Raw genomic sequence first — 576716 nt, forward strand, 5'->3', positions numbered from 1 at the left:
ACAACCTCAGTTCTAGGTTTCATCATAATTTAGTTTCCTCGTCTGTGAAAAAGGAGACTCAGTGAATTATTGCAGAGGTCTCTTTCAGTTCTCAAATGCCATGATTATGTTTTATCATTCCATCCTTAAATTTTTCTTTATACTCAGCTGCCTTATCAGAATCCTTACCTCAAATTCCTAAATTTTGGTAGGCTCTGGTTGTACCAGGCTGAGAATTTAGTTAGATGGGAGCAATGAAATAAGGGCATATGGAAATAAGGAGGGTTTGAGCTGACTAGGAGAGGGCGCTTTATGCATTTTTCCTCAGTGCAGAATGGTTATAACAGCTAATCATTTTTCTTTTATATAGATAGATGGGCAGAAATAAGTTTATGACAGTGATAAGTATACAGAGCATAAGGTGGGAAACTGATTATTTGGGACAGTATAGCAAAATATTGTGACCCAAAGAAAGCTTTTAGTCCAGGTAATTCCATTTGTTCAATTCTCCTGAGAAACTCCTGGATTTTTAATGAAATTTCAACAGTGTGTCAGGTACTTAATGTAATCCCCATGCTTTATATAATCTAATATAATTATAGTAACAAACCTATGAAGAGATAGAACTATTTCCATATTACAGATAAGGACTCAAAGACTGCAAAGAGTAAGTAATGTGTTTAAATTATAAGTGAGTGGCAGAGATGGATTAATATCCAAGTTTGTCAGACTCTGAACTCCATTCATTATCAGACCAAGTTGTCTGCCTTCTTTTTTTTTTTTTCTTTCTTCTTCTTCCCTAAGACTATGGTTGGGTCTTGCTTTGCTAAACAGTAACAAGCATAGTCTGAACCTACTTACCTACAAGGACCTCTTTTTAACAAATACAGCATACTCCATACTGACTGGGGACAGGGAGCAAAGTGACCTGCAGCTTTATGGGTTTCAGGTGTGAAAGCAAGTTCATTTCCAGGGTGGATCAGCAGCAGAGAGGGAGCAGGAGGGGAGAATGTGAGGAAAGGCTCAATTATATGGGAATATGTCTAGTAAATTTAGTGATAGGGATGGTCATAGTGGTGTGTAAAACACCTCCTGCTTACTCAGTTGAGTTTCTGGGCTTTGAGCTCTGTATCATCTGTTGGCATTGTATGTGTGATTTTTAGCAAATTCATTTCTTGGTGATTTGGTTTTCTCATGTGGAAAATTAAACTAACCATACTTACATCTTACTGCCTCACAGATAAAGTATGAAAATTAATGGGTTAATGCTGGAAAAGAGCTTAAAGATCTTTAGCCCAAAGTACTGCTATCAATCCCAACATAGAATCTTTTGGACTCTAGAATAATGCTTCTAAAGAGATTATTAAGATACTATCAATGCACATTTATTAGAGCAGATTTTTTTTCAAGTTATATCTGTGGTTTCTAATTTAACAAATCTGATTTTATTTAATCAACCTATATAAATGGGCCTGGAATCCAGTCAGAGTGATATTACACCAAAAGGGCAAGATAGATAATAATCCTTGTTTTCTCATCTGACTGTTAGTTCTCTAATTACGCAGTTTTTCCCAGTGAGGCCGTGCATGGGCCCTCTGAAAACAACACTGTAAATGATGTAAAGGAAAGCAATTTAGAGGCCTCGATTTTTAAAGGTTTTTTTTTTTAAACTTACTAAAAATTACAACATTTTAAAGTACTAGAAAAAAGCATATTGAAGTACTGTATTACCTTGAAAGAATAATGCTCTCTAATATTTTCAGTGAATAATCCAGGGTCTTAGATTAATTAATCTTCTGGAATTTTGAATGTAGTAGTTTTCTTTTGTGTATCTGCATGTGTTAAATAGCAGAAAATATTCCATGCTTTTTGTTACCATGAAAGTTATAAGTACATTCACAAAAAACTTTAAGTGCATGCCTAGAATTGGAAAAATTTTGACATGAAGTTTACACTTAGCATAAAAATGCAAACTCATTTCATAAAGATGAAAAAAATAAGATTTAAAAATCTTTTAAATTACCTAATTTAAATTCAAACCAGGATATTTCTATCAATATTGTTTTAGAAAAAATTAATCTGGTATAAGTCTTCATAAGAATCTGTTTTCAAATTGAATCTTAAATAATTACTTCTCAATAAATATAATTTTGTTTCAGTGTCTTAGTGCATTAAGTTGAGAGAATTTGACACAGCAGTGGGTAGATTAAATTTGGAAAGAATAAAGACTGACTTTGAGTTAAATCACAACCAGAACCTTCAACTTAATTATTATATTGATTATTTAGCAAAGTATATACAAAAATTCGTATACTTAGAAAATGATACAGTAGAATTGATTATGGTGTGTACCACTTAAGTATAGTTTGACAAGTTTGATACTATATACGTTCAAAATAATTTATAGAAGGTTGAGGTGTAAAAAATTTATATATGCAGGTACATAGAGCACAAATTTAAACAAGTTTATTTTACTGAATATCAATAACTGGGTAACACATTTTAATAAAAATTATTTTCATCTTAGTATTCATTATAGTAATTTACGATCCAATTATATTGGTCACATGTCTGACATTGAATACATAAATTCCATTATTTAATAGTAGCTGAAAAGCATGATATTCACACTTCTAGCATTTAGCTAAATATCTTGATGGTGTTTTTCAGTTTAATAAATGTAGTGTTCTTGCTTTGAATTAAGAGAAACTGAGCCTAAGAAAATCAATAATTTTTCAGAGGTCACAAAGAGAATTAATGATAGTTACTAATAAACCTATCTTTCTTACTCATTTGAGGTTAAGTTATACTGGGAATACATAGTTTTTTTAACTCGTAATATTGGATTCTTAAAGATAAAGTAATATTCCTGAAAAAAAATCCACAGTTTGTTCTTTCTGGAAGTTTTGGTTTATGGACTGTTGTATTTGAAAAATACTTTTTTTTATTTTAATCAAAACCAATCAAATTCATAGCTACTTCAGAATTAGGAGGACGTACTCAAAGTGAAGAAGTAAACACATTAAGAAAATAATATTTTTCACATCCATATTTATCATTGGAGTAAAACGAATTTCTTGTTGTTTCTGATCTGTGCCATATGAAAACAGATGACTTAGGAAAAACAAGACTGTAATGCCATCTGGGGGCTTTTAGGGACATCACAGTTCACCAGAACTAAAAATCCTGAGGGTAATTTATAATTACCTCCATTTGTCCTTCAGAGTCATAAATACCATTTATTTTTCCTTTTTCACTGTTTTTTACAGTAGTTACACAGAAAGAGTAATGGTTCAAAATGTCCTATTTTCTATTATCTACCTTACTAAGATGTTTCTTTCCTGTAGCCAGGAAATTTTTTTCCTCTCAAGAGGCAGGATGTATATATCATCAAGTGTCTAAAACTTTATATTGCATTATGATATGCAATAGGGTTACAGGGTAAAATCAAATAAGAAGAAACTTAACAAAAAGGCATTACTCATATGTGTGTATGGCAGTGAAACGATGTCCATTTTTTGGGCTAACCTTAAAAACCCATAGAAGGTTTAGTCACTCCAGCAGAGCCACCTTAAAGGTAGCATTTGAGAAGTGGTTACAGTGCAACATCTGTTTTTGAGGGGGTTCATTTGCATTGCTCAATTAGTAGTCTTAGCTGAATGCTGAATATTGTTAAGAAAAAAAGAAAGATCCTCTGTGCTATCAGGAGGTAGTATATATAATACATAAGAGATAAAAAATATATAAGAGCAGATAGACTGGGATTTCAAAATTGTAGAACAGATAAACAAGATTACACTGTATAGCACAGGGAAATATACACAAAATGTTATGATAAATCACAGAGAAAAAAATGTGACAATGAGTGTGTATATGTCCATGTATGACTGAAAAATTGTACTGAACACTGGAATTTGACACAACACTGTAAAATGATTATGAATCAATAAAAATGTAAAAAAAAAAGAATCAATAAACAAAAAAAAATATAAGAGCAGCCAATGTTCATATTTATAGTATTGTTTGTTTATTACTGTTTATTTATTTATTTATTTTTACAATTCCAAGAGTGATTTTGACTATCTGATACTTTATATATTTCCCATTTTGGTGATTTTCGGTTGCTATCGCTGTAAGCAATGTCATATTTAATTTGAATCTCATTATTATTTGTTGATTCATTCACATTCTTTTTGTCTGTTAATTAGCTATTAGCCTGATGTTCAATAAATGTGAATAAATAGGTCAATATTTTGGAGTTTTCTACTTGTCCCAACAGAAAATATATATCATAGAGGAAAAGAAAAGTTGAAATAGGCAGTAGCTAGATTTGTGGGATGATGGATTTGGTCCACTGTTTGCAGCTTTACTCTAAGGCTATTTTGTGCATATGTTCAGAGGACTCAGAAGTCTAGCTCTTGCAGGGGCATTTAAAACAAGGAGAATAAATTTGTGATGAAATCTGATCTGGTTTTTAGTCAATTGGTCATGATTGCATCTGCCAGAAGCTCTGGTGAAAGTTGGTAAGATTTGTAATATTTAAAAATGAACACCCATAAAAAATGATATCCTGTGAATCATTTATAGATTATTTGAACTGTATTACATTACTGTGGCAGAGGCTACTAGTAGTTCCTCAATATTCATCTCTGTTGTCAACAATAGAATTTATATCTGGGCATTTGATTGCCCAAAATAGAGGCTACATTCCTTAGCTTCCCTTGCAGCTGCCTGTATTCCTATGGCTAAGTTTCTATGGGTTGTAAATAGTAATTTCTTGTGGCAACTTCTGGAAAACATGCATGAGAGACATGTGGCACACACCATTTGCCTCTTCTTCATCCCTTCATCTATCTTGCTGCCTGGAGCAAAGATGCTACTCTCTGGGGCTGTAATGCAGAGGCCACATAGAGTAGATCTACATGGAAGGAGCCAGGGTCTGTGGAGTGCCATAACAGCCCTGGACCACTTTCTGGGAGAGAAATCAACTTCTATTATGGTACACTCATTTTGGGCTTTCTACAACTTGTAGCTGAATCTAATACCACCTAATAAAATTGTCATGGAAAATGCAGATTTATTTGTTGATTTCAGTAATTAAAAGTGTATTCATGTTTCAAATTAATTTTTATATAATATATCCATGTGTTTATCTACTGCATTATGTCCTTCCTTGTAATGCCACAATCATGATAGGGTTAGAAAGAATACTGTCACACAGTTGATTAAAAAGAAATGCAAATAATAAACAAGAAAAATGTTCAACCTAAAACCAAAAATGCAAATTAAAACAATGAAGTATCTTGTATCTGTTAGTAACTTAGCAAAAACATTTAAAAAAGGAAACTGAAAACACCAGTTTATTGCTTCTGGTAACATAAATTGGAAAACATCTTGGAAATATGTATCAAGTGCCAAAAGAATGTATTTGCCTTTTGATCCAGTTGATTCTGGGAAGCAGTTCTAAGGAAATAATTATAAACACTGAAAATGTTATGCACACAAAGATACTCATTGAAGCAGTATTAATAATGGTGACAAATTAGAAACAATCTAAATGTCCAACAATAGGGATTGGTTAAATAAAATATAATACTATATGTCAGACAAAATGTCAAATGATCATTGATAATGAGGATTACTTATTCAACAAATTGTATGTGCTGACACATAGTGCCATGGCAATAAATATTGAATGTGAGTGTCTACTACATTGCAGGATTTGTTCAGATTATATAATGGTGAGCAAAAATAGACAGAATGGTCTTGGTTTTCAAGGGGCTTACAGCCTTGTAGGAAAGACAGATGAAGAAATAGTTACATTATGGTTAGTGCTGTATAGGAAAGAAACATGGTTCTATGAAAGAAAGTAAGAAGGTAACCTGATGTAGGCTGAGGTGTTAAGGTAAGCAGCATTAATTAAAGGTATGACCTTTGAACTGAGATCTGCAGAATGGAAAGAAGCTAATCAGGAGAATGGATAGAAACATGTAGTAATAACAGAAAATGCTTAGGGTTGTGGTAACTGGAAAACACAGGGTACAAAAATGAATCTACAGTGTGACTATACACTGAAAAAAAAAGACTGGAAGGAATACATCAAAATGATGGTAGAATTATAAGTGATTTTTTTCTCCTTATATTTGTGTTGTGTTGTAATTACTTTTACGTTTTTTTTAAAGAAGAAATGCTATTTTCCCTTATGTTAACATAGAAAACCATTAGGATAACACATGTAGAGAAGCACTGACTCTTACAGTACAATAAAGAAAAAAAAATAAAGCTTTTGTAGAACAAATTAAAGAAAACAAATGTTTGATTAAGCAGTCCTTGATAAAGAAAAGCCTTCTGGGGCATGTGCAAAAGGTGTAAAAATTTGACTACTCTCAGTTTAAGAGTGGAGGGAAGAAGGTTTTCTACCATTCAGAGGGTCTTTTGTAACTGAAGGAGCTAGAAAAATGAATTGGAGTCATGAACATTTAAAAGCCATACTTAAAATCTGGCAAATAGTATGTGGAAATGATTAATGGTGTTTAGAAATTGTTTTGTTAAAGTATGTTTTAAGTTTTTGTGAAGGAAAAAAGCGTAAGTAGCCCTTTTAAAGGACTGGTTTAGAAAAGACTGGGCAACTTCTTTATGTCATCTCTAATACCATTTGTGGAATACTTTTTATACTTTCACTGAATGCAGGGAGGAAGGAGCCAGATGGATGAATGAGGAATAGTAATTTAGTTCCCAAGGAAACCTTTTATTAATTGGGAAAAAAGGCAGGATCAGGATCTGTAGCTATGGCAATGTATCTAGACAGCTATGAATTCTTCTGCTGTTATTTTCTAATCCTGAGAGAAGGAGGAAGTTGCATTATATATTTTAAGAGCTTATTTAGTTATAGGGTGAATACTGACCCCCAGCAACATAAGAAAAGCAATGCCACTGTAGAATTCGGGTAATCACGGGCAGATCCACAGGTCTGTAGGGTGCCAAGCAGTTATAAGACACTGAAATCTATGATTGAGGCTCAGGAATCTTTATAAAATTTCCTTAAGCCAGGGATTAACAGAAGAAAATGTAGATAAGTACACAGGCCATGTAGTTCACATGTAGAGTTCCTCACCCCAAGAATATAGAGGTGGCTCAAATCCATATATACTCAAAAGATGCCAATCACCTATGAGTGTTTTAGCCAGCATCGATGGAATAAGATAATAATTATTTAAATTCAGCCTTTAAGCTTCAGTCAAGTAGGAAAAATCATAAGCCTTTTTATTCTGTCTTAATCAGAAAATTTCCACTCCTGCTTAAGATTCCCTGAGGGCTAGAAACAGAGCTTGGCCTCTAGTAAGAATATTATTTGTGAGTGTTCAATATGATAATGCATTTATGTATTAATTACTGATTTCTATTTTTAGAATTTAAAAAATCATTCTGCTACTAGGAAACTTGAGGTCTCCATCCCAATTTTATGTCCCAGAGACTTCTAATTGTTCTTTCTCTCTTCATATCTGCTCCCAACATGCATACTCACACACACAGACACGCAAACATACACATAATTACAAACCTTGGCTTTTCTTAACTTTGGGTACATACTACAGTCATCTGGGGAATTAAAAAAAAATCTGATGTGCAGGCTGCTCTCTTATGCCAGTTACATCACATTCTGAGTGGAATCCGAGCATTAATATATTTTTATAACTCTTCTAGTGATTCTAGTGTGCAGCAAAGTTGGGAATCACTGTTCTAGATAAATAAGTAAACTAGCAAAATTGCAAATTCATTTTAGTTTTCCCCCTTCAGTCTAGCTAAAGGAGTAATCCTGTTGTTCTTGGTGTTATAAGTTACTGGCTGTGTATGTGCAATGGAATATTGTACTCATGGCTCATTAACTGCTTAAACCCCTAAGGATGGTAAAAGTAAAATAGGTGGTAAAGTAATTATAATATACATTGTGTATTTCTGATTTATGAAGTGTCTTAAATGTGCTCATCTGTAGTATTAATAATTAGGTTGGCTTCTGGGTAAGAATCCAAACTTAAGTAATGCTTCTTGGTAACCTAAATGGAGATTCAATATCTCGGAAGTTTTATGTTCCAGAATTCTAAACAGGCACAGTGATAGTAACAATAAAGCAATTAAACTCATGTATTCTTGCAACTTTCCAGCTGCTGACAGTGAGCTAACCTAAGCTGACCTTTATAACAGAACTGCAGATGTAATGGAACCATGGATGGACATCTGAACAGATTCATTTTGTTAAAAATTGCTCCATGGATCACGTGGAAAGATAATAAAAATTCTTTGCTTGTGTTGTTCAGAGATTAAATATGATACACTGTTGACTGACTGTAGTTGATTAATAAGTCATTAAATAAGAATCTGAAGCTAATTCAGACAATGGAATATGTTATGGTAGATTTCTGTCATCACCAATGCACTCATTACAAATACTATAATTATGAATGAAAAGCTGTTAGAGATTGAGACTGAGAACTCAATTTAAAATTTTGCGACATTCTGCTTAATTCCATGAAGTATACGACAAACTGTTTAGTAGGAATGCAAAATCCTTAGCTGAACAGTTCCTTGTTTGAGAGCACAGGATATATTGGTGCAGTGGAGTGTGTTGAAAAGAGGTCAACTGGAGAGAATGAACTGGTTGTGTTTGTTGGAGAGGAAAGTAAGAGAGAGCTTTAAATGAGAATTGTGCTCTAAAGAATCTTTCAGTAGGAAGTTTTAAAAATTATGATTAACACTTTATTTAATGCAGATCCTAATTAGTAAGGGTATGGTCTTTAAAATTCTAATTTAAAGTCATGAGTCAGAAAACCCTAGCTTTGGTTTGAATCCTAGCTCCATCACTTAACAGGCAGTATAACTATAGTTGTTACTTCACATCTTTGACTCAGTTTCCTTATCTGCAAAATGAAGCTGTTTCTCCTGCCAATAGCATAAGTGGTTATGAAGAAAATTAGGAGAGTGGAAAAGGATTGAAACCGGAAAATGCTAAGTAAATGTGTGGCAAACATTATTGATATCTTATGCTATAGTCATTCTCTTCTTCACTCTTGTTGATAGGACTTTAATTTTAGTTAGGAATTCACCCATCTTCCACGGGGTGAATCATGATCTGATCTAATCTAATCTGGTGATCCCAATTCCATATGAGTGATTGGTTTAGAAAGGGGGAGCTGACCCAATCCTGGTCAGTGACATGAGGAGGAAGTTTCTCAAGAGGTTTTGTTGAAGACTTACTCTCATATGTTGGCAGAGTAGCAGGATTCAGTGACAACTGTAGGTTGCCAGTAAATATCTTAATGGCTTGAATCTTAAAAATAGCTTTAATGAGGTATAAATCAGATACAACTAATCTATTTAAAGTGTCCAATTCAGTGCTTTTTAATACCTTTACAGATATATGCAGCTATTACAGTCAATTTTAGGATGCTTTTATCAACTGAAGAAGAAATCTTGTATCCTGCAGTTACCATTGCTCTGACTCACTTCCCGCAGTCCTAAGCAGTCACTAACCTACTTTCTGCCTCTATAAATTTCCCTATTCTGGATTTTTATATGAATAGAATCACACCATATATAGTTTTTTTATGACTTGCTTCTTTCACTTAGCATTATGTTTTCAAGGTTTATCCATATTTTAGCATATATCAGTATTTAATTTCTTTTTATGGCTGAATAATATTCTATTTTAATGGATATACCACATTTTCTTTATCCATCTGTCCATTGATGGACATTTGGATTGTTTCCCCCTTTAGGCTGTTGTGAATAGTGCTGCTGTAAACGTGCATGTTTCTGTGTAGACATGTGTTTTCATTTCTTTTGATATATACATAGGAGTGGGATTTCTGGGAACTCTGAAACAAAGGGAATTCCCAGGAAGATGGCAAAAGATACCCCAGGGTGAGTGACAGCTGTGCATCAGGCCTAGAAAACAATCAGTCCAGATTGGAGCAGGAAGCCATAAATTTCAAGGAGGGGAGTCTCCAGGAATAAAATGGAACTGATATCATTTAGTATGGGTTTGCTCAATTAGAGAATTAAATTGAGAGCAACAAGATAAATCTTAGGCCAGCTAGTTCAACAGAGAGAACCAGGGAAAGAGACAGTAAAGAAGAGCTGTCCTAGGAACAGAAGAAACTGCAAATACTGGCTTCCAAAACTATCCAGGCCTGAATTTTATTGGATTAGACTTTGGAGCAATATGTACCCCAGGGCATTGTCAAAAACAATTAGCCAACAACTAGTGGAGACTTACAACTGGGTATAATACCGAAAGGGGAAGAAGGTTTAAAGATCAGGGAAAGAGGCAAAGATAGTCTTGCTAAAACCCAGTCATTCCATGGTCACTGCCTCATACTGAATGCTGTGCCCTCTAATGAGGAGTAGAAGAGTTTTTACACTGTTGTGGGGAGGTGAGGTGGGGCAGGAAAGAGGATTGTCTGTAGACCCCTAATCTGTTATTTTTAGTGCTTTTATCCTTTAACATTTTTAGTAGAGTCAGGTGATTAACACACCACCATATTACAGTAGGATGCTGAATCTGACTGTATACTTACCTTTACCAGTATATTTTATACTTTGCTATTTATCCCTGTGACTAATTAGCAAAATTGGGAAAACTAATTTCCTGTTTCATTTCAACCTGAGGAACTCCTTTCAGCCTTTTTAGTAAGGCAGATCTGGTGGTGATGAACTCCCTCAGATTTTGTTTGTCTAGGAAAGTCTTTATCACTCATTTCTGGAGGACAGCCTGCTCAGATGTTTGCTATGTATATTCATGCTTCACATTTCTTGTTCCCTCTTGAGTGGGGGGATTCTTAAGATTGTATGCTTTTCTCCATCTTGCAAAGCCATGCTGTCTGCTGTCAGTCTTCTGTTTACTTACTCTAGGGCAGTACTGATTGCTCAAATTTGTGTGCTTTCTCCCAGTCCTGCAGTCTGACTGGCTTTCTGCACATGATCACTAAAAAGGCTCACTCGCACCATCATCAGAGGCATGTGTAGATGGCTAACCATGGGGTGTGGGTGAGGTGTGTGGAGCACTGGGAGGACCTCTGGGCCAGTTGTTCCTGATCATAATGGAAAAGTTTTCAGTTTTTCACTATTGAGTATAATGTTAGCTGGGGGCTTGTCATATATAGTTTTTATTATGTTAAGCTACATTCCTTCTATATCCAGTTTGTTGTGATTTTTTTAAGATATATGTTTATTGAAGTAATATTAGTTTATAATGTATAAATTTCTTATATAATGCATACAAAATTATAGTTCTACTTCTGTATACCCTACAGCATGCTCACCATCAAAAATTTAGTTTCCATCTCTCACCATATAGCTGATCCCTTTTATCAATTTCATGCCCCCACCCCCATGCCCCATTCCCCTCTGGTAACCACTAGTCTGTTCTCTGTATCTAAGTGTTTGTTTTTGTCTGGTTTAGTTTGTTAATTTATTTTGGTTTTTTGGTTGTTTTCTGTACTCCACAAATGAGTAAAATAATACAGTATTTCTCTTTCAAGAAATGGCAAGATCTTATCTTTTTAATGGCTCAGTAGTATTCCATTGTGTGTATCTGTGTGTCTGTGTGTGTGTACACATACATACCACATCTTCTTTATCCTTTTATTTACTGATGGGCACATAGGTTGTTTCTATATCTTGACTCTTGTAAATAATGCTGCAATGAACATAGGGGTGCATTTATCTTTTTGAATTAGTGTTTTCATATTCTTTGGATAAATATCAAGAAGTGGGATTGCTGGATCCTATGGTAGTTCTATTCTTAATTTTTTGAGAAATCTCTATACTGTCTTCCATAGTGGCTATACCAATTTACACTTTCAGCAACAGTGTGTGAGGGTTCCTTTTTCTCCACATCCTCACCAACACTTGTTATTTCTTGACTTTTTTGATAAAAATCCATCTAGCAAGAGTGAGGTGATGTGTCACTGTGGTTTTGATGTTCATTCCCCTCATAATTAGTGATGTTGAACATCTTTTCATTTGCCTGTTGGACATCTATATGTCTTCTTTGGAAAAATGTCTTTTCAGCTCCTCTGCCCATTTTTCAATCAGGTCATTTTTGTTTTTATTATTGCATTGTATGAGTTCTTCATATATTTTGGATATTAACCCCTTTTGGATGTATAATTTACAAATATCTTCTCCAGTTTGGTAGGTTGTCTTTTCATTTTGTTGATGGTTTCCTTTGCTGTGTAGAAGAGTTTTAGTTTGATGTAGTCCTAGGTATTTTTGATTTTGTTTCCCTTGTTTGAGTGATGCCCTCTGAGAGTGTTGATGGTGTTCTTCCAGCCACTCCCAGCCCCCAGTTGTGAGCACACTTCAGTATTCTGGATAGGATGATAAAGAAGTGGTTCCCTCTTGTGACAGCTGGGGAAACTGAGAACCCACTCACATGCTCTGTTTCCACCATGGGAGAAATCCCAGGTCAAGACGATCTCTTTTGGCATTGAGTCAAATTGAGGGAGGGAAGATGTGGGTAAAGTTTCTATTACCCAATTATATAGATTCAATCATAGATTTTTTTTGTTTGTTTCAGTGCTATGCTGGAACTTCTTTGCTGTACTCCCAGACTTCCACAAAGGCACTCTTCTCCATGGGTGATTGTCTAAATCAGTGTTCTTTGGGGGAAAGATGGTAGAAAACTCATTCTGCCATGTCGATGATGTCATTCCCTATTTTTATTTTTTATTGTGGTAAAATACACATTATACTTAACTGTCTTAGCCATTTTGAGATGTAAAGTTCAGTAGTGTTAAGTACATTCACCTTGTTGTGTAACCAATCTCTAGAACTCTGATGATTATTTTAAAACAGATTCCTTTAGAACTTCCTCCTTGAGTTTACTCAGTACTAATTTGTATGTCATCATCTGTTGTGCTCCATTTGTTTCTTATTAACATGCAAGAATCTCCTCAATGCTAATCTAAAGTCTACAGAAGTGTACTATAAGGCTCAAATTTAAAAGTTTTGAGTATCCTCAGTTCCTAACAGAGTGTCTCACAGTGTATTTTGGCTTCTTTGTCCGTCCTTATAAATTTTAGAAGCAGCTTGCCTATCTATAAAAAATCTTCTTAGGATTTTCATTAGTATTTGCCATCTGGGCCTGAATGGTTTCTTTTCAGAACATAACATTTTAAACTATAAATGCAATTTTGTTAATGGTTATAGGACTCCTTACATTATCTGTCTGAGCTAGAATGAGTTTGGGTAGTTTTGGTAGTTTGTGATACTTGAGAATTTGGTCCATTTCACTGAAGTTGTTAAATTTATGTGTGTAGAGTTGTTTATCATATTCTTTTATTATCCTTTTAATGTTTACAGGGCCTGTGGTGATATCGCCTCTTTCATTCCTTTATTGCTAATTTGTGGGTCCCCCCCCTTTTCTCTTTGTCTGTCTTGCTATAGGTTTATAAATTTTATCGATCTTTTAAAAAACCCAGATTTTGTTTTTATTGATTTCTCTATTCAAGTTCACTGATTTTTTTTCTCTCTTATCTCTATTCTGCTAGGGAGTCCATCCAGTGAATTTTTAATTTTGATTATTATTTTTAATTCTAAAAGTTCCATTGGGTTCTTCCATGTTATATATTATATTTCTTAGCTGATCCTTTCCATTTTAACATTTGTTTCAAGGGTGTTCACACTTACCATTTGAACAGTTTTATAATAGCTCTTCAAAGTCTTTGTCAGATCATCCCAGCATCTGTATCATCTTGTCGTTGGCATCTGTTGATGGTGTTTTCCTATGTGAGTTGAGATTTTCGTATTTCTTCATATGCCAAGTAAGTTCAGATTGTATTTCTACACCTTTGCAATATGATTCCAAAAAACTATTTCAAGTCCTGTAGCTAATGTTGGTAGTTTTATTTTAGTTAGCAATTAACCTGGCTAGTTCCAACCTTTCTTCTGTGACTGTGGTTCCAATGTTGGTTCAGTTTTAAAGCCAGTGCTTTAAAGATCAGAAGTGTTCTTTAGATCAGAGTAATGAGGCAGTGGACAAACACCCAAAGAATGTGATAAATTAGAAGAATAAAATTTAGGTCATCTGGGTGGCCATGTTGCCTCACTTGAAGATTGTCCTTCCAGGACTTAAATCTTGGTATTCCTGGATTTTGTTTCACTTAAGACAAATTCCTGTTTTCCTAGGGCTCGTATATTTTGGTCTATCTTCGACTGCATACAAACTCTAATTTGGGGCTAGTACACTGAAGGCAACCTTTTCTGACCCTTGGGAGTGTTCCTTTGTCAGGTTTCTCAAAATGAACACAAATATGAATCATAGGAGATCCTAGTTCTCTAGAAACTGCCAGTTAGATTGGGCAGTAGGATGTATGGCCTTTTCTTATGGTGTCTAGTACATTCTGCCTTGATCCTAGAGAGCATCAATTTTGTGATTCCTTTTTGCATGTTTACATGTTTATTGAATTTATGCATTGGTTGGGACACTTGTGGTAGGTTCTCTTTAAGAATTTACTGCTAGCACCTTTTTTTTTGAACCTAACAATCACATATGCAAATATATGTATGAACTTTTACAGACATATGTTTAAGTAGTCCCTGGACCAGTGATTCTCAGACCTTGCTACTCATCAGAATAACCTGACGAACTTTCCCCAAAACTCTAATTTCTATGCTCTAACCATAGATTATTTTAATAAATCTGGGGTGGAAGCTAGGAATTACATATTTTTCAGAAGCTATCCCGTAATTCTAATATGCAGCCAGAGTGGAGAACCACAGCCCTTTGACTACCTAAGGAAATCTAGGAGTCACAATAGAAGATGTGAAGTGCCTTTTCTTCTTTAGAGAGATTGTTAGACATTATAGCATACAGTCAAGAGCACTAGTTTTGGATTTCAGTGTAGCCACTTCCTATATGTTAGCCTTAGACACACTACCTCATCTTTCAGAGTTTCAGTTTCTTTATAAAATAGGGACTATAGGGTTACTGTGAAGATTTATGTGAAGCCTTAGCACAGTACCTCTACTACAGCACCCAATAAATACTGGCCAGATTTATTCTCATGTACACACGTGCCACTGGATTAGTCTGGATGCAAACGTCTACTGAAGTACACCTTCTCCAGCCAGCTCTTAAGGAAACCAGGGGGAGTGGGTACATTTTTTGGTCTCCAAGGCAAGTGACGGATGCAAAAGCCATCTGACAGGGAGAGGGACTGCTCTTGGCCGGCGTTTGCCCTCCAGGCTCTCGGTGTTGCGCTACACGCGTCCACCAGAGGCCGCTCGAACTACCCAAGTTCTGCAAACCAGGCGGCGCGCCGCGCGTGCTCACTCGGTGCCGCGCGCGCGCCTCTGAACCTCCACGGACTCTGTAGCTTTCGGCTGCGCCTCCCTTGGCGGCTACCCTTAACCATACCTCTGTCGCTGGGTACGGCAGCACTTTGGGGACAAAAATCTGCCCTCTTCAGTGGGCTCTGCTTAGCACTTCTTCCTTGCGTGGACAAATCTGAGGGGGCAAGTATTAGCGTCTCCGCTCGCTGCTACCCGAGAGGTAGGAGGAGGCTGAACCCGGCGCGGAGTTCGGCCTGACTGCGGCCTGGGCCCGGCGAGACGCCTTCGCTGGCCGGATGTTGCGATGGCTGATCGGCGGAGGACGAGAACCTCAGGGACTGGCCGAGGTAACCCTCTGGGTGAACCCCTCCTGCCGCCGCAGAGATCGAGCTTGCTTAATCCGAGCCTTCTGTCTTAGCCCGGCTCCCGGGTCCAGACCCGGAGAGCCGAGCGGAGGCGGGGCCTGCGGGATAGGAGGGCGGGTCGGCGTGGGGGGTGGGGGCTCTTTCCCTGAGAGTTAAATCCCTGTTCCGAGAGGAGAGGAAACTGAAACTGGTGTGGTTCAGCCGCAGGCACAAGGACTCTCAAGTAGTCTTCTCCCTGTTTAAACCCGTCTCGTTTCAACTTAACAACTATCTGACTTAGTGGAGACTAATAAGTGGTGACTGCAGCTTTACTCTTTCGGTTTATTTGTTTTCTTGCCACTTCCCAACATCAACTGATGCTTGTTCAGGGAACATGAAATTAATTTCATTGCTTGTACTAGAACAAAAAATATATAAGTATTTTAAAAAATTAATTTGCTTCAAATTGGAAAAATATTCTAATTAACTGCTATTTTGGGTTCCATAGCCACACTTTCTTCATGGGCCTGAATAATTTAATAGACTGTAATGAGATTTACATTTGAAATGTTGCAAATAAAATAATCTTGGAACCTGAAAGATATTGATATCTGGAACTTGACTTCAAATGCCGCCCGAGAGTAGAATTTGTGTTGAATTCCGTTTTATTTTTCATAGAAAATATTTGTTTTGAATGTTTAAAAAAAAACTTGGTTTGTTGTAAGCAGCTTTACTTCTCAGTTTTAACTTCCTCATATCTTTGCTGCTAAGACATATTGTCTGTTTTTAAAGAAATATTTCTTATTTAAAATTAGGCTTATTTCAGATAGGCTTAAATCCTAAAGATTATGGAAGAACTGTGGAAAATTGACTGATATATATGACAATTCTTTATTAACCTGATTATTTGATTAATCATAGAATTAACTAATTCTGCTGTACTTGGCAAGCTTTCATTTGGGGGAAGTAATATACAGTTTTCAGATTTCTTTTGCTTTTCTCATCAGGATCACTGCTAGAAGGGAGTTAGGATAAATACAAAATTACTGCTTTGAAAGTGAATTTAAAAATTATGCATTTTGTACATTTCTTCATATAAAAGTACTTCACTTTTATAACTGCTATGAATCTGTACATTATCAGAACCAATGATTTTCCCCTAATTATTCAAGAACTTTGTATCCAGGCTTCTAGTTTAAGCAGTGTTTCTCTGCTGGGATGATTTGGCAATGTCCAGAGACATTTTTGATTGTCACGATTGGGGGCAGGGTTGGATTTCTATTGGCATCTAGTGTGTAGAAGCCAGGGATGATGCTGAGCAGCCTATGGTGCACAGGACAGCCCTCAACAAAAGAATTACCTGGTCCAAAATGTCAATAGTATCACGTTTGAGAAACTGCAGTTTAGAAGGTTAAGAACACGTTTTATTATGAAATAGTACTGCGTTTGAGAAATGGGGTTAAGACCTACCTTAGAGAATTAATGGGTGAGTTATACACCATATGTGCTTTGCATATGGGATGCCACCATATACTCTGTGTTAGCAGTTATTTTTATCAATATTATTGTCCAAAGTTGAATTTATTGAATTCTTTGACTCTAAATTATTTCATTTCTTCCTTTATTCATTCTGCAAACATGTGTTGAGGGCCTATAATGAGGTAGGCACTGTTTTAGTCTACATTGTATTTTACTCCTTTGACCTGCAGTTTTTTTCTGCCAAGTTTTAACTGAGAAACACTCATTCTAAAATACTGTATTGGATTGGCCCATTAATTTTTTAGGTTAGGTTTTTTGAGGTATAATTTCCATAATACAAAATTCACCCATTTAAAAATTTATTTTGACTTGAAAATATTAAAATTTATGGTGTGGATTCATGGTATGAGAAATGTTTTCTGTTGTCAGTTAGTTGATATTAGAAGAAATACTATGTAGTATTAGAACATAATGTCTTATAGTTTTTATAATCCTGTATTCTTAGGTGTGTACAATGTAGTTTTATTCTAATATGGTCTTTTATCATAAGTCATTTTATTTCTTTTTCTCTCTCTCTTTTTTTCCCCCCAATATAAGAAATCTCCTTTACAGACAATAGGTGAAGAACAAACCCAGAACCCCTACACTGAACTGCTTGTACTGAAAGCTCATCATGACATTGTACGATTTCTGGTACAGTTAGATGACTACAGGTAAGAAACTCTAGTCCAATTGACTACTGTTTGGAAAGAGTTTTTAGGGAATTTTATATTAAAAACAATCTCAAATTTAATCTATCTTTTCTAAAAAATTCCCAAACTGATCTTTAATAACTGTTAGTAGAAATTGATCTCTGCATCTTGATGAAATATGTGTCTTAAATGTGTCTGAAATATGTATCATATCTGGTGAGTTGATAATTATTTTTGTTTGAGGTTTTTTTTTTGTCTTTTTGAGCGCTTAGAAATATTTTTGTTAGTTTAGAGGAAGTGTATAACTTTAAAATTTTGATGACAGTTATAACCATATGTTAAGTTAACTCTAAATATGAGAGACAAATATGGGAAATATTTTTTTTAACATTTTTTATTGATTTATAATCATTTTACAGTGTTGTGTCAAATTCCAGTGTTCAGCACAATTTTTCAGTCATTCATGGACATATACACACTCATTGTCACATTTTTTTCTCTGTGATTTATCATAACATTCTGTGTATATTTCCCTGTGCTATACAGTGTAATCTTGTTTATCTATTCTACAATTTTGAAATCCCAGTCTATCCCTTCCCACAAGTCTCTATTCTCTGTCCATGAGTCTATTTCTGTCCTGTATTTATGCTTTGTTTTTGTTTGTTTGTTTGTTTTTGTTTTTGTTTTTTAGATTCCACATATGAGCGATCTCATATGGTATTTTTCTTTCTCTTTCTGGCTTACTTCACTTAGAATGACATTCTCTGGGAGCATCCATGTTGCTGCAAATGTCATTATGTTGTCAGTTTTTATGGCTGAGTAGTATTCCATTGTATAAATATACCACATCTTCTTTATCCAGTCACCTGTTGATGAACATTTAGGCTGTTTCCATGTTTTGGCTATTGTAAATAGTGCTGCTATGAACATTGGGGTGCAAGTGTCATCCTGAAGTAGATTTCCTTCTGGATACAAGCCCAGGAGTGGGATTCCTGGGTCATATGGTAAGTCTATTCCTAGTCTTTTGAGGAATCTCCACACTGTTTTCCACAGTGGCTGCACCAAACTGCATTCCCACCAGCAGTGTAGGAGGGTTCCCCTTTCTCCACAGCCTCTCCAGCATTTGTCATTTGTGGATTTTTGAATGACGGCCATTGTGACTGGTGTGAGGTGATACTTCATTGTAGTTTTGATTTGCATTTCTCTGATAATTAGTGCTATTGAGCATTTTTTCATGTGCTTTTTGATCATTTGTATGTCTTCCTTGGAGAATTGCTTGTTTAGGTCTTCAGCCCATTTTTGGATTGGGTTGTTTATTTTTTTCTTATTGATCGTATGAGCTGCTTATATATTCTGGAGATCAAGCCTTTGTCAGTTTCACTTGCAAAAATTTTCTCCCATTCCGTAGGTTTTCTTCTTGTTTTACTTCTGGTTTCCTTTGCTGTGCAGAAGCTTGTAAGTTTCATTAGGTCTCATTTGTTTATTCTTGCTTTTATTTCTTCTAGGAGAAAATTTTTGAAATGTATGTCAGATAATGTTTTGCCTATGTTTTCCTCTAGGAGGTTTATTGTATCTTGTCTTATGTTTAAGTCTTTAATCCATTTTGAGTTGATTTTTGTATATGGTGTAAGGGAGTGTTCTAGCTTCACTGTTTTACCTGCTGCTCTCCAGTTTTCCCAACACCATTTGCTGAAGAGACTGTCTTTATTCCATTGTATATTCTTGCCTCCTCTGTCGAAGATGAGTTGACCAAAAGTTTGTGGGTTCATTTCTGGGCTCTCTATTCTGTTCCATTGGTCCATATGTCTGTTTTCGTACCAATACCATGCTGTCTTGATGACTGTAGCTCTCTAGTATTGTCTGAAGTCTGGGAGAGTTATTCCTCCAGCCTCTTTCTTTCTCTTCAGTAATGCTTTGGGAATTCTAGGTCTTTGATGGTTCCATATAAATTTTGTTATGATTTGTTCTAGTTCTGTGAAATATGTCCTGGGTAATTGGATAGGGATTGCATTAAATCTGTAGATTGCCTTGGGCAGTGTGACCATTTTAACAATATTGATTCTTCCAATCCAGGAGCATGGAATATCTTTCCATTTTTTAAAGTCTTCTTTAATTTCCTTCATCAATGGTTTATAGTTTTCTGTGTATAATTCTTTACCTCCTTGGTTAGATTTATTCCCAGATATTTTATTACTTTGGGTGCTATTTTAAAGGGGATTGTTTCTTTACTTTGTTTTTCTGTTGATTTATCGTTAGTGTAAAGAAATGCAACTGATTTTTGAACGTTAATTTTGTAATTATGGGAAATATTTAAATATCAGATATTTCCCAGGGATGTTCTATTTTTAGTGGAAGGTAAGGTAAGGATTTTGAATTTTTTGTTCTTCATGAAATTCCTTTAAAATATACATAATCCTTTACTTCCTTGCTAACATGTATAATGTGTTGAATATAATTGCAAATAGTGAGGAAGGTGTGTAGGTCTTACCACTGTAGATTTAGCTTATTATTGATCTGTATATCTGTTTTATTAAGCCTTTATTCAGTTACATGTTTATCCTTTGTAGTGTGTATCACAGTAACATTTAATGCAATTAATTATGTGACTGTTAAATATTTATCTTCATCTCTAGATGAGAGTGGAGGCCATTTTTTAAATTGACCACAGTATCCTTAGTACCTTGCACAGTGCTTTACATGGAGCAGGTGATTAATAGTTGTTAAATGAATGAATGACTCCCTTGGCTATTAGGTATACATGTTGCATGCCATCCTAATTCCCTAACCCAACTTCTCCTGTCCCTATCAATTACTCCACTATAATCTCTTAATTTTCTGTTTTGCCTTTGAGACTGTTTTTTTTTTTTTTCTTCCATTTTTGACTCTATGGGTGACTGCTACTGTGATTATTCCTAATTCTGGCTATCACTGCTCATGTCTTTCAACCTTGTTTTCTCTCTTCTTATGTCTTTGGTATTTAGTTGCCTTTCCCACGTGCAGTGCAATTCTGGCACTACTTGGAGTTAGCTCGAATTTTATAAGTTAAGGGCGCAACACTCCCCTCACCTCAATCACCAGCTCCAGTCTCCTGGGTTCCCAGGCCACCCACACTTCTGACCAATTAGCTACAAATTTCCACTACCTCCTCAGGTTTGATAATTCTCTAGAATGATTGATAGAACTCAGGAAAGTACTATACTTATGATTATAGTTTTATTATAAAGGGTATGGTCGGGATAAGCCAAATAAAGTGATGCATAGGATAAGTTCTAGAAAGGTTCCAAATGCAAGGCTTCTGTGTCCTCAGAACATGTCACCCTTCCATAACATTAATTTGTATGACCAATGAGGAAGCTCACTTGAGTTCTCGGTGTCCAGAGTTTTTTGGAGGGTTTCATTACATAGGAATGATTTTTTGAATTATTTGCCACGTGATTGAACTCAATTTCTAGGCCTTCTCTCCCTTCCACCCCCTCCCTACCTGCTGAGGTTAGGAGGTCAGAGTGATATCCCATGGCTCAAAGCCCTAACCCTCTAATTACATGATTCATATTTCCCACATAGGCAGCCCTCATCCTTAAATTGTCTAGGGATTCACCATGTCTCACCTTGTTAGCATAAACTCAGGTGAGGTCTCAGGGGCCCAGCTGTCTTCTAGAAACCAGGGACAAGTCCAGCCAAATTATTATATGAAAATATGCTCCTCAATTTTTGCTAAAGAGGATTTGCCTTATATATATATTACTAGCATGTCAACATTATTTTCAAGATGTGATGTGAGCCAACCAAATCATAGCATGTTAACCATAGTATAATAATCTTTAGCCTTTTTGGTAATATTCATTGTTGCTATGCCCTAAGAGATATTTGTTTATTTATTTAGTCATTCATCTTTGACTAAGCATATTTGGAAAGATAGGACGTTTGTTTTCTCGTACTATATTTAAACATGGTAACTTGCTAGGTAAGTAAAAAAAAAAAAACAAATAATTTTTAGACCATAACTATCAATATTTGGACTTTAAGAATTCTCAAAATCATTTTGTCTAAGAAAGTTAAACAGTTTACTTTCAGGGTGTGGTCTTTAAATTTGTATCTAGATTAACTATTAAGAGTCCGTGTTGATTGCTTTCTGTCCTTCAAAATGTCTTCTTGGCTATAAAATACATAGAAGAAGAATCTTCAGGAAAGGCCATCTGTAGAATAATGATCATTGTGTAGATACTGATGTTTGATTTCATTTCCCCACAGTGGTGCTTGTGTCTACTTCAGTTGTTCAATGATATAGTAAATGTTGTATAAACAGCAAAAAACTATAGATGAGTTTATCAGTTATCTATTGCTCTGTCAAATATCAGCCCAGATTTAGCAGTTTAGAACAACCACTGTTTAATTATTTCACTATTTTGTGGGATGGCAGTTTGGGCTAGGCTCTGCTGAGTGAGTTCTTTTGTCTGTGCCAGGATCAGCTGATCTTGGTTAGGGTCACTTGTGCATCTGTGGTCAACAGGTAGATTGGCTGGGGTTGGCAGGTTTATAATGGTCTCAGCTGGGATGACTGGGGTCTCTCTCCATGTGAGTTACTCAAGTGCTTGTTCGCACAGTGATGGAGTTCAAATACCAGCAAAAGGGCAAGCTCCAGTGTGAAACTCTTTCAGTCTTTTTTCATCATGTCTGCTACTCTTTTCGTTGGCCAAAGCAAGTCAAGAGCTGGCATGAATTCAACAGATTGACAAATAAACTCTACCTCTTGATGGGAGAAGCAACTAAATTCTGTTGCATGTGGTGTTGGAAATAGGGAGGGAAATTGGTGGCCATGTCTGCTATCTACCAAAGTGAATCTAAATGTCTAGAGTAGATTAATTAATAGCCTATTTTTTTACTTTTAAAAAATAAATTAATTATTACATGAATCACATTTGATCTTTGTGCTCAAGTCATTATGTGTCAAAATGTACATATGATTAGGTATGAAGTTCTTTTTATTCGGTTGCAGAGCTGAAGAACTATGATCTGTTTTGTTTTTAAAAATTTAATTCTGTAGTATATTAAAAAACAACTGAATCATTGTTGGTAAGAAAGAAAAAATATACAAACAGTGTAACTGTTATAAGTGGAAGAGCTCAGGGTTTTCATTCTTGATTTAATAGTTTTGATAGTTCAGACATATTTTTACCACTGCATATGTATGTTATTTATGCATTGTCAAATTATAGAAATACCTTTCTAGTTTTCACATAAATATATCATTATACTTTTATTTATTTATTTATTTTTTAGTTTTTATAGACATCACATTCTGGTTTTTTGGTCAGCTGTTGTAATCCAGGTTTCACGCTTCAAGTACTTAGATAATATCATTTTATTGAGAATTTTGCAGAAGGATTTTCTTGTTTTCTCGGTGGCTCAGCTAAAATCAGTGAGTGGAAAATTTTCTCAGATTGGTTTTTGAAGATACCAGATAAATCCTGTATAACCTAACAGACAGCTGCCTTTTCTTTTCTTCTTTAGAATTTTTTTGAACATGAAGTGAGGGTCATATTGATTGGGAGATCACTAAAGAAGGCTAAGCCTCAGCAAGAGTCTTCCAAAAAATGGACTGTGCTAAAATTGCATGTAATACTCTAGCATTTGACACATTAAACTAAACTGAGTTCATAACACATTTTAAGAATAGTTTTCTTTGTTGCTCATTTGACCATTCCTTGCTCCTCCAGGAAACAGACAAGGTTATGTAGGATGGTGATCATGACTGGAAAAGAATCAGGTGACCCATGAAATGCCAGACTGGAGAACAAAATGTCCACTAGGATGACTGGTGAAGCTGTACATTCACGAGAATCTAAACAAACTCAGTACAGTTTGATAATTCACTAACAACAAACAATATGTTACATCTTTAAGAGAGTATTCTAAAGCTAAGAATATCTTTCTCTCTTACATTTAGAGAATAGAAGTCAATAGTCAAGATAATTTAGTCTCCTAATACCTGGGTTTCCTAGGAAGCAGACAATAGAGTTAAGCATGCAAAACATTTGTTAGAAATACCACTGAAGGGGAAAGGGAAGAAGCGTGACTGGACAAGGGCAGCCATCCCAGACTGTGAAGCAGATTTGACAGAGTCTCTGTGAGCCCATCTTGGAGCTCTGGAGGGAGGAATGCCCTTTAGATGAGTCCTGCATTCAGGAAATAACTAGGACTCTGTAGCCTGAAGTCCTTGGACATTGACTCAGGGTCATCCAAGAACGTGCCCTGGCTTCCAGCAAGTTGCTTATGTCCCAGTGGCTGGAGGCCAACTGAGATAGTAGGACTTTAGCTTAAAAGCTAAAATGGACTCTTAAGTCAACAGGTGGTGGCAGATAACCACATTCCTTGTAGCTAGGCAGCTAGTTTTCTCTTGAAGGGGCATCTGCAAGTCAAGATCTGTACTGCCTTTTTTATACAAACTATCTTGGGATCAGTAATGGACATTGTTCTTTATAGAAGAATTCAAGCTAGGAAGAATCATAAAATTGGGATGTTACAGTTTTGCAACCTCTAATAGAATAACAAATGTAGGGACTAGTTATTAATGGCTCTTAACATCACCCACACCAAAAAAACATTGCCAGAAATTATATTTCCTGATGGGGGTATATAAACTACCTATGAAGTGGTCTTACCAAAAAATCAAATTCAAATATGATTAAGTCTCTGGATCTCTCAATTTACCAGGAACACAGGGGACGAAGGTGCACATTAAACGACAGCACAAGAAGGTAACTAGCAATATCCAGAATGTGAGAACTCTGTTAAGACAAATACTTAATTGCAGGGAAAAATTATATGAAGAAGGAATCAGTAGAATAAAAGAGACTTTAGAGATACATTAATCATTTGCGGGTATATCAACCTTATTTAGATGCTACTTCTAATACACTTAAAAACCTTATGTGACAATCAGGGAAATTTGATTACTGACTAGGTATGTGGTGACATTAAGGAATTAAGTCACTGGTACAGCTGGACATCTGCAAGCTTCCCACTTACCTCAAAAATAAGAGCAAACCAGAATGTTCCCTCTCGATGAACAGACAAATCCTCAGAGAAAACCCAGAGGGTCTGAACTGAGCATTCTCAATTCATTTAATTAAACTCTTTTATTACATCAATGTGTTAGAGAGAAGCCAGAGATGTTTCTCTAGTAGAAGTCTCTTCAGGAAACCTGAGCTCAGAATAATGGAGGTTTCCCTAATAGAAGTCACAGGGATTTTCTTGTGTTCTAATACTTACAAACTTGACATAGGTTAGCTTCCTGTTTGTTATTTGGGGGAGGGGAAAATTTACCAAAGGTTTTACCTTTGCAAATGACCATGGGAACTATGGAATTTTCCCATCTCTATTCAGGTTGTGAGCTAAAAAAGGAACCTTACACCTTCAGATACTAGAATTGTGTTATTATATACATTTTACTTAATCAAGGGAAAAATTTGATGTTCAAGTAGATGTAGTGAAAGAATCAGTGGCTTCAATGTCTATGGTTCCTGAAAATGCTTTGAAATTGCCTTCAAGTTTTCTTATGTCTGTCTATAGACTTCTCTAATTTTCTTCTAGTAGTACTAGCTTATAAGTAAAAGTCTATTTTAAGTGATAATTTTGTTATTTTTTATTTTTGGTCTCTGATTTTGTAGTAGCATTTTAACTTTATTATATTTCAAATAATATATACCATTTTAGTTGCTTCATGATTAGAAAGTACTTGTGGGTTTGGTCGGAAGTTAGCTAACACTGGGACTTCTGTATTGCCATAATACATTGTATTTATATATTTCCAGTGCTTTATGGTTGTGAAGATACTGAATACAGGAAAGTTTATGTTCAGGTATATGGGCTATCTTTTTTATGTCCTTTAAGGTTGTATTTGAGTGTATAGCACCTTTGACTTAATTGAAATAAGTTCTCAGAATAAGAACTATTAAATAAGCACTTAGGTAATGGAGAGAGGAATTACTTATGGAAATATTTTATTTTATCCAAATCTTTGTCTACCTTTGCTGTATTTCAGCCCATACTTGGCAAGAATGTGAGTACTTTCTCTGAGATGTTCCAAAGGAAGGTGTTTAAAGGGAATGATTTCTATAAACTGAAATGAGTATAAATGAGAGTTCTCAATGGATTCATAATTTGGACCCTGTAGCATTACATAATAATGTAGACTGTGAGTTCTTTAAGGGTAAGCACTATCTCATTGATGTTTACTCTTAGGATCAAGCAGGTAGACATATAAAGTTAATGCTTATTGTATGGTGGGCGCTTGATAAATGCTTCTTGAGTGAGTGAATCATCAGCTCTCACAGCAAATTTAATTCTCACAGTTAGGGAAGGAGAGGATGAAACAAGTCTAGAAGCTCTGCAGTAGGTCTTCATTAAATCATGCTCCACTTTTTAAAAACTTTTTTCATACGTATAGCTTTTGCTTAGTCATTTAATTATATAGTCTCAATGGGTATTTTTAGTCTTGGTTTCCAGTTGAGAAAGTTGAAGGTTATGTATAAGAATGAGACAGGAAAATTAAAAAAAAGGAATTTATTTTTGTATGTAGTGTTATTCTGGGCTTTACATTTTTTGAATTTCTATTTTTGTAGTGACAATATATTGGTATATTAATCATGATAAAAGGAGAAAGTGAGGTTATACTGATACTATTAATGAATCTGTTTCACAGAGCCCTTTCTATACTTAAATATTTGCTTATTCACTGGAAAAGCTTTTTTTTTAGTCCTTAAAATCTTCCAGATGTAACCAGATATTTGTTGGATTAGAAAGTGCTATATTAGATCAGTAATTATGGCAATTACTCTGTTTCATTGATTCTAAAAAGCCTGTTTTTTTCTATTTTAACATCTCTAACATGTAGATGAATCATATAATTGATGGTGTTTTTTATTTATAACTGACAGCATTTTGTCTTGATAGTAGATAAAATAATAGAATGTCTTAAAGTTGATGTCTCAGATTTGATAAATTACAGTACATTTCTAAACAGTCACTAAGTTTTAAGATCTTGAAGAAAGAACCACATATAACTGATCCTGGCATTTCCCTAACACTTGGTATGAAATCTCACTAAATATATTTTGTGCTAATCAGTAAGATTTCTCTTAAAATCTTATATTTAGACATGAATCTTTGGGTTCTATTAATTTAGAGTGTTTTAAAAAAATTGTATATTGTTATATGACAATATAGCCATTATTCTTCCTTCTACTGAATAGATTAAGCCTTATTGACATTTTAATTATTCCTTTTTTATAGTTCATTACTTCTTTTCATCAATTACAGTGTATCTTACCGTTAAGTATTCTTCAGTTAAATTTTCATTTCTGATTTGGACATAGCTGGAGTGTTTGCTTGACTGATGAGGATAAATTGATTTCATGTAAGATAAACTAATATAATGCTGCTAGTTTTCAGTTATCCATCCTAGGAGAATGAATAATTGTAGTTTGTGAATGATCTCCCACCCCTTTATTAGTTATTCTGTGATAGGGACTAATATGTAGCAAAGTCATACTGGTTTGCATTTTAAAGCTTCATGTTTCCTCTTTAGAGGAGGTGATAATACATACTGAAATGGCAAAAAAAAAAAAAGCAATAGAATATTTGAGAATTGAAAAGCCTGAATAATCCACAAACTGGGTAGTTGACCTCTGAGCAGTAAAAAATTGGCTGTGATTTCGTGCATTACTATTGAGCATTGTTTAGATTTAACTTTTGTTCACTACTGATTGAATTAAAATTTGAGGTGAAATGCTCTATATCTCATTTCTAGACTCTCATTCAATCATCTCATTGTGAAGTGAGATTCAGACATGATAAAACAATAATGAGAAGTTAAAAATCAGGGTTAGAAAAAAGTATGTATGTTCAACCTACAGTCTTCTAAGAGGGAGAAAAGCAATTATAAGAGTTTCAAGAATCAATAGAAATTGATGTTTTATACGAAGGAAAACTTAAGATTTTAAGCCCTGCCCTCCCTACCATCACTAGACAAATAGAAAGAAATCAATAGGCCTAGAAACATAAGCTATTAAATACTTATATCCAGCAACCATTTTGATACTCAAGGCTTTGTTTAAATATTCTGATTCAGAAAACGTATTTAATTAAGCATAAGAAATTAAGTTTTTAAATACAAAATGATTGTTTTCTTTTTAATCTCCACATCTTTTATATGTTTCATTTTGAAAAAATAAATGTTGGGTATAGATTTTAAAATAACTCTTTGTATGGTTTCTATCTAGTTAACTAAGAAGTTTTAAAGCTCCTTTCTGTTAAAAAAATATATAGTTCTTTATTAAAAATTAACTAATTTTGACCAATTTCCCATCTTCTGGATAGTCTCTTAGCTTCTGCAGTAGATGTAATCAAAGGATTTTTGAAATAAGTACTGAGTATGGGAGTTTTTAGAGCCAGTGAAGACAATAGCTACATATGAGATGTTGAAACTGAGCATGGGAAATTTGAACTTGAAGCTCAGTTAAGTAATGTTTTATATGACTGAGGTAGTGAGAGTGTATGGATCTCTATAGGTTAAAATTCATTAAGAAAGGTTCTCTCAGGAACAAAGTAATTTTTGTGTCTAGTGTATCAATTCTACTTCTCTCCCAATGACACACACGTGGCTAACAATGTTTACTTTAATGAAGACATTCAAGACATACTCAGATTTTGTGAAACACTAACAATCTTGCAAGGAATGGTAAGTTTTCTAAATGACATAGCTGCTAGAGGAGTACCATTTATTAATGGCTGTTAACCATAGGGAGTCAGTTATATGCAGGTCATAGTTTGTTCTCTGTATTACCACTTCTTTCTTTCTTGTTCAAAAAAGCAAACCTTGAATTCAACTGAATGAAAGTGATATTATGGGAACAACTTTGAACTGATTTTGGTTTATTAAAGAATCATTTACAAACCTGTGTACTACATTATTAGTAACAAATTACTTGATGTGCTTACAGTGTGATTTCTGTACACCACTGTGTCAGGATACTACTTGAGAACAGTGCTTCTTGATTTTACTATAATGCAGCCACTATGATGAATATTCCTGTACAATAAATTATTTTTCTTGATAGTGTTTGTGTCATGGATATCTTCTCTACCAAATGTAGATGATTATTCTTTGACATATAGTGAATGGAAAGTAAAGAGGAAAGAGAAAGTATAATTGAGTTCATCATAGCTGCAGCTCTTTTTTCATGCTAAGAAGCAAACGTTCTTTTATGTCTCCTCATTTCAGGGATTTTCACTAAAAAACAAACAAACAAACAAAAAACCCAAAAGACCAAACATTCCAAACCAAGAACACAGTATTTATGTGGAAAGACCCAGACCTAAGAACTGAGAGGAGCAAAGGAAAGATCTTGGCTTTAAATAGTAGAGTTAAAATATGTAAATATCTTTACCAAGAAAATAATAGAAGCAATGAACTTAATCTAAGAACATGATTTCTTTGTTCCACTCCTGGAATATCACTTCCTGTCAGTGTAGCTTTTCCTCAGCTTGGTTCCATGTCACTTAAGTCAGAGTTTAATCATATAATTTTAAAGCAGGGAAGAACTTTAAAGATCATTTATAAATCTCCCTTATTCTTACATGCTTAGTAGTTTGTTTGTTCTAACTCTGAATGGTCTTACTTATCTTTGAATTCTTAGCACCTGGCACAAAATTTAGGAGGTATTCTATAAGTATTTGTTAAATTAGGTTAAAGAACTTAATCTGCATTGTTATTTGTCAGTTAAAATACAATTAATAAGATCTGATGGTCTTAGTAATTGTTGAACTTAAATGTGACCAGTGACTGTTTTTTCCTTAACCTTTTTTTTTCTAACCAGATTTGCATCTGCTGGTGATGATGGAATTGTAGTTGTGTGGAATGCCCAGGTGTGTAATGATTCTCTGTGAATTGTGTCATAAAGTTGAGTATGCGTTCATAAACATTATCTGGGGATATACCTGCATATCAGTAGACTAATACTCGAAAGGGGCTACTTAGGATGAATCCATTTAAAATGAGGACCAGTATTTCATAATAGAGTTTTTTTAAGATTTTTCCTGAGAAACAAATGCCAAATTATGAAAATAAAAGTTTTTATCTTACTTAAACAAAATTTAAGTTATTGGCAACTATGCATTGATTCTGAAAATATATCAGGTGTTGATTTTTGTGGGGGGCAGTTTTTCTGTCAAAATTGTTTAATAGCATAATAAAACATTCTTCTCCTGTTTGACTTTAATAGTATTATAATAAAAGTCTTATTTTTTCAAATATATTTAAGGCTTTACCGAATTTCTCAGGACCTCTCTTCCCGATCCTTTGATACTCAAGTTACTCTCATTTGAAGCATTTATCTTCTTCTCGCCCTTGTTTGTACTGTTATCTGATCTGACTCTGTCAGATCCTCAGTTTTCAAAGGCTTTGCCTGTGATTAATGCAGTTTTTTTTTAACATTGTGTCCATCATATACATGAATTCCTGCAACCTTGGAAAGATTTGTAATGTATGTTATTATTTACATTGCACTTTTATATGTTTACTACTTGGGAAATAGTGAGAGACTGCTGGACGAAGGCATTGTATGGATGGGGATAGCTGTTGATGTTAAGAGAGAAGTAGAGTGAACACTGACTTTGTGAGTGGTTGATACAGTATTGGATATATTTGAATGTATATATAGTTACTGTATATATTTGTGTGTATGTATATATATATATATATAATTGATGTTATGCTGCCTCTTATTTTCTTTCACAGCTTTGTAACTGTGAAGACTTAGATAACAAATATTTGGACAATGAGGATTCCCTATTTCCCTGCAGATTAGGTTACTGATATTTTTATGCTTAATTTACATAGTTATATTCTTAAAACCATGTGGAAAGAATATCCTTTAAATTTCCTATAAAATATGCTAAAGTTAGTATTTTCTATTAAAAGATAAATTGTTTATGGCTACTCTTTTCAGCACTGTTTAGGTTTTATTTGGTTACTTAAAGTTAAATTATAAGATCCAAGTAATTTTAGATGGAATGTATGTATTTTCTACCTGGTGATTTTTCTTAATGTTGTCATTTAAGATTATTTAAGTTATGAAATATGAAATACTATTAACATTTTTATTGATATTTCAGACAGGAGAAAAACTTCTGGAACTCAATGGACACACTCAAAAGATAACAGCTATTATTACGCTTCCTTCTTTGGAAGCTTGTGAAGAAAAAAATCAGCTGATCTTGACAGCCTCTGCTGATAGAACAGTTATTATATCCTTAAATCCAGAACCAAGTGAAACAGCTGTGGTGACCCAAGGGGCCAGTACGTACATTGTTAGTCTTTAGCCTCTTGGGGCCTGTCTGTACATTTCTATTTTAGCAAAAATGATTTTGTTCTACCCTTCGTAAGACATTTAAAAGTATTAGGCATCTGAAAAGTAATAGACTGGAAATAGCCGGTTAAGGCTTATTATTGATGGAAACTCCATGATTGAAGCTGTTCTTTCCAGAGTTACTATTATATCAAATTACATAAAATAGAGGAAATGAGAGAATGTAGCTTTAAAAATATTTATTACCTCAGTTTGCTTTCCAATTTAGAGGAGCAAAGATGATTTGAACTAGAGAATAGTTCATACTTTTTTCTGCTCATTGTACAGCCAGAGAAACTTGATGCCCTGAACCCATAAGAACCTTTGAGCATCTGAGTCTGTCAGAAAAGAGAATTACCATCTGCAAGTATTTAACATATTTAGTATTTTAAAACAATTTAAAAATGTTAATTACCTCTTCCCCCTACATGTTTCGTTAAAAAATTCAAGATATAACAGCTACAGTCAAGTTTTATAAATTGTTTATGTGTACTAGGCATTGTTCTATTTTCATTTATTAACCCATTTAATCCTTGTAATAAGTATTTTTATTATTTGCATTTATAGATAAGAAAAGAGAGGCACAGAGGGATTAAGTAACTTGCCCAAGGTCATGCAGCCAGTATAGGGCAGAGTAGAACTCTAAACCACTTTGTAATACTGTTTTCATGAAGTATTTTCTTAAACAAATTTAGCCCTTTTATATTTGTATGAGGAATTGGGTCTGTGAAGGGCATAGCTAAATGTTGTAGATGACTAATTTTTCATTACTGTTTTTAAGGTGGTAATAGATTAGCTTTTAAAAGTCTGTGCTTATCTGACAATTCTGTTTAAATAGCTTCAAGCATTAGTGAAGTAAGATACGGAGTAAGCCCAAAGTATAGGTGTTTCTTAGGCTTCTGTAGAATCAACACATACTTTATGACACGTTTTAAATGAGCTTGTCAGCTGAAGTGATTTCTACACGGACTGCCAGTGGGCAAAAAAATTTCAAGAGAAGGTTTAAATAGGGATAAGCTATATGTTGTGATTACAATAGTGCATAAACAGGGGCATAAAATACACTTATGTTTGTGTCAGAGTAGCCCTACCACCATTGCTTTACTGGGGCAAATGTTGTTTTATGGACGAAAGCTCTTCTTTGTTTGTTTGTTTTCAGTATCAGGATAGTCTCTGCAAAAATAAAATTTAAGGTTTATTTATGTATTTAACTGAGGTACTGGGGATTGAACCCAGGACCTTGTGCATACTAAGCACACATTCTACCACTGAGCTATACGCTCCCCTCTTAAACGTAGAATTTAAAATACTTTCTTTTATTAGACTGTACCTAAGGTACTGTAATACTATTTAGAGGCAATTATTAAAATTACTATTACAAAACAGACATGAATAGTTGGGACAGCATCATTGTAAACTTTAACTGTAAATGATAGTATAGAGTCATTTCCTTTGCTGAATGACTTGTTAAAAATAATTTCAGTCTCGTTTGTTCATAGTTCCTTTTATTCATATGAATTCTAAATTTACTCGTTTTGGGTCTCTACTGTTAACTCCATTAATTAAATGCTGAGGGTAGATTTTAAAATTTTTATCAAGTGATAGTCTTAAGAGTCCATATATATACATATATTATATATACTTTATATATATTTGTATGTAAATGTGTTCTCAGATATGATAGAAAATGTATATTTTACCATAGGAAATGGTATGAAGAATTTGAAAATCATTATGCTCCTTAAGTCAAGCTAACATTGGACATTTAATGAGGAGTCTTCTAATTTATGTGTACAGGTAATAGGAATACACTGTTACTGTCTTCTTTCAATTAAGATAACAGTAGTAAACCATGCCAGTCACGTTAAGGAAGCTTTCAGTAAATGTTAATTAATGGATGTGATAGTTTTTAGTATAAATACTTTATGTTCAATGTTTATTAGATGATAGTAGACTGTTTGGGAGAATAAACCTTAAATTTTATATAGTTGCAATATTTAATGCCTGTAAAGATTCAGTATTCAGACCATTCATTTTGTTAGTATTTTCAAATAGTTAGATAGTAAAATTTAGAATGTTAAGCCTAGTATGCTAAGTTGATGAATTGATTTTTATAGTAGTATAAACATGGAATACTTTTTGCTTTATTTAGAGATTTTCTACATAAATGTGTGATGTTTGTGATTTATTTATTAGAAAAATTTTCTCATAATTAAGGTTTTAAAATTCTGCTTAGAAATTATTTCTTAACATAAATTTAGGTATGGGATTGTGATACTGGCAGACAAGTTCAGAAAGTATCATGCTTCCAGTCTACTGTAAAGGTAAAGTCTTAAGTAGATACTTAATGTTAATAATCTTTTTGTTTCAGAGAAAAAATTTTTTTAATTGAAGTACAGTCAATTGCAATGTGTCAGTTTCTAGTGTACAGCATAATGTCCCAGTCATGCATATACATACGTATACTCGTTTTCATATTTTGAAAATTGTTTAATAATTCAGATGAAATTACTTCTTCCACACATACCTACAGTTATGTGATTCTTCTAAGACTAGATTTTGGGGAGTATATATATTAAATGCTAGAATGTTTGAATTTTAAATTAGAGCAAGGGGTGAATTGCTATAGTAAGATAAGGAAAAGATAGTACATAGTATGTTTTTAGTAGATAATTCTAGGAAGACACACTACTTTCAAAGTGACTATAGCAGTAGCTGGTCTTTTTTTTTTTTTTTTTTTTAACTTTGAACTAAAAACATGGAGTTATTTGTCCCTCAGCCTCTATCTTCTGTAAGATCATAAGGATAAGACATGGCAATTAGTTCCAAAACAACATCTTTTATGGCTAATTGGCTGCTACTATTAGGTTCATTCATTTTACAAACAGATACTAATTGAGGATTATTACTTGATAGGAACTCTGTTACATGTTGGAGAACAAACTTGGATAAGACTTGGCTACTTTGTTTCCTATAGAAGAAATTACCTTAATTGTTTTCAGAAAATACCCCTGGTTTTCAATAATGTCAGCAATTTGGGGGTGGGATACTACTAAAGTAGAATAGTGTTTCCTCATTTCCTTTGAAGATTGCTGATCTCTGTATGGGAGCTAACACTTTTTTTTTTTAATGTGAAAAGAATTGCTGTGTGCCAGTGGACAAAGTATTTTATTTTTTTTTCCTGAAAGGCAGCATCTCTGGTAGCCATCTCATGCTACTCTGCTGTTCTAACTATCAATTTAGTAAAGTTTCAGGGAAGAAAATGCCATTTACTATATACTTGTTTCCAATTTCACAATGAGTGTCTTTGAAGAAGTCATTAAAGTATTGACTTGATCAAGATCTGTATGCTTTATGTGCTTTAAAAAGATGCCCTTGTTTAAATTCCTTAAAAAATACCCTTGTTATCTGACTGAGGTCATTAGGTTTCAAATGAAAATACTTGAATTGAAGGAATTGAGAGGGAGAAAAAATTTAGTGTATCTGGGAAAAATTCCTTTGGTGAGCTGTTTCATGAACTGGTCAATAAAAAATATCTTTTTCCAGTATGGTGAAAGTACTTAAAGGGGTTTTACCATACTGTTAATCAGCTAGATAGTTGTATTTATTCATGCCATGAACCTGTATCACATAAAAAAAATTATTAAATATAGCATTTCACTGAGTTTAGTTGAATGGTTCAATAATTTATCAAAGAAATTCAGATCCTTAATAAATATAAGGAATACTATTATTTATTTTTTGAACTAGTGAAATTTTTATAAGGGATAGTGTTAGCAAGGACATGGTGAAATTGGCAAGTTTATTGCCATTGAGATTATAGTTAATATGATCTTCCTGGAAGGCAGTTGGCATTATGAATGAATCTTTAAAAATGATTATATGAATTGACCCAGTGATTCTACTTCTAGAAAACTCTTTAAAGGAAATAATCAAAAATTTGGGCAGAGATTTATGGACAGAAATGTATATTACAAACATGTTTTATAAATGGTTGATTGGTAGTATCCTTTATGTCTTATAGTTAAATTATGGTAGATATATATGCTGAAAATGGTTTCAGAAGAATACACAGAATTTGGAAAATGCTAATGATAAAATGTTAATTAGCAAAGGCAGTATATTATCCTCAGTAAAATATTATCAAACCAAATTTAGCAACATCTCCAAGTGAGATTTATCTCAGGAATATGAGTTCAACATATGAAAAATAATACCATAGTAAGAATAAAGTGCAGAACACATGTGATCATTTTATTAGATGCAGAGAAAGCATTTGACAGACTCCCAACACTCATGATAAAAATACTCAACAAACTAGCAATAGATGAGAACTTCTTCAGCATAATAAAGGGCATTTTTATTAGGAAACCCCAGACGTAACATGTTACTAGTGAAAGACTGACTGAATACATTCCCCCTGAGTTCAGGAACAAGACAAAGATGTGTGCTCTTGGCATTTCTCTTCAACATTGTACTAAAGGTTCTGACCCAGGACAGTTAGATAATAAAATGAAGTCAAAAGCATCCGTTTTAGAAAGGAAGAAATAAAACTGTCTTTATTCACAAGTGACATGTTTTTCTATATGGAAAATCCTAAATCCATAACAAAACTATTAGTACTAATCAATGGACTTAGCAAGATTTCAGGATACAATCTCAATGCACCAAAATTACTGTATTTCTGTAAACTAGCAATGAACATTCAAAAATGTAATTAAGAAAGCAATTTATTTGCAGTAGCATCCAAAAGAATAAACTACTTAGAAGTAAATTTAAGGAAGAGATATGAGACTTGTATGCCAAAAACTACAAAACATTGTTGAAAGAAACTATAAAGAAAATCTAAATAAATGGAAGGAAATTCATGGATCAAATTTAATATTGTTAAGATTGCAGCACTACCCAAAATGATTAACAGTTAAACATAATCTCTGCCAAAATCCCAGCAGGCTTTTTTCCCCTCAGAAATTGACAAGCTGATTCCAAAATTCATAGAGAAGGACAGGGGACCCCAGAATAGCAAAAACAGTTTTGAAAAGAAAGAACAAAGTTGCATGATTCAAACTTCCAAATTTCAAAATTTGCTACAAAGCTGTAGTAATTAAGACAGTGTGGTACTGGCATAAGGACAGATACACAGGTCAATGGAATAGAATTGAGTCCAAAAATAAAACCTCACGTATACAGTCAATTGATTTTCGACAAGGGTGCCAGGACCCATCAATAAGAGAAAGAATAGTCTCTTCAACAAGTAATACTGGATTAACTAGTTATCTACATATAAAATAATGAAATTGGAGCCCATATCCAAAAATTAATTCAAAATGGATCAAAGACCAAAATCTAGGAGCTGAAACTGTAAAACTCTTAGAAGGGATATAGGAGTAAATCCTTGTGTTCTTGGGGTATGTAGCTTAGATATTACACCAAAGCATAGCAACAAAAGAAAAAAATGATAAATTGGACTTCATCAAAATGAAAAGCTTTTATGCTTCAAAGGATACCATCAAGAAAGTAAAAAGACAACCCATAGAATGGAAGAAAATATTTGCAAATCATATATTTGATAAGAAGCTTGTACATTGATTATATAAAAAGAGCTCTTAGAATTTATCAATAAAAAGATAATTAAAAGTAGACAAAGAATTTGAATTTGAAAGACATTTCTTTAAAGAATATGAGCAAATGGCCACTAAGCTCATGAAAAGAAGCTCAGTATCGTTAGTCATGAGAGAAATACAATTCAAAACTATAATGTAATATTACTTCACATATACTAGGTGGCTAATATCTAAAAAAGAGATAATAACAAGAGTTGATAAAGATGTGGAGAAATTAGAACTTTCTTACATTGCTGATGGGGTTATAAAATGGTACAGCCACCTTGGAAAGTAGTTTGATAGTTCATCAGATTGTTAAACAGAGTTATCACTTGACCCAGCAATCTCCTGTGTATGCCCAAGAGAAATAAAAATGTATGTCCGCGCAGAAACATCTACATGAGTGTTCATAGCAGTATTACTCATAATAGCCCAAAAGTGGAAACAGCCTAAATGTCAGTGAACCAACGAATGAACAGAATGTTGTATAACCATACACTGGAATATTTTTTGGCAATAAAAAGGAATATAGTACTGACATTAAAAAAAACCAGAGATTAGACACACTAGGATCTCTTAAAATATAAACTGCACTGATATTTTCAACCCTTTTTTTTCCCCCAGCAGTTTTAAAAGCAACCCCACCCTCAGCCCAGGAAAACTTCCAGAACCTTTTTTTTTTTTAATTCTTTTCTCTTGCCCTTGTGCTCACTCAGAGTTGATAGGTGGGGAGAATACTGTTAAAGGACTTCTGTCAACCTTGAAACAATTAATTTCCTGAGTTACGAATTAAGGAGATATTAATTTGTGAAAGATATAGAAAAAAATAAGGTCATATTTTCAGTTTTAAAAGTTTATTTTAAGCTTGTGTATCAGTTACCTGTTACTGAGTTTAAAAGTTTATTTTAAGCTTGTGTATCAGTTACCTGTTACTGAGTAACAAATTACCTCATAACTTACTTGTTTAAAACAGTATTATCTCAGTTGTTTGCAGTCAGGAATAGAAAGCAATTTAGCTGATGGTTCTGGCTCAGTGTCTCATGAGGTTGCTGGCACCTGACGGTTTGGCTGGAGTTGGAGGTGTTAGGGGCTCACATGCTTGGCAAAATTAGTGCTGGTTATTGTCCAGAGGCCTCACTTCCTTGCCATGTCGATCTTTCTCCATAAGGCTGCTTGTATGTCTTCCTCACCATGGAGTGAGTGATTCAAGAGAGAGCAAGGAGGAAGCCACCATGTCTTTTACAACTTAGTCTTTTAAGTCACACACCATCCCTTCTGCCCCATTCTATTCATTAGAAGTTGGTCACTTAGTAGAGCTGACATTCAAGGGGAAGAGAATTAAGCTCCACCTCTTGAAGCGAAAGAATATTAAGGAACTTGTGGACATATTTAAAAACCACCAATGAATGCTTGAATTTCTAAACTTACAAATATTTTACATGAATTTTGCAGTGTTTAGCTGTTCTTCGGAGACTAGATGTTTGGCTCTCTGGTGGGAATGACCTGTGTATGTGGAACCGAAAATTAGATCTCCTGTGTAAGACCAGTCACCTTTCTGATACAGGTAAAAAATCAAGGTAATTGTGAACCATGACAGACTCTAAAAAGACACAATGAATCTTCAAAGAGACTTTCCATAAATACAAAGATAATATAGGTGATTTTTCTTTTCAGTTCTGAGTATAAGATGTAGCCATATTTCTCCAATTCAGGTTAAGGGCTGTGCAAAATGTATTTCTATCTCAAACTGGAAGGAAATATCCCTTCTTTTGCCTTACCCTTTGCTTCTAACAGAATTTCTCAAAAGTGATCAAGAAAAACCTTTTCATACACGCTCTCGGGCTGTGCCCTAAACTGAGTTTGATGAGCATCCTGACACCTGGAAGCAGACCTTTATGACAATAGCATTTTCTTCTTTATTTGTGGGGTCATAGGACTTTGAGTAGATTCCTAAGGATGACCTTATTTTACAGTTGGTTTTAGTAAAAAGTTCATTAATGTGCAAACTTACTAACAAAATTCTATTTTCTCAGAATCCTGTTGACATACATTTTTGGTTTTAACAGAATAAAAATCAGTTTTGACATATTGATATCAAGGATCTTTAAAAAATTAAAATTTATTCAGAGAAAAAAGTTTAAGTATAAATGAGTAAATTTAAATGACAGTAACCTTGAAGTTTTGTGATACACTACTATTTTTGTTTCTAAAAGTAATGAAATGAACCCTTGCACATCCTAGAAAGAATACAGCCATACCTTGTTTTATTGTGCTTTGCTTTATTGGCCTTTGCAGATACTGCATTTTTTTTTTTTTTTTTACAAATTGAATGTTTGTGGCAACCCTGTGTCAAGCAAGTCTGTCAGCACCATTCCTTCAACAGCATTTGTTCACTTCATGTTTGTCACATTTTGGTAATTCTTGAAATATTTCAAACCCGCCACCAGCAGAAAGATTACGACTGACTGACGGTTCAGATGATGATTAGTATTTTTTTAGCAGTATTTTTAAATTAAGGTATGTACATTATCTTTTTAGACATACTGTTACTGCACATTCAATAGGTGACAGTATAGTATAAATGTAACTTTTATATGCACTGGGAAACCAAAAAATTTCTGTGACTTGCTTTCTTGTGATAATTGCTTTATTTTGGTGGTCAGGAAGCAAACCCGAAATATCTCTGAGGTATGGCTGTGTCATTAAGCATATTGTTGACGTCTTAAAGGTAGCCGGAACCCTGTGAGTTGAATTTACACTTCATGACTGGAACTAGCTTATCTCCACTTTGGTATTATAAAATATCAGAAAAAAATATGATATATTAGCAAAATTAAATCCGTACCTTACTAGAATTTACAATTTAATCTCTCAGTTCAGCATTTGATCACTAGTAATCTTGTTTGACTCTAGAGTGTATTTTCATGTTTACTATTATCATGAGTTATATGTCTTTATTTACATGTTCTTTTCTATTTCTTATACTAGCCTGTGGTTATCTGTGAGGTTTTGTTCCATGAATTGTCAGTAACTGTTGTGAAATACTGAAATCAGAGCTAAAAAGAACTTTTTGTATGTTAATGGAAATAACTACCTATTGTGGCAGTCTGTCTGCCTTTACGAAGTTATCTTTGCGTACTGTACATTAAGTAGTCACAGTGTGGCTCTGTTTATCAGTGTCTCAAGAGAGCAGAAACCTCTGAGAAAATCTGTCGGAAAGCTTTGAAAAGCCTTAGATTTCCGTTGTGAGCTTTTTATGATTTGGATTTTCCAGATTACAGGATGCCAGGTGGTTAGTAGTACTATTAGACCCTTATCTTAGGAAACTCCTTTCAATAAGGCTTGCTTGATTTAAGGGCTGGTAGGGCTTTGGGGGCAGTTATTATGTATTTGGAAATAAGCAAAGATAATCTTAGTCAGTATGATGCAATGGAAAGAGCCTTGGACTAGAAGACAGGACATCCATGCCCTTTCCAGCAGTATGTTGTGATTCTCTGCATTAAGTTGCTAATTCTGGATTACTGAGTTTCTAGTATTTTCATTTTACAAATAATTTGACAAACTTTTTTTTTTAACAAGCTGTTTTCTGCATCTGGAATTCCCTTGCTACCCTTTCCCCCACTCTCCTATCTCTTCCACTTCTTTATCTTGCTCCTCCCTTTTATCCTCCTCCACCATCATCTCCTCCTCCTGAACATGGGAAAATACAAAACATTACTGTTAAAACAACCCTATGTGGAGAAAAGATTTTGGCCAGAAATACTCCCTAAGTGGGTAGGTAGGAAAAACACATGAATAGAATATTTTCCAAATTTGCATGTATGTTACAAATTACATGTATATTTATAAATTACATGTATTTTATAATGGAAAAGTTAACTTTAATAAACTAGTTTTTTGCCCACATATGTGGGGGGTTTGAATATAATACATGAATTTTTAAATTCTTGCTTAAAAAAAGTAGTAATATATCTTATAGAAGTTATGGTTACCCTAAAATCATTTCATGATTCAGCTATAAAAAGATACTTAGAACTGTATAGTTAATAAGTGAAATGTGATGGAATGTTGAATTTGGTTATTCCAGTAATACAACGAATTTTGTAAATGTACTGATTAATTATGCATTATATTAATATGCTATTTGAAGGCGACTTTCTTAGCTGTTGACTGTTGGCTAACTCATTTACTGCCAGGGTGCCCACCCAGTTTTCTTAAGTTTACGTTGAGGAAAATGCTAATTTTACATCTCATTTGAGCTAGCCATCTTGTAAATGGTGATGGTGATTATCTTAAGGAGTCCCTGGTGAATAAGTTCACCATAGTAAAAATATTCAAAGAGCATATCCAATCCTTAATAAATCAGTAATGTCTTCCAAAGGTCTCACCTACTTTTCACAGAATCATTTTCCATATGTAAGCAAGCAAGGAAGTGTGATATAGAAAATTGTGTGTGCTTTAGTTCCCACCCCCTTTATGGGAAATGACTGACATAAATCTGAGAATGTTTTTATTTTTGATGTAATCCAGGAAGAAAATAATCTGACCTTTGTTTTATGTGTTTTTGAAGGGATCAGTGCTTTGATTGAAATACCTAAGAACTGTGTTGTGGCAGCAGTTGGCAAAGAACTGAGTGAGTATGACTCCTTTTTTCTTTTATTTCTTTTGTTTTAAAATTTTAAACTAGACTTGTATACACGTTTTGGAAAGACTGATCAGTTTTTTATTTAAGGGACATCTGCCCCTGCCCCAGTCTTGGCCTCCTAGGATTGTTGAAGTGATATGGAGCCTGAGACATTTTCAAGATGTTAGGTCAGTTTTTGTACCATGCTTGGACTGGCACAGCCAAATGGGCAAGGTGACCCCACTGCTCAGATGCGGGAGAAGGCCACTTACATTCCACAGTCCTCTCTGTTGCTGATCCACACTCATACACTTACTTAGCAAAAATTTTAGCCACATGAAACAACTGTCCACATTCTAGAAACGAGAAGCTTGAGTTCAGAGTGTTGGAGGAGGATTAGTTTGGGATTTCACCAAGGCAGGAGCTGTGGAATGTTTGCCTTAGGAAGCCAGAACAGGACGCCCATTTTCTTGCAGGGAGTTTACACCGTTTCCCTCGGAGCAGTGGGACAGCAGAAGGAGGAGGTAGCAAGAGGAATTTTGCAAATGTATTAATTGATTATAAACGTGCTGTTTGAAGGCCACTTTCTTAGCTGTTGTCTGTTGGCTGACATTTACCACCAGGAGCCCTCAGTGAAAAAGCCTTTTGTGCTCATTGCCTTGTAGGTGAAATTTGGGTACTGAGAAGAGAGAGAGTAGACATACTTCTTAAAAGCTACTTTTTTCTTGAAGAATTTTTCTAATGTAGCCCAGAGGGCATTTAATATTACTTGTGCTTCTTATAGAGCCAGTCTGAGATTTGCTGTGACCATCAGTTGGCATGTTTGCAAATACCATTGAGACATGAGCTAATTGTTCACCATTTATCAGCTGCTGTCTGCAGGCTCCGCTGCTTTGCAGCCAAGTTCCTCTTTCTTCAGTTAACCTTTACATGTGTAATCATGTCTGAGAAGTAATTTTCTAGACCCAGTGCTTATCCTTTATTTTCAGAAAGTAGCTTCTAAAAATATATTTTTGTGTTTATTTTTTCTTTTCCCTTCCTTGCAGAAATTTAATTTTCCCACATTTCTTACCAAGCTGGAAAGATGCCTAGTTTTTCCCTGCCTTTTTCCTCTTGTAGCTGATCACTCACTTGTGTTTTGCTGGTTTTACTCTAACTCAGTGGTTTTCAAACTTAAGGGTGCATGAGAGTGACCTGAAGGGCTTGTTGAAAACACAAATTACTGGGCCTTACTCCCAGAGTTTCTAATTCACTAGGTCTGGAGTGGGGCCTGAGCGTCTGCGTTTCTAGCAGTTCCCTGATGGTGCTGTGGTTGCTGGTCTGGGACCATACGCTAAGGACTGCTGCTCTAAATATTTTGATCCACTTCTTTCCATCTCACTACTGTTGCTCTGTTCAGACTCTCATCTCCTCTTTTGCCTGGCCCGAGGCAACAGTCTTCTGACTTACCTTCCTTCCTCTACTTTAGTGCTTCTCAAATGCTTTCTCCTCTAGTTTAGTGCTTCCCAGGTACATTCTGTAGTAGATGCTAGAGGGATCTATCTAAAATGCAGTCTTCAGAGCTGCAGCGGCAGCCTGCCTACATCAGTCACTTCCGGACTCTCAAATTCCTGACTAGTACAAAAGGTACAGTCTTGCAGAGATCAACACAGAGTTGCCAATTTTTATTTTGTTTCATGAAAACATTAAAAACCAAAAACCAGAAACCAAACTGCCATTTACTACCCTCATTTTGTAAAAATAACTTTTTAACAACAAAATAAGAAGAACATGATCTCAGAAAAAGAGTAAGTCTTTAAATTGAATACACTTAGTTTTATTAAAAAACTTATGTGGCCCTTATTTTTTCTCATTTTTGCCCCAGATGAGAGAAATCCTTGCCCTAGGGACCAATGTAAGGACACCAATAGCCTGCAAGATGAAGTCCGACTCTTCATCATATCAAATCATGCCCTCCACTGTCTCCCTCCTGCCTCCTTTGAGTCCTGCATCACTTTCTTCTTAACTCTGAACTGCCTGGGATTCTCCCGCCTGAGGTGTCTCTCACCTCTGTGCCTTCATTTCTGCTGTTACCCTGTATTGGACGTGCTCTCCTACTCATTGTCTACTTACTCTTTAAGAGCTCAGCTCCAGTATCTCTTTTTTCAAGGATGAAGACTTGGTTACCTAATACCTCCCCTCCCAGAGGTTTTACCTGTTTTTTCATAATCTCATATTAATCATTTCACTTATTTCTTTAGAAATTTCTTTTGCTTTTTGTTCTCTCCGTGCCCCCACCCTTTCAGAATGGCAGCTCCTTTGTGATTGGAACTTTCTCCTAACAGATAAGAGATTTTTACTGAATGAATGAATGAATTAGTGAATTCACTGAAATAGTAATAAAAGCAACACTAATACCTCAACAGAAGTTAGAATATCATCTAAAAAGGGGAAGAAATGAAAGTTCGTTTTGTTCAGAAAATAATTCATAAAAAATACAAATATTCTTAAAAAGTTTCTGCATTTTACTTAGTTTTATCATAAAATATGCCATTTTTCCCTATGAAAATAAATTTTATTCCTGTAAATGTACTATTTTTTTCTATTTCCAGGACCAAGCTTGTGTCCATGTCCTTGGTTTTAAATGTTTCATATCAATTTCTCTTTTTCTATCTGAGTGCTCCTTTCAACAAAGTATAATTTCTGTGTGCACCAGCTGTAGTGACTTTGAGGCTTTATTAGGTAAGCAAGCTCTCGGCTCTGAGTACTCATCCTGGTTCAGAAAGCCTGGATTTTTTTTTATCAACCTTTTTTTAAAATTGGTTATTGCCGCTCTTTTATCTTCTGATCTAATTCATATTTGTTTTATTTCCTTGAAGTTATTACACATGCAGTCGTGAATACTTGTCTCTAGAGGCTGTGTTCATGGACTCACCGAACAGTTTCATATTATCTTTTAGTACTTCGTAGTTTAGTTAGTATTTCAGGTTTGTCTCTGAAGTTTAATTAAACAATACATTGCTTGTTATTCTGCAGTCCCAATCTCAGCATCATTTGGTAGTATTCCGACCGAAGTGGAGTTTTCACTCCGCTTTGCTAAGTATCTGGAAGAATTCCCTTTGTATTGACTGAAAGACCGTCTTTTTTTGACAGCCACAGTTTCAGTGTGAATGGCTGTCAGGATTAAATAACCTTGCCAGAGATTTGTCAGCTGGTAAAATATTGTCCAGAGACAGACAAAGAAATGGGGTGTGACCTGTTTTCCAGAGAGGAATGTGAGAAAGAAGAGAGACTTTAGTAATTAGCCATCACTTGGAAAGAATATAGCCTCTGAGACCTTCCCACTTGTCAGATGCTAGTTTTCCTAAGCTGTGAGCATCCACAACACTTGGTACAGAAGCTATTATAGCACTTAATACATTGATTAGTACATGGTTTATAAGTCCCACTCTAGACTGTGAGTATTTCAGGGAAGTAACTGAAACTTATTTACATATGATATCTAAGATCCTGGAACATGGTAGTAAATGTTTGGTAAATGTTTATTTATGGAGTCACTCTGGTTGATTTTAGGTTTTCTATAGTGATTAAAGATAGAATTTATACTAGCTTAAATAAAACTTAAAGTCAGACAGTGAATAAAGCAATACATTGAGCATCTGTTGTAGTCCAGAAGAACTGTATGGCACTCACAAATTAGAAGGCATATTCTTTCAGAGGATTTGTAATTTATTAGTGTATGCCTAGGTGTCAAGAAAAGTAAAATAAATAAATAAATAAAAGCAGCTGCTGACGTCTTCACTGATTTGAAGTTAAACACAGATCTGTAGCTGGTTTTGTAGCAGTGCTCGCTGGCCTGGCATAAGTAGAGAAAGCTAATGGTGGAGATGACTTAGGGATGTCCACCAGTCCCTGGCTAAGGAGAGAGTAAGGTGGGATAGCTGCTCATGCACTAAGGGTCTAGAGAGGAAGGGAGCTTCATGATTGGTTGTGGGTTTACAAGAGTTTTCATAAAGGAACAGAGAAATCCTTGGGATTTTAGTAGATCATTTCATACGTCTCAAGCATTTGAAAGAAATATTTTAAAGTAGTGTGAAGAAGGCTGTCTTTGGAGATGGGTTTTTCAATATTTTAGGTATTTATCACTTAGTGAAATGGTGGCTTTTCGAGCAGAAATAAAACTTCATTTTTGATTGTTTTAGTAAATTATATCTGTCTTTTCATTTAGTAATTTTCAGGTTGGTAGCACCCACCGAGGGATCACTAGGATGGGATATTCTTGAAGTTAAGCGCCTCCTTGATCACCAGGATAATATTCTTTCACTGGTTAATGTCAACGGTAAGCTTATTGTTTACTTATTTATATATTATGTGAAATTTTGTACGTGTTAAGGTACCTGTTCTAAACTTCAGTCTTGTTTTGTTCCAGATTCTAGAGTTACCATCATGAAAATAATGCTATTGATTAGTAGGTGTTGGCAGTCTCTTAACGCTGAGGTTTAAGCTAGTGGAACTAATCAAGTTTCATAGATTGGTAGGTCTAAGATTTAGGCACAAGGGGCAGAATAGAGTTGGGCAGAGAAAAGGGAGGATGGAGGAGAGAGCGTACTGATCTCAGGTGCTAGCCTTAGGATGAGTGTCATAGGCTATCAGTACTAATGCTCAGTGGCATTTTGGCATTTTTGGCAAATGATTCTGGCTAGTTTCTCTTTTGAAGACCACACAGTACAATATTATATAGCAGGTTATATAAACACTTAAAGTAGAATGAACTGGATTCAAGCCAGTTGTAATCGTGATTGAATACACAGGGAATAAAACCAAAGTAAAAGTCTGCAGAAAATGGGTCATATCAGCCCTTTCTCACAGTTGTGTGTTTTGATTTGCCAGACTTTCTATTTGGCTTTATAATGACTTGAATGAGTATCTTCTGTGAGCTCAATCTGACATCATAAGACGGGGTAGGATCAAAACCCCACAAATCCTCGGATTTAGCTGGTTCACTTTCAAATAAAGTGACACCTTATATCATCAGCACTCTCCTGGGTGATCTGTGTTCTGAGGTCAGATGGGAGGGCTCCTGGGTGGCTTCAGTTGGATAGTCTGGAGGAGACTATAAGAGGGTGCTGTAAGGATGCCATGAACATGAAATAGTAGGCATACTGGACTGTACCCCCTGACCTGAGATCTGGGTTGGCGCTTTTTGAGCAATACTTTGTATGAATGAGGCAGAAAAAAAGGGGCACAGACAATGCCAAGTGTAGTCTCCATTTGTTTGCCATTCAGTCACATTTTCAGATACATCAGTGAAAATACCCCTCCTAGCTCCGAAATCTTCCCCTCTATTAGCCATCTGCTTGTACAACCCAGCTGCAAGTCTTTCTGAGGTCTAGATTGTCTGTGGTGATAGAAATAACTACGTTGGGAGCACCTTTTTATTTTACTCTGAGAGCTCTTTTCCTCTAGCCAAGAATGGCAGCACAAAAGGCAAGTTCTCATTTGGAAGTCCCTCTGACACCGAGCCCTGCTCCTAGGCCCCGGAGCTGTTGAGAAAAGCACAGCCATGTTTTGGCTGTTACAATGGTCAGGCCTAGTTGTCCCGTCTTAGAAGTGAAGCGTTGGTACCATGACCCAGCGTGATTCCTTAAGGAAGGTGATGGGACGTTACTGAGGTAGCCTTAACTTTGTGGCACTTCTTTTGCTGTATGATGTACAGAGAAGCTTATAACAGTTTAACCAAGAAAGCCTTCTTCAAGTGTTTTCTTAGCCAGCTTCTTAAGGGAAGGAAAATGAAAAGTAAAGCAGGAAAAAATTTTTAATGAAAATTACAGTAAACCTCTAGTACTTTTTACTTTATGAACTCCCATGACTGTAAAATTATGCTACAGATAATAAATAAGCCAAAAGCGTACTTAGAAATCATATATGGACAAGTAGTCTGGCAAAACTTGAAAGTGACAATGTGGCAGTTGAATTTTGTACATAGATATGTCTGCCACACTGCAGGTTTTGGTAATCCTGAAACGATTGTATTATACTGTTCCCAGCTCCACTCTCAGTCCTGCTTCTTTGTCCTCACCAATTACTGGTGAAAGATGTGGCCAGTTACTGGATTCATAATTTACAGGGAAAGTGCATTTGCAGTGAGATGGTCCTAGGGCAATCTTAGAATGGCACAACAGAACTCCCATGAATGTGGATAATGAATACCAGGTTTACCAAAGAGATCTGAATGCCTGGGCAGAGATTTTCTCAGACAGACATACAAGATAACTTTGCTTATCTCTTCTGGTAAAAGGCTCTGGGTGCTGCTTTATTTTATTCCTTTTCTTGTTTTGTATGACGGCATAGTATGGCAGTGATAAAGTATTTGTACTTGTGAGGGATGGGTAGACAAGTGTTAGGTGAGATTTTCATACTAAGTGACTTTTGACACTTGCATAGGATGAAGATCTATCCACATATACATCATTGAGGCTGTTTGGTGTGAAACATTTTGAATGACCAGATTGGGATAATTTACACAGCAGTAAACTCCACTAACTCAAGTGAATGTCAGTGTTTTGTTTTTAATGAAAAATTCTAACTGAGCTCAAGTACTTTGTTTCTATTGTGTAGACAAATCACAGACACTTGGAGGAGGTCAGAGTAGGGAGCTTTATGGTCTCATGCAAGTTATGATGCATGCGGAACTAGAGTCAAACAGTCCTCAGTCGTTAACTTCTGGTTCTTCTGTAGTTTGAGACTAGAAAGAGGAGAGAAAGGGATGGAAAAGGAGGTCTTGGAAAGATTACTACTGTCTTAACTTTCCAACTATTAGAACTAGAAGTCTGTTTCTCTCCACAGATGAGAAATGAACTTATTTCTTCACAGAGCAGATTCTATAGAGTCTGTCAATAAACTATAGAAATTGGACTTGGAACCAAGATAAAATAATATTTACCTGTATGATTGCTTATAATTCTTTATTTCTATGAGATTGCTCACCTAGTTATTAGAGATTTCTGCCCTGCTGATTTATTTGATAAATGGAATAATTAAATCATAATTACTCATCCATGAATTCCTAAATTACAAGTAACTGGATGTTTTAATACCATTAATATGGAATAATGCCAGGGGCTCAAAATAATACCAGAGACTCAAAGATAACATTTGATGTTATTTTAAAATGGCTATGCATTTATTATTTAATTTGATTTTTACAATCATCTCCATTTAATGCCTGAAAAATCCAAGATAGAAAAAGATTTCGTGACTCTCTAAAGACCACATGGCCACTAACAGGCAGAGCCAAAATTAGAACTTGGGTTTCTAGACTCACAGTGCATTTGTTGTGTTCTACCTTACTCTCAGTGTATAAGAATTAAAATTAGTTACATTTCTTTAAGATAGTTTTTAGGCTTAGCAGTTGTACATTTCCTATTAAATATATAATTTGTCTTAGTTGGCCCACTAATTTCATTTTCTTTAAAGTTTTAAAAACTTGTTATTGTGCAAGTACTACATAGAAATAGAAATAAGAATAGAAAAATGAGGAAATAAAAACATAAAAAATATAAAAATGAAAATTAAAAATCATCCAACCATATAGTATCAAGTACAGGTTCATATCCTAGGTGTTCTTCTGGGCGCATATATATATATGTGTATGTGTATACATATGGTCTGCTTTTTTTTAACAGTATGTCATGAATATATTTTTGTATTAATACAACATTTACAACTTAAATTTCAATAACAGTATTACTGTTTCATTTTGTGGATGTCTTATATATTCCATCCCCAGTTGGATGTTTTAGGTTATCTTCAGATTTTTTGTATTATGTGTAACAGCCTTGTTACATAATGTCTTTTATGTACTTTCCTAAGGATAATTTCTTAGAAGTGGAATTGTTGGATCAGTGGGTTTACGACTTTTTAAGATTTTGATATATATTACCAAGAATTGCAAAGATTATACCAGCTTATCCTAGGGCATTAGTAGTGCATGAGTGTGCTGAATCCTGATGCTTTTGCCAGCATTGGGTATTTTTCCTGTTTTATAATCTTTCCCAATTGAAAGTCAGTAAGTAGTATCTCATCGCTTTTAGATAGCTTTGATTATTAGGGAGTTGAACATCTTTTCACATGTTTACTGACCATTTGTTATTTCTTGTTCTGCCAGTTCAGGTCCTTGGCCCCTTCTTTTCTTTTGCTGGAGTACTACCTTGTTCTTAGTGATATCCTTTTTTGTTAGGTTTTTTTTTTTTGAGAGGTGGTAATTAGGTTTTTATTTATTTATTCATCTTTAATGGAAGTACTGGGGATTGTACCCAGGACCTTGTGCATGCTGGGCAGGCACTCTACCACTGAACTATATACCCTTCCCTCTTAGTGATTTCTAAGAACTCTTTATGTATCAAGTATAATAAACCTATTTTGACATATAAGTTGTAAAATTTTCCCAGATTTTTGTCATTTAATTGTATGATTTTTGTGTTAAGTAGATGTTTACTCAGCTCTTTTTCCTCAATCCCCACCCTGCCTCCTTTAGAAACTTTTAGAACCTTTTAGCACTCCATATTCATAAAAAAGAATTCACTTTTATTTCCCTTAATCCTTTAAGTACCTTTAATGTTTAATCTGTTTGAAACTTATTTTGGTATATATGAAATAATATAAAATATATATATTGGTCTTTGCCCTCAGTTTCTGGCACAAAGTTCCTAAAATCCTTGCCCAAGTAGTAAGAACATAAGGAAAATCTTCTGTTCTAATATTTGATCTGATATCTCTTTAACATAAAGGCCCTAAATCCCTTGGAATTTTCTGGGTAATAGAAGTATCTTTTGTTCTAATGAGACCACTCTTTCTTTGCTCCTGGATGGGGACTGGTCACCAGAAAGACCAAGTCATGACTAGAAGCTTGGAATTTTCACCCCCACCACCCCTATTCTCCAGAGAGGGGAGAGGGGCTGGATGTGGAATTAATAATTGATCATGCCTATGTGATGAAGCCTCCATAAAAATCCCAGCAGTACGGGGTTCAGAGAGCTCCCCGGTTGCCAAACACGTGGAGGTGCTGGGAGAGTGACACACTCAGAGAGGGCATGGAAGCTCCACGACCCTTCCCACATACCTCGCCCTGTGCATCTCCTCCCTCTGGATGTTCATTTGTATCCTTTACCATGTCCTTTTATAATAAAGTGGTAAATAGTAAGCTGTTTTCCTGAGTTCTGTGAGCTGCTCTAGCAAATTAATTGAACTCAAGGAAGGGATGTGGGATTCTTTGATTTATAGCCAATTAGTCAGAAATACAGGTAACAACCTAGATGTGCAATTAGTATCTGAAGTGGGGGAAGTCTTGCAGGACTGAGTACTTAACCAGTGGAATGTGACACTATCCCCAGGTAGATAGTATCGGAATTGAGTTAAACTGTAGGATGCTCAGCTGGTGTCGCAGAATTGCCTGGTGTGGGAAAACCCCTCACGTATTTATGTCAGACATGTTGTGAGTGTGAGAGTAAAGAAGAAACAGAAGTGTAGCTCTTCATCCGAGGTGAGGTCCTTTTATTCTTATTTTCCAAATACTTAACCAAATATTCCAGCATGAGGGGTGTTTCTTTCTTCACTGAATTGAAATACATCATCATCACACACTAAATATCTAAGTAAACTTGACTCTATTTCTGGTCTTTCTATTCTGTTAATCTTCCTGTTGGGCTTGTCTAGTTACCTCACTGTTCTAATTATTGTGATTTTGTAGAGCGTTACTACTAGGCAGTTTATTCATTTTTACCTTTAGCCTAGGTAAATGATCAATAATGAGACATACATGACCTCTGCCTAGATTTGAGTTTTGTAACTGGCTCCCATGTTGGAGAGTTGATCATCTGGGATATCCTGGACTGGACTGTGCAGGCCTGTGAACGCAACTTCTGGGACCCATCTCCACAGCTGGACACTCAGCAAGAAATAAAACTCTGTCAAAAACCAAATGACGTTTCCATTCATCATTTCACATGGGATGAAGAGGTAAAAAAAAAAAATCAAGAAAAATATATCATCTGTCTCTTTCAATAAACCCAGTTTCTAATTTTTTCAATTTAATCTCACGATGGATATAGAAAGGTATCATTCCCTATGTTCAAGTTGTGCTTTAAAATGTTTTGGTATTTTTTAAAGATTATATCACTTGCTTTATTCTCTAGTTGTGTTTATAATTTCCTTTATAACTTTGGATAGCATGTACTCTACCACTGAACTGTACCCTCCCCCTCTGCCAGGGCTCTAGATTTTAGCAGGTTGGCTAGCTGTTCTCATTAATGCTCATGGCACTGGTCCTCAGCTTGCATTGCTAATGTGCAGAGTACCATTTCTGAGGGTCAAGGGGATCATTCCAGATTTAGGCTCTGGTAAGCCTTGGGGGCATGTTTTGGTTGAGACATTGTAGGTCTCATTTGGGGTTGTAGCCTTTGAGACCGCATAAGTGTTCTTTGGTGCGGGGCAGAAAGGGGGATTTTTGAAAGGTCTGCCTCACTGGTTTACCTATTAAGAATGAATGATTCAAAAGCAAGAGCTGCCAGAATTCTAAGGACTTGCAAAATAATTTCAGAAGCTAAGTGGTATCGTGTGAGACAAGATTAAGGAACTGGAGTAACATGACCTGGATTCTCATATCAACTCTCATCTCAACTTTTTGTGTGACTTTAATCTTTTTTTTCAATTTTAATTTGTTCATCTGGAAAATAGCAGTAATATTAGCTTTTCTTATCTTAATGAGATGTTGTGAGACTGAAGTTTGATAAATATTGGTGAAAGTACTTTCAAAGGGTTAAAGTTGTTTTAGTAACAAGGTGGTTCTAATACTACATTTGGAAAAATGTTTGTGTGAAGCCACTTTACATATATATATATATATATATATATATATATATATATATGTCACTGTAGCATATGCTTTTTTGTATGTATCCTTTATAGGTCTCATGATTGCTTAAGATGTGGAGTGGAAGTAATTTTGTTCACATTTTTCAGCAAAAGAAGCCAAGTAGTTTTCCTAAGGATCTAGTATTATGTGAATGAAAACCTTGGTTGTGCCTCAGCAGCTTGTGTTGCAGGCTGATCTGCCAGCCATAGCTCCTTTCTCTAGCTGGCACATTTCAGTGAGGCAGAAAGTGATGCTAAGGGGTACAGTGTACAGAGCTTTCTCTGTGTTAGCAGTTGCATCCTTCTGCTTTTCTGAATGCTGTCACCTTTCCTTTGTGCTTTGATACTTTTGGACTTCAGAGGACAGCACAATAATTTGGTCTGAAGGTTAGGAATAGGGAAGGTACCAGTGGCTCTCTGAATTCACACCAGGGCTAGAAATCTATAATACTAGGTAGTGGTAAGTACTAGTTTTATGCCCATTTCTGAACTTCTTCCCCCCTCCCCTAGAATATATTTGTTGCAGTTGGAAGGGGTTTGTACGTGTATAACCTTCAAATGAAGCGTGTGATTGCCTGCCAGAAAACCGCACATGACTCCAGTGTCTTGCATGTTGCCAAACTTCCAAACAGGTACGAGTTTCCATATGTTCTGTAACAGGCAAAAGAAATGCATAGTTCCCAGGGGCAAAGTCACCTGGTTCTGTGGCTTGACCTGTGTTCTATTGGAAATGAGAATATCCCCAAGGCTGTCTCTTAGTAGAAGAGTTTGTAGCAGTGTATTACAAAATTTATAAGAAGCAAGATTCATATGAATTACATTGAATTTTGTTATAAGAAGAGATAATTTAAAATTTGGTGTTTATTTTAAAAGGTAAAAAATGACTTTTGGGCACTGACTTTGTACTAATTTTTTGTTTTCCATAAACCTGCCTTTTAAAATACTGTTTGATTATGGCCAGCATCAAATGGTTTTGTCTCCTTGTTGGCTTAAGCTACTAACTTAAGGCTTCCCTTTCAGGGAAGATTTGGCTGTTGAGTTTCTAGGGATGAATTATATGAAGGGAATAGCATTATTTGCTCTGCAGGATACTTTTCGAGTGAGAGGTGCCCTGAGAAGAGAAATAGTGAGAGGTGGGGAGGGGACTTCTCGGGGTATTGTGAAAGTGTAATTCATAACCTGTTTCCCTGAATGCATTTTAAAAATGGAAATGATATGTATTTCTAACACTTGAACCAATATAACAGTATAATGTTCGCCTTTCCCGAAGAGTGCTTTTACTTTGCATTGTAAAACCATGTTAAATTGTGATTTTTATCAGCTCCTGCCAAGAGCTGAATAAAAGCAGTTGAGGGTTCCACTGACTTCTTTCACTGCAAATTTAGCATTGGCTCTCCATGGTGCTTTTTATCACTGATTTGCTCTTCTGATAGGCAGTTAATCTCATGCTCAGAAGATGGCAGTGTACGCATTTGGGAGTTACGAGAAAAACAGCAGCTTGCGGCTGAACCTGTACCAACAGGTGTGTATCTTTGCTCAGAAAGGTAGTCTTGCACTTTTTTCTAAAATGAAAGACAGAAGAAAGGCAGTTATGTGTAACCGCAAGAATAACGTACACTGTGCTCCAAGTAGGCATAAGATGTTCACATGAAGCATTTGGTGATTGGGATCTAGGATTGACATCTTAATACTGCTTTACTGTAGAACTATCTGTTTCAATTCAAGTCAACTACGATTTTACTATTTTAGGGGGAACCTATTATTTCTGGTAATCTGACTGACCAAATGGCCTAATGAACTATTTACTCATTTATATGGTCTATAATTATGTCTGATATAGAAACAGAATGTGTATGATTAGGTGTCAGACTAAAGTATTCTTTCAGTGCCTTGAAGCATTATCACTAACATGGAACTCAATTTATGGAAAAACACACTTTTGTATTTATAACGTCATGAGCGCTTGATTTTCAGGTGTTTGGTTTGAAAAACAAAATCCCAGTTAGTTAGCAGCCTTTGCATGAGAAATCAGATGCTGGTACATCTGAGTTTCTTCAGGTTATTTGAAGTCATAGGGTTTTCTTTTGGAACACACATGTTGCTTTTTGTCTAACTTTTTTGATAAATCTGAGTTGTGACTCTTTTGACATTGCCATTCAGGACTTCTGTTCTCTTTGATCCCCATTGCATCTTCTCACCATGTTAACGCTCCTTCACTGGTGAGTGGATAGAAGTAATAAAAAGATGAGCAACAAACCTGGGTAGCTAAGAAAGGAAATGAAATCGTATATTGAAAAACCCTAGCATAATGCCTGGTACCATCCCCTTAGCCCTTGAATACAATAAGTGTGGAACACCTTTGCATTTGTATTTTGTTTTTCTCATCTTATGTTATTATTAAAAGAGCACAGTAATTTTGAAAATGATTGAGATGGCTGTTTTTTTCTAGGTTTTTTTAACATGTGGGGATTTGGAAGAGTAAATAAACAAGCCAGCCACCCTGTTAAAAAGCAACAAGAGAATGCCACTTCGTTCTCATTGGAGCTTATTGGAGATTTGATTGGACACTCGTCATCTGTGGAGGTATTGTTTTTAACATGCATGTAAATGTCCAGGGAATTTCTGCTTTTGCATCTCACTGCTCTTCATTCATTTGGTCTCATAGAGACCTAAACTTTCTCTCTTATCATCTTTATCTGTAGGTTTTTGCTGAATCTAAACATGGAATGGGATAGGTTATAGTATGTGCAGTTAGGATCTCCCTTTATTTATAGAGAGGCGATTTGAAGAAGGAATGTGTTGCTTCTGAAAAATGGCTTAATTACCATTATGTATGAGATGTAGGTAGGTTGCTGACAAGATGGACAGTGTGAACAATATTAAATAGATATGTGTAACGGTAGTAAATAGAGGGAATATGGAGGGTTCTGCTTTTATATGCAAAGCCTTACAGAATCTGATCCCAGGGGCCTTTATCAAATTCATGAATAGAATTTGTTCTTAACTCCCTTTGAAAGATAATTTGTTGGCTTTAGTGAAACCCAATGTCTTGATGCATATATCAAAGTAATAGTTGAGAACTGTAAGATATATACAATTTTAACTTGTTCTAAATTAATATTTATTATAGACATCATTGCCTGTATTAAAAGAGAGAAAGTGGTGAAGAGATGATTGGAACTGGTAACAGTATAAGCAGAGCCATAAGTAATGAATTTCTTAAGTTGTTCCCTGTTTTGTGGCTATGGAGGAATAAATTTTCTTCTGAAAGTGCATTTATGCTTAGGAGCAAGTAGCAGCAAACACTTGTTACTGAGCATTTCCTGTGTTTCAGGAACAATACTGGAGACTGGAGTTTTCAGAGAGATGTAAAATACAATTCTTCTCGTGGATCTTACATTTTAGTAGACAGGAAGGACTCGGACCTAATAAACTGTTCATCTAGGTTGCTTATGACGGGCCCAGATGAATAGCAGGAATTATTAGAAAATAGTGGAAGATATGGATGGGACTTAGCTGAACCTTGAAGCTTAAGGATTAAGGTAGGATTAAGACAGTCTTGTGACCATAAGCTCCCTGATGTTGGATACTCTGTCTTATTCATTCCTGTAACAGGTAGGTTTCCACTTTGTTTTTTGTTTTTTTTTTAACTTTGGGAGTTGTGAGGATGGAATGTTGTAGATATGCAAGCAAAGATAGAATCTACTTGGTGACAGGGAGCAGGCTGGCTAGTGGATGGGCACCACTAGTGGGAGATGAAGCCTTGGCAGAGTAGTTTGGGGTCAGATTATGAATGTCCTTAAATGTAAGGCTGAAGAGTTTCGACTTTATTTTTAAAATAGTATGACCCCATTAAAGATTTTTAAATGATGGGGATAACTTCAAGTGGCAGATTTGTTATAATAATGAAGTGTCAGATTCTTAGGAATTTTCCTCAGTGGAACTATTGACATTTAAGTACTTTTTAAAAGTATCTCTGGCTTGAGAAAATCTTGGCCCCCTCTCAGGTGTGCTATCTCTTTAATTTCCTCATTCCTTTTATATTTTCATCCTTACTTTCTAAGCCCAGTCTTACCTACCTGTGTACTGAATTCAGTCTTTTCCATCTCCTGAGGAATTTTGTTCTGATAGTTCCCCCCTTCACTCCTACATCATCAGCTGAGATCTTCTGTTACCTTCTTATTTCTGAGAACATGCTCATCCTGTTGTTTTATTTCTCTCCTTTATTTCACTCATCTCCTCTGATACCAGCTCTCTGCTCCTTACTCTGCATGCTGCCTTCTCATACACACTCCACTTTTCAGTTCTTAGCTTCCAGTCTATTCCTTCAGTGGGCATGACCTTCCTTTATTGTTTGGAATTCAGACATTGGATTGGTGGCTATTTTTTGCACAAATAAGAAGGCAATAAAAATGATTAAGTAAAGCAAGTCTGGAAGGACTTCTGACAAAAGTCTTAAAACCAATACTTGAAGAATTAGATAATAGTAACATTTAGAAGATACTTTGGGAATTCATGTACTTTACAAACACAGCTGTTACTTATAGTTCAGTAGTGGAGTAGTATTAACAAAGTTCTGATTACTAAAATATTAGATATTGGTTTAGCATTTGTATATCTGTATGTGACTATCACTAACACTTAAAAATAAAAATAAAATTTCTTATGAAAGGTGATAGAGTTTTACATTCAGATCCAAAATTAACAAGCACGTGTAGTTATCTAGTTACATTAGCTTCTTTCCTCCTTGAAGTCCCTATAATCAGTAATTAAAAATTGTTTTTACAGATGTTTCTGTACTTTGAAGATCATGGACTAGTGACATGCTCTGCAGATCATCTCATTATTTTGTGGAAAAATGGAGAACGTGAATCTGGACTGCGCAGTTTAAAGTTATTTCAAAAATTAGAGGAGAATGGTGACTTATATCTTGCTGTCTAGTTCAAGGAATTTGGAACACCTGTGCATGAACCTTGAACATCAAATATAGGGTAATACTCTGAAAACCAATTACCGTATTGATCACTTAAATTTTGTAATTTTTTTTTCTTGTTACACCATAAAATTCCGGTTGTTTGAACTCCTTTTTTTCTGGGCCTACAAACCAGCAAGTTGCTTATCAGATATTAGTATATTCATCAAATATAGCACAACTTTTCACTTGACTTTTCACATAGCAGTTGGTTTTTACAAAGTGAAGTTTTCAGATTTTAGTACAAATGTGTGTTGAAGAAGAATATTTAGAGAAAGATTTTTTTATGCTTAAAAAAAGGGAGGAGGAGCTGCTGCTTTGCGCCAGGACCGGAGAACGTACGTAGATCTTCTGTCAGATATGCCACGCAATGCTCATTGTCCTTTTCATATTCTTCTATTGTACTGTATTTTTCTCCATTAAGCAGTTTTCATTTTTAATTTAAACCAGTGATTGTGAACATTATTTGGTTTTGTGCAATAAGCAGGGGTAAGCGTGTAAGTCCTTCTCTCCTCTCTTTTTGGCTTTTAATTTTCCTCCATAATGGACTTTGGAGAGTCTGCCTTAGGTTATGAGTTTATAAAATTGTTTTCTTGGATTGTATACAGTATTACTTGAATTATAAAAAGGAATTCATAGATTTCTAACTGCCTTATTTCTTACGGATTAGTAGTATGATTAGTAGTATGTGATAATCTAATCTATTCACAGGGAATGATACAAACCACAGGTGAGTTTGGAGAGCAAACAGTATGGTAAGTACCTCTGTTATTAATGTCTGGAAGCCTCCAACCCATTCATGAGACTCACTGTTTTCTTCCATCTCTGACCTTAGTGCATTCAGGGAAGCAGAAACCATTAAGATGGTAGAATCCAGCAGGGACTCAGACTTGATGGCTGCTCAGTAGTTACAAGTTGAACTTTTAGAAGAATACAGCTATAACTGAGGTTGATATATATTATGTACATTTTTTTCCATTTCCCTAGGTTAGCTTTCAGTGCTATTGTATTTGCAACATCAGAAGTGATACTATGTGGCAGACCTTGTAATTTTTATTTAACAATAATACCCTTATTACCTCATTCTGTACTTTATTCACATAACACAATCAATAGCTTAAATTTTGGGAACTTTCTATCATCCTTTCCAGTTATCTTTCTCAAGGTGAGTGAGTTCTGCTTGAGCAGATGAGGCTTGTTCTTTTGCCCCCAAGACCTGACTCTGAAGGCAAGCAAATTCTAAAATCTTAAATTGGAAGTAAAGAATAAATTATAGTTAGTTATTGTGGTCCAGATAACAGTGTTTTATAACTGACTTCTCTGTCATTAATATGGTTCCCCTCAATACAGAATATTTTAGTAAACAACTCACTATGGGAGACTATACCCATTTGATAAACTGGAGGAATGCACTGTTTAGTTAGCAACTCAGTAGAAGATAACACCATAGAAGATTATACTGATAAAGAGCCGAGCAGAGCTATGCTAAAGCAGAGCTATGCTGGCAGTCTTACTACGAAATTAATTTCACATCAGAGTGAGTAAGCTTTAACATTCATATAGGAAAATGTCAGACATCTGACGAATGTCACTTACCAAATGGAACCAAAAGCAAGATGGTCAGGAAAAGACTGTCCTCTCAAGCAAGCTTCTGCAGCCTGGGCAAATTATTTAGCTCCTTAAAATGAGATTCTGACATCATGAATTTAATGTATTCTGAAAACAAAGTGTGTGACTCGTGACATAAAGAACACTAAATCAACATTTTGAAATTACGAAAAATTTAGGCCCAAGAGGTAAAATAAAAACAGCTGTTGGGAATGAAAAATGGCTGTAGGAATTTAGTTACAAGTACTTCACGAAAACAAACATTTTCATCACATTTACATAGCGCAGCATCACAGTACAAAGCGAGCTGCTATGCTGATCAGGCAAGTCCTTTCACCATCTAACAAAAGTAATTTAGATACATTTCTTTGCATGGAATTGTCATGTATGTTTCCATTTTTTGGTACAAAACATAGAAAAAAACATTGGCACATTATGTAGTGATAAGTCATTTTTTTTCTTCCCATGTACTAGTTCCAAGTGTTCTGCATTCCGATTTTCATCTGAAAAATAACTACTGATTCAGTTAATCTCTATTTATACCTCTTAGAAATGCAGCCTGGAGTACAGAGAATTTGAAAGAAAACCAAAGATTTTGTTTACTGAGTTTCTAATATTTATAATACAGAGAGAAGGGTTGGTAAAAGAGAAGGGAAAACCTCAAGTTTGACTTCATGTAGATCACAGAAAGTTGTGAAAACAGCTGTATAAAAATATGCACTTGTGCTTTAGAAGCTTTTAGCATACAATTAATAGCTTAAAATAGTATTTACTGCTTCCTCATATACGTATTTTGATATATTTACACATATCTTGCGATCTTTTTTTTTACATCATTAAAGCAAAATGGCATGATCTTAAATATAGATAGGTTAAAAATATCTGAACCTTGAAACTTCATCTATACCCTCCCCAGATATATACATCTAGATGGTACACAGCACAACATACTCCATGGACTTACACCCAGAAAATTTAGATTGCTTTAATAAAAATTTTAAACGGCAAATGTATATAAATTTTTTTTAAAAAAAAGCTTGTCCAAGGGCATTCAGATTAATGGCTTTTATATAATACTCATTATAGTGCCTTGTGACTGCCTCTCTAAACCAGAAGTAAGGGAAAAGCTCATGGATTCCCCTGAAACAAGATCTCACTCTCTTCCCCACCATGGATGGCCTTCTATTAAGATGAATCCCTTTTGTAGGAAAGAGGGCTACACAGGCTGCTGATACCAGTCTAGCGTAGGCACTCACCAGACCACGGCTATGTTTTAATTTGGGTGTCACACCATCGATTTGAAGAGCCACCTAGCCATGGAGGCTCTGAAGTTAACTAGTTTATCAGTAATTTGGTCCTGGTTGTTTTGCTCACTTTATGCGTGTTTTTTCCCCTTAGATATTATGATACTCTTATAAATTTGTCAGATTGACGCTCTGGAGTTAAAAAATCAAGCTAAACAGTGATGGTGACTTTCATGGTAAAAGATGAGCTAAACCCTAGCTGAGCTACATGGTCGTCAGCCATGGAGCTGGGCTCACGGGCACCAGGTCTTTGCTGCTTGTTACAGTGAATCAGCTCCATGGCTTGACGACAGCAGGACAGAACCTTTTGCCGTGTGTTTGTTCTGTCACTGATTGTTCAAAAGGACATTTTTCTGCATGGAACATAATTTTCTAAACCTGAACTTTGGGAACTTGAATGATTCAAGGTCAGATATTAAACATTAGCTCCTTAATCTACCCCTGTCATTTTCATTATAAAGGAAAGCCTCTTTTTTACATTACTGTGATTCACAGTGTCCTCTGTAAATCAAGAGGTCCCCTTCTCTGTCTTAGCTTTAGCTGTCAGTTGGAAGCCTCAGACTTTTGCACTTTAGGTCATCTAATGTCTTCCAGTGTTTGTAGTTATCGGCCAAATGTTGCATCAGGGCTGGCAGGTGGGCAAAGGCTGCAAGGACATAAAAGAATTAAAGCCTGTTAAGTTAGATCCCAGGAACACTTACAAGGTTGGGGCTCTGTGGGACAAATTTGGGATCAGAAATGGAGAGGTACCCTAGGTTAGGCCTTAGGCGAACACACAAGTGTGAGAAGGGTAAGTCTTCAAGCACTGGTTTCCTACATATGAACAGATCCTTTTAATTAAAAGTGGAAAAGCTGTTTATCAGTGATATTACCAAAAGAATCTGTGATTCAGAGTAGCCTTAATTTATTTTGTGTTCTTTCTAGAGTTTCCTCCAATGATACACTAAAGCTCCTGTAAGCTTTGGAAAGATGTCCTTTGAAGAGTTGAACACTTGTTTATCCAGTTATCAAACACCCATTGAGTCTTCTGTAAACAAGGTCTGTGCTGAGGGTGCAGAATGTACACGCACCCCCACCATACCTGGCCACACGTCAGCTGACTTCATTTTTTCTTTTAAAATAACATTTCATTTGCACCTTTAGGCCCAGCCTCTGTCACTAAAGGTAATTTTGTGGGTGACAAAATATGAACTATCTTACCATCCCAAGCATCAAACATGTCTGTTATGAAGTAGTCAATGAAGGAGATCTGGGACTTGGGGATGCTACAGGTATTCCGGTCAAACACTGGCATCACCACAGGTAGCCCCTGTCTCTTCTCTTCATCAGTCTGTAAGAAATAACAGATCCAGGGCTATCGGGCACAGGAGAAGCTGTCACAGGAGCATCTAGTTTCTCAGAACCAGTCTGTGAAAGTGGCTCAGCAGCCAGTTGTATAAACGAGGAAACACGCTCAGCAGGGTCCCCAAGCTGCTTATAGAAGACGGCCACCTGATGCGCCACAGGCACTGAATTCAGGTCTTTTGACTCTCAGGTCTCTCAGGCTGTCCTCTAGCCCCTCCTGAAGCACTGATCTCACAGTTCACGCCTCTTCTTCTAAAGTCTGTTTTTGTTTTTGCAAGGTCAAGACTATTTCCAAAGTAATACTACTAATACTAAGTGACGTTTACACTGAGGGAGCAGAAGCAACGATGGGTAACATTGCTGATGCCTCAGCGTGAATCACAGAACTGGCACCAACTGTACCAACAGTCGCTGTATTATTCGTTTGCAGTTTAAAAAGAAAGCCAGTTTCGCTTCAGAATGTCTTTATTAAAGCAGTGAGAATTATTAATCTTACTCAGTTTGGCCGTTGAAAATATGGATTTTTAATATTCTGTGTGACAAAATCAGAAGTACATATAAAGCCCTTGTGCTGCATGCACATCAGAGAATGATGGTTGTCTGGATGAAAAGAGCTGAGTTAGCTTCTTTTCTTCATGGAATTAACTTTTTTACTCGAAATAATGACAGACAAACTATGATTGTTCAGACTGGGGTACAGGTCATGCAGCTCTCTCAGCATATGTGTAAATCGGAGTATTTTGCACATTAGAGTGTATGTTTATATGCATATGGTCATAATTCACTGGGCTGAAATTAAGATCCACATTTCCTGGTGGTGTGTAGAGCCAGAGGCCAGCTGATCAGAGACCTCATTTGTAACTTTTTATTTTTAGGTCATATGGACTTACGAATACTACTATTTTCCATTCTGGGAAAAAGATACCACCTAAACAGGGAGCCTACATTAAAGAACTTAAAAGTGGTTGTTTCCCGTTCCCTGTTCACATACCTTGAGAGTAACTAGGAGGATTTTAAGTCTTCTCTGCGAGTCCTGGGAAGCCCAGTAATGGCCTCCTACCAGCTTTTGGCCCAGCTTGCTCATTTCAGGTCAGTCGATCAGGCAGCCTTAAAATATCCACTGCTGTTCAAGGAGTGAAGGGTTTTTTTCCCTTCCCTTCTCTTTCTAGCAAACTCAGAACTGCCTGTCCTACTTCTCTTTAATTCATGGGCTATTCCCATCCTTGAAAGCTGCAGCTGACTTACTGGGTCCTTGGCTGGCCTCTTCATCTGCCCCTGCCCACCCTTTTTAGACATCACCAGCTATTATCTATCCTGCCTCCGTGGTACATTACAGCCATGGAGACCCCCGCCTCAAATGCATTACTTGTAGCTACTTGTGACGTACCTGTCTTTCTGTCACACATACTAAACATTAGTTCTCAGAGCCTCTTCTCTGGAAGTAGGCCTATATTTCAAATGGCATATCGTCCTCTACTACTTTCTAGGTTAGTCTCCTTTAACTTCACACTGCCAAAGTGAACTATATATATATATATTGCTGCTCTTTTTAGATAAAAATTATGTTTTTCCTCCTTACTCATTTTGCTCACAATGCTCTGTTCTCCCAGAATGTCTTTCCCCATTGCTAAATGTCTAAATCCTTCAAAAAGACAACTGTAATATCATTTCCATGAAGCCCCTCTTATCTAGAAAAAAATCTTTCTGGACGCTCTGAAGACTTAACACTACCTCCTTTAGAAGTGTTTTCATTTTTTTTTACCAATGTGTGGACCTATTTATATCTGTATCTGCCCCCTGCTGTATTATGAGCTACCCAGGGGCAGAGATGTGTCTTACTCATGTCTGTGTTCCCCAGTGCCCCACAGAGAGAATAATCACCTAGTGAATGAATGGGTGATCTCCAGTTTTTGTGGAATTTCAGGGTCTAACAGTTTGAGGATGAAAGGCTACTTCAGAAGGCTCAGTTTATCCCTGTTCCCCTAGAGAGACTGGTTTGCAGCTGGCCACACCAGCCAGTTTCTTGAGTGAACCAGAATTCTCTTCCAGGCAGGGGTGAGCCATTCCTTTCCCAGGAGGAGTCATTTACTTACTTACTATGACCGGGGGCCACTCCCAGAAGAGAGGTGGAGCTTCCCTAGAGAGGCAGCATACCTGTGCAAAGTACTCCTCAGAGATCCTCCCAGCCCATTCGATGCACAGGTCCAGGGGGCGGCATGGGTTGGCCACGTCAGCACATTTAATCATCATGCGCTTGATCAGGATTTGATTTTCAGGAAAGTTCTTCCCAATAGAGTTGCGTTCACAGTCGCTGCCTTCAATCTGGAAAGCAGAATGTCATATCAGGGTTAGTTCAAGATGCTGGTGAAGCCCACAAGTGCTAACTGACCAGATGTTCGATGGTGACAAGGAATGGTCACCCAGGCAAACTTAGGCATGAGACTAGATGAAAGAGGTTTTCCCATCCTTAATTCCATCTATAATACACTGATATGTTCTTGGGTTGGGGCAACCCTCAGGCAATACAAACAGAGCTTAAAAAAAAGTCCCTGTTTCCCCGCACTTCTGTCCTCTTTCCCCAGAGGTTTTGAACTGCTAGGAGCAGGTTTTGTTTTGAATAAATTGGTATGTAATCTTAAAGGAGAGATTTCTCCCAGTTTTATCAGAAAATATGTCAAAGCAGAACTTTCACTTATTTTCAATACATTAAAGATGGGGAAACAGCACACTTACTATACTTACACCTGCCAGCTCCCTCTCTATGACTTTCTGTCCCACTCCTACCTCCTTGCCCATCACTTCCCACTTTGTTTCATTCTCTTGAGGCATGTGTCCGCTCATGCTTCCCCGGCTGCCCTTCCGGCTGGTGGTAGGGAGTGTGAGACGTTTAAGTTGTAGGGGTACTAGGAAGCAGAAGGTGGGCCAGGGCAGGAGCAGGTACATTCAGCCATGTTTAAAAAGACTGGTTGTGCACCAGTACATACCTCATGAGGGATGTGAGTGGTCAGTGGTCCTGCGCCCAGCAGCCAGGTCTAGGAGGAGGCTTATGTAAATGCTACAACAGGCCAATAACACAAAACCTGGAAGCTTGTGATTCCCTACTTTCAAAGATACCATCGAATGGATGGTGTGAAGACAGTTAATTAGCTCTTCAGAGCTCTGCCAAGCTCAAGGACTGCACAGCATTCAAGGGTTTTTGTTCTGCTTCGGGACTGCGCCTATTTATTAAACCATCAATGGGCAGCATTATGTTCTGAAGAGTGGTGGTTTCATTACTTACCGTTGGGAAGATACTGCTTGCTTATAGATACTGCGGTAAGTAAATCAACAGAGTTGGGGGCTTACTTGGATAGATGACCTTCCCAACTCTAAATTTTATGATTCTGTGTTATTTTTCCCTCTTAAATCCCCAGATCCTTGCTCCCATAAGTCCTCTGTGGAAGGAGAGGGTCCTGGCAGTGTGCTGTGGAATCCCTGGGGGATGGAGCAGAACACAGGTGAGGTGGACACTGTCCCTCCATCCAGGCTGGTCATGTGATGGGTCCTATACAGATAGTCTCCATACTGAGCATCAGGTTACTTTTAAGACAACCATTCATCATCCATCCACGTACGCAACCCTCATACAGGAGTGAGTGAGAAGTTTTTCTAACTTTATGGAGCTATGAACAGTTTTTATAGTTTCAAAGGGCAGTTGATCTCATTTTAAACAGTAAGAGATGTGAACCTTCTGTCCATGTTCCTACAACCCAAGTTTGTAGGGACCTTAAGGCAAGTCTAATAAAGTACATGAGTAAATCTGAAAAAGGAAGACGACTTGTGCTCTTGTTCTCAACTAGTCACTCCCAGTTTAATAGGTACTGATAGGCTTTTAATGCAAGTCAGCAGGAATATAATTCTTTAAAATATCCAATTTTGAGGTCTCTCAAGAGTTCAGAGAACAGAGAACTAGGGCTTTGGGTCCCCTAAATACTACCATTTATTCCAATCTCTGCTGGCTGCAAGCTCCTTTCATCCTAGCCTCTGGGTCTACCTCCTTTTGTCACCACTGGCTTTTACCTCAGGGCCTTTCTTTCATGGAGCTCAGAGTTGCTGTGGACACTGTCCACCTATTCTTGTCCCTAGGGGGAAAGAGTGGCCAGCACTTCCAGCCCTTCCTTACCAACTCCCAGCAAATAACCTTCTTGTATTCAAGAAGGGGAGATTGCTTTCAGTTCAGGGTAGGCTCAAATGGAAATGTACTGTGATGTAGCTTATAACATGGGGAATGCTTACCTCAGCTCCCATTGGCTTGTTGATGCTGTTCACAAATTTGTTCACATGTTCGAAGTGTTTTGTCATTTCTGTTGCTAAAACCATGTCAATAATAGCCTGGCGCAGTGTTCGATAATGGTTCCTAAAATAACGGGAAGACAAAAGGCCTTGTTCATAGTGTGTCCCGAATTAAAACTGTTCTTGCTACCATTTCACCACACTTCCCACAATCTAGGAGGAAGCTGGGGGCTCAGAGTCAGGAAATGAGTGAAGGTCACAAAAAAGTTAACCTGCTCATCTTCCTGCTAATCCAGGACATGGTGACACTTCCATTTTCCCTAAAGATAGCTGACCCTTCCTCATATGATTTATGAGTATATAAAAAAAGGAGAGCACCTGTCACAGGGGCACTTATTTCACAAGGTGGCTCCCTTCTACCATCCCTTGGCAATGTCAAGACAGGGAGGTGGAGAGAAGCGACAAGTTCCTTCCCTACAAGGCAGGTGCAGCAACCCGGTGAGCTGTCCCTTGACATTCAGTGCAGACACACTTATCCTTATTTCAGAGAAGTGTCATTTCTTTTGATGATGGCATTGGAAGAGTTTTTCAATTAGTGAGTAATTCTCTAAATTACAGTTAGATAGACATTGTAACGGATGGAGCAACAATCCTGCTCAAAATCACTGCCCAGTTCCTGTCATCTTTTTCTAACTTCAAGAGCCAGAATGGGGAACTGAATAAAATTGGCCACTGGAAAGAATTCCTCCTGTGAAAGTTTTAAAAACAATACTGGACACTGATGAGGCTTCAACTGAAGGTGGAATAACTGGTCTCCATTTTTCTCAGGTTCCTGGAGACAGGCGGATAGGCGCAGGCTCATGTTGACAAGCGGTCCTTGAGGCCGCGGGTGAGCACTGAGCTCTCCGCACTGCCCTCTCTCAGGAGTCTGCTGTCCAGCCTGCCCCACCCTGGGGGCCCCAGCAGCTCTGCCAGGACCTGTGGAACCCTGCATCCTCATGAGGTAGGATTTTAAGTGGCCAGAATTGAGTTGGGGAGAGACGGGGAAGGGTACTTTTCCCTTGAGTTACACCAAAGACGGGATGTCCTCCTGAGAGGGTAAAACTATCTGATACACTTATTAGCATTATAATCACTTTTTATAGAATGCTTTGCAGTGTTTAAAACATTTCATGAACTTACTGAAGACCAAATGGAGTTTAAAAAGATGAACACAGTCTAAAAAGTACAGTTAAGTTTATAAGGACAAGGTTATTATTTTACTGTCTGATACAGGGGTGTAACTGCTCTTATTTCCCCCTCCCTCCAAGAAGCAGCTAAGTACTTGGTGAAGTTAGGGAAAACGGAGTTTCCTCCTTGCACTTTACAAAGCTGAGCACAAGAGTCTGAGCACACGAACCTGTCAATATTCTTGAAAATGTTGCATTTGCTGTCCTTGACCGTGAGCTGGAAGGCCAAGGCTGTGTGGTGACTCTCCAAGACAGCGGTGTCATTATAGAGCACGGCGAGTTCACTGCCTGCATTGCACAGGAAAGAATTGGTCCTTCCCGGGTGATCCACGTCGTGGACTGTAGCAGCAATCAGAGCAGCCACCTCGTCTAGCTGATCGAGGCTTCCCTGGGGTGAGGAAGACAAGGCTGAGCATTATCCACTGGATGTTGGGGACCTACACCCATCCCTGTCTCCCGGGAGAAGATGGGCCAGGGGATCCTCTCTGACTTCCCTACAAGTTGGGAGGGCACCTAGGATACATCCCATCACACTGCTCTGCTGTGAATTATCTGGAGGGAAACAGAAACCTCAGCTGTAGTTGTAATGGATCCTAAATTCTTTTTCCAGAGTCCATCCATCCTACTTCTCCTGCAGGAAGATGCCAAACAGGCCTTTCAAAATGCATGCCGTGTGACATAATGCCATGACTCTCTTCCATGAGCAGACAGAGAAGGAAGTGGCCTAGGATCACACGTGCTACTTTGTTCGCCTACTTCTGAAAAGACTTGAGAGTGTGGCAGTAAATGGCACAGATACAAGAAAACTCTTCACGTGAAGATAAAAGGATTAGAACCAAGCCGCATGAGAGAATCAAGGACAAAAAGAAGAATCTTCCCAGGAAGACAGGCTAAGGGGGCTCTTGCAGTTAAGAACAAAATTCATCTCTGGGTTACAGGTGGCAAAGGCCAAAAAGGAGACCCTGTTTCCAACGCTCTCACTATATAATTAAAGGACACAAACCACAGTATCAGGGGATACAAATGTTTTCTCAGCTCACAGCTCTGGGAGGAAGTTATCAAATGGGCTACTGTTACCTGAGACACTGTACTTTATGAACTCATGCCTTCAGTCATTTATTGGACGCTTCCTGGGTGCTGGTCGTCATGCAGAGAGCTGGAGTTAGGGGCATAAACTGCGCTGGCACAGTCTCAGCACGTCTCGCAGGCAGTCACTTTCGTCTGTGTACTTACCTGTGCTGTGTGCTTCCTGCAGTGATTTATCAGCCCCGTAGTGCAAAGAGGGAAGTACAGATGGTTTGACAGTAACCATGAGGCCTGATCTAGTACAGGGCAGTGCTGGCCATTCAGTTTTCTGTGGGGATGGAAATGCCTGTATCTGGGCTGTCCAGTAACCTCTAGCCACTTATAGCTCCGGACACTTGAAACGTGGCCAGTGCAGCTGAGGAACTGAATGTTTCATTTTATTTACCTTTAATTAAATGTGAACTGCCACATGTGGCTAACGGCTACTTATTGGACAGTGCAGGTTGAGTGCAAGGTGTGGGCATGGAAGTCATCTCTTAGGGAGTGACTTTCATTTTGGAGCCTGAAGGATAAGCAGGAATTAGCCAGCAAAACATGTCAAGGGAGAGAATTCCAGGCAGAAGGAACAGCTTATATGAATCTCCTGTTGTGAAACAAAAAAGTAGTTTCTTCAGGAAACTTAAAGAGCTTCATTGTGGCTGAGTGAGGGGAAAAGTGGTCCCCAAGATGAGGCTGGAGGGGTGGGCATAATTTTTGGTTTTCCCAAGTTGCTTTCCTAGGCTGTGGGAGAAAAAACGGCAAACTGCTTCTCAGATGCTAACAGGTAAGGACCAGTCAATCTGAAACTCAGCCCTGAAAACCTTCCTGAAATCTGCCCCGACCAGCAGGGAGCCATATCCATTTCCAGTCCTGACCTGGAGCTGGTGGCCAATCAACTTGGCCTCAGCCCATGTGAACGGGTTTCCTGAGCCGAGCCAGCAGTCGATGCTACTGTTTTCAGCTCTTCTCAGAGATTGATTATGTAAGTATCCAGGGCAAGCAAACATGCCTAGCCCCATTGGCCCCATCACGCTGCCCATCAGGACCCAGAGCTGCCCCAACGTGGGCTGATTCTAGCTGTGTAGTGAGGCCCCAAGAGGCCCCAACTTCAGGCTTCCGGCTAGTGCTCTTGGAGTATGTTCAGTCCTGTTCGGAGTATGGGGCCAATTTATTTTCATATCTGCAATGAAGGAGATTCAAGTAACTGAAGCAGACAACAGTAGCATTAGGCGAGACGTGCCTGTCCTTCCAGCTTACACTGACTTGGACCTGACGCTTGTACAAAGGTACCAATAACAGGCCACGCCCTGCCTTTTTGATGAGCACTGTCTAATAATGCCATGCCTGATGAAACAGGGGGAGGGAAAGAAGACTTGGCTTCTTACTGGCAGATGGGAGAAGCAAGATCCCCTCTAAGGGAGGGAGAGACTGTCTGTGGAAGAAAACTTCCTCACCAAACCCGCCACAGTAGGAATTCTAAACCGCTGGAGGTGCTGACATTTCTGCATAGTGTTTTTCTTTCTTTAACTAGCAGGAGTAGATTTGTACCACAGTGAAGCAGACTGGCCAGAATGGTCTCCATTCTGGATTAGCCTTTCAAACAGTTGCTTTTCTAGGACAGTCACTTACACTCAGAAAACAACAGAAAATGCTGGCTACTCTGACCTCTCCACTTGCAGTGGTTCCTGGGAACTGTTAAGAGTGGGGAGGGGACAGGGTCTGTAACAAATTGAAGGGGAATGTCAGCTCTGGACACGTTACCTGTACGGTTGGGTTGAGGACGTGGAGCTCTGTCACAGTGACATTAAGAATTTTAGCCTTATAAAGAAATTAGGGACGACAGATGACATGGGTATTTGGTGAACACATTTTTCTGACTCTGTCAGTGGCAGCAGCTCTGGTGGAAGTGGCCTCAGGAGTAAATGCCACTTGGAGCGCCCCGCGATGGGCTATCCAGTGATCTTGGGCTGCTCACTAAACCTCTGAGCTCAGGAGTCCCTTTCACCTCAACCCCCTAGGTTCCTTGTAGCTCTGAATTTTCTGATTCTTTGGCAGAGACCGCCAAAGTTAGAAAATGTCTTTTGAATTACAAGCACACGGTATCTAGTCTTGGACTTGTTTCTATTGCTGCTATTTGAGAATTCAGTCAGACTCTGAATACATTACTAGAACAAACAATTTAAAGAAAAAATACTTATTTTAGGGGATCGTGAATAAAAGAGATCATAAAGTGACTAAGCATTCCCTAATGTATCAAGCATTTTATTTATTTTTCTAGAGTGGTTCTGCTTAAGTGAGGTTCATCTTTAACTCAAGGCTGCACTGCCTGTGGATCCCTTTGGTCTCAGTATTCATGCCCTCGGTCCTGCCCTCATTCGGCACGTGTGACCTCAGCTGTACAGTATCTCACAAGGTACAACATGGAGGAAATGAACCTGCAGTAGGGATCTGGAAGGATCTTAGCACCTCAAAGAAAGGTGCTATAGAAACACAGGCTGATAGCACCTGTATTGTCACCTTTTTTAAAAATTAGGGGACAGAAATCTTCAAAAGCATCATTCTTGAACCACTTTCTTTTCTTGCTAATGAAAGTAAATGCCAGGATCAGTCTGTGGCAACACTGAGAAGGGAACGTTCCCTCCTCCCCACTTTGGTGCCATTTCTACTCCTACCTATCCCACTACCATCCTTCTCCTTAAGTATCTAGAGTCTTAAGACTGAGAAAATTACCTCATACCAAGCATTTGCAGATTGATGTGAATCTGCTTCTATACAGCACTTCTCCAAGGGGTATCTGTATTCTAAGCTTCAATTTTAATTGTAGCGAAGGAATTACATGCTTCACGGTGCAAATGGTGGTAATTGGGAAAGAGGGGTGATAAGGACCTCTTGCCAGCTATGCATGGCGTGTACATAGGGCTCCCCCCAAGTCAATACCTGTAGATGACAGTATGGACTTCCAGGTAAGATTAAGGGACTTGGAACTCTTAAGAACTATGCAAGTCATTAATATACAGATTTACACATGTACACCTACACAGAACACACATATATGTATGTAAATGAGCAGGATGCTGAATGGCTCATTACTATGTGGACCATAATGTACCAATAGCGAAATTCTGAACCTAAAATTTAACCTCTAGACCTAGTAATCATTTGCTATAGTAATTAAATTCTGTCCTGTAACCCGGTCTCACAAAGGGCTCCTAGTAAACATTTGGAGAATAGGTTCAGGTATCAGCCAGGCATGTAAAGGAGTCCCTGTGGTGGCATAAATTATTTTAAGCATTTTTGGGGAAGGGAGGACTAGGAGAAAAGGCCATGTCATTACAACACCAAAAGGATCAATTTGGTAGCACAAAAAACTCAGATTGGTTCCAAAACAGCTGTTTGCCAGATACATTTCTTAAGATTGAGTTCTTAGATCTCCAAAACCTAGGCAAGTAACTCGATCGTGTTATCAAAATTCTACCTTTACTCTCTCCTTTCCGAGGAAGAAGGCGGTGGCGTGCAGCACGTCCGCGGCGTGGGTGGAGTTGTGGTAAGCGTTGGAGGAGTGGTAGTTGGCTTCAATCACTTGCAGCCAGGCCCGCAGAGTAGTTTCAGAACAGTGTAAAAACTCACATACTCCGAACCGGGAAAAGATCTTTAATCCCAGGTAAACCAATGGCCTGCAAACAAGAAAACAAACCCTGACTCACTGTATTCACTGCTCCAGAAATTGCTTTCTTTGTAGATACTTTATACTTACTGCACAAGCACAAGGGTATAAAAATGTGTCCTCTCCAAATCAGGAGATAGAGCATCTCCCCTTCACCAGGCACTTCCTGAAAACCAGGTGCCTCAGGGTGGTTAATCCAAATGACCTCTAGACAGTCTCTAAGTTATCTGCCTTTCAGTGGCTCTAACAACCAAGAAACATCCCTGACAGTCGCTCTCCATCTCCGCTTCCACATAAGCTCTGCACTTCCTTTGTGTCCCCTGAGGAAGTTACTGAGCCCGAGGACAAAAGGGATGGCTTGCGTGGGTTCAGCACAGTCATGTCATTTAGAGTCAAGTTATTTATAGGTGAGTAGCATTCATATCCTACAGACCAACACCCCTGGAAGAAACAGACTTCTGCAACAGAAGGGGACTTTCTGAGTTATCTAATCTTTCCCTTACCTATAGGATGGATCCAAAGAAAAGTCTTCAGTGCTGTCAGACTCATTTTTTAAGGTGCTGAGAGTTTGGGGCTGAGAATACCTGGAACCCTTGGCTCACTGGCACAAAGGAGTGACTTGGGTAGATCTGGAAAGGACACTATTATTTCTTCGTCCTGGGTCATCACCAGGCTGATCCCACATCTTACCCACTAAAACGCTTCTCCATAAAGGTTCTCACTTAAGGGGCCATAGTCCCTGCTCATTTCTCCAGCATGGAATGAAAGGCAAAACCTCCGAGGTCTTTTGTGGCAAGGATTCACATCTCCCTCAAAGTTTTCGGACGTGAAAGTCTAGAGTGTGGCCATCAATCCTCCCATGCCTGCAGACAGAGAAGCACATACCTTTTATGTGTCACAGATTCCAGTTCAAAGATGTTGAACTCCCAGCTTTCCTCATTATCAAGTAATTGAGCAATAGAAGGAGGGACGTCATTGATGGTTATTGGCATCGCAAGGTGACTGTGACTCTGGTGCACATCTGGACAAACAGATGAGGTAGGGAAGGGCGGTTAACTGTGGAATTGTGAGTGCTGCTGAGCATCTGCCATCTTCATGGTTGCCACTAGAAAGAAAGTCTTCAACCTCGAGGGGTAAAAAGAATTTCACTTCAGGGTTCCCTTACATTATTGAACTTCAAGACCCCCAAATAGAAAAATAATCCGGTTTAACTAAATTTAAATATATAGAGGTTTGCAATTCCTATTCTGACAGTGCTCAGAGAAGTAATTTAAATTAGGAGAGCTGGTTTCAAATGTAGACCACATAAACTCCAGTGAGACCAACAGGAAGTATCACCAAGGCCCTCCTCAAATAATAATCACAACACTGGGGGAGAGACAGACCAGAGACAGGTTACCAGTAACAGATGGAGAGAAGACAACTTACTCTTAGTGAACACATACTCATTTCCTGACAACCTTCTTAAGCCATCCTGGAATAAAGAGAGATGCTGTGAGAAGCATGCTTTACTGGCCATTATCATTACTCCCCCATTTCTTTTATTAGCCAGAGAGAACTGAATCCTGATTAACCCAGCCCATCTGGAACTCCAAGTTGAAGCTCAGAATCAAGTCAGAACAATAGCTACAGAGCAGAGGATACTCTCCCCTCCACGGCTTTTAGCCCCAGGAGACGGAGAAGTGAGAATAAAGTGGCTGTGACTGCACTCAGGCCTCACACCTGAGCTGTGAATTGGCTCTGTTCTCCTGCCATCTTTCTCCTGTGGCATTTTGAAGCCACATTAATGAGACCAAAGAAGTGATCTTGCTTTGGATGCTTGTTAATTTGAAAGGACCCCACTTACCGTCGTAGGGACACTGTTATTCTTGTGTTCTTAGATTTATATCCTGGGGAGCCAAAGCCATGGGCCACATTTTGGGGATGACTTAATGTAAAGCCTTTAAAAGGTTAGGCTAATTTTTTATCTAATATCTAAATTAACTTTTTTTCCAACTGTACTTTCTATCTTGCAGCATGAGCTTTGCTGCTAGCCTTTAAAAGAATTTTCTGGATTTGAGGTCTTTGGAAGGGCAGCATAAGGGAGTGGACAGAATTCTGGTGTTCTGCCATTTACTAGGTTCTTGAACTTGAACTCGTCCCCAGATGTTCTTGCATCTCCGTTTCCTGTCCCCTACCCCTGAGTACCTAATTATTTAATTCTTTGCCTAAGTCATTTACAATTGCTTATTTGTCACCCCTAGAAAGCATGTGCTAAGATTTAAAGTATTAGTGAAGGGCTCCCCTGAAGTGACACCTTGGATCTTTAGGCCAAGAGCTGAATTTTGAAAACTAGATAAATAGGTAAGTAACAATGGCCGTTACGGTCCTGCTTCTAAGGCAGGTATCACAGGGAACTCCTCTGTTTTTAACCTGCCTTTATTTCTCCTCTTGCCCAGTGCTACATGACCTGGAGAGGAAGCCCAGGAGGGTGTGGCGCAGGGGGAGGGCGGGCAGGTACCTTGTTCTAGGAACCAGTCTTCCTGCCGCAGCTCCGCAGTGGCCAGCGCCTCCTGGCAGACCCTTGCCAGTGTTCTTTAGAACTGAGGTCTACACTGCACTGGGATGGGGCAGCCAGGGCCAGCCCAGGGGCACTCAAGGAAGAGGAGGTCACTCAAGTTACGGGCTCATCAGAGACCTTTAGTAGGAACACGGAGAACTGGCCAGAAAGCAAGTCAATACTCAGCGTTTGGTGACAGGAGCAGACAGAAACCTTCAAAGTAAAACTCTTAGATGACTTGGGCCTCATTTTCTCCCAAAGAACTCTTCCGGCTTCAGCCTCCAATAAGGAGCACAAATGAATAATCTGAATTTTCTTTTTCTTCACTTGCTGATAGATGATTACAGCCAAACAGATCACATCAGAAACACTGGAACAGGATGGCTCCTTAGAATCGGCTACTTTGGGGGGTTACATGTGGTGGTACTGGAGTGCTGGCAGGGGGTGGCTTCTCCTCCCCTCCCCGTACCAAGCCAGAACAGCTCCACTCTGCTTTTACTGATTATAAAGGGAACTCCATATAAAGCTTTTACTCAAAGAAAGAATTCTACAGCTAAGATTCTGCAAACTGGTGCTGTCCTCGAAGTACCAACCCTCCCATTGTATAAAGAGTCTGAGGTCGAAGGAAGCCTAGCCCTAACCCTCAGTGGAATACTGTGCCAGGTCAAGGGGAACAAGTAAACAAGGGCCCACTGTGCATTTTTAGCCTTCAGTCAACTATCCGTTTAGTCTTTGCTGAAATAAAATTCCGAAGGACGAGTTCTGGGCACAAGTGATCCATCTGTGCTCCTGCAGCTGCTTCTGGTTAAGCTGATGTTGGCCCATTGAGCAGGTGTTTCCACACCCATGGGTAACAGTGTATGTGTTGTGTGTTATATGTATTCTGGGGTGAACCTAATGTCATCTGCCCTGTATTTCTAGTTTTCCCTCATCACTCACAGTCATCAGGCCTCCCACGAGGTCACTGGTGTGAGGGTCTTCATCTTTGGTACCCAGCTGTGGGGAGTATAGTTCTGTGGTCCGTAAAATTTCTAAAACTCTGTCCAAGGCTTCTGCTACTGTGACAGGACTATTTTCTTGGGCTGCATTGATTATATTTATAACCTAAGGATGTAAAGAGAGAGAAAGAATACATTTGAGGACATTAGGATTCTTCTTCCCAAAAGTCATACGAGTGCCCAGACTCTAAAAGAAATCAGGTGATAACACATCTTGTTGCTCACAAAGGACTAGTGCTTTCACAGCACCACTCCCTTCTTCCTGAAGCGTGCTTTTCACCCCACCTTCTCCCAGTGTTTCTCCTGCTTTGGGGACCATAATTTCTCAGGCTCCTTTGCCGACCCTTCTCCTCTAGCTCTCTTCTGCAGGTTGGCGTTCCTCAGAGATCAGTGCCGGGCCTTCCTCTCACTCTACAGTCCTTTCAGAGATGAGCTCTTTCATTTCCATGACTTTGGACATACATGATCCAGATGCCAAGGACTCTCAGATCTACATCCCAGCCCCGACCTCCTTTTTGACCTTCAGATTTATATACTCAATTGCTTGCCTGACATATCTATTGGAATATCTTGCTTACATGTCCAAAACTAAACTCATAATCTTGTTCCCCTCTTCCCAAAGCAAACATAACCAAAAAATGAAAGACAAGAGCTGTTCTACATTGCAGTGAAAAAACCACTTCTATTAATCTTGTGCTCAAACCAAAAACATAGGAGGCCCTGGGTGACATACCACTTTTCCTGAATTCTCTCCCTGCATGACAATGTAATTCATCATCAAGACAAGTTGAATTTACCCCCAAAATATTTACTGATCTGTCCATTTCTCTCCAACTCCACTACTATAATTCTAGTAGAGCTAACACCATTTCTTGCTTGGAATTCTGGAAAAGGTCCCTAACTAGCATCTTCTCTTTCATTTTTGCCAGCTCCATCCCATTCTCTGCAGGGCAGCTGGGTGTTCTTTTCAATAAACACACTTGATCATGTCACTCCACTACTTTAAACTCTCCAGTGATTTCCATCACGCATTAACTAAAACATGAACTCTCTATTACAGCCCAACTGGCCAGAATGAACTGAGCCCTGCGTAACGGTGTCACCATCTTCTCCCCTCTGCTCTCCCAGCTCCAGTCACACTTGACTCTCAGGTCCTCAGCTGCTCCATCCCCCACTTGTCCCACCTCAGTTCTCATCCCTTGCCGTGTCTGCTGCCTAGAGGCCTCTCCTCCCTCTTCTCCGTTTCAGGTCTTCTCCCTTCAGGTCTTACTTCAAACGTTACATCCTCTACAGAGAGATCCCTGACCACCCCTCTCACCAACCAAAACAGGGCCCTAACCTGATTTTCTCTCATAGGACCCTGCTGTTTTCCTTTATAGCAGTTTTTGTTACTTATAACTATGTATTATGTGTTTATTTAATATCTGTTTCCTTTACCAGACTGTAAACTCTATGATATCAGTAGTCTGCCAGTCATTACTTTATCTCCAGAATGGAGCCCAGTGCTCAGTGGCCCTGACTGCAGAGTAGAGGCCGCAGCTGCCACTCACCTTTGTGATGGGAGCCTCGATAGTCATGGAATGAATCCTCGCCATGGATGGGTAGCGACGATTCTGTAGACTTGGTGCTGCAGAGAAGTCAAGAAAATTGTATCTGGTTTTGGTGGCTCAGCTTGGCTTAAGTGCAGGAATCCTTCATGGACTGGGGGCCTGGTTCTCACAGGACTGCTGTTCTGCAGTCCCCCCACAAAGCAATGAATTCAACCATCTCTTAATCCGAAAAGGCTGATAGCTCATCCAGTACTTGCCAGGGTCTGGAAAGGGTGGTCTGGCCTGGAACTTTGATGGCAGGAAGGCTTTATGAGTCTCAAGTCCACAAGGGGAATTTCAGAGAGGGTTCATGAGATCCTGAGGCCTCATCCCAACAGCCTGATGATCCCCCAGGACTCACTTTCCTGTAAGTCGCTAAAGCCCAGCGTGGGCAGTTCTGTCACTTTCAGTCTCAGCCGCTGACCATGTAACTGGATGAGTACAGTGCAGAAGGGCAGGCGTGGGCCATGACTAGGGCGGGGGTCAGCAGGAGAATGAGCCCACGCTCAGTGGAATTGGGGCCAGGCACTCCATCCACTTTCCTGAGCATTTAGGTTCTTAATACCAAGCTCTCATCTCTAAAAACTCAGCTAATCCAGTTGAAATTCCCTCATCCATTATCCTTTCCATCTGAGATATTCTATCTATCTACACCGTCAACCCATCTGAAAATATTTCCATTCACCTGTTCTTGACATTCCTGGTCCCCATCCCTTGCGTGCCATGTGATTTATCCATCTTCTCTAAATTACGCATCTTATGTCTAAAGTCTTTGGTCCTTGCTAGTTCAGCCACTTGCCTCACACTCAGGTATCCCAGTGTGACTTGAAGGACAGCACTGAGGAGTGACCTAGTTATTGAAACTGAGCTGCTCTGGTGTTTACATGGCCTAACACACTTCAGGCCATAAAGAAACACGCATGGAGTCATTTCCAAGAGAAGATAAAGACTGTAAAAAGTAAAAAAGAATAAGAAGGCCTAAAAATTTTTCTGCCTACAGGGAAAAAAAAGCCAGTTTAGTTGTGATCCTGCTCCTGGGGGTTTTGTTCACATGCTGATGAATTCTTGAATATATTCCTCTGCCATTTTCTACATTTTAGAGTCAAGGAAGTCTGAAAAACTTCTTACCATCACTGCCTCGAGATGATATTGACTTCACATCAATGGACTCTTTCCTCCTGTTCTTGTATCTGAATGAAAGTGACTCTGAGGAATTCAGATTAGTAATGGAGAGTGATTAGTTTTCAGCTTATTCACAGGTGAAGTTTAGACATTTTTTCCCCTCATTCTCCAAAGAAAACAGGGTTACTTTTAAAGCACTGTCAAATATTTTTAATAATAAACCACTTTCCCTTCAAATCATTGGCACACACACAGTTATCGTCATACTAGTTGTAAAGTGACGCCCTTTTCTCATGGTGCCGTATCACATTGTAATGGGGCTTATTACTACAGGTTGTTTAGTTCCATGAATAAATATCTCCTTAAACACTGGAACTTGGGGGAAATCTGGGGGGTGGGGTGGTCATAATAAACTGACCTGACGGATAATACATTTAACTGGGTGGGGAAATCTTTTATGGAGATATTTGAATAAGAGAAATAAAATATTAGTCAAATTTACAGAGAGTTGAATTTATTTGAGAAACTAATTTGGACCAATTTTAGGCCCCTCTGAAAAGTCAGACCCATAGATGGTCTTCAAGGTTCTTCTGAGAATATAATTTCATCAGATGATTCAGACTGTTGATCCCAGGAAGGAAGAGAAGAAAAATTGGTTTTATAACCCCATCAATTTCACTTTCACTTTTGTACCTGTTTTCTGAGGGGATAAAAAGCACTTTAAAAAATCTATGTTTAGTCTTTGCAGACTTTGAATTTAATGTCTCAAAATGTGCTGTCACATTGATGCAAGATCTAATCAAATGATGGATGCCACCCGTGAGGACCAGGGGATAAATATGTCAGGACAGCAGGGGTGGCTTCAGAAACCTGCAGTCTCGGGGCATTTTCTTCTTGTGGGACTAACCCATAAGCAAGGAGAGAAACTTAACCACAACACAGAATTTCTCCTCACTGTGGTAAGAGAGGAGGCAGGTGTGCAGGTTTCAGTAGGGAGAATGCTTTTCTCAGACACCAATAAATGATCATATCCAAGAAAGAACAAAAAGATGCAATGCTTTTTAAAGAATTGTCTAATGAGACCGAAAAAAAAAAGTGCAAGAAAGCATAGTAGTTAAGAGAACCCGTTTCAGAGTCAAAATGCCCAAACTCAGATCTCCACGATGCCAGCTAACAGCTGTGAAACCTTGGGACTGTTTCTCCGCTGTGTCTCAGTACCCACATCTGTGAGGCGGCGACAGTTACAGCATCTCATTCATAGGCTGTTGTCAGATGTAAGTAAGTTAACTCATGGGTGGCACTTAGAACACTGCCTGCTACATAGAAAATATGTAGTTCATGCGGCCTGTTGTTAATTACATGTGTACATTTGCATATATATCTTCTTTTTAGGCACACATAGGATCATATTATATTATTGTTCTATTGCTGTTTTCACTTTATGTCTGATTCAGTTTTAAAAAGGTTAAATCAGTAGGTAAACTGAATTATATTTATACAGCATGAAGAGAAAAGCAGGACTACTATAAAATTAGCCTGAAGAATACAGCCGTAAGGCCTTGTCTTAAATTACCTAACTTAAAATATTTAGTATCCCTTTGCCTAATTTTCTTCCAGACTCTGCCTTAGTAATCTTCCTGGCTTTGGATATGAGTTTTTTCAAACCCTGAGAAACTAATAGTGGTCATTTGCACATGATTTTTTGTCTATTAGGGACTTGATAATCATATACACTGCTACCGTTTGTTTACCAAATAACAAATTAAATCTAATTTATTAAAGATTTAAGATTAAATTCAGGATTAAAGAGCACAAGAATTCCTCAAAATGTAGTTTCTAAATAAAACTAAACTAAGGAGTCTACTGTTATGGCTACAGCCCAGGCTGGATTGTTGAATTCTAAGTCATTCATTAAAAACTGTTCAAAGATGGATAATGCTTATTCTTTCTGATTTTTTTTCTTAGCTGAAATTAAAATCTTTAGCAATAGAAAAGACTAAAAATTTGGAGAAATTATTTCTTCAATAAAGGCCATTTAAATCAAAGAATTCATTTATTCATTTTTCTCAACAGATGCTTGCTGAGCACCTACTATGCACTAGACATGGTGCTTTACTATTTATTTTAAATATAGTAATTATCTCATAGAATCATTACAACAATCTGAAAGCTACATAGTGCCATCCCCATTTTACTGATGAGGAAATTTAAACTTGGAGAGGTTTTATGCGTTGCAGCGTCCAAGAGCTAATAAATAGTGGAACATACTGTGTGTTCCAAGATGGGGTGGTTTCAGTTTGTCAACGTTCTGTATTTACTGAACGGTTATGTGCAAGGCAGTGCCAGGCACTATAAAGGATATGAAAATGCTTTTAACAGTTTTTGGCACCCAGAAGCTTGTAAGTTAGTTAAAATAATACTCTTGCTGTGTTAAAGAAATAAACCAAAACATCTATGAAACAGAGACAGAAAGAGAAAAAGTAGGGAGAAAAGGAGGCTACGAAACAGTTAAATGCCAGGTACTGCTAGATACTGTATACATTTTCTCCTCTAATCCTCATAACCACAAAGAGACAGGCATTGTTAATTCATTTTACAATGTATATGTCCATGAGTGACTGAAAAATTGTGCTGAACACTGGAATTTGACACACATTGTAAAATGATTATAAATCAATAAAAAATGTTAAAAAAATTCATTTTACAGATGAAGAAACTGAGGCTCAGAAAGATCAAATGAAATTTTCCTGAGTAGGCAAAAATACAGTCCATTCTAGAATCCAGGAAAGGGACCATGTAAGCAGCTGGGGGTCTGACTTTATGCCCCAGTGGCTGGGAAAGCCGCCAGCGGGGGAGGGAATGTGCGGTGTGTGTGCAGGAAGGAGAATTTTAAATCTTTGGTGGCAGACTGATTTTTCCCTCTAATGATCAAAGAATTCCAGCTCTTTCAAATGTAGAAGTCATTAGGTCCAGTCCCCTCCTTTTATGGCTGAGGAAACGGAGAGTCAGACAGAGTCATGCTCAAGGTATGAGGTGAGGGTGAGGGCAGCTAAAACGGTGATTTGGTGCTCCTGGCTCCCAGGCGAGGGCCCGTCCCCATTTTCTCGTTGTATAGAGTTACTGACTACTTCAAAGAAAGGGAAGACTATGGTCTAACAACTTGTGTCCACTGGACTTCCGGGCCACTGTGTATTTTGAGTGTATCTGCTCTCCACGGTTTCTAGCCAGCAAAAGAAACCAGGATGGGGAAGGCATTCAGCAGAAAAGGTTGCTATGAATGAAGATTCAAAACTTTTAAAGGGATCCTGCTTTTAATCTGACTTTCTAACCTTTCAGTATCAGCACTTGGGTTTCAGCAATCCAAGTTCTGGGGTGGTGATTGTCAGTCCAGATTTCCTCCAAGTAATTTATAGACTTGAACCCACAAATTCGTATAAGTGTATAAGAGTAAAATGGAAGTACTCTCACCTGTCTGAGAATTGTCTCCTGAATCACGATGAATCTTGTGAATCTAAAGTTGTTCAGAGGTTTGGTAAAGCAAGAGAAAGAGATTTCAAATACGGTATTAGTTACATTTCCAGCCAAACAATTTCATTAAAAACTGAAAAATTCCAGAAAGCAAGAAGTTGCACAGATAGTATGAACAGATGGAAGATGTACACCAGGTGATAATACTAAAAACGCTCTGTTACAGTCAGACACTACAGAATGGCTGAGCCTGACAGTAGGGAGATGCCCAAGGGACGCACTTTCAGAGCAAGAATCTAGAGCTCCAGTCAGCTGTCCTCACTCTGACAGTCTGCAGAAATGCAGAAAGGCAAAAAACAGGATTTGAATAAGATTTTTATCAGGCTAATACGTAACCTGTTTATATTTCAGACATGTTATACATTTTTTCTGTCATATAAAAGCAATCTGAGTTTACGCCTAGGATTTTTAAAAACCTTTCTGAAAAGCTCTTCAAAGGCTCCTCAATTACAGTCAGGTTCCTAAATGTTTCTTCACAAAGCCTGAACTTTAGATTCAGTTTAGCACCTCGTTCTTTCTCATTATCAAAAACTTTCTGTGCTAATGCTCCATAAAAATCTGTCAACTGCTGAGTGAGGTCATTAACACTACAAGTGATGAATATGCTTTCCTTGGGGTTCTGCATTTCTTTTGTTTATAACTGAGGCTGTTGCTGGGCATGTCTAACTCGATCATGCTTATAATCATGCGGCTTTGCTGCTAAATCCACCTACTTCCAGTTTCTCAAACCATCACACATTTGTGGGCACTGAATGAATGGGATAAGCTAACCTGGAAAACAAGAAAGGTGAGAGTGTAGGACTTTATGAGGGAAGATTAGTTTGGTTTAGTAACATCAGCTCTAATAGTCAGAAGTTCCCTATATATCAGATACAGGTAAATGTTCCAGCTTAATGGAACCATTCAAATATAAATGTAAAACTGAAGTGTTAAAATAGGGGTTTTCTATGAATTATTCTGCACAGTCCATTTTGCATAGTAACAAACATTTATATGGCCAGCCTATGTGAGGTCTTGGTCTTACATGTGACTAAGGGCTGTGACTCATTTATCCCATAATTACGGGGCTTTTTAATTTCTTCTGTGAACTGTTTTATGTTTTTCCTTTACAAATAAAGACAGTTTGCTACAAAGCTACTGAGTGGAGTACGAATTTTTGATCAAATGAACACAGCTTCTCAGTCGGTTAGCTCAAAAGCAAGTGAACTTTAAATGCTAACTTTTCTCTTTAAGTCACAATATATCTCTCCTTTAGGAACAAAGTCCCCTGGCTCCCAGATTACACAGAAAATCCCTCTCTTGTCTTTCATTGACCTCCACAGGCCAGCTGATTGAACTGTGAAGCTCCTAGGAGGTCGGCATGGGCTTTGCTTTCAATCTTAATGGAACCAGATGAAGCCCAAGGTCCAGCAGATGCACAGTCCAACCCTGCCTGTGGGATGGAAATGTGCACTGGCCCCTGAGGGGAGAAGAGGGAACAGGCAGAGGGGAGAGGAGAGGTACCAGGTCCATCTGCTGAGGTGGCTCGCTCTCTCTCCTCTTAGGATGCTGCATTCGGCAGTTCTTGAGCTGAATACGCCACACACTCCCAACCCTCTGCCCCTGAATTGCTCATCTGCCTCTGCTGGGCTCTTTCCTGTGGACAGCAGCAGACACTGGAAATACTCTCCACTGACCAACTGACTGACTGACCATCCCCTGCTTCTCAAGCAGAGATCCTGCAGGGCTGTGTTGGCATCAGCGCCCAGGATCTTGCTTCATGATTTGCTTCATGATTTGTATGGAAAGCATCTGGTCTCAGGTTATCTATGTCTCTCTTCCAAATACCTCCCTTTTATAACCAAAGACTCACTTGAATGAAAAAGTTCTTTTAGAATTAGAATTTTCTTCTTGGATGTGTAAACCCACCTATCATTTATAACTTGGTATGAATGATTCCACTAAAATCATTTCCTCATAATTCCCAGCCAAGTACACTGAGGAAGCAAACACACAATGGGTGCTTCTGTAGTTCGGCATCCTCTGGTGGGCAGCCAGGGGAGGCCCGTGGGCCTGCGGACTGTGAGGGGAAGAGAGGAGGGAGCAGCTTGTCCTGTGACCAGCGCAGCCGCCTGTGAGAGACGGCCACTCTGCATCTGCAATCGAGTCATGACAACTCCCTCGCAATGGAGGGAAGGTCATTGCTCCTTCTGATGGATGGAGAAGCTGAGGTTTCAAGAGGTTGAGAAACTTGCCTGAATGGCACAGCTGGCACATGGCCCACCCCAATTTCAAAGCCAGCTTTCTCTAGCTCTGAAACCATCTCCTCTTTGTTACGTGGTCTCTACAGTCAGGCCCCAGAGGGAAGCCCTGTCCCAGTCTTGTTAAACTGGGGCCTAAGGACAATATCCCCTGGTTCAGTGAAAGGCATCTGTTTGAATATCACTTCCTTTGTAATTTGGGGGAAGGTTTGAATCTGTGCTATCGAGTGGTTTTGTCACATGCACACTAAAGCAAAGAAATCATAATTCAATTTCCTGTGTCAGCCAGTCTCTCTGGAGTGTAGTGTTTTTGTTTTCCCTTTTGTAATGGAAATGTGTACAGTAGTGACTAGGAATTCTGCTATCGTGTGTCCCACAGGCTTCAGCACCAAGTTTCTGCACTGTGAGTACCACTCTTGCCAGAGCTCAAGACTGGAATTCCTTGGAAAGGCCTTGGAAGCTTACAAGCTGCTTTTGGAAAAAAAGTTCATAATTCCAATCTTTCAATTATTTAAAATGCTATAGGTTCCCACAAATGTTGCTGTCCTTGTGCTAAATGCTTTGTTTACAGACACCTGATTATGCCTGGCACTAAAAAGCACAACGGGGGTGTGTGTGTGTGACTCCAGAATCATCTGATTACTCTTTAAGAGAAAAACAATCATTTAAAAACGGTATCTTCTCTACACATCCACCAGAATGTCTAAAACTAAAAAGAACTTCTGTCAAATAAGTGGAACGACTGGAATTCTCAAATGTTCTTGGAGGGTGTATAAAATTGCACAATCACTATGAAAAAGGTCTGGCAGTTTCTTATAAAATTAAACATAGGCCTACCCTATGACCCAGCTCCTGAGTCTACTCAAGAGAAATAAAAGCATATAGTCACAAAAAGATTCACCTGAGAATGTTCAGAGGAGACCCAGACAGCCCAGAAGTCCATCAACAAGAGAAATTAACTATGGTAAATTGACACAATGGAATACCACTGAGAAGTAAAAAGGGGGAAAAATTACTGATAACATACAACATGGATGAATCTAAAAACGTGGATGATGAGTGAAAGAAGCCAGCACAAGAGTAGACACTGTGTACAGCTCTAGAACAGGCAAAACTAATCTGTGGTGAAGTAAGCCTGAGCTGAGAAGTAATCTCCGGGGCTGAGAAGGAAGGACCGGAGGCAGGGATAGCTGGGAAGGGCCTGAGGGAGTGTCTGAGATGGAAAAGTTTGGTGTCTTAATGGGGTCTGGGTTCCAGAGGCACATGCATTTGCCAAACCCAAGGATGTTATACTTAAGTGTACATTTTACCATATGTAACTTTTACCTAAAAATGAAAACTGATAACAAATATTAAAGTCCAATTAGTAATTATAGACAGATAGATGGTTGAGCAAAATATTAACTATAGGACCTAGGTGGTCGGTGCATATGTATTACAATTCGTCTAACTCTTTTATATGTTTGAAAAATTTCATAATAAAATGTTGGGAAGATTTTATGTTCAACTGAGAATACAGATTGATGGCTAAAAACCGGAAGTCTGAAACATAATTTTAAAATCTGTGTAAATAAATTAGACAGAAAAAAACTCAGAACAGGCTGAAATTGAGCAAGGTGGAGTGCCATGTCACGGACCCTGGGACTCCCCGCCACAAGCCCAGGCGTGAGGATGACGTTCCACTGCAAACCACAACCGAGGAATGTAGACAGCAGCTGGCAGTTTTCGAAGTATACGATTTACCTAGGTAACTATTTAATACATTGATTTTAATACTTTCATTGATCGATTTTGTGAATTATACAGTTACAAGTGAATGTAAACCAGGATATCTCTTATGGGAGAAAAACTCAGAAATAAATATATGAAAACATCCCTCTGACTATGATATGTTAAAATCAATTTTAAAAAAAGAAAAGAAAAGAAAAACCATGAGACTTTTCAGCAATTAAAATGAGTCAAGGCCAGGATCAGCACAACAACAAGGTAGTGAGCAAATAAGTACCAGGCACCTCCTTAACCTTCACTTCAGAACCGCCTTGGGGGGACGTGAACAGCATTTGGTAGAAATGTCTGGATCTCCTTTTGTCATCACTAAATGACAAAGTCATACCAGGCATCAGTCACAATTAAAATCACCAGATACCCTGGGATGTGACCCTGGGGGGTCATTCTCAATGTGCCCTTCTCTCATCTGCATGACTAGTCCATCATCAAATCCTGGAAAATCTCACTTCTACATACCTCTGGATTACCCACTTCACTTCTCTCCACTGTCAAGAGTACAGGCTACCATCAGCTCTCATCTGAACTCGGCAGTAACCGCCCCCGACCCCAACCTAGCCCATTCTCAACTTTTCAACCAGTGTGATCTTGCAAAACTGGACATTTAATCCTGTCATTCTCCTGCTTAAAACCACATTTGCCATTGGTTAGGGTCATCCCCACTTGACAACCTGGATTTGAGGCTCCGCAGCGTGGCCTGGCCCGGCCCCTGCCAGCTCTCCGGATGCACCACTGACCCCTGCCGCTCAGTCCTGGGCTCTCAGCCTGCAGGCCACACTGCCATCCCTCTCATTTCCCCATGGTCTTCACTACCCCAGAGCCTCCTCATGTGTAACTCCTGCCCAGAAAGCTTCCCAGTCCACTGTCTTCCTTCTGCCTGTCTGTGCTCCAGATCTCAGCTGAGAGGTGCTTTCTCAGGGAAGCCTTCTCAGACATTTCCTGCCCATCCAGTCCCTCATGAGGTTAAGTCCTTGTGTCACATGTTCTCAACGGACTTTTCCTTCATTGCATTTTTTACAGTTCAGAACTTTTTACTTATTTGATGTCTGTTCTCCTTCCCAACTCTAAATTCTACTTTTAGCAGGAGTTATGTCTCACGTGATTACCTTTGCAAACTGAGTGCTAACACAATACTTGTACACAGAAGTTCAATAAATACGAGTCCATAAGAGACTGAGATTAACCAGGTTCTTCACCTTATAGCTTGTGGTGAAAACACTGTTATTAATGATTTGACTCATATTGGTCTTTGTTGATTATACTTAATACTGATGTCTCTAAAGTGTTTCATGGTAGAATATTGATAAGGAAGTTTTCCATAAAATGTGTGTATTTTTTAAAAAAGCAAATACAGTACTCCTTGAAAAAATACATCCATGTGCTCCCCTAGTGCCAAATCTATGACAGGCAAAAGGGTTGGGGTGACGGTGAGAAATCAAGGCCATCAAATAACCTGTGTGCACCCTCCCCCCTAAACCGGTTCCCGCGCCTCAGAGAGATTCTCTGTTACGTTTCTTACCGTAATCTATGGAGTAATAAAAATCGGTAGGTAGTATTTTAGAAAACAAAAGGGTTGTCCAAATCCGTACATACATTCGTAATGGAATGATAAGTGACTGAAATATTTCTTGGTTATGCAGAAGAGTGCTAGCATTGATCAAAGTTTTCAACTTTGAAAATTTGAAACAATATTGTTTCATTGTTTTTGTGTTCCCAAATCCCAAATATTATGAAAAGGGGTAAAAATCTGGTTAAAATGAAGAAAAGCACTGTTCTCTTAAATAGTCAGTGCAAGCAATCCTGAAGACTGAACACTGCTAATCAACAACTTCAGGACAAAACCAAACGTAATGAATGGAGTCTGAACGCTGGATGAGAGACCTCATCTTGGGAGCTGAGTCATTTGAGACCCGCCCTTCATTTACATGTAATGAAAATGACAGTGGGAGTGGTGTGATACAGAATTTCTTTGATCATCTTTCTTCACTGAAAACACTTTGATGAGTATTTCCCCAGACAGTACAAGCATCTGATGCATAGATCAAAGATCTTCTCTGTCTGCTCTATTTTCAAAAACTACTTAAAGATACACTTCTCAAAATTCCCAAACAGCAAACAAACACCAGTGTTACCCAAACACTGAAAGAAAACTCCTCATGCAACACTCTGGGTCCTGGTCCTCAATGGTTACCTTCACATAAACTGCTAATGCTATGGACATACTGTTGCCACTGTTTTCACGTATCCTCAGTCTGGTTTCGCAGAGCCCCGCGGCACCGAGACAGAAGGGAACTGCTCGGATGCCGATCTTGATACCTGGTGTCAGATCTCCTCACTGCAGTTAATTTTATGAACCTAGAACACTCCATACAACATCATTTCTCCCCTTTTATCTCGATGGTAATTTAAAATGTTACTTATATCAAAGCAACATGCATTGGTTTGATATAAATGAAAATACATATGAGTATTGAAGGTTACACAAGATTAAAAAGGAAAATCTCAAGTTGGTTCCCCACCCCCACCCCACCCCCAGGTAATTTGCTGTATACGAGACAAGTGCAGAAATAAGTATCTCCTCTGCTGGTATATTTTCTTGGAAAAATTTAAGCATCCCTCTCTTGCAGTGCCAGACCTAACAAGTTCAGGTCTCGCTGGTGTCCCCAGGTCTGGATCTCTCCTACCGCAGTGCTAGCGCCCACTGGCCTTACATTCAACACGCGCTTGCAAAGAGCCTTTACAGAGGGCTCCCATCACGTAGTCCAGTGATAATCATTTTTGTATCCTCATCTCACAGAAAAGCACTTAACACAAGCTACCACTCAGGCTTAGGTGTTCTATCTTTTTTCCTTTGTCCAGTTTCTCTTTCAGTGGCTTTCAATACCTACAGCATAAGCACTAGTTGGCTTCATACCTGGCAAATACTGAGTTCTCTAATACGGAAATATGACAATGATTCTCAAACTTCAGTATGAGTCAGAATCACTCCAGAGCCTGTTAAAACAGGTTTTGGGGCCCCACACCCAGTTTCAGATTCACGAGGTCTGGGGGGGAGGTGTGTGCCTAGAACGTGGATTTCTAACAAGCCCCCGGTGAGGCCGGGGTGACTCCTGACGCCTCCCTGCTCAGCGTGCCCTGCGCCCCAGCAGCACTGGCGACCCCCGGAGCGTGTTAACTCTCCCAACTCTCAGGCTCACTCTAGACTCGGAATCAGGATCTACATTTTAACATGTAATCGCTAAGTGACTTGATCACACATTTCAATTTGAGAAACACTGATTCAGCTGCACAAAGAGAAACTTTACAGAGGCTTGCCAGCAGATCTTTTGATGTCTCAGCTGTGTACACTTAGAGCTTCACTGTCTCAGTTTCCTTATGGGTTAATGGGGACCAAGGCCTGCTCCTCAGGATCTACAGGGATCCAGTGAAATAATGTGTGCACAATGCCTTGCCCACTGGCTCTCAGGCTGGTCTTCACATGGAATCACCCGGAAGGCTTGAGAAACCACACTGCTGTGCTCCGCCCCCATCATTTCTGTCTCAGTAGGGCCAGGCCAGGGCCTGAGAATCTGCATTTCCAACAAGTTCCCTGTGAGGCTGAGGCTGCAGATCCAGGGGCCAGACTTTGAGAAGCCCTGGCCCAGCCCACAGAGGGTGCCCAGACAGTGCTGGACCCCTCTGCTGGCTCCGACTGCTGAGAATCTGGACACAGTACTGCCTGCTATTTCAGGACTGATTTTAGTTTACAGAAATCATTTCCTTTAAGGCAGACACACAAGGAGCACATTTGTGTTTCTCACTTTCATGCCATCATCCCTCTAGCCCGTGTCCCCTCCCTGCTCAGCAACACAGAGAAACTTACATTAAATCGCCCCAGAAAGAAACTTCATTTTGCTTAAAGTTTCTTGTTCTCAATGAACTGTCCATGACTGAGGGCACTTTTGCTAAACACTCTGTTGTGTACACTCATATGCCTGCTAGATTCTGTCCAGAGCATGCGGGAACTGCAAAGACCTAACAGGTTCCCACTCCTGTTACCCCAGCGCTCGACAGAGTCCTTAAGCTGCTTGATGACACCAGGGCCTCGCTTGCGCCGAGGTTAGCAAAAGACAGAAGCCATCAGCAGGACCCTGCTTACTCAGTCAGGCCCTGAGAAAGCTCGCGTTGAGGCGGGGACAGCACAGGGAAAAACTGGTAACGGTGAGAGGACAGGATTATAAAACAGCTTTGTCACTGTGTCCTGAGGCTCTGAAAATGCTGTTCATTAGAATCTTTGTTTACATTTGGTGAACGATCACCCCCAGGAGAAAAAGGGCATCTCTAATTGATACCTCATCTTCTAACTCAACTCGAGGAATACTTACTGGACCTGTGCGGCAAAGATGGTCAGGACCTAACCCCTGCTCTCAAGGGACTTACTCACAGGCACCAAAAACCAAGTACTGTCACAATGACTTTGTTCATTCTGTGTTTGTTGTGCGTACACTGTGTGTCAGGCAAGGTTCCAGGCCTTGGGGATGTGACAGAAAACAAGAGAGATTCTCAGGAAACTGGTTCAGAAGTGCCAAAGACAGCATTTCACAAAGGGTGTGATGCTCAGGGGTTAAAAGGGAAGTTGAGGGCCTTCCAAAACTTGATGCTAAATAACCTCGAATCACATATTCAAGTCATTTGCCCTTCAATGTTTTTCCAAGCCCTCTGAGTTTATCAAGGAGAAAGCCTCAGGTTGGTGCTGGTGAGTCCTTAAACACCGACCCCTTTCTAAGGAGAGGGTGCTCAGTCTCAGAACTTTGAACCAACAGCAATAGCCGTCCAGATGTACCAACACCGTGGGGTTTTTTCTTATATCTGTTTTACTGATCCCTTCCGTTATGGCTAGTAATTACGGTATTCCGTTGTATGGCAGCAATTACTGTGATGATATCAAGTTTTAAAAGTGACTCCTTCTAAAGAAAAACGTTAGACATGAATAGGTCAGGTGGTGCCCGGATATGGCACTAATCAACGCCTGGAGCGAAGCATGGGAAACGGCCCTAAGTGACATGCGCATCCTCGGCCCCCCAAGTGCCCTGGCTTCTGGGGGAGGAGTCAGGCCTGGGGGGGATTAGGTTTCCTGGGGGAGACTGAGAAGCATGGCAGGGTGTGGACGGGCAGGCAAGTAGCACAGTGATGATGACTCAGTCACCTTCAGCTCTAGCACTGATCACACTGGACAGAGGTTTAGCTGCAAAAGGCTTTCTTTGAATTAACTCACAAAATATAAATCAGGTAAAGCAGAGCTGTTTCAGTTGGAAGGGCAGGTGGGGGAGGAGGCCTAGAGCTCCTTATCCCTGGCCCCTTCCTTCCTCTGAGGAAGCCGAGGGCTTCCTTTAACAGAGTGGAAGCAGAGCCAGAAACACCCCCGATTTCAGAGAGGAGTGAGCTGCCACTCAGCCTGGCTGACACTGCGGCAGGGGAGGGGGGCAGCGCTGCATCGGCTGGAGAGGCTGCAGAGTGACCGGCCAGCAGCTGGGTGGCCCTGGCAGGCCCGGCCCCCACTAAGCTGGCTTCCTCATATGTCAGATGGATGGGTCCGTGCCCAGCGGTGTGAGACGCGGCTCCCAGCAGCCATTGCCACCAAATTCTCAGAGGCGCCCTGTGCACAGCCTTGAGCTGCCTGTGCCTCCCGTGGCTGTTCCTGCCTGGAACACAACAGCCATTTCCGGTCCGAGGCTGCAAGTCTGAGGGTGGATGCCACCTGTTTAGAAATACTAGTAAATGACACCATTAACCTCATTTGGTCTGGAAACGCTCCCTTAGGAATGAAGGCACAGAGGAGTATTAAACACCCCTCCTCTGCCCTAATAAAGGGTAACAAGGTGGATGAATCAAGCAGCATTCTTATTCTTTTTTTTTTTTTAGAAGTATACGAGTCCCATGTGGCATGGGCAGTTTTTTCCCTTTCAAACAGTAAAAATCCCACTCAAGCCCAAGCAAGAGCATCGTTACTGGAAGGCTGTAGCTGTAACATTTCCTTCAAGTCAGTAATGGCTGTGAGTGGAGCTCTGTGATGACAGGCTAGTGCAGGAGGATGTTACGGGCAGATTTAATTTTCTGGGGTGGCCTGGCTGATGGAAGGGAGACAGGAACAGAGGGCATCAGAGAGTCCTGAGATAGTCTCTCTCTGAACAAAGAGATGGAGTTTTATTTCCTCTGTCCTAGCTTGCTGGCTTACAGATTTGGTACTATTAAGGCTGAAAACGTACCAGAAGAGCCTGTCTGAAATTCCTGTCTCAGAGCAGCTGGAAACCTAAACAGATTTAAAATTTAAATACTTTTTGTTAAAGTTTTGGTCCTGTCCAGGTAACAATTTATTTGCGATCATTTAGACTGGTCCACCTGTGCAACCTGGCCCTCTCTGCCTGGGGCTGTTTATGTGCAGCCCTCATCACCAGAAGGTTCTCACCGCAGCACTCATGCCCTAGGGCCCTCAGGCTCCCTGAGGAGATGAACCTACCCTCCTTGACACTGCAGGCGGGTCTGCTTCAGGACAGAAGGCAACGTGGCACAAGTGCCGGGGCCTGTTCCGCACCCTCCCGAGAGATGTCAGGAGAGGGGCCTGGAGACCCGTCAGGGGCAGCAGCACAGCATCTGAGTCATCACATACGTGGCAACTGTTCTGCAAGTTTCCTGGGAAGGAAGCTGCTTTGCCCCCAGGAACTAAAAGTCCACATTAGAAAAAAGCCATTTCTCAAGAATTAGAGACCGTGGAGTGGCGGTGTATGTGGGAGAGACGGCAGTCTGGTTCAGTCTGCAGCCTGCAGGCCGTTCAGACTCCTGCTGACCTGTCCCAAGGGAGGGGCCCAGGCCGAGTGTGCGGGGATGTGCCCAAGCGCACAGGGCTGGAAAGGGGCAGCGTGAGGGCAGAGCTACTGTGCGTGCAGCCTTCTTATCAATCTTCCGTGCTCAGAAATGGCAAATATTTCAGAAAAGTTTCTCTTAATTTCTTTAAAACATATGTGTTTAAGGCAAAATCATAACATTGTCTTGTGGGGTTTATAACGTATATAGATGTAATACATATGAAAAATATAGGAAGGAGAGTGGTAAGTGGACCTTACAGTTGCCAGGTTTCTATGTTTCACATGAAACAATATTAGCTCAAGTTGTCTGTGTGAAGTTAAGGATGTATATGAAAACTCCTAGAGCAACTATTAAAAAAATGCAAAGGTCACAAACCTAGAACAAATAATCCTAAAGTTTATATGGAATCACAAAAGACCCAGAATTGCTAAAGCAATACTGAAGAAAAAGAACAAAGCTGGAGGAATAACCCTCCCAGACTTCAGACAACACTACAGAGCTACAGTCATCAAAACAGCATGATACTGGCATAAAAACAGACATATGGATCGATGGAACAGAAGAGAACCCAGAAATAAACCCACAGACCTACAGTCAATTAATCTTCAACAAAGAAGGCAAGAATATACAATGGAGTAAAGACAGTTTCTTCAGCGGGTGGTTCAGAAAACTGGACAGCAGCATGTAAATCAATGAAGTTAGAACACTCCTTCACATCATCGAAAAAATAAACTCAAAATGGCTTAAAGACTTAAATATAAGACAAGACACAATACATCTCCTAGAAGATAACATAGGCAAAACATTCTCTGACATAAATCTTAGCAACGTTCTCCTAGGACAGTCTACCCAGGCAATAGAAATAAGAGCAAAAATAAACAAATGGGACCTAATTAAACTTACAAGCTTTTGTACAGCAAAGGAAACCATAAGCAAAACAAAATAACCTTCAGAATGGGAAAAAATATTTGCAAGTGATGCGACTGACAAAGGTTTAATTTCCAGAATATATCAACAGCTCATACAACTTAATAACAAAACCCCAAAAAACAAACAACTCAATCCAAAAATGGGCAGAAGACCTAAACAAGTAATTCTCCAATGAAGACATACAAATGACCAATAGGCACATGAAAAATGCTCAATATTGCTAATTATCAGAGAAATGCAGATCAAAACTACAATAAGGTATCACCTCACATCAGTCAGAATGGCCATCATTAAAAAATCTGAACGATAAATGCTGGAGAGTCTGTGGAGAAAAGGCAGCCCTCCTACACTGCTGGTGGGAATGTAGTTTGGTTCAGCCATTATGGAAAACAGTATGGAGAGTCCTCAAAAAACTAAAAATAGACCAAAAATTCCCCTCCTGGGCATATATCCAGAGGGAACTCTAATTCAAAAAGATAATGCACCTCAGTGTTCATAGCAGCACTATATACAACAGCCGAGACATGGAAGCAACGTAATGTCCACTGATAGATGACTGGATAAAGAAATTGTAGTATATTTATACAATGGAATACTACTCAGTCATAAAAAAGATTAAACTAATGCCATTTGCAGCAACATGGATGGCCCTGGAGATCATTATTCTAAGTGATGTAAGCCAGAAAGATAAAGAAAAATACCATATGATATAACTTATATGTGGAAACTAAAATAAAAAAAGAAAAAAAGTACACTAATGAACTCATCTACAAAACAGAAACAGACTCATAGACCTAGTAAACAATTTTATGGTTACCAGGGGAAAGAGGGTGGGAAAGGATAAATTTGGGAGCTTGAGATTTGCAAAGGTTAACCATTATATATAAAAATAGATAAAAAACAAATTTCTTCTGTATAGCTCAAGGAACTGTATTTAATATCTTGTAATAACCTTTAGTGAAAAAGAATACGAAAATGAATATATGTGTATATGTGCGTGCCTAGGACATTATGCTGTACACCAGAAATTGACATTGTAACTGACTGTATTTCAATAATCTTCTTTTAAAAATGCAGAGTTTTAATAAAAAGCTAATAGATACACAAAACAGCATTTTAAAAATTGTCCAAATAATCTAAAAGAAGTCCTGCATAAAGTAACAAAGTAGTAAACTGATAAGGATTAAAAGGAGGAGACAAGCCCACACTCTCTCAGCACTTGTGAGAACTAGAAAAAATTAGTAAAAACACAGAAGAAGAAATTAGTAAAAACACACAAAGATCACCACTTTGATCTAACTGGCATTTGTAGAACACTGCCCAACAACAAAAGAATACACATTCTTTCAAATGAACTTGAAATGTTGACTAAGATGGACCTTAATCTGACCATAAAAACAAGTTGCAAAAAATTTAAATGAATTCAAATCACACAAAGTATGTTCTCTGACCACATGGAGATAAATTAAATACCAGCAACAGAAAGGTACCTGTAAAATCCTCAAATACTTGGACACTAAAAAACACACGTCTAAGTAGCCCATGGATCAAGGAAGGACTCAGAAGGGAAACAGGAAAGTATTTCTAACTGAATGAAATGAGAACACGTAGTACAAGAAAGAGTTTAGAGAGCAGGCCTGAGGTTTCACTCTTCAGAAGAGTCTGTGTTCAGGGTTGGCCAGTGCCTGGTGTCTGCAGATTTGACTTCTGGAATGTTCCCTACAATGGTAAGACTGTTTAGCCCATTTGAGGTACTGACCCCTGCTTTCCTTCTGGGAGATGGGAATTTTGATATTTGTGGCTGGTTCTTGTGCCCGTGAGACCAGCTTTCAATAAAAACCTTGGACCTTGAGGACGCAGGTGAAAATACTGCACACACATTACTGCGGTTCTGCTGCTCCGCAAGGGAGCCTGTTCCGTGTGGCGTCGTCTGGGGAAAGGAAGGCAGGAACCCTGGAAGCCTGTGCCCGTTTCCTTCCTCTCTGCTTGATCTCTTTTCACTTTTATGGTTGTTGCAATAAAACTATAGCCCTGATTACAACTGCCTCCAAGTCCCTGAGTCTTTCCAGTGAATCTCCAAACATACATCCTCCTAAACAACCTATCAAAATTTGGGGTACAATTAAAGCAATACTTAGAGGACAATTTATAGCAGTAAATATTTATGTTAGAAAAAAAACCCCTCAGTTTTAATTTAAAAAACTAGAAAAAGAACAGCAAGTAAACCCAAAGTAAGCAGAAGAAAGGAAATAATAAAGATCAAAGCAGCAATCAATAAAACAGAACACACACAAAAATAGATAAAATCAGTGAAATCAAAAGTTTCAGGTCCAGATAAGGAATTGTATGAAAGTTTTAAGGAACAAAAAATGTCAATTATCAAATTCCAGAAAAACAAAGAAGAGGAAATATTTCCCCACTTATTCTATGAGGCCAACACAACACTAGTTCCAAAACTAGACAGAGACATTACAAAAAAAGAAAATTAGAGACTAATATCCCACATGAACATAGATGAAAAAATTCTTTATATTATAGTAAATCCAATCTAGAAATGTGTGAGAAAGATAATAGATCACATGAGGTTTATCCCAAGAAATGAAGGTTGACTAAACATTTGAAAATCAATATAATCAACTGTATTAACAGACCAAATGAGAAAAAAATTATTTCAATAGTTTTTTTTTTTGAAAAAGCATTTGACAAAATCCAATATCCACTCCTAATTAAAAAAAAAAACTCTCAGCCAACCAAGAATAAAAAGAAACTTCCTTGACCTAGAGTTATATATAGGAAACCTATAGTTAGCATCATATCTAATGGTCAAAGAATGAATGCTTCCCCCCCGAATCAGGAACAAGGCAAAAATGTCTGCTTTATCACTTCTATTCAACACTGTAATGAGGGCTCCATTCAGTGCTGTAAGGGAAGAAAAAAAAAATGAAATGTATCCAGAACACTCTTTGACATAAGTTGCAGCAATATTTTTTTAGACATGTCTGCTCAGGCAAAGAAAACAAAAGCAAAAATAAGCAAATGGGACCTCATTAAACTTAAAAGTTTTGCACAGGAAAAAATATCAACAGAATGAGAAAACAACCTACTGAATGGGAGAAAATAATTGCAAATGACATGACCGATAAGGGGTTAATATCCAAAGTATATAGACAGCTCATACAACTTCATACCAAAAAAACAAACGACCAATTAAAAAAAGGGAGGAAGACCTGAAAAGATATTTTTCCAAAGAAGATATACAGATGGTCAACTACCACATGAATAGATGTTCAACATCACTAATCAATAGAGAAATGCAAATCAAAACCACGAGATATAACTTCAGATCTATTAGAAAGTTTATCAACAAAAAGTCTACAAATAACAAATGTTGATGAGGATGTGAAGAAAAGGGGATCCTAGCGCACTGTTGGTAGGAATGTAAACTGGTGCAGCCACTATGGAAAATAGTATGGGGATACCTCAGAAAATTAAAAATAGAACTACCATTGATCCAGCAATTCCACTCTTGGGTATTTATCCAAAGAAAATGAAAACACTAATTCGAAAATATACAGACACTCCAATGTTCACAGCAGCATTATTTACAATAGCCAAGATATGGGAGCTACCTAAGTGTCCATCAACAGATAAAGAAAATGTGGTACATATATACGAATGGAATATTACTCAGCCATAAAAAGAATGAAATTCTGCCAATTGTAACAATATGGATGGACCTGGAGGGTATTATGCTTAGTGAAATAAGTCAGACAGAGAAAGACAAATACTGTATGTAATTACGTATGTGTGGAATCTAAAAAATAAAACAAACAAATATAACAAAACAGAAACAGACTCAGATCTAGAGATCAAACTAGAATATAAAAATATATGTATGTATAACTGAATCACTATGCTGCACATCAGAAATTAATACAACAGTGTAAACTGATTATACTTCAGTAAAAATATAACAATGGAGATCAAACTAATGGTTACCCATAGGGAGAGGAATTGGGGAGGGGCATGATAGGGGTAGGGGATTTAGAAGTACAAACTTCCAGGTATAAAATAAGTAAGACGCAAGGCTATGTTGTATAGCACAGGGAATAGAGCCAATGTTTTACAATAGCTTTAAATAGAGTATAACCTATAAAAATATTGAATTACCATGCTGTAACATCTGAAATTAACACAATACTGTAAATCAACTATACTTTATATTTAAAAAAAGAAATGAAAGGTATCCAGTTTGGAAACAAAGTAGTAAACCTGTCTTTTTTTAGCAGATGATATCATTGTCTATTTGGAAAATCTGATGGAATCCATAAAAAAGCTGCTAAAATAATGAATGTAGGAATGGTGCAGGAGAGAAAATCACTACAGAGAAATCAGTTGTACTTGTATATAACAACAGTGAGCAATCAGAAACTGAAATGAAGAGAATAGTACTTAAACAGCTTCCAATAATATGAAATAATTTTAAATAAGTCTGAAAAATGATAGATAAGCCCTGTACACTGAAAACTACAAAACAGAATTGAGATAAATTAAAGATAACCTAAGTAAATGCAGAGCTAGACCGTATTAATGGATCACAAAACCCAATACTGTGAAGATGACAATTTTTGCCAAACGTTGGGTTGTCATCTTAATCATAATTTCAGCAGGCTTTTTTGTGGAAGTTGGCAAGCTGATTCCAAAATGTACACAGAAATAAAAAGACTAGAATAAAAAATGTTAAAAAAAAAAAAGACTAGAAAAGCCAAAACAATTTGGAAAAAGAACACAGTTTGAGGATTGACAGTACCCAATTTCAAGACTTATAAAGCTACAGTAACCACGACTGCATTGAGATGGACAGATAGATCAACGGAACAGAATACAGCCTCCAGCAAGAGAACCACACATAAATGGTCAACTGGTTTTTGACAAAGATGTAAAGGCAGTTCAGTGAAAAAAGGACAGTCTTCTCATTAAGTGGAGCTGGAACAACTGGCTATCCAAATGCCAAAAAACCCTTTCACCCACATCTCACTCTGCATACAAAAATAAACTCAAGATGGAGCATGGACCTAAATATAATAGGAATAACTATCATCTTGTAAAAGTAAACATGGGAGAAAATCTCTGTGATCCTGGGTCACCAAAGGTTTCTCAGATGTAACAACTAAGGCATGATCCACAAAACATGGATAAACTGGACTTCATAGAACCTCTCCACTTTGGAAAACATTGTTAAAAGAATAAGACAAGCCACAGACAGGGACAAAATATTTGCACATATCTGATAAAAGACGTTTCTCCAGAATATATATGAAGAACTATCAAAATTCAACATTAAGGAAACACACAACTCAATTCAGAACTGAGTGAACTATGTGAACCTACAGTTCACCAACGAAGATATACAAGTGATGGCCAGGATGTGCGCGACTCGAACTCTCATGTTACTTGGTGGTAATGGAAAATGGTAAAAAAACAAAAAACAATTTTGAAGCAGTTTGAAAGTTCCTTAAAAAGTTTAACATGCACCTACCAAATAATGCAGGAATTTACCAAAGAGAAATGAAAGTACATGTTCCGTCAATACCTTTACATGAATGTTCACAGCAACTTTATTTGTAATGGCCAAGTCTGGAAACAACCCAAATGTCCATCGACATTTGGATGTTATGAACGAATAAACGAATTGTGGTATAGTTATACAATAGAATGCTACTGAGCAATAAAAAGAAATGAACTACTAAAATCCACTGAACTGTACACTTTAAATGGGCAAATGGTACATTTATATCTCAATAAAGGTGTTATAATAAAAAGAAATGAAATTAATAAAGGCTAGGGCACATGTGAATCTCAAAATCGTTATGCTGAGAGAGAAGCCACAATAGAAGGAGTACTATATATGCTATAATTGTATTTACTCAAAATTCTAGAAACTTAAACCTATTCTAGAGTGATCAGTGGTTCCTTGGAAATAGAGGAGGAGGAGGGTCAGGAGGGAAGGAATACAAATGGGCCCAAGGAAATTCTCTCCTCTGCACATCTAACCAGCCAGCAGAGCCTCAGCCTGCACACCCCACCCGCCTCGCTCCCCTTGTCCAGCAGAGGCCTCCACCTGGTGCCCCACGATCGCCTTCCACTCCATAAATTCATGGGAGCTCACCCGCCAATGCCCAGCCCATTCATGGGGAGACAGTCTCTGCTCCCCTTTCTGTCTCACCCCGCGATACCTCATCTGGCAGAAAGTATGGGTAATTCTTTGGTCATAACAACTCTTAAGCCTACCTTCTTTTTCACCAGTCTTTAAGACGGGGGCTACCCATGCCATTCTGTTTTTCTGTTTTAATATATCTGAGTATTGTCTACTTGACCTAATTAAGCTAAAACACAGCAGAGGGTGTCTTATTCCTTCTGGGCAGCTCATCAGGTCCCTCTTCTGTTCCATTGATCTATTTGTCCATCTCAATGTGGTCATGCCTACTGTAGCTTTATTAAGTCTTGAAATTAGGTACTGTAAATCCTCAAGTAACCCAAGATTATAAATATTTTCTCCCATGTTTTCTTTTACAAGGTGATTAACTTGTAAGATATGAGGCTGGTAACTTACGTATGAATAATTTCAGATAACCTAATTTAGTCTGAATGCATCAGTCAGCTACCTAGCACCATGCAAGGCCCTTCAAGGAAGGAGGAGTCAGGATGGAGAAGACACTGAAAGCTGCTGGAAGTGACAAGTGCAGTGGGCCAGTACCTGAACAAGGGCTGAGCTGTGTGCTGTGCCAGGAAGTACAGGGAGGGCCCCGAAAGGCCAGAGGCCACTGTGCAGGGGACATGCAGCAGGAGAAACTGGGTTCCTAAATCTCCCTTTGATGCCTGTCTGGGACTTGGGAGCCAGGACTAGACAGGGAGCCAAGAAGCTGAGCATTCTTGAGTGGAGGCTCTGGGGACAAAGCACATACCATGTCACAGGAGGGGACAAGGGGCCAAGTACTGGGACTTCAGGTCACCTGGACAGAACTTTTAGGCAACAGAGAGCCAGCGGAAGTTTTTGAGATAGAAATAAGTGATCTGAGCAGCATCTTGGGAAGATGAATCTGGCAGGGGATGCAGGATGGACTGAGCGAGAAGGACTGGCTTTAACTCGGTGCTTCTGGAGAAAGCGAATGTTCTCTGGGAGAAAGGAGATCTAAGGGACCATCCTGAAATTGCATTTTCTTCTCCAAATGCTGCCACTGAAAATGGGATGCTAAAGGTCAAGATTTCTTCAGGGAATCAAATTATTTTCACACTTGAGGAACCCTATCCTCTCGTCAGGGATTATTACTCACAAAGGCCACGCCAGCTTCACTGGCCCAGCGCATGAGTTGGAGGTGATAATCACTCTCTCGAAGGACAGCCAGGCGAGCAGCTCGTGAATGAAAAGGCGCACGCACAGATGACTCACCTAGGTCTGTGACTCAGTGTTGTTACAACCTTAGCAAGATGTAAAACTCCCTGGGCTACCATTGGTATTTCCTGAATCAAAAGTCAAGGGCACTGCCAACAAAACCAGCTGGAAAGCATGCTTGGGGCCAGAGATGAGTTCGACCACAGAGCGGGTGGCTCTTCTCCACCACCCACTCCACAAGGGCGGCGCCGCTTCGCACCACTGAACCGGGAGGAATGCTGGCTCACCTTCAGCATCCGTGTAAGGAGGAGATTCCTTCTGAACAAAAGGAGGCAGCTTCTTTTCCTGTCTTTTTACCCCTTGCCTTTTTAGGAAAGATACTAGTTTTATGTTTTCTTGGGAAACCAAATTTCAACATCCATTCTTCTCTTTAACTTCACAAATAGCAGTCAGTCTTGTCTCAAAAGCACTTTTGAAAGGTCCTTTTTCCTAGCACTTTACCTTCCCGCTTCAATAGAAGCTAAGTTAAGAGACCCCAAAGAGCCTGGATTCCCCTGGTCCCCACCAGCTTCTGTCTCTGGAGGGCCTGCTCTGGGCCCCACCTTGCACACCCTCACTGAAGGGCCCTGGCCGGCCACCAGGAGGCTGCCAGTCAAGAGCAAAGCCCAGAACCCTGAAGCCCCCCAGGTACTGATTAGGTATTTTACAGATGCTACAGGTTTAATGCTACTTTAAATTCCTAATCCAGAAAACAATCCTGGCGGGAATGACTGATCAAACAGTTCCCTCTGAGTGTGAACTGACTTATCAAAAGATATGGCAACACACACAGATGCACACCCAGCCAGGAGCCTGCCAGTCGTCAGTGAGCTGCTGCCACCATGTACAACCCCCACCCCCACCTGCCAACTTGGCCTGGAAGGCTGTGTTTCCGCAGCAGTGAATTCCCCAAGCACAGGTACTGAGGTCCTCAGGTCCAGAGGAAGAGCTGTGGCCACAGGGAGGGGTAATGATGTGCATTCTAACTGCTCTGAAGCAAAAAGAGGCCCTGCCTGAGCCTGGCCCATCCACACAGCTCCCCACCTAGGGCAGCTGTGAGGCCCACCCTGCAGCACACGCTCCTCCCGGGGGCGGGGGGCGAAGGCGCTGTCCCCTCAGCACCATCGTGCCATCCAGGGTAGCACCCCTTATACACATGCTGACACGAAACATAGCGCTTCCATGGTAAAGGGCGCAGCCAGTGTGCTGCCTCACCAGGGGCCATGGTGACACAGAAAGAAGACTCGGCGTTTCAGCCCTGAGGAGCCACAAGGACGATGGCTTATTGAAGACAACTTTTTAAAAAATTGACATTCTCATGGCCTAAAGGGTGCTGGGTGAGTCACATTTAAGTTGAAACAGAAAACTAAATGAATCCCATCCACACCATTAATTCCCCTACCAGATCCCCTAGCCATGAGACAGTGATCTGGAAGGAAAATGGCAAAGAGAATACTGTCAGCTGAAATGGTAACAAGGCTTGGGATGAAGACTGTGGAATTAATTTTTGTTTCAAGTGTCCCAAGTCTCCCTATAATCAGGAAGTCAGGTGCCTTCTGCACTGGAGATAGAGAAGATCCTGTGTCTGGGCAATTCTGGGCAGAGGGACACCTGCCTAGAACATCACTCATCCATTCTGGAAGCACCCCTGCCCCGGCCCCATGTACCCAGTGCAGAGTCCCCTCCTCACGGAGCCAGCAGGGACAGTGGCTGTCTCGTCAGCCGTCTCTAGGGCCAGTGCCTGTCCGAGAAGACCTTCCTGCTGACTTGCTGGAGCTCAGAGTCTGTGCTGTGCCCCGTGCTCCCTAGCCCAGATGCAGCCTGTGGACGAGCACACGCAGGAACCTCCACAGCTACCCAAACCCAAAGGCTTTTCTCCCGCAGGATGCAAACGCTCATTTCACAGACATTCTGTGTGCCCGGGCCCAGGAGGGACAGATGATGAAGATGTAGCCCCACGCCTGGCAGCTCCACAGTGGCCTGGCCCTGCTTGTGTGAATGACACACAGACCATCCTTTTGTCTGGCTGCTGTTTCATGATTCTCTGGTCAAACCACATACCTGTCCCCCTATAAAACATCCAGCAGGAAACTTCTCTAGGTGAACTAACCGGTCACACTGGATCCAGACGCCTCGGGGGCTGGTGGTTCTCAACATTGACAAGTACATTAGAACCCCCTGGGGAGTGCTTAGAAATCCTCACACCCAGTCTATACTCAGGCCCACTCCATCAGAGACCGGGGGGTCCAGGCATCACTGTTTCGTTGTTTTGTTTTGTTTTGTTAACTCTCCAGGTAATTCCAACGTGCAGCCGAGGCTGAGAACCGCTGTGCTAGTCTAATCTTTCCACATCCCTCCCCATTTAGCACGGGTGCTTACAGGCGCCGGGCACCACCGTTCCCCAGCGCTGGTGGGAAGCTGTCACATTCCTCCTGCAGGGATCTCCATGATCGAACAGGGACAGTGTTCCTTACGGATTAACCCTGCTCACCCTCAGCCTGCCTTCCACTTCCTTTGTAACTCCAGGGCCAGTGCTCTGTGCTTGGGCACTGAAATTCATTATGACAGTTGTAATGGTCTGAAACCTTCCGACCAACCTCTCCTAGACTCAAAGCCGTCTGAGAGCAGGTGGTGGTTTCTGTGCTTCGTACTGTAGTTCTGGTTCATGCTTGGGATGAAAGAACTCAAGCACCCATGGAATGAATGGCATGGCCTGAGACAAGCCCCTCGCTTCCGCCCCTCCTTCCCCTCTTACCTCGGGTACGTATGTCACACCTCTCAGTCCCCCATCCACAGCTATCTTGTTTGATTAAAATAAAGGGAAAAGTATTATTACCCTACTCTTCATACCATGATGCAAAGTTTAGGGATGGGGAGGTCATGAAGAAGACAGGTAAATGTACACTTCCTTCCGTCTCCTGGAGCTGGGCTCTGACATCCCAACCAGAAACTCACCCTTCACCACACCGGGGTGAGAAGTTGACTGCAAGAGTCAGATTTCTCCAAAATGGGGCAGAGCAAATCTGACGGAAAACATTCCAAATTCTTCCTCCCTTCTTTTCCCAGCAATGACTCTGGAGAAGACCATATTTACTGGAATTTTGTCCTTAGAAACTATACAAAAAATAAGGCACCACATCTGTGAAGGTCCAGCAACTGAAATAAAATCCTCAGAGATGAACTCTGCTCTGACTATACTTGAAACAAACCATCTTTTAAGCAAAGGAGCTGGCAGCACTGGGGCTGGGGATTAAGTCTGATTGGCTGCATACCCCAAAGTATGATGGAAGGGTGAACTCTGTCTGCTCCCTCTCCCTCTTAGCATTCTTCAGGGAGCCCCCAACTTGCCCTGACGTAATGTCCTCTCATGGCACGTCAGCTGCACATATAAACTTGACTTCATCAGTACACGGAGAATGGATTGGGGCAGGGTGCACATGGTATAAAAAATTTACTTTGATCTCACCAACCCTCAGGATGGCTCTGGACCCTGAAGCACCAAGAGGAGGATGTGGACCATCAGAGGAAGCCAAGCAAAGGCACCAAGGTGAGCAGCTGAGAGTCTGAGCCCAACTTGACCCTCAGCTCCATCTCCCCTCGTCTACACCACATCAGCAGGGCAGGCCAAGCCCAACCGTTCCTGCCTCTCCGTATCTTCCTGCTTCTGCACGGGATTCTTCTCCAAGGATAAATTCTATCCCACCTCAGTCAACACCTCCTCCACGAAGTTGTCCCCCAGCTCACCAAGTAAGGGTGGCCTTTCTCTTGTATGACTGCTCATACTATGCACTTGTGTTTCTTTTGTAACCGTACTGCTAAGTACTCTGGGGTGTGCATCCCTGGTTCTGTCACGTACCACCTACATGCAACCTGGACAGGTTCCTTAGCTCATCCAAGCCTCAGGTTCCTCATTTGTAAACTGGGGATCATCATACCCACCTGGAGCTGCTGTGAGGATTACAAGAGTTTCTGTATGAAAAACACCAGCATAGTAAGGGATACAAAGTGTTCAGTTCACGATACATCTTATTACGTTTGTTAAAACGTAAGATCCTCCACAAGCTCCACTGATGGAAACTGTACTGAGTGAGCCGAGCAGCATCAGCAGGAGATGGGAGGCAGGCCACCGGGACAGGATGAGCACCCCTTGATGAGCGGGGTCTGGTGTGCGAGGTGCTAAATGCACTCAGCGGGTGAGAAGAGGGGAGAGTGGCCAGGGGAACAGCACAGAGGACAAACTTGACCTGGGTCAGGGGAGCAAGAGTTCTCCAGGAGGACAGGAGGGCCTAGGAAGAGCAGGCTGGACAAGAACAACACCCGGAGGCATGAAAAGGCGTGGTGTGTTTAGGGAACCACAAAGAGCTTGGTGCAGCCGGAGCAAAGTGGCAGCAAAAGAGGTGGAGATTAAGCAGGAGTGCAGCGGGCTTTGTTTCCTCCTAAGACACCCAACCATTGCTTTTTAGACCCTGAGGAGCCACTGGGGAGCTCTTTAGAATGTGGACTGTGGACTGGGTGGGCTGATAACCCATGGCGTGCTGGCAAAGGTTTAATAACGGGCTTGCTGAAAACTGCACAGATATTCACACCTACGTTTATTACAAATTTTACTGATAAAAAGCAGCGGTAAGAAAACTATGGTCCAGGGGCCAGTCTCCTGGTTCTGTAAGTACAATCTTATTAGAACGCAGCCTTGCCTGTTCACCGACACCCATCGATGGCTGTGTTCCCACCATGGTGCAGAGCTGAGGTGAGCAGGGGCACGAGACTGTAGGGCCTCAGATATTTACCATCTGGCCCTTTAAGAAAAAAAATCTCCAACTTTCTATAAAGAAGGTGCAGCACAGTTTCTAAATAATACTAAAATATAAAATGCTCTTTATCATAAATTCTCTAGTCAATTGATTCTCACAAAATATTTCTGTTGACTTTTTAGTGGCCTAACTATGGTTGCAGCGAATGCATGAGTGGAGTTTCGACCTGAATGTGAGTTGGTACTTTCATGCGCATTGAGCAATAAGACAAAAGTAAGATAACAGATGTACAGGAGCCCCACTTACTCATCAGTGATGTGAGCAACTGCTGTGCTGATTCATATAATAGTTTTTGAATACTGGAGGAATATTTCTTCATTTTGGGGGCACTATTCACAATGAAACAGCTACAGATTTGATGTATATTTAAATTTAATCTGCATAATTAATATTTCCTCTATCACTTTCTTAAGTTTAGAAAATCAACCAAAAAATAAATTCCGGGAATTTTTAGGTTCAAGATGGTGACACAGGAGAATCCTGAACTCAACTCCTCCCACAGACACACCAAATCGATGAATATGCACGGAACAATGCCCTCTGAAAGAAACTCAGAAACTAGCTGAGCAGCTCCTACACAACAAGTGAATGAGAAAAAAACCCGCACTGAAGAGAAACAGTCTTGCCATAAAGCCCACCCCCAGCACCGCAACACACAATCAGGTGGAAGCGCACAATTCCCAGCTTCCCCAGAGAAGCAAGGGGTTTGGACGCCACATCTGGGGCCCAACTCTTAAGGCTTCCACCTAAGAGACGGACCCCCAAAACACCTAGTTTTGAAAAACAATGGGCTTGTGTCCATGAGACCCACCAGACTACAGGAAACGAATAGTTCTTAAAGAGCTTAAGTGGACTCACTGTGGCTAAACCAAGGGCCCAGTGCAGAGACAGCAAACTGAAATTCACCCAGTCTTTCTGTGAAAGATGCCTATTTGCTTATCTTAAAAGCTTCAACCTGAAAGGCAGGCTTCGAATTGCCCACACAACTAGGGGCCGACTGCTGTACTCTCTAGAGGTTGGGAGGCTAGCAGGCCTCATTCTTGCTCTCTCCCTGGCCTCATGTCACTTGTATCTCCCTGAAAGAGGCTTGTGCACGTACATGGTACCCTGGCTTTTGTGGCTGACAACCAGGAGACACCCCCTGATTGCCTGGCTCTAGTGGCCAGCAGGACTTACTTTCCCAGGTTCCACAGGACAGCAACAAACAGAGAAATAGTTCTTAACAGGCTATTCCCAAAGGGCACAGCATGGAGGCAGCACACAGAGACACCTGTCTCCCAGTCTTACCCTGTAGGAGCTATATTTACCTAGGTTAAGAGCTGCTGCCTGAGGGTCCAGCTTCCAATTAGCCTCGACCTAAGTGCTGACTAGATCATCTCCTTTGAGACACTGACATGTCTTGGCACACTTTCAACTACTTGGAACCACCAAAACCAGTAGGTGCTTCAACAACCACAAAGGTAAGAGAGACAGCCAAGAGCCAGGGCACGGCAGAATGATAAGGCTCATCTCCTAAATGAGACTGCTCCATGAAGACAGAGGGGTGGCTGGTTTTTCTAACAACAATAAAAAACCCAACACAGAGTGCCAAGAAAAGTGAAGAAACAGAAGAACATGTTCCAAATGAAAGAAAAAGAAAAAAAAAATCTCAGAAAAAGACCTAATTAAATGGAAAAAGTGATTTACCCTAACAAAGATTTACCTTCAAAATAGCAGTCATAAATGGGTCTACTGCGGTCAGGAGAAAAAGGCAAAAACAAAGTGAGAATTTCAATAAAGAGATATGGAATATAAGTAAGTTCTAAGCAGAAAGCACAGAGCTGAGTAATACAATAAGTGCACTGCAAAATCCAACAGAGGAGTTTCAGCAGCAGATGAGATGAAGCAGAAGAAAGGATCAATGAACTCAAAGGCAGGGCAGTGGAGTTCGCCCACTGAGGGCAGCAAAAAGAAAAAAGAATGAAAAAGAATGAAGACAGTTTAAGAGATTTATGGCACAACATCAAGTAGACCAATATTTGCATCACAGGAATTCCAGAAAGAAAGGGGCAGAAAACTTAGTTGAAGAAATAATGGCCAAAAAACTTCATCTAGGGAAGAAAATAAATGTCAGGTCCACAAAGCCCAAAAAGTTGCAAATAAGATGACTCCAAATAGACCTATACCAAGACACATTATAATTAAATCATCAAAAGTTAAAGACATGGGGCCCATCTTAAAGGCAGCAAGAGAAAAACAATGTATTATGTACAAGGAAACTCTCATAAGACTGAGCAAATTTTTCAGCAGAAACCTTGCAGGCCAAAAGGGAGTGGCATGATATAGTCAAAGTGCTGAAAGATAAAAAGCTGTCAACCAAGAATTCTCTGGCTGGCAAAGCTGTCCTTCAGAATTGAAGAACAGAGTTTTCCAAGCAAGCAAAAGTTGAATAGGTTATGAACTTTAATTAGACTGGCCTTAGAAGAAATGTTAGAGAGACATCTTTAAGGTGAAACAAAAGAACACTAATTAGCAACAGGAAAACAAAATATAAATCTCAGGTAAAGGTAAACATATAGTAAAATATGAAATAATCTAATGTAAAGATGGTAGATTAATCACCTATAAAAGACAAAAGTAGCAAGTATAACTTAACTACAATGATTTGTTAAAAAATACACAAGATAAATGCAGGACAGTCACATGCAAAAGAATAAAACTCAACCACCACCTTACACCATACACAAAAGTCAACTCAAAATGGATTGAGCGCTTGAACATAAGACCTGAAACAATAAAACTCCTAGACGAAAACATAGGTGATAACTCCTTGACACTGGCCTCGGTGGTGATGTTTTAAAAATCTGATACCAAAAGCAAAAGCAACAAAAGCATAAATAAACGAGAGGGACTTCATCAAACTTAAAGACTCCTGCACAGCAAAGTTAATCACCAAGAAAACAAAAAGACAACCTACCAAATGGGAAAAAATATTTGCAAATCATATCTGATGAAGAGCTAATATCCAAAATAGATAAAGAATACATACAACTTACTAGCAAAAATCCAAATAATCCAATTAAAAAATGAGCAGAGGATCTGAAGAAGACATACAGATGTTACACAAATAGGTGCTCAACATCACTAATCATCAGGGAAATGCAAATCAAAACCACAATAAGATTATCACCTCATACCTGTTAAAAACTAAAGAAATAACAAGTGTTGATGAGGATATGGAGAAAAAGGAACCCTTGTGCATGGTTGGTGGGAATGTAAATTGGTGCAGCCGCTATGGAAAACAGTATGGAGAATTCTCAAAAAATTAAAAATAGAACTACCATACAATCCAGCAATTCTACTTCTGGGTATTTATTCAAAGGAAACAAAATAACTAACTAGAAAAGATACATGGACCCTCATGTTCATTGCAGCATTATTTATAACAGCCAAGATATGGAAACAACCTAAGTATCCACTGATGGATGAGCGAATAAAAAATTGTGGTATACATATACAACAGAATATTATTCAGTCAGAAAAAAGAATGAAATCTTGCCACGTTTGACAACATGGATGAGCCCTAAAGGCATTATACTAAGTAAAATATATCAGATACACAGAGAGAAATACATATGATCTCTCTTACATGTGGAATTAAAACAAAACAAAAAAAAACAATCTTAAATTACAGAGCCGGGGGTGAGGGTTGGGAGAAATGGGTGATAGGGCTCAAAAGTAAAAAGAAAAGAGAAAAAAACCTTGTTCTCAAGTCCAGACTGAAGGAAATAGACATGACTGTTTCTAGACTATATTCTCTTGCTATAACAGACTTTATTAGGAAAATAAATAAAACTCAAATGAGGTCTGAGAGTTAAACGGTAGTAATGTATCATTGTTAACTTCATGGCTTTGATGACTGTACTTTGGTCATGTATATGAGTGCCTTTGTTTACAGAAAATACAAATAAAAGTATTCAGAGTTAATGCTGCTTCATGTCACCAACTATTCAAATAGTCAAGGAAAAAAAAGATTCTTTTTTTTTATACTGTTCTTACAGCTTTTCTGAAAGTATGAGAAAGAGAGATAGAAAAGAGAAAGAGACACACAGGTAGGCAGGCAGGCAGGCAGGCCGACCGACCTGGGCTAGGAACACCTGTATGAAGTTGATAGCACTGAAGTTCATGGTATAAGCCATGCTGATGAGTCCAACTGCTGGAGTCACCCTGCCCAGTCTCTAAGCTAATTCAGGCTGATATATATATACTAAGAGCCTAATTCTACAGTGGTTTCTTGATTCCCCACTACTTATCTGCACAGCCTGCTTGACTAGAACTCGGAAAACCTTCCCAGCTCTAGCTAGGCCCCTACACTCACTAAAGGACCTAAACCCTGCTCTCCAGAATTTCCGCCCACTGGCTGAACCCCCAAATTAGCAGCCACCTGACTAAATATCTCAATCATCTGAAAATATAGTCCAACCTGCCCTACCCACCATATCTCCCTTAGAATGCTTCTGCAGGTCCAGATCAAGCTTGAATATGGAATAGCTTTTTACCCTTTCATTTGCTAAGGTCCCAATAGCCTTCCCAAACTCCCCTTTCTAGGCTAAAATGGAATTAATGGATAATATCTCTGAAGAATTTAGGGGATGTACACAAAGGAAGAAGAGGGCAAACAAGAAAAAGGGCTGGGAGGGACGACTGGGGCAGTAGTAGCTGCACAAACCAAAGGAGAAGATTCAGAGGGGACAGGGGATTCAGCAAGGTAAGGAAGTACAATGAAAAAGTCTTTGGACCTGATCCTCGGGAAGCCACTAGGGCGCTGTGAGAGGACATCTTCATAGACTCTGGGGCAGAAGTGAAATGCTGAGCTGCTGGATGTCAGAGGTAAGGGCAGCAAAGAAGTTTTTCGAGGAAAGGCAGAGGTGAGATTGTTTGTTAAGAGTTTAAAAACGAAATATTTCAGGCATGTGGGGATCCCCCTCCACCATGTTTTAGTAGGCTAACAGAAGAAGCTATGGACTGAAAATAAAAATATGGGCAAGAGTGGTTGGGGTATTTGATCATGGGACAGAATTAAGGGGACAGGTAAAAGATTTGACTTGGAAAGTAGAGACTGTAGGGGACCCAAAAATAGGGATAGGGGATGGAAATAATACATGAAGATAGTAATTTTTTAAAAAGACGCAAATTGTAACATCAAAAACATAAAAGTAAAAATGTAGAGCTTTAGAATGCATTTAAACTTCATTTAAGTTATATCAACTTAAAATAGACTTATAAATATGTTTTATGTAAGCCTAATAGTAATCACAAGGCAAAAACCTACAGCAGATACACAAGAGAGAAAGAGAAAGGAATCTAAGCATATCACCATGAAAAGCAACAAGTCACAAAGGAAGAGAGCAAAAGAAGGAAGGAACAAAGGAATTGCAAAACGGCCAGAAAACAATGAACAAAATGGCAGTTAGCCCATACTTAACAATAATAACTTAAATGTAATGGACTGCATTCTCCAGTCAAAAAACCAAGTGGCTAAATGGATAAAAAATAAGACCCAAATATATGCTGCCTATAAAAGACTTACTTCTGCTTTAAGAACACACACAGACTCAAACTAAAGGATGGAAAAAGAGATTCCACACAAATGGAAAACAAAGAAAGCTGGGGTAGCTAAACTTATAACAGACAAAATAGACTTCAAGATAACGACTATGATAAAAGACAAAGAAAGTCATTATATAATGATAAAGGGATCAATCCAACACGAGGATATAACATTTGTAAATATTTATGCACCCAACAAGGAACATGTAATTATATGAAGCAAACATTAACAGATGTAAAGGGAGAAGTTGACAGCAATACAATAGTAGCAGGGGATTTGAATGCCCCACTTTCATCAATGGATAGATGATCCAGACAGAAAAATCAATAAAGGAACATTAGACTTAAACTATATAGTACACCATATGGACTTCAGATATTCACGGAACATTCTATCTGAAAGCAGGAGAATACCTTCTTCTTAAGTGCACAGAGAATATCCTCCAGGATAGATCACATGTTAGGCCACAAAACAAGTCTTAATAAATTCAAGATAACTGAAATCATATCAAGCATCTTTCCCAACCACACTGGTATGAAACTAGAAACAATTACAAAGAGAAAACTTGAAAATTCACAAACTGGAGATTAAATAACAGCTACCGAACAACCAACAGTCAAAGAAAAAAGAAATTTAAAAATACCTTAAGACAAATAAAAAATGGAAAATACAACATACCCAAAACTTACGGGATGCAGCAAAAGCACTTCTAAGGGGGAAGTTCATAGAGATAAACACCTACCTTAGAAACCAGAAAGATCAAATAAACAACTTAACTTTATACCTCAAGGAAACAGAATGACAAATTAAGCCCAAAGTTACTAGAAGGAAGGAATTAAAGATCTGAGCAGAAATAAATGAAATAAAACTAAAAAGACAATAGAAAATATCAATGAAATTAAGCACTTTTTTTTAATAAAATAGTCAAATCTTTAGCTAGACCCACCAAGAAGAGAAGAGAGAAGACTCAAAATCAGAAGTGCTATATAGTGCTATAAGAGATTCTCAACAAAATATTACTAGACCAAATTTAACAGTTATGTTAAAAGGACCATACACCATGATAAAGTGGGATTTGTCCCTGGGATTCAAGGATGCTTCAACATTTGCAAATCAATGAATGTGATAGACCACATAAACAAAATGAAAAATAAAAATCATGATCATCTCAATAGATGCAGAAAAAGCACTGGACAAAATTCAACATCCATTAATGATAAAAACTCTCAACAACTCTTCACAAAGATGGCACCAAAAGTGAAGCAGGAAAACCCTGCCTCTCCCAAAACAAGACTTTGAAGGCCAAGAAAGCAGTGCTAAAAGTCATCTCCAGCCACAGCCACACACCACATACCCAACACTCACCCACCCACACACACACACAATACATGTTACCCACCTTACAGCACTGAAAATACTGTAGCTCTGCAGGCAGCCCAGATGTCCTGGAAGAATGCCTCCAGGAGAAACCAGCTTTTACTATGCCATCATCAAATTCCCCCTGACTACCCAGTGAGCCATGAGGAAGACAGAAGACAACACCACATTTGTGTTTATTGTGGCTGTCAAGGCCAACAAACACCAGCTCACAAAGGCTGTGAAGAGGCTCTGTGACACTAACACAGCCCAGATTAACACCCTAACCTGACCTGGTGAGAAGAAGGCATTTGTTTGGCTCCAAACTACAATGCTTTGGATGTTGCCAACAGAACTGGAATCATCTAAACTCAGACCAGACTAATTCTAAATATAAATTTTTTTTTTTTACCAGAAAAAGAAACTCTTGACAAAGTGGGTGTAAAGGGAATGTACCTCAACATAATAAAGGCCATATATGGCAATCCCATGGCAAACATCATACTCAGTGGTGAGAAACTTGAAGCTTCTCCTCCAGGATCAGGAACAAGACAAGGATGTCCACTCTTGCCATTTTTATTCAACATAGTACTGGAAGTCCTAGCCAGAGAAACTAGCAAAGAGAAAGAAAAGGCATCAAATTGGAAAGAAAGAAGTAAAACTGTCTCTATTTGCAGATGATATGATCTTCTAAAATAGAAAACCCTAAAGACTACACCCAAACACTGTTAGAATTAATAAATAAATTCAGGAAAGTCACAGGATACAAAAATCAATATAAAATAAGCTGTGTTTTCTGTGTGCTAATGATGAACTAACAGAAAGAGAAAATAAGAAAACAATTCCAGTTACAAGTGCAGACAAAAGAAAAAATACCTAGAAATAAATTAAACCAAGGAGTTCTAAGACTTGTACTCTGAAAACTTTATAAAACATTAATGAAAGAAATTGAGGAAGACACAAATAAATGGAAGTCTATTCCAGGGTCATGAAATGGAAGAATTAATATTGTTAAAATGCCCATACTACCCAAAGCAATCTACAGATTCAATGCAATCCCTATTAAAAAATTCCAATGGCTTTTTTCACAGAAATAGAACTAACAATCCTAAAATTTGTATGGACCACAGAAGACCCTGAATAGCCAAAGAAACCTTGGGAAAGAAGAACAAAGCTGGAGGCATCATGCTTTCTGATTTCAAACTGTATTACAAAGCTGTAGTATCCAAAACAGTATAGCATTGGCATAAAGACAGACACATAGATCAATGGAACAGAGAATCCAGAAATAAATCCATGCATATATGGTCAAACTACGTACAACAAACGAGCCAAGAATACACAATGAGGAAAAGATAGTCTCCTCAATAAATGATGCTGGGAAGGAAAACTAGACAGTCACACACAAAAGGATGAAACTAGACCACTATCTTACATCACACACAAAAATCAACTCAAAATAGTTAAAGACTTGAACATAAGACCTGAAACCATACCACTAAAAGAAAACATGGGGGACAAGCTCCTTGATCCTGGCAATGATTTTTTTTTTTTTTACATTTGACACCAAAAGCAAAAATAAACAAGTGGGGATACATCAAACTAAAATGCTTCTGTACAGCAAAGTAAACCATGAGCAAAATGAAAAGACAACATACTGAACAGGAGAAAATATTTGCAAATCATAGATCTGACAAGGGAGTTCATGATCTAAAAACATATAAAGAACTCATACAAGTAAACAGCAAAAAATCTGATTAAAAAACGTCCAGAGGATTTGAATAGATATTTTTTCAAAGAAGACATACAGATGGCCAACACATACACAAATGGGTGCTCAATATCACTAATCACCAGGAAAATGCAAATCAAAACCACAATGAGATATCAACTTACACCCATCAGAATGGTTATTATCAGAAAGACAAGAAATAAGTGTTGATGAGGATGTGAAGAAAAGGAAACCTTTGTGAACAGTTGGTGGGAACGTAAGCTGGTGCAGCCACTATGAAAAATAGCATGGAAGTTCATCAAAAAATTAAAAATAGAACTACCGTATGATCCAGCAATTCCATTTCTGTATTTATCTGTAGGAAATAAAATCACTATTTGGAAAAGATACATGCACCCTCATATACACTGCAGAATTATTTATAATAGCCAAGATATGGAAACAGCCTATGTGTCCATCACTGGATAAAGAAAATGTGGTTTATATGTACAATGGAATATTATTCAGCTATAATAAAGAAGGAAATCCTGCCATTTGTAATAATATGAGTGGACCTTGAGGGCATTATGACAGATGGAGTAAGTCAGAGGACAAACACTATATGATGCCACTTATATGTGGAATCTAAAAACAAAAACCAAAGAACCTGAGGTCACAAAGAGAACAGACTGGTGGTTGCCAGAGGCAGGGGGTTGAGAGGCGGGGGGTTGAGAGGTGGGTGAAATGGGTACAGGCAGTCAAAAGATACAAATTTTCAGTTCTGAAATAAATTAGTCCTGGGGAATGTATGTACAGTGTAGTGACTACAGTTAACAATGCTGGATTGTGTATTTGAAAGTTGCTAATGGAGCAGATCTTAAATTTTCTCATCAAAAGGAAAAAAATGTGTAACTGTGTAGTGATGGATGTTAACTAAACTTATTGTGATTATTTTGCAATGTACACATATCAAATTATTATGTTGTACATTTAAAACCAATAGTGTTATATATTAATTATTTCTCAATTTTAAAAAATCTGAGCCAATGCAGAAAACTGTGATCTAGATTAAGTCACAATGTAGATTAAAAAATTCTGGTTTTTATCCATATAATCTGTGTCTTTCCTGAACAGTTTTCCTGCAATGAATTTTTCTCTTCAGAATTTTCCACGGGTTTTTGACACTGTACAAAGAATTTTCAGATGTGAGGAGCTAACAAATATATAAATATAAATTAAACATTGTTTGAAGAGGGAGGGGGTTCTCTTTTTATTGTTTGTTTTCACTACAGTGGTATTAAGACCAGCACTTAAAATAACTGTTTTGTTAAAAAAAAAAAAAAAAGTCCTGACTTGTACCATTTGTTGATTTCCTTGATCTAAAAATGTTCCCCACATGGCTGTTTGAAGCTAGCAACATGATGCCGCTGAACATGGAGTTAAAAAGACATGTGTGCAGCTCGACTTTATATGTTATTTTCACCATGCAGATAAGACAAATGTAAGTAACCTCGAGAGCAAAGATAATAGTAAAATGTAGTATAATGCACTGAAGAAGTTTTAGATTTGGAGTACTTACTTCCTATTTTAAAGATGTACTTACTTGCATGCATCTACAATTTAATTTTGAATAACGGCTTACAAAATTCCAGAAAATTAAACAATCAGCTCACACGACCTGTATGAGCTGGCGCCTGCACACCACTAAGTGGAGGCAGGGAGAGCAGTTAGGAGGCCAGTGCAGGACAACCAGAGGCCATAATGGGAGGAAGTGAAGTCGGGTGGAGAAACGGGCATGAGATCAAGAGTTATTAGGAAGACACACTCTTCAGAACTAAGTGGCTTTGAGAAAGCAGGGGGTCAGGAAAGCAAGGATGCTAAAGGTGGTTCCCAGGTTTAGAGTGGGGGTGGCTAAGTGAAAGGGAGGGAGGGTACCATTAGTCAAGCCAGGGATTTCAGCAGGGGCAGATGTGGAGTGAAATGTGGTGACCTCATTCTCATTCATCCTTGTGTATTCCCTGGGTCAAAGAGCTGGAAGGCAATTGATGCCTACTGAATAAAGGAATGAATGCCCAGCTTAGGTTCAGCGTGTGCCCCAAACTGAAAAGTTCTCCTCAAAGTGAACTAATTCCTTCTGAGGAAGCAGCTACCCACTGCTGCTTTGGAAAAAGAAAAATTTCCTATAAATTGCCAATAGCCATAAATTGCATACAAATAGGTAAATAAGTACAACTTTAACCTAAGTCAGGTATACAGTGATGTAAAAGTCCCTTGTGCTCAAGTATTTTAAGTCTCCACTGTGAGCAGAATCTTGCAATTGTCTGAATGACACAAATCATACAAAAATTCAGCCTTTGGAATTTTAGTTAAAATTCTTTTAGTTAAATCTTTTGGGAAAACCTCTCCTCCCCAAAGGCCAACACAGAATCTCCTCTTTAAATCCTAGTTGTCTGGAAACAACCTAAATGTCCATTGACAGATGACTGGATAAAGAAGTTGTGGTATATTTACACAAAGGAATACTACTCAGCCATAAAAAATAATAAAATAATGCCATTTGCAGCAACACAGATGGACCTGGAGATTGCCATTCTAAGTGAGGTAAGGCAGAAAGAAAAAGAAAAATACCGTATGATACCACTTACATATGGAATCTAAAAAAAAAAAAGACACACTAACTTATTTACAAAAGAGAAACAGACTCACAGACATAGTAAACAAACATGGTTACCAGAGGGGAAAGGGGGTGGGAAGGGATAAATTGGGAGTTAGAGGTTTGCAGATACTAACTGTATGACTGAAGCACTATGCTGTACACTAGAAATTGACACAATATTGTAAATTGACTATATTCCAATAAAAAATATATATATATAAATCCTACTTGTCCTAAATGTGACAGAGATAAAGAGACAACATTAACTTTTAAGAAACAGCTCAGCCATGTCTGCTCACCATTCATGAGCAAACCTACCTTACCTTTAAGTCACACTATCTTTTCTTCATGTTTAGGCCTCCAGGGCTGAGGCTCACCTGACTGGGGCCTCCCTGCCCGAGCGTGCTGCTGCAGGTGAGCAGGCACGACGCTTCACACAGAGGAAAACAAGATTTCCAGCTCAGACTTAGAGCTCCGTCTGTTTTTCCATCCTCCACTCCTGCCCGTTGCCACCACGGGCTCAGTGCCTTATCAATACCTACTGCCGTGGCAGAGAGGACAGGGTGAGAGACCAGACGGGGCACGGGAAGTCCATCACCGTGCAGGGCAGACCCCCGGGGCCTGCTGCCCTGCCGGCCACGAGGGCAGAGTCCCTGTGTCCACCGGAAACGAGGCAGCCTCCTCTCCCACCGTGCTCAGTGTAGGTGAGCAGGCCTAGAATGTTCCGGTTTATCCTCTCCCTTGTCAGCCTGGTGGCCCTCTCAGCTTCAGACTTCTTGGGCCTCAGGAAGCCTGTCGTGACCAGCTCCGGCAGCCACCGGCCACCGGCAGCGCCAGCCAGGCCTGAGGTTGCGTCTCCTCGTCCTCTGAGCCGGGACTTTCCCACACATGTAATCCCATCGCTGATTCCTGGTGTCCCTGTTTCCTGCTCCCTGCTGTGAGCTCCCACTCGCCCTACCCTCGGACACCCTGCAGGTACTCCATGCACATCTGCCAGGGTTTGGCTGTTTGAACGTGGTTTCTCAGGAAAAATTGTGGTTTTGCAATATCGGAGGCCTTTCTGTAAATAGCTTGGTGTAATTATGTACTAAAGCCAACTAGAAAATTTTTGTTTACTTAGTGGCTTTACCAAATATATCAACAAATATTTGGGGCACCTACTTTGAATAAAGTATATACAGACTCAATACCATGGTAATACACTGATTATATAAAATACATCTCTAAAAGTGAACATTTCAGTGAAGTCGTGTTTTTTAAGTCATGTTTTCAGTGGCAGAGCCCTTTTCTCCCACTTCCTTTTAAAAAGTCACGCTTGCAGAAACAGATTCAAAGACATAGACTACAAACTTGTGGTTGCCAGTGGGGAGAGGGGGTGGGAAGGGACAGACCCGGAGTTTGAAATTTGTAGGTACTGACAGGTATATATAGAATAGATAAAAAAATTATACTGTACAGCACAGGGAAATATATACAAGATCTTGTGGTAGCTCACAGTGAAAAAGAATGTGAAAATGAGTATGTGTATGTTCATGTATAACTGAAAAATTGTGCTCTACACTGGAAATTGACACAACATTGTAAACTGACTATAACTTAATAGAAAAAAATTTTTAAAAAAGTCACACTTGAACGTGAGCCTTGGGAGAACACGGCAAATATTCTTTGTAATAGCACATAAGACATATATCGGAAACTCTACATCTAATAATAATTTGGGACTAGACAGGGCTGCATCTTTAATTTCCTATGTCTTCCAAAGGTTATTGTATTAAGGAGTAAAAGTTAATTTTCAAGATACCTTTCTAATATCTACTGGGCACACACAGTGGCCTGAGGTGAGAACTGATCTAAAACCATGTAAGATTAACAGGCCAATGGGAAATGCAGAAAAACAGTGTCACTGTCACCCTTATCAGTGGGGAGACAGCAGGCAAGTTCAGGAAGATTTCTTGGAGGGAAGAGGAGCTGGATTGAGCCCTGAAGGCAAGGAGGCTGCAAAGGATTTACACCATTCAAAACATGCAACAAAGGTAATCAAGACAACAATAATTTCAAGAATGATACATGTTACATATTTTGGGGAGAGAAATGGGCCAGATAACCTTCAAAGACTCTGCAATTATGTGTACTCATGGGCAGGAGAAGCACATCTCTGGGCATATTTGGATCATTTGATCTATTTGCCATGTAATGCAATATTCAACAAAAATGAGGATAAAATTAATATGCTAGTAAAATCCAAGTAGAGCCCGTTAGATGCTGAGGTTCTAGACAGATCAGAAACCTGAAGAGTGTGTTTTCAGGATGCAGAATCATAATGGTGTTAGAAATACAAAGTGGCATCAGTAAGAGGTGTATTGAGGCTACAGAAAAAATTCTCCCCACCTTGTTTCTATGGATACTTCTATTTAATGCAGGAAATAAAAAACAAAAGAAACCACGTGGCCTCTCTCAAATATTGGAAATGCAGGACACACTGAAAACTTGTTTTTATCACCAGGGATCAGCAGTGACCATAAACCAGGAAGTGACCCTACTTATCCTTGTCTCCTGGCTCCCTGCACCTGCCACCCTCTTTCCGTTTCACCGAGAACGCCGTGGCATGAGACCACCTGAATTCTAAGGCCCCTGTTCTGCACCCTCTGAGGGGAAGCCCCCAAATCATGACCAGGCCTAGCAGCCAAGCCACTTGCTAGGAAGGAAAGGAGTAGGGGGAGCCCAACCTGGCAAATGTGGAACAAGTAGAGGCCGAGGGACAGCAAGGGGCAAGATGTGCCCAAGAGAAGGCCATTCTGCAGGTGGCAACTGGAAAGGTCCCAGGGGCAGTGGGCGGGAGGGCAAGGTGCCTGGTGCTCCCCACTCTCCACCCAGCAGCTCTAGAAAAGTAACAGCTAAGTTTTTGCTGCAGTTTGAAAACTAATGAAAGGTGCCCCCACATCTCCCCAAACAAAAATGTTCCCTGAAGGTCTGCTTAAGCGCCCATCATGTAAGGGGACAGCATGCCTAGCGGCCTGGGGCCAGGGTGATAGCCTCCTTTCCCAGGAGGCTCAGTAAGTCTGCTGCTGACTCACTGGCAGAAGCTAGACTGTGCGCACAGCTCTCTGGCCCCTTCTATCGCCTGTAAAAGGGTGTGGGGACCTGGATTTCTGGTGAGATTTGGCAGGGGAGGGAAGGGCGAGACCGCCAACAGAAATACTGTGTAAGCCCCAAATGCAAACCACAAATATAGCTTAAAATTTTCTAGTGGCTGCATTAAAGTAAAAAGAAACAGGTGGAATTAATTTAATATTTTAAGCACAACATGTGCAAGACGCTATCATTTCAACCTGCTGTAATCAGCCTGGGACTGAGATATTTTTATGAGCTAATGTACATTCTTTTTCATACTAAGTCTCTGAAATCTAGCACATGGTTTACACTTGGAGCACATCTCCATTTGACGAGCCACATTTCAGTCTGGGACAGGCAGGCCCAGGACCTAAGTTGGGCACGGCTGGAGCAGAGCTGGGGATCCTCTGCAGCACAAAATCCGGAGCAGCCTGAGTCAGGGGCCTTGTGCTTGGGAGAGGGGCGCTGGAGGGCAGAAGTGAAAACATACTTTCCTGACTATTGTTAAAACGAGAACAGACCCTGCTGATGAACTCATGATCCAAATTCACACTATCCGCATCTTGAAGCCATTCATCTTATCCAATAGCTCTTCAACTTCAGACTAAATCAGAAGCTCCCAGAAATGCTTGTTAAAACAGACTGCCCAGGGTCATTTCCAAATTTCTGATTCTGCAGATCTGGCTTTGTAATTCTAACAAATTCCCAGAGCCACTGCTGCTCCAGGGAACCACACCTGGAGAACCAATGATGTAGTTTAACCTCTGGCCAGTGAGTAGCCTCCCTAGACAGCTTTTTCTACTGAATGCTCAGTCCACTTCTACTTGGTTACCTCCCATGATGGTGAACTCACTACCCACTAAGGCTACCAACTTTGGTCAATTCTACTAATTCTTTCCTGTATTGAGTCTAATCTGATCCCTAAAAACATTCCACTGATTTTGCTTCAGGGCACAGTCCCTCCTTCCCCACCTGAAGTCTTCAAGAAGCTAAAGATCTACTCCTTCCCACTTCTTACTTCCCACACTCTGACAGGCTTGGTCTTATGCATTATTATTAAAGTTCTATTTTTCCTTAATCTTTACAACAATTTCAAGATTAAATAGTTTACTATAAAACAAAATACAGGCTTCCACTGATATCCACAGGGGATTAGTTCCAGGACCAATGGTGTAATAGTATGAATGAACCCCAAAAAGCTTATCTCAAAACAAGATTTCATCACTGCAAATTTGGCCAATTCAGCCCCTATTTCTGCCTCTACTATCCCCAAATAAATTACATGTGTGAAAGTGCTTGTAAAGCAGTGACTTTTAAATGTCTATCCCCATACTGAGGTCAGGCTGTGATGGTGCTTACATGGGTTTGCACCGACAGAAACAAGGTTTCCACTAAGCCAAGCTTATTCACGTTAAAAAGCTAACCTTCACTCAGAAATAGCATCCTTCCTATATTTTCCAAGGCTGAAACAACGTTCCTGTCACGAGGAGGTGGTCAATGAAATTCCCAAGGCAGGCGCCCTGTTGTCTAGCTCTGGAAAGCCCTGTGCAAAATCCAGGTCAGACACCATGGTCTCAGTCCGCTGTCACCCAGCCTTTGTCCTGGAACCTCGATTACTCAGAAAGCAGAACGCTTCCTCTAAGCCTGGCCGTGACGTCTCCTGCCATAGCCCATGGAACACAGGCATCTTCCCTGGGGCTGCCCGTTGGGTGGGCTTTGATCCCTGACCTCATAAGAAAACCACTTCCTCTCACTGGACACAAAACATCTTCAGCTCCCCGTGTCTTCCCCATGGCCTGTGTGTCGTCCCTTCATGAGAAGAGGGACCAGGTGATCCAGTCTGATGGACACTACCTGCTGCAGCCCCACACTCTCTCCAGGGCTCCAAGGTTGTCACTGGCTGCTGCCTTTTGGGAATGCCGTGCTCCCCATATTCTCATGGCCAAGGCCTGGAGAAGTGACAATGGGGGCTGCAGTGCAGTCGGGCTCGGATGGGCACTTTAGGGGTGGCAGTGGTGAGCCTCTCTCTGCTTCCACCAGGCCAGCTTAGGAGGAGTTGGTATAAAGCTGGGGTCCTGGAAGCCTCCTTTTCCCCATGTGAGTCCAACCCCTGGACTGTGGTTGCAGATCCCTGAAATTCCCCAGTTTCAGCCACGTATTTGGATTCTAATTTGGACCACGTGAAAAGGCCAAAGACAAGGGGAACTAAGTCCTCATGTCTTCACTGGAATAAAGAGGTTGAGACAGACTCTGGACCAGGATGCAGGGGTTGGCATGAAGGCGAAGGGTGTCCAAAGAAGTGTGTGCACACACGGAGTGTGGCCCTTTCGGAGGGCCTGGGCCGATGGTCCCTGGCCTAAGAAAGTGGAAAACCTAAGAAAGAAAATTCTCTCTTAGAAATGGGATTGGCAAACTTTTTCTGTCAAGGGACAGAGAGTAAATATTTTAGGTTTTGCATGCCACATAGTCTGTGTTGTACTTACTCAATTTAGCCGCTGTCATATCAAAGCGGCCACAGGTGCTACCTAACAAAGAACGTGGCTGTGTGCCGATAAAACTTTATTTACAAAACAGGCCACACTGGGCCTGCAGGTTGTAGTTTGTTGCCCTTTGTCCTAGATGACACGTGAAAAATCCTAGCCAGCATCTCCTGGTCCTGTGTTTTGTGCTTCTCCGGGGCTGGGTTCCCACCTCCCTGTATTGTGCTCTAGAAATGTACTCTGCTTATTTGTCCAGGGCCCCCGTGGCTTCCAGGGCAGAGACTTTGTGTCCCAGGTGCCAGCACAGAACAGGGGCTTAATACACAGGTGGGAGAAAGTTTGTGAGCGGTGGAGGGGGAGACAATGTTTACAACAGACAAACCTCACTGAGCATTTCCAGCCTCCTGGCGAAAAGCTGCAGGTTTACACAGGAAAAGAGATCTTTGCTGACGACAAGCACCATCAGAAGACAGCAGTCTGGCTTACAGTTTCACTCCTCGTTAAAATGCAAACCCAGGGGCGGATTTTGACGTCAGGGCTAAACCCCAAAAAGCAGCACCCCTGGAGCCGCCTGCAGATGGGCTGCTCCCACCCTCCAGGGAGCCCCTCCCGTCACAGACCCATCACCAATCACTTCAGCCTCCTCTGATGAGGAGGAAAAACACTGTGGCTGGCCAGAGATATAAAAATCCTTTGTTATTGGAAAATCTAAATGTCTCCCTAGGCCTGTGCAGCACCATTAGGTGACGTCAATGGCTCAGGATATCTGAGCCTGGTATTTCCACCCTTCTCAGAACAGCAGCTAATTTACAGCAATAAAGACGTTTCTATTTAGAGCCTCAGAAAAGAAGGGGTGGCCCCTCGCTTCTGCATCCTTGAGTCCTGTGTTAAGGGCTTGTCTGCTGTCCCTGTGAGGCAGGCAGAGTTTACAGGTGACAGGAGGCTGGGACCAAGACATTTAACTCCAGTCAAGCTAAACAACAGCTTGAGGGCCTACTACGCGCCAGGCAGCCTGGGCACACAAGGACAAGCAGAGCCTGGGGGACCCTGCTGAAAAGCAGATGGCAGCTCGGCACATGGTCGCCATGACAACGGTGGGAGTAGGGGCGATACAAAGCAAAGAAGGTACTTAGGGGGCTTGAGGAGGGAGATGGAACTTGATGTCTCTCGGGCTGGACCCAGGAGGACTGGTAGAATTTGCGCACGTGGAGCTGCAAGGAGACTAGCGACAGATCGGGGGGGGGGGGGCCGTTCACTAAGTGAGAAAGAGGAAGGAGGAGCAGCAGGGCTAGGCGGGTGGGGGGGCTGCGCCTGGTTTTGGACGTGGCCTGTACTTGGCTCATTTCTAGCACGGCTGTGAACGAGTTCAAGTGGGCCCACGTCCTGCACTGCGGCTTCAAGCCCACGGCAGGTTGGTTTGCGCTGCTTGGGGTCAGCAGTTTGTCTCTAAAAAGCCACCAGGGTGTCCTGTGATTCTCCCTCCACCCATGTCACCTCTCATATAGACCTCATCCTTCCTCCTGGATGTCTAAACTGAGCTGTTGAGAGAATTTTTTTTCCTATGAAAGTCAAGTCCCTTCCTTTCTCAGAGGTCTCCAAGGACTTGCCTCTCCGCGTGCCTTTATGGCATTAAGTGAAAATTTCCTGACTCCAGATGAAATGCTCAGTGCTGAAGGAGGCATTTTATGCTGAACTAAAGTACATGATTGCTTTTCTTATTCTGGAATATTTCTCTGATGTTCTTAAGAAGAACAAAGCTGGAGGAATCACGCTTCCTGATTTCAAACTATGTTCAAAAGCTACAGTACTCAAGACAGCACTGGTACTGACATAAAAACAGACACATAGATCAACGTGTCTATAAATGGAGATCAACACAGAGCCCAGAAATAAACTCACATATACATGGTCAATTAACTTATGACAAAGGAGTCAAGAACATACAGTGGAGCTAGAACAGTCTCTTCAATAAATGATACTGAGAAAATTAAACAGCCACATGGAAAAGAATGAAACTGGACCACTATCTTACATAATACACAAAACTTTACTCAAAATGGATTAAGGTCTTGAATGTAAGGCCTGAGACCATCAAACTCCTCAAAGAAACCATAGGGGATAAGCTCCTTGCCATTGGTCTTGGCAGTGATTTTTTGACACCAAAAGCAAAGGCACCACATCAACAAGAGAAAGGACAAAAACCACATGATCATCTCAGTCAATGCAGAAAAAGCATTTGATAAAATTCAACACCCATTTATGATAAAAACTCTCGCCAAAGTGGGTATAGAGGGAACATATCTCAACATAATAAAAGCTATATATGACAAACCTACAGCCAGCATAGTACTCAACGGTGAAAAACTCAAAAGCTTCCCACTAAAATCTGGGACAAGACAAGGATGCCCACTATCACCACACCTATTCAGCATAGTCTTGGAAGTCCTAGCCACAGCAATCAGGCAAGAGAAAGAAATAAAAGGGATCCAAATTGGAAAAGAAGAGGTAAAAGTGTCATTATATGCTGATAACATGTTACTATATATAGAAAACCCTAAAAGGTCCACAGAAAAGCTACTAGAGCTGATTGAAGAATTCAGCAAGGTAGCAGGTTACAAAATTAACGTTCAAAAATCAGTTGCATTTCTTTACACTAACAATAAATCAACAGAAAAAGAAAGTAAAGAAACAATCCCCTTTAAAATAGCACCCAAAGTAATAAAATATCTGGGAATAAATCTAACCAAGGAGGTGAAAGAATTATACACAGAAAACTATAAACCATTGATGAAGGGAATTAAAGAAGACTTTAAAAAATGGAAAGATATCCCATGCTCCTGGATTGGAAGAATCAATATTGTTAAAATGGTCACGCTGCCCAAGGCAATCTACAGATTTAATGCAATCCCTATCCAATTACCCAGGACATATTTCACAGAACTAGAACAAATCATAATAAAATTTATATGGAACCATCAAAGACCTAGAATTCCCAAAGCATTACTGAAGAGAAAGAAAGAGGCTGGAGGAATAACTCTCCCAGACTTCAGACAATACTATAGAGCTACAGTCATCAAGACAGCATGGTATTGGTACCAAAACAGACATATGGACCAATGGAACAGAATAGAGAGCCCACAAATGAACCCACAAACTTTTGGTCAACTCATCTTCGACAAAGGAGGCAAGAATATACAATGGAATAAAGACAGTCTCTTCAGCAAATGGTGTTGGGAAAACTGGACAGCAGCATGTAAAACAATGAAGCTAGAACACACCCTTACACCATATACAAAAATCAACTCACAATGGATTAAGGACTTAAACATAAGACAAGATACAATAAACCTCCTAGAGGAAAACATAGGCAAAACATTATCTGACATACATTTCAAAAATTTTCTCCCAGAAGAAATAAAAGCAAGAATAAACAAATGGGACCTAATGAAACTTACAAGCTTCTGCAGAGCAAAGGAAACCAGAAATAAAACAAGAAGAAAACCTACGGAATGGGAGAAAATTTTTGCAAGTGAAACCGACAAAGGCTTGATCTCCAAAATATATAAGCAGCTCATACGACTCAATAAGAAAAAAATAAACAACCCAATCCAAAAATGGGCAGAAGACCTAAACAAGCAATTCTCCAAGGAAGACATACAAATGATCAAAAAGCACATGAAAAAATGCTCAATATCACTAATTATCAGAGAAATGCAAATCAAAACTACAATGAGGTATCACCTCACACCAGTCGGAATGGCCGTCATTCAAAAATCCACAAATGACAAATGCTGGAGAGGCTGTGGAGAAAGGGGAACCCTCCTACACTGCTGGTGGGAATGCAGTTTGGTGCAGCCACTGTGGAAAACAGTGTGGAGATTCCTCAAAAGACTAGGAATAGACTTACCATATGACCCAGGAATCCCACTCCTGGGCTTGTATCCAGAAGGAAATCTACTTCAGGATGACACCGGCACCCCAATGTTCATAGCAGCACTATTTACAATAGCCAAAACATGGAAACAGCCTAAATGTCCATCAACAGGTGACTGGATAAAGAAGAGGTGGTATATTTATACAATGGAATACTACTCAGCCATAAAAACCGACAACATAATGCCATTTGCAGCAACACGGATGCTCCTGGAGAATGTCATTCTAAGTGAAGTAAGCCAGAAAGAGAAAGAAAAATACCATATGAGATCGCTCATATGTGGAATCTAAAAAACAAAAACAAAAACAAACAAACAAAAACAAAGCATAAATACAGGACAGAAATAGACTCACAGAGAGAGAATACAGACTTGTGGTTACCAGGGGGGTGGAGGGTGGGAAGGGATAGACTGGGATTTCAAAATTGTAGAATAGATAAACAAGGTTACAGTGTATAGCACAGGGAAATATACACAAAATGTTAGATAACTCACAGAAAAAAAATGTGACAATGAGTGTGTATATGTCCAGGAATGACTGAAAAATTGTGCTGAACACTGGAATTTGACACAACATTGTAAAATGATTATAAATCAATAAAAAATGTAAAAAAAAAGGTGGGAAGGTAGTGTAGTGTAGTTTTTCTCCAATTTTCTCAGTTTTCATCTAATTTAAATATAAAAATAACTTTAGGAGAAAAACATCGTATTTCTACCTGTTACCCCAAATATTTTCTAGATTTGAAAACATTATCTAGTAGACTTTGATCTCTGAGAGTGAAGAAACTTTTAAATTTATCTGTTTATTAATTAGTCAATAAATAATAATACAAGTGTTTTGAAGGAAAAAAAAAACAAAAGCAAAGGCACCAAAACCCTAAATAAACAATTGGGACTGCATATATCAAACTAAAAAGCTTCATGTGGCAAAGGAAATCAACAACAAATCAGGAAGGCAACCCACCAAATGAAAGAAAATGTTTGCAAATCATGTATCTGATAAGGGAGTTAATATTCAAAATATATAAAGAACTCATACAGCTCAATAGCCGAAAAAAAAAAACCAGTTAAAAAGTGGGCAGAGAATCTGAATAGACATTTTTCCAAAGAAGATGTACAGATGCCCAACAGATACACAAATGGGAGTCTGATATCACTAACCATCAGGGAAAAACAAATCAAAACCACAGGGAGATACCAACTCATACTTGTCAAAATGGCTATTATCAAAAAGTAAAAAAAAATAACAAGTGTTGTTGAGAATATAGAGAAAATGGAACCCTTATGCACTGTTGGGAATGTAAATTGCTGCAGCCACTATGGGAAAACAGCATGGAAGTTCCTCAAAAAATTTAAAATGGAACTACTATATGATCCAGCAGTTCCATTCCTGGGTATTTATCCAAGGAAAATGAAATTCTTAACTCTAAACAATACATGCACCCCCATGTTTACTGTAGCATTATTTACAATAGCCAAAACACAGAAACAACCTAAGTGTCCACTGATGGTTGAATAGATAAAGAAAATGTGGTTATATACATATATAGTGGAACATTATTTAGCCATAAGAAAGAAGGAAATCTCGCCATTTGGGACAACATGAATGGACCTTGAGGGCATTATGGTAAGTGAAATAAATTAGACAGAGAAAAACCAATACTTTATGTTATCACTTATATATAGAATCTAAAAACAAAAACTTGAACTCATAGATATAGACAACAGATCGGTGGTTTCCAGAGGTGGGGGTTGGGGAGTGGTTGAAAGGGATGCAGGTCAAAGGTATGAACTTCCAGTTATAAGTCAGTCAGTCATGTACAACATGGTGACTACAGTTAATAATACTGTATTGTATATTGGAAAGCCACTGAGAGTATATCTTAAAAGTTTTCATCACAAGAAAAAAACCTGTACATATGCGATGACAGATGTTAACTAGAGTTACTATGGTGATCATTTCATATATGTACCATGAACCTTTTTCTTTTAAAAAAAAAAGCATATGGACACGGATCATTAGGTGGGTTGAGACACCAGCAGGAAGCCTTGGGCAGGCTCACTGCTCAGCCCCCTCCCCTTGGGAGCTGCCTTCTCACTATGGGGAGCCCAGGTATTTTTCGTCCGGCATCCCCCTGTTTACTGCCTTGCCTGACCAGGCCTCCTCCTGATCCCACACCACCCTCCAAGTCTCTGACATGTTACGCTAAAATGGCTTACACCCTGAAACCCTTCATATCCTTGAGAGACACTGTCCCTTCTTTATAAATCTTCATCTAAGTCAAATGCCATATTTTGTAGGTTTCAAAAAATAGATGATTGGTGGTATGTATATTACCAAAACATGGTCTATTTTTGAAAACCTACACATACACATACACACAGTGGAATACTACTCAGCCATAAAAAAGAATGAAAATTTGCCATTCGCAACATGGACTTGGAAGGTATTATACTTAGTGAAAAAAGACAGAGAAAGACAAATACTGTACGGTATCACTTATATGAGGAATCTAAAAAATGAATCAAATGAACAAGGAAGAAACAGACTCACAAACTAGTTGTTACCAGTGGGGAGAGGGAAGGTGGGAGAAGTAAGATGGTGTAGGGGATTAAGAGGTACAAACTACTGTGTATAAAATAAATAAGCTACAAGGATACAGTGTACAACTCAGGGAATACAGCCAATATTTTATACTAACTATAAATGTAACATAACCTTTAAAAACTGCAAATCACTATGCTGTACACCTGAAACTTACATATACATCAACCATACTTCAAAAAAATGAATATAAACAAAAAGATTCTTATTTAAAAATAGACTATTGGCAACGATGCTTGTTGAATACTTTTTAGCCAACAAACCTTAAAGCACGAAGTGAAAATACACATAATCCAGTACTAAAGCATAAATCAAACAGAAAAAATACGAATACCATTGTTGTCCTCTACGATCAAACTAAAAAAGTTCTTAAATACAGCAAGGGATTAACATTCTGTTACTTCAGAAGACAACACTCAAATGCACTGTTCTGCATGATGTAATGGTTTAAAAACAACCACAGTACTAACAGAAATGATTTTTGGTTTTGATACGAATTTATAGGAGAGAAGTGCCCAAATGCATACATACTTTTAAGAAATTAAGATAGACTATTAGAACAGTTTTTTATTTGGAGGAAGACTTTCATGCTGTCATAAGATGTAATGGTCCTGAGTTGCCCAGCCGCAAGCCAAATCCTAACTAATGTGCAGTATTAATAAAGCAGAGCAGGCTTGCAGGGGATCTCTGCTCTTACTATTTGTCTAAGGAGACTAATTTTGCCATAAAGCTTCTTAATTGGCAACTACGGTAAGACATGGAGAAAGCAGCAGAGAGCAGTAGTGAGAACGCAACGCGCAGTCAAGCCGACAAAACAAACGAAGCAAAGGGAACACGGTACCTGCTTATTACTGTCGGTGGTACAACACAGTTTCTTGAGGGAGACAAAATGCCTAATTTTCCTAATAACATAAACAATTGGTTATTAGTGAGTCAGAAATGAGATGATTCAACAAATTAGCGACTGAAAACATTAACAGAATCTTTCGGTAAAACTCCAGGGTCCAATCGAGGGCAGATTTAAAATTCCAACAAAACCCAACCTAAAAAAACTGCATTTTTCACACACAGCCCATGCATGCCTTCAGAAACCGGGCTTCCCTCTTAATCAGAGCCAGCTCAGAATCACTGTCCTAATGGGCACTTCATTTCCTCCCCGACTCCCAAAGCCTGGCTCCTTGGCAGTGTCAGTGATGGGATGAAATGCTACTCCAGATAAAATGGGTTTTAACTCTGCTGACACTAATACTCTGATGGATTATATAGAGGCAAAAGGCAAAATACTCATTTGGGCAAGGACCAAAGTTTATGGTTGCTGTTTCTGTATTTAATATTTCATATTCATTCATCGCCTGGTCATCATAATGATGGTGTTTTTTAGGTAGAGAAAACCCCTCTTATTTTAAGGTCATGGACAGACTCCCAAAACAGCCTGTGGTCTTCCTGCTCATTATCACAAGGAGACCGCGAAAAGACTGCAGGAGCTGACTATGGAATATTACAGTAACGTGCAAGGAACTCAGGTAGTCCTAAGAGTCAGGCAGGGCTCTCCTCTTCTGGTTATGGGCACCAGTTTGAAGCTGGTGTTGACCTTTGGCTCATTCACAAAGGCTCCTCAGTGAGGTACTGTTAAGGAATCCTGTTTGGCACCAGGAGCCTTCTCACAAAATTTAACTGGAAGAAGGAAAAAGAATTGCATATTTTACTTATGTCTGCATATGAACAGGCAATCTGGGATCAAGTGGGGTCGGATCGCCTCAGCTCCGGGCAGACACCTCTCTCCCCACAACTGTGACCTCCGGGGCTCTCTTCCTTGTGGACCAAGCCTGGGTGCCCGGAGACAACCAGCACAGAGCCAGGGCCTCCTGAGAGAAGGTCGGCTCCCAGGACAGGGCCGAGGCCAGGAAGCCCCCTGTTTTGTGGTTGTCGCTATGCAGGGGGAAGGCCTAGAAACTGAGCTCCTTCAGGAGTGCGGACGAGGGAGCCACAGACAACCAGAGGAAGGTAGACAGTTGAGGTGATGCTTCCTAAGGCCCATAAGTGGGAGAAGAGGGGGCGCTGCTGTCTGAGGGGTGCTGCCGGCCGCATGGAGGTATCCCTGCCTGCACTATGTACGGACCTAATCCTACTGTATGTGTGGGTCTAACACACTTGCATTTCCATACACAAACCCAGCGCCCACATGGGCCCCTCAACTGGTAGAGTTTAAGAGTTGGCTCTCACCCTCCTTGGCCAATCACTGGAGTGATCTTCACATGCTGTTGGATGCTGTCCCCCGATTTCCGTCTGGCATAGTAAACCCCCTGCCACTCCTACACAGACAAAGAGAGCTCTTCAAGTCCTTCTGTGCAGGCTTAGAGCTGCTCCTACAGAGGGTCTCATCCAGTTCAGCAATAAAGTTCCCACAGGCTTTGTTACATTCCACACAACACTGTTCTCTAGCTGCACCCACTGTGACGCTGATGGCAGGAGGCTCACGGTCACAAGGCATAAAGACCACAAGACCACAAGTCCAGCGCCAGGCCGCCACCCCTGGGTTCCAGGACACGTGAGCAGTGGGTGAAGTTCCCGCCCTCAGCCCTATGGGCGTAGCGGCACCAGGTCCAGTTGCCTCCTTTGAGGTCTTTCTTGAGATCTTTACGACAACCTGTGAGCTTGTTATTGTCACCCTTAATTTACAGATGGATAAACTGAGGCTCAGAGATGCTAATTAATTTGCCCAGTGGATGATATGATTATAAATGTGTATCTCTTTACTCTCCTCAAAGCCAGCCATCTTTTACCATCCTATGGGGCCTCCAGACATGACTTCTCTGGGTTTAGTCTGGCTCCTGGCAGTTTCCATGGATAAGGCAAAGAGGGCCATGAAGATTTCTGGACCCTGGGGCACTGGCTGGGATGAAGAGCCTGGTGAACTCAGGGGGAGTCTATGGCACCCCCACTATTTCTGGGAGGGAGTGGCTGAGTCAGAACCTGAGATTCTCTGCAGGCTCTTCTCACCTCCACACTCACACAAGATGGCCAGCTGGGGGCATACTGGGGTCACCAGAGTGTGGCAGTATTCTCCTGGCAAAATTTTTTTGGAGTACTTGACAATATCCTGCTTCATTTTCAATCTCACTGCCCCAATTTTTCTTTTATTAATTTTGGCCATCATATATAACCCAAATCTATTTTATTCCTGTACAATGGTACCTCATTAAATGAATACCACGCTTATCTAACTACTTCATATCAGAGAAAGCATCTGAATGCTTAAAAGAAAGTGCCCAGGCAATTCCAGCTCTGAGAGCAATACTCCTGTGGAAGGAAGGGCTTGCATTCACACCACTGCCTTTATCTGATGGGATGCAGTGGAGGCTGCCGAACAAACTGATGGGGTAGGGAAGAGCAATCTATACATCTCTGTCAAACTGTGATGAGTAAAGAGAACAGAAGAAGAAAAGCTGACCGAAAACTGGGCCTATAAAACATGTAAATACTGCTATTAAATACTCCTAGTCCCCCAAACACTGGATAACTAAAAAACATAGAACAGCTCTCTGGGTGGAACTCTGCCCAGAGATATGTATGATATTCCAGCAATGACAGGTGGGATATAGTCACGTGAAGGAAGGAATTTCCTTATATAAAATCATCAGATTCTGCATCATCACGATAAGCACCAGGTTCGCTTGATATCCAAAATTCACTCAAAATCTAACTCACTTTGCATACATAAAAATTTTTCACTTAATTATAACGGTATTCAAGAAGCCAATCTTGAAGACATCAAAACTCGAAGAGCAAAGCACTGGGGAGGAGTCTGTGGACTGGTTTGGTCTCACCCACCTTGCCCTTCTTGATGCAGGTGTTGATGGTGTCGAGAAGGTCTGCCCGGTTCTTATCGCTTTTGGGGAGCTCAGCGAGTTCTTTCCCCAGGAGCTCGCCCTTGGGGTAGCCCATCATCCTTTCGAGGGCTGGGTTGACATACTGCGAATGGAAAGTGGTTTCAGGTCAGGGAGGTCCGACAAGTGCCCTGCAGGAACGCTGAGAAAATGTGCTGAAATCTCAAGTCCCCTGGGCGAGTGCTCACGCTGACCAGTGCCCCGATCCAAGCGCCAGGGGGTTAGCTGCCTCCCTCCTCATCAGCCACACGCTCATACAACTGCCATCCCAGCTCCCTGGGGCCTCTGGGAGATGGGAAGAAATTCACCAGCAGAAAAAGAGCGAGAAGCCTTTACCTAGCAGTTCCAGCCTCTGGTGGGCATATTCATCACTGCCCACAAAATAAGAAAAAAACAGAAAAAAAGAACAAATAAAAATTAACTAGAACTCCACCCAACAGATTGTGGGTTCTTTTTGTCAAATCTCTTCATGGCAGCAATTTGACCTTTCATATCTAGATATTAATAGATGAATAGATAATGGCCACTGTCTATTAACCAGTGCAAGGCTTGGGGACACTTCCAGTCTAACTGAACAATCGATTCAGTTAAAAGGCTTGGGCAGGAGGCAGCCCTTTCAGTGCTGGGCACAGCCCATGAGTGAGGAGGGGCCCTCTCCACCCCTAACCCAGCACATTCTGAGGCCAGCAGACTCAGAGATTTCTTTCCAAAATTCTGCCCAGAACCCTGGAATTTACAGCCATCACCTTGGCTGGCTCTTGGCTCCTGTCCCCACCCTCCAATTTCTTCTGAGTGGAGGGGACAAGTGATGAAGAATGTGGGGGAAATGTGAGTGCACTGCACCTAGGTCATGGATTTCTTTGGGCACGACTGACATCCATCCATCTGCTGCTTCAGAAAACAGTCTTGTAAACTGATCACTCTTGCCCTCCACAGTGATGATAGCAGTGAGGAAGGAACCGGGAAATTCAGGGACACTGGGGACCTCCTGTCTCAGAAACACAGCTTCTATTAACACAACTGACCCCGGGAGTATGAGGGGCTGGGAGGCTGCTCTAGGGCCCTTGGCACCAGGCGTTATGGGGGCCACTGAAGAGGAGGGGTGGTGATGCTGTCTTTGCTGATCTCCTATCACTTCCATGTGGTGGTCCTCAGAGCCCTGCCTGGGCGGGGCAGCGGGCGTGACCCCTGCTTGCCTGGTCGAGTTCAGCCCACAGCTCCCTGGCCTGCCCTGCAATGCTGCTCAGCCTCTCACTGCTGGGCCCTGGCCCATGAGCTCTCTGCTTAGAAAGCCTGCCCCGTCTCCTTGTCTTGTTAACTCCAACTGACCCCTCTCCTGCTCCAGCCAGCTGTCCTTGATCCCCTTGCCCAGTCTGAGTTAGCGCCACTCCCACCACTCCCACTCTCTCCTGTGCAGGCTTTGAGTGACTTATTACACTCAATCTCAAGTTTGATTTTTTCCCGTCTCTCCCCGCTAGACACGAAAATCCTCAAGGGCAAAGGCTACTTTGGATTTGTCTTTGGACACTCAGCACTGTTTAGTGGCTATCTGATGAATGGATTTGAGCATGCGTTGTTTTCCATCTTTGTTGGCTAACTTCTCCTATATGTGTTTATTCGGCTTTTGCTACTAGGTTATAGATATGGGTAGAAATCGTGGCCCTTTGTTCACGTTAAGGTTCCTGTCCCCTTGCAATGCAGTAGGTACTCCAGGACAGGAACTCTGGGGTCAAGGCACCTGAGTTCAAATCCTGGTTTGTCCATCACTAGCTACATGACTGTGGGCAGGTTACTTATCTTCTCTGGTCCTCTGTTTCCTCATCTGCAGAATGGCTACAATAATGGTACCTGGTTCACTGAACTGTTGTAAGAAATAAATGAGTATGTGTAAAATGGTTAGTACTGCATCTGGCACATGATAAGCACCATGTAAGTGTTTTAAAGCAGATGGATAATTTCGATGGAAGGATGGGTAGATGGATGGATGGGTAGGTAGATATTGTTCCTAAATTTTAAGTGCTACTGCCTGACCTCTGAACATCTGCACTAAGAGGTACATGCCCTGGAAAGTGGCATTGCTCCAAAGAGGACTCTGGTGTTGAGTGAGAACATGTATGAAGTAGCTCGTTCATGATGACCTATCTTAAAATCCACAGCACAAAGGTCATTTTGATTTCCCCCTTACATATAACATCCTCTATTCAGCTTCTTCCTCCTTCCTCTTGTTTTGAGTTTTGTATTCAGAATGCTGGTGGGTTTGTAAAGGGGTCTAAAAGCGTTCCCCAAGAAAAAAACCTGCAATCAGTATAGTTTCCCTTGCAATACAGGGACTCCCCTTCCCAGAATCCCACTGTTCTCAGCCCCTGCTCCTTCCTGTTCAGTCAAGGCTGGCAGGGGATTCATATCATGCGACACCATCACTGTGTCACCTCTCCCAGAGACAGAGGTTTCTTAACCACCAGGTGCTAACTGTAGAACGAAGGGCTCAGTTGCCTGTTAAAGGAAGGTCTGCAGGATTACCAGTGGGGAGGGCTGGTAGAGACCAGAGATGCCCTTCTCCTCACCACTAACACCACAACCCGGCTTCCCTGCAAAAGAGGGAGGCGCAAAGCAAACGTGTTTCACGAACAGACCGTACAAGTCCAGATACAAATCAGGGAGCTGTGGGATTTGTGTTTGGTCTATAAGGGAAATGTGTGATTTCTCTAGGGTTCAGGATGCAGATTTGCAGGCAGGAGGCCCAGTAACAGGTAGCCTTCAGATCCATCTCATGGGCCAGCCAGAAAAACCAATTCCCAAGATACAGCCAAACAGGGGGCCAGGTAGGAAGGCCCTGGAGTCAGAAAGACAAGGCTGGATGTTCTGGTTCCAATATTTACAGTTGGGACTTTCCTTGGAGAAGTTCCTTGGCCTTTCTGGGCCTCAATTTCCCCATCCGTATGATCAGGCACTTACGTCTCTTTCATAGGATTCCTGAATGGAGATGAGATGGCCTCACAAGTGTGATGATAACAGGGCCCAGGTGGGCTACTGATGTCACTGACTCCGTATGAGAGCAGGGTGTGCCTGTGTGTGCGGTGGGGGAGGGGGGTCTCACCGTGTGCTGGACACTGTCCTCAGTCTCTAGTGATGGCACCAAATGCACCTCACACTCGGTGCTACTATGGAAACCAAGTGCAGGCAGGCTACAGCCCATCAGTGGAAAGCCTACATTTCAGAGCATTTTTTAAGAGTAAACATCTTATCTTCTGACAAACAATAAGAAATTTGTTTCAACAAAAGTTTGTCTGCTATATACATTTCCTTAGGAAAATGGCTTTAGTATTATATGAGTGTTTTATAATTGGAACACCAAGTGCAGGGAAATAGATGAGGACCGCTGAGAATATTCTGCTCCCAAAGGCTACTTACTTATAAGCATTTACTCTACCATTCTGACATACTTCTGTGTAAATAATCTCTCACCAGATAGTCTAAAGACTTGGCCCCATCTCTGTCAAAGAAATTGCAGGTCCTGATCTGAACTAATTTTTATTCTTATTGCATGTCTAATTCTTAGCTTAGGTCTACCAGATTTCCTTGCACACTTTGATGTTCCTTTCCACAAAGAAAATGTGCTGAAATGTGAGAATTATGGCAAAGCGCTTGGAAAAGGGTGGCTCAAGCTTGAAAGGCTCTATCTTGATGTCTAAAGATACAAAGTATCACTGTACCTGGATCACGTGGTCATCACTTGTTATTTCTATGGCTTCATGACAGTGGTCTAATGCTGTAAACACTGAATTACAGGCCCTGAAAGTGGCAAAAGATTAATGTTAGTTCTGCTAGAAAAGCATTAGCATTTCATCTGTTAATTTATCAAAGTAAACAGTTCCTCAGATTCATTTAAAACCATGTACCCTTTGGTATTATGTTTTGGAAATAAAAAGAAACCTAGTCTTTCAAAGTAAATGAATAAAAAACAGCATGTATTTCTATGTATATGAACGAGAAGAACGTAATCCAGCAATGTCTTCATGGATCATGGCACAGACCACACGTGTGCTGAATAAAACCTTCATACTGACACACAGAACAAGGGGGCAGGCGACAGCCTCGTATGTCCCCGATGTTCTCTGTCAACGACATTCTTCTGTTCCGTTCACAGTGTGGTCATGGAGAAGTCAAGTCCCCATCAGCTAGGAAAACCGAATTAAGCCTAAATTGGATCTGAGGTATTCTGGCCCTCTGCAACAGACACAGAAACATTTGTTCTCCTTTCTTCTGTAATCCTAGACAAACAAGCCTTTATGGTACTTCGCTTTCGGCCACACCCACCAGCGCGATGAAAGGCAGATACAGAATTCCCCTTGCCCGGTCAATTGTATAGCTCTCCAGGTGGGCATTTTCTTGGTGATCTAACTTGTATATCCGGAATATTTGAAATCATTTCAATTTCTTGGTTAAACTTTTAACTACCTTCCAAATCTACAGCACCTCCAAATACAGTAAGTTATTTACTCTCTAACCCAGCAAGTACGTGGCTAGTTACTAGAGCTTTGTCATTTGTGCTGGTTGTTTAAAGACTCCCAGCAAAGGCTTTCTTACACATTACCTCCATTCTCCAAAAAAATGTTAACTGGATTGATGCTTCTTCTTATAAAACTAACTCTTAAAATGTTATTTATTTCTCTATTTCTAAGGCATCTAACCTTGCCATTGTGTTCTGCACTGTTTACTAGGGAGAGGACAGAAAAAACTGGGTGAAATCTGGTTCAGGATTTTGCCAGTTATGGGACCTTGGGCAATGTTCTATCTCTGCTGGCCCTCAGTTATCTCATCTATAAAATGAAGGTAACATATTTTACAGGTTGTTTTAAGACTCAGATAGTTAATGTGAGGCATTTCTCAAAGTACTAGGGACAACAGAAGAATTTAACACTTGGTACTTATCATTCGTGAGATGTCAGAGTAATATTTCTTTGTTCTCTAAAGCTTTCAAAGGCTGTTGATGAAAAGAAAAGTGCATCATAACCTATCTTTTCTCATGAGTGTACCTGAAATACCAAACCAAGAACTGCTTTCAATGGCAGCCAGGAAACCTGCCCAGGAAGTGAGGGATTTTAGCCCGCTGCGGGTCCCAGCAGTTGCAGAGGTGAAGACTCGGGTGTGGGAGGATGAGTGAAATACGGAACCATGACGTAGGTGAGTGGAGGAGAACACAAGCCTAACCCAACTGAGATCCCTCACGGGTGCAGGATGTTTTCTTACTTAAACGGATCCAGTCTATCTAATGTGACCCGTATACTGTCCTATTAGCATTGCTGCATTTGTAAACATGATCATTTAAAATCTGAGAATAGAAATAGGACTTTATAATTGTTAAAGTCATTACTAAACTACCTCTCACGAAGAGGCAAGAGCTAGTCTTAGCAGAAGTTTTTTCCAGGCGCCTGAGTATAGAACCTGACTCAACACCACAGGAAAGCGTTTCCTGTCCTCCCAAAGTATACAATGTGTGGGCTAATTCCTTAGCTTTGACAGCTGGATAATTAAGTGCTAACACATTTTATCAAATGATAAATTCCTCTCTGGCCCAAGTATCTTCTTAAAGTACTTGTGTGGCTCAATTGAATATGTAAACAGCTCCTTCAGAGTATGATTGTTCTTGTCAATTCAAGAGGCTGCCTTCATACAAGATCTGAGCTCCAAATGCCAACATTTATCTATTAGATGCTGACTACAAAGCACACACTATCCAGTGAGTATAATGCCCAGTGGGACAAAGCAGATTCTAACTAACAGTCGACGTGAGAGTATACTGGCAGGACCAGAGACAATCACTACTGGACTATAATGTTGCTATCTAGGCTTTAAACCAATTTGGTTGATGGTTCTGTTTAACTAAACCTGCAGCAAAATGAGGTAATTAATTTGAATCATGTTCCTAGAGTTCAGGAATTTAATTGCTTATATTAATGATTAATACTTGTCATATGGAAGAACGTTCACTTTATTAATTTCCACTTCTTGGGAGCCATGGAACTCTGCACATCCAATGTGCTTTTATAGCCTTCAGGTTGAAAAATTGGAAAACTGGAAAAAGCACAAGGGCAATGGAACCTCAGCCTGAAAACCCACGTAGTGCAGGAGATGTAACCATTTCCCCCTTTATCATCTTAAAGGGCCGTAAAGTTCCAAGGGGGAAAAGGCACACATCACAGGGACCCAGGCAGAAAGTCTACAAAGAACACAATGGTAAGATGGGGTGCAGAGTGGTTACAACTGAAAGCAGGATGCCTGGATTCTACTCCGGCACTGCCACTGACATATGGGATAGCTATGATCATACCAAGTCTTCCTGGCTCTCAGTGTTTCCTCTGTCAATTGTGGCTGGGGTGGCTGGGTTATGAAGCCTCCTGTGTCCCCACTAAAGGCACTCTCAAACCTCTGCTCAAACAAAATACCACCTGCCCCGGCCCAGACCCACACACAGAGAGGCTGCCCATAACACGAGTAGGACTGGGCAAAGCGGTGGCATGCAGGGAGAAGATTCTGAACACAAATCCACATCCCCGCAGGGGTGTGGGAGTGGCAGGGAGGGGACCACGGACTTGCCACTGGTCAGCACCATTCCTGGGCATCGATGCAGCAGGGGCTGGTTACTTGAAGCCACACAGCCCGGTTTCAACTCCTGTAATGCACTGGCTGCCCCACAGAGCCCATGTGAGGATAAAATGCTCCATAAACATCCGTTGGTAACAAGAGATGTAGTGTTCCATGGAACACAAAGTCTTGCCCATCAGAAACTGATTCTTTCTAAAACTGAAGACTGCTACTGTCTCAAGACTTGGAATAAAACAAACATGATGATTCGGGTGTAATTCCTAGATTACAGGTGTCAGATTGCCTAATGATGAAATGATAGCTCATCAGCTCAAACTCCCAATAAATAGCCAGATCCTGTCTGTATTTTGGTTAACAGAGTTCTTTTCATGAAAAAGCAGCATGAGAACATAAGAGATAAATGGTCATCAGTTAGCCTGGATTTCCCTAGAAATTCCCCATTTCATGAATTCTTCTGTTCAGTCAAGGAATTCATCATATGTACTCAGAAATGTGACTTCTTTCTATCTTTAAACATTATTCTTATATAATGGAATTTTTAATTTAGGTGTTTTATGTTTGATCACACGTTTTTTTTTTCTTGGCTAAGTAAATATGGTTGCCAATACATGAAGACCCGGACAGAAGTGTCTGCCTTCAACATCATCCCTGCAGTACAAACTGTCCTTGCAGAATTCTAGTAATGCCACATATTTAGCTGCAGCTGGGGGTGGAATTTGCAGGGGAAAGTATTATATAATTAGACTATAATTATTCTGGCATTGTATAATAAAGAGCCTCATTTCCCCTGTCTGTATCAAGTGACAGTGTTGCCTGCCAGCCTCTGGGGTGCAGGTAGAGTCTTTAGACGTCCCTGAATGCCCTAGGGAGGTGGGGAGACCATGGATGGGTCACTCTCCCCGCTATCCACTGAGCCCAGATCTTGAACTCCCAGGGAGAGCCAAACCACACACACACATGCCCTACTCCTGCATAAAATGGGCAAGAAGTTAAAGGCAGCTGAGGTACAACCAACCAAAAATAATCAAAAGAAACTGACCACGTAGCCCTCCTCTGGCTCCTCCTGGAGAGGGAACCTGCCTTCCCTTCCCCTCTGCAGGGGCTGCTCCTGTGCTGGTAGCTCATGACTTGAAAGAGAGGCTCCTCGCCAGCCAAGCTTAAGCTGGCGTGGAAGGTGAGAAGATCAGTGTTCTGGGCAAACCCATCTTCCCGGGACCACTGCTGCCTGGGCCAGTCCCTTCGCCCGCTTCACACTGATGTGTATTCACAACCCGAGCCTTTCCATGATGACCTCTACAACGGGCCAATGCCCCCAACCAGCTCCAGGCACCGAGGAGTGAGAAGTTATGGGACTTACACAGTGTTAGGTACTTAGAACCCTGCCGAGTTCTGAATCTGATGAGACCTTGAAAAATTTTCAGTGCCCTGGCTCTAAGCAGATTTCATCAACACGATAACCCAAAGCCCTTTCTTTTAGCTCTCTTGCTGGCTGCTTTATTTCAAATTGCCAGACCTGCCTTTGCCCCACTGACCGTGGACAAGGCGACTTCTGACATCTTACATGTGCCATCACGTTTAACATTGCCTAAGAAAACTAGAGCCGCCATTTAAAATAAAACAAGGGAATTCCCTATCAGAGCAATAAGGTGGCTGCTGTTCATTTTTGTTGTAGATACCACATGGTTAAAGAATTAAACCAAAATGAAATCCCTTTTTTCTAATTCTATGTACTGCAAAAACAGCTAAAATAAAAGTATAAATTCTTTTTACCCTCAGTAAAAGCAGCTGAAATCCCCAGGAATAAAAGCAATTAATATACAATTAAAAATCAGACATTGCTGTAGTAAAGGCAATGTGGTTTTCTTAAAAAAAAAATTCTGTGAAGTTCTCTGAAGCTAATAAATCATGGTTACAAACAAACCAAGGGGATTTAACTTTCACTCAAAAATCTTTGGCAATATCCTTTACCAAAGAATTCCAACCGGTTTGAGATTCTTCTTTAATGCTTTCTCGCCTAAGAAAGGGACTGTTTATCCCCACACCTTGTTTCTTAAAGCTCTCTATCCACTAAAAAGTGACCTCCCTAACCGGGATGAACCCCAGAAGAGCCTGCCTCTGTGGGTCCGTGCCAATCCATTTTGTTTCCAAGGAACAGAGAATGGCCAAGAAAAATCAGGTTTAAAAGGGGTTTTGTTCTCTTTGAAGGCAAATTAAGTAATCAAGAAGTATAAGCATTGCAATGAGATGTTATCTCACTTATTTTTCACTGAGCCTGAAACCAGCGTGACATCTCAGTTGGCCCAAGACCAAAGCCAGGGACCTTCTGGCTTCCTACAGGCTGGAGCCACTTGGGACTGGCCTCCCAGGGGCCGTGGACTGGGAAGAGCCTCTTCTTTCCCCTGCTCCCTCTCTGGGCAAAGCAGGCCGGTTGAAGAAATCAGGGTCCTGAGAGCATGCTAGAAAGGACCTGAGCAAAACCTGGCATGAGCTAGAACTCTGATATTCCAAGATATCCCAGAAGCAGAGCATCCCACTATCCAGAGTTCCGGCCAGCCCCCAGACACTCAGAATCCCATCCCAGCTGTGAGCACCAGAGAGAAGCTTGCTCTTAAAGCACTGGGTACTCATGAAGAGACTTCAAATCAGGGGCCACCAACAGGCCTCCTGAAACTGCTAACATGGATACATAACAGTGATCATGGTTAGCATAATAAATACATCCATTGGTTTGCTCCTATCCATAACAATCCAAGGAGGAATTTATAAATGTTGAAAGTACTAAGTAGAAAGTGAGCCTCAAAAGGCTATTCTTAATCTCCATCTAATTGTACAGCAGTTAAACAGTACTTCTCCTAGGGTATAATTTTAAAACTGCTGCAAATAGTGGAAAATATTGTCAAAAGGAGAAGTGCTTCCCATCAATTTTATTATACCAAAGGGCTCCCAGTTTAGACTCTGCCGTTTACCAGCTACCGTTGCTTGTTTAACAGCTTCAAAATCCCGGGATCCAGCTCAGAACCTGTGAACCTCAGCCTAATGACAAACTTTTTTCTACAGAATTGTTAACCTCACATTCATCCTATTTTGCTACATACCTTAACTTGAACTGTGAGCGAACTTCCCCATGTTCTATTTGGATCAGTTCATTATAGCAAGCAATTATGCTGTTATTCTCCATAAATCTCTGGAAGAAAAAAGCAAAGATAATACATAAGACATATACAATTATTTCTTAAATAGTCAAAGAAGCTTAAGAGTTTTTCCCACCTCAGATAACTGTTACATAAGACAACTAGTAGGTAAGATGAGATGAAATCAAACAGTTGTCAAGGTGTTTGAAATGCTTGTTTAAATGTATAAGAAACAACAGAACAATTAATACTGGACACTTTATAACAAAGGTGGGAAAAACTTCATTATGAACACTCACAGGGAAATAAACACACAAGGGCTAGAACACCTCCCCGACTTTGTTTATTGCTGAAACTCCTGTGCTTTCTGCTGCCCTAAGGAAAATCTTCTAAAACCTGACCCTGGACATGCTCAGTGTGTTCCACACTATGAGCGATCTCTTTTGAGGGGGGAGATCTGTCTTTGCTTCCTCTTCATCTAATGTGCTCTTGTCCCTCATACACACACACACACACCCCTAGCGTGGATTACATCACCCTGGGGAGCACCTGCGAAGTCCCTGACTTTCCCTGTGCCTCTCGTCCCCACTATCCCAGGGGGAAGCTGGGAAGGGCTAAAGACAAAGGGGAAACCTCGAACACACAAAGGAAATATTTTCTATTTACAAAGCAAGCTTAAACGTGTAAGGTACAGGCTGAGCTTCTGGATGGGTGGAGATTGTGGGTCAGCCTGTAACTGAGCTGAGCGGTGTCAGCTGATGCTTCATAAAGTGCAAAAAAGGATCTGTGATAAAATACGTTTTGAAAAGAATGAGATAAACTGTTAAGTTTCTTTCTTTAAGATGGAAACTTTAAAAGTAGACTTCTGTTGTCTGTGTCTAACTATAAAAGTAATAACATTAATTTTAAGGTGTACAAAACACAGAAAAATACAAAGAAAAAACCCTCAGAATCACTGATAATGTCATAAGCTGGAGATAATTAATTTTGGTTTATTCCCCTTAGGCTTTTATTTTGTCTCTTTCTTTAGGTCTAAGAACTTCCATTGCAGTGAGGATCAGTCTTCTGTAGGTGATGGTTTTTCAACACTGCAACACTTTGCATAACTGGCACTCATTGTCTTACAGACTATTTTATTCCATTGCCTTATCTTTTGGGAATTTTCCAGACTAGTTAACCCATAAATCCAAAATAAATTGAATGAACCAAAAAAGCAATGGTCTTCAAACTTCAACATGCTAAGAACCACCTGGCATTTGGTTACAAATGCAGATTCCTGGGCCCTGCTGCCAGGAACGTAGGCAGGGGTCTTCAGTACAGGACTCCCCCATACGTTTGGATGCGATGTGGCCAATGTGCACTGCACATTCTCGGGGGAGGGAGGAGGAGCAACAGAGTCTTCTCTGATTTCCCAGACTTGACCACAGAAGCCTTCTGCCACGGACACCTGTTAAGGGCTCTGGGACACTAGTGTTCCATGGAACAGTTTGGGAAATGTGACTCTGGTGGGCCTGGTACAGAGCTGGGAGTTAAACACCAAGCATGTGCATCTTGACTTGGTAAGAGAATGAACTATGCAAGTGAGTCATTTTGAGCCTGTCTGCTCTGCAAAAATGGAGAGAGTATCAAACCTCTCACCTGTAGATGAAGATCAAGTAAAGCACCTAGAATGGAGCCAGACAAATAACAAACCTCAGTTCTCCACTCCCTCCTCCGAGGGAAGCCTCTCCAGGGAGGAACTATTTCCAATGCTCAAATCCCTGACATGCTTAGCGCACTGCGCTGCTCACAGTAAGTGCTCCGTAAATACTTGCTGAATGAACTCCAAGCATCATTTCAGGTAGAAAAAGGGGCCCACAAAGACTGACTCCAAACAGCTACAATTGCCCTTTGCTAAGATGCTCTTCCTAAAAGGCTCAGGGTGGACTGAGCACCACACAGCCAGCCACTCATGCATAGCTACAGAGGCTTCAAGGGGAGCTGCTGTGGAATATGTGATGGTACAACGTGTTCCTGGATCCCCACTCAGGGACCCAGAGACTGAAGCGCTGGCCAATTAGCTAGTAAGGCAGAGCTGAGTTTCAGCAGATGATTTAATACAATCAAAACAACTCAGAGATGGGAAACGACTTTACGGAAGGCAAGGAGAATAGCTGGCATATTTGGAAGGGTTCTTGGGCAGAAAGTTGCCAGAGACAAAATTTTGCCCAAAAAAGGAGACCAGCCACCTGGAGAGCAGCCTCAGCTGACTCTGTGCCCCAGTAACTCAGGACCGGAAGGAAGCCTGGTAGGTTCAGTGTGCTTCTCTCCGCAAGAGCCCCAACTCCTTGGGGGCACCCTGACCTAGCTGGCAAAAGGCCTCGATCAGACCCAGCACAAAAAAACACCCAGTGGTCCCTGACAGGTACTGTTTTTCATGCTTCCACAAAGGGCCTGATTCACGGTGGATGACTGCAGGAAGCAGCACCCTATCTGGACAGACGGAAATGAAACCTTCTAGAGCAGCAAAGAAAGGTTACAAAATGAATTTAAAGGAGATAAGGGACCTTCCGTAATAAATTTACTTAACATCGTTTGCACTCCAAGGGCGCACATGTTTCTCCGAAGGTTTTCTGTGAGTAGACCTGCAATCTCAGCCCCTCAGATTAGATGCTACCACTCCAAACACCACCAGCCTCCTCAGGGTTGGCCGGAGGTAGGATCACTCAACTAAATGTTGAATTCCAAAAGGATACTGGACAGCAACTGCAGCGATGGGGGCTCACTGCAAGAACCTACAGTGAGTCACGCCTTCTCCAAGGTAATGGGAAACCCTCCATGCTTACATTGCAAGAGGTCCTGCCTCAGATGTGGAGGACAGTGCTGGGCTGGGATGCGTGGGTGCTCAACGTTACACAGAAGATCTATGAAAACTGAATAATCAAGTCATTTCTCAGAAAATGAATAAGTAAAGAGGTCCCAGCCACAAGGCTTCTGGGACGATTTTTCTTTTGCAACTGTCCATTCCAAGACTCAGAAGCACTGCATTATGCATTCTCATAAGCACACAAGAACGGCATCCAGAACCAAACGCCAGCCTCTGAGAGATGTGATGGGACAAGAGGAAAGTGTTAGGGAAGTGAGCGGCATTGCTGACTGGAAACTTTCATTTCTATCACCGCGGACCATAGTGCTACCTGGAATGTTTTATAGAGCACCACTTCTACACTACAGCACACAAAAAAGCTGCATGATATAGGCAATTTCCATTTCTCTGTGGTCAACAACAAAGGGGATTTTTTTTTGAACCCAGTAGCAAAGCACCATTGCTTAAAGCACCCAAAGGAGTTTGTATAATTCTCAAGGCACTGGCAGTCTGCTATTTTTGAAGGAAAAGGAGGCAATCACATCATCTATTTGAGACTTGGATTATTCTTATCAAAAGACCTTAAGATACCAGGCAAACCTAGTTATTTAGTTTGTTGGTAAGTCTCAGAGTAACCAATCTTAATCTTCTAGTTAAGTATCAGTGTTATTCATGTAGCTGTCAACGAATTTTTCTCTGCTAATGTTTTTGGTTTAAACCAGGAGTTCACAAGATACTACAAGTTACTTGCTTGAGTTTAAATTATTAGCAAAAGTTGCATAAGTTAACAGTGGATCTCCACTCTCTTTTTCCCCTCAAAGGATAATCTTTTTTTTTTTAAAGTAGGAGACATTTTTTAAAATTAAAAAAAAAATACAAGCATATAAAGTGAGGTCCTCCATGATTTCTCTGTAAGGATTTGTTTTCTTTTAATGTTATGAAATATATTTCCTTAAACAACATGCTTTGATTATCTTTTTCCAACCACCTTTCTCTCTCTCAAACTGACTCCATCATGTTCTTTTCGGTTTCATGCACAAAGCCTCGCCTCCAACCAAACCTTCAGACTGTCCATGAGATATTGGGTAGGCCTACTTATTTAGTGTAAGTTTCCTTGGAGTAATCAGTCTTCAAGTTGAATTTCAGGGCTAGTCATGTAGTTGTCACTGAGAATTTTTCTCTGGACATTTATGGTCTCAATGAGGAGCTCATGGGATGCTGCTGCTGTCATGGGCCTATCCCAGGTTATAAGCTCTGGCTGAGCCTAATGAAAAAGGAGCCCTGGGTACTGATTTGGTGGACTAACTATATATAAACTACACGCACACACACACTAACTGAATGGACCGATTTAAATGAGATTACTTTGGGACTACAGAATTTTGACCTGATACAATAAATTTTTATGCCATTACATATCTGTAGCTGATATATGAAGTTATTAGAGAAAAGGAAAAACCTTGACTAGAGGGGAGCCGTTACCATCCCAGGAGAACAGTTACTTCCTTTCCCTCACAGTCCTGGAGCCTCACGCCTGGAACAGTTACGCACGGCTGCTTGGTTAAGGTTAGGTGTCTGTACTTGGGCGGGGGGCACTAGTTCATCTTCTACGTACCCGGTTGAAGCCTGCGTGCAGAAGAGGGAGGACTGAGGCCTCTTCACAGTCGCCTGATCTGCAGGAAAGCAGAAAATGGGGTCACTTAGCAGATACAAACCAGGACCCTCATGCTGAAACACGGACAGAGTGATGAGGCGAGCAGGGCGTCGGCTCTGAGAGTGACTTCCTGACCACACGTGCCCATGGAGCGTGGCACCCTTCAGTGACCGAGACTCCCACACCCGCCTTCAGATGCAAATAAAACACCAACAGTAGAGGGAACTTGAGCAGTGTGCGTGAGGGAAAGCACCACCACATACACCTGAGAGCCCTCCCCAACTCTGGGCTCCGGGGCAGCTACAGCGAAAGTCTCACAAAGGGGCAGGAGGCGCAGTGCTCATCCCAGAGACCACCGTCCTCCCTGATGTCCCCAAACCTTCCGAAAGCACAACTCCCACTCCAAGACCTAGCTGGGTCCATCTCTCAGTGTGAGGAAAGCAAGTGGCCACCACAGGCCGCAGCGCCCCAGGGCCAATGGGGAAGAAGTGGCATCAGGAAAGCCAAGTTAGAGGGGAGAAGAGGAAGCAAGAACTGATTATTGTCACTCATGTCACGGGGAGGTTTCCTACGTGGAGCCTACAGTTTGGTCTCAGGAGTTCAGTTTGAGTAGAGGGTGGGGGTCGGCTTTTCCTGAAGTCACGCTGTAGCCACGGTTCCACCTTTATGAGAAACGGTGTTCCCGAGTCAGCCAGCAAGTAACATGGAGAGGGGACCTTAGAAAATAGGGAAGAAAAATGGGATAGTGAAGGTTGGGTGGAGAAGCAGGCAGACAACAGGAAGAGAAACCCCAGTGCTTATCTGTGGCATTACTTGTAGCCCATTCCTGCCCGACAGGGAGGAGCCAGCTCCCCTACCCTCTTTCCTCCTCAGGAACTCATGATTCCACCTTCTCTGAATGAGAAATCAGGAGAGGCACAAAAAGGGCTGCAAAGGTATTAATGTTCTGTGTCATCAGCTGTGTGGCACAAGCTCAGCATTCATTTTATTATCAACTCCCTCATATATGAGATATTTTAAAAATAGGAAAAAAAGTGAAAAATAGTAACAAGACATAGTAAAGCATTACTTGTCAAGGACACGTACACATACACATTTTTGCTGCATGAGTTGGAAAACAGGAAAGTTCTATTCCTGGGCCCATGGAAGCAGCCAGGCTTGCAGAAATACTGTGTGGCCTGGCACCCACTGGTATCCATGTCAAGTCTCCTGGACCCTATGAAGATCTCATAGTCCCCAGAAGATAAATCCAAGCTGAAGCAGGCTAGTCCCCCATCTCGGTTCCCCTTATTCTTTCCCCTTGAGATCCCGTCTCCTATCAGGAGGGTGAGGTGGTAAGGAAGCACTGGGGCAGTTTCCTCACTTTCCTTGGCCCACAGCCCGTGGCAGGTATCAAAATGAAGAGACTCAGCTCCTAACAAGAGACTGAAGGAACAGCAGGGGAGGAGAAGTCCTTGGTTAGGGCAAGACTTTGAAGCCAGGATTTCCCACTGTCCCAGCACGGCTTTGGAGTGGATGTTTCAAATTTCTCCTGGGCTGGGCCTGCTTGAGGGAGACAGTCTCTGAGAGGCTGGCCTGTCAGCTCCTTCACTGCGGAATCTGGGCCCATCACCACAAGGGGCCAGGTCCAGTCGGCACTAGGCCCTAATTAAGGTCTTATTCTCTCTGAAGCTAATGATGGCCATTAAGTGACTAGAACATATTTGGATACTTGCAAAGACTCCAACCACTGTAGCTGTCCAATCAATTTTTTCCTTCCAGGTCTTATTCTAAGTGCTGGCCATTTCAGACAACAAACACAGCAAGCAGCTCCTCATTCCAGTCTCGTACCTACAGCTAAATCCCTCTTTCTTCATTCCAACACTGGCCTGCATCCAGCTGCCCTGCCTCTAACCACGTAACAGTCCCAACGTAAACTGCACAATCCTTTTCTTGCAGTGGCCTTGGCGCCTCTGCTCTCGTGCTACAATTTGCTTCTTCTTAAGGGAAAAAAACAAGCATTCTCCCATCTCTTTTCTTCAAAAGAAAAACATAAGTAAGCTGGAGCCGTGTTCTCTCCTGATCTCCTCCTCCCCAGATTTTCTGCTCATTTCTAGCATATGATGAGTGATCATTTTTTTCCTGAGGTGTATGAGTATGAGCTAACAGCGATTAGGTATGATAGAGAGAAAAATGTAAATGTTTCTAGAAACTTGCAAAACAAAGAAACCCCCCAAAGTAAGATCTAAAGTTGCTGAAGCCAAAGACAGCGCCCTTGCCCTGCTAGCTCAAAGACTGGATTACACCAGACAAATGTTTCAAAATGAACAGTACTGCTTCCAGCTGGGGCGGAAGGGGAGCTTACGCTTGTGAAACCACTGCGAGGATCACCGTGTGCTCGGAGGGATTTGTGGCCCGGATCGACCTGCAATGACAAAGCGCCAAGTCAAACCAGGTGACCAGGCCTTGTTATGTTAACTAAATACAGAACTTCCTCCTAGTGACAGTGGCACAAAATCCAATGCCCCTCTACAGGAAAAGTCTGAAAACACATGGAATACAACAAAGAAAGATGCCCGTGTGGATTAGGACAGTCTCTTTGTGTTTTACTGAAAAAAAAATTTTTTTTTTTAAACTCCCAGGCAATTCTCCAATAGGTCAGAGCTGCCAATTTTCCACTTCAAAAACTGGCAAATTCCACTTAAATTCCATGTTTTCTGATTGAAATTCCACTCTGCAAGAAAATTGGCAGTCCTACAAGTCTCTGGTTATCAGTTTGTACTTGGGGACCTAATTGGGTTGGATCCTTTTTCCTTTTAAAATAGTACATAGTTGAGAAAGTTGACCTTTTAATAAGGATTGCTAGCAGCTGGATATACAAGGGCAGGTTAAAGTGTTAAGAACCATATAAAGAGCCACCCACATTTTTTGGCTGTACTGTTACTTGTGCTTCAATGCTTTAAACAACTAGGTCACCAACTCGGGCAGAGAAATGTTGTGACATATAACTGTCACTATAATGACACCTGTTGTACTGTGACCACCTGTCTACAATTTGTTTATTCGCTAGGAATTTAACAGGATTAAAATACCCAAGGATATAGATTTCTGAGGTCCATGAGTCTTCTTAGAAAATGCGCTATTCTGCAACTCAGATTTTGGATTATTCTGGACAGGGGTCATGATCTGGATGAACTTTTAGTAACGGGCCACATACCTGAATCTTAGAACAAACAAGCATGCCTGTTTTGATCTGTCTCCTTGGGCTAGCCTCTCCTTCTTTCAAGATCCCCCAGAAGGGAACCATCACCTTCCAAAACAGAAGGCTCAAGGCTGCTCCTGAGTAATTTGTGAAACAACCTGTATTTGCGTTTCTTTCTAGCTACTAGCATTCCTGCTCCTCTCCCCTTCAATGTGTTTGCACCACTGCTTCCTGAGGACAGCCAGCTCACAGTGCTTCACCTCTCTGACTCCAAATTTTCCCCACCTTTCTCCAAAAACATACCTTTTCCATGTCCTATTCCTTGAGACCTCACTCTATGTGAATAGAAGGTTCAAGAAAATGACCAGCTGTCATCTTCCTGCAAAGTGAAGTTTCCTTTTTTGCATACATGGTGTTTGAATAAGCTCCTTTGCAGAGAGTGCCTTAACTCACTATAGGGCAGCAGGAGTTAGGTCAGGCCCCTCCAATGCCAGCACAGACTACTTGCCAGTTAGCCATCCCACAGAACAGGTCCCTGAACAGTAACATGAAGCTACACTTATTTCCTACCTGGGAGCTACCGAATTCTCAGCAGAAATACCAGTAGCACCAAATGAGAAAAATGCACAGCATTTCAGAGGTGCGCTCTCACCTGCAGGGAACACTCAGCTCTTCCCACCTTCTTCCAGCCTCTTCTGCCCCAACAAGATGTCCTGGGTACACTGCTAGGCTGCATCCTGAGGGGTGGGACTTAGGCAAGAGGCCCAGACACATTATGAATGTAACTGGGCAGGAGCTCATACTCGCTCAGCTTCTTTTGAGAATGGCTTCTGTGTTTTGGGTCCCTTCCTGCTATTCACCTCTCCTCTCTCATTCCTCCAAAGAGCTGGTGTGGCCAGAGGGACCAGGACCCCTTCCTGGTTGAGAGGATTAAGGGGGACTGGGGACAGGCAAGCCAGAAGTCCAAGGAAGCATGCTAAACTAAGGTCTAGTCTAGCTCCAAAGCCAGGGATCTCGGGCCAGAGACAATAAAGAATGCATATCTGCTGGGGATGGGTCCCCACTCATCTTAGGGAACACATGTGGGCAGGCCAGCACCAGCAATCCTCAACATGATGGGTAACGGTTGGTAAATAAACCAGCAAACACGTAATCCAGCTTCTGAACTGCACAGATGCCTCATTGTTTTCCTGTGCAGCTGAGACAGAAGTTCCTTTATCATGAAACAAAACTACATTTCTTTATATTCAAGGTAGACTACAAAGCTTATCTACTAAAATTGGACCTTTGCCTGAATTAAAAGAATTCTTTCTATCAACTTCTTTTTACATCTGAGGCCTATCTTAAATCATTCTATATATGCACAAAGAATTGTGGTATTTCTGCCAGAAAATCAATAAGAAGTGGAGACAAAGAAAAAGCAGACATACTTAATTATAGGGGACCCAATTCTAGCCTGAAAATCATTTTATATATATATTTCTTACTACTAAAAATATAATCCAAATATTTTAAGATACATATTATTTATTAATATATATAATAATTAATTAGGCAAATGTTTCTATGCAGGAAGGCAAGATTATTTGAGACTAGTAAGACATTTTTAAGATAGGTTCCTTAAGAAAATTTCTTCTTTGGGGAACTGAAAATGGTCGAAGACTAGTAGGGCAATGTCTTTAACAAGAAACTTCTTTTAGTCCACTCATTTCTTTCCAGGGTACCAGAGGTTCAAAGAAGCCAGTTCCTTACCTTTCATTTCACTTATTAATATTCAAGACAATTCCAGCTCCATACATAATTGGACACTGCCCTGCTCTAGCATTTAATTAGTGACCTCTTCCCGTCCAGCTTCAAAGCATTCCACTTTTGCTAAACGGATCAGTTCATCCAGAGCTCACTCTGATGACTGCATTTCTGTAGGAACAGGCAAGCATTTCCTCCCCAGAGTGCAAGCATTTCGGTAAACAAGCAGAGGGTGGAGGTGGGGGTTGGATCCCTGGAAGATTTTCTGCTGGTGCAAAGTGGCTGCCTTCCCTCCACAACTGCTGCAGAATCCACCCGTCTGTGTCAGGCATGGAAAAATGTCTATTTCACACATTTCTGATGTTCATTTTGGGACAGAATAATTAAGATTAAAATATCTGGTTTAAATCCAAACCATATCTGTGTAATAAGAACTGTGTGAATTTCAAAGTTATTTTTGTGTGAAATATGAGCAATACTCAAGGGGAAAAAAATACCCTGAAGTTTTCAGTGGAGCCCAGCTCGCACCTCTAAATTCATCGGAACTCAAATGTGGAAACATGAAAAAGGCCGTATGAGGAGCTACAGCTTTCCTCACAGAAATCCATGTCTATTGCTTAGAAACATCAATACATATTTTTAAATATTTGAGATGGAACAAAAGACGTCTCTAAATGAATTTCATTTTAAGCTGTTAAGTGAACATTTACCAACATATTAAGATAACTAAGGTACCTGCACACTGCTTCCGCATCGAAGTTTCGAGTTTGTCTGTGATCGATGACAATAATTTCATGATGTTTATCTAGAAAGCATTCCAGGGCTGACTCTGGAGTCCGAGCAATATTGCACCTGTAGCCGGCTCTGTCACAGGCCCACCAGAACCCATCACTCTGACTGTCTTCCTTTGCAAAGATCAGCAAAACCTGGAATACACATACGAAAAAAGAGGATCTTAACAGAAGTTAAGAGACCATTAAAAACAGGCCAACAAGATACTGATTTAAAGTGCAGCCTCTGGAGAGAAGCTCCCTGCATTCAAATCCCAGCTGGTCCACTGATTCAAGGGTGTCTTTGAAAAGATAGTTCATCTCTTCAGCCTACAGCTTCTCGACCATCACACGTGATAAGAACTGTGCCACAGAAGTGGCCTATGAGGCCTGAGTGAGCACAGAATAGGTGCTCCATCACTCTGCTGCTGGCTGTTATCCATCTGTAATTTCCTTTTGGCTTTGTTTTTAAATAGACTGAGCAGTGAAATGATAACAGGCTGATCAACACAGGTTCGACTGCGGCGCATATTCACTTATTCGGTTCCAGAGGAGCGGGCGCTGGCCTCGAAGTACCTGGAGGCCACTTCTCTGAAATAGCACTTAAATCTCTACCCAGCCACAGAAAGGATGGGAACGCAAAACAACCTCAGAGACTAATTGTAACACTAAACACTTCCCCGATCTGGAAAGTGATGATGAAATGTGAAGCGACTGGAGCTAAGGTGAGGAAACTTGCCTCTTTTTCGCTTCACTGAAAAGTGTAGCCCTGCTCCCTTGAAAGAAGGTAGCCATACTTCCCACCACGGTGTCCTCATCAATCCCTGGCGGCCAGAAAGCCAGAGACAGCCACACCCCCACTTCAACTTGTTCATTTATGTGTTTATGGTCCATCTTCCCCACTAGAACTGAGCTCCAGGACAGCGGGGACCTGTCTGTCTTGCTCCTGCTGTGACCCTGTGCCCAGCCCCGGGCAGCACTTAACTGCCTGCTCAGTAAGTATTCAGCGAGTCAAAGGTAACTACGTGTAGGCTTTCTGCAAAATGCAAAGGGCTTTACTGTCAATTGGAGTGAGACTACCTCACAGCAGTACGTCCAGTAAGAATAACATACAATAATCTCAAGATATTGATAAGGTGTTTAATATTCTTCTCCATCCACTTCTGGTTTAAACAATTAGGAACACAAATGTGGTTTCTGTTCCTCTAGGCCCGTAGCTAATATCACTCTTCATGAAATTTGGAATGTTTCATTTAAAACCAGAGACAAGACAAACTGTCCAATCATTACCACTACATTTAAAAAATGCTTTACTAATTGAAAATTGACAATATATAGAAAAACAGAAACAAGAGTATAATGAACCTCATGTACCCATCACCCAGCTTCAGCAATAACCAACTCCTAGCCAGTCTGATTTCAGTTCTTCCCTACCCACTTTCCCAACTCGTACTAGCTCGCAGCCAATCCCACATATCATTTCATTTATATGCATCTGTTAGATTCTTTCCTAAAACAAAAAACAAAACAGAAAAACCACAATACAATTTCACACGTAAACGTCTCCAAAAATTCCTTATCATTTCACATCTGAATGTATCATAAATGTCATTTGTTTTACACTGTTTGAATCATTTCCTGTTTTCTCAAATGTCATGTTTCCAGAAGAGAAATAATATTTTCCAGCATGATTTTGACATTTTCTTCTTAACACATGTCTTGAAATCATGTACCAGTAACACATGAGGCAGCCATGCTTATTAAGGGCTCACTCTGGGCAGAGGCCACTCCTCAGTCCAGACTGGCCCCAGAAACCTCAGCCACAGAGCTATTTCCAGGAAGAAATGGGAGGTGGCTCTTTCAAGAGAAGTGGAGGGCTCAGGGGGAGCTCTTGATAGTGAAAAGAAAGCCTTCAAATGAACTGTTAACAATAGAGCCACAATGAAAAAATTAGGCAGAATGAACTGGTTTGTATGAAAAGTCACTAGCCCTTTACTTGATGTGGCTGTGGTTTTGCATGAGAAGCTCAATATGCAGAGCCTAAAAGTCAGAAAAGGGGACAGAACTTCTTGTCTCATCTGCCTGGCTGAATTATGGCCTGCCGAACAAGAATCACAATACTCTGTATTTCCTGTATGCCTCAGTATTTGACTAACACAATAAGAACCTAACTGTATTCCTATATTAGACATTGCTACGGATATTAACCTCATATGTCTTATGTGCTTTTAAAAGACTAGAATGTTCCACTTTTGGAAAATAGTATCATTATTCAAATATTTCCTGAGCACCTACTACGTTCCAGATACTGTTTTTAATTGCTTAGAGCAGCCTGATGAACAAAATAAAGGCCTCTTGCATTAGGAGTGGAGGGACAAACAATAGGCATAATAAATACGCAAACAATGTGGGATGTTAAAAGCGGTAAGTGCTGGGAAAAACAGCAGGGCAGGATGAGGGGCTCTGCAGTGGGTGTGGGGAGCAGCATTAAGTAGGGTGAGGTGGGTAAGCCTCACTGAGAAAGTGACATGCAAAATACAAGGAAGGAAACAAAAGTCAAGTTGGTAACTGAAGAAAAAGCAGTCTACCAAGAGGGAACAGATCCACTGGCCCCTACAACGGGACGCATGCCTGATGTTTGCAAGGAACTGCAAGGAAGCCAGTGTGACAGAGGCGACGGGGAGCGGGCAGGAGAGGAAGTCGAGGTCACTGCAGAGGGCTACACTGTCCTGAGGCCTTGCAGGCCATTTTAGGAACGTACAGTAGCTTTTACATGGAAACTTACAAACGAATTGACAGTGGCCACTCATAGCAATCATTCCTTGTTCATTTCTGCATTTCTGATGCATTGACGTCTAAAGCCTTGCTGACCCCTGAGGGCTGGCCAACTCTCTAGTTCCTAGAGATGGCAAACAACTTGTCCAGGATTGCACTTTTCACGTGCAAACCAGTCCAGAGCCCCTACCCCTACCACCTCTATCACCGCCTAACCCTCTGGACCACTATCCACTTGCCCTAATCACTCCTAGGCCAGGTACCAGACAGCTGGGGACAACCCTTCTGCCCAACACTCCTCTGGAATGATGCAAACTAGCCAAACCTGTTTACGTTACCTCACCCCTTCGCACAGAAACCACAATAAAGGCTCTTGCCCACATCTTCTGCCTTAAACTCCCTGCCTCTGATCAAAGGGAGCTTCCCACAGTGGTCCTGCACTGCCTGCCTCCTCCTCTTGGGAACTGGGAGTAACAAACTGACCTTCAGTGACAGTCTCTACTAGCCTGCTGGCCTCACCCCACCTGAACAAGAATAACATCTACATTTTAAAACAAGTATATTTATATTACAAAAGCATTCACTAGAGAATTTCTCCGGGTAGTGCTCAAAATTCTTTCCATTTATAAAAAATTAATTCAGAAAGAATACTTTTCAATAATTCAGCTCCTAAGCAAACTGAAAATCTATGGGAATAAAACATACATAATTTTAGAGTAAAGTACTGTAGTAATCACCTTTTTTTTTTTTTTTTTGATGACTGCCTATCTCTGGAAAACTATACCTTCTCTAGGAAAGCAGTTCACCCAAGGAACCAAAGCTATACTCTCTGTCCCTACTTCCTAGGCCACTGCTGGGCTAGGAATATTGTTTCTGGGAATCTGAAGTTTGAACAGAGAGACACAGAGGCTGAGGATTAGGACCCATGGCTCATTTATAGTAGAAATACTGAAGGAAGAACCTTAAATTCTTCTCTAAATACTCAAGAGATACCTCAATGCCACCCTTCCTAAGCCATAGATTTCCAATTCTCCCTTAGATTCTGCAAGAAAAAAAATACACTATCTTTCTAATATATTTCTTACTCATTTACTATTTTGTATAAGGCAGCGTTACTGGCAACCAAAGAATATAACCCAAAGAAACTTTACGTGATAAGAGTCTCTCTTCAGATATATCATTCTATGTATCAATATTTAGTTTCTTTGTAAGACATGGCCATTTGTAAATATTTATTGACCATTCACTGAGTAAATCCCATAAAATGATTTTGCAAAATATGTTTTAAAAAATCATTAATAAAAGCATACAACTAAATTTAATTTATAAAGAGTTAAAATAAACTCTTACTTGCTCTAAATAATATGCGGAACATTCTTTCAAAAAATCCTTTGGATGACCCATCACACAGCTTGTTAAGAACTCAGAGTAAAAAGCTAACAGAGACAACCATGGTCCAGTCTCTGCCCCAGAACCCAAGCAGGGGAGGGATTCAGGTAAACAGATAGGTACCAAGAGACACACTAATAAGTGGTGACCAAAGACAGAGCATGGACATGGCACCTAGGAAAGAAGCTAGGCACAGGAGAACGGGCAGCAGAAAGTGGTCTGGTTTATCACCCACACTGCACTGCTGTAAACACAGCAAGAGAGAAAACAGATAAAGAGCAGCTCTGGGACAAAGCCTGGGACAATGAGGAAACGTCTTCTGGAGCAGATCTTGGCCGCCGTGGGACCTGCTCAGGATCAGAACACAAACATAGGAAGTTCTCACTTTGCACAGTAGTGACAGACCATATAAATGACCATGCAAAGCAATCTTAATGAATGATGGCAAAATGATTGTTCCATGATGTTTAGAGATTTTGTCAAAACATAAACTTTCTTATTGTTGGTTATAAATTGATAGGGAAATGGGAAAAAAGTAAACATTTATTCAGTGCACTGTAATTTAAAATATTAGAAACAGAATTTAAAAACTTTTAAACTCACTGAGTAGTTTGAACAGTGCTTGCCTTCTTCCAGTAGGATAAATTATAATACAGAGCAAGCCTCTTTTCTATGTCTTGGCGAATTATAAACTCCTACGTTTGCATTAGCTTCCAATATTTTATCCTCTGTACTTTCAATGTCATGAAATACCTCCAGAGTTCCTTCACTCAATGTGCATTTTTTTTTCCACTGGCATCACTCCCTCTGTGACATTTCATCCTTTTTGTGACAACCACTTTCTTCAATGATTTCAATAAGCTTGCACTGACTAACTTCCTATGGCTCCTATGCAGAATCTCTCACAGGCAGCAGTGTCCACATTCCCACAGTCAGCTATTTCTCCCCTCACTCCATTTACGTTGCCATTTCACTTCCAGCATGATCGCTTCCCACTTCTTTCTACACTCTCATCTTTTGGGGCTAACTCCCTCTTTCAATGATCAGTTTTTGGGTAAGGCCACGTGAGTTATCACGGAGAGAGAAGGTGGTAACACAACTGCACACTTTGCTGTCTGTGCTTGAACTGACAGGCAGACACTTTCAAAAGAGTGATGTGATTGGTCACTGTTCAGGCTGCACGTTTGTCTCTGACCATGCAGCACATGTTACTTATGCAATGCCTTGTGGACTGAAGAACTGGCAGCAAAATCTGTGCTTCAGGCAATTATTCAGTTAACACACCAACATGACTGCAATCTTTGGGTCTGGTACGATTTAACCCTAAAATTGGTGTACGATGGAACTGCACAAAGTGAGGGCTACCAGTACAGCTCTTCCAAAGTAGCTATGAAGACCTCAAACCGCCATGCAGGGCCTCCCTCTATTTCTACCTACATCTTCTCGGAACCACAAAGTTTAACTCATCTTTCACCCCCAGCCAGTATGATGAATTAAGGGCTGATCCTGGGCAGGGCTCAGAATGACATACAGGTGTCTGGCCTAAGAGGCTGGAGAGGGGTAGCACCCAGATGGGAGGTGATTTGGGGAGGGAGGAGGCCCAGGGGCAGGAAAAGGGACCATGACTCTGAGGAGTCCTCAGAGCAGGAAGGGACTCGGGAGTGATCCATCACCTCGACTCAACAGGTGAGGGGTCGGAAGTAAGCGATTTCCCCCAGCAAAGCGGCGGCAGAGCTGGACCCACAGGTCCCAACCCCTCCTTCAGCGATCTCTCCTCTTGCTTTGCTAGAAATCACCATAACCATTTCTTTGACAAGGTTCATCAAGGAAGTACTGAAAATTATCTTTTTGAGGATAGCAATAAGCTGTTTTTGCTAGCTAAGTGAGAAGAAAACTATATCCCTGGTGAAGGCTAATTATGACAAAGATGGAAAAAACCTAACTTTTCCTGAACTTGAAGAAGACAGCACAAGTGTTCATTATTATTAGTCTTCTTTCTAAAAAAGGTATGTCTGTGTCTCCAAATGGATTACCGATACCTATTAAATATCTAATTAAATATCTAATTTTCAGAATACTTGGTTTGGCTTTAAGCAAAAGCCAGGCAATGAGGAACTTCTAGAGTAGACCACATATACAGATCATCTAAGTTGTACCACATAATACTAAACAATTGGCCAATGTGATCATAGGAGGTATCAATTCAGTTGGGGGAAAAACGGTTTGGGAGCTTAAACGTCCCTAAGAAAGTGATGCTAACACATCTCGTTGGGGATCTGACGTTAACTAAACTGTGAAATTTGTGCAGATTGGAACTATGCGAACTGAGGGCTTTGTCAAGCAGATACAGATTTTTTTTAAAGTGAAGTACAGTTGACTTACAGCATTATGTTAGTTTTAGGTGTACAGCAAAATGATTCAGTTATACACATATACATATACATGACAGTTCTACATATATACAGATACGGTTATATACATATATATATATACACACAGTGAAGCTATACACACACACACACACATATATATACACACATATTCTTTTTCAGTTTCTTTTCCATTATAGGTTATAACTAGATATTGAATATAGTTCCCTGTGCTATAGAATAGACCCTTGCTGTTCATCTACTTTATATATAGTAGTGTGTATCAAGCAGCTATAGTGTGATGAGAATTTAGGGCCAGCCATGATACTGAAAGGACTTTAAATATACTCTCTCATTTAACAACCCTTCCACAACTCTTTGGAGGTGGGCATCAGCCCCATTTACAGACATGTAAACTGAGGCATGGAATGGTTAAGAGACTTGTCCAGAGCCACACAATTAACAAGATTTGAACTGAGGTTGGCCCAATCCCAGAGACTGTGTAATCATTAAGTAACACACACTATTTTCACCCCCTAAAATATTGGGCCAAAATCCCTAACAACTCTGTGGTTTTATGAAACTGGCTGGGTAGAGGACACAACTTGGTACCAGTAGTAAGGGACATGCTGACCACATCAAGTTACTGAGTGTGAACATCTCCATCACTCCATTATTTCAGTTAATATGTGAAGAACAGCTCGAGGCCAAAGGATCTCCAATCCCTAAACACAACTGAAGAATAAATTTTAAAGGAAAGGAGGAAAAATCTTAGGCCATAGCTGTGAAGATCTGTTTCCAAGGCCAACTGGAAAGCTCAGTGTGCAGGGAGTGGGGGTCATACTCTAAGCAGAAACGTCAACTCTACACACAGGGAAGTCAACGTGCTCTAGGCACGGATGAAGAAAAGGCTGTTTGACTTTCAGATGGTATCATGTTGATATAAATCAGCCTCATAATATTTCTCCTACTTTTAATTTTTTTCTTTTTTGCCAAGAATGGAAAATATGACTTGCTGTGAGTCACAGCCACTCACCCAGCAGAGCTGTGCTCTGTAATACCACGAGACACTGCCACCCGCTCCACTGCTAACAGCGCTCCTGCCAGCCCATGTCACACATCCCTGGTCCCGAGGTGGGAGCAAATTTCCCCCGGTGAACTCAGAAACGCACCCTCAAAAGTAACCACATCCTGGAATAGTCTTACCAAGTTAGTTCCTCCCAAGTCCTGAGGGCTGTAGCCTGATGTAGCTAACATTTTCAGCATAGCAGTGAAGTTACAAAATTGGTATTTTTCTCCAAGAAAAAAAATTTAAACTAAGGCTCCAGGACATGATTTAATTTTTCTAAGAGAGGTGCAATGGCGGCAGCAGAAGCACGAGAACATGTGACTAGGTATCACTGCCCTACAAGCTGGAACGTTTTAGACAGTAAAACCGACCAGCCACCTCCGGATGATCAGGGCTCATCGTGCGACCCCCCTTCCCCCGCAGCACCTGGTGTGGAGACTTGGGCACACAGGCACACCACAGACTCCTACTGGATGGATCAGGGAGAGAAACTATGCTTGAATGAGGCCCAGTAGTAAAGGCATCCTTAGTTCCAAGCTGAGTTTCTTGTCTTTAAAAAAGAGGGAGTCTTAATCATTCTGTCCCTTATTCAGAGAGGGACCCTTGACCACCTGTGTCTGCTGTCATGGGGGTCAAACTCATGTGACAGGAACCAGGCAGGGTACATGGAAGCACTGGAAATATTCCACCTCTTGTGCCGGGTCATGGGTTCACAGCATTAATTTCATTATTGTACTTCATAGCTCATGAGCACAAATTTAAAATATTTTGTTTTGTTTTAATATGCCAAAAATAATAAGTCCAAAATTATAGCTAGTTTTTTTGGGATGAAGAAATGGGGCCATTAGGGGATATTTAAATACTACAAAGGACTACATCATATCTGACAGGACAGAAATATAATACACTTGAAACTTTGTTATAAAAATTGACTGCTAAGCAAACACATTGAAAATAACTTAAGAGTAGCAACTAAAATAAAAGCATAACCTATAGCTTCTAGAACAGGAAATAAAAGGTAATTCTGAAAACTGTCAATTTAGCAAAAAGGAGAAGAAAAAAAGAAAAAGTGTATTAAATAGAAAATACTATTAAAATAAGGCCAATTGTATCAGTAATCACACTCAATGATCAGATTAAACTCACTGATCATCAAAATAGGTTTTAGAAAAATGTAACTGTGTACTGCTTACAAGAGGGATATTTCACATAAAGTTATAAAGAAAACTGAAAATGAAAAGATAGAAAAAGACACAGCCGGAAAATATTAACCAAAGAAAGCTGGTCTAGCCATATTACCAACAAATAGAAATTAAGGCAGAAGTTTAAAGAGGGACACTACATAACAATAAAAGAGACAGCCACCAAGAACATGAAATAATCCAAAACTCGGATACACATTAACATGATCTACTCAAAATATCTGAAAATATTAAGAAATATGGAGGATATGACATAGCCATTGCAGTAGAAACTGACAGAACAGTCAAAAAATTAAGATAGAAACATCTGAATAGCATCATTAATAAAGCTGAATTAATTCACAGATAGAAAAACCCTTTATTCAACAAATAGAGATACATTTAAAAAAATTTTTTTGTGGAAAGTTTCAAAACTGACTACATTATTAACTACCAAACTAGTTACAACAAGTATGGAAGAGTCAGTAACAAAGGCATCACAGTAATCCACAATGGAGAAAAGAACATATAGTCATTTCAACAAGTGGAGCTGGAACACCTGGACATCACTATGGGGTGAAAAAGAGCCTTGATCCCTTTACTACACCATACATAAAAATGAGCCTGAGATTGACTTATAGGTCTAAAAGTAAAATTTAACAACAAACTTTCCAGAAGAAAACAAAGTATCTTCAACCTGGGATTAGGTAAAGATTCTTAGAAGACAGAAGGCAATAACCATCAATAAATTAGACTGCATCAAAACTAAAATTTGTGCTCAAAATTTAGCTATGAAAATGAAGAGAAAAGCCACAGATCGGGAGAAAATATTTTCAAAACCTGATAAAGGACTTGCAACAAGAATATATAAAAAACTCCTACAACTCAATAACTTTTCAAAAGTCAACCCAATTAAAAATGGGAAGGAGACTTAACTAAACAGTCACAAAAGATTTTAAAAGATGGCCAATCAGCAAATAAGAATTCAACATTATTAGGCATGGAGAAGTTAAGTGACCGTAAGACAGTACTACTCACCCACTAGAATTAAAAGACTGACATAACTATTACCAAGGATTTGGAGTAATCAGAACTCTCATGTTGCTTGTAGGAGTAATTTTTAAGAAAACATCTAGATGTATCTTATGAAAGTAAACACACCATTGTTTTGAAGGTTCTAGCAGGACAATTAGGCTAATAAAACAAAAGGCATTCAGATCGGAAAGAAAGTAGTAATGATACGATCTTGTACATAGAAAATCCTGAAGACTCTACAAAAAACCTGTAAGAGCTCATAAATGAGATCAGCAAGATTGCAGGATACAAACTCAAAATACAAAAATAAATTTTATTTCTACATCCTAGCAATGAACAACCCAAAAATGAAAGTAAGGAAACAATTCTGTTTGCCAGAACATAAAAAAAAAAAAAAAAATTCAGGAGTAAATCTAACAAAAATGTAAAAGACACACACTAAAAACTACAAGACATTGTTCAAAGAGGTTAAAGAAAATCTAAATAAATGCAAAGACATCTTATGTTAATGGATTAGAACACAAAGTTGTTAACATAATATTCCCCAAATTGATCTACAAGTTCATTACAACCATTATCAAAATCCCAGCTGGTGCTCCCACACCACCTGAAGTTAACAAGCTGGTCTCGAAATTCATATGAAGATTCAAGGGACCAAGACAACCAAAACAATTCTTGAAAAATGAGGAAGTTGGGGGAGTCACACTTCAGAGTTCCAGAAATCAAGACAGTGTGCTGCTGGCATAGGACAGACGTGTATCAGTGGAATAGAACTGAGAATCTAGAAATAAATCTCACAATTAGTCAGTTGATTTTAGAAAAAGACGCCAAGACAATTCAATGAGAAAAAAATATTCTTTTAAACAAATTCTGCTGGGACTACCAGACATCCACATGCAAAAGAATGAAGCCCTACCTCACATCATACACAAAAATTAAGTCAAAGTGGATCACAGAGCTAAATAAGAGCTAAAACTATAAAACTCTTAGAAGAAAACAAAGGAGTAAATTTTTATAATCCTAGATCAGGCAATAGATTCTTAGATAGATACTAAATGATGAAGAAAAATTTCAGAATGATGCCTACTGCCCAATACCTTTCAAATAAAATTTAAAATATTCAAAACATAGTAAATATTATTAATGGATACATACAGATATGGAAGAAATAAATACCTATCATAATCAATCTCCGAATAGTGGTTACTTTTAGGGAAGAGAGAGGACGGTGAGGAATAAATAGGGCTTGAAAACTATTTGTAATCTTTTGTTTCTAAAAAGAACTCAAACAAATAGGGCACACTTGCCAAAATAAATTTATCATATTTGGAAAAAAAATAAAAAGAACACATTTGAGAAAAGTGGGTATGGGCATTCCATGAATATTTGAAATACTTTACAATTTAACAAATTATATCTTACAAGAATGAGACATCCTTACCATCCTTATCATAAGCATTCATTGCCAGTACAGCGCAGGGTGAAAAATGAAGGTAAGTTAAACTAACTGATCTAAAGCCACACTAATCCCAAGAGAGATTCTGGAAATTACTTTGGGAATCAATACTGACATAAGAACCTTTGTCAAGTCTGTGCCTCCAGAATGAACACTGGAATTTTCCACTTGTTTGTATCCTATACAAATAGTTGCGGCTTATGTTTATTTTAATAAATTCTCTCTCCCTCTCTCTCTGCTCCTAAATTTGTTTTCATCAAATTTTCCCAAGCTGAAATCTCTTGGTTTTTTTCTTTTTTTTCCCCTTTCCCTAGGTTTGCATTTCCTTTTTCCAAGCGACAGTAAATTATTTTCTTTTCCATTTGCTCATAAATCAAACAGTACATTTCTTTGGTTGGTTTTCACTTTCTTCTACATGTTAATTGGTTTGTTTACGTCTTTTCTGCATCTTCACTTGTTCGAAATACAGGGCTAGCATCCAGGTGCTAACAAATTACAGCTTTACAAGGAGGAAGGTGGCTTGGATAGGCCTCCCATGCGATGGGGATTTAACAAACCCTCTCACACCTATTTCCTCAAAGAGGGCAGAGGGAGAGGCCGTGGGAGGACATGACTGCTGTCCTTGTTAGAGGGAGGTCAAGGCTGCAGGCACAGGCCCTTCTCTCCCTGCAGCCAGTTCCCCTGGTCTTCCAGAGCCCAGTACGCTGCTTGGCTCAATTACAGGGACCAAAAAGAGGCGCCTTTGACCATCTTTTCTTCCCAGCCAACAACAGGCATCATTATCAAGCACCTTCCACTGCCAGGCGGTGTCTCAGGCACCCCATGCTTCTTCAGATTACTCAAATTCCCTGTGAGAGAGGCACTGCTATCTGCACTTCACAGACCAGGCACTGGGTAGAGAAGTGAAGCAACACAGCCAAGGTCACACCACTGGTTAACGGCAGAGCCAGGACTCCCAGCCAGCTGCGGCTGACAGCAAAGCCCTGCCCTTAACCACATGGCTTCCCTTTCTGGCTGCAAAAGCAGCAGCAGCACATGGAACAGACTAGTTTTGTGGTGGAAGAGTTGTTCTCCCTCACAGCTCACCATGCAATCTACCTACCCTGTTATTTATACTCAAGATGGGACAATGTTTGTCTTCAAGGAAACAAGGTGATGCCTCAAGTATAACATTAATGAGAACAAGCACTTGCACACAGATACATACACTGACACCGCACATGGATGCACGGGCGTGCACGGCGGGGCAAGGACAGCTATCTGCTGTGTGTAGCAAGAGGAGAGCCCTGAGACGGTGCTCATACAACCACATGCTCTGGAAACCAAGCCCCTACGAGGAAGCGAGGCGTACCTGGATAGGATCCTGCGTCAGTCTCATGGGCCCGATGCGCACCTCCGCAGAAGAGACCTGCTGAATAAAGGACAGCACGTGAGCCGTGGCAAGTCTCGAACTACAGGAACTGACAAATTCTTCCTTACACTGGGTACGACATCATGCCACTTTGCAGACGCTGAATAAAAGGATCCAATTTATTGACATGGAGACGGTTTATAAAACATGTTGAGCACAACCCTGGTTTTGTAAAAGAATATTTACATTTATGTGCACTGAAATTCTGGGAGGATATATATCCCCAAATGCTAAGTGGTAGGATTTCAGGTTATTTTTACATTAAGTGCATGGGGTTTTACAATAAGCATGTAGTCGTTATGTCAGAAAACAACCCAACCATTATTTACTGAGCATCAACTCTGCTGGGCACCATGCCAGGCTGTTATTATTCTGAAATTCAAAAGAGTAAAAGCTTCTCTCATATGAAGGGGCTAAAGCATTTCTATGATTTAAGACCTGTCCCGATATTTAAATCTCTGTTTTTTTATCTTCATGTTTTAGTGTGAGGAATACACAGCTTACTCTTACCCATGTTTACCGTGACTAAATTACTTATTTCAGTTGTGTCTCCTCAAAAAAACTGAGTGACACAGTACCAAGACCACGGGGAGCTGAACTCCGCCCCATGACTCCAGGAATGAAGGGTATGTGTTCACTGGCCAGCTCCATCTCGCTACCCGCAAGCACAGAGCCAATGTTCGTCTTTATTTTTAATTACTTTACTTGGATTTCTAAAAATGACTTTTCTCTAGACAACTGGACGGAGGTCTTGGCCTCACCTCCACGGACCCAGGTTCATTCTTCTCTAAGAGGCTGCAGTTCGTTGTGCCTCTACTTAGAAGCCTGGCCCCATGAGTCGAATGGGACACCTTCAAGAGGACCAGAGACACTGCCACAACCCAAGGGTCAGAGGACGCTTCGTCAGTTCAAGGGAAGAGCAGAACTTTCTTTACATTAGACTTTGAAGACTAAAAATTTCCCTTTCTCCCTTCTTGCCCTTTAACTCCCGGTGGGCAGGGTATGAATCTTCTAAACAAGATCACGAACTGCTGACATCTTTTTCCTCTGTAAGGCTGATCCCTCCGCCCCACCCTCTGTGGTGGGGTCTCAGCAGGGCAAAGCTGGGCTCTCCTGCTCTGCTCAGGGAGGCAGCCTTCCGACAGGGGGTCCTCCTGGCAGGCCTGGCCCCACTCCGCCAGTCCCTGAGCCTCTGACCAGCGATGAGTTCCTTCACTGTTGCACTTCAGGCAAAAGTGATAGACTCAGGTTGCTTTTCTCTAAGCAAAACCATGTCCTGCAGGGTTTGTCCTGATACCAGCGCTCAGTGGATGCACACAGCCCTACGAATTCCACTGGAAGAGGAACATCACAGACCTCCAGCATCCCCAGGACTCTGCCCCCACCCACCACAGCTTCACTCTAAAAGCCAGAACTTCTTACCTGAAAGAGACACTGCTTCAAAAGCAGGGCAACCGCCAGCATTCTGCTTAAAAGCTAGTGATTAAGAAGTGAAACCAAACTGGTACAGAAAGACAAATGTGATTGATCATCTGAGATATCTCTGCACCCTTCCTTCGGCCACTCTTGGGTATACAGCGTCCACTACACACCCCTTCCAACAAGGCCTCCTGTGCTTTCTCCAGTGAAACTGAGCCTAAACAGGGACATCCAGGGGCAGAAAATAAATGAAATATGGAATCCATAAAAGTTTAAAAGGAATAGAATAAAAAGTGACTTGCTTTGGAAGGCTAAGGGACTGGGGGAAGGGAACTGACTGCCCAAGATATAATGATAATTCTCTCCTAACTTACACATTCCTGCGTACTTAGAAGAGACCAATATGTGCATGACGTTGTTAAACAGGCCATTTTAACTCTTCCAGGAGAGCATGTGATGACTGTGTGAGCCTGTCTGTCCTCGGCACTGTGCTAGGCACTTCCATGAGAGTGACCTTGGCGGGAGTCAGGCAACAGCCACTGAGTGACAGCATGGGGTCTGAGAAGCAACCTTCACTCTAGAACACCCTTTATGTGCTGAAAGACAGGAAAGACCCTACAGCTCTCTCCTACAGCCACAGGAGATCCCTGCCTGTGTCCAGGATTTTAACCTCTGCCTGATCTAGTCAGCAGGAAGCTGCCACCCTAGGCAGAGTCCAGGAGACAAGCTGCAAGGCCGGTGAGCTTTCTCCCAGACCCCTGGCCTCTCCCTCCTGCACCCACCCCCTTGCAGCCCCCCCTCCCTGTGCTGTCTCCCTGGTAGCTTAGGGGCCTCGGCTTCCCAGCTCCTCTCGTCCTGACCTACACTTCCCTCCTCGCCTCTTGGCCAGCCTTCTCCTTCTTGGTCTGTGCTCCCAGCCATCAGACCTCGTCTTCTGTGTCCAAGAGAGGTCAGCCATCCCAACAGAACCGGACGCCCACCTGGTGGGCTCTGCAAGATGGCCCACAGCATGACCAGCAGCAGGTATGGTCACCGCAGCTGCAGTCTGCAGAGCTCTCCTTCTGACCCAGGAGGCTTAACTGCCTGCGTCCCACCCATTTGGAGAAGAATCATGAACAGAATCATGATCAGAAACAGGAGACCCCTTACTGATGTCTGTGTAGCCAAGCCAAGATTCTCTACTTCAAAGAGTGGATTTGTAGCAACTGCAGACACACAGATCCTCAATTAGTATATTAGCTCCGATTCCAGGAAGTGATCACGTTTGCCAAGGACATAGACGCAAGAAGGAGGTGGGGGCATAGGTAACAGAATTCCAGCTCTGGAGAGGAGGATGGGATGAGAGTGTGAGGAGGCAGACGACTCCCAGCCACTCCGACCACACAGCTCTGCCCCGCGGCCCAGGGAGGAAGCACTGCTGGTCGACAGCGCCGTTTTAACTGTCTATTATATAGCGTGTGTCAAGTATTGATGTGTACACACGTGTGTGCATGGTCACATACACACATACATGTATATATACATGCAGTAGGGTCACCAATTCACCTTCAGATGAGCTGGCTCTTCAAGAGAAGAAAAAAGTCCTATTTGGAGCATTTGCTCAGTGTATGGAGTAACTACACTCACCTTGGCTGATCTCAAGCTAGCAACCTAGGTCCCTGAATGTGCAAGTGGGAATCTATGTCTTCATTCCAAGAGGGTCTGTGGGTGGCAAACTCATTCAGGCTTCACTGATCTGCAAATTTCTATTACCCTCTTTTGTTTGAAAGTTTAGCAAGATACAGAATTCTGACTGACAGAAATTTCGCCTAGACTTTGAGGCTGAGAGAAAAGAGGTCATCTTTCTGGTTTGGAAGGTGGGGAGATCAAGGAAGTCTTCATGAAGATGAGTGGGTCATGAACAGGAAGAAGAGGAGACTGGGCTGGGAGAGGAATTTCCAGGCAGAGTGGACAGCAGAAGCAAAGGCACGGAGAAAAGAATGCAAAGACGCTCACTGGGGAGAAGAGTCTAGAAAAGCTGGATTGCAGAGCACGAAAGGGAGACTGGGCTGGGGTCATCCTTCTATGATTCTGGAGGGGAAATCCCTTTAGATTCTGTAGGCACCAACCACACTGCAGGTTTCTGAGCAGAGGATTAATAGGATCAGATTTATGACTTGGGGGAAAAAATCAAACATTTGGTTTCCCTATTTTCTGGATAGGCAAAAACAGAGAGTTAGCAAAAATAAAACAAAGACACTGCTATGAGTAGGAACTACAGCAGTGAAAGCAAGTGCAGAAAATATACTGCACCCATCAAGAAAATAAATGACCCCCAATGCCCGCACAGCTTGGCCTCATTTCAAACAAGCAGGAACGCCGAGATGAAGCCCAGCTGGCGCAGGTACACAGATGAAAGAGACTGAGTCTTGAGAGAAACCAAGGCAGTTCAGATGCTGGGTCACCCGAGATGCACCACGTGGCGGGGAGGGACTGCCACAGCTCTCGGTAGTTTCAGGAATTGGGTTCAATGACCTGGACTCAAGTCTTAGCGCTTCACTTAAACAAGGAGGAGGGGAGAATTCAGGAGAAGGGGTTGACCTTGAAAGGCCTTCCTCCCTCATCTGCTCAGTACAGCCTACTCACCCGCAAGCGCCCCCCTCCCCGCCCCGCAGGCTGTTCAGGCCCAGTGGCACCTGGACAGGACTGAAAACTCTCCTCCAGGCTTCTCCTGCGCTTCCAAGGCTTTACTGTATTACTCATTTCAGTATCCTTCTCCCGGGCAAGGTTGTGAGCATCTTGAGGACCCAGGTGTCTTGTTCATAACTGTATCCCAGCATCGAGAAGGTGCTCACTCGATGCCGATGCTCAATAAATAAATGGAGTTGAATGAAACTTCCCAAGATCGCAGATTTTAAGTCACAGAGTCAGCACTGGGACTTCATCTGTCCTGACGCCCAGTATGCTGCTGCTCTTTCTTTATGTGCCGAGGTGAAGAGCATTAGTTCTGACTGCACTGCCCACCTTTCTGTTATGGGTTTTGGGACTTTATTCCAATTTTGCAAATAGATCCAGCACCTGGCAATCCCTGCTCACATCGTAGCAGTCTGTGCTACTGCTAACAGGGCAGCTGCCAGGGCTAAGAAGAAGGAAAAGGGGAGTCTGTCTGCGTGGGTGGGTAGGGAGCTTCCGTAACTTCTACCTTCCAAAGATGAGCTCCGTGCCTGAATCTTCCCTGACTTCTACAACTCCATGGGAATCCCTTCCTCCCCACCATCTGCTGTACTGAGTGTTCACGCACAGGTGCTCACACACACAGCTCAGGGCAAAACCGACTTCACTTCATGAAAGGGGGACTCCATCGTAAAGATCATTTTTATGTTTAAATGCCATGAATCAGCTCTGCCTGCTGCCCTGGTGGCTCTGATTTTAAAATAATATTTACATCTCTCAAGGTGTCCCCTGTCTACCCTTGACTCCCAGGCCAAACTTCTTTCTTTATTCCTTTGAGCTCTGGGTAAGCAACAGTTCTATTTGACTTGTGCCTGTTAAATGGGCCCAGGCCTGCCCTCTGGCTTTGGGCAGAAGGCACCAGCATTGCAGCCTCCACATACCCCACCCTGAGGCCGGGCATCCCTGCTCCAGACTGGGGACCCCTGGCTCACCCTGCCTCACCTTCCAGGCCCACCGTCCTCAGAACATCCAAAAGGCTTTCCTCCTCCTGTCTCTTCTCAGCCTCAGGCCCCAGTGGTCAGCTCTGCTCTCACACCAGTCTCCAGCCTCCACCTTGCTTTGACTCCAGCCACGCTCTACAGCCTCCTGGCAACTCTGCTGCCCTGGACCTGTCAGTGCCCAACAGGTGGTACCTATCCACCCCTTATCTTCCTGCTTCCAATTCTCTGACCTACAAGTTCTCAACATGGCTTTCATAATAGAAATAACTGAAGAACTTCTTAAATCTATCAATGCCTGGGACCTATTTCAAACCAAGAGAATCAGTATCTCTAAGGATGGGGCCCTGGCCATCAGCATTTTAATCTTTTCGGGTACAACTAGGGTTGAGAACCACTCATTTATTCGTCCAAGCAGACACGTCTATTGTCAACTTTAGACTCTGTTACACATTCATTTATTCAACAGGTATCAATGGAGCACTTACTGTGGGGAAGGCACCAAAACCCACCTGGACTCGGCCATCACACCTGAACCCCAGACACCCAGTTTTTTGCAGATACACCCTCCAAAAACACAAGATTACCACTTAGGCAAGAGGAAAATACAGTCCTTTGCATTTGATGAATTATTCCCCCCAAACAGTATCCCTAAATTAGAATCAAAATAAAAAAATTTTTATAGTCTTTTTTGGTTACATACACACACATTATATATGGAAGATTACTCATAGTCATGAGATGCTCACAGTGGGTAGATCTACTAAATTTGTTTTATGCTCTGCTGTTTGGAACATTAATTTGGCAGCATGAGGTTTTATCACATAAATACAAACATAAATATCTACTCATCAAAATATACAACCATAAAAGATTAATTACTTGACTTTAAAACTTCTGTTCACCAAAAGCAAAAAAACACTAATAAAATAGAAGAAAAGAGGTGGTAGCCTAGAAACGACATCAACATTACAAGAAACCAATGAGTATTAGTAACCGGAATGGAACAAAACCCTTAAAAACATCAGTAAAAAGACAACCAAAAAGAAAGCTGGTATATCCAGAAGGAACCCTACTCCAAAATGACACCTGCACCCCAGTGTTCATTGCAGCACTATTCACAACAGCCAAGACATGGAAACAGACTAAATGTCCATCAGCAGGTGACTGGATAAAGATGTGGTATATTTATACAATGGAATACTACTCAGCCATAAAAACAGACAACATGACGCCATTTGCAGCAACATGGATGTCCCTGGAGAATGCAATTCTAAGTGAAGTAAGCCAGAAAGAGAAAGAAAAATGCCATATGAGATGGCTCATATGTGGAATCTAAAATTAAAAAAAAACATAAATACAAAACAGAAACAGACTCATAGACATAGAATACAAACTTGTGGTTGCCAAGGGGGAGGGGGATGAGGACAGACTGGGATTTCAAAATGTAGAATAGATAAACAAGATTATACTGTATAGCACAGGGAAATATATACAAGATCTTATGGTAGCTCACAGAGAAAAAAATGTGACAATGAATATATGTATGTTTACATATAACTGAAAAATTGTGCTCTACACTGGAATTTGACACAACATTGTAAAATGATTATAATTCAATAAAAAATGTTAAAAAAAAAGCTGGGCAAAAGATTTGAAAAAAGAAATTCTCAGAAGAGAAAATACCAATATCAAGAGATGCTCAGTCTTCAGTAATCAGGAGAATAAAACTTTCCAATTACAATGAGTTGCTATGTCACAACCAGCTTTTCTTTGATCAGCAGGGTAGTAGAACCAGGAAGGCACAGACTATCTGGCATGGGCAAGGAGGAGACCCCCACGAAGTCATACACCATTGATGGAGGTGTGAATTGGTTCAGCCACACTGCAGAACACTGGGGATTTCTACTAAAGACAAAGAAATGTACGTCCTACAATCCACCTCCTATGTGGCTTGATCTCTAGCATACATGAGGAGGCACTTACAAGAATATCTGGAGCATATTTATAACCAAAATTTGAAAACAGCTTAATTTACAGTCCATGGTGGGAGGGTATAGCTCAAGTCGGGGGAGGGTATAGTTCAAGTGGTAGAGTGCATGCTTAGCATACACAAGGTCCTGGGTTCAATCCCCAGTACCTCCTCTAAAACTAAACAAGTAAACCTAATTACTTCCCCCCACCAAAAAATTAAAAAAAAAAAGGTATGTCCACAATCCATTATTGTATACTACTAGAACAATTAATGTATCGAGAAATATCCATACAATGGAATCTTATACCACAATGAAAATAAATCCACTAACGCTATGCATTCAGAATGGATGACTCAAACATCAAGCAAAATAAGCCTTAGAAGAATACATATGTTAGAAAACCACCTATGGTTTTAAAATGTTTAAAACAATACTGAATACAGTTTAGGAATATATTATAATAGTACAAAGAAATGCTTATAAGTTCCCAGTTGAGGGAGGTGGTCCTGCTGGTGAAGAAGGGGGTGTATTCAGGGAAGAAAATACCAGGGGCTTCGAGTATTGTTCATTATCCATTTTTTTTAAGCAGTGAATAGTGAGTACATAGATGTTTACAGAACTATATTTTCTGGTTGGTTGATATCTTAAATACCACAAAATAAATTTAAAATACAATTTTTTGGGAAAAGTCTATTTTGTATTTTGGGGTTAACATTCATTGAGCAGTAGTCACTATATAAATATTCTATATATGCTATTTTTTTCCTAGTAAAGCCTTTATTGGGTAACATAAGATGCTGTTTTTAAAATTCCTCAGAATATGGATAGAGTTTCCCTGAAACTTGGTAAAATGAAATCATAGGAAACGGGGCTGGGACTCAGGGGATCTTGTTCAAAATTGCTCTGTGCCTTGGTGAGAAGAGAGAACTGACAACCCACTCTCCACATGCACCATCCCATGTAACAGGCACAGCAGTCCCACTGCCTTAAAGCTAAAGAAGTTAAAGCTCCAGGGTTGCACTACTCATTCGAGGGCTGGAGTTGAGATGCAAGCCCAGACCTGCCTTACTGGGACGGAGTGTCATGCATTTATATATTCACTTACGTCTCACTTGTTCCAGAAAGGGTTTAAGACGGTAGGTATACAAAGAGGCTTTAAGTAAAAGCTGTAAAATACTTATAAACAAGGTGTGGAAGATCTGGTCGAGCACAGGGAAGATGAAGCAAGTGGGGAGATCAGTACACGTCACATCTGTCACAGCCAATGCAGTCAGTGCAGTGAAGGAGAGACGTGACCCGCAGGTGCCCCCAGGCGCTGGACCAGACACAGCAGTGCGCTTTGCAGCACCGCGCCTCATGATGCCCCCCACCCCGTGCCGTCCCCCAGTCCCCACTGTCACTGCTGGGGACAAGGCTGTTCTTTCTTAAGAAGTACTGCTACTATGTTCCGTGAGCCTCACTGGACGAGTGGAGAAGAGGATGATGAATCCCACGGTGCTTGGACAGAGGCCACCTTCTGGTTAGCACTGAAATGGTCATTAATGATAAACGCAGATGACATCCCCAAGGCCTTCAGATCCACACAGACAAGGTGGCCAGCAGAGTCTAATGGAGCAGCAGTCCTCCGCAGAAGTATCAGATGAAGGAGAAATTATCTAAATAACATAGTCGTTTCATCTACAGCCATCAGAAAAGAACTCAGCCTGCTGTCAACTATGTGTTAACAAAGGAAGAAAAAAAAAGATCTAGTACACAATCCATGAAATGGCGAGCATCCGAAGGAGGCTGGCACAAGGACGCCTCAGAGAGAATTAGCTGAGGGGGGAAACCCTCATGCACTATAGAATTATGATTATATCAAAAGGCTTTACATCTTAGGGGCCGTGCAAGACTCGCAGCGTCAAGCATTATTAACCTAACAATTCAGCCGCGGTGTCACCGGGCCGGGCATGTGTGTAAACATAACACCGTTTCCAGATTCCAAAGGTCAATCCCAGAGCCTGACTTGGAGAACAGAGGAATTTAAAGGCAACTGCAAAACGTGACATCCTTCAACTAACTTCCTTCCTTTTATTAGGGATATTACTGATAATAGAAACAGCCGGATGACTTCAAGCCTTTAAAATTACATTGTGCAACAGAGGACGAGCAAAGAACGTCGATCTCTGATTACTCAGGAGGCAATTATCCGGACTGTGGAAAAACCCAAGCACTTTTGATGCTGTTCCATCCTGCTATGCCTTCTCCTTAACATTACATGAATTTGAGAGAAAGTGGGGAGGATGATACTCAACTCAGCCAGTTCTGCTACATGGTCAGCAGTTCTGGTAAATAGATTTGATGGGCAAGGAAACAGAAACCATCTGCTGAAAAATGAGTTTTAGAGATTTCCTGTGGATTTCAATTATCCATGCTGCCGCTGTTCTCAGTATTACCATTGCTAAGCTCGGACTGCCTTAGAGAACCAGCAGCCCAATGTCTTCCCTGCTTGGCTCCGGGGGAATCTCACACTAGAGCCCCAGTGACCGTGAAGCGACTCTCAAGTTTCAGCCACATCTAGTACCACACCAGAATTCAACCACGCTCGCTTTCCTGACTCTGGCGTGGCAGGGCCACTCACACGGGGTGGACTGCCACCGTCAGACCCTGAGTCCACGGATTGCAGGGATGCCAGGGGTGAAGACTCCGTGTGGAGTGTTGACTCCCATTTAAAAGCTAATCCCATTTCAACAAATCCCATTTAAAAGTAAGAAACTGGTGAGAAGTCACCCACAAAATGCAAATGCCCACTTTTTTGAAAAGGAATTTTACTTCCCTGGCAAAAATGAACAGTCATTCGTAAAATGCACAGTGCACATCCTAAAGATGTAAAATCTAATGATCTACTGTATTGCACAATTCGAACCACAACATTTTTAGAAGCTTACCATCCAGACAGCTGCCCCTGAGACCAGCAGGCCGTACCCTGGAAGGCCCCGGGCCCTGCATCGCTCCCCGCCCCTCCACCGCTTATCTATCGAAGGCACTCATGGCGGGGGCTGGGGGGCAGGTCCTCACTGTGCTTGGCCCTCTGGGTCCACCGCAGCTTACATCAAAAGCCAAGATGCTCAATAAAAAAAAGTGAAAAAAAAAAGCTAAGGTGAATAAAAAAAAAAGAAAAAAAAAGCCAAACCAAGGTGGTAACACCAACACCCACAACCTTATTTCTTAAAAAAAAAAAAAAGGTATTTTTTTAAGATTCAGGGAGGAAGACAGGGGAGCACCGTGAGGGTGGAAACTCTACGGGCGTGTGGCTGAGCTGAGGAAGGGTGCCCAGGGCAGCGCCCGCCCTTCCCCCAGAAACCCAGAGAGTCAGAAAGAGGCAGAGAAAGAGAGAAAACTCTCAAGCCCAGCAAAAGATTAGGTAAGTTCCCAAAGGTCATTTTCTATTCAACCGAAATACATTTCCTTACTTTTTATCCTATCTTGGACCCTCGCACAGCTTCCTCTTCTCTTGGCTGGACAACAGGCTGAGTGACGTGCTCTCGTCTGACTGAGGAATGGAAGCAAAAGGCTCCCGTTTGCTCTTATTTGAAAGTTCTGCCCACGTGCTCCTTCTGATGAGCCTCAGGCTCTCACCTCTCCGTGCTCCTGTTAAATACCTTCACCTGAGAGCACAGCGCTCTGCAATCAATTCAACAACGGTGGTAAGCAGCAAGCCCGAGGTACTTGCAGGGTGCCATGGAAACTCAGGCGAGATGCACGTAGCTCCCCGTGGGAATCCAGGCAGACTCCTAGGAAATCACACCGGAGTTCAGTGATGGAGGCGGCGTGAGGCTGCGGCAGGTGAAGACCGGTGGAAGGGGCAATTCAGGCGTCAGAATACCACGAGGAACAGTAAAGGACAGAGTTGCTGTGGACGACCACAAGCAGTGTGGGTCTGTGGATGAGACAATGAGGCTGGAGAGGGAGGTAGGAGCCAGGTCACAGGTCACAGCCCTGTGTAGTGAGAAGCACAGGCTTGTGAGGAAGACAAAGGGGCAGCCCTGTTGGATGAGTATTTGGTTGGATCATTCTGGTTGAAGTGTGGAGAGATTAAGGAGGTCCAGACTGGAAGACCAGAAACCGGAAAGGAGCTGCTGCCATGATCCAGCCCAGTGGGTCTCAAAGTGTGGTCCCTGAACCAGCAGCAGCAGCACCCAGGACTTACTAGCAACGGAAAAGCTCAGGCCCACCCAAGACTTGCTGAGTCAGGAACTTGGGGGTGGGCCCAGCAAGTGTGAACTGACTGGCTCTCCAGGTGACTGTGATGTTTGCTAACGTTTGAGAACCACTGGGTAGACAAGAGGCGAGTGGTGCCTGTACTAGAAACAGAGGTGGGGTTAGAAGCGGATGAATTTGAGGCAGGTTTAGGTCATAAAATCAACTGAGATGTGTGGGCGAAGGAGGGGAAAGAGGGAAATTCAAGGATTTTGGTTTGAGGGACTAGGTGGAGCTGGCAAGATGTCAAGCAGGCTTGCAGGGGGATGATGAGTTATGTGCTGGATGTGTGGAGTTTGAGATGCCTCTGGGCCATCCAACTTGTCAGGCTGTGGGACAAATGAGAAGGAAGCTCAGGGAACACCACCACCAGCTCAGAGGAGAGGTGGTTAAAAACATGCCATCACTCAGCAGGAGACCAGAGGCAGAACTCTGGAGACACCAGTATCAGAGGGCCAAGGAGAGGCAGGGAGGCCTACAGAAGAACTAGAAAGAGGAAAAGAGAAGAAAAAGGGAAACAAGCTGGCTGTCCCTCCAGTACCTCCACAGGGCAGAGCAAAGTAGGTTTTGTCCTCCTGACTTAATATTAGGGTATCTCTTTACATAACTCACCAGCATCAATTAGAGAAAACCAATACATGCTTATCTCAAGAGATGCCAACGTGGCATTTTGATAAAATCCAACATTGATTTAAAAAGTTCCTTTACTGACAGCCTCCCTCTTCTCTCTTCCCAGGGGTCCTGACTCCTGTTTGGGGATCTATGTGGTTCTAAAGAAAACATGTCAATTTATACGCCTATGGCTAACTATTTGATTTCCCCGGCTGCAGTGACTGGTGAGAGGTAGTCAAGTGAGTTAGGCCGGTCCAATCAAAGTTTTATCTCAGGAATTTTGCTAGTAATGCTGAGAAAAGGCTGTTTCTCTCCCCCTCTCTTTCTCTAATTCTCTCCCTGGTTCTCAAAACGAACATTCCTTCAACAAATGTTGGCTGACAATCCACTATATTCTAGTCAACAGGAGGGGGCAAACATTGCTTACTACTATACAAGCTAATAGACAGTGCGATTTGGATTTGAACTCAGGCTCCCTGCCTTCAAAACCTGTGCTTTCACATATGACATCACATGCCAGACTACCTGAGTGTCGTCAAAGAAGACTGACATAAATGGAATGATATGCTACCTTCCCGGATGGGATGCCAGGATTTAAAAAGTGTCAGGTCTCCCCTAAATCAAATAATATGTTAATTTCTATAAATATCCGGGGAGAGCTTTTTTAATTTGTAAAATGATTCTCTAATCCACATGGAAGAATAACTGCCAGCACTTGGCTAACAAAATTATGAAAGAAGAGTTACTTTGCTCCGCCAGATGTAACAATAGATTTCAAAGATAAACACCAAAACGGTGTTTGTAAGTGTGGTCCTAGCAGAGTTTGATGAAATATAACAGAAAGCTTAGGAACATACACACAAACATGAACATATATGTGAATATATACACTTTTCAGTTCTTAGTTTTTTTGTTATCTTTCATTGATCCCTCTGTTAGTACCATGCTGTTCTAAAAGTATGACTTTAGTGAACAGTAAAAGTGTGATTTTATATTAGTGGGGAAGAAGTGAATAGATAATCCAATAATCTCAATAGTAATAGGATAAATGGTTAACATGTGAAAAAAATTAAGGTAGCTCCATGAATCATGATATATATCCAAATTACTTCCAGATGAATTAAAATTTTAAATGAAAAAAAATGAGAATGTTGAAAAAATATGTAATTGAACACATATCATTCAAGGGCCTAGAAGGCCCTGCTAAGAATAATATCAAAGACATAAACACTGAAGGAATAATTGTTAAATTTTTAATAATAAAAATAAATATATAAAAAGCATAATAAATATAAAAATACAAAACAAAGAAATAATATTAGTAATATATGATGGAAATGGAGTTAGCATCCTTACAAGAGTTTTTAAAAACTCTAATCAGACAATTAGAAAAAAGGCAGGCATCCCAATTTAAAAATGCAACAGTATGAAAAAATGCTCAATATCACTAATTATCAGAGAAATGCAAATCAAAACTACAATGAGGTATCACCTCACACCAGTCAGAACGGCCATCACTCAGAAGTCCACAAATGAGAAATGCTGGAGAGGCTGTGGACAAAAGGGAACCCTCCTACACTGCTGGTGGGAATGTAGTTTGGTGCAGCCACTGTGGAAAACAGTATGGAGATTCCTCAAAAGACTAGGAATAGACTTACCGTATGACTCAGAATCCCACTCCTGGGCATATATCCAGAAGGAACCCTACTTCAAAATGACACCTGCACCCCAATGTTCATAGCAGCGCTATTTACAATAGCCAAGACGTGGAAACAGCCTAAATGTCCATCAACAGATGACTGGATAAGGAAGTTGTGGTATATTTATACAATGGAATACTATTCAGCCATAAAAACAACAACATAACACCATTTGCAGGAACATGGATGTCCCTGGAGAATATCATTCTAAGTGAAGTAAGCCAGAAAGAGAAAGAAAAATACCATATGAAATCGCTCATATGTGGAATCTAAAAAAAAAAGAACATAAATACAAAACAGAAACAGACTCACAGACATACAAACTTGTGGGGAGGGTGTTGGGAAGGGATAGACTGGGAGTTCAAAATTTGTAGATACTGACAGACATATGTAGAATAGATAAACAAGATTATACTGTATAACACAAGGAAATACATACAAGATCTTGTGGTAGCTCACAGCGAAAAAGAAAATGTGACAATGAATATATGTATGTTCATGTATAACTGAAAAATTGTGCTCTACACTGGAATTTGACACATTGTAAAATGACTATAACTCAATTAAAAAAGTTTAAAAAATGCAACAGTAAAGGACAGGAAATTCACAAAACCAATGTACAAAAAGACAGGCTGTAAAAATTATGCAACAATGCTCAACCTGTCAATCCAAAAATGCAAATCAAAACTAAATTCCACTTTTGCTCATCAAATTCCAAAGATTTTACAACAATAATCCTCAGTTGCTGTTAAAGGTCTGAGGAAATCAGTATTTTCCTTGTTGGAGGGAGAGAAAAACTGTCCCAGTGACTCTGGATCCCGTAACAGACACCAAATGCCTTCCTGGGCCTGGGAAACTTAAGCGGTTAGAACCTTAAAATGTTTTGAGACTCTTTAAATTGCTGTGCCCTTTCTTCTGTTTATATATCTACTATAATACAGGCATACCTCATTTTATTGCACTTTGCTTTACTGTGCTTCACAGATACTGTGGGTTTTTTTTTGTTTTTGTGTTTTTTTTTTTTTTTTTTTTTTTTTACAAATTGAAGGTTTGTACCAATCTTACATTGTCAGATAATGGTTAGTATTTTTTTAAGCAATATTTTTGATTAAAGTATGTAACTTTTTTTAAGACATAATGCTGTTGCACACTTAGTAGACTACAGCAGAGTGCAAACGTAACTTCATTATGCACTGGGAAGCCAAAAAACCGGTGTGATTTGCTTTATTGCAATATTCACTTCATTGCAGTGGTCTGGAATCGAACCTACAACATCTCTGAGGTATGCCTGTATTTATCATGTAATAATTTTGTCGCCATAACCACAAACTGTTGGGGGCAAGAGGACCCTAGGACACAGATGCCAACTCTCTACAACTGTAGCCAGAGAACCAGTAAATGATCAGCTGTGACAGGATGCAGCCAAGCACCCAACACCCAAATCCATCTGCTCCAACCAAGACTCACAGATATTTGGTGAGTGGGTGTTTAATTTAATATATCATTAAAAAGCTAAAAAAACCCTTGGTAAATGAGAGATTACTCTGCTCTCTGGCACAAAACACAGGCTGCTGGAGAACTAAGTTGTCAATATTGCTATTTGGTTAAAGGGTTTTAATGTAACATCAAATCTGGAACTCCTTTTCCCCATGTGTCACTGGGGGTTAACAACACATGCCCCTTGGAGAGGGCAGATAGATGCTGGGTCTGTATTATTCATGGATGTATCTCCAGTGCTTGGCACAACAGGCAGCTGATAAATGATAGATATGATGATGATGATCACTCATTCATTCTTTTGGAAAATCCTTACTGAGTCCTGCAGTAAGCCAGAAGCTGAACAGGGGCCTTACATTTGTAATCTAACTTAATAAACTGGATCATCCCAACATAAGTTCTCTCTTTAGCTTGTATTAAAATGGAGTCCCAAAACATCTGACTTGCTCACATGAAAACACAAATGTCAACTTCTGGATTAGCTAACTTTACCACCCCCTCTCCCCCCAGTATCACAGGAAATCAAGTACTGCTCTACATCTTCACTTCACTATCAAATCGTCTCCTAGACTCTGACCTCGTGGTGAAGGATGATTTCCAACAATGTGGGAACTGGAAGGCTCCCAAGGGGTCCTCATCTTTAACCCTTTCATTTTACAGATTACCAGATAAGGCTTAAGAGGGTATGTGGCATGTTCAAGGTCGTACACAAGTAAGATGTCACAGTGGGATAAAGTTGAGGTCTCCAGGCGGCCAGGCCAATGATACTTCCACCCTGCCCCACTGTTTCTTCCTAGTAACCACCAACAGGCTTTCCCTTCTGAAACAGAGGCAGAAAACACCACTTCTTCAGCCCGTTCAAAGTAAAGATATTGGAATAGATGAATTTATGGGCACCTTCATTCACAGTTTCTAGCTCATGATTCTGCTTATAATTTAACATACAGACCTATAAATATCTACCATGTGCTTGAGAGAATGGCAGGTAAAACACAAAAGTTAAAAGCCCTTCTGAGCAATTCTGAAAGAGATTATGAATTATTTTTAAATAAAGAAGATAATCATGAGTTTAGAAATTTTCTCAAATGCCTCACTTTATCATTTTCCTCTACATCTTATTCTCCAGAGCCTTCTGCAGAATCTGACATAATATGCCCAGCCATAAAAGAAGGCAGATTAATTAAGCAGTCTCTGAAGCCACTCTACTAGAACATATGTCTTTTGGTGTGGACTTACGTATTAGCCAAAGACAAGATATAACTGGCAATGTAGAAATTGAGAGAAAAAAAGGAAAGCAATGAAGGAGGGAAGGGGAAAGCAAGTAATTCACTGCCCACAGATCTGTAGTCTAAGAAATGCTAAAATAATAATTTCAAGGTCAAGGAAATGACACTAGTAGAAACAACTATTACTGAGTGAATGGAGAATATCAGAAGTACTAAATATAAAAGTTTATTTTATCTGGGTTAATATAAAAGAATACATGTACAAGGTAAAATAATAAGGCTTTTCAAAGATAATATAGGAGACTATCTTCATGATGCTGAGGTAGGGAAAGATTTCTTGGACTACCTTAAGCTTCTATTTACCAAAAGATATATTTTTCATTTTCCAAACTGGGATGATTTTTAGAAAGAAAGGGAGCAAAATTAGTCATTACTCTGGAAGACTAGGCATCAACTGGGACAGTTAAGGCACAAATTGGGACAGTTAGGCGCAAATTGGAAATATGATGACACTACTTATCTATCATAAGTAAATACCCAACAGGAATGCACCTTTGTATGCATCAAAAGATATGTATAAGAATGTTCGTAGTAACATTTATAATAGTTGTAAATGGAAACATCCCAATGTCCATTAATAGAATAAACAGTGGTATAAGCATGCAATGGAATACTACACAGCAATGAAAATGTATTAAATACTGAAACACACAACATGGATTCATCTCTGAAATGTAATATTAAGCAGAAGAAGTCAGACACAAAATAACATATGCTTTATGATTTTACATATAAGGCTCAAAAACAGGCAACACTACTGTATGACTTTACAAGTCAAAATAGTAAGAGGGAATTATGATTGAGAGGGGTTTCTGGAGGTACTGCTTCTATTTCTTAACCTGTGTGATAGTTACAAATATGTCTACTTTGTGATAATTCATCAAATAGTATATTTATGATTTTCAAACTTTTCTGTTTGCATACTGTTTTTCAATTTAAAAGTTTATAAAAAAGAAACCTAGACCTAAATGTAAAAATGCAAAACTATAAAACTTCTGGAAGATAACAGAAGAGAGAATCTAGATAACTTTTTAGAAAGAATACCAAAGTCACAACACATAGAAGAAGTAACTGTTGCTATGCTGGGCTTCATTAAAATGGAAAACATCCATCTGCTCTGCAGAAGACAACATCAAGAGAATGAGAAGAAAAGCCACAGACTGAGAGAAAGTACTTTCAAAGGACACATCTGATAAAGGACTGTTATCCAAACCATACAAAGAACTCTTAAAACTCAACAATATGAAAAACAACCCAGTTAAAAAATGAGCAAAAGACATAAGCAGACATCTCACCAAAATAGATATAGAGATGGCAAATAAGCAGATGAAAAAATGCTCCACATTATATGCCATTATGGGATTTCAAGTTAAAACAATGACATACATACATCTATCAGAATGCTGAAAATACAAAATATGATCAATACCAAATGCTAGTGAGGATGTGGAACAACAGGAACTCTCATTTATTGCTGCTGAGAACACAAATGGTATAGTCATTCTGGAAGACAGTTTGGTGGTTACTTATAAAACTAATCAAACTTTTACCATACAATTCAGCAATCATGGTTTTTGGTATTTACACCTAAAGGAGTTGAAAACTTATGTCCACACAAAAACATGCGCCTGAATGTTTAGAGCAGCTTTATTTATAACTACCAAAACTTGGAAGCAACCAAGATGTTCTTCAGTAAGTAAGTGGATAAATAAACTGTGGTACATCTAGACAATGAAATACTACTCAGTGGTAAAAGGATATATAGTCTCAACCATGAACATACATGGAAGAACTTTAAATGCATATTACTAACTGAAAGAAGCCAATCTGAAAAGGCTACATACTATATGTTTGCAATTATATGACCTTACGGAGAAGATAAAACCATGGAGACAGTAAAAAGATCCATGGTTGCTAGGGGTTGGTGGGGGAGGATGAATACGCACAGAACTGAGGATTTTTAGGGCAATGAAACTATTCTGTATGATATTACAATGGTGGATTCGTGTCATGATACATTTGTCAAAACTCTACAATGTACAAGAGCAAGAGTGAACCCTAATGTTCACTCTTGAAGCTGGAGGAATAAACCTCGCAGACTTCAGACAATACTACAGAGCTACAGTAATCAAAACAGCATGGTACTGGGACAAAAACAGATATATACGGGATCAGTGGAACAGAGGCAGAAATGAACCCACAGACTTACAGTCAATTAATCTTTGACAAAGGAGGCAAGAATATATAATGGAGTAAAGGCAGTCTTTTCAGCAAATAGTGGTGGGAAAACTGGACAACGGCATGTAAATCAATGAAGTTAGAATACTCCCTTACACCATACACAAAAACAAACACAAAATGGCTTAAAGACCTAAACATAAGACAAGCACTATAAATCTCTTAGAAGAAAACATAGGCAAAACATTCTCTGACATAAATCTTAGCAATGTTCTCCTAGGGCAGTCTACCCAGGCAAAAGAAACAAAAGCAAAACTAAATAAGTGGGATCTAATTAAACGTATACGCTTTTTCACAGCAAAGGAAACCATAACCAAAACAAAACAACAACCTACAGAATGTGAGAAAATATTTGCAAAAGATGAGACTGACCAGGGCTTTATTTCCAGAATAAACAAACTGCTCACACAATCTAATAACAAAAAAACAAACAACCCAATCCAAAAAAGGGCAGAAGACCTAACCAAGCAATTCTCCAATAAATACATACAAATGGCCAATAGGCACATGAAAAAATGCTCAATATCACTAATTATCAGAGAAATGCAAATCAAAACTTCAATGAGGTATCACCTCACAACAGTCAGAATGAATGGCCATCACTAAAAAGTTCACCAATGAGAAATGCTGGAGAGGGTGTGGAGAAAAGGGAACCCTCCTACACTGCTGGTGGGAATGTAGTTTGGTACACCCATTTTGGAAAACAGTACAGAGATTCCTCAAAAAACTAAAAATAGACTTACCATATGATCCAGGAATCCCGCTCCTGGGCATATATCCAGGAGGAAACTTAAAAAGATACATGCACCCCACTGTTCATAGCAGCACTATTTACAATAGCCAAGATATGGAAACAACCTAAACGTCCATTGACAGATGACTGGATAAAGAAATTGTGGTATATTAATACAATAGAATATTACTCAGCCATAAAAAATAATAAAATAATGCCATTTGCAGTAACATGGATGGACCTGGAGACTGTCATTCTAACTGAAGTAAGCCAGAAAGAGAAGGAAAAATAACATATGAGATCGCTTACATGCAGAATCTTAACAAAAAAAGACAAATGAACTTATTTACACAACAGAAACAGACTCACAGAAATAGAAAACTTATGGTTACTGGTGGGGAAAGGGGGTGGGAAGGGATAAATTGGGAGTTTGAGATTTGCAGACACTAACTACTATATATAAAATAGATAAACAAGTTTATACTGTATAGCACAGGGAACTGTATTCAATATCTTATAGTAACCTGTAATGAAAAAGAATATGAAAAAAAATATATGTTCATGTATGACTGAAGCATTATGCTATACACCAGAAATTGACACATTGTAAACTGACTATACTTCAATAAAAAAATTTTTTTAAACTTAAAAAAGAAGAAAAAAGAGTGAACCCTAATGTAAACTGTGGACTTTGGGTGATAATGATGTGTCAATCTAGGTTCACCAACTGTAAAAAATGTACCCTCTGGTGGGACAGGGTGATAATGGGGAAGTCTGTGCACACGTAGGGATGGGGTGGGGTATATGGAAACTCTCTGACTTTCTATTCAGTTTTGTTGTAAATCTAAACTGCTCTAAAAAATAAGGTCTATTAAAAAATAAACCACTGCAGTGCTTACTTACATAATGTAAAAGACATGCAAAAAACTTGTATTCTCATCAATAATATATTTACACTTTTATTATTAAAATACATTTCAATTATGTGGAACTTATCAAACTCCTAGTCTGAGGGAATGAAGTGTTTATCTCTGACCCAGCTTGGACAGCTCTGGGGGAGTCACCTCCGCAAAGGAACCCGTAGCAAGCACTTTCTAAGGTCAGTGTCATAACACAACACTTTGCTTTTATGGTTCCATCAACTGGGGATTCAGAACAGGCTGAGCCTCAGCCTTCTGAGGAAGCCTGGCTCTCCTGCCACATCCGGCTACTGCCTCTGGCCACCAGGCAGAGGTTTTGATTTCTAACTTTCCTGAGTCAGCTGGACATTGCTCCATTAGGACTCAGAATTTGCTGTCAGGGAAGATGACTCACAGCTAACAGCCTTTCCTAAAACTCCAGCTGCAGCTCTACCAGCGAGTGTCACTGGCACTGCCTTCTGAATGGAAGCAGAAGGGCCCAGAGGGTCCCAGGGCCGCCAGGAGGGGCAGCTCCCAGGAGCACAGTGTGAGAACACCCTCCAGTACTCTCTCCCATCTGACTTCCAGCCAAGGATGCGTAATGACAGCACGACTGGACCAGCAGACAAATTCAAACCCAGCTGGCACTGGCTGACTGCCAGCTCTATTCCTGTCCAAGGGGCAGCACAGTGTGGGGGTGACACAGAGCCTGCCTAGAAGTGTCGGTACTCTTCACACAGTCAGTTGGTCACCTCGGGTCTGGAGCTCCGTGTGTTCTTCTGGGAGGGAGGGGAAGAGTCCTTCATGCTGTCCCTTCTTGGGAAGGTGCATCCCACAGGCCACAGGGGAAAGGAGAGAGGCTGGGATCACAGGGCCAGGCTGGGGCACTAGCCCTGCTGCATGGCTGGTGCTTGGGGGGACGAGACATGCTTGTGTCCCAAATCTCAGCGTCTGCCTCTGTCCCAGGGCAGTCTTGTGTGTGTGTGTGTGGGAGGGGTACTCCAACTCTGGAGCCAGACTGTCTAGGACTGCATATAGCTCTACTTGCCAAGGGACCTTGGGCAATTACCTAATCTCCTTAAGGTTCCATTTCTTCACCTCTAAGTTGGAAGCCACAGCACCTCTTGGGTTGTTGTGAGTATTAAATAGGCTACTCTACAAAGTCCTTAGCAGAGTGTCTAAAATGCAAATTAACCAATAATTATCAGCTGCCACACCAGTACCCCCAGATTCTGACCACCTCAGACTCTACAAATGAGTCCATCTGGCAGGTGGCAGCATGTATGTGTGTGTTGGGGGAGGCACTATACAACAAAAGCAAAAATTACAGTGGGTCAGATGACAATCAAATGAATCCCCAAATCTGGAGCTGGTGGCTGAATAACGTCCTCCAAAGAGATCCAGGTCCTAATCCCTGGAAACTGAAATTTACTTACACAGCAAAAGTAATCACCTCTTTGCAGAGGTGATTAAGTTAATGATCTAGAGACGGGGAGGTTATTCTGGATATCAGGGTGGGCCAGAAATGTAATCACAAATGTTTTTGTAAGAGGAAGATTTGACCACAGAAAAGGAAAAGGCAATGTGAGATTAATGTGGCCACAAGCTAAAGAATGCTGGCAGTCACAGAAGCCAAAAGAGGCAAGAATGAATTCTCCCCTAGACCCTCCAGAAAGTACCAGCTCTGCCAACAACGTGACTTTACTCCGCATGACTAATTTCAGACTTCCGGCTTCCAGGATTCTAAGAGAACAAAGTTCTGTTGTTTTAAGCCATCAAATCTGTAGTAATTTGTTACAGCAGCAGTAAGAAACTAATACGTTAGCTTGGAATCCTGCCATGACTGTACATCCAGCCAGCAGAATGGAGACCTGGGGGAAGAATGCTGGCAAGACCTTCTCAGGGCCACAGCCACATCAGTCAGGATGCAGGGCTGGGATCATGCATCAGGAAAAGCCAGAATGTGACCAGGAGCTGAGGCAGGGACCAAGTCTCAAGGGCAGAGCTATGATGGAGGACAGCAGGGGACTGGCTGTCTTCCACACCCAAGCATGCCACACACAGGCTGATGGCAGCAGGCACGAATCCAGACCTTGGCAGGAGGACCTGCACCTATACACGGCCAGCCTCAGTCAGGATGGGCTCCAGGCCTGCTTCTCAAAGTGCACTCTGGTACAGGCCTGGGAACTGTTATCCAACAGCAATGAGACAGGACAGAAACTGAGAATAAATGCTTATAAACTTAGAGCAAGTTGGCATCACCTGCACATTTTTGGAAATCTAATTTTTTTGCTGTTGAATCTTCTAATAAAATATTTCTGCTTGTGTTCTGTGTGCCTTTTAAAAAAGTCACTTTTCTAATAATCCATCCTGATTGTACTTTATGAGTGCTTGTTTGCAATAAATTGGGAAACACACACACTCACAACACTGGTCCTTTACCACCGATAGGGCTCCGACAACCACAGAGCAGGTGTCTGCAGGTGGCAGGGAGGAGGCCTCCGGATGCACAGGTGTGATCCAGACAGCTGTTCCAGGGGAGGGTTTGCATATGACGGCCTGAAACACAAAGGCCAGATGCCTAGAGGGCAACAAGAAGTGCAGGCTCCAAGAGCTCTCAGTTCTTCCGTCCCCTGCTTAACACCCATCACCTGCCCTGCCCCAGCCTTGGAAGGGTCCCATCAATCAGGTGATAAAGAGTAAACATAAGGTTCTCAAGGCCATGCATTTTCTCACCACGGCTTTCCTGCTTAATTAGGTGTTTCCAGTGTATCTGCACTTGCTTGGCGCACATGAACCCAGAGCTGGGGTGCGTGCTGGGCGGCAGGATGAAGTGCACCCAGTGGGAGACATTGCTACCCAGAACCCAGAAAGGGGAAAATGACTACTTGTGCTGTACAAGTCGTGCCCAGGCTGCTCAAGCTCGGTGCGGTAGGCTGTTCTGCATCCCTTTTCTCACTGGTGCCTCCAGATACGCCCATGAGACTAAGATTATCATTCTTGTTTTACCGAAAACCCAAAGCTGGCTCAGAGAGGGTTCCGGGTAATAAATCAAAGTAAGTCTTCAACTCCCACCTTCATCATTAACCATCTGGGCAACTTTGGAGTTATTGAACCTTTCTAGGCTTCAGTTTGCATATTTGTAAAATGTGGACAGTAATACCTTCACCACAGGGTTCTTATAATTAAGTAATTAAAGCAATGTCTGGAAAACACTTGACACTTAGCACCTAGCCCAAAGTTCCCAATAAATACTGACTTTAAAAAGCAGGGGTGGGGAGAGGGGAGCCACAGCTAAGGCGTGAAGAAGCTCTAAAGACAGAGATTAAAAGAACATAGCACTAAGAACATCCAGAAGGAAAAATACAGAATAAAATAAAAGTGACTGGCATGGGAATAGCAATTCTAGTTCATCATGTACTGCATTTTGTAAATGCAACAAAAAGAATTATCCTGTTTACAATCAAATCATCAAAGAATTGGAAATTTGGAATGAAACAAGTTTATTTTTTTTGGTGGTGTCTCCCCAAATCTAAACTCCCTCTTCTCATTTTTATTACAAACACACACACATAAGGGCTCCACATAATCAACACTTATTTAGTCCAATGTGATATTAAAATATAATTACGGATGGAACAAAAACAATTTAAGAAAGCAATTAAAATGATTTCACAAGCTACAGTATATTTGTTTTACGTCAGAAGTTTATAGAAATTAAAGCATGAAACTGAGCACTGTCACAGTCAGTAGTAACAGGAGCCACAAATTTCGTATCTTCATAGTACTTATTTCAGGTAGGTACATTTCATTCCCTGTATAAACAGGGCATTTTTTGAAGTACCAACTTAAACAGGTGTTAATTGGAAAGAGAAATTTAAATGATGATTGATTCAGAATTAATATGCCAAACAATCCACTCAAATATTTGAAAAGCTTCTCTCTCTTTAAAATAATATGGGAGAGTCGGGAAAGGGCACAGAGTTTGAAATACGGCAGATGATGCGGACCAGCAACAAATTACCAGCACTGCACAAGAGCCCCTGGACCTCACCAGGCTCAGCATGGATGAGCGAATCTATGAAAACGGGAAATGACAGAGAGCTTCAAGGCAGGTTACATGCTTACGATCAACATTTAAATATGACATTGGGAGATGAGGAAGGAACTGTGACAACTATAGAAACTGATGAAGAAACATATGAAGAGATACATAAATCAGCAAAAGGGAATATTCTGATGCTCTTGGTCTGGGGAGATGGGGTTGTGCTAGTTGACCCGTCATTGAGAGGTGGATAAAACAAAGAATTACCCTGTGTGGGAGATAGGAGACTTTGTACGATTGCCTATTTAAATGCAGAAGATGCTCAAAAGAGAAACCTGCAAAGATTCTGATATTAAGAAATGACCAAGAATTCTTCTGTTCCTGAAATAAGCTGATTTAGACAGAATTCACAAATTCTTAAGCTAAATGGCATTTTAATTTTTCTCCAACTCCTCTGATAAATGTGATTACCAAGATGCAGAACTTTTCCAGGAGTTGATTTGCTCTGTTGATTTTTTCAATTTCTGGGTTTTTTTTTTCTTTAAATTAAATTTGATGTTTCCTTTTTTGATTTTTAAAGCAAAAAATAAAATAAAATAACATGGAGTCTTGCCATGACCTCAAGGAGAAGTCTTTGAAGAGAACTGGACTCTTGATTTCCATTTCATGGGAACACAACAGATGAAAAGCTAAAATGGACAGTCCTGAGCAAGACCATCATTAAGGGCTAAAGGATATGTGATGACTTTGCCCGAAGTCAGCAAGGTCGGGTTCCTACTTACCAGAATCTCCCTGGAGCATGGAAGTGCAAGTCAACGGCCCAAGTTCTGAACAGAGGTCACAAGGGGATTTTATCTATAGAAGAGATGGTAAACTTGGGCCTTAATTCAGCCAACTGCATTTATGGATGAGGTAAAAATCAGAAGCCACAAAGCCCCAGTGATGGTCCCAGGCAATGGCAGCTGAGAGCTGTAGGCTGAGACAGACAGAAACGTACGAATGTTTGGTGCCTAAGCGACCAGCACTGGTGACCCCAACAGCCTCCAAATCATGGCTTTCCAGCCTTGGGCAGTGGTGGAGGTTCACCAGGCTGGCCCTGACTCAATAAGGACTAGAAACAAATGACGTGGAGGCTTGAGACAATCATTTAAGTAATTTGGGAAATTCATACCACAGTTACTATACTCATATTTTGAACTTCATTGTTTCACATAACTAATTCAGCCCAAAGGATAACATACACATGTACTTGCTTCAGTTCAGAGGATGACAGTATACATACTTACACATTTTATATCATTTTTAAGTACCCTTTGGTGTGTTCATAGGATAATAAGTACTTTTAACATTTCCAGTCTTTTTTGTGGTTAGATTTTTTGTTTCTTGTTAAGATACTGAAATGAAATTTGACATTTTATAAAATATCTTGGAAGCACTGTGCATTTGGGACACAAAGAATTGCAGTCCTCATAACAATTCTCACAACATGTCAAACCCAACGTTTACCGTGGGTGGGATTTTACAAGTTCACAAAGTAACTAAGGGAAATTGTGTAGCAATTAAAGCACTTAAAAGCAAATCCGTAGCTTTTTCTTGACAGTCGCTGGTAGTATTTCAGCTGAGTCAACATATTTCTATCTTATTCCCAGGCTTCACATACTGAAGAATATTGCCCCCCAACTGACCATAAGACCACCCTCCCAGCCTTTCCTACAATTTGCTGATAACCCAATGATGTTTGCATCCTTGTGGGAGAAACTCATAGACGTTCTCTTAAAAATTAAAGATAAGTTAACTCATGGGCCCAAAGTTACCTTAAGTTTAAAAAGGGCAAATGGCAGAAAAGTTAAAACAGAGTAATGGCCCAGTTTTTGTAAAAAAAATAAAATAAAATAAAGATTGTATGTAGAAATTAAACTGGATCTGTCACTGTAGGTAAGGAGCAAGTAAGAGTCACTATTCAGGAGGGACAAATTCCAAATTGCTAACAGTGGTCACCTCTAGGGTGGGGCGGCAGGAGTAGGTTATCAGGGAAAGAGACTTCATATATATGTATGAATGGGACAAAAGGACAAACAAGTATGGATATGCATACATATTTTTTTAACCTGGTGATAATATGGGTGACTTTTACTTTTCTTCTTACATTTCTCAGTATTTTCAAAAGATTTTGTTTTAAAAGTAGGCCAGTAGATTAAATTCCTGACCACATAATTTCATTTGGTTGTCAACAAAATCTCTCTCTCCCTCCGAAACATTTGCAAGGACTTTAAACGGTATCACAATCTACATGGCTTGCTGAGGTGAGGTATGCTCTTGGGCACTCAGGTCTATCAACTGTGAAAATCTTAAACTACTGATGTTTTCATAAAATATTTAAGGTGGAGATCTTCCGACTATAACATCTAAATACGTGTTACTTTTCCATCTATTATTTCTCAGTGAGAACTATGCCTTTTCTAATTATTTGATGAGGGTAATAATTAAGATATTTGATGAAATCAGGAGAGCAAATTAATCTTCTGAATATACAAATTAATTGGAAACCTAAATGTCCCAGAAATGTCAAGCTGTGATTTGTTTCTCCATGTGTCCAATACATGTAGCAGGGATCATGGCACAGCATGGCTGTATCACCAGGAAGACGACAACTGAAGCTCGTAGCTGCATCCCCAGTGCTGAGCATGGCACCTGGGACATGTTAAATACTCAATAAATACTTGTGGAATGAATAAATGAATGATCGGCAATATGTGAACATGTCCACGGCAAGGCAGAAGGAAGCAGTGGAAAGAGTGTGAGCTTTAGAAGCAGATGTTTGAGTTCTAGCCCTGCTACGTGCATAGTAGTGCATGACCTTGAGCAAAGTGATTAACTTCTTTGAACATCAGTTTCTTTACCTGTTAATGGGGATAACAATACCTCCCAACTTCCTCTGGTTTTTGTGAGGGTTGATTGAAATAATATACGTGTACCTAAACATTAGCCTTCATTAAATGGCAGTTCCTTCCTTTTGTGGATACTGAAACTATTGTCTAGAGATGGAACCAGCTGGCATGATAATGTGTTCATGAAAATCAAAATTTATTATTTTATAATATTTTGTCCACCTAGAATGTCTTTTGCCCTGTTTCTTCCTATCAAACCCAGACCCAACCTCAAGATCAAGCTGAACCACAACCTTTGCCTCAGAGGAAAGTAGACTTCTATCCCTTACTCCCATCCCAGCCAAAAGCGAGTTACTCTCCTTCAGTGAGCATAGTAGCCCCCCTCTCTTACAGCAAGAGTTACACTGCTGGGTTTATAATCATTTCTACCCGTGATATCTCCCCTCTTAGGCTGTCAGCTCCCTAAAAGACAATTTCTGGTTCCTGAAACTGGCATCTTCAAAAAGCACTGTTTGTAGTGTTTTCCAGGTAATATATGTTTAGGAAAATTTTAAAAACTAAATTAAGACAACTGATCCTATTTTCCCACAGGAAGAATGATATAATAGGCTATCATGTACCTGTTCAAGAAATTGATTTGAAATAAACTACAGATTGAATTAATTCTACAGATAGAAGCAAAGATTCAATAACTATGAAAATAATTATACATTAATAAAACAAAATATCAAAAAAATAGTTACATGAATGGTAAAATTCAGCTTCAGGTTCTATAAAATGTATGTTAAAATGGGAACCACACATTTCAGTGATCACAAAGGCTTCAACATAGCACACAGACATGTCTGTGACCTAAAAAGAAAACGCTGCCATGTCATACATTTGTTCTAACTCCTATAATCAGCTGTAACAAAGACAAAGCTTTCTTAAAAGTCGAAGGATACGGATGAGCTAGTTTCCTTAAAATGATGTCTTCTTTCTTCCTCATCTTATAATCACCCTTGCAGCAAGCAGAGCCATTCAGAACCATGCCACTGCCCCTGCCTGGCCTTCTAGCCTTTCCCTTCCCAGCACAGAAAACTCTTAGTCACCACTTCAAGATGGCTCCTGCTGGGATCTTGGGTTACCTTTGCCCCCTTTATATGGTGTTACTCCCTCTCGACCACATGTTCTTCTACTCTCAACTACTTTTTCTCCTCCTCCTGGGCTAATTATAGACACTGGTGCCTATCGAGCACTTACTATGTGCCAGGCACTATGCTAAGTCCTTTGCAGATTATGTTCCAGCCCCCGCCTTGCAGATGGCAGATGGGAGCACACAGAGAGTGGTGGCCCAAATCACAAGAGGGTTGGGGTGGTCAAGGAAGTCTTTTCAGAAGGAGGTTTTAAAGGATGAGACAAAGAAGAGAGAGGAGGCATGGCATGTGCCAGGGGCAGAGAGCTGTGAAGAAACAGGACCTGTTCAAGGCTGAGAAAAGATCAGCCAGCTGTGCTATGACACCCCGAGAGACTAGGTAGCTGAGAATCTTAGAACAACCAGAGTCAACCGAGGTTACCCGGGCATTCTCTCTGGAGAGAACAATTATACAGACTTATCTGAAGCCATTACGCAGTCTTGCTTTAACCCATGAATTAACAGGTATCATAACATTTTAGAAGTTTTCTCTCAACACAGCCCATCATATTCCTATGACTGCTGTTTCAATCCACCCTCCAGCCTCTCCCGTCCAGCCCCCTGCTCCCCTGACCTCCCTCTCAGCAGGGAGCCAAACCAACGTCCTACACCTGGGGATAGCAGGGCGCCGAGGTTCAGACCAGGGTTCTCAACCTTTCTCAAGTACACCCACCACTTGGGGATTTTGTTAAAATGCAGGTCGGTTTCAGTTGGTCTGAGGATGGGGCCCAAGAGGCAGCATTTCTAACAGGCTTTCAGGTGCTGCTGTTCCGAGGACCACACTTTGGGTAGCAAGACTCCACCTGAGCAGATTTTGCAAGTCACAAAGACTGGAGTTACATCCCACCTCCCCCCACCCCATGTCCCCTGAATAACCAGCGCTGAGCCCCAAGTTGTCTCATCTTAAAATGTGACGTGGCTGCTGTGAACATTAGGTGAGAACGTATAGGAAGCATCTGGCACCTGGTCAACCTTCAGGACACGGCAGCTCTTACTGGTGGAAGTGAGCACCTTTGGGGATATCCAGCTGCCGCCTTAGTGTCCTTTCCTTTCACTCCCTTCCACCTCTTGATTCCACTCCTTCCAGCCTACTCCTGGGCCACACCCTCTCTAATATTCCCTCTTTTACTAATATTTCCACTTGTTTTCAAAAATGTTTATCTTTCACGTCCTGAAAAATAAACTTCTCTGTGACCTTCAGTCACTACTTTCTTTGCTCCACAGTTCAACTTGAACTTTGAAAGATTCCTCTACCTGCCTCTGCCTCCCCATCTCCATCCCAGCCGACCACACTCTCCGCTGTCCACCACTGATCTCAGAACATGGCAACCCTATGGTCTCTTATGAATTGTCATTACGCTATACTTTTCTTATTTCCTTGAATGACCTTTGGTCTTAGTTGAAGTAGAGTGAGTTTATAATGTCATGTCAATTTCTGGGGTACATCATAATGTTTCAGTCATATATATGCATATATATTCCTTTCCATATTCTTTTTCATTATAGTTACTATAAGATATTGAATATAGTTTCCTGTGCTGTACAGTAAAAACTTGCTGTTTATCTATTTTACATCTTTTTATTTTACATGTTTACATTATTTTTAGTATCTCCAAATCCCAAACTCCTGATTTATCTCTTCCTGCCCCCTTTCCCCACTGGTAACCATGAGTTTTGTTTTCTATGTCTGAGTCTGCATTTGTGTCTTTTTTTTTTTTTAAGATTCCACATATAAGTGATATCATATGGTATTTTTCTTTCTCTTTCTGGCTTACTTCACTGAGAATGAAGATCTCCAGGTCAATCCATGTTGCTGCAAATGGCATTTTTATTCTTTTTTATGGATGAGTAGTATTCCATTGTATAAATATACCACTGCTTCTTTATCAAGTCATCTGTCAATGGACATTAAGGTTGTTTTCATGTCTTGACTACTGTAAATAGTGCTGCTGTGAACACTGGGGTACATATATCTTTTCAAGTTAGAGTTCCCTCTGGACATAGGCCCAGGAGTGGGATTGGAGTCTATTTTTAGTTTTTTGAGGAATCTCCATACTGCTTTCCATAGTGGCTGCACCAATCTACATTCCCACCAGCAGTGTAGGAGGGTTCCCTTTTCTTTACATTCTCCCCAGCATTTATCATTTGTGGACTTTTGAATGATGGCCATTCATTCTGACTGGTGTGAGGTGATACCTCATTGCAGTTTTGATTTGCATTTCTCTAATAATTAGCAATATTGAGCATTTTTTCATATGCCTATTGGCCATTTGTATGTATTCACTGGAGGCCCATCACTGGAGTGGTCTAGGAAGAGGCAAAGGCAGGGCCTGGCCATTTAAATGCAGTTACCACACATTCCTTTACAGTTTGGAGTCTTTTCCACTGGGAGTTCGGCCAATGTTCCCACAATGTCATTACCTCAGGGATTCCATGAACGGTGCTATCTCTCAGGGCTGACTTGATTCCTGAGCAAATGGTGGGGGGTGGGGGTGGGCAGTGAGCCTCCACTCGACATGGGGAAGGGCACAATCCTCAGGAGATTTTTGACTTCCTGTGTGACTCCGAGCCCGCCTAACTCCCACCTGGCTGGTGAGGTATCCCAAGGCAACCGGAGCGGCTCGCAGAGAAAGCCTGGAGCTGCCAGCCTTGCCGCACACCTCAGAGAGAAGTCATGTCCCTGGTTGGCTCTTCCTTCTGCCTAAGGAGCTCTCCACATGGTCCGATGAAGTGAGCTCTCCTGGTCTCACATTTGGATGTTTGTAGGGGTTGGGGCGGAAGGTTTAACAGCAAGAGTCATCAACAGTCACTATGCTCTATGCACAGGTATCCCCAAAGGACCACATCAAGCAAGGTGGCTAATTGAGGCTGAGGTTCAGGAGTGCTAGGAGCCCTCGACCAAATACCTCATCATGTCACCCGATTTCTTAGCAGGTGCTAGCACTGGGGCTAGGAGCACAAAGGAGAGGTGGGAGTGAAGGGTTAGGAGGAGCATGGGAGGAAATGAGATGCTGATAATACAAAGGCAAATGGAGCCGCTCAGTGATCAGTAGCGGTCACTCTTCTTTAGCCAAAGCACCTCTCCCCTTCCTAAGGCCCAGCCATCCTTCTTCCACCAGGTTTTTTTTTTTTTTTCGTTCTTAATATGGAAAATAAGGATAATCACTAAACTAATTTGGTGAGTAACTACACCCTGTTCTGTAAGGAGATCTCTTCAAGCAATCTGCTCACTGTTTATGTGTTTCAGGAAATCTCTTATTCTGATCTCAAATGAAACAAGCTCCCAATCCACCTGTGGACAATTCATTTGTTCACTAAAGACATTGCCCTCACCGGAACTCTTGTCTGACAGCTTTTATAAACAATCTCTTTGTAATCATTTCACATCATGTAAGAAGTCTTATGAAAGTTGGGTGAATTACAGCTCATTGTCTGGAGACTGGGTCACCATGAAGACTGATGAGGCATGTGAGAAACCCTGATTAAGATCTTGATTAGGGGCAAGAACAGGGATCAATGTAAGAGTTGGTGAGGGATGAGACACAGCACAGTGGCTGTGAGGTCAGGTGGGCACAGTGAGGGCCTCTGGGAGAGAGCCCTGTCTCACCGCCCACAATATGCCAGGTGGGGGCTCATGGCAGGTCCCTTCAGCCCAGGGAGGGACAGCAGAGAGGGAGTCACAATTTCCAAAAGGAGGCAACGCTCTTACTTGAACCCACTGTGCAACATTTTCTTGCTATTTTTAATAGTGATGCTAAACCTCCAGGAAGTGGGAAGAGGTGAATGAATCACTCAATTGATCAACAAGCAAATCTGATGGCAAGAAAACGTATCAGGTGGGCTTAAGGGATATAGGATAAATCAAATTCCATAGTTACTTTCAAAAGCTCATGATGAGCATATACGTTTTGATGTTTTGTTCTTTACCAAGGTTTTGCAATAATTATTACTGAATGCCTACAAAACTAAGAAAACAAGGATGAAGACTATAAATGGCTCTACAGAAATCTGTAGGTCATCTCTCTTTTTCGGTCCATTCAAAGGCTTCTACATTGGAAACTGTACGTCCTTACATTTACATTTATTCCAGTGAACATATTAAGGAGAGAAGCTTGAGGAAAGGCCGAGTTCTCCATTTGATTAAAGACTGGCTCAGCGTGTGGAACAGAAAACTTACAGATGACTTTGACCAGGTTTTCAGAAGCTCAGTTTAACACTACACAACATCTGTAATTTGCCAAGCAGAATTCTCCAGAGAGAACATATTCAAGAAATAATAAGCAAGAATAAAAAAGAAAGAAAGAAAAAGCCCCATGCTTCATCCGGAGGGCTGAAGGCAGGGTCCCACAGACTTGAAGGATTATGAGGTAGGAAGAGAGAAGGAGTCGATTCTCATTAGTCCCAGTGGTCCTGTTCTATAAAGTCACTGCAGACACCGAATTAATAAATACCGAACCACCGCTTCTAGGGGAAAGGCAGTGTTAGGTTCCTATGAACCTCTGGTCATATTTTTGTCAACCGATTGACACAGAACCTTGTTTTACATGTGTTTCTGCTGAAAGCTGTCTTGTTTAAAACATTGTCCATTCATGACATCAAGCTCATGGTGAAGAGTACCGTGCTCGTGCCTGAGTGGAGCCCATCAAATGCACATCTTTCCTTCGGGAGGCACACCACAGCTTTCCTGCACTTAGGGACACCAGACAGCACTTGAGCATGATGCCTGGGGGCCCACTCAACAGTGAAATCACCAATGAAGAGGACCAGAATGTGAAAACATGACACTGAGCAGATTGGGAGAAAAGGACACTTGTTTACAGTCTGGGAGCAGAAACAAGAAGGCAGAGCAGCCCCTCGTTCGACCTCAGCTGGGGACTTGCATGTCAGATGACCCACATTTCTCACTGCTCTGCCCATGTCCACAAAGGCCCACAAAAGCACTGCAAGTATTGGTTTTGGGGGTTACAAAAAACCTCTCCCGAGTAGGTAAATACAGAGTGCATAGGTGTTGAGGATTGACTGTGCCCCTCGCCCACCTCAGGGACAGCGCCGCAATGTCGCAGGCTACTCAAAGGCACGAGCCCGCTCTGCGGCACCCCCCATGCTGAGGGGGACGTCCCCTTATTCCCTGAGCAGCCCGATCAGGGCAGAGTTGGAGCTGAGCTCTCTGAAAGGCCTTAGGAGCAGAGAAGTTCTCACTCCAGTTTCCGAGAAGGTACTCTTACCTGCTCCCTAGAAAAGAAGGGGAAATGGACTATTCTCTGTCTACACATCTTAATCAAGGACAATTTGATCTCAGAAGGGCCTGCAGTTGAAACTTCAGCCCATTTTCCCTGCAGGATATTTAATCTTGAGAGAAGTGCCTCTTTATCAAGCATTTTGCCTTTTCTAATTAAATTCTGGAAGAACACCCAAAGAGCTACTCTCCTTACACTTCCCGAGCATGAACAAACAAGGGATGGCCCAGATGGAAGAGGGCTCTGCGAGAGAAGGCACCACTTAGAAGGGCCACTTAATGAAATCAAATCATGAGCTTTTCAAGAGGCCTACAGTTTTGGAGAGAAAAGACAGTGATATTTTGCAAGTGGGAGTTTTTAGAAATTCAGAGGTGACTGGCAATGTTTAAAAAAAAATAAGATTAGGATTAGAATTAAAAATACAATAAAAGAAAACATTGGACAGAGTACAGAAATTGTTACAGTAAATACAATAAATTAGTTACTGTGGTTGAACAACAACAACAAAAAACTCAGTTCTGAGCTTTTTGGCAGCAAATAAGAAAGGAAAACATTTTGACACATAAGTTTTCATCAACAGATAAGCATCAACATATTAGACTATCTCATCTAGAAAGGATACGTTTTGTGGGTGTCAGAGTCCAGCAGGTATTTCCTGTGCCAGTATCAGAATTATTTGTGATGTCTTGGTTTCTGGGTCAGCTCGTGTTCTATACGGCATCACCCTGGCCAGACAACACGAGTGTCATGAGCTGTTGCTCACCAGATGAGTCAACTATCATACTGGCTCCTACCTAAGGTGCAGAGCGAGAGGCTGCCTTGTGAGAGATCTTACAAAAACACTACCCACTGATCACTAACAATATAAAAAAAAAAAAAGAATCTGTTGAGAACAACAATCTGTAAAACCGGAAGATCTACTGACTTGCACAAGCAACCAGAGAGGTCCAGGAGGAAGATGCATTTCAATGTCAAAAGAATGTCCCTGGTAAGAAACAACAGTAAGCTAAAAGTATGATTAGATTCCCTGTTACATTTTTGCCCTGGGAGCCAATTCTGGACAAAACGGTTTATGGTTCACCTGAGTGAGTTGTTTCACCTACTGAACAAAGCTGCTCTACTGTTCGTTCTATCTTACGATTACGCATAATAACCTAATTGCACCTTGTGATAATGATTTTAAGGACCTTGATTCCTTTCAGAACAAATATAGGTTTGATGACTAAAAACAGTAATAATTACCCACAGGACGTTATGATGAACCTGGTTACGTTCTCCTAGTTGAATATACCTAACTTCCAGGCACTAAACTCTACTCCCCCAAATGTCCCCCACCTGCCCCTCCTGCTAAGCTGAGCAGACTCGCATTTCCCAGGATGCTACAGTAATCAAGCTTCCTAATCAGGGTATTTAAACCTGGTTCATACCTGATGTGGTTAATAAGTGCTCATTTTTACTCTCAAAATTGTCCCCACTATAATTAAAAAATAAACAACACAGTAACAAGTGTTGACAAAAATGTGGAGCTATTGGAACCTCATAGACTGCTGATGGGAATGAAAATTTGTGCAGCTGCTCTGCAAAACAGTCTGGTATGTCCTCAAAAAGTTAAATGTATAGTTACCATATGACCCAGCTATTTCACTCCTAGGTATATATATATATATATACACTCAAGAAATTATGTCCATATAAGCTCATACATGAATGTTCACATTGCAGTATTCATAACAGCCAAAATGCGTAAACCTCCCAAATGTCCATAAAGTGATGAATGGATAAATAAAATGTGTTACAGCCATACAATGAAATATTTTTCAGCAATAAAGAGGAATGAAGCTCTGATACATGTTACAATGTGACTGAGTCTTGAAAGCATTATACTAAACGAAAGAAGCCGGACACCAAAGGCCATACAGTGTATGAGTCCATTTATGTGAAATGTCCCAAATAGGCAAGTTTATGGAGACAGAAAGTAGATTTGTGCTTTTCCGGGGCCAGGGGTGGGGTGGAAGCGAGAGGAAGCAAGGCAGGGACTGCTAATGCATATCAGGTTCCTTTTTTGGAGTGATAGAAATGTTCTTAAATTGATGGTGCTGATGATTGCACAACTTTGGGAACATACTAAAAACCACGGAGTCATGTACTTTAAATGAGTGAATCATACAGTACGTAATTTATATTTCAATAAAGCTTTTATAAAAAGTAATACGAAATCAAATAATAATATAATAATAATAACAATAATAAACCACCCAGTAAGGAAGTTAGTTCTCTGGTTACTCTATACAGCACCAAACACAGGGTACTCAGACACCAATGGGGGCCAGGGGGCTGGGACACCTTTAGCAATGACCAACAGTAGTGGAACCTCCTCAACTTTTAATAAGCCATGTGAATAAGCTAATTACCATATTCTCAACTCATCCTATTTTGATGGGCAGGGGAAGGACACAGGATGGTGGGTTTCTGTAATTTATTCTTTCAGTATAGAAGAGTCAAATTTGTTCTCTGTGAAAAACTACTCACCAGCATCTACAGCAGCATTTCAGAAATGAAGTATAGAACATAAAGGTTTGAGCACTGAGAGGTAAAAACTTTTACTCACTTAAATGTGATCCAAGAAACAAAGGTTTTTATTGACTTAAGTATGTTCCAAGAAAGCACACTGAGAATTAGAATACATTATTTAACCCACTGCAAGATCAGCATTTGAATACAATTTCACACTGATCTTAACTCACTAAAGACAAACATTTCCTATTCTCTGACCAAAAAGTATTCTGCCCTCAGCTCTCACTGAGTCTTTGCCCCCATTCTACTCACTACTAATCACTCAAAAATTCTCCTTGATCCACTAATTATTTTGCTTTGTTTTCTCCATCTTGCTTCTATTTTGGTGAAAGCTTACAGCACTGCCTATGAAGCACGTATCTTAGAGTCCACTCATCCGATTTCTATGAAGTGACAACCATGCCCATTCCCATCAGTCTCCAGGACAGCCTTCAACAATTACCATTGTATCAGAAGAAGAAAAGAAAGAGTGAAGTCTTCTGTTGAGGATATTACATCACATGCCAAGTGAAATGAAAAACTCAAGAGGACTAATTCTTGTAAAATCAGTTGAAAAGTGCCTAAGTGGATGGAGCAGGCCCCTACTCCTCGACAGAGAGGAGTCTCAAGTCCTGTGGTTTGCAAAACAGATTCTGGGCAAGAAATCAAGTGGCTCCTTCAAGTCCATCTGGCCTCCTCTGTCACGATGGGGTCCTTCCACCAGTATGTTACAACAAGGGCAGTAAAGACAGAAGTAGAAAACCAGAGGGCACAATTAATTCTGCATATAGAATAAGAAAGGTAATACAAGGTACTGAATTAAATATAATCAGAGAAATGTATTTTGTACACAAACACTGCAGACAGACACACAAGGTAGGCATCTGATAGCAATGTATAACTATAAAGTAAGGAAGTCAATTCTGGTGTAAGGGGGACACAATCAACCCTGCTATTTCCTACTCTTGCATAATCACGTGTTTTAAAAATGAACACCCGCATCATGCCTCCAGCAGAGATTAGTTCTTCGAAATTGCAGTAGGGGTTGAAAAGGAGAGGGACACCTATTTTTATCTCTTGGTTCTATTTTTCCGAAGTTATACTGATTATGCTTAACAGCCACACAGGAAGACTGTGGACGAGCTAATCAATGACCACGTTAATACTAAAGAACATGTTAAGGAAAGCATACGAAGGCTCCTGTCTCCCCTTCTCTCTGGTGCCCTTTGTTCCTTCTGTCCTCCTGCTTCTCTCCATTCTCTGTCAGTTTTGCTCTTTTCTTCCACCAGATGCTTTCACTAGCCCCACCTCCATTTCCACATGCAGGATTTTCCCATCTTAACTGGCCACAATATAGACACGAAGTATATTGTTACTATTTATACAGTATAAAGCAAGTAAAGACATGCATTTCCTGCTACTATTTTCAAGGCACAGGATTTTCATTTCTAAAAATGTTTTTCATGTACAAAAAATGTAGCCTAACTTATTTTATACACAGCAAAGATGGAGAGAGGAAAAATGGAAAACAGGAGGCTGTCAGCAACCTGGATCAAACGTTACACAGGAGTAAAAATTATTCCACTGTGACCGTGAGACACGTCTCCAAATCCACGCATGGAAAATCCTCTTTGCTGCTGAAGCAAATGTGGGGTAAACTTCTAAAAGTTAGGTATAGGACCCAGCCAAACACCTGGATTTAGAGGACACGAGGGCAGTCTCTCTCTCTCTCTCTCTCTCTCTCTCACATACCCTCGAAGGGACCTCACTGGAATCTCTCTCTCAGCCATCACCCTGCATGGCACAGGTGTAGTGTGTGGAGCAAACCCACTGGTCGACAGTCTGGGCAGCTCCCATGAGACAGAAAGGGTTTCAGGCAACGAACAGACAGATACCCTCTAAGGTGCGGAGAGGGAGGGCTGCAAGTCTAGTTGCTAGCCATCAGTTACCCTACTTTGTTTAAATGCTAGTGATTAAGTCGAAACAAAATGGCATAAATGACAGCAAAACATAGAAAAATAAATGTGGTTCCCAGAGTCTGGCCAAGCCGTTATCAATCAATGCTTCCTTTCATCTTGGTTTCCAATACGTACCAAAGAGAAATATTTAGCAATCTTTTCACTTCCACTTCTCGAAAGGCCTTGGGCTACCATGTAGAGATGATCAGATCTATCCTTTCCCCACTCCATGGAGACAACATTCTCACCATCACATCTACATGCACTGTACAGCGAGTTCCTGTCGTAAGGACTACAGGCTGGTTTTAACCTTCCTGGGAGAATTCTAACAGAATGACTTCTGACTTTGTTAAGCTATTAGACTTTTCCTAAATTTTTAAAAGGTCTCAGGCCATTTTTTATTTCTGGGCATTTAAGAACAAAAGAATACAGCTATTTTTCAAACAGATTTAATCAGAGGTCTCTTCACCATCCTATAGAATTGAAGGATGGTCTTGATCAGTTGTTCCTAGTTTGTTTCTTTATCTACATTCAGTATCAGAACAGTCATGATTTTATTTTTCCCCCCACTTTTCTGATGAAGAAACAAGATACTTTGGGAAAATGTACCAACGATTAAGAAGTGAGCCTCAGTGGAAATTATTAATAAAATGCCCAAGAATATATTTTTACTATGAAATTAATTAATATTCAAATCCTAGGAAACTGATGTCTATGGAGGTACTTAATATTTCCTAATTTACCAAATCATTAAATTGTATATCAAATTTTTCCAGAAGCATTCACATAAATAGTGGCTAATTTTTAAACATCACTTTTTAAAATGCTCCTTAGAGAAAGAGACCTCTTATTTTCCAAACCAGATGGTAAACAGATGAGCTAATTTCCAAGAAAAACTTTAAATTCAGCAAGATTTTAAACTTTTACAGCCATATTAGAGCTTTTCAAATGATTCTTGAACAAATTAGCCGGTTCTTTACATTTCAATAGTACAGTTAAGTGTAAATGAGAGCTTTATTTGTATACTGAAACTTTTTCCACATGTAACAGGATATTAAATGGCCGAAAGCTGAAATAAGACTCACCACACTATAAACTCTCAACTACATAAGACTTGGCAGAGGGTAAGACAAAGAACCACCAAACTGCTCCATGAGAGGAGGTATTTAGTAACCAAGAAGTTAAAAAACCCTGAAAGGGCCAATGTCCCATCTTTTACCTCTTATCATCTTTGCCCAGACCCTGAGAAAACTGCAGGAGGAGGTGGAGTAAGGATAACCGAGATGAAGGAACACACAGCCTCTCTTGGCTGCAGGTTGTCAAGACAAGGGCAGCCTTGAACTGGAGGAAGCGCAGAAACACTGAATTGGATGATGAGGAATGGGAGTTTTGATTTAGATCAGATTGGACTTTTTAATAACTGAAAGTGAGACTCAAAAGCTGTGACAGATCCCTGAGATATAATCCAGAGATGCAGCAGAAAGATCTAACAGAACAGGTTTGAAAGAGATGATGGGAGAGAAACAAATCTGTTTTCTGATGGCATCCTATCAGGTCCAGCCTGTTTTTAAAGTGTAGGGCTCTCTGTCATCTACTGTTTTCAGTTTTAGGCCATGGAGAAATCTAAGAACACCTAATGATTAAATATTAAATCAAAGTTACAGCATGAAGCAAACATGTTTGCTCTCGAATCCCATTATGTGCTTTGTAAACCCCTTACCATTGTCCACAAGGTCTTATGTAACCTAGACCCTGCCTGTCTCTCTGGCCTACCATGGACCATGCCTCAACTCACTCTGCTTCAAACACACTGGACTGCTTTGCATTCTTCCAACACTCAAACTCTTCCTGACCTCAGGACCTTTGCATGTACCTTTTCTTCTGCCTGGAACATTCTTCCCCAAACTATTGAGAAAAAGGTGTTGAAATCTCTGGATATAAATGTAGATTCATCTATTTCTCTTTTCAATTCTACCAGTTTTTATTTCAATGTATTTTGAAGTCTTATTACTACATGCATAATTGTTTAGTTTTGTCATTGATTCACTGGCACCTTTTTGATTATGAAGTGATAATATTTATCACTGATAATATTCTTAGCTCTCAAATTCATTTTGTTTGATATTAATGTAGCTGCTTCAGCTTTCTTTTGATTAGTGTTAGCATGGTGTCTATCCTGTTACTTAAAACCTATTTGTGTCTTTATATTTAAGGTGGGTTTCTTATTGACAGCATACAGTTGAGTCTCACCTTTTCTTTCATCCAATCTGATCATCTCTGCCTTTTGACTGAGGTGTTTAGACCACTGACATTTAATGTCATTATTGATATGGTTAGCTTTAAACTATCAACTTGCTCTTTGTTTTCTACTTGTCTCCTCTGTTCTTGGTTGACATTTTCCTTTTTTTCTGCTTCCTTTTGGATTTAATAAGTATTTTAAAAAATATTCAATTCATTTTATCTTCTATGTTATTTTATTAGGTATATCTTTTTTTTGGTGGTTGACTTATCACATTCTTTATTCTTTATTGTTCAGTTCATTTCTATTACCCCGGCACCTGGAAAAATGCCTCAAACCTAGATGAGGTTCGATAAAGTGCTGTTGAATAAATTGGTAACAGAGCTAAGAAAAATACAAATTTTGGGTTCAAAACATGGAATATTTATTCTAGTTAACAGAATTTCTAATCAAATAAGGACTATTCCGAAAGCTATATACTTCAACTTTTTTATTGTTTTGAGAGTTTTTTCTTCAAATGCAATAGTTGGCTCTTCATGCCTTCCAAGTTTAGTGTATTAGAAATAACTCTGTGGTAACTCATTCTTATTATTCTAAACATCTGTGAAGTTGATGTCTCAACACAGAAACAGCAGAGAAGGTATAGAATGGAATAAACCTGTACAGAGCTCATGATGCACCCTAGATGTTATTTATTTAGTTTTTCTCTTTTTTTGAAGAAAATCTTAGTGTGGCATGCTTTCTCTGTAATCTGCCTTTGTCCTTGACATAGACAGGAAAAAATTCTTCCAGCTGTTGAAGACAAACGGGGCATACTTACTATACGGTGAAATAGCGTTAAGATGGAAAAACCACTTCTGTGTCAGGCTGATAGAAACCAGTATAGAATTTAAAAAATGAAATTGAATCAAATGAGATTACAATAAGAATAGTAATGTACTAGTAAATGTTGAAGGCATAATGAAATTGCCCACACACTTAGATGTAGTCAGGACACAATAAGTAGACCACACAACGCATTAGAACAGGTCCCACAAGGGTTACACTTCTTTGTGGTACAAAAAATATGACTCCATCCCTGCCTTCATGTATTATTTCCAGTTTATGATTCTCTAGGGCAAAACTATTCTGAAGACATGAAAACAGATTACCATAACTAATAATTAAATGATGATAAATGGCAAATAACTGTAAATAACCCTTCCTGCAGAGATAAAGGATACTCACACAATTAAATTGTACCTTGTCTGAACAAAGCTTTTAAACAGTGATTAATAGCAAATACAGTATGGAGATTCCTTAAAAGACTAGGAATAGACTTACCATATGACCCAGGAATCCCGCTCCTGGGCATATATCCACTAGGAACCCTACTTCAAAATGACACCTGCACCCCAAGGTTCATAGCAGCATTATTTACAATAGCCAAGACATGGAAACAGCCTAAATGTCCATCAACAGATGACAGGATAAAGATGTGGTATATTTATACAATGGAATACTACTCAGCCATAAAAACCGACAACATAACGCCATTTGCAGCAACATGGATGCTCCTGGAGAATGTCATTCTAAGTGAAGTAAGCCAGAAAGAGAAAGAAAAATACCATATGAGATCGCTCATATGTGGAACCTAAAAAACAAACAAACAAAGCATAAATACAAAACAGAAATAGACTCACAGACATAGAATACAAACTTGTGGTTGCCAAGGGAGCGGGGAGTGGAAAGAGATAGATTGGGATTTCAAAATTGTAGAATAGATAAACAAGATTATACTGTATAGCACAGGGAAATATATACAAGATTTTATGGTAGCTCACAGAGAAAAAAATGTGACAATGAATATACATATGTTTATGTATAACTGAAAAATTGTGCTCTACACTGGAATTTGACACATTGTAAAATGATTATAAATCGATAAAAAATGTTTTAAAAAATAACAAATACAGATCACCTTCTAAATCTGCAAATCCCTGCTACAAAGAGAACCCTCTATAAACTTAAAAAGTTCAAGGAATCAGTTCAACTAGCATTTTCTCTGTAAACCACAGCAATGATGAACACCATTAGCCAGCAGGTATTCTCATGGAACTTCCAGAAGAGGGGATAAAGTGGGCTCAGACAGGGTCCTTGAGCGTTGGTCTCTTTGGGGCTTATTTCTCCTTCATGATGGGACCCTGCTGGTGTAGTGGTATGCAGTGCTTGTATCGTAACATTTAGGTCACAATCAACATTGAGTCTGCGTACGCGTGTGTGTGAGAGGGTACAGGTGTGCATATGTATATGCATACATAGATATATGGAGGAAAATAAACATGAGTGTAGTCCTTCATTTACTGATGGGAACACAGAACCTCTCCAGATACCACTAAACTCCTAACTAAACACATGCCAGGTCTCAAGCTGATCTGTACTACAACCACCTCTACCACCTATTCCTTCCCAGCACAGTCAGGCAGGCAAAAGGAAAAAGTAAATACTCAAGTTAGGAATCAACAAGGAGGCCCCCGACTTCCCATCTCTGAACTCACTAAATGATTCTAAAATTTGGAAAGCAAGAATCAACCTTCTGCTGAGGCAGCTGAGGTGTAGCGTTCTTCAGAGGCTGGAACAGGTCATGGCTTTGTGCCCTGTGATACAGGGCATCCCTTCCAGGCACCAGGAAGGCAGATGACGTGCATCCACACATACACGTGCACATGTGCTCCAGGAAGGGGTGCTGCATCCCCCAGTTTACTGTGAAAAGCCCACAATCCTGCTGCACCTGGAGAATGGAAGGCTGGCTCCCCCACTCATGGGTGTCAAGGCTGGAGAATAAAGGCCTTCCTTAGTCATCACTGAAACATGTACAGTTCCTTCTCCTTTTTTGACCAAGGGCGGTCCCCAGCAAGGACTGCCAGGTCTTCCATCCTCTCCAAGTCTGACACTGCCTGAGAGCCTTCATAGCCTCAGTGAAATGGTGCTGAGGGCATCCGCCCTAGGAACAGGCAGAGAAAACCTACTATCCCTGAAAGGCGACTCAGCGCCTAAAGGGAAGTGACCAAACTGACATCAGGTGGGTTTCACTAACAGGAGAGATGAAAGAAAACATTAAAGAACAAAAGAATGCAAATTCGCAAAATAATATAATTAACATCATGTAATTTTTGTATTAAACAAAAATATTTCCTGAAGCTAAAATTAAAAAAAAATTTTTTTCACTTTAAATTAACTTTTATTCATTTTATTTTATTTTGCTTTTGTTTTTTCTTCTACTTTTACTGATATATAATTAAGTTTTCTTAAACTTTTAAAGTTGAATAACCTAACTAAGAATATTCTCTCCCAGGAACAAAATAAGTAGGCTGGAACAGGAGTTGGCAAACTTTCTGTAAAGGTCAAGTTAGTAAATACTTTTGACTTTGTGGGCCATATGGTCTCTGTTGAAGTTGCCCAACTTTGCCATTGTAGCATGAAGGCAGCCATAGATAATACATACATAAATGAGTTTGGCTGTGTTCCCATGAAAATTTATTTATAGAAACAGGTAGCAGGATGGTTTTGGCAAGCAATCTGAAGTTTGTAGATCCCTGGTCTAGAAGGTCAAATAAAAAATCTATCACAACACGGGAAAAAAAGGAAAAAAAAATAGATCAGATACAAAAACTAACAGTCTTCCCCTGCACTAACATTACTCTTTAAACAAACAGAAAACCAATCCATACATGATAGCAACAACAGTTATAAAACTCAGAAAGGAAATTGATAAATATTAAGAAAATTATACACTTAAAAAAATTAATATTTAAAGTTGAATTAATATAAAAAATTCCAATCCAAATCCCAACAGCGTTTATAGGAGAAACAAGAGCAATTACTTCAAAGTTCTTATGGAACATTACTTCAGATTTGCCAAGACAATTTTGCAGAATAAAGAATAGTGCAGGGAGATTTTCTCCACCAGATATAACCATATTATAAAGCCATGGAGAGATAGGTATGGCTCAGTGGCAGAGTGCGTGCTTAGCATGCACAAGGTCCGGGGTTCAATCCCCAGTACCTCCATTAAAAAAAAAAAAAGGCATGCAGTAGTGGCACGTCCATGAAGCCTGCCCTGCCTATAGCATAACCAGAGACAGAGTGCACTGAAAACTTCAATTAACTCACACAGAGGGAAACGAACATCTGAAAACAGCAGAAATCTTGCCAGAGAAGACAGTCAGGTGGCCACTCCTGGTTCTGGTAGCAGAACGGATGAAAATCACCTCCAGTGTGGAAATACTGAAAAAAGTCTGATACTTGGACACCAGGGAAATGAAAGGAAGGGCTGGAAAGTCAGTGGGACCAAAGATGGAGGTTTTGGGAGACATCACTTCTGGAGGGAGGGAGATGACTTGGAGGATCACATCCCTTGGATGCTTGATGGTGAGGGGAAAAAAAGGAAGAAGCAAGCAATAGAAATTAAGGGTCCTTTGAAAAGAAAAGAGATTCACAAAATCAAAAGACATATCCCGTGCTGTCCTCTCCCCAAAAGGCACCATTTATTAAACCGACAGTTCCCTGCACCGAGAGAAGATGCACACAAGCTAAGAAACCTAGTGGGCTGTCATCTCTGCCCGCACAGAATCACCAGCTATTGCTGGTCCAGCCATGAAAACATAAGACACTTCAAGATGAACAGAAAACTGCAGGCACATGTGAAATCAGCCAACGTTGAAGAATTTATTGTGATGAAAAGAAATTAATTCCAATTATGACTCTTTTCATTTCAGGTTATAACTAATGTTCCATTATTCACCTGTATTTTAGAAGTAGAAATTAGATACAAAAGAAAAACAAAACAAAACCCAAAAGCTCAAAAAGACAGAAAAAAAAAGGAAGATCAGCTCGTTTCTGAGAAAGGCAGAAGGAAATGAAGTGCGTCATTACACACCTGGCTCTGGGGGTTGCTGTAACAATACAGTGACTAGAGAAAAGAGGCGGTGAAAAAGCCCATTAGAGACGGGAATCTTAAAAGAGAGCGTCAACCTATCATTCTTCTGAGCAATTATTTCAATTTTTTAAATGACTGAATTTTCTAAATTGGAAAGCATTTATTCAAGTAGTTCTGAGATCTTTTCTGTCTACTTTTGAGGCAGTTGTTCACTGTGATTCTCTTCTGGGCATAATTCATATTTATTTTTTAACTTAAGACTTTCACAATGTCCAAGGTATCTCTCTATTTCTCAAGACTTAACACTTACAGTTCTTTCAAGGAGTTCCATCATATATAATCTGGTTGCTAAGCAACAGGGTTCTTTTGACGAACTGTCATCACAATAGAGAAGGACTGGATCTGAAAGGTACAGAGTAAAATCTTTCAAGTAAAGATACAGTCGTATAGATTATTCTACTTATTGATTCCACAAAACTTCCTACTGCCTTATTTCTTTTTGGTAACCTTTTAGGCTTCATTAATGAAAAGAATAGGAAAGCATACTTCATACTGATGGTAATTAAAACTCATAAAACATGGAATACTCAAGCTTCATTAGAGTCCATCTACAATCATATTAAATCCATCCACTGAGCAGTTAGGCATATGTCAATTTAAGTTAAGAGAAAAATATTTTCTTTTCCTATTATGCATTGTGTGACCAAGGATATCACTTAAGATTGCCCTTCCTGTAACGTTCAATATCAGTTTCACACCAGGACTGTGCAATTAAAATGCTAGCTGTCTCAAGCTTTTCCTCTAAAACTCTTGCTCCAGTCTTCCAGGCTATCTTCAGAGGATGATGTCAAATGCAAATGTTGAAACATAACAATGTTCACTGTAAGTTGTCTTCATGCCACTGAAATTTAAAATGAATAAAATAAATATATACATGGGGCAATCTTCAGTTTCCTTTTCTCTCACTATTGGAAGATTTCTCTAAGAAGCAGAATGAAACTGTTAATATTTTGAGTGGCTTTTGCCAATAATTCTGAAGGCTGGTGCTTTGGAGATAGGAATTTGGATCTGAAGATGTGAACGAAGAAAACTGTTAAGAAATATGTATCAGTAACAACAAGAGGCACCTATCACAGTCAACTATTTTTCTCTCCAGCCTGACTTGTATTAATAATTAATTAGGCATCTCCACGTACCAAGTGGTACCTGACTACTGCATTGCATTATCCTTTAAAATGCATATCATTTATGGTAGGATTGCAACACACTTGGAACACTGTTTTCTTCATGATTACTTTGAGCCAAGACATTCATACATGAAAATACAAACTGCCCGCAGAAGAATGCTTGATGATGCCCTAACCCAGATGTTCACCCTGATGATGCCCTAACCCAGATGTTCACCTGATGATGCCCTAACCCAGATGTGCACCTGGTGATGCCCTAACCCAGATGTGCACCTGGTGATGCCCTAACTCAGATGTTCACCTGATGATGCCCTAACCCAGATGTGCACCCAGCGAGTCAGGAGACTGAAGCCTGCTCCTTGCACACTGAGTAATCTGCTGGCTGCCTTTTCTTGGCCTGTGTTTATAGAAAAAAATAACTTCTATCACATAAATGATATTTGCTCTCTAAAAGTACAATGCTTTACTCCATAAGAGGATGTGATTCCTAGGTGGAGAGACCAGACTTGGTAAAATGTGACCTCAATGAAAAGATTGAAATATAGAATTATTTGCTCAAATTCTAATGCTTTGAAGATGGTAATAGAAAAATTAATGGAAATATTGATCAGAAATATGATTCTTTTCTACCAAAGCACCAGTTTTCAACCATTCAAAAACTTCTCACTCCTCAAAGGCTACCTCTGCTAGAAGGCAGGATAAGACAGTTATATCTACACCTCCCCCCCAAATAAATATAGTGCCAACCCTTTTGTAGTTATCTCCCAAAAGGGAAATGTGCAGAAAAGGGCTCCCCAAAGGATATTCCTCAAACAAACAACAACAAACACAATTAATAGGGCCACCAATCTTGTATCAAAGTCAGACACTCTAATAATGGGATACTAGGAAATTAGGAACAGCTTTCCCAAGAAAGACAACTAAAAATACTGAATGAGCTATTTTACAGTATCCTCTTACAAGCCTCAAAGACGTAATTGCTACAGTGAGGCATTACCAGGCCCAATTCTAGAAGATTAGTACCCAGCAGGGTAAATGTACTACGCAGGAGTATTTGCTAATTTAAAATAAAGAGCTGAGAAGCTGAGCTTCTTCTTTTAACAGTTTCAAGGGGAAAAGAGGACTAAAGTATCAGCCAGGGGCTACCAAAGGTGGAAAACATAGTGAACCACCCCAGGCTCATCTGTGGTCCCAACAGTGACTGGGGGAGGGAGTGACCCCCAAGGGAGCCAGCCTTGGGCAGAGTCCCAGCTAGTTTGCACCAACTAGGTCACCCAGGGAATCTCAAGTCTTGAGCTCAAATGAAGCCAGTCATCACCACAGTCCCTCACCCTTGGCAGAAGCAAAAGAAAAGCCCTGTGAAGGAAAATCAGGCACATGTGACAATATAAATAAGAAAACCAATAGCAACAAGAGAAACAGAGATAGCTTTCGAATATTGAAATTATCAGTTATGGACTCGAACACAACTATACCTACAAAACTCAAACAAATTAAAAGCAAAGCCTGAATTTTCAGTAGGGAATTGGAAATGATTTTTTTAAGAAGCTGAAAAAGAACCAAATAAAAATTTTAGAATGAAAGAAAGAATAATCAAAATCAATAAATTGGTGGAAGGATTTAACAGCTAAGATACAAGTGAGCAGAGAATTAGTAAATCACAAGATGTCAGAAAAACTATGCAGAATGTATCACAGAAGAAAAGATGGAAGAGGGACAAGAGGTGTGGTGGAGGCAGTGAGAATGTCTAACATACATTCACTCAGAGTTCAGGAAGGAGAGGAGTGAGAAATGGGGGAGAAGCATCATGTAAGGAGGTCACAGCTGAGAATATTTTAGAACCAATAAAAGACATCAATCCATGGACTCAGAAGGACTAATGATTCTCAAGCAGTACAAAGAAGAAACCCCCACAGACACACATCACAGTGAAACCGGAGAAAAACAAAGATAAAATCTTATGAGAGGCCAGAGGGAAAAACAGATGACCTTCAAATGACTCATCCTCAGAGTAGACACTTTTCAGCAGAGACAAGGGAAGCTGGAAAGACAGTGGGATGATACCTCCAATATGCTGAAAGAAAATAACCACCACATCAGAATTCCCTATGCAGCAAAAATATGCTTCAAGAATGAAGGTGTCAGTGACCTAAGCATCCACTGACAGATGACTGGATAAAGAAGGTGTGGTATGTATATGTACAATGGAATATTACTCAGCCATTAAAAACAATTAAATAATGCCATTTGCAGCAACATGGATGGACATGATTATCATACTCAGCGAAGGAAATCAGACAATGGCAAGTATCATATGATGTTACTTATATGTGAACTCTAAAATATGACACAAATTAATTTATTTACAAACCAGAAACAGATTCACAGACATAGAAAACAGACTTACGGTTGCCCAAAGGAAAGCAGGGAGGGATAAACTGGGAGTAATGGGATTAACAGATGCACACTACTATATATAAAATAGATAAATAACAAGGATTTACTGTATAGCACAGGGAACAATATTCAATACCTTGTTATAAACTATAATGGAAAAGAATAAAAAAATATATATATGTACAACCAAATCACTTTGCTATACACATAAAACACAATACTGGAAATCAACTATAATTCAATTTATAAAAAGAATAAATGTGCAATAAAAATATTATTTAAAAAAAAGCAGAGTTTGCCAAAGAAGACCCACACCAAAGGGGCTAAGGGGTATTCCTCAAGCAGAGGAAAAATGATTCCAGGTGGAAGGAATATAAAAAGGAGTAACACACAAAAGGGACATATGTGTGTCAACCCAAACAATACAGACTGCAGAATGCACTTACAGTATCTCACGGGGCTTACCATACACAACACACAAGACAGCAACAGCATGTGAGCCAAAAGGGGAGATAAACCCTCTATGCTCTTGGAGGCAGGAGCAGTGCTAATTCATTTTAGACTTTGATAAGTTAGAGGTGCATGTTCTATTTTCTCTGGTAACCAAGTAAAGAAACACATTAGCGGGAGGGAGGGATCAAATGATTTTTTTAAAATATAATCCATCTAAAAGAAGGCAAGAAAGGAGTGAAACATAAAACAGATGAGATAAACAGAAAATAAAACAAGACAAAAAGTGGTAGATTTTGACCCAAATATATCAAATTACATTAAAATATAAATAGACTAAAAAGAAAGTTTGTATGGAATCACAGAGCTTTAAAACTCACAGAGGCTATAAAGTTTTTCTAAATTCCAAAGTTCATCTCAATCTCCAGTTTAACCCCGCTATTAGGGTAACATTTAAACTCCTTAGCATGGCCCCTTGTGAGGATTAACACAATCCTATCCTGCCTCATTTTTTTATCCCTCATGGCACTCCCGTGGCCACCACACAGGACAGGGCAGCTATAGATCCCCCCAGGGGCTGTTAAATATTCAGTAAAATCTAAAAGAGGAGAAGAACTTTAATGATACTGTATGGTTCGAGATTATCTTGGTAAATTAATCACTTGAAATATCCTGTTACTGGATAATGAACCTCAACCAGCTATGATGCAATTTCACAAGAGCAGAATCACGTCTGTTGCACTCATTTTTGTGTACTTGATACCAAACACGGTGCCTGGCACATAACAGGTGCCCAGCGGACACTGACCGTGTGAACTGTGTTAATGTGCGACTCGGCTCAACTAATGATTCTCATGGGCTCACATTAACTTCTAAGTACAGGAATGAGAGGTGACAGCTGGAACATGCTAATACCAGTCAGTATTCACCACCTCCTCTGGACGGGACCACCACCATGGCCATCACCATCCTAGCTGATTGCCTGTAGTTCTTTTTACAAGCAAGGCCCTGTTCCTAGAAATTTTTCACATATTGAATCATTTAATACTCCTAAGAACCTGGTGAGATAGGTACTATTACCATTGCATTTTATAAAACAAGGAAACTGAGGCACAGAAAAGTTAAGAATAACTTGCTCAAGGTCACAAAGCAAACAAATGACAGAGCTGGGATATGGCCCTGAGTGGCCTGACTCCGAAGTCCATGCTCTCAGCTGCGATTGCTGACAGCTTCCCCAGCCATCAACGTTGTCCGTAAGAACCCGTAATGTGGCTGAATGATGTTACTAAAGATGGCTGTTTCATCAGGAGTACCTATATTATGCACTGTTAGAACTTGACCCAAAAAGAAAATACATCTCACAATGTGCAGCCAAAATGCACTTGCAGAATCATGGCAGGTCTCCTGTAGCCTTTCACCTCTTCTCTCTGCACCCGTGAAGAGGGAACTCGGTGGCCCAGGACACACGGCTTGTTCTCTGCAGATGTCAGGGAAGCCGGAGCCCACCGGTGGCCCAGGCTGAGAAGTCAGTACGAGAACGATTATGAATCATTCAAAACTGTAAAGAGACTGAGACGTCCCACACCCCACCCAGATTATGGACCTTGGAGAGGTGACTATTGCTGGGCTGGCAAGAATGCAGAGGCTGTTTTCACATAAGAAAGCAAGAAACCTCCTCTGCTTTCACTCCAGGAGAGTCAAGTCGATGAAGAGGGGAAGGCACCTCAGAACCTCAAGAAGACTTGTTCTTTAAGCAGCAAAGCTGGACACCTTACCCAGGTCCCCATCCTCACAGCTCAGTGGCCCACCTCTCCCCTGAATCACCAGAGAGGGAGCAAGGGGAGGGGAGGAACTGGGCCCCATCAACAGGGAGCAAGGATTTCTGACTCACACGACCTTGTTTCAATTCCCAACTTTAAAAGAGAAAAACCTTGAACAAGTTATTTTACCACTGTGTATTCATTTGTATCTACCTCACAAGGTTGCTGTGAAGACAAAAACACAATAAACCCACTAAAGAGCCCAGCACGGAGCCTGACATGGAGCAGACGTGCAATATATGTGAATTTCTTAGACCCCCTTCCAGTCTGCCCGCTCTTACCCTTAGATAACACTTTTATTGTGTTGTTCGTGTTCATGATGTTTTCTGCTTTAAATGGAGGCACTCAAGGAAAGCAATGAGGTAGTAATTATATAGTGAGGCCGTGTGCACACAGCCTGACCAACAGAAGGAAGCTCTGTACACATCTTCTGATGCAAGGCCTGCACCAGCTTGTAATTGCTGTTTTTGTTTTCACAAACCTTTATGTTTTCCAAAGAATCCAATCCAAGCCTGCAGACACGTCAGCCAAATGAGTTCTTTTGTGCTGAACACTTGCCCCCAGAACTGAATTCCTCTCATTTTCATCAGTGGAAAATGAAGTGTTTGTAAAGTGGCATGCTTCAGGGGACCAAAAGCCAGAGGCCTGACGGCCGATACATCTGCACGGTGGGAAGGCCTTCCCCAGTTCTCCTGACATGACCTAGTAATTGCTGCAAATGCGACATGCTGGGTCCCACACATCTCTGAGACAGCCATTACTTCAGAAAATGCTGCCAGGTAAATTAAGGACAGAGATAAGCCTTAGTTCTAAATTGTCTTCACTGCTGCTGCTTGAGTGACAGCACTTGACACTGAGCCCTTCTTCTGCCATGTGGAAGATGTGGCCAAGACGGGTCAGAGAATCTGAGCCATGTCCTTAAGTTTACACAGCCCTGCCAAAGAGTCAAAGGCCTGGGCTGGGGTCCGACTTTGCCTCTCATATGCTGTGTGGCCTTGGACAACTCATTCAACCTCTCGGAGCCCAAATTTCCTTCCCTCTCACAGTAACACAGCACAGCTATGAGAATTAAGGAGTTTATGCTATACTTTTTGTATAGAAAAGAATTAAATGCAGTTTTTCCTGTTGTAAAAATATGGACTACTATACCTGCTACTTATTTGGATATAATTTACTGTTAGTGGCATCATTTGGTGAATTCTGCTTCTGTCGTTGAAGATGTAAAGACCTTTCCAGCCAGATCCTAGTATGTCAATGGGAGAATACTGAGAAATGGTGTGTATCAGTCAGCTCAGGGCACAGTAACAAAAACCACAGACTAGGTGGAGCAAACAACAGCAATTTACTGTCTTGCAGTTTTGGAGGCTGGGAAATCCATTTTCAAGGTGCCATCAGATTTGTTTTCTGGCAAGAATCCTCTTGTTGGCCTACCACCTTCTCACTGTGTCCTGACATGGCAGAGGGGGTCAGCAAACACTCTGGTCTCCCGTCTGACATGGACACCAGTTCTACTGTATCAGGGCTCCACCATTATGACCATATTTAACTTTACTCACCTCCCTAAAGACCCCAACTCCAACAGAGTCATGGTGGGGGAAAGGGCTTCAACACAGGAATCTGGGGACAGCAGGGCACAATTCAGTCCACAGCACCATGTTTGATGTGTGACTTTCCAGAGATTTTCTGGCATACCTAGACATCCCTTTCCCCATAGACAAACAGGATTCTGCAAGTGCATCCAAGGTCCTGTCTGGGTGGCTATAAAGCCCTGGCTTCATCACAGAGTGGACATGGAGTCTTTTCCTGTAGTGATGATGTAGAGTGGGGTGCGGAAGTTTGTGTCACCAAGGCCAGTGATCAGGTTGGGGATGGGGAAGAAATAGCACCTCACTAAGCAAGCTAACTTAATTTGGGGTTTCAATTTGATTACTGAGGATATAAAGTGTCCCACTGAGCATACAGCTATGCTCTCTGTCTGAACAGAAAGCTCCCAGTTCCTCAGCACCCTGGCCAAACAGTAACGGTAATGACTTCAATCAATACTGGTTGGGAACTGACCACAACCCCGGCACTGTTCTAGGCCCTTGGGATCCAACCATGAATAAAACAGGCAATAATCCCTGCTTTGGGAGAGCCAGCAGTCTGGTTAAAGCTTATCACCTCTTCATCTTCCATCCCTACCCAGAACGTTCTTTAGTTTCAGAGTCAGAGCCGGGTTTGGAAGCCTAGAGAGAGACTAACTTTGGGAACGTTGCCTCACCTCTCTGCACCTGTGTGTGCAGCTGGCCGGTGGGGGAAGGGCAGGCGTGGCCTATGTGCTGTTAACCCAAGTACCACCATGTGAGCAACATGCCTTGGATTTTTCTCTGTTTGGTTGCTTGGAACCTCAGACTTTCCTGCATGGGTCCCTGGACAGCATATTATAGGCATGGGGGAATAAGGAAGCCAAGGGAAGGAGACAGAAAGGAACCACAGTTGTCAGCCTGAGGACAGTATTTCTACCTTAATTGAGGGAAATCAAATCTCTACAGAACACTGGCACCCAGGGATGGGAAGGGACATGTTTTAGCCTAGACTCAGGAGGACTTAGCCCAAGTGTCCTGACACCCCTCCCCAAGACAAGCACAGTGCAATCTTCAGGGATTTTGTGAAGATTAATGATGTTGTGAGCAGAACACTTAGCCTCAGACCTGGCATGAGGCACGTGCTCCGTAAAAGTGGTCCTGATGACTGTGCGGGGCAGCCCTCACACAGGACACATGCCCAGGAAGTATGGCCCTATCTCCCCACTGGCATGAGGGTCATGGCTGTGGCCTCATAGGGCCATTGGGGATGCAGTCATAGTGATATGATATAGAGAGAGGTCCATAAGAGAACAACAGAGCCCAAGCTGGGGAGACTGAGGACTCCAGCATATGACTGAAAGGCCAGCATCACAACTCTGAATGGGCCCGGAAGGAGAGCCAAGAGCCTCATGGAAGGGCCAGGGTGGGGAGCTGCTGGCCCAGGAGGAAGAAGGGAAAGGTATGCCTGGGGTCGGGGGCAGGCACCAGGGCCTGTGCTGGGGCCAGGTCTCAGGCGGCCAGAGGGTCTCATAATTCTGAGGGTGGGGCACTACCCAGAGACACCAAGTTTTGGGGGCTACAAGGGCCCTATCGTACTTGGCCTAGAGAAAATGTCCATGACACAGGCTGGACATCGATCATCTTTCTGTGTATTATGTGTATATGTAAAGCACTGGTTAAGTGTTTTGCATATAAATACAATCTATATAACAACCTATGAGGTGGGAATTATTATTATTCCCATTTTACAGTTGCAGAAATGGAAGCACAGACAGGTAAAGCAATTAGCCTAAGGTCACACAGGTGGTAACGGATGGAGTTGAAATCAAACCCAGAGTCCGAGGTGCTCTTACCAGGAAGTACACCATGCTGCTCACTGCCTCTCTCTCCCATATAAAGCTTAGTTCCTCTCCTCAAAAAGCTCATCGTTTTCCAATCTTCTCCAATAGACCACAGGCGGGCACTTTTTCTGTAAAGGGCCCAACAATAAACATTTCTGGTTTTGCAGGCCACTTGATCTCTGTGGAAACCACAGCACTCTGCCATTGTAGTGGGGAATCAGCCACAGATAACACAGAATGAATGAGTGTGACTGTGTTTCAACAGAACATTATTCATGTTCACTGAAACTTGAATTCCATATAATTTTCACCTGTCACAAAAATGTTCTTCTATTTTTTTCCAACTATTCAAAGAATGTAGAAGTCTTTCTTCAGCCATGAGCTGTACTACAACAGGCAGCGAGCTGGATGAGGTCCTCGGCCACAGGTCGCAGACCCCTGCAATGGGCGCACCTAAGTCCAGGACGCCCTGCGCCGTTCCCCTCCCTGACCTCGGAGGGCTGGGAGTCCCCACGAGCAACCAGACTGTCCTGGGCCCCACCTCTCACACAGGCCCTGATGCCCACAGGCCTAGTGATACACTCAGCCTTCTTAGATCGGCAAGGCGGCCTTCTTAGATCAAGCATGTGGTGCAGCCAATCCACTCAATGACCTGAAATGCACTGTTATTTCTATATTAAGACCAACTGAAGAGGAAAGAAAAAAAGTAATGGAGCATCACTCATCATCAGGGAAATGCAATCAAAACCACAATGAGACATCACCTCACAACTGTCAGAACGGCTCTCATCAAAAAGAACACAAATAACAAATGTTGGTGAGGATGTGGAAAGAAGGGAACCCTTATACACGGTTGGTGGGAATGTAAACTAGTGCAGCCACTAAGAAGGAGAGTTTAGTATGGAGGTTTCTCCAAAAACTAAAAATAGAACTACCAAAGGATCCGGCAATTTATACCACTTCTGGGTATATATCCCACAAAAACAAGAACATTAATTCTAAAAGATACATGCACCCCAATGTTTATAGCAGCATTATTTACAATTGCCAAGATATGGAAACAACCTAAGGGTTCATCAACAAATGAATGGATAAAAAAATATGTGATACACACACACACACACACACACACACCATGGAATAGTACTCAATCACAAAAAAAGAATGAATTTTCCATTTGCAGCAACATGGATGGACTTGGAGGGCATTATGCTCAGGGAAATAAGTCAGACAGAGAAAAGACAAATATTGTATAATATCACTTATATGTAGAAACTAAAAAAAACCAACAAACTAGTGAACAAAACAAAAAAGCAGCAGACTCAGATACAGAGAACAAACCAGTAGTTTATCAGTGTTGGGGGGAAGGTGGAGGTACAAACTGTGTGAAGTGCAAGACAGGCTCAGAGGTGTATTGTACAACACAGGGACTACAACCAGTGTTTTGTAATAACTATAAATGGAAAGTAACCTTTAAAATTTTATGAAAAATAAAAAATTTTTTAAAACTTAAAAAGAAATGTATCCAGTCTCTTCTAATGGTTTACACATGGATTCACTGAAGACAGCTCTAGGACCCCCGCTATTTTGTTTGTTTTGGTCTAATATCCCACACAACTAGTGTCCTTTGAAAACTACTTTAAAACATGCTGATGTGAATGAAATACAATTAGTCACTGTCTGTTATCTCCTCCTTAAGTGCCTTTGCCAATGACATCTGGTCACATTTCTTTTCTCTACTTCTCTGTGTAATTAAGGGCCCTGCACCAACGTTTTCTCTCCTTTACTAGATAATTTCAGTGTGAAAAAATAAAAGCCAATACCTTCAATTAAAATAGCCCAATCTCTTACCCTGTGTAATTTTAAAACTTTCCATATGTCTTTGTAACAGACATGGACTCCTCCAGCCTTCGATCTGCCGTGAAGATCTCAGAAGAGGTTCAACACCTTCCTCTTCAGAACTCTCATTTTTGTCATAACCCAGGCTTGTCTCTCCAGAACCCTCTTCCACTGGGGTGGCTTTTAAAGCATGTTTATTCATCCCTGCTACTGGCCCTTTATCCCCTGGGAACGTGATATTTTGTACCAGGTACTCAAGGAGAAGACCCCAACAGCATCACTTGGACTTCAGTCCAACCAAGTGCATCCAAATTTAAGTGGTTTTGCTTCCTTCACCAGTACCTTTTCTGTGATCCTTCCATTTCAACACGCTTTCCAGTGACAACACAGAAGTCAAAATAAGGCCATTTCTCACATTTTGTTTTAGTCAGTCAACTGAGAGTTTTTCAGAAGGGCAATTTAATATTAATTAAAACTCAGGGCTCACAGGAGGGCTTGTAGACCAGATTCAACTCACATAGAAAGAAAATAAGCGTAACCCACAGCATAACCTGGTGCCCTTCTGCCTTGTTACTGGTCAAATGATCCTGCGCCAACATCTTCTCCATCACTGGGGGCTAGTTATTAACATATTTCTAGTCAAATATTCAACATAAAATGTTATAACCACACTAAAAAATTATTCAAAACCATTTGAGTTTCAATTAACTAAGCAAACAATTATGTAAAATTTTATGCAAATGACCAAATGTGTGAAAGGAAATAAAGAAAAATATTAATTCTTACCTCTGAAAGCTCCCTGATTTGCATTTCCACAAAATAAAAAGATTTTGCCTTTCAAATACAGATTTCCAAATATGGAGGAATGAAATATTTAAGAAACCTTTTGAATATTACAGAGTTATACCCAAACAGCATTTTGATAAGTATGTATGCAAAACTTCCTAAGACGTGACCAGATTGCTATTAATTTCAGTAAACGTGCACTGTTTTTTTTTTTAATGTAAAAATGAAGAATGAAGAAGAGAAGAGTCAGACAGTTGCAAACAGGAATTGCCAACAACAGAGGAGATGGCAGCCACTTTCCACTTTTACTCCGGAAAAAGTGGTCTTTTTTGAGGGCAGTCAGTAGCACAGCGGCCCCAGAGGGGCAGCTCTAGGATGAAACACCCAGAATACCAGGTAATATACTGACTGTAACTCCAGCACACATGCATCATTGCTCTTCTTTGGTTAAGTGCTGAAAGTAGCCCATGACAACATTCAAGTGTTTGTTCAAATACTTTCATTGGCAGAAAAATCACAGTTCAAAGTGTATTGTTCTTGAATCTCAAGGAATAACCTTAATTGATGCTCAATATGAATCGAAATGTTGAGAGTCCAACAACACATAAAAAAGATTATACATCATGACCAAGTGGGGTTCATCCCAGGGACACAAGGCTGGTTCAACATACGCAAATCAATCAATGTAATACATCACATCAGCAAGAGAAAGGACAAAAACCACATGATCATCTCAATCGATGCAGAAAAAGCATCTGATAAAATTCAACACCCATTTATGATAAAAACTCTCGCCAAAGTGGGTATAGAGGGAACATATCTCAACATAATAAAAGCTATATATGACAAACCTACAGCCAGCATAGTACTCAACGGTGAAAAACTCAAAAGCTTCCCACTAAAATCTGGGACAAGACAAGGATGCCCACTATCACCACTCCTATTCAACACAGTCCTGGAAGTCCTAGCCACAGCAGTCAGGCAAGAGAAAGAAATAAAAGGGATCCAAATTGGAAAAGAAGAGGTAAAAGTGTCATTATATGCTGATGACATGTTACTATATATAGAAAACCCTAAAAGGTCCACACAGAAGCTACTAGAGCTGATTGAAGAATTCAGCAAGGTAGCAGGTTACAAAATTAACGTTCAAAAATCAGTTGCATTTCTTTACACTAACGATAAATCAACAGAAAAGGAAAGTAAAGAAACAATCCTCTTTAAAATAGCACCCAAAGTAATAAAATATCTGGGAATAAATCTAACCAAGGAGGTGAAAGAATTATACACAGAAAACTATAAACCATTGATGAAGGAAATTAAAGAAGACTTTAAAAAATGGAAAGATATTCCATGCTCCTGGATTGGAAGAATCAATATTGTTAAAATGGTCACACTGCCCAAGGCAATCTACAGATTTAATGCAATCCCTATCCAATTACCCAGGACATATTTCACAGAACTAGAACAAATCATAATAAAATTTATATGGAACCATCAAAGACCTAGAATTGCCAAAGCATTACTGAAGAGAAAGAAAGAGGCTGGAGGAATAACTCTCCCAGGCTTCAGACAATACTAGAGAGCTACAGTCATCAAGACAGCATGGTATTGGTACCAAAACAGACATATGGACCAATGGAACAGAATACAGAGCCCAGAAATGAACCCACAAACTTTTGGTCAACTAATCTTTGACAAAGGAGGCAAGAATATACAATGGAATAAAGACAGTCTCTTCAGCAAATGGTGTTGGGAAAACTGGACAGCAGCATGTAATAAAACAATGAAGCTAGAACACACCCTTACACCATATACAAAAATCAACTCAAAATGGATTAAAGACTTAAACATAAGACAAGATACAATAAACCTCCTAGAGCAAAATATAGGCAAAACATTATCTGACATACATTTCAAAAATTTTCTCCTAGAAGAAATAAAAACAAGAATAAACAAATGGGACCTAATGAAACTTACAAACTTCTGCACAGCAAAGGAAACCAGAAGTAAAACAAGAAGAAAACCTACGGAATGGGAGAAAATTTTTGCAAGTGAAACCGACAAAGGCTTGATCTCCAGAATATATAAGCAGCTCATACGACTCAATAAGAAAAAAATAAACAACCCAATCCAAAAATGGGCAGAAGACCTAAACAAGCAATTCTCCAAGGAAGACATACAAATGATCAAAAAGCACATGAAAAAATGCTTAATATCACTAATTATCAGAGAAATGCAAATCAAAACTACAATGAGGTATCACCTCACACCAGTCAGAATGGCCGTCATTCAAAAATCCACAAATGACAAATGCTGGAGAGGCTGTGGAGAAAGGGGAACCCTCCTACACTGCTGGTGGGAATGCAGTTTGGTGCAGCCACTATGGAAAACAGTGTGGAGATTCCTCAAAAGACTAGGAATAGACTTACCATATGACCCAGGAATCCCACTCCTGGGCTTGTATCCAGAAGGAAATCTACTTCAGGATGACACCTGCACCCCAATGTTCATAGCAGCACTATTTACAATAGCCAAAACATGGAAACAGCCTAAACATCCATCAACAGGTGACTGGATAAAGAAGAGGTGGTATATTTATACAATGGAATACTACTCAGCCATAAAAACCGACAACATAATGCCATTTGCAGCAACATGGATGTTCCTGGAGAATGTCATTCTAAGTGAAGTAAGCCAGAAAGAGAAAGAAAAATACCGTATGAGATTGCTCATATGTGGAATCTAAAAAACAAAAACAAAAACAAAAACAAAAACAAACAAACAAACAAAAACAAAGCATAAATACAGGACAGAAATAGACTCACAGAGAGAGAATACAGACTTGTGGTTACCAGGGGGGTGGAGGGTGGGAAGGGATAGACTGGGATTTCAAAATTGTAGAATAGATAAACAAGGTTACAGTGTATAGCACAGGGAAATATACACAAAATGTTATGATAACTCACAGAAAAAAAAAAGTGACAATGAGTGTGCATATGTCCATGAATGACTGAAAAATTGTGCTGAACACTGGAATTTGACACAACATTGTAAAATGATTATAAATCAATAAAAAATGTTTAAAAAAAAGAAATGCTGAGAGAAGAGTGGCTAGTTGCTATATATTTCAACCGATCAAAAGTAATTTGAGGAGGTAAAAAGACTTATCATTTTACCTAGGACACAGAAATGATCATAGTAGGAATAACTGCTAATATTTATCAAGCAGCATTTGAAGACTGTTATCTACATTACCTCACGGAATCACATGGCACCTGTATCATGTATGCAGTATCATTATTTATCTCCATTTACCCATGAAGGAATGAAGGTCAGAGAGGTTCAGCAGCTTCACCAAGGTCATGCAGTTACTAAGCAACAAGGCCAAGACTGGAATTCAAGTCTGTCTGATGGCCAAGGCCAACTCTCAACTCTCAGCCACCTTCCCTCTCTCAGGGGATAATGTGTTCTTAAAGCAAAGTTCACATTAGCTTTTGGATGATTTCTCTGGGGACATGGGAAAGCGACATTGATTTGCTCAAGAAACCACAAGCGTCTGGCCAACTTGCATTTCAGATTCTGCATTTAAATTATCATTTAAAAAACAGAGCTGCTATAGCTGCTCAAATGCCTCTGGAAAAGGCAGCAACAAGGACCCATCACCCAGCTCACTGCCACCACAAACAGCAACAGAACACTTCTTATGGTTTAAAATCTTCCTTAACTTGTTTCAACACAAAACTTGCGCATGGCGCATTCCTGTAAAATATCTAGAGATTCTCGTTCTGGGTAAGGTGTAGTAAGCACACTTTGTCTCTCCAATCAAATGCAATTATAAAACCAGAGGGAATTCTGGTGGAGCAGGTATTTGAGACCCTTGAAAAGTCAATAGTAGCAGGTAGATAGGAGAAGACAACCAGAATTCAAAGTACCTTTGAACTGGTGGTGAGTTGACCATTCTTCCTCCACCGGTATCCCCCTTTATTCAATGCAGCCTTAAAATCATCAGTGTTCTCAAAGAAAAGTCAAGAAGAAACCCTTGGTGGGGCAATATTCTCCATTTTTTTCATCTTTTTCCATTCTCTCTCATCCCTGCCTTCAAGCTGCCCCATGACAGCAGAAGTAGCAATCCACAGGAGACTAAAATCTAAGGAGGAGACCTTTTCTCTCCAATCTGAGAAACTGTGGTCTGGAGAAGGTGGACAAATCCCTGTTAATCTTTTTTCTAACTCCATACTCTAATCGCTTGGCTCCAAATGTGGTCACAGTCCCAGCAAATGTGCAGTAGAATGAGAAAGTCCCAGATTTCTGGCCAAAGGGGAGAAAAGCAGAGCCCCAGGGAACTGGAAAATATCAAGAAATGGCACAGAAGAAGAGCTTGCAAAAGCAAAACCATAAAGTTGTTTATGTACTCCTGAGGTCATCTCTAAGTTGCACACACGAGGATTTTACATTAAACAGCATACCATAGTCTTTGAGAACTAAACTATGAGACAGATCATCTCCCAGGTCATAGACTGGCCACTGGGTGGCATACACACCAGACGTAAGCAAAGAGCACTGTGAAGGCTTTGAGAATGGAACTGAATGATACTGAAAACACAACCCACAGAAAACTGATTAAAAACTTGTAGCCTAAACCCAACTAGGTTGATTCCTGCTGGAAAAAAAAAATGAAAACCTACCGTAAGATTTAATAAAGATACAAAGTCTCACTGTGTAATATAACCCAAAATTTCTGGACATAAGAACCAGGAAAGTCATAACTTGCATGGGAAAATACAATCAAAAGATGCTAACATCAAGTGACAAAGATGCTAGAATTATTTGACAAAGACTTTCAAGCAACTATTATTAATATGGTCCAACAGGTAAAGGTTAACGCTTGAAACAAATAGAAAGGTAGAAAGTCTCAGCAAAGAACAGAAAATATAATAGAGAACCAAATGGAAATTATAGGGTTGAAACATAAAATGACATAAGTAAAAACTAATTAGATAGAGTCAGTGAAGATGAAAGAGTTGGTGAACTTTAAGATAGATCAATACAAATTATCCAATCTGAACAACAGGCAGAAAAGACTGAATAAAAAATGAACAGAACCTCAGAGACCTGTGGAACAACAACAAAAGGTCAAATATCATGTCATGAGAGTTTGAGAGAAGAGGACAAAAAAAAACCTTTGAAGAAATAATGGCTGAAAGCCTCTCAATTTTGGTGAATTTTGGAGAAACCTACTTATTTAAGAAGCTTAGCAAACTCCAAACAGGAGAAACCCAAACAAATCCATGTCCCAAAACATGGCAATTAAACTACTGAAAACCAAAGACTATAAAAAAAATTCTTAAAAGCAGCCAGAGAAAATGATGCATTTTTTTATAGGGCAACAATGAGTCAAATGACAAGATTTCTCATCATAAACCATCCAGGGCAGAAGGAAGCAAAGAAACATTTTCAAAAGGCTGCAAGAAAAGAGCTGTCAATCCAGAATTCTATATTCAGTGAAAATACCCACGAGGAACTAAAGTGAAATAGACTTTCTCAAGCAAAGAAAAACTAAAAGATCAGTTTCTACCAGACCTGCTCTAAAAGAATTCTAAAGGAAATCCTTCAGACCTAAGGGAAATGTAACCAGAACGAAACTTGGAAGATCATGAGCAAAGGAAGAGAAACAAATTAGAAGTATCTATGTGAATACAACAGACTATGATTCTCCCCTTGAGTTCTTTAAAATACATTTGACAGTGAAAGAATTATACAACTGATGGAGTTTTTAATATATGTAGATCTGGTAAAAAAAATTATGCAAAGAGAAACAGTCAAAAACATAACATACAAATTAGAAGTGAATACTAACAAGTTTTCAAATAATCCAAAGAGAGCAGGAAAGAGGAAATACAGAAATGAAAAATAGAGGAAACAAACAGGAAACAAATCAAATCTGTAGACCTAACTTGAAACATATCAATAGTTATATTAAACATAAATAATCTAGACAAATTAACTAAAAGAGATTATTAGAATGGATTGAAGATACATGACCCAACTATATGCTGTCTACAAAAAGCGCACTTCAGTTACAAGCAGGTTAAAGTAAAAGGATGGAAAAAGACTTACCATGTGAACACTAATCAAAAGAAAGGAAGAGAAGAGTGGCTGTATTAATATCTAAGTCAACTTCAGACCAAAGATAATTACCAAGGATAAAAAGGGACATTACATAATGTTAAACAGATCAATTCACCAAGAAGACATAACAATACTAAGCAGTAATCATCAAATGACAGTGCTGCAAAATACACAAAGTAAAAACTGCCAGAACTGAAAAGCAAAATAGCCAAAGTCACATTTATAGTTGGGAACTTCAACACTCCTCTTTCAGTAATCAATAAAACTACTAGACAAAAAAATCAGCAAGGCTATAGAAGAATCGAACAACACTATCTAACAGCTGACATTTATGGAACATTTTCCCTAGAAGATACCATCTCATTTCTTTCCTTTCCTTTGCAGAAAAACTTCTCAAAATCGTTTTCTAAATGTTCTGTCTCCAATTTCTCTCCCTTATTCCCTCTTTAAACTGCTCTAAGTAGATTTCTGTCTCCATCACCGTACTGAAATTGTCCTGGCCAGATTCACCAATGACCTTCATGTTTCTAAAACTAATGGTCCAGGATCAGTCTTCATCTTACTCCATCTATTTAAGCAGCAAATGACATGGTTGATGACTTTCTCCCCTTGGAAACACTATTTTTCACTTGGCTTTCAGGTCACAATACTTTCTTCCCCCTACCCAGTGGCCACTCATTCTCAGGAACTGGATTTCTCCTCATCAACCCAATCTCTAAATGCTGGGTGTCTCAGGACAGTCCAGTTCTTGGATTCCTTCTTCATTCTGTCCACACTCACTCCCTTGGTGATCCCACTCAGGTTCATAGCTTTAGGTGTTATCTATGTACTGATGACTCTCAAGCTGTGTCAGTGGGTAGGACTTTGCCCTTAAACTCCAAACCTGTACATTCCACTGCGTTTGCAACATCTCCATAGAGACATCTATAAGACAACTCTAACTTAACATAGTCAAACCTGATCTGGGTTCTATCATCTCTTTTTTAAGAAGTACTTATCACCACCTCAGGAGTTTTCCATTACTCAGGGCCAAAATCTTAGTTCATGCAGGACTCCTTTCTTTTTCTCAGCATAGTGGCAATAAAATGTAGTAGTTGAAATTATAGTCTGGATCCAGACCCCCTGGGTTAGAAGCCTATTTTCATCACTAACTATCTGTGACACTACACAAATTACCTAATCTTTCAGTACCTCAGTTTCCCTATCTATAGGATGAGAATAATAACAGTGCCCACTACCTCATAGGGTTGTTACAGGGATTAATTGAATTAATATCTGTAAATTGTTTAGTGAGAATGCACACATGTTGGCTATCATTTTAATATCATCCTCACCATCTCATGCTTTCATACTTACTCCATCAGAAATTATGTCACTCATATAACTATTTGGAATCTGACCACGTCTTACCACTTCTGCCATTACCACTCTCACCCAAGCCATTGACATTTCCCTTCTGAATAATTCCAATGAGCTCCTAACTTGTCTCTTTTAGATTATTCTCAATGCAGCAGGCAAAATGACCCTTGTGAAATAAATCACTCTTCTCGTCAGAACCCTCTAGTGGCTCCCGTGTGGTTCAAAGTAAATGCAAGAGTCCTTGTGACAGACTAAACTGATATGTGATGCGCCCCCCCATCTCTCTGAACTCACCTCCCCCACCGCTCCCTCTCATGTATTCATGCCAAAAGATAGACCCGCTTGTGGTTTTCTCAAAACACCAAACACATTCCAGACTCAGGGACTCCCTCTGTCTGGGATACCCTTCCTCCAGACATCCACACGGCTTGCTCCCTCATCTCTTTCCAGTCTTATCTCAAAAGTTACCTTCCTGAAGATCCTCTCTGATAATACATCACAGCAACTAAGGGCCCAGACTCCACAGCCAGCCTGCGTTCCAATCCTGACTTTGCCACTTTCTGATGGTGTGAGTTCAGCAAATGACTTAACCTCTCTGGGCTTCAGTTTCCTCATCTTTAAAAGGGGAATAATAACAGTACCAACCTTATAAGGTTGCTGGGAGGATTAAGTGAATTAATATAAATTGCTTAGGATGGTATCTGGTACATGGTGAGGACTATATTTATTAAATCTAAGAAGCTATGCATTATAAGACACACCATTATTTTATTGGCCACTTGAATCATGTCAATTAAAGTAGTAAATGCTATAAATTATAAGCTGCATCCCAAGTTTAGAGCTGCAAAATGTTTTTTGAAAAAGTGCATCTGAACATCAGTGAAAGGTGATGTAAGTGTGTCATTTCCTTTTCCCTCCTCGAAACTGTCTTCCTCCCTAACACTTATCACTAACTAACATACTTGTCTTAGTCAGTTTGGGCTGCTGTAACAAAGTACCACAGACTGGGTGGCTTATTAACAACAGAAATTTATTTCTCACAGTCTAGGGGGCAGAAATTCAAGATTAGGGACCCAGCATGGTCGAGCTCTTCATTAGAACTCTTACGGGTTGCAGACTGTCAACTTCTAATTGTGTCCTCACATGGCAGAGAAGAGGGTGAGAGAGCTCTCTAGGGTCTCGTTTATAGGGCACAAATTCCTTTCACGAGGGCTCCCCCCTCATGACTTTATTACCTCCCAAAGGCAAAGGCCCTATCTCCTAATACCATCACAGTGGGGATTAAGATTTCAACATGTGAATTGCGGTGGGGGGCACAAACATTCAGTCCATAACAATATTTATATTTCATTTACTTACTTGGTTTTTCTTGGTAGTCTCCCCCTACTAGGGTGTAAGCTCTAAGAAGACAGGAACTTTTGCCTTTTCTTTTCTTTTTTTTTTTTTTTTTTGCTGCTAGGACCCAGTATCTTGGACACTGTGTCAAGCAAGAATGAATGAATGAACGAATGAATGAATGAATGAAAATAGACTTCAGTCAAATGCCGCTCAGTGAAATATTTAAATTGGCTTGTTTCCATTGTCAATCTAAGGACTCATGTCAAACTTTTCCCCCTTAAATACAAAAAATGGAAGCATATTAAACTTGGAAAACTGAAAAAAAGATAATTCGGAAAGGTCTAAAACAAATGAGCAGATTTATTTCCATGCAATAAAAGTCTGTTACACACACACACACACACACACACACACACACAGATGATGAGTGGGAAATTAAGTCCCAGGAGCTATATCTCCATGGAGGCAGGTGAACCAGTATAAATTCTCTTTTCAACTGAGTTCTCCAATCCTGACTCAGCACTTTCATTTGAAAGTTTATTCTAATAAGCTAGTGATCAAGTTAGCAGCAGCACTCATCACACCTACAATGCTAGAAGGTTTGTCCGCAATCTACAGAAGGGGTGGCTCTCTCTTCCTTGAGGGCCCTTTTAACTACCCGCAGGAAGTCGGGGCAGACTCTGCTCCAGAATCTGCTTCCAGGGAAGTGGGGGTATCTGGGTGCTTAGCAAAGAGACCAAGCAGGGCTATCACTGTCACCCTACAGCCTGCTCTTGGGGGCAGAGAGCTGGAGAGGGTCAGGGAAATGTAAAACCCAAGAACAGAACCCTGGCCACATCGCTGGCACTCCCAGTGTGGGTGTGCTGTCTTCCCCCTCACTTCTAAGCTCAAGAGCTAGAGTTGGTAATAAAATCTCACAGCAGAAAGCCATAGGGTGAAGTCACAGTTTTCTTACTCTGAAGACAAGGAGGAAAACAAACTGATTAGCTCCCATCACTTCTCACAGCTAAGCCCTGACCAACGTGTATTACATTGCCTGCGAAATCTTCCAATTCAAAACACGTGCAACTTGCAGCTGCATTCCCCTTAAAGCTATGGGGATTTTCATATCACTTTTTAAAATTATTTTTAACCCCTTCACTCTGGATTACAATTTTTTATCATTAAAAGAGATAAATTAGTCAGACAAGGCAATGATGCCCTTGGTTTCCATGACAACCCTTCACAAAAAAGTTCAACCTGCTGCATCACCGCAAAGCGCTTTGACAATCATTTCCTAGCAACCCCATAGGCACTCAGAGCCACAGACCTTCCTCTGCCCTTTACTTGGACCTAAGAGAATTACACACAGAATGACAGAGAAAGCAGGTCACTCGGTTACCACCACCATTTCAGGTTGGCATATTTCATCAGTGTATGAAGCAAAATAATTTGCAGCTGTGTCTGCAGGGAGACATCTGCAGCTACCTGGAGGTCTCCAACACAACGTACCTTCCCCTCGGCCAGGGGCTACAAAAACGCTAAACGAAATTCCGCCTTGACTCATTTGATTTGAAGACAAATGACTGCTTTGGAATAATTCGCTAACATCTAGGCACTAATCAGAAAAGGGGGAATTTAAAAATCACCCTCTGCCAGTTATGAATGACAGAGTGACTTCCCTCTGCTTTAGGTTTATCACAGTACAATGATATGCACCAATTAGGAAAATAAGCAAAAAGTACGAAGTTTAGGAGACTTCATAACGAAGCTGCCAGCTAAAAGAGAAGATTTTACATGAGTAAATGTGAAATAGAGTGGAATTTCTTTTAAAAATGAGAAACAGACGTTTTTCTATACTTGCACTATTTCTCAGGGTTCTCCAAAATAACACCTTCTAAAATTAACAAAAAAATAGAATATGCTGACTGCAAAATAGTTGGTTATTGTGAAAACTGGTATTCAACTGCCCCCCCAGAACCCCTCCACACTGTCTGCCCTGCTCAGTACCCAGGAAGGCTCACCTCTGCAGGCGCACCACCAGCCTCCTTTCCCAGCTGGCTTCACGTTGGTGCGGTCAGTGGGAGGAACTGGCAGGCAGTGGAGGGCGAGGAGAGACTGCGGTCGGGGCATTTCTTCCCAACTCGTCCCTGCTTCGGTGCCCTGGCCTGGCAATAGCTTGTGTCTTTGTGAGCACGGCTCCTGCCAGGGGCCCCGCAGTGAGCAACGCTCTTGCCTCTCCCAGCCCCTTCAGCTCTAGGGCTGGTGAGACTTCGCACGGCTGCTAGTCAGGGCATCTCACCGGTCTCTTGTCTTCCCTCATCTCTGCTCACATCTCCTCTCCATTTAAGTCTTTTTCATTAGAACCATATGGGGTGAACTGTTTCCCCTGGGACGCTGACTGATGCATCTTTGACAACTGCAATCAATTCTGAATTAACATGTAGCAAAATCTTTTGTCACACAGCTCCCTTTTGACATTATTACCATTATTATCATTCCTACCTTCTCTGATTATCATACAAAAGAAGCTAGAAAAGAAGGTGATTTGAAATTCCCTCCTTTTAAGCCTAAATCCAATTCAGTCTACTAGAACCAGGGAAGGGCAGCCTAAAGAGAAACAGAATGTTTCCTTAGGAACTTTATGTCCATCTACAAAGCAATGCTATGTCATCAAAATAAGACGCAGGAAGAACCGGAAAAGTAGGAAGGGCAGTTTTCCACAGACATCCCCCAAGTCCTTTGAGGTAAATCTTCGCGGCCTGGCTTGTTTGGCTTGCTGTATTGCGAGTTCCAATACCGTCAGCTGCACCTGCATTCATACGAGCAGGGAGAATATGTATTCCAACACAACTGCACATGAGTTTTGCATGAGCCACTATTCGGGAATTACCTTTACACTATTCCCTTGAAATTAGCAAGACAAATATCAAGAACCAACACACACTGTGCGACTCATTGTGCCCAAACCAGAAACTTGGCCTCACATTTAATTCTAGTGTTTCCAATGATTTTGTGTTGACACTTAGCTTCTGAACCAAATCTAAATCTTAGTTTCTGTGTTTGTGAAAATGGTGACCATCTCAGTTCTTATTGTGAGATCTGAATGGCATGTGCTCAATGGTGCCTCCTGTGGCGGCAAAAGGCAGTGCCGCTTAACAATTCTTGAAATCCCAACTCGTTTCTCTTTCCTTAAAATCCTACTGATTATTTTTCTGAAACTGGAGTGGGGCAGTGATTCGAACATGTAAGTTTTTAAAAAATGCACAGGCTGGGGCCCATTAGATGTGATTCCAGAGCTCTGGGATACAGGCTACAGGGGATTCTGGAATACACAGGTTACGGATGTACAAACGAGTGTAAAGCCCAGTGTGGGAGTTACACCTGTGCTCTCTGCCGTCCTGAGCTAACAGGCTGCAATGCAAATAAAAGTGACAAGGAACACTAACAGTTATTCTGAGGATCCCCTGAATCCAGCAGAGAACTGAGACCCAGACTCATGTCAGACTTCACCTATGGTATCTTAATTCTTAAAAACCCTGGATTAGCCACTAGGGGAATATGTACCAAAACCTCAGTAAGATCCACTTCATACCCACCTGAATGTCTATAATAAAAAGGATAGACAATACCCAGTGTCGGTGAGGATGTGGAGAAATAGGGACCCCTCACCCCATAGGTGCTAGTAGAAATGTAAAATGGTGTGGCTGCATTGGAAAACAGTTGATGGTTCCTCAAAAAGTTAAACACAGAGTTACCATATGGTCCAGCAATTCTGCTTTTGGCTTTTGGTATATACCCAAGAGAAATGAAAGCATATATTCATACAAAAACTTTTATAGGATGTTCATAGTAGCATTATTCAAAATAGCCAAAAAGTGTGAACACCCCAAACGTCCATCAGTGAGTGAACGGCTGAACAAAATGTGGTACATCCATACAATGGAATGTTACTGGGCAATACAAAGGGATAAAACACTGACACATGCTACAACATGGGTGAACCATGGAAACGTTATGCTAAGTGAAAGAAGCCAGACACAGAAGGTCACGTATTGTATGAGTCTAATTCTATGAAATGTCCAGAATAAGCAAATCCACAGAGACAGAAAGTAGACTAGTGGTTGCCAAGAGGTGGGCTTAGGGAATTGGGACTGACCGCTAATAGGTAAGAAGCTCCTCTTGGGTGTGATGGAAATATTCTGGAATGGGACACTGGTGGTAGTTGCACAACATAATGAATATACTAAAACCCACTAAATTGTACACTTTAAAGTGGCGAATTTTGTTATATGAATTATAACTCAATTGAAGAAAAAGTCAGTGAGGTGATACTTTGTACCTAGTGTTCCGAAGCAGTACTTGCACTCAAAGGCTGGACTCCAATATTCCAAGCACTAGCCAGGACTGGAGGGGCTCCCCACCTATGGTCTAGGCGTCCTAAAATTCTAACACCAACTTTTCTTTTATCAAACTGCCTGGAAGAAAAATGAATTCTGGATTTGATTCTATCTCCTATCACTGAGGCATATGGTTTGACTAGAAAGTAAATTTACACAGTCATATCGATTACACTGAGAACATTAATGGGGTAAAGATATTTGGAGTTCAGCTTTCCTGCAGTCAGTCACTAAACTGACAAGCCTACATACATACTTGCAGACCTCTCCCTCCCACCCATCCTTTCCATCTTCCCATTTCTCTCTCCTCTGCTCCCCAGCAAGGGTGTTCTACCAAAACTAAGCCAAAACCTGGGCATTATTCCAGATTGTTCCATCTCCCACATCTGCCTCATCCAGACATCAGATAACTTCTCAATTTACAAAAATAAAAAATGTATTCCCTCCTCTCTACTGCACTACTTCAATCCAGGCCCTCTTTATCTCTTGCCTGAATTATTGTAAAAGCTATCAAAATAAATCTTTCACAATCTTCCTAGATCAAGAAACCGCAACTCTGTGTCACTACCGTGCTTAAAACCCTCGCTGTGATCCCCTTGGTAAAGTCCTCATTTTTTAGCCAGGCAAAGGAGAAACCCCAAAATCTGGTCCTTGCCTTTATCTCTGACCCTTTTGCACATCTTCCACCCACAGTGTACACTGAACCATTGGACGGTGGTCTTCAGACATACCATCCTATTTCACTCCCCCACCAAATGTCTGTGCACATTATTCCCTCTCTTTGGAATTCCATCCTCCTCTCCCCTCTGCCATATACACACAAAGTTAATTCTTATATATCCTTCAAGGTGACACTGAGACATCACATTATTTGAGAAGCCATTTCCATGCCAGGCTGGGTTAGATGCTCTTCCTTCTTGCTTCTGCAGAACCCTACCTCTCTCAGACATCACCCAACTGCAGTAAACAACTGTGTAACAGGCAGACTCTCAGATATCCCCCAATGATTCCCACCTCCTAGTAGTCACATCTTCATGAATCCCATCCTCTTGAGTGTGGGCTGGCCTAGTGGCTTACTTCTAATTGATAAAATACAGCAAAGATGATGGGACGGTACATCTGTGATTAAGGGACACAAGACTGACTGCCATCTTTCTAAGAGACTGTCTCTCTTGCTGGTTATGATGAAGCACGCTGCCATGTCTGAGACGTCCATGTGGCAAGGAACTGAAGGGAGCCCATGGCCAAGAGCCAGCAAGGAACAGAGGCCCTCCATCTGTAAGCCACTGAGGAACTGGGTCCTGCCAACAAGCATGTCAGTATTTCACACTTTGTCATTATATCTGTTATGATGATCTGTGATCAGAGATCTTTGATGTTATAATTGCAAGAAGATTATGACTCACTGAAGGCTCAGCTGAAAGTTAGCATTTTTTAGCAATAAAGTATTTTAAATTAAGGTATGCACATCGGTTTTTTTTTAGACATAATGCTATTGCACACTTACTAGACTACAGTATAGTGTTAACATAACCTTCCTATGCACTAGGAAACCAAAAAGTTTATGTGACTTGCTTTATTGCAACAGTTGTTTATTGTAGTGGTCTGGAACCAAATTTACGGCATCTCCAAGGTATGCCTGTACCTATTTTTATGTCACTGTCCATCCCGACTAGAATATAAACTTTCCTAAGGAAGGGATCATCTCATTCACCACTGTTTCCTAAGTCTAAGACAGGTACTTGATGCTCAGTTAGACACTCAATAAATATTTATTGAACTGTCACTGAATTGAACCAACCTACCCTAAAGCATCTGTATGTTTGACAACCAAGCTGCCTCAGTTTGAGAGCACCACCTGGTGGCCAACAGAGGGAACTGTGACCCAACCTTGCTACTCTCCTAAACGAGGCAGATGGCCTGCTCTGGCTTCCTTTGTTAGTGACTCACAATGAAATTCTCGACCTTAAAGAGTATCTCCTTTGGCATGCACAGGCAGACATCTACTCTTTATATCACTTTCTCTGTCTTTCAGTTTCCAATCTGCACCCCCAAACTCTCATTCTCATACATCTTCGCTCTCTCTCAATAGTGGCCCTGCTTCTTCCTATCTTTCTTCTCCTGCCCCGCCCCAGCTTCGTCACACTTTCTCACTTGCTCATATACAACAACTCATGAGCCAAGGAACCACCCTGAGCATTGCAAGTTGATAAAGTTGATATATTTGTATAAGGAAAAAAACAAGACCCATTTACAAATGATATTAACATAAGGAAGCACTTTAGGAAAAGCATCTGTAGATCAGACATGCGATTTTATCACAAAAAGAGAACCATGTTTTTTACGTATACAAAAGATGTATATTATACATCTATGGATTCAGTTTCTAAAATGAAAAAAAAAACCCTTGATTTTAAGTCTTGATGATTAGAAATTAAGATATTAATTATGTTCTAAGTCCTCATGAAGATGCAAGGAAATTCTTTAAAACAGTCAGGGATGCTGAGCCCCCATGGGTGCTGTGGGTTAATGTCTGAGGGTGCTGACAGGGTTAATGATGTAACCCACAGAACTTCAAGGTATGTGGAGAGGCAGACGTGAATGTGAAAAGGCAGTCACTGCTCTTCCCAAACCATTCAGCTGCCATGAAAAAGCGAGGAGGATTACAGTACCCAACAGACATTTACCATTGAGAGAGGACCAACCTCCTCTAGAAAATTTGTCTCAGAGACCTCACACCTCCATGAAAAGGAAACTATAGCTGGGTTAAAAGCAGGAAAAAAGCAAGTTTTACTCACTAAGAACGCTCTGCTGGAGATTGTAAGCTTGAGCTTGAACAAAGACTATATTACTAAACAAGCAATTCTCCAAGGAAGACATACAAATGATCAAAAAGCACATGAAAAAATGTTCAATATCACTAATTATCAGAGAAATGCAAATCAAAACTACAATGAGGTTATCACCTCACACCAGTCGGAATGGCCGTCATTCAAAAATCCACAAATGACAAATGCTGGAGAGGCTGTGGAGAAAGGGGAACCCTCCTACACTGCTGGTGGGAATGCAGTTTGGTGCAGCCACTATGGAAAACAGTGTGGAGATTCCTCAAAAGACTAGGAATAGACTTACCATATGACCCAGGAATCCCACTCCTGGGCTTGTACCCAGAAGGAAATCTACTTCAGGATGACACCTGCACCCCAATGTTCATAGCAGCACTATTTACAATAGCCAAAACATGGAAACAGCCTAAATGTCCATCAACAGGTGACTGGATAAAGAAGAGGTGGTATATTTATACAATGGAATACTACTCAGCCATAAAAACCGACAACATAATGCCATTTGCAGCAACATGGATGCTCCTAGAGAATGTCATCCTAAGTGAAGTAAGCCAGAGAGAGAAAGAGAAAGAAAAATAACATATGAGATCGCTCACATGTGGAATCTAAAAAACAAAAACAAAGAAACAAACAAAAACAAAGCATAAATACAGGACAGAAATAGACTCATGGACAGAGAATATAGACTTGTGGTTACCGGGGGGGGGGTAGAGGGTGGGAAGGGATAGACTGGGATTTCAAAATTGTAGAATAGATAAACAAGATTACACTGTATAGCACAGGGAAATATACACAAAATGTTATGATAAATCACAGAGAAAAAAATGTGACAATGTGTATATGTCCATGAATGACTGAAAAATTGTGCTGAACACTGGAATTTGACACAACACTGTAAAATGATTATAAATCAATAAAAAATGTTTAAAAAAAAAGACTATATTACTATTTTACAGTTTAAGAGAACTTAAGGGCCCCATGAAATTCTCTATATGATAGCTAGAAGTTAATGCCCCAAAGCAGATAAAAAGGCCTTTCTGGGGAAAAAAAATTATTTTACTATTGTACTAAAAAAAAATAGACTTCATAATATGAAGAGGCATCAGTGTAGGGCCATTCTCTGCAGCAACACTTATAACAGCAAAAAATAATGATAATAATCACCAAACTATCAATATAGGACTGGATGAATAAGCTATAGTACAGCCATATGGTGGAATATTATGCAGCCATAAAAAGGAATGAGGACCATCTTTATGAATTATGATGGAGTGAGCTCTAGGATATATTGTTAAGGGAAGAAAGCAAAACGCAGAAAAGTGAGTTAGTATGCTACCATATATCTAAGAAGTGGAGGATATAAACATACGGTTGTGTATAATTAAAACAACAGTATAAAAACTATAAACATTTAAAATATAGTTACCTATTTGATGGAGGGCACAGAATGTAGACTATAGGGATAAAATCTAAACTTCTCTGACTATATCATATTGTAAGGATTTTACTTTGTAATGTGTAAATGAATTACATTATTGTAACAAAATTCAATTTAAAAAAGACCAAATCAAAAGTAAAATGAAACAAATGAATGTAACTGTATTGAATTAATCACCAGTTCACTGCCAGTAGGATTGCTACATAAAAAGAAAATGGTTCAAATGACTTAAAAACACAGTAATTTGCCTGTTCATCCCTAGCAGGATGTACTGAAATGTAAAAATACTGGGGAAAAATACTAAACTACTTCAGTGATGATTCTGAGATGGTGTATGTGTGTGTTGTGGGAGAGAACAAGTGAGGAATTATCTTGGTGTTGTTAAGAACCAACATTCATGCCACAGGAAGAGGGAAAAAGAAATGTTAAGAGTAATGAGGGTAAAGACATGGTCCTACATTCGAACTGGAAGTATAAGTATAAACTCATGGTGCATTTTACCTTTAAAAGTATTTATTTTCTGGCTATGTCGACTTAAAAAGCCAGGAGGCAATGATCAGTCCATTAGCAATGATCACTGCACAGTCCAGATCATGTCTCTAAGTACCACCTTTCAGGAGAAAAGGATTAGGTTCCTGAGAGAAATGACTGATTCTTTATCAGGGATTGAACACAGTGAACCTGGAACACCCCGTCATACCACGAGGCAAGAAACCTACCAAAGATAACCAGGAGCCAATGTGGCTGCTTCCAGTGACCAAAGATAGAACAATTGAGCATCAGTAAGAACAATAACTGCCTTAGACTGGGACACAGCTGACATTTATAAACTGGTAAGTGGAGAACAACACTAAAAATATCACTGGTTATCTCTGGACAATGCTAGGGAATCAAACCACTATTTTGAAAACGTGAAGGAAAAGAGAGGTATCAAGCATTTACCCTACCTTTCCCATATGAACTGTACCTCAACTCATAATCAAAGAGTCGGTGAGGGGGAGCTTCCTCTTTACAGAAGCATTCCAGAAGTGCTGTGGGAAGAACTAATCACAGACTTCCGCAAACCTTAATGTATTCATGGATCTGGGCAACGGTCATCGAACATCGCAAAAACAGAGAGAAGCAGACGTTACATGCCTCCTGGTGGAGGTACACAACACTACCTGTGACGGAGCCCGAATAAGTAAGCCTGAATCCAACCAACACATATACTAATCTCACTACCAATATACTGGGAATACAGGGCCAGAAGAATGTGGTGCATGGTGCCACAGGAATGGAATCAGCAAAATCCAGACTGTGGGGAAATTCTGCTGGACAAATGACCCAATTTCTTCAACAATCAAATTTTAAGGGGAGAAAAAAAAAAGAGAAAGGGAGACCTACAGATTGAGATACTTAAGAAACATATCAACCAACTGCAATTGGTGGGTCTTATTTCAAACATGATTCAAGCAAGATTATTTTAAACAAAGACATTTATGAGATCATCAGGGAAATTTGAGCATTATCTTGGTGTTTGATAATATTAAGCAATTATTTTAATTTTTAGATATGCTAGTAGTTTTTTTTAAATAGTCCTCATCTCTTAGAGTTACAGGCTGAAGTAGTTAAAGCTGAAATAATATGATGTTTTAGATGTGCTTTAAAATAATGCCAGAGTAGGGGGGAGAGTGGGTGGTATATATAAAAGAATAGCCTTAATTTTGTAACTGTTGAAGCTGGCTAATGTTTGCATAAAGTTTCGTTATACTATTCTATTTTTGTATACATTTGAACTTTTCCATAATAAAAAACGCTAAATGATGAGCCTTCCAAAGTTGGCTTGTGTCTTATTAGCACTTCTTGAGAGTTATGTTCTAAGCTAACAGCGGTGTGTGTGTAACATCATTCTCAAAGACCTCCATGAGGCAGTTACTTTTACTATCTTCCTTAGAGGAAGAAAGTGAAAGTTAGAGAAGATTTGTCACAGAAAAAGGTAAGTGGCACACATGAGATTATAAGCTAGCTCTCTCTGACCAGAGACCCCAAGTGTCCAGTGGGAAAAATGGAAACTACTCTACATATGTGAAGTAGAGAGAGACAGTGTAGAGAACTGTTTACAAGGTGTTGGGGGAGGTACAGAAAGGCAAAAAGAAGATGGAGATGAACTGGAGAAACAGAAGGTGAAAGGGTAATATCCAGAGACCAGAAACTGTCAGCACCCTGGGCAGGTACCCACAAGCCCCCACTCATACTCATCAGTGACGTGGGCGCCATCACTGTGAAAGCTGTACCACTGCCACTTAGCAGGAGCCACTGCTACTGTCCCTTCCTTTCTCCTACATCCCAGTTTCCTACCAAGACCTCCTACCTGCACGATCTAAGAGCAGACCATCTGGCAAAGGAGCCTGGAAGATGCAGTTTGCAGGCTCTAGCCCCACGTAATACAAAAGAGAATGTGGAAAAGCAGGAATGGAGCTGAGAACCAAGAGACAAATAACCAACACAAAACTACTATGCTGTACTTCTTGTTGAGTTACAATGTCAAGTTGTAATTACTTGATTTAGAACTCATGAATCGGTGAAGGGGATTAAGAGGTACAAATTTCCAGTTATAAAAAAACAAGTCATGGGGAGATAATGTACAGCACAGGAAATGTAGTTGATAATCCTGTAATAAATTTGTATGGTGACAGATGGTTATGAGACTTACTGTGGTAATCAATTCGTAAGGTATATAAATATTGAATCACTATATTGTGCACCTAAAACTAACTTAATATTAGGGGGAGGGATAAAGTTCAGTGGTACAACACATGCTTAGCATGCACAAGGCCCTGGGTTCAATCCCCTGTACCTACATTTAATCATAAATAAATAAACAAATAAACCTAATTATCTCCCCCCAAAACAAACAAATAAGAAACAAACAAAAAATTAAAAACAAACATTGTGTATTTCCTGCTGTGAGAACACAATATCATTGAAAATGTATTCTCCTCCACTTCCACCCCCTAAAATTGAGCATAACTGGATCAAACCTCTGAATCTAATGGCAAGTTTCTAGCAAACACAGAAGGAAGGGAAATATGTCATATGCATGCCAGAAATGCAAAAAGCAAAATGCAGAATCTGGGAACATCGACAGGACAAACAACCCAAGGTCCTCAACAAGGCAGCTGCAAGTGGGAAATGAGAGGGACAGGGAACCTCAAGATTAAGAGAGACTTAAAAGACAAAGCAACCAATCACAATGAGTGGGGCTTATCTGGATACCAACACACTGTAAAAAATAAGACAATTAGAAAAATGTGATTGATACTAAGTAGTTACTATAGACTGGATGTTCACATCCCCTACCCTCCATTCATATGTTGAATGTGATGATACTAGGAAGTAGGACCTTTGGGAAGTGATTAGGTCATGAGGGTCATTAAAAATAGTATTAGTGTTCTTATAAAAGAGATCCAGAGAGCTCACTCACCCCTTCCTGCACGTGAGGACACAATGACACGATGGCCGGCTGTGAAACAGGAAGCAGTTCCTCGCCATATACCGAATCTGCTGGCCCCTTGATCTTGGACTTCCCAGCCTCCAGAACTGTGAACTGCGAGAAGTAAATTTCTGTTGTTCACAAGCCACCCCATCTGTGCTATTTTTGTTATAGCAGCCAGAACTAAGACAGTAGTCACTAAATTTCTGGTGTAAAATGGTTTTGTGATTTTTAAAAAAGAATTCTTAGAGTTAAAAGATAGAGATGGAAAGATGTGTAGATGAAACAGGAAATAAGTGTCTAAAAGAAACGAGACACTTCAGTGCCTTTGGAGGTGAAGTAGCACAATGAAAAGAAGATGGGGTTGTGGCAGCAGCTCTGCGTCCCTGGCTGTGGGGTCCTGGTCAAGCCATGGGAGCTCCCTGCACCCCAGCTGTCCCCCTACCAATGTGGGGCAAAAATGCCACCTGAGCCCCTCACCTCCTCAGAACGCCAACCATCGCTGAGGATAACGACTCCCTGAGGGGACTGTCCGGGCCCCTCCTCATCTGCTTCATCACCTTCTAATTAAACCCGCTTCTCCCAAAGGACACACGTACAACCTAAACGCTAGTTCTAATTCAATTTTATGTTTCTCTCACAACACTGTAAATATATTCCAAACACATAATGGGCTAACTCCTTTTTCTGGGCTAACCTAGAAACCTAAATGCCACATATAACATTGCTTCCAAATGAAAATTCTTTCCCAACACCAACTAGATGCTTAACCAAGTAGTTTTGTCATATGATCTACACATAAAAGTGACAGCTGCCTTTTACATTAATTCAAAGCATCTCCTGATTCTTTTTTCAGATTCAAAGTTCTCACCCTGGACACACAGAACTGGTTTTAGCCTTTGGCTCCACCTCCTTCTCCCCTCTTGGAAATATCAAACAAACAAAGGGGAGGGGACAATGTGCCTGAAGCACTCCTCCCTGTCACTGTCCCCGGGGCAGGGTGGGGTGAGAACAGCGGTCCCTTCCCCTCACCAGCTCCTCCTAAAGGGATGAAGATGAAGGCCCTGTGATCAGCCAGTCCTGAAGTCTCACCGTCCTCGTGGGCCTGATCACTGCAGGGAAAGGTGCCGGGCTTTGACCGTGGTGGAAGCTCACCTGGGTTCCACATGTGGCTGAGCAGATGGGCAAAGAGGCCAACCACATGGACAAGAGGGCCTGCAGCTGTCCTGTGTGTAAGGAGTCCCAGAACTGGCTTTGCAGACCCAGCCTTGCAGACTGGGAGGAAGAGGGTAGAAAGCCTCGTGCAAGGCTGTCTGCCTAAGGCTCCAGCCCAGAGCAAGCCACCACTTCCCAGGGCAGACATAACACAGAGAACCTGTGTTTGCCCAGCCTCTGACAAAGCTGAGCCTCTGTTCTGTCCTGACTTTATGTGGCCATCTTGTTTTGGTATCACTCTCTGGAGGGAGCTCTGGAAAGGAGATATTGCAGCCAGAGTTTGCATTAGATTGCAGGGAAAAGAGAAACTTTTAGCTCCAGCTGCTGCTCAGTTCAAAACACCACTGAGGCTTCTGAAGCATCAACCAGCGGAATGCCTTTTGCTTTCCTCCCAGTCAGCCAGCTTCTCGGCCAAGACTGTTGATCAGTTTCTTAAGCTGAAAATGAGGATGTCTCATATGACCTAGAGACCACTTGTGGGTGAGGTCTGGGCCGTCGGGTCACGACCGGTCTTCATAAAACGGTCTCCATGTGGCCACTGCTTGTGAAGCTCCCTCAGCAGGAACTCTGAAGTGGACAAAAGCCCCAGCTACCCTGAAGTCATCACCTTCCAGGCCCAGAGCTTTAATGTTATTTGTGGTTCTGACGTCAGCAAATGGTGCTTTTCTTTTTATCTGTGTTAACCTGTGTGATGGGTTATTAAAAAGTCTTCCTGTAAAAATTTCCAAAATGCAGGGTCTTCCCTCTGTTGTGTGACTCACACAGGGAACTAGATCCCTGCAGCTAATCATTATACCATCCTCTCTAGGAGAAAATGGGCCTTAGATTCACCGTGCATCATTTTCTCCAACAACATACTACCTGAAATGCCCCAGCATAAAAACCAACAGAGCTTATGCAAAATGGTTTTAAGCCCAATTATAGACCAAGGCTTCAGGTTACAGGTTTACACCGAAGGAGAATTCCACATGGAACCACCCGAAGATGACACCAAGGCCCTCAGCTTTAGAGGCAGCAGCCTTATGCAGGTCTGACAGTCATGGAACCCAAATGCTGGCTTGGGCCTTCGCCTGGAAAGATTCTACTGTGTCATCTCCTTTGCAAAGCCCATTGATGCAGACCAAACCCAGCAGTTTCCAAAGCTTCAGGCTAACACATCTATATATAAATCCAGTTAGTCACCTACAATGGCCAAATCAATCTACTGGAAAGTGGGATACATCTTCCAATAAAGAACAAATTATGTGTTTCAAAAATATTGAAATCTAAATAACCAAAATCTCATTTTAATTACTAAAACAGAAAACACAGCAGCCACAAGATTATTAGCAGCTAGTATTTGTACAACACTTAGTAAGTGCCAAACACTGTGTTCTGCTGAACAAGATGGCAACTTGTTCTGCCAAAGCATCTCCAGTTTGTATGTATTTTACATTCTCCACTCATCTCAAAACAGTCCAGTTTAAGCTAATGGAAGGGGTGACAGTGGATCTGTAATAGGAAAAACCTCAACCACAAGGCCCCCTGATGGCTCCTCACCCCCACACATGTTCATCACCTTTCTGCTCTAAACTATAGTCCAGTACCAGCCACGCTTGGGCCTTCAGGCCTGTTGTGAGAGGCAGTAAAGCTCAGTGGTGAAGAACTCTGGAGTTGGATTCAGACATTCCTGTATTCACATTAAAGCCCTCAGCTTTGTGCAATGTATCGTTCCTCTTGCAGCCTTGTTTTCCTCATTTGTAAAATGGGAATGATACTTTGTAGCTCAGAGTATTTTTATGTAGATGGGATAAAAGGACACAAAGTGCTCCACAAATAGCAAGACAAATAACAGCTAATGCTACTAAGATCTGTTCTACAGACCTTGCTGCGAAATGCACAAGCCATACAAGAAAATCTGAATCGCCTTGGAAACAAGAGACAACCATGACATATTTTCTGTCACTGATGGATTACCCAAAAGTAAAACTGTCTCCTGATTTTTATTAAACCAATCACAAGCTTCTAAACTATTTTTTCTGTGAACTGTCCCTGAGGAGGTAGGAAGGAGGAGCTGAAAAAAGTTATGGTAATAAAGAAAGCATCAAAATTCTAAATAACAGCTGCTTGTATCTGCCAAGGGGATAAGAGAAAAAATGGGAAGAAGCTATCAGCAACCACATCTAGACTAATCTATGCGGCAACTTATTAAAAAGTGGTGTTTTCCATTAAAACATAATAACTATCCAGGCTTCCACTGTAAGATAATGGTCACACCCGTGTGTTTTTTTTTTTTTTAATGAACTCCTGAACTCATCTGAATATCTTAAAATGTTTTAAATATGCATATTCTTGAGTAAAAAACATCAGCTTGTAAACACATAGTAAAACTCATTTATTAACATTTTGAGGCTGTGGAGAGGAGATGAAGAGAGTAAGAAAGTACAAACAGCAAAAATATAATAAATTGGCTAAGCTGGGTTCCTACTTAGGGAACTTCTTACTTAGAAGGAGTGCTTTCAGCCCCCACACAACCTCTGGGCTTTGACATCGTGGGGAGAATGAGCAGTGAGCAAGGTATGGGGGAAATGATAGAAACACATCTGTTACAGACTAATTCCTGTGTTGCAGCCCTAGCCCTGATGGTATTCTGAGGTGGGACCTTTGGGAGGTAATTAGGTTTACATGAGGCTATGAGGGTGGGGCCCCCATGATGGGATTAGTGTCCTTCAAAGAGGAATAAGAGAGACCAGAGTTCTCTCACTCTCTGCCATGTGAGGACACAACAGGGAGACAGCTGTCTGGAAGCCAGGAAGAGAGCTCTCACAAAACACCTTGATCCTGGATCTTCCCAGCCTCCAGGACAGTGAGAAAGAAATGTCTGTGGTTTAAGCCATCCTGTTTATGGTATTGTGTTATAGCAGCCCAAGCTGACTAGGAAAATGTCTGAGCAGAGTCAGGGTGGAGAGTGAACTGAGAAGGAGAGATGTTTACAGCCAACAACTTAGAGGTCTCCCAACAAGATAAATGGACATACTTTAATATTGTTAATCATTAAACAGGAAACATAAACAATAAATTAAGTGGCCATTTAAAAAATGCCATTATTTCAGACAATTATCAGAACTGTCCATCTCCATTTGAGCTTCCCAGAGTATCTCTAGTGATACTGACCATCCGTTAACAGTGGGTACAGACAGCCTCCTGGGGTGTGGTCAGGGTGTTCTCCCCTGCTCTGGAAAACCTCTGTCAACAGGCTTCCTTGCCCTCTGGTTTCCAAATGTGTTTGACAAAGATGGTACCAATGAAAGGGAAGACAACAGCATGGAGGTCTTTACTACCTTGCCCCCCCACCCCTGTCAGGCCACAGACCTCTAATCACTGCATTCTTCCTTAAGACCACAGCTTCTGAGGGCTTCCCTGTCCTACAGGTTTGGTTTCTTAGGTTCCCATGACCATACCTTCCTGTGGCCTCTTCTAGGCGATAACAGTGCCCTCTTTTTCTAGTCTTAGAATACTCCATCACCATTTGTGGATTTCCCTTCATCCTGCCAAAACATCTGAAATAGCCCCTTCATTAGATTATTTTCAATTAAACCTTTGTCAGTATGCAACCTGTTTCCTGCCCAGACACCATCTGATCAGGTGCAAGGAAGGCCTGGTTGGTCTTGCCTCCCCTAGGTGCAGGGTTTACTTACAGCCCTCTGACTAGTCACCAGCATCTCCTACGGGCCCTGAGCTATCTGTACTCAGCAGAGAACCCCAAACAGAACAGAAAAGTAAACAGCTTCTGTTCCTCAACCAGAAGTCCCGGTCTAGTTCCACAGCTGGTCACCTTTCTGAGCCCTTGATTTCTAGATTTTACTTGCCCATCTGGCCCTGAAGTGATCACCTTTTCCTCCCCATCCCTGCTGGTTTCCTAGACTCTGGACTCTGTCTTCCCACCCGGTGCTACAGGGCTCACTCTCTCCCTCCCTCCTACCCTGTTTCCTGGCCTTAGCCCATCATAACCGGGTACCACAAGGATCTGCCCTGCCTCATCAGCATGTCCTATCCTGCTGCAGCCCATGTCCTGCCTCACCTGTCCGCCAGGGTGAGGTTCAGGAGAAAAGCATTGTCCCTGAAAAGTTAGTAGCTTGCTCTGTTACTTTCTGATTTGAGAACTTATTTAACAAAGTCTAAAGGGTGAATACCTGATGGTTCTTAAAAATCAGTGTAACTATTGAAGAAAGAAGTGAAAATTAGGGAAATGTGCTCACTGGCTATAATTCAAGTATTGGAAGAAAGGGGTGGAGGGACTAAATTTTGATGAAATGAGCTATGGAGGAAAGCAAACTTGGGCTTTACTACATCAACCTGCAAGACTCCTTGGGCTTACTAAACTTTATGCTCTATTTTTTAAAACAAAGTTTTTAATGGTGAAAAGGACTAGCAAGAAATTCAAGAGCCGAGAGATGAATGAGCCTGTATGATGTCACATCAGCTCCCATTTTAAGCTCTTCCCTTGCCTTGCAATATACCATCCTGCAGGACACAGCTCCAACAGGGCAGAGGAATGGGAGGGACTGTGGTGGCAAAGCAAGACATCAGGACCTGCAAATCCCAACAGATCCTCAGGGGAAGTCGAACCTCAAAAAACGACAGTGGGCTATGTGGTCCAGCCCTCTCCCCACTTACAGACTTTTCAGCCAACCTTGGAGGCGCAGAGCCTGAATAGAAATGACAGGTGGCCCATGACAAAAGTAAACTAAGGTAAAGGCTGGGCTATGACTAGTACTCCAAATATCTGCAATGTGTTACAGTCCAATCTGCTGGAGACGGCCCCATCTAATTCATGTGGCCAACAGACAGTTTAATTCTCGTAAAAGCTTGGTTCTCAGCAGGAGGGACGATATAGCTCAGTGTAGAGTGCGTGCTTAGCATGCACAAGGTCATGGGTTCAATTCCCAGTACCTCCTCTTAAAAAACAAATAAACAAACCTAATTACCCTGCCAAGAATAAATTAAAAAAAAAAAGCGCAGTGGTTCTCGAAGTGTGGGCCCCAGATCAGCAAAACTAGTATCCCCCTCCTCAACAGAAGCCTGTTGGAAATCCAAACTCTCAGGCCCCACAGGCCCCACCCAAGACTACTAAATCAGAAACTCTGGGAGTAGGACCCAACAATCTGTAGTTTAACAAGCCTTCCAGGTGATTCCGATGTACACTAAAGTTTAAGAATACTGACTTAGAGAGAAAAACTGGTATTTTTTTTCAAAATAGCTCTACCCTCCCCCTAAATAAAATCTCATTAATTATTTACCATAAGGCCATAAAAATATCTATTTATTTTCCCTTTGTATACAGTCAACTTGGGATTATCCTCACTGATTTAGAAAGCCATGGAACAGACGATACAGATGTAATTAATCACTGTCTTGGGCACACCTTTCTGCAATAGATTCTCTGTCCTTATGAGGCTTTGCTTACCAAACTTCATGGATATTCTCTGAATCCCTAGTACCTACAACAGTGTCTAGAACAAATACTGGCTGGATGAATAAATGAGCCCAATGAATGGAGGAGAAAGGGGGAACTGGCAAAGCACAAAATCATTTGGAAACTAACCACCTCCCCTGTCTGATCCGCAAAATAGTTAACCTACACAGAGATGGCTGCAAGTTGACTGAACTGTCAATAAAGACTCTTCTACAACTGGCTGTCTAGTTTCGAACACCTCCCCAGCCACCGCAGCTGGGATGAGAAAAGAAGGCCTGTCAGAATTCCTGGATCATCTCAGTGAGAGGTTCAACCATCTCCTCTCAGGATTTCTGAACAAGAATTACAAAACTGGCACAATACCAGGAGTAAGCATTCTGCAGGATTCTCCTGTTGGAGAACTATTTTTAAAAAGGCAAACAAGAGGGAGACAAATTGTTAGTAAGTTGCATTTTTACAGCAATTGGAAGACAAATCTAACTTCTTACCAGAAATGGAAACTCGTATGATATCATTGTACTGCACATGAATTATTAATGTTTATCATTTTTTTTTTGTAAATTAGGTATTCAGGAAGGTTCCTGTCGACATCACGTTTGACATCATAATGCTTCATCATTCTAAAAGCCTAATGAGATGAATTATTGCTAGAAAAGAGCGAAAGAGATCAAGCACACATTTCTGCACTCTCGGGAATAACAGAGACCAAGGAGATAATGAAGATATGGTTTATAATTGATGTATAAAAAGGAAATTTAAAAAAAACCTATCACAACCCCACACCACTGTAAACAAGACCAAATGGCAAAGACTTTACTTTTCCACCTGACCATTTTGAAAAAGGGAGTGGGGTGGGGGAGGTGGAGAATGACTAGCAACTATCTCAAACTCTTAAGGTGAAAGAATTCTTACTGAAAAAAAAAAGAAAGTCATATTTTTATAAAATTATCTCATCCACAAGAGTATGAAACCTGAAAACTAAAAAAGATACTATAACACTGAGTTGCAAGCCCTAAAAGGATACTATTAAATATATTAAAGCAATTCTGTGATAATAATTCTGGATGATTTGCATAAATAATAATGCTGGTCTCAAATTTAATTTCAAGTCTATAGTTTTGGAGTGCTACACATGCAAATTAGTGTCAAGTGAACCCAACCAGGAGTTATATTCCTAGCATTGCTAATGGGTTGGGATGAATTAGGCTCTTATTTGGAAATCCTGTTGATAAAGTGAAGTAAGTTAAATTCCTATCCAGGTCAAGCTTTTTTAACATGCCAGCCAAGTAGCAATGACATTTATACAAGTTCAGACTAGCTGCTAATAATTGGGACTCATTTCCCTCCAGTTTTCACTCCATTTGGTCTCTAAGTAGCCTCCTGAGGGAAGTAGTAAAACATAGAGAATGAGTTCATTCAGTATTCCTTCTTTCTTTGAACAAACATGGAGCAGCTGGAGTTGCCAGGTACTAAATCGGGATTCGTGCTACTCTGAAAGGCAAAAATACACAATTTCTCTTAAGCAACCAAAATGAGTATCACAGAGTTCATAAGTTGTCACAATTCTGAACTACTGCTTCATGTCTTCAAATTTCCTTTTCAACCAGAAGGCAAAAGGATGGTCTTTAGTGATAGCATTCTAATTGAATTATTTCACTAAATATAACATTTTATTCCCCTGAAATTGCTCCTAATGGTAACTTTACATGAGCCAGTGTAGGGGAAAAAACTTGACAAAAGAAAAATAAAGTATTCAGCACACACCTTTACAACAAACATTCAACTGGTAGGTTGTACTGTCATGAATCCAGGTCTCTAGTTTTCAGATATTCTATTATTATACAGTTAACACTCAAAAGCTAGAAGAAAAGCATACACCTGGCACATAGTAGGTGCTCAATAAATGGTATTTTTCTTATAATGATGATTATATTATCATATCATATGATTATTACCAGAGAAACTCCCTAACTGTAAATAAACATCAGTTAAGCTTTATATTACAAAGTCAGATGCTGTTAAACTAAGCTCACTAAAAGAATCTCTCGGTCTTCCAAACTGAGCACATGTCACCCTCCTCTTCACCCCTCCACTGAGAGCTGACTTTATCCAAGGAAGACCAGGAGCCTCCTCACACTAAGCCAACTGTTGAATAACTTTTCAAATATTAAACATAACAATTGTGCCTTTACCAAATAATCCAGGGAAGGGATCCTTGTACCTTACTGAGCATGTAAAAGCTGTGACTCTAACATTAACAGTCATAGAGATGTATTTCTTTTCCTCTGGACTGTGGGATGTGCTACTGTCTTTCTATTTGCTATAAGGATAAAAGGCCCAGTGGCTAGATTTACACAAAGAAAAATCTCTTGAATTTAATAGTGTTTTGAGAACACACAGGAGAGCATCGTTAAAACAACCATTTTTCTTCTGGCATTAAGATACATGTAGTGATTGCTTTAATCACTTAATTTTTTTCTAGTTCTTCAAAATTCTACTCTCCTGAAAGATAAGATGTATGTGTAGAATGAATCTTCATCTCCAGACAGCTGCACTGCACTGGAAGCCACTTCCCTCACTGTAGCTCAGCTGAACCTCCAAACTCACTGCCCGGTTCTCTCAATTCTGTCCAAGATGCAGCCAACCCAAAGAAGTAACAAACAACAGGTTCCACTCAGATCCTCAGCCTCCGTTCCCTTCCTCCATCTCTCCCCAAAACAGAAACTCTCTCATTTATTCACAAATCCCCACACACGGTCCCTGTGGCTGAGACTCCTCGCAGCCTGGCTGGTTTCCCCAGGTAAAAATCTGAACACGAGGGCACTATAGTATCCCTGCACCGGGTCTGCACCATTCACCTACCAGGCATGCAAATCCAGCCCGGAGCTCAGATTTCATTCAATGGGACTCGCCATCGAACGCTCTCCGTTATACGCACTCCTCCTCCTGAGTGCCCAGGCATTCCCCACTCGATGAGAAACGGACCAGCCCACCTGCTTCCCTTCTCGACCCTGTCTCCCAGAACCAGCTCCCAGGAACCCTCCAGGGGTCTTTTCTGCTCGCATTTCCTGGGCCCTTGTCACCCTCCACAAATGAAAAGTAAACTCCTCTTTAGTGACAACCTCACCAAAACAACCGCGTCACGGCCACTCAACTCCGCCGGAGCCCCCTACCCGCGCGAGCCCCGCCGGACGGGGCGGGCGGCCCCCCACCAGCCAGCGCCGGCGCCCGGCGTTTACCTTGACGCTGGTGTAGCTGGTCTGGGTCTCGGCCTCCGCGCTGCTGCAGCAGTGGCGCCTCCGGCCCCTGCAGGTGGTCGCGGCGAGGGCTGCGGAGCCCGCGCTGCTGCCGCTGCCCAGCTCGGCGCGGGCCCTGCGGACGCGGGTGGCGCCGCGGGGCCTGGACGCGCGGCTCGGGGGGATGGCGTCGGCGGCGTCGGTCTGGACGAAGAGGCCGTGCAGGGGGGCCGCGAGGCCCTGCGACACGCTGGTGGTCTGGCGGGGCGAGTTGGACTCGTCCGAGTCCCGGCAGTAGATCACGCCGCTCTGCGAGACGTGGATGCTGGGGGCGCAGCCCATCCCTCGGCCGGGCTCCCCAGCGCGCCCGCCCGCGCCCCGGGCCGCCCGGCCCCAGCGCCGCCGCGGCCACCTGCAGTGAGGGGGCGGGCGCCTCGGCGGCGGCGGCGGGACCCGGACCGCGCGCCCCCCGGCCTGTCTGGCCGCCTCTCCGTCGGGCTCGCCGCGGCGCCCCCCGCCGAGCCTCCCGGGGCTGCGCGCGTCACCCCAACTTTCCCTTCTGGGCCATCTTCCTTCCCGAGCAGGGGAGCGCGCACACACAGCGCCCCGCGCGCACCGGCGGCCGCCACCCTCCCCGCCGCGGCGCCCCAAACGCGCTCCCCGTGCCTCCGCCCTCCCCTCCGCCCTCGGCTCCGCTCGGCCAGCGCCGCCGCCCAGCTCGACCTCGTCGGGCTCCCGCGGCCCCCAAGGCCAGAGCGCCGCCCGCCTGCCCGCCTGCACCTCTTTCCCTACTTTCAGTCCGCGCGCGTCCCCCTCCCTCGCTCACACCCGCCTTCCTCCGCGGCGCCCCCGCCCCGCGGCCGCCGCCTCCCGGGCCCCGATGCGCCCCTCGGCCCCGCCCGCCGCTCCCCGCGCTCTCCCGGGCTGGACCGAGCGTGTCCGCCGCGGGCGCGGCAGCGGGCACTGCGCCTCGGCGCTCTCCCCTCCTCCGCTGTCCAGAGGCCTCGTCCCTCTGCACCCGTCCCGGGCCGCCCTCCGCTGCCCTAGTCCCTCTTCCCTTCGTGGCACACACCGCAAGCTGTAGCCTGAGGTGCACCGCAGTGAGCCTCTGGCCTTTGACGAACACGCTGTAACATCCCTGTGCCAAACACCAGAACGTCCTGTAGGGACCCTCCAGCCCCAGCCCACCCGTCTGACTTGCTCGCCGCCCACTACAGAGCATTAAGGAGAGACTTCGTGCCTCTGTCGTCCCCTCCTCCCCCCAACACGCTTAAGGCTGAGTTGGATGGCGACCCAGTCTTCAGAAGTCCAGTCCACGTCTACTCATCCTCTGGAGGTCATGCCAAGGGAGGGGAGGCCCTGCAGAGGACGAAGCACTTAAACACACAAATTCCCCAAGAGCCAAAAAAAGAACAAAAAGATGCCGTCCGCGTGGTTCTTGGCTTTCTCCTCCAGAGTTTTCACCTCTTCCTTGGGTGTCACTTAAAATTTCCCCCTGGCTTCTACTCCATCCAGCCTCCCACTGTCAACTGCTCTTCCTCGTAACTCCAGGCTGGACAGTCAAAACTGCCTCCGCTCACTGCCCCGTGTAAGGCATGCATAGCTTCACGCAAGGAGAGTACGTATACCTTCAGAAGAAGGCTACTTACCATCCTCCTCATGTGAAATCTGAGTTAGAGCCCGAGGCACCGCTGCCCATGTGTTCATTGGTTCTTTGAGTGATTCCTGCCTGCTGCTACAGTGTCACAGAGGAGAAATGGGATGGCCCAAGGAAAGACTCATCACAGTTGCTTATAAGATCAAAGGCACGAATACCAAGTCCTAGTGCAAAGCACAAAGAACTATCCAATTTGAAATAACTTCTTTGGTTCTTCCTGTCCTTTCTTGCCGCATAATATCAAGTTTGGGAGTAACTGGATGAAGACTCCAAAGGGCAGCTTCTAACCTTCATAGAGAAACAAGGTGTCACCCCAAATCCCAAATTCAGGTACACAGAGGACAGAGAACTAAACTAACCTAATCTAAGTAACCTACTATGTCTTCTGTTTCTCTTCTCAGTTTGTGTACAACTTTCCACCTTTTGGTCTCTTTAAAAAAAAATGATGATGTGATAAAGTTTCTCTCTAGTTAATGCAGAAAACGTGCATGCTATCTGTTCTGACAGACAGGCAAATGGCTCATAGAATTTCCATGCACGTTGGGCTCCCCAAGAGGCAGATTCTGAGATGGTGTTTAGCAAGCAGAAGGTTTATTAGCACATTCTTAGAATCAACATCTGGAAGGAAAAGAGAGGGAGGAAAGCAGGGAGAGACGGCGGAGATTGAGAAGAAGGAGAAACTGAGCGAGGATCCAGTCTCCCTCAAAGCCTCAGGGACCCCTGCAGGGAAAATTCTGGAGCTGGATGATGCTTCAGAATTGTGCTGAATTGGGTCTAGGGGGCCTTTATACCCTCACATGAGTCAGCAGTTACTTGCAGGCCAGGTGGCCCTCTTCAGCTGAGGCAGTCCCCTTCTGAGACTGACAGCTGTGCTGAGGACGTTCTGCTGACACCACTCGCTCAGCTGGAGGAGTAAGTCCTTGACCAGCATCATAGCTTTGACCACAATTCCCTTCCAGTTTGCCGGGTCCATGCTTCCTTCTCCCTATCCATGCTGACAAGAGTATCACATTCAGTGGTTAAGACTGAGTTTTAGGGACAGTCATTCATTTGAAATAGGCCTAAGCCTGACAGCTGCCATCTCCTCTCCTTCCAAGGGACCATTCAGAATCCGGAAGAACATCATCAGAGTCAAATTCCAAAAGGACTAGTCTCCCTCCCATTCCCTGATGCCATGTTAAGTGAGGAGTCAACCATCCCTCAAGCTGCTCTATGCTTCCCTGACAGACTCCATTTCAGTCATTATCTTCCATGCAGCTACCCATCCAGGGCAGCCTTTCTTGACACTTAGAGCCAGGCTAATTCTCATGCCCCATGTCGACTTTCTCAGTTTTCTCTAGGAATGTGGTTACTATGATGAAACCTCCCAGAGAAAAGGGCCAGTCACTCACTGAGGCTTTGCAGGTAGGAAGACTATGATAAATCAGAAATTACAACCAATCTTCTGGTGGAGAACATTAGGGGCTGAGTCACGAAGGGACAAGTCATGCAGAACCAAATTTAGGTTGAACTTTCTAAAATAAAAAAAAAAAAAGCCTTAAGAGGGTAAATAACCTCCAGGTGGCTACTGAACAGGACTGAGCGGCTTTAGTAATTTAATTTAATAGTTAATTGACCATTTCATATGGGCAACAGTGTCTTTCACTGAATGCGACTCTTCCGTAGGAACTGAAGAGGGAATGGGGGGCAATGCACCAGGTATAAATTTTTCCTCCCGAGCTGCCAATAGTTTCAGTACCTTCCTCAGACACAGCTTCCCCTGCCAATTCTGGCTCAGTGGAAAGAAAAAAAATAATGTATCCTCAAAATCTCCACCAAGTGTTCTCAGTGGGAATGTGTAACCTGCCCCCCCCCCCCGCTGCTGGGACAGATCTGGCCCCTGAAACGTGCAGAAGCGTGCAGGTGGAAGAGAAACAGTTGAACTGAAATTGTTCCCTGGCTTAAGCTCCGAGGCCCGAGTTCTTGCTCATGTAAGTGATTTCTGGACCAATTCCCATGTCACAATTTCAGTGCATCCAGGATAACAGCAAAGTCTACGCGCTCAGACGATGCAGATAAAACGTAGGCTCCAGTTACAGAATAAGGCCAGAAAAGCCAACATTACCAAAAAAAAATTGAATTAAGTGAAAAATATTTAGCTACAGCCAATGTCCAAGAAACAAATCAAAAAGCAAACTAAATCAGAAATGTCTTCTAAACCTCAGAAATGTCCAAGGTCAGCTGAACGGCTTGTGTGTTTTATACTGATGTCAAGTAAGAGCCTTATTTCAGAATTATGACCCAGAAGCACTGCAAGACCCTGAACAATTAAGGTCCTTTCCCACTCTAAATTGGTATAACTCGTCCAGAATTCCTCTAAAGAAGAAGAAAATGTGATGAATACATTTTGAGTGATTCTTAACCATAAAGGTTAGAACAACAGCAGCTTTCTGATTAATCTTTAGACAATCAAACATTTAATCAACCAATCAACCTTACAGAGCCCTGAATTCAAATTATATTCCTAATGGTGGAGCTTATTGGAAATCTAACCACCTGACAAGTGAAACGATACAGTTTATTAGGTAGCCTGGCACAGTAGAGGGTTCACTGAACTGAGAGTGAGAGGGCGCATCTGAAACTAGTGCTGCCTTTTATAGCTGTGTACCCTCGGGCAAGTCACTTAACCTCTGGGCCTCAATTTCCTACCTCATCTCCAAAGTCTCTAAATCACCAGCATTCGGGGATGCTGTGAAATTTTTACTTTCTTTTATTAAATTATTTCAAATTTAGAATCGTGGCATTTTTGAACTGAAAAAGAAGTCCTCCACTTAACTGCACGTTAGAATCACCCTGAGGAATTGGTCAGGAACACAACAGCTCCCTGATCATCCCATCCCAGAGACTTGGATGCAGGGGTCAAGGACAGGTCCAACATCTACCCTTTCAAAGAAGGTGAGTCCAGTGTAGTCTTTCCACAGCCTCTTTTGGGGACTAGCATAAAAGCCGAAATCCGTATAAGAACCTACAAGATCTTACCTGCTGTGGCCCCTGCCTAACCTTTCTGAGCCCTCTTCCCTCTCACCCTCATTCTCTCTGCTCCAGTCACACTGACCTCCTTGCTGTTTCTCCAGGAGACTAACAGTGTTAGCCAGGTGCCCTTCCCTCTGCCCGTTATACTGTTCATCAAAAAGGACATGGCTACACAGATGTAGAAAACAAACTGTGGTAACTAAAGGGGAAATGGTGGGGGAGGAATACATTAGGAGTTTGGGATTAACATACACACACTACTATATATAAAATAGACAAACAACAAGGACCTACTATATAGCACAGAGAACTACATTCAGTATCTTCTAATTACCTATAATGAAAAAGAATAGATATGTATGTACAACTAAGTCACTATTTATATGCCAGAAACTAACAGAACATTGTAAATCAACTACACTTCAATTAATTAACAAATTAATTTTTAAAAGAATGTGGCTAACTTCTTCACTTCCCTTAAGTCTCTGCTCGAACGCTGCCTTCTCGACAACTCTTGTTTAAAATCACAACCCATATCCCTCCACTGTCCCCCACCATTCCTGATTCGTCCCCATCTGCTGTTTTTCTTATTCCATTTCTTTTCTTATCACTTTCCAACTTATTATATAATTAGCTCATCTATTATCATGTGTTTTGTCTATCTTCCCCCACTAGAATATAGGCACTATTAGGGTAGAGGTTTTTTCGTTTCTTATTCACTGATGGATCCCAAATCCCTAGAACAGTGCCTGGCATAGAGTAGATGCTGAAATATTTGTTGAATTAATGAATGATTTTTTCTCATTTCTTCCTTTTCTTCCTTTGTCTTCTTTTAACTGTTATAACTCAAATTTAAGGGGTTTTTGGCTTTTTTCTTTACTAAGCAGAGTTTTAGTTTCTATGTTTTCAGTTTTTAAAGTCAGTGAATGCCATGACCTGATAATCTTCCTTTTGATAATATACATCAGAAAAAGCCAAAAGAATGAAATAACAATTTATACAAAGATGTTTGTAGCAGTGCTATTTATGATGATGAAAACAGAGATAATCCAAACAGCAAACACTCACGGAATAGCTCAACAAACTACACTAATGGTCAGAATACCACTATTTAAATGTGTAGAGATTAAATCTACATAGCTTATATAGATTAATTGCAACTATGGGAAATGCATGTCTATCTGTTAAGGTTTATAAGTGAATGTAAAGTGATATAGATAAGAAACTGGAGCACAACAGATTTCTTTTTATGAAAAAATATTTTAGTCAATACAAAAACAATGTAGATGAATGAGCATAATGTTTCTTAATTTCCCCTCAAAAGTATTTTAGCTAAGTATATTCTATTTTATGGACTTCCAATGATTTTTTTGTCTTTCAGACAGAAGGTAAAGGATGGAAAAAAATTAAAGAAGGGAGAGAGTCAAATTAATTTCTCTGTTTTTGTTACAAATTTCTCTGTAATGTACAAGGGAAATACAAAACCAGATGCCCAGAGACATAAAGGAACAGAGACTACAAGAAAATGAGAAACAAAGAAAGACATAAGGAATTGCTTTCATAGTGAAACACTCCTACCAGGTGGCTTTACAGATACAGCTCTTTTAACGGTGTAAAAATAAATTGTATGTTTAACTGTAAGTGTATCACATCTTGGACCTTTTGCCACAGATCAAATGAAATTTAGGAGGTGATATGGCCCATAGAATAGTTTCCACATGCCAGGTGTAGAATATGCAAAAAGAGATGAGATAGGAAGGGATTCAGCCCACCTGTGACCACCTTCGGTTAACATCGTCAAACATGGAATCCACTGAGCACTTGGCCCTGAATCTAGGTAATCAAAAGTGATCTGACCTTCCTACTAACAAGAACACCACAGGGAAGGTCTGGATCAGCTCTGGACAGGAGACTTCAGAATCCTTTTGCTACCCGTCCTCAGAATTCTCCTGATTTAAATAGTCAGGCTGTGAGAGATGGAATATGCACTTCCAAAAATCTTACAAACACATTTCACAATAGTATCAGGCATAAAAGGATATACAAATGAAACACAAGGCTCAGTCCTACTCCAAAGGAGCTTCGAGAGCAATCAGGGAGAGAGGACGTACACACAAGACATGTCAGAGCATTATACATGAGTTGACACTCTAGGCATGAGAGAAAAATGAGTGGTACTGGCAATTCTTTTTCGTAGTTATGACAATTGGGGAAGGCTTGCTGGAAAAGGGAACATGACAGCTGGACCTAAACCAGAAAGGCTTTCCAATTGAAGGGAACAGCATGAGCAAAGAGACAGAGGCAGAATTCACCTTGGTGGATCCAGAAGACAGTGAGCAAGGAGATACGTAGACAGTGTCTCCTGAGGTGAGGATGGTAAAACTGGAAGAAAGAAGACAGAAAATGGAAGACCCTGAAACTTCTCCTACATGTAGTGGAAGTCACCGTAGTTTCCACCACCCTTAAGGAAACTCCTCATGTGAAAAATCTAGATTTAGAAAACGCATCTACTGTCTTGCAAAATAAACTTGTGTTTGCCAAATAATTAAACATTAGCTTTTTAAAAAAAATAATAGTAGACTGCATGGCTTTCTGAATACTCTTCTATAGCATTTTGAGTTTTTTGGGTATTCTAAGTCAGAGTACAATTATTTATTTACTCTGATTTGACTTAAGATATACAATATATAAAGCAAAACACATTTGTTTCTAAATTAGTGTGACATTTCCTCAATGCCTCAGGGGTAATAGAAAAGGTTGTTTCCTAAGCAGACCCTCCTTACTTGTACACACACTTTGCTGGGCTCCAAAAGAGTCCATTACAGTAGATGATGCTAAAGTCATTCATTCATTTGTTCATTCATTCAAATATTTACTGAGGGGCTACCATGTATCAGACACTAACTAGGCACTGGGAAACAAAACAGAAACAGTCTCTTCTATAGAGTTTAGAATACTATGGGGGGATGAGAAGGGCAAACAAACAATAAAATTCTCTGGTAGTGGTGAAGCTTGTATAGGGATTTAAAATACGCTGATGTGATAGAGACACGGAGGCTGTGGATGTTTTCTCAGAGGTGATGGCATTTAAGTGAAGATTCTCAAAAAAACCTTATCAAAGGAACGTCATTCTTTTCATCCATCCATCCACCCATCCACACAGTGAGAACACTGAGCACCTCACCAGTGCCAGGCACTGTGAGGGACACAAAAAAGGAACATCTCAGTACCCACTCTCAGACAGCTCCATCAGGAACACACACACACACACACACACACACACACAGGTGGAGAGAGAGAGAGAGAGAGTTAACACTTTCTTTGAGAAAATAATCCCAGCCCAGAGGGAAAGACTGCTGTGGGTGGAAGTGATGCAGAAGATGTCACTGAGGAGAGGGAGTGTGGTGCTTAGAAGAAAGGGCGGTATTTGAATAAGTGGAAAAGAGGACATTCCAGAGAGAATATGAGAGCAGAGGCCTGGGGGTGGGAATACACACCGCATGCCTGAAGAACAATGAAGTAGGATATTCAAGAGGTGTGTGGCATTGGGGACGAGGACAGTGTGATTTTGGCTGACAAAGGAGGCTTGCACCCACCAGGGAACCGAATGACAGACCAAGGAGTTTGGTAAAATTCTAGTCATTGGGGATCACCGAGGTTTCTCAGTAAGACTGTACCTTAAAACTGCTGTTTTACTGCCATGAATCTGACTGCATACTCAAGAAGGACTGGTATGGACTGAATTACGTCCCCACACAAATCTGTATGTTGAAGCCCTAATCCCCATGGTGGCTGTATTTGGAGACAGGTCCTCTAGGGAGGTAGTTAAGGTTAAATGAGGTCATGAGGATGAGGCCTTAATCCAGTAGGGCTGGTATCCTTATAAGAAAAGGAAGAGACAGCAGAGACACTCCCTCTCTCTCTCTCTCTCTCTCTCTCTCTAAGAAAATAGTCTATTTGCCAAGACTTCCTTGGGCTTCCCTGCAGTCTGGTCTACACAGGGATATGAGTCTCGTGCTTCACGTCCAGATTGCTAAATTCAGTCTTCTGATACTTCTGCTTTGAGAACAGCTTTTGCGCCCTGGGATTTTACCTCTTAACTAGCTAAAGTACCCTCAAGGCTGCAGCTCAGCCCGAGGGCCCTGTGTTAGCAACTTCTGTACTTGTGATGTCTTAATCTTCTCCCTTTGGCTGCTGGGGCTGTGAAAGGAGGTGTTCTCAAAGGCTTTTGGCAGAAAGTCTCTTCCTTCTTAGAGTCTGACATTTGCTCAGCAGAGTGGCACCTCCCGTGTTACACCATTAAACATCTCCAAGGCAACAGCAGCTGGGGGCATGACTGATTACTTCTTCATACCTCATATGATGTGGCTTATAATAAATTAAGTCAGATATAGGAGCCTTTCCGGGGCTCTCCACACCAGCAGCTGTCGAACTTTAGCATACATCAGAATTGCCAAAAACCCGGCATGCAGGGTCTGAAAACTCTCATTCGTAACTGATTCCCAAATGATGCTGTCGCTACTGATGCCAGGTCACACTTTGAAAACCACTGGCCTATGTAAAGTCAGGAATTACAAAATAGTAACAGCAAACAACAAACAAAACAAAAATAACAACACAACAAAAAACACCCTTCCCTGTGTTATTTTCTGAAGCATAATACAACTTGTGCACGAACCTGAATGCATAGTTTCATTGCACAAAGCAATGCCGCAAAGCACTATCATCCGGCAAAGTGTAAGAATTGTCAAGTTGGGGGTTTCAGGGATGCCTCTCCAAGACAGGGACTTCAAGATCTTCACCCTTTCTGAGATATGGGAACATGGCATGGCAGGGCAGTGGAGGCGGCGGAAGAGGGGGGAACTTGCAGAAGTAAACCTTATATTTAAATGCACACCAGAACAACTATATAAATGCCCAGAAGAACACTTGATTTCCTTTTTTCTAATACATAGTGTTCAAGCCTAGGAAGACAAAAGTCCACTAACTTTTAGGAATCATAAATAAAGTTCTAGGAAGCAGTATCTTAGGGAATGGGAGGAGAGAGAAAGTGTGAACTCCATCCAGTGCAAGTACAACAAAGCAAAAAAAATTATTTTCATAACACTGGCTGAATAACAATATAATAACAATGGCTACCATTTAGGAAGTGGCCTACTATGTAAGTGCTGGACTTTACATGCTTTGTCTCTGTGTCCAAGTCCTGTATGTAGTATATATCTCTATATGCTTCTCTTCTTCTACATTGGGTATGAAATCTTTCAACATCTTTCTGTTCACCATTAACCTGAACTTCCACCTAGCATTGCTAAGAAATTACTTGATTTCCCCTAAGCATGAAATCATCAAACTTTTATATGTTATAAAAATCTTACATAGCCTTTTAAATATATATATATACTTAAATATATATGTATATATATATGATTTAAGCTATACATACTGCATTTCTCACCAAGATCTAAAAGATAAGATTCAGGAGGTTTTTATGGCTGAATAGCATTCCAGTGTATAAATATACCACATCTTCTTTATCCAATCATCTGTTGATGGACATTTAGGCTGTTTCCATGTCTTGGCTATTGTAAATAGTGCTGCTATGAACATTGGGGTGCAGGTGTCATTTTGGAGTAGGGTTCCTTCTGGATATATGCCCAGGAGTGGGATTCCTGGGTCATATGATAAGTCTATTCCTAGTCTTTTGAGGAATCTCCATACTGTTTTACACAGGGGCTGCACCAAACTACATTCCTACCAGCAGTGTAGAATGTCATTCTAAGTGAAGTAAGCCAGAAAGAGAAAGAAAAATACCATATGAGATCGCTCATATGTGGAATCTAAAATAAAAAAATACAAACAAACAAACAAAACATAAATACAAAATAGAAACAGACTCATAGACATAGAATACAAACTTGTGGTTGCCAAGGGGGTGGGGGGTGGGAAGGGATAGACAGGGATTTCAAAATGTAGAACAGATAAACAAGATTATACTGTATAGCACAGGGAAATATATACAAGATCTTATGGTAGCTCACAGAGAAAAAAATGTGACAGTGAATATATATATGTTCATGTATAACTGAAAAATTGTGCTCTACACTGGAATTTGACACAACATTGTAAAATTATTATAAAATAAAAAATGTTAAAAAAATAAAAATAAAAGATAAGATTCAGATCCTTCTTAATTGGGGATCTTTTGAAATTTCCAACATAAAAATCAACTTAAAAGAAAAAAAAAGCCCTAGACTTTAAAAATGAAAATGACACATTAGGAGAAATGTAGTATGAGAACTGCCTCATGTGTTAAATTAAGGTATAAAACCAGGACTTAAGATTTTCCTTCTCTTAGCACTGCTGTGAGAGATAGAGCCCAGCCACAAACTCTACACATTTATAAGATATTTTAAGCACTAAATTGCAGAAAATTTTGTAAGAAATTCCGTTTATTACAATTCAGGTGGCATAAATTCCCACATTTATTGTAGTTCTAATATATTTGTCTAAATGTACAAGTACAACACATATATAATACTGAGTTAGAGATGGCACATCTTCAAGTAACCTCTATTCTCAGGAAATGCAGGAAGCAAGACTTGAATGGCCATTCTTAGAACTCCAGCTATGAGAGGCTTAGAAATTTTCCCTGGGAAAGGTCTGAGAGCCATTTCAGAGCCTAAATACTGCATCAGAAAGTCATAGGAGTTCTATTAGGAGTGGGTGTGTGGGAAAAGGAGAACGGGCAGTCACAGGGACCGCTGTGGGAATACAGACAATGTTGCAACAATAAATAAACAATGTAGTGCAGTTCTTCCAAATTTCTTTGCAATATCCATAGTTTATATTTTAAATTATGTAAGAATGAAAAAAAGAACACAAAACATCTCAGAGTATATCTTCAAATAGAATAGCATTTCAAGATGGCAACCTTTTGTGTAGGATTATGAATAAATATTTGTAGCATGGACTTATTTCTAGCTATAATGAAGAAATTTATCCTCCTTCCATTAACAGCTTAAAAAACAGATAAAATGCATGAAACAACTATTTCCAGATACTGAACACTAGGTAGCTCTAGACTGTCACCCCTGAGAGAAGGGAAACAGACAAGGTTTACAATATTACCTCAGCTTCACCTCTGGAGACACACTCACACCTTGGAGCAGGGACGGAGTCCCAGGCAGAGTCCAGGGGTGTCACTGATTTGAGGTAACAGAAATCAGAGTTTGGAGAGGCTCATATGGCTGGAACTCATGGGACAGAGGTTCATAAAGAGGAAGCTATCTATACAAGGAGCACTGAGGGACACTTGAAAGTTTACTAAATACTAAGACATGCATGAGTAGGGTGACATTCCACAGACCAGGAAGAGAGTGACTGGAAAGCAGTAAGCTGAACAATTCAGAGCTCACGAAGAACTGGGAGCCATCCAAGTTCTCAGTAGCCAGAGTAGAAAGTCCTTGGTGATCACTCAAAGAATTTAGTAGAAAACCCAGTGGGTCATGCTTTAATAAATACTAAGGCTAAAGAATGCTTAGAAAAGACTACTCCATACATACATTTAAAAACTTAAAAAAAAATCCTTTAAAGAATCAAACTGAACCAAAATTAACTTAATTGTCTGCCAAAACAAAACCCAGTATTCTTTAAAGACAGTAAAATCTAAACACTCAACAATGTAATGTTCAAAATGTCTAACATACAATCAAAATTATTAGGTATGCTAAGTACGAAAATATGGTCAATAATCATAAGAAAGATCAGTAATGGAAACAGAAATAAGAGAAATATTAGAATTAGCAGATAAAAATATTAAAAGAATTCTTATAACTATTGTCCAGGTATTGAAAGGAAAACATAAACAATGCAAGAAGAGAAATTTTAAAAAAGAAGAGATTTTTTTAAAAGAATCAAATGGAAATTCCAGAAATGAAAAATACAAGATCTGAAATGAAATAGTCACTGGATAGGACTAAGAACATATTAGACACTGTAGGAAAAAAGATCAATGAACTAGAAGACATTCTAATTAAAACTGTTCACATTAAAGCAAAGAGAGAAAAAAGCAAAAGGAAAATTAACAGAGCCTCAGTGATTCACAAATCTAAGAAATCCAACAGATCTCAAAAAGGGTAAATCAAAAGCAAACCATACCAAGACATAATATAATTTCTGGAAATACTGATATAAAGAAAATCTCACAAGGAGCCAGAGAAAAAGGACATAATAAATACAGAGGGGAAAAAAACAGGAAGGATATACTTCTCATCAGAAACTATAAAATTCAGAAGAAAAGGGAGGGATATTTTTCAAGTGCTAAAAGAAGAAAACTATCAACCTGTAGGCAGGAAAAATATCATCTAAAAAATGAAGGTAAATGAAGACTTATAAATGAAGAAATATATATTCAAAGATTTGTATCCAGAATATGTAAAGAATTCTTAAATCAATAACCAAAAGACAAGTAACAACTAAAAACCAGGCAAAAAATTTGGAAGAGACACTTCACAATACAAGACATTAAAATGGCCAGTAAGCACATAAAAAAAAACCCAACACTCAGCATCATTGGTCATTAGTGAAATGCAAATAAAACCACAATGAGGTATCACTATACACCTACTAAAATGGCTAAAAATGCGAGACACTGACAATACCAAGTAACAACAAGGATGTGGCGCGCCTAGAACTCATGCACAGCTGACAGGAATGTAAATTAGTACAACCGCTTTTGGAAAACAGTCTGACAGTTTCTTATTAAACACATACTTACCACACAACCATGAAATTTCACTTTTAGGCCTTCACCCAAGGGAAATGATAATCTATGCCCAAAGGCTTGTCTAGAGCATTACTTAAAAATAAGCCCCAATCTGAAAGAAAAAAACCATAAATACAAAACAGAAACAGATTCATAGACATAGAATACAAACTTGTGGTTGCCAAGGGGGCGGGGGGTGGGAAGGGACAGACTGGGATTTCAAAATCTGTAGATACTAACAGGCATATGCAGAATAGATAAACAAATTATACTGTATAGCACAGGGAAATATATACAAGATCTTATGGTAGCTCACAGAGAAAAAAATGTGGCAATGAATATATGTATGTTCACGTATAACTGAAAAATTGTGCTCTACACTGGAATTTGACACAACATTGTAAAATGACTGTTACTCAATTAAAAAATGTTAAAAATAAAATAAAATAAAATAACAGCCCCAAACTGGAGACAACCCAAATGCTCATTACCAGGTGAATAAACAGACTGCAATACATCCATAAAACAGAACACAATGCCATGATAAAATGTGACAAACTACTGATATGCACAGCAATATGGATGAATCTCGGAATCATAACACTGGACGAAAGAAGACAGACACAAAAGGCTAAGTGTATGATTTCATTGGTATGAAATTCTAAGAAAGCTAAACCTAGCCTACTGGAATGAAAAGAAGAAGAATAGTGGCTGCTTGAGGTCTATGGTGGGTTGAGAACTGACTGGGCAGGTGCTCAGGATGGGAAGACAGGACTGTTCTGTACCTAGACGGCGGTACTGATTCACGGGAATATTCTGCGATTACATATCTTGTCCAAACCAGCTAACTGTACACTTTAAAGGTATATATTTCATTGTATATAAATTATACCTTAATAAAGTTTATATTTTTAAAAAAATACTTGCAACATTTGCCTGATGTTATGGACTGACGTGCGCCCCCCAAATTTAAAGGTTGAAGCCTTAACCTCCAATGTGACTGTATTTGGAGACAGGGCCTTTAGGGAGGTAATCACGGTTAATGAGGTCATAAGGGGGGGCCCTAATCCAGGAGGAATGGTGCCCTGATAAGAAGTGGAAGAGACACCATAGAGCTCTCCGTGTATGCACAGAACAAAAGGCCATACGAAGACCCAGCGAGAAGACAGCCATCTACAAGCCATGAAGAGAAGCCTCCCAGAAGCTAACCCCGATGCCACCTTGCTCTTGGACTTCTTGACTTCAGAGTTGTGAGAAAATAAACATCTGTTGTTTAAACTGCCCAGACTATGGTATGACCCATATACCTGAGTGTCAAGCACAAGAAAATAAACTCATCATTCCTTACTAATCATGTTATTCTTGGCCCTATGTACCTTTAGCCGAGTGACAGCTTTCCGGAGGATGTATTGAGAGACGGGCAGTTGTTTTAATTCTGTAGAAGGCCTTGGCCACCAGGTCAGACAGCCAGTGCGTGCATGAGACCCGAAGCGATGGTGTGACTTTCACACCACGAATGAAAGGAGTCACTGAAACCAGACCAACAGTGCGGCGCTGAGTGAGAGCACGCTCACAGGGGCACCTCCATCACACTCAGCTGTGGGTCAGATGGGCTATTAGGGAAAGACTTGCTTTCTCTGGGCTTTTGGTTGTGCCTCACTTGGCACTGGCACCAAATCCTTGGATGGTGGGCTTCTCTCTCTTTTTCTATCATCCGATTTATCAGATAAATTTCTGCAACCAATGATTCCATTAGTTCTCATCTGTCCACTGATTACAGTTCATTTATCTGGAGCAAGACTTTTCTACTAACAAACTATGAACCACCTTTCTCCTTGAAAACTAACTTAGGGGCGCTCAAGGTTGGTTACAAGGAAAGGCTTCCAGGGGGAGGTGGGCCTTTGTTTTGACCACAGCTTCACCCTAGCGCCCCTCAGCCTACTCTCAGTACAGCAGCCAGTGTGATCCTCCTACCACTGAAGTCAGGTTCCATCAGTCCCTTCTGGCTCAGTCTCTACAGCGGATGACAAGGCCCTCAGCAGTCTGGCCCTTCACCACCTCCTGACTTCAGCTTTTGCTGACCACACCTTGCTCACTCTCTCCCACCACGTGGCCTCCTTCTGCACCTTGAACATATGGACACGCGCTGCTCCTTCAGGGCCTTTGCACCTGCTATTCCATCTGCTTCAAATGCTCTTCCCGACTATCCACACAGCTCACTCCCCATATGCTTTAGTCCTCAAATGTTACCAGGGAGGCCTCCTGTGACCCCCACCCCATCTCAGGGAGTCCTTACCCCACTTTCCTGCTTTAGCTTCTCCCCAGCACATCCTGCCCCCTGACTTGCTTTCTTTCTTTGTCTCTCTCATTGTTTACCATCTCCCTCCACCAGAAGGTCAGCTCCAAGAGGAGAGAAACTTTGTCTGGCATGTGTGGGATGCTCAGTAATTACTTCTTGCGTGGACAATGGAGACCTGCTCCTTTTAGAGATGAGAAATTGGAGGGGAGAAGCAACCATCCTTGGCTGCCTTCATCTTCCTCTGCCGCTTACAGCTCTCTCTGGCCTCCAGATCCTGTGCGGACAGAGACAGAGAAAAATCCTGCAGACATATGCCCCTAAAGGCAGGGCTTGGGGAGGAACAGGAAGACCAGTTACATGTGGGCCAAGGCCGGAGGCCATCTGGTGTTTGAGGCAGGCAGGGTGGATAATCCAGGATCCCTCCCTCCCTCTTCCTGAGGGCTACCCTTACCACCAGGGCTTCCTCACCAACCACCTAACTCAACTAGCACAGCATGACAAGATGCTGGCTCTCTCAGCCCTCAGGCCACCCATGCAGGGCCTGGAGCAGACAGAGCCTTGCCACCAGCTCCGGCCTCCCAGACAAAATCATCATTGTCTTCTATGTGCTGTGGTACAAAAGGGTGGGGACACAGTGCTTTACACTTCCTCCAGACAGCCTCCCCCAACTCCTTCCACTCCCCACCACGTCCCTGCTTCTTTTTCTCTTGTGCAATCCCTGCAGCCACGGAACACGTTCTGCTGTTGCAGAGATCAATGGGTGAGCCATGGCCTTTCCAACAGCCCGGATTCCCACAGTGTGAGTGACGGCATGTTGGGAACTTCCGGTGCCTGCCACATGAAAAGGTCTGAAATGTCCTTCTTTAACCAGAAAAGCCTGCTCAACAAAAGACAGATGGTGAAAATATCTCGGTGGCCACTGTCTCTTAGAAAAAGCCATTCTGAGATAAAACTGAGTGTTTCCACTTGGAGACATAAAACTACGTATTGCAAAACGATGCTCCTCAGGCAGAAATGCCGTTCAATGGCTTGCTGGACAAAGAGGCTCATAGTAAACACTTTTGTCAGTATGATTTATCTCAGTCTTCCTCATATCATCCCACCACCAGCCAGGATAGGACCCAGAACTCTCCGAGCTTCTGAAGCACTCTTGGGTTACTAAGGGGATCTTTTGTGTAGTTTTTAGAACAGAGGGGATTTGATGAGGACTACATGAGGGACTGAATCTTCCTCTTCACATTGCATTCCACTGCAAGGAAGACGGCCTTGAATTTTTTTTTAAATGCTAAATAAATGGAACTAGAAAAAAGATCCTAAAAACTTAGAAAAATCTTTTGTTTTCCTATTATTTCATCAGCCATGGCCTCCTAACACACGTACAACAGTAAAGAACTCATGCAGTGGTAATGCATTTATTAGGCCACTTTCTTAGCAAAATGGCTCAACTGCTCTTAGTAATGCTCTCTCTCCATAGAGCTCACTTTGCAAAAAAAAAAAAAAGCAACAAAAACAAACCCCCAAAAACAAAGAAAACTAAACTGAAATTGCATCATTCTTCCAATGACAAATATTTGCTTTATCAATATCAAATTTATACTCCGTGCTCTATTTCCTTGACTCTGTGTAACTGTGAAAACAATAAATTTTGTCTCAATGCCAAATCACAGTGTAAGCTTTTTGAAGTCATCCTAATCAGCAATTAAACTCAAGACATGTATTATCAACAATGCACGTATCTTGATTGAAAAGCTGAAAACATCAGAGGCTAAAACTTAGGAGATGCATTCACAGGCTATGACAAGTGCGTCACAACCACTGCCTGGCCAACAGCAACTGATGAGGAGCTGCCCCACCAGCAGGCGTGGTCACAGTCCTGACTGGTGATCAATTTACAACACACTTGACTTTTCATCTAGCACTGCCCTTCCTTAGCTTCCTAGTCAGAAACAGGATTGGAAACAAGGAAGCACAGTTCATGCTGTCCCACAAGAAGGCCAGCAACCACCCACGATGCAGAGTCTCGGCCTCCCTCTGCCACGTGGGGGATGCACACAGTTGCCAGGGGTGAAGTGTATGGTCCACCCCAACCCAGAGAAGCCTCTGCCTTGGTTTCCTGTTGGTGTCTACATTGCTCGTCTTGTAGGCCCAAGACCACAGGACAACTCCAAGCTCCCCAAGTCCCAGTGCAGTCCCAGGAATCTAGAGTTTCACAATAATCAAGATAGGTAATCCATGCCAGGTATAGAGCAATCCACACTTACTTTAACTCCTTATGTTTCCAGGGAAAAGTTGCTGTGAGAAGGCCAGTTAATGGGAAAAGGCACCAGGCCTAACTCTGAGGTGCCACTGACCGCAAAACACACCCTGATTCCCGGCTCACTGAAATGGGCAAGGGTACACCTCAGAAAAACTGAAACACTGCTTTCCTGTATCCCTTTAATTGCCAACCTGAGTTGCCTCAGCTGAAATGGAAATCATAATTTTAATGGCCTATTTAAGGATATAGTCTCCTGTGTTCCTTTTCAGCTTTGAAATTGAACTGTGAGCCTATGACTTTACGCTCCTGCACTGTTGGCATTTTAAAATGGCCACACAGTGACTATCATGCCAAGGCACACATGGAAGCCCTGAGAACTCCCGTAGCTGAGCCTCTGGGCTGTCAGCGCCCCTGGGGTGAGGTCCAGGGCAGGGCACACTGGGCCTGAAAGGGTCCATGAGCCTCTGAAGTTGCAAAGTAATAATAGCCCCCATTTTGACCCCCCCTAGTACATGCCAAGTGCTTTAATATATTATCTCATTTAATTGGCACAAAAACCCTGTGCCTAAGTATTACTCTTCCCATTGTGCACATAAGGAAACACTGCTGGTAAGTGGCGGAGTTGGGATTGGAACCCAAGCAGCCTGCTCCAGGATTCCTGCTCTTAACCACCAGAGATTGAATACCATCTCTCACCTATAGTCACTGGCTCATTTTAGATTCAATGCCATTATAGAAGGTTACTTGATGCAAATAGTAATAATGGGCCCCTTTAAATAACAATCAGGGAATTAAAAAAAAACCCAACACTTTTTAGTCAATGGGGGAGGGTGTGATGGGAAGAGACAGAGGATTCCACGATGTGGCTTCAGAAACATATTGTCCTCCTCAAATAAAAAGAGGGTGACTATTCCTCAGGAAGTGCCATCTGACCGAGGCAATGTTATGGGCTGAATGGTGTCCCTCCAAATGCATAGGCTGAAGTCCCAGCCCCCAGTAACTCCCAACGAAACAGGATTTGGAGAGAGGGGCTTTAAAAAGGTAATTGCATTAAATGAGGTCTTTTGAGAAGGTCCTAATCCAGTAGGGCTGTTGCCTTTATCAAAAGAGAGGAGACAGAGAGAAGACCCAGAGAAGAGAGAAGATGGCAAACGGGAGCAGAATGTGCCACTCCAAAATATGCCTCTTCAGCACTAGGATTATTCTGAGCTGATTATTTCTTTAAGAAACTGAAGATACAGGAGAAGCTCTGAAAACAGTAGAATTATCCTTCTGTAAAGCAAATTTACATTAGAAAGGCAGCCTGTATGAGGAAGAGAGCTATTAGCAGAGATCACTTATTCTCCGGGGAGACTTATCTGCAGGGCAGGACAATCTTACCCAAAGTTTCCTGCTCTCCCCTCCCCTACTTTGAATGGCCTTCCCCACTTTGAAGCCCCAGACCCCTATCCCTTTCCTTCCTTAGCTCAGGATGGTCTGTAAACTGCAATCACCTGGCCACCTTTGGAATCTCATTTCTTTGTGGGACTCCCAGAAGAGCATCTGTATATGGATGTAATTAAAAAAATTTTTTTTCCCCACTGTTCATCTGTTGGGGAGGAGGAGGGTCTCAGCTAAGAACCTAGAAGGATAGAGGGAAAACGATTTTTTCCTCCCTCCCCTACACTGGCCACGCACAAGCCAAGGAGGCAGGCCCTCAGAAAACACCAGCTCTGATGCCACCCTGATCTTGGGCTTCCAGTCTCCAGAACTGTGAGAAAATAAATCTCTGTTGTTTAAGCCACCCAGTCTGTCACCCTTGTCATGGAAGCCCTAGCAAACTCCTACGCAATGCTCTGCATTTACCATACCCTTTCCTCTTTTTGGATACAGGAAAACAACAGGTCCCAGTCTCCATGCATTGGGGTGAGGTCCCTGTGACTAATTGTGAACAGAGGACTACAAACAAAAGAAATACGCTTCATTCCTGGCCCAAGGGACTTAAGAGTAGGCGTTAATCCTCTGTGGGTTCTCTCCCCTCCACGGCCATGGGCCACGGAGACTACGTTTTCAAGGTGGTACAGTTACAAGATGGCACAACTTCCTTCACACTGGCTCCCTGAGTGACTGCGTGGAGCAGGGCGCTCTACTCACCCGCTTCAGACACAGAATGTGAGTGAGAAATAAGCTTTTTTTGTTTAAAGGCACTGAGATTTAATTTGTGACTACAGCAGAGCCAAGCCTTATCTCACACACAAATCAACCTCAGAAAAGCCAGGGTAACAGAAATAGGTATTTCAGGAGTTTGTGTGCCATTAAGTGAACCCATATTAAATGTCTGTTTTTGTAGGTTAAAAAAAGAGGTCAAATATGGACAATTTTATTTGTTCTTCTTCTAATTGTACATATTTGCAGAAAAGGCCTTGGAACCAACAAATCCTATCACCCCTAGTTTACAAATGATACCCCTGAGACCCATTCAGGTGTCCTGACTGACCAAAAGCCCAAAAACATGTTCACAGAAGAACTGGGCCCCACACTAGAAATTACATTTCCTTTTGTGAAGGAAGGCAGGTTGGTAGCATCTATTAAAAAGTACATATTAAATAATAACCATGCTCTTTCTTATAACAATTCCACCCCTAGAAATTGATCTACCAGAAATACCTGAACAGGTGTGCAGAAGTACATAAATAAGAGGACCCACTAAGCTAGCCCTGTATGTGATGGTAAAAATTTAGAAATAATCCAAATGCCCTCTCACAAGGAGCTGGTTTAACAAATGCTTCATCCATCTGCACTCAAATCTATATACTGTCATTAAAAAGAAAGGGGTCAATTTCTCTGCTCATATTAAAAGATGCCCAAATCAGATTAATTAAAGCAAGAAAGAATACCTAGAAAAAGAAAACAAAAATACCACTCATCAGAGATTAATATCCATCCACAGAGGTACATGAAGTACCCAACACTCAAGGGTCACTTTGAGCCCTCCCCATCGCCTCCATCCTGTATATTACTTGGTTCATTGTAAGTGAACCCAAGTAGCTGGTCTAGAACTACCACCTACCAGCTGGGTGATCTCAGGCAAGAAGCTTCAGTTCCCCCACCTGTAAAGCTGAAACAAGTTATAGTACTTGCTTCAGAAGTTGTTGACAGGAGTCCATGAGACTATGTACACAGAGTACTTAGAACAACTCTCGGCACAGAGTAAGTGCTTTTTAGATATTCACCATTATAGTAATGACGGTGATACGCATCTCTGGAACCTGAAGAAACAAGGTTTCTTTAGTTTGTATCATATTTACTTCTCCTTTTTTAATCTCTTTTAAGATATTATCTTGTCAGGAAACATAATAAATCATCCTGCTTATTTCTCTTCCTGAAATGAACTTAAAGGGCAACACTTTTTAAAGCAGTGCTTACCCCAATAAACTCTAGCAATGTCAGGCATTCCAATACTTCATGGAGCTTCTAAAGACAATTTCATTATTTCATTAGCAAACTGATAAACTGCTTTCCTGAGACTTTAATATTAACAGAGTCATTCCCAGGTAAACAAATTGCTTATCAGGTATAACCCAAGGTGTCTCCATGACGTATGTGGTGCACTCAGCCCTCTGCTACTGGGGGATCAATCTGAGCCTTCTCCTCCACTCATTTTGCTAACAGAGTGGTTATGGCAAAGGTCTTTCAAAGGCACAAAAAGAACCTTTTACATAACCACAGTCTACCTTAAACAGGATTTTCTATTTGAGGGCCTTCTGAGGGCATTCTAAGTATTAACTCAACTAGCTAGGCGTATTTCCACAGACATTGAGCCTGAAAGATCTGTGCAGCGCTAGAAACAGACTGGAATTAAAATAGAGTTCACCCACAGTTCTGATCCAGTGTTTCCTTGGCCCATGGATGCTCTGTGGAACCAAGTACCATTTAGACTGCCAAGAACCAGTGAGCATGGATAGGCTATGTAAGCTGGCAAATTACTGCTACAGAGGTGCCCAGAATTAAAGGATCTTTTTGAGTCTTTTGTGGTAGCCCAGACAGGTTGTGTGGCTTGCCCAAAGTTTCACAGCTGGTCAGTGGTACAGCTAGCTAGGTCTGAAACCCAGGTACTGGCTCCCCAGTAGCCATGATCCTGTAACTGCTGGCAAATCATCATTCTTCCCTTCTTGCTTCTTGGAAAACCAAGCAAAGTGAAAACAGCTCACTCAAGGTCAGAGGGGCGGTCAAGCAGAACTGGCAATGCCAGCCAGCAGATTATAAAATCCTAGAGGTCGGGTCCTCCGCACCTCACCTACCCCGCAAGCCCTGTGTAAATGATTTTGTTGATTGTCTCCGAACACACAAGTTTAGAGGAAGTTTCTCTTCTAGATTGGCACTATGTGTTTAACTTCAGGTTCTACACACACGAGTCTGTTATTATCAGAGCAGGCACGCCCCCCAGTGCCCCGACCTGGCGGCTGGCAAAGGTTGAGGGGAGAGATACCCACCGCTCTACCGAGGCGGTCTTGCAGCCCTAGCTACTCCAAGCTCGCCCACAGCAACTGTCAGCGACGTTTTTCTGGGGTTGGCAACCTGGCGGCGGTTAACTGGTGTCCGACTGAGCCGGAAGCAGATGGTTGGTCACTAGTCTTGAGGGTACAGCTGAATACATCTAGCTAGGCTTTATAAAGACTGGTGCACGCCTCGCCCACCGCAACAGTCCAGGGACCGCGTCTACTTGATCCTGGCAACTAAGGGCACTTCAGGTGACATTGAGACGCCCACCAGGTCGCCCCCAAGTTCGGAGAGGCAGCTCGCCTACGAGCTTCCGCGTTGGATGAAACGCCTTCCCCTGCACCGCAGACCGTTCTCACCTGCACTTTCCTACGTCCCACAGCGTGAGCACCTTCTCTGCACCCATGTTGCATCTCCCCCACAGGAAGCGGGTGCTATATGGCTCACGCTCCGTCTGGGTGCCCAGCGAGAGCAGTCTCGGGAGCTGCGCGCGCGTGTGTAACTGGGTCCTCCGGATCGCGAAGTCCTGGGCGCCAAAGCGAGGGCACCCAGGCTTCCTGGGCCCAGATGCCCCTCCACCCATGCCCCAGGGCTGGGGCTGGCTGTGGTTCACTTCCTGGGAATGCAGGCAGCTACGCAGCCACTGGAAGCAGGAGGAGCAAGGCAGGGGCACCGCGATGGCACGGAGACAGCGTGGGAAACTAGGGGCGCAACAGGAGTCACTGCAGCTGGTCCCAGGTAGCACCAAGGCGGGTGACGCTGGACAAAGTACCAGCCAGACGCGGACCACGCTGTTGGTGGGCAATTGTATTATTTGGAATTATAAACCGGACGGTTACAGCAGACACTTGAAGTGTTCCCCTCCTGGGAAGGAAGAAGGGAGTTGGGCACCAGGACATGCAAAGGCTGGGGGTGGGGGGATGGGGACAAAAAGCCCCTCCCTAACTGCAAGGTGTCTGAAAGGGGTATGGGGACAGCTCTGAGTGCGGAGCTAGGAGGGGGCGGGGCGCGGGACGTGGGTCCCCACACGCGGGGCTCACCTGGAGGGCGCTCGGCGGGTCCATGCCGGTGGCAGGCGGCTTCTGGGCGCCTCGTCGATGCCCGTAGTCCGCGCCGCAGCCCCGCACAGAGGGCACAGGGCAGCCGCGCCCCGCGCCCCGCGCCCCGGGCCTCGCGCCCGCGCGCAGGGGCTGGTCGTTCCGAGGGACTCTGGCCGTAAGCCTGAGCCTCTTTGCGCCTTCACTCCCCAGGCACCTCCCGAGGCCGGCGAGTGCCTGGGTCCTAGCGCCCCTCGCAGAGTGTGAGCCCCGACTTTGAGCCCGCTTAGCGCCACCCGCCCCAGCCACTTCGATCCGGATCCCGGCAGTGCCTCTCCCGCGGCTAGCTCGAGGGAAGTCCAGTCTCGCCTGTGATGCCCAACCTGGCGCTTCTTGGGACTCCTCCTCACCATGCCTACCCTTTTCCACTCTCTTCTCCGTGCGCCTCTAACCACCCCCACCAAAACACTGAAGGATCGGATCTGCCTCATTCCTCAACTCAAATTCGTATACACTATTATTTTAAAGAGATCCTAAAGTCAAAGACACTAGTCATTATAAATGGACAGATAGACACACACACACACACATACATACATACATTCCGTTCTTCCCCAAAGTTAAAGGAGCACTTTTGTGTTCAAATGAATTTGTAAACAACACCTGATTAGGTGTATGTTGTAGGGAGGGGTGGGCCGGTGAGGGGTTATTGTTCCTCAGCTTTAACTGTGGGGATAATTTACTAAAGTGAGTCAAACATGAATCGAGCCAAAGGTACAGCTACCCTTACCACCCCTTCCTAATCTGTTTAGGCAGCTGGAATCAAAGGCCTGAGCAGATACTATGAAGCTTTCAGACACTTTGAAAAAGTAAAGAATCAGACCTAATTAAATGCTTCAGCTATAAATAAAAGCCACCTAGCTGGTGGTTATTATCATGGCTGCCCCATACCTGGCTCCTTTGGGGCGACGAGATTTCTAACAGAGACCCAGGGAGCATTTGCAAAGTCCTTTCCCCTCTCAGCTGCCCACAGGGCTGAGTCAGTCTAGCCAAAACCAAGATCAACAACAGCCATCTTTTCCTGCTGACTTTCTCATCCAGACAGGCTGATGAGATTCCTAATGGCAGAAAAGGAAAACAAGTCATTTTTAGAAGTAAAACCTAGTACATAGGACACAGAGAGAGACAAAGAGAAAACTATTATATCGGTGTTGGCCATAATCTATAGAGGCAACCAATTCTGAAGAGCTGAAAGCCTTCTACCTCAAAAGCGCTCCTCTCTGCATGCGCAGACTCTAAGATGGCCTCCAGCAGTTCCCCCACCTCCTGGTGCTCATGCCTTTGCGGATCCCCTTCCCTTGGATGTGGGGGAAACTGTGACTTGCTTCCTATCCATAAAGCAAGGCCAAGGTGATGGGGATGTCACTTCAGTGATCATGTTATATAGTCTTGCTAGGAGACTCTCTCTTGCTGACTTTGATAAAGCAAACAGCCATGTTGGGGAGGTCCATGCGTCAAGGAGCCCAGGGGGCCTCTGGCCTAGAGCCAGTAAGAAACTGAGGCCCTCAGTCCAACAAACTGAAAAGAATTAAGTCCTGCCAACAACCAGGAGAGCTTGAGAGTGAACCCTTCCCTAGTTGAGGCTTGAGATGAGACTGTAGACCCAGCAAACTCAGAGGACCTGGTAAAGCTACTGTCAACTTCTGACCCACAGTAACTGTGAGATAATAAATGTGTGTTGTTTAAGACACTGCATTTGTGGTAATGTGTTATGCACAATAGCAAATCTAATACACTTCCTCCTGCCACAGATGGAAAAGTGAGGCAAAGGAGACAAGGTAGAAGGGTTAAGGTCATTGAAACTAGCAGCATAATCTATCATTATTTCACAATCATAGCCTTTTAAGGCCCTGTATAGACAAGGAAAAGCACAACAGCAAAGGCATCAGGAGGTGAAAGATCAAGTTCAGGTTGAGATTTGGCAGGGGGGGAAAGCAACACAACTTTAAGAAAGTCTGAGGCAAAAATAACCCAGCAGGTAAAAGGCCAGCATGAACGACTCAGGGTAAATCAACCCAAGCAAAAAATACAAATATTTTCAGAAAGAAAAGGAAAGGACAAGGAAAACAAGAAAGAGAAAAACAATGACAAAGAAACAATGGAGGGGGAGGGTGCAGCTCAGAGATAGAGCACATGCTGAGCATGCACGAGGTCATGGGTTTGACCCCCAGTACCTTCATTAAAGAAAAAATAGTAATGATAATAGGTAAATAAATATTACCCCCCCAAGGGACAATGAGGAAAGACAAAGGCACCGAATTCTTTGAATCCCTTTTCTAATTGTCTATAGAAGAAAAACAAAAGCCATATTATTCATCCCTGTAAGTGAGGGGATTTTCAGAAGAGCTGTTCAAGAAGTCCTAGGAGTTCCCCTGTGCACGGTACACTCTTGTGTCAGCCAGCAGGTTGTCCGCTGTTCCCGAGATTTTGCCTGAACACAGACAGTGTCTCAAATCTATTAGCCAGAGTTCTAAGGGTTCACATTTCTTTGCTAGATTTTTGGTATCTTTGGATGCCAAGTGTCTAAAAGTTTTCTATTCCACCCCTGCTCCAATACAGCAAAATAGAGCCCAATACTTATCTACTTCATCCTGCTGTGTACCTCGAAGGGGATTATGGAGTGATGTATGCTGAAGCAAGAGGAAGGAAACACAGAAGGAAGAGAGGAAAAGACAAAAGGAGAGAAAAGAAACCAAAGGCACAGAGTTCCCAGTCTAGGTGGGGAGTGGCTGGGAGGTCTCAAACAGCACCACGAAGCCCTGCTCTCACTCTTCCCATTGCCCACTGGGCACTTCTCTGTGAGTCCCACCAATATTTCACAAAGTTTCTGACCCAGGAAGAATCATCTCCCCACCAAATCTGATTCCTGGTGGTTAAGCCACTAACTCTCCCAGTGCAAACCACTGCCACCTGGCTTTCCTTCTTCCTCGCTCTCCAGGCCAACCAGCCACTTCTTCCACTGTAGGGTCACTGGTCTGTCCCACCCTTTGCATCCCTTTCAGCAGGAGTGAAACAGTGCCTCTCTCTCCTCCTGGACTAAGCCAGGTGAGTAGCAACAGCCAACACGGTATGATTTGTTGGAGTTCAGCCTGCTCCCTGCTCATGCCCGTAATGTCTCCTCCACCCAGATTTTATAGGACTTGTAATTTCCTCAAAAGTGTTTTTTTTTTCCTGATTGACTCTGTATTGCTCTATGCTAAAGTTTAAAACTGTAATATTTCTATTTGTGGTGACTCTTTGTGCCTGTGACACCTTCACAAGACTGTTTATCCGACACTCCTTCTCTGAAGGGCAGCTTAATGCACTGCTAACTCAGGAAGAGCCGGCCCTTCTGGGGTGAGAGCAAATGGGCAGCAAAGACCAGCTGTACCCATCCCACAGCTCTGCCTATGGCCCTATATGTCTAGCTGTTTGGAATACGAGCGGGAGTACGGTCGCTTCTGGTGGGCTGTGTGGCTGTTGGCTTTTGGTGGCCCCAGACGCGTAACAGAATCGATCTGTTTCAGGTCTATAACTCAACAAGTAGAGGTATAGGGGAGGAAGAAAGCAGTTCTCTTGCAGGGAATAAACAGAAGCCTGACCACTCAGGGCTGGAAGAGCAGCTGTTATGTACTGATAACAAGACATTGGTTCTACTGATGAGGTTAAAACAAGTGGCGCACACCATTTCGGTTCCTTTGAACATACTATTGGTCACTCTTCTCTGACGATAGAAGATGCTGCTGCTGATAAGCTGGTGCGTGCATGACTGACACAGTATGAAACACCAGTACAATCAAGTGCTATCAATCTTTTTTTTTTTTTGGAAGGGTTATTTAGGTTTATTTATTTATTTTAATGAAGGTACTAGGAATTGAACTCAGGACCTCCTGCATGCTGAATGTGCGCTCTATCACCGAACTGTACCGCCCCCTGCCCCCTAAGTGCTAATAGTCTTTGATAATTTCTAGAGAAGTTAAGTCCATGGTTTGCTTCCCATGGCCATATGTGCATTAAACTCTCTTTGTAAGGCCTCCACCCAGTTGGTATAACATTATTCCATTATCACCATCCCTATCCTGAACCAAGGGAATACATAAACAGTAACATTACTGACCTGACAATAGAAGAACAGACTCTGAGAGGCCCCTTGGTGTCGGCTGTGGCCCCTTCACTCTAAATATGTGAGTAGAATCAGGATCCTAGCCCCAGTCTTCTTTCATCATATTGAAATCTCAGCCTGAAGCCAGCAAAGTTACTCTGAGGAAACCTGACACACCTCCTACAAAATTCTAGACCAGACACTCTCCACCCCGTATCCCTGTCCTTGGGAGGGCTCAAGTCAAAAAGAGAGAGGAACAGAAAGTTTTGAGTAATCCTGCAGTTGTCACAAGGATGAGCATTAGCCCTGTGGCCTGGGGGTACAGATTTGCAAAGCTTAAATGTGGGCTAGGAAGTTTAGCATTATCAATAAAGTCTCTCTCCTTATAATTCATCAAACAGGAGGCCATAAGCATAAGCTTGCACTTGAATCTGAGGAGAGGCCACTGTGTCAAGATGCTGCTGCATATTCCTTTAACTGTGTTTGAGAGCCGAGCCCCTCCTCCACTCTTCATTAATAATTACACCCACTATCTATATAAAATAGACTGTAAACAAGGTGAATCCATTCTGCTGGAGGGAAGAGAGATAATTAACATGAAAAAATTAAAAAAGGAAAAAGATCATATTATCATGAGCTGAAGATAATGAAACAAACTATTGCAATAGAAAGACTTACGCGGAGATGACTAGTTTGGGAGATCAGAAAGGGCTTCTCTGGGCGGGGATGTTTGAACTGACACGTGGATTATCTCAAGGAGCTGAGAATGCAAAGACTGGAGGGGAGAAGATCCCAGGGAGGGGAAGAGCAAATGCAAAATCCTTAAGGCTTGGTGAGTTCCTTAAGCAAAATCCTTAAGCTTGGTGTGTTCCAGGAAGAGACGGGAGGCTGGCAGCCAGTGCGGCCAGGGTACAGCAAGAAGGCATGTGAGAGGGTTAAGCAGAGAAGAAACACGATATGATTTGCTTTTGGAAAAGATCACTCTGGCTACTGTGTGGAGAATCAATCCTAGGGGTTTGCAGGGAAGCAGGAGGCTGTTGGAGCAATCCAACGGAGAGATGGTGATGACTAGGGAGAAAGCGGTGGAGACTGTAGAAATGGTCGGGTTTGGGATGTATGGTTTTGAATGTAAGGCTGACAGGACTAGTGATGGAGTGCATGTGGGAAGAGGAGGGAGGGGAGAGAAGAAGCAGCAATAATCTCTAGGTTCTTGGCCTGAGCAGATGGGTGAATGGTGGCACCATTTACTGAGATGGAGGAGCGGGAGGGAGGAACATGAAAAACATGGGTGGGAAATCAAGAGCCCTGCTTTGGCCTTCTTCAGTTCGCATCTCTATTAGACATCCAAGCGAAGATGTCAATCAGGCAGTTGGATCTGTGCATCTGGAGCTCAGTAGAAAGGTCAGGGCTGGAGGCATAAATTTGAGAGTCATCAGTGTGCAGATGTTACTGTAAGCCATGGAGCGTGTAATCAGAAAGGGCTGAGAACCAGACTCTGGACCTGCCAACTCTGAGCAGCCCAGCAAAGGGACAGAGGAGCTGTGGCCTGTATGGTAAATAAGAGGAAAACACACACAAAGAGAATGACACTATTTAACCGACTCATCCACTGGTAAGAAGAGTTAGAAAATGAAGAACTTCTGAAAGATTTTACATAAGGACTAGATATGGAGATTTGTTATAAAGATAAATTTGGTGGTGGATGAAAGCATGGGTTGGGGAAGACTAATGGAGGCAGAGAGACAATTAATAACAATCCAGAAGAGCGGAGGAGAGCCTGCAGTGCAGCGCTGGCATCAGGGATGGAGAGGAGGGGAAGAATGGAAAAGAAACCCAGGCACAGAATAGGACTTGGAAACTGAGAGCTGTGAGTAGGCGGCTTTTGGATGCTGGTACTTTCCAATAAGACAGGCACTGGTTGGACCAAAGCAAGCACTCGGGTGTGCAGTTCTGAGTATTTGGGGTCTGAAGTCCCTGTGGAACACATGGGGAAGATATCTAGCAGGTGAGAGACAACAGGTCTGCAGGTGACGAGAAATGTTTGGGACGGAGCTAAAATTTCAGGCATCATCAACGGAAAGATAAGACAGGAAGCTCTAAGCAGGAGAGCTGAGGATCTAGTGTCAAAGGCTTGCAAGAGGTGGACAGAGAGAGGAATGAACACGGGAGATACTAGCAGATGGCCAGAAGGGAAGGAATCTGCCCTCTGGTCCCCATGTAACATTTTCTAGACCAAGGACATCAAAACCCTAAACACCCTAAAGACTGCACATGGAGAGAGTCACTCCCTAATGGAACTAGTGTCCTTACAGAAAATGAAATACAGTTTACACACACGCACTTAACCCAGCAAAATTGTCCAGGTCTGGATGTTTTATCCTCCTTTAAAAAGTAAAGTGGAGGGAGGAAGGAATGAATTAAAAACAAACAAATAAAAAAACACTTCTAACTTATCTAAGAATTAAAATATATTTTAATCAAATTCTCACAACTTTAGCAGGCTTTAAATAAAGGGGGCAAGATAGATAAATTAAGAAATCATTGCCCCTTAGATTTTGACCAACATTTGATTTCTTATTTCCTCTTCTGCTCCTCCTCCCCAACTTAATTTTTTTCCTCCCATCACTAGTCATAATACTCAAGTTAAAGACAAGAATGTACTGATTAACAGAAACCTCTGGGGGAGACTGCCAAGATGGCGGAGGAGAAGGACACGGTGCTCACTCTCTCCCACGAACACAGCAAAAACTACATCTACATACGGAACAAATCTCACAGGACACCTACTGAACTTTGGCAGAATAGCTCTTACAATCAGAAATACAAGGGAATTCCTCACAAAACCAGATAAACGACAAGTTTCTGCTGTATAGCACAGGGAAGTATATTCAATATCTTGTAGTAACCTATAATGAAAAAGAATGTGAAAATGAATGTATGTATGTATATGGATGACTGAAACATTACGCTGTACACCAGAAACTGACACAATGTTGTAAACTGACTATACTTCAATAAAAAAAAAAAAGACTTCATTTCTGACAAAAAAACAAAAACACCACTGGGAATGAAGCAAATTTGTATCAAAACTGTTCATGCCTATGTTTTAAAAACAGCCAACTATCTTTGGAAATCAGGTGGATCAGAGTTAATATGCATCATTCAAGTCCATAACAACATTTTGGAGACCTTGTACCCTACATTTGGTTGCTAGGGGCTAAAAAAACAAACCAACAAGCATGGCTGAACAAATCTCCTCATGTACCTTCCATTTGTTTGCAAAGAGTTAAAAGGTAAATAGTCCTGACCCTCCAAAAAACTTCTGCAGTCAGTGAGGTTTATGTAGATGGCCCCCAGCCTCCCTTCCTGTACCTGCTCCTTCCTCTCTCCAATCCAGACGTCTGCTTTGTGCCCTCCTGACCTCTTGCTCCTCCTCTCCACAGTGAGGAACTCTGCCCGAGTTCACTGATTGGCTTACGGCACGTTGGTGTGAATGCAGCTGAGTCTAAGTGTTACTGCAACCAGGAATTTGCTTTACAAGACATCCACTTACTCCTGACTAGGACTTAGTTCCTTACTTCCTTATTGAGTGGTGGGGGGAGGGAGCAGGGTTGGAGGCTAGAAATAAAGTAAACAGTTAAGACAGTCCTTCAGGACTCAACTTACCTACTCTGAGACCTCCAGCCTGTGGAGGGAGCCCCTGATTGCTCCCTGCATTCTGCGTCGCCAGGACCAGCACTGCAGTCTCCCATGTGGGGCCTGTAGCTCCTCCCAGACCTTGCTCCAAAGAGCTGAAACTGTATCTGTCTTAGTTTTGGATTCCCAGACTAAAAATAAGCACTCAATTAATGTTCACTGAATAAATAAATGAATGAATGAATTAAGGTCGGGACGTGGGAGTTATAATGCAGCCCTTTGAAGTGGCTGGGAAAGACTTGAAAGATTGAAACGAAAGACTGTCCTTCACCTCCCTGGCACCATTAAAAGGCCTTTCTTCCCTGGGAGGTGCCAGAGGCTTTGACCTAAAAAGTACTGGCAGCAGAAAACCAAACACTGTCATGATCTACTTCTCCTGGGTCTGAGGTTAACTCCTGACCCCAACTTTGGGTTCTCCTGACCCAAGACCCCAGATGCATGTTTTACACAGCTTGGTGGTCTTGATGTTTCTTCTATCGTGTTATTCACATAAATGATTAGTGGCATCTACTCAGCTCCAGGCACAGTGCTGAGAATTGAGGATTCAGCAATGAAGGAACACAGCCCAATGCCTGTGTTCACTAACCTTGCAATCCAGTTGAGTTACTAGGTAATGAACCATCTCAGCCAAAGACTCCTTCACCAATCACCCATTCATCTTTCCATCCAATCTATTCCATGTTTCTTAATTTTTATAAATTCCTGAGAACAACAGAGGTGTTTGGAACATATATGTTTAATGAAGGCTTATTGTCATTTGGGTTGTTTTGGAATCATAGAAATATTAAAGCTAAAAAGGACTGTGCTGGATAGTCTCTGTTTGCCTCTCCAGATGGGCTCTCCAGCCTTCCTCCCTGACCCTGTGCCCCAGGAGGCTGACCTGGGGGGAATACATCATGAGCCCCTTGGCCTCTGGCTTGCAGTCAGTTGGGTTCAGCAAGGGGAGGCACCAGCACGGGATGGAAGCCCAGCAGTAGCTGTGTGTCTCCATGGCAACATAGAGCTCTTTCTGAGTTCCAGCTTCTGCTGCATCTCCTGGCCCATGACCATCCTTCTAGGGATGTGTTACCATTGGCCTACGAGTGGTAGGTACCAACTTCTCGGGTCTCACTACACCATGGAAACTGCACTGTCCCCTTGATGGTTTCTCTTAACCCTGTCCATACCCACCTACACCAGTGTAGAACAAGCCTTCGTCTGCTCTCTGAAGGGCCTCTGATACAAAATTTCTTTCAACTTCTGGAGGTGGAATCACCAATTCCTAAAGAAAAGAGTCTACTTTCAATCTGTAGCCTTTACAGCTGTTTGAAGCCACATTGTAATTTCATTACTATCAGCATACACAGACTGGCTTTTAAAAATATATCCCATAGGTCTGACAAAATTATGCCAAGACGAATGTCAGGCCTGAGATGCCAACTAAAATCAACATACAAGGAACCAAGTGACAAGTGCTTGACACTGCAAATTCGAAGAAGTCACAGCCGGTGGAATCAAGTTCAAACTTTGTTTGAGGCTGACGTCTACCAATTCCAGCTCCTTCCCCAACTCATACCCCTAAAGGAGACAAAGTACCATTTCCCAGGGACCTCCCGCTTCTTTTGTTCACAAACCTCCCTCTGCCTGGAACACCTCTCCCCACCCTTGATTCTGTATGTCCAAACCCTTTCCACCCTACAAGGTCTAGTGCAAAGGGCTTCTCCATAAATGGTCAAGCTTTCTATGATTTCACCAGTCAGAAAATAGCTTTTTTTCCCCTTTAGCTCCTTGGAGCATTTTGTTTGTACTCAATCGTATCACTTATGACCCACTTGTGTTAGAATTATTTGTGTCCAGGTGTTTTTCTGACTCCTACGGCTTGAAGAGTCCCGAGGGCAGGACACGGTCTTACGTATCTTTGTTGCCCCCAAAGGATCTACTGCAGTGCTTCAAAAACAGAAATTTCTAACTGTTTGTCGACAGACTAACTAAATGAATGAATTAACAACCAAAATTACTTTCACTTGGAATGGTGATATAATTTCCTCTGAGTCTCAGAAGACCAAACTGTATCTCACATTTGCAACCAGAAATAGCAAATTCATAAAAGCAAATGGCACTATATTTGATGAGAAACATTTTTGGATTGTTTCCATATGTGTTTCTATAGATAACGATTTATGCAATATTTTAAATCAAGCTCAACACCATGTGGCCATGTATCTTAGAAGCACATAATGATGACTTAGGTCAGAGCTTAAAACAATAACAAAAAAGTTCTTAAAGATTGTTCATTTATCCTTCAGTTTGGTTCATTCTCTAGCTGTTTCCTTTCCAGGCTTGGCTCCCGTGTCACTTTCTGACTGTGACCTCTGCCCTCCCAGGCAGAACTGCCCGCTCTCTCCTGAGTTTTCGTTGCCCTCCAAACAGACTTTTGTCATGGCTTTTACCCCACTGCTCTGTGTTACTTATGTGTCCATCGCCCAGTGAGACTAGGAGCTTCTCCAGAGCAGGGACCCAGTCTTGATCACCTGGTCCTGTCTTCCCACACCTTGCACAGAGTCAGCACCCAGTATACGGACTCGGGACTGAACTGGCCTAATGCCAGTTGTGCACTTCGGCTCCAAAAACCCAACCCATGCTCTCCTTGGTTTGAAATCCTGTGACACTGATGAATTGCATGAGAGGTTGGAAAACACACCCACACACACCTGCTCTGTGGAAGTGGTATCCAGATCTAGAGCCAACTGTTTACCTGGATCCCGGCTTAGGCGTCATGCATCCCTTCCACACGAGCTCTTTTTGCTTGTGGTTCAGGACAGCACCAGTTCAGCAACACGTCCTTCTAGCTGAAAAAGGGAACTCGAGACAGGGCCACGTCTCGAGTCAGGGAGCGGAGGGCATTTGATCTGTGCTCAGCCCCTTGCATAGGTTATCAATTTAAGTCCTCACAATATCTCAGGGCCAGCGCAGCTCCAGCAGCCCCACGTGGCGGCAGGACATCTCCAAAGGTCAGTGGAACCGTTGTTCTTAGACATGCCACCCCTGGCGGTGGCTCTGCTGAAGTGAGTTTCAGGGTGGCGATGAGGGTCAGATTCATCTGTAACATCACCCCGAGCCACTGGTCCCTGAATTCGCTGCCTTGAGGCACACAGGCCCGCAGATCTTTACCACACTGGAGTGTTTGCACACGCCACTCCCTCTGCTCACTCGTCTTCTCCCCTACTCTCCTCACCTGCCTAATTCCCACTGATCCGCTAGGCCAGTGGTTCTCAGAGCCTGGTCTCCAAACCAGCTGTCTCAGCATCACCCAGAAACTTACTAGAAATGCAGATTCTTGGGACCCACCTCAGACCTCCTGAAACGGACACTCTTGGGGGTGAGACCCAGAAGCCTGTAATGTAACAACCGCTCCAGGTGATTCCGATGCATGTTAATATTTGAGAAGCACTGTTCTGGGTTTTAACTGTCACTTCCACAGAGCGATCTTCCTTGACCCCAGCTCCCCATTACTTCTCCCTCATGATAGCTATTCCTTTCACAGTCTGCAAATGTAACTGTTGGTGTGTTTCTTTGTTTAAAATGTGTCTTCCTCACCAGACTCTGAGCTCTACAAAGGCAGAAACCACTCAAATAAATGGGCGGTGGTGGGGATCAAATTATTTGTTTATTGGTAGCTTGGGTCAGTAACATTGTCAACAAGGAGAGCAAAATTCTCAGCTCTGGGATTTTCAGATGCTCTGTAGATTTTGACCGCTCTTGCTTGGAGCCACTCTGAAGTCAGCACAGATACCTCAGTGCCTCTGTTAACCCAACAACTCACTCTTCTCTCTCAGGCCTAATGTACATAATCTGGAATCAAAGATCACTTTCCACCTTGACTTGGTTAGATAGGTAAGATGTTTGGACTTCAATTTCCTCACAAAAATAATTTTTTAAATGCACATATTTTTCTCTCCGTGGCTGATGAAACATCCCTCTTGACAATGTCACTCAGTGCTTATCTTGGCCAGGTCGTCACATGATGCAGGAGTTGTCACATGACACGAGTCATCGCATGACACAAGAGTTGTCACATGACACAGGAGTCATCACATGACATGAGAGTGGTCACATGACAAAGGAGTCGTCACAGGACACAAGAGTCATCACATGACACAGGAACACCCAGAACAACTCCCAGAGGATTATGGGTAGCTGGCTGCTGGGGCCCATTATGGGGGTTGGGGGACAGAAGAAGGGCCAGGGGCCTTGTACTGGGGATTCTGGCTCAGGGAAAAGTGTCCTGTGGACCCTACCTCAATGTTCCCTCCCCCGACCCCAAGACAAAATCAGGTTCACATGAACTTCCAAGGCAGACCTGAGACAAAACAGTCCTGGCAGAGCCAGCCCCATCCCCACCCCAGCTCTGCCCTGGAGAGCACGGTGAGGACCAGCTTAGCCTGTCTCCATGTTCCTCAGCTCTTCCCTTCCAGCACCTGCTCATGAAGACAGTTTCTCTCCCATACTGTGGCCCTGAGTCGGGGGCTCACCTGCCCCTTCGCCCCACATCTTCATCAGCACAGTTGTACATATGCAGTCAGCCTCCAGGTTCCCAACCTTCACGGCCTATCACAAAAACAATGCAGAGAAGTGGAACCACCTGGTTGGCCTGAGACTTCAAAGCAGACCCTCTCTTTTATTTCAGGTCCCTGAGGATGGGGCTCTCCCATCCTCAGCCAGAAGGCGAGCAAGCCCCTCCTATGTGCTCAATGCCAGGGACCTGTTCTGTCTTCCTAATCTCATTCAACTCCCACAGTAGTCCCATGTGACAGGCTCAGTATCTCCCTTTTACAGATGTGGAAACTGAGGCTAGGAGAGTGTAAAGTACCTCCTCAAGATCACAGAGCTCATCAAGAAGTATTTGAACCCTGGACTGTCTCAAGACAAATTTCAGTCACTTGTACCAAACAACTCTCCAGTGAGCCTCAGGAAAGGCATTTCTGCTTGACATCAGTATCCCAACATGGAACCTAGAGCTTGTCCACTTACACCCTGAGCCCAAGGAGTCCACTCAGTCCTTCCCACCTCCACGCGTTCATTTCCCACTGCTTGTGTGACTTCTGTAATTTGGGGCTGATGGAAATGGCCCGCGTCTCATTGGCATCTTCTCGCCCCGGCCCCCACCTCCACCCCAGCACCAGGCAGGACGCACTTGATGTAGTCGCCCATGAGGAGCAACTGACACAGGCTGATTAAGCAGACACAGGCCCCCCGACTGGGCTGCTGCAGGCGGAATTCTGAAGGCCTGGCCCTGCGCCGCCACACCCCTCCCCGAGGGTCAGTCAGGGGCGAGATACCAGGACAGCTCTGGAGCTGTCCTCTCTGGCTCCCCGCACTGTACTCCTAGACGCCAGTTTTCTCTGTGCCATTTTTACCTTAATCGACAGAAAAGTGACACAGAAGTAGAAGGCAACACCAAGTCATGCATATGAACCACAGGAGCTTCAACACAACACAGATCCAACGTTGTTGGTGCTACTGGAAACCTTTGTTTCAAAAGCAAAACAAACAAAATGTGAAAAGTAAATGTAGTGAAAACTCCCTGACACCCATGTCTAAATATCCTGTCCGATTTCAGGTGACAGGAGCTGGAGCTCTGCAGCCCCTCAGGGCGTGACTGTCCTGTGCTTCTTGGTTTTGAAATCCTCAGACTCTGTGGGTTATAGTAACTCGGAAGGCCTCAGGCCTCTCTTATCAGCCGTCTGCATCAGAACCCTAAATAACAAACATCTTCTGAACTGAGAACAAGGAAGTCGAGATTTCTCCAGGGTCAGAGGCTGAAAAACATTGTTGAAAAGCTGGCAACAGGAGGCTGCACTGACATAGTGGCAGGTCTGCAGGGACTCAGGCGGAGCTTGTATTTCGGAGCGGGAAGAGGCTCCCACGCTAGAGACACTGCATCTGGAGATGAAGCCGTAGGAGGTGATGGAGGGAGGCTGTTGGCAGGGCTGAGGCCCCCCAGGCTCAAACGAGGAGTATAGCCCACTCTGTTCACTTGCTGGACACACACGCCACTCCTCCACCCTAGGCATACCTCCAAAGACTGCTTCGGCACAGGGGGCAGAGCTCCCCCCTGCCCTGGCCGAGGAACCCTAATTGCTCCTGCCATTCTTTGATACCCTCTGCTCTGGACCCTGTCCTGTCCCTAAAGAACAGAAAGCATGGGGCCCACCAGGGCATGAGCAGCAGGGTGGTCCCTGCACAGGCAGTTCTGGGTCAGGGAGCTGGAACCACGCTCTTGGTGCCACAGCCCAGTTTCATGCCCAGACGGCAGCCAGGGCTGTGTGCCAACGCTGCCGTGCGGCCTCACTGCTCCCTGGCCTCCCTCCAGTGCCTGTGCCAGGAAGGAACAGCCTGTCACCAGTGAGGATTGGGCAACGGGATGCCTCAAACCCTGACTCTTTGGGCGGCCATGTCCTATAGGAGCAGGATCCCTTCTGTCCTTTGTGATGGTCAGTTGAGCAGTTTGAGGGAGGGGCAGGCAGGTGAGAAGACAGAGAGACACTGTATCATGTAGAGACCCTGGCTTCAAATTAATTTAAAATATGGTTTTCTAGGCTTGTCATCACTCGTGTCCTAACAGAGGAAAAAAATACAATGGAAAATTAGATCCGGTGTCACAATGTCATGGGTATAAATAAAATGAAAGGCAAGCTTGACGTCAGTAATGAGGATTCTCACATTCCACTGTGCTTCCTCCTCATCAAATATGCAGCTCAATTTACTCCCTCCGGTGGCGGAAACCGGTTGGTGGAAACAGGTGGGGGCTCTGACGCTGCAAGAGTCCCCAATCCACCAGAGTGGGCCTCACTTCCTGTGCTGGGTGTTTCCTGGGATGCAGTGGCGTTCTCAGCAGATGTCACAATTCCTTCTGCTCATCCCCTCTGCTTCCCCCAGTCTACACTCTTCTACTCAAATTTCCCTTCCGGGGGCGGCCAGCTTGTCCCTTCACCAGACATCTTGGGAATCAATGAGGGGACATTTCTCTCCCTGGAGAAGAGCAAGGAGTGCAGCTGAGGGGAGAGCTGAGGGCCCACTGGCACAGGGTCGGGATGGGCACAGGTGGTGGTCTCCACGGCGCCCTTAACTCAGATATGCCGCTGAAAAGCAGTGTGCAGATCAGCCTGGGGGTACCGATTCATATTTTAAACATTCTCTGGACTATGATGATCTAAAGGACCCCCATGGTAAGTAATTCTGTAGTATAAACACTCTTACCTGTCAAGTTCTATCTTTATAAATCCAGCGATTCCTCTATTAGGTTTTTCTCAAAGTATCAAGCATCCTTGTACTCCAAAGCCCAAAACAGACTTGGTCTGGTGTACAATCTAACACACTTTTGTCATCAGAGGCCATCCGACTTCAAAGAGCACTGAGGAATGGTAACACACAGAGCCACACTTACAAATAAACCGATACCTGTTAATACAGGGGCAGGGATTGGTGTCTGCTGTTGTCTGGTTTTATGTCTTGAATCTTAGCGAGTATCACTGATCAAGGATGACTGTGGAGTCTCTTCCCAATTAATAACCTGCGAGTCAAACACTGAGATGTTAAGTCTTTGTTCTGAAACTGCTATACATTCAACATGAAATGGTGGAACTGTCCTCTGTGCTGGGGACCACGCCGGTGCTGGGTGTACCAAGATGAGTATGACCCAGCTCTGGACATTTCTGGTCTGATCTGTGAAGGATGCGATTAGCAGCAGCAGAGCATGGGGGAAAGAGAGTAGCCTTGGGTGTGTGACAGATGAGTTTAAAACCCAGTTCTACCCCTTCCTGGCTGCTCAACTTGCCCGCCTCAGAGGAAGGTGCTGGTCCTGGCTTCCCTCCTCCCCTACTCTCCAGTGCTGCATCTGCTGCCTCCAAAGGAAATGTAAAATGGGCAAGAAAATCACTGCTGCCTATACACGCTAGGTAGCGTTCATTCTCTCACCCACCCTACAAGCGCACATGCGCACACATACACTCATGCGTGCACACAGGCTGCTTTAGACAGGTGTGATTATTCCAGGACACGAATTACAATGCTATTTTTAACACAAGAGTTCTAACTCTGCTCCCACTTTAGAAGAAGCAGATTGGACTGACAATGGGCTGAAATGGCATTTGGTCATTTTCCTCTCCACGCACACTCAGCGGGGCAGGGTTTGGTAGCACCCAGACCTCGGACACTTCTCATTTTGTGTCTCATTACGGCTGCCGAGGATGGCTCTGCGGCCTGAATTCAGAGGGACCTATTTTATAAGACATGTTTCTGAGACATTAGGTTTTTTCCTTTACCATAAGAATCTCACGGGGGAATATGGTTCTTCAAAAAGTGTCATTCCTTTCATCATCCTTCCTGCTTCTTCTCCCCAGGCTAAGTATGCAGCACCCAGATACCACTCCTGGCTTCTAGAACTTTCTACAATAGTTCTTGTCTGTTTCAACACCGTCCAAGTTCTCAACCTCATGTCTCAAAGCTCACCCTTCCTGTACCCCTTCCCTCCCACACCTGCTCTCGGCTAGAGGGACATGGGATCGCCCAGAGGTGAGACGGAGATTTTGTGCCAGCTGGGTGCACATTTGGGGGTTTGGGGGTTTTGTTTTGTTCTTTGTTGCTGTGATAACTCAGGAAGCCCAACTGTTTGTTTCAGATCCGTTTTAGGGCTCTTGTCCTGCCAGAGGAGGGGACAAAAGAGGAGGCAGCAGCCTTGTACTCTGTTTACAGGTTGGATGTTCCACTAACACTCGGCGTTTTGTTCATCTCCTTTGGACCCAGCTTGTCCTGGTTCACAAGAGCCGAGTGTCAGAATTTCAGGAATTTTGCCAGATGGTTGTTAAATACTGTCATTATTAAACGTTGTATTACATATGCATACAAGCAAATGAATTATATTTTAAAAAACGGTAATCAATACATACACCTGACCGCTCCCTAATTATTCCATTACACTCACCCACCTCTATGCACTTGACGTTCTTTATGTCTATTGGGTCTCTACAGTGTGAATACCACACATGGTGTGTAACTGCACATCTTTTCCCAACTCTGTGCCCAATGATGTCACACGGGTAGCTCGAATGCAGCCATGGTGGGTGGGAGTATTCACACTAGAGAATTTGGCAAATGCTACAAATCAGGGCTTTATGTATTACCTCCTCTTCCATCAAACCAGTTGTTAAGCATTCATCGGCGAACCATCATTTTGCCCCCAACTAGTCTCAGAGCCAGACCTGTGATCAGCTAGGAGTGCTAACGTCCAGCTGCATGGGTGTGAGGAGAGGTCTGCAGAACCTCCCCAAAGCTCCACCTGTGCCTCCCCAAAGCCGCTTTGCCAGGATAACTTCTGACGCTCTCCAGACACTCCTGCTGTGTACTTCCCCCACCACGGAGACACCTGTGCCCTTCCCCACCCCCAACCCCCACTCTCAAAGGCAACGTGCTCTGCTTGGGGTGATTCTGTTAACGCCAACACAATTCTGGGGAATGAGAGTCTGCCGGCCTGGAGGATGGTGGGGGATCTGAAGTATAAGAGGGGAGAAGCAGCAGCAATGGAGTGTTTGGATATGAGGGTACTGCACATACCATCGGTTCTCATTTGGTCCCACAAGTTGACTTCAAAGCTGGGAGATGAGTGGTTCTCCTCAGTTCTCCACTATAGACAGTTTTTTGGCAGACACATACTGGAATTGCTGGGTGAAGGACTGAGCAAGTACAAGTAATCCTCTAACTTTGACCTCTAGATTTCAATACACTTAGCTTTTTTTTTTCCCACTAGTGAGTGGGTTAAAGGGCGTTGTCCTTAGAAGAATATACTGTGTTTTACACTTTAAAAAGCCCTATCATGTTTATTATTATATCTAGCTTTTATTTTTTTAATTCAAGTACAGTTGATTTGCAATGTTGTGTTAGTTTCTGGTGTACAGCAAAGTGATTCAGGCATATGTGTATATATATTCTTTTCCATTATGGTTTATTATAAGATATTGAATACAGTTCCCTGTGCTATACAGTGGGACCTTATTATTTATCTACTTTATAAAGAAGTAGTGCGTATCTGCTAATCCCAAACTCCTAATTTATTCCTCCAACCCCCTACCCTTCCCTTTAGGTAACCACAAGTTTGCTTTCTATGTCTACATACAGCTTGTAGAATGACACCGTGAGAGGCGCAGTACATACACTACTGTCCCCATTATGAACAAAAGATACAGATGCCACCGGACTTAGCAATGCCCACCAGGCTAGTCTGTAAAAGAGCTGGGATCAGGTCCCATAGTGCCAGCTGGTTTTGCAACTGTTATACCTTACAAAGGTAGGAAGCATGACAAGCCAACAGTTTTAAGTGGAAGTCAACCAGGGAAGTCAACCATGTACTATTTCCTCTTTTTCTTCCTCCTCCAAGGACTCTCCGGTCAGCCTTCCACCTGATTCCATGGCATTGAGCTATTTAGAGGTTCATCCTGGCCATGCAGACCATTTATTTACCCGAAAGTGAGATTAGAAGTTGACCTTCAGGGTCCTTAACAGATGACACCAGAGTACAAAGAAGAAGACCACAAGGCCACGGGACCACAAGGCCACAGGATCCATGCCGAAAGCTAGAGCTGGCGCAGAAGCCCTGCTTGCAAAACAGCGCAGAGTTCTTACAGTGGGAGTTCACATACCATAAACGAACAAACAATTTTTTATGAGACTATGGTTTATAAATTCCCAACTCAAAGACTGGATGATATTAAGTCTTAATAATTTGCTGGCCAGTTGGGCAGAGACTGGGAAGAGGGGAAAGGAGAGAGGCCAGCTTTTGCAAAACAGCTGCGTACCCAGTCCTTGGGCCAGACCCAAAGAACTGGTGAAAAGAAACTCCTTATTATAGCCTTGTGAGAGTTTTTGTTTTATAAACTGTGACTGGAAAAATTTGTATCAAACTGTTAGTAGTGGTTATTCCAGGGGAAATGAAGACTTTTTGAAAAGTTCCACTATCAACAGTTTTCAGTAGATAACAGCCTCTCTTCAGTCTTCTTTACACTTTCAAAAGCCCTATGATAACACCTTCAATTTAGAAAACACACAGCCTTTGCTAAGTGTCCTTGTCCATTGCTTCAACCGAGTCACATCAACACTCTATATAGGAATCCTGTCCTTCAATGAACTAAGCCCAAATCCCCCCAAAGACAAAAGAAGCACAGAGAGAGACCTTCCACTGAGAGGGGAGGGACTGCTGTGCAAGCCACGTCTCCAGCTCCCTCTCTTCCTGAGTTGCTGTGTCTGTTCAGGGTCCTCATAATTTCAGCTCTGACCCTCGTTCCAATTACAAAATCGAGTTTAGAAGGCTTGGTGTTTACATGCCTGCCTCATGAGTTAAAATCAATGGCAAATGGCTACTCTGAAAAGTAAGACAGAAATCATTTTAATGTAACTTGCCCATGAGTAAGATTAATGCTCCCTTTTAGCCTGTCTTCTTTATTTGGAACCAAGTATATTTAGTCCTTTGGTCTGGTTAAAGCAAATATGGAAATCAACTCTTCTTTGTGCAAATAAGTCAATTACTCCTAAGAAGTATTGTACCTGGTTAATAATTCTCTGGGACCCACCTACAGACTTGTATCCTAGGAAAGGCAATTTACAAATGAGACCCTTGTGATTTGAAAAAGTGGTTCATTTTCTCTCTACTCATCGGTGAGAGCAGGGCCGCCGCTGAATTATTGGGTTGTAATGGGCTGGCTTCCCATTAACTTTAATACTCCTGTATCTGCATTGCTCTCACCAACTAAACATGACCTCACTATTAAAATCAAGAATATTCTCACAGGTGATAAATGTGTTCATTATCTTGGTCTCGGTGATCATTCCACCATAGGTATGTATATCGAATCATCACATTGTACACTTTAAATATATACAATTATATCTGTCAATTATTCCTCAATAAAGTTTGGAGAGAAAAAGAAAAAAAAATAATACTCTCACTAAACCCAACAATGACGTCAAGATGATTTGATGGGGAGAAGTGGATGGCTTAATTATATTTCAACATATCATTGGGGAAAAGGAAGAGAAGGAGAAAGAAAGGGAGAGAGAGAGAAGACAGTATTCACAGGGCACAAAATAGAAAGGATATTAGCACTGCTAAGACTGCTCAGCTGTTTCCAAGGCTGGAAAACAGAATAAAGGGATTAGAATTTACCAAAGTGTCTAAACTATTTTAATATTTAGTAAATAAAGCATTTTAAGTTGGGGGAAGGGGGAGATAGAATATCAATAAACAGTATTAGGATAATTTGCTAACATTTTTAAAAAGTAATTTGGGTAGATTAAAGATTTTAATGTTTTCATTTTAGATTTAATTTTATTTTAATTTTTGATGAAAATTTTAACATTATAAAAATGCCAAAAATTATAAATGAATAGTTGCATAATGTTGGGAATAACAGTGTTTTTCTAAGAATAACACCAAAGGCAACGGTGTAAAGAAAAAGACTGATATATTTGACTTCGGTAAAACTGAAAAAAAATCTTTGTATATTAAAAGTATCCATGATATGAGTCCTTTGTCAGATACACATGTTAAACATATTTTCTCACAGTCTGTGACTTGCCTTTTCATTTTATTATTTATTTTGAGAACACAATAGCATGGATAAATCTCAAAAACATTATGCTTTGTGAAAAAAAGTATATATTGTAGGATTGCATTTATGTGATGTTCTAGAATAGGAAAAACTAATCTAAAACAATGGAAATTAGATACATGTAAAATGGCACGAGGAAATTTTTTGGAGTGACAGAAACATTCTATAATATTTTGATTGTGGTCATGGCTACATGGGTATATACATTTATCAATGTTTAATTGAATTGTATACTTAAAGTGGGTGCATTTTATTGTATATAAATTATACTGCAATTACATTGAAAAAATTTCATTATAAATACCAAAGAAAATGACCACTTCTGAGAATATTTGCAACATGTAAGGCAGACAAATTTGTGAGGTCTTAATATACAAAGAATTCTGACAAATCAATAAGAAAAAAAATAAACATACTAATAGAAAATTGGAAAAGCAGCCAAAAGAGTAATTCATAAAAGAAATATGAATGGCAACTAAGTATGTAAAAGACTTCAACTCTTTAAAAATCAAAGAAGTATAAATTAGAATAACAATATAATTTAGTACTTATATTGATTTTTTAAAATTAAATACTTGGATATGGTGAGGGCTAGGAGAAAAAGACATTTTCAGATCTCTAGTGGAGTGTACTATCGTCATAGAAGAAAAACTGTCACTGTATACCCAAAGCCCTTTTCCTATAACAGGATGTCTAGATCCAGGGACTATGGGTGGGCGTGCCAACCCATGATGGCTGGAGAACAAGGGGCACCCCTGTCACCAGTCTTAGGATGGAGTCATCTGATGGACCAGCTAGGCTACATCCTCTCCCCTGAGCATATGCAACTGAGTCGCACTCAGACCAAATAGCGTAGGGAAGGACTTCCCAAGAGGAGGAACAATGGACGGGCTAAAAAGATACAGATTTGACTTCAGGAGACAAGCAGGCATTCTCTTACCTCCATGCTCAGACTCTCCAACCTTGTCCTGCTGGGGCCACTTTCCTGTGTTACGAAATGAATAAGCTGTCAAGTGAGTCAACTCAAGTCTCACATGATGCTTGCCATTCCATCATTCCCCAGAGGGGACCAGGAGGGATGGTGCCTCCTTCTTGACTGTAGTGGGATCTGTCTTCCCTTCCAGGTGATGTGTGGGGGAAGAAAAAGAGTAGGAAGAGGCCACTCCTAAAGGAGTCCCAGAAAAGGCTTATTTCAACCTAAAAATATGCATATGTATAAAATGAGTCTGCTATGGGTGTCAGCAGAGGAGTTAGTAAAGGCATTCCACCCATCAGCCATCCATTCCAGGCTCCAGCCACAGGAGCTCAGGGCGAAAGCATTGACCAGATGCCTTTTTTCAGTCCATACTAATCACTCTTTTCTTTAATTCCCTGCTGCAGTTTTCATCAGTCCTCTAGTGACCTCCAAGTTGTTCTTGCATTGTTTCAAGGAATTCAGCATGTCTCCTTAACTAGCAGGGAAACCACAAGTCAAATCCTAGCTCCTCCTTTAAGCCTCCCTTGATTACCCTAGTCTGGGATGATCTCTCTCCTTATCCCTACCATTTGTATCAGCAATAATCACATTCTGGTTTCTGGCAGATTTCCTTTTGTTGCCTCGAATTACTTTATATTTTTAGCATCAAGGTCTACTCTTTGTGTACTCACATCTTTCCTCCCCCCAGATATACCTGACATTTCTTTACCTCCCCAGCTGCACGCAGCACCCCGTGCTAGCCAGCATAGCCTAGTGGCTCAGAAGTCAGATACCTGGATGTGGATTTCAACTCCCCCACTTACTAGCCGCAGGACCTTAACACATTACTGTGTGTCTTCTTTATCTATAAAATGAGGACAAAAGTGGCACCGCTTCACTGGGCTGTAGTGAGGGCTGAGACAAAGGCACGGCAAGGGTTTAGCAAAGTGCCTGATGGGGTCTAAGTGCTCGGTAAACGTCAGCTATTAGTATGTAAGTGCTTAGTCAATACCTGCTAATTGAACGGCTCTAATGGGGACAGATGTTAGGTAAATAGAGGGCTGCTCTAGCTTGGTGTGAACCCCACGCTGTCCTGAAAAGAAGCAGCAGAAACCTGAAGACTTTGTGTAACAGGTTCTGCAGGCGGGTCAGATCTCAGGGGTACCTCAGGTTCTGGTGGAGGAAGATGAAATGCGGGGAAGGGGAAGCAGAACTGAGGTTTTTAAATTGGGCAAAGGACCCAAACAGACATGACTCCAAATACATACAAGAAGCCAGTAAGCACATGCAAATATACTCAATACCATTAACTATGGGGAGATGCAAATCAGAACAGCAGTGAGTTACTGCTTCACACCCCTGTGAATGAAAATACTGCAGGCCAGATCAGTAAACAAAGACTGCTGAAGCCATCAAGTCCTCAGCCACTGCCGCCACCCCGCCACAGTGAGCTCAGGGTGCAGACATGCAGGCAGCCCGGCCTCTGCAGCCACCCACGATGGTGACCTCTGAGGGGACTCAGAATGGGAAAGGATAGGGTTCTGGCCCTAGATGGCTGGGTGCTTGTCAAAGGAATGATTTCAATGAGCTCAGATGTTTGCCCCTTCCCATATGACACAGAAAAGCGCTAAATTCTTTAACTTGCGATGTCTGGTTTTCTTTAACAGTAATCTTAAATGTTCTGACTACCTGGTCTTTGTTGTAAAACTCCTGTATATCCTAGTTCCTCCCCTACCTCTTCAGAGCCGGCCCTCAGAGAGATTGAGAGGCTGTCATCCCAGGCTCAACGGGGTTCGAGTCCCCAGAAATGTCCGCCAAATAAAACGTAGCTCTCAACTTTCAGAGTGCGCATGTCCTATAGTCGACACCCCCTAAGGTGGCTATCGGAAAAAAACAAAAACAAAAACAAAAACAGATAATAACAAGTGTTGGTGAGGACAGAGAGGAGCCAGAACCCTCATACACTGCTGGTGCAGCCACTTCGGAAAACAGTCTGGCAGCTCCTCAAACAGTTAAACACAGAGTTACCATATGAGCCAGCAGTTTCACTTCTAGGTCTGTACCCAAGAGAAATGATAACATATGTTCACACAAAAAGTTGTACTAAATGTTTTTAGCAACATTCTTCATAATACCCAAAAAAGAAGTTATTAGAATATTAATTCAATCAACAAATATTTATTGAGTGCCTAATTATGAGCTGGGAAAATAAGATATTTCTGGAGGGATGGTATAGCTCAGCAATAAAGTGTGTGCTTAGCATCCACGAGGTCCTTGGGTTCAGTCCCCCGTACCTCCATTAAAATACACTAATTAACCTTTAAAAATAATAAATAAATTTAAACACTTTTCCTTCCAAGAAAGAAAAAAAAAGAATAAATTTCTTTTCTTAGAGTTAATTGAGTGCGCAATATCTAGTGTGTGTCCTCTCCTCTCCGGATCTATCCATCACGCTGGTACAGTTCAAGCCTCAGTGGCTTCTGGCCTGAATCCTCATTGCCTCTTGACTAGGCTTCATGCCCACCCTGCTGTTTTCTTTAGCAATCTGTACTGAGCAGAGTTGGTCAGGTGAGTTTTCTAAAATACCTGAATACTCTGTTCCCTTTCTGAAAATCTTCAGCGGCTCCCCACTGCCGGGGCATTCTGTCCTTCCTGGAGCTCCATGCTCATGTGTCTCCCATTTCCAAGTGTATTTAGGACACTCTGGATCTTTACCTAGCAAATTTCTTCTCCCCCTTTAAAAACCAGCTCAAGTACCAGCTCCCCTGGCAACCTTCCACACCCATCAGACCCCACCCAGAAACACAGAAATGACTTTCTGTATTCATGTGGAGTGAATTTAGAGTAGGGGATTGCAGTGACGGAAAACACTGAGTCATCCACCAGGGGAGAGTGAGACAAACCAGACATTTGCACCAGCAAGAAGCTGCTACTGCTCCGAGGCTGGGGTGGGGGCTGGGGGGCAATCAGAGGAAATAACCAGAGCCCAGAGGCTGTGATCACCCTGTAGAAGCTGTACCCCAGTGGGCCTGTCCAGCAGGCGGTGGAGTCATGGCTGAGACCCAGCTGCTGTGAAGAAAAGAGAGACACGCTGAGTTGCTCTCTGCTACCCTCCAGTCTAGTACCACTGTCTCCCACTGGAGGAACCAACCAGCCAACACTAAGCCTGCAGGGGCTCCTGCTGTCGCCCCCAACCCAACGGAGGGCAGAGGGCAAGACGTGGATGGAGGGCTCCTCTTCCCAACAGGCAGACTGTCAGTGTCTCTCCCCTGCTCCTCTCTGATCCCATCTCTTTTATAATCCTGGTCCCACTAGGCTGTGAGTTCTGCTTACAAGTCTGTTTCCCTTAATAGACTGTAGAGCTCGACTGAGTAAGACAACGGTCTGATTCATCTTGGCGTCCTGAGCTCCTGGCACAATTCACAGGACGTAATTGGCATCTTATCTTTGCTGGATATCTGCTGAGAGGAAACTCCTGGAGTCACCTCCAGCCAGCTCCCCTTTTCCATCTCCTGGTTTGATTCACCTACAATGACTGAACTCGCACCACTAAAGAATAAACAAGGAAGAGTTTGGGGTCCACTCATCTCTCTGGGTTGATACCGGTTTGAATACTCCCAACAGCAAGTCACAGTTATTATTCCCCCCGAGAGCACCATCAACCTAACAACCTTCTACCCTCCCACAGCTACGTGAAAATTACCCAGGAAAACTCCCCCAGATCTCAAGATATCTTCCCTCTACCACCCAAGATGTTTCCAGGCCACCTCTCCCTGCTGTTAATCAGTGTGTGCTCAGGGTTAACAAGCTAATTTTAAAATCAGCTTAAGCAAAACATAATCAGGAAGCTAAATTAGCTGCCCCCATCACCAAACTGCATAATGAGTGCCCAAGGAGAAGTTACTTCATTGTCCACTATTTTGATTAGCGATGTAACGTCGTTTCTTCCACCCTTGCAGATGGTACTCATGAATGTAGAGGGAAATACCACAGAACCTAACTTCTGACCTTGACTGCCTGTACAATGGTTACTAGAGCAGAAAAATGGGCTGTTCTTGCTTTTCTTCTCTTGAATTTATGACACCAGCCTAGCTGTGTTATAACAAGGGGGAGTAGAGCACAAGACCCCTCTAATTATAGTCAGACAATCAGGGTCCAACTCTTGGTTCTGGTTCACTGCTGGACAATCACAGGCAACTTAAGTAGCCTCTGAGAAGTCAGGTTCTTCACACATACAACGAGGATGAGGATGACACTGACCTCCACGGCAATGAGAGCCAACACATGCTTACTATCTGGTTTCAAGCAATTCGTGTGAATCAATTTCTTGAAGCTTTACCACCATTTCATGAATTACCTACTACTATTTTCATTTTACACACAAGGAAACGAGCACAGAGAAATTAAGTAACTTGCTCAAAGGATTGTAAAACTTGAGTGTGATTTTTACATTGAAATCATTAAGTGCCTGACTGAAACATTGTAGGTGCTCAATTAATGTTTTCCTTTACGAAACCCCCTCCCTTCTTGCCAAATTAACTAATCTTTATAGAAAGGGATTTAAAAAAAAAATGAAGCTATTTGTTCACTCCCAGCTCTGCACTCATCGTCCTCTGTGAAGAAGGAAACAGCAGACTGTATCAGCAGCCCCAAGTCAGCTGCCTATGAGCTGGACCTGGCCTGCAGCTACACTCTGTTACATTGCACAATGTTTACCTTTTTATTAAATAGTTGCCAATATTTAAAAACCAGTAGAATTCTTTGTCTCTCTCCCTCTCACACACACACATATGCACATTTCAGGGTTTTCTTGGAAAATGCACCCACCTGGCTCCAAGGGCTCTCATTTCCACAGGTCAACATTCATCTCAAGTTGAGCGCGGCCACTTCCTTTTACAAGGGACAAATATTCCCCAATTTGCCACAGTCCCTATTTCTCACAGCTTCACGCAGAAAGGTGGGTCTACAACTTCTGGACTTAACTTCCTCCCACCATGAAGAGTCTTTGAGTCCCTGACACCTGAAAGCATCTCCCAGAGGAAGCAGCCGCTGTTGTGCACCACACCTTTCCACTGAATGTTGTTGTCACATAAGGTGACCAATTCATCCCAGTTTAACCAGGACTTCCTTCTTTTTAGGCTGGAAGTCCTGCACCTGAAGAAAGTCCCAGGCCAACCAGGTTGGTCATTCACTGTGTCATGTCACAAGCTCACCCCTACAGTGGCCCCTCCTATCTGGGAGATGAGAATGCTGGACTGCATGCTCGTGCTCCTGAGTCTCCTTGGGCACCTCTGCAGTGTTAGAAGAGCCACGGGGGCCATCGGCAATTCTGGTCAATGGCAAGGAAGGTCGGGAAAGAGCCAAGATTCCACCTGGCCTCCCATTTTGAACAATATGAAAGTTTTAACTTTGGGGTTTTTTTTTTGACCCAAGGAATATATGTACCAATTCAATTTTTCAATTACAACACGTTTCTTTCTTAGTTAAAAAAAACAGCTTTATGGCTACAATCCATATCAATATCAAATCTGGCTCTTCTGCAGATGGATTAGAAATTCAAGTCAAATCCACCCAAATAATAGCGCTAGGGTTGAGAAAAGAGAGACCAACCTTATTAGCAAATGGACAACATTTTATTAAACAAAGTGCAACTGGATTCAGAGGCCCAGGTGCTAAAGCCAGAAGCAGAAAAATGAACAAATGAATGAATGAATGAATAGACGGCCCAATATCTGCCTGCCTCCCCACAAAAGGGCTGTATATTGCCTCAATGAAGGAAGTAACTGCTTTATAACAAAATTAAATAAGGGACACTAGTAGAGTATGTCATTCATTCATTCAGTGCACAAATAAGAGTACCTACCTACTATGTGCCAGCACTATTACAAATAATGAAAGAGGGAGATACTTGGGAAGTCCAACATATTTACTGATATTTAAAATGACCTTTATTTTATTTTTTCTGATTATAAAATAATAAATTGCTTTTTATAATCCTGAAGTTAAAAAAAGGAATAAAAGCCATCCTTTAAGCCAGGCTTTCTCAACCTCGGCACTTTTGACACTTGGGGGTGGGTAATTTTTTGCTGTGGGCACTGCCCGGTGCACTGTAGGATGTTTGGCAGCGTCCCTGGCCTCTACCCACTAGAAGCCACCAGCATTCCCCCACCTCCAATCATTAATACCAAAAATGCTGTAGGCTTAGTAAATGCCCCGCCCTGGGCAAAATCACCTCAGATTGAGAACCACTGCTTTAAGCAATCCACTTTGCTACACAAAGGGGCCTCAGAGGTGAGCCTATGGAGAGACCCCCTTTTTCCTCCAGGCAAATAAGCAGGAGATTTCCTCCTGGAAGAGCCCTGGTACTCCCCCCGCCCCGATGCCCAGACACCAGACCCCAGAGAAAGGCAGTGCTGTTCCGGGTCCGGCTGGGGGGACAGGGCAGAGGTGGGGCTGGGCAGTCTTGGGCTCCGCTAAGGGGATCAGTGAGCTTCTGGAGCTTACGCTGTGTGCGTCACGGAGGCTGATCCAGGCCGTGCCCCAGGCCTGCACTCCTCCAAATGAGCTTTGCTAACAACCCTGAAAGAAAAGCTTCCCCTGTGCAAGGCTTAGGCACCCACATGTAAGTCTAGCAGTCTGCGGCTGCTGGAAACCGGGAGGATTAAATCGTGCCTGTCCATCTTGAGCACCGTTGTGAGAGAGTCCCCGAAGCTGGGAGCAGACACGCCTGCCTGCCTGCCGGCGCCCTGCTGTACAGACCATACAAAGGGTCCATTGTGTACAACCTCATCTAAGACAGAACCAACCAACCTGCCTGGCTGTTCAGCCCCAACCTGGGCTGCTTCTTCACAGCAAACCCCAGTCGTATAGAAGCGAACATTTTCAGTTGGGAGAAAATGTCAGTGGGAGCCCAAGTCAGGCACAACGTTTACAGGTACCTTAACCTGGGTCCTGGCTGCTTGGGACACAAGGGAAACTAGTCTTTAGTGTTACCACCGGGGGACTCAGACTCGGGTTCCTAATACCAGGAAGGGGAGCCGGAAGAAGAGGGAGAGGGGGAGAGAATCCAGCTTCTGCTTTCATCTATTCATTTGCTAAGCACTTGTGGAGTCCCTGCTATATGTGTCTGGGGAGAACTTAGTTTCAGATGGAAACTTTCAAGGTTCACAAAATCAAAAGCTCCCAGAGCCTGGCAGTAACATAAATGAAGAGACCATGTTTATACCGCACCTAAAGGGGGCGCCACCCCCAGCTCCAGCTGCCTGTTGCCAAAATTACCTATAAGCCAGTTTTGTCAGATCTTCTGGATTTTCATGAGAAAATGGAAAACAGGATTTCTATGTAACTTCTTTTCATTTTTAAGCATAGGCTGAAATTATCAAATAAAAACCAAACCAAAAATTCCTATATGGACAAAACTGACCCAGTCTCTGAGCCTTCAAACCGTAACTTTGGTTTTAGAGATGGTAGAGAGAAGTGGTTAAGAGTGAGGTACCTGGAAAGGGTAAGAAGGGTGCCTGGTTCTACCTCTTACTTGCTGTGTGACTGTGGGCAAGTGTCCTAACCTCACTGTGCCTTGCTTTCCTCATGTATAAAACGAAAATGTAAACTATCTTGCAGACTTAAAAGAGAGAACACATGTCCGTGACTGATTTATAACAGCTTAACAGATGTGAGCTATCATTTTTACACATCATCTGGTCTACTCTCCTAGGAATCTCCATATAACAGTCTTTGCAGTTGAACGTTTGATCACTGCTTAAGTGCTTCCTGAGACAGGAAGCTCATGGCTCCTTAGGGAATGCCAGTTGTATAACAATCCCCAAATCTCAGGGGCCTGATCCAACGTATATTCACGTATTGCTCAGGTCCCAGTCCAATGTGATCCACACATAGGGTGCTCTATCCCACCCCATGCCTGGTGGATCCATGCACCTTCCATGTGGTGGCCCTGCTATCTCCCAGGATCTTCCCAGAGTCATCTTCTGGGTTCTCTGTTTTCAGCCCACTAAGAGAGGTGGGGGATGGGGAGAGAGGGAGAGAGAGAGATTGAGAGAGTATCAGGTACATCACATCCGCACATTCCCGTCTGCCAGGCCCTGGCACAAGGTCCCAATTTCATTGTAAAAGAAGCAGGAACATGAACTGTTTGTCTGTGTCCAGGAAGAGAAAGCAGCGTCGGTGAACATCTAAACAACCTCTGCCATGCTCTGCATTCACATAAACACAATCCTGCAGACTCAGAATGTCTGCCTATTGGTCCCTGTCTTGCCCTTCAGTGCAACACACACAGGACAGCAGGAAGACACAAGCCTGGGCACAAGTAGGTTTGGATCTTAATCTCAGTTCAAACACTTGCTAGCTTTGGACCTTGGGCAAATTATTTAAATTCTCTGTGGCTTCAATTTACTCATTTGAAAGATAAAGACAGTAATTACTTCCCTTGGTTGCTTTAAGGATGGAGTAAGATAATGTATGTGTTGGCAGGTTGCATAATATCTGACACATTACTTAGAAGGTGCTCAATTAATGCTGGTGTCTCCCCTGGTCCTTTTCTACATGGATGCTTTTCAGCTATTTAAAAATGACTATAATTATTTCTGTAAGTTTTCCCTTCTCCCAGTGTCCTCAGCTATTTTCATTGTTTTTATATGATATTATTGCCAGCCCCCTCACTCTCCTGATGGCTGTTCCATAGACATACCTCAGTGTGTCAAGGAACCAAACAGGATGCCTGCCTTAGTTAAAGTCTGTCTGAAAACAGACCCTGAGATAGGACTTTGGTGCAGACAATTTGGGGGAGAAGTTATCTTAGGAAACAGAAGTGAAGGAAATAGGGAAGGGAGAAGAATCAACAAAGGAGTGGGTTACAGCTGTGAGCAACTGGGGTTCAATCCCATGGGGGGCTCTGAGAAACCATGTAGAAGATACCTTAGAAAAGCCCCACATTCTGTGTCCTGCAGGACGGGAAGGCGGGGCATTTATCTATGAAATTCTGTTCTCAGTCATTCCTGCCTCCAATCTAGGGATGTTCACTGTCTTGAAATCATGGGCTGTGTCTACATGTAGCTGAGCAGGCTTTCCAGACTTCTAGAAAGCAAAAGTAAGAGACACTGTGCTGTGAGCTTGAACGGGTACCGGCAAAATACATGGCAGTGTTCACCAGGGCTACCCTGAAATTTGGTGGCTGAAGGGTGTCGTCCAGTGCATCAAAAGCTCTGCTCTGGTGCCTCTAGTAAAAATGTCTGGAAGAATCCACCCTCCATGTTCATAAAGACTGTATCTGGGTGTAGGGATCATAGTGATAATTTTATCTTTTCAATTTGTTTTGTTTGCTTCCCCTAGGAACATGTGATGGCCAAGAATAAATACTATGATCCAAGGTAGGGTCCGACCAGGGCAGAGAAAAAGATATAATAGCTCATTAAAAGTAGACTGAGGGGAAAGAGAGAAGTAAAACTGCTTATGTTCATGCATGATATCATCTTGTGCACAGAAAATCCCAAGGAATCCACATACAAAATGACTAGAGCTAATAATGAGTTTAGCAAGATTACAGGATCAATATTTTAAAATCAATTTTATGTCTATACTAGCAATGACAATTCTGAACATAACAAATTTTAGAATTCTATTTTCAAAGCATAAACAGAATAAAATATTTAGGAATAAATCTAATAAAAGAAGTTTAAGACTTATACACTAAAAATTATAAAACATTACTAAGAGAAATTAACGATGACGCAAATAAACCAAAAAACCCCTATTTATGGGTAGGAAAACTCCTTATTGTCAAGACGGAAATTCTCCCCAAGTTGATCTGCATATTCAACACAATCCCTATCGAAATCCCAGCAAGCTTTTTTTTTTTTCTGGTAGAAGTTGACACACTGATCCTAAAAATTATATGGAAATACAAAGTAGGATCAAAACAATTTTGAAACAGAAGAACAAAGCTGGAAGACCTATATTACCTGATGTCAAAATTCACTAGAAAGCCACATAAATCAATACAGTGTAGTATTGTGCATGGATAGACATATAGATGAATGGATGAGAATTGAGAGTCTAGGCATAAACTCTTGCATTATGGTCAATTGATTTGTGACAAAGGCACCAAAATAACTCAATGGAGAATAGTCCTTTTTCAGCAAAAGGTGCCGGGTCTATTGCACATCTACATACAAAAACATGGACTTAGGACTTTATCTCACATCATATATGAAAATGAACTTGACTGTATCAGAGGCCTAAACATAAGAGCTAAAACTAGAAAACTTCTAGAAAAAACACAGGAGAAAATCTTGGTAACTTTGGATTGAACAAAGAGTTCTTAGATATGACACCCCAACGATGACACAAAAGAAAAAAATGATAAACTGGACTTCACCAAAATTAAACTTTTTCAGTTTAAAAGACCATTAAGGAAAAAAACCTTTTTTTTAATAAGCCACAGACTAGGAGAAAATATACAGGATCACAGATCTCATAAAGGGCTTGTATACGGAAGAAATGAAAAACTCTTATAACCCATTAATAAGCTTGCTCTTTCTAAGCCAGCAAGGGAGAAGGGGTCTCCTCGAAAGACGAATTGCAATCTTCTGTAACATAATCACGTACACATAATCACATATATCCAACTGCCCTTGCCAAATTCTACTAGTTAGAAGCATTTCACAGATACCACTCACGTTCAAGATGAGGCAATCATACAAGGATGGAAACTAGGAGGTGGGAATGTAAGGGCTACCCTAGAATCTGTCCATCAGAGTACACCCTCTAGTCCTCAATGATTTGTGTCCCTTACACTTGAAAAATACATTTATTCCCTCCCAATTTCCCCAAGAACCTCACACCATTACAGCATCTGCTCAAAGTCTAGAATCTCACCATCTGAATCAGGTCCAAGTATGGATGAGGCTTCCTGAGTACAGTTACTCCCAATCTATAAAACTAAGGACAAGCTATCTGACTCCCAACACACCCAACACACAATAGAGAAACAGGTACAGTAAAATAGTTATAGACTTTCCGCTTAAAAGGGGAACTGGGAAATGGAAAGTAAAAAAGGAGTTATTGATTGAAGTCATTTTGAAATTCAGCCTAGCAAACTCTTGCCAGAGTTCTTTGATTAGATTCCAAGGCCAGGGAATAATCCACAATCGGTCTGAGTTCTGCCCTCTGAGTTATGTTTCCTTTTTCATGAAAGGTGGCACATTTGCAGTGGAGCAGCTTTATCATCCTGCTTCCTGCCATTAGAATTCTGGAGATCCAACAGCCTCCTTTCATTTTATACTCTTTCTGTCCCTTTCAGTTTAAGCTGGCAGTGCTCTGACTGAAGTAAATTTCTTAAACACTTGGTGGGTCTCCTGTCAATTTCCCTTACCCAAAAGCAACATCAACAGTTCTTTCTGAGACAGGAGCCCCTTTACCTAAGGTAAAGATGCTGAGATGGTTAAGAGAAAGCTCAAAGAGACTTTTTCAAGGCCTAATTGTGTGAGAAGTTGTATGAGGCACACCCTTGATCTCTAGAGAGGGCCTGTAGTGTGACTAAATACTATTCTGATCCCTTGATCTTCCTGAGGTTTTAACAAAAGCTGTACAATCACCATTTGGTTTTTTTTCTAGGCCAGGGCTTATCTCTATGCCGCATGCTCGGAAGTCATTTCTTAATTTTAACATCTTTTGTCATCTGGAGAGACTGAGAATTTTCAAAATCATCAAGCCCTAGTTCCTTTTTGTTTAACAAGTTTTCTCCTCAATTTATCTTTCTCCTTGCATTTTACTATACACAGCAAGAAACCAGGGGCACCTTCATCACTTTGCGTGGACATCTTGGCTAGGTCACCAAGCTCATCAGTTTCTTGTTCTGCTTTATACATATTTGCAGGAAACAACTTTGCTAAGCTTTCTGTTACTACCTAACAAGGAACCCTCTTCCTCCAGTTTCCAACACCATGTTTCTCACTTCCTTTTGCACCCTCACTGGCAGCATCCTCCAAGTTTGAATTTCTACTAACAGTCTGTTTGAGGCAACTCAGGCTTTCTCTACCACACTCCTCAAAATTCTTCCAGCCTCTAAGCAGTTCCAAGTCAATTCCACCGCTTTAGGTATTTGTTACAGCAGCTCTCCACTTTCAAGTGCCAAAATGTAACCTTGCATTTTGAAATTTAATTGATTAGATCTGTTAGAATTTTAAGTAAATGGAAAGGTTTTGTATGTAAGAAATTTCAAAACCCAACACCTCCAATGTGAGCTACTCAGAGATAATATTTTTTGCTTTTGAGTTTGACAAAATTACTATATTACTAGGAAAGTAAAGAAATATGAATTTTTAAAGATACTCTTTCTTTAGGAGAATATATCAGAATACACATAAGAGTACGTATAGTGATAAAGGAGAAATAAATTTAAATATATTAGTACTTTATAACAGTTTAAGTTTAAATATAATAGGGTTGTAATCGTTGTGATGATTCATATGTATGTTTCTACTTTTACAGGCATTTGTAGCATTTAAAAGATTCAGAGAGGATACTCACGATTTCAGGAGACTTCAGTTAGTCTGTAAATTAATGTTTAAATGTCTGGAAAATGTTGTATTTGTTAAATTCCTAAGTTTTAATATTTCAGTCGTATAAGGAGTGTTAGGCTTCTTAGAGGAATACCATTTAATCGACTTATACAATTACTAAATCCAGTGTTAAAGTACAAACAGCAGTGATTGTGCCTCTACAGGTTCAGAGGCCCCTCTGACATTAAAGAATTTAATCAGATGCACGCATTCCAGAATGATTCGTGCAGGAGACACAGAAAGCAGCAGAATTAAGGCGACAAGACCCAGGACCCCGTTCCTATCAGCTATTTGAAGGAAAAACCTGGTTGGCAGCTCTGTAATGCTGCTGTCCTGACGCCCTCTAGTGGTTCAAGCCGCGAAGCCCACCTTTCCTGAGCACGAGGAGAAAAATGCTCTATTGCTAGGTCATCTGGCTCTCCAAGAAGTTTCCCCTGATTAGCCAGACCAAACAAAAACTAAAACAACATAATTTCTTCTGTCAACGTTCTTGTGAGATATTTATCAGTCTTTGCACGAATACTTCCTGCGTCGCTAGGCGCCTCATTCTGCTTTGAATAGCTCTAATAATTGTAAGATGCTTCCTTCTTTTCAGCGGACACTCCATCCCTGCAACCTGTGCTCACTGGCTCTGTGTTTGCCCTCCGGAGCTGCAGGGCACAATTCTAGTCTACCACCTGACAGCACTTGAAATATTTGAAAACGGCTTCTTGTCCTCTCCCTGCCCCCAGCTTATCGTCTCCAGGCCAACGCACGTGGTTCCCTCAACTGCTCCTCTTTTGACCCAGTTTCCAGGTTCTGTCCCAATTGCTCTCCTCTTGGAGGCATTTCCGCTTTGTCCTCATCCCCTGAATGCACACTGGCGGCAAGAACGGCCTCCACCCCCGCCCCCAGAGGTGGCCCACCTGGCCCAGAGGGCGGAGGGGCAGGTGCCCCCCGCCCCCGCCCCCCTCTCCTCAGTGCTGTTTGGAGCAGCCTTCTCCAACGATGGCTGGGAGGCTGCTATTTCACTTGTCTGCATTTTCCCACTTGCCTTACTTTACCCTCTTTGTAGCCCTGCAGTATTTTCTGTATTCGGACAGAACTCATCAGTTCCCCAAATAATACTCTATGCAAACCATCCGGACAGAGACCAGGTCTGGATGAACTTGCCTTGCTACTGAGCAGAGCCTGAAAAAACCTCAAGAATGACTTGCTGTCTTGTGAGAATGAAGCTTGGTACCTTGAGACTGGATTCTGATCTTCACGTCGGGGACATCTGACTAGCCTAAATCCCTTCTGCTGTAGCTTAAGCTCATTTTTTCCCCCTCTCTTATCTCTCTCTGTGGACACAGAGAAGAAAGACTTGGTGTCAATAATGTAACATCACTTTATAGTCTGAAGACTGATATTCAGTCTACTCACACTTCTCTTCTCTGAACTAATGCAGACTTTTCCCTGAAGGGCTATTTTTCAAAACCTTTCATCATTTACTTAGTCTCCCCTGGCTCCTTTCCAATTTCTTTGTAACATCCTACACTTATGGGCCCCAGGACCGAACAGTATGTTTTAATGACTGATATTGGCTATAGATTAAGAATTATATCTGTGAAAATATTTCCATTACAACATAGCTCATTGTACAAAGATTTATATACCTAAGGAGCTCCTGGCAGGCACATAACAAGTTATTTTTCCAAACTTTCTTTGTAGTCCAGTCATTTGAAATTCGGGCACATTTTCCCACGGAAACAATGATCTGTCTGGTCCCTGGGTCCCAGGCCCCAGCCAACAAAAGTCAGTTTAGGTCACAGAGCAGTAAGGATAGCAGGTTGAACTTAGAGAAGAAGAATTCTCTGATCTTAAGCTTCAGAGACTCAGGAAGATGCAATGGGAATTTCTTCCTCGGTGTCTCAGCAGAGGCTACTCTTTGGGAACATTTTGAAATGGGTATTTTCCCACGTTCTTTCCTGGCTCTCTCCCACCTCTTCGGGTCCTTACCCCAGCCTCCTCGTTCCTGAAATCCTAATGCTGCCAGAAGTCTCCTGGGGTGCTGCCTCACTCAGCTGTCCCTACATCCCCCACTGCTTCAGTACATCTGAGCTCCCCTCTCCCATGACCCCAGCATCCATTCCCTGAGGAAAGCCAAGTTCAGGTGAGGTCAGCATGACAGGCTTCTCACCAGATCAGTTGCATGAATGAATTCTCAATGATACCTCTGTTTTTAAATGGATATCTTAGATATTCAAAAGATTCTCATTTGTGCAATTTCAGGCAGTGTCAGAAAAGGAAAAAATACAGGTTATATGAGGGAAGATTTTGGTGCATATAGAAGCCATTATAGTAGATACACTTGTTCTGCCCAATGGGAGCATATCCCAAATGGTACCTTCTTTCCACGGATCCCCTCCCTCCATTTCTGAATCTCAGATTATAGGCTCCATGTTGTTTTTCAGGAGTTCCAAGATTTTTTGAATTGTTTTTATTTTGAGAAATTGCTATTCTTTTAAGAAATTGAGTGAAAGCAATGGAACAAAAGAAAAAAGAGCACATACTGTAGGATTCCATTTATATAAAATTCTAGGAAAAGCAAACTAATCTGCAGTGATAGAAAGCAAACCAGTGGTTGCCCAAGTTCAAGGGAGGAAGGAGAAATGGAGTACAAAGGGGCCTGAGGAAACAGCTGGAGGTGATGGAAACGTTCATTGTCTTCATGTGGTAAAGGTTTCATGGGCACATACATCTGTGAAAATGTATCACACTGTACACTTAAAATATGTGTAGTTTCTTGACATCATTTTCACCTCAAAGAAGTCGTAAGAAAAGAAAAATTCAAGAAGACTAACATGTATGCAAACATATTTTTTCTCAGAATTGACACTTATTAGCAGTTTATCATCTTTGCCTCAGTAGTGTTTATATAAAAGAAATGAAATAAAAAGATAATAGTGTTATCTATTGAACACTATTTAGCTAAATAATTTGAGTTAAATTTAAAATTAAACTTAATTTAACTTAAAACCAGCCACAGTTCTATTTCTTCACCCCAACCGCTAGAAGCAACTACCATGAATTTCGTGCATATCCCAATCATCTGTGGTCATTTTACATGGATATATGTGTTCTTAAATAATACATCTTATTTATGTGTCTTTTAAAATTCACATAAATAACATGTACATTTCATTCCACAAATTTCTTGTTTCTTACATGAGGCTATGAGTTGACATTACATAGAGATATTTAATGTATGGATGTATTATGTTACATATAGCTACAAACCATTCCTTCTAATGCCTGTTAAAACAATTGATATCCTAATATAATGGAATATTATAATTCATATCACCATACACTAGGATATTATGATAAAATTCATATCACAATACAATATGAAAATACCACATTTTATTTATCCACTCCCCCTTTGATAGGCATTTCAGTTGTTTTCAATTTTTCATAATTACAAGCAATATTATAATAAGCTGCAAGGTTTTGGAAACAGATCTCACGGTATATGCAGTAGGAGTTACGGGGTAGTGGCCACAAAGTAAGTGTACAGATGGGTTTGCTCTGAATCAGACACTCGTAAGGCGGCATGTGCCACTTCAAGGATCTGCGGACTCCACAGAAGTAGCCAAAGGCAAATATGACCCTTTCTCCAGATTGCAGCTGAACGAAGTGCCTCTGTGATGTATGCTACAGAGCTGGAGATGATTCAGAGGACAACTCCAGTGGCTCACAGAGATTAAATCTGAGTTGGACACACTAGGGATCCAAAGCAGATGACCTTCAAGGTGGAGCAAATGACTTTAGCAACAAGCCATGAGCAATTCAACTGCTGTTTAAATTCTCAAGGCTTTTCATGTTAAATGAGCATCAGAAAATGCAAACGCACTGCTTCTAGATTCCTGTTGATATATGTGTTCCCACCCTGCCTTGCTTGTCACAGTATTCAGATCCTTTGGTTGTGCTTAGTTTTTACTTTCTTGATTTGGTAAAGTCTCGGTGGAGCATGTTAAAGCCTCCATTTGGAGTGTGTTTCTAACAAATTTTACTTTGTATATTTTGATGCACTGTGATTCAGCATATATAGATTCCCAAATGTTAGGTCTTTCTTGTGAATTTTACCTTTCATTCTTATGTAAAATTTTATCTCAAAGGTGTAAAGAGAACCTCCTGGATTTCAGTGGACTAAGATGATGCAGAAGAGTCCTCCTTCAGCTATGACCACACAGAAACACTGGACAAATTGGCACATATATATGAGAGCATTAAGCAGGGGTCAGTGCCACTGTAGCTTATGCAGGGTTTGGACCAGCTGGGGATTTTAACACCCTTGCAGGCCAATAAGATGCTGCTTCCCTGAGCAAGGAAGGCAGTGGAAATCGGTAATCAAGCACTCCGCAAAATCTGAGTTCCCAAGGGTGCTATTACTGGCAAAACCAGGCTCAAACAAGTTTCTTTGTCTCCAGGCTATAGGCGAAAAAAGAGGTTCCTCCACAAAAACTTGAAACCATGCCTGTATCATACAATGACATGGGTACTGAAATTTTCACTATGAGACAGAAATACCAAGCTGAGACAAAGCGTAAAAGGTAGTTGAGAACTGGTGATATCTCCAGGACTTCAACAGAAGCAAACTTGCAGCCACAGTGAAGGGACAATCTAAGAATCCCAGGCACACAGTCCTTCCTCAAGAGAAAAAAAAAAAAGCCCTGCTGAATATAAGCTCATAACAAAAATTACAGATCACTGAAGGAAACTATCCAGGGTCCGATCGTGAAATTAACATGAGAATTAATGCCCCAAGAAGTAGAGAAAACAAATCAAGCTATAGATGACTATAAAGTAAGTGTGTTTCAGATGACTTAGAAGATGAAAGAAGGATGAGAAAATATAATAAAAAACAGGTCATGGAAAAAGAAAAGGCAGATTTGGAAAAAAGCCGAATAGTTCTTTTATAAAAGAAACATATCCATTGAAAGACAGAACTATATAGATTTATTTAATAACCAAGTAGAAAATAAGAAAACTGGAACTAAGGAATGTAGCACAGAGATAAAAATGGGGGGAAGAATGAGGAGTTGAAGAATCACAAAGGACAGACTCATAAGTAACAGAAGGGATATCAGACAGGAGTTACAGAGGAGTGAACAGGAAATTGCAAAGGAAGTGATAATGACAGAGAATTTTTTCAGAATTGACAAAAGACAGGGTTCTTAGATTCAGGAGTACTGTATCTCTTAGATTATCTCACAGAATCTATTGCGTAACAAACCACCCCCGAATCCGGTGGATTAAAACAGCCACCATTTATTTAAGTCATAACTCTACAGGTGAGCAACTTGGGCGTGTCTCTGCCGAGAGATTACTCAGGCGTCTGCGGGGCAGTGGCCTTTACTCACTTTAGCCAAATGAGAAAGAAAGAGGAAGAGAAGGGGCCATCCCTGGAGGCCTCCCTGTTTCCCTTGGCAACTATCAAGCTGAAGACACGTTAGCCTCACTGTGCCCAAGGGCCTGTGTGATCTGATTTCATATTTTGCAGCTGTGTTTTCAAATGGACTGTTGTGGAGCACGTTCTGCCCTTTTGCACAGATTGTGACAGATGTTGACTTACTGGGAACAACTTGGTTCCAAGAGGGAAGTTGGCGTCATTTACATTAATGACTTGATATTTCTCTGCCTCTGTGGCAAGCCTGGGGTAACTAACTGTTAGTTTTATCTATGCCCACTTCACCCTCCAAATTCAGCTCCAAATATATAAATAAGAATCTGAAAAGAAAAAAATACGTATCTGTGTATATAGAACTGAATAACTTTGCTGTACACCTGAAACCAACACTGTAAACCAACTACACTTCGAACAAACAATCACTTTGGTCAGTGCTAAAATTTGCTCTTTGAGGACTGCAGTGCTAAGACTTTCTTTTTGGGATTTTGGTTAATGTTTAAAAGAGTCAACAAGAATTGTATTTCCATTTAAATAATCATGTAGATTGATGAACGGGCAAAGTAAGAAAGATAGGGCTGGATTGTGAGAAATAAAAGCAGGTAGAAAAATGGATGATGCTGATTAATTCAAAGGAGAAAACAAGAGGGTTTTCCTAGGGCTTCCTACAGCATGAGCCTCTGTTCCTCTCAGCCAAGAAGTGGAAGCTAGAAGGTAATCTGTTTTTCCTAAATAAATTCCACACTAGAGTCTTTGATAAACAAACTCATGGGAAATAAGGAAAACTTGTCAATGATCACAACAGACTTTAGAGTGAGAGCAGCCCATTTACCTCTGTGCTGGAAACGCCTTGTCCTGGAAAGGGCTCTCTTCACACAACTGTTCTACTCAAAACACACAAGCTATTGGGCAAAGGAAAAAAAAAAAAAGCAAGAGGGCCAAGAAGGTGAAGTGTCACTTGTCCTAAGAAACTCCTAACTCCTACTAACACTTAGGACCTGAAAGCAAGGACAGAGGGTGCAGGGTTAGGGAGGGGTGCGGCACTTCAGGATGAGAGGGGCTAGGGAGACGGCATCCTTAGGCTCCAAATTTCCACGGATGGTACCTCTCTCAGATATTCAGATTCCTCATCCCCATGAGTTCCCCTGGACTTGTCATATCAGAGGTTTGGATACACAGTTTTGAAAATGTGGTCACTATCAGCATGGGCAGCCTAAGTGCCACCAAAGTGGAAGGAGTTTCTCCTGCTACCTGGGCAACCACTTACTTTTCATGATTTCATGGGCAACACACCTGTGCCTTTGCTCTGGGTAGTCTATGGATTTGGTGTCCCACTTGGCCATCTCAGACTCTGAAGTCTCCCCTTTGCTTTAATAATAACCAGTCTCTAGCTCTACCACCACCTCCACCACACCCTACTTTAGTCCTCCTGTAAGGGAGAATAAGACCCAGATTGAGAGAGACATACAAAATGTGAGGGCAAAGTACACAGAGCTCATAGCTAGGGCCAGAGTGTGACTTTCTGAGACTTCGGTGAAGTGGTCTTTTCTGCAGAGGACACAGAGGGCACTTGCTAACTCTGGACTGGCCACTGCTGTTCCTTACTTGATGTTAAGACACTGAGGAGCAGGAGGCAGTCTTCTTTAAGGCAGTGGCATCAACACAGGTCTGACACCACCACTAGAAGAACATGCGCAGAAATTCAAGTAAGCTGCTTCCATCTTGACTCTGCCTTGGCCAGCCCATGAACACTGGAGCACCTCATATCTATCCCCTCTCTCCCATCTCACTGAGTCCACCTCAACCCAACTACAGTTCCCAGCCAATTTTTGAAAAGACTGTTTGGAAAAGTGTTCTTTCCTAGCCTGATCATGCTTTCTGCTCTGGGCGTTCAATCCAGCTGCATCTATGCACACCTGCACTGTTGGTTCTCCAAATCCTCCCAGGCCAGGCTCTCCTGGCATAATCTACACAAGCCACTTATGAATTAGGCATTCACTCTTTTAACATGAAAGGAGCCTGAGGGAGACTTTCAGTTTTAAATGGTAGAGAAAAGTTCTTTCTTTTTCCTCCTTCCCCACCTCAGCAACAAGTAAAATGAGAAACAGACATACACATGCTGCACTGATAAAACCAGTAGGCCCTTCTGTTCTCCAGACACAATATATGAAGAAGAAGAAAACGGGAAGATTCTGGCCTGAGCAGAGTAGAGAAAGGTGGGACTTAAGAGCCCACCGAGAATGAAAGCACCAAGAAGCAAACTGAATTTGCAACGCAGGACCCCTGAAAGGCTGAGGACTTGAGGCACTTGTTGGAGAGGGTTAGCTGGTGAAAATAGGGACATTCATTCAAAATCCATTTAATTTGGTTCTTATCCTCAATCCAAACAAAGAGATAAAAACCCTTCCTTACATATATATTTTTGGGAAAAAAATGAATCAGAAAGCTTTTAGTATGATGGAAGTTAGATTCCAGAGTGAAAATACTGAATGATGCAAATGTCCTCCTCATACCAGCTGCAAAAATGCCAGAAGCTTGGCTCAGATTGGAAGATTCTTCTCTCTAGACATTAATGGTCCCAGAGGTGTCCAACAGACACTGACATCTGAGTCCCCCCGCCCCCAGAAATAGCCAGCTTAATGCCTTAATACACACGGCAGTGAAGCCAAGGGGTCACAAGCCCTCCCCAAGCTCACAGGCTGTCCACTTAGCTGGTTAATGCCTAACTCTCAAATAAGTAAGAGGAAGTTCACCAATGTCAAGGATAAATAAACACATCAAAGACCAAAAAGCAAGAAATAACAACCTTAGATAAGAAGAGAAAGTGCATTCAGGAAATAAAAACAGATACCATAGAAAACAAATAACTAGAAAATAAGAATGAACTCTTGGAAATAAAGAATAAGAGAACTGAAATTTTTAAAGTTGATAAAAAATGTTGATGATAAAGTTGAGGAAGTTCCCAGAAAGTAGAATAAAAAAACAAAGATATGGACTAAAGAAAAGATAGGAAAATAGAAGCTTGATCCTGAAGGTCCAATATTCAACTAACAGTAATTCCAGAAAGAGAAATTTGGAAAGAAGATTTGAACAGAAGAAATAAGATTTCCTCTAACTGAAAGTCCTGAGTCCCTTAATGGAAAGGGACCCCCAAGGATCTAGCACAGTGAACAAAAACTAAACCAAGTCATAGTATATCAATTGCTATTAACAAAAAACGCAATGGGACAGAGCCTCTGAGCAGCATCAAGAGGACATTAGACGTACAAGAGATTTCCTGGGGGAAATACCCATGAAAGATAAATAAAGAGCAAGAGTAGACGGGAAGAACCTTCGGATCACAACGCAGGTCTGAGCCCTGTGAAAGCAGAGTGGAAAGAGAGGCTTGAGTAGGAAAAGCTTCAGACCCAGAACAGTTCTGAAAATGTCTCAGCCAGGCCGAAGAGGAGTTCGTGAGCCAAAGACTGTTCATGAGAGGGGCCCCACCTCAGGCAGGCACAGCCTGGCTCTAGCACCCTCACCTTCCTTATTCAGTTGTTGGCTGGAAGCTGCCTAAGGGAAGTATGGCCTCTCTGTTCACACAGTGTTGGATCCAGAGGTCTGGCAGCTGGGCTCTCAGACAATTATGCTTTACATGGCAGACTACCTTAAAGGGACATCTAAGCAGTGCACCTCTATGACCACCACAGCCCATTTCTTGTCCTGGACAGGTCAAGTTCTCCATGGTTCCTATGGGCCTCTTTCCCAGGGGAGAAACTTAGAAGAGGGAAGTTATGGGGAGAACTACTGCTCCTAATGCTGCCATTTGTCTTGAGGTCACAGACAGTCCCCATTCTCTCTCACCTGCACTGCCCAATCTCAATTCCCCTCCCCATCAGCTGTCATTTCTGCAGCTTTTGGTGGCTGACCTGATGGGGTGACCCAAACTTTCATTCTAGAGAGGTCTTAGTAATCACCTTCCTTTCAGGCAGAATTTGTTGCCTGTACCTGTTCGAAGATTGAGCAAGGGTGGAAAAAGGGATGTCCATGAGGATCACTTGAGACCCAAACACATTTCCTCCTTGCCCCCATTGTGTAAAAGTAGCTCCTCCTGCTCCCGCTCATCAGAGTCAGTTATGTCTGCCTAGAGGATGACTCCTCTTTTCACCTGCTGGTCATTGGCTATAAGACATCCAAAAAGCCAAAGCAGATAGTTTAAGCAGACCCTTGCTGTGCCTCCTGTCAAGAGTGCACTACATCGGGGTAGCAGGACCTCTAGTCCCTCAGAGCCCAGAGTTGTGGAGACAGGAAAGATAAAGTTCCCCAGTGAGTCTTTGGGACTGGCTATACATGGTACCACTCCTGCTTCCACCATTTGGTCCCCAGACCCATATATTCTTCCTACTGAGGATGCACATAATATGGAGAACTTGATTTAATGTATATAATGCTCCCTGAAGGACAGGACCCTATCCTTTCAAGGTATAATTATAGCCAAACTGGAGTAACAACTGTGCCTTAGAAACCACTCCAGTGCTTTATGAAGCTTGCTCCTTCTAGATGATGCTATATGTGAAATGACCAGTGGATCCCACAGTCACGAACCTACTCTCATGCCTCCTTTATTATGAAGTGGGTCTGCTGTTCGACATTATGTTTCATGACTAAGACCAAGCATTCCATGACTCCTCAGACACTGGTGCTTGCTGAAGCCCTGTGAGCACCAACAGCAAAGCTACAGCCAGAACAGGTATCCAACCCCACGAGGATGGACTGCTGAGCCTTCCAGCATAAAGGGGGCCCAACGTGGTAGACTTGCCACTAAGTAGCCAGTTGGGAATGAAAAAGTTTGATTTTCCAACTCAGCAATTCCTTGGCTCTCTCATTCCATTGACATTTTCCTTGCAAAATGGCTGGTTCATTTAAGAACTCATCTCTTTTTCATAGTCCTATTTTGTGCAGCTAAATACAACTAGCTCACACTTTCATCATTTTTTCGAAGATCTTTCAGCACAAATGCAAATATTTTTAGGTGAACGTTCTAACTTCCAAGTTACTAAATATAAAACATTTCATCCCTACATAACACAGATCTATGTTTTCTTTCTAGCCTCATTTTAGGCTTCTTTTGCCCACCGCCCATCCCCAAATCAATGCCACTTGTTTGTTCCTTATGTCTGTATTCTACCACTTATGCCAATTTCTAATACCAATTAGACACCAATTTCTGACACCAAAAGCTATTGCCATAAAATGCTATCTGACAAACATCCAAAACCTCAGTGGCTCAAAATAACCACAATTTATTATCATTGATCTGTGAGTCAGCTGAGGGTTGGCAGGTCTCAGCTAGGCTCAGCTGGGCAGCTCTGCTGACTGAGGTTGAACGTGGCCAGGACTGATTGGCTTTGTTCCATGTATTACTCATTCTTCTCCTAGACCCAGTGAATTAGTTATTAGCATGTTCTGTTGCTTCTGATGACAAAGCATGAGTGAGCAAGCTCAACCACGTAAGTGCTCTTCAAGCCTCTGCTTGTAGCATATCTGCTAACATCCCATTAGCTGAAGTAAGCCACACGGCCAAGCCTAGAATCAAACAGCAGGGAAGCACACTCCATTTATCTAAGTGGGAGTGAGTGGGAAGAACAGTGAATATTTCTGAGCAATAATCTAATCTACCATATATGCTCTTGTGGATTTTTAGATCAGCTCCAAAGAGGAAAATCATCAGGTACAAAGATTGGGAATTAGAATCGCAGGACTTCTCAGAGCAATACTAGAAGCAAGAAGACATGGGAATGCCTTCCAAATTCTGAGAGAAATGATTTTAAACCTACAAGTCTACATCCATCTAAACTATCAATCAATCATAAGGCTAGAATAAAGACATTTTGAGACATTCAGAGTCTCAGTTAATTTACTACCTTTCCTCAGGAAGCTCCTGGAGAATAAGATCCACCAATAAGAGGGAATAAACCAAGAAAGAGGAAGATGAGAAACACAGGAAATAGGAAACCCAGCACAGGAGAGAGACGAAGGGAAGTTGGCTCCTGACAGCACATGGAAGTTCCATCCTGTTGCACAGACAGCAACAAGAGCAACCTGGGGCAGAAGGGTGAAGGGCCCCAGGGCTCACTGCAGTGTGGGGAATCATCAGGTACAAAGACTGGGAATTAGCATCACAGGACTGGATAGGGAATTAGAATTGTGTGAAAAACATATAAAATGCTATTGTGGAGAATGAGAAAACTCAAGTACATACACAACAAAAAACAAAGAAATGAAAAATGACACACACTAGCTTTAGAAAAATAAAAAAAGATGCGTATGAATAGAAACATAATCATAGTTCACTATGGTTCAGCTGTAGACAATATTTCATATTAAGACAGTCATAAAAATTGAAATATAACTACATGGGGCAACTGGGAAGAAGAAAGTAAAATCCTTATCCACCAGAATAGAAAGTTACTAGATACTATCCAACATCAATAAATCTGGAGAAAACAATATAATACATCTCATTTAGCAAAATGGAAGAAATGTACTGAGTCTGGGAAGTGGAATTAGAAAATATGAAGAGTGAGACAGGGGTTGCTCTTTTTTGTTGCAAGTCTTCTATCAATATTTGACTCTTTTGTGAAAATATGTGCATATATTATTCTGATAAAATTTTTAAAGGCCTAGGGAAAGGTAATACAATAAGCCTGTGTAACACTTCGGTGAGAGCACATTTCATCCATTTTGTCATTTATTGGGTAATCATTTATGCTTTGTTTCAGGAATCAGGATAAAGGTTAACACTGCACGGTGTTTAGTGATTACAGAACAGGTTTGCATGTATTTAGTCTTGTGATTTAATTCTCACAACTCTATGAGGTTGACAGAAAAGCAAATTTACCACGATGCTAATGAATCTTAAGCTTCAGGACCCCTCACTGAATGGACAGCTTCCTAACTCCAGGAAGGGGCCCTAGCAATATGTTTGCATACACAAAAAGACCTTTTGTTAAGATGATGGTTTCTTTATACTCCAACTTCCAAAGCAACATACTTCCCCTGATATGGCCATGGGCATTACTGCTAAATAATTACACATTTTGTATCCATGCAAACTGTATTCACAATTTTGAATTCTTTCGTTTAAAAAGGGGTTCCTCCAAAGAGTAGAAACTTCAAGGCCCATCAAACTCAAATCCACCCCTGGATAAGTATTATCTATCCTGTTTTACAAACTGATGAATGAGGTTAAGTGGCACTGCCCAAGTATGCACATCTGGACTTAAATTCAGACATCTGACTGTCCAAATCCATTTTCTTTCCACTACTCCATAATTCATCACTAGATGGTAGAAGCAAGGTTAAGAGGCATCAGTTCCTTTACGGGGAGAATCAGTCCTGGAACTTGGAAGGAAAGGTGGCAAAACTGAGCCATCAGAATTCATGTGATACTGTTCTGGGTAACAGGTGGTGGTGGAAGAGACAAAAGGAAAATTCACTGAAGACACATCATGATGACACATAATTTTATCCTCAGCTGGCTCAGCCTAGTGGTTGGAGAGCAATTACACTAAGATGCTTCCCGTGAGACACAATCTACTTGGAGTAGGAAGAGGTAATCTCCTTCTTCCAAATATCTCTTATTTCATCCTGGCCTCTGGAAGACAGATCTTGGTATCTCCATAATGCATCTCTAGACAGTGGGAAGAGCCTGAGGCAGGCTGAAGTCAGAGGTCAGGAAATCAAAGACTCGTAGAATTGGAAGAGACACTTGGGGTGATTTAGCTCAACTCAATGAGAGGAGGCAGGCCATAGTGAGAGGCAGCACACGTGGTTAGGAGCCTGGCTTGAACTTGGCTTCTATCTGGGTGGAAGCTGTATGATACTAAGGAAGCTATTTAACCTCTATGCCTCTGTGTCTTCACTTGTAAACTAGAGATCGCAAAATGAGTCCACAGTCCCTTATCTAGAATTCAGAATCCATAAATCTAAAATTATTTCAAAACCTATTTCATGGGAATTGCCAATCTGAACTCATTCGGCAGCAAAGTCTAGCCCAATTCATGTACAGGAATTTATTCCACTTAATGTAAAATTTGTATGCCTCACCACAGAAATATTAATGTATTTGACAGTGCCATGGAGTGCTTTCCAACTTAAGGTAGATGTACCATGCACCTTCCTAAAATCCAAAGAATTTTAAAGCACATCTGGTCTTAAGGCTTTCGGATAAAAGCCTGTGGATCTTAAGTGCCTACCTCAAAGGCTGTTGGTGAGGATTAAATTAGCAATATAGGAAAGGTGCTCAGAGTAGCACAGGGTGCAAAATAAGGGCTCTAGACAGGTTTTCTGTTATTACAGGGAACCCCCTCTATGACTATATTCCTGAGAGATGTTATCTGGCATTTATCTGGCACCTAGGGTGGAGAATTCACTTCTTTATGAGACAATCTAGTTTGAATGCTGGATATTTCTAATCAATCTAATCTCATAATATGCTGACATTTGCCTTTTTCTGACTTCCCCTCACTAGTCACAGTCAGATTTCAATACGGCTTTCGCAGACAGCGCTGTGTCTCCCCGGGTCTTCTTCTCCCCATGGTTAATTGTTCTTCATATATTGCTCCCAGACCAACCTGTTAGCTCTCCCCCTGATGCACTCCAGTTTCCCAATATACCCTTTCAGATGCAGTGCCCAAAACAAAAGCCAGAGGTCCATATGGGTTCTGACCAGCGTAGAATACAGTCCACATTTTTTCTGTGCTCCAGATTGTGAAAAACAACTGCATCTCAGCATGAAAACAGAAGTGAGAAGGGAGGAGATGTGGAAAAACACAATCAAGGCCATCACAGAGTTTCATCAGAAAACCATACTAAAAAAAATTCAGTTTCAAAACAATTTTTTTCCAGTTTCCCTGAGCTGAGATGGAAAACAGTGAGCAGCCTAGACTGATCGAAATGCAAGAGTCAAACAACGCAGAAGTAAGACTGGTGACGTTATGCCAATTCATTTACTGAGAAATACAACAGACAGGAAGGCCGGGGCCCGTGTGAGGGTCACAGACCATAACCCACAGTCTAAGAAGAACGAGCCATCTTCCAACAGAAGGAGAAGAAGCAGAGCTAAATAAAACTCTGACAAGTATCAACAGCAATTTACAGTGAATTACTGAGAAGCAGGAGGACACTGCCCCCTCCAGTAGGCACAGCTAGACCCCTCCTCATCCCTGGCCTTGACCCCCTCTGGTTAAAGAGAACCTGAGCAAATAAACCGACTGGAGTGGAAGAAATCCATTTCCAGGGTAGGCAATGCGATCGCTCACTCCAGCTGTGATGGGGACAGTGAGAAAAACATCCTTCTCTTGCAGTGCCATCCCGGCTACCTGCAAAGAGTGCCTAGAATTCTAGATTCTTTGGGGTTTTGCTAAAGACCCCCTAAGAGCTGGCTGGCGGGTACATAGCGATTCCTTAGTCTATTCTTTCTACTTTATGAAACGTAAAAAATTTTCCATAATAAGATGTTTTGAAAAATTCTCAAGCACTTGTAACTTTTTAAAAGAATGATGACAGTCTAATAACTGAACCTGTCCTCCTGTCCCCATAGTGAAGGTATTTTTTGAATGAGAAGCTACCTGCCTTAATAAACTGGTCAGGAAAATGTTAGTAATTTTCATGTGGACATATTAGATCATATAGTTGGTTATATATCTAACAGCTGAACAGGGAAATAAACTATTCAGAGTTTTGATACTGAAAACTGTCTTCAGGATGTCGGTGAATGAGAGAGCTATCAGGTTAAAGTCTGGTTAAAGGCAAGGATGTTAGTAAGTCTGGGAATCTCCAGCCTGGCTTCTCCTTTAGTCCACTGAGAAATGGATTTGTGAGCATGGTCCTCAGACCCAGAGCAAATCCAGTATCAGAACCACACAGATAAAGAAGGAGTCAGGAAAATGATTAGATGAATAGACTTCAACCTAGTTCTGGTCAAACGCATGAAGGTTGCAAAACATTTCCAATTCTCTGATGTCCCTTCCTTCAACAGGTGAAGCCTAATTCCCTTTCCCTTGAGTTGGGCTGTACTTAGTGACTCAGTTCTAAGAAAAAGAATGTGGTGGAAGTGACAGTGTGTGACTTCTGAGACTAGGTCATAAAAGGCATTATGATACTTCTCTCTTTCTTTCTCGTCACTCTTTGGAGGAAGCCAATGGCCATGTCATAAGGACATTCAAACAGTCCTACAGTGAGGCCCATGCTGTGTGGAACTAAGGCCTCCTGCCGACAGCCATGCAGTGAGCCACCTTGGATGTGGCTCTTTCAGTCCTAAGCAAGCTTTTGGACAGATGCAGCCTTGGCTTGAAATACTGCATATGATGTCATGAGAGACCCTGAGCCAGCCACCCAGTTAAGTTGCTCCTGAAATCCTAACCCACAGAAACTGTGGGTAATAATTACTCATCTGTTACAAGACCTTAAATTTGGGGCTCATTCTTTATGCAGTGATATGTAAATAACATAATACTTCCTCTGCAGCGCTCACATCCTCTTGTTTGACTCTTAAGTGGAGCACTGCTGCAGGTGACCGTTCCTGCATAGGCTTTGGAGCCTCCCACCTCAGCCCACGCCGGGGACCTTTCACTTCATATACTGGGGATTCTCTTAGGTGTGTGGGACACCTGCAAGCTGCCCTCTAGCACTCACACAATGAGAAAGGAACCGATGGATAAATGCTTTCCCTTTGATCACTCAGGCATTAGGTTCTGAGATGGCTTTTATAAGACTTCTGAGAAGGTTCGGGCAAACTTGAGCACCAGCTGCTCAGTTGCCTCTAACTTTTCTATTTACCCTGCCTTTTATTACGACAATTTTCAAACAGAGAAGTTGAAAGAACTTTACAGTTAAAATCCGTATATCCACCACCTAGATTGTATAACAGACATTTAACTCTTTCCTTTATTACATGTCTATTCATTTATCTATCCCTCTGTCCATCTATGAATACATCTTATTTTTAAATGCACTTCAAAGTAATTTGCAGACAACAGTACATTTTACCTCTAAACACTTCAGCATGCACCTCATTAATGAGAATTCAATACCTTTATGATTTTTTTCTTTAAAGCAAAACTTCTATTCAGTGAAATGCAGAAATCTCAAGTGTACCACTCATTAGGGCTTGAAAAATAGATTCACCTGTGTGACCCAAATCCTCGGAAGACAGGAGCGTTTCCTTGTGCCCATTTTCTGTCAGTTTCCATTTCTGCACACACACCCCCATACAGACCACTGTTTCGATTTTTCCTCACCTTAGATTAGTTTTGCCTGTTCTGCACCTCCACATAAATGGAACAAAAGAGTACTCTTCCATGTGAGGCTCTGTCCCCCAACGTGTTCTAACATTTATCCGTATGGTTGTATCAGTAGCCTTCCTTTTTATTACTGCAGGAACATGCCAGTTTGCTTATCCATCCTTCTGCAAATACGCTGCTTCTAGTTTTTGACTGTTATGAAGAATGCTGTTGTGAACATTCTTACACAAGTCTGTGTATAGATATTTCCACCAAGTATTCAGGAATGGAATTGCTGGGTCATAGAGATGTACATTTAGTTTTACAAGAAACTGCCAGGCTTTTCATAAGTGGGTGCCCCATTTTACGTTCTGACTGATAATTTATGAGAGTGCCAATTATACCACATCCTCAACAACATTTGCCAGTCTTTGTAATGTAGCCATTCGAGTAGGCACCCAGTAGGTGTCTCATGTGATAGGAATCTGAATTCCCCTGATGACCAGTGATACTGAGCACTTTTCCATGTGTGTATTGGTCACAGTGTATTAACAGTGCATTCTTATTTGACCTTTCCACCTTCCCTGTTGCACTCTCCCAATACTCACTCCTGGAATCCAGTATCATTTCTCAAGTAAAATCCTGTTCGTGACCCTTTATCTTGGCTCTGCTTTAGGGATATCCAGCCTAAGATTCCCACTCCTGTGAAAACAGCAAAGATGATGCTTCTCTGTTAACAGGTGTGCTTCCAGGCGATATGTTGGGGAGGAGGTTCAGAAAAACGTACCGCTGACTAGGAGTATTCTATAAGACCACGTGCAGATAAGTTTCTGTATCCTTTACAATCAAAGAAAGCCTAATTCTCTATTGTCATTGTTAGAATCACTAAGATGGTCATTCACACTAAGTTCAAACACAAAGGACACTGGTCTAAGAAACAGGCAGGGAAATGGCTTAGGAAATAAAATTTTTCTTCCACCCATCACTTAAACGTCACATAAGACCCAGGCCAGCATCTGAATGGTGGGCACCATCCTTCCTCTGCACCCAGAGCATCCTGAAGCACCTCATGACTTCCCGGCACCCAGGCCCAAGAGAACCAGGTGAGAGAGACGCCCCCGTCACCCTCTCCTCCAGCCGACCCTCCGCTCAAACTCTGCCCCAGGATCTGGGTCTTCTATCACAACAACAAAAAACCTGCAAGCTGAACTGAGGACTCTAGACTTAGAGACAGAACAACCACCTAGAATAGTACCTGTACACGTGCACTCAATAGTTTTTGACTGAAAAAATAACAAGTGTACAAATGAATGGCTGGATATTTCAGCAACAGTTCAAAGCAGAATGTGGCAAATGCATGACAAATACAATGACTGATACAAAGTTCAAGTTCCATGGGGAGGGCCAAGTATGGAAGAGGAAAGTGTACATTCCTCCAGCCCCGCAAGCTGGTCTGGGAGCAACCAAACCCACAGCCTCACTCCTCCTGACCTGGCCCAGAGACCCGCACCAGTGCCTAAGGCTCTGAGGAAGCCAAGGAGACTCAGGTGATGGTGGACACAGGCGGTGGCAGCTGGGGTACCGTCACACTCTCACTGCCCCAGCCAATACAGAACAGGGTGCACCCTGGGACCCTGCGAGCTGTGACCACACAGCCTGGGTCCAAGTCCATAGGGGTCACAGTCACAAAGCCACCAAAACAGAGCAAGAAGAGCCTTTCCCCTCATGGAGGGCCTGGAAGTAGCCTCTGCCAGGGTGGCAACTAACAGCAGTTTGGAAAGTGGTTCTCGGGGTGGAAAGCTGCATGGTCCTGCTCAGGAGAAGGATCTAGAAATCTGTGGTGCAGAGAGGTTGGGGTGACAGGTGGTGCCTGGGGCACAGGCTGAGGATGTGACAACTGGAAAGGGTACCATTTTCTCAGCAGCAGAAGAGGAGGCTGAGGTGACAGAGGCAGAGCAGGTGGAAGAGGGAGACATGGAGGAGGAGAAGCCAGCAGGTGAAGACATGGACCAAGTGTCCTTGCTGAGATGTGCCCTAAGTGTAAATTCACACTGGACTTCAAAGACTTAGTACAGATAAAAGAATGTAAAACATCTCAATTTTTATACTGATTACATGTTGAAATACTACTTTTGATACACTGTATGAAATACAATATTACTTAAAAAAAATTTTAATATGGAAGAAATCAGTGTGCAGGGATGGGCATGAAAGATTTATGGGAGTTGAACAATCTGAACGGAGCCTTGAAGGGTAAGTAGGATTGAGCTGGTGGGAGAAAAGGGGGACAGCCTGTAAGAAAGGTCCCAGCCTGTGCAGACCCGAACTCCTTCTGAGAACTCACTTCACAGCTGAAATTAAACCTCATTTTAGTACTGAAAAAATAAGGGACACTGAAATCAGTAGATCTGGGTTAAAAAAAAAACCCACTCACAACTTCTTAGTGTTGGATAAATCACTCAATAAATCTGTGACTCCAATTTCTCATCTACAAATAGGTATCAGAAAAATTCTACCTCACGTGGCTCTATCAATACCTAAATTAGATAGTATGTTAGAGTTTTGTTATAAAGCACCTTGAAATGTATCATTCTCACTTCTCCTCCACTGTTTCTGTATTGCCACGTCTTCCCAGCAGTTTATTTCATAAGACTTCCCAGCAGTTTATTTCTCATTCAACGTCTGTGTGTAGTCAGGGAGGCCAGTGCACGTTAATGTATTTTCAAAAGTTCCCCTTCCGAATACAAGTCTCTCCCACAGATATTAGGCTCTTCTAGCTGACTCTGAAGGTAGGGGGTCTCTGCATAAGAAAATGGACATTTCCCATCTTGCCGAGTTTCCCGCTCAACTCACGGCAGCACCATCCGCCCAGGTGGGTCACCCTGACAGCACTCCCTCAATCCCCGTATCGAATCTGTGAATAAGCCCTGTCCATCCTGCCTCTCAGACATCTATCATTTCTCTGGCTGCCACCCCAGTCTAACGTTCATCTTTGCCTGAACTACTGCAACAACCTCCTAGATGCCATTAAATTTCTGACAGTTGCCCATCTCTCTACAACTATCCTTACTCTGCAGCCAAAGTGATTTTCTCACTGTTAGGGGAAAAGCATTCACCTTGTACCATTCAGTACGATATTAGCTGAAAGGTTTTTGTTGATGCTGTTTATTAGGTTAAGAGAGTCCCCTTTCGTTTCAAGAGGGCTGAGAACTTCTTTGATGACTGGGTGCTGAATCCTGTCAAATGCTCTTGATGTGGTACATTATAGGAACCCTGCCTGTTACCGTGGGCTTAATGGGAGACAGAATTGGAAGAACAGGGGAAGGTGGTATTTTCTGAAATAATTGGATGCATTTTGGCTAGTAGAAGGGGGCTGCCTAGGGGCCATCTGGAGGTCCCTGCTGGCTCCGTGATTCAAAGGCAGCTGGGTACACGGCACGTCCTTTGAAACTACCGATTCCATCTTGTTCTGTGCATGACAACTGGGATCCATTCTCTGACCCTAAGAGTACCATCTTAGCATGCTCCAAGAGAGTTTTGCTTGGTATCCATTCCCTCTGCCTTACTGTCTGTTAACAAACAGCAACTGTGACATCTCCAACATGAAACTGGGGATACAGTTTACCTACTATTCATTGGCAGTACTTGTAATTAGCTATTAAACTCAGGTGCCAAATCCCAGTGCAAATCTCTTCATCAGAGGACAACTAATTAAACTTGATGTTCTTATTAGAAATCTATAGTTTCCCTAACCTTCCATTCAGGCCATGGATTCCATGTGATGAGCGTCACCTTACAATTTATCATTATCAGTCATATCACTTTATTTTATCTTACAGTACTTCATACTACTTAAAATGACATCTCTTGATTTTTCAGAATGACACGTTTGAAGGACAAAACAATGGTCATTTAATAATTAAAGATATCATGAAACAACAAAAGCAGTAAAATATATTTAGAAATTCATTCCTATTTTATTAGCTTTGAATCATTTTCATGTTCTCACTCTCTTGGCCATCGTCCCACATGAATGATGCTCAAACCTCAGGATGCACTGTCTCTGCTGGCAAACAGTATATGAGCAGATTCCTGGACCCTGACCTGCGACTGTGATTCCCCAAGTCTGGGAGCCCTCCAGGTGATCTGGATGTCGGTGATCCATGAACACCTTCGGAGAGGCTCTCACCTCTGGTATGGTACCCGCCTCGGCCAGGGACAGGACAGTCTGTGCCTCTGCTGAGTCCACAGAAAATTCCCAGGCAGAGGTGGGTTTGAGCCAAGCGTCCAAGAGAAGCCTCAAGGGTAGACGTATCACGAGGTAGCCACTACACGTCCACCCTCTGTAATCTAACTTAGTAAGGCCCCACAGCCCTGGGAGTGAGGTGCAAGGTCACCATCCTGATAGGAGTGAGCATCACTGAAATGGCTGTGGACAAGACTCTTCGGTCTGCCTTTAGAAAATGCTTAAATATTTAACTGCCTTGTTGTCCTCCCCTCCCCACTGGCCAAAGTCACCAGGGATTCGTCCTTGTTCCTGGACACAAATCACAACAGTAATAATAACCCCCTATATTTTATAATGAGACAGAGAGCCACTGAATTGCAGGACCAGAAGAAATCATTGAGACTGCCTCATTCAACCCTTTCAACCCAGAGAGGTGAAAAGCAGATGACGTGGTGGCAGGGCAGAGAGTCCTGACTCTCAGGCCAGGATTTTCCACTAGAACTTTACAAAATCAGTTCACATCTTTGAATCATTAATCTATCTGCCCTGTCTGTGCCCCTGCCTTAGAACAAAACTCAAAATGCTCCCCTAGAAGACAAATAAATCACAAGCAACCAACCAAACCACACTGATTCGTAGGGTGGAGTGCGGGCTGACAGCTGCCGGGGGCCGGCCCTGCCCAGGCTCCGTCTCAGCAGTGATGTAGCTAGCTCACCTGCCTACAGGTCTGAGGTGACCGCCCTGAATGGTCATGAACTGAAATGAACAATAATGACCACCAGAAAAGAACTGCTGACAATAAACATCTTCTTTTCTTGAACTCTGGGCATGAAATTTTGCCAGTAAAACAACAAGTAAAAATAAGGTAAATGTTTTTTTTATGGCTGAGTAGTATTTCATTGTATATATACCACATCTTCTTTAACCATCTGTCCATGGACATTTAGGTTGCTTCCATGTCTTGGCTGTTGTAAATAGTGCTGCTGTGAACACTGGGGTGCATGTATCTTTTCAAATTAGAGTTTCCTCTGGATATATGTCCAGAAGTGGGATTGCTGGATCATAGGGTATGTCTATTTTTAGTTTCTTAAGGAATCTCCATACTGTTCTTCATAGTGGCTGCACCAATTTCCACCAACAATGTAGGAGGGTTCCCTTTCCTCCACACCCTCTCTTGCATTTATTATTTGTAGACTTTTGAATGATGGCCATTCTGACTGGTGTGAGGTGATACCTCATTGTAGTTTTGATTTGCATTTTTCTAATAATCAGCAATACTGAGCATTTTTTATGTGCCCATAGGCCATTTGTATATCTTCACTGGAGAACATAGCCACTTTTAAAAATATACACAACACCCCCCAAATCAGAAACATCTCAAATGTCCATCAACAGGGAAATGATTAAACAAACCGTGTATACCTGTGTAATGGAAGAAAACTCAACAGCAAAAAGGAAGAATCCACTAATACACTGCAACAACACGGATGAATCTCAAAAGCACTATGATAAAGAAAGACACCTGAAATTCTAGAGAATACAAACTTCTCTATAGTGACAGAAAGCAGACCAGCAGTTGCCTGGAGGTGGGAAGAAGGGGAGATTAACTGAACAAGATATAAGGGAATGTTGGGGGGTTATGGAGATATCCTGTATCTGGACTGAGATGGTGCTTAAATGGCTTTCAAAACCCACCAAACTGTACATAAAATGCAAGTGTTTCGCTGTATATAAATTATACTGTAAAATTAATTTTTTTCTCTTTTTAAAAAATTTTTTTGGTGGGGGGGTAATTAGGTTTGTTTGTTTGTTTATTTTTAATGGAGGTGCTGGGGATTGAACCCAGAACCTCATGCATGCTAAGCATGTGCTCTACCGAGCTATCCCCTCCCTCCCCCTTAAAATTTACTTTTAAAAAACAATTGTCACCTACAGTGTAGGATTGTAAATGGGGCTCTGCTACACCGAGGACCCTCCAGGCTATCACGTGCCTCTCCAGCGGTGGAGAAGACTGGTCTCTGTACCTCCCTTGGGAACATCACTTATTGATGGCTCACTCCGTGCCAGATGCTATGGTGAGAGTTTTCCACGTGTTAGCTCCCTCATTTCTTACTATAACCCATCAGGTGTCACTCCTGTTATGCCAGTTTAGACAAGAAAAAGCGAAAGCAGCAGAGAGGCTAGGAAATGGCCCTAAGCTTTCAGAGTTAGTACGTGGCAGGGCTGAAGCCAGGCACGTGATGTCTGGCCCGTGTTCTCCACCTTTCGCACCTTGCTCGTGAATGAGCTCTGCTCCCTGCCGCTCTGCCCGCCTACCCTCAGCCCCCTGCCAGAGCTAGCAGTCCACACAGCCAGGGTCAGGCTCAAGGATGGTGCTCAGGGCAAACAGGACTCAGACCTGGAACACAGAGTCCTGTTCTCTCGGCCCCAGATCCATCAAGAGTGCCCAAAGTTCAGAATCCTATTTAGTCATTTTCTCTGTAATTCAAATACAGAAGTACTTTTAAGAGAGAGACAGCATTCTGGCTATTCCCCTGTGCTATAAATATGTAATTTATGGGGAAAATGGGAACTCTGTGTCACATTCTAACTGAGTACTATTCGAAGAAAGGGGAAAATCATCCTATCCTATTGAGTCATGGGGAAAAATAACTATAGTATATCATACTAGTAAATAGGAATGTAAAAACAGCTTCTGTTTGGAAGGGCAGATTGAATGTTAATATGGCCTTGAGTTTATTTCAAGTATTTTTCATTAAGTATTTTCATTTTTTAGTTTCATCTTTGCAACCTGATAAATTCCTCCCAAATTAAACCAAGGTCAAACGATTTTAGATGCCAACTTGAAAAATCTTAGGGTCAATGTGCTCAACTCCCTCTGAAAAAAAGAAACCAAAGGCAGCTGTTCTAGGAAAACAGGCTACCGTGACATGTAGGTTATCAGGCACTAAGCAACAGGACCCCGGAGGGTGGGGCCGATGGCTGTTTTTCCCTCCCCAGAGCACAAAGTACAGTGCATGGTGGGCTCATCATTTTTCTCTGCCTAACACGCCTTTTTCCAAGAGGAAGCAGTCCTCTTCACTGCCTTCCCCCAGCGCCAACCTCTGGTCAAGCGAGAGCGGACAAACCCGGTTTCACCTGACCAAGCAGGTGAGGAAGGCAGCCAACGCTGAGTCTCTTTGAGTCCTCTCCCAAGATCTTTTCAACTGAAACTGAAGAAAGCAAACACAAAGAGGGCCATGAGCCAGGAGCTGCAAGGCCTTGTGGGGCTGAGAGGGGAAATCTGTCTGACAAATCACCCTCAGGCCTCTGACCCTCTGAGTCAGCTGCTCCTCTAGCCACCAAGCTGGTGCCTTCCAGGGATTTGTTACAGGAGGGGTCACCCATCCTAGACAAGGCACTGTTGGTCTACGAGGGACCCACAGTCTACTTTCATTCTGCTCAACGCCAAGCTGCAGTCACAAAATCAAAGAATTCTCAGCTCCATTTATGGGCGGGTCCCGGTATCTCACATAATGCATCTCATTTAATCCTGATCACAACCCGCTGGACGAAAGTACGACTATTACCCCATTTTACTGATGAGAAACAAAACCAAACAGAATATGAGGTTCGAGTGTTTTCGACCTTAAGTACCAAGCCCACATTCGCATCATCACTGGCCTTTTCCCATCACTCTGAGGGCAGCACTAACACTGCTTGGTCTACCTCTGGACTCCTCCCTCACCATCCTTGTGTAGGCATGAACTACAAAAACAAATCTAAAAGCTTGATTGAAATGTTCCGATTTTTTTTTTTTTAAATGGAGCTGGCAAGCAGGAAGCTGTGCCCAGGATCGGAAGCCTGCCCGGCAGGCCCAACAAACTGGAAATTTCATCCACATGTAGATAGTGATTCTGCACACCTGCACCGGGGAGGGTGCCTGACGGGACAGTAGGGGAAGAGCCTCGGATTTCTACAGTACGTGCCTTTTAAAAAATGTATGTCTATGGTAGTAAAATAGACATAAAATTTACTATTTTAACCCTTTTACAATGGTTGGTTCACTGGCATTGAGTACAGTCACACTGTTGTGCAACCATCACCACCACCCAACTCCATAACTTTTTCATCTTCCCAAACTGAAACTGTGCCCATTAAACACTGTCTCTCCATTCCGCTTCCCCCCAGCCCCTGGAACCCACCTTTCTAAAGCGTCTTCATGAATCTGACTACTCTAGGTACCTTATAAAAGTGCCATGATATACATTTTGAGTTTTCAATCCCTCCATGTATATCCTGAGACTTATTTTTTTTTAATATCTAAATATTTTTATTGTCTTGGGATGTGGAAAATGTTTTTAAACAGAAGAGCAAGGCATAAAATATAACAGAAAAGTGTATGTGTGTACTTATACACACAAGACATAAATGTCTCATCTCATTTATACATTGTATATACGTAAATAACATATACACAAAACATAAACATTTATATTATATATATATCTGTAACTACATAAAAAGCAAAATTTTCCCATTCTCCTCCCCTCTAAAAATACCACAAATGAAATTATACGGGAAATGATTACTGAGACCTATTATTTGCCCAACACTGTGCTAAGCTGTATGAGGTAGGGGGATACATAAAATATGAGATCTGACTCCCACCACTGGGATCATTAGAGTTGAGCCGTGAAGGCAAGGCAAGCTTCCAGGACACAGGGTGTACGTACATGATACTAACTTGGAGGACAAGCAAAATTGAGGTAAGAGACCCTGACAAATAGGTATAGTCTAAGAAGCCTTTTTTTTAACTGAAGTATACTCAGTTTACAATGTTGTGTCAATTTTTGGTGCACAGCATGATGTTTCAGTCACACATGCACATATATCTTAAGAAGTATACATAAAAGTAGTGACTTGAGGAATGAGAATGACTTGTGGTTAGGGAGAGGGGAAGATTTTGGATTAATTAAATCACTCACATATCCAGGCAGCCTGGATCATCCGAAGGTGACCCAGGCAGAGCAACAGGCCACAGCGTAATGACTTGGCTTCTCTAAAGATGGGATGATCAACCCTCCATCTGTGAAGCAGACTTCTGCTTGTAGCCACAAACCACACATACAATGGTTTCCTTTCCCCCTACTGCAGAATAAGACACAAAAGAACATCAAAGGGTTTTGTTGGCTGGTGTTATTTTTTTTTTAAATTATCTCAGAAAACAGCCAAACCAGCTCTTTTGTGCAAGTCTGTCTTTTTCCTTTGGCAAAAGGAGCTAGTAAGAACTTCTGAAACTTGTGTGGAATGTCTGACCACCAGGGTCAGGTCACATCAACCTTGACCACAGTAGGAGATAGGGACCCCTAGAGAGATGAGCCTCCAGGTCCTCACCCTCACAGTCCCACCAGGCCTTTAAACCGACCTCCCAGCCCTGCCAGCACTTTGAGCAAGTGTCCAGTGGAGCAGCAGCCGGACAAGGCTGTCTGTGCAGGGTCGCCTCCCCCCTCCCACAGCTCCTCCTGCCGGGTCTGCTTTCCAAGCATAAGCTTTAGCGAGGGGCCCTGTGGGCAAGTGAGAACAGGAAGGCCTGCCCTGCTGTCGCTCATACCACTTTTTTGCCTTTTCTATCCTGTCTTCCCCCGCCCCCTTTCTTTCCTTCAAGATGTGGCAGTAAGAAAACAGAAGTCCTTACTTGGAGACATAAACATTCGTAGTGTGTCCCACAGCACAGAGGTTTGGTTCTGACCGTCCATTCAACTGTATGTACGTTAACAGAAACTGCAAATGTGGGGCTAAGAAAAGCAGTCAGAAAGTGCTCCAATGTCTTTACGAGGCATTTTACAACCCCAGGAGAAGAAAAATGGGAAGAGCCACAGTGCCCAAAGGATCTTAAAGATTCCATTTGTCCACAGGAAGCAGAACTGTCCATGACATGAGAGATCAGAGAATGGTCTTCTCTCTCAGTCCTACAGAAAAAACACTGTGGCATACAGTGGATGACTGTGGTCGATGACATTATGATACTGGCTCTGATAATGAATGCTATGGAGCTATGTCCTACAAAGCACCTCACAGAAGGCAGAAGGCGTGACCGGAGAGAAAGTTCATTAAAAACACATATACAAACCAAAAGGGAAAGGGGAGACATTACTACCAACCTTACAGAAGTAAAAAAAGAATACTATGTACAACTGTACACCAAGACATGAGATAACTGGAAGAAATGGACAAATTCTAGGAAAAAATAAACTACCAAAACTGCCTCAAGAAGGAAAAGACAATCTGAGTAGATCTATAACCAACAAAGAGATTGAATTAGTAATCTAAGAAACCAACCATAAAGAAAAACTTAGGCCAAATGGTTTTTCTGTTGAATTCCACCAAGCATTTAAAGAAGAATTAGGACAAATTCTTCACAAACTCTTCCCAAAAAATCAAAGAGGAAGAAATACTTCTCAACTAATTTTATAAGGCTATATTACTTGGATACCAAAACTAGACAAAAACATCCCCAAAAAAGAAAACTACACACCAAAAACACACATAAGAATGTACCAAAAGAGTGTGGTCCAAGTACACAGCCCTATAATTTCACGTTTTCGAGGCAATCTCCATAAATAATCCCCTCAAGCTAGGTTTTTGATAAGGATTCGACAGCAGATTTCAAGGCTATCATCTCTGGCAAGAATCTGGAGAGTAAATATTCTGCAGTAGCAATGAAACACAGGTCCTTCTGCTTTGCCAACTTCCAGGGCAGGGGATAGAAATGAGATCCTCTTATTTATTCATTGTTAAATGCAGCATGAAGGTTCGGGGAACTGCTACTACCAAAGTAAGAACTAAGAGTGTTTTTCTTGCTGAAATTTGAAGAAAGTGTGGAGCAAAGGAGAAGAGTTATTAGATATTTTAGGTGTATTTTATATTTGATTTAAACTTTAAAACTACAGAAAAAGAGATCTCAGATTACAGGAAAGTATAAGCATTGAATTAAATACAGAAGAGACAGGATACTTTTCTCTGGACTTAAAAAAGAAAAATCCCCAAAACTCATCTTGCAAGCATAATAAACATAATTCCAGGAGTTCCAATTCTACCCTTTTTTAGGTCTTGGTTAAATGTTGCCACTTTCAAGAAGATGCAGCTGTTGTCAGTTTAGTGTGGCACTTGAGGGTTTCCTCTTACAGCATTTTTCACTTTTTTCCTGGAGTTGCACTTGTCTTACCATCTCACTGGAGTGTAATCTTCTTGAGGGCAGGAATGGCCCCTTGAATGAAGATTCTTTCTTAGGTTTAGGATAGTGCTTTGCCCACAACCAGCACCAATGAGAACTAATGAAAATACCATGGATCTCATTACATGGTCAGTTTAAGGCCAAATGGATTTTTAAGGTACTCAAAGTAAAAAAGCCTCTTGTTAAAAGGACTGTTGGGTACAATAAATTTTAAAATTTGTTTACAGATTAAACCATGAATAAGAGATGGCTTTAATCTGATTCATTTATACTTGCTAGATACTTTTCTTTTAATCAGATGTCCACAGCTGTTAAGTATGGACATCTTTCAGGAGAGAAGAAAAGTAGTAACCTAACAGTTATCTTCACCTTGCAAAGTTATCCCTTTGAAGACATTCAATCAGTTTCTTCTTCTGAAACCATTCTTGGAATGGTAAGGAGAAACTCCATTAATGGACTTTGAAACTTCAGTTTATGGAAAGAATGAGGTTTACAAAAAATTGCTTGAACCAAAGTACGTAAGGTATTATTTTAACCAGTTATTTACTCTGCTTCTTTCAAAAGGATTATACAATCTCTGCCCATTGTCGTATGATTGGCAGGGCTTCCTTAGGAGAGGACTATACTTTCTGGCACCGGTGACAGCTGGCTTTGTCATGTGATTAGCTTTGGTCCATAGGATGTGAGCAGAATTGGGGCATGGGGGCTGTTTTCAGTTTTAAGAGCAGCATGTGCCAGTGGCGTATAAGAGCTGAAACTTGGCAAGCCATTTGTTAAACAGTTAGTAGCCTGAAATCCATCATGGAAATAGCAAATACTACAAATCAGGGCTCCCCCTCCCTCAAAGTTGGTTCCAGCACACGATGAACATATTCCCAAAAAGCTGATCTTTCAACCTAGAGCCTGGAATCAAGGACACTGGTGGAGCAGAGCAGAGCCAAAGCTGCCTGCAGCAGATATAATGTGCTTGAGAAATGAATCTTTGTTTTTGTAAATCACTGAGTTGGAGGGGTTGTTTGTTACTTCAGCATAATCCACCACAAACTTACTGATACACCACGCTAATGTTAACTAAGTTTTAGTGAATACCAGTGAGCCCTACTTTTATCTGTCCAAACCTTGGTTCAGGTGATTTTTTCCTAAAAACTTGTGCCATCACATACCTTGAATCTGAAAGGATAAAAATTACACTCAGAGACTCAAGCCCAGGAATCCAGGTCTTGGAAGATTAATATAAAGATACACATTCATAATTCCAGTTTTAAAAATCACTGAACTACTGCATCATGTTTAAACCGTGGCAAACACAAGTCTGTTGCTTGTGGACCTGAGTGGTTTGAGAGTGACTCGCCAGCCCTGTCAACTACAGGTCACGCATTACCTTCCCCTCCTTTCCCTCCAGCCGTAGGAATGGAGCGCTGTGTCTTTAAGGGGGACTCGCCCGGAGGTTTCCTCACAGGACAAAATGTCTGCGAGGATCTTGGAGGTGATCGGCGATCCCAGGCTCGCAGCTCTCCTCCTGCTTCTTCGGGGGTGATGGGGTGAGTGTGGGCTGCGAGATGCGAGATACGAGCTATGAGGTACAAGATACAGGCAGTGCGTGCCCACCAGGAGGCCCGGGATCCCGGGGTCCGGGATCCAGCTGGGCTGGGGACAGGAGGCTGCCTGGGGCTGGGGGCGGCAAGGTGAGCCGGGGACTAGTCCCAGGCCTCGGAGATCGCAGAGAAGCCGGCCACCGCAGACCCGCAGACTTGCTGGTGCCCCGGGTGCCGGGCGTGCCCTTGGTCGTGGTCAGGGTGTCTATTATAAAAGATGCATTGGGACCCGGGATTCTGCATAAAGGCCCCGTTTGCTTTCTTTCTGCATCTCATTTTTGCTCCTCCTCTACAGTCTCTCTTCAAAAAAGTTATTTAGGAATATTGAAAATCATGTGCTCTCTCATTATTAAAGCAGCCTGTTGTAGTCAGTCCTTTAACAAGGCCAGTGGTTGGGTACTCCTTCTCTAATTGTATTCACTTTGGGGAGACACCAAATGCAAGCCAGACACTCAGACAAAGACCCCTTCCCCCACCTTCACTCCCACAGTGCTCAGACAAAGGAATTTTCTGATCCCACCAGAGCATACAGGAGCAGTTTGCTACAACTACTTAAACTAACCAAACGGCCCAAACCTTACCAAGCAAAGTTGAAAGAAAAAAATACCTGCCCCCATCCGAACTGCTGAATTAGTCAAGGCTACAAACATACGGTGTTTAAGAGAAACTACTGCAGAAATAGCTTAATACAGTGGCATAATCAGGGTAGTCATGTTCTGTACTTCCATGAATGTAATTATTTATATACTGTTTTTAGCCAAAAATAGCTTGAGGCAACCGCCAATAAAAAATATACAACAATGTATGAAAAGACCAAGAGCCAAAACTAGGTAATTCTTAATTTAAAAATCTTTGTGTTAAAAAGGCCCTCAAAGTAGGGCAGCTTTAAATCCCTCTAATTCAGATTAAATTATGCATTTCACAAGATAAAAACAGATCAACACCCTTCTTTTTAGGAACATATATATTAAATAAAATAGCATAGACCTGAAATAAAGGTCCATTTTAGGATAGAACACTTCACAATTTTCATTAAATAAAAAATAGAGAGAAAGAGAGAGAGAGAGAAAGAGAGAATGTTTCCCAGCCTTTTAGCTAATGGTAGAGGTATCTAAAAATTTGGCTTATGACATTTAGAGAACATCTCTGATTTACCAGATAATTGGCTGTGGGTCCAATACATTTTATACAGTTCATTTGTAACATTTTTCCAGATTTTTTTTTCACACTTAACCTTTTATTCCCTAACCCAGGTATCAATGCTTTACAATTTGGAAGCATTTTTATTTCATCTAAGCCTTCAGCCTGGTGATTCCAGACTAATTTTTCTAATTGTCTGGATCTGTTTATAGATTAATACATGGCAATAAATTAATATTTCAACAGAGATGGATAGGTAACATGAATTGTGGTTTCACTGATACCTCAGTTGTCAGGCTAATTATTTGTTTTAATTATTATATTCTGCTTTGATTAAAAGTTACTGGTGGATAAAAATGTTTTTAGTGTTTTCACACCAGTCTGTGTGGATTTCACATTAGTGTGAATTTCTCACCTAAGATCCAGTCAAGCTCACCTACACATACTTGTTTATAACTCTGCTGGATTAATCCAACTAAAGTGAGTAGCCTAGACTGTGGAAGGATAAATAGAGCTTTCACTCACCTGTTATTTCCTTTTGAGAACATTGTCTGGTTCTCTGGCCTTTAGCCTGCCTGCTATTTTGTATGTCTACAAGCATAGGTATAAAACAATAAAATTAACATTTGTGGGTGGTGTGTAGGATGATTCTCAATGTTAGAGTCATACATTGTGTGTAACCATCCATATTTACACAAATTATTCATCCAGGTTCTGATCTCTTCCCTTATTCTCTATATCGGTATTCAGGGAGATCATACTGAGGAATCTGGATTTTACTGTGATAAGTTTTTAGAAGAATAAAACTTCTTCAAAGAACTTCAAATGCAGAGGTAATTAATGCGAATGTCTTACCTTCTACCAGCTTAGACTTACCATCCTTCCAGATAGTGGATACCATAATAAAACTCACATAGGACAACTCAGAGGCATCATACCATCAAATACTTCTCTCTCCCCTTCCATGAAATAACCAAAATCTACTTTTTTTCATTCTTTTTCCCCTGAAATTGGACTCAAGATTTCCATTTTTAAATTAATTTCATGCTAGCAGTGCTTTTATTTAGCTTCAAGAAATTTTACTTAGAATATGAGCTTGGAAGCCTAGTTAGACAACTATAGACCTGGAACATTTATTTGTTAGAGTCAGCACTAACAGTGCTGTGTTTTAGAGAGTCTGATACTAAGCAAGGTGGGGAAGAGAAAGGATACTTAAGCAGGTGTGTCTGCATAAACGTTTGTGTTGGAGCCGCCAAGCCCACCCCTCCCCACTCCTCATGAATAAACCCTGCTCTGACCTTTGCCATGGGTGTCAAAATCTTCAAGCATCTCTCCCACAGATGGCAGGCTTCCAGAGGGCAGGGACTATGTGGTGCTTCTCTTGGCATCCTGGGCAGCAAGCACGTGCCTGGCCCTGAGCAGGTATACAAGGAGAGTTTGAATGAAAGAGTGGGTGGAGTGAATGGACATGAAATAATCACATTCCTTAGCAACTTTATGGTCGTGTAAAAATTGTTTAAGAACAACTAAGGGGGCTCTTATTTTTCATTTTTTTTCCTTTTTTTCCTTTTTTTAAAAATTAAAGTATAGTCAGTTTACAATGCTGTGTCAATTTCTGGTGTACAGCATAATAGTTCAGTCATACATATACATATATATTCATTTTCATATTCTTTTTCATTATGAGTTACTGTAAGATATTAATATGGTTCCCTGTGCTATACAGTATAAACTTATTATTTATCTGTTTTATATATAGTAGCTAGTATTGTTAGCTAACCATACCAGTCAACAAACGTTAGGTTTGGGGCGGGGTACTTGGTGAGAAAGAAATGCCTCTCACAGGACTCCAGCTCACTAGGCCTCCCTGTCATCTCCTACCTGAGTGATGAGTAACCTCATTTGCATGAAGATCAGCTGAGGACGTGAAAATAAATTTGGTCAGGAGTGAGGAGGTGGATCTGGTTCTTTCTTATTTGCTATTTGTATTTAAAAATCCCCAAGAGAATTCTTCCAGCTTAAACTACCTCCTTTATTAATTAACAGCATGTTAAAGAGAAAAACAGCACTGCCTTTTAGCCACTAAGATCTTCATGTGGACACATTTGAACAGTACATACTGGGAGCTTCCTTTTGTTTTGCCTTAAATTGATACAGCACTGGAAAGGCCAGCAGTGACATCATTTGCATTACCTGATTTCAGCCACCTGTTTATTAGGGACAGCTAATCTTATCACTCCCCTTGATAGATGGGGAGGTAGAGACTCTTGGTGAGCTGGGGCTCATTTCACTAAACGCAGTGTCCCCTCCAGTCTCCAGAGTTGAGGCTGTCTACCCCTGCCTGAGCTCACATGCCTGAGGATTGCTTTATAAAATTTCTTTTATTTATGTAGAAACCCCATCACATACATACTCTACCTAAATGTATACACATGATCACGTGCCTGCTTTCTTAGGACCATTTTCTTTGCCTTTTGTCTACCTCTTCCCCCTTCACAGCTGCCACACTCTCAACCCATAGTGTATCTTCTTATTTTTCTTTATATATATATATACATACACACACAACACACACAAAATCTTTTATCGATATATCCCACACAGATCTACATATTATTAGTAAGAGTGAGATCAAATTATACACAGTTTCCTGCATCTTGCTTTTCTCCTTAAACAGTTTCTCCAGAAATGCCTCTAGATCATCTGGCAGAGCTCCAATCCATCCTTTTCAATGGCTGCATAATATTCCCTGGGGTGACCACACATTATTTACCCAGCCATTCTACCACTGATAGGCATTCCCTCATTTCCAGTTTTTTTGCCGTTCTAAGTGATACTGTGATAAACATCCTAATACATGTTACTTAATGTATTGATGCTTTTAGTTCTGCAGAATAGATTCCCAAGAGTGGCATCCCTGATTATATCTATTTTTAATTAATAGAAATAGCCAGATTGCTTTTCCTAAAAGCCTTCACATCTCCATGAGGAATGCATGAACATACTCTTTTCTCTGCCCCCTTCTAGCTTTGCCTGACAGACCTCTTCATTTTTGTTAGTCTTGATGGATCTAAAATGAGACCTTGTTGTTACTTTAACAGCATTTCCCCGAATATAAGTGATGTTGTGCATCTTTTCACCACTTCCCTGGACATCTGGTTTTGCTCTTGGGTCATTCGCCTACTCATTATTTCTTGCCCATTTTTCTGTTGGGTTGTTGATCTTTTTCTTTTCAGTTTGTAAGAGCTCTCTGTGAATCGGGGTTGTGGCTGAAGATTCGAAGACTTCTTTCTCTTCCAAGCTCAGGTGGATGACAAGGAGCTTCTCCCCCTCTGCACCATAGGGATGGTTGAAATGGGTTTGCTTAGCAGAGCTTCTAGGAAGGCTCTGCTGGGAATGACTTGTGGCCAGTTACTGCAGGTCACTCTTTAGAGATGGAGTCTGAAAAGAAGGCTCTATTGAGTCAGACTGTGGCTGTTGTCGGAGGACTGAGAAGGTGAGGCAGTTCTGAACCATGCTGCCTTCCACCGGTTAAGACCTCCGAGAGCGAAGGCCTGCCAAGACAGAGGATGCCCCTCTGCTGGCCTCAGAGGGGCAGCACTCTCCTGGCCGACACTTGTGGTGTTGCTTGTCCCTGGCTCAGATCAGGCTCTCCACTGACTCTAAAGGATTAAGACATCAAAATCAGTGCTTCTTATCCTTCTTGCCACCTTATGTCTTATAACAGATGGCACTCCTGGATGTGGCACTCCTCTGGTCATCCCAGATTTTGAAGAAACCCAGAGACCTCTTCCAGGGAGGTAAAGCATGACAGTAATGGGTCACCTCTGGCACTTTTAGGGGCACATCAGTAATAATTACTCTTAGACTTTTTGGCACGCGTAGCAGAGTCTGCAGGTTAGGTACAATTTTCAACACCCAGCTCAAGAGAGTGTATCAGAATGTAAAGCAATGGTCTTACTATTATATAAAAAGTTTAAATCTCTTTTCATTTATAAAGTAAATATAGAGACTCATAATACTATTCTCTCCACTTTTGTGTATGTCTAGTAATTTTTTAAAAAGGCACTCTAGAAAGATAAGATTCTTATTGTAGAAGCAATAGAATTCTAAAAAAAAGAAAAAAGTAGAAAAAAATTCAGGTAAAGTTGGGTAACAAAAAACATCTTTTAGACTAAAATCTGGTTCTGTTTATGAGCCGTAATGTTTGCTAACCATAAAAAAGTTCACCTTGAAGGTGGTCGGTAACCCCCCTACTCATCCCACCACTTTGGCTTTGGGGACTTTAGGGATTTAATAAATCTCTTGGGGGAAACACAGCCTTTCATTTCTAAAGATCTTTTATACTAATTATCATGAGTGACCATTTCAAATCAATGCCTATGATATCAGAAGATATGTAAATAGCTATTTCTTTAGTTAGAAGAAGACTGGTACTTATCTTGTTTGATGATTCTGGTAAATTCGTTCTTTATTTTAAAATTTGAGAGCTCTGTTAAATGTCCTGCCTGATCTCAAGTGGACTTCCTTGGTGGGAAGAATAATGAGGTTTAGAAGATTGTGACGCATCTGTAACAAGACTATTAGCAACTGAATTACTAAACACTAAATACTATTGCAGAAACTTATTTTTCCTGTTCTCATCTTTGTCTTCAGTCATTCCTAGTTGCCTTTAATAAGAGAGATTCTGGAACTTCATTATCTCCCCTGCTGCTGGTTCAAAACCTGACAGCAGGACACTGGCTATCTCACTGTGCGTTTTCCCCCCACCTTGGCTTGAATCTTCCCCCTGAAATAAGTTCTCAGAAGAGCTCCAATTCTGTCTCTTACTATTATTTTTAAACTTTCAAAGCACATTTGTCTAGAATCACACTTTGACCTTTTGTGAAGTTATTTTTTAAAGAAGAAACTTCACTTTTTCTATTCCCCCTCGTTTGACAGGTTATCACAGTGGGAAACGTTTTCTTACTAGAAAGGACTTGGCAGTGATAGTCACTGGGTTGTGCTTAGATCCCTTTAACTACAGATATTTGTTGGACAAAGCAGGCAGCTATTACTTCTATTTTTCTTCCTTCATTAAAAGAACTGACCAAGTTTTTTTTATCTTGCTAATACATAGAGAGGGCCATTTAGTTGGAATGAGCCATATAGGAAACTAACTTTATGACTGAGGCACCTATAAGAAGGTCAGAATAGTGAACACCGGAGGGACATAGCACTAGCCAGTATTTCTAGTATCTACCTTTAAAGCTATTTCGTTGAATTCCTTTTACTCTGCTGCCTGCCCTCTGAATTTTTCTCCTAGCACTGCTGATGGCTCTACAGAACTCAGAAGTCACACTGCAGTGTTCCTACCTGAGAACTTGGGTTGGCTGGAAACTCTGAGGCAGTGACAGAGATCCCCACCCCCCAAGGCCCTCAGGACATGGCCCATCATCTAATTTGAAGGTAAAAGTTTAGAAGGCTGCTTTGGATATTGCTGTTTCCTAAATGTGTATATTTTAAGAACATTTGAAGAGTTTTTAGGACTGACAATTTTCTCATCAGCACATTGTTTTTAAAATCACAAAAACAAAGTTTTTTTTTTTTAATGTTGGAACAAGTTCTCTCCTCGAAATCTAATTTTAAAAGGCTGCTCGGCCCTGGCACTTTCATCCCTAAAGTCTATGAAACAAAATTTTCATTCCTAAAACTTACCCCCCCCACTCCTTCCCAAAGCTCCTTCCTTCTGCAACACCGTGAGAAGAATTCAACAGGAAGCCTTGCTCTTATTCAGAAAAGACAGTTTTGTTTTGTTTTTTTAAGACCTCAAAGGATACTAGTTAAAACTCATATGTACATACGGCACTAACTTAGCTTATTCTTATCAGATGCTTGGCTTCCCAATTTTTGTCTCAGTATTTAGTAGCTGAGGACCCAATGAATTTCGAAGATAATTCCTAGCTAAGGAAAGAGAGACTAAACATTTTTAGCATTTCCCTCTCCTGGGGAATCAACAGTTAGTAGCACACACTGAGAAAGACACGCAAGTATCTACGCAAACTAACCACAGGATTTTTACCTGTGGTAAGAGGGAGGCGTGGTTTCTTCACAGGCTAACTCTAGTCCTAGAAGTTGTGTGTCGGGGCGTGTGTGTCGGGTGCGCGTGTAGTTTTGTGGTCGTCTTACCCCGGTCTCCCTCGGTGCACAGGCGCTGCACGGAGAATGAGGTGCGACGAGCCGGCCTCGACCATGGAAGAGAGCGGCGGGCCGGACGGGGCCGCGGGCCGCCTGGGGGCACCGTACTCCGAGGCGTGGGGGTACTTCCACCTGGCGCCGGCGCGCCTGGGCCACGCGTCGGGCCCCCGGGCCACCTGCCGGCTGTGCGGGGAACAGGTGGGCCGCGGCCCGGGCTGGCACGCGGGCACCCCGGCGCTGTGGAAACACCTGAAGAGCGCGCACCGACGGGAGCTGGAGGAGAGCGCCGCCCGCCGCTCGCCGCCCGCCGCCCCCGGCCCCGCCGCGGCCGCGGAGGGCGACTGGGCGCGCCTGCTGGAGCAGATGGGCGCGCTGGCCGTGCGCGGGAGCCTGCGGGAGCGCGAGCTGGCGCGGCGCGAGGCGGCCCTAGAGCAGGGCGAGCGCGCCCTGGAGCGGAGGCGGCGGGCGCTGCAGGAGGAGGAGCGCGCGGCGGCCCAGGCGCGCCGGGAACTGCAGGCCGAGAGGGAGGCGCTGCAGGCGCGGCTGCGGGAAGTGAGCCGGCGCGAGGGCGCCTTGGCCTTGGCGTCGGCCGGGCTTTGCGCTCCGCTCAAAGAGGAGCCTGAGGGGGACAGGGACGGCTACGTCATCACGAAGGTCCTCCTGTAGGTTTTGGCAACTTCCATCCCCACCAGGCCAGCCTACTGCAAGTGTGGTCCGCGGACCCGCGAGCGGGATCTCAGGCCCGTTGCCGCCCTGTCGAATGGAGATCGCCAAATGCGGGGCTTTGAGAAGCACTCTGGAAGCCAGAGCAGAACCCAAAATCACTAACTCCTTGTGGTGCTCTGGGGTGCCTGGGAGTGCAGCTGCAGCGGTCTTCTTTGCTGGTGGCCTTCAGTGACATCCGTGCAGGGCGTGGTTTTCCTCTGACTGCCTTTGGAATGAGAGCTACAACAGCCCCGTGAACCTAGATCACCCGGAGTCATGTCCACTTTGTACCTAGTGACTTTGAAAGGACAGAAGTTTCCTTACACACCAAAGACTATCACACTGTGTGCCTTTACACCAGCCGGGGCAACCCAGGGTGGAGGGTGCACGGAAATGAGGATAAAGCATTTTTACCCAAAAAGAGTTTACTTATTACTTTAGTAAATCTTTGATGAGTAGTCTTTGCCTAGCATCAAGTTCTGAACAGTAGGCTGTTGAGGTTCCATGACTGGTCACTACCCTGTCTTTTCTTGTGCCTTATAAAGGCAGTCCCGGAGAACACCTTTTTACTCCCCTCCCCAGCTTGCCTGACAGTACCAAGTGCACCCTATCTTGCCTCCGCCATCTTTCCCGTTTCAGACCCAGTGGCAACTGTGGTAAATTTCCCTGCTTATCTGCCTTACTCCTTCTGTCACCTTATTAGCAAGACATGACCTCATCCCTCCTTGTTAGGCAGAAGCTTCCTTCCCAGCATCTCCACAGTCCTTGTTCCCAGGCCAAAGGAGAAGGCATCCCTCCCATCGGAGGCCACTTCTCTCTCCTGTTTTCCTCTTCCACCTTTATTGGGCCTTTTCCTGTCTCCTCCTCTCCCTTTCTTCAGACTCTTCCTCTTAGCAATAGCCTAGTCTCCCTTGTACTGAAAAGAAAGACTTCCCCAGCCTGGATGCTCCCAACTGAATACCATGCAAACAAGGAGTGTGGAGCAGTCCTTGCTGCCTGTACTTCCTCTGCATCCCTTACCCCTTCACTCGTGGTCAGCTTTCCATGCTACACTGGACCTTTAAGAAGCCATTACAGTCTCCCAGCGGCTGAATATGATGATTTCTTTTCAGCCTTCACTTTGCTTATTCTCTCCCTTCTTGAAATTTCTCCTTTGGTAGATGGAACTTGCCTTTCGTCCAGAGAATTCCTTTTCCTGATGTAGACGGGTTCCCAAATAATTTTTCTTCAGGTCTCTTTTTTCCTTATTTTTCTGAGAATTTGAAAATTTTCAAGAATCCAGAAAAAGCTGGAGAGCTAATACAATGAATACCCACATATATCCTCCAGTTAAGCAGCTGATAACATTTTGCCATATTTATTTTTCTTCCATCCACCCCAAACAGGCATGGCATTTCATCTCTAAATATTTCAGCATGTTTATCCCAATAGCCTCTAATATAGAGTCCTTAATCAAAATTCCCTAATTGTCCCAAGAGTATCTTTTTATCTTTTCTAAAAAACAGGAACCAGTAATGCATGAAACAGGATTCATACCTTACTTTTGATTGTAATGGGAGTTTCTCTTAGTCTAGAATAGCCCCCTTACTATTTTGTCCCATGACACTTTTGAGAGAGTCCCAGCCATCTGTTATATAGACTGTCCTGTATTCTGGATTTATCTAATTGTTTCCTTTGGCCAATTTATGTACTCATTCTTGACTCATCTACCTACAGAGCTACAATTATCACCTCTGTGCCAGCGACTCCTGACTACCTTCAGCCTGAGTGTTCTTCCCAGTCTGTCCATGTCCAATCCCCTGTAGCACATCTCCCCCTCTACTTACGTATCCTGCCACTGCAGATGGAAGGGGTAAATCTATTCAATTCTGCAGCCCCAGCCCTCATCCAATAACTAAAAATTACTGGGCTCTTAAAATGTATCAGGTACATCTACATGTATCAGGTGCATCTACATGTATTATTTCACTTTATTTCCTTAGCAGTTCCTTGCGGGGTATTAATACTATTCCCATTTCACAGCTCAGGAAACCGAGAGAAGGGTTAGGTAGCTTGTACAAGATTACGGTTGTAAATAGTAGAGTTGGGATCCAAATCCAGTCTCGACCTCCAAATGCCATGCTCCTAGCTGCTGTATGGTCTCTCTTGTTACTCAGTCACCGAGCTGACACCTGTTTTCTTTCTAGCTCCAACTCCAGGTAATACCATCCATGACATTAATATGTACTGAGCATTCACTGTGCCAGAGCTGTGCTGAAAGACGCTTTACAAGAATAACTGCCTACCATGTGGCAAACCCTTAATTACGCTTATGCACATTTTGTAGAGGAAGAGACAGGCTCAGTGGAGCTAAGTAATGTCAAGGCAGGGTTGGATTTGAACACTAGTCTCGTTGAATCTTAGGCTACTGCGTCTATTTTTACAAATTATCACACCTGTCTTTCTTCTGATGCCACCTGCCAAGCTCAGGCCCCATTTATCATTCACCTGGGATTCATCTTCCCATCCTTGTCTTCCCATACTGTCCCCCACCTGACACTCAAGTTGGCCAAAGGAACAGTCCTAGGCCAACAATGATTATTCTCTGCTCAAAGGACCCACAATCACCCATCATCTACTGGCTTTGACCTTGTGGCCTCACATCCAAGTCTTCTTCACCTCCAGGCCAGTCTTATTTGTTCCTCCCCTACACATGCTGTATACAAAATGGTCTCCTTGTTCTTCTGATGTGTCCTGATCTTGGCACCCTTGTGCCTCTGTTTGCCTTTCCTCTACTTAAAAAGCCCCTTCAATCTCTGAATATGAAAAATCCCATCCATTTTCAAAGACCAAGCTCAAATTCAACTTGGCTGCATGAAGCTTTCCTGGATTCCTCACCATTCAGAGATGACTCTTTACTTCTCTGGACTCTCATAGGATTTTGTATGTCAAAACCCTTAAAAAGGCCATCTAGTATGTGGCTCTGGGGTCTTACCTCCTGCCAAACACTGAGCCCTTGGGAGCAGGGATGGAGTTCACTCATCTTCTACTCGCACAATGCCTTGCCTGTAACAGTTGCTCAGTAAATATTTGAGGCATTGAACCCACTCAGTGTTTTAAAGATTTTTGAGTTTCCCCAAATTACTAATGTAATTATTCATTTATCTTTAATTATCTGAGTAGAATTCCTAAGAGAAAAAAATAGCCCAAAAATAGCAGTAATAATTTTTAAAAGCCATTTAGTCAATGAAGATTTAATAAGTTTCAGTTACTAGGCAGACTGGTTTGAATCCAATCACCTAGCATGTCATTATCAAGAATGCTTTTCTTAAAATTACTTTTTTCATTACACAAGTAACACACATGCAATGCCCCAATCTAGGAAGAACAGCTGAAAAATACAATCCCCCAAAGTTCTGCCGCCTTAGTAAGACTGCTATTAACATTTTAATGTATTTTATTCTTTTGTCCCTTGCAATATTTATATTACCCTATATAACACTACAAGGTATTTCTATTAAGTATTGGAATTTAACTTCTTCATGTGGATCTGTAAGTTGGGCTGTAAGACCTGAATCTGGACTTTTTGGAAGGAAACAAAAAATTACTGATGCTACCCTTCATTTTCACCAGTTGTTAGAACCATTAAAATAAGCAAAGATTTGACTTTTACAGTCTTAACTGCCCCCTCAAGAAAGATGGCTAACATAGCTTGTTCAGGGTATGGGGAAACCAATTAGCCTGACTGATGACTTAGCGCTGGTTGTGGAAGTTACACACTTTTTTACACTTTTGTATTGTAATTTTTTTATATCAAGCATAAACTACTCTTAAAATAAAAAATAAAGTTACTTACATTTTGCAAATGAAAAATCCTATCAGCATTCAGCTTCCTTATTTAAAATAAACAAAACCTCCAACACAAAAACTGGTACAATCTGCAATTCCAGAAAAGCCTAGAAAGAAATGGCAGCCCTTGTCCTGTCCACCTCCATCATCTGACAGGAGAAAAATGAGCCTGAGTGCCTTGTTCGGTATGAGGAGATAGTAGCTATGATGGCTTACCTGGCTCCAGCCTCCTCATCAGATACTCTGCCTCTTTGGCCTTGAGGGTTCTGCCCGCTCACCTGGCAAAGCACAAGGGCCATTAGGACCAACTGGCTTAGCTGGCAACCTGTCAGCTAAGCGCTGGGATTTGAGAGCACAGAGATGGGCTCCGGGGACTGCATCGGCCTCTCTTGCTGTGGCACAGTCTGCTTATAATGAGAGTTGTCACTGCTAATGGGTGATGGTGACATGCCTTGCGTACACTGGCAGAGCTTCCCTGATGTATGAGACTAGGCTTGCTAATAGCCCCACCAGGATGCTGCTTTTGAGAGCAATGCACACAGTGGCAAAGTGGGTGGCTGGCAATGGGATGCAGAATGCCCTGAACCCAGCTCCTGAATGCCTGCCATGATGTAAAGTGATCAGTTACTTTTTGGGGTTGAAACGTGGCAGGGAGGAGGGGAGGGGGCAAAATGGAATAATGACAACCAAGAGCTCGGGCCCTTTATGCACTTAAGTTGTCATCCTTAGAGGCTGGAGAAACGATGGGCTTGGCTTGCTGTGAGCTGACTTTCTTCTTTAAATAGCTGCCCATGTCCTTCACATCTTGGAAGCAATTCATAAAAACTGGGCTTTTGTTTTGGTGCCATACACTCATTAGGGAATTCTTTCTAAAGATTGGATCTTCCTACCTTTCCACAACCTAAGTCTGCTTCTTTGTCTGGAGAAAGGATGAGGTGCTCATTAATGTCCTCTTCGGCTCTAACGTGCTACGATCACATAAAATACAGTGAAACATCAATTATCCTTTGAGTTAATCCGTTGCTCTGTTCATATTTTCTTGCTAACTGCAGGTTGAGATGTTGAAAGTCACATATGCATGCTTATTATTAAAAATAATAGTAGTCTACAGAGCTACAGTAATCAAAACAGCATGGTACTGGCATAAAAACAGACACATGGATCAATGGAACAGAACAGAGAGCCCAGAAATAAACCCACAGACCTACAGTCAATTAATCTTCAACAAAGGAGGCAGGAATATATAATGGAGAAAAGACAGTCTCTTCAGCAAGTGGTCTTAGGAAAACTGGATAGCAGCATGTAAATAAATGAAGCTAGAACACTCCTTTACTCCATACACAAAAATAAACTCCAAATGGCTTAAAGACTTAAATATAAGACAAGACACGATAAATCTCATAGAAGAAAATATAGGCAAAACATTCTCTGTCATAAATCTTAGCCATGTTCTCCTAGGGCAGTCTACCCAGGCAACAGAAATAAGAGCAAAAATAAACAAATGAGACCTAATTAAACTTACAAGCTTTTGCACAGCAAAAGAAACCGTAAGCAAAACAAAATGACAACCTGCGGAATGGGAAAAAATATTTGCCAATGATGCGACTGACAAAGGCTTAACTTCCAGAATATATAAATATCTCATACAACTTAATAAGAAAAAAACAAATACCCAATCCAAAAATTGGCAGAAGACCTAAACAAGCAATTCTCCAATGAAGACATACAAATGGCCAATAGGCACATGAAAAAATGCTCAATATCACTAATTATCAGAGAAATGCAAATCAAAACTATAATGAGGTATCATCTCACACCAGTCAGAATGGCCATCATTCAAAAGTCCACAAGTGATAAATGCTGGAGAGGGTGTGGAGAAAAGGGAACCCTTCTACACTCTGGTGGGAATGCAGTTGGTGCAGCCATTATGGAAAACAATATGGAGATTCCACAAAAAAATAAAAATAGACTTACCATATGATCCCACTTCTGGGTATTTATCTGGAAGGAACTCTAACTCGAAAAGAAACATGCACCCCAATATTCACAGCAGTACTATATACAATAGCCAAGACATGGATACAACCTAAATGTCCACCGACAGATGACTGGATAAAGAAGTTGTGGTATATTTATACAAAGGAATACTACTCAGCTATAAAAAAGAACAAAATAATGCCATTTGCAGCAACATGGATGGACCTGGAGATCATTATTCTAAGTGAAGTAAACCAGAAAGAGAAAGAAAAATACCATATGAGATCACTTATATGTGGAGTCTAAAAAAAAAAGACACTGAACTCATCTACAAAACTGCAACAGACTCGCAGACATAGTAAACAATCTTACAGTTACTGGGAAAAGGGAGAGGAAAAGGATAAATTTGGGAGTTTGAGATTTACAAATGTTAACCACCATATATAAAAATAGATTTTTAAAAAGTTTCTTTTATATAGCACAGAGAACTATGTTCAATATCTTAAAATAACCTTTAATGAAAAAGAATATGAAAACAAATATATGTATGTATATGCATGACTAGGACATTGTTCTGTACACCGGAGATTGACACACTGTAACTGACTCTACTTCAATAAAAAAAATAATAAAATGCAATATGGAAAAAAAAATAGTAGTCTATCACACATTTTCTTCCACAGAACTGAGGTACCAACTGTATATGATTCACTACCTAGAAGTGAAAATGTGTATGTGGTAATGAGCACGCTCTCCCATACCATACTTTTTGCCCTCACAACACCCTGCAGGCAGGACAGGTATAAGCTGTCCGTGTTTTACAAGGAGGCGCCACATTTCACCAAGGTGAAGTGGCCTGCTAAAGACCACATAGCTAGTAAGTGGCAGACTGGAGGCTCAAGCTCTATCCAGGATGCTGGTTAGACCTGGGACCAAACAGTTGCACATCCTTCCATGACTCTCTTGCAGTCCACCTCTTCACCAGTGCCAGGACCTCTGTATCCTGGCCTGAGTGCTTGCTGAAGTGCTTGGGTTAATGTTGGCTCTTTCCCATCCAAGAGTTCTTGTGCTGAGGTAAGCAATGCAGCTTTCCCAGAGTAAATGAGGTTAGTCTTTATTAGTTTCCTACAGCTTCTGTAATAAATTGCCCCAAACTTAGTGGCTAAACACAACACAAATTTATTATCTTACAGTTCTGCAGGTCAGAAGTCTGAAGTGGTTCTCAAAAGTGTTGGCAGAGCTGTGCTCCATTCTAGAGGTTCTAGGAGAGAATCCATTTTCTGCCTTTTCCAACTTTCGGAGGCTGCCCACATTCTGTAGCTGTGGCCCCTTCCATCTTCAAGGCCAGCAAAGACCAGTCTTTCTCACAATGCACCACTCTGCCACCCTCGTCCACATTTAAAGCACCTGCTCCTTATCTTAAATTCAGTTAGGCAGCAACCTAACTCTACCTGCAATCTTAATTCTCCCCTGCTGGGTAATGTACTGAGTTTCCGGGGATTAGGATGTAGACACTTTGGGGTGTGTGTGTGGGGGGGGGGGGGTGGCAGACATTTTCTGCCTATCACAGCATTATATTGCCTCGTCCATGTCTGGGGGTTGTGAGAAAGGCATGTGCTTGATGGGGAGACCCTCTTCCTCAGAAATCAACACTTTACTGGGGGTCCAAATCTTTCCTCCTTGTATCTTGGTCTCTCTGCCCAGTGCAGACAGTACTCATAGACTTTCCTGAGAAAGATACTTGGAAGGTGAGGGTGCCTCTAGGAGGCAATTAGAGGCCTCTGTAGTTCTGAGAACATTGGTAAATTTGTGGGCTGACTAGGATCTGATTGACTAGGAAGGCTGGGTGGTGTACGTGAGGAGTTGGTTGAGCCTTTGAAGTCAGATGTGAATTAAAATCTAAGCTTTCAAAAAAAAAAAGTCCTCAAATGTTATGATTAGTCCACAAGTTGAAATATAAAATCTAAGCTTTCCAACCACCTATGTTAGGTGCTACCTTGGCAATAGCCTCAACCTCTCTGAAATCCAGTTTCTTCATCAGTAAAATGGGGATAAGACATAACTTACAGAGTTGTTATACTAATTAAGATGTTATTTAGACAAATTCTAACATAGTTTAAACTCAGTAACTATGACTTCTTTCTTTTTCACCTATTTACCTGAACAGGAGCTCAAAACCAATCCAAAGGACTTCAGGAAGAGCAAGTTCTCTGGGATGATTCCTGAGAAGCTGCACACACAAAGTCATTTTCCTTCATAACAGAACTATTTTTCTATCAAAATATACATTTCTTACCTGGTTTGTCAAATAAGTGTATCTAGTCAAAACTCAGTATGACTTGTAACTACAAAGTAATCTGACCAATTTCACAAGTAAATGCATCAAAACTTATCCATCTAAGCACTTTTTGCCTTCAAACTAGCCAACTTTGAAGACTATACAATCATTCCAAAAATGCTTCCATGCTTAAAACACTTCTGGAACTCTTAGAGTAGGAGTAGCTCTCAGAGTTTCTGGTACATTCTGTAAAACATCCTAATGTTGGCAAATATTCATCTTTCCAGGAAAAGTTAATTTTTTTAAAAGAGCTGGCAGTTATTCAGAGCCCAGTCTGGTGAATATAACCAGATTAACATTCCTGGCTAATAAGGTGTAATTATAATAAAGCGATGTAATTGTGTGTGTGTGTGTGGTTCATAAAGTGGCCTTGATAGTGTTGTATATTAAGGTTAAGTAAAGGTAGCATGGTCGCAGGAGAGATTAAAGCTCATTTTAGTCGGTTTATGATGTGAATGAATTCAGATAGCACTGGGAGTCATTACATATTTAAACAGTATTAAATGTTTCTTTTTATGAAAATCTTAATTATGACATTCTCTGAAATCTGATTTCATAGTATTAAAATGAAGGCTTTAAGGAAAAGCATTAAATGCTAATGAAAGCTTTATTATTTCAGTATATATTCTCCTGGGCCTTTGGTCAAGGTAAGTAATGATCAGATGAATGAGCTGGCAACCTTCCTGGCCTTGGAAGTCTACTAGTAATTGGAAGCTAAGTAACACACTGTGACATGTTTAAATGTATTTAATAATATTCCACCAACTTCTCCCTCTCTTGCTGTCTGGGCAATGAAACACCATGGCATTTTAACACAGATGAGGAAAGCTAGCTTTTTGTTGGAAGAATTTCTGGAAGTTATCCTTACTCAGCAGACAGAAGACATTGTTTGCCGCCATCACATCAGCCTCCCTGAGTATGTCTGCTCCTCATCCTCCAGGGAAGTTTTGATTTAAATGTTCTCCATCCACTCCAATTTCCAACGATCTGATAAATGTTGCTTGGGGGGGGGATGAGGGTGAGGAGGGGGGATACTTCAGTGCTCTATTCTTCAGACTTAGAACCACAAAACTCCAATGTCTGAGCAGGCAGAGTTAATGTAATCTTCAGGTAATTAGAGGAGATGCATAATTTAATGAGGGGCTGCAGTCTCAGTAAGGTTCTACCACTGTGTACATATCAAACCCTTCAAAAACATGAGTAAAATATTTTGAAGGCAGAATTCGTAAGATTTCCCAAAAAGGTCTGGTTTACAGGCAGATCTGAAAACATTAAAAACCACCACCACAACAAACTGCTCCTTCGCCCTCTACCCCAAGAACTTTGGATTTTGAAAAAACTTTGAAATGAACAGAAACTACTTTGGATTAATACTCTTTTTGGAACAATCAAGACCTTCATGCGACCACTTGGGCTTTGCATTCTACCAAATACTATCTAGAAATACACATAAGGTCCAAGGCTGCAGCAAGTCTTGCCCAACCTGGGTGCTGCTGTCTCCCAGTGCCCAGAGCAGCGCCGGGCCTCTAGGAAGTGCCTCAAGGCTATCTGCTGAAGGAATGCACGCTGCTCAAGGATTCTTACAGAGAAGCATCTGTAATCTAGTTCTTCTTCGAGTTCTGCCTGTAGCTCCTCCGCTCCCACAGGGTACTGAGGGCCAGGGTGGCCTGCCAGATCTCCCTAGCACTTTCTCCAACGGCTGCATTTCCAAAGTCATGCAGAATCCACCCATTCTTTGAGGATGATCGTAAAGGGTCCCCCATAATACCTTCCACCCTTTCTCACAGTCTACTGTTTACCAGTCTCCTGTTCATTCTCCAATATTTACTAAGAATTCCAGCTCCTTATGCAGTCTTGTCCACGTATCGTCACCTCAGGGAATGAAGACGACCTAGCCACTTACTCACCTCATCTGTCATCTTCCCTGACTTCAATAACCACCATCTCCACTCCGGGATTCTCCTCCTACAACCGCACACTTGGTACTGATAGCACAACGTAATTAATACAATCACTGATATTGGAGGGCTTATTATGCACTGGACACTGCTCAGTGCCAAAAGGCCTTCTCTCATTTAAACTTCCCAACAACTCCATGAAGACATTTAGATAGAGGTTTAAATAAACTTTTACATGTCATTTAGTTCAGGAGTGATTTCCACCCAGGTCAGTCAGACTCTTAACCATCCCACTGGGATGAAAAGAATCAAGATTTAAACCCCAAATCTGCCACTCTGGCACACAGAGTTTCTGACCTTGAACAAAATAAAAACCTAAGTCTCAGTTTTCCAATTCATAGAATACTGGCAGAAATAAAGAATATATATTAAGTACTTCCTTAGAACAGTGCCTGACACACCACAAATGTGTGTTTCATCCATCCTCCCAGCAAACGCTTCATGAACACCTCCTAAGCATCTAGTCCTATGGTAGGTACTGAAGATACAGCAGTGAATAAGACGATCAGGGTCCCTGCCTTCACAGGTCTACCCAACCCCTGCTGGGTGCTCAGTAATAAAACACTTGATGGAACAAGCCCTCAAGGAGGTCTGCTAGCCTCTACTCTGCCTCTCTTCAATCAGCCACACGTAGTCAGTGGATTACAAAATCAACTTAGCGGTTGGAATCAGTGATTTGGAAAACAAAAACAAAATTGCATTACCCAAACTAATGGCTAAGTATTAGTATACAAAACCTGTTACACATGCACACACAGACACTCACCTACTGAGCTGTGATATATATACATTGTATTTCTTAACATAGATCATGGCCAAAATGGTTTGAAAGCCATTGCTTTATACTCTCCAGTAGCCTCAGTTCCTTCCATGTATCCTCTATCACATAAAACTCTATTCACATTCAAGCCACTTGCAGATCCCCAGGACCACTCTGCTCCTCTATTTCTATGCCTGTAAGTGCACAGAGCTAGACACCAGGAATGCAGTTGTAAGAAAAACCAAAATTGTGCTTACATGGTATTTAAGAATCTAGACAAATATTACACTAATCACACTACATAACTGCTATGTAACTGTGATATATATATAAGTAGTCTAGATGAAACAAATATGGACTTTCAAGAACATGTACCAAAGGCCATTAGTCTAGGGAGAGAAGAGAGACTTCCCTGAAGAAGAATCAATCAGCAGAGATCTAAATAATGTCAGAGTTAAGTAGGGATAAGGGTAGAGGAAGACCATTCCAGACAGAAGATAGGCAGGCCTCAGATGAGAGAGGACCTGGCACGTTTGAGGAACTGGAAAAAAGGCCAGCGTCCTGGAGACCAGAGAATGAGTGGGAAGGTAAAATAGGACAGAACTGCAAAATCTGGCAGTGGCAAGACCAGGTGGGGTCTTATGGGCTAGGATTGTGTTTTCTGTCCTCACAGTAATGGGAAGCCATGGGAGGATTTAAACAGGAGATGATGAAATAGGATTTGTAAAGACACTACGTCTGCAGTGTGGAGGATGGGACAGAGGAAGGAATGACTTCAGGGGGACCAGTTGGGATGCTAGCAGAACAATCTAGATGCGTAGTGATAGTAAATTAATTTAACAGATTGGAAATTAGGGTGAGGAGGAGATGGGGTGGTGGGAATGAAACAAGGACTGACAGTTCTAAGTCTGGGCTTGCACGCTGGACAGATGGTACTGCCAGCTGAGAGTGCACTGGAAGAGACCAAGTTTGGAGAAGACTATGGGTTCAGTCTTGGATAAGTTGCATTTATGGTGACTTTGAGCTGGACATGTATCCAGCAAGCCATGGGAGTATAGTTGGTAAATGAAATTGAGTATATGAGCATGAGGAAAAATACCTGGAGTTCAGCCCTGAAGGTCTCTCCACTTCCTGGCAGTGTATTCCTACTTATTATAAATGTGTAAGAATATACATAGTTAACTACACAATTTTACCTGCTTTAAAGTTCAAATATAGAAATAATAAACATTGTTCACTCCTTGAGTAATTAATATTAACAATTTTCTATGTACCTTTTTTTAATGGGATTCTGCTATACATACTTTTCAACATTCTGTTTTTTAAAATCAGCAATGTAATAATATTCTTCTCCATCAGGGTACAGACAGTTCTAGCTTACTCATCTGACAGCTAGAAAGTAGCACAAAGGACGACTGCATCACATTTTAGCCAACCCCCAGCCCCCACTGACAGACAGCTGGGTTATCTGGCAGACAGCTGCCTGCCCATTCAATATCTACTGTCTCCTTTCAGCCCTGCTCAGTGAACCCTGATTCCAACAGCAACATGTTCAGCCCCAGGTGATGGTTCATGATTGGGTTAAGCCAGCTGAGATCATCCTTTTCAACTTCCCTTGCAGCTATGGGCAGTCATGTTATCAGGTTCTGGCTAAGGACCCCAAGGAGAAGTCTGTTGTGAGAGTTTCTCGGTAAGCTTTTGCTTTCCTGATAAAAGAGAACTAACACAAATATGGCTCTCTTTCCCTTTTCTTTCTGTTTCGGACATGAATATGATGACTGGAGTTCCAAAAGTCACTTTGCAACTACAAGGCCATAAGCCAGCACTAAGAGTTGTAAAGCAGAAATGCAAAGACAAAGCTTTGGCCCTGATACACAGAGACACACACAAAGCACTGACTCATTTTAAAGAATCCAAATATATTTCCACTTAAAAGCTTGAGAAAGTAAAATGAAATGTTTTACTCAAAGATTCAAGGCAGAACTGTAAGTGATGCCCTACAAAAATAAGAAGCACACTTGGAACAACACAGTGGGGAAAGTACTTTCAACTGTTCCTGAGAATGCCTTTAGGTAAGGGGTCCAGAAACGCCTTTCTGGCTCCCTCCAAGCACATCCCTCTGTCCCACACCTCAACGAGCTGGCCTTTGTACATCATCTCTGACACCTCTTGCTTCCCCTTGTTAGATATTTATTTCTTTTGTCTGATATCTGAAAATGTGCCAAATTAAGAAATAATCTTTTACGTGAAAAGTTGGAAGGCGTTTGATTTGGGTGAGCTGTAAGTTTTTATAAGTCTACAACTAGAATAAGTGAAATATCAGACGTAAAAACTTTTGAAAGGCAAAAAAACCCCTCTTTTTTTGAGAAAAAGTGCTTCCTAACTAATTCTAGAAAATGATTTGTGTTATTTTACTGTAATGGTGATGGTTTCTTCTGTTCTTAATTTTGTCAGCTTCTAATGTTCTGGCAAAAAAATAAGATTAGATTTCTCAAAATTCAGCAACTTACAGCTCAGCTTAAAATAAACATTTAAAAGCTATTAAATTAATAAATTTATACTGTGTGAATAAACTGTAATTTAAAATATTAGACACAAAACAATTTTATGTATAACTCAAGTTGTACACAATCCACATTTATGCTTCTAAACAAATAGAAGCTCACATTTGTACTACTTTTACAGTTTACAAAGTGCTTTTATATACATTTTCTCATTTTCTATTCAAGACAAACATGTGAGATTAATATTCTTATTTCCTAGGTAGAAAGAGAACCAGACATTATTCAGTGCTTTAATCAGTATACAGTATAGCCCTGAGACTTTAGATCTGCAAAGGGTTTTAATAATGCAAATATCACATGTATTTCAATTTTTATCACCATTTTCAAGTTTCCATTTTCTTAACAAAAGAAAACAATGAAAAAGTTTTCCACAATCCAATTTTAAAAATGGGAAATATATACACAGTTGTATACTAACCCAGTGCATGAGAGCTACCAGAAGCAAGTTTACTGAGAATCCTATATTGTTACCTATATACATGGCACCAGTATCAGAACCACATTTAGACAAGTAATTTTTCTACTTCAGAGAAAATACTGCAGGACACTCCTACTGCCTCCAAGCCTAACGTACATATATATGTGTTAAGGTATGCAGGTCGCCAGGAAGGATATAGAAAAATACTTAACCTAAATTTGGAGTTATAGGACCTCTGATTATCCCATCTTAGGCCTCTAGTGGACTTGACAGTTGTTTGGGCATATGTCTCATCTTTAATAATACATATTTTTCTTTTCACACCCCACTTTGTTCATTAAGTATCCTGTTACCATTTAGACTAGAAATTCCAACAAGGAGCCTTTCTTTCTGAATTATCTTCCCCACGGTGTAATATTTTCCAGAATTTTCCTTTCCCATTTCTAAATCTTTCTAAATCTTAAAGATATTTCTTTATAGCAGATGAAGGAGATATAGTTTATATTCACTGCAAGAAACAGCTCAGTTCCAGCATGGATTTCCCAGCAAAAAGCTGAGAGAAGAGCTGAACAGAGAGGAAAAGAACAGTGATGACTGGCAGGGCAGTGACACCTGCATTCGGACAGCTGCAGTGCAGGGCTTCAAAGATCTACGGTTGTCCCTCTGTTACTGCGCTGCCAATCTCAGCAGGAAAATTCTGGCTGGTCATGAGTTCCAAGCAGACCAGTATCCTTAAATCACAGGTTCAATGAATCACTCTTCTTGATGCTGTAATGTTTTTATTGTAAAATTTTATTATAATTTATTTGTAATTATGTATAATGTTTTATTGCATTTGAAAATATTTTCAATAAGTATCTTGAGTTTGAGGCCTAGGCTAGGTAATCCTTTTGCACTAGAAATCAGATTTCTCCAACACAACTCCATTGCCAGCAATGGGATTTATCAAAACTACAAATGCCAGCACATTGAATATTTCAATACTGTACTCAATTGTTCATATCTAAATATTTCAGCTATGGAACAAACCAAAGGCGAATGCTTAATATATAGTACAAATCAATAGATTCTTCACAGAAGAAAACAATGAAAGACTAATTTTCTACAATATGTCACCTGTCCATTAGTTCTTCAATAATATTACCTAGGTTATTCCAAAAATAATAAAATTTACACACCACTACCCATGTTTTCTCAACATTTTCTATCTAAGTTCTCAAGGGCATAAACAAGAATGCACAAAGGCAGAATCATTTTTATACCTTTTGATGTTTCTTTTGTTGTACATCTTAAAGTAACGAGTATTAAGGAGACAAGGACAAATGTTCATTTAAGTCATGTCAGTGGTTACATGAATTTTGCTTATATGGCTAGTTGCTCATATAGGTCTTGCAAATGACAAAATAACAAAGTTTGATAAGCTCATCCATGCCCTGTGAACTTGAGTCCACTCACAGCGTAACTGGATTCAGTCACTATTAGTTTTTAAAAATGTTTTTCAAAAGCTGCAAACCACACTTCATTACACAAGTCTGAATCATGAAAGGGTAAATTGTGACACCTCCCTCATGCCACTGACTCTTGGCAGGAAAATTTCTGCAAAAAAAAACAAGAGTTTCTAAACTCTGTAAAAACACTTACTTGTTTCTATGACTGACCTTCACTCTACAGTCCCTTTGACCCAAGGCACGGTCCCTGGTGCATCTTTTTGAGATTTTGTTTCTGGGAAGTTTTCAGCAAATCTCTCTCGTGCTTTTTCCCAGTTCTTTTTGCTTTTGTTTTGGAGAAGGTGAACATCTTCAATTGAGGATGGTTTGCCTGTCCCCAGGCCTGCGTGTGACCGCCGAAGTTGAAGCTGGATCTATTACCAAAAGTTGAGCAGAGAACTTACTGTAGCATCTAAACACATTGAAATCTTCTGTATCCAAGTTGTACTTTAACTATAATTCTGTGATTTAGAAAAGACTGATGCATGAGAAAAAACTGCCAAATGCATCAAACACATACAGGAATACACACATGGCTGTACATGGGGCTTACATTCATTTTTCTACATTGTCTTTCTTGTCAGTAAATACAGCTGACTCTATGGAAATAAGAGTTCTCCTTAAACAGCAATCACCAAATTTCACTGAAATGCTGCAGAATCAGTCTGTCATCCACTCTAACCAGAAGCGAAGGCAAAGGATGTATGTATTTAAACCTACTGAATTAGCCTCACCTAAGTTAATGAACAGGTAGGTTAAACATTAAGTGTCATAAAGAGAGACTTTGATTGTTTATTTTCATAAAAGGAGGGGAAGACTTCTCATTATTTTGAGAAATATCATGAGCTACTTGTTACTGAGTGTCTAATGTAGGTCAGGCACCATCCTAGGGGCTTTATTTTCAGACATCCCTGAAAAAGTTCTCATTATCTCCATTTTTACGCATGAAAACTGAAGCCCAAACGTGCCCTAAGTCACAAATCTAGTGCTAATGCACATATTCTAACCTGACTACAAAACCCATGTTCTTCCCATTGTACCTCAATGAAATGAGAAAATTTACATTAAACTCACATTGATGCATCCATTATTTCTTTAGGTATCAAGTAATTACCAAGAAAGTTCTTTAGTCTTATTACTTTGTAAGATTTCTGTGAAAGAGAATCTGAACCTCTGACGTACCACGGGACAGCAGAATTAAAGCGCTGTGTGCTTTCCAGACATTATTTGCTACTGCTTGTTACATGTGATGAATCTTGAACCTAAAACAGATTCTCCAGCTAGTGCAGAATCTGCCTGTTTGTAAAGTAACACTGTGATCGTCCCTGCATGTTTAGTACCAGGCATAGTAAAGAAGTCATTAAAAATAACTAAGAGACACAGAAGAACCTCTGACTAAAACATTTACTATCTTAGTTCGTTGAAAGAAAAAACTCTACGAGGGTTCCTAAAAACATTAAAAAGAAAACAATGCATAAACATATATATATACACATACACATATATATATTTGGTAACTGTGATTGCCACAAAGACAATAATCGCATCCTTTTGCTTGCAACAATACTCCTAGCACTTAAGGCAATGCCTGGCATATAGTGATTACACAGTAAATGTATGTGTTGTAAGAATCAAGAATGAAAGAAAACATAAGTCTTACCGGAGTTTTCATTCCTCCACCATCCTTCCCTAGGCCCTCTCCTTTTTTCCAACCCATCTTCTCCAACATCTTCCGACCTTTGTTGCTATCGGTAATTTCACTTTAAAGAAAATTAAGCTGACAGTTGATTTCTAAAAAAGCTATTTAAGTCACATTTATAATTAATTAGTGAATTAAAAATAATTTGTACAACTACTTAAGAAAACTATTTGACATTACCTAATAAAGTTGAAGATACACATATTCTAGCCCTACATATACTGCTTAACAGAAAAGCACATACATGGTGCACCAAAAAGACATGGACAGGAATGTTTATGCAGCAAATCTAATTTTAACCACAAATTAGAAACAATCCAGATGTCCATCAGTGGTAAAGTGGATAAACTGGGGCATATTCATACAAAAGAGTATTACACAGCAATGAAAATAAAACAGACCTAACAAAGTAATGCTGGACAAAAAGAATATCGACACAAAATTAATACTAAATTACTCTACTTATTTAAAATTCAAAAATGAGTGAAATTAATCTGATGCTGTTGGAAGGAGGAGAGAGGAATAGTGATTAGGAAGAGGCACTGGAATGGTAGGTTTCTGGGGTCACTGATAATTTTCTATTTCTTGATCGAGACGTGTATTCTGCAATGTGTTAATCTTATGTCATTGGTACTGATACTTTTATTTGTGGATGCAACATCAATAAAATAGTTAAAACAAAATGAAACTAAGCCCTTATTAACTATTTGCATTTTGTTTTACGATGTTATGGTGTGCTAATTAAAGGGTATTTTATGTTCTATCACATTGTCTTTTCAGTTCTACAGAATACGTTAAATCAGCTCTTCAATAACAATAAACCAAGCAATGTCAGACCAATGTGTTTCATTTTTATTTCTGCCTTCTAATTTAACTATAATGTAATCTTCATATTCTCCAGCAATTATTTTAAAAACACTAGTCATGTTGCTTCATGTACCTAATTTTTAATACTGTATTTCATCAAATCTGGCTCCACAAATTGTAAGATGCACTGTTATTTTATGTTTATCAATGTTATTTTGCTAAAAGAAAAAAACTGAATCAAAGAAAAACAAGTAAGAAAAATACTATTTCAGGGTCAAGAACAAAAGTTGTTGACTATTAAAATAATGATTAAAAATTATCAGTCCATACCAACGTCCTACTAGCCCAGCCTTCTAAATATCTAGTATATAAAAGTATGCTCACTCAATTGAGTGACTAGAATGTTAGCCATGCACATATATGTGTCTAAGTTTGTATGTGTTAAATATGTATGTATACATACTCACATATGTGATCAGTAATCTTCCAGGGAATATAAGAATTCTAATAATAGAGAAAAATGTAAATAGATGTTGAGTTTCCATCTTGTTCTGAATCATTCCTTTCAAGGCCATCTATCAGATTATACAGCCCTATAAATCAGATTAACCTACGAAAGTGATTATGGTACAAAGAATGTTTCAAGCAATTAAAATTTAATACTTACGAATGAATAGATGCAGGAGCATCATCTCTTTGGAAAGTTCCTTCACTTCCAATCTGCTCCCTACGTTTTCCAGCTCTATCTTTGTATTTTGGATTCTTCAATGCCTTTTCATCTTCATAGTCTGTATTCTTTATAAACACGAAATATTTGAGAAAACAAAACTGATAAATTAAAATATAATGTCCATATATTTGCCTTGCTTAGCAAATATGATTCAATGTTGTCCCTATTAAGCAAGCTATTATATAAATTAAGACATTATGTAATTGAATATTTTTATTCTATCCTCTTTAAAATGTTTATTTCAAGTCATTTCAAGTTGTGTTACAACATAAGTTGTATACAGAAGATAATATAGAGCATATACAAATTGTAACATATTATCATAAGATAATTTAGTGAAAATACAGTATATTTTGCATTAATACTGTGTACTCATATTCTCATATGAACTACCAGTATTCAAAGAAATATGCAGAATCCCTGGGGTTGGAAAAAAAATCTATTTCTCCTTTTCTCTAAGGAACTCCAAGTTCCAAAAGACTAAAATAGTTTGATACTGTTCATTGGAAGAGAAAAATGTTTAGTCTTTAACAAAATGGATAAAAAGCAAATACTGACCATAGCAGCTTTTTGCTCCAACATAGCTTCATTTAATATGATTAGTCACCTGACAAGTATTTTCTGAGTAGAGTATGTTAAGCCCTGTGCCAGGTGACAGAATGCAAAGAAGTTTATAATCCTGAAGCGCAGACACACACAGTCTTTGGCATGTGCAGCATGACCGGCTCAACAACACAGCTATGCACAGATAGGGACAGTGGCACCAAAGGGGTAGGCAATTCAGCTTGGAGCTTCAAAGGCAGCTTTTCTTTCCCTTTGTTATTTATTACTTGATGATCTTTACACAAAAAGTACAACATTTATCCACAAAGAGGCTAGGGACTGCTAGAGCAATGCAAGGAAAGTACCACAGAAGTTTTTACTTAATTTTGCTTTTAAATAGAGAAGAAAAGTATAGAACCACCAACCTTAATGGGTATTTGCCCAGAAAATGATATAGAAACTGAGTTAAAATTTTTGAGAAAGCATTTTGGCAGCATCTTTTCCAACATGTTCATAAAGTGTAAAAAGCAGTGGACAAATACACTTAAGATCTAGCTTCTACTTCTAGCTTTGTCAGTTAGTAGCTGGGGGGACCCTTAGCTTTAGTTTCTCCAAAGTAAACTGACAATATTAATTACTTTCCTGGTCTGCTTATGGGATTAAATTGTAACTTTTTTAACTGCCTCACTGAGGTGTAAATTAACATACAATAAATTACCCATTAAGTGTACAATTAGGTACTTTTCAGATTTGTGTACACTATAAACCATCACAATTAACATCATAACACATTCATTTCCCACAAAAGTAACCTCATCCTTTGTAATCCATCCTTCCAGACCTATGCCCAGTGCATCCTTCCTCTCCTGTATCCAGGCAAATACTTATCTTTCTACCAGGATACATTAGTTTGCTTTCCTAGAACTTCATAGAAATGGAAGTATACAACATGTACAGTTGATTCTTGAACAACATGGGTCTGAACGTCGTGGGTCCACTTACACACAGGTTTTTTTCCAATAGTAAATACTACATTACTACACAATCTGCATTTGGTTAAATCTGCAGATAGAAAATCCCGGATATAGAGGAACTGTGGATATGGAAGGCTGAGTACAAGTTATATGCAGATTTTCAACCAAGGCGAGGGTCCATGTCCCTAATCCCAGTGTTAAATGGTCCAACTGTACTCTTTTTGTCTGGCTCTTTCACTCAGCATAATTATTTTGATATTTGTCCATATTGTAGCCTGTATCAACAGCTTATGCTTTTTTATTGCTGAAGAGAATCTGACCATGTAGAGATAACATAGTTTGTTTATCAATTTATGATGGACACGTGAGTTTTTTTCCAGTTTTTGACTATTAGAAAAAAAGCTGCTGTAAGCATTTGTTTACTAGTCTCTGTATGAACATATGCTTTCATTTCTCTTGGGTAAACACCCTGAAGTAGAATGGTGAATCCTAAAAGTGTAATTTTACTTTTAGAGAATCTACTAAACTGTTTTCCAAAGCAATCATACAATTTTATATTCTCATAAGCAGTTATGAGGGTTCCAGTTCCTCCACATGCCCTTCGTATGGCCAGTCTTTTTAACTGGTTTTAATTTGCATGTCCCTAATGATTAATGACACTGAATATCTTTTCATGTATCTATATGCCATCTGTGCATCTGCTTTGGTGAAGTGTCTATTCAAATCTTTAGCTCATTTTTTAAACTGTTTTCCCTTATTGAATTTTGAAAGTTCTTTACATATTTTAGGTATAAGATGCATGATTTTTATCAGATAGATAAATTACAAATATTTTTCCCAGTCTGTGGCTTATCTTTTTATTCTCTTAATAGTGTCTTCGGAAGAACAGAAGTTTTTGAGGAAGTGCAATTTTTTTTTAAGAATTGTGCATTTGGTGTTTTGGTGTTAGATATTCAAAAAATCTTTGCCCAACCTTTTTTTTTAAAGGTTTACTTCCAGGAGTTTTTTAGTCTTAAGTTTTAAATTTATATGTATAATCTATTTTGAGCTCATTTTTATATGTTATGAGGTATGGATCAAAGTTGTTGTTGTTGGTTTTTGCATATGGCTACCCAATTGTTCCAGCATTGTTTGTTGAAACAAGACCATCCTTTCTCCACTGAACTGCTTTCACATCCTTGTTGAAAATCACACATATACACACAAAAACACACAAACGAGTACACATTTACCTACATATCTATCTGTCTATGTAGGTCTATTTCTGGACTCATTATTCTGTTCCATCAACATATTTGTTTTTCTTTATGCAAATACTATATTGTCTTTATTACTGTAGTTTATAGTAAGTCTTGAAATCAGGAAGTATAAATTCTCCAACTATGTTCTTCAATGGTATCATTTTAATGTTAAGTGTTTTCAAAACCAGAACTGGCTATTCAAACGTAGGGTATCATCATCACTCTTCTACTCCAACATCAACAGTTGCTGAGGTAAACAGTAAACAACTAACAGGAATTACATAAATCTCAAAATCATTCTAAATAGCTCTTTTTATATATAAAATGGACTATACTTATTTAAAGGCAGTTTTTCACAAAACCAGATGCACAGTTTAACACATGCAACAATATTTAACATCCTTACCTGCAAACCATATTTTACTCGTATTTTCTTTAATTCTTTTCTCCTTTCCAACTCTTTCTCCTCCTTACTTAGTGCTGGGCCAACTAAAAGGAAAAAGTGAGTTTCGTTTAAAGAAAAAAAAACTAAACTAAATCTGTTATAATACTGTTTATTTAATAACGAAAAACTAGTAGTATTAGTATCCCATCTGCAGATTAACCAAAAGTCCAAATAAACTAATACAAATGGATCTTGGATTGTGATATATCCTTTCAGCATTTTAGTAATTAAATCGACTAGGAAAATAAACCAAAATCCACAGATTATAGAAATGATACAGTTTAGATACTGAAAGAAACACTGAACATCTTAATTTTTCAATAATTATTGTAACAGAATCCCAAATGCATAAATATTGTGAATTTCCAAAAGAACATAAGCTTATGCAAAGGAACAACCACAGAACCCAAAATTTGTATTATTGTATAATGTGCCATACTCATTTTCATAATCCAGCATCAGAAAACAAAAAATTCACAATGAACATGTATAGCTGAGAAAAAAATGATGTGAAAAAATTATTTCTTAGTAGTTCAAAGTATCTCAGTTTTCAAAGCCTCAGATGAGTAGGTTTAAAGCAAGACAGAAATCTTTGACAATGTTATTTATTATAGAAAATGATATATACACAGATGATATATCAACAACCTAAGTAGGAAAGCAAACACATCAACCAATAACTTTTAATACCTTGGCTTATTATTTTTTCTACGTTGCTATTTTATAACAGAGTTTAACCGTGGGTAACTTTTTCATATCAGTAAATAGATGTTAAAGGAAAACCAATCTTAATTTAATTATGTCACAATTACTCCTCTGAAGGACACCTAGCTACCACTGCAGTGCTGCTTCAAAAGTCTATAAACCGAATTAGCAAAAACAGAGCTAAAGATGATCATTCCTGAAAAGAAAGTAACCTAATGCTATAATAGCACAGCTGAATTATTATATCAAAAAATCAACTACAATCATAATCTACTAGCCTGGGTCTCAAATTTCAAATACATGTCATTTCTTAGGCTCATTTCATAATATTAACTAAAGTATAAATGTATCACAGCAGAGTATTCAATCAATTAGATATGAAGCTGGTAGCTAATTGATACTTTTTTAGAACACTTCAGTGAATTAAGGAGAAAAGTTATCATGCCCACATGTAACAGTAAGTTTCACATACCAAAAGGTTCATCTTTCTTATCAAGACGAAGGTGAGCTCTAACCTGCCCTGGTTCACAGCCATCACAGGTATCACTGCCAGGGTGAATGTGAAAGGACAACACAGTCTCTCCAATTTTCACTTCATCTCCATGCTCGAGTACATATGGGTCACATTTAGTTTTAGGCTAAAGGGGAAAAAATTACAAAACAGAAATCCAAGAGTTAAATATGACTATTTTATTTTATATCTACTGTTAAGTAATGTCTGATTGTAACAAAAAAAACATTTGAGACAGTTCTCAATAAGAGACATATACACACACGCTCACATTTCCACAACTTAAGGATGATGCATAATGTTCTACCAGTGGAGAAGACACCTGAACTGAGTAACTTTTAATTTTTATATTATCACAATCTACTTATCTCCCTATCTCCATGCCCAATCCCATCAGAGAAATACCCAATCCAAACTTCAAACAACCTGTTACCAAAACAAGTACTCATCATAGTCAAAAAGATGAAGTGTTAAGAGAATAAGTGCATCATATTTCCCTTTTCCCCTCTTCTTCTCTCTGGTTAATTTAGGGTTTTTAAAATTCTTAGAGAGTAAAAATAAGACTTCCCTCCTTCCATTCCATACATTATCTTATTACGTGCTAAGCACTTTGCCACATGTTGGAGATAGAAGTTACCTGAACAAAGTTCCTGTCTTCAAGGAGTTTCCCGTTTAACATTTCCATTAAAAGTTTTAAAAAAGCCACATACACGAAAACAGCCCCTAACATTGCAATAAGAACTTTCACTCTGAATCACTTTAAAATGCATTTATCTCTAAAAATAAGGGGTAGATATGTAATTAGAAGTCAAAACTCAACAGTCTAGTACTCACTTACTGTATACTTTTTTTAGCCCTTTCTAAGAATTCTCTTCCACATAACACATTTGGGCTTGAACACCAATCTGAACTAAACAATATGTATAATAACTATGGCCCTCAGGGATAAAAAGTTTCAGTTCAGTTTTTTAAAATAATGTGCAAGTATTTAATTACTATACACTCACCTGAAGAATCTGTTTTCCATTAACAATTGTACCATTTTGACTGCCTTGATCCACAAGGACATAACTTTGTAAATCATGGTCAAAATAAATTTCTGCATGAAACTTAAAAAAAGAAACCAGGTAATTATAAAGTATTACATATTTTTTTAAACCACAGATTAAGAATTTCTCTATGATAGGATGCAATAGATTTTAATCTCCGATAATTCAACTTTCACTATTTTTAACACACTTGATTCTGAACACAAAAGTATTATTATGCTTTTGGTAGAAATGTGAGGGCTATAGGAGAAAAGGTTACCTATAATTCCACCTATAATTATCATTAATAATTCAGTGTGTGTCCTACCTTTTCTACTTGTATAATATAGTTGAGATTATACAATACATACAATCTGAAATAATTTTTTCACCTAAGTATTTCTCCATGTCATTACAAACTCTTCTTAATACAAAAGGTGATCTGAGGCATTCAAGGTCATCTTCTCAGAGAAGTTTTCCAGATTCCAGTACTCAGGACTAATCACTCCCTTCTGTTTCACAGCACTTTGTTTATATAACACTTATATGAAGTTACTGCATATATGATGCTACTGCATATGTAAATGTCACTGTACTGCTTACAATCATTGCTTACAGTAGTTTACAATTTGCTTACCACTTAGTACATAATATAGTGCCTCACATATATTGGGCATATGTTCAATATGTCTACTTATACTGGATAAAAAGTTGCAGAAATATTTACTTTAAAATTTCACAGCAGCGAGGGTATAGCTCAGTGGTAGAGAGCACGCCTAGCATGCATGAGGTCCCAGGTTCAATCCCTGGCACCTCCACCAAAAGTAATAAATAGATAGATAAACCTATTACCTCCCCCAACACAAAAAATTAAAAAAAAAATAAAATTTAAAAATTTTCATAAACAATACACTGTTGGTGGGAATGTAGAACTGTGCAGCTGCCTTTGGGGGTTGGGGGGATCTGACAGTTCCTCAATAGGTTAAAGAGAGTTACCATATGACTCAATAATTCTACTCCAAGGTTGATATCAAGAGAAATGAAAACATATATCCAAACAAAAACTTGTACAAGGATGTGCACAGCAGCATTATTCTTAATAACCAAAAATTTGGAACAATTCAAATATCCATCAATTGATGAACAGATAAACAAAATATACTACATCTGAACAACAGAACATTATTTGGCAGTAAAAAGAAGTGAAATACTGATGCATGCTACAACATGGACGAATCCTGAAGACATGCTAAATGAAAAAGTTACTTACAAAAGAATACATACTATATGATTTGATTTATATGAAATGTGCAGAACAGGCAAATCCATAGACACAGGAAGTAGACTGATGGTTGCCTAGAGCTACAGGGGTTAGGAGGAAACAGGGAGAGACTACTATTAAGTATGATTTTTTTTTTCATGGTGATGAAAATGTCCTAAAACTGACTGTAGTGACGGTTGTATAACTGTGAATAAACTAAAAACCTCTGAGTTATGCACTTTAAATGTGTAAACCATATATGGTATATAAACTGTACCTCAATAAAGCTGTTTAAAGGATTCCATAAAGGTATTACAAAATGTTTTGAACACACAAAATATATTTAACCTGTCTACCCATAACACAGCTTTAATAAATTTTGCCATATTTGCCTCAGATATTTAAAAGAAAATAAATTATTATTCATCAATGTGTACCTCACTCTGTCTATCCCTCACCCTTTCTTTCAGAGGTTTGATGTTTATTTTAATCATGATGCAACTCTTTATGCTTTTACCACATAATGTATGTATCCATAAAAAATGTTTATTTTGTCTAGTTTGGAATTTGATATAAGTGGAAAACATACTATGTGAATTTTGTATTGAGATGTAATTTATAGACAGGAAATTCATGGGTCTAAATGTACAGCTTGATGAATTCTGACAAATGTATACTACAGAATATATTTCATTTATTTTGCTTCTTTGACTTAACATGATGTTGTGAGGTATACCCAGCTGTTGCGCACAGCTGTGCTATTTTGCTGAATGGTAATACATTATATTGTAGTACCATAATCTACATATACTTCTGATGACAACATCTAGGTTTCTTCTAAGGTTTTACTATTTTTTTAAATGTTGCTATGAACATTCTTGTACATGCATCCTTCTTGTGGACATGCCAAGTGTTTCTCTGGGGTATACACTTAGAAATGAAATTGCTAAGCCATAGGACATGCAAGCCTTAAACTTTATTAGAAAAGGCCATATGATTTTCCAAAGTGGTTGTACCAATTTATATTCCCAACAACAGTCTGTAAAAATTCTTAGTTACACTGTATAGTCTTAACCAACACTTGGTATTGTCAGAATTTTTCATTTTTAAAAGCCTAATGGGTATGAAATGAAATCTCATCACTGTAATTATAATTTGCGTTTTTCTGATTACTGCTGAGGCTGAAACCTTTTTTTATATTAGCCATTTGGATTTCCTCTGCTGTCAATTTTCTCTTCATGTCCACCATACATTTTTTTTCAATTGGGTTGTTTAGAATGACAACTGTATCAAAGGATTTACTCCAAAGAGCTGTTCTAAATTATGCCCTCAACAGGAATGATATTTAATAAATATCATTTATTTAATATAATGAATAAAAACTGACATCTTGGTTTCACTTGTATTTCTTAAATTACTATAAATACTGAATGATTTTCAAATGTTAACCATATTTCCTCTACTGTGAACTGCTTATTTATGTTCTTCACTCATTCATCTTTTGGTGTCACAGTGGGTTTGAAAACTAAATTTGCATGAGCTTTTAAAATATAAAGGAGATTTATTTTGTCAAATCTGTCCTGACTGTCCTAGTTTGCCTTTTAAATTTGTTTCTTAATATATAAAGAACTTCAGGCTTAAATTATTCAAAATTACCTTGTCTTCTGTGATTCTCACCCACATCCCCCAGTTTTTTTTAAACTTAGAAGATCCTCTCCTACTCACTGGTTAAAAATTTGTTTGTCTTTCCTATAATATTAAGTGTGTGTGTAGAGGGTTAATTTAATTTTTTGCTATACCTGGGTATGTGTGATAATATACCGTCAAACTGATTTCACACAGCTAACAAATTATCTACCCCACCAGATGTTTGTTTTAAAGAAAGAAAAAACAGAAATGCCACCAGAGAACTACCTATTTTTTAGACTGGTGTGGAGAAATTTCCTATTTAAGTTACAGACTGGGTTTTCTTTGGATGCAGAAGAATCAAGGGTCATAGGAAAGTTTTAAAAAAGTAAGATAATTAAGTCAGAGTTAAGATTATGAGGATTTCCCTCCCTCTAAATGAGCTGAAATAAAGTAAAAATAATTATACTTTCAAACTAGTAAGAGGAAACAGGTTCCATCCCCAAAAGCCAAAAAAATCACAGTATGTATTTTAGAATCATTTTAGAGTCTTTTTAATAGAAACAAAATGGGGATGATGAAAGGCCAAAAAAGAAAAAGCGAAAAGATAACAGTCATAAAAGGAATGGGTAAAATTACAGAAAATATAATAAGGAAATAAGATAAGTATGAAGTATCCAGAGTTTTGGCAGCTAAACCTTTAGTTTTTTTCTATTTATAACTTAAGCTGCAACTCTGTTCTTGTAATTTATTTTGGAAAACCCAATTTTTCTTTTTCCTGAAACCATTAGAGATTCAACTAGGAAAAGCTATAAAATGGAGAGCCCTGGATGGTAGAAGACAGACTGTTCCTGAATTGTAAAATACTCTGGACTCAAAGTAACCATGCACTAAAGTAGCCTGAATCTAGGACTGATTTATTTTTGAACTGCCATAATATCTAGCATATGTATTTCACTCAATAAATATTTGTTAAATGAGTATTACCTTAATACTTAAATTAATACACACTTTCTACTCCTGCCCCAGACTGTTAAAAATTAAACATAATTTAGTTCATCCAAATTGTGATAAAGAATTTTTATTTTCTCAAGCAGTGGAATAAACAAATCTGCATTGCTTTCAGTTCCATTACCATACTATTAACCTTTCTTTTTAATGGCAAAATCCCTCAGCTTTCTGCCATAATAATGATTTATAAAAATCACATTACGGGGCTCTATATGAAAATTCAAAGAGCTTACCTTACTGACACCAACTTCAGGAATTCGGAGAGTATGCTCCATATCTTTTTCCCTGCAGAGTTAAGTAAAACGTCTTTAATAATTTTTGAAGCATATATAAATGGTGCACTTACAGTGACACAGAATTTTTTTTAAAAGATAATTTTTTTTTTGTTTTAAAAGATGTTAGAAATAGACTCACAGACATAGAAAACAAACTGTGGTTGCCAGGGAGGAAAGAAGGGAGGGATAGACTGGGAGTTTGGGACTGACAGATACACATTACTATATGTGAAGTGGATAAACAACAAGGACTTACTGTAAAGCACAGGGAACTATAGTCAATTTCTTATAATGAGCCATAATGAAAAAGAAACCGAAAATACATAGATATATGTATGTATATGTATAATTGAATCATTTTGCTGTACACCTGAAGCTAACACTGTAAACTGACTACACTTCAATAAAAAAAACTTTTTAAAGGAAAAAAAAAAAAGGAAACATTAAACTACAAGTCTCTCTACCACACTAAATCTGGCTTCCATAATTCTACTCTAAATTTCCTATTTAAAAGGAGGTTCCAAATTACTTTCATTCTTTGGTACACCTGTCAGAGGCTAATAAACATCCAATGGGATAAAATATTCTTTTTACTAATGTCAATCATTTATTCCAGATCTATTGACTATGTTTCCACTTCTATTACTACATGTAAGAGGAGTATACTATTCTCCAAGAATTCAAAATTAAGATAGCATATGGAATCTGAATTAACAATACATTATCTTTCCAGTTGGGAAGAAAGGAAGTTATTCTATTCATGATTAAAACCTACCTCTCTCCAAGCTGGTTATGATTTACAAAGGGGTAAAGGAGAAGAATCAGTGAAGGCCAATACTGGGAATAAGTAATTTAAACCTAAAAAGGGCAGTATGAAAAGTAAGAAAATAACAAAATCTCTGTAGACGGTATCACCAATGGGGACAATGATATCTCCAATATCTCCAACTGACTTCCAAAAGCAAGTAACAAAAGGTTAAGTGTCAGTAGTATTTTCTGTGTGGCAGAGAGAGGGATGTGGGTGTTATCTTTTGGCTACTGAACAAGTACCATGCACATTTAATGATTAACTGTTCAAGGGGAGAAGGGTATAGCTCAGTGGTTAAAGCACATGCTTAGCATGCATGAAGTCCTGGGTTCAATCCCCAGTATCCTCATTAAAAAATAAATAAGTAAATAAATAACTTAATTAACCCCCCCCAAAAAAACCCAAATAAAAAATGTAATTAAAAAGTGAAAATGAAATTAAAAAAGAAATTATTAACTGCTCAAGAAAAGTACAAACCACTGGAATAAGACAAATACACAAATACAATATTAAACACTTTTACCTTCCAATTGTAGCAGGGTTTACAGCTGTAATAATAAAAAGTGATCCTGTCTGCAATACAGGTGATCTAATAACAATTACTCTAATACATGGGGGCCAAATCTTTTCTTCATCTGCCAAAGAAACATATGGGTAAATATTAATTCAAATGGTATGGAAAAAATTAGAAATGTCTAGGGATGAGAAGGCTAAGTCATCCATAAAATAAAACATACTGATCAAAACTCTTTTCTGTTTAAAACAACCTTCTTGAATTCTGCTAATGACATAAACAATGAGTAAGACAGTAAGTAAGAAAATGCTCAACCTAAAGATATTAACATCTACCACACTGTAAAATAATCAACTCTCTCTCAAGGTCTTAGAATTTGAAAATACCCCCAAAAAGCATTGTTATACTAAGTAAGAAAAACTGAGTCTGCCCTTAAAAAAAAATTTGACAGACATTCCTTAACAACAGAATAAGCTTATACACACTAATATGAAATCCTGGGTTTTAAAAGTATGTCTCTATATCATCAAATAAAATAAATAAAATTTGCCATAATATCTATGTAGCTGAATTTATGGACTACTTCTAAAGGCAATTTGCTTTCCCTCCTTCAATTACAAAAGTAGATGACAAATATCTAATCCACTAAAATAGACTTAATACACATTTTAGGATTAGAGAGTAGGTAACTTGTGTTCTACTGATTAGACCATCCAATGCACTGAAAGGTCCAAGTACTAAACTAAATCAGCTCACTTTTTGGCAGATATGGGTCACTAACATTTGTAACTATGTTGCACTTTTATAATGACTAGACTGGGTTATATATGTAAAACTAAACAATGGTGATTTACTCACCTTCATCTTCAGTATCTTCTGCAGTTACACTGTCTTCACTGGTAATGTCTTCATCGTAACTGTCCTCAGTCTGAGAGTCTGTTATTTCACCTTCTTCTGGCTCGCTATCAGTGTCTATGATTTTCTTATCTTTAAATGAAGCCGAATTATAAATGTTTTCATTAAGAGGAGATTCTGTAGTCTTTGTGCTAACTGGAACAGTAAACACGGGGGAGCCGTTTTTGTAATGAATATTTATTTTGGCCTTCTTTTTCACATTTGCAAAATCTTCTCCTTCAATACAGCTTATATGGTCAATACTGGATGTTTTTTGATCTTCTGAATTCAAATTCTGGAAAGAGGTGGGAAGAAGAGAGAATAATCTTAAACATGACCATCATATAATGTTTAATGTTAAATGTTACAATGAGTTAGTGAAAATGTATGTACAGTGAAATAACAATAGCTATTATCTCTACTGCCTCTTCCTCTCATGTTCCCTTTCTCATTTAATGATGCTACCATCCATTTACCCAAGTCAAAGTCTGACATGCCCTTAAACACAACATTGGTGCCCTTAAACACCAATTACCAAGTGCTATAGACTATGTTTACAATTTATCCCAATTATCTCCCCTTATCTATTCTCAATATCTTAACTGTCTCTGTCTAGTACCTCATCACATATTGCTTGGACTATGTGACAGCGTAGATCAATGCTGTCCAATAAAAATATAATGCAAGCTATATTTGTACTCTAAAATTTTCCAGTAGGCACATTACAAAGGTAAAATGAAGCAGGTAATCCATTGTGTTATTTTATCTAACCCAGTATTTATAAAATATAATTATATACATAAATTAATATTTAATCAATATAAAATTATTAAGGAAATATTTTACATGGATTTTCTGTACTAAGTCTTCATAACTGAGTGTAGTTTACACTTACAAAATATCTTAATTAGGACCAGCTGTATTTCAAGCATTCAATAGCCACATGTAGCTGACTGAACAACGCAGGCCTAGAGAATACAACTAAACCTAAATTTTCTTTTTGAACTTTGAATCAATTATCAAGTCAACATACATAACATAAAAGTGGCTTTAATTAAGGCAGGGATTTAAAGATCCAAATATACCTAATGTAGCAGAACTGAAGTTTTGCTAAAATTTAATACTTTATAGAGTTGGTCTGACGATACACAAAAAGTACAGCTGAATCAGTTACATCTTTCATTCTAAGATTCTAACATATCTGGCATAAGCCTTTTATAATTTATTATATATGCTTATCGGGCATGCCTTAGGACAAATGAACAAATCTATTACTTTAACCTTAGAAGAAAGTTATTTTCCTCTGGTGTAGAGCACACTCTGAATTTTCTTTCTGCCTCAGAGCAACATGATCAAGTATATTCATATGTTCTATTATTTTATAAAATAAGAGAGCATCTTAAACACATATTTTTAATAGCAGTATAAATTCAGTTTGGAGACTGGCTAAACACTCAGACAGCGTGATAAACTGGATGTAATTTCAGCAGCACGAACTCACCAAGGACAAGAACAAGGGCAAGAACTAAAAAACTCTGAGGAACTTTAAAGCCATTGTGAATTACAGCCAAAAAATTTCCCTATCTAAATATACCTTTTAAAAAAAGCAGTTTCCAATCTTGTATATTTTATTATTACTACCTACAGAACAACACATGCAGAGGAAAAATAAGTGAAATTGCAAGAGGTGTTACTTTTTAAAAACTATCTGTCAGTCTAGAACATTAGATAAATATTCATTAAAATATAAGAAAGGCCTAGGGCCTACATGTAGGCATTTAGGTATATACACATATTTCAAGTTACTTATTCCAATCTCCTCACCCTACCTCCTTTCTTCCACATATTCTATGCTTCTAAAAAGTAAGGCTCAAAAATATCTTAAAACTAAAGAAAAAGATAAGGATGTCCTAACCAGTCGCTGCCCACGTTTCACAGCTACGTCTGAGAATCCTTAGGGACTTCTCAAAATTCCATCAGGTATTTTCTTAAGTCCCTGTCCTGAATTTAACATATTTTTGAAGAAGGATGGTAAAGATGAACAATTATAGGAGCTAAGCTGGACCAAAATCTCACAGAATGCTTTCAAATTTCATTCTCTAGCTTGTCAGGAACAGTCATTTGAGGACCTCAATATGTTCTTTTCTTTGTTAGAGAAAAATAGTTCCATAATGTATCCTTTCTAACAGTTCAACCACTGGTAACAGATATGAGTCATTAAAACAGGTTTTAAAGCAAAAAATCACCTTTAGTATTTTAGTTACATACTCTTCAATGCCCAGGTATTGTCAGTGAAAATAATAGAGAAATAAAAACAAATCAAATAGAGAATTGAGATAAAACTTCAAGAATAGGGGAGGTAGCCAAGATGGCAAAGTAGAAAGACCCTGAACCCACCTCCTCCCATAAACAAACCAAAATTACAACTACTCACACAGCAACTATCTATGAGAATAACCTGAACATTAGCAGAAAAGATTTCCCAAACTAAAGACATAAAGAAGGAACTACATGAGATGGGTAGGAGGCATAGAGACCCACACCCCTGGGTACTCCCTTCCACACTGTGAACTGTGCTCTGGTGGTTAAAAAAAGACAAGATTATCAAGCGTTCTGTATTAACAGTGTGGATGCAGAAAATTTTTTCAGATGGATAAAATGTTTATGGTACAGAGGTAAAGTTTCCTATGCAAAAAATTGTGTACAACTTTCTATGCAATACTGATTCTCATCTGGCATATTCTAATCAGGCTGTAGGCCAATAAAGTTTTTGGATTACTTAATTAGTAATATCAAAACCTGTTAAAAAATAAAAAAAATGGAAAGAATATCACAGTGACAGAGGTCCTTCCCAAGGAGCAATGAATCTGAACCCCCAGTGGGGCTCCCCATCGTGGGAGATCCTACACTAGAAAGAAAGACACACACACACACACACACACATATACACACAATGGAATATTACTCAGCTATTAAAAATGAAATCTTACCATCTGCAACAACAAGGATGACCCTAGAGGGTATTATGCTAAGTGAAATAAGTCAGACAGAGAAAGACAAATACCTAATGAACTCACCTGCATATGCAATCAAAAAAACAAAAGGAAAACAAACTCAGAGAACAAATGCATGGTTGCCAGAGGGAGGGAGTTGGAGGTGGAGGCAAAAGAGATAAAAGGGATTAGGAGGTACAAATCTTCAGTTATAAAATAAATTAGCCGTGGGAATGTAACATACAGCATAAGGAATATGGTCAGTAATACTGTAATAACTTTTTATGTGGCTACACGATGGTTACTATACCTACCATGGTGATCATTTCATAACACATATAAAAGTCAAATCACTAAGTAGTACACCTAAAACTAATGTAATATTGCACATAACTATACTTCAAAAAAAATTAAAAGTTAAGTATTTAATAGTTGCCAAACTTCACGAAATGCCAATATAGTAAATAAGCCTCCTTTCCTACCTATAAACCACCAACCTTATTCTGTTTAAGGAGCAGAAATAAAAGCCTTGATAAAATTTTATTTTCCTTCTTTAAATTTAACATTGTATCATAAGCATTTAAAGAGTTCCCCTCAGTATTTATAAAGACTACAATTTTAAGGCCTAAATGATGCTTTTTTAATTAAATGTACTATCATTTTCTTTTTTCCTTCCATTTTTATTAAGATATAAGTAACTGACATATAGCACTGTAGAAGCTTAAGGTGTACAGCACAATGATTTGACATACATCAAAAATGACTACCTCAACTAGTTTAGTGAATATCCATCATCTCATAATGATAAAAAATAAAATAAAGAGAAAAAATTTTCCGTGACAAGAACTCTAAGATTTACTCTCTAAATAACTTCCATATATAGCATACAGCAGTATTCATTACGTTTATCATGTTGTATACTACATTCCTAGTACTTATTTATCCTATAACTGGAAGTTTGTACCTTTTGACTACCTTCATCCAATTACCCCTCCCCACCACCCCCAGCTAGAGTAACCACAAATCTGGTATCTTTTTCTATGAGTTTCTTTGTTTTTGAAGTTATCACTGACCTATAACACTATGTTAGTTCCTGGTGCACAATATAGTGGTTTGATATTTCTATACATTACAAAATGATCACAATGTCAAGTCTAGTTACCATCTGTTTCTACACCAAGATATTATGTTATTATTCACTATAGTCACCACACTGTACATTTCATCCCTGTGACTCATTTATTTTGTAACTGGAAGTTTAAATGTACTTTCATCCTCTTAGTCAATAACTGTCAGCCATCTGAACCCTTAATTTTCTTCTGTTCTTATAAATATTGCTATATAATTATACAAAGGAATTTTTCTTTGGATTTTTTAAAAAAATTAATTACTAGAAACAAGATTTTCCAATTAAATAATATGAACACTTTTATGGTATTCATACAATCTATTTTCCCAAAAGGTATCAATTTACACTCTTTATAAATATGCATGTACCCTATATTTGCTAGCAATGGATTTTTTTAATGTTTGCCAACATCTGCAAGATACTGCTCAACATAACTAAAAAAGTTGAACTTTCACCTACATCTACTAACAAACTATGTTCTTCTTTTACTGTGAATTGTGCACTGAAATTAACTTATCAATTGAGGGTCTGAATGTTCTTCTTCCAAATTCTTTAACACAAGAGTATTTTATCTTGCCCTAAATCTATCTTTAAGAAATTTTTTCTATTTCTAGTGACTGAGAATTTGTGAAAAGTCCACGTATGCCCCATGTGAAAGCTTACTGCCTCATAGGTTCTGGTATCTTATTGTAATGAGGATGCTTGAAATACAGAGTTACTAAATGATTTTTCAGTTTCTTGAAAAATTTTGGCTTAATTATAGTATCACTATTATGTACATTTTAAAAATTATGAAGACATTACCTTCTCCTCATTTGCTGTAGAAGAATCAGGATCCTTTCTTTTCTTCTTCAGTTTTTTATCTTTGTTTTGTTTTGTTCCAGAACTCTGATAAGGCTGCAAATCTACTCGAGAATGAAATTGGTATCGACCACTTTCTACATCACAGTAGTAATAAATTCCCGTGGAAGGATCATAATATAGTTGATTTTCCTTTCAAAATCAAGAAAACAGTAAGTTCTATTGATGTAAGATGAAATAAAAGTAGAAAATTAAACTTAACAAAATACCAAATATATTCAGAAATACATAGTACATGTTTCTTTTAAGAACTCCAGTATCTTCTGAAGATAATAAAGAAAACAGAATGAAAAATGTTTGTAATTTTCCAAAACATTTTACCATTCAATACCTGTTCTAATTTTCTTAGTGTGAAAAATGAATACACTTAAATACTAAATTAAATCTCATGAAACTGCCAATATTTGACCATTTTTTTACTTAAAGAAACAGTAGCTTCATATGGTTCAACAAGAAATCTTTTAGAAGTTATGAAAAACAAGGCATGCATCAAAAAAAGCTGACCATATAAAAGCAATTTCAGACTCATTCTCCATATGATTACATGATAATCGTTTGCCAGTGTAAATCCCTAAACTGTTAATGTCATGAAACAAAGATTTGCCTTTTAACATTCATGACTCAAAGCCCTGAAGAAAAATTTGAAAATTAAGCTCATAAATAATACAACATAACATACTATATAAAGAAATAAAAAAACTGTCTTCACTATTTAATTAGTTCTACACTAAGTAACTAAGTAAGACTTACAAGTAAAGCAGCTATGCAAAATAGAATTTTGGTAAATTATGGATAAAAACTAGAAAAATAAAATTAAGCATTCATCTGCATTTATTAGATACTGGTCAGTACTCTATAACCAAGATTTAACTGAACAGTCTATATCTTATTCACATCGTAATCCATACAGATCAGATCTGGAAACATCTTACAATATACTGAGATTAAGCAACTGAAACTTCCTGAAAAAGAATAATTTATTTTTCTGACTGTTGATACTACTGCAATTTATTGTCTTTAATCTATTTTGTAGATCCTTTAGAAAAATATTAAGAATTCTATCTTTCCCTTAACTGAAAAACTGAATGGAAGCTTTCTAATCTTTATTTCCAAGGATAACAGAATTTTTACAACCCAAATCTTTTTAATGTTACGTCTTTCAGTCCAAAATATAGACATTTTCAAATATTTAACAAATTTTTTATTTAATTAAAATAAAGTGAAAACTAGGACAATAAAAATGGCAAAGCAATGAGAAGTCCCTACTTCATTGAGGACAGTTATAAAAAGGAGAGTTTAACCATTAAATTTCTGGGTATTAATTAGCATTGTCAATTAGCATACTCCTATGAAATAGTATTACCTCTTAACAAAGTATTTACAAAGCACTATCCCAAATGCAAACTGACAAGCTAATGAAATTCCTTATCTAACTAAGATATTTACCATTATCATTATATTTGCTAGGTTAGTTAACAATAGTTTCAATAACTGGAATGGTGGATATTTGCTCCACTTTGGGGCACTACATTCTTTAATTCCTGAGGACCAGATCACACGCCTAGACCACTGAGATAGACGTATGTGGTATCTAAGTTCCATCATCTTTGTCATCAAAACCTGAAAAAATCCAATTAAGTACCAGACCTTCAACAGCCATAACACTATATGATGAATAAAGAACTTTATTTTCTGGTTCTGTCCTAGTCAGCAGTCCATTACATTTCTGATTCCATACTAACTTCCTACTTCTTACTGTTAACAGATTGATCTTTAAAGAGTGAAATGTTTAAAAGCCACAAAAAGTAAAACAGTGACTAATAATAAACATGCTATTGTGAATTCAAGAAAAAGACTGTCTGTGGCCTTAAATGGATTCATAAAGACATAAGTATTCGAGACAATTTTTTAAAAATCTTACCCCAAGCCTGGAATTAACAGTGTTACTTCCTTATAAATTCTATGAAAAAATGTTTAGGTTCTTAAACAATTTACAAGATGTAGTTAATTGCTTTTATTAATAAATACTTTAACATTTTTATGTTACTTTACATATAAAAGATTATTAGGCCTCTCTAAAATATTTATCTATAATAACACAATGAACTTATTTAATTAAAAATCCAAAAGTGCAGTTCCACAAGCTATTTTATAAATCTTTACCTTTATCAAATAGTTTTGAATCAAACATAATTTTTAAATGCAGCTTCCTGCTTTTCTTAATTCAGGTTTTAATATTTGGTATTCAAGCAGCTAAGAATACAATCATACATATTAATAGGTCTGAGATACTTACAGAATCATAATAAAATCCAGTGCTGTGATCAAAATACAATCCAGTATTCTCATCATAACTAAATCCAGTCTGTGATACAGCAGCTTCTGCTGCAGCTCTCAAACTTTCAGCTAATGAAGAACCTTCTAAGGATGTATCTTCTGTTGCTAATGCAGATGCTGGCTCCTAGATAAGACAAAATGATGTCAAATAGACAAAAACTTCCTCGTGTCAACAGAAGTTAAAAGAATTTGAAACACTAAACAGACCTAAAAGAGACTGAATAATAAGACCTCAATTTCTGCAATGGAAGGGGATGGCTACCAATTACAATCTGATCCACTGATTCTGACCCAGTTTTGAAGACACTAAAATTGAGTGAGTGACCATTATATCAAAAATAAATGCCTGATACCATAGGGAAGCAATCCACGAAATACAGACTGAAATAGTCTTTAAGACAAATGATCTGGATTCTTCAATAATTACTGGTTCAAGAGGAAAAAATTTTAGAAAAGAGATAGAGAAGGCCATAAATTATATGAGATATACAACACATCAAGCAGTTACACTGTATGAAGCTTACTGGTATCCTGATTCAAACAAACTGTAGAAACAAATTTATAAAACCTTCTGGGAAGTTTGAACAGTGACAAGATATCTGACATAAAGGAAGCATTAAAAAAAAAACAACTGGTGTGAACGTAGTATTGTGGTTGTTGCTTAAATTTTTTGTTTAAGTCAAAACATACTGACAAATTTTCTTTAAGTTTATGTATATCATACATTTTTGGAACACAACAGAGTAGGAAAACAGTTACACATAAAAACAAGTTCTAATTTTTGTTTCTCAAAAACTGTGTTATTCACTGCATAATTACACACAGAATGTATACAACCCTTATACATGTTGTGATGAACCAAAGAATTGTCTATTTTTCTACATAATAATAGCAAAGGACAGGTTCTTGAGTATCAACAGTTTCAAGTTAAGCATTCTATTACCTGTGAATCTGAGGCAAAATGGTCCTCTTGCCCACATTTAACATTTTCTGTTACATCAGTACCAGCATAAGCATCATTTTCTATGTGTGACTGGCCTTCAGAATTAAAAGTAGAAGCTTCGATATCCTGATCTTCCTGAACTGAGAATTCAGACACTTTATTTGAAAGAGTAACATCTTTATAGTATGTCTGATAATAATAATCTGCAGCAAAAAGAAATGAAGTGATATCACATTAGAATACTGTATATAAAAAGGACTTAATTCCAAAACATTGGCACTGAATACAAAACAACACATTGCAAACAAATCATATTTTTATAATTACACACATTTGAATAGATTAAAATGGATGGTGCAAGTACATCTGCAGAAGTATTTCTCTCTGATTCTAATATCACCTTCAGTACCCTAGCTATCAAGCTAAAAAGAAAAAAAGGGTAATGAGATTTGGATTTTCCACAGCAAGAGTAAAGAAACAAAACAAGTAGATAGCCTGTGTTCTGTCCAAAAAATTAAAAAAAATAGCAACTCTTAACAACTTCTAACCATACACCTTAGTATTGCTAAACATCAAATGACAGTGGACATCAAAGCTTGATTTTTCTGACAAATTTCTCTTATGATGCTGACTTTTTTAAAAAACATAGTATCATACAGATATGAAATGTTAATACTATTGCTTTATTTAGCAGTTTAGCTAAACTGCATACTGAATAAAAGGAAAAATTTAATGGGAAAGATCATTCTTTGTGATCCTTATTAATTAAAACTCAGCTGCTCAGTTATTTTGCCTCACAACATAAGGGCACTGATGAGGCCATGGTTGTAGGCTCATCACTTTTACAAGGGCCTAAGAGACTGACACTGAAGAGATGCTACGTGGAATGCATCAACAAGAAAACACATGCTCCTGGTCACAAGCAAGGCCAGATTAGAGTAGGTGGCTTACAGCACAGCAAAAATTATTCACTGAATGTGACACAGAAAGCATGTTAACATTATTACGTATTTATAGGAATGACAATACATTTCTACTTTTCCACTAAAACAGCAGATTATCTGAAAATGCCAAATCATACGGAGAAAAGTCAGCACTGCAACAGATCTCCTATTTATCAAGAAGTATGTATATTTTAAATCTAAAGGGAACTCCAGGTTAGCATGATTTGAATGTAAGAATATTAGGGTTATCTTCACTATAAGCTGAATACCTGAGCTTGACCAAGGAGGGTGGTTCTCTGTCTGTACTTCTACATCAGATTTTTTACTATCCTCGTTTCTTCCACAATGGAGTATTTTACTGAGCTCTTCTACCTGAAAGAAAATAAGGCCTTAGGAAAATTAAACCATACAACAATCTAACAATATACACACCATTCCTCTGAAATCATAGTAATTATTTTTCTTAGTAAAAATTTGAAGAAGTATCAATAGCAGCTAGTTTCCTTTTCGGAAAAGCTCAAAACGCTGTAACTGGCTTTCACTTTTTACATTTGCAGAAGGAGACGGTTTTATTCTTACATGCTCTTGCTAAACCTCAAAATTCCCCTCCAGAAGTAAGAATGACTAAATTAGTAGGACTTTGTGAATGGGATCCTTAATTTCTAACAAATAGGGGTGTCTTTATACCAATATTTTATTCAGGCAGCAGTTCTCCCTAAGAAAAATTAAACTGTTGATTACCTAGTGTAATTCAGTGTTCTCCACCTAGAAGTACCCATTCACTTAAACAATGCCACTCATTAATGTATTTTTTCTTGAAATAACAATCTAATAACTAAATAACTGCAGCAGAAGGAAATAGAGATGACTGCCTCATAAGGGGCACCGGTCTTCCCTGTGCCTCAGTGAATGCCAAGGCCAGAGCAATAGGGCAGGAAAATATCTATAAACAGATGAAGAGCAGCCTCATCAACACCTGAGCCAGACAGAATCTCAGAGTGAGATGAAATCTATCATAAGCACAAAATTAACTAAGAAACAAACTTTTAAATATTTCTTTAACAGTACATAAAGCTTAAAAGAGAAAGGTGGTAAGACTGATTATATACGGATTACCTATGCACTTCACAGAACTATCAGATCTGCTGCTACTACCAGGGCTGGAACTACAGTAAAATAAGCAAGACACCTAAGGGTACAAATTTAAGAAGGAACTCACAATTTCATGTAAATATAGGCTCTGTACCTGAAAACGATGCCCCCTTAAACTTTTCACCCTAGGCTACTGATTGCCTTGCCCTTGTCCTGGCTCTGGCTACTACCACTACTACCATAAATAAGATCATTTATTTAATATCTGCCACATGCTAGGCACTGTATTGGTTCTTTGGATAACATCTCATTCTTAAAACCACCTTACAAATCTCCAACTTACATATCAGAAATTTAAAGAGATAAAGTAACTTGCACAAGGTTTTTTTTTTTTTGACTCCAAAGCCTGTACATATGGTATTTTCCCACTAGATCACTCTCAGTTCTCAAGTCAAATTTTTACTGCTCCAGATAAAATACTACTTAGTCATTAGGGGTGGCAGTTAACAACCAAACTCCACCCACCACCAGGGGAGGATGACAAGGAAGACAGTACAGAGTTTTACTACCATCAGTAGACTCAAGGCTTTCTATGCATCTCAGTTTTTCATACTAAACTACTATCAAATTAATACTAATAACCAAAATGCTTGCTCTTCAAAGATTAGCAAAAACATTTTCTTTTAAGATCTTTATAGTAAGCAATATTTTAACAATTTAAAATCATAAAAGAGGTTTTTTTTTAAGGCTATCATAGTTTGCTCTCCTTTCCCCATGGTATTTGGAGTCTCCTAGCACAGTCATTATGCACTGTACATGCTCAAGAAATAGTTGTGGAAAAACACACACACATTTTCTATACTGTCATAATGTTAATAACTCTATACAAGGGGCACAGAAACTCAGCAGTTATTTTCATTGATTATTTGATAACAAAGCATAATAAAGTTTGATGATGCTTCAATGCTCAGCTTACATATGTGGTTTTAGGATATATACTAATATATTTCAAAGGATAGACAACAGCTTAATTGAAATTAATAATTATGTGGAAATAACTTGTCTGGAAAGATTACAACTGCCCAAAAACATCAAGCTGGAAAAAATATTTTGCTTTTTAAAAGTTTTTAAAAATCTAAGTGTAAAGATTTGTCCTTACTGTATGTTATGAAAACGGAGTTAGCTGTTTAGTGTCTCTAACTCCTTACTTCCACCAGACAACTCAAGATAAATGCCCAGAACAACCTTATACATATGGAGCGTCCAACAGCTTGTAAAAGTCTGTCCACATTTAATTTGATTTAACCTTCACCAGTGTGGTCCTAGCAAACTCATCTTATGGGCAACTAAGGCTCAGTATCGGTTTACACATCTAGTGAGTGATAAATGGGACTGACTGAAATTCAGCGCTTTAACAAACTCAAAAGATACCTAGAAAAAATATTGTAAGTGTGCGTACTGCCAACGGAACTTTGCAAGTGAGTGAGAATGAAGACTAAAGTACTACAAGCCGGCAGTAACTGCAGCTCACGCACTTATCTAAACCGAGTACCCGACTTCTAGGTCTGTTCCAAATGTATTTGGAACAACAATCGTACTGAACTTTTAATTATTTCAGGTACCCAGTAAAGTAGCTCTGGGCCCGAGGTTATCAGAGACTTTTGCCTGGGGCTGGAGACGGAAGGCGCACCTGGGTGCGGAGCTCCTGGTTGTTGCTCTCGGCGCTCTGGTACAGCCGCTCTGTGTGGTGCAGCAGCTTCTCGATCTCCCTCACTTGCCGCTTGCAGCTCCGCAGCTCGCGTTCCAACTTCTCCACTTTCCGCCTCAATTGGGCCAGTTCAGGCTCGGGGGAGGGAGGTGGCGACGGAGCCTCGGAGGCCATGGCGTCCGGTGCAAGGCGGCCCGTGGGCGCGGAGGGTCTGTACTCAGACTGAGGCGGACGCCGGCGGGCCCAGGGCCCACGGGAGCGCGCAAGCCACGAAAGACGGCCTCAAATCCGACCGGCCGCGGCGGCCTCTGGCCATGACGCCCTGAAGCTTGTTACCTGTAGCCGAAAAGGACTGCAGGCAGCGAGCAAGGGGACAGAAAATCAGAACAGCTCAAAACCCCCGGCTTTAAAACAGCAAAACTTTATTGGTAACTACCTGCCCCAGCGACTGAATGAGCCGCAGAAACGTTGGAGAAATACGCGGCCCAGAGCAGCAGAAGCTAGAAGGATCCGGCGTCTCTAGGCTGAACCGGAAACGATGGCACCGGCGGTGGGCGGGGCCGAGACGGAAAAGGAAGCGACGGGAAGCGGGAAGGGCCGCACGACGCACACGCGCACCTCCCCGGCCAGCTGCTGGAGGCTGGGGGCGGTGCTTGAGACCGTGCCGAGCATGTGTGAAAGCGCCTCCAGTAGCCTGGGAGAAATAAGGAGAGGAGTCTTCTGCGCGCTTTCTGGTCTCAAGCTTTTTACTTTTGCTCACTTTCAAACCGTTTGCAAACTTTTTGCATAGAGTTCACTTCCAAGCTCCTCGTTTTACAGATGAGAACCATGAATCTCCAAGAAATGATTTGCCAAGATTTATAGAATTAATGCTAAACCAGGGCTGGAACGTAGTGTTCTGGTCTTCTGCTTACTTAGTAATTCTGCCGATTCCGTGAGTTTAGACACCCAGGAAAAGAAAGAAAGTTACTCTGACTTGCAGAGAGGAGCATCCCTGGAGGGAAAATAAGCAGCAAGATTCTATGGAAGCAGGAGAAAAAGATTCTCTGTTTCAGTAGACCTATTTGATGTTTCGTCTACGGGTAACTGGCATTTGTTCACCAGCCTTTAAACTGAGGAGGGTTTCTTGGAACACACTTCCTTCCTTAGCCAAGGTCATTTAGAATTAGAGCCTGAGCTCGGAATGCTGGGCCTGAGACCTACAGAGGTCGGCGGCTGCCTTGCTGGTCTTTCCCAGGGCCCAGCACAGCGCCTACCACAGAGCAGTTGTCCTTAAATATTTTTTGAACGGGAGAATGCTGTTTGATGGCCTAGTTCAGTAGCCGCTCTGTGCGCTTTTTGTCCCGTGCACCCCGTACTAGTTCAGTGAGCTCTCCAGCGGAGACCTGCTCTTTCTATGTTCTGCACACATTATTCCCTAGGCTTTCAGAACCGTTCCACAAAGCACCCTATAGTCAAGGAGACAGTGATCGTCTAGCCATGAAAGGATATATAATGAGAGAATTCAGTATGTTCTCCCCAACGTGGAATAGACAAGTACTGCCAAAAACAAACAAACAAAAAAACTGACTTACCTATGCATTATGACTCTAATCAAGAATTTATCCAAATCTTTTCAAATAAAAGCTATAGTTTCCACTTTCTCCACCTTTGGGAGTTAAGGAATCCCATAAACACCGTAAGGTAACTTTAAGGTAGAGGGCACTTCCTAGCTCATTTTACAGAGGAGAAATTTCGAGGTTTAACCATTAATTATAGGATGAATCAATAAGGTTATTAGCTGTTACTTGAAGCAATGTTTCTTTGATTTCTCTTAAAGGTAATCCATTTAATACTAAATTCTGACCTCATGCTACAAGTCTATATAGCTTACTTATGACCATTAGTCTAGAAGAAAAATGACAGTTTTTTTGAGAAAATGAAAAGCCTTGTATGTCAGATAGGCATTGCATTAAGATGCTAGTAACAGAACTTAGTCTTCTACAGTGGCTTATTAAACAAATTAGGAGGTTATTCTGCTACACTAAAGAGATGGGCTGTCTGGAACTGGTATGGTGGCTCTACCAGATCTTTAGAGACCCAGGCTCCATCTTCCTGCTCTGCTATTCACAGAGCTTATTTCCAGCTTCTAGGTCAACTCATGGTACAATATGGTAAGGGACAAGAAAACTTTCCCAAAGCCCCACCCAGTGACTTCTGTTTGTATTTCAATACCCAACTCTTGCTGCAAGTGGGGCTGGGAATTGTGTATGTATGTGTGCTATCTAAGCTGGACACATTATTCTCTCTAATAATAAAGGGTTCTATAAATATGGAAGAAAGAGATAATCCATGTTGAGTAGGTAAATAGTCTTTGCTACATCTACGTTTCAGATCAAAAGACATTTAGTATAGTAGGCAGGTCCAGTGACCTAGGAAAGCATACTACTTGATATCCTTCACAATTTGACTTTGTTTTGTAATGTTTTTCTTAGTTATTATTTGGTACCTTGGATTGTAATCATACTCCTTAGTTCACAACACATTATCAATATCAGCCCACGGGTGGCTCTTTTTCTGGTTTTGGTTCTCTTTTTTGTCATTTTGATTTTGGTTTTGGTTTTAGCATTGCTCTGTATCTCCACTACCTCCTTTCTGTCACTATGAGCACCTACACTCACATGTCTAATATATGTCCTTAAATATAAAGCTATGCTTATCAAGTATGTTTCCTGCATATTTCTTTTACATAAATAGTATTTGGTTTTAAATCTTATGCTGTTTATTTTTTGCACACTAAAGATGTTTTAAAAATTCGTATACACTGCTATATATACATCAAAGTGCTACATTGTATTCCAAGGTACATGTATATCACATTTTATTTATCCATTACCCTAGTTGTCAACATCTAACTTTTCTCCAATTCTGTATTAACACAATTATTGCCAAAATGAAAAACCTTGTTATACCACTTTTTTGACCTGTGCATTCATTTCTCTGAGATATATCTAGCAAGACATGTGATCTCTGGTTCATAGGGCAAACATTTAATTTCACCATGTTCTGCTAGATTGCTCTTCAAAATGGCTGGACAACTTTGCCACCTCACCAACTGTGGACAAGGAGTTCTGTGTCCTCCACATACTCTCCAATACCTAATATTAGTCCCTGTAGTACTTTTCACTATGAACATGATGAGGTATTTCATCGTTGTTTTAATTTGCAATTCTCTTGATTATCAGAGAATTTAATATACTTGTTGAAATGGCTATTTAGACTTTCCCTTTTGTGAACTTCCTATGTATAGTTTTTTCTTATTTCTTTCCTATTCTTTTGCAGTTCTGTCTATAATCTAGATAGTAATCTTTTATCAGTTTTAGATACTGCAGATGTCTTCTCCCAGTCTGTCACATATCTGTTAAATTCATTTATGGTGTCTTTCATTGAACAGAAATCCTTAATCCTTTTTATGGAGTCAAATCAGTCTTTATTTTATTTACGTTCATTTTATTTTATATGTTTTATGATTTGGGCTTTTGAACCTTATTCGTGAAGCCTTTCCCCACCCCTGTCATATTTTCTTTTATAATGTTGTAATTTTAACCTTCACATTTAGTTCTCTACTTTAACTGGAGGGATTCAGATGTATTTTTCCCACAGACATTTAGCATCTATCAAGTTCCCGTATCTGGGTCTCTGTCCGAGCTCTCTGCTTTCTTCTGTTTGTCTACTAGCCAGAACATTTCTATATTCATCACTTTGGTTTCATAGTGTATCGTCATATCTGGTGGGGCAAGTTCTCACTCTGCTTTTATTTTTGAAAATTGACTTATTCATAAACCTCTATTTTTCCATATAAATTTTAGAATGGGTTTGTTGATTTCCTTAAACAATCCAATGGAATTTTTATTAAGATCCCATTGAATGTATAGATTTATTTGGGAAGAATTAACATAAAACTTAACTACATTAAGATATCCACATACATTCTTTTTTTTTTTTGGCTCCACTATTCATTCGTTTTTGTACTGTCATAGAGTTTTAATACTTTTTTTGAAAAAAATTCTTGGGCATTCTTTCTAAGTTATTTCCAGGCACTCTTGTTTTATTGTGGCATTTAGAGGAAACTGTCCCGTCACAGTGAAGGATTTTAAAGACTTTGAACCAAGAACAATAAATACAGCAAAAGTGACTTTAGTTAAGGAGGTTCTGTTTGTGGAAGTTGACAAAACTGATGTTGAAGAGGTTTTGGCATTCCATGACCAAAACCTGACCGGTGAAGAGTCATCCAGGAACCAACTGTGAAGCACTCGTGTGGGCTTTTGCTACGAATGACAGTGCTGTGATGACTGCAGAAAAGCACGACTTTAATTCTGAAAGGGCACGTTGGTTTAGGGCAGGTTTGCAGGGTGTTTTGAGTGCCTACAAAGAATTGTATGATAGGAAAATGCAGGAGGCCAAGCAGTCATGCATACTATCATATTTCAAATCTTTCACGTCAGCCGCATGAACCACTGCAGACCACAAAACTCAACATCAAGGCAGGCAGACACAGAAGGTGTAGACGTTAGTGACCTGCCTGCCCTGATGGATTTAGATGATGGGATGTTAGTATGTGACCCTCCTCCTCGCTCTCCTACCTCTTCTGTACCTCCCACCACCCCAACCTCCCATGACTCAGCCTAACACACCATCATCCCTACCTCTCAGCCTTCCGGTGGGCTTGCTGTCTTCCCTATTCTGATAAGTGAAACTCTGCTGTGTATACATTATTTCTACTTCATCTAGCCTGTGTATTTATCATATCACTCCTGCTTTTACTATAGGTTTTTGTTATTTAAGGTTTTATGTATGATTTGGTATGATTTGGCAGGTTATTTATTGCATCTGGGATCACTCAAACATTTTTCCATATAAATGAATGGTGATTGCTTCTTCACTTTACATGATTTCTACTTATGAAAGCATTCATAGGCACACTCTACTTTCAGAGAGTGGGAGAAACCTGTATTCCACAACAGAGGAATCCTATCAATTAATTAAAACCTGACTTATACCCAATTTCTTTTAAAATATCATCAATTCTATATTTAATGAACACTCCACTGGTCATAATTTATGTTGAATCCGGTGGGTAGCAGACTCTCTACTAACTGATCCTACTGTTTGATGTCACACAAGAATATCTGGGGAGCCATAGCATTTCAGTAGTCCTGATTTATTGGTCTATATTACTTTTGGTCAATTGACCATTACTTATTTCCTTTCCCTGGAGACCCTGGAAAAAAATGGTGGGTGTAACACTAAAATCGGGGTAATGATAAAGGAAGGAAGCCAAAGGAAACCAGGCAAGCCTATCTTCTCCACACCCAGCTGAAATTCTTACACTCCTTCACCTTCATCGTATAAAAAGCAATGATATGTGTAAAGTGCTAAATTTAGAACCTGGTACATGGTAAGTTTGCAGTGGATAGTAATTATTATTTTCTATTATTGTTTCACTTAAAAATACTTATATAGTGCTTGCTGTGTACCAGACTGTTCTAATTACTCTACAAAGATCATTCATTTATCTGCTAGGCACTGTTTTAAGCACTGTGCAGATATTAGCTAGTTTAACTAAAAATTCTCATCACAGTCCTGCAAGATATGTACTATTAGGGACATCTCCTCCATCTTACAGATAAGGCAATTATAGCCCAGAGATTAAGTAACTTCCTTAAAGATAGTGCAGCCAGTAAGAGTCAGAGCCAAGATTCAAATTCAGACAATCTGCTTCCAGAGACAGCATTCTTAACCTCACACCATCTATTCACCCCAAGTTAGCACCATCATCAATTAAAAGTGGTCCATGAGGCATTAATGTATATGGATTTGTTAGCTGATTATTCACATTTTTTCCATCCAAAATATGTTTTCATAAAATGTATATGTCACTTTTATAAAGAGAATTATATTTTAAATACATAAGTAGGCTTGCTAATAAAAAAGTATATATGGAATCATTCTAGAAATGTTAAAAAGATTAATTGGACAAACATCTGTAAGGAAATTTAAGGAATCAATAATTCCATGTCTTCTTATGAGACTACTATAAAAAATCATTCCATTCCTACTTGCTTCTCAAATTAATAGAATGACCAAATATGAAAGCACCTGGTAAACTGAAAAAAAAAAGAGACAATCTAATAACTGTAGAATTTTAAGTTTTAAGTTATAATTATCTGCCTTTATACCTCTACAAATTCAGAATAGTGTTCGTGTGTATGTGATATAAACAGACATATACATGCATGCATACCCTTGGAAAATTTTTCAAGAGTTATATAATATTCTATCCATGTTGATTGCTACTGGGAAAGTAAGACTGCTGATCTGAGAGGGACTTAACTTCTGTCAAATCCTTTTTACTGAAACCAAATGACTTGCAGAAATAACATAAAACACATTTTGACCAGAAGGTGGCAATGAAAGCATTGATATTTCAAGAGGCAAGAACTAACTTCTGGCAGGTGTTGCATATCCAAGGAGACAAAATATTGCCTGTAGGTTCTGATCATCCAGATCCTATGAGCTACTCCTAATCCCACCCCACCCCTGCCCTGGAGGATCCCAGGCTAAGTCAAGACATGATGGGGACATAGTGTGCTAAGTACTGCCATCAGAAAAGCAAAGGGCTCTGGGGGGCAAGGTCAGTTATCTGAAAAGTATAGCCCCATCTTAGGAGCCTCATTTAAATTTGTTGCATAAGTGAAATGATTACTGGGATATTATGGTCATTATTGTAACTCTTTGATGAAGTTTTTCCAGGTACCAATTTTACTGCATCTAAGAATGTGCTTCCTTCTCTTCTTCATCTAAGGAATGGCAAAGAAATACTAGGAGAAATTGGGTACCCTTTCATTTGGCCCCCTCATTGTTCACCCTAGGCAATCAAAAAGACCCTGACAAGACTCCCTTAATTCTGGAAAGTGCACATTAGTGTTGTCTGTAATAGACTGAGCCTGGGGTTAAAGAAAAATTATTCTGACACTTGTAAGAAGACTTTATTTGGGACTATTTCCGTAGGTGTAGCTGCCAAGACTACTGCAATAGGGTAAGGAGATTGGACTCAACTCTAAATACAAGAACAAGGGGGGATTTATAGCCAAGGAATAGGTGTCGGGGGTGGAGCGTGGGGGAGGGATGGATGGAAAATTATTTCAGGAACTCAATGAAAAGAGGTATATCGGGGTATGGTTTGCATACTGAAGACAATCTCACAGGCAAGTTGTTTACTATCGCTAGGAGCTAATTAACCCTAGGAGGAGCAGCCCCTCCCCAGGTCTGCAAGACCCGAAGATGTCAAAGCATTATAAAATATAGGAAAAAAATGTTAATATGATTAATACAAAGTGCCTTGCTTCTAGCTTCTAAAATACTATTTCTGTCAACCAACCAATTACCTCACCAAATGAAAAAGCATTGAATCAGCAAGATCATCTTATTTCATCTAATAATAACATTTAGTTAGTTCCTTTTATATGCTACCTCTTGTGCTAAGCACTTTATAATTTTATTTGATCCACATATGTATCTTGATTATAGTGGTGATTATACAAATCTGTACATATGATAAAATACCATAGAATTATACACAAAGTACTAATAAGAAAAAAATGCATATAAAAACTAGTGAAATTTGAGTAAGACTGTCTAGTTAATTGTATCATGCCAATCAATTTCCTGGTTTTGATAATGCATTATTTACATACGATGTCCCCATTAGGTAAGTGAGGTGAGTGGTACATGAGACCTCACAGTCCTATTCTTGCAACTTCTTGTGAATCTACAGTTAATTCAATTAAAAAGTTAAAAGCCATTTGAGGCCAATACTATTATCATCCCCATTTTACACATGACGAAACTGAGGCTTGGGGAAGTTAAGTAATCTGCCTAAGATCATTCAGCTAGTAAGTGACAGACTGTGGTTTTGACCCAGAGCTGATGCACTGTCAAGCTCCCTTCAATAGAGAGTATCTTCAGATAAAATAGTGACTCCTGTTACTCATAGAATGTTCTAGGTTCCAATATGGTCTGAAAATATGTCAACAAATTCAATTATACTACAGTGCTAGGGAGTTAAACAGCAGTGCACTTAAACATTAGTATAGGAATTGTGATGGGTTTGCATCAAGAAACGATGAAATGATGACATTGCACTTTCTGGGCTTCTCTCAACAAGGAATTGTAAAACATCAACACTTTTTGTTTACTATTTTAAACACCAGATACCAGACCAATAGTTATATAAAGATTTTGTTCACTTACCAAGAGAAATCTTAGACCTGAGTCACAAATAAAAGACAATGCACTGATTTTATACAATTCAATCCTCTCTAATGGCAAAGAAATTGGCAACATATTTCCAGAATTCTAATTCCATCAGGGGTAGATGAATCATAGCATTTTCTAGAAGACTTTTCATTTCATTTAGTCTTAATTAAGTGGCAGCACATAGCACTGGATCAATGGAGCGCTCATGTCTGATCTCAAGTTCTACAAAAATGTCAGAAACACAAGGTAATCATAGATCCAGTGCTTTTTCTTTAATATATTATCTGCCTATAGAATTTAATCCATAAATTATGAGTCAATGATCTCTACAGCTTTACTAAACGCTTTGTGTTATTTCCTAAACATTTTCAATTACATTTTACCTTTCGCTATTTCTTTTATTTGGTTTAGTGTGACCTAGTCTTACTGGACTCTTGATAACTGGATATCATAATCCAAGAGGCCTGGGGCAAGCCATGTTCAGTGTGATGTGAGGCTGTGCTCTGATCAGGTTAACAGATAGGAAGAGATCATGATGTGCCCATCTCAGCATGTGACTGCCATAGTCCTCATCTTCTCACCCTAAACTGTCTCTACAGGGCAGGTTTTTCCATACCAGGGAAGGGGATGGTGGTTACCACTATAGGGAATGGCTGCTTGATGATAAAACCATCACCAGCTCCACCCCGGCCTGGCTGCCTGCCAGCAGTGAGGAAAACCAGCAGAGCTTGTTTCATAAGCCAATGACTCAAAATAAGGTTTTTAGAAAGTGCTTTATGGTTTTCTATGTAAAATGCTACGCAGGTTAACTGATGATCACTTTCAAAGAGGACTGAAAAAAAGTAGAGAAAAGCTAGTATGAAACCATGAACATGTCTGAGTATTCTAAGGAATTCCCACATAACAAAGTTATCTTCATTTTTATCCTACTCGTTGGGACTGATTTCAAGTTCATGAATGTTTCTTTACTGGTGTTTACTGTTTAGTGTTTCTTTACAATTAACATGGAGTTTGAAGACACCAAGACACTTCTATAGACAATGAATTCTACTCCAGTACAAAATGTCATAGGATGTGCTTGGTCACTTTGAAGCTTCTAATATATTCTCAGATACATTTTCATCTATGTTTCAAAAGAATGAAGCAGATTTAGTAAGTATAGTTTTCTTTAATTGTATTCCACACAATTTTGTTGAGGATCCAAAAAAGGTCCTGTGCAACGAGCCACCAGGCAATTCTCCCTGGTCATAGTGGAGTAAAGGGTTGCTGCAACCACACAGGATGTTGTGGGTTCCTCTGATGCATTGGCCTGAAGCTGAGAAGACAGCAGAGGCCAAGAAACAAGATCTTAGCTGGCTTTGTAAAGATAAAAATTAGGAAGTAATGTATACAGAAATACAAAGTATATCCACACCATGAAATACTCCGCAGCTGTCAAAATGGGATAATATATGGATATATTGATTGTCTTTCAGTGCATATGGACTACATACTTTTAGTTAAAAAAATCACTTTTTAGGTTTTTAGATAAATTGTATGTATATACTGTATAGCACAGGGAAATACATACAAGATCTTCTGGTAGCTCACTGTGAAAAAGAATGTGAAAACGAGTACATGTATATTCATGTATGACTGAAAATTGTGCTCTACATCAGAAATTGACACAACATTGTAAACTGACTATAACTCAGTAAGATAAAAAAAATTTTTACACTGTAGTATGATCCTATTTCTATATATGTTTACATATGTTTAAAAAATAGCCTGGCCAGATAAACACCATCATATATAAGGGTGTTATATATGGTTGAAAGATAATGTAATTTTCTTTTTTTTTTTTAAATGGAGGTGCTGGGGATTGAACCCAGGACCTCATGCATGCTGAGCATGCACTCTACCACTGAGCTATACCTCAACCCCCTGCCTTTTTATTTTTACTTGAGTATACTTACTAGGTTTTTAAATTAACTTTTATTAGCTAATAAAACTTTAAAGAAAGAAATGAAAAGAACAAGGAGCTGGTACTATAGGAATCTGAAAATTAATACTTAGTTCAGCTGCCATTGCTCACCCAAAAACCACTCAGCAAATGCTTATTATCTTTCTACTACATGCACGGATCATTGCTACGTCCTGATATTTAAATATGTGTAACAACATCTCTACTGTCAGAGACTTAATCTTAGTAGAGGTAGAGGTACACATGTAAGCAGCCAAATTTAACCCAGAGGCAGAATGATAGACACAGAAAAAGAAGAAACAGTGCTGTGGGAAGACAGAGGAAGTGCTCAGTGGCTGCTGATGAGACACTGACAACCACAAAACAGAGGACCAGAATGAGAAGGTCACCCAGTCACCTGTAGGAGATGCTTTGGAAGGGAGCTAAAGCTCCACACCCAAACCAAGCTGAGGGTCTCCGATGGTAGAACAAAGTCCTGTCTTCTACTTAAATCAACCACCCACTTTGTGCTCTGGCTTCTAAATAGTTTTAGGTGTAAATTTATCAAAAACAAGCAGGAGGTCTTGTACTGTAGATGTCTGGTATTATGCATTCATCAGGAAATATATGGATGTGTTGTCATTTAATAGATGAAATATATAGCTCATCACTAGAGCCAGTGTGCTTAGCAACATGCCCATTAAGTGGGACAATGGCTAGCAAGCTGCAAGGATGCATGGAAGACTTAATTCAGGGACAAGATTGCCTGGCCACCAATTTTGGGGAAGAAGATGGTAAACTTCTTCATTGTGGGGACTCCAACTGGGCTGAAGTGTTTAGGTGCCCAGGCAGTGACAGTGAAGGCCTGTAGCTGTGGATAAGGCATGGATCTCACCATCAAACTGCACCATCTGCATTCCGTCAGTGGACTAGTTGTTACTCAGTGTCACACACTCTGACTTCTCTCCCCTGCTTATCTCCTGTTGTTTCATATGGATAAAAACGTTTTCTGCTCAGTTTCAGGCTCTGCTGCAAATTTTCCTCTGTCCTTGGAGCTCAACTGCATGGTTTAAAAGAAGATGTAAATAATTACCTAAATCAGCATCCACAGGATTGTAATAATGAATGTTCTCTTACAAATAAACAGCTGTATTATTTGTAAAATGAGTGGGGGATTAGCAGATGAGTGTCAGAGTATCAACAATATTGTAAGAACATCCAATAACTGCACTCTAGTCTCAGCCCATGCCCCCTTTGTTGCTCATCCTGCTCTCCTCAATTAAGAGGCTCAGGAACCCTCTTTATATTTTGTCAATGCTAAATGTATACATATTTTGTGGCAAAACATACAGACTGGAATCATTTTCTGATATGCATAATACTGAGTAAGATGTCAATTGTAGCAATTTATTAAAGGTTGAATTTTCCTGTTTCAAGGAGTGAAGCTAAATGGGATAAAGGTGTAAACAAACAAGTGGCTAAGATTTGTGAATGCAGCACACCTAGGGTTTATTCCACAGCGTCGAGTCCTTTTCAACCACTAACAATAAACCTGTCCATTCTACTTGGCAAGCAAGCCGATCTCTTTCCCACGCTGGTGAGAAAGTGTTATATTGCTATTCACCTGTAGTTAAGTATAACTCTTAAAACTGGAGACAGCTCATCCATTTCTATTACAGCTTAACTTTCCACTAAGCTGTAAGATAAGCACGGATATGCCTTTCTTTGTGCAGTGGGTATTTTCTTGGGGAAAGTTATTTGACAGTTGGATTGTTTCCTCACTGAATTGCATTATGATTTCATCAATGAGTTTAACAATTCTTTTTCAGTTGGCAATAACTTAGTTTTAAAAATTTTAACTGTTAAAGTTTTCTGGGAGACTATTTATTAAGGGCTGATCATACATATCTATGCAGTTTTTTCATTACTGGGAAGGACATAAAAAAAAATGTAAAATATGGTCCCTGTCCTCCAATAGCCTAAAATCTAATCATGGAAGACACAGAGACTTTAAATAATTGATAAACAAAGCAGGAAAATAACGGTTAAGTGCAGACAACACTTTAAAAGGGAGGGATTGGAGTAATATGAAAAAAACAGGTCTCCAAGTGGACCTGCATGACAAAGAATATTTAAATAAATGAAAGGGAGGGCATTTTAGGCAGTGGGCTAGCCTGGGTACATATCTAGAGTCACTATTGGATCTGACTATATTTGAGGTGGTAGGATGTTTGGGAAATAGAAATACCTTATAATGTATGCAGTGAGTTACCCCATATATTAGTTTTCCATTGCTGTTGTAACAAACTACCACAAACTTAAGGTTTAAAACAACACTAATGATATGATCTCACTTACATGTGGAATCTTTAAAAACAAACAAACAAACAAACACCAAGCTCATAGATACAGAGAACAAATTGGTTGCCAGAGGTTGGAGTCAGGAAGAGGAAGGAGGGTAGACGATGGTGGGTGAAATGGGTAAAGGGGCTCAAAAGGTACAAACCTCCAATTATAAAAATAAGTAAGCCACAGCTATAGTTAACAATAGTGTACTGCATATTTGAAAGCTGCTAAGAGAAATCTTAATAGTTCTCTTCACAAGAAAAAAACTTCTGTAATTATGTACGGTTATGGATGTTAACTGGAGTTACTGTGATGAACATTTCACAGAATATACAAATATCGAATCATTAGGTTGTACACTTGAAACTAACATAATATTGTATGTCAGTTATACCTCAATTAAAAACCACCATTGCACAATCTTACAGTTCTGTGGATTAGAAGTCCAACATGGGTATCACTGGACCAAAGTCAAGGTGTCAGCGGGACTGTGTTCCTCTCCGGAGCTCCACGGGTACAGCCTATTTCCTTCCTTTCTCCAGTTTCTAGAGGCCTTCCACATTCCTTGGCTTGTAGCCCCCCAACCCCATCTTCTAAGCCAGCAGATTGCATCTCTCTGACCATTCTGCCAGTTACTTCCTCCTCACTCCACAACCAGGAAAGCATTTCTATTTTTAAGGACTCATTGATTACATTGGACTCACCAGGCTACTCTCCCATCTTAAAGTCAACCTTAATGACATCTGCAAAGTCTCTTTTGCCATGTAAAGTACCAAAGTTTTCTTTAATCCCCCTTTTTTCCATTCCCATTCCTGTGGTTTTAGTCTAGGTTCTTATACTGGACTTGGGTTTATAGCAATAACCTGCTAATTGCCCTCCTTGGAGGAGCTTCTCCTCCACTTCAATCCTATGCACCAGTTTCACACAGATCATCTTAAAGCACTGTTTAAAAAAAAAATTCAACTGACTAAATTTTAAAGATCTTATTGGCTTTACTCATGATTCAGGCAGCATCCAATATAAAGATCTTAATGGCTTTACTCATGAATCGGGCAGCATCCAACCTAACAGATAGAACGGAGCTCCCAGAAGCTGTGCAAAACCAAGACTTTTATAGGCAGAAGGGAGCAGGAATGAGGACGTTACACTAGGCAAAAATCAGGCTGGTTATTGCAAGGTTACTGTCTCAGGGGATGGCAGGGGTCTAGCAGGCTGATTACCTAACGAGTGCTGATCAGACAATTCCTGATTAACTGGTTAAAACTGCATTTCTGGGAGAGCTGAAACTATACTTTTGCAGCTATTCATATATATTCTGAATACACATAAAGCAATCCTGAAGGGATACCCCAAAAAACTGTCAGTGAGCTGAGAAATGGCATGCAGCCGTGGGAGTGGGCATAGATTGACTAGGTGGGTGAGTGGAAAGGAAACTTGCACTTTTTCCATCTTATGCTTTTTAATATTGATTGAGTTCTTATCATATTGATGCATCCTTTTAAAAATTTTCAAAAGCTAGCAAATAACTTTCATTTAAAAGGACATATTTTTAAAGAAAAGTTAGATTTGCAGAGAGAACTTCAGGATTATTTTTTCTCTACCCAAACACAACTACTATTCAGAATGAGTAAAACGTTATTTAAAAAAAAAAAATCATACCACCACTCTCCAAAAAAGTTTCTGAAAGTAAAATTGGTTAGATGCCCCTGTAACATTGTCCTCTAGAGTTTTCCAAGTGCTGGACAAACAGTTCCCATTGTGGGGCAGCAGACTTCTGGGCAATCAACAAGAAGGTGACCATATACCCATTAAGTGCCTGTCCTGCCAGGTGCTGGCTGGGGAGAAGGGGGAGCAAAGAGGGGTAAGTCCTTCTCTAACCCACAGAATCCTGCTTATTCTTGAGATTAAGAAAGGTTAATGATCGTGGGGAGAATGCTACATTTATAACCTGGCTAACACTGAGAGATTAGAGTCATGATGAATTAGGACTTGTTTCCTCCTGGGAAAACAATGCCTAGGTACAAATGGAGAAAAGTACTGTAAGATTTTAATTAACATTAAATTAATTAAATCACAGGATCTCACTCTGGAGTCAGATAACCAGGATTTAAATTCAAATTCTGCCGTCTTTTAGATGCATGGAAAAGTTTGGAGAAGTTATTTGACTTATCTAGGCTTCAGTTTTCTCATCTGTAAAATGGAGACACAAGAAGTACCTACCTCCTAAGGCAGCTGCGGCGACTGAAGGAGATAGATGAGTTTACTGTGTCCTGTGGGATAGTTCAGCGTCCCCAGTAATCTGGCTCCCCAGGAACCCCCAGATCAACAACTGTCACATGAAGACCTCCTTCACATTTGTCAGCAAATGAATTAGATGACTGATACAATCTAAAACAATTTTTTTGAATGTTTAAAGAAGAAACAAATAATTGCAAAAGTTTGGAAACAACCGAAATATCCACTGTTTTGGCTAAACAAAGTATGGGATACCCATAAATACGGAATGCTCTGCAAAGTAGAAATAATTGAGAAAGTTGTCTAATCTGATATTCAAGGAGCCCTATGACATATTATTAAATGTGAAAGGGAGAAATACAAAAACATATCCATATTTATATGTTCATAAAAAATTCTACAAAGATATACTAGAAACTAATAAAAGTGCTTAGCCATGAGGATGGAGGATAAGAATTCAGTCAAAAGGGTGATGAGAATGGGAGGGACTTTTTTTAATGTGTGCGTTTTTATATATTTAAAAATTGTTGAGTCATGTGAAGGTAGTCCATATTCAAAAATAAATTAAAAATTTAAAGAAAAACAAGGAGCTGGATTATTGTTGTTTGTGCTATGGTCCAATGTTAGAGGGAGGTTTTTGCTTTAGGTTGCTTTTTTTTTTTATTTATTTTCTTAACAGTTCATTCAAATTCAAAATTCAAACAGTCAAAAAAGAGTATAATGGAGAAAAATTTCCTTCCCACCTCAGCTACAGAGTTCCCCTTCCCTCAGGCAACAAATGTTTAAAAGATGCTTGAATATAATGGGGTTTTTAGGTATTTAGAAATTCAAAATGTATTTGCTGCTATGATTTCAAGCAGATTGAGCTGCAGTGGTTTTAGCAAGTCAGGACTCTCTTACAAAAAGCTAACTCTTTCATTAAATCGTCTTTTCTTGTATTGCAAATAAGGTGCTGTTAAGAGCACCTGACAACTGCAGACAACACAAATACGATGTTGGTAAGAGGCAGCAAAAAGTGACTGCCACGGAGGTCAGTGGCATAAAGGAAATACTCAGAAGATGTTCAGACCGCAACAGCTGTGTGTCTACTTCTGCCAGCTTTGCTTGCTTCAAAGTCTTCGTGCGAGGGAGCTGTGGAGAGAGGGCATGATGTCCAGGATCTGCTGCTGAGTTCATCTTCAGGTTACAGTATAACTCCTGATTGCCCCGGTCCACAGAAGTTCAACCCCCCAGCCCCTCCCCACCCCAGGCCTACCAGAGCAGTAGAAGGGTTTCCAGTGCAAAGGATCCTCATAGAGAAACTGGGTTGTTTAAACCAGTGCTTCTCCAAGTGTGGTCCAGCACATCAACATTACCTGGAAACTTGTTAGAAGTGCAGATTCTCCCCACGTGGCCCTTCCAAATCAGAAACTCTGGGGGAAGAGGTGCTTTAACAAGCCCTGAAGGTCATTCTGGTGCAGGCTACAGTTTGAGAACCACCCGTTTACAATCAACATTTTCTCCACTTCCCTGATAAGAATCACCTGGAGTTGGAGGAGGGCGGTAGGAAGCTTGTGAAAAATTCCTGGTACGAGGTCCCACCACAGACTTAATGAGTCAAAATATTCTGTAGAGAGGCCTCAGAGTCTACTTCCAGGGACCACTGAGACACTGGCTTAAATGATTCCTATTACTGGCTGCATGAGGTTAGGAAAACAAACCCACCTTACTCCCTCAATGTATCACATGTTTCTTTTTCTCCAAAGCCAACATCCAGGCTGGTCTTACAGCTCCAACAAGATTCTTTCAGATCATCTAATAAATAGCAGCCTCTTCAGGGACATGTTTGGCATCTCTGACCTGCGGTCTACATCATAGAACGCTAATTCAATAGTAATCAGAATAAGGAAGTACAGGAACTATATTCAATATCTTGTAGTAGCTTATGGTGAAAAAGAATATGAAAACAAATATATGTTTGTTCATGTATGACTGAAACATTATGCTGTACACCAGAAATTGACACGACATTGCAAACTGACTATACTTCAATTTAAAAAAAAGATCTCAGGAAAAAAAAAAGAATAAGGAAGATCCTTTGCTTGGCTGACACCCACTCCCACAATCAACCCATTGATAATCCGCCTAAGACCCACTCCCTAGTGTTGTCACACAGAAGGGGGGGTCCTAAGGAATGAGACTCAAGGCGATGAGTTTAAGTGGAAGTGAAGGAAGGACTTGGGAACATGGTGCTGCTTATTGCCCTGGGTAACCGAGGAGAGAAGCTTGGGAGGGAAGTGTCAACAATTTCCTCCACTGAGTCACATCCTGCAGGCAGTTGAGTGACTGCCTCGGTTGCTTTAAAAGGAAGAGAACTTTCCCATGCTCAGCCCTCCACCCCAAACTCCCTCCTCCCCGGCCCTAAAGCGCAGGGACACGCAAGGCTGCTGGGAGCATGTTTTCTCCATCTTAGAACTGAGTGAGCACCACACGTTGAAGCTCTTTCCTGGCAAAACCCAAAGCGCTCATGCTTGGCTGGGAAAGTGGCAGGGAGAGGAGGATGAAGCCCTCAGGGAGTCGAAATCATCCCGGGTGGTGACTGCAGTGAGATGGCTCAGCCACAAGCTCAGAGGCAGGGGCCACCCAGTCCAGACGGCTGGATGACAGCATGGTCATCAAGGTGGAGGACAGTAATACGTAACTGAAAGAATAACTTTATACCTCCTATTCCTTCTGTTGCCACAAATTCAACCTTTGCACCGCAAAAGCCAGATTGAGACTCAGAGACAGAGTTTTGGAAGAATTAAAAAAGGACAGCTTCACTGCTTTGCTAGGCAAAGGGGAGTCACAGCAGGCTCGTGCCTTAGAGACTGTGGATTCATTTTGGGGTTGGGGTCTTGAAGTTTTATAGAAAAAAACTGGATGCGACAGAAAAAGTGACAACAAGCAGGGCACTTTACAGGGTGCTACTACATTCCCCTTAACCTCGATGACTCTTTCTGGGGTCAGGGTAGAACTGCAGAGGGTCTGGCCATTCTTCTGAGATTATCAGCCCTTCTTCCTGGAGCGTAGCCTCTGGGTTAAAACTATTGTGAAGAATGTAAGGGAGAAGTCTGGGAGTTAGCACAAAAGCAGCAAGGCAGAAAAAACAAATTACAGGATTTCCTAGACAGAAAGAATCAGCAAACAGTTTTAGCATCAGAGAAGTTAGTTCATTTCCTACCCTCAATTCTACACACTGTGGAACAGTCAGCCTCCAGCAGTTTTCTTCCAAGTTCAAGTGAAGGAGTAGCAAACTGTCTTTCAGGGTACAGAGGCCAGTTTTGCAGCAACACAAATACACTTAAGAAGTCAGACTCCAGCTTGCTGGACTGGAGCATGTGACCAGAGAGATTCCAAGGATGACACTGTAGTCCCTGACAAACATGAGCAGTTAAGAGCATCCCTGTGGCAGGAAAATGGTCCACAATTGTCGAAATCAGCCAGTGTTCTGAACAGCAATTGCCATTCAGTGTTTCTTTCTCATTGCACCACTGACCACCACTCTTCAGTCGGAAGTCTAGAGGCCTATTTATTCTCTGCACATTCTGTTACAGTCAGCTCCATTTAATAGCAGAAAGGAAAAAAAGGCATGATGCAGAAGATAGGACAGGGCAAAAATGTAATGTTTCTGAAGAGCCCTGATGGGGCGGGGTGAGGGGGTCAGCTAATGTGTGATCCCTTCGGGAGAAACACCAAGAGTAATCTCAGCCTCCACCTGCTGAGTGCATTTTGCTGTTCAACCTGGACTTAAATCATCTTAAAACACTGTTTTTTGGTTTTTTTAAAACCCGTATTTCTAGGCCACTTTGTTGTAGGAGGAAAAGAGCTCTCAAGTTGAACATGGAGTCATACCACTGCAGAAAGAAGTCCAACTATGAGATGCTTCAGGGCCTCACCTCAGGCTCAGCCCATCTCAAGTTAGACGGTAGGGAAGTTGGGGCCATTATTCAATAATACCTTTGTTGCCTCATTCTATGCAACTTCCTACAGTTCACACTGAGAGGACTAGCAATATAAAAAAACATTTGAACAAAGAGAGCAAAGGGTGGCTCCTAAAATGAATGTAAACTCGATGAGGACAAGGAGCTTAGTTTTGTTTATTACACTGTTGGACACTGAATGTTTCTGTTCCCCACAAGTTCATATGTTAAAATCCTAATCCCCAAGGTGACAGTAATAGGAAGTGGGGCCTTTGGGAGGTAAGTAGGTTATAAGGGCGCCCATGACTGGAACTAGAGCCCTTAGAAAAGGGACCCCTGAGACTTAGCCCACCCCTTCTGCCATGTGAGATTACAATGAAAAAAACAAACCAGGAAGTGAGGCCTCACTAGACAGACAGGGAATCTGCCAGTGCTTTGGTCTTAGACTTCCAGCCTCCAGAACTGCGAGCAGCAGATTTCTGTTGTTTACAAGCTATAAACATATAAGTTTATGACATTTTTGTTCTAGCAGCCCAAACAGACCAAGACATCCACGATCCTCAGCACCTAGAACAGTTCCTGGCACATAGTAGGTGCTCTACAGGTGTTTATTATATAGAAAAGGTTGATACCCTGGTAAAGAGTAGAAGCCAGCACTCCTCAAGGTCAATGACAAAAGGCTACAATGGGCCTTGCCCTACCATGTTGATACCTGTTTCATTTGTCCAACCAAGAAGGACCAGCAAATACTTACATCATTCATCTGTTTGTATGGTTTTCATGAAACTTCTTTGCACTATTTTTCATCAACTGTGCCATGCTTTGTCACTATGTGTATATATATATGTTGATTTATTGTTGTTTTTTCCCTCACACTTGCTTCAAGGGCTGCCCAGATAGCCTGAGTTCAAATTCCAGCCCTGCTACTCACTGAGTAGCTTGGGAGAGCTATTCGGGAGTTCTGTCACAGCTTCCTCATCTGTCCTCATCTGTCCTCATCTGTAAATGGGAGGCAGTAATAGTATAGCTTGTTACTCGTAAAGAATTCAGCATAGCACCTTATACCTACAAGTTCTCAGTGTAGAGAAACCACTGTTTTATTCTCTCCAGGTCTCTTCAGGTAAAATTTTGCTTACACTTGTCATTCATTTCTAGAACAAAACACATCCAGACCTGTGGTGCATGACCCCCTCACCAGGTCCAAAGTTATTGTCTTTCTTCTTTGTTTATTGTTATTGCTTTAGGGTTTTTTTGGGGGGTCTTCATCTAGAGAATATAAACATGGGGTCTCACAATACACTCAAGTAATTCAATTAAGCAAATATTTGTGGAACTCATATCAAATGCAAGGCAATCTTATACAAAGTTCTGAGGGACTTAACTATAACCATGAAACAGTTCTCACTCTTGGGTTTAAACAATAAAGTCTGTTGAGCAAGATAGATGAACGCATCTCATGATATTCCTATATAAAAATTGGTGAGGAAAGGATTGTTTATAAAAGATTATCACATTGTCATTAATTCCCTCCAAATGCCTCTTATCTACTTCACCGCTAACGTCATAATGTTATCCTAAACATCCGTCTCTGACGTTTGCTTCACTGCAGATATGCTCTGGTGAACTGAGAAGTAAATTACATGATCAGAGATTATGCTGGATGTCAGCTAAAAGAAATGAAGGTTTATTTTCTGATGCAAGAAATAAAGTGACAGTTCCATAAAATAGAATATGTTCTCCTTCCAAGCTCACAAGGATATAGAGCTATAAAAGGAAGGGCAATTTCATGTTGGCTCTCTGATGAATACCCTGTAAGATTTTACTTTAAATTTTATTTCAAGAAATCTTTATAGGTCTGTATTGTCAATGCTAATTTGGGAGTTTCACTGTAAGCACTAATTAGTTACTCAAAACCTAAAGTAGCTATGTATAAAATGAGCGGAAATGCCTTTAAATGAAAAAGTTTTATTACCTATTATTATAATTTTTTTTATGAATATCATTAGCATTGTACAATGCTGAGTTCTAAATACAAGCCTTCAGTGGCAGGTGGTTAGCCAGTAGTCTATAAACTTGGGGGTTTTGAGCGCAAATTCTAGTTTGGTCTTAACTCACGATCAATCCCTCCACAAATCTTAAGTTTGCCCATGTACTAAGTGGAGATACCCATAGTCTCCTGATTCACAGAATCTCTACACATCATAGAGACTAAATAAGACGTATGTGAGTTCTTGATAAAGTGTCAAAAGAAATACAAAGAGTAGTAATAAGTCACCATACCTATAGAGCACAGCATGTGCACCAAGCCACTTGAGTCATCTCAGTACAGCATCTGTAAATACCATGCTATTTTGAACAAAGTATATCCGGAAGATGAAGCTGCTTGTTACAATGGCGTCTAAAGAAAACCCTGTTGACCCATACTATATAACAAATGTTATACAACATGTTTAACTTCCCTTAATAATCAAATCCATCACCCAACATATATGACTGCAAGTCTCTCCTGTGACAGCACAGCAGGGGACAAGATAGACAAGGCCCCTGTCTTCTTGGAGCTTACACCCTGGTGGACAACTCCCTGTTGACTAATCTTTTTCAAGCTTGAAGGTGCATATGGATCATCTGAGAATTCGATTTAAATGCAAATTCTGATTCACAAGGCCTGGGGTGGGGCCTGAGGGTCTGCTGATCTAGGACACCACTTTTGGTAGCAAGGAATTAGGTAGCCAATGTATTAATCTTCCAAGCAACATGATGCCTTAACTAAATGAAAATACCTTACTTAAGAAAAGAGCCCTTGAGGGCTGGCAATAATTTTCAGAACTTCAGGCAGCTGGTGTTGGCAGTGGAAGAGGAGACATATATGTGAGCAAATCAACTTTTTGTAACCTCTCAATAAGAGGACTGGCTCAGAAGACACCAGGAAGGGCAAGCGCATATGCGATGCTCTGCTCCAGGTTCTCCAGGAGGGAATCTTTACCTAAAGGAAGATTACTTTGATCAACAAGTATACTGATTATACTGATTATATACATCAGGAATTTTCAACCCTGGTTGCAGCACCTCCAGAGCAATCTCTGGTTGTGGTAGGACCCAGGCATCAGTACTTTTGAAAATTCCCCCAAAAGATTCTAATGTGCATCCAAGATTGAAAGCCATTATCTTATAGTATGGGGTTTTCAGAACAGCTCTTAGTTCAGGAATTTTTATTTTCTTTCAAGACAAATTATTACATTATAACTAACTATGACTTATTTTTGTATACTTTGTTTAATCTTTTTATATACATATATTTGCAAATCAGGTAAACATTCCCTTACATAGAATTTATCCTCATTTTTAGTTTAGAAAATATGACTACCATATGGAGAAATAATATTCGCAATGTAAATGGAAAACATTTAGTGTCATTGGCACATAATGGGTTCTTTAAAACCTTTAAGGAAAAGACAATCACTGCAATAGAAAATTGGTCAAAAGAAATGAACAGGCAATTCAAAAAGGAAAAATAAATGAGCGTGACCAACATGCAACTTTTAAAAGTTTAACCTTATTAATAATGAAAAAGATACAAATGAAAATAATGAGACTCATAAAAGAGAGCAAACAAAAAGTTTGGAAGTAACAAACTATGAAAGGAAAGGGGAACTAAAAGAAAAGTATTATCAATATCCTTAGAGAAGTAAGAGAATATATTATATTTTTATAACACGAATAAGGTAAGTACTTAAAGGTGTACCTTATTCACTGGGATCCTTGCTATTAAAGCCTTCAGACACCATAGAATGAACTCATTGCCCTGAGGCCACCATGCTGGGAAGGGGCACATGCAGAGACCATGTGGAGAGGCCCTGGGAAAAGATGCCAGGCCAGCCCCCAGTTACTCCATCCCCTGATGTTCTGGCTCCAGCCACCATCTGATTGCCACCACAGGAAGACGCTAAGCCGCAACCTGGCAGTTGAGTCCATCCCAAATCCCTTATACACAGAAACTATGAGTGATAATAAAATGATTTTATAGTTTGAGGGTGATTTTTAAGCCAGTGATAAATAAACAGAGAATTCAGTGCATGGAAATTGAGTGCTGCCATAACAAAACCCTAAAGCAAGAGTCATTGGCTTTGGGGCGAAGTGCTGTGCAGAACTTAAAGGCCCTTGAGAAAACCATTAACAGATGTCTAAAAATAAGAACCAATTCAGAACCACCCCACTGAGTGTCTCCCAAATGCCCAACTCACAGTAGCCTTGAGTTAATACAATGATTATTTTTGTTTTAAGCCTATAAGTGTTTGGATGTTTTGTTACACAGCAGTAGGTAATAAGGACACCCCACATCTGATACCAAATACTCGACTGATTACTGTTCAGTAGGAGAAGCAGAACCACCATGAGTTACACATAGGATCTGGACGTTAGGTAATTGTGGGAGGTGGTTAAGCAATCTATGTAAGGCTGCAGCTTCTGCTTCTGATGTTGGCTTGAAACTGGCACACCCAGCACGTGGGAAAGAAGAATGGATATGAAGCGAGGATGAACTGGAATCTGTGAGAATAACCTGAAACTCAAGGATGATGAACTGAACAACACACTTGTCTCTCAAGATCCCCTACCTAAATGACGCAGACGACCTGCAGAATAAGCTCCTGCCCTTCAACACAGAGTTGCACGTCCAGCTGCCTCAGGATTCAGGGACTCCAAAGGAGCCAAAGTTGCTGAAGGCCACGTGCCACCCCACCCTAACGAGTCAACCAGCTGACTGGTGACAGTATGCAGGAGCTGCAGCAGCACCTGGCTCCACGTCACCCCACAGTGTAACAAAAGCTGCATTTCCACCAGCCATCAATTCCACACATAAATTTCTCCAGTGACCCAACTCTAACCAAGGGCCATACAGGGAAGGGAATTTCAGGAAATTTAGTTCCAGCTCACTTGACACCATGCAAATGTACCGCAGGGTCAACCAAATCAATATTAGAAGCACATTTATTGACAAGGGAGATATTTACAAAATATAGTTTAGGAAGAAAAGCGAATTAGAAAACAGAAAATACAATGTGATTCCATCTTTAACATATTAATAATATTTGTAAGTATAGAAAAAGCTTGGAAGAGTATTAGTGATATTAGTAAAAGTATTATTTCTGCATTGATGCAGTTATTCACTTTTATTTTCTTTTATTTTGCTCACCTACTTTTCTTATCCGTCTGTAATCAACCTGCATTATTTATGCTAATTAAGAAAAAGGTTTTAAAGTGGTTTAGGACTAGGACTGCAGGAAGACATACTCTGGATTTTTTTTTTTCTGAGTCATTTTAATCAATTGAAAACTCTGAAATCTATTTGCATGAATTCTGAGCTCAAAACAACACACATACACACACACACACACACACACACACACACACAAACCTGATTATGAATTAGGAGAGGCAATCTTCCTCAACACCATTCTCTTGTCAGAAAGAATTCATTTTTCTGAATCAGGGGAAGCTAAGGTGCCAGAGTTCCAAAGACAGAGTAAGCAACCTGGCCTTCTTTATTGTTCGGATGCAATTTCTGCAGCCCAGAGCTCAGATGTTAACTTTTTCTTTACTTTTCATTCTTTTCTATTCCTGTCAACTCCTTCTTTTTTTTCTTTCTTATTCTATAATCAGCCAAAATTGTTGCCGGCTTCATTCTTTGTGCCGTAACTCTTTCCTGTTGTTTTAATGGCCCCCAAATGGAAATGTTATGATTTTAAGAGACAGAGAATGGTCACAGGGATTTTCTGTCCCTTTTTTTCAGTGCCAAGCAGCACCTGGTGAGAATCACATTTTTGTCCTCTTCTTGAAGGTGAAAAACCTCCATTATTTCCATCTACACAGTAATCACAATATAAAGCTTCCATCATATAAAGTTCTAAGCCCACTAGAGGCAGGGTGGCTTTGCTAAGTATGAAGTACTTATAAAACTGCACCCTCCACTGGGTTGTACTGTAACTGAGAATAGCTGTTTGTCCTAGGGAGGTGTGTGTGCGTGTGTGTGTGCTCACGTGTCTGTCTGCAGAGACACAACTTGCAATACCAAAGTCACCTTTGAACACTTTAAAGAATGCAGGGGCAGGTCCACAGCTTCCACAGGAAGGAGCCCTTGAGTAAACCTAACGTGCCATTGCTCATTCTAGATGGTTGTGCTGGGAGCCCTTCCCTTGTAGTATGACTCTTGGCTGGATAATTCCAAATTAGGAAAAAACCCAGCTAAGGACTATTATCAGAAATTGTCAGGGAAGGTAAATCAGTCCCAGACTGAGACCATCCCTAACGGTAGTGTGTGAGATTTCCCTGGAGCTGGATGGACATTTGAACTGTGGAAGTCTGGAGAAGACGCTCCCGTAGAAAGTCCTGGCCTGAACTCTGAGCACGGGGAGGAAATGGAGCCCTCTGAAGGGCTGAATTCTCCGAGAGTTTTTCTTCAGACTGAAGGAGGAGTCATATTTTCCACAGTTTTCAATTCTTTCCAGCATACCTTTTAATTCCTTTAACTTCCCTCACCCATTGTGTTCATTTTCCAGGGCCGCCATAACAAAGTACCACAAAATGCGTGGCTTCCAACAACAGAAATTTATCCTCTCACAGTTCTGGAAGCCAGAACTATGAAATCAAGGTATTGGCATGGCCATGCTCCCTCTGAAGGCTCTTAGGGGAATCCTTCCTTGTCTTTTCCTAGCTTGCTGGCAATCTTTGGTAGCTTCTGGCTTCTAACTGCATCACTCCAATGTCTGCCTCCATTGTTAAATCGGCTTCTTCTTTGTGTGTCTCCTGAGTATCCATGTGTCCTTTGCTTTTATAAAGACATCAGTTGTTGGATTTAAGGCTCATCTTAAGCCAGTGTGACCTTGTCTTAACTAATTACATCTGCAAAGACTCTTTTACTAAATAAGATCCCATTCTGAGGTTCCTGGTAGACATGAATTTGGGGGGGGGGGCACTATTCAACCCACTATACCTAGGAAAAACTTCAGCTCAGTGTGGAGATGCTATGGAGGGAAGTGAAAGAGAGAACCAGGAGGGGAAGTGAGAGCTGCACTGCCCTCCTAGCCCAGGTCTCAGCAGGCATCAGGTGGGACAGAGGCCACAAGTCCCCTGGACCACGACCACAAATGAGAAGGGAGAGTGACAGGTGGCCGAGATCAGGAAGATGCCTCCGAGAGACCTTGAGACAGCCCCTCTGCCTTCTCCCACACCAAGGCCTTCCCCACAAGCAGTTGCTAAAATGGAAGTTGTGTTCCTTTTTTTAGTTTTCCATCTATAGTCAAAAATCACTGAAGCTTAACAAATAATGAAGAGTTTCAAACAATCCTGAATAGCTCAGTGTAGAAGTGTTTGTGTGCCGTTTGGGGTGGAGCTGCTGTTGAGAAGAGATAACTGAGAAGGTGGGTTTCCCTCTCAGGGCAAGTGCATCAGATGTTTGGTTATAAGTGGTCAGAAAGCATACTTAACAAGATGGGGGTATCGATCAGGAAATAATTCTTTGCTGGAAACAGGGCAGTCTTTTCCAGGAGTAATTAAGATGGTGTCACTTGATACCCACTCCAGGGAGAATCACTCTGCCAGCACAACATCATTAACCCGGTATCATGGCAACAGGCTGGTCATGGGTTCTCCCTCTGGAGCTTTCTTTTATTAATGTGTCTGCAATTCACAAATTACAGCTTGCTCCTTCAGTTGTGTTTCTCCAAACACAAGTGACAAGTGGGAAAAAAAAGTGAGGTCGATTTTATCATTTAGCACAAGCCTTCAAGAAAAGCCAAAACAAATAAACCAACCATTGGCTAGTGACACTGAAAGGCAATCTCCCTTCCCCACGCAGGCCCTGGTACCCTCGTGGTTCATGGACTGTGGGCACCAGCAACTCTCAGGGGCTGTTGGAAAAAGTAGAGTTTCAGATCCCAACGCAGAGTCAGAATTTGCCCTTTGATCCCCAGGAGATTCATAATTCACTTTATTGTTTAAGAAGCACTGCCAAATACAAACTTCCCTTTAAATTATACCACCACCAGCATCTGTGTACAAGGCTTTTCTCTTTTGAGGCAACATTTTCTTTTTCCTTAGCCTTGGTGACCTGATAAGATTTCACACAAAAAGTAGAGAACAGTCACTGTTTTCTGAAGCAAGAGAAAGGGTTGGCAGTTCAGCTTATTGTAAGAAGGTGATTCCAGTCTGTGCAGGTATTTTGTCTCCAGGCTTCCCTCATGCCCTGACTAGTTAGGAGGCCTGTCCCTCTGACCCTGAGCTCACCGGGTCAGCTCAGAGACTGTAGGCTGTGAATCAGGGACCATGTTCCAGCAGTATCAAATGGAGGAGGCTTTGGTCTAGAAATGCCGCCTGGAAACTTTGCCAAACAAAAGCTCGAAAGCAAGCTTTGTTTCTTCTAGGCAGGACGCTGGGTCAGGCCTTTACGTTCCCATTCATCATGGCAACGAATTTCCTGTCTAAACCTTGACCTAAGAATCAGTGCAAAAATGTTTGGAGAGCCAGAACACCAAGTTTGAAGGACTTTCCTCCATTCCTAACAGACATATGAAATATAACAAGCCAGATGCTAGATATCCTGAATTGAGAAAGAAGAAGCAACCCAGATACTTCCATTAAAAAGCAAATTAAAAAAAAAAAACAACCATTGAATTATCTACATATATTTTTTCCCAGACGTTGAACTTTTTTTATGTGGGGAGAGGAGGAGGGAACAGGATGGGTTGTAATAGAAGAGGTGAGGCGGGACTGTAAAACAGAATAAAAAATGATGGGGGGAGAGTATCGCTCAGTGGTAAAGCACGTGTGTAGTATATGCAAGGTCCTGGGTTCAATCCCCAGTACCACCATTAAATAAATAAACAAATAAATCTAATTACCTCCCCCCTACAAAAAAAAATGATTGATAATTAGGAATGAGATGAATCAATTTTGCCAGGAATTCATCTTGACAAAGGAATATGAATTACTTTCCCTAATGGATGTGTAGCTTATGACCTTGTGTAAGTGTTTAACCTCTTTCTTCCTCAGTTCCTTAATTAGTAAAATAAAGACAATACTACCTACCTCTCCGGTTGTAGTAAGTGTGTCGTAAGATTGTTGTAAGATTAACTGAGATAATAGATGTAAGCCATTTCACAATGCTTCGTATTATATAATAAACACTAAATAAATGTTAGACTTATTACTTGTATAGAGATGAAGTTTACTCTGGGACTAAAAGATGTGTTAGTGCAAAAATTTAGTATTAATTAAATTAAAATCTACATACACAAAGATGTGAAATGAGGAACTGAGGTACTTTACTAGATTATTTAAGAATAAAAACAAAACAGAACAAAATAACTACAAGGGGAGTTAGCAGATGAACCAGGCCCAGGAGAGTGACTTAGTCTCTCCAGGCTGGTATAAGAAAAATACCACAGGGTAGGTGGCTAATAACAGCAAACAATTATTCCTCACAGTTTTGTAGTCTGGGAAAGCCAGGGCCAGGGCGTGAGCAGCTTCAGGGTCTGATGAGGACCCTCTTCCTAGATGGCTGTCTTTTCTCTGTAACCTCAAGTGGCAGAAAGGGAGGGGGGCTCTCTTGGTCCTCTTTTACGAGGACACTAATCCCTGTCTTCTCCCAAAGGCCCCCCCTCAAGGTACCATCACACTGGGGGTTAGGATTTCAACATACAAATTTTGAGGGGGACTTAAACATTCAGTCCACAGCAGAGGGGTTGCCTTGAATTACTAATTTTGTTCACTTACATTCATTTAATGAATAGAAGTGATCAGTTATTCACAGCATCTTTATGACATCACTTTCTGAAGTAGTAATTTTCAAGAGACCTCTTTTAAAAATCTGTAAAGTCTCTGAGAATATTCGTCTTTTACAACGAGGAGAAACAAAATGCCCACCTACCATCCAGTGGCCCTCTCAGATGTCTGAGGAAAAAAACCTTCTGAGTTTTTTTCCCCATAATATTCTGTTCTTGTCTCATTACACAGTTACATTCCAGATGTTTCTGCAGCCTTGGGTAGAGCACATTTTATCAATGCCCTGAGGAAACATATTGTTCATTCATGCACGAGGGAGAGTGCTTTCCAATTAAAGACGTCACATCGGAAGAGTCTTCCAAATTGGTTTCATTGAGAAAAAATGAAGGCGGCTAGAAGCCTTTCACTTGAGATTTGACAACAGCCAGAAAACTTTTGTTAATCATGAATGTTAAGTAATAAGATTTAATTAGCACGAGTTATAAATAGAATATTGCTTGGAATTTACATAGGCATAATCTTCAGTTTCTGTGTAACTGTTGGCTGTTCTTTCTACAGTTCCTCCTAAAAATGGGGCAATGATGACTCACAACCATTTGCATCATGGACTTTTCTTTTCAGAAATAGCTTATTTGGGTGAGAGCTGGGTTTTATTTTGGCCCTTTCTTCAACACCTGGTTCTCAGGTAAGTGGACCAGGTGATGCGGGGAAGGTGGGAGTGAATCTGTTGGTGTCCACTCCTTGGTCCTTTTGTGCTCCTGTATATGAGGTTGGTGTAAATGTGACCAGGAAGCCATACAGAACTGTGTGGAGAAGGAAAAGACATAAGCACCTCAGACCCACCACTAGTAAACAGGGATTTAGCAATAGCTTTGCTTATAGCACATTATGGCTGGGTCCAAGGCAAAGATTTGCAGAAAAGAAGTTAGTAGTATGTAGTGTGTTAGTCAGGATTCTCCAGAAAAGCAGAACCAATGGGATGTTCCCTTTTCTTTAGGAGACCTCCATTTTTTTTTCTCTTAAGAACTTCAACTGATTGGGTAAACCCCAGCTACATTATAGAGGGTAATCTACACTACTCAATGTCTACTGATTTAAATGTCAGTCTCATCTAAAAAATACCTTCACAGCTACATCTTGACAAGCATTTAACCAAATATCAGGGTAACATGGCCTAGCCAGGTTGACATACAAAATCAGCCATCACATTTGGTCATGCTGAGAATTGGAATTGAGACTGACTGGTTATCAGATCCTTAGACAAATGCCCTAAAATCACCTTGAAGGGTGTGTTTTGATAAAGGAGTAAGGACCAGAAACCTTTCAGTGTCGCTGAAGTCTGGCAGAAACCCTGTGTGATAGCAGTGTTTCATGCTTAATTCTAGTAACAGCCTCGAGCAGGTGGTGCAGTAATGAAGTGGGCAGGCTCCGAGGTCCGATCCCTGGAGCCTGCATCCTGACTGTTGCTTTCTGTGTGATTGGACGCAACTCACTTTCATTTCTCTCTGCTTCAGTTTCTCCTTTTATAAAATAGAGATAGGTTTAAATGTTCTGATTCATGGGAAGTTTATAGAACAGTGCTAGAAACTTACTAAGTATTCAATAAATATTAATTTTTTTATTACTTAAGTTAAGAATAAAGCCAAACATTTTCTTAATGTTTGACCATCTTAGGAACAGTTTTGTTGTTGTTGTTGATTTTGCTTCTTAGCCTTAGAGAAAGTTATGCCAGCCTCACCCTTTCCTGCCTATATCCTGGGGTTGGCATTTCAGTGTCCCCTAAGGGGCACTCATTGTAAGCAAGCTGTTTTTCATCAGGAAGGCCAAGAGAGGAAAGATTTGCAGAGACTCCTGTTAGAAAGCCCAGACATGATGGGTGGAAGATTAGCTTTCACCGAGCAGGTGTCAAGGTGGGGCAACAATTTTATGAACCCTGCAAATAAACCACCCCATTTCAATGAATTGATGTAGCAGTAAGACCACTCTAAGAAAAAAAAATCTAACAATTTCATGTTACAAAAACATTAAATGGCCATACTATCCAAAGCAATCTACACATTTAATACAATCCGTATCAAATTACCCTGGATATTTTTCACAGAACTAGAACAAATAATCCTAAAATTTATATGGAATCACAAAAGACCCAGAATTGCCAAAGCAATACTGAAGAGAAAGAATGAAGCTGGAGGAATAACCCTCCCAGACTCCAGACAAAACTACTAAGCTACAGTAATCAAAAGAGCATGGTACTTGTACTGAAATAGATATACATATCAATGGAACAGAATAGAGAGCCCAGAAATAAATCCACAAACTTCTGGTCAATTCATCTTTGACAAAGGAGGCAAGAACATACAATGGAATGAAGACAGTCTCTTCAGCAAATGGTGCTGGGATAACTGGACAGCTGCATGTAAATCAATGAAGTTAGAATACTCCTTTACCATTAACAAAAATAAACTCACAATGGCTTAAAGACTTAAATATAAGACAAGACACAATAAATCTCTTAGAAGAAAACACAGGCAAAACATTTTCTGTCATAAATCTTAGCAATGTTCTCCTAGGGCAGTCTACCCAGGCAATAGAAATAAAACCAAAATAAACAAATGGGACCTAATTAAACTTATTAGCTTTTGCACAGCAAAGGAAACCATAAGCAAAACAAAAAGAGAACTTACAGAATGGGAGAAAATATTTGCAAAAGGTGAGACTGACAAAGGCTTAATTTCCAGAATATACAAATAGCTCATACGACTTGATAGCAAAAAAAAAAAAAAAAAAAACCCAATCCAAAAATGGGTGGAAGACCTAAACAAGCAATTCTTCAATGAAGACATACAAATGGCCAATAGGCACACGAGAAAATGCTCAATATTGCTGATTATTAGAGAAATGCAAATCAAAACTACAATGAGGTATCACCTCACACCAGTCAGGATGGCCATCATTAAAAAGTCCACAAATGATAATTGCTGGAGAGGGTGTGGAGAAAAGGGAACCCTCTTATGCTGCTAGTAGGAATGTAGTTTGGTGCAGTCATTGTGGAAAACAGTGTGGAGATTCCTCAAAAGACTAAAAATAGACTTACCATATAATCCATCAATCCCATTCTTGGGCATATATCCAGACGGAACCTTAACTCAAAAAGATACATGCACCCCAAACTTCATAGCAGCACTATTTACAACAGCCAAGACATGGAAACAACCTAAATGTCCAACAGCAGATGACTGGATAAAGAAGCTGTGGTGTATATATATGTATATATGTATACACACACACACACACACACACACACACACACACACAATGGAATACTACTCAGCCATAAAAAATAACAAAATAATGCCATTTGCAGCAACATGGATGGACCTGGAGATTGTCATTCTAAGTGAAGTAAGCCAGAAAGAGAAAGAAAAATACCATATAATATAACTTATATGTGGAATTTAAAATAAAAAAAGATAAACTAACTTATTTATAAAACAGGAACAGACTCAAAGACATAGAAAACAAACTTACAGTTACCAGGAGGGGAAGGGGGTGGGAAGGGATAAATTGGGAGTTTGAGATTTGCAGATACTAACTAATATATATAAAATAAACAACAAGTTCATACTGTATAGCACAGGGAACTATATTCAATATCTTGTAGTAACTTGTGGTGAAAAAGAATATGAAAATGAATATGTGTATGTTCACGTATGACTGCAGCATTATGCTATACACCAGAAATTGACACAACATTGTAAACTGACTATACTTCAATAAAAATACATATACACAGAAAAAAAACCCAGAAACAAAGTAAAGAGGGGTGTTGACTTAGTAGTATTTCCTTTGTTGTTCAGGACCTCATTTTTGACCCCAAGGTGTCTTTTACAGACCATATGCTTAGTCTCAAGCCAAACATGGACAAGGCTCAGTCAACAGTAAATTGCCTTCAGTACCAAAAAAGTACTCAGATTTCGGCAAACTGTGTCTATGAGAGTTTAAAGTTTTTGTTGTCCTTGTTGACAAGTACATTCACTGTGACAAAGACATGGATTCTCAGTTTTCTCGGAGGACAGTGGGGAAGGGATCCCCGAATCCTGCTTCCCTATCAGGACCAATCAATTAGTGCTGTTCCTGCAAACACTGCAATTATACCTCTGCTCAAAATAAATGCAATTCCACAGCCCAGAGTTCTCCGAGCTCTAAGAAGTCTAAAATAATGTATTTCAGCATTTGGTTCTGTACCACCTGAGAACATTACTTTCTGATGGTAATAAGGGAGGGGACTGTTTCGGAACACAAAGCACAATGTTGAGGTGCCAACATTCTGAATATATTTATTCGTGTTTGTATTTACGGATGCAAAACGTTTCCCATGCTACAGTGTTTTGTTAAAAACAAGGTGTAACCAACCAGTGAATAATACTAGGTACAACGATTATCTATTGTAAACAGAATAATAAGCAGAAAATAAATAAACAGATTCAACTACTTTGATATGCACAGACATTTGTTTTCTGTATAAAACTGGTAAGAACGCTATCATTTTAATTTCTTTGTAGTCTTTTCCCTTGAGATACAATTTTTCATTACACATTTCTTTGCACTTGCCTTACCAGCTCAGGTTTCAAAGAAATACAGAAAACTGTTTTTCTACCAAAGGGAGGGGGGGCTCATTTTCCACCATGTGGTCATTTATACATTACAAATGAAAAAGAAGCAAGGTACAAAAATTTGTGTGTGTGTGTGTGTGTATGTGTGTGTGACAGAGAGAGAGATACGTGCTCACGGTTGGGGGTGTGTGCGTGAGAGAGAGAGAGATACGTGCTCAAGGTTGGGAATACTGATTGGTATGGAAGGCTCTTAACTAGCTGGTCATCAAAATCATATATAATAGCCATTAAAAACTCATTTAGCTAGCAGCGTGGAACTCACTGACATGGTTATTCAAAGACTAGACAAACAGAATTCCTGGATACTGTTTCCACTTGGGTTTTCCATTTCATATGGTTCCAGCTGGCGGTACTCAAAAGTCACACGATTTATATGTTTTCCACTGGAGACCAAGCGCACCACCGTGTTGTCACAGCCAATTTTCATCTGGGCTATAATTCATGGAAAAAGTGAAAGTTTCCCAGCAGTTAGAAACCACACAGTCGAACCATTTCTGACCAAGAGATCATTTAAACACAAAGAAAGCAAGGGGCTGCATCTTCCTCTCATGTACTCCAACCAGGCATCTGCCATCAGGTGGAACGTCTTTGTTTTCACCTTTATTATAATATACAGCTGACCCTTAAACGATGTGCAGGCTAAGGGCGAGGACCTCCCCACGGTTGAAAATCTGCATATAGTTTATAGTCTGCCCTCCATTCCCACAGTTCCTCCAGATCCGAGGTTCCAGATCCTTGGGTTCAACCAGCCGGGGGTCGTGTAGTACTGTAGTATATACGGTTGAAATAATCCGCCTACTAAGCGGACCTCCGCAGTTCAAACCTCTGTTGTTCAAGGGTCAACTGTATAATTAATTATAGAACAGTGAAATTGAACTCAGCCTTACCCCTCATGGGCAAGAACACCGTTACTCAAATAAAACTGGCTGCAAAGAGGTAAGAAGATATCTCTTCGTACTTTTTATGTTCTCCTACCTGCAAAGCTTTGGTGGCAAAGGCAAGCGTCGGTCCATCTGCACCATTGCCGTAGTTGTGTTCTCAGTGGGGGCAGTACTGCCCTCTAGGGACAGGTTGGAAATTTGCAGGGGCAGATTTTGGTAATATCTAGAGGTGCAAATGGCATTTAGTGGGCAGGGCTAAAGGATGAGGTGTATGTACTGTGAGACATTTACGTTGACCAAATTAAGAAAAAAAATCACCTGTTTATTTTTTTGAGCCTAGATAATAATTCTGTCTTATGTATAAACAAAAAATTATTTGCATGGTTTAGACATACACTGAATAGACTTGTTTTTGTTCTTGTTCACCTGCAAATTGTCCCTCTAATTTTTTTCTGTACTTCTTATATGGAATGACTTTTGATATCCTTACTTCTCTTAAGCACAGTCTTATTCATTATTTTGAGAAGCATCTGGCAGTGTTTATGTATCTTCTAGTGCAGATGTGCCTGAGCAGTTATGTATTGAAGCTGTGTGTGGTTTTTAGGCATCCTTTTAACAAACTTTTTCAGCTTTACTGAGGCATAATTGACAGAAATTGTGTGTATTTAAGGCGTACAATGTGATCACCACAAGCAAGCTAACTAGTGTTCATTACCTCACATAGTTACCACTTTCTTTTTCTTTTTTTTTTCATGGAGGTACTGGGGATTGAACCCAGGATCTGTGCATGCTAAGCACACACTCTACCGCTGATCTATACCCTGCCCCTAACAATTTTTTCTTTTTAATTCTCCACTCCCCTCCCTCCTGGCAACCATCTGTTTGTTCTCTGTACCTATATGAGTCTATTTCTGTTTTGTGAAACTCAGTATGTTTATTAAAATTGCTTTTATTTCTCCAGTCTCAAGCTGGTTCCTGAGGCAAGATCTGTCTGCCCTACAGTAATGCTTTCTGCTGTTTTAATTTTCTCAATCTCCCCCCCCACCACTTTGTCTCTATAAAGCCTCACTTCTGAGAAACATTATTATCATTGTATAACAGGTACTTTACAAACATGCATCTGGGTTTAAATGAAGTAAAACAGCCAGATGCAGTCATGTAGGTAAAAGCCAAATTGGAGACATAATAAATATAAATCCTAAAATTATTTTAATATAGGCACCAGGGAGTCTAGGTTGAGTTTCTATGAGGAGGTCCAAAGTTAATTTTCTTTATCTGATTTGGAAGGTCATTCTTTTCTGATCTGCCTCTGAGCTTTGATCTACATAACATGCTTTCTTTCCTTTAGTTAATGTGCATATCATTTGTTTATTATTTGATGTAATTCCTAATAAAATCCAACATAATGGCCAGGGTACCTAACAGTTCTTCATTGTCTGAGCAACTTAGGAGGGGCTCATGGAAACTTGTGAGTGAAAGAAAAAAGTGAACTCTAAAATGAACCAATGAGTCAGATAATTCAAGCCTTCAAATCATCTTAAGATGGGTTTCAGTTATCTAGATAATATAGGCACAAGTGGTTTTTTTGGCCTCAGTCACACCTTTTACCTAAATCGAGTGGTAATATTCATGTACCAAATTACTGTGACTCCAATTATCGAAATTTTAAGGCACGAGTGTGCTTCAGCTCAGTCTAATCTTTTAATCCAGCTCAAATGCATCTCCTCACAGGTGCCCTCTGGTGACATGGAAGGATCCAGCCCCTCCGGGAACACACACAAAAAGGCGGAGGAGCCACAATGAACCAGCTTAAACCGGGGCTCAGCTGTAAATTAGCATAACTAATCCCCACCTTTTCAACAAAGTGGGTTTTTAGAAATCTTTTCCCCTTACTTGTGCATATTAATTCTATCTGGGAGAAGTTTGTTTAGCTCAGAGAGAGGAAATACTAGTGGGCAGACCTGTAATTCAAACAGGTAACAGCCGATGAAAAGGATGTCTGATTTGTAGCTTCATTATTTAGTTGGTTAGTGATCTGTGGTACAAGAGAGGAAGGGGACCACGGTAAGAGATGAAAGACTCTTCTCCTGTTTCACTTTTGTCTCTTTAAAAGATAACCCCCATTCCTTATCTGAAGTCCAGATATGGGAGTGACCTTCACTGAAATGTTTTAGGCAACCCTCTCCCTCCCCGCTTGGACTTCGTTAATTAATTCGTTTTTAAGTCAGCAATTCCCACCCCCCTGACCCCACCTGAGCCTAATCAAATGCAGACTCTTCACTGATGCATAACAAAGAAGATCTGGTTCTGTCTGGCATGCTCTGTGCTAAACTGGGCCTTTATTACTGGAGACCACTTTAAGATTTCCGAGTTTCCCTGTTTCTGCAGTGGTGTTTCAGAGGCTGGTTTTGCTGCTGGAAGTTGGGGACATTCAGCAGTTCTGAGAATTTCTAATAAAGCGTATCATTTTTTAATGTATCTACTAGGAGTAATACACACAGATATATGGTAAAGTTATTTAGGTATTACTTCATTACCACACTAATTGATGATACAGTCACTATTTGAACCAGTTTCGGTCAGTTTTCAGTTAGTAGATAAACTCTTTAGTCTCTAGAAGATGAAAGCAGGGATCTTCAAGAAGGTGGAAAGAGCACAGAACCAAAAAGTTTTGTCTTATTCATAGTTTTACCTGCGGCCAACCTTAAACACACAACCTTATTACTTTATACGTTTCTCTCCCAATGTCAGATGTTGTGGTCACACATTCTCGATACTGTACATCGGCTCAAACGTAAAAATCCTCACACTGGCTCAATGCGCAAAACAGAAGTTTTTTGCTGCAACTTGCCCTCCCGTGGATAAAAAATTTGAGGTGTTTTATTGAAGGAAACAGTCTTGACAGGCACATGAATAATAATTAAAGCAACATCTCACCAGGGCCGCGGAAGGGATAGCAGAGGTCAGCTAAAGGCGTCATCTTGGAGGGATCCAGTCCAGTTCCTCCCAGCAGCTCCACGAAGTCTCCAATTCCCCCACAGCCTGCTGAGGACTTCTGAGAGAACCAAGCAGCAGAGGAAGATGCATTTAAACCGATTAAGGAAGTTGAACCATTTTATCAATGGTAAGTTGGTGAATTCACTCCGTCAGCCCTAGACATCCTGGCAGTGCTATTTAATTTAAAATCCAGGACCCCGGAGATTAAAAGACCTTTAAAAGAAAAAAAAAATCCAAAGATTTGCTTTTCTAAATCAGTTGAGTAATCATGTTTTTAAAATGCGTGTGCATTCAAAAAAATTTTTTTTTATAAGCTCAAGGACTAGAATGATGAAATGGGCATCTGTAAACGCCATATGAGATGTATGAAAATTGAATCTGAAAATGCTTTGCTTTTAAAACCATTTGGACACACACACTGAATTATTGGAATTTCTTAGTGCATGCAGTCAGAGTTTTTATAAATAGAGCTTCCACATCAGTTCTTCCTTCAACTTACCTCTTTTCCTCTTCTTTATAGAAGACTTTCTCTGCAGACAATCCTTATCATTTCTACTGATAAGGATTTAGATTAGTTTTTAAAGAATATTAAAGAAAGAAGAGAACTCTAATTTGGGGCTCAAATTAGCTAGAGTTACCATCCCCTTTCTCCGTCCAACAAAATAAATTGATTTCTAGCTACTCAAAACAAGAATCTATTCAAAGGCTTTGTGTAACCCACTGTAACCACCTTTTCCTGCTTCCCTTTGTCCTTTCCACACAGTCTCGTCCACAGCAATTCCCGTGCATCACTTTCCCACACAAACAAAGCAGCCCCTCTCAGTCCCAGATGTGGCACTTTGCGTCGCCTGTCTCCTGTGATTAGGGCTGGCCTCATGGTCCTGCCGCCCCCCATGCCCATAGGGCCCACACTTACATGGGCCTAGTGCTTGGCTTAATGCTGTCACTGTCTTGAAATTCTTTTTTTGGGGGGAAGAGGGGCAGGTAATTAGGTTTACTTATTTATTTATTTTAATGGAGGTACTAGGGATCGAACCCAGGACCTTGTGCATGCTAGGCACGTACTCTACCACTGAGCCATACCCTCTCCCCTTGAAATTCTTAATTTTAATAAGGCCCCGGCATTTTCATTTTGTACTGTCTTCTACAAATTACACAGGCGATTTGCCTGTGATACTCTGATTCACTGAGGCACACTCATCAAGAGATCCAGTGGAGGGTGGCAAGGTGCTTAGAAGTGAACCAGATAGACCCTTCCATGTAGGGACAAAATCTAACCCAGAGAATGTTAAACACACACACACATGAACACATCCACCCCAACATTTGGGAGATACTGAAATACAACTAGCACTAAACCATAAATAGAAAAACAATACGACAGCAACTGCTTGGCTAATGAGAAGAAGCAGGTGGGAGACATATTTTTAAAGCACCAACTGTGTGCTCAGTTCTACAGTTAGGTCATTTACACACAATCTCATCAAATGATGAGAGGGTTAATTAGCCCCACTGTGTATTGGGCCCATGTTCTTGTATGAAGAGTTGAATAAGCCATTTAGAGGTAAAGGGAATAAAAAACCTAATTGTCTTTCCCTTGAGCAGAGGATGTCCAGGGGGAACATCTCAAGACTAAACTTTCCACCTGGTTCTATAGGTTCCAGATTTCAGCAGGAGGAGGTGAAGGGGGAAAGGCGGGCTGGGGAGAGGGAAATTTGAAATAAGGAAGCTGGGAAGAGGTAGAAGCTAAAATAAGGGGAACAAAACAAAGAAACAAGGAAGTTGGATGCACATGCTCCTTGGAGTTCAGTGACTTTTCTATTTCCAAACCTCCCAGCTGTTCTTATAAACAGTGGCAGAAGCTGAATTGTGTAGGGACCTCTAGGGTTCACACCTTAACAGTGATCCTCAAGAGTTCTTTGCTGAGGTTCCACCTCCCTGGACTAAGTCACCACCATCTCTTGCCTAGACTATGACAGTGGCCCTTTAGGTGCACTTTCGCTTCACTCTGGCCCCGACAGTCCATTCATCATCATCTGTGGAAGCCAGAATGACCTTTAGGTAATCCTCTCCCTCCCACCTTGGACTTCATTAATTAGTTCTGTCATGAGGCCAGCAACTCCCAACCGCCCTCACCCCACCTGAGCATAATCAAACGGATTATGTCACTTTCCCGCCTGAATTCCTTTGGTGGTTTCCCACTGCCCTCAGAATAAACCCAAACTCTTTAATGTGACCTGCTGGGCTCTCCACGCCCTTGCCTAGCCCATCTCCCTGATGCTGTGTCGTATCATGCCCCCCCACCACCTCCTCCGCCGTATCTTTCCTTCTTTCCATCTCTAGAGCTCAGCAAGTCCATTCCTGCCTCTGAGCCTCTGCACTGCTGTTCCTCTGTTCCCAGCTCTTCCTGTGGCTGCTGGCTCCTTCTTACCTATCACTCAAGTCTCACTTTAAATGACTCAACCTCAGAAGATTTCTTTACTGACTGTCTTATCTCAAGTAGCTGCCCACCCCTCCTTCTACTCCCTTGTCCCAGCCACCACTCCACTTCATTTTCTGCAGGACACTCACTACTACTTGAAATACATTCTATCTTTGCCTCTTCTCCCACTGGAATGCAGGTTCCACGTAAGCAGAATGTGCTTTGTTTGTTGCTAATTTCCAGCATTTAGATTAATGCCTTGCATATGGTAAGCACTCAAAAACAAACAAAAAATCCCTCAAAACTCTTGTAAAGCAACAGATACATAGAACCCTGCAGACTTAACATTTTTTTAAACAGTAGGCACTAAGATGACTCCTTGTAGCCAAGAATAACTAAAGTGCAGACCCCCCAATCTATCACACTTGCTCTCTCCTTTTTATACATCAAGAATGATATACAAACAATCTCAAGCCAGTAAGGCTATGCCAGAGACATCCACTTGTCCTGGTGTTTATTAAAGCATTATTCTACAACTAAGGTCCAACTTGAAAATAAAAGTAGGCACTGCCCTATGAATTTAGGACTTACAGAAAATTGGATCTACTGCTGTTCTCAGCCCTAGTCCTATTTATTTGGTTTTTGCCGAAATCTTTATGATCAGGAAATATGACTATCTTTGATGCCAGCAAATGCATAAGCTATCTTAACCTTGGCATAAAAGAAAGTAAAAGGAAATGAAGATGACTCAGCAGACACAAGCTACCAGTGCAAATAAATGTGGTCAGGCTCACCATTAGTTGTCAAGTCCATACAGAAGTTCATGGGGAAAAAAGTTGATGGGATTCTCAGCTAATGTTTGGTTGCAAAATGTATGGAATTAAATGTGATAAAAAAAAAACCACTTCAAAACTTTACCACATTTTGCAATATAAAAATCCAATTTCGTATTTTCTGCTACACTTAGCATTCCTTCATAACACAGCTCTGTCGATGAGATACTTCCTTCATGTCAAAAGAGAATTCCAATAATCAGAAAAGCAGCTGTGTAGATGACTCACACTAGGTTCTGCTAGGAGAGAATTTTTGTTAAAGAGGCAAGTACAAGAGAGTTCAATTGTAATTATATGCCACAACTTCACCAATTGAAAACATTCCTTACATCACAAGAAAGTACTGAGAGAGTCAGAAGGGGCACCTGAGTGTGCATCCTGTAGCACAACGGAAATAGAAGAGGGGTTTATTAAAGCAGTGAGGACAAGCTCATGTGAGATGCAACCGTCAAAGAGGAGGACGGACCATTCCAATTCACTCAGTACAAGTTTGCCCTGTCTGATTACTTTTGCTCTGATAAAATTGGAGCCTTAGGAAGTGATTGGAAAGCAAGGAAGTAACTCACCTTTAACTGCAGACCATTTAAGTGTCCCAGGGTGAGATCAGATATTTTGATCACCACAGGATAAATGATGGAGAAGCTACAGTTGCGATGCTGATGTGGAACTACCAGAGTAAACCTTCCATTTGGGGTCTGGGAGATGACGTTGCAGGCTTTGTGGAAAAACAAAATCACATTTTCACTACTTAGTATGCTGCGCTTTTATAAAAATCTATCTTATCCTTATTCTAAGTTCCTATTCACCGTCTAGGGGCTTGTGGCCCCAAAGAGAGTACATATCACAAAGGCAATTTGAAGACTGGAACGAGTTGGGAAATAAAACCATCAGTCATGTAGGGACATTATCAAGAGTCCCTGGGCTGCAAGGCATCTTCTAATCTTAATCTCAGGGGGTTACCTTGTTAATAACAATCATAAGACATAAATTAATAACCAACAAAGCAATACTAAAAAAATCTGAAAAAAAAAATATATATAACTGAATTGCTTTGCCGTATACCTGAAACTAACATTGTAAATCGACTACACTTCAATAAAAAATAAGAATTAAAAAAAAATAACCAACCAAACAATACTAGCTGGTAGAAGTTCTAGGAGCCCTTTGTTAACTAGGGTTCAAGGTGGAAGTCTGGAAGAATCAAGGCTTAAAGGTGAGGCCACAACTCAAATCCTGTCTGTCTGAAACATTTATTAACTCAGCTTGGAGCCATATGCTACTTTTTAGATGATAAAGTAAATAAATAATAAAAACAGTTACAAAGTAGGCTGAGAAAAATAGAAAGCAGGCTTATGTCTGATAAATATTTACTGGGCATTAAGTGATAAGTTGACTAAAAGGTAAATGTTTAATGTATAATTTACTCCCAAGACTTTCTAAAATCTTGTTTTGTATCTCAAAACAGACTTACAATAAATTTATTCTTCTAGCTATGAAACTTGAAGCATCCGAGTTTGTACTTTTTTTGGGCCAATTACTGGGACAAAAGTTTCTGACTGATCAGAATATGTCCGAACTACCTCTTGCCTCCTTCTTATATTTTTGATTTCACTTAATTTTGATAAGGAACTGAAATTCCTTGATGATTCTAGAAGGTTTCTGATTTCTACCCAAACAGGATATAGGAGAAACAGTACATATATCCTCTAGGATTATTCTGCTCCAGTTCTCGGAAACAGCCTTTTTGTAGGGCTTCTTTCAAAAAAAATTTTTTTGTTTTTTAAAAATAAAAATTGGAAAATTAGTCAGTGTCTTATTTTTGGCAGATTAGGTATGCCTCATTCTTCAGCCACATGAAGTGTTAATATTAGTATTGTATGCAACCAAAAATGATGATTTTTTCCTAATTTTTTATAAAAATTTTCCTCTTACTGGGAAAAAATAAGTGGATAAATGAATGCATTTTGGTTAAGATAATGTGTTTTAAGCCTGGACTATTGAGCTTTATAGCATCTATTTGTGTATCCATCAGAAATGAGCTAAATTAGAGCAGTGATTTCAGACTCAGAAGGCAACATTGAGGCCTTCTGGTCCAACCCTCTGCTCAGAGCATGAAATCTGTCTACACATTCCAGATATGCCGTCTTTCAGCATTTGCCCAAATACCTCTAAGACTGCAGCTTCATATCTGACCCCTTAAGCTTATCCAGGTCAATGGAATGACTTGGAGGGATTAAAGTTTGTCACTGAATGCATTGTAGTAGAGCAGGAGATCAGAATAAGACTGGAGAAAAAAAATAGAATTCTATCCATCATAAATTGGTATCCTACCTAGCCTAGGAAATAAATTAAAAACTGATTTGATTTTCATACTAATGAATAGGAAATATCCTTTAGGTCATTTGTAATTACAAAAGAATTTCTATTCATATAATTCCTCCACTTCAAATTTCTTAACTTTGTGCAATGACACTACCTTTGAAAAGCAGATTTGACGCTCCCTCCTCTCAAATCCTGCCTTCTAACTGAGAAGACAGGGAGTCCACTTACGAAAGAGGTTAGGATCTGTTTTTATGGTTAATGTGAATCCATTTCCTGGTTCATGAACCCGGAAGAAGACCATGGCCACGTTCTGGGAGGACCTGATGCTCCTTCGGCTAAGACCACTCTCACAGAAATCTATGTACCGCTCAGTTGTGGGCAGAGGATGATCCTGGGAACTGGGGAACTTCTCCCCCTTGAGAATCCAACCATCAAATACCTTCCAACAAAAAATACAGACAAAGATGATCACTTTCATGAACTCCTGAAGTCATAGGTGTGCTGAAAAGGGGAAAAGGTTACCCAGCAATAAACTGTCAGTCATAAGTGAAGAATTGCCAGCCTACACCCCCCTGAACACTTGCTTTCCATTTGTATATATTTTGACCATGAATTGTTTGCAAGTCATTTTTTAAATTATTTATTGCTCCCCCTTTATAAACTCTAAACTTCCAAAGCAAATAAGCTTCCTTAAACTTTATCATTTACCTTGGTAAATGAAACTACAGACAATACACATTTTTGTCTTGTTCATATTTTCCACACATCCTACCTTCAGAAGAATTACACAGGACCGTAACTCGGGTTTCGGTTTCTCTCTTTCCTTGTTAAAATATAACAAAATATCTCAAAAATAGACAGCAAGAAGAAAAATTGGAGCAGCAGCTTTACCTACCTGCCAATGGTTACACACACCCATTTCCCTCATTTTTTCCCTCTTATCACATATTCAAATATCGAGAACTTCTTCAACACTTAGACAATGATGGCTGGTATTCCAGTCAGGACTTTTCCCCTTCATTTGTTAAAGTGCGCAGTTCATCAGACAAAAGGTCAGAGTTTATTGACTTTACTCTTAAAATCACCACAGGTCCCCAATTTAATGAGCACAACCTAGTTCACGTTAGTAAAATCACCAGCTACAAAAATTACTTCACCAAATCAGCCCTCTTCTATTGCGTTTGACAGTGTCCAAAATAATTCCACTTTGGGGTTTTAATCATGTTCATTTTAATTGGACTGTAAAACTCCAGCAGCCACCCCAAGCTGACCCGTTAGACTTACAGAAAACGACCGGGAACGGGCATGCTGGAGGGGGGGGGTCTTATTCTCACCTCCCACCTGCCTCAGACTAGATTCCTTCTCAGCATCCCTCCCAGCAGCCAGTGCCCTTCGGTTCCAAAATCGGGTCACCCAGGCTTTGAAGACAGCCTCTGGGAGCCTGGAACAGCTTCATAGAGAAAGGGACCAGCAGGAGCGAGGTGGGCTCGCATCTCAGACGTGTGGGGCCGGCTTCTAACCGGGACCCGCGGGCTCAAGGGACCCGAGGGCTCGTGCTAGTTGGTTTGGACCACTTTTCACCTGCCCCAGATTGCAGCACAGGGGTTCGCGCGGCGAGTTCAAGTCTTTCGAAACGCCCAGGACTCAGAGTGCACAGAGGGGAATTTAAACCACTGCGACGTCCCAGGCAGCTGGACGAGGTTCGAGCTGCGTGGGGTCTCGGAGCGCGCCTCGCCAACTCCGGCAGCAGCGGAGCATCTAATTACCAGCGTCCCCGGCTCCCCGTGCAGCACACCGGCGGCTGGGGCTGCACCGGGCAGGGGCGCCTCACCTTCAGGACGTCCCCGCCCTCACAGTCGATGGAGACTAGGTCATAGTGGATGGTGATGAACTCCTCGGGCTCCGCGATGAAGAAGGCGGCGCAGTGTAGCTGCGGCCGGTCGGCGGTGAAAGTGAACTGGCCCTGGAGGCTCAGCATGTCCAGGCACCCTGGGGAGGGTAGAGGGGCTGAGGGGCCGCGGCTGCAACCAAGGCGGTGCCGGCCCCCAGCAGTCCGTCTCCATGCGCCAGAAGTCCCAGCTGCGCCCGGCTCCCGCGTCCCTGGGGACGTCACCCCAACTCGCCCCAGAGCGCCTGCCTCCTCGGACAGATGTTCGCGATGGGAAGCGCACCCCTGGCCATTGTGGCCAGCCCCTTCCTGGCGATGCCCGGGAGTCGCCTGCCCTCTGCGCAGAGCCCCCACCTCCCCACCTCCCCGCTGCCCGAGGATGCGAGCCCAGCAGCCCGGACTCACGCAGAGCGCGGCGGTACAGCTGCCCCCCCGCCAGCTCCCGCTTCAGGTTGGCGCTGAAGAGTAGGAAAGGGTCCTGGTCCGCCGCTTCTCGCAGCTGGCAAGGAAAATGGGTCAGTCCGGAAAAGTTTAAGGGGAAAGGGGACCGACCAGGAACGAGGCGCCCTCACTGCCCCGCAGCAGAGAGAGTAAAGTGACGGGGTCAGCGTCTCCCGGGTAGAGAGAAGGCGGGAAGGTGTAGTATCAGACCAAGGTATCCCCAGGCGCCAGAGGGAAGGAGGAAGAGGCAGGAAGGGAGCCCTAGGGGAAACGAGGGGAAACGGGGCACAGTAAATAGAGGAGGAAGAGCTAGAGCATAGGCAGCCTGCCCACCCCTCAAAGCTGGACACTCAGGGAAGGAAGGTGTGATGGGTCAGCCCGGGATCGCTCACCTCTAGGTACCGGCTCTCCCCTCTTAGAGCCATCAGGCAGATCAGGATGAAGTGACATCGAAGTTTGAAAGCAGGAGCCATGCCGGCCTTGCCTCTGCAGCTGGTGCTTTCTGCTCCGGAGGGCTCCAGCTTTGCTTCTCACACGTTCGTCGAGGCTGAGAGCTAGAAGCCGGTAGGGTCTCTTTGCTGGGTCTCTTTTATAGAGCAGTGAGGAGGGGAGGCTCTCTGCCCCTTAACTGATCTGAGCTCAGTAACCATGGGTTACCCTATCTCAGTGACAAAGCCCGCAGTGATGACGAGGGTCCAGCTCTCAGCTACAAATTTTCAGAGTGGTCCAGCATTATTCACTGGCAATGACTTCAGACACAACTTAGTGAACTGAAGTGTGGGGGAAAGAATCTGGCAGGGATAGAGAATAAGGGAGAGCATTTCACTCGACCTGCCACAGGCTGAATTATCCTTGCCTGTGGATATGCAGGGAATTTTCGATTTTGCAAAGCCAAGTGACAATGTTACGCATGCATAAAATACCCAAATACAAATAACCTTATCATGCAGCCTTGTCTCATAACCTCGAATGGAAACACGCTGAAAATTGTCAGAGAATACAGTATTCATGCAATTGCTCATGTCTCTCAGGAAGAAACTTGAGGCATTTTCAGCTCCAAAGAGAAGCTGAAAAGACACCAAAGTCTGATTTTGAAGAATATTGCAGTAATGTAATTCAAGCTCTCTTTCTGTCCCTTGGTCTTTACTTTATCCTGGTCCAGTTTCTTGTAAGCATTTCCCTAGTAGAACGCTAACTTGTGAGTCTGTGAACTCCTGGATTTCCGCTATCAGGTGGCCTGAATGTATACAGGATGGACACACTCCTGGGCCAGCTAACTGTGACCATGACCTTATTATTCTTCTGAACCACTGAAAGCTGGAGTCATTCCATTTCACGCCTTCAAATATCTGGATGGCTTTCATACTCTGGTAGAAAGAACTGCCGAGAAGCTTTATTGAAACTGCTCATCAGCAAATTTACAGGGCTAAACAAATGACTTAGAGATCCAGAAATAAGTTAAGCATGAGATTATCTTTACTGATTAGGTGAGAAGAGAATTGCTTCTCCTTTATGTCCAAAATTGTAGGAAATGTGAGGATACTCCACTTTCGGCTTTCCCACCCCTTTGCAGTCTCTGTGCTAAGCAAGGCAACTACAAATCCTAAAAACATTCATGTTTTTACCTCTGCCTGATGGAGAACATGGCTACTACCCATGTTTTCTTTGCTATTAAAATTATTACAAATAATAAGACCATAATGTAGGGTTTTAACTCAAGGAACTGGTTACACATGTAATGTATAAATATTCAAAATTAAGCTGTAATTTGCCTAGTGGTGTCAGAACTTGATATTTGCATATTTAAGACAATTCTAAGTTCTGAAGGAGCTACCTCTTAATTGTTTAAGCAGGAGGCCTTCCTACCATAGTCCAACCTTGTCAACGATCCTCAGACCATAGACAGCGTGAAAAAGAAAGGCACCCAAAGGTCATAAACACTGGCCACCATGCCCTTCTTCCCCTCCTGGGACTGTTTAAGTGTCTGAATTTTAGAGAGGGTATAAAGAAACTTGAGAGGATTGAAAAAATAAAAGAAAAATGGCTTAACCCCAACTTGCTTGGCCTCACACAGGCCAGGCCTGTTTCCCACCCTGTTTGTGCCTGGAGGAAAGCTCCAGCACACTCATCCCCAATGCCATGGGCCCATTCTCCTTTCCCAAAGACCTAGTCATAGCCTTGGCCTGCTCCCAGCATGCAGCTGTTGATCCCACTCTGGGGGTCTGGCTTTGTTAGCATCGCCATGGAGACATTCTTCTCCAAACTGCTCCTACACACATACACACACACACACACACAATAGGTGACAGTATAGGGTAACATAACTTTTATACACACTGGGAAGCCAAAACATTTATGTGACTTGCTTTACTGCATGATATTCACTTTATTGCAGTGGTCTGGAACCAAACCTGCAATATCTCCAAGGTATGCCTGTATAGGAATTAAATATTATAATATATGCCCTACATGGAGGATAGCCTTAAATGACAGCTATTATTAAATTATATCAATACTATTATAGGACTTTCGCACTAGTCTTATCCAATGACAATGTTTTAAGAGTGCATGTAGAGGATATGTTTTTCATCTTATTATTAAATTCGAATGAATGACTTCATATTAGAACATTAACAGACTTTAAAAGCCATAGTTAGAAAAGGAGAAATTATATTCACAGAATTGCATTTCAAAAGACTAGCTGGGAATGGGTCCCATTAAAGATGCTGCATTATAATGGAGAGTGGCTTAGCTGAATCAGAGAGAAAAGCTAAAATGTAGAAAGCAATGAAATTGAGAAGATTGGGAAAGGGGAAGGTTGAAGTTATAAAGCAGAAACAGAAGATAAGGTACTTTGAAACTACCCAAAGAGAATAATATTTTGATTCCATATCAAGGATTACTGAATGACATCATCTGTTAAGCCTCTGAAACACTGGGAATAAGAAAGCAATGATTTGGCGAGAAGGCTTCCGAACAAACAGTGATGATGGCAGGAAAGAAGAGAGATTAAATGATCTGCCCAGATGATCACAATGAGTCAGAAACAAAGTCTAGGCTAAAAAGATCTCTCTATAGCCAGCCAGGTGATCAATCCTGCTTCAAAGACAACAACCCTGGACATTAACCCCCCAAATTATAATTTAGGTTTTAAAGTAACTAGCAGCAAAAAGTAAGACAGCACAGGTCAAAGCAAGACACCAGCAGATCAATAACAGCGAAGGAGACGGGGAGGTTATTCATTTTGTGCAATGGCTTCCTTGACTTTGGAGTGACATTGTTGTCTAAACTCCCTTCAGGCTTCCTCTAAAATATGCCATGACTAACATCTAGCCAGTAGATCAGAATGAAATGCCATTTAATAATCCCTCACTGCCTGCATCAAAGGGAAAAGTACAGCCGGGTCCAGAATGGGTGCGTTTGTCATGAGGTCGTGGTGACGTGCATGGGCACGTAACCTCAGCCTCTTCTCTGACGGAAGAGAAATGAAGTGTAAAGAGTCTCATTTCTTAGTGCCTTAGAATAGATCTAAAGGAGAAAAGGCTGCCAGTTACGTGGACTGACACGAGAGGTTCTAAATATGGAAAGCAACAGAGAAAAGTGCAAGCGAGGCAGTGGTGAGCTGTCTGCGGTGACTTCTTAGCTCACTTTTCTCAGACCTCTGCCCGTGGCCAGCCTGCCCCTCGCTGCTGCCAACCCTTCCTTCCTCCCTCCTCTCCCTTCTTTTCCTCCCTCCCCTGCATCCTTCCTTTCACATACTCTTTAGCAACAGATGTAGCTGCTCTAGACTTACAGCATTTTATATACACACCTGAAAGCCTTTCCCATATTTTGTTATTTAAAAAAATTTTTTTTGCGGGGGGTGGGGTGGGTGGGTAATTACGTTTATTTATTTGTTTGCCCTTTAAAAAAATTTTTTTTGCATAAATAAAGTTTATTTATTCATTTTAAGTGGCGATACTGGGGAGTGAACCCAGGACCTCGTCCATGCTAGGCATGCACCCTACCACTGAGCTATACCCTCCCCACTGTCATGACTTTACTATGTCTGTCTTCAGCCCTCAATGTAGACTCCCAGAAGTCTGCCTCTTCTCATCTATCTCTATCCTCAGCACCTAGCACACACACAACTGGCACGCTTGGCTGGTGCTTAAAAGCAAGTTGACAAAGGGGCTTCTGCTTCTCACAACTAGTTTCAAATTTAAGAACCATCACCACTAAAATGTTAGCTGACAACACCCAAAGATGTGGCATCAGTCAGGGAATGAGAGTCAAACGTAAAACCCGAGGAAAGGAAAGGGAAGTGTGGAGGTGCTGAAACAGGTCCTGGAGTCAGTTCTGAAGACCACAGACAGCTGTGCGGGGTGATTGTGAGAAAGGGAGGGGGAGCCAAGGGACAGGGCTGGGACTCAGGTGGGGCAATTACGGCACTTGCCTGGGGCCCAAAAACTCATCAGCAGGCTACAAATATAATAATGCAATATAATGTAAAAGGACAATTAATGCAAAAAACCCATGATGAACAAAATATCAAAGTGTTAGACAAAGAGACCAATGGTCTTAGTAACTCTTCCTTTTGCCTCAGGCTCCATTGTGGCTCAGCACAGCTCTGTGAAGGTACATTAAGCAACACCCTGCATGAGCAATCAAGAATTTCAGGGATTGCATTCTGGTTTCTGTGTATGCTAGCTATAGAGAAGGAAGGCTCTGGATTAGGTGTCCCAAGCCCCGGACCACTGACTAAGAGCTCGGGCAAGTCATCACTTCATCTCTAAGAGGGAGACTGGTGTAATTTTCAAGGTCACAGCAGGAAACAGATGGCGCTTTCAAGGGGGCAATTTGCAGAGAGTTTAATATAAGGACAATACAAAGGTATGGGCACCGTGTAGGGAAATCACAAGGGTACAGTGTAATAGCAGAGAGGAGCTGTCATCCAGCTTCTTGGTTGCAGGACTGGGAGAGGAGAGTGAGAAAGAACAAGAGGAGTCAGTGGAAGCTGTCCAGCCCCAGGGGCTACCAGGTCTCTAAGGTCCTGACATGGCTTTAAAACTTGTCTGCAATTCTTTGACATTCTTCCCACGAAAAGGTGGAATCTGATTTCTTTCCCCTAGACTATGGCCCAATGTTAGTGACGTGTTTCTAATAAATAGGCAAAGTGACATGTAATTTCTGAGGCTAAGTTAGAAGAAGGCAGCATGCCTTCAGCATGGCATTCTTTCTCTCTCTCCTGAGACATGTGCCTTCGGTGCCATGGGCTACCAGGTAAGAAGTTTGGCTACCATGAAGCTGCCATGCTGGACAGACCATGTGGAGAGACCACACAGAGACAGAGGGAGACCCTTGAGAACCCCAGCTGATTCAGTCCCCAGATGTTTTGATCATCACAGCCCAGGTACCAGCGATGGACTGACGAAGCCCTTGAGGCGACCTCAGTCCCAACCACCATGTGACTGCAACATCATGAGAGACCCCCAAACCAGAACCACCACATTGAATATTTCCCAAATACCCAACCCACAGGAAACAGGAGAGATAATAAATGACTTGTTTTAAGTCACTAAGACTTGTTCTGGCTGCTATGATAAAATATCACAGACTGGGTGGCTTATAAACAACAGAAGTGTATTTCTCACAGTTTTGGAGGCTGAAAGTCCAAGATCAAGATGCTGGCAGATTCAGTATCTGGTGAGGATCCACATCCTAGCTCACAGAGAGCCGTCTTCTTCCTGTGTCCTCACACGGTGGAAGGGGCAAGGGAGTTCTCTGCAGTCTCTTGTGAGGGCACTAATCCCATTTATGAGGGTTGCACCTTTGTGACCTAGTCATCTCCCAAAGGCCCCACTTCCATATACCATTATATTGGGGATTAGGTTTCAACATATGAATTTGGTGGGGACAATAACACTCAGTCTATAGCAAGGCCCTTTCCATTTATAACCTACACTCTTTGAGGCTTCAACTTGGGGCCCCAGGTGCTCCAGCTTTGTGACAGCCTTTGTCTGTGAAGCCCTTGAGCTGAATCACCATCTTCAAGGCAAGCTCCTTCTAGGCTGAGTCAACATCTGTAAAAACCAAGCTGGCTGGTGCCAAGCTCAGCTTGTGGGGCACAGTTAGTGGCTGGACAGCAGATGCTAATCAGTCCTAGAAAAAGTGAATGTTGTGCCCCGGCCCTGAAACTAGCTTGCTCTTACCAGCTGGATGTTGGAATTATGTATGAAAGATCAATAAACATTGCTCCCTTTAAAATGCTGACATTTTCCATTTTTAATCCTAACAACTGTGCAAACAGAACAAGATTCTGCCAAGGCATTTAAAGGGAAGGAGGCCATCTAATATTGACGAAATCAGTTTTTGCCAATATAATAATTATATTGGAGGTCCCATTCATGGTTTTAAATCTTACAGTATAAAAACTGAACTGAACACTAAACAACTTCAGGGTTAGAAAGTGAACATGCAGAGTCAACTGGAAAAGCTTTCAATGGCTAAGACCAGAATAATTTAACTAGCAAAACAAATGAAGTATCATTGGATTATAATCCAGTGTATAAAATAAAGTTCCATGAGTCCACATTGATATAAATAAGTGACTGAATAAATTAATAAATGGGGAGGAGAGAGAACTCTCCCATGCAGAAGAATTCCAAATAGCTTATGTCAATATGCTGCCGTCAAGGAGGGGAGCATAACTCCCCACTCCTTAAGTGTGGGATGTGCATAGTGACTTCCTTCCAAAGAATACAGTGTGGGAAGGAGATGGATGGAGAGCAACTTTAAAATGGAGAAACCTGACAAACACTATCTTAGCCAATTCAAGGTCAACACTGAGTCATTTCACAAACCACACTGATGGTATGTATCCTTGATACGATGTGATGAAAATGGCACTTTCCTCTCTTAAGCCCATAACCCAGTCTAATCACGAGTAAAACATCAGACAAATTTCAATAGAAGAGCATCCTATGATATGCCTGATCAGTACTCCTCAAAACTGTCAAGATCATCAGAAACAAGGATGCTCTGAGAAAGCATCACAGCCAAGAGGAGCCTAAGGAGAGATGACAACTAAATGTGATGTGGTATCTTGGATAAGATCCTGGAACAGAAAAAGGACAAAAGGCAAAACTAAGGAAATCTGAATAAACTACGGACGTCAGTTAATAGTAATGTATCACAACTGGTTCATTAATTGTAACAAAGGTACCACACTAATGTAAGATGTGAAAAATATGACACTGTATGTGGGGTATAGGGGAACTCTGTACTGCCTGCTCAATTTTTCTGTAAATCCAAACTGTTCTTAAAATATAGTCTATCAGTAATAAAATAAAATTTCTTTTAAAAAAAAAAGTAAGCATTCATACATGGGCTTTCTAGCATCAGAGTTTATTTGATGTCTGCCAGAAAAGACCTAAAGAAATTTTCCTTCCAATATGTATTGGGCCTTCCCTTCTGTCTCTTAAAAAGTTGTCTCAATTTTATTCATCCCTGTTAAGTCTTGTCTTTTCCTCAGCCTGCTCTGCTCCTCCAGCCCCCACCTCCACCATGCTGCAGAACCCCTCCCCCACTTAGGTCATCCCTATTTTTCACATCTAAAGATTACTTCCGTTGTTCCTTGAATTCTCAGCATTATTTGACATTTTTCCTTTTTCTTCTTTTTGGAACTCTTATTCTTTTGGTTTTAGGTAAACTTAATTTTTTGAGAGTCAGACATATATCAATTTTAAAAACATTGGAAAAAATGAGTTAAATCCCAATGTTATTTCATATTATTTCACCCTTTATATGGTAGATATAAATTTGCAGCACCAAACTCAACAGTTGATTTTATTTATATCTTAACCATTAGAAAGGCAGAGTCAAAGAAAAGCTAAAAGGTTTTTTATCCTTACAAAATCTTTTTTCTCCCTGAATCTGAAATATACAATTCTAAAGAAGCAAATCATTTGTAATTGTCTATGGGACATAATAATTATGACTTAAAGTTATTGGTTGTGTTTTAGGAATGCAGCAAAATGTGGGAGACAAAGATGCATATCCCAAGATTTCAGGTTTTGATCTAGGATTTTTTTTTGCATGATGAGCAAAGAAAAGGATAAAGGCACATTCTGTCAGTTTAAAGACATGAACTGCTGGAACTGGATATTTGTATGGTGAAAAAAAACCCCAACTTAAACCCTACCTCACACCACACAGAAAAACTAATTTGAGATGGCTAGCAGATATAGACATGAAAGCTAAAACTATATAGCATATAGAAGAAAATATGGGAAGATATCACTGCAACCTTGGGATAGGCAAGTAATTCTTATCTTACAGAAAGCACTAACCATAAGAGAAAAAACTGATAAATTGAACTTCATTGTAATTAAACATTTCTACTCATCAAAAGATACCATTAGGAAGATGGAAAGACAAGCCACAGAATGGGGTAAAGTACTATTAACTCAGATATCTTACAAACCGTTAATACAAAGAAAACAATTCTATTTAAAAACAGGTCCAGCAAAGGAAACCATAAGTAAAACAAAATGACAACCTACGAAATGGGAGAAAGGCTTGATCTCCAGAATATATAAGCAGCTCACACGATTTAATAAGAAAAAAACAAACAACCCAGTTCAAAGATGGGCAGAAGACCTAAACAATCAATTGTCCAGGGAAGAAACACAAATGATCAATAGGCACATGAAAAAATGCTCAATATCACTAATTATCAGAGAAATGCAAATCAAAACTACAATGAGGTATCACCTCACTCAAGTCAGAATGGCCGTCATTCAAAAATCCACAAATGACAAATGCTGGAGAGGCTGTGGAGAAAAGGGAACCCCCTCCTACACTGCTGGTGGGAATGCAGTTTGGTGCAGCCACTACGGAAAACAGCATGGAGATTCCTCAAAAGACTAGGAATAGACTTACCATATGACCCAGGAATCCCACTCCTGGGCATATATCCAGAAGGAACCCTACTTCAAAGTAACACCTGCACCCCAATGTTCATAGCAGCACTATTCACAATAGCCAAGACATGGAAACGGCCTAAATATCCATCAACAGATGACTGGATAAAGAAGCTGTGGTATATTTATACAATGGAATACTATTCAGCCATAAAAACCAACAACATAATGCCATTTGCAGCAATATGGATGTTACTAGAGAATGTCATTCTAAGTGAAGTAAGCCAGAAAGAGAAAGAAAAATACCATATGAGATCACTTATATGTGGAGTCTAAGAAAACAAACAAACAAACAAACCCATAAATACAAAACAGAAACAGACTCACAGACATAAAGTATAAACTTGTGGTTGCCAGGGGGACGGGGAGTGGGAAGGGACTAGGATTTCAAAATGAAGATTAGATTAACAAGATTGTACTGTGTAGCATAGGGAAATATATACAGGATCTTGTGATGGCTCACAGTGAAAGAGAATGTGACAATGAATGTATGTATGTTCATGTATAACTGAAAAATTGTGCTCTACACTGAAATTTGACACAACATTGTAAAATGACTGTAACTCAATTTAAAAAATGTTAAAAAAAAAACTGGTCAAATGGCTTGAATAGGCACCCCACAAAGAAAGATCTATGTCATCAATAAATACATGAGAAGGTGCTCAATGTCATTAGCCATCAGGAAATGCAAAATAAAGTCACAGCAAGATACCATTTCACATCTACTGAAGGGCTAAACTTCTAAAAACCTGACAACACTTATTTTTAAATGTAAAGGAGGATTGTACTGTATTTATATAATGGGAAAATGTTCAGCAATAAAAGGAAAAAACATCGAATCCATGTATGAACATGGATGAATCAAAAAATGTATCACGTAGAGAAAAAAAAAGGCAGACACAAAAGAGTACATGCTGTGAGTTTAGTCTATGCAAAACTACTTTACGGTGGGAGAAATCAGAACAGTGTTTGCCTCTAGGGTTGGGAGATTGGGCACAAGGACATCTCTTGGGGGAAAGAAAATGTTCTCTATTTTGGTTGGAACAGTGGTTACATGGTGTATACATTTCTCAAAACTCATCAGATTGTTCATTTAAGATCTGTGTGTTTTATCATTTAGAAATTTGTCTTCAGTTTAAAAAATATTGGGGTGCAGCCATTATGGAAAACAGTATGGAGAGTCCTCAAAAAACTAAAACTAGACTTACCATATGATCCAGCAATCCCACTCCTGGGCATATATCTGGAGGAAACTCTAATTTGAAAAGATACATGCACCCCAATGTTCATAGCAGCACTACTTACAATTGAAGCAACCTAAATGTCCATCAACAGATGACTGGATAAAGAAGCTGTGGTATATCTATACAAGGGAATACTACTTAGCCATAAAAAGAATAAAATAATGTCATTTGCAGCAACATGGATGGACCTGGAGATCATCATACTAAGTGAAGTAAGCCAGAAAGAGAAAGAAAAATACCATACGATATCACTTACATGTAGAATCTGAAAAATGACAGAAATGAATTTACTTACAAAACAGAAACAGACTCTTAGACATAGAAAACAAACTTATGGCTACCAGCAGGGAAAGGAGGAGGGGAGGGATAAATTGGGAGTTCAAGATTTGCAGATACTAACTACTATATATAAAATAAACAACAAGTTTCTACTGTATAGCACTGGGAACTATATTCAACACCTTGTAACGGCCTATAATGCAAAAGAGTATGAAAAGATACATATATGTATAATTGAATCACTAAAAAATAGTATTGGGGGATAAAAATCATGGAGGAAGAAAAGATGTGTAATACATTTAAAAGCTTCATGAGCGATATCAACAAATTTTGGTTCCTCAAGGAAGGCTGTGACTTGGAGATCTGGGGTAGAATAACAGGAAATCAGAAAAAGAAAGTGAGAAAATAGAGGAAACAAAATAGGAATGAAAAGAAGAAAAGGGAAAAACACTGGGAGGGAACAGGTCATGCATTGCACCCCCTTAGTCTTCATCCTAGAACTATCTTCGGGGATAGAGCCAACATTTTTTTGAATTGTAATATATGTAATGCATAGAGAAAAGTGCATTAAGTGTACATAGAAAGTCTAAGTAAGAATAATAAAATGCATTACCATCCTTATTCCTACCACTCGGTGTTAAGAAATTGAAACTACGAGGATTCTACTCCCGCTGCAGTTCCTTCCTCCCCATCTCAGGGAGGTGATGCCCCTGATATATGTATGCTGCAGTGATAGACTGATTTTGAAATCCAGAGGAGCAAGCGTAACTGTAGTCTGTAAAGAAGCCTCTTCCAACCTCTCATCTGCAAGGGCAGGAGTCTCGCCTCTGGTGTCCTGCAGCTGAGTGGAAAGCTCTGGGAGGGCTCCGAAGGCGGGACTCACTGAGCATAAGATCACTTCTCATTCTGTTCTTGGTACGGTACTCAGACTTCCACCTGTGTCTGGCGTCCATGGGACAGAGACCCTCTCCAGAGAATAAACCTCCTTCTGTGAGGGTGATGGAGAAGGGGCTCAAGGGCTGAGGAATGACAAATGACGAGAAACCGTATTTTGAGATCCAGCAGGCTCTCAGATGGCTTTTACCAGTGCTCTTTATTTTGGTACCGTCACCGCCCCCTCCCTCTGCCCTCCCCATCAAGCCCAGTGCCCCCAGCCATCCCCAGGGAGGAGTCTGCGGCAGGAAGCAGGTTGATTCGTAGCTTGCCTTGATTAGACCTTGTCTCCTTCCTAGCTCTCTGTCTCTCTCTTCCCCTCCCACCCCTGGTGTGTGTGTGTGTGTGTGTGTGTGTGTGTGTGTGTGTGTGTGTGTGTGTGTGTGTTTTAGAGGAACTTTAATGGAGTTTCGGGAAACAGTGAAATTGGATGCTAAGCTCAATCTTCCATCCTCAACCTCACAATCATAAAGAATATTAATTTTCTTCTGTACTACACAAAAATATATGTTCAAGATTAAAAAATTGATACAGGTAGATAAAAAGGAAAAACCATAAATCACCCTGAATGCTACCACGTAGATCTAGCCATGATTAACATTTTGGTATTTGCATTTCCAGATAGATGCACACATGATTTTCCTCACAAAAGTAAAATTTTAGTGCATATCCTATTTTACGATATGATCTGTTCATGTCGTGTATCACAAACTTTCTTTTGTATTATTAAGTGTACTTTTCCTACATCATTTGAATGATTGTATACATTCTATTGGCATGATAACCAATACTCTATTGTGAACATTTTTTTTGTTTACTACTGTATAATTTACTACTATAATCAAACCAATGCATACACTTAAATCCCTTATTTTGATTGTCTAGACTTAAATAGATCCTCACCATGGAATCTCAAAGATGATATCTCTTTGCTGGGATCAAGGGTAAATCAACAAGCCAGGGAGAAGGCAGTACCATTTGTAGTATCAGAGGAAAGATCTATCAATTACTTTTCATAAAGTCATGAACACCCAGAATTGGATGCCTCCTACCGGCCTCACTCATTGCCCTCCTTCTGACTTAGAAGAGAGTTTGAAAGGAAAGGAGTAGAAACATGAGGCCAGACTGAGCCAAGTGGCTGCTTTCTTTCTGAAGCTGCAGTGGTGGGTTCCAGCTCACTACATATGGCAGCTCACAGCACACTTTTCCTGTCTCTAAAGACCTCTGGGTATTCCGAGAGCAAGAAAGGTCAAATTAATCTCAGTGATGTGTCAAATTAGTAATCATATTAATTCCATATTGTCACCTGCTCTTTGGTAGGTTTGATAAGCCACATGTTAAATTGATTATGCAAATCATCTTAGGTAAATTAAAACATCTGTTCCACACATCACCAGATTTCAAGGTGAAAGTCTTTCTGAAGGTGAGTTTTCAGTCCCCACACTACACATGATGTCTCTTTTGGCTCCTCTGTGCATCAGTTTGCCAGCATCTCAGCTCACCATTGGATTTTTTCTTTCTTATGCTACACATTGGGATGCTACATTTTCACAGCACAGATGATAAGCTGGTTTGTTTTTCATACATAATACATGTTTACACGATCCATGAAAGTGGGAATGAAAAATACGGCATAACTATAAGCGATTTATCTTTTTGCCTCACAAAATGGTAAGTCATGAGGCCACAAAGGAGATAGGGGTGGACATACTGGAAATCATTCAGGAAAGTCCAACAGAATATTTAGGCTTTGAGATCTCTTGGATCTTGTTTACTCATTTCTCCCTTTTAGTGAGTTCACCCAGCCTTGAGTTCATTATTCTGCCTTCTTTCTCTCTGCCACCATCATTTCTTAGTTCTATTTTCAATACAGAAGAAGGAAGGAATTTTGAAACTCTAGTTTAATAGAAGAATCAGCCCAGGAGCTTGTTAAAAATACAAAGGTTGTCATTTAGTAGGACTGGGGTAGGGGCCAGAAAATTACACCTTTTAAGTGTGCAAGGTGATTCTGATGTAGTGGTGTATAGTCTGCATCTGGAGAAACACTTGTGTCGAGGATGGTTAAGAGCATGGATCTTAGACTGTGACACTGGACTTGAATTCTTCCTCTGCGACTTATTCCCGTATGGCCCTAGACAAGGTATTTAATATAAGTCTCAGTTTCCCAGTCTATAAAATGAAGATACTACTCAGCACATTGTACACCTTAAACTTACATAATGTTACATCAGTGATATCTCAATAAAAATCATAATAAAGACATATCATATCACATCACTTATATGTGGAATCTTAAAAAATGATAAAAATGAACTTATTTACAAAACAGAAACAGACTCATAGACATAGAAAACAAACATATGGTTGCCAAAGGGGAAAGAGGGGAGGGGTAAATTAGGAGGTTGGTATTAACAGGTCCTATATATATAATAGATAAGTAACAAGGTCCTATTGTATAGCATAAGGAACTACATTTAATATCTTGTAATAACCTACAATGGAAAAGAATCTGAAAAAGAATATATATATATATATATGTATATCTCTGAATCACTTTGCTGTATACTAGAAACTAACACAGCATTGTAAATCAACTATACTTCAATAAAAAATAATAATAATAAAAATAAAATTAAATCAAAAATAAAATAGGAATACTACAACATGGATGAAACTTGAAAACACTATGCTAAGTGAAATAAGCCAGACACAAAAAGACAAGTATTATATGATTCCACTTATATGAGGTTCCTAAAATAGGAAAGTGATAGAGACAGAAAGTAGGATGGTGGTTGCTGGGGGTGCGTGGGGATGGGGAGCTTTTGTTTCATGGGTACAGAGTTTCAGTTTGGGAAGAGGAACAAGTTCTGGAAATGAATGGTGGTGATGGTGGCACAACAATGGTAGTGTATGTAATACTACTAATTTATACATTTTAAATGGTTAAACATGAAAAAAATTCACATTCTGTGTATTTTACCACAATGAAAAGAAAGGTGTGGCCATAAAGGAATGAGAAAAAATTGACAAGGTGTATTATTTTAAAATGGGGTGAATCATTCTATTAGGTAGTTAGATAAGTGGGGGCACAGGGCAGGTAGGTGGAGGAGAGGGAGGATGGTCTGGAAGATGACGTTGTGCCCGCCTCCAGCATAAAGGGACTTCACTTCTTCTAAATGAGTGCCAGCAAGAAACTGATTAGAACCTGACAGCCACGACTACGCAGCAGGGAGAAAAACTTAACCGGACATGACTCCGTGCTCAGTGTAATATAATTAACACTGTGGTTTAGGCCCCCATGGTTTTTGCTGTGTACACCAGGGGTAAGGACATGCACAAAGAAACAAACATGGCTAGGCATTCCAGGGGCAAGAACCGTCAATCAATCAAAAGACCACCTCCAAGCCAGGGTGTAAGAGAAAGGGCAAAACAAGGACCACCGCTTTTCCTCCCTTGGATGCGCCCACCTACCGTTCTTGGAGGTGGACTTTTCGTTGCTTGAATAAATCCTTTAAAATCTTTCACTACACAATGCAATCTGTCTTCCATCTGTAATCTTTCAGGTATGACAAGAACTGGGGTCTTTTCTGTTTCCCCTTTGGGTAACAATTCCTGCTCCCTAAGGCTGTTGTGAATCTTGAGTGACATAACGTATGAACAGTGCTTCTTACTTAACACAGGGCCCAGGATGGAGCAAAGGTTCAGCAGAAGGTAGCACCACCTGAGACCCCGTCCAGCGCATGGCAACAGGGCATGAGGTGTCCTGGGAGGGGGAGTCATTGTAGACCAAGACTCATCACATGTGGCCCAGACTTGATCAGATTGGTGACAGTGACATCTCTGTTCTCTGCAGTGTGTTCAGAATGTCTGGGGTGACCCTCCAGTCCTACAGCTACTTCTAGAAGAGGCTGTCCCCTACTCCATGGGATTCTCCCTGCTCCACTGCTCCCATCAGAGGAAATAAATACAGCTCCAGAACAACATTCTCCTGTTCAAGCTGTCCCGTGGGAGGTGACATGCCACCCAGCAACACAGTGGAGAAGAGGAGAGGGAAGCCTTGCCCCAGGGACCCCGCCGCCATCTGGCTCCTCGCCTGGCTTCGGTGAGTCATCCCACCAACCACGCAGGTCATGAGCGGCTGCTATGATCTCACCTCACCTCTCTCCCCTCCCTCTCCTTTGAATCACCTCAGTTCTCCACACAACTTAGCGAATGGTTGACTTTTTATAGAATACACGCTTAAACATTCTTTCAAAGAAAACTCCCACCGTGGCAAACAGCAAGAACTAAGATTGTTACACAAAATTAAATTTAATAACAAAAGCATTTTTTGTTTTTCCTTGGGCTTCTTTGAACCCTGATGAAGCAAATATAATTTTGACTTCTAATTAGTTTTAGCTCCCACTGATACTAAGCTGCTTTGTTTAACTGTTACAAAGAATAATTAAAGGCTTTTCTTTTTCCTATTTTTTCATCTTTCTTCCCAAACCCTACTGGCAAAGAAAAAAAAAAGTCTCGCTTCATTGAATTTTTATTTTTAAAATGTTGATGAATAAATAAATGGCTTTTGTTTGGAAAAGGTAATGATGAAGTCATTAATCTGGGGGATGGAGATGAGTGGGCAGCCCAGCAGGCTTTGTTTTCCCGACAGGAGTTTCATAAATGGTCTTCACTTCTGTCTTATCAGGGTAAGGACACAAAATCTCATGTTGTTGAAAGCCTAGGGGAAAGCTCAGAAAAACATGTATTTTTCAGCTTAACAAAATGTCACTTAGGTTGTGCCCATAGGATATCAAAACAACTGGTCAGTCCTGTGTAAACACTAAACCAAAACCACTGGCAAATCTTACATCAATTTGGTAGGGAAAAAAACAAGAGTTAACATTCATGCTTGAATTTACGACCTACTGTTTTGAAATATGCAGACACAACACAAGTAACCTTTGAAAAACAAGTGAAATTGTGAAAAGGTATATTGGGAGGACTTGAGGTATAATCTACATATGCACACAAATTATAAACGAGTCATTTTAGAAAAATAGACAGTACAGATAAATGTAAAAAAACTGTCAAATAACTCACAGTTTCACCTTCCAGGATTAACTACTGTTCTAGACTTGAATCCTAGTCTATTCCTCTGTATCTCTCTCCACAGATGTATGTGTGTGAATGTGAGTGTGTACATACTGGTGTAACAGGGAAGAAAAGATCTGACTCCATATTAGATCTGTTCCTTTGGCTCTAACCCTGTGCTCTGTTTTGGGTGTTTAGTCATGTTGGTTCTGCAGCTTTTATAAAGGAATGTTCCCGATAGCCTGAAATATACAGGAGCGCCCATTCTCAGGCTCTGATCTTTAAGGGTATAACACTTTCCATTCATATAGAGATAAAAGTTGCAGAACAGAGAATAACATTTGTCTTGTTGGAGGTTTAAGGAAAATTATGACCTGACCTAGGTGGACAGTTGCAAGAACAAAGGATTCCAGCACCAAGCAGTTTGCAACAGCACCACACCCTCGACCCCTTTTAGTATAAGAGGAGCCAGATCAGTTCTGACTTAGGGAAGATGGTTCTCCAGGACATTAGTCTGCCATCTTCTCAGTCTGCTGGCTTTCTGAATAAAGTCATTATCCCTTGCCCCAACACCTTGTCTCTCAGTTTATTGGCCTGTCTTTTGGCAAGCAGAATGAGTTTGGACTCAGTAACCTTGGCATCATATTTTATGGATTATGACTTAGATGTACAAAAGAAAAAAGAAGAAAAGAAATTTTCTTTCTTCCCTATAAGTGATCTCATCTCATTCTCAAGATTGTACCTTGCCTCTGGGTACCAGGCTCCCACAATCAGGGGCCTCCTAATTGCAACCCCAGGGTTCTCAGTTTCCCTACCCATCAGGTCCTCTTCACAGCCCTTCTCCAATCCCTGCCAAGGTTCACCAGGGGGCTGGAAGTGAGGATATCTCCTATTATGGGCTGAATCTTTGTGTCCCTTTCAAATTCATATGTTGAAGCCCTAACCCCCAGCAGGTTGGTATTTGGAGGTGCAGCCTCTGGGAAGTAATTAGGTTTAGAGGAGGTCATGAAGATGGGGACTTGGAGATGGGACTAGTGTCCTTTTAGGAAGAGGAAGAGCGATCAGGGCTCTCTCTCGCCTCTAGCCACATAAGGACACAGTCAGAAGCTGGCGGTCTAGGAGCCAGGAAGTAGGTCCACACCAGAAACTCAATCTGCAGCCACCTCAGTCTTGGTCTTCCAGCCTCCAGAACTATGAGAAATAAATGTCTGTTGTTGAAGCCACCCAGCGTGTGGTATTTTGTTACAGCTGCCCGAGCTGACTAAGACGCCAGATTCCACCTATGCAGCTGAGGGCCATTTATTCACATCCCTGTGCCTTGGGGGTGATCCGTGAAGTGTGATAATCCTGCCTCATCTTGGACATGTTGAGAGGAATGACTGACTTAACATGCCAGAAGCTTTCTATCTCTGCTAGGTACAAAACAGAACGCCACAAATACTAGTTCCTGCCTCTGCTTTTTCTCTGCCTAGAGAAACAGACTTAGTGTAGTTGAAGACTGTGTGTTCCCTCTCTCAGGAGTTAACTGAACTGCCAAGGAGAGGCTCAGTGCTTAACCATAAAGAGAATGGATCACTTTGTCCAAGTTTAAGGTATCAGTGCATTTGGAGGGCTTTTCATGCCCTCCCCCCAACAAATCACTCTTCATGAAAAGCCACTGGCCCCGTGACAAGCAAAAATACTGTGTAAACTGGAGGCTTAACTGTCTGTTATTTTACTCCCTATTAACTACTAGCAAGTCCATAGGTGTCAAACACGCGTTTTAAAACTCAGCCTTCAGAACAGCCTCGTTACCCCACCTCAAAACCACAAATGGCATTTAGCTATGCACAAAAATACATTAATATCAATTGAGTTTTATAAGTTTGGGTATTGTTTTATGACTCTATTTAGGATAAATGTGAAAGCCACAGGTTTAAACAACAACAACAAAAAGGAATGAATGTCTCTACCTTAAATTAACATCTTAGACAGAAAACACATGAAAAGAACTGAGTCCCCAACTGTTTCTCCATCGTGGATTGCAAATGATCATTGAGTGGATCCAAAGGAGCCCCTTCAAGGCTAGATCAGACTTTCTTCACTTCTTTGCAAAGGTCTATAAGTGTGCGGACCTACCAGCATCCTACTGGCTCTGTAACTTCAGGCCAGGAAGCTCTTAACTTTGCAGACCCCATTCTAGTTCTTCTGGATATCTCCCAAATTAACTTAGCAGTCGATTTCCTCAAAAAGTCTGCCAGGCTGTATTTTTAAAATATCTTTTCCAGTGGACTCCTAAACCATCCTCTAGATGGGTAATATGCCTGGAAATTGTAGGACCGTAAACAACCTTCTTCTCCCTGGGTCCCCCTTTACCTGAAGTGTACTTCAGACATAATGGTCAATTGCTCAAAAATATCAGCGGTGAGTCAGACCCAGCAATCAATAGAACAGAACCCCGAGGTATTAAATAGAGTGATGATCTAAAGGTAGAATTTTAGTAGCCCCAGCTGACATGCTAAGCAGGAATTTTCAGAGCCCAGTGATGGTATCTTTTCTAGGGTGTCGAGATCTCAGCCAAGAGCTTCCTGCTGCAGATTGAACAGGACAATTGATCCACATTGCCCCCTGCCCTAAACAACCAAACCTTCAACTCTATGGCCCTGAAATCCACACTGCAAAATTTGTGCCTACTGACCACGGAAATTCAGTTAGATTGGGTTTAAATGGAATTCAGAGCTGAGTTCAGTTGTGGCTCTGCTCTGCCCCGAGGACCTCAAGTGTGTCATTTCTGTGGACCTCAGTTTCCAACTCAGTGAAATGCAGGCTTACACTAGTCAGGTCCCTAGACCAACCCAAGCTCAAAAGCCAGCAGAGAGTCTGTTCAACAGAGAGATCCCAGCCAGTGCTCAGAGAGGCTGGCAGAGCCCAGACTGGTCTTCACAGATGACCTGGCTCTGCCAAGATTTTAGGAAACTCTGGATTTGGAGCTCGCCGGGTCTTTCCCAGCCCTCAGATTTCTGATTTAAAAATGTAAAACTATTGTGGGTAAGAACAGACAGATGTCTTTACAGAAAATACCTTGCCATGTTATAGGAAAAGCAGGCCAGCAGCAGGTACCAAGGGCATCTTAGGATGCCAATGCCCAAGATGGTTTTATTACCATTCACCTCTTCACACAAAGGTCCACACATGTCTCCTTTCCTTTCATCTACTCCTGGTAGCTTCTGTTAATTGCACCTTCTTCCTGCAGTGGGAGGGGGTTGGCACCCCTCTCTCTGAATTGGTAGCACGGTTTCCACGTGAGGAAGCCTCACCTGTGAATTTTTTCTGGCAAAAGAGCACAATGTGCATCTAGCTTCTCTCTGCCATGTGAAACTCTGGGATGGATATCTAACTCAAAGGTCAAACTCTCGTGTGTGTTTTTCCATGTGTTGGGAGCACTGTTCAGCTAGGAGCTTTCCTTCCACATCCAACGCCCTGTAATTTTGTCTCCGCAGCATCCATCAATGAGGTTGATGGTAAGTTCCTCCTACTGTGTCTCAGATGCTAATAGTGGAGGAAACACAAGAGCCAGCGGAGTCAACCTCTAACCCAGTAAGTGATATTGAGACTTTACAGAGGATTATAGAGGCCCATCTGGATATGAAAAGAGCCCTTGTTTGCAACTGAGCCCAAGCTGCTCCACCTTCAAGTCATTTTCTATCATTTTGATGGGGAAAAGGAAGCTGTGTGCAGCTTTGGCAGTTTGCTACTGTCTGCAGTGTAATTCCCAGTTCGGAAAGAAAGCAGGGATACTAACTAGCTTCCCCCTCAGAACCTCTGTTATTACCGCGTAAAACACTGCAGAGGACAAAGGATTCTCCCTCCCACCCTGAAGATGCACAATCTCGTTTTCAAGATGGGCTCAGAAGGCACAAGCACACCACCACTTACATTTAATTCTGCCAAGTCAAAGATTACTTGGGAAGCAATCAAGTTCTAAAACTTCAGGCATCTTTTTACTGCTTGTACGTCCACCTCCTCTGCATAGGGGGGATGACTGATGGCTCAGCTCCAGGCCTTGTTTGATTGGTAATCGAAGGACCAAAAAGCCTTCTTTTATAGAGGTCTCTATTGTGTGAAAACGACAGAGGTTTGCTCCAAATGCTAGGCGCTGCTTCAGACAGGCGGTGCTATTCCAGGCAGACCCCCTCCCGAGAGTGACACTGTTCAAGGATGTTTTCCACTTTCTGTAGCCCGATGAGCACTCAGGAACTTCCTGACATCACGGGCCCACACAGTCACTGGAAATCCAGCTGGTGGCTCTGAAGTGTATTTCTTGCTGATTATTATAATGTTTAAATCGGGCACATTTAGTGTAAATATATATACCGCTCCAGGTGACTATTTGTGCTCTACATTATACTCAGACATACAGCCTTGCATGGGAGGTGGGCAGGCATGTTCGTTCTAAGTGAGGCAAGTTCCAATGAGGGAAAGCACTGTGTACATCATTACACTCGCATGAACGCCAATGTGGGACGAAGTCTTAACAGTTGATTCAGCTCCTAATGCCAACGGAAGTAAAATGTGCATTTCAGGAAAAGAGCCACCAGTGGTCAGCAAACATGTGAAAAGATACTCCAAAGCATTCATAAATTTTAAGATGCACACTTTAAAGGCTATTATATTGGCAAAAAATAAAGTTGGATAATATCCAATGGTAGTAAAGATGAGGAAAAACAAGACTCACACAGAGATGTTGGGACTCTAAACTGGTATAAGGTTTTGGGATGGAAATTTGACACCATAAATTAAAATTGACACAATAAGTCAATTCCAGGTTTAGGAATTGATCCTGCAGACCGACTTTACTGTGGACTGCCTTGTGTCCCCTCAAAATTCATGTGGTGAAGCCCTAATCCCTGTTGTGACTATTTTTGGAGATGGGGCTTTAGGAGGTAATTAAGGTTATACGAGGTCTTAAAGGTAGGGCCCTAATTGGATAGGACTGTGGCCTTTTAAAAAGAGGAAGAAGGGGGAAAAAGAAAGAAAAGAAGAAGAGAGAGAGAGACGTGAGGACACAGCAGGAAGGCAGCTGTCTGCAAGATAGGAAAAGAGGTTCCATCAGGAACAGAACTGGCACCTTGATCTTGGACTTCTCAGGCTCTGTCTAGAACTGTGGGAAAATGTTTCTATTGTTTAAGACCCTAGTCTATGGTATTTTGTTATGGCAGCAAGAGCAGACTAACTAATATAGACTCTCTAAAGTTTGCACAGGTATGTTTAAGAATTACCACTGTACCTCTGTTTGTAACAGCAAAAAATGGGAAACAACCTAAATGTCCACCAACAGGAAACTAGAACTTTGACACAATGGAAACATCGGGCACTGAGAAGCACTAAGTGTAAAGTTTGATCTTGGTATGTAGTCAATTTCCAATTTTTGACCTAAGCTTCCCCTTGGCTGCTGGAAGATCAACTTGCCAAATGATTAGTTCAGTTTCATTTCTGGCATTCCCAAACTTGTGTGTGATTGTGAAATTGTGTTGTAGCCACCTCATACGTAGGCAGACTGACAATGTCAGGAACACCAAAAGGCCTGCCAGTCAGAACTTTGGTGACTGTCTATGAATAGCATATGGGACCATGCTGGATGGAAGCCAAACTGCAAATCTCATGTGTTTTACGTTCTGAAACTCTACTAGAGGGATGAAATAGGAGTTATTTTTCATATAGATATTTAGGCATACCTCAGAGATACTGTGAGTCCGGTTCCAGACTACTGCAATAACATGAATATCCAATAAAGCAAGTCACACAAATTGTCTGGTTTCCCAGTGCATATAAAAGTTATGTCTACACTATCCTGTAGTCTATTAAGTGTGCAACAGCATCATGTCTTTAAAATACCATGTACATACCTTAATGAAAAAATACTTATTGCTTGTTCATAGCAGCAGTATATACAATAGCCAAGACATGGAAGCAACCTAAATGTCCATTGACAGATGACTGGATAAAGAAGTTGTGGTATATTTATACAATGGAATACTACTCTGCCATAAAGAAGAATAAAATATTGCAATTTGCAGCAACATGGATGGACCTAGAGATTGTCATTCCAAGTGAAGTAAGCCAGAAAGAGAAAGAAAAATACCATATGATAACAGTCATATGCAGAATCAAAAGAAGAAAGAAAGAAAAAGAACACTATGAACTCATCTACAAAACAGAAATAGACTCACAGACACAGTAAACAATTTATGGTTACTGAGGAAAGAGGGTGGGAAGGGATAAATTTGGGAGTTTGAGATTTGCAAATGTCAGCTGCTATATATAAAAATAGATTTAAAAAAACAAGTTTCTTCTGTATAGAACAGGGAACTATATTCAATATCTTGTAATAACCTTTAATGAAAATGAATATGGGAACAAATATATGTATGTATATGCATGACTGGGACATTCTGCTGTACAGCGAACATTGACACACTGTAACTGACTGTACTTCAGTTAAATAAATAAATAAAATTAAAAACTTATTGGTGAAAAAATGCTAATCATCATCTGAACCCTCAGTGAGTCATAATCTTTTTGCTGGTGGAGGGTCTTGCCTCAGTGTTGATGGCAGCTGACTGATCAGGGTGGAGGTTGCTGAAGGTTGGGGTGGCTGTGGCCATTTCCTAAAATAAGATGACAATGAAGTTTGCATCCTTGACTGACTATTCCTTTCACTTATGCATTCTCTGTAGCCTACAATGCTATTTGATAGCATTTTATATAATAGAACTTCTTTCAAAATTAGAGTTCATCTTCTCAAACCCTGCAGCTACTTTAACAACTAGGTTTAAGTAATATTCTTCTGTCACTTTCATAATCTTCACAGCATCTTCACCGAGTTGATTTCATCTCAAGAACCACTTTCTTTGTTCATCCATAAGAGGCACCTCCTCATCCATTAAAGTTTTATCATGAGGTTGCAGCAATGCAGTCACATCTTCAGGCTCCACTTCTAATTCTAGTTCTCTTGCTATTTTTACCAGGGCTGTTTCTTGTTTGTTTTTAATTTGTCTTCTTCTGCACATACACACACACACACAAAGTCTCCAACTTAAGGAGTGAAATGTCAGATTCACGTGTGCCAATATCAGTACACGTATAAAATTTGCAAAATGTATTCATTTTTTGCTCTTTCTCAACTCCATCTTTGCGGTAGCGGCAGTGGTGGCCATGGTTCGGTCGCCAAAATGCAGCTCTTTGTCCGTGCCCAGGAGCTACACACTCTCGAGGTGACCAGCCAGGAGACCGTCACCCAGATCAAGGCTCATGTAGCCTCACTGGAGGGCATCGCCCCAGAAGATCAAGTCATGCTTCTGGCAGGCACGCCCCTAGAGGATGAGGCCACCCTGGGCCAGTGTGGGGTGGAGGCTCTGAGCACTCTGGAAGTAGCCAGCTGCGTGCTTGGAGGTAAAGTCCATGGTTCCCTGGGCCGTGCTGGGAAAGTAAGAGGTCAGACTCCCAAGGTGGCCAAACAAGAGAAAAAGAAGACAGGCCAGGCCAAGAGACGTATGCAGTACAACCGGTGCTTTGTCAATGTTGTGCCCACCTTTGGCAAGAAGAAGGGCCCCAATGCCAACTCTTAAGTCCATTGTAATCTTGGCGTTTCTCTAATAAAGCCACTTAGCACCCCCCCCCCGCCAAAAAATTATTCATTTTCCAAGACACTAAGTGTATGTTAATACTGTATGGAAAGACGGCCTCTAAACTTGAAGCTGCTTAGGTGAACTTCAGGATTTTACAATTTTCTTGGGCCTTAACTTTCAATTATCCTTTGCTCATACCAATATGTGATGACCAAATTTCTACCATTGGGAATTTCTAGTAGGGATGTTTGCTAATAACCCCTTTAAAAGATTGTTTCTTGCTTATCCTTGTGGAGCTCCAGCGTCCAGCACAGGATAACTTGCTCTCTCTCAGTGAAGGGGCAGATGGCTCTGTTATTTGGTGGTGCTTCAGCTGTCCAGTGGAAAAGCTTTATAATGCTAGTGATGTGAGCAAAGAAAATCCTTGGCCTTCTCAAGATAGGTTCACTTCAAAAAACATGTGCTTAACTCCTCTAATTTGTGGGTGCTGTGCTAGGTGCTAGGCTGAGAAACACAAGCAGAACAAAGCAAAGGAGGATGTGGTAAAAGGAAAGTGTGGCTGCAAAGTGGCTTCAGTTGTTGTTAAGAGTGGGGTAAGGGAGAAATAAAGACATGCAAAGCTGAAGTAGTGGAAATCCTCCAATAAAACTGAAATTGAACTGAGAAAAAAGTGGCTCTTTGAATATAGTTTTAATTGCAGTCTACAAATTTTTAATGTGGCTTGCAGGCTGTTGGAATTGTAATTTTCAACTGCCTTCAAAAATGGAGATTTAAAATAATGTCTGGTCTCACTGAACAAGTTTGATATCTCAGTTGCTCTTGGGTCAATTGGCTTATAGACTACCTTCACACACACACACACACACACACATTTCTTATTAGATTTTCAATTTCCTAATTTGATTCTACTGATAACGCTTAATATCCAAGATTCATACTACTGTACCACAGATTTGTTTTCACAGCAGTAAGTCTTCTTTTTGATTCCACTCAAAACAAACAAGCAAACAAACATAGCACTTTCTTCTATAACTGTTCATCATTAAATCATCAGAAATGAGATTAAAGTATAAAGAAGAACTTACAATCGCCTATAATGCCACCATCCGTGGTGAACATTTTGGTGGGTTTCCTTCCAGGCTCTCCCCTAGGTAGATGTACCGGGATATTGGAATTTTGGCTGAGATCTCAAGATAATAGATGCTACATTCCAAAGGAAAGTTGGCAAACACAACGTAAGACTTGCAAAAAGAGATGGTAGAAACTCAGAGTGCGCCCTTAGCTGATACCCACCTCCAGCAGGTGACAAACATCAAAGAAGATGAGGAGATGGGAATCCGAGAAGAAGATTCCTGGGATGGGTCAGTCAAATGCTGAGGCCCACACTCCTCTGGTGACCAAAGACCTCTTTCTTTCCTCCGGAGAGCAGGAGAAGTCCTTTCCTCAGGGATAATTCCCTTTCTCTTGACATTTTCCTTGGAGGCTTCTCACATAATTAACTTAATAGCTCAGGCTCTTGAAAACAAAAGCTAGAAAAGGAAGTGGTTTCCAGGCAACTTTTGATTTCTACACCACCATTACAGGCTTTCCCTTTGTAAGGAAGCCTTTCTCTTCTTGACTGGAATAAAGAAAATGAAAAATTGCAAGTAGAAACAAAGAAATATCTTAAAAACTCACATTATAGCACTTTTTAAAAACAATAAATGCTGGAGAGGGTGTTAGAAAAGGGAACCCTAAAAAAAAAAAAAAGAAAAAGAAGAAAAGAAAAGGAACCCTCCTACACCACTGGTGGGAATGCAGTTTGGTGCAGCCATTATGGAAAACAGTATGGAGATTCCTCAAAAAAACTAAAAATAGACTTACCATATGATCCAGCAGTCCCACTCCTGGGCATATATCCAGAGAGAACTCTAATTTGAAAAGATACATGCACCTCAATGTTCATAGCAGCACTATTTACAACAGCCAAGACATGGAAACAACCTAAATGTCATCAACAGACAACTGGATAAAGATGTGGTGTACACACACACACACACACACACACACACACACACACAAGGGAATACTACTCAGCCATAAAAAAGAATAAAACAATGCCACTTGTAGCAACATGGATGGACGTGGAAATCATTTTAAGTGAAGTAAGCCATAAAGAGAAAGAAAAATACCATATGATATTACTCATATGTGGAATCTAAAAAAAAAAAGGACACAGATGAATTTATTTACAAAACAGAAACAGACTCACAGACATAGAAAATAAATTTTTAGTTACTAGGGGGGAAGAGGGTGGGAAGGGATAAATTGGGAGTTGGAGATTCGCAGATATCAACTACTAAATATAAAATAGATATTTAACAAGGACCTACTATATAGCACAGGGAACTATATTCAATATCTTGTACTAGTCTATAATGAAAAAGCATGTGAAAATGAATATATATATGTATGACTGAAACATAATCCATATTCCAGAAATTGACACAATATTGTTAACTGACTATACTTCAATTAAAAAAGAAGAAAAAAACATACTAGTATCATACCAAACATCCTGTTGTTTAAAGTTAACATTATATAGTGGACACTTTCCATTAGAGTAAATGAAAAAAAAATAGAGTAAATGGTCTTTGAAAACGTAGGTGTAATGACTGCATAGTGTTCCATTTCTTGAAAAGAAATTCTGAGAAAGCTGAAGAAGTCAAGGGAAAAATATCCTTTTCCAGTAGCAGGCAGCTCATGGCATCAGCTTCTGCAGCTTATGGGTTTTATCCAGCATACTCTCCTGGGTTCAATCCCCAGTACTTCCATTAAAATAAACAAACAAACCTAATTATGCCCCCCAAAACCCCTACTGTTTTAAGATTCCAAATTTTAGGGGAATATTTAGAAACAAAAACTGCTCTAAGTAAAAAAGAAAAAATACACAAAATCCTACAATGATTTCCCGTAACATTCAGGATAAATTGCAAATTTTTCACATGAGCACCCAAGGCCCTTTTCTGATTCAGAGCCCTGTCTATTTCTCCAGCCCCATCTCCTGCTCTTGCACACCCCGCACCCTAGGGTGCCCCAGACCACTGGGATTCATTCCCCCCAACATGTCCTGTTGCTTCATACCCATGTGACTTTGCCAAAGTTCTCTCTTTAACATCCTTCCCCCATTTCTTTGCTTCTGGAAAACTCTCCTTAACGCCACTATTCATAAGGGAAACTAAAGTCTGTTTTTGCTTTTGTTGAATGCTTTCTAGCTGTGTGTACTGTCAGCCACATCTCAAACCCAGAGCCCCAAGCAGACACAGGTTATTGTCTTCTATAATCCTTGTCTTCCAATAATGGCATTGGGAAAACGTTAAACGTCAGAATGTGCTAATTCAGAGATGACCCTTGAGTGTTGGTTAAAGTTGATTTAAACTCAAGCAAATGCAAAAGCCGGTACCTCTGGGTAGAGAAAAAATCAGTTTTGCCTCCTACAAACTTATTAGAAGTAACTAACACACACACAAAAGAAAGGCTCTCCTTTACTCGAAAAGAGCTTTCGGTGCAACATCTAATTCTTATTCATTTGAAACGTAATTTGACACATAAATTGCTTTTCCTCACTTTTGATCGATTTTTCAAAATACCTTGAAATGAACATTGTTTTCCCATTTATTTTTCTCTGTTGAGAATGTCCTTCCTTGAATAGAATGTGAGGAGATTTTTGCATTTACTTTTCATGATTTAGTTAGCTCATTTTAGAATATGTAAACTTTGGACCAAATTAAACGAAAAATTTAAGGCCCCTGAGAAATATTCAGTCCTTCCTTTGCATAAGTAGTACGCCTTCTTGTAAGAAAAAAAGCCCAGACAACTCTGAAATGTATTCCACTTTTTCCTTTTCATTTTTTCGTCCACACTGTTGAGAGATAGGAGTAAATAAATAACAAGAGTATACATTTCTTTTCTAGAATGTGCTGATTTCTAAATTCTGTCTTATCTGCTCAAAACTGGCTTAAGGGAGATGAAAAATACTGCATTGAAAGAAAAAAGTGGCAGGTCTTAGCACTAGAAAATCAACAACTGGCAAGTTTTTTCGTTTGTTTATTAAATATTTATCATGCACCTACTATGGGCCAGGTAGGGAGGTAGGCACCTCTGTAAGCAAAATCACTTGGATCGAGGTCATTAATGTTACTAATGATCTCTATCTTTGCAAACCCAAAGGTCAGTTCTCTGTTCTCAACTTACTCCTCCTCTCAGTGGATTTCACCCTCCTTCCTTCTCCAAAGACTTGCATCTCTGGGCTTCTGAAGCACACGCTTGCCTGTTTTTCCTTCTAACCTCCTGGCCATGCCTTTGCTCTATCACTGGCTGGCTCCTCTTTCTCCTGAAAGCTAACTTTTGGGCCTTTCTTCTTCTCTAATCCACATTCTCATCCTAAGTGATCTCTCGTTCTGTGGTTTAACATCATCTAGATGCTAATGACTCCCAATTCTGTATCTCCAGTCCCCTCTTTTCCCTGAGCTCTAGACCAGATCCTACATCCAACCATCCATGTGATATCTCCACTTGGATGTCCAATAGGGATTTCAAGCAGAACAATTCCCCCCCATTTTTCCCACACAAAGCTGCCCCTACCTCAGTCTTTCCCATTTGGTAAATTGTATCATTTGCTTGACCAAAAGTCTAAACGGTAGGAATTGCATTCGGCTGCATGTAACAGAATCCAACTTAACCAGAGAGCAATTTTGTTTGTTTGTTTTCACATAAGAAGACCAGAGGCAGGCAGACCAGGGCTGGACAGTGGTTCCTCAAAACCAACGATGTTCCGGCTCCTTCCATCTTTTTTCTTCACTGTCCTCATGGTTGCAGGATGGCAGCCCCACCTCCAGGCTCACATCCACATGTCAACGGAAAGAAAAGGAATGAATTAACAAGGTCAAGGGCACAGAACTTATATGGGAATAGCAAACCATTTCCAGAAATTCTAAGCAGACTCCTGCTTATCTCTCAGTGTCCAGAACTGGGTTACAAGCTCCACTTTAGATGCAAGAGAGGCTGGGAAATCCAGCTTTTCAGCTGAGCACAGTGCTACCCCGCACAAATCAGGGTTTGATATATGGAAGAAAGGTAGACTGGATACGATAGGCAATAGCGGCACCCACTCTATCGTCCTGGACTGCGCGCTCCTAACTTTCATCACAAATCCCTCGGCAAGTCCTGCCAGTCCCACCTCCTGAAGACCTAGCAAGTTCAACCACTTCTCTTCATCTCCATTGCTCAGAGTCTGGCCTGAGATAACGGCATCTCTCACTCAGACCACAGCACATGGCCTCCGACCTGGTCACCTCTTCCACACTTGCCCTCTCTCTGGCCCTTTCTTCACACTGTAGCTGTGTACTTAAAAGTACGAATGTAATCACATCACTCCCTTTGTTAAATTCTCCAAAGGATCTGTTATAGCGTGATTTCCCCTAAGCAGACCCAAGACAAGCTGTTTATCTGAGAGGTGCAGGACACACAGGGTGGGGCTATGCAGCGAGACCAGGGAGGGCAGGCGGCCTGGGGAAGGTGTGGTACCTCGCCATCCTCCCCAAGGGCCACTGCAGCTCAGCCCAGGGGAAGCACTGGGAAACGGTGTAAAACCCTTGCTTCAGAATTACACCACCCCAGGGGCAGGGAGGATTTATGTACCAGCCCCAAAGGTTGCTGGTCTCACTCTCTTGGCTTGAGCACCCAACCCTGAACCTACCCCTTCCCTGACCTGATTCACCGCAAAGCCGGCACTTCCTTCCACTTATTAACCTTTCTGTTTACAGACCTTCACAGTTTCTTCTGTTTGAAGCAGAATCATAAGAGGGTGCAAGAGTCACTTTATTTCTTTAATAGGATAAGAAGTTCAAAATACAATTTAAGGATGATGGGTGTTCACCTTAGAAATTTACTAAGTTCTATTAACAAAATAGAAACAGACTCACAGACGTAGAAAACAAACGTATGGTTACCAAAGGGGAAAGGGCAGGGAGGAATAAATTAGCAGTTTGGGATTAACAGACACACACTACTATATACATAATAGATAAACAACAAGGTTCTACTGTATAGCAAAGGATCTACATTCAATAGCTCATAATAACCTGTAATAAAAAAGAACGAAAAAGAATAGATATATGTGTATAACTGAATCACTATGTTGTACACTAGAAACCAACACAGCATTAAAAATCAACTATACTTCAATAAGAAAAAAGAAATTTGCTAAGTTCTAGTCTCATTCTAAAGTAGTTAAATTTCTGTGATGTTCTCTTTGATAGACAAAAAATGCATATAACATCTTTAATAATACAGGAAAATGTCAAGTAGGGTGTATAAGGCTTGGAATATTTCTTTAAAGGCAATATATTATGGTATATATCACCTGATGATACTAGCAACTAATTATGTGCGTATGGTATCTGCATATGGCATTACTGTGATGGCGGGTATAGGTGAATGGTGAGTGAACAACTTTGGATATATTTCTGCTTTAGATTAGCTAACTACTTGTCTTTACTTTCCTTTCTTCTTCAATTGTTCTACAAAGTAATCATTACAAGCAACTGTGAGAGCTGCCACCATGACCACGAATTCATTAAAATCCACTTCGTTGTCCTTATTGGCATCCAGGTCCTGCATTATCTTATCAACCAACTCGGGATCCTTTCGGCACTAAAAAGAAGAAGAAAATTTCTAACTCCCAGGCTTTGAGGTTCATAATGACAACTGAAATCTCATCTTCCTTTTAGCTACATGAAAGTTTTTAGTTCCATTTTTAGCCTCTAAGGCAATTTCCAAGAGCCTCTTTGCAGGTAGGTGAGAACCAGGCACACATTCTAAATGCGGCTAGGCCTTGGCCCCAGGGCCATACAATCCTGTCTCAAACCAAAACACCAAGAGGAGCAAACAGCAGCACATCCAAGTGAGCAGCTTGTGCTGAACATGCATTTACATCATAGGCCAAGGGGCCAGGCTGGGGGCGGGGGGCAGGTGGGACATGGAAAGCTGGAAGCTTTGAAGCCAAAAGGGACAGTGAGTGGCTCTGCCCTTTGCCAACAATGGGATATGGAGGAAATCACTTAACAATTTTAAAGTTCCTTATTTATCAAAAGGGGAGAATTATATTTCCCCACAAATTTGGAACACACTTCAACACACTTTGGAAAGTGCTTAGCACCAGGTTGTTAGAATTAGCAAATAAAAATACAGGACAGTTGGTTAAATGTAAAACTTTCAGATGAATGATGAATACTCTCTGAGTTTGAGGCCCCAACATTGCATGGAACATACAATATTTTATCTGGCACCACGCCTGACACACAAAAACAGGGGCACCCAATAAAGGGGAGATCTTATAAGGGAGACACCATTTTATCAGGAGGAAGGAGAGGAAGGAACCCAAAGAGGAGATCAGCGTTCAGAAAGGGTGGGATTGTGAAGCCCCCACCTTCCCTGCGATTGGTTGATGAGAAATGTTTCCAAAAGTGTAGTTCATTTCCTCCAGGAATTCCCCACTGTCCCCTCATTAGTTGCCAAGCATTTAATAGCTGGAAACTTAAATTGAATTGCTCAAAATCAAGTCAATCAAAAACAATGATAAACTTCACTTGAATAAATTGATGTGCCAAATTTGATCTACTGAGTCCTGGACTCCAAATGTTACATAAGACCATAGCCAAACTGAATTTGGGGGGAAAAAAAAACCCAACAGTCCAGGGGACTCCTAAAGTTACTTAAAAGGTATTGTAAGGAATTATTATGTTAAAATTTTTAAATTTTAGTTTCTTCTTATAGAGGGTAGGAGAAAAGAGGGTCATAATTACAATTCCTATTGTCTTAGTACTGGGTTTGAACAGAGTAACATCACGCCAGGCTACTACAGTGCTAAAAATCAATTCAAGGCCGCTCTATACATCCCAGAGTAAGCATTTTTCTCAGAGAAGGCTCCAAACACCCCATTGTAAGGATTCACGTGTGGATGTGTTGAACTCCCAGCTGTTTTGGGAGGTAAACCTGTTTGCTACCCAACTGGTCCCTGGCCAGACATACCATTGCCAGCAATCCCAGTCAGCTTGTTGGCTAACAAACTCTCCAGGTATTTGTCCTTCACTAGAAAATTTGCCACCACAGCATAAAGTACCCCAGGCTTCATTTCTGGCCCCAATCGCACTATTTATTCATTTACAGACAGCTGGACAGAGCTCCAGGTATAACTCGTGTCACTAGTTGTAATTCTAACTCCTGGTGCAACTAGATATATCTTTGATGGCTGCACCAGGATGTTGAATACTTCTTGAAAGCCTCAAATATCTCTTATCACACCTGGAAACTCTAACTACAGCACGACAGGAAAGGGCACATGCCTCCAGGCACAGAAAACAAAAAAGATCTCTAGTTTTTGCGTCCCTGTATTTTGCATCTCGATAGAAATTATACTGTGCGTGTGGCAGAACACAGGAGACTACATACACAGAGGCCATGCCAGGACCTGCGCCACATCCACCCTCGATTGGATGGGGAGAAAAGCCGACTCACCGAGAGGAAGTCCGTGAGCTCTTGCTGCAGGAGCATTTTCAGCTCCCCCTTGTTAAGCTTGAACCTGTCCCCTTCCCTGCAGGAATAGCGGTGGAAGATCATGATCATGGTGTTCATGGCAATCTCCAGCTGGGTGGGCATGCTGGTAGCAGGACGGATCCCTCTGGCACAGGCCACCAAAGCCAGGAGAAATCACTTGTTCAGACTAGGCGGGCGGGTAAACAACACTTTCATTAAAACAGAACATTGCCATCCCCAGGTCATCCCACTCCCCAGGTGACGTTTGTTAAACCGTGATCATCTTCCATTACCCGGGGCATTCCGCCCATCCCGGGCAGAGCGAGCCGCAGAGGAGACCTTTGCTGGGAGCCCCACTCCCTGACAATGGCGCTGTTTCAGCGCATTTGAAAGTTAGCAATCAGACAACAAGCACAGAGCCATGGTAAAATACAGGTTAAAAGGAAACAAAAAAGGAAGAAAATACATTACTTTGTACCTGTTCAGCAGCCGCACCGCTCTGGCGACAGGTGTTTACAGTTAAACTAGAAGTGTTCATACAAGATGGGGGAGGTCCTGCCTCTGCACACCTGTTCCCGAGAAGCTGAAATTGCCAGTGATGAGATTCGAATGGAAGGGCCCCTGAGTCTGTTTTTAATCACGAGAAGGAGCAGGTGTGAGCTGCTGCCCCAAGGGCCATCAAGGAAGGGCTGGCACCCACTGTGTGCCCTGGAGGAGAAGGCAAACAGGAAAGAGAAGCCTCGGGTTACCCCTCATTAAGGGCAGTGTGGGTACAAGTGCTGTCTTGGTAGGAAGGTGATGGCTGGGAAAACTAAAAACAGAGGAGCAAGAAAGGCTGGTTCAAACCTGGAGCCTCCTCAGCAAAGCCAACAGCTGGGTCAGGGGTCAAGGGACTATGCTGAGAGCAGGCTTGTTAAACTAACAGTGAGTTGTGCAGCTGTTAAAAAAGAAAAAAGAATGAGAAAGTGCTCTGCCAATTTAGAAAGGAAAAAAGCAGCGACTCAGGGTGTGTAGGAAAAAAATAAGAATAAGGATACGTATGTGTGCATACACTTCAACTTGCCTAAGCAATCACTGCAAGTGGCAGGTGTAAGGGCGCGTTCAGATGATCACGCACAGAGCAAATGTGACGCTACGTTTTACGAATCACCTTGACTGTCTCAACTGGATGTGCTTTTTTTCCTGAAATTAATGATAACTTTCTATCATTATTTCATGAGTTCCTTGATTTTTGGTAAAGAAAAAAGTTAGGAGGCTTTTTAATGTGTTGTACAACTTTACTATTGTAATCTGTTGGTCAATATTTGTTACTAAGCATTTCTGTGATGTGAGATTTTAATTCTGGCAGTGAGTTTGGAAAGTTCTTGAAAGCCTATGTTTTCTAAAATAAGACAAATGTCTTCTACATGTCCATTTGCTTTTTATTACAATTTTAAATAAGACACTCATGTTAATTAAAAAGGGGGGGAAGAGGGTAGAATGGAGTGGTTGGGAGAAAGATTTCTCATTTACATCTTTTAGACTGATTTTAACTTTTTTGGTTAGGGGAATGTATTGCATAGTCAAAAAAAAAAACCCGAAGTCTGTAGAATGAGCCCTCGAAGCTGTGCATGCAGGAATCCACAGCAGAGGGATTTCCAAGTGAGAGAAACTTAACAAAGAAAAAGTCACCTGGGAAAATCAAAGCCAGACATTGGCCACTGTGCTTTTAAATGCTGCCTATCCTCTCAGGACTGAACTTTAATTATATGGGAAGCAAACCAGTGGTATCTCCTTTGTACTTCCTTTCAACCAGCCTGTTGGGATGTGCCCTCAATGGGCCCACCCCCACCCTCTCACCAGCCGATGGTCCGCTGGGACCTCCGGAGAAGTCCCCAGGGCTGCTCTCACCGTACACCCAAAGCCCAGTTCTCACAAATATGTTTAAATTAGTTTTTTTAATTGTTAAAGGAATAACGCATGTGGTAAAATAGTAATATTCTGCATACTCAAGAGTATAAAACAAAAGTAAAACTCTCTCTGCTATTTCCCACTCTTGTCCCTTTCGGTTAACACTTTCCTGTGTGAGAGGCAGGCTCGTGATGGTGAAAAGTATGACTGCCTGGCTTCTGCTCTCACCTCTGCCACTGATGAGCAGTGCAGTCCTGGGCTGGTCTTTGACACTCTGTCTCATTTTCCTAGTCTGTATAAATGGGATCGCAATAGTACCTACCCAGCAGAAAGGATTAAATGAGTTAAAACATGTGCCTGGAATATAGTGAGTGCTTTGCATGTACTGGCTGTTACCCTTACACAGAAAAAGGATGTGTTTCTCATTTATTTAACTGTGTATAATATTACATATATATCCTTAAACATATATATACACATATATATACATGTATATAAAAAATAGCATCAACAGGTAAGCACCTTGTTTATTTAACTTAATATATATCAGCACATATAGACTCTATTCTTCACTGAAGTTGCATTTTATTCCAGTGGATGAATGTCCCTACATATATAGTCAAGAAATATTTATCAGGCACTGGAGTTATGCCAGGCCTTGTGTAAACAGGACAGAAGAAACTCGCTCTCTGAGCAAATCTTGTTGCTGTTTTTATTGGGGCTGTGTTAAGTACAGAGGATGCAGGGAACACTGATGTCTTTTTATGTTGGGTCTTCCACCCAAGAGCACCCCTATGATTCTGTGACCACACTTCTCTGAGTCCCCTCAATTTTTTTTCTCTTTTTAATGGAGGTGCTGGGGATTGAACCCAGGATCTCGTGCATACTAAGTATGTGCTCTACCACTGAGCTATACCCACCCCGCTGAGTCTCCTCATTTCTGAATGCACTTTCCCCTCTTCGACGGCCAAACGTCCTCCAGCGATTTCAGCTGTTACTGTAACTGCAGTCACTTCACAAATCATACTTTTTGGCCCAGATCTCTCAGCTCCAAAACCACTTATCCAACTGTCTGCTGGACCACATTCATACCAGAATGTCCCACAAGCTTCTTAAACTCAATGAGAACCAAAGCAAAACCCATGCTTTCTCCCCACCCACACCTGCTCCTCCCGCTGTCTTGACCGGCTCACTCACCCAGCTGCTCCCGTCACCCAGCGTCTGACACTATTTTCCAATACCAGTTGAACCCATCCATATCTCTCCATTCTTCTCCACCTTTGGGACTTGGCATCTTCTGCTCTCTATTACTGCTCTCTCTACTCACAATTCTCCATTCTGAGCTCCATTCTGGGGTCAGAGTAGTTTGTCCAAAACACAAATCGCCAGCCACCCACACTCCCGACCATTCAGGGGTCTGACCTGCCTACAAACTGACTGAAATGTCGTGCTCCCCCAGTCTTCTGTTCTGGGCCCACTGCCTGGAGTGCTAATTCTGTCTAGTCCTTAAGGCTCAGGTCAAACATCTCCTCTTGGACGTTTTCCCACGTGTTTCCCGATTCCCCAGCCCCACTCTGATAGGTGCCCACCTCTGTCCTCGCTGTCCTCCAGAGCGTCCCTGTTTCCTTTTCATCATTCCATTCATCACACCTTCCTGTAATCACTTTTTTTGGTCTGCCCACATACTCCCCACTCTCCAGACTTTGGGTACCTCGATGGCAGAACTGACATCTGGTTCATCCTTATACTTTACGGCATTTAGCACAGGATCAAGCACATGGTGGAAATGCTCAGAAATCTTTGCTGATGGATTGGTTAATGAGAAAATGCTTGAGAGAGGGAAACTAAGCTCTCCAAAGAGTTGAGCCTTGTCTGGTTTTACTGTCTAAAGAATTATTTGATTGCCTTTATTCACATACAAAATTTGCTTCAGAGACAGATAAGTCATTTCAAAGAATATAAAGAGTTTGAACTTTGAATTCACTATTTTCAGGTTAAACTGCTGAAGTTATAAAGACACTAAAATGGGTAAGTCTTACGGAATATATGGATCTCAGCTGTATTATGTTTAAATCATATTCAACCACAAATTAATCTACTCGGAGAATTCAGTTGGCAGGCAAAAGTCTTAATAGATTTTTTAAACTGTAATGCTGTAATCTGATTTGAGAGATAGGATGTGGCCTATGTATGCTTTGCTCTTGGGGTTTGAAAGCAAGGTAGTTTCTACTTGGTTTCTGCCTGTCCTTGGCAGAGCTAGATATTTCCTTTGGTATACGCTGCCCCTTAGTGTCAGGCTGAGGAACTGCATCTGAAAGCTCTCTTAATTCCCAGGAGATGCTTGAAATTGAAAGTCACAGGGCCTTTCTTCAGAGGCTTATCTACGATGTAAGCCAGTCCCAGCCTCTGCCCTCCAGGAGCCTTTCAGAAACAAACATAATGTCAAAAGGCTCAACAGGGCCCTGTCAGGCTAGGGACACAAATTTCCAGGTGATGTGAAATTCCAGGGCGGGCACGGGAGACATACCTGTTTATAGCCCAGAGGGGTCCTCCAGCAGCACCTTACTTCTCTATGAATCATTAGTTTTACTTTTTAACTTCTGGTGTGAGTCATAACCCTTAGGGCTAAAAGGTAGAACTTTGCATCTAGGAAATCGAGTGACAAGAATGAGAGAATGGAAACATCAGATTTGGGGTAGTTTAAAGGTAAGGATGATTTTAGAGCCACTATGGAGAACAGTATAGATGTTCCTTAAAAACTAAAAACAGACTTACCGTATTACCCAGCAATCCCACTCCAGGGCATATATCTGGAGAAAACACCAACTCAAAAGAATGCACGCACCCCAGTGTTCATAGCAGCACTATTTATCATAGCCAGGACATGGAAGCAATTTAAATGCTCATCAAGAGATGACTGGATAAAGAAGTTGTGGTATATATATGTATGTATGTATGTGTGTGTGTGTATATATATATACATATATATATATGGAAAACTACTCAGCCATTAAAAAGAATGAAATAATACCATTTGCAGGAACATGAATGGACCTAGAGATTATCATACTAAGTGAAGTAAGTCAGAGAAAGACAAATCTATGATATCACTTATATGTGGAATCTAAAAAACAAAACAAAACAAAAAAAACAAATTACTTACAAACCAGAAATTGGACCCACAGGCATAGAAAACAAACTATCATTACCAAAGGGGAAAGGGATGAGGGAAAGGATAAATTAGGAGTTTGGGATTAACATATACACATTACTATAATAAATTAGATAAACAACAAGGTCCTACTATTTAGCACAGGGAACTATATTCAATATCTTATAATAACCCATAATGGAAAAGAATCTGGAAAAGTATGTATGTATGTATATCTGAATCACTATGCTGTACACCTGAAACACAATGTTGTAAATCAACTATACTTCAATTTTTGTAATTAAATGAAAAAATTTTAAAGTAATGATTATTTTAGAGAAAAAAAGCAAGTGTAAATCCAGAGGTGGGATGCAAAAAGAGTAGAGCTGTTGGAAAGTAGGGCTTCAGATGTGGAGCCTGAAAAAGAGGAAAATGTGAAAAACTGATCATCCTGTTACCAGGGACATGACTGACACCCTGGGGCAGTGGGGACAGGGAAGGAGGGCAGAGAGGGCGGTGTGCTGAGCCTGCCATAGATTCCTAGAAGGGTCTCTGACTCTGGGCCCAGGTCAGAATCATACAGGAGGCCAAGCTGCCTCCTTCCAAAGTTTCCAGTTTTGTCTTTTTAAGTAACCTGACTCAAATATTCTGTCACTTTCATAACTATGACATGGATGAGTTTAAGACCGTTATGTGGGTTAGGAAGGAGGAGTTACAAAAGGGCAGGAGGATGTTTTGGGCACGATGGCTATATTCGTTATCTTGACTGTGGTGATGGTTTCACAGGTGTATACATGTCAGAACTTAAAGTATGCTTTTTAAATATATGCAGTTTCTTGTATGTCAATTATAACTCAATAAAGCTATTCAAAGAAAGAAAAAAACTTTCCCAGAATCACATAACTAGATTACAGCAAGCTGAGATTCAAACCTGTTTGTCTGACAAAAAATTAAATCCTGCAGCCACTTAAAAGTAGAATTATAAAGACTACAGAAATACAAAAGAAAAAAAGACTACAGAAATGTCAAAAAAAATTTTTAGCAAAACAAGTGAAAATAACAAAATAAAAATCATATGTATGCTATAATGGAAAATTTGTGTGCAGAAAGAAAAATAGGGAAAATACATACAGATTTAATAGCTCTTTAGTAACATTGTGGATGATTTGAAAATTCTTTAATGCTGCTGTTAAATTGCATTTTCAAGTAAAGCATCAATTATAATTATACACTATTCAAAATTGTTATCTCCCTTCATTAGGCAAGTCTTTTAAGGTATAGTGTTGAATTGCAAAACTTAGCATATAAAATTCTAGACTCAAAATCATCATGTAATTTTTTTTACATACGTATAAGAAAAGATAAAGGAAATATGCAGAAATGTTAATAGGTTTTTTTTTAAGGGTGATGTTTTTTCTTTTTCTTGTGTTATTCTTGGTTTTGTAATTTAAAAATATTCAGTAATGGCCATATCTTACTTTTATAACAATAAATAAATAAATAAAATGAGTTGTTTTAAAAATCGCAGGGCTGACAAAGCATTTGAACCACCGGAATACTGCCTTAGCGCTAATCCCCACAGACCTCCCTAAGGCACTTTCCGGTTTATGAAGCCCTTCTCACACACCCTATTGAGCAGCAAGTATTCGCCCAGGTCTGGATACAGTCTGTGAGAAATTATATAATTCAGGACAAATGCTTAAAATATTACTAAAAAAAACACATTACAGATACTTATTAAATACTTAACCAAAGCTCAGGTGCGTGACCTGGCTGCGCCCCCTTCTGCACTAGAGGACAATGACAACCTTGGGCCAAATGCCCTTGAAACTCCTTTTCCTTTTAAAACATTTTTGATTCCAAAATTAGTTTAAGGATCAGTGCGTGTGTGTGTGTTTGTGTCTGAGTGGGCTGGCGTGAGATTTAAGAAGAATGACTTCAGGAAACCATGCGGACAGTGAGGTAAGGGAAGAGGTCCCCGAGGAACTTCCTCCCCGCACCGGCCACGCCTTCCTGCCAGGAAAGTCAGATGTCTCTGGTCCAGCAACTGCAGAAAGGCGACTTCCCTTCTCTCTCCCTTAAACCATGTGGCTTTCATTCTGCTGAATGAAACAAGAGGATTCCTGCAATTGGCTTCAATATACTCCAGTGGGTGGGAGGTAGGTGATCTGGCAGGAAGGGCACAGAGAACACATGAAAACTGGCCATGAGTCAGGGGCCAGTTGAAGCTGAGTGCTGGGTACATGGGTGTTCTTTAGAGTATTCTACTGTCCTATTTTCCATACAGTTGAAATTTCCCTTTTTTAAAAAAAATCGGTTTTATTTATATTCAGAGGCGGTACTGGAGATTGAACCCAGGACATCATGCATGCTAGGCACGCATTCTACCACTGAGCTATACCCTCCCCGCCAGATGAATTTTCCTTAACTAAAAGTTCATGAGCACACACACACACACACACACACACACACACACACACACAATCCCCATCCCTGTCAGCATGAGAAAAAAAGTAAACCAAACTGGAATTATCTCCCGAGAGGAAAAGAAGTAGCTTAATGGCACTGAGTATAAGGAGGATGATTGACAGAGGAGAAGCTGCCACTTGCTTTTTGTCACTGATGCCAAAAAATGAAGAAGAGTAACTTAAATGATATTAAAGGAATATTTAAAAGAAAAAAAAACCCTAATCATGAGAGCTGTTAAATGTTGAAATAAATTACTAGGAAGAGATAGCTAAGGATTCTTTCCCTGCAAATAGACAGCGAAACTGAGCTATTTATACTGATGGCTAAGAAGGAGGACATTAATGCTTATTCGTTGCCCAAAGTTATTCTTAGGCCAAGAAGGCAGGTGCATCTTGGTCTGACCCTTAGGCAGTCACTGTGACTATACTGAGCTGCGCAGGTAGAATGTGTTGGGCCAGGTGGCATCCATGCCACAGGCCTGAACCGTAGCTCACGTTTATTGTCAGGCCTAGCTGTCAGCAAGTCCAACAACTGCACTTCAGCAAAAACTTCGCCCATTCTCAGCAAAATTTCAGTGGAAGCCAGCCTTCAAAACGTCCCCCAAGGAGTCTTGTCTCCCAGTATTCACCCGCCCACGCTGAATGGAGCTGACCTGTGTTACCAATAGGATATTGTGTGTAACTGAGGAGGCTAAGGCAAAAAAGACATGCTGGCTTCCTCTTTACTTGCTCTGGGATCACAGACTCTGTGGGATGTCAGCTGCCTTGTTGTGAGGATACCCAGGAAGCCCTATGGAGAGATCCACGGGGCAAAGAACTAAGAACCCAGCACCAACCTGTCAGACACATGATAAGCCCCCTCAGAAGTGGGCCCTCCGGCCACAGGCACGCCTTCAGATGACGGCAACATGACCTTTTGGGAATCCCCGAGCCACAACCACAGCTACACAGCTTCCAAATTCTGTTCTATAGGAACTGTGCGAGACAATAAGTGTTTTACACTAAATTGGAGGTAAGTTGTTATGCATCAATAGAAATCTAATATAGCTGGTTAGGTAAAAGTTTAGTCTTTTTTATACAACTCTTCAGAAAAATGGTGCAATGTAAGCAAACCTGTTCCTTCTATTAGAAGTTCTCAGAAATAAAAATGTGAATGGTGAGATTCTCATATGTGGTCCCAGAAAGGACACACACCGAGCTCCTAAAGGGAGAGGGCACCATTTCCTACTGTCTACGGCACCTTTCTCCACCAAGCAGGAATGACAATCTATGGGCAGTAACAATGGCTTCTCTGCAATGACCTCCTGAACTATCTTAATAGAGTTAATATAGGGCTTTAAAAAAAAATCGCAGTTTAACCAAAAGTCAGTTTCTGCTCCAGAAATCATCAACTCAGATCACCAAGTCGTATCACTTTGTCACTCCTCAGTGTCCTTGAGTAATATCTGCTTTATTAAAGTTTCTCTGATTATTTCTGAAGCTCAGCAAAGAGCACTAGTACTTGTCATGAGACTGTGATCTGCACCCCAGAACTCCAGCAGCCTTTTCCCAGCCCCTCCCCAGCTCCCCACGGTGAGCCGCTGAGTCATCGCAGAGTCTCCAGGGAGAAAGGCTTCTCCGTTCTAGCCTCCTTCAATAAAAAGCAACCTCAAAAGTTTTCTACCTCTGAAATTTCATCTGTAGCATAGCCATTTTCCCGCTATTTTCTGTCACAAATGAGGTTAGAGTTCCTGGTATAGACCCAGCATCTACACTGGCTGCAGTAGCAATGGCTGCGAAGTCAAGCGGGGCAAACAAATTAAAGCCTCTGGTGCTTGGTGGCCACAGTGAGAATGGTTTTCTCATCGGCCAATTCTGCAGGGTGGTTTGGACATCATCCCTGGAAGATGCACCTCAAGCACTGTTTCTCCACAGCCCTCGTAAGAGTTTGAGAAGCTGCTCATACTCATTTCAGTGAATTTTGCTTCAGCAGCTAGAAGCTGGCTAGCTTCCATTGCCTGTGGTTCAGAAACCTGACTGATGTGCCCCATTCAAGGGCAGCTCTGCTAAGCTGGTTGAGTCTCTAGGGAGCCCTGCCCTTAGTCCAGAAAACAGCAGACTCTCTCTCCACAAAGATTTTGATAGACTGGATTTGCCAGTTTCAGGTTATGTTACAAACTTACCCCAAAAGTCCCAAAGCTTAATTATGGGTGGATCTTTCTAGACCAGTAGCTTACCTGGAGTTTGGTGTTTGCTTCCACGTGACTAAGGCTCGTCACTTTCAAGCAGAGCTGGATGGGGTGCCGGGTGTGAAGATCCCGCATTATTTGCTTTTCTTTCTGGCTTTAATACTATACGTCTCCAAAGACCTGGATTCCAGAAAAGGTTTTGCTCATTTTCAGCATGCTAACTCCTCTTTCCAGCAGTTCAGAAATAGGTTGTTGGTGGTAAAATTGGCTCAGATACCTTAATCTTAGTCAACTCTGAGTTCCCAAGTTCATATAATAATGATACACTCCTCCAAGTTTGATTTGACTTCTGATCATATGGACATCATTTACCTTTCTCCAGCCAAAGCAAACTGTTTTGGCTACAATTAAACAATCTTTTAGATTTTTTTAATTCTATGTATCCATCAAGTTGAGGCATTTCTCTTTGGAGGTTACGACCTTATAAGGATTGTTTCTTATGTGTCATCCCTCTAAAGGAATGTGAGTTGAAAAACTCTTGTCTCTACTCAGTTATAAACATATAATTGTGAAATAAAAGTTCAGAGGCTACTTCTGAATAATTTGTGTTTTAGACTCTGTCAGAATTAGCCCCCGATTGTTATTGTCTTTGGATGATGGACACATGAAATCTCAGTTGGATCAGCCATACCCCCCAACACACTCTTGACATGATGCTCCGGAGCCAGTCTGTGCCAAGCCTGGACGGGTGAGAGTAGATGGCAGAAGACTGAGAAAAAATAAAGGACTCTGTCTGAAAGCCCTTGGGTTTCACATACTTCCAGAACTCCATCGTGATTTACTCAAGAGAGGCTCCACTTAAAACTCTCAGAAGATAACTGACAAATTGAAACTAGTCCTGGCAGGTCCATCTTTCAGCAAGCAAAGGTTTTTTTTGCTTCCAATTCTGGTTAGATAAGAACTTCCAGGAAGCCCTTTTAAAAATTGGGTAGGGAAATGACAGACACAAATTAGATAAGGAAGAAGTTCCTAGGAGCACATGGAGTTAAATTTTATTATAAATTACATTTTATTATTCCTAAAAATCTTAGATAGGAAAGTTTCTGGGGAAGATTTTAGGTTCGGTTATTAAAAACAAGAATGGGATAGATCAGGGAAATTTTTACCTGAAGAATGACGTCTCAGAGGGAGTATGTTTGGAAACTCAGATTTCATGTGCAAGTCCTTAAATTAGTGGGCTCTGCTTGACACTGTTTCCAATGCCTGTCTGCCTAAAGCTTCTACTCTCTTGGTTTCCGTCACTTCTTGCTGTGCTGATTCCCTCCCCCCCTCCAGCTCTCTAACTCCTCCCTCGGTGTTCTTTCCTCAGCAAGAACCTTTAACGCCAGCCACCCTTTAAATGTGGGTGTGGACAACTGAGGCAGTTTCGTCTACTGTGATGGTTTTACCTACAAACTATGTGATTCCAATTCCAACTCTGACCTGAGATCTGAAACTCCTGAGAATCATACCAGGATGGTTTTATTGGCACTCATCTAGAGTACAGAGCTACAATTTCTTGTGACACGCCAATGTTTTTCATAACCCATCCATTTACATCTTTGCTTCTATACTTACACTCCCAGGAGGAGACAATAGATTGTTTATGGCTTTCATTGCTCTTTCTTTGGGCTTGAATTGATTATGCACTTAACTAGTTATGATGTTTATGTCAGCACATATCAGAGTAACCAAATAAAAGTAGTTTAAACTTTATAAGGACATTTGTTATCTCACACAACTAAAGTTGGTTATTTCAGTGTTTCAGCAATGTCAAGGACCCAAGACCTTTTGTCTTTGCTTCTCACTATCTTCTGTATGCTGGTTCTCAACCTGGGCTTGTCCCCTGATGGTGACAAGGTGGCTGCTGCAAATCCAGACATCACATCTTTGGACCATCTATGGCAGATTATTTTGAATTCATTCATTTCTCCAGATTTTCTATATTTTCTAAAATTATCCTTCTATAGGGTCAGTTTGGTGGAGAACTAGGTTTGCAGGCTGTATCAGATGGGCCTCCCTTAGAACTGCTTAAGCAGTTGTGCCTAGAGAAATGCTACTTGACTCTGCTGAGGAAGCATCTAGAATCAATCTTAGATTTGTACCTACTCTGAAGATGGATGCTGTTTGAACATACCATTCCCTCTCTTTGAAGACTCAGGAGAAATTTCTGTATGGTCTTTGTGTTAAGAAGAGCCCTGATTTGCTAAAGCAGTTATCTTATGGACTTGATAAATTGCCTGGCTGATAAGATGTTCTCTTTTTCTTTGGCTGCTCAAAGGCCTAGCATCAAGTCTGTGAGCCACCTAGGCCAAATACACAATTTTTCCATCTGTCGTAAGCTCTAATTCCTACAGCAGAAGCCATGCTCAAACTATTTGACAACAGGTACAATAAAGGCACAGATCAGAATGGGCAGCAGGTGTAAACAAGAAGCATCAGGCTGCCTCGAGGGGCAGGCAGCTGGTGTAGACAGGTGAAACAGAGCAAGAGTTAAAAAGGAAATCTCAATGTATTTTTGTTTTTTTCACATTTGATAGAGACAGGAGTTCAGATAAATAGTCCATGATGGTAAATTGGACGGACACTCACCTCAGTGCTGGGGATACAATAAGGAGTGGCAGGGACTGTGGTAAATTGGAGAACACACGCCCTCTTAAGATTAGTGACTGCTCCTCAGATCCAGATCACTGTTGCCAGATTAGAATATGGCTCAGAGCTTCCAGAACTTTCAGTATTTTAGAAAAAGCCAGAAGTCCTAGTTTTTGAGAACTCCTAGATTTTAAGACACACTCAAAGAAAGAAAATTTTAAAAGCCCAGCCAGAGATAAACAGACAAACATTAACAGGCCAATGCAAGCAGTAAAGTCCAGCTGAAGCCAGTCAGCTTGTGACTTCTGCTTTCTGCTGTTTATTTTGTATTCACCTCTCACCTTCCTCAGTTTTACATTCCTTTCTTATTTTTCTTTCTTCTTTCTCTTCTACTTATAGTATTGTCCTCTATTTTATGTTTCCTGATATTTCACTTTAAATCCTACTGGGGACAGAGTCGAGTATAAATAAACTAACCACAGGACCTCTCCCCTTAGATAGCCTATCTGCATCTCAAACTCCCTCTTTACACTAAATTAAACCGACCGTTTTCACTCCCTTGCCCCCTCACTCCTCCTCTGGAGGATCCCGACGGGACCCTCCTCTGCTCTCTCAGTCAACAGCAAGACCCCCACTCACCTGATGCCTGAGCCAGAAACCAGAGTGTCCTGCTATTTCTGGTCCCTCCTCCTCTCATTCAGTCATTGCCGGGTTCTACCTCCCGAGTCCCCCATTCCCTCCTCTCTAAGGCTAGCATGGTGGCTCAGCCCTTGCTATTTCTGGCCTGAATTACTGTAAGAGAGAGGACTCACCTCCTGAGCCCGTTTTGCGCTTCTTCAAACTCAGCCTCCAGGATGCACACCTGACCCCCACCCTCCCTTAACCTCGTGGAGCGTCCCCACCATCTCCAGGTTAAATGTAAGCTCCGGGACGCGCTGCTGCGCGTCTCACCTGCCCCGTCTACCTCGCGTGGAGCACACGGCTCCGGGGACCTTGCTGAGCTCAGGCAGCAGTCCCCAGGGAGGCCTCCCTGACATCGCTCAGCTCCCCAGAATGTTCGTGCCCTCCGAGTGCTCCTGTGCCGCCTCATGCTTTCCTGTCCCCGCACAAGAACTGGGTTAAAGGGAAATAATAGCAGCTAACATTAATCACCACATCCTCTGACCAAGCACCATTCTAGGCAATTTAAATGTATTCATTCATTTCATCCTCAAAATTCGTATGAGGAATTATCAGCCCTGTGTTCCTGATCATTAAGTTGAGGCAAAAAGAAATTAATAGCTTTCCCAGTCACCACCGTGGTTAAGTGGGGATTTGAACCCAGGGCATCTGGCTCCAGGGCTCTTGCTCTTCACCACTAGGAGGCGCTGGTGGTGGTGGGGGTCTATCTCAAGCAATTTCTTGGGAGACGCAGAGCCTTCCCATTGTTATGCAGAGATTTATGGGCTCCAGCTCATAAATGATCGCTCTTCCTGCTTTGTCTCCTGATAACAAACAGCATACCTGCCCCGCCCTGGGTCTGGACTCCGCAGCCACAAAGACTTTCTCAGACCTGTGTGACTCCCAGCCAGGGCTCCGGAATTCTCACTCTCCACCCCCTGAAATCAAGATAAGAGCTTTCTCCTTACCTCATCTCCCCAGGAGGCAGTTTTAAGTTAAAAAAAAAAAACAAAAGTGGAAGATTCTAGTTTCTAAAGTTGGTAGTTGCAGTTTGAGGAAGGAGGGCTCTGGGCCACAGGGTGGGGGCTGGGGAGGACAAACAAGTTCAGAGGGTGGTTGCCATGGGGATTCCTGCGTAAAAATTTCTTTACCTTGGCCAAGAGGAGAAAGAAAAACCGGGGGAGAGGAACCCGAGGGAGGAGCCTGACAGTGGCGCAGAGCCCCAGGGTTCTGACATGTCCCTTGTCCTGCACAGTCAGTCCTTCTGGCTCCTGTGACCATCCTGGCCTCCCGCTTCCCGCCCACATAACCCTGAGAAACTCAGGAGTCATGTCCTCTCCAAGCTGAAACATCTGGAACAACCTTCAGGCTGTGACTTTTGGCCCTCCTAGATCTGCTCAGCAGATTTTACTTTTTTTTTTTTTTAACATTTTCTTTTATAGAGTTAAAGTAGATTTTACTTTCTTTTGTTCATGCCTTCCCAGACGCCAGTTGCAGATCACTCCCAAGAAGACGCAGCTTCTCTCCGACCAGCCAGCGCAGGGCATGCCTGGACTGGCAGCCCTGGCCTAAGATGGCTCTTGGCCTGGAGAACCACCACTCTTAAGAGGAGAAGGGGGCAGACGCCAGTCAGAGTGTCCAACACACAACAGTATCTCTAAAGAAAAAACTCCAGGATAGGTTCTGAAGACTGAAACATCTCTCTAAAATAACCATTCTAGCCCACCTGAAAAAGAAAATTAAAGGCTCCAAACTGTAGGATTATGGAATGATAGACCCTGGGGAGGCCAGAATGAATGCATGGGAGCAGAAGGCACATGTGAAACGCCCGCACTGCCAGTTAATGATGGATCCTGTCGGAGCAGAATTCCCAGGCACAGCCAGCCACATCCTGATGTGGCCTGGGGTCCTGTTCTTCCCTGTCCCCAGGAACATATTAAGATCACCACAGAGAGAAGCAGAGTGATAAGGATTTTTATATTCATAGTTGCTTTCCATAAAATGCAAAATGAACAGATGTGTAAGAGTTCTTGGGTCAGCAGTCTTTTATCTCCCTCGAGGCTTTTTAAATTGCCGGTGGAGTGCAATTAGCAAAAATCCAGACCGTGGGAAAATCTACAAACAAATAACCTGTTGTCTTCAACAAACAAATTGCAAGAAGGAAAAAAAAAAGAGAGAGAAATTAAGAGTCTTAAAAGATATTCATCAATTGCAACATGTAAACTTTATTTGGATTCTGTTTTCTGGTTTTTTTTAACTAAAAAGAGAAACTAATTATGACATTTGAGACAAGTGGAAATTTGAAACAGAGAGGATATTTGATATGAAAGGATTGCTTGTTTTTAAGGTATGGTTTTTAGATTCCTTTTCTTTTAGAGTCACTGAAACATTTACAGGTGAAATAATACTGTTTCTGGGACTTGCTTCAGAATTAATGGGATGGGGAGGCAAAAGGGGTAGAATTGAAGGATTGATGGTTCTTGGTATTGAGTGATGGGTACACGGACACAGATCTTCCTTACACAATTCTGTCAACTTCTGTGTGGGTACAAAATTCTCCATAATTATGAATTTTTTAAGTAAAAAAAAGAGATTCTGGTTTTAACTTACAGAAACTATCATTGGAATAAATACCATCATTTCACTTTTTGCCCTGAAATTTTTTAAACTGTAAATTCTGATAATTCAGCTATATTTTAAACAAAATCTCCCATCTATAAAAATCTTTAGTTGGAGGAATTTTCCTTTCTGTCACCAGTAAGAATTAGATACAGTCCCCTCCAAGTGCCCAGGTGGCTTCTGAAAGAAACACAGAGCGTAAGGCTTGGCTAAAACTGTGCTCTTGGGATTAAGTAATTAAGTCTAGCCCATGCTACATAGAAGCTCTAATTAAACCCTTTTATGTACTGAAGTCATGCACCCCAGGCTATGTGCTGAAGCAGGAGGGAGGACCTCAGACCTGAGCCAAGACCCGATGCTGAGAATTAATCCCTCATCTGCAGGTGAGCTGGCTGGCGCCCAGGGCTCAGACTCTGAGCTATTGAGTACCAGCTGTAGGGGATGCAGCCATGCCCTCTTATTCTCTACAGAAGAAAAGAAAGAAAGAAAAATAGAGGATTTTCTAGAACAAAGGATGTTCCAAATGGAACAGAACTTTTCTGCAACTCACCCGGAAGAATAATTTAGGTTACCTCTCAGAGATAATACAAAGAGAAATGGGACCAGATTTCCCAAGGCTGGCACCTTTCAAGTGTCACTGCTTAAGTGGTAAAGAGTGGCAGGAGAAAAATATGCCCAAAATATAAAGTAAATAAAGAAGGAAAGACACAGCGTCATTTCTCCTAAGGTGCTCATAGCTCAGCATGATCATTACATTCAAAATTTGTGACATTTAGATTGGCAAATATTTAAGACTGTGAAAACTCTGTGTTTACAACAGTTTGGGTCAAAGACACTCACACTTCGTTGACACATGTAAATTGGTACACATCTGAGGAGGGCAATTTATCATGATCAAAATTACACATACCCTCTGACCCAGAAATTCTACTTCTAGAAATACAGTGTATCCTAAGACACTCCCACCATCAATATCTCCCCGTCAACTGGACCATTCCCATCACCATATTCCAAAGATAACAGATCACTCTCATTGCCTCTCTTGCTCAACATTCCTCTGCACCCTTTCACAATTAAACTTGTTGTATGGGATTATCTATCACCACTGCATTCAATTCCTTACTTCTCATTCTTTCTTGAACACACCCCATTCTGTCTTCCTATCCCCTTCACACCGTGGAGACTGGTGGTCTTGTCAAGGTGACCAGTGTTCTCCAGGTGGTAAGATCCAATGGTCACTTCTCTGTTCTCATCTCACTTGACCTGTCAGTAATATCCCAAACGACTGACCACTCTCTTCTTTATGCCCTTGGCTTCCCTGACAGCATATTCCCTGGCCTTTCTTCCTGCTCCAGAGGCCAGTCCTTCTCAGTCTTCTTTTACTGGCTTCTTTTCTGCTCAAAAAGTTTTAAGTACCAAAGGCCTTTGTCCCAGGTCCCCTTCTATTCATCTATTATCTTCCTTAGGATACCTCACCAAGTACTTTGCTTTGAAAGTGCTAGTGATGTGGCAAACACTCAGATCTGTATCTCCAGCCTTGATCACTATAAAAAGAAAAATCTAGAATCAGATATCCAAATGTCCTCCTCAGCGGTTCTACTTGAATGTTGACAAGCATCTCAAACTCAAGATGTCACGGCCAAAATAGAACTCTTGACTTTCAGCCTCCAAATTTGCTCACTCCTAACTATTTCAGCATCATCCATGGACAATACGGTATGATCTTTGATTCTTCACATCTTTACCTTCAAAATACAGCCCAAATTAGTTCCCTTCTCTCCATATCTATCATCATCCTCATTCAAGCCAACATTATCTCTTGTTTGCGTTGCTGAAATTTCCTAACTGCTTCCCTTTTGTCCTTCTATAATCCATATTCTGTAGTAGCCAGCGACTCTATCAGTAAAACGGCCCTATGGCATCCCACCTAGAATGAAAGTCAAGATCCTTATTCCCTTACAAGTCCCTTCAGTTATCCAGCGCCTGCCACCCTCTCCAACCTGCTTGTTCATACTCTCCTTCCCCTCCCCCACTCCCATAAAGCTTTTGCTTGGGATCTTCCCATGGCCGGCTCTCTTGTCCTTTATATTGCACCTTAAATTTCACCTTCTTAGAAACCTTCTCTGATAATCTAATACAATACACTCTTAGCATTTACCCTCTCTCAGAATTTACCATGATTAGATATTTTTCTTATTTTTGGTCTCTGTCCAATTAGAAAGCTAACTCAATGAGAAAAGAGATCTTGTCTATTTTGTTCTCCACAATATCCCTCACTGCTTTGAGCATGATTTGGCACATAGTACACGGTGGAAGAATGTTGAATAAACAAGTATATAAAAACATAGAAAGATACTCACCCAAGATTGCTTGAACAGCACTACAAGCAGAGCAAAACCCTGGGAACAACCTAAAAGCTAGAGGATTCCTTAAATACTAGCACATCCATACAATGGATACAACCATTTCAGATAATGAGGTCAATCTATAAATGCTGATATGGAAATATTGTCCAAGATGTGTTCATATACATAGTGGGGCAGCCAGCCTTCATCGTGGACCCCAGTCATCCTCGATTCCTGGTATTTATGCTCTTATGTAGCCTCTTCCCAAAGTGAATTGGAGCTAGTCTGTGTGACCAGTAAAGCGCAGATGACGGTGTGTGTGACTTCTGAGGCCAGGTTCTAAAGGGCACTGCAGCTCCTCCTTGTTCTCTTGGCTCACTCACTTTGGGGAAAGCAACCTTTGTGTTATGAGGTCACTTGAGCAGGGCTGTGGAGAGGAACTAAGGCTCCTGCCATCAGCCAGCACCAACTTGCCAGCCCTGTGAGAGAGCCACACTGGAAGTGCTTCCCCCAGCCCCAGTCAAGCCTTCAGATGACGGCAACCTCGTGAGATGCCAAGTCAGAACCACCTGGCTGAACCGCTCCTGAATTCATGACCCACAGAAACTGTGCAAGTTAGTAAATGTTTATTGTTGTTTTGAGCTATTAAGTTTTGAGGGTTGGTTTTAAATAAATACAGCAGACATAGGATAACTCTTCTTTCACTTAAAAAAAAAAAGCATATAGGTACATATACTTACACAAAAAATACCTGAAAGGACTCACAAAGGGAATACCTGGGTTCTGGCATGGAGGTAGAGAAGGGATATGTCCACTTTTCAGCACATGCTCTTACCTTCTCAGATTTATTTACAAGAACCACTTATTACTTTTATAATTCTTAACAGTTTGTTTTTTAAAGGGTTAAGCATACCAGTGTTAAGAGAGATATGCCACAATAATGGCCCTTCCTAAGTCTTCTTGTCCTTTTGTTTTCCTTGACTTTCCCCCAATCTCAAGACCTGGCTTTAGAACAGGCTCTTCTTTAAAGGCTTTCCAGGAGCCCCAATACTTGAAGGATTGGTTGCGTGCTTTTGTTTTTGTTTTTTAAAAACAAATTAATTTCGCTGAGAATATCAACCCCACGCCTAAAATGCTGCTACAGAGGGAATCCTAATTTAAGTATTTGCACTTAATAAAGCAATAGTGTTGCAAGAACTGTGGGATAAAAGAATGAACCACTCCTACTTGCTGGGTGCCAATGGCTTGACTGGCTTGACGAGAGGTGACGATGGAGCCCACAGGCTGTGGTTTCTGCAGGAGGAGGTGGCCCGTAACCCTGGCTGTGCCTAATTTCTCACCAGTAAAGACAGATGCTGGCAAATATTCCACAGATTGACTAACAGGTAGAGGCAAAGGCAGCTCATACCCAAACCACGGAACTCGTCATACTCTCCCTCCATAAAGACAATTCCAAAGTGAGTGACTCCAATTATTTACATTTAAACAGAACAACCACCTCAGTGTGGGTTCAAGTCTTGGATAAAATGGAGAACTGGATCTCTCAGGGGTTTGGGTTTTTTTTTTTTTCCTTCAGAATTAGGGGTTGGGGGGACACATGCCTTTGACAAATGTGAAATCAGAAACTTTGCTTTTTAAGACAACATCCAAACTCTGCAGCACAGATCCAAGATTTTAATCAGTGAGACCAGGGCACAGAATGATGAACTGTACCTTTGACTTGGTAATATAATCCAGTCCTCTCAAGGCCTCCAAGGGGTTAAATTTACAGGAAAAAAGTTGTCATCACTAAACTATGCACACTGATGAGGTTATAGCCTCAGGATTTATGAAATCTTGATAACCGGGAAATTAATTACCTCTGGAACTCCTACTGCAAACAACTGAAAGGGCTACAGGGCAGTACCCAGTAAAACTACACCAATCAAGTCAGTGTAGCATGTGTCCCACACAGTGGGTACAAATCTATATTTGCTTCCAAACTAAGAGAACCCTCTTTCAGTCAATGGGGCCAGTGGACTGCAACACATTCAAATTTTCAGATAGTTTAGAAAAATCAGACCCCAGTAAGACAGGGAAGACAGGAGCAGACAAGCACATCCAGGGCACTTCCGCGCTCCAGGCCAGAGCTGGCCTGATTCAGGCAGACCAGGGCTTTTATGAGCCGCTCCTCAAAGGTAAAAGAAACAAAAAGGATGTGGAAAGCGTTTGCTTCGGCCAACAAACATTCTTAGAATTCTGTTTCTCAAATCATTTCTCTTATACTTCTTAAGGTAGGTTCACAGACTTGGTGAACGTGTTCCAAGAAAAATAACGCCTTCAATAGGGTGGTGATTACATTATGATCGTCCCTGCATGGAATACTACCTGGTCACTGGAAACAATGAGGCAATCAGTATGAATTGATTTAGAAATTGACACATACATGCACATATATGTATTTACATACACATACGTATTCTTATTTTAAAAGTATGAAATACGTTATTTTCTATAAACAAATTATGATAAAAATGGGTTCCCTCTGAGAGATAAGAATGGGCCTGGATAGCAAAGGAGTACATTTTTTATTTTATATATTTTTATTTAGTTTGATTTTTTTAAACCATCAGCATATATTATGAAAGTGACAGATAAAGAAGTGGCAAACAACTATAAGGAAACAAACTGGACAACCTAGAAGAAATGGACAAGTTTCTGGAAACATATATTCCACCAAGACTGAATCAAGAAGACATAGACCACTTGAAGAGACTGATCACTAGAAATGAAATAGAATTGGTAATTAAAAAACCTCCCTGCAAACAGAAGTCCAGGACCAGATGGCTTCACTGGGGAGTTCTATCAAACATACAAAAAAAAAAGCTCATACCAATCCTTCCCAAACTCTTCCAAAGGATTGAAAAGGAGGGAACACTCCCAAACTCATTCTATGAAGCCACCATCACCCTGATACCAAAACCGGACAAAGACACTACCAAAAAAAGAAAATCACAGGCCAATATCATTAATGAACATAGATGCAAAAATCCTCAACAAAATACTAGCAAACAGAATCCAACAGCACTTAAAAAGATCATACACCATGATCAAGTTGTATTCATCCCAGGGACACAAAAATGATTCAACATATGCAAATCAATCAATGTGATATACCACATTAACAAGAGAAAGGATAGAAATCACATGATCATCTCAATAGATGCAGACAAAACATCTGATAAAATTCAACACCGATTTATGATAAAGACTCTTACCAAAGTGGGTATACAGGGAATATATCACAACATAATAAAAGCTATTTATGACAAACCTACAGCCACCATAATTCTCAACTGTGAAAAACTGAGAGCCTTATCACTAAAATCTGGAACCAGACAAGGATGCCCACTCTCACCACTTCTATTCAACATAGTCTTGGAAGTCTTAGCCACAGCAACCAGGTAAGAAAAAGAAAGAAAATGGATCCAGATTGGAAGAGAAGAGGTAAAATTGTCACTATATGTGGATGACATGATACTAGATAAAGAAAACCCTAAAAGCTCCACACAGAAGCTACTAAAGCTGATAAAAGAATTCTGCAAGTTAGCAGGATACAAGATTAACATATAAAAAAAAGGAGGAGGGGAGAGAATAGCTCAAGTGATAGAGCGCATGCTCAGCACACAAGAGATCCTGGGTTCAAGCCCCAGTACCCCTTCCAAGCAGAAATCAGTAAATAAACTAAATTACCTCCCCCTCATTAAAAAAAAAATCAGTTGTATTTCTTTTCACTAACAATGAATTAGCAGGAAAAGAAAGTAAAGAAACATTCCCTTTTAAAACTGCATCAAAAACAATAAAACACTTAGGAATAGATCTGACCAAGGAGGTGAAAGACTTATACATGGAGAACTACAAAGCACTGATTAAGGAAATTAAAGATGACTTAAAGAAATGGAAAGATATCCCAAGCTCTTGGATTGGAAGAATCAGTATCATTAAAATGACCATACTGCCCAAGGCAATCTACAGATTTAATGCCATCCCTACCAAATTACCTAGGACATTTTTCACAGAACTACAACAATCCTAAAATTTATATGAAAGCACAAAAGACCCAGAATTGCCAAAGCAATACTGAGGAAAAATAATGAAGCTGGAGGAATAACCCTCCCAGACTTCAGACAATACTACAATGCTACAGTCATCAAAACAGCATGGTATTGTCATAAAAACAGACATATGGATCAATGGAACAGAATAGGGAGCCCAGAAATAAACCCACAGACCTATGGCCAATTAATCTTCAACAAAGGAGGCAAGAATATACAATGGAGGAAAGACAGTCTCTTCAGCAAGTTGTCTTGGGAAAACTGGATAGCATGTGAATCAATGAAGTTCAAACTCTCTCTCACACCATACACAAAAATAAACTCAAAATGGCTTTAACACTTAAATATAAGACAAGACATGATAAATCTCTTAGAAGATAACATAGGCAAAACATTTTCTGTCATAAATCTTAGCAATGTTCTCCTAGGGCAGTCGACCCAGGCAATAGAAATAAAAGCAAAAATTTTTAAAAATAAATAAGTAAAAGCAAAAACTAACAAATGGGACCTAATTAAACTCATAAGCTTTTGCACAGCAAAAGAAACCATAAGCAAAACAAAATAACAATCTACAGAATGGGAGAAAATATTTGCAAATGATGTGCTGACAAAGGCTTAATTTCCAGAATATATAAACAGCTCATACAACTTAATAATAAAAATACTAACAACCCAATCCAAAAATGGGCAGAAGACCTAAACAAGCAATTCTCCAATGAAGACATACAAATGGCCAATAGGCACATGAAAAAATGCTCAATATCACTAATTATTGAGAAATGCAAATCAAAACTACAGTGAGGTATCACCTCACACCAGTCAGAATGGCCATCATTCAAAAGTCCACAAATGATAAATGCTGGAAAGGCTATGGAGAAAAGGGAACTCTTCTACACTGCTGGTGGGAATATAGTTTGGTGCAGCCATTATGGGAAACAGTATGGATATACCTCAAAAAACTAAAAATAGACTTACCATATGATCCAGCAATCCCATTTCTGGGTATATATTCTATATTCTAATTCAAAAAGATACCTGCATCCCAATGTTCTTAGCAGCACTATATACAATGGCCAAGACATGGAAGCAACCTAAATGTCCATCAACAGATGACTGGATAAAGAAGTTGTAGTATATTTATACAATGGAATACTACTCAGCCATAAAAAGACTAAAATAATGCCATCTGAAGCAACATGGATGGACATGGAGAATGTCATTCTAAGTGAAGTAAGCCAGAAAGAGAAAGAAAAATAGCATATGATACCACTCATATGTGCAATCTGAAAGAAAAAGAAAGGACACTATGAAATCATCTTCAAAACAGAAACAGACTCGCAGACATAGTAAACAATCTTATGGTTACCAGGGAAAGCAGGTGGGAAGGAATAAATTTGGGAGTTTGAGATTTACAACTGTTAGCCACTATAAATAAAAATAGATTTTTAGAAGTTTCTTCTATGGGAACTATGTTCAATATCTTATAATAACCTTTAATGAAAAAGAATATGAAAACGAATATATGTATGTATATGCATGACTGGGACATTGTGCTGTACACCAGAAATCGACACATTGTAACTGACTGTACTTCAATTAAAAAAAAAAAGTGGCAAATACCAAAAAAAAAAGTTTTCTACTGGATCAGCCCATAGACCACCTTGTGAGGCCACTGTGAGCCATTTGTTTCTGTTCCCTTTGATCCTGTGTTCACCACCTTTTGCTTCCCTCCCAAAAAGAAAAATAAAGACAACCCCACAAGCCTGCTATGAGACTGAAAGCAGAGTCAGCAGGCAAGGAAGGCAGGGTGTATCTGGCACTGGCGGGAAAGCGGGCAGATCAGAACTGAGATCTCATCAGCAGTCAGAGAACAGCAATAATGCTATGAAAAATGTATGAGTGCATGTGTGTGCCAAACACCAAATCCTTGTAACTCTATAAGCAAGATAGTATAAACTTTATTCTACAGATGAAGAAAAAGAGGCACAGAGGAGCATCTTCCCTAAGGAGACCAAAACAGAGAAATGATGGAGTCGGAATTCAGCCCTGCCTGGCAGTTCAGGGCCTGCAGTCTTGGCCACTAGGCGGTGCAGCTTCAGTACAAATTAAAACAAGAATGAAATTTTTGCCCAATCACATTGGTACCTTTTCAAAGGACTGATAGATCAGGTGTGGAAGAGCATTTCAGGACATAGGTGCAAACGTACTTTTTGGTAGAAGAGTAAATTGCTGAAGGCAGTTTGGTCAGTGTTACCGAAACTTACATCTAACTTGTGACCTGGCCTTTTTACTTCCAGGAACTCATCCTAAAGAAATACAGAGGTGTCTGCATACAGATATTCAATGCAGCACTCCTTTAATAGGAGCAAAAGAGAGAGAGAGAGAGAGAGAGAGAGAGAAACAATTTCAGGAGCCACAGGTAGGAAAATGACTACATTCATCACAGTACATCCAAAATATTAAATAGTCTGCAGCCTTTAAAAATGGAGGTCAATCCAGAGATGCAGGCATGGAAAGAATTCTAAAATGTGGTTAAAGGGAAAACAGTAATTGCAGAGCACTGTGTACAGCATGGACCTATTTATGTAAAAAATAAGGTGTGAACATCACATCATTCCTTCTTAGAAGGGGAGTGATGCCATCGCTTCCCTTCTCTCTCTCCTTCCCTCAAAAACAAAAACAAAAAAGCAAAACCCACGCAGTCAGAAATGAGTCATAAAAAGGCGACATGTTATTTATAAATCAGTCATACAATAAAATAATTATTTTAAAAGGTCACAAATGCAACAGTTGTATAAAGTCAACCTGGAGTCAAGTACCTCTTCAAATACATTGCAAATCACCTCTATTTTAGTGTTCCTTTCCAAAGCAGATGTGGTTCAAACCCAGTCATGGCTTTGTAATTTCATATTTGATAGCAAGTCAATAAAGCTGACAATAAACAGTCCAACAATAATTTTTTAAAATACCGAGTGGTAAACGCTCTTCTTAGTTGCGAAAGAGTCAATTACTCAGACAGCCTGAAGATTTCACTGAAGTCAGTAAAAAATTATATGAAATTAATTGTTCCATGTTTAAAATCCTCATTGTATTTTCCTTGAAGTGATAATAATGCATACAAAAGGGCTGATAAAGAAATAATAGAAAGTCCCAGTAAGACAAGCTTCATTATAAGCTAAACATAAAAGAGACACACAGCATTCTGCTTGCTTTTCTTTTCAAAAAATACCATGGCCCCTTATCAAGTGGAAGAGCACTACTTAGACCAGTGGTTCCCAAACTTTGGTGTGCACAAGGCTCATTAAAATGCAGGTTCCTGGACCCTGTTCCCAGACTCCGAGCTCACATTCCTGAGTCTGATGAATCTGCATTTTTAAACAAGATCCACAATGATTTTGATGAGGTGGTACAAGAACCCCAGAGACCATTCAAATTCTACTGTCCAGTCCTAACTGGCTACCAGTGGTTGGACACCTGATTCTGGACCTCTCCCTCAGCTCTCTAGTATCCTCATTATAAAGCCAGTCAATTGGACTGATCATCTCTGAGGGCCCTTAAGCCCTAACAAGGCTGTGACTGACCCCACATGTAAAAGAAATGTAGTTTCAGCTAAGAACTTAGTCTTCATGCCAAGACTAGGTTTTGCAAATCACTGAGTTTCTGTCTTTTCCTTCTGAAAAGTCTGCTTCTGTCAGTTTCATTTCTGGGAGCACCTGAGCAGAGGAATTCTGAAACTGACTTCTCTGTTAATTTGGGGCACTTTCCTTATGCAAACAGGGAAGCTCCCAGCAATCCTGAGAGGCGCTGCAAATACATGGTATGTGGTGAGACCTCTGGTTATAGAACACCATTAACATCCCTGTAACGTTGAGCAGGCTCCAAATCCTCCAGCACAACTTCCGTTGGAAGACCTGGAAAACTCAATAGGAGGTTTTAACGCTTGTTGAACTTGAAGAGTAAGAGCTGGATTTCCTAGAGAATTTCTTTGATGTGAGGGATACTTGCATCCGCTTTACGGTACGGACACTCCTGCAAAGAAGGGCATTCTTTGCATGATCCCTGAAGTCTTGTGAAACGAAGTAATAGACAAAAGGGTCAATGCAGCTGTTGAGGGTGGAGAGGCAGAGGGCAACGATGTACAGGGCGTAGACGTGGCTCTGGCCCCAGTTTTTAATCAGGAAGTAGTGCACCACGAGCAGAAGGTTGCTGGGAGTGAAGCAGATGAGGTACATGGCCAGGACAGTGATGATGAGCTTGATAGCCCTCTGCCTCTTCTTTCCCGAGTTTTCGTCCATGGTGGAAGACCGGAGTGTCCTGATCATCAGCACGTAAGCAGAGGCTGTGAGGAAGGCGGGGAACAGAAAGACTCCAATGGCCAAAGAGAGGAAGTAATTGAACATGTCCCCCACCAACACCTCCTCAGGCAGAACATCATGACAGGTGGTGATGTTAAGGGCGGGGATGTTGATGGTCTGCTTCACCACGTACAAGGGGATGGTCACCAGCAGGATCAGGAGCCATATTCCCAGAGAGACACCAATGGCAATGTTTGCCTTCTTCCTGGGGTGCACCATGGGGTTCACGATGACCCAGTACCTCTGTACGCTGAGGCAGGTCATGAAGAGGATGGAACAGTACATGTTGCCATAGAAAAAGCCAATGAGGACCTTGCAAAGAGATTCCCCATAAATCCAGTTGTTGCCATGTATGTGGTAGGCGATCTTCAGAGGGAACCAGATAATAGAGAGGAGGTCTGCCAAGGCCAGATTGGCCATGTAAATCACAGCGGGGTGCTTCTTCTTTGTTCGGAAAAGAAAGACCCACAGGGCCATGCCATTACTCGGCAAACCGACCACAAATACGATCGTGTAGACAATGGGGAGAAAGACAGTGGTCAGTTTGCCAGTGAGGACGGAGGTAGAAAACTCATCCACGGAGAAGCCGGGTAACACTGTCACTCCTTTCCCTGTGATGTGAGGTGGGCTATCAGCCTTACCAATGAGACTTCTTCCTTTAGAGGGTCTACTGTTTCCTGTACGAGAAAGGCAAGGCAGATAAGGGTCATTACAGAAATCAGAGTTTCAGCAGGAATGCTGGTTTGTGCAAATAAAAGTATGTTATTTTCTTCTTTTTTTTTTTTCTTTACAACCAGTATTTTTTTTTAATTGGAGGGCTGTCAAATATATCTGGAATATAACACTGATTTCTATGCATCTCGAAAAAACTGACAGTATTTCCACTTCTTTTTACAAGCTGTCCACACTCATGAGTTCTTAACTGTTCTTCTAAAGGCCATCTATGTTTCTCTGACCGCAAGACAGGATCTATTCCTGAGCCCAAAGTCCAACCAGTGAGATTCCCAGGGGAACAAGAGATAATTCCTCTCCAGCCACAAGGACAGCCTCCGTGGGCAGGGATGCGCCGCTCCTGTGTGGGCTCCATGGAAACCTCCCCACGACGGCCAGCTGGCAGGCCAGCCTTCAGCCTCCAGGTCACTAACAGTGGGTACACTATCTGTGTTCAGACAAAGTTGTATTCTGACTTTCAAGCAAGTACCAGGTAAGCTTTAACAACTTCTACTCTCATCCCTGTATCATGAATGCAACTTTACAGACCACAAAAGCGTGGCATAGCCCCCTCCTGCCCCAGCCAAGTGCTCGTGGACCAGCAGAGGAAAACGGAGGGACAATCTGAGGACACGGCAGGACCTTAGTTTAATCTAGGGGAACAGTAGCCCTTCACCACGGCCTCACAGTATCCAGGGAGGAGGTTAAACCTGCTCACGAGTATATCTGATAATTTGTACACTGAGTTATCATTTTTTCCTCTTCCACCTTTGTACACATATTCAGCAAGATGATTCATTACTATGAAGGCTTCCCTATTAAGAATTAACAGTGAGGGGGAGGGTAATAGCTCAGTGGTAGAGCATGTACTTAGCATCCATGAGGTCCTGGGTTCACTCCCCTGTATCGCCATTAAAAAAAAAATTAACAGTGGTTACTGTGGGTAGAGGATGACAGGGTGTGCAGATCAGTACTTCACTTTTCATGTAGTGGAATGGGTAGCCCCCCAAATCCAACCCCCTAGAATCTGTGATCATTGACCTTATTTAGAAAAAAGGTTTTTCTAGATGTTATAAGGATCTTGAGATGAAGTGATCACCCTGGATTATCCAGGTGGGCCCTAAATCCAGTGACAAGTGTCTTTATAAGAGAAAGGTAGAGGGAGATTTAAGAGAGAAGGAAAAGACAGAAAGGAGAAAGCAATGTGAAAACGGAGGCAGAGACTGGAGTAACACCAAGGAAAAAGCCAAGGACTGCCAAGAAATGCCAACAGCCACCAGAAGCTGGAGGAGGCAAGGGACGGATTCTCCCCCAGAGCCTTCAGATGTGCCCGCACCTTGATTTCAGACATCTGACCTCCAGAACCGTGAGAGAATAAACTCCTACTGTCTGAAAACAGCAGCTTGTGGCCACTTGTTCTGGCAGCCCCACGAGTTAAAACACTTAGGACAGACCTATCTCGTCCCAGTTTCTTTTATAATTGTTTTACAAGAGCATACATTATTTTAAATTTAAAAAATAAAATAACATTCCCACATATGACCGTGTTCGTCAAAACTTGGCTATAACGCACAGTAAGAAATATATTCTGTATGGTAACCCAGTTTCAGTACATATAACCATAACGGGAAAAGTTTCACAAAATTGTAATTACCCTTATTATGCAGGGTACACGTTAATACTTTCCATTGTCTTCCACTTCATTCTACAAAAAGCCAGTCAACACCTTCTACATTGACTTCATGACCCACTTAACATGTTTTTCAAAGCCACTTAGCAGAGTGACCTATTTTGATCACCCCAAGGGAACAGTAACAACATATCTATAGACATGAAATATCTGTGGAACTCGCTCTGGAAACCAAAATAGCAAAGGCCCCTGCATGAGAGTATAGGATTCTTTAATTCTAGGGCTGTCATAATTCCTTTAGCGTCCCCACAGCCCCTGGCCTCGCCCTGGACCCACACCAGGTGTTCAGCACAACTGGGGTGGACGGAAAAGCTCAGTGAGCCACACTACAGAGGGACGTGAGGGAGAATCACTATGCCCCGCGCTCCTGATCCTTTCTTTAGAGCTCCAGCCTGGCCCAGTTAGTGCCCAAACCACACACAGACAGCAGCAGGGGACTGCAGGAGGACCGCTCTACAAATTAAAACCACCTTAATACACAAGCACCAACGCTCAATAAGGGCTCATCTCGTGTGTCCTGCATTGCTTTCAACACTGCATGTATTAACTTACTTTGCCTTCACAGCAACCTGATGAGCAGGCACTATTATTAAGAGCCTCATTTTCTAGATGCACAAAACGAAGCACAAAAAAGTTGAGTAACTTTCCCAATGTTGAAGAGTTGCTACGTAGGAGAGTCAGGATTCACGCCCAGGCAGCCCATTTCCAGAATCCCCAGTTCTAACCTCTGTATCCCACTGCCCATCTCTGCGGCCCTGACCTGAGGTTACACGCTAGAGTCCACTGAGACTGACCTAACCTGTGTGGTGGATTCCACACATTTGTTCTCAAATGGAAATTTTTTTTTAATTGAAGTACAGTCAGTCACAATGTGTCAATTTCCAGTGCACAGCACAATGTCCCAGCCATACATAGACATACTTATGTTCGTCAAACAGAAAATGTTAAATGTCCAATTTTACCATTTAAAAACTCCCCTCTTGGAATCAGCCCCGCCTCCAATAACTTATACATTTATTTGTATTAATAGTAACATATTCTGGAAAGCTTTCAGAGGTGTGAGAGAATCCTATAAATTCTCCATTGGTCCGAAAAGCGTTCACCAGCTCTCCAGAGAGACTGGACACTGGACCCGTGTTCTGGGGACTCATCCATTCAAAGAGCTAGGACATCTGCCCCAGAAATAGCCTACCAGAGATTAAGGCAATGAATTAGGCTGCATTTCGGCAGAATGGAGGCACCAAGATTTTCTAATTTCTAATTAAAGCTTTTTCCCTTAGTACCAAAAAAAAAAAAAAGTTACATAACTTGCTCTATGAAAGAGAAGAAAATCTAAGCATTCATTGTCCATAGTGACTCACATCACAAAAATGATAACCAGAGGGGTGGGTATAGCTCAGTGGTAGAGGGCATGCTCAGCATACACGAGGTCCTGGGTTAGATGCCCAATACCTCCATTAAAAAAAAAATATATAGATAACCAGACATTATTTGCCTCCTAGGACAAGAAGCACCTGTGAAGTTACCTTGCAAAAAACAAACTCGAATCTCAACAAGCTTCTCAATCCAACTGTCAAATTGATTGAAATAAAGGGGACAATAGGACATGTTAAATAACACAAGAATGTAGTCAGCAAAATCCAGGCTGTAGAAATTGCTGCAAGACAAGGACCTCATTTCTTCAAGATATAAATTACAAGGCAAAGAATAAAATAATAAAGAGCTGTGGAAGTAGGACTCGCAGATTAAAAGATTCAAAAGATGATATCATTATTTTTAAATTCTTTTGATGTTGATAGTCTTGTAAAGCTCATGTTTTTCCCTTTCTAGGGCTAGATGAGATTTACTTGTCTGTTGTATGAAAAACTGATGATCAGGAAAAGCTCTTCATTTTGTGGACATGGAAAGAAAACAAATACTAAGATGGATTATAATTTTAATTCTATAAATAGATTTCTGAACCAATATCAAATCTAGATTAATGTATCCATAAGATTCAAGCCATTTCTATTTAATCATTTCACTACCCTAGTGTCATAACCTGTTAACCAGTGTATTATTTCCTAGCTCTGAAACTTGTTTTTTGATTATCCAGCCTTGAAATTAAATAATTTTGAATAATAATAAAAAAGACAGTATCAAACTTAATATGTGGACCCTATTTGGACGCTGATTCAAGTAAACTATTAGAATACAATTGATGACATTTATGAGACAATTAGAAATTTGAACACTATTTGATTGTTTTACACAATTTTTGTCAGTGGTTATTATGTGGTTGTGTTTGAAAAAGAAATGACCAACTTTTATGAATACATCCTGAAATATTTTAAGATGAAATTATATCTGGATTTATTTCAAGATTGGACCCCTCCGACACTGTTGGGGGGATGTAAAGTGGTACAGTCACTGTGGGGCACAATCTGGAAGTTCCTTAGATGGCTCACCATAGAGTGGCCATATGACTCAGCAATTCCTACTCCTAAGTACATACTCAGAAGAAAGGGAAACATGTGCCCACAGTACCTGTACAGGAATGTTCATAGCAGCATTATCCATAACAGCCCCAAAGTAGAAATAACTCAAATGTCTACCAACTGATGCATGGATAAATAAAATGTGGTTTAGGCATACAATTGAACATTATTTAGCAATAAAAGGAAATGAAGTACTGACACATGCAGCAACATGGATGAACCTTGAAAAGATTATGCTTTTGAAAGAAGCCAGTCACAAAGGAATATGTACTGTATGATTCCATTTATAACAAATGTCCTGAATAGGCAGATCCATAGACAAAAAGTAGATGAGTGGTTGCCAGGAGCTGGGGAATGGGGCAATTGGGAGGTGACGGCTAAGGGGTGGGGTGTTCTTATGGGGTAATAAAAATATTCTAAAGTTGATTTTGGTGCTGAATAGATAACTGTGAATATTATAAAAATGATTGACTGGTAGACTTTAAATAGGTGAATTGTGTGGTATGCAAATTATATGTAAATAAAGCAGTTAAAAATGAACACAGGACAAAGAGCAGGAAGTAGGCTAGGGCACAACTATTAAAGCTGAGTGGGGGGTTTGAGGGAGTCCTTATAATAGTCTGCTCTCTTAGGTCTAAAGTTTTCCATAAAAACAAACACATACCAGCTCAGGAAGGTTCATGTAGACAGGCATCCAAATCTGTTTTAGGTAACAATACTATACTAAAGAGAGGAGAAGAGCCAGACATACTAAAAAAAGAAAGATGGGCAAGGATTCAAAGAGAGAAAGAAAAACTTCCTGAAAATATTCCAACACCCAACCTTGAATGGGCTCAATCTAAAATACCATTCATAGCAGCTGTGTTCACTGTACCAGTCCCAGAGCGCACAACCAGCCCGCTGCTTGTTATAACACTGGTAAATGTCGAGATGCTGCCCAAATGTTCCTGAAGCCCTTTCTGCTCAGTACATAGACTTTTACCTCATCCAGTGTGCTGCACCACTCACCAAAACTCACAGAACTTGTCTGGAACTGATGCTACCCCAGTTCCCAACCCAATAAGCCAGATAAAATCATGTCTAGTTTAGAGTGAAGAAATTAAATGTACATATGAAATTTAAGCACATATAAAGTATCTGGCTACAAAAGCACCCCCATTTGGGGGCTATAATCAGCAATACTTGCCCAAGTATGCAAGAATACAAACCCACAGATGCTCAAGGCAGCAGCCCCCACCCCAATTACAAACAGGAAATGAGCAATGTTCCTCAGCCCCCATTCCTAACTTAGCATATCCCCAGCACAGTCTCTAGCATTAGTAGTAGACACTACATTATCCAATAAATATTGAAATGGAAAGACAGCCACAATATACTGCCACTTGAAAAAAGCAACTGGCAGAATAATATGCTTCCATCACTAATAATAAAATTATAATTTGTTTGCAAATCTGAGGTCTAGAAAAATACCCACTAAACTATAAACACCTCTGGAAAGGGGAGAACTTACTTTTTTTGCCATACGTCTCTATATTGTTCTGATTGCATTTTCAAAGAACTGTAAATTGGTACAATCTATTTGGAGAGCATTTTGGCAAAACATCAAAATTTTAAGTGTGCTTGCCCTATGGTCCATCATTTTATTGCTAGGAATAAATATTGCTAGCACAAAAATACTGTATTACGAGAATATTTACTAGAATATTATTTATCATCCTAAAACAAAAATGCTAGTCTCAATGTCCACCAAAAAACAAAAAAGGCTTGATAACTTATGGCATTTATACAACGAGTAATATTTTCCCTATGAAAGTATGGACCGATTTTTCCATACTGACCATGAATAGATCTACCAGGTTAAAAAAAAATTGCAGGACAGAATTTATAGTATTAGCCTTTTATTGTTATGAAATATATGTATTTGTGCACAGAGACGTCTGTTGAGAGAGAAGAGAACAGGGGCTGTTCAGTTTTTTTAACCCTTCTGATTTGTACAATTTTCGGGTTAAAAAAATGGAAGTAAAATTTTTAACTTTAAAAACACTACTTGTTCTTTGTTATATTAAGCATCGTTCTGGGGCCCACCCTCCCTACCAAACCAAGTCCAGAGCAGCTACTGTATCTGAGTTAACTCTCCTCTTGTGCCCTTTATCCCCTCACCCCAGATTTCTTCTGCTCTTGACCTTTGGGAGCACAGATTGAAAAATAAAAAGCTCCAATTGCCGGCATCCCTCCCTAGGTACACTTTAGGCCATTTTCATGTGTTCTCTGAGGAGGAACTGTTTCCCTATCAACACCTGCCCACCTAATAAAACCCTATGAAAGTCAAACACAGACTCCACTAAAGAATCACCCATCAAGGTTAATTAGTAACTACGGGGCCAGCAAGGGCACCAAACACAAATTTAAAGTCCCATCTTCAGGTTCATTACAGTGTTCTCTCTTATTACAAAACACTGGAAATATCCCACGTGTCCATCAGCAGAGGGCCAATTAAACATTACATCATCTGCTAACATTTTAGAGGCATTAAAAATGTTTTATATTTACGGACATGCTACTGATGTTTATATAAACACATACTTGTACAAAACATTTCTGTATTTGTGAATACATCTTTATGCATTCTGCCTGAAAGCATGGGAAAGACTAGAAACCAAAATGTTAGCAGTACTTTGGATACTGAGGGCGTTTTAATTAACATCACCCCCTTTTTTCGGGTTCATTTTTCCCCTCCAGTGATCACATGTGACTTGTATAACTAAAAACCAATTACAAAGAGAACATGAGTTTCTGTCTCCAGGAGGAAAACGGGAATGACGAGATTATCAGGACTTACCAGGTCTGTGACAAAAGTGGGAAGAAAGAAATGCCTGAGAGAAGCCAACTTAAATGCCCAACTGCCATCACCAGGTCACTCTGGGCAACTTACTTCGCTTCGTTCTTCACTATTTATTGAGGTCCTTTAGGGAATGAGACTATGCTGGACCGTGGCAACGGAGGTACCACTAGGGTCCCTGGCCTCCTGGAGTATATGATCCAGAGGGGCAAAGATTAAACATATTTACACAAATAACTATCAATGACTGTTATGACAGGAAAGAAAGCAGGGGCCTGGCGGACTGTTTTCCTTGCTGCTCCCCCCAGTTCAGTGGCCCCCATCTGTAAAATGAGAAGGATGTGCTCTAGGCTGAGTTCCCTTCCATAAGGCAGTCTTATGTGGGTGAGACCTTTGGGAAGAAAAATCAAACCAACTATCTGTCCTGCAGCCAACTGAGGAGCACACAAGAGGGTCAAAATCAAGGAGGTGAACAGACAGCACTCAGGGGCAGAAGCACTGGTGATGCCTTACTTCTTGTTCAAAATCAATTTAGTTTCAAGCTAGGAGGAAAGCTCCATCCGCCTCAAGTCTCTGTTACTTAGCTGACCCTTTAGGAAAGTTACCCTGCCAAAGAATAAAAGTATGTGGAGGAGAAAAACAAACAACAACAACGAAAAAAACAAAGTGCAACATTAAATAGTTCTGGTTAACAAGTAACTTCATTTTGTTGTTAAATTAGGTCCACATTATACTCCGGGAATCCCCCCAGCCCCTCACTTTGTAAACAAGAACAAGCCAAACACTCAGGCAAGCTTCCTGTAGGAACCATATGAATCATCAACATCCACATATTTTTTTTAAAAATGTTTGCGCATACTAAGCTTTGTTCCTAAATCTTAAGTTTATGACTTTAAAAGACAAAGATAAACGGACATGTGTTCATCACAGTTTCAGTACTTCGTGGAAATAAATAAATGCCTTTATTCTGATGCTGACAATAAAAAGTGTACCAGTGGTGCAGTTTTCAAGCATCCACTATAATACCCTTTTTCTGTAACTCCGGAAGGAAAAGAATCACATTCTACAATCTAATTCAAATCCACAATGATCTGCTTTTTTACAATGTATTTATGAAGAGGATAAAAGTGAGAAACTGCCTTTTACAACAGGTCTGCAAATTTCGCAGGGAAGTTCAAAACTCCCTTTTAAGGCAACCCTGGCTACCACAAACAGTGGGGCGTCCGTTAGCATCACAGTTGGGCGATACCAGGCCAGACAGCGCCCACGCCCTCAGAAGCCTGCTCAGCCCGGGAAATTCCACCCCCAGCCGGACAAGTTAGAGCACACCGGCGCAGAACACCTAGGGCAGCACACCCGGCGCATCCGGCCGTGGCGCACAAGGTGGCACCGAAGTATCGGGAAACCCAGGGCCGTAAAGTCACTTGGTCGAATGTAAGGCAGGGTCCAAGAGGTTTCATTCGTTAATCTCCTCAATTGGCCTAAGACTCAGGATGAGCACTAGTCATCTCGAGAAACCAGCAGAGTCCAGCTCTGACTTCCATGCTCGAGCCATCCACTGTGCCAGAGGAGCTGTGGGCCGACCCCAAAGAGCTGGCTCCGAAAAGCGAGGGAGAAAGTTCCCTGGCCCCGAGCTCCCACCTACTCCACGTCTCTGAGCCGTCAACTCGCTTCCTCCGCGGGTCCCGCAGCACCAGCCCGGAGTCTCAAGAGTACGCGAAATGCACCTCAATGACTTTTGTGTTTGCAAAGAAAACCCTGGGGGCGGAGAGGCTAAGCCCTCTGGGTAGTCTGTAGATACGAGCACTCCTTCCCCTTCCTTTCCCCTCCGCAGACTACAGCCTTTCCCGGTTGTCCCAGCTGGCTGCTCCCCTGGCGCAGGGATTCCCCTGTCAAATCAGCCGAGAGGAAGCTGTGGGATACAGGGAAGTGGTGGGGGGCGCTGCAGAGCACCTTTCGCGCACCTGCCCTGCTTCCACCGCCTGCCCACCACCCGCTCCTTAGCGGCACCAGCCCTCCTTGACCAAGCGTCTCACCTAGGACAGTGCGATTGCAGGAGGCAGAGGCCGCCAGCAGGATGGCGCCCCCCAGCAGCCACGCCGCGCTCAAGCTTCGCATCCTTCCAGCAGCCCCGACGCCGGGAGGACGGAGAGTTGGCCGCCACCGATTCGAAACTCAGAGTCCCACTCGCCGATCGGAGAGAAAGCCACCCTCTCACCTGCCCCTAATTGGAGCCTCTGCGCGCGCCTTCCAGGAGCTGGATAAGTTTCAGTGAAACCCAAGCCGCTCGGCGCACCTGTGCGAGGCCACGCCCCGGGGCCGGAACGTGCAGCTCTGCCGCGCCGTTCGAACGCCCGGCGCCGGGGCCCCGCCCCCGCCCACCTGGCCGTGCGCTACGGCCCCGCCTCCGCGGCCTGAGGTGCGCCAGGGTGAAGTAGCTGTGCTGGAATGCAAAGGGCTGGAACGCTCCGATCGCGGGATCACCCAAGCCTGGGCAACGCCTAAAACTACATTTAACCTTTAATTACTCCCAGGGAGCCAGCATTTCCACCCCGCTTCCTCCCCTTTCCTAAATGGCAAAAAGCCAAGACCCGAGCTCACTGAAAATATCGTTCCGTTGGTAACTGGGGGAGTCTTCCCAGTGTCCTGGGCACTGTGGGATGAGTGGGGAGTTTCTAATCTGATTGGCAAGGGGACGGCTGCGGACACCCACGAACGTGATGGGGAGCCGGAAGGGGGTCAGGGATCTGGGATTAGGTTTCTGCTTTGCTGTTAACTAGCTGTGACCCTAATAAACCTCTCACCCCCTTCTAGGCCCATTTTCCAGTCTGCACAGGGGAGCAGGGGCGAGGAAACAGCTGTAACAGCTACTTTAAGTGCCTTGTGTAAAATGATTTCTGGTTTAATCCCGGAAAAACCCAAGCAATAAGTAGGATTATTATTCCCATTTGACAGACAAGGAAATAGAGTTTAGAAAGGTTGGATAAATTGCCCACAGTCACTAGACACAGTTTGTAAATGTCCATCACGTGTAAAACTGAGTCTGTGACTCTCACTTCCATCTGTTAATCACTGAACTATAAATGCTTCCACCGGTCCTTTCCACACTGGCATCCCATAGTCCAAAATATAAGCAGTGTGTATGTATGTGGAAATATATAAGAGGGGGTGGGGAGAGGAGTGTAAGATTGCTGATGAGTGTAAAGGGCCTTCATCATACTTTTTACTTGCTTTACTGTTATCTATTTAAACTCTTAGGTAGTGGAGGAGCAGAAAAAAGAAACCTGAGTGCTTTCTTGAGATATTTAAAGGATTAGCGTGTAGAAGAGGATTAGACATGTTTTGAGTAGTTCCAGAGAGCAGAAATGGGTAGAAGTTGCAATGGGGGGACGGATCTGGGCTCAATGTAGGAAGAGATTTCTAACAAGTCCCATGGTTCCAGTGCCAGTGGCTTCCTGGTGAGGTTAAGAGCCTGGTCACTACAGAGCTTGATGCAAAGGGCCAGGCATCTGCCTGGCAGGTTAGAGAGGAAGTTCCCTCCCAGGATCAGGGGCCACGTCGGGTGAGCCCAGGTAGTCTCTTGAGGGCCTGAGCCCTGAGAGTCCATGATTCTTCCTAGAAGACCAAAGTTTGGTGAGTCAATTGCCAGTCACCATCATTAATTGTTGAACCACCATAAACTGAACGGCCATCTTCTTGGGCCTGTGAGTTTCTAGGATGGTGCTTACAGCTGGTTAAGCCCCATGTCCTGTAGGTTACCTCTCAGGGCCACATATCTTAGCCTATGCCCTCTTTTCCTCCCAGGAAAAGGTGACTCTGGAAGCAGCATCAGGGACTTCCCCATCCTGTCCAGGAGACAGTTCTGATAGGGGTCAGGTCACGCCTGAGGGTCTTTCTCTAAGGAAGAGATTCAATCCTATGATTTGAATCTCTGTGATATCCCGTCAGTCTTTCCGAGCCTCCATTTCATGATCTGCAATGTATTACTCTTACATCTATAATCTGCTGGTTGTGAAGATTCATTTTGCTCAGTGTCCATAAAGTGCTTCTTAACACAGCTCTTGGTCTCTAGGAAATACTCTAGAAACAGTAGCTACCAGAAAATGACCACCTCAAGGGAGAATCTTCCTCTTTTCAGAGAACAATGCATCCGGGTCCAGCTATTTTCAACTTGAATTTTCATTAGTATTTGATGGAACTACGCTTTGAATCCTCAAAATTCCCAAGAAGATATTTTATTGAACAATGCTATGAGTTAATTATCTCAAGAATGTGGTTTCTTCCAGCAGCCTGACTACATTCATTTGAGTCAGTCTGCAGATGTTTTCTCAGGACTTGGGGGTGAGAGGATTTGGTTTTTAAATTTCAGTGACTCCTTTGCCCTGAAGGGCTTGGGCAGCTTTATGACTTTGTGGAAGAGTACAGAGAAATAACCACAGGCACTGCCAGGCCGCCTGGCTTTCAGGGATTGGGAACTTTGTGCAGTTTCCCACCCACTACAACTCTAAGGAAAACAAGGTAGGAACGAGGGGAGGCCAAACACGGAGGGAAACGCCATTTCATTCAATCATTTTTATAGTTCTACATTTATCGAAACTCTGAAGAAGCAAAGACATAATCCCTGTACTCTTGGGTCCCCGTCAAACATAGATGGAGGAAAGGTTACATTCATTCACTCACTCGCTCATAGAGCGAACACTCTGGACAAGGTTAGGAGTGAACTTTGCACAGTAAATCCCTTGGTCAATTCTCAGTCTTCATGTTACTCAACCTGACAGTGGAATTTGGCACAACTGACCTCCCTCTCCTTCTTGAGTGCCACGTTCACTTGGCTTCCTGGACCACTCTTGTCTTGATTCCCCTCCGACCTCAGTTCTACACTCTGGAGCAACCCCAGGTTTGTCCCTGGACTTCTTTTCAATATACGCACATTTCCTTTGGTGAGTTAATCCAGTTCTGTGGTTTTAAATACCATCTTTTTGCTGATGACTCCCAAATTTGTTTTCTCAGATTTCTCCATTCCAGACACATATCATATCCATCCAGCTACTCAACATCTCTACTTGGACTGTAGACACATCAAGCATAAGTTCAAAACTAAATTCCTCATCCAACCCACCCTCTCACAGCTTTTCCTTCTCCTTAAATTGCAACTCTGTCCCTTGAGTTGCTCAGATCAAAAATCCTGGAGTTATCTGTGACTTTTTTCTCTTATATTCCACATCTGACCCATTAGGGAAAACTACCTTGAAAATATATCCAAAGTACCACCCTGGTGCAAGTTACCATTTCCTTTCACCTAGATTATTAGAGTAGCCTTGTGATCTGTCTCCCTCTTTCTACCCATAACCCTCTACACAGTCTTCTCTCAACACAGCAGTCAGAGTTAACCCTGTTAAACTGCATCAGTTCAGATCACTTCCTTATTTAAAATACTGAAGTAGCTCCCCACTTCCTCTGTGGACAAACCAAAGTCTGTCAAAGGCTTACACATCCTGCCCTCCTCCCCCCCCCCACACACACATACATAGACACACACATACACAAAATCCCCTTGACTTCATTTCCTCTGTTCCCCTCACTCATTCTGCTCCAGCCACGCACACCCCATTGCCATTCCTTTGCCTGGAATGCTTTTCCCTCAAACACCTGCAGAGCTTTCATCCTAACTTCCTTCAGATCTTTGCTAAAGTGCTACCTGCTCAGTGGTGCCTTCTCAGAACACCTTATTTAACATTATACTCCCATCCTCCCTCCATACTTTGTTTTCCTCCATGGCAGGGATCACCAGTATTGATATTCTACATGTATTTATTTATTATCGTGTTCTCCCACTGCAATGTAAACTCCATGAGTATAGAGTTTTTTGGTTTTGTTTTTCAGTTTGTGGCATTTTTAAAAGGATTTGTAAATTAATCCAAAGCTGGCAACTGCCTCTTATATACTCATTTCTATAATGTCAAGTTATTACTTAAGTTCCAGTTTAAATCACTTTTCTTAAAATGCAGAAAGGCAGATATCTAAAACACTGCAAAAAACAACTTTTAAAATGTGGAGGACAGAGATTTTTGACTGTATTGTCCAGCTCTAGAACAATGCCTAGCACATAGAATGAGCTGAACAAATACTTGTGAATGAGTGAATTTTTATATCTTGTACACCTACTAGCTTTCACTCACTCAGCTAGAGGCTAAGATTGCAAAGATTCACATCTCTACCTCCACTGAGCTGATGGTCAAATATAAAGAGAGATGTGTAAGTCAGTCAAGTGCTGGGGGGAGGGGTTGGTGAGTGATGTATCATTCAAAGGCTCTGGACACAGGGAGAAAGAATGACTCTTGCCTGGGGGAATCAGAGAAAGCTTCCTGGAGGAGGGGGCATTTGAAGAGGACTTTGGGGAATGAATAATTCACCAGATGAATTATTTAAAATGAGGCTAGCTGCTGTAACACATAGATCTCCAAATCTTAGGGATTCACTGAAGTAGATGTTAATTTCTTACTCAAAGAAAAATCCAAGTCTAAATTTGGTGAAGGTTTCTCCTCCAAGTAGGGATCAGTGAGCAGGCTTCTCCCAACTTGGGATCCTGCCACCTTCAACTCAAGGCTTCTGAGGTCCCTACAGAAGGAAAAGAGCGTGAAGGATTCCATGTATTCAGTTTCCACAGCTCTGGCCTGAAAGTGACACACAGTCACTTCCGTGTTCCATTAACCAGAACTCACCACACATGGCCACGGGCCACTGCAAAGGAGGCTGTGTGCCCAGCAGGAAGAGGAAAGGAGCTCATGGGACAGCTAACCACTGTCTGTTACTCCAAGCATAGTGGATTAGAGACAGGCGCCCCAAGAGAAAGAACAGTATGAAAGTGTGGTATGTTTTGGAAACACTGTGGTGGGAACCCAGAGAGTGTGAAGGAAAGTGGCCAGAGATAACACTAGAAAGGTAAGTTGAGAGTTGTGTCTTATTCAGGGGACCTGCTGAGGACTCGAGCCCGGGACGCAGCCTCTCAGATCTCTCTAAGAGACTGCTCTGGAGAGGCAAGGGAGGAGCCAGGATATACAGGAGTTTTTGCAGCAAAGACCAGGTAGTCAGTACATTAAAAGATTACTGTTAATTAAAGAAAGCCTGATATCTCAAGTTAAGGAATTTAACACTTTTCTATGTATGGGAAGGTGCAAAAATCTGGGCTCACTGAAATCATTCCTTTGATGTGCATCTAGCTCTCCAGAGCCAGGATCCCATTCTTTCCCATGCTGAGTCCCCTCAGGTTGCACTGTTGGAAGTGGCAGCAGAGGCTGGGCTGCCTGCTTGTCTATATCCTGAGTTCCCTCTGCTCACTGTCCTGGGTGGCAGTAGTGGCTGATGATTTGACGGCCACAGCATCCTTTGTTTACTGCTATGGCAGGCAATATTTTTCAATCACAGACTCCCCTATGAAGGGCTTGTATTTACTATGAAAAAGACTTTGGACTTTAATCCTGAGGGCATTGAAATTGAACCATCCTGCCTCAGCCCTATCTTCACATCCCTGAGATTGGCAGGGTGGCCTTTCTGGGACTACAAGAAAAAACTCAATCAAATAGGAGCTGGAGGTGGAAGAACTAGGGAGAAGAAAATGGGAGAAGAGAGATTCACTCCTACCACAAATGCTGCCCACATGAGCATCTCAGTCCCATCAGTCAACCCCTCCCCATCTTTTTAATCACCATGTGGCATAATCATTCACCCTCATCGTATGCTTGTTTCATAAGTAACCACAGGCACAGACGCCATCGCCTGGCTCTGCTCCCCCAGCCTTACCCCTTTTCCGAAAGGTGAGATGGGACTGCATTTCTGTTTATGCTCCTCCCTGTGATGTGTCACACAAGCACACCTCCAGCCCAGTTGGAAAGCCTTGTAGCATTTGTCCTTAAAAATATTTCCCCCAACTGCTTGAATGGTGGAAACAAAAAATCTAAAAAGTTAAATAACAAAAACAAAAAAAACCCCAAAGATCATCAGCCTAGAGAACAGCTGGTAGCTAATGCCTGAAATGAGTAACATTTGAAATTATTTCTTTGGGTCTGGCAAGCCTTCGGGAAGCTGGAGACCTCCATCACCACACCAGCCTTTGCCTCCCATCCCGACCCCTCCCTCGGCTCCGCCGCTCCCGAGCTGAATGATGCTCAGGGCCTCCCTTCCTCACACCAGAGGCCTTCTAAGGGCCCCTCCAGCTCTAACTGATGAGGTGAAGTAAACTAACACTTCAGAGAGATGACTGGAGAGTGTGGTGAGCAAGGCCTTTCTGGAGGGAGTCCAGCGTGGGGCGGAGGCTCCGGGCTGACTGTGGGACCAGAGAGCGGGGACAAGGACAGACCCTGCCACCTTGCTCCACCCCAGGGGGCTCTCAGTGTCAGGAGGAGCCAGAACTCCCTGGGCTAACCACCAGGAATGAAAGCCACCAACTCAATTTGAAAGAAGGCAAACTGCTGGCTTTTCTTGTAAAATCTGTTACAACAGCCTCTTTAGATAAGTGGCCAAAAAAAAAAAAAAAAAAAAGACATTCAATGCCAGAATATAGCTGTTTTCCAATGTGGTTGTTCAGTCTCCACCACAAGCCCCACCCGCAACCTGTGGTGGTTCATTTTTATCGTCTCATCTAAAGAAGAAATGTTTCCTCTTTCTGAGGACACGTACAACTCAGGCTTATTAAGTTGATTCTAAGAGAGACAATTTTTGTGATGGGAAATACAAAAGAAGGAAGGGAGGGAAGGGAGGAAGGAAGGATCCATAGGTAACTGCTCTGAAAGGTTGGATCAACATCTTTCTAGTTAGAGAGCTATCTTTTTAAAAATGGAATTAAGATTGTGTTGCATAACTGTCTTATTACTTAGTTTTCCCCATTCGACATCCTAGGATCATCTTCCCAAAATCTTAAATATTCTTCCACAGCACCATTTTTGGTTGCTGTAGAATATTTCATCTTCTCAGTAGATCTTAATTTATTTAATCCGTTGTAGCATATCCAGATTATTTCAGGTTTTTGTCGTTATGTTTTAGGTAAGACAGAGATAAATGTATCCTGATACATACATTTTTCTTTTCTGCAATTTCAGATTTTTTCTTTTTTTGATTTTGTATTTTTTATCGTGGTAAAATACATGTAACGTTATCTAAGTGTACAGCTTAGTGGCATTAGATACATTCACAATGTTGTGCAACACCACGAATATCCATTTAGAACTTTTTCATCATCCCAAACAGAAACGCCCTATTCCTTTAACAACAGCTTCCCATTCTGCCCTCCCCTCAGCCCCTGGTAACCACCATCCTACGTCATCTCTATGAGTTTACCTGTTCCAGATAACTCCTGTAAGTGAAGCACACAATATCTGTCCTTTTGTGTCTGGCTTATTTCACGTAGCATAGTGTCTTCAAGGTTCATCCACATTGTAGCCTGTGTCAGAATTTCATTCCTTTTTCAGGCTATTATTCCACTGTACGTATAGGTCACATTTTGTTGATCATTCCTCTGTTGATGGACACTTGGGTTGTTTCCATCTTTTGGTTATGGTGAATAATGCTGCTATGAATAGAGGTGTACAAGTATCTGTCCAGCTTCCTGCTTTCAGTTCTTTTGGGAACATACCTAGGAGTGGAATTGCTGGAACACATGGTAATTCTATGTTTAACTTTTTGAGGAACCACCAAACTGTTTTACGCAATGACTGCACCATGCCTTGAGCTAGGTAAATGAAAAATGAATCTGTTCTAAAAGCCTCATGTCAACTTGGCCTGGAAAAGTCTAATGTCCATATTTCAGGATGGTGGAACCTCACTGGGCTGTGAAATGTGGGTGTCCCCCCTTAACGACAGGAGCAATGGAGAACTGGTGGCATCCAGGAGAGGGTGACCGAACAGGACCATGTCAAATTAAAGTGGTGAAGGGACTGGGTGCTTGGTCTGGTGAAGATCAGGTGTTTCCTCTCCACAAAGACCTGTCTCCAGGGCTATGAGAGGCTGTCCGGTGGCAGAGTAAGCAGACATTTCTGCAGCCATGGAGGTAGAAGGAAAGCTGGGAGAAACACCCGGAGACCGGCTTTGGCCAAACACTGCCCTGAGGCCGGGAGCCCTGGGCGGCGGCAGAGGTGGTAGGGGGCTCCTGGGAATGGTCATCACTAAGGCCCCGGGACCCTGGGAAGCCAGGGAGAAGACAGCACAGAGCAGTAGCTCACACTTCCTGGGATTCTTTTATTGTTGTTCTGCTTTTGAACAAATGGGAAGGCGGAGCTTGGAGGGTTTTTTGGTGAAAAGTATCTCTTTCCTTTTTAAAAAGGAAATCAGGAAGCACACAGTCTCAATACAAATAGCCAAATAATTGCTGGATTATGAATTTCATTTTGATAAATTTAAACATTAATCAAAATAAACTATTTAAGAAGAGTCCTCTTACCAGAAACGTTTCTCTAGAAACTGGAGGTGCAGAAGAAAATGGGATCAGAGATAAGAGTTCTGAGGCTGAAAACTGCTTATTCAGGTGTCTTTATGGCTTTGGATGCCTTACCAGGAGGCTCAGTGAACAACACCTGAGCGAGCACACAGCTGCAGCCCCTTGAGGATGCATTTCTTCTTTAATTGGACTCCCATTTACCACTTCTTTCTCAGCTTTGCTTCCTTTCTAATTGTTTTCTGAGTCCTTTTTATTTATTATTACTAGTAATAGTTACTAGTGCTGTCCAGCAAATATTTCTGCTTCTCCCCTTCAGCGTGTTGGGCATTGCTTCCCCCTAGATTATTCGTTTAGGACAAAAAATTTTTAGAGATGGGTGGATTTGCTACATCCAAAAATTCTATTAATTTTAAAAGTTTTCCTGGTTATTATCAAATTACCATTCAGGAAATTACCCTTCAGGAACACTGTACCAATTTATAGTCCTATCAGCAGTGTGTGGGTGTCCATCTCCTCACATCTTCACCAGCACTGGGTGTTACTGTTTTGAAAAATCTTTACTAGTTTGATATCTGCTCTAATTTTAATATTTACTTACTCAAGGAGCAGAGTAGGGCAAAGGATTTTTTCCCGAAGAGATAGGGAGCTGTGATTCTAAAGCATAATCTAAGCACACAATCAGTAAATATTTGTACAAATGCTATGTGCTGTTTTTCATCAGTTACTTAATTGAGTGGATATAGTGCTGGAATAAGAGACTTGCTTCACAGGCCTTTGTACTTACTGGCTACGGACAGTAAGTAAGCAAACAGAGGCCTCTGAGTCTCAGATTTCTCTTATGTGAAATGGCTGTTCAACCCACAGGGTGGTGTGACAGTGAAACAAGAAAATGTACATAAAAGTCCTTTAGAAACCGTGAAAGCACTATGCATGACCCGACGATGCTAACTGTTGCTACCGTTAGCCACGGTGATAAATCATGTTATAGCTAACCTTAAATAAACCATGTTGTTTTTAGACAAACCATCCCATTATCCCTAGCCGACCAAAGGTCTTCCCTCTGCAATCCAGCAGGATTAGATGACCATCAGCCCGGAGATAGGACAGACTGTCCGGGTGAGAGGGAGAGAGTTTAGAGCCACTTCCTAACAGCCCAGGATCTTACAGCTTCACAAAGAAACCAGATGCATGAGACAGATGCAACTGCAAAAACCAGTCAGGGATGTCAGAGGAGGAACCGAGACCAGCGTGTGGCCTCAGTCCTGCGCGGTGAAAAGCTACTTGTGTTCGCGCCAGGGGCCAAGCCCCACCAAGGGGTAAGGGCTAAGAAGGAACCGTTGCCCTCAAGCAGGGCCAGGCTGGGGGGTCTCTGTTCTTGGCAGGGGCTGGGAAGAAGCCTGGGATCCCTGGCGAAGCTGTGGAGACTGACAAAGGCCTGTGGGCAGCTGGTAAGGAGGGGGAGGGGCGTAGATAGACGGGGGCGTTTGGATTTACTATGAAAGACGACCTGGGGGCACACAGGCCCAGAGAGCAGAGTTAGTTGCTGGCAGTTTAAGCACAGCTCGGGGAACGCAGAGGAAGGAGGGGCTGGGAAATCTCCGAAAGGGTAGGGCGGTGATTCTCAGCTGCTCAGGGCAGCAGAAACTGGTTTGGTCCTGTTGTTTAGCGTTTGTGAGCTTCTCATTAGCATCTGAAGGAAGTGCACAGAGAACACTCACCAAGCCTTTAGAGTAGAGCTCAGCCTGCTGGGCTGGGAAGGGGCGTGCAGGGGCAGGGGCAGGGGCAGGGGCGGGGGCGGGGGTGGGGGCGGGGGCGGGGCGGGGGAGCCTAATTGCTCTGAAGACGGCAGCCTGACTTCAAGAATCCAGTGATCTACGGGACCCTAAGAAGGAACCGAATCCCTTTCCATCCCATCTAAAGCCGAAGTCATTCTATTGATAAAACTTCCTAAGTTCTCAGCTACTTCTCTCATTGGTTCAATATAGAAAGCGTAGTAATTTTGGAAAGAAAGAAATGATTGTAACAGCAATGTTGAATTATTAACTCACTCACCCTTACCTATATCGTATGAAATAGAAACTAGTCTTGCCTTCTTGTTAGAAATAAAATGCTTGCGAAGTAGTTTCAGAAACAGATGCCAAACTCATAACCTGGTAGCAGAGGCATCCCCGTAGTGACACCAAATGCTTGTGTTACCAGATGCTTCCCTGAGTTTTTTGCACTGATTAGAAATTAGGTGTTTATTTCTCAGGCATGAAAAAAAAAATCAGGCAAGTTTTTGGCTTTGGAGCCCAAGGATGGCAAGGAGTTGTGTCCAGGGATTCAGGTTTATGTCCTCAAAGAATCACAATGAGGCACTGCATGTGTAAGCACTGCATGCTCCCGTGAGAGGGAGGAAGATGGAGTGGACCAGGATGGAGTTTAAAGCACAAAGAATCCCAGCTCCATCCTGCCAGCTCCAGCACCTGGGTTATTTTGAAATGAAACTCACTTTGGAAATGCAAATGACTCACCAAGGAGTTTGGCGTGTTGGCTTAAGACAAGCTAACTGTGGCTTTGAAGACCTTTTGGGTTCCGCTGGGTTGGTTGCTTTTGGAGCCAAAGGAGATGGGGAGCATAAAGGGCTTAGTAAAGTGTCAAGTGCTAAAGGAACATTCAGTTTTAGAGACAGTGTTGAGTCTTGAATATTTCGAAGCCCACTGAACTAGCCAATGGAAGAGACAAGATTTTGCATGGACTCTATTCCATCGGCCAGGGTAGACACAGTCTTGATCTAGAGCTGCTTCTATTCTTAAAATCTGATTTCCTGTTTCTCCCTGCCCCTCTCCTCCCCGACAGCACCACACAGACTGGGGGCCTCTGTTGGGCAGGGTTCTGTGCCAGACTGAGTGAGCCAATGACACTGCAGCTGCATGGGTCGAAGAGAAAAACGGACCTGCAGCCCCCAACACGAAAGCCACCTGCAAGCATCAGAGATAATGCAGGGTGAGGTTGAGGTGGAGGAGCCAACAGGGCCGGGAGCTGAAGTGGTGGATGGGAAGAGAAGCTCAAAGGTCAAGATATCCCAGAACCGCAGGAAAAGAATTGCCTATTGCACTGTGCCCAGCGGGCTCCCCAAACAGCCCTCCAGGCTGTGGCTGGTTCTTCAGACAGTAAAATCCCTCCTTCCAAGATGAGTCATTTCCATTTCCAGAGGGAGTTTTATTTCTGAATAACTGAGCTAGACAGAATAACTTAGAGGCTGCAGGGCCTCACTGGTTAAGAGCTAGGACTTCTGGGCAAAACTGTTTGGGTTTGAATCTTGACTTCATCTCTTATATGCTGTGCGACCTTAGGTAAGATAATTAACCTCTCTGTGCCTGAGTTTTTCTTACCTGTAAAGCAGGGCTATTACTAATAGCATCTGGTTCTTAGATTACTGTACAAACTACAGTAGTTAATCTGTGGCAAGTTCTTAGAACAGGTCCTGGCACATAGTTTCTTTAAAGCTTTAAAAATACAGATACTAATGATTATATATAAAATAAACAACAAGTTCCTACTGTAGAGCACAGGGAACTATCTTCAATACCTTATAATAGCCTATAATGAAAAAGAATATGAAAAGGAATATATATATATGCATAATTGAATCTCTGTTGCACACCAGAAACTGACACAACTTAGCAAACTGACTATACTTTAATAAAAAATAAATGAAAATAGATATTATTTTATTAATGTACTCCCTGACATGATACATGCTCTGAGAGTAAGCACCCTATCTGAGTTTGCTTACAATTGTACATCCAGTGTTTAGCACAGCAGACAGTAAGCACTCAACGCTCTAGGTAAAAGGGAGCTCCCAAACCCTTCCTGGACTCTACACTACAGCTCCAGCTCCACCCACCCAAGCAATAAAAGGCACACTGGCTAGCAGTTAGCAAAGCCAAAGTTACCCCAAGAGCTGTGCTGCGACAGAGTTCCCTGTTCTCAGACCCCCAGACTTCTCCTTGTCTTTACCAAACAGGATGTGGGGCCCAATCTTATTTGCCTGGAGGAAGCACTCCGTCTCCGAGTCAGGAGGGTCTGCCCAGGTTAAGGTGTGGGCCGAGTGCTCTGGGTCTCCCACACTCCCCCGAGGAGGAACAGTCAGCAGCCCAGACGGCTCTGAAGCTTGTGGGCAAAAAGCCAGCCTCCTTCCCCTGCTCTCTAGGCACCTGGATCCTTCTGCAGAGATTTGGGCTGGATGCATGTATATCAGAGAGCGAGCTCCCGCCCAGAGTTTCTTCCTGAAAATGTTGACATCTCCCCCTCAGCTCACAAGGTGAACAGCATTTGCAGGGCCCTGCTCGGCCCTCTCCAATGGAGAACTCTAGTTGGGACCAAAGTAAAGTGACATGCCACAGTTCACTAAATCCAAGTCATCTTTGACATGAAGTCTTTTATATTGTATGTAGCGCTGAGAAAGAATAAATACCAACACTTAAACACTCCACTGATTTCAAGATTTACTGCAATTTCAGAGATGCTAAAATATGAAAAAAATGCACCTGAGAATTGATGAAAACAGTGCACCATTACATACACACAGCAGGAGGAAAAGACGCATCAGAGAACGTTCACATGTTCCACCAACAAATCTCCCCACAATATACTCTGCCCTCCCTCTTTTGACAATGGGTGAAGCACCCATGCTCTCGTCTCTGCCAGCCCCTGCACATGTGCACTGGGTCCCGTCCCCTTTCAACTACTTACGGACACATCACTCTAGCAACCCCCACTTGTCTCCTCCGCATGTTTAACTTTTTCCTCTCTACTGGTTTGTTTCCATTGCCTAAACCTGTGAAATAATGTCTTTCTTGATCTCTCTCTAGTTCTATTCGTGGCTGCACTTTACACAAAGTTCCTTAAAAGACTCGAGACTTTCTGGTCAAGATGACGGAGTGGTAGGACCACAAGCTCGCCTCTCCTCGTGACTACAACGAAACCACAACTGACTGCTAGACAACCATCAAAAAAAAGACTGGAACCTAGAGCAGAAGATTGTCTTCGACTGGAAACATAAAGAGGGAACCACAGCAGGACGGTAGGAGGGGCGTGCTCAAAATATAATTGGGCCCCATACCCTCTGGGTTGGTGGCCCACAAGCGGAAGAATAATTAAGTCGCAGAGGTCCTCCCACAAAAGTGAGAGTTCTAAGCCCCACATCCGGCTCCCCAGCCCAGGGTTCTGACATTGGGAGGAGGAAGAGACCCCAGGACATCTGGTTTTGATGTCCAGTGGGGCTTAATTCCAGGAGCCCCACAGGACTGGGGGAAACAGGCTTCACTCTCTTGGGAAGCTTACGTAGAATCTTGAGTGTGCCAGGTCCAAAGGCAGAGGCAGTGACTTCATAGGAACCTGGGCCAGGCCTGCCTTCTGGTTTTGGAGGGTCTCCTGGGGACACAGGGGACAGCTGCAGCTCACCCAGGAGACAAAAAGCTGGTGGCAGACATTCCAGGAGTGTTCATCTACATGAGCTTTTCTGGAGGCTGATATCTTGATTGGATCTTTAGCACCAAGACCTAGCCCTACCCAACAGCCTAAAGGGAAGCCTCAGGCCAAACAACATACAGGGTGGGAACACAGCCCCACCCATCAGCAGACTTCCTAAGCCACAAAGGCCTCTAGACACAGCCCTACCCACCAGAGATCCAGGACCTAGTTTCACCCAGCAGTGGGCAGGCACCAGCTCTTCCTGCCAGAAAACCTGCATAAGCCTCTAGTTCAGCCTCATCCACCAGGGGCAGATACCAGAAATAAGAAAACAACAATCTCAAAGCCTGTGGAAGGAATCCACAAACACAGGCCAGACTCTGCCCTGGGCCTGGCTGGACACTGACAACAGAGGAGTGTACTACTGGGACACACAGGACGTCTCCCACAGAGGGCCACCTCTCCAAGGTCGAGAAACATAACTAAGCTACCTAAAAATACAAATAGAAAGATAAACAATATGAGGTGGCAGAGGAATGTCTCCCAGGCCAAGGTACAAGATAAAATTCCAGAAGAAGAAATAAGTGATGAGGAGATAGGCAATTTATCTGAGAAAGTGTTTAAAATAATGATGGCAAAGATGTTCAGAGAACTCAAGAGGAGTATAGATGCACAGAGTGAAGATTTTTAGCAAAGAGTTGGAAAATATAAAGAGTACCCAAACAGAGTTAAAGAATAAAATTACTAAAATGAAGAACACACTAGAAGAAACCAAGAATAGACTAAATGAGGCAGCAGAAGGGATCAAGGAGCTAGAAGACAGATTAGGGGAAATCACTACTGCAGAACAGGAAAAAGAAAAAAGAATGAAAGGAAATGAGGATAGTTTGAGAGAACTCTGGGACAACATGAAGCGCTCTAATATTCACATCATAGGGGTCCCAGAAAGAGAAAAGAGAGAGAAAAGACCTGAGAAAACTTTTGAAGAGGTAACAACTGAAAACTTCCCCAACTTGGGAAAGGAAACAGTCACCCAAGTCCAGGAAGTACAGAGAGTTCCACACAGGATCCACCCAAAGAGGAACACACCAAGGCACAAGGCACGTAGTAATCAAATTGACAAAAATTAAAGATAGGGAGAAAATATTAAAATCAGCAAGAGAAAAGCAACAAATAACATACAAGGGAACTCCCATAAGGTTATCAGCTGATTTTTCAGCAGAAACTCTGCAGGCCAGAAGGGAGTGGCACAATATATGTAAAGTGATGAAAGGGAAAAACCTACAGCCAAGAACACTCTGTCCAGCAAGGCTCTCACTCAGATTTGATGGAGAAATCAAAAGCTTCACAGATCAACAAAAGCTAAAGGAATTCAGCACCACCAAACCAGCTTTACAACAAATGTTAAAGGAACTTCTCTAGTCATCAAACCATAAGAGAACAGTGAGAAGAAAGAGAAAAAAAAAAAAAACTGAAAAAGATTGCTTTGGCAGTTTGGGGTCTTTTATGGTTCCATATAAATTTTGGAATTGTTTGCTCTAGTTCTGTGAAAAATATTGTGAGTTCTTTGGCAGGGGTTGCACTGGATCCGTAGATTGCTTTGGGCAATACAGCCATTTTGACAATGTTAACGCTTGCAATTCAAGAGCACAAGGTATCTTTCCATTTCTTTGTATCATCTTAAATTTCCTTCATCCATTTTCCACAGTTTTCAGAGTATAGGTAACCTTCTTGGTTAAGATTGTTTCTAGGTATTTTGTTCTTTTTGATGCAATGGAAATTTTTATACCAGTTATAAAATTCTGGTTTTTGAAGTGGAAAAAAAAGTGCATGAAGGGCTGCAAATGGCAAAATAGCCTTCTTTCTTATGGGTGAGTTGTATTCCATTACATACAGATGCTGCATCTTCTCTATCCGTTCATCTATTGATGTGCACTTACGATGCTTCCATGTATTGGCAATTACAAATAATTTTGCTGTTAATGGCGGGGTGTATGTATCTTTCTGAATTAATTCTTATTTTGTGATTGGCTTTATTCCTTTAATAACTATGTAAGTTTAAAGAGCTAAAGCTCTAAACATTCTTAGAGACAATGAACAGTACATATATGTAAATTTGAAAAATATGTGCAGTATATTGTGTATATGTATTTACATGCAATATATTGTATATGTGCAGTCAAATTGTAACAATTCTACCTAATAAAAATGAAAAATGAAAAAAAAAAAAAAGAGATGTGCACTCTTGTTACCTTCTCGTCCTCTCCTCCCAGGTTTCCTTGAACCCTGATGGGAATACCAGGTTTCTGTCCCCACTGCTCCATCTAAACAGATTTCTGTCTGGTCCCCAGTGACCTTCCATTGCCAAACCCAAGGGTTGACCCTAGTTCTTAGCTTCCCCTCATCTCAGCAACAGTTGGTTTCCAAGATACTGCTCCCTCTTGGTTCTCCTCATCTCTCCCTGGTCCTCCTGCATACACTAAGGACCACGCCTCTTCTCTATCTGCCCTCACTGCCCTGGTGACCTCACCCAGTCCCATGGCTTTAATTACCATCCTCAATTTAATAATTACAGCCCCCAGCTCTGGCCTCTCCCCTGAACTCAGGGCTTATATATCCTGATAGCATCTCAAACTAATATATCCAAAATTAAACTTTTGAATTCTGACCTCAGGAAGTCTTCTCCATCTTAATAAAGTTTTTCTAGTTACTTTGGCCAGAAAACTTGGAATTTCAAATCATTCATATCATCCTTGACTATTCATTTTCTCTTGCATCCGATCCATCAACAAATCCATCTGGATTTCAAAATCTCCAGAGTAAGATCGCACCTCACAGTTACCACTGGCTACCACCCAGCCCAAATCCACCTGGGCTATTGCAATAGCCTCCTACCAGTTTCCCTTTGTCTAATCTGTCTCCTGCATTCTATCCACAGTGATCCTTAGAAAGGACAGCAGACCCTGAACCATCTCTGCTCGAACTCTCCAAGGCTCCCATCTCAGGCAGAGGAAAAGCCCGAGGCCTCCTGCGGGATCTAGTTCCCGGCCCCTGTGGGCTCCCCGCCTCCACTCTTCCCTCTCTTGGTGGGCTCCAGCTGCACTGGGCTTCCTGCTGCTTCTAGAATACACTGAGCACTCTCTCTCACATCAGTTTCTTCTCCCCCCCACCCCCCAGAAGTGAGCCAGTTGCTCACTGCCTCACCCCTTTCAGATCTTGGCTCCACTGTCACCCTGTCAGCGTGGTCTTCCCTGACTGTCCCCCACAACGGCCCGGCTCAATATCACTTCCCCTTACTCTGCTTTCTTTTCCTTTACAGTCTTGTACATCTATTTGGCTTTTTGGCTGTATCTGTGGCCTCCCACTTGAACTTAAGCTCCCTTAAGTCAGGGATTTTGTTCCCTGCTGCGTCCTCAGTACCTGGGATGCTGCCTGGCACATGGAGCCGCTCCGAGAAGGTTTATGGAATGACTTCTAAGGTGGAAGGAAACTATGCTTATGCAGAAATGTTAGGAGCATGATGATTTTTCCTATTCCTTTCCACAACAAAGTCACTGGGAGTTAAAAGAAAGGCGTAGGCATAAGTGTTTCCTGGAAATTGCCTGAAAACCCAGAAAACAGCTGCCTGGTTAATTTTATAAAAAGATGCTGTCTGAAAGCATCTGTGTGAATGTGCTTGTGCAACTGGAGGAGTCTGGCCAGCCCTCACAAGGTCACTGAGATGACCCAGTGGGTCTCTGCAGCCAAGGATCTCCTCCCCTTCCTCCACCACTCCCAATCCCTCACCCTCTTCATCTCACTGCCTAAGGGGCCTGGCCCTCCTGGCTCAACTTCTCTCTCGTTTTCCCCACCAGGTCTCTCAGTGTGCACCCTTGACTCTTTCTACAGACCCTTCTTAACCCATTTATAAGCTTGCGTGGCCCCATCTGGGCCTATATGACCCCTCACCAACAATCACCCCCACCAAGCACCCTCCCCTACAACCCCTGCTCCCAACCAAGGCTGGGGAGCATTTGAAAGCTGGGACCGAGTCTTACATTTGTATCCCTAACCCCTAACACAGTTCCTGGCACATCACAGGTGCTTGAGAAATGTTTGCTGAATGACTGAATGAACTCTCCACTGGGGATAGGCTGGCTGTTTTTCACAATTTCCCTGACACAGACTGAACTTATTCTTAGCAAAGCTCTGCTCACGCCCTACCCTCAAGCAGCATTCCCTACCCACTCATTTCTATACACACACACACACACACACACAGGGCTAGCCTTCCATGGCTAACTCAGTGAGCAAAATATGTCAGCTCAAAAAGCATTCATTGTCTATTAACAACATTCTAGTGCTCAGCAGCTGATAAAGTGAGCTGGTGGTTGATTTCTTGGCACATTTCATCAAATACCATTTTATTCTATTCATTAGGCCCTTCTTCATAATTTCAAGCAGTGCACATCCTGCTGCCAGCGTTTGCACTGCACAGAGGATCACTTTCTGAGAGAGGCCATAAGGCACTGCGTGTGCTTGTGATGTGGTGTATAAGGGCTGGCAGACTTCCCGGTCCACCCTCAGCTTTTCCTACTTACTAGCTGCCTGGCCTTGGCCAAATTCCTTCCATTCTGAGCATCTGTTCCCTCATCTATAATGCAGGGATAATAATAATTTCATTCAGAAGGCTGATGGAAAGATTCAATGAAAGCACACAGATCATGCTCAGTCAACAACAGCCATTGTTATCGCACAGTTTACACCCTCGCTATGAGTTACTACTTTATGTGGTATTGTGTTGCATTTTCTAATTTGTCATATATGTAAATCACCTCTTAAATGACCGTTCAAGTTCCTGGAAGGCATGGATCATGAACAAATAGGAGGCCCACCGTGACCATAGAGGAATCCAGCTGTCCCAATTGCATGTGTTGATTCATGGTTCCCCAGGCTGCATCTTTTTTTACCACTTGGCAGGTCTTTTTCTCAGACCAGGGGCAGGGAAGAGGGGCAAGCATTTCTCATATGGTTACATAAAGATGATGTATATGTGAGTCACCGTGGCTGATGGGAGCGTGTTGTGGGGCGGGAGGAGTGTACAGGAGCCCTTTGGCCCAGAGCTGCCTTTCTTTTCCTCGTCAGCTGAAACGATTGATTGGAAGCAAGGTTACATCGTGCACAAGGCTACATACAGCCCCGGCCCTGGCTTTCCACGGTGGCTCTGTCTCTGTCTAACTGCGTATACTTCGGGTGAGTTATTTCACCTCCATTTCCTTCTTTGCAGAGTGAACGTGGAGATAACAGTCCTACTTTGTAGGACTACGGTAAGAATTAAATATTAAGCACCAGGCCCTCCGTTAAGGGTTCAATATGTGGGGTCTTTTTATTTTCATGACAACTTCTCTATTCATTTGCTCCAGTTCTGGGGCAGGTCTTAGAGTCGGACCACCAGTGGATGTGTTTTAATACTTCTGGGCCACAGAGGGACCTATCTGAATGCCACACGGGGCTTTCTAACTACAGAGGCTTGCTCCTGCCTTGTGCCAGGAGCCTCCTCTGCCCTGCTGGAGTGCCCAGGCCGCCCTTCCTCCTATGTAACCTTACTGCCAGTTAATCATTCCAGCTGTTGGCGGGTAGCTGGGGCACCAGGAAACGCCAAACTTCCTATTGCTATTATTTTATTTGTATTTCTCAGACTAACCTGGCATGGGAATCAGAATCTTAGAGTACAAGAGTTTGTGGGGCAGGACCTCTGAACAGTGATAATGGCACAGGCGTTGAAGGCAGACTGAAGCTAGGCTGGGAACCTGGCACTGACCCTCACTAGCAGGGTGACCTGGGGCAATGGCCCAAGCTCTCTGGCTCTCGCTGCTCAGAGTCAATGCTTGTTAGACACACGGAATCTCAGACCTACTAAATCAGGATTTGAATTTTAGCAAGATCCATAGGCAGGTAATAGAAATTTTTTAAAAATTAAAACAAATATTTTAATTGAAGTATAGTTGATTTACAATGTTGTGTTAGTTTCTGGTGTACAGCAAAGTGATTCAACTATATATATTCTTTTCATACTCTTTTTCATTATAAGTTTTTTTTTACATTTTTATTGATTCATAATCATTTTACAGTGTTGTGTCAAATTCCAGTGTTCAGTACAATTTTTCAGTCATACATGGACATATACACACTCATTTTTTCCTTGCATGTTATACACCAGATATTTACCAGATCCCTATTCCGGCAGAGTATTTTTGAATTCAGTTATCAGATTTCTTACATTATCCTTCTAAATTAAAAACAAATCATTTCCTTGCTTTTTGTTGTTTGTTTCTCCATTCACTATGGGGCCCAGAGGGAGGACGAAATATGCAGGAAGTGGAGGGAGAGGAGGCAGGGAGGGAACCTTCAGGGCAAGAGAAGGAGGAAGCAGATGGGAAAGAGGTAGAAGACAGGCGGGAATGAAGATGAACCTGGAAGAGGAAGCTGAGGAGAATACAGGGAAAAGGCAATGAATGCAAAGATATAAAAAGGTATAAGATTATTTTTATACAGTTATATAACCATGCACATTATGCATAAAAAAGCCTGGAAGGAAATATGCCAGTGTGATAACCGTGGTAGAGGCAGATCACCCCCCCTCTTACCTGCTGTGTGCCAGACAGTGCTCTAGGGTGGGCAGGATGCTGTTCTCTGCCTCATCGATGTCGGCACGGCCAGGTGACTGGCCAATGGGAGGTGGGTAGCGGTTCCACTATGCTAGATTCAAGTGAAGACCTCAAGAGGCATCGTGTTTTCTGCTAACCTTCTTGCATTCTTGTGATCTTCCATGCGGGAAAAAATATCTCCTGGTAGGTGCTGTTCTGAGAAGACACATGCAGGTGAGCAGACTTAAGCCAACTCGGCCTGAACCCAAGCCCAGCCCAGCCCAGCCCAGCCCAGCTGAGTACTCAGAGCCTCAGCAGATCCAAGAAAGAGAAAATTAATGCTTGTTGTTGTCAGCTGTTGAGATTGTGAAATTAGCTGTTATGCAGCAAAAACGGATTCATTGTGGTCATCTCTGAATGATGAAATAGTTTATTATTGTTTTCTGCCTTATCATTTTCCATATTTTCCAAGTATATTTGAATGCGCTTGCTTTACTATTTGAGGAAAAGAATAAATAAAGCATGAGGAAACATGCGCTTCTTACTAGGTCCTTCACTGTTTTGATACAAAATCAAACGTATCTGAACTGTATATCCAAAGAACATAATTTATGACAGTTAAGGCAACTTTAAAAGCACCAGGATGCTAATTCACACTCATTTCCTCTCATATCTCTCTCTGCACAGTTAACAATGAAGTTCACATTTCTGTTACTTTAGCATATATTGTGTTTTGAAAGAGCAGCTATTTCCAAGATTGTGTTTTAGGATCTGATTACATCATATACAAAGGCAAGCTCGGGGCCCTGGGAGATCTTATCCAACTTGAGAGAATGAACACAAAGCTAGTTCCTGTCAAGGGTTGATTCTCTAGAACCCCTGCCTTTTCAATAATCCTTTGGCTAGATTTTTTTTTCTTTATAGATTATTTCTCGTTCATTATGGGACATAGGGAGGTGAGAATAAAGTAAAAGGGGCGGGAAAGGAACCATGAAAGAATTCACGGAGGAGGCAGATGGGAAAGAGGAAGAAGACTGATGGGGATGAGGACAATGAATTGGAAAGAGGAAACTGATGAGAAGGAGAGAAGTGAGGAAGTGAGACAGTGGGAAACCGGGAGATGCCAGGGCTGCAGGCGGAGGACTAGCCAAAGGGGCTTCAGATACCTGCTGTCACTTGGTTCCTCACTGTCCACACCTACACTGTCTACACCCACACTTACTGTCTGCATTTGCACTAAACCGGTGCCACAAAGCCAAAGGTGCCCTGAATTCCAGCCCTCCATATCCTGGCCCACCCCCACTCCTCTTTCCTCCACTAACCCACCTCTCCCACCTGGGTCTCTCTGACCCCCGCTCAGTCCCTCGGTGTCCTGCCTTCCTGCATTCTCACTTTGTTCTCCTTCCAGAATTCTCAGCTCCTCTTGGTCCCGCCAAATTCTGACCATCCTTCAGGTCCCACACAAGCCTCGCCTGCTCCCTGAAGTGTTCCCAGCCCACAGGGAGGGGGCCTTTCTCTCAGCTCGGGCCCAGGTCTCTCCCCTGAGCTCCAGACCCATACATCTGATCTTTCCATGGGTGTCCAGCAGTATCTCAAACGTGTCTGACTTTCCCAAACCCTGTTGATGTCAACTCTGCGAGGCAGGGCTTTGGTGTGGTTTGTTCACTGCTGTGTCCTGGCACACAGAGCAGCGCTCCGCACCGAGCAGTCACTCGGTAACTATTAGCTGAATGAATGAATGAGCTCCCACAGCAGCGACAGCCAGGAGGACACCATGTGCTTCCAGCGCACTGCACACCGATGTTGCTTGGCTGTCTAATTCTCCCAGCTGGACTGCTAAAATCCTGTAGGATCACAGACCATATGCCTTTGTATTCCTCTGGGTACTTAGCACAGAGATGTGTGATTCATTCACTGATTAAACAGCCAAGTACCACAGTAGAACAAGCCCATGACGAAAGCCACCTTTTTCAAATCCCGGAAACCACATGATAACTCATGAAAAGAATCTACTTATTCCTATCCAGGGATTTTTAAGAACGTTGGCTTGAGCCCCATCTCAGGTCAGTGTAATACTTTTTCTTGTTTCATTCTCATCAGTCTTTAATTGGGTGTGTTTTATCTACATATCCAGATTGTGAGCAGGCTCTGAGTCTCTGCCTGCTCGGTTCCCAGCTACAGTGTGCCCCTCCAGCACCATGCGAGCAAGTGGAAGCTCACCCCAGCCCTGCTCCTGACCTTGAGTAAAAACGAAGGCCGTGTGGTGCTGGACGCCCATTGCCCTGCAAGTCCCTGCGAGGCTGAAAGCAAGGGCTCTGATTTGCTGGACTGAGTCACATTTCTGGCATCCTTTCCCCCCAGATGTGTGTCTGCTGTTTATCTGAGTGCCCCATTTCACAACCGCCACAAGACACAACAGGAAGCAGATGTCTGGAGCTGTTCCGTCCACTCCAGTTTCAGGCGTTCTCACAGCATCACTCTTTGACACAAAGCGGCTCCACGTCAATTCCGTGGGCTTCAGGAGGAACTTTTTCCCATGAGAGTTATTGCTCTGGCCGGAGCGGACTTTGTCTTCTGCCTTATTTGCTCTCTGCATGGAATTGCCATCGGAATGACTAACAGTCACATCATCACTACATTATGAATCAATTAACTGAAAACAAATTCATTTCCTGAGACAGCCAGTTTATTTAGCCCACATCCCCCCACCTTTCTCTTTTTAAAAAGATTATCTCAGCACGAAGGAAATCCAAACTTCCGACAGTACCTTCTGCTGTGTTTGTCAGGAGACTGCACACCCTGATTGGAGGGATTAGTGGTTATTCCTGTTGCCGGTGTTAACTCAGCCTGTCCTAGTCCAATCCTGGATTTATTTTCAAAAGACAAATGGTTTTCAGGATTAATTTCTTTGCCTTTCACTTCTCTGTGTGATAGATGACTAACATTGCGTTCATCAGCTCACCGATCGCCTGGCTTGGTTTTTTTCCCCTTGCCTTTTTCTTTTTCTTTCTTATTTTTTTTCTTCCTTTCTTTTCTTTTTCTTTTGTTCTTTTTCTTTCTTTCTCCTCTCTCCTTTCCTTCCATTTTCTTTCAAAGATACAAGTTTTTGTTTTAGAGATACGAATACTTTCATACTTCCTTCCAATTCTGTATGAGTTTCTCTTGGCTGCTGTAACAAATGACCAGAAACCTGGAGGCTTAAAACAACGCCATCCATTCTCTCACAGTTCTGGAGGGCAGAAGTCTGAAATCAGCACGACTTGCTGGAAATCAAGGCATCGGGTGGGGCTGCATCCCCTGGGAGGTTCTAGGAGAGAATCTGTTCCTTCCTGCTTCTGGTAGCTCTAGGGATTTTTCACTCTGTGCCCTTATGACTCCAATCTCTGCCTCTGTGGTCACATGCCCCGGCCCGTTCTCTATGCGTTTAATCTCTCTTTGCCTCTCTTGTGTAAAGACACTTGTGATGGCATTTAGGGCCCACCTGGATAATCCAGGATGATTTTCCAGGAAAATCACACCTGCAGTGACTCCTTTTCCTTATAAGGTAACATTTACAGGTTTCAGGGGCTGGGATCTGATATCTTGGGGGCCATTATTCCACCCACCACACTTTCCATTCCCTGCTTCCCACAACGCACGGAATATTCTGTATCTCCGTGAAAAGGTTGATGGAGGAAGATAAGAGAAGAAAGAGCAAATCTAAAGGAGGGAGAAGATAGATCAGGCTTTTCTCGCTTGTTAAGTCCTTCCGGCAGCGCGGTGGCCCTCCTGGCGCGGGTTCCTGCTTCTGAGGGAAATGTTGGACGGTGGGAGGTACTCCGCTCTGCCAGCTGGGGCGGGCACACAGCTAGCCCCTTCCTTCTCCCTTGGCAGCCACAGCACTGACATATGACACAGTCTCATCCAATCTGATGTTCTCACTTATGGGGTTTGACTTTTGAGGGTGTGAAGATTCTAACCAGAGATTATTTCCAGGGCAGCAGTCAGGGAGTCAAGGGTCAGGAGCAGCACCTGCCAGCATCCAGGGGCAGCAGCCTCCATCCAGGCCTCCTGCTGTGGCAGGATTTGGCTGAGTTCTCTGCTTTTCTACTTCCCAGGGTTCCTGTCCACTTCACCCCCGGTTTTCCAGCATTCCTATCCATTCTGGGAGCTACGACTGAATAGACTGAATACCTCGCATTCCTTTTCTGTTGAAGTTAGTGTGAGTTGGTCTCTATGCAACCACGCACCCTGACTTAGAAACTCCCAGCTCTAAAGCTCTTTTACAAAGCTTGGCAGCCCCTTCCCTAGAGGACAGCACGGGAAAGGCAGGGGAGTCTGCGATGTCCATGGCAGGACCGCTGGGAAACAATCAAATGTCTGTGTGATTTAAAAAAAACCCCAAAAAACCTTCATTTTATGAATCGCTGTGCAGAATTCAGAAAGAAGGAATGTGTGCAGTCCTCAGCTATCAGACTATACATCCTTTAAAAAAAATTGTAATGCTCTTTTTACTTATCCTGCAATGGAATTCATGGTAACTTATCTATTTATATAATTTAAAACGGTCAATAAAATTTTACAGAAGAAAATTTGTATATAAATCATTATTTGTGTGTAAAATAATAATGTAAATTATTAAAGGAAATAATTAGTATATAGAAATGTGCTCTTCAACACGTAAACGCAAGCATATGACTCCTTCAGAGGATCCCGCAAATTTCTAACCTGGCAAATTTACAACATTGAGAACTATGCCCTCCTGAATGAGGAGGGCAGATCACAGAACCAGGCATAGAGCAGATTCAGTGCCTTCCGAGAAACGAAAGCCACAGGCGCCCATCTACGTACACGTCGACTTACGTACAGAACGGGAACCGAGAAGCTTAACATGCCGGGGAAATTACCTCTGCAGAAGGAGGGGCTGGGGAGCGGCGAGGAGGAAACGGGGGCCTTCACACTGTGTCCCCTTTTTGTATTCTTTGTATCTTTCATCAAATTAATGTGTTACTTTTGTCATTTAAAAAACATAAGAAGGAAAGTGGGGAGTGAGTGAGTATAGCTCAGTGGCAGAGCACATCTTAGCATAAATGGGTCCTGAGTTCAACCCCTGTATCCCCATTAAAAATTTTGAAAGAAGGAAAGAAGGAAGTAAGGAAGGAAAGAAGGACGGAAGGACGGAAGGAGGGAAGGAAGGAAAGAAAAGAAAGAAAAGAAAGAAAAGAAAAGAAAAGAAAAGAAAGAAAGAAAGAAAGAAAGAAAGAAAGGAAGGAAGGAAGAAAGAGAGAGAGAGAAAGAAAGAAAGAAAGAAAGAAAGAAAGAAAGAAAGAAAGAAAGAAAGAAAGAAAGAAAGAAAGAAAGAAAGAAAGAAAGAAAGAAAGAAAGAAAGAAAGAAAGAGAGAAAGAGAGAAAGAGAGAGAGAAAGAAATCAGTGTGGCACCGGGTGTCACAAGCAGTGTGGGAAAAGCCAGATCAGGAGTGAAGGGAAGGGCTGGGCTAGTTTGTGATGAAGACTCTGCAGTTCCAGGGAGGAGAAGAGCATTGGCTGTTTTCTGTCCTGGTCATTAGAATGAGCGTGGCAATTAGAGGCCATGTGATCCTGTGCAAGGTCACCTGCCAGGTGTACTATCCTGAGGTCATGGTACTCCCTTATTTATAGCCTCACAGTGTTGTTTGTGTTGCCATTACTGCACACCTGGGTGGAAACACCTTACCTGTGGAGCTGTCAGCTGATGCCAAACAGCCAAGTTTCCTGGTGGTCCTGCCCCCATCACCTCTCTCCTTGTAATTCACTTGCACTGTGGCAATTTGTGAGCCAAATACCTGGAGGGCCTTTATTCTTTGGTTTCTTCAACTGACATTCATTGACTGGAAAGTGAAATAGAACATTTTGTTTGCCAAAATCCAATAGCTTTGGAAATAGCATTACATTTAAATTCCTGCTCTACAACTTAATGAATATTCTCTGAGCTTTCCTTTCCTTATCTGTAAAAGGATAAGATACCTACTTCATAAGGGTTATTAGGAGTAACAAATAAAATAAGATAGTGTATGTCAAGCACAGGTTAAAAACTGAACAGGAATTTCAGCTGCTGGCCACCATAAGGAAGGCAGGATCTGGAGCTTGAGTTCAGCCAAGCTACCTGTCCGCTAAACCAAACATTAGGAATCTTCAGAAGAACCTAACAGAGGTCCAGAATTTCTACGGTTCATGATTGTATTGGTCTGGGTTCTCCAAAGAAGCAGAACCAGTAGGATATCTAATAAGGAAGTGGCTGTCACCGCTCTCACACAGAGAGCTGATGGTGTCATGCAGTCTGAGTTTGAAGGGCTGAGAACCAGGAGCTGAAGGTGTAAGCTCTAGTCTGAGTCTGAGTCCAAAGGAGAAGACTGATGCCCAGCTGGAAGACCATCAGAGCGAATTCCCCCTTACTCTGCCTCTTTGTTGTATTCAGGTCTTCAGTGAACTGAATAAGGGCCACTTGCGTTGGGGAGGGCACCCCTCTGTACTCAGTCCACCAATTCAAATGTTAATCTCTTCCACAAACATCCTCAATACTCTTTAACCAAATATCTGGCCCTCTGTGGCCCAGTCAAGTCGACACATAAAATTAACCATCGCCACAATATCCAGGATAAAGTCCAGACTCTCACAGCAGATGGGGGAGTTGGGGCAAGTTTGTTATGAGGAGGATTCTTGGGCTCCACCCGAGACCTCCTGAATCAGAGCCATTGCTCAAAGAAACCTGTGTTTTAAACAAGCCCCTCAAAGCCTCCTGATTTACATCATAGTCAAAGTACTTCAGACTTTGATGAGATCTGGCAGTGTGGGCCTCACACCCAGCCTGAAGGATGCTAGGAATACAGTGACAGTCACACATGTTACCATTTCCAAGTGGGGAGCGGGGAGTTTACGTGGGATGTGAGTGCCGATCCACCGGAGGGCAGAAACCAACCTGGGTGAGTCATGCTCTGGGTACACCCCCTCACTCTCCTGCACTGTGGCATCATTTCACAGACTTACTGTTCAGAGTCTAGATGACAAAGGACGGTGCTGGACTGTCAGTGTTCTTGGGTGAGTCATACTTCACTTCACTGCTTACTAATTCCTCTTCCTCCTCAAACTTGCTTCCTTCACTCTCCTGAGGGCTGAGGTGTTTTTTTTTTTTTTTTCTTAAATCATACTCATATTCTATGAGTGGGAACCTTTTAGTCTATTTTACTACCAAGATTTCCCCCTCCCCACCCCTTGTGTGTGTGTGTGTTTCTGAACTTTGGAAAGCTTTTATAAAGTTCTATGTGATGTAATAATCTTTTTTCCCCTCACAGTGAGTCCTGCCTTTAAATATATATACTTAATTTTTTAAATGGATGTAAAATTGTTCAAGTGTGATTTACCTACAAAAAATGCACAGAAATATGCAACATCATGAATTTTTACGAAGTGAATATGCATGTATAACCAGAGCCCATATCAAGGAGAGAACCTTGCAAGACCCCTCATGCTCTCCTCCAGCCATTAGTCCGCCCACAAAGGTAACGTCTGTTCTAACTTCAAGGAGGATAGATGTGTTTTTTCTGTTTTTTAACTCCTGAACTTTGTAGAAGAGGAATCATATTCCCTGGCTTCTTCTGCTCCTCATTTTGTTGGGACACTCACCCCCGTGGTCGCCTGAAGTTATCATTTCTTCCTTCTTACTGCTGTACACTGTTCCCTTTTGTGGATCTATTGCCAGGATAGATTTTTATCCATCCTATTTTTGCGGGCACTTGAGTTTCCAGTTTCTGGCTGTTGCAAATAGCGGGAAGCATAGTTTTTAGATCGAGCCCTGGTTTTAAGAGCGAGTGTAGATATTCAATTTGAAAAAGCAAAGTCTGTTTGTTTTGGCAAATAATAGAAACAGATGAACATTCCACAGATTCCTCTGCTCACCCTGAAAACAGCTACCAAGGTGGGAAGTTGCAAAGGGAAGGGGGGAAAAGAAAGGGGATGCAAAGCAGAGAATGACTTACAGTGCCTCCTGCCACCCCTATTTGCTTCTCCAAGGCAACTCCTTGCCTGTACTGCTAATCCAGCCTAAATTAGTAGCTTTTCAAAGCAGCTGCTGGGCATCCAAGTTGACTCATCTGTGATGGATTTGTTACCTGGCCAACAGACCAAGAGAGGAGTGGGCTGTCAGCCAGTCCAGTTAAAGCCCTGCAAAGTGCTATCTGGTGTTTTGACCTTTCCTCCATGGGTCAGAAAAGATCTGTTTCCATAGAATCAGGGAAGGCTTGAGCCAGAGGAACCTAAGGGTGCATCTAGAGCAGCTCCTCATGTTACAGATGAGGAGACTGAGTCCCAGAGAGCTGAGCGCTCAAGGTCACACGCAGAGTCATGGGGTGAGCTGGGTGATGATGTGGAATCACATCTTCAACTTCAGGCTTTGTACTTGTTTGGGTTTTGTTTTACTAGGACCACATGGTGGACTTACATTACTTTTCCATAATATTTTGCAATATGATGCTGGTTGCTTTACTTTTCTGATTTCTTGCATTTGGGGTAGTTTCTCTTGTTAAAATGTTACTACTCTCTTCCATGCCTTTGTCATGTTGGTTTTGTTTTGTTTTCTATTTTACCCACCAGCATACAATCAATGATAGTCATGTGGCCTGGATAGTGGGGGTGAAACCCAGGTGCTGGAATCCCTGAGGAATGAGGAGTTTTCAACAATCAACCAAACAGTAAAAGAATTAACACTCTTTAAAGATTTGTGGTTACATAGTATGGAGACTCCTTAAAAAACTCAAAATAGAGTTACCATGTGATCCAGTAATCCCATTCCTGTGCATATTTCCAGAGATAATTATAATTTGAAAAGACACATGCACCCCAGTGTTCATGGTAGCACTACTGTAGTCACGGTAGCAACTTCAGTGTCCACAACAGATGAATAGAGAAGTTGTGGTGTATATATACACAATGGACTACCACTCAGCCATAAAAGCATAAAATGATGCCATTTGCAGCAACATGGATGGACATAGAGATTATCATACTAAGTGAAGCTAGGAAGAGAAGTATCACCTGATATCACTTATATGTGGAATCTAAAAAAAAAAATGATACAAATAAACTTATTTACAAAATAGAGAGTCACAGACATAGAAAACAAACTTATAGTTACCAAAGGGGAAACAATGGGGAAGGGATAAATTAGGAGTTTGGGATTAGCAGACACAAACTACTATATATAATATAAATAACAAGGTCCTAATGTAGAGTACAGGGAATTATATTCAGTATCTTGTAATAACCTATAATGGAAAAGAATATAAAAACTGTATGTATAACTGAATCACTACGCTGTACACGAGAAACTAACACAACAATGTAAGTCAACTAAACTTCAATTTAAAAAAAGCTGTGTGGTTATGAATATGTATATGTGCTCACAATATGTTAAATGCGAATTACAGAACTGCGTTGTATGCTCTGCTTCAGTAATATGTATTTCTGTGCATACAGGAAAAGGAAAGTTCTGGAAGGACATAAATGTTTATGTTTTTGACCAGGTTGGTGGAATTATGGGTAATTTTAATTTTATTTTAGAATTCTGATTTTTTTTCTACAATCAGGAAAAAAACTGACAAGGTAATAAAAAGAAAACAGTACTTTTCAAATTTCCCCTGTCAGAGCCTTACATCAACTTCAAGTGGCTCTTGGGTACAATTTTAGTGGCTAAATTGGCAAAACCAACCAACCAACAAACACTCACTAAAAACATGAAGTAGGTGGAGGTTGGTTTTGGTGCCTCTGCTCTTACTATGCCTCACACTGTGTAGCCCACTGAATAGCACACATCGCGTTCAATGTTCAGATTAAGTTTGTTATAAGCATTGTTTAGTAAATGCCCACCTGCTGCTCAGTCTCTCGTTTTCCTAGATAGGTAGCAGGACCATGACCAAATTAGGCTAAATACGAAGCCACATTTTTCTGAAGCCCACTCTATAAATATTCTGGTTGTCAGGAAGTCACCAAGAGCAAACACAAAGGTTAATGAGACGAAATGCCCTCAAGGAGTCACTGTCCTAAGAGGAAGACACAGGCAAGTAAACAATTAGTCTAGAGGACTAAGTGTTGGGATGAGTTTATGTAAAGGATGGTGTGGGAACTCTGGGGTGTGGAGTGGTAAGTAGAGGGTTGGGGACCACACCCAACCCAGGCCTGTGGGAGAGTCAGGGAGATTCCCACAAGTGGTGCCTGATCTGATTTGCCATCGCACAAGCAATCAGTTCTACCTTCCCTCAGATCAAGGCATGCTGCCACCATGCAGTTGTTAGGAGCCATTTTTGACTCATTTTCTCCCTTAAAGCACCCACTCATCACTAAGTTTTAAAGATTTCTCCATATTGTTCTAAATACAAATAGTTTGGGGCTTCTAAGACCTCCTTAGTGTTTAGTGTTTCACTTAGTGTTTCACAGCATGTGCCCCACACTTCACTCTTTGTTCTCATGGTGTTGGTCACCTAGGTCCTGTTCCTGTGTCCTTATATCCTTAGTATATATCCTAGAGATTTGAGAAACTATAAAGTCTCTAGGATAAATACTCAGAAGTGGGTCTCTGGGACATGGGGCATGCATATACCTAATTGCATGAAGTAAACCAGATTGCTTTCCAGAATGCTGTACTGATTTGCACTCCTAATAGGGCATCCAGTCTGCAGAGGAGAAAGAGTGTATCAAGTGTATACCAGCTCCTTAAAGGCCTTGCCATGGGTGTGGTACATACATTTCATTATGAGAAGTGGTCCCTGTGGGCCGTTTAACCACAAGGAGTCTGGGTAATGTAGTCCTGGGCTGGGCAGCTACTTGCCCACTACAAATCAATCACGGAAGCAGGGTGATGGGTATAGCTCAGTGCTAGAGCACATGCTTAACAAGCATAAGGTCCTGGGTTTGATCCCCAGTACCTCCATTTAAAAAATAATTTAAAAAAAAGAGAAAAAGCCAAGTTCATTGAAAAACAAACAAACAAACAAAAAAAAAATGAGAAATCAATCATGGAAGGAAAGAATGGTTTTCAAAGGGAAAATGGCCTTGTGGGGCTTTGGCCTTAACTCTGAATGAGAGGAAAAGCCATCTGAGAGTTGGTGGCAGACATTATATTTCACCCCTAAATACTTCTGCATGCATCTCCTAAAATAAGGACACTTTACATAATCACAGTACCATTATTAGAACATCAACAATAATATTCAAATATAATTTAGTATCCAGTCCACATTCAAATTTTTCCCAAATTGTTATGTAAATAATTCTGGAAATCATATTTTTTGATTAACACATGTAAACAAATGGTGATCTAAGTGGAGTCCCATTTCTCCAGGCACTATCTTCCTATTTTCATAATGTTTTTTGTTTTTGTTTTTAAATCTCATTCTGAATGCTGCCCAGGAAGATGCAGTGCGCCAGCAGGACAGTAGGGGGCCTCCACACGCCCATTCTGCTTTTTGCCAAGCTTGGTGATTTCCCCATCGAGGAACGCGTGCCCAGGAGTCTGTGTAACTCTCACTCTGTCACATCTGCGTAGGCGACTTCAAGGTGCACTCAAGACCCCACAATGTCACCCATTTCCTTATGGGAAGTCATAAAGACTTCAAAGCAAAATTTAATTTTATTCCATTAAAAAGCCAGCATAAGCTATGCATGCTATTTGGTGATTTTCATAACTGTCGCTGTGAAATCAAATAAACAAAAAGGTATAATTCATTGAGCTAAATGATTAAAGACAATGACCATAATAACTTCAAAGATGGATTAACAAGTCAAATCGCCTGTAGTTAGCCATAACTCAACCATTACATACAAATTTTTAAAATATCAAAGCAGGGTGGGGTGTAGATGGAGTAGGACGACTCCCAGGGTGAGCAGGGGCTTTCCTCCTCCCAGGAGCACACCAAAATTATAACTACTTACAGAGCAACTATCTGTAAGAATGACCTGAAGTCTAGCAGAAAAGATTTTCCACAACTAAAGATACAAAGAAAGCACATGATGAGAGGGTAGGAGGGGCAGAGACGCAGCAGAGTCAGGATCCATCTCCCTGGGATAGACAACCCACAAATGGGAGGGAAATCACAACTACAGAGGTGCTCCCCCAGGAGTGAGGGGTCCAGTCCCCACACAGGGCTCCCCAGCATGGGGGCCCTGCATTGGAAAGATGAACCCCTATGATGCCTGGCTTTGAAGGCCAGTGGGGCTTTCGTACAAGAGAGCCAGAGGGCTGTAGGAAACACTCTACTCTTGAAGGGCATGTGCAAAATCTCACACACTCCCAGTCCCAGTGCAGAGGCAATAATTTGAAAGGAAACTGAACCAGACTCACTTGCTGATCTTGGAGCGCCTCCCAGAGAGACAGGAGGCAACAGGGACTCATCACGGGGACATAAATGCTGCCGGCAGCAATTTAGGGGCGCTTGTCCTACCAAGAGGACATGGAGCTGGCAGGCACCATTTTGGAGTCCTCCCTCTAAACTATTAGTGCCAGGAGCTTACCTGCTCACCAGTGGGCTGGCACTAACTCTGGGGCCCGCATGGACCACTCAGCCATCCATCCTGGACCTAGTATGGTGGCTGCTGGCTCACTGGCCCAGCCCACCAGCAAGCCAGCAGCCAGCATACTAGGAGGGCCACACAGCCAAATGGCTAGGGGCCAGCCCCATCTACCAGCACCCCCACTGGAGTCACCCCTGCACAACAGAAGGGCCCCTACGGCCCACATGGGGTACTCCTGGAGCATACGGCCCTGGTGACCAGAGGGGCTGTGCTCCTAAGCCTCTAGGATGCTTCCTACCTAAGGCCACCTCTCCAAGTGCTTGTATCTCCAGGAAACATAACCAACTTACCTAATACATAAAAATAAACATAGTGAATTAGGCAAAATGAGGAGACAGAAGAATACGCTCCAAACAATGGAACAAGACAAAATTCCAGAAGAAGAACTAAGTGAAGATAAGAAATATACCTGATAAAGAGCTCAAGATAATGGTCACAAAGATGCTCAGTGAACTTGGGAGAAGAATGAATGACCACGGTAAGAATTTTAACAAAGAGAAAATACAAAGAAGAACAAAACACAGCTGAAAAATACAATAACTGAAATTAAAAATACACTAGAAGGAATCAACAGTAGGTGAGATGATACAGAGGAATGGATCAGCAAACTGGAAGACAGAATAGTGGAAATCACCGAAGCTGAACAGGAAAAAGAAAAAAGAATTTTAAAAAATGAGGATAGTTTAAGAGAGCTCTGAGATGACAGCAAGCGTACTCACATTCACAATATGGGGCCCCCAGGAGAAGAGAGAGAGAAAGGGGCAGAGAACTTATCTGAAGAGAGAGTAACTGAAAACTTCCCTGACCTGAAGAAGGAAACAGACACTAGATCCGAGAAGCAGAGAGTTCCAAACAAGATAAACCCAAAGTCCGCACCAAGAAGTCCACACCAAGACACAATATGTTTAAAATGGCACAAATCAAAGATAAACATATTGTTCAAGATAGGCACCATATAATTTAATTTGCCTTATGTTAGGATTATTCAATTCTTGCACAGATTTTTTTTTTTTTGGAGTTTCTAACTGCATCTCTAAATGAAAGAAAAAAACATGTCTTTGCCACTAGTTTTTTGCCCCCTCCCCACCCCTGCAGCTTATTATACTGCCTACAATCCAGTCTTTTTTTCTTGATGGTATTCTTCTTGCAGTCCAAAGACTTTCTTAAGAATCTGCATAGCTCTCATTCTGGCTTTGTTCCTCCACTGCTTGTATCTCATATCTACTTTCCCTTTGGGTTTCTCTCCTTTTTACTGGAGTACATCCTCAAGTAACCTCTTACAAAAGGGTATGTAGCAAACAAACTTTATCTGCATTCTGAAAGTGTCTTTATTTGCCTTAATTTTTGACAGATGTTTTGGATGAAAGGGAATTCTAGATCCTAAATGATTCTCCTACGGCATTTGGAAAATCTTGCTTTTTGGCATTCTGTTTTCAGCCTCTTTCTCAATTTCCTCCTTCCCAAGTGCAGGCTCCAGTCCAAAACCTTTCTGGACAACTGTCAGGCAGAGAAAATTGACCCCCAGCTGCCTGGAGCCCCTCGTGCACAGAACCCCACACTCTGTTCTGTCCGCATGTTCATGGCCTCTTACTATCTCCCAGAAATTTATTGAACTCTCTCAGTTGCAGATGCCCAACCCATCCCTCATTCTGACTATAAATTTACACTCAATTCTTTATCACTTCAATAGAATCTCAGGAAAGAAGGATGACAAGAGTACATACTCAGATCACCTTCTTGAATCAGAACTTCACATAAATTTGTTTCTTTCTTGCCCTTTTCATCCTCAAAAAAATGATCAGAGCTGTACTTGTCTCTGATTTGCTGAATACACAGAAACTAATGACACCATGTTTATATAGCAGTTTTGCAAACTTAGCTAGGTCTTCAGATTTCAGAATTACTGAATAATTATCTGATGATTAAGGCTGTAAAAGAAGTATACGAGGAGGGAGTGCCTCCCACAACTCAGAGGACACAGCCCTGATTATTTTTCAGAACAAGCATTTATTAATCTGCAAGCTTCCTGTAAACTGCCCTCGTTATAGGAAAACCATTGTTCCCGTTTCTGATAAATTCATAACTTCCAAGAGAAAAACAGATACCAGCATTTATATTTACCACCACCAACCGAAGCGCAAAGCCAGTGAGGAATAAATAATGCCAATTAACCAAGTCTTTATGATTCACAGGACCCTTTCATCGTCAATTCTGATGATTTATTCGTCTGGACAAAAGCTTTGTCTCAATAAGCGTGGTAATCATGACTATAAAAGGATGGCAATGTTTAGTCCCCCACAGAGGGTATTTTGGACTTACCTTTTTTGCAGAACTGAGGATTGTTCCAATTTTTATATTATTTGGGCATGGAATCTTATTTGAGATCAATGATGTTGGCCATCATGTCACAGCTACAAAAAATATTATAAGAACTACAGGTATCATGAAAGGTAATGAGTAGCAGTACTCTGAACCTAACATTAGCAAGGTCCACAGATGATTTAGTAGAGGTTTGCTGCTTTTCTGTAAGAATACCTGAATATCATGTTTTCATATTGATAATAACATTTTAAAAATAATATAATATATGCATATTGTGGCTGATTGGATGACCACATTAAAAATTTTTTTTGGTAGGGGAGGTAACTCGGCTTTTATTTTGAGGAGGGGAGCAGGGAGGAAGTAATTAGGCTTATTTATTTATTTTAATGGAGGTACTGGGGATTGAACCCAGGACCTCGTGCATGCCGCACATTTTCTACCACTGAGCTATCCCCTCCCCTCCTTACATTTTAATTGAGTTCTGCCCAGAGGCTGCTGAGTCCACATTTCTCTTTGTGTTTGGATTTGGGGCTCCAAACTGTTTTTGGAATGAATAAGAGAAGAGCCAAGGGGAACTTAATAAGGTGATGATGAGATTACGCCAAATGATGCCAGGGCAGGCTTCATGAATGAAGGCTTGGATGTGGTTCCAATAGAGGGAAAAGGGTGAGAGAGAATGGTCACCACATGGCCCTTTGTGGTACCGATGTGCTGAACTCAAACAAGAACCTGCACCATGGCAGCCAATACCCAGAGCACTACCTCTTGTCAGGAATAGAGGCCCTGGGTCAGACTCCCGGGTTCAAAGCTCGGCTCTGTCCTCCCTCAGATGAACTTCCTCAGGAAATTCATTTAACCGCCCTGGGCCCACTGCCTTTCTTAGTGATATGGGAATAATAGTAGAACTTACGGCTAGAGCTATTTGGGGGTTAAATAAAGTCATTTCAAGTGCTCTGGCTAGGAACTCAGAAAATATATCAGCAGCTATTATACTTACTACTCAAAGTGGAAATTCAGTGTCAGTTAAAATCCATCTCATCTGACATGTTACATCAACATTGTTAAATTGAATTAGGCCGGGTAATTTTAGTTTTGTTTGTGTTTAATTTGTGCATTTGTTTTTATAGTTGGATAAGCATAAGATATTTATACTTACTTTTGTGAAAGTACCATTGTAATAAAAATTATTCCAGCCAACATTTTAGGTGCCTTTCTCAAGATTTTCTAGAAACTCTGATCTTTATATATATATTTTAGATTATTTTTTAAAATTGAACTATGACTCAGTTACAATGTGTCAATTTCAGGTGTGCAGCATAATGTTTCAGTCATATACATACACACGTATATTCGTTTTCATATTCTTTCTCACTATAGGTTACTGCAAGCTAGTGAATATAGTTCCCTGTGCTATACAGAAGAAACTTGTTTTTTGTGGTCTATATTTATAACATGTGTTTTGTAAGAAGAGATCTTGTTATTCTTTTCCTTTAAAGTTTTTTTTTTTTTTAGGAAGAAATTAGCCATTGCTGGGTTGTTATTCAGGGGAGTGGACTGTGAGCTTGTTTAGGGGATCTGGAAGTGGAGGGCTGGTTCTGGGCCTGGTGGGCAGCAGATGCTTGAAGCTCCTCTGATCCTGCCCCTCAGTGCATACAGTGGGGAACCAGGAGACCAGTGGGGAAGGGGGCTCTTGGTACAAAACCAGACTTTGCACTGACAATGACTGGTGCTGGCCCCTTAGGACTGAGGGGGCGCCCCTGGAATTCCTGGACCTATCCAGGAGAGGGATCTGGAACGGAAAGACAGACTTTCTCATTCCAAGTAGGGTGGGACCACCAGGTCATATTAGTTTAATTATTAAATAAATACAGTGAAGCTGGAAATATACATTGTGCATCCACTAAATTTTCTGTTGATGACCCCTCTTCCTTAGGAAGCTGAGTTGGGCACAGGAAGTGGATTTGTCCAGGAGCAGCCGGGCCACTACTGCAAGGACCCCTTCTGCACATGGTGCTGCCTCCTGGTGGTGGAGGCAAGACTTGTCCCATCCACGAGTTCAGAGGTGGCAATGTAGCCCCAGCCCTGCCTTCCGGCAGGGAATCTCGCCTTCTGTTATTCTTGTTAGACCCTTGTAACCATTAACAGCCTCACCATAAATTAATTAGGAGGGTTCAGATGAAGTGGAAAAGCTCATTGCTTCTTTGGGAAGGTGAGTATTGCATTGTTAAGAGAGGGTGGAAAAAAGTGGGCTGAGTGACAAGGAAATCCTTTGAATTGTCTGGGGGAAAGACTATTTTTTGTTTTGTTTTAAATCAGTGAAAGGTACAAGTGCTGTCAGACACCAGTCAAGGAACACAGCTGGTATCAGCTTTGCTGGGCTCAGTGTGGAAAAACTGAAAATCTGAAAATGGCCTGCGGTACCCAGGTTGTAATACCCCTGGGACACGTGCACATCTTTCTCCTTTGGAGAATTCTCCTCTGTGAGTGGGAAGGCTGATCTTCAGACAGTCATTCTGCTATTTTGCTCATTTGTGTGGCATCTTGGGTACTGTTCAGGGTCTCAATACCAGCATGCGTGGCACATTTTAAAGCCTGTGTTCACTACAGCAGTTCTCAGACAAGACCCCCCCTCCACACATACCTCACGTGGCTCCGGACCAGCTCTAGAAAGGTCCTTTGTATGAGGAAAGGCAACCAAGTAGGTAAATGTGAATCTCTCCCTCACCCTCCACCCACTAAACGAATAAACCTTGGTTCTGGCTAGTTGCCAACAGTTGCAAATTCCCCAGTTGGGAATCTTTTGCCAAGAATCTTGTCTCCTGTCATTTCAACCCGGGGTGGGGGTGCAAGGGACTTGCACGTCAGTAGCTTTCAACAGCAGGGTGTGCAGGGAGACAGAGGGAGACCCAGGCCCCTGTGCGTCCTCCCTGAGAACCTGACAGAGGTTAGGCTGACACCCAGACTAATCTCTGGGGCGTTCAGCCCCAGAAGTCCAGGCCAGACCAGAGGCCAAGGGCAGACCACTGGCCCTCCAGGGAAGCCAGCTCATTCAAATGCTATGTAAATGTTCCCTAAAAGAATCTGACCCCAGGCATGAGATTCTTTCCTAAATCAGGGGATCTGCAAAGTGGTTTAGAGCAAGCCAAGTAGCGTCAGACTTGAATAGATGACCTTTTGAAGAATTGCAGTTTGGGGGACAGAAACTCATTGCTTTGAAAACAAATCTTAGCAGAATTTTCCATGTCAGAGCCATCTTCCCTGGGCCCAAGTCCATCAGATGTGTAACTTGAAACACTGTCCCCATCCTAACGCAGATCAGGCGGGGAGTGACTAACAGCTCGGGCCATCAGTTTCAGCACAAGCTGCACAATAGCACGGTGCAAGCTCTTTGTGGACATCCCCGAGTAGATGGGATGCTGGGTTCTTTAGGGTCTTTGTCACTTGTTTCCCAGAGGAACAGACACCTTGGGAGTTGACCAAGTGCAAAGAGTGTGAAGTGTTCTGTAAAATAAACCCTCCAAACCCAGGACTCACCTGTCAGGAGCTTGGCCCCACCTCACAGAAGTTGCTGTCCTTCTCGCTTCCTCTCTCCCTTCCTGCCATCCTTGTTTCCTTCCTGCCTCCCTTCCTTCTTTCCAGGTGGTTTAAGAAAGTCTTAGAGGAAACACAAAGGAGGATGAAATAAATCACATCCTTTAGCAGGTGCTTCTTGATCTGACCCTAAACCCTCTGCCTCTGAACGGGAGTGAGATGCAGCTGACTTCTAGGTCATTCTGATACCAGTCACCCCGATGGCCTCAGTCAGGGGCCTCTTCAGAGAACACTCTAACTTAGTGGGCATATATGTGCTCCTCTGGTTCCCTAAGCAGAAGGTAGTCTCCTTATTATGTGGTCTCAAAAAATCAAGTTACTCAGCAGCATCTGAAAACATAAAAATTTGTACACCCAGGAATATTACATTGGCTCAAATTTTTACTTTTTTTTAATGTTGAAAGTGTAGTTTTAAAATCCATTTTAAAAAAGGCTTTGCAAAGGCAATTCTAGGGGAGCTCCTGCTGTCGATGGGAAGGTGGCTTAGCTTCCTTGAAAATAGGCCCAATTCTGTTTACAGGACAAGTGTGGAACACAGCAAACACTGGACCTGTCATGCTGGCATATCTGTTACTGATTGGTTACAGGAGGCCTTGAATTGTCAAAGCTCCCTGTTAAAGGGGACTCTGCTCTTGTGGATGTGTGAAGTCAGGGCTCCCTCCATCCTGTAAGTGTACCCAGCAGGATCTGGGGAGAGGCTGACCTCTCGCCATCTGGTGGACACTCATTAATTCTACTGCTGTTCTCGGTTGCTGCTGGGAAGAGTGAAGAGAGCAGGGGCCGTGGTGCTCACCTCTGGACGCCCACGGAGATGTTCACATTTGTGCTCATGTCTACGTGGTGCTCAACCCCGGACACCTCTGGACACCCATGGTCCTCATCCAACCTTGGCCCTCACCCCTCGCCCTCTCTTTCTGTTTGAGATGAATGGACATACCTGCTTGTGTAGTCATTCAACATAGCGCTGGTCTCTCTCCTTGGGTTTTGGTGGTAGTAGGATATGGAAATCCTTGGCTTCCTTGTGCATCTTTGAAGCTACAGAACTTAAAGACAATCATGACAGAAGTTGGATTCAGTCTTTCAAAGATGAAACTGAAGACAGCTACAAAAGTACAGCTTTTACATCCACTCTGTGCAACATCTGGAGGAAGAGAGGATGTCTCTTCCTTTTCAAATCCAGGAAACTTCTTTCTCAGTGGTTTCTAGGATACTCTCCCTTGTGCTTCACTGGCCCAACTCAGGGCACGTGCCCGTTCCTGAATAACCCCTGGGTCCAATGGATGGCATGACTTTTAGACTTCTCGGGCCCACTCCACGGTCTGGGGGTGGGGTCAGCCTTCTTTGAATCACACAGGCTGCGTGGGGTGGACATAGCTTCATGAAACTTGGTAAAAATCTGGGGCCTGTTAGGAACAGAAAAAAGAAGAATGCATGTTGGGCTGGTGACCAGAATTATCCACCATTATCTTCTTAGATCTTCTTGCAGAAAAAGTTTTCTGGTGTTTCTTCTTCTACTGGGCACTGACAATACTGACAGGAATAGTTATTGTATCTTACTGTCTGCCCAGGCTATGTTTTACAGATACCTTCTCATTTTAATCCTGAAAACAGTGTGGTGAGTGCCTGTATTATGGTCCCCACCTTATGAATCAGGATGCCAAGGCTCAACGGACTTCAGTGACTTGCCGAAAAAGGCAGGACTAGTCAAGGTGGAGACGAACTTCAAAGTCTGGTTCCCGGGGATGGGAAGAACATCGAACCACTGCTCACCTCATGCCAGCAGAGCCTCGCAGCTCACTGATTCTTCCTGGCTGTTGACCTTTTACCTCAATTCCCCTTTGACAACCCTCCATGGCCACAGTGCCACCTTGCCATGTCCCCAGACAGCTCCACCTCTGGAACTTGGAATTCTTTTTTTTTTTTTTAATTTTTACTTTATTTTACTAGGGGGAGGGAGGTAATTAGGTTTTTATTTACTTGCTTAATTTTTTAAATGGAAGTCCTGGGGCCTGAACCCAGCACCTCGTGCATGCTGAGCATGTGCTCTGCCACTGAGCTGTCTCCTCCCCTCTTTTGTGACTCTTTCTTTTGCCTTCTTTGTTCACACCCTCTGGTGTTTGGCTTTGTCCTTTCCTGCTCCCCCATCAAAGCTCCTCTTGACCCGCTTTACCGCCCGTGTTCCCTGTCTCCCACCCATCTTCCTAACCTGCCAGCCCCTGCTTCTTTTCCTTCTCTAACTTGCTCGGACTCCATGGCAACCACTTCATTTACATGCTCATCAACCCTTCCATTTCCTCACACTCAGTACCCCCGGACTGTCCTAGCCTTGCTAATCCCCACCCAGGAATCCATCCTACGCAAAATTCCCATGCTGGAGTTTCTTTCTTAATGCCTGGGGAGAAAAGTCTTAATTCCTGTTTCTAGCCCAGCTGGACACCTGGGGCTCTTGTCAACCATGCCTGGTACCCAGGCTCTCCATGAACCCCTCCCACAGTAGATGACTGGACTACAGAAGGGTCCTCCTGCCTTTCTGATGAAGGGGCCCTCAGGGGGAAGCCATCGCTGAGTAGAGGTCCCCCTTTTACCCACACACTCACCAGGCAGGAGCTGGGGGCAGGGCAGGCTTGGCTGAGGAAAGGCCTGAGGCCATGATGATGGCGGATTGCCCACCGAGGAACACGGCAGGCAGATTCTGTGGTGGAGTGAGGGTGGAATTTCCAGGAGAAATGACAAAAATTAACACCAGGAGAGCAACTCCTACACGAGGTCACTAATCTTGTGGCTGAGCTGGTGGTGAAAGCTGTGAGGCTTGGGGCCAAAATGGGGCCCTGGGAGAGGTCAGGAAACCAGAAGAGCCAAGAATGAGGAAGACTGGAAGGGGAGATAGGTGACGGAGGCTCAGAGAAATTCTGGAAGCAGAGTGAGGAAGCCTGCGGCATCTTCCCAGGCCTGGGCCTGTGCAGGCAGTTCCGTTCAAGGGCAGGAGCAGACAGTGGTCCTTCCTCAGGTCGCCTCTGGACGACCCTCAGTGTTTACCTTTCCTCCCGCAGTCTTCCCGATTTCTCACTTCTTCAAAGCTCCTCCTTTCCCGGGTTTTCATTCCTTTTCTTTTCACGAAACTGTTCGGAGTTTTTTTTGTCCTAAAATACATTATAAGCTAAATTCAACTCTGTCTCATTTTCCAGCACCTCTGCTCCTTCCCTTCAGAGTGGGGAACTTCCTTCTCTCGACCCTCCCCTTTCTGTTCCTACCTCCCACGCCGCTGCGGACATCACACCCCAGTCCCCTGGCCCAGTCCGGTGCCTTTTTCTGGATGGCATTGTTCCCGGGCCCTTAAAGCTTTCGACACCCTCTCTTGGAAACCTGTCCCCCTCAGTCTTTATCACACCACTGTCTTCTGGTTTGCCTCCTTCCTCATTGGTTACTGGTCTCCTTTACGAAGTCTCCTCTTCCTTCTCCTGGCCCTTAAACGTGAATGTCCCCCCACCCCCAGTTCTGGCCTGTTATTCTCTCTTTTCGCTCCACATTCTCCCCCAGTGCCATCCCACTCACGTCTGTGGTTTTAACTCTCCCATATGCTAATGGCTCCCTCAATCTATGAGCTTTGGCCCTGGAGTTGGGAATCAGTGTGCAAAATTTAAAGGAACTGAGTAATCATGATAAACACTATGTCTATAAACATATCATAAAAAATAAAATTATGCATAAAAATTCATGATGAATAAAATATCAGAATTTAAATAAAGACAGGATCAAGTATATGGAGCCACACTGGAACCTGAAACAAAAGGAAAAATCCATAATAATGATCTCCAAACACGCTAGTAGTCCCTCCCCTAGATTAGTGGGTCTCAATCATGGCTGTGGGTTAGAATCCCCCCTTTTTTCCAGTTTTATTTTTGTTGAGATAAAATTCACCATTTTCAAGAGTACAATTCACTGGTTTTTAGTATATTCATACTGTTGCACAATCAGCACTGCTAATTTCAGAATATTTCTGTCACCCCAGAAAGAAACCCCATGCCCATTACCCACTGATTTACTCTCTGTCTCTGTGGATTTACCTATTCTGGGTATTTCATGTAAATGGAATTACAAAAAAAAGTCACTCAGCATAATGTTTTCAAGGTTCGGCCATGTGGCAGTATAAATGAGCATTTTATTCCTTTTTATTGCTAAATATGGTCCATTACATGGATATGTTGGGGAGATTTTTAAAAAATAGTGATGCCTGAGCTCTGTCCTCAGTGATTCTGATTCCATTCATCTGAGGTGGGGCCCAGACACCCTTTTGTTTTTCTTTTAAAAAGATCTACTCCTCCCCCAGGCCAGCCAGTGTTGAGGACCACCGCCCTGGACGGTGATCCAAGCCTTTCGTCCTTAGAACTCCTATGGGAACTGTCACATACCTCTCTACAGTGACATTTGTCACTTATTGGGAAGATGATTTATGTGCCTTTCTTTCCCACTAGACACTGAGTTTTCAAGTGCACCAGACATCATGTCTTGTCCTTTCCTGTCTCTCTCCAGGGCTTTGGTCTCTGCTTGGCCCGTGGTAGGCGAACAAATAAACTCACTGAATAAAAAGAGTGGATGAATAATGAACTGTGGACTTCACTGCCTTGTTAAATGGTATGCTGAGTGTGTAACATTTCCTGTGTGACCAAAAGTCATGATGACAAACATATACTGTACAGATTGTGATGTGCTAACGCCCCCAACGGGCCACCCAAGTTAAGAGCAATACTTATTATCTATCTTCTGCCACCATTGTAACCTGCTGGTGGCATCAGCGAGGAAGAACAGATTTCCAGTGAGAACCAGATAAGCGAGATTGAAAAACTTTAACAGATAAACAAGGACCTACTATGTAGCACAGGAAATTATATCCAATAGCTTATAATAACCTATAATGGAAAAGAATATGAAAAAGAATATATATATGTATAACTGAATCACTACTCCAGAAACTAACACAACATTATGAATCAACTATACTTCAATTAAAAAAAAAATAAGGTGCACTGGAATTTGACACAACATTGTAAAATTATTATAAATCAATAAAAAAATGTTTAAAAAAAGGAACAAAATCCATGAGAAACACACACACATAAAAGGAAAAGCTGAGTTATATGCAATGAAATCTAAGTGACCAGACTGTTCTAAACATGATTCCTACCTTTCTTCTCAAGTGAAGGGCTCTGTAAGAACTATGGAAGTTATCTGGGTTTGACGGATGGCAACATTCTTTGTATTTTTCTTAGGTTTCATTTTAGAAATCTGACTAGAGGGTAAGAACAAACAAGCTGCCCATCTGTTGATCTTGTACACATCCCATCATTTGAAAGACGCTGCCTTGGATGGTGAGCTGAGTGGGAGGCTGTGGCTGAGGAGTCTCCCGGTTGCCCCACGACTAACCGTGCCTTCTACCCCGTCCTCAGAGCAGGCTGACTCTGGGTTTGTGGCCGAGCTGCCGCGTGCAGCATTGACTCTTCATCTTCGATATGACTCATGACTTTGTTCCAAAACAAAATAGCCACCTCAGTCCTGCGGAAGAACATCGCATACCCTTATTCCGTTACTATGAAATTAAATCCTCCTCTGCTGTATCTCAATTCCTTCTAATAAAAGTTGAGCTCCTCATACTTGCTTTTCCTTATAAGTTAGTCTAATGATCTTCTGCAACCTCAACTTGAAACTGTCAAGTCTTCTTAATTAACCACTAGACCAAAAAAAAAGGGAGGGGGAGTCTCAGAAAGATAAGAATGAGATATCACTCTTCCTCACAGCTGCAAGAGAGACATCAATTCAATATCTCCAAACTAATACTAAGACCATTATCCCCAAAATGTCAAACTGACACCATTCACAGAGGACCAATCTTGCTCCCCTGTTTCCTATAAAGATGTAGTGACTATTTGTAAGTGTTACCAACGAGGGAGTCTTATGAAATAGTCTGACTTCAGAAATTTTTGCCAGGGCTTATGAAAGAAATCATTAATCTCTAAATAGAGGTTTGTAATTGGTTGTCTTACTTGGTAATTTGCTGCCCTGGAAATGATGTTGTAATTGAAGCCTCTGTTTCCTAAATGGTCTAAAGATGCCTGTAAGATCTATTTGCCAGATTCGAGTAGTCTCACTCCCATGTCCCTCTCCGTCCACACGAGTGGAGGTAACAGAAACCTGTGACTCTGCTACATTTCTTACGTGACTAGAGTGTGAGGGTCTAGGTCTCATTTAAGTGAATTCTTGTGGCTGCCTGTGGAGTCTGGTCCCGTGAATTCCCAGAAGCCCACAGCCCCACCTCTTGCTTTTCAGAGTTAACTCTAGTGATTATCTAACATGCATCTTCACAACTTAGGTGTGTCCTTCCTGCTTTGCCTTTGATAAGGCCAGGCTCTCTTTAGGTGGCCTCTTTGGCTCCCTCACAAGTTTCTGCAGGGACTGTGTGAGGTGGCAGTTCCTTCCTGTGTCTCCGTCAAGAAGGCAAACGTATCCTGTATGAGGAATCCCTTTGGCCACATCAGAAGTAAGACCTCATACTTGTCCCAAAGTCACTTGTCCAACAGCACAATGATCAGCCAAGGTTCAAGGAAGAGGCAGAAATGGCTTAGGAGGAGCCAGGTGACACAAAGACTTTCAGAACCTTCATAGGACATCCCTTGGCTGTTTTGGCATCTTTTTCCTTTTATGATCATAATTCCAACAAGCTTGATTATCTGTCTGATTTCCAGCTCCCAGCAGACTCTAGTCTGCTGGGGAGAAGGAACGGAGCTGCAGGAGGCAGGCACACCACCACGTCTGCCTGCAGGTAAAGGGGAAGAGACAATAAAAAGGCAGTGGGGAGGGCACAGCTCAGTGGTAGAGCGCGTGCTTCACATGCACGGGGTCCTGGGTTCAATCCCCAGTACTTCCATCAAAATAAACAAGTAAATAAATAAACCTAATTACCCCCCAAGATAAAAACCAAAAAATAAGCAAAATAAGGTATTTTTTAAAAAGAACTATAATAAGAAGCACATGCAAAAGCTCAGAAGTTCCAAAAGCCGACAAGCTTGCTGTTGAAAGCAAATCACTCTACCACCCCCATAACAGCTGTAACAGAGAAGGTTAAAATAACTGACACTCTTATGATGCCGCTTAGCCATGAGGACAAGATTAAATTACGTTCTATGCACTGTGTCAAAATATTTCAGGAGGGCTAAAGTGAGTTTGGGGATTCATAAAATGCAGCAGATGCTGTCAGTGCCCTGCTCACATTTTTTGAGCCTCACTGAGTCATTATCTTCTGGCTGACTTCCAACTGTCCATGTGGTCCTGCTCAGAAGTTGAAAAGTGACAGGGAATTAACTCCCCCTCACCCCAGGAACTGCAGTCAAACAGTAACACTCAGATGCTGGTGTATAAATATATCAGCTCCCTTGCCCGTCAAGCAGAATCATTTACACCGTCTCCCAGGTTTAAGCTCCAGGAACCCTCTGGAGTAACTAGGTTCCTAGTGTACCCTTTGGTGGTTCCCATCTCCCTCCTCCATCATTTCCCCACTTCCCTGGAAGTGCTCCCTGGACTTTCCAGATAAACTGTACTCACACCCTGTCTCGGGCTCTGTTTCCAGAAAAATTTGCACTAGCATAGAAAGTTAGGCTACAATTAAGTGAATGTTCATGAATTTGAAACAAGATTTTTTTCTCCAATGCTGCACAAAAATGAAGGGTATGTAAAAAGACCACCCACTTTTTCCCTGCGTGTTTGCATTCTCTATTTCTTCCTTAATATATGCACGTATTTCACCCCATCCCTCTTTCCTCCCCTCTGTCTTCCAGCAATTCAGCTCAGATTACCTAGGGACAACCAAGCATTTTCCTTTCAGTTCTCCCAGGCCTCGTATCAAACAGTATTTTTTAAAAACCAGCCAGGTCCACTGCATTCAGGTGTCTCCTAAAGTTTAGCAAAATGGCCCCCAAACCTCAAGCCCCCTTCACAAGAAAGACTGAACAAACCTTCCCTGGGCAGACTTTTCCTCTCTTGTCTGTGAGAATCTTGGTTTTCGGGCGTCGGCTGGATGGAGATCAGAGCTCTGAGGCTCCTGGTGCTGAGCTGCAGGCCGTCCATCTCCCTGGGGGGACACAGGAAAGCAGGAGGCCACCGGGGGTGCACACCCTTTGGTCCTGGGCCCAGTTCTGTGCTGCAGAAGCCTCAGTGGGCCCACTCGTCCCATCTCGGGCGCGCAAAGCCAAGTGAAAGCCGTGGTCATCACCCCGGAGAGAGAGGCTCAGGCTTCCGCTGTGCTGTAAGCCTCTTCTCCTTCTCAGGGCAGCAGCCACAGTCACCAGCAGAGCACACAGTCTTCATGGCATCTCCAGCTTGCTCGGTCCTGAGAATCACCCGGAGCACTTCTCAGCATGCAGCTTCCAGATGCTGCTCGTTCAGCATCTCGAGAGAAGCCCGGGCATCGCTGTGTTTCACAAGACCCACAGGTGATCCTTATGGGCGGGCTCACTAGGGAAACAACGGGGACCAGAGAGGCAGGAGCAGCTTCCAGGTAGACGGCACCCAGCTGGTCAGCTCTGTTCCCTCTCACTGACAGCCCTCACACCCACCCAGAATGTAGAGAAGGGAAGGCACTCCTAGCATGGGGGCTTGCCACGGCCTGTGATGGTTCTGAGACCCCAAGGAGGCTCTAATCCAGACAAGATGTGTCTAAAGTGACGCTCACAGCCCAGGCAGACCTTGTAAGTGGCACTTCCTCTTGGGTTTGCTATAGAGCAATGGTTCCCAGTTGAGCAGAGGGTAGGAGTGAGGAGGCAGAGGACTGGAAAGGGTAGAATTTAAGAACTCTTCTTCATTAGGAATTTCTTTGATTTGTTTTTCATCAAAGAGAACTTATTTAGACATTTCTGGAATGTTAAAAGGGTGTGAGATCTTAATGTTTCTCAAAATGGCACACAAGGGTGAAATGCTTGCGGTTGACTGGGATAAAAGAAGTCCGACTGGCTGAGGGCAGTTCTGGAAGAGCGGGACCTCCTGACACCCAAGCCCTGTACTCTGCTCCTGACTCACCTTCTCCAGCCCATTTCCTTCCACCATCTTTCTAAAACTCAGATCATGTAAGTCAACACTCTGCTCAGAGTCACTGAATGGCTCACTGCTGCCCCTGAGAGAAATTCCGATGACTATGAATCTCAAGATCCCTCTTTGGCCTCACCCCAGCTTTACCTCCTGACTGCTCACCATGAGCCCTTTGTTCTTGCATAGGAGTCAGGCTACTGGAGTTCTCAGAACACAGTAGATATGATCCCACCTCTGAACCTTTGCCCTTGCTGTGCCTTTCCACTATTTCTGTCCCTGGAGAGCCCCGACTCATCCTTTGAATACCTTTGCTTTGAGTCCTGCTCATCTGCCTGGCAGAATACACTGTTTGTGAAATGAGACATGTTTGTTGAGAAGTCCGTGCATAGTCTTGGTGAGAGGTGGTGGGGTCTGAGAGCCAGCAGCACCTTGGCCTGGTCCTGTCCCTGGATGGGCACAACTGGTTGAGGCATCCTTTTTTTTTTTCCTTCCTTCTTTCCTTTCTTCCTATTGAGGTAAAATATACAAAACATAAATTTTATCATTTAAAATGTTTAGTTCAGTGGCATAAAGTACATTCACATTGTTGTGCAACCATCACCACCAACCATCCACAGAACTTTTTCATCTTGCAAAACTGAAACTTGATACCCATGAAACAATAACTTATCATTCCTCCAACCCCTATCCCCAGCCCCTGGCAGCCACTGCCCTGCTTTTTGTCTCTATGAATTTGACTGTTCTAGGTACGTCACATTAATGGAATGGTATTTGTCATTTATGTCTGGCTTATTCCTCTTAGAATAACATTTTCCATGTTGTAACATAAATTAGAATTTAATTCCTTTTCTAGGCTGCATAATATTCTACTGTCTGTATATGCTTCATTTTGTTTATCTGTTCACTTGCTGATGGATGTTTTGTTGTTTCCACGTTTTGGCTACTGTGGCTAATGCTGTCATAGACATAGGTCTACAAATACCTATTTGAGCCCCTGCTTTCAGTTCTTTTGGGTATTATAGTCCCACCAAGGAGTGGAATTGCTGGATCATATAGTACTTCTATGTATGATTTTTTGAGGACCCACCATACTGTTTTCTATAGCTGCTGTACATTCCCACCAACAATGCACTAGGGTTTTCATATCTCCATGTCCTTGCATTTTAATTTTGTTATTGTGTTATTTTAAATAACATTTGCTTTCTCCTTTTTTTGATTACAGCTATTCTAATGGGTATGAAGTAATATCTCGCTGTGTTTAGATTTGAATTTTCCTATTGATTAATGATGTCAAATCTTTCTTTTTTGAAATATCCATTTTATTGAGGTATATTTTATTTTATTTTATTTTTTAATACTTTATTTTTTGCCTTTTTTTGGGGTATGTGTGGTAATTAGGCTTATTTATTTATTTATTCATTTTTAACATAGGTACTGGGGATTGAATCCAGGACCTCATGCACGCTAAGCATGCGCTCTACCACAGAGCTATACCCTCCTCCAGAAGGAAGTTATGTTTTAAAACAAGCCTTCTCTTCTTGAAATGCTTGCAACACTTTCAGTGTAAATCACTAGAATTTTGGCCAAGAAACACATACCATAAGGGTTTCTCACCGTTTACTGTTCCTAAGAAATCACTAGAGGTACTTTTTTTTGTTTTGAGAGATAAAACTGTTTTAAAATTTACATATATGTAGTGTTCATTTTTCTAAGAACAGTTTAGAGCTTTAGCTCTTTAAACTTATATAATTATCAAAGGAGTAAAGCCAACCACAAAATAAGAATCAACAGAATATACAGTAATCCAGTCATAAAGGACAGTCAAATGTGCTTACACATATTCAAGAAATCAATCATCTAAGCTGTAAGTAATAAGTAGTTCACTGAGGTGTAATTTATGTACACTAGATGGCACCCATATTTGAGTGTGAACAGTTCAATGGATTTTGACAAATATATACACACCCACGTAACTACCACCATAATCAAAACACATAACATTGCTATCACCCTCTCTTGACCCTTTACTCCACTTCCAACTCCAGGCAACCTCTGTCACTATGTATTAGTTTCATTTCCTAGAATTCCATATAAATGGAGTCATTCAACATACACTCTTCTGTATCTGGCTTCTTCCACTCCACACAATATGTCTGTGATTCATTCACGTTGATGAGTATATCACTAGTGTATTCCTTCTTACTGCCAAGTGGCATTCCATTGGATGGATACATCACAGTTTGTTTTTCCATTCATCTATTGATAGACATTTGGTTTGTTTCTAGTTTTAAGGCTGTTATGAAAGAAGCTATTACAAACATTCTTGTATAAGTCTATGTGTGGAATATGCTTTCATTTTTCTCAAGCAAATACCTAGGAGTAGAATTGGAAGATCATCAGGCAGGTGTACGTTTAACGTTATAAGAAACTGTGGAACTTTTTTCCAAAGAGACAGTGCCATTTTATATACATGTGCCAGTAGCAAAATGGAGGAGAGTTTCAATCGCTGCGCGTCCTTGTCAGGGCATCCATCCTTCCATCTGAAAATCCCTCTGACTTCCTCTGGCTGAGCTCAGAGGGTCACCCACGATGGGTCCTCAACTATGCCTATGGGCACCAGTGGCAAATATAAAGGGAAAGGACAAAGTGGGGAAGAAAATGCAGCATTATATGTGTAAGTTTGTATGTGTCTCAGAACACGGAGAGGGCTGGTAGCCCCAATCTGATGTCAGCGGGCAACAATTTACACAAAAGAGACCTGTCCCATCAAGTACTAGGATATGGCAAAATCTTATCTCCAAACCTATAAAACAGGTTTCAACCTGTTAAGTGCATTTCTAGACTCAACGAACTATGGCTGGTCACTAAGTATCACTAAGTCCTACCTCTTACTTCCTAGAGAAGAGAAATGCTCCGTTCTTCTGCCACGCTACTACATGCCAACCAGGAGGACTAAATGGGGTGGGCCAAGAAATGTTAAATGTCTGAACAATTCCATATGCATATTAAAGTATTTGAAAATTCTAGTTAAAAGTTTTTTTTTTTCTAATCTGGATGAGGCTACTGAGAGCATCTGAGACAGAATTATCCTAAGGAAATAATTTCAGTTACTAAAGTAAGCAAAATAGCAACTGAAATTAAATTAAACGGGAAGCAGAAACCAGTACCACCCCTGACATTTGTTTCCTAAACCTTTCTTAAAGGTCACTTGGCAAGCATGACTCCTTGGATTTTAAAAACCCAAAGATTAGACTCAGTACTGAAACACTAAAAATAATCTCAAAAAAACATGTGGACACAGAAGGGTGAAAACCATCCTTAATCACACCACTTTTCGAGCAAATTTTCAATTAAAATGATGCTCTTCTTTGGTAGCACTTGAAGTGTTGTATTTCACATTTCCTTAAATATTCCCCTGGGGTCCCCTCATGGCACAGATGACAGCGGTAAGGCAAGGCACATGCTGACTGAGCAGAGTCTAGGACCCAGGCCTTTGAGACGTTTTTATAATCCCTTCTGTTGACGTTAAAAAATAAACAGCTGAGAGGGGAGGGTATAGCTCAGTAGTAGAGTGGGTGCTTAGCATGCATGAGGTCCTGGATTCATTCCCCAGTACCTCCATTAAAATAAATAAATAAGCCTAATTACTCCCCCCCAAAAAAAATTAAAAAAAAAAGCAACTGAAAGATCTTCAGAAATCATGGCTATGTTGTTATAAAAGTACAATACTCAGAGGCTAAGCTGTTTCTTTAAAGATCATTACTACAATGCGCTTTTGGACACTCAGTGCAGTAGATTTCAGTGGCCTCTATTCTATGTCACTCCCTGAGCCACGTCTCTGCCCTGTGATGCTGAAATTCCTCTCACTAAAGAGGCAGTGCCTATTTCTCCATCTCCTAGAGTCTGGGATGGCCTCGTGTCTTGCTTTGAATGTGACTATCGAGTAGATGTGCCATTTCCGATCCTTGACCTCATGATGTCCTGTGTGTTTCCTCTTTTCTTGCTCCTCCTCTTTTGCGGCGAGAAGGTACCAGGACCAGCGTGCTTGAAGGGGGAGACACCTCTGGAGCACATTATGTCACCCCAGTCATCCCAGCCGAGGCTTTTCTAAACTAGCTAAGAGATGCCCAGATAGGTCAGCAGAATGACCTAGTTGACTAACCCAGAGCATGAGCAATAAATGCTTATTATTTTGCGCCTCTGAGGTTTAGTGTGGTTTTGTTACATACAAATACCTGACTGATATTTCTACATCACAGGAGTTCTTAAAACTCACAGATACAGTTTAAAAATAAAATGGCCTATTGTGCACTCTCCTTTTGTCCCCTAAAACTGAAAATGGGTTTCTAGATTTTTCTAGAAAATATATCTAACACCATACTCAGGAGGCTGTTAACTGTGGTTACCTCTGAGGAGAGGTCAGGGGTTGAGGGGAATTTTCACCATACATCCTTTTGTTCTTTGGAAATTTGAAACATATGAGTATTACCTATTCAAAAAATGCATTAAAAATCCTACCTGAATACAGAGCATTAAGTTGTATCTCCAAAGGAGAAGGCACCCATTTCTATACACAAGGCATAGTTAATGATAGAGACAACTATTTGTAAGGTGAAATCTTTCAATGGATATATCAGATCTTTAGAGTCAATATCTAGGGGAACATATCTAGAGAATCTTGATACTCCAATAACTTTGCAGATAGACATGCTAATCTACAGTAAAATTCTGAAGAACTTCAGCATCTTAACAGATAAACTGTGGTTTCCTGCTTGCTGACCACAAAATAAGCTGGGTTGGAGATTTCTTTTAAATGCTACTTCTCTGGTTCTCAACGTTTTGTGTGCATAAGAATCACCCCACCTCCTGTTCAAAATGTAGATGGTTTAAATCCCTACAGAGATTGACTGTAGGTGTGCGGTGGGGCCCAGAAATCTGCTTTACAACAAGCAGCTCAGATAATTTGGCAGAGACTTCATTTTGAGAAACATTCAACATAGTCACTACTGTGTGGTTCTATCAAGTACTCATGCTGCCTTCATTGTACAGAAGTAACAGGTGTGTGAGTGCCTGATTCGTTCTCCCCAAATAGGAGATCATTTAATTTGATAACTATATTAAAACAAGGAATAAGTGAAATTAAAGAACCAGCAACTTGGATCAAGGAAGGCAGAAGTAAGGGAAAGAAATAAAGCCCCAGTATTTTTTTTACAGGAGCTTGTGGAAGAATTAATCAGATTGTTCAAATATTAGATAATAATATGTGGGTTACAGACATAAATTAATTTTAAGGATAAAAGGACTAATAGTTATTCAACGAAATCAGTCAAAATTAAGTTTTCTGCTTTGTTATGAACAGATGACAATGAGCGGTCCTTTTGATAGAAGTATTAAGTCAATCAGAGGAAAAAGTCCAGCTCTGGTTATAAGTCTTAACAAAATGCTGTACTGAACATTCTGGTAGCAGATGGGGGCAAATAAAGACATTTTTGTAGATTCACCGACATAGAAAACAATCTGTGGTTACCAGAGGGGAAAGTGGGGAATGGATAGATTCTGAGATTGGCATTAACAGACACACACTACTACATATAAAATGGATAAACAACCGGGACCTACTGCATAGTGCAGGGAACTACATTCAATAACTTGTAATGAGTTGTAATGAAAAGAATCTGAAAAAAAATATATCTGTATAACTGAATCGCTTTGCTGTACACCTGAGACTAACACTGTGAACAGACCACACTTCAATAGAAAATAAGAATTAAAGGCAAAAAAAAAAAAAAAAAAAGAGGGAGAGAGAGAGACATTTCTGGCTTCAGAGTCTGGCTAGTTAAAAATGTTTTTGTTTTCAAGTTTTAGAGAATTACAGGGTTTCTCGAGATGATTTAGGAAGAATCTTGAACAGGGCAAATGTAGGCAGAGAATCTGAGAATTTTCTAACACTTTCATCTCCTGCTTGAATAACACATTGAGTCATGAAATACAAATTGTGGCTAGGAGGTGCTCAAGGTGTCTGTTCAAAAATGAGAGCAGAGGTAGTGCTGTGCACCTTCGCATACTGGGAAGAGAATAAAGAATGTGGTGTTAGAACTAGTTTGTTTTTCTGTTTGAATATTTGATTTTTGTTTTGTTTTAATGTGGATAGCTTTTTTGTTAGAGAAGTAGCCCATACTCAGGAAAGAGGAAATACATAAAAGGGAACCAGCCACCCTACACTCCAGGTTAAATGCTTGTATTTTCTCCACTAGCCTTTGCTAATGAACCTCAGATGAGTCCTTTTTCCTCCCATATTGCTGGTTTCATACTACGTGCACATAATTGTGTCTTACTTTTAAAAAAATTAAGTATGATAAACACTTCTCAGTGCCATTATGTATACTTAATACAGATCATTTAAAATGAGTGGAAAAGTCTTTGGAAGCAGTCCTCCAGGGTAGATCATCTAGGTGGTTTCCAGTCTTTAACTAACACACAAATAAGGATGCTATTAAAAAACTAGAAGTCTATTGCTTTTTTGTTATTTGAAATTATTTCTTGAAAATAAATTCCCAGAAGTCATACAACTGGGTCCAAGGTCGTGTGCATTTTAAGGGTGATGACATTTTGTCAAATTGCTCTCCTAAAAGGGGGAGGGTATAACTCAACGGTAGAGTGCATGCTTAGTGTGCATGAGGTCCTGGGTTCAATCCTCAAAACTTCGGTTAAAATAAATAAACAAATAAACCTAATTACCTCCCCCCACCAACAAAACAAACAAACAAACAAAACTGCTCCCCTAAAGCTTGTCCACCAGAATTCTCTCACCCTTGCTGGTACTTACACTTTCTTTTCATCCTTCCTTATATGGCTGTTTATAGCCACGACAGAAAGAAATCACTACTAATTAGATGGATGCCAGTGCTATCTTGTTCCAAACTGCAGCTATCTGGTTACTGCTGAGATGCAACACTTTACCCATACAAATTGTAGTTCCTCTTTCACCATTTAGTAGTTTTGTAAAAAATCAACTTGTAGGAGGGCGTCTGTAATGAAGACTTTACTCCAGGTTGACTGTATGTGCTGCAAATAGGCGTCCCCAGAGTTGACTTCCTAAATCTTTGTTTTCTCCCAGGCACAAGCGGAGTCATGACTCCCCTCAGGATGACCCCTCGGCTGACTCACTTCCCTGAGGATTTCCAAAGCGGCTCATTCCAGCACCATCAAGATCCAGACTCCTGATGCTGACTGGCAGCCCAAGCATGTCCCCCAGGTCACCATTTTTCAGCCAGAGCCAGAGCCAGACCCAGACCCAGACACAAGACACACATCACAGCTGCTCTCTGGTAGCCAGGCCCTGCTACTATCTGCCGGGCACTATCTTTACAAAGGAGAGTCGGGAGTCGCCACTCTAAACCCCCAGCCTCTTGTGAGCCGGTTTTATGTACGAGATTAGAGCCTTTTAAGCTATCTTTCCCCTTAGAAAAGAACCCACATACTGTATAGCGCAGAAATATATACAAGATCTTGTGGTACTTCACAGCGAAAAAAAAAATGTGACAATAAATATATGTATGTTCATGTATAACTGAAAAATTGTGCTCTACACTGGAATTTGACACAACATTGTAAAATGACTATAACTCAATAAAAAATGTGAAAATAAATAAATAAATAAAATAAACACACACACACATGAATAAACATCAAAAAAAAAAAATAAAGAACCCACAAGGGGAGAAAATACACAGCGAGATAGAGATCACCTAAAACAAATTTTGATTAAGCACTTATGCTTCTGCTACATTAAGAAAATGCCCCGGAAAATGATTTTAAGGATATGAGAATCGAATCTCTGAGTTTCTGGACCTCTGAGCTGGCCCAGTTTTGCCTCAGGGCCATCTCTGAGGGCCCTGCTACTCAAAGTGTGGTCCGAGCATCCGCACTGTCAACATGGCCTGGGGACTTGACAGACTTGCAGCCCTGGCCCCAGACCTACTGCATGAGTCTGCAGTCGACCAAGACCCCCCAGATAATCTGAAAGCTTGTTAAATTTGAGAGGCGCTCTCTTAAAGCAGTGGTATCAGCTCTGCCTTGTACAATCAAATCTCCTGAGGAGCTTGAATACAATGTGGATGTCCGGGCCCCGCCTCAAAGAATCTGAGTCAGAGGGCCAGGACTGGGCACCAGACTTGTTTAGAAGCTCCCCAGAGCTTCTTTGTGCAGTCAGAGATGAGGACTGACACTAAAGTTTCTAAAACTTCCTTCTAACAAGGCAGAGTTGATAAAACTCTAAAATTTGAGGTCTTCAGATTTTATGCTTCTTAAATATTACAAATTATGATTAAACCCCAAAACCAGCTGGCTCCTGGAAAAGAAAACATTAAATACATATACACACATGCACACGCGCACACACTCACACACACGTTGGAAATGGCCATTTTCAAGAGCGACTAGATATCTCGAGATAAGAAAGTAAGCATCAAACCCACACAGAACAATCGAGGTCTTGCTGTTAAATGCGTCTCAGTATTGGCAATCCCCGTCTTGGTCGTGTTTTCATTCCCCAGCATTGGTCACACAGCAGCACGCTGAGATGACCCAATTTTGCGGTTGTTAAGATGGGCACAATGGCGGCACTGGCGCGGCCACCACCCGATCGATGTGTTCAGGCTACATAAATGCAGCTCTCTCTCCAGTGTTCCTGAGTCATTTCTTAAAGTGATGACCAGCCAGCTGGGTAGAAACACACTGTGATATCTGAATTCCAAGATGCTGCTGAATCTGACCTCTGGTTTTCTGTTTCCAGAAGACCAGTGGGCAGCCCCCATGACAAGAAGCATGGAGTTTACTGTTCTCTTTATAGAGACGCCGCCACGGGTGTGTCACAGCAGCTGGCTGGAACCCCGCCCTCACACAAAGCTTCCCGACCGCTAGGCCACCCTGGACTCAGCCGTGAGGCTGCCAGAAGCCGTAGGTGGTGGCCTGTAGCTGTGAACCAACTGTTTACCTTTGTGCCTTATAATTATGGCCCGTTTCCATGTCTCTTTGAAGGCAACAAAGTTGGGAAATCTTGCCTAAGGGCAGAGTTCTCAAACTTTGAGACCTTAATACACTTAAAAATTATGAGGACCCCAAAGAGGTTTTGTTTATGTTGGTTATATCCAGTGATGTGCTGGCATCACCTTGCACCAGCTCATGAGAATTCAGTATTCAGGAATTTTTCAAGCCAACTGTTCAACCGTTAGAAGCTTGAAACTGGCAACAGAGGGAATATTACACCACGGAAATCGGCAAATGCTATACGTCAGAGCCTTTTTTCTTTCTCTGGAGGTTAAGTTTAGCAGCAAACCCCTGATTATATTTACCATATTAAACATTAAAATGGAGAATTTTTGAAAAGATTTCTTTCATTAAAAATAAGAATAAACCAGGGGGGAGGGTATAGCTCTGCGGTAGAGTGCGTATTTAGCATGCACAGGTCCTCGGTTCAATCTCCAGTACCTCCATTTTTAAAAAAAGGAAGAAATAAATAAACCTAATTATCCCCCCAAAATAAAAATAAGAACCACACACATATATATACATATATACACACACACACACCCCCACACACACCAAATACGGTTTCCCATATTTGTCACAGAGAATTTTTCCCCCAAACAAGAACTTAATGGACAGTTGCCTTAGCCTTTATGTCTGCAAATCTCTTAATAGCTGGCTTAACAGGAGTCAGATTTTCGTTCTCTACTTCTGTGTTTAATTCGTTGTGCTATCACACGTCACCCAGCCTCCGGAAGACACAACTACGTGAATCAGACCAAAAAAGGGCAAACTCTCTTACTGTTTCAAGATGGTTCTGATCTCATACATCTCCGGAGAGGGTCTCAAGGGCTCTGAGACCCACTGAATTGGAGCATTTCTCCTCTCTACCTGATTGCAGCTTGCTTAACTGCACCTCCTTCATAAAACACACTCAGATTACCCCGTGGTTAATTGTTGTCCACATACGTTTGGTCTAGTCATTGTGAAAGGAATAGCCACACAGCAATGCCAGTTCTGCTAGGAAATTACTGTCGATGACTGTTTTCCCAGTTCATTTCCCTATGGCACCAAGGGGAAGAGAAGCCACTGTGGCAGGCTGAGGCCTCAGAAAAAGGCTTGGTCGTAAACACTGCTTCATTTTTTCCATCTACTCTCAGAGCTCAAGACTCCCTGAAGGACATGCCAACATTTTTCTTAACTTTTTAAATTCGGAAGTTATAACCTAAAATTTTCCATGTGTATATTTAACAATCAAGCATTCCATTTCCTTTTAAAATCCTGTTTTTCACTTGGTGGAAAAAAAATCAAAATTTTTGTGTTAAGAGAATTCAAGTGTTTTTTTGATTTCAAATATATTTTGAAAAATAACAAGAGAAAAGCTTAAAGGTCACTTTCTGGTTAGAGTGGGGATCCTATTCCTAGTGGCCATATGCTGGGTTGACTTCATTCACTATTTCTCGTCTTGAAACACTGGAGAGAGTCCAGGCCTCAGAAACTTAGGCTTATGTATTAACTTTAAAATTCTGTGTGCTAACAGAATTCTTGTTTAATTGAAATAACGTCTCTATTGATTATGAATCTAAAAATACGTTACCAGAATTTTTTATTTTCATCTCTCAGAGGTAATTTTGCCTTTAATCCTCTTCCCCAGGGAGTGTTAGATGGCAAAGGACTGTCACTCAGGGGTAGCTCTTCCTTGAGTTTCAACATTTGTGTCTTCCTGGCTCAGACATTTGTTTCTTTCCTCACTAGGGAAAAGCTGCGGAGCCTAACCACGATGCTTATCACCCAGGAATCTGAACATTTTCTCAGTGATAGAATCTTGAATTTTCCTAAGAAGGGATTAAAAAAAAAAAAACCCGAAAGACACAGAAACCTAACTACCCACTGCCTTTGGCAGAAATTGTGATTTTCCCCTCCATTTGTTCTTCCAGTTCCATTCTCCACACCCCAAGCAGCTAACCATCATGAACTACATCACCCAGGTTCCCCTGACCTCTGTGTGGTGGTTAAAATCAGGAGCAACAGGAGCCAAGAGATCAGAGGGTTGGGGGAGAGGAGGTCTGTATTCCTTCCCCCACCAGCTCGGAGCCTGGGGTGGTAACAGCTTCCCCTAATTGCTAGACCCTGGGGCGCATCACCAGTTCTAGTTGGTTCCCTTAACCCTGGCCACCCTTCTGCAAGTGCTCTTCAGCTAAATCCTTAAACTGGCCTTCCTGCTATGCTCTAAAGATACAATACAATTTTATTCCCAAAAGATACCAAGCAGACTTTCAGGTTTATTAATACAGGTTACATACATTTTTTAAAAAAGAATGTTAAAAACAGTGACGTAATATTTTGTAAGTACATACTGATAATATAGTAATGATAGTCTTATTAAGTCAGAGGTATTTTAATATAAAAGAATGAATAAACAGTGACAGTATATTTCCACTGAGTTGGATAAAATGAATACAGTAACTAAATTAATGCAATCAATGTTAGCTTCTACTTACAACACATACACAGTTGTAAATTATTTCATGGCTGTTGGAAACAGTTTGCTCTTTTCAATAGGTAAGTATTTGCCTTTTTGTCTGTTTAAAATGCCAACATTTTTTCATAAGGAAAAAAGATCTATTTCAACCTAATTTTCAAATTATTTTGTCAAATACATGAGGGTATTCTGTACTTGATACTCATCATGGGGTTGAAAAATGCTTTTAAAATCATCTCATTAAATCTTAAGAAAAGTGGATGGGAAATACCGAGTAAGTTTCCTGGATTTCAAAGCCAACTCCATTTTCTTCTATCATTTCTAATCAGACTGATGTAATCGATTTGCCTTTAAAAATTTGATTTGAGCAATGTATTGATAAAGCATTTGTAAGTAAATAGTGTCCAATTAAGACAGATTTTCTTAAAAGTCCAATTAGGACTTATTTTTAAAAACACACTTCCTGTACTGTATTATGTTCTCAACTCAAGTTATAACCATAGGAAGCAGTAACCCAAATATTCAAACATCTTCACCTGCCAGGCCTTGATTATGTGCAACTTGCTTGGTGACATCTGGCTGAAAACACTTCTTTACATAATGACGTGTTTCCTTTACACGTATCACACTCTAAGCATCTATCTACTTTGTTCTTCTGAAGAGCAGGTTTCAGTTTTACTCAACTCCACTCGCCCAGCACCCACCCGAGTGCCCAGGGCACAGGAGGGGTGTGTTTGCTGCAGGGGTGTTTCCATCTGAGAACGGTCTTTGTAGCATAACTCCTGGAAGTGAACAGGGCCTTCTTTCTCCATTCTTAAAACGGGCAGAGAAATCTTTTATAGTCATTATCTCTTGAGATAGCACATCCCACTTCGCCAGCTTCTAATGAGCATGATAAGTTCATGGCCAGCCTTTGAGGGAGTCCCAGGAGGAGACAGCGAACATGGTGGTCCTGATCCCTCTGCTCTCTGAACTGGCCCAGTCTTGTCCCTACCGCTTGGAGTCCTCCATCCAGGGGCAGGTTGCTCTGAAAGCCAACCTAAGGTCACTGGTGAGACCTCTGCTCATTCTTGGTTTACACATATGGTGTGCAAAATAGGAAAATGCTACCCACAGCATTTGTTTTCATCTGTTTTAATATTTTTAGGTTTCAAACTTTGATATGTTTCAAATGAAAAACAGCAAAACTTCTACACACAGACAGGACTAAGTCTCAGCCCTCAATAACTTAAACATCGCTGTTGAACAATTTCAAAATACACTTATTTGCAAAAGCTATGTAAGTCCATACGACAGAACCCCTCACTATTGACGGACATCTGCAGAATTTCAGGGCTAAACTTCACCAAACTAAACTTTGCATATTAAATCAGAAAGCCAGAGTTTATTTCCATAATCTCTGGTGGAAAAAAAAGAGGGTTTCAAAGTGCCTATTCTATACTGCACTGCAAACAATACAAGTGTGTATACACACACACACACCTATAATAAGGCATCTAAATACATCAAAAAGCAACATTCAGTTCTTGTTGTAGCACTGGCAATGTTCTCTAGGAACATTCCTGTTATGTTTTCCTGTAACTAACAAATATATATGCTTAATGGCTCTAGTAAGGAGGCATGCAAATCATACATCCGCTGTTTTAGATGGTACAGTAAATACTTTTTTTGGCAGGGACTAAATAGAATCCTCAGGTTATTTGCTTTTTTCACCTTTTCTTTTTAAATCACTGTCGGTCCCTTTTCCTAAGTTAGCAGCTTCTTGTACATGCTGCTATTCAGGTTACTAGAGCAGGTATCCACTTTACTAGCCATCAACTGACCACTGCTGTTATAACTGCTGGGGTCCGAACTTTCTTTGCAGCATAAGATGCTGTAGAGGTACCTCTGGCACTCGGAGGAAGCATAATAGTAAATCAAGGGGTCAATGCAGCAGCTGATGCTGCTGACACAGACACAGAGGAGGTAGGCGAAGTAGGCAGCCTCCGTCATGGAGTTACGGGAAAGGAATGCATAATGGAGAATCAGAAGGATGTTGGTGGGTCCGAAGCAAATGATGAAGATGCAGAAAACGGCAGCCGACAAGAACAACGCCCGGGACTTCTTGGTCTGGTTGGCCACCGTGGAAGAGCTAAGACAGCGAATGATGGACACGTAACAGACTGTGGAAATGGTCAACGGCACGAAAAAGAAGACAGCAGAGAAGGCGGAGAAGTAATAGGCGTAGAAGCCCTCGAGCAGCGTTTCGTTGAGCACGTCGTGACATGTGGTGATGTTGAGCCCCGGCACCTGGCTGGTCTGCTCCTTGAGCAGCAGAGGCACCACTCCCGCGATGGCCATGGCCCAGATGGCCAGACACGTGAAGGAAGCCCGCCCCAGAGTACGCCAGGACAGCGACTGGATGGGATACACCACAGCCAGAAACCGGTCAATGCTGATGACCGTCATGAGCATGATGGAGGCATACATGTTACAGTAGAACGCTGCAGTGACGAAGCGACACATCGCAGACCCAAAACTCCAGTCACTTCCGGAAAAGTAGTAGCTGATCTTAAACGGGAGCACAGACACGAAGAGCACGTCTGCCGTGGCCAAGTGCAGCATGTACACCACGGCCGGCTTCTTGACCTTCATCTTCAAGACGAACACGACGATGGCCATGATGTTTAGAGGAAGGCTTACTACGAGCACGCCGGTGTAGACGGAGGGGATGAAGAGAGTCAGCCAGGCGCTGGTCAGATAGCCCGAGGCATCATTTGAGATGAACACGTGGGGTAATTTCTGAGGAGGATTGCTTTGATTGACGGAGCTTGATCTGCCTTCAGTGAACTCACTCTCATTTCTTTCCTCCTCATCCCTCAGTGGGATTGGTTCGAATCCACTGGGTAAATTCCTGAGAAAAAATGACCGGAGATGGAAAGTACTATTTGTTGCTTCTGGCTCTGAAAAACAAAATTAAAAACATGAATGAAAACGGCAAAAGGGACAAGGGGAGAGTACATTTGACTTTTGCTTTCTGTTCTCTTCCTAGGAGAGCAGATGGTAAAGAGCAGGAGATGTGCGAAGGATTACAGACTTTGTCAGGGGATTAGCTAACTCGGAGTTTTGTTTTGGCACAAGCAAACATTTTTCAAACTCTGCTCCCTGGAGGGACAGAGGTGAATGACATACTTTCCAAGTTCAACCCTGCAGACATCAGGACAGGCTGATGCAGAGGAAAAAAAGCCGTGACGTCTTTTCTATACGAGCCACTGTCTCTATACACAAACCACTCCTAGGCTATTTGACGTCTCTGTCCTCCATAGGCCTTCATGCATACATTTTCTCCATTTAGTTTGTGGCCATCCCTTGAAACTCATCCTTCCCAGTGGAAAAACCCACATAGACAGTTGAGGGGACTTCATTTATGTTATAAAGCTAGAGGCAAAATCGTGTGGGACCAGGGGTCCCATTTCCATGACCATTATGCATGCGACAGGAGCTTTCCTTACTATTTTTAGAGTGTTTACACAGGAGAATGACCCAAATCTCTCATCATATTTGGGTCCAAACTGCAGTCCCTCTGGTTATCTTCTAAATATAACTGCTAGGTACCTACCACTTCAGTCATCTTCCTGTTCCTTCCCCAGCAGGTCAGTGGAGAAGCAGATGCTCTAGGCCAGTGGCCTTCTTCAGCTCAGCTCCAAAGTGCTACGTGCATTGAGGGAGATGCCAGGCCAACCAAGCTCTTCTGAGCATCAACCCAGGAGTTAAAATAAAGGCTCAGAGGCAAAAGAGTCCTTCTTTTCTCACCCTCCTCCACCAAAAACACACATTTGTAATGTTCATCAAAGAAAGGCAACACTGAGCCACTGGAACTCAACCAGCTTTCCCTTCCCGGGAGTTTTGCTAACGTTCTGTCACTGAGGAGACTTGGACAAAGAGCCTTCACTGGGCCTTGGGAATTGGAGGAACCAGGGGAGAAGCCACAGGGGGAAAAGGATGAGATTTCTATCACTGGGGTGTTGACCACAAACGCTGGACCCACAGGCCACTCAGAAGTGGTGCTGTAAGTGGTGTAGTGAATGCTGGCTGGAAATTGGGTCGGTATAGTGCATTTTTAAGGCCTTTGGTTTTATTTTTCAGTAGTGAAGGCTTTCTGCAAACAAAAACTGACCCAAAGAAGCATTACGCGATAAGAGAGAGATTTCTGATTCTGTAAGGTCCTACCAGACCTGACCACCCTCTTGACAGAAATCACAAACTCTGGGTCCCTTTCCTCCCCCAAATCAATGACCTAAAGGCATTTAGGTTCACAGGGGGGTACTGGGGAGGGGAGGGATGGATTGTGAAAGAAAGGATGGCAACTGATAGGTTTCTTGTTTTCAGTGGCTTTTAGCTTAAGAGAAGGCCAAAGTCAGTGCCACAAAAGATGGCTGAAACTCAGGTCGAAAACCAGTCTCAGGGGCCTGAAGGATCAACCAGAGGGCCGAGGTCAGGGCCACCGACGTCCCTGGAAGGCGAGGAGAGGATCCCAGGAAAGAAGAAGAGAGGGAGAGGGAGCCCTGGATTCCAGCGCAAGCTCTGCCCCTGGCTCTGCCGATGCTAGGCCTGGCTAGGGCCTGTGTGCTTAGGGACGGTGCGGAGCAGCTCTGCTAGACTTAAAAGAACTGAAGGGATAACTGAGCTTTTTGCTCAGAGAGGGAGAGATTGCAGTTTCAGTTTGAGTCCAACCAAATTAGCTGCCTGCTAAAGCAATAACACCAAAATTCAAAATCACCCAATATAGAAAGAATCAGGCAAGTATGATCCATCTCAAGAAAAAAGGACAGTGAATGGAAACCAATCCCAAGAGGACCCGGATGTCAGAATTAACAGATAAGCATTTTAAAAGATGTGGTGCAACTATACTCAGCGAAGTGAAGAAAAATATTTCATTGAAATGAATGAAAAAAATAGAAAAAAGGCAATGAAACAAACCAATGGAAATTCTAGCTAGAAAATAAAATGCATTTTTCCAAAATGAAGAGCAACGCTAGGGAAGCACCAATGAGAGATGATAGAAGGCTCGGATGACCTCAGCAAGGTCATGAGAGGGTCCCCTGAGGTGAAGGGGTGGCCCGACAGACCCGTCACAGGACAAGGACAAACATGTGCAGTGGTGAGCCTCTGAGTGCACATACACACATCTAGACTGTTTCCCAGGGTGAGGAACCGTTTCTGCTTCATCTTGGAGTCTCCAGTACTTCGCCCTGCACTTAAATTGGCTTTTCATCACAGATTTGCATTCTAATCCTGGCTCTACCAGGAGTCACTTAACCCGTCTGAACTCAGTCTCAGCATCGTTAAAATGGGATCCCAGTGTCTGTCTGGCCTACAAATCTGGCAACTGGGAGCATCACATGTGAAATAGGACATATGTTCACTTTGTAAACTTCAAAAATCAATCAGTGTAAGAAATGATTATCCTTCCCCTCCCACTTCAGTGTAGCTTGCTTTTTGCTCACTCTCAATTATTTTCTTTTATTTTTTAAATTTTAAAAGTTTTTTTCTAATTTTTTTTCTTTTGGGGGGGCAGGGGTTAGGTTTATTTATTTATTTATTTTTAATAGAGGTACTGGGGATTGAACCCAGGACCTTGTACATGCTAAGCAGGCACTCTACCACTGAGCTATAACCTTCCTGCCCCGTTATTTTAAATTAAAATGGAATCTGTGTTCCTCTTCCCTCCCTAAACATTTAGCAATGTTTAGTTTTCCAGGGTGACATGGGACATGAGGGGCCTGTAAGGTACCTAGTCCCAGTGTTCAGAGCCGTAAATCAAATTTCACATTCACAGCCTTTTCCACAAGTATTGCTTCCTTCCCCTTGCGACGCATCTAATTCACTCTGCATCGTGACCCTGGCACATGGAGGCCCGACACTGGTACAGCGGCCCCAGTGGGAGGTGAGGCTACCCTTGAGGTCATGATGAATGTGTGGGAGCCGGAAGAAGAGAATGAATGGGTTCTGGCATTTTCAGACCCACAGAGATATGCATCCTCGAAAGTGCTGACCCACAGGAACCTTAAAATAATGCCCAACTCCCTGCTGCAGCGTTGGGAACCTGGTCAGATTAAGGACCCCCATCATGCACGGAGGGGAGAAAAGCACACGCGTACACACACGTGTTCACACAGTGGGGCGTCAAGACATTCCTGAGAGGAGTGACACCACTTGAAAACTACTGAACATTCATCGCTAAGCTCTCAGAGGCTATCACTTGATCTGAAAGGCTTGACTCTAGTTAGTACTTTGGAAACAAGTATTTGTTTTCCAAAATTTCCTCCCTGGCTAGGCCTTCTTGGGCAGTACGGTGTTTAAGGTCAGAAGCGCTATACCCACTGGAACAGGAAATTTTTCTAGGCTGGAGCCCAGGAAGAATGCATAATCCCGTGATTAAATATCATCGCCTAAGGTGTCACCTTTTCTTGCCACCACAGGTTTGGTATTTTGGCTTTTAAGAAATTAAAGAACAACAGTAAATTTTGTTTGTTTATTTAAATATATACCAGCATCAAAGAAAGGACAAAACCAATTCCAGGTGATTAAATGTATCTAACTAGCTCAAGCCCCTCAGGCTGAAATTTGAGTTTGGGTATCTTGCTTTTCCTCTGGTCCGAGCACAACTCATAGGTCAAGGAGAACGTGTACAAAAGGCTCTCGTAACTCATCTTCTGTGTTTTTATTGTTAAGCTGTGGTTTAAAAAAAAAAAAAAAGCTCAGGTCCTAAAATTGGTTCTTACGCTTCCTGTTAAGTTTCACCTAATTTAGGTATCTCTAAATGGCTTTAGAGTAGTTCTGTTATTGAATATACCACATGGCTAATGAGTTTAAATGCGGACTAACTCTGGAGATTTTTAAAAATTAGTACGTCAGGCACAGTGCTTTTTCTGACATTGATGAGATCTGGTCTGGAAGCAGAGTGGTGACCAGATGGTCTTTCGAGGTCCCACGTGATCCTGGGATACATACCATGTCAGCGTCCCACCACTTGCCAGCCTTGTTTCTGACTCAGAGGTCTGCCCTAGAGGACTCATGCTTTTGGAGAATTAATAAACTGGAAGTCCTAGGACCTTGTCCACATTCACACACTCAGCAGGATAGTTGTACCCTGCACTTCGCCGTGAGTGAATCAGCATTAGGGGCTAAAGAGAAATAAAGAAGAGGATGGTGGGAAAATGACACATACCAACTCCATCAAGTGGAAAACAGTAGCGTTACTGGAATCCACTGCTTCAAATGCAAATGCTTGCCACGGAAAGAAATGTTCCTTAAAGAAATGGCTGGTTACAGATTGCAGGGTGGGGGAGGAAATACACCAGATGGGCCTTGAATGTCTTTAAAGAACATTAGGGTCAGGTCACAAACACTCTGAAGTCAATCCAAAGGGGCTCCCCATTGGCTGAAGATCACTAAAAGAACAATTATGGGAATGAATGGAAACACTAGAAACACGTCATAAATGCTAAGATCCACGAGTTCATAACGACGCTCAAAGGAAAGTAAAACTTTTTTGTCACCTTTAGAGGAAATGTAGGGTCTGAAAATCAGTAAATAAAGGAAGGATTCAAGCATTTATCTTGCCTTTTCTAGTACATATTTCAGGGAAACCAGTCAATGAGGGAAGTTTCTTTAGAAAGCAATTCCAGGTTATAAGCACAGAAACACTAACAGATTTAGAAACACCTCTTAAAGCTCTTAGTGAAAGAATGAATTTAGCTCAATGATCATCAGTGGCTGTGAAAACCATTAGGTGAAAGGATGGGTGATGGGGAACTTTCTAATGGCTGGATGAAGCTGACAACACCCGAGTCCGCTGAGTAACCTTAAGATCTCAAAAATAGAGACAATCTGGAGGTGATGGAACAGGAAGAACACAGCAGCACTGCTGAGGAAGTCTTGCAAAAAAAACCAAACCTGAATCAGGGTTAGCTTCCAGATGTACTACAGTACAGCAAACGCAGAGGAAAGAAGGGCATGGTGGGCACCCTACAAGATGCAGCTGGCCAGGCCCAGGACGCAGGCAAGTCTAGGAGACCAATGACCCAGTTTCTCTGATAAACAGACTTTAAAAAAGAGAAGGGAAGCCATTACAGGTTAAAAGAGATTTAAGAGCTATAGCAGCCTGATGCAGTGGTGGGCGTTGTTTGATTCTGATTCAAATAAACCGACTGTAAGAAGCATTAAGAGACAGTGAAATGTGAACATTGACTGAATAGTACATGACACTAAGAAATTGTTCAGGTGTTATCATGGTATTGAGGTTGTGTGAAAAAAAGAGTTCTTATCTCTAAGGACATGTACCAATGTATTTATGGATGAAATGATAAAGTGTCTGGGATTTGCTCTAAAACTGTCCATTTGGGGAAAAGGAAAGTGAGGGCATAGATAAAACAAGCTATAAAGGGTAACTGTACTGTTCACTTTCGGGCATGTTTGAAAATCTCCATAATGAAAAGTGAAAAAAAAAAAGACCAAATATTTTATGCACATTTACTTGCCACTAGAAACAAAGGACAATGGTTTTTGTTTTGTCTTAGTTTTGAAGAGGAAAAAGTTCTTGAACATTTGCGTCAACATAGTTTTACACTGAGAGAATTAATTTGATACCAAATCCTCAAAGGCTTTTCTGGAATATGGAAGAGTTGGTGTTTGAAGAACACTTAACATTTGTTGAGCACCTACTATGTGCCAGCTACTTCGCTTACCTTACCTCCTGTAACTCTAACATTTTTACGAGATAAGCCCCTCATTTTATGGACAACATGGAAGCACAGAGAGGCTAAGTAAGTAATCCACAGACACCCAGCTAGAAAGTGGAGGAAGCAGGACCTGAACCCAGATCTGCCTGGGTCTAAAACTCATACCCTTTGAACCACATACCACATAACCCTGTCTCTTTAAAAAACTTGTGAATTCAGGACCTAAAAGAGTACTCTTTTTTTTTTCCTCTGAGTATTTCACTTAACAATGAATCTGCCCACCCTTTTTAACTGGAGCAGGCAGCACACGGCCACACGGACATACAAGTGAAGCTGATGACTGGCACAGCTGTTACTTGGGAACTCAGGAGTCCTGCTGACCTTGGCTTCACACCCACCACATGCCAGCAACCCAGATCTCACAGACAGGACGGATGTACTAGAGACACATTCAAGGACAAAACCGAGAAAAAAATCTTCAAAATACTGTTGGAGATGAGGCAGAAGCAAGAGCAAGTGAACAAAAATCTATGTTGTGGAAAAGCCAGAATTAAAGATAAAATAAATACAGAATTAAGAAGAGACTGCCAGTGTCTAAGGCTCCTCTCCCATCCCATGGCCTGGAGCAGGGACTCAGCAGAGGGCACAGGAAGGCAAGTCTGGGAGGAGGCGAGCAGAGGGCAGGTTACAGGAAGTAAAGACAATCAGAAAATCTAAATGTCGGCACACCTGAGGCCAGAGCAGGCACTGAGAAGTGTGTGGGCCCCTCCTGAAGGCAGGGCCTGATGTGTGGGGTCGGAACACTGACGTGAGGGCCTCTCTGGGGAGGACTCTGAGTCCCCCCGTGCTCCAGGCCTGTTCTCCACCACGTTCCCAGCCCAGGCCCCAGCTCCCTGGAAATGCTGCCGTCTACTCTCCCAGACCCTAAGTTAAAAGGAAAACTAACTCACAATACAGGGTTTTAATAATCACCAATCCCTCTGGAACCAAGCTGTCGCCATCCCCAACCCCGCCCAAGTCCTACTGCAGATTGTAAACGTGAACTCAAACAAAGTCTGTTTTAGATATAATACAAACCATCACAAACAGCACATCCTGGAAAGCAGGACTCTTCCCGTAAAGCCAAGAAGGCCCTCAGGTCTGCTGCCTGCGGAGCAATGCACTGCACCTGCTGTGCTAGGTTTTAAATGACGGCAGAGACTTGACAGTGGTTATGAAATCAACGTACAGGACTGTGAGGAGCATTAAAAAAATGGAATGTGCAGAAAACACTGGCATGCATAGCACGTGGTAAAGGTGAGCACTGGTTGATGAAACCTGTTTCTGTACACTGCAGACCATGCGTATTTACCGCACACACGTTCACTATTGTGCCGTCATGTAAAGCGCATGTCTTACAGGTCCTACTGCTGGTTAGCAAAGAAGAAAATACTGGAAACATCCCTTTACAAGACCATAATACCTGATTTCTAATCCACCATAGACTTGAAGTATAAATAGACTAGATTAGATTACATCCTTCCCTAAAGTTCAATAAATGTGTTTTGAAGTGCAAATTATAGATTATTCCCGTTATTTCCAACAGCAAGTTCTTTTGATAGCAAATAAATGTATAAAGGCCTGTAAGGGCCTTTCAAGTGGAGCAACATCATTGGATGCCTTGGGATGGAGGAAAAGGAGGTGTAATTTCTTGGGTTTTTCTAAGTACCGTCACAGGGTCAGTGTGGGAGAGGGTGTTTGGGGGAAGCTCAGCCTAGAAAGAAAGAGAGAGAGAGCTATATATTCTGACAGTTTCAGGCATAAGCAAGAGAGGGTGGAAGGCAGAATGAAAGAAACCACAAAACAAGGAAACAGAAAATTCTCATCGTTGAAACTGAATCCTCGATGCTAGCATCGCAGTCAAAATAAACCAAGGCCGGGTTCCTAGTGAGGCTCCTAGGGTATCTTGGGGAGTATCCTGTAGCAAACCCAGGGTCCTGGTGACTCCATGGGCTCAGTGGAACTCCAGAGCAGGCTCAGCTGAGTTCCAGTTTGCCAGGGTGACAAGGATTGGGGTGACCTGACTGAGGGAGGAGAGAAGGGGCAGAAAAGAGCACAGGGCAGACAACCAGCCAGAAGCACTTTGGAAAAGGAGCAAACTCAGAGCTGCTGAGAAACACTGGTCCACGCAGACATGAAGGGCTGGGAAATGCTGAGCCAGAGAGATGGAGGGAGGCCTGGAACGGCCACTAGCAGAGACGCCATGGGAAGACTCCCGAGACATGGCAAATGCCTCAAAAAGTGCCCTCAAAAAAAGGAACAGTGGTCACATTGGCAGAGAGCTGACCATCATGATATGTCCTATAAAGATGGAGCCGCATCCACTAAGGAAGGAAGGAAGGAAGGAAGGAAATAATGAGTGGATGAGAAAGAGAGAGAAGCAAGAAAGGAAAGGCGGAAGGAATTCAGATAGAGACTGCAGTAGAAAATTACTTGCTGACTCCTAAGAAATTTGACTTCCAGGGGTTTCTGGTGGCCTTAAAGCAGCACCACTGTCCAGTTTTGTGTCTTCTGTTGGGCTTCAGACCACAGTCTCCCAGTAACAGCCAATTAATTGGCTCAGGCTTTGACACAGACTATGACGCTTGACACGCATTCCTTTTCTTCTCTCCCTCCCAAAGTGGTCCCGGCATCCAGCATAGATAAATCAGCCAATGTTATTCAGCTATCTTTCTGCCTACACCAGTGCTGCGCATCTTAGGATGCACCATTCAGGTTGATGAGGCAGTAAGAAGTGTGGCAGAAACAAGTCTTCACTTGCTAAAAGAGGCCAAAAATCTTTCCCGGGGGGGGGGGGCACTGTGAGGAAAGGTGATGACCGTAGATGCCACATTTGTATAAACCTATTCTCTACCCCACCATCCAAATTGCAACCAAAAGTTTGTGTTCTTAAGAGCTTGTCCCACAATAAAATTACTAAGTGATATCTGACATCAGTGTCACCATACAGTGATGGAGTTCTCCATGCATCCCCAGACACCCCAGGAGATAAGGCTCACATTATCCAGACACAGGCCAGCAGTTGCTGCAGAACTCTGGGCTCCTGTGTGGGGCTCTGAATTTTCCCAGAAGCATCACCTCAAAACACCCTGAGCAAAGACAGAGAATAGAGAAAAGGGTGTCTCTATCACCTCTTAATTTCCATGCGCCCACACTCTGGTGTAAAAACAACAGAGTACACACTCTTTCACAGATGAGAAAAACACCTAGAATTTGTTTGTGTGAAAAAGGGGGGGGGGCTGAAACCTTAAAAAGTACTATCGCTATAAAGAAATAAAAACATTTTTCTCCCTCACTTTCTAAATAGCATCTTTAAAAACAACCTCTCTGCTCTGCTTT

The 576716-nt window shown here is 41.2% G+C and overlaps 8 protein-coding genes, 1 long non-coding RNA gene, 2 other non-coding genes and 2 pseudogenes across 31 annotated transcripts in view; 6 read left to right on the forward strand and 7 right to left on the reverse strand.

Moving 5' to 3' along the window:
- The first annotated feature begins 15329 nt into the window (after window positions 1–15329).
- WDR41 (WD repeat domain 41) lies at window positions 15330–70381 on the forward strand. 9 transcript variants are annotated; one of them, XR_012071371.1, is made up of 17 exons: window positions 15330–15659; window positions 17733–17848; window positions 29707–29755; window positions 31004–31135; window positions 33498–33560; window positions 38292–38403; window positions 41410–41472; window positions 45671–45781; window positions 51275–51459; window positions 52864–52985; window positions 53787–53875; window positions 54803–54936; window positions 57142–57344; window positions 58161–58273; window positions 61162–65078; window positions 66682–66856; window positions 67693–70381. XR_012071371.1 is itself a non-coding variant. In XM_015245648.3 (13 exons), the coding sequence occupies exons 1-13, from the start codon at window positions 15609–15611 to the stop codon at window positions 57292–57294; spliced, it is 1380 nt and encodes a 459-aa protein (XP_015101134.1). In that variant the 5' UTR covers window positions 15330–15608; the 3' UTR covers window positions 57295–57972. The 9 variants fall into 9 exon arrangements, 2 of the variants coding, with proteins under 2 accessions (XP_015101134.1, XP_031530648.1); XR_012071370.1 differs by lacking the exon at window positions 58161–58273 and having other exon boundaries at window positions 61162–64896; window positions 64995–65078; XR_012071373.1 differs by lacking the exon at window positions 58161–58273 and having other exon boundaries at window positions 61162–62670; window positions 64995–65078.
- Window positions 59962–343362, reverse strand: PDE8B (phosphodiesterase 8B). Of its 4 annotated transcripts, none has more exons than XM_015245637.3 (22): window positions 343273–343362; window positions 165515–165571; window positions 152855–153045; window positions 149537–149596; window positions 147154–147211; window positions 142658–142746; window positions 136670–136748; window positions 132901–133041; window positions 131293–131381; window positions 129911–129971; window positions 81528–81570; window positions 78066–78143; window positions 76899–76975; window positions 75290–75454; window positions 73240–73285; window positions 72697–72832; window positions 71623–71821; window positions 67253–67470; window positions 65857–65977; window positions 63736–63903; window positions 61438–61567; window positions 59962–60883 (listed from the first exon to the last, which is right to left on the reverse strand). In XM_015245637.3, exons 1-22 carry the CDS (start codon window positions 343360–343362, stop codon window positions 60774–60776), a joined length of 2406 nt encoding a protein of 801 aa, XP_015101123.2. In that variant the 3' UTR covers window positions 59962–60773. The 4 variants fall into 4 exon arrangements, with proteins under 4 accessions (XP_015101123.2, XP_072814572.1, XP_072814573.1 ...); XM_072958471.1 differs by having other exon boundaries at window positions 165515–165574; XM_072958472.1 differs by lacking the exon at window positions 343273–343362 and adding an exon at window positions 277099–277320 and having other exon boundaries at window positions 165515–165574.
- On the forward strand, window positions 188616–190122 carry LOC102541663 (U6 snRNA-associated Sm-like protein LSm3 pseudogene; annotated as a pseudogene).
- Window positions 340657–352824, forward strand: ZBED3 (zinc finger BED-type containing 3). Of its 3 annotated transcripts, XM_072958478.1 has the most exons (5): window positions 340698–340780; window positions 342725–342807; window positions 345702–345774; window positions 347280–347422; window positions 348165–352824. In XM_072958478.1, the coding sequence occupies exon 5, from the start codon at window positions 348179–348181 to the stop codon at window positions 348815–348817; it is 639 nt and encodes a 212-aa protein (XP_072814579.1). In that variant the 5' UTR covers window positions 340698–340780; window positions 342725–342807; window positions 345702–345774; window positions 347280–347422; window positions 348165–348178; the 3' UTR covers window positions 348818–352824. The 3 variants fall into 3 exon arrangements, with proteins under 3 accessions (XP_072814578.1, XP_072814580.1, XP_072814579.1); XM_072958477.1 differs by lacking the exon at window positions 342725–342807 and having other exon boundaries at window positions 340657–340780; XM_072958479.1 differs by lacking the exons at window positions 342725–342807; window positions 345702–345774 and having other exon boundaries at window positions 340684–340780.
- On the reverse strand, window positions 343263–391810 carry AGGF1 (angiogenic factor with G-patch and FHA domains 1). Of its 4 annotated transcripts, none has more exons than XM_072958475.1 (15): window positions 391248–391792; window positions 388735–388837; window positions 387522–387724; window positions 386538–386702; window positions 384185–384373; window positions 379223–379553; window positions 378374–378485; window positions 377001–377052; window positions 372849–372950; window positions 371803–371968; window positions 370587–370669; window positions 367360–367487; window positions 365847–365946; window positions 364358–364560; window positions 343263–343388 (listed from the first exon to the last, which is right to left on the reverse strand). In XM_072958475.1, the coding sequence occupies exons 1-14, from the start codon at window positions 391437–391439 to the stop codon at window positions 364360–364362; spliced, it is 2127 nt and encodes a 708-aa protein (XP_072814576.1). In that variant the 5' UTR covers window positions 391440–391792; the 3' UTR covers window positions 343263–343388; window positions 364358–364359. The 4 variants fall into 4 exon arrangements, with proteins under 4 accessions (XP_072814576.1, XP_006197657.2, XP_072814575.1 ...); XM_006197595.4 differs by lacking the exon at window positions 343263–343388 and having other exon boundaries at window positions 362304–364560; window positions 391248–391617; window positions 391702–391810; XM_072958474.1 differs by lacking the exon at window positions 343263–343388 and adding an exon at window positions 362304–363467.
- On the forward strand, window positions 345456–345593 carry LOC116280140 (small nucleolar RNA SNORA47). The gene has a single exon (XR_004189469.1). It is a non-coding gene; the product is annotated as a small nucleolar RNA SNORA47 (small nucleolar RNA).
- A 10342-nt stretch (window positions 391811–402152) lies between the features above and the next one.
- Window positions 402153–437031, reverse strand: CRHBP (corticotropin releasing hormone binding protein). 2 transcript variants are annotated; one of them, XM_072950707.1, is made up of 7 exons: window positions 436654–437031; window positions 436226–436319; window positions 435764–435921; window positions 434161–434371; window positions 432177–432325; window positions 428296–428413; window positions 402153–402565 (listed from the first exon to the last, which is right to left on the reverse strand). In XM_072950707.1, the coding sequence occupies exons 1-7, from the start codon at window positions 436732–436734 to the stop codon at window positions 402525–402527; spliced, it is 852 nt and encodes a 283-aa protein (XP_072806808.1). In that variant the 5' UTR covers window positions 436735–437031; the 3' UTR covers window positions 402153–402524. The 2 variants fall into 2 exon arrangements, with proteins under 2 accessions (XP_072806808.1, XP_006197656.2); XM_006197594.4 differs by lacking the exon at window positions 402153–402565 and adding an exon at window positions 424165–424909.
- A 22877-nt stretch (window positions 437032–459908) lies between these two features.
- LOC140689694 (ubiquitin-like protein FUBI pseudogene) lies at window positions 459909–460395 on the forward strand (annotated as a pseudogene). Its single transcript, XR_012064740.1, has one exon. The product of XR_012064740.1 is annotated as a ubiquitin-like protein FUBI pseudogene (transcript).
- A 5503-nt stretch (window positions 460396–465898) lies between these two features.
- Window positions 465899–505205, reverse strand: S100Z (S100 calcium binding protein Z). Of its 3 annotated transcripts, none has more exons than XM_072958481.1 (4): window positions 478660–478952; window positions 469413–469642; window positions 468917–469121; window positions 465899–467053 (listed from the first exon to the last, which is right to left on the reverse strand). In XM_072958481.1, exons 3-4 carry the CDS (start codon window positions 469055–469057, stop codon window positions 466895–466897), a joined length of 300 nt encoding a protein of 99 aa, XP_072814582.1. In that variant the 5' UTR covers window positions 469058–469121; window positions 469413–469642; window positions 478660–478952; the 3' UTR covers window positions 465899–466894. The 3 variants fall into 3 exon arrangements, with proteins under 3 accessions (XP_072814582.1, XP_072814583.1, XP_006197655.1); XM_072958482.1 differs by having other exon boundaries at window positions 469406–469642; XM_006197593.3 differs by lacking the exons at window positions 469413–469642; window positions 478660–478952 and adding an exon at window positions 505069–505205.
- Window positions 493670–505200, reverse strand: F2RL1 (F2R like trypsin receptor 1). Its single transcript, XM_006197592.4, has 2 exons — window positions 505069–505200; window positions 493670–495992 (listed from the first exon to the last, which is right to left on the reverse strand). Exons 1-2 carry the CDS (start codon window positions 505148–505150, stop codon window positions 494881–494883), a joined length of 1194 nt encoding a protein of 397 aa, XP_006197654.1. The 5' UTR covers window positions 505151–505200; the 3' UTR covers window positions 493670–494880.
- A 20199-nt stretch (window positions 505206–525404) lies between the features above and the next one.
- Window positions 525405–544063, reverse strand: LOC140689696 (uncharacterized). The gene is made up of 3 exons (XR_012064745.1): window positions 543978–544063; window positions 531238–531391; window positions 525405–525760 (listed from the first exon to the last, which is right to left on the reverse strand). It is a non-coding gene; the product is annotated as an uncharacterized lncRNA (long non-coding RNA).
- Window positions 544064–550880: 6817 nt separating this feature from the next.
- TRNAV-CAC (transfer RNA valine (anticodon CAC)) lies at window positions 550881–550953 on the forward strand. The gene has a single exon. It is a non-coding gene; the product is annotated as a tRNA-Val (tRNA).
- Window positions 550954–564395: 13442 nt separating this feature from the next.
- The window catches only part of F2R (coagulation factor II thrombin receptor), a 13594-nt gene continuing 1273 nt past the window's right edge, over window positions 564396–576716 (reverse strand). Inside the window, exon 2 of the mRNA XM_006197591.4 lies at window positions 564396–567557. Coding sequence (XP_006197653.1) covers window positions 566362–567557 — 1196 coding nt within the window. The 3' untranslated portion in view covers window positions 564396–566361. The remainder of the gene's footprint in view (window positions 567558–576716) is intronic.

The sequence above is a fragment of the Vicugna pacos genome, chromosome 3, assembly GCF_048564905.1.
Source record: "Vicugna pacos chromosome 3, VicPac4, whole genome shotgun sequence".
NCBI classification, from domain to species: domain Eukaryota; kingdom Metazoa; phylum Chordata; class Mammalia; order Artiodactyla; family Camelidae; genus Vicugna; species Vicugna pacos.

Bases quoted from the DNA above. Each gene is read 5' to 3' on its own strand.
- WDR41 (XM_015245648.3), top strand. From the start codon at position 15,609: ATGTTGCGATGGCTGATCGGCGGAGGACGAGAACCTCAGGGACTGGCC. The intron at 15,660-17,732 runs GTAACCCTCTGG...CCCCAATATAAG, and splicing joins AACCTCAGGGACTGGCCGAG to AAATCTCCTTTACAGACAAT. The intron at 38,404-41,409 runs GTAAAAAATCAA...GTGTTTTTGAAG, and splicing joins CAGTCACCTTTCTGATACAG to GGATCAGTGCTTTGATTGAA.
- PDE8B (XM_072958470.1), bottom strand. From the start codon at position 253,932: ATGGGCTGCGCCCCCAGCATCCACGTCTCGCAGAGCGGCGTGATCTAC. The intron at 76,976-78,065 runs GTAAGAAGTTTT...ACTTCTCTGCAG, and splicing joins ATCATCTCGAGGCAGTGATG to CACCAAGTCTACAGAATCGT. The intron at 72,833-73,239 runs GTAAGTTGTCTT...CTGTTTGTCCAG, and splicing joins TGAGTATGTGTTCACTAAGA to ATGTGCACCAGAGTCACAGT.
- ZBED3 (XM_072958477.1), top strand. From the start codon at position 348,179: ATGAGGTGCGACGAGCCGGCCTCGACCATGGAAGAGAGCGGCGGGCCG.
- AGGF1 (XM_072958475.1), bottom strand. From the start codon at position 391,439: ATGGCCTCCGAGGCTCCGTCGCCACCTCCCTCCCCCGAGCCTGAACTG. The intron at 388,838-391,247 runs GTGCGCCTTCCG...ATTTTCTTTCAG, and splicing joins ACCAGGAGCTCCGCACCCAG to GTAGAAGAGCTCAGTAAAAT. The intron at 384,374-386,537 runs GTAAGTATCTCA...TGATTTTGAAAG, and splicing joins CTGGATTTTATTATGATTCT to GAAAATCAACTATATTATGA.
- CRHBP (XM_006197594.4), bottom strand. From the start codon at position 436,734: ATGGCTCCTGCTTTCAAACTTCGATGTCACTTCATCCTGATCTGCCTG. The intron at 435,922-436,225 runs GTGAGTCCGGGC...TACCCTCCCCAG, and splicing joins GCTGTACCGCCGCGCTCTGC to GGTGCCTGGACATGCTGAGC. The intron at 432,326-434,160 runs GTAAGTGGACTC...TTTTCCACAAAG, and splicing joins AACAGATCCTAACCTCTTTC to CCTGCAACGTCATCTCCCAG.
- S100Z (XM_006197593.3), bottom strand. From the start codon at position 469,057: ATGCCCACCCAGCTGGAGATTGCCATGAACACCATGATCATGATCTTC. The intron at 467,054-468,916 runs GTGAGTCGGCTT...TCTTCTTTTTAG, and splicing joins AGCTCACGGACTTCCTCTCG to TGCCGAAAGGATCCCGAGTT.
- F2RL1 (XM_006197592.4), bottom strand. From the start codon at position 505,150: ATGCGAAGCTTGAGCGCGGCGTGGCTGCTGGGGGGCGCCATCCTGCTG. The intron at 495,993-505,068 runs GTGAGACGCTTG...TTTCTCGTACAG, and splicing joins CTGCAATCGCACTGTCCTAG to GAAACAGTAGACCCTCTAAA.